This window comes from Schistocerca serialis, chromosome 10 (assembly GCF_023864345.2).
Source record: "Schistocerca serialis cubense isolate TAMUIC-IGC-003099 chromosome 10, iqSchSeri2.2, whole genome shotgun sequence".
NCBI lineage: Eukaryota > Metazoa > Arthropoda > Insecta > Orthoptera > Acrididae > Schistocerca > Schistocerca serialis.
Window position 1 is genome coordinate 197,276,255 of NC_064647.1, and position 486,479 is coordinate 197,762,733.

Sequence of the window (486,479 nt, forward strand, 5' to 3'; positions counted from 1 at the left end):
ATTTCACTTTTATTGGCAGCGGACGCGAAAACCTAATGTGTTATGAGTGGCTTTCTGAGTGGCTATCCCCTGCGAGTTTCAAACAGGCAACACGCCTTTCTAACTAGTATGTATGGCTGCCTATCAGTCAGGCGCTCCCTCCTTTACTTGCTTGGACAGTGCAGAGGTTAAGAGGATACTGCCGCGCTGGGCAGCGAATAGCACACGTATCGTGGCTATATGCAGGTTGAGTTCAATATTACACGTTGCGCATGAAGTCTGCTACACACTTGACGTTACCGTTTGGTGAACGAACTGCCTGAACAGAGAGCGAACTAATCCCATCCTTGGTATCTTTCGTCTTATACACAATCTACATCGCCTCCTGCTTAATGCGTTCTCTTCAAAACTACTGTACAGTACATGGCATCATCGCTAACTGTACAACGTATTCAGGTTTCTACCGTTCATTTCACTAATGACTGCTTAAATGCCTAGCTGTGCAATGGAGTTGCTCTAACCTTATCTTGAGGAACCAACCTGAGCGATATTCAGGGGACTGTAGAATGTTCCTTTCTATCGTCGGTCAAAGAAGTGTGTGACCATTCAGTACCAAAAGTTAGTCCTACAGCGTATTCCCACAAATTTGAGTATTCTAAGTTAGGGTATACAGGTGATTCAGAAGCAGCGTCCTTTGTAAACCGAATCACATGTCTGTGATCATTCCATGTCACCTCAACCTGCTATACCGAGGTATTTTTATGGTTTACATAATTCCACTTCTGAATCAGTGGTTTTGTAGGCACATTTTGCATTTTGTGAATCGCATAATTTTATATTTCTGAACATTTAAAGTAAATTACCAGTCCTTGCACCACCTAGAAATCTCCTCAAAATCTGACTGATCATTTGTCAGCTTGTTTCCCCATACTACATTATAGATAACTTCACATCTTCAAAAAACTGAGGTTACAATTAACATCGTGTAGCAGTCATTAATATTCTGCATGAACAGCAAAAGTGCTAATACATTTGCCTGGGACAAGATGACATCTTGGGGCCTCCCTACCAAGAAATTCTATATCAGTTTCAGTTCGTACCCAAATATGGTTAATAAATAATGCCTCTATCAGACTGCCTTGATCCAGAGAATTGAGAACGTCATGCGAGAAAAGTGAAATGTCTTCGGAATCAAGGTTGAGGTCATTTTATTCTATATATCGTATTTCATTTGAGCTCAGAGTATGTCCTAAGAGTGTACAACAAATGGATATCATACTGGCGGTACTTTTGTAGATCACTTCTGCTGCCTTTTTTTGTAGACGAGTGTGATTCGTGCTTTCGTCGAGAGTCTTAGTATCAGTTTTTTGCTGGAGGGATCTGCACATACAGATATGTTTTGTGTGTAACAGTGAAAACATACGCGTTAAATAATTCGATAATGTAAGAAAAACCCTTGCAGTTAACACGGGGCCGCAAACGAGATGTTTGTGAAACACACTGAAGAGCCAAAGAAACTGGTATAGGCATGCGTATTCAAATACAGAGACCTGTAAACGGGCAACACCTATGTAAGACAACAAGTGTCTGGAGCAGTTGTTAGATCGGCTAAAATCGCAGGTTATCAAGATTTCAGTGAGTTTTAACGTGGTGTTATAGTCGGCGCACGAGAGATGGGACAGAGCACCTCCGAGGTAGCGATGAAGTGGGAATTTTCCCCTACGACCATTTCACGAGCGTACCGTGAATATCAGGAATCGGTAAAACATAAAATCTCCGACATCGCTGCTACCGGAAAAAGGTCCTGCAAGAACGGGACCAACGACGACTGAAGAGAGTCGTTCAACGTAACAGATAGTGCAACCTTTCAGCGAAATGCTGCAGATTTCAGTGCTGGGCCATCAAAAAGTCGGTCCATTGTGCATTCCGATGGACTTGGGCAATTCCAGAAGGACAATGCGACACCCCGCACGTCCAGAGTTGCTTCAGAGTGGCTCCAGCGACTCTCTTCTGAGTTTAAACACTCTCGCTGCTCACCAAACTCCCCAGAAATGAGCGTTATTGAGCATACCTGGGATGCTTTGCAACGCGCTGTTCAGAAGAGAACTCGATCCCCTCGCACTCACGGATTTATGGACAGCCCTGCAGGAATCATGGTGTCAGTTATCTCCAGCACTACTTCAGACATTAGCGCAGGCCATGCACTTCTGTGTGCTCGCGGGGGGCCTACACGATATTAAGCAGGTGTACCAGTTTCTTTGGCTCTCCAGTGTATTTTCGAATGTTTGTTTACGATCCGCCACTGAAATTAGTGGTGTACTACCTGGTAAAAACGTATTTGAAATGTACATTTTTCGTAGTCTTAACCTAGTTAGGCTCAAACGAGACATACATATACGTGTCGTTGAAGGATCACCCAGTCAGCAACATTTCTCGTTGAATGTATGACTAGGGGTGCCAACTGTTCGTCTCACTGGGCTCCGCAGTCTGCGAAGAACACTTCAGATTATGGGGCGGGGTCTTTCATGACTGCTCGGTGGTCCTCTGAGGCCACGTCATTCATATGTACTTTTTTTTTCCAGAATCATGTGAAAAGTGCAGTGTTCAGCACTCCCGTTAATACGAATGAAGAACTGGAACACCGGATAGTGAACAGTCGTTTTTGTTACATTGAAAATGCGAATTACCGAAACTATCGATATCTTACCTTCACTATACCGTCGGCGTTGCATTCGACTTAGCCAGTGTGCCGGCTGGCACAGCCTATCGATAGGTTATTGGCGGTCGATGTCGTGCGTAGCTTGGAGGATGGCGGCGGCAGTCAGCACGTTTGTTACCTGGGGGACGCGGAGCGACAACAAGAAAATGTGAGCTGCGTGTGAGGCAGGACGTAACGGAACGCCTGTGTAACAAGTGGGGATACGGCGGTCGGTGTTCTGCCCTGTATATCTTATGGGAGAGATTACCTGCACATGTATACCTGCACACTTTTGCCTGAACTTATTTGTCAGCACAGGTTTACCTGCACATGTTCACCAGCACATGTTTAACTGCACCGCTTTACCCGTAGACTACAGGTGAACCTGTACAGTTTTATCTGCACAGGCTAAGCAGTATATCAGTGACCTCCTCCTCCCCCCTCCCCCGCCCACCCACACACTCACACTTATACAGTAATTATGAGCGGTTTTCAACTTCAAATGTGACTATGGCTTCAACTATTGAAGTGGTATATCGAGTGCTTCCTGAAAAGAAAGCGATAGAGCCAAGTCATCCTGATACATTAGCTCAGGAATAAGCTAATGGAGCACGATATTTTAATATGTAGACGAAACTGTATTCCTCAAGCTGTCCCAATCCTAACGCTCTTATAGAGAAAAGAAGAGATACTACGACAAGAAAATATGTGGCCATCTACATCAGAATGCCTGCAACTGGAATCTCGCAGTCCTTCTGAAAATGAGGTAAAAGCACCGAAAATAGCCCCCGCATATGTTTCATATAACGGCGAAGTTTCATTTTATTTTTTCAGATTTTTAATTTTTTTGACAGTCTTTTTCTATCAATTCTATGTATGCTGTGTACCGCTTTCGTTGATATTACTACGCCTTGCTTTTACTTTATGTAATCAAGGTTCCCAATTGCAATACACATGAATACAAATATCAAAATAAATGATAAGTTTTTCTGATGACATTGCTTCCTCACCGATGACGAGGAAAAACTACGGGACATGTTTAATCGAACTGCTAGTCTAATGAGCACAAACAGTACACTGGAGAAACACAAAACATGTCAGGAATAGCGATAAACTTAACATTAAAATTAATAATCACGAAGTAGATGAAGTTAAGGGATTCTGCTACTTCGGAAGCGAAATAACCCTTGACCGGCGAAGCAAAGCGGACAAAAAAAGCAGCCTAGCGTAGTCAAAGAGAGCCAAAAGAAGACCTTAACTTGAGAAAGAAATTAGTGAGACAGTACATTTTGAACACGAGATTACAAGGAAGTGAAGAATGGAGTGTTGGAAAATCCAGAAAAAGAAGGGAATCAAAGAGTTTGATATGTGCGCTGCAGAAGGATGTTGAAAATTTTGTGAACTCATAAGAAATGAGGTGCCTCTCCGCAGAATCATCGTGGAGAGGAAGATGTGGACAACACAAGAAGCAGCAATAGGATGGTACTGCTCTGGACAGTGGAATATAATTACGTGTTTCTCTTGTGGCATTTATGACCCACGTCAACCGACATTTTATTAGATTTTATGACAGAATGTAGGAGGTTTATGCAGCTGCACGCCAGCAAGCAGTCAGGATCGGTAGCGGGCCCCACCTCATAAAACGAATCCCATAAAACGACCGATGGTCATGGAGCTTGAGAACGGATACGGGAACGTGAGCAGTGTCGTATTGGAGCATGCAAGGAATACGGCAATTTACACTGTGATGCTGGGCGGCAAACGAACAGCTTTGCTTATTAATGGTTCAAATGATTCTAAGCACTATGAGACTTAACATCTGAGGTCATCAATCCCCTATACTTATAACTACTTAAACCTAACTTACCTAAAGACAGCACACACATCCATGCCCGAGGCAGGATTCGAACCCGCGACCGTAGCACCAGCGCGGTTCTGGACTGAAGCGCCTAGAACCGCTCGGCAACAGCGGCCGCCTGTTTATTAATATTAGGTGTTTAAATGTTTTTAGATGCGCATTTGTACCTGCAAGTATTCACCTGCGTATGTTTACCTGTACATATTCACAATTATTTGGCTTCAACTAGACTGTCCACATGATTCACACTGGCAGCTTGTTAACCGTGATTTGACCAACTCCAAAATGAAACTGACATTTTAATTAGAATTTTATTTAAGATCGTCAGTCGCTGGACGATTAAATCGATCAATCAGAAACGCGCCCATTGCAGGCAGGCGCGAAACCCTGAAACTATCTCAGTACCCAGTCTAAACCTAGTTTCCGGAGAGGCACGAAACATGTGCAGTGAACCGAATATGTTTCCGCGTAAAAGTGATTTAGAGAGTCAAAAGCTCCTCGGAAAATATTTAACACCAAATTTTTTAATGTGTCACTTCGAACTGTCATTCAATTCGTGTGGAGACCATTTTAAGAACATGAAATGGCGCCCCATATGTGAAAACTGGAATCCGCGAGATTATCTTCAAGTACTACCGCCAGACTGGCTCTGAAGACTTTTTTCCTTGATTTTTTTCTATTAAAAAAGAAGAACGGGCACATTGCCTAGTGCTGATGGCAGATGTACCTCAAGAGCAGGCGGCGGCCACGCCCCTGCCGCCCACACAGCTGCCGCAGAATTGTCGCCGTCGCTCGACCACGTGAAATCAGCTGACATGGCGACGCCGAACATCCCGGCAGGGCTGGTTTCGCCTCGCCTGCACCAGGGACCACCGCACTACCGACAAGTCTTCCCGACGCAACTCAACACACTGGCGGCACGGCCTCGCAACACACTGGACCTGGACATTCCGCAGCTGGCCGCTCCTCCAGTGGACTCGGCGAACTCGGCCGAGGCCCAGCTAGACACGGCCAGCGAGTGTTTCGTCGGTGCTGGGGCCCCTGTTAGGATGGTGCGTGTGCGCGTGACGGGCATGTCCGGCAAGGACTCCTTCCCACGACAGAGCTGCAGGTCCCGGAGTCCTCTGCGTTTTACGAGCCTGCGCGCGCTCACTGGCTTTTATGTGCCCGGTACCTTCGACGCGCTCGATTTACTGCCTGCGGGGTAGTTGAGGACATCGGTGTCTGATTACCTCGACGTCAGCAACGAATGCGTAGCCTATCGTAACAGCACCAGGTGGCGATGTATAACAACAGCACATCGCATCATACAAAATTTTCAGTTGTTTACACGTAACGTTTTGCCTGTTATCGTTGGTATTTATGTTTATTTCTGATCTAGTTGTTTTTTGTGTCATCATTTTGGTCCGCAGCAGCCTGTCATGAATTATCCTGCACCAATCTACTCATCGCACAGAAATGCTTGCATCCAACGTCCTCAATTATTTGTCGATGCATTCCAACCCTTCCCCTGCAGTCTTTACGCTCTACAGCTCCCTCTAGTACCATGAAAGCTATTGGTTCAAATGGCTCTGAGCACTATGGGACTCAACTGCTGAGGTCATTAGTCCCCTAGAACTTAGAACTACTTAAACCTAACTAACCTAAGGACATCACAAACATCCATGCCCGAGGCAGGATTCGAACCTGCGACCGTAGCGGTCCTGCGGTTCCAGACTGCAGCGCCTTTAACCGCACGGCCACTTCGGCCGGCCATGAAAGCTATTCTCCGATGTCTTAGGATACGTCGTATACAATGAGGTGACGAAACTCTTGGGACATCTCCTAACATCGTGCCCAATGTCAATTTTTCCCGCCGTAGTGCAGGAACTCGACGTGGCATGGACTCAACAAGTCATTACAAGTCCCATGTAAAAGTACTGAGCCACGCTGTCTCGCTATATACGTTCATAATTGTGAAAGTGTTCTCGGTGTAGTATTTTGTGCACAAATTGACCTTTCGATCTTTGTTTTTTTTGGGGGGGGTGGGGTGTCATCAGTCTTCTGACTGGTTTGGTGCAACCCGCCACGAATTCCGATCCTGTGCCAACCTCTTCATCTCAGAGCAGCATTCGCAACGTACGTACGTCCTCAATTATTTGCTGAATGTATTCCACTCTCTCTCTTCCTCTACAGTTTTTGCCCTCTACGGCTTCTTCTAGTACCATGGAGGTCATTCCCTGATATCCTAACAGATGTCCTATCATCCTGTCCCTTCTCCTTGTCAGTGTTTTCCACATATTCCTTACCTCCCCGATTCTGTGAAGAACCTCCTCATTCCTTACCTTGTCACTCCACCAAATTTTCAACATTCGTCTGTACAGCACATCTCAAATGCTTCGATATTCTTCTGTTTTGGTTTTCCCAAAGCGCATGTTTCACTACCATACAATGGTGTACTCCAGACTTAAATTCTCAGAAATTTCTTCCTCAAATTAAGTCCTATGTTTGATACTAGTTGACTTCTATTCGCCAGGAATGCCCTTTTAGACGTTGCTAGTCTGCTTGTGATGTCCTCCTTGAGCCGGCTGCGGTGGCCGAGTGGTTCTACGCGCTTCAGTCCGTAACCACGCGACTGCTAAGGTCGCAGGTTCGAATCCTGCCTCGGGCATCGATGTGTGTGATGTCCTTAGGTTAGTTAGATTTAAGTAGTTCTAAGTTCTAGGGAACTGATGACCTCAGAAGTTAAGTCCCATAGTGCTCAGAGCCATTTGAATTTGTCCTCCTTGTTCCGTCCGTCATTGGTTATTTTACTGCCCAGATAGCAGAATTTCTTATCTTGATCTAATTCGTGACCATCAATCCTGATGTTACGTTCCTCGCTGTTGTTATTTCTGCTACGTCTCATTACTTCGTCTTTCTTCGTTTTACTCTCAATCCATATTCTGAAGTCTTTAGACTGTTCATTCCGTTCAGCAGATCATGTAATTCTTCTTCACTTTCACTCATGATAGCAATGTCATCAACGTCTCGTATTATTAATAACCTTTCATCTGGAATTTTAATTCTACTCCTGAAACTTTATTTTATTTCCATCACTGCTTCTTCGATGTACAGATTCAACATTAAGGGCGAAAGACTACCTCTAGATTATGTCTCATAAATGTTTCACGGGATTCACGTCAGGCCTTTTGGGTGGCCAAATAATTCGCTCTAACTGTCCAGAATATTCTTCAAACCAGTCACGAAGAGCTGTGGACCGGCGACATGGTTCATTGCCATCCATAGAAATTCCATCTTAGTTTGGGAACATGAGATCCATGAATGGAAAAAAAATGGAAAAATGGCCTGCAAGTAGTTCAGCTGCACCTCGCACCAGTTGACGCTGTGCATTCCCTGTAAACACAGCCCACACCATATACCAATTTTTTCCGTCGGAATTTTTGTGGATATGAATTTAATTACATTTATCTATTATAATACTAAAAATTCCGATGTCAGGTAAAAAACAAGAGACCAAATAATCTATTTGTATCTACTTTTCAGTGGTGTGAAAAATGAATTTTTCGTTACCAAATGTGCAATTTCTTTTCATAGTAATCGTCATACAAAATTTAAACGTAATCTAAATACCTGTTGCACTATGGACAAAACAACGCGCCTGACAATTTAGATAAGAGAAGGGTTTATAAGTATAACGAATTTCAGACGGAAGGAGAAACAGATATGATGAACGCAATAATGTGGACGAAAAAACAGGGAGATAAATCGAAATTAACTAAAATTAAAAGCATGGAACAAAGATTTCAGTTGGAAAAAGAATGATAGGAAGAAAAATGCAGTTGATATTATGATTAAAATGATGTGACAAAGGAATTGAAATAAAAAAATTATATTTGACTCTATTAAATGAATAAAAGTGTTGATCAAAGTCATTTTGATAAAGATTTAAAACATCTTGCTTGTGAAGCTACTATCCTATCCATCACACCACGCAAACATACTTTTTCATAATTTTTTTATAACTTGAGTATCACAGGAAATTCCGAAATATTTTTTCGCCAATTACTTGTAAATGAGGGCCTATCAGGGTGAATGGCTGCCGTGTGTGATACCTGAGATCTTAACCTACATCACGGTACAGAAGCATTCAGAAAGTCAGTCCCATCGCTGTGGATCTTTCCTTGTCAGTCCACATTATACACTCATTAAATTGTCCATTCCATTCACTACGTCTTCTTCACTTTCACTGAGAACAGCAATGCCATCAGGGAAATTTAAGAGTGAAATTCTCTTCACCTCGGATTATAATCCCATTCTTGGACCTTTCTTTAATTTCATTCGTTGGTTCCTGAATCTGAAGAATGGACAGCAGAGGCGAAGGACAGTATTTTACAGCCTTTTTAATCTCAGCACTTGGTTCTTAGCATAACATTATTACTATTCGCTCTTCGTCCTTGTACATATTCCACATTACTCGTCTTCCTTATAGATTACACCAATTTTTCTGAGAATTTCGGATATCTTACACCATATTACATTGTCGACCGCTTTTTGTAGGTCGAAAAATCCTTTGAACACATCTTGATTTCTCTTAAGTATTGCTTCCACTACCAATCGCAACATCAGAACTGCCTCTATGGTGCCCTTACCTTTCTGAAAGCCATACTGATCATCACTTAACACGTCATCAATTTTCTTTCCGACTCTTCTGTATATTATTCTTGTAACCAACCTGAATAACTGAGCCGTTAAATTGATTGTGCGACGGTTCACGCACTTAACCTGCTTTGGTATGGATGGTAATTATCCGAAAATCTGATGGTATGTCTCCAGACTGTCGTATTCTGCACAGCAACTTGAATATCACTTGGTTGCCACTTTCTCCAACGATTTTACAAATTTCCAATGAACGTTGTGTATCCTCTGTGCCTTATTTGGCCGCAAAGCTCTATTAAATTCTAAGACTCGATCCCCTATGTCTTCCATATCGATTCCCATTTTTTCCTTAATCACGCCATCTAACAAGTTCTCCTCCTCGTATATGTCGTCAATGTACTCTTTTCATCTAATTTAACGATTATGAACCATTTCCATATGTGTAACGTAATTTGTAGTCACATGACGGTCACATATCGCTGTGCGATGTTTGATTAATGTTTTGCTTGTTTCTTGGCTATTTGTGGAGAGAGTACATGTTTGCTAATTAGAAGGCTTTGGATCAGTAGAGGGCTTTAAAGTTTCTTGTTAAACGAGCGGGCCCAGGCGTTGGTCCCGCGGGCGGACCTGAGCAGAGGTGGTCAGTAATAGAGACTCAAGAGGCAGGATGTGGGTCCCATGAGCCCCGCAGTTTGTGGAACACGGTTGCGGTCAGCACCTGCTCCGTCTAACTGCGTGGGTTTCCACGGACAGCTTCAGTTGGCATGAATGTTTTATGGCTATCGCTCCGCGACACTGCTTATATCCGGTAGCAGAGACAAAACGCCAACGATATTCCTCAATCTGTTTTTGCTGGGAAAAACGAGTTAACAAGAAGATGGATGATATCGAGAAAGTGGTTGAAACAAAACACAATCCAAGCAAGAAACGAAGTATGGATGCTACTTCGAATCTTATAACAGAAGAACAAGAAAATAAAATGTTTTCCTCACCCAGGCAAAGTTTAGCAAAGGAAAGATGGAAATAAAACTAGTTGAGAGTGGTCGGCAAAGTATTATCACAAAGCTGTCCAGGTAGGCCAGACCACTGTTTCACGACACTCTGCAGTCACAGTCCGAAGCTTCCACTCCTGACAGTCCGGAACGGCCAGCAGCCGAGCCCCGTAGGAGCAATCGGAATGGCAGATCCCTACAAGTCCGCGTGGCTTGTCGAAATGCCTTATGGTCGGTGGTGAAACGGCTTACAAGGCCGGCTGGCAGATGGATGTCCTGGGACTACTTTCGATCACGTGAGCGGCGTAGGGAAATAGTCCGCTTGTTGATCGCGACCTCTGACGCTGCTGTCTATACGCGGTGCTAGGGTAGCGGGCCCTGGCGGCCGTTGGCCGAGTCACGAGGCGGTGTTTTCGTCTGCGGCAGCGGCCTCTGTCGTATAATAAACAACTGCTTTCTATGTAAATTGAGGGTGAAGAGGGGAAGAAAGGGAAGAAAAGGAAAGAGGAGGAGTCACTTCTATCAGCTGCACAAGCACATTACGCGGAATCGGCGGCGACGAGTGAAAATGTGTACCGGACGGGGATTCGAACCCGGGATATCCTGCTTACTGAGTAGGTAAAATAGAAATGAGCGTTTGGCGTCATTGGACGGGAGGCCCCTTACGGGGCAGGTCCGGCCGCCTTGGTGCAGGTCTTATTACATTCGACGCCACATTGGGCGACCTGCGCGCCCGGATGGGGATGAAATGATGATGAAGACAACACAACACCCAGTGCCTGAGCGGAGAAAATACTCGACCCAGCGGGGAATCGATTCGGGCCCGTAGGACGGCAATCCGTCACGCTGACCACATTTTTTTTTTTCATTTTGTTCGTTGTTGATCGTTGTGGTTGGTCGTTGCGGACGTAACATGACATCAGTTCAAGTTCGTCTGTTGATCCTTCTGCTCAATTTTTTTATTACAGAGGCCAACCAGTTCTCTAACCGGACACGCTGAGGTACCGTGCCGGCATACCACTCAGCTATCGGGGCGGATACTGGACAGGTGAGACCAGCCGAGATAGTCTGTGTAATTGCGATACCACTACGCCCCAGATGGCGCAGTGGTTACCGCACATGCCGAGTAAGCACGAGATCCTGGGTTCGAATACCGGACGGGTAGACATTTTCAGTCGTCGCCGCCGATTCAGTGTAATGTGCCAATGCAGCTAACAACAGCGACTCCTCCCCTTCCTTTACTTTCTTCCCCTCTTCACCTTCAATTTACATATAATGTATGACAGCTGCGGATTCTGCGTTGTGTCCGTTCTTTCTGACGTAACGGAAAGAACAGACAACGTACATTCATACAGCGTCTGCTTTGATATTCACTCGCTGTGATGAAGGCATCCCGCATCCCTGTACTGTCATGCGGGATGCCGATGTCGCAGGGGACGCGACGTACGCTGCAGTCAGAATGTAAAAAAACTATACTGAAGAAAAGAAACTTTGTGCCACGGTTACAACGGCCGAACCTTTGCTTTCTGCAGAAAAGGTTCTATTTTTTCTTTTTTTTCTGCGTTATGACGCGGTGCGATACTTAGAAAACTTATGTCCTTTGCTCCGTGCTTTGTCGGCACATGCGGTTTTCTTTCTTGAAGACAGTGTGCTCCTAATCGACTGCACGTCTCTAGTGTATCACTCAGAGTGACGAATTCACCCTGCTGTACACATATCTAACAACGGAATACCGCGACGTTGGGATTGCAGTTCTTTTTCAAATTTGTACACCTTTTGTTGGCCATTCAAATAGCATACGTCCAAGTAGTAAAGTGCACTACCCAGGCAGTTCTGAGAAAATTGCATGAGAAGTTTTACGCATCTGTTATGCGGCTTATGTATGTGTGCGTAGATGCTGGACGTTCTACATCTACATCTACATTCATACTCCACAAGCCACCTGACGGTGTGTGGCGGAGGGTACCTTGAGTACCTCTATCGGTTCTCCCTTCTATTCCATTCTCGTATTGTTCGTGGAAAGAAGGATTGTCGGTATGCCTCTGTGTGGGCTCTAATCTCTCTGATTTTATCCTCATGGTCTCTTCGCGAGATATACGTAGGAGGGAGCAATATACTGCTCGACTCTTCGGTGAAGGTATGTTCTCGAAACTTTGACAAAAGCCCGTACCGAGCTACTGAGCGTCTCTCCTGCAGAGTCTTCCACTGGAGTTTATCTATCATCTCCGTAACGCTTTCGCGATTACTAAATGATCCTGTAACGAAGCGCGCTGCTCTCCGTTGGATCTTCTCTATATCTTCTATCAACCCTATCTGGTACGGATCCCACACTGCTGAGCAGTATTCAAGCAGTGGGCGAACAAGCGTACTGTAACCTACTTCCTTTGTTTTCGGATTGCATTTCCTTAGGATTCTTCCAATGAATCTCAGTCTGGCATCTGCTTTACCGACGATCAACATTATATGATCATTCCATTTTAAATCACTCCTAATGCGTACTCCCAGATAAGTTATTGTATTAACTGCTTCCAGTTGCTGACCTGCTATTTTGTAGCTAAATGATAAAGGATCTATCTTTCTGTGTATTCGCAGCACATTACACTTGTCTACATTGAGATTCAATTGCCATTCCCTGCACCATGCGTCAATTCGCTAGAGTTCACGGTAGTCAAGTAGTCAGGGGATTAGAGTTCGAGCTTCGTAAGAGGAAGATGTATGAGGCGACGGTTCGACTACCGCTCACACTTCATTATTAATCTGTCTTTTTTCATCACTAGTCATATTATTTAATCTATATGGCATCTGAGAGATAATATAACGAAAAAACACGTGTATCTGGATGAAGTATTTCCATTAAGTCTGAATTTATGTTTTCCATGTCTGTATAACAAATACGATCCTGCAACGTGAGATGTTGAGAGCACACCCGACGAGTACTTGTACATTACTCTTGTGGTGTGGCACATTGTAACTTACTGTATTGCTGATTGAGAATGACGTCATTCGCATCATTATTTATCGAGGTTTGGTCTGGGCTTCCCAAGTCTGCCCTCGTCCTTGAAAATTTAATTACAAATAGTAAATAGCCAAATAACATATGAAATTCATTACAAATTCGTGAAAATGCACGGGATTTTCTTTTTCATTGTATTACATCTCAAATGACATATAAATTAAATAATGAGTGATGAAAATATACACTAAAAAGTAAGTGGAAGCTGGATTCGAAACGTCGCTTCGTCCGCAACCCGCCTGGGAAAGGTGAGCGCTAACCTCTAGAACCAAAATGACTTCTTGCGGCCAGCACCTTCATATAGATACGTTAATTACATAATAGACGCGTCAAACCTCTCTTGCAATTTTGGCGGAATTGCCAGAGTGGTGCACCTTACTACTTGCTCGTTATGTTGTTTTAATGGTCCGCTAAGGGTGTTATACCGGAGCCAAGGTAGCCCCTGACGGCCGGCAACCCGTATAACACCACAGAGGACGAGGCTGTCTATGCCCAAGGCGTACCCAAAAGCACCATGGTAAACACCGGCTATTTACATATAAGATAATGGAAACAGACATTCCAAGCACTACTTCCTGCAGGGGGAGCTCGAGCCACGGCCTGCAGGAAGTATCACTAAGCCAAAACCTGATTGGCTGGAGACAGATATTTAGGGGCTAGAACCAGCCCCGAAGTTCAGTCTACTCTGTATTCCGACCTCGTGTACTGCGACCGTTGAAGATTAAGTCTTCGTCTCGGAATTGGTCTGTTAACTAGTGTGTGTGTGTGTTGCGACGAATCTTTGTGGAAAATTAGAAGTCAACTTTTGTTTCCTTCAATTATGAGACTTTTTTCGTTATTGTTACCTTTCGTGTGTATGTTCAGTCATCAACCTTGTGAACTTACATCAATAAAAGGTGTGTTTGTGAAAAATTGCGAACTGTCAGTCACAACAAAAGGTGTACAATGTTTGAAGTAAATCCGTGGTAACAACGTCGTGGTCCCCCTTTTAAGAACAGGCCGCCGTGGCTCTGCTCGGCTAATGTGACAAAAGTTGCAGCTTTACTCTCCAGATTTTGATATACAATTAACTGCGTCTTACCCGCCACCGTACCTCGGAGCGAAGGGATAGAGCAGTGTGTGGAATATGGCTCCAGCGGATATCAAACTCTTGCGTGACAGGACCTCACTATCGGAACAGCAATGGAATTCCTGTCTCTTGGCTGTGAAACAAAAATCAACAGTCCCTCATTTCCGAAAATACTCAAAAGTCTTTATTACAGATGCAAAACGTTACATCCCTTGGAGGAGACAGATATTTCAGAACCAAGTCGAATATAATATGTAGTCAGGACATTGTCAGGAAAGGAAAACACAGCAACAATAAAAGGGCTAATGTTACTGGCATTACTCATAAATGCAATATGTTCAGTGATCTACAAATAACCTAATAGGTCGGGCAACCACAGCTGAAGAACTTGTACATAATGTGAAGGACAATGAAACAATTTAAAGACAGAGATGGTAAAATAGTCTACATTAAACTGAGTGACAGTCCAAATCCGCAGTAGCTGTTATGACGGCCGGTTACACACCATGGAGGTATAACTTCAGGTCATATAAAACTAATATTTCATGTGGCACGACTTCCAAGGTTCAAGCGCCCATAAAAACATGTTACTCATCGGCAAAACCTTGCATGAAACGGCAGATGGACATACGAACCGAACCATGCGTGATCAGTAAAACATCTCCAAAACGCTGTCAAAAGACGAAGTCGGACAGCATATGACAGTCCACGTATGATATCATGGGCCCATCGTCAAAATCCGCAAGGGAAACAAAGAATTAAAAGACACACAATCTTTGGGAGTCGTCAACATACTTCACAGTGCGTTGCTAGCGCTGTAACGAGCAGCTGTATTTGATGCCTGCCAATATTTTTTTAGTATGTTGACAACCACCAAGGATTGCGTGTCTTTTAATTCATTGTTTCCCCTGCAAATTTTGACGATGGTTTCATCCTATTGAACGAGGACTCATCTTTTGACAGAGTTTTGGAGATGTATTACTGATCACGTACGGTTCGGATCGGATGCCCATCTGCCATTCCATCGAAGGTTTCACCGAAGAGCGATATCTTTTTATGCGCACTCGCACCTTGGCAGTCGTGGCACACGAAGTATTAGTTTTACTTGAAATCCGTCGTCATACAGTGAATACACAATAAACAGCTGTTGCGGATTTGGACTATCGCTCAGTTTCATATAGACTATTTTACCGTCTCTGATTTTACACTGTTTGATTGTCCTTCACATTTTCTTGAATGATCGTCTTGTATCTGATGTCGCTAAACTGAATTACAACTTCTTGTAAAACAAGAATTACATCAATTTCTTGCGTCTCCAAGGGAATAACAGATGTAGCTACTGAAAACAATTACCGACGAAACTGAAAAAAATTAAGTTTTTTGAGGGATGGTTGATTGGTATGTTTACGATCAGATACCATGCCAGGTGCTGAAGACTTTATAGTCAAATAGACAGAATTATCTGTGAACGACTCACCACAGAATTCTATCGTTCGAAGGAAACCCACTTGCCGCAACGTTCGTTAATTTTCATTTCACATTTACATAAGCTGGCAGTTATCAAAGATTTTATCGCAACTACATATCAACACGAAACAATAATATTTTGTAAGTGTTAGGAAAAGATATTGTAATTAGGTGTACTTACCTTCCAGGAGAAACGCATGTAACGTTTGGATGATGTGTAGCAGACGACTAGAATGCGTAAACAAATGTGAACACTTACCTCCACATCTGTTGAAGTAAGGCAGCGAGTTGTCTAAACAGGACGAATGCTTAGCACTGCGGCAGAATGAGCATTGTTTCCAACCACGGTTACCAGAATACACGGTAGGGATCACGCGGAGCCGTGACGTTACTGTGAGCCGTGACGTCACCATGAACCCTCTCGCCACACCGCACTGCATTGTAGCTTGTACTGTATTGTATTGTATGGAACTGGAGACCTAGAAGCGACGGAGACGCTTCGTCCCCGCCGTATTCCTCAGTGGTTCACAACCCCACAACAGGCTACAGCAGTCTACTCACCCCACCGCCGCCCCACACCGAACCCAGTGTTATTGTGCGGTTCGGCCCCCAGTGGATCCCCCCGGGAACGTCTCACACCAGACGAGTGTAACCCCAACGTTTGCGTGGTAGAGTAAGTTCGGTGGACGCGTATGTGGAGAAAGCGTTTGGGCAGTAATCTCCGATATCATGTACCTGATGCAGAATAAGGGGAACCAGCCCGCATTCGCTGAGGGAGATAAAAAACCGCCTTAGAAAGCATCCACAGACTGGCAGGCACACCGGACCTCGACACTAAGCCGCTGGGCGCCTTCCCGTCTGGAAACAAGCGCGTTAGACCGCACGGCTAACCGCGCGGGCTTTCGTGTATTTACTGTTATTATCGTTAAGCTTTACATCAATTAGACTACTTTTTCCAGTGTCCGAAGGGTCTCAACCTCTTTCAAAATCTAGGAGGACACTGCTGTTTTTCTGGGAGAAGAGACTTGCACAGGCTTCGGCCTCATAAACCTGTAGGTCGGAGAAACACCATAGAATCTTACTTTAAACCGTGCAACTGTATTAACAGGATTTCTTTTTTCTATTCTGAAAGATTATGCTACAATTTTTTTTCCGCAGCTAGTGGTCGTGTGGTAACGTTCTCGCTTCGCGCGCCCGGGTTCCCGGATTCGATTCCCGGCGGGGTCAGGAATTTTCTCTGCCTCGTGATGACTGGGTGTTGTGTGATGTCCTTAGGTTGGTTAGGTTTAAGTAGTTCTAAGTTCTAGGGGACTGATGACTCAAGATGTTAAGTCCCATAGTGCTCGGAGCCATTTGAACCACTTTTTCTACAATTTTTTCAGTTTTTGTGTTTGTTCAGTCTCAGTTCGCTTACCGCCTTTGCATGTTTTTTTCATTTTTGCCTTGTTCATAGTTTTCATTTTGATGAAAGTGCCTGTCTTTACGAAACATTACAACAAACTCCTGACAAAAGATAACGCTGTATAAGTGACAGCTCTTACACTATCTTGAAATGATCAGTTAGCAGACCGTCCATTCATAACCACTTGCTGTTGACAGAAAGAGAGTCCTGAATCTCGTTTTGATCATGTTTCAGTTTCAGTAACTCAGCAGTACACTGAGAGAGACGATCCCGTAAATCTGTGTTCTTTTGCCTAAAGCCCTTTATTTCTGTTTGCATAAGTTTTAACTGCTGGCGTAAGCACGCATTGTCACATTCACAACAGTGGTTGTTTTCACGTTTAACCTTTTGTATAGTCGTAGTCTCTTCATTAGCTGCTAAAATATTTTCCTGAAAAAAGTATTCTGCTTCTTTATGGTGTCTTCGTTTTTCCGCCCAGATATTTCGCTCATATTAGGCTCATTAATATGCCCTCAGTCTGGATGGTAGATTCAGAGTTGGATAGCATCAGACTTTGCGTCTGAATGAATGTGCGACATTTCACTTTTCAAATTCCTTTCATAACCCGAATCAGAAAAATGTGTTGAGAAGACATGAGCGTTTTCAATTAGACACAAGCGTTTTCAACTGAAAACGGATCTGATTGATTACAAGCATTTATCCATTTTTGTTTCGTGTCATTGTTTTTAAGGAATATATCAAACTTGATCCCTAACTTATTCATTAATCTGCTGTGAGTAGTACAATTGGTGATCGCACAGCGAGCCACTACTTTTCACTCAAGAACTTACTCTAAAAAATCTCTCAATATACCGATATTTACGGCATAATTCTGTACTCTGTCGTTGGTTACTAATAAACATTCACACTGCAGGAAACAGCCTTGTTTTCACTCGTAAACGCAGTAAGAACACAACACGTCATGGCATTTTCGAGCTACTGAGCGCTGGTTGGATTCACTCTGACGTCAGCGGCGCGGTTTGCTACTGCCCATATACCCTGTGATCCCCACCGTGTTTTCATAAAACTGCTAGCAGATTTGTACCTGGACACCTGGTCATGACTAGAAAACAAGTGCTTGGAAGACAACCCCATTTCCCACCTCGGCCGTATTGCGGCCACCGCCATTTATTCCACACGATCAGCTGATTTCAGTGACGTGCTATTTGCAAGAGCTCACACATATTGCTTCACAGTTACGCTGTGTGGATGTGAACCCGCGCGGATAGCCGAGGGCACTAAAGTGCGCGTCATTTATGTTGGCGGCCGAGTTTAGGTTCGTTCTGCGCATCTGACGTCACAAAACACAGTCAGCCAATGAACAGAGAACGACGTTGCCAGATCTCGTCTGCAGAGCAGAGCACGGACGAGTGTCTTCAGTTTTAGAAACGTTCAGCCATAAATAAAGTAATAGAACAAAAGCAGTGTCTTGATAGGAGACTTTCTTTTATAGAAAGTTTGGAAAAAGCATTCTTTATACCAATTGCTTCATATTCTATTAATTAATTAAACCAAACAAGCAATAAGACTCCTAATTCAGTCGATAGCAAGGAAAGGTGTTTGTATCAATCTCACGAATCGCTTTTTCGCAATAAAGAACAGCGGTAATTGTTTATTTCCTATTGTACTTCGACGAAGTGTGAGTAATTCATAGTCATACCAATAGTGTTTGTCAGTATTTTGCGTGACGTCTTAGAAGCCCCATCATAGAGTTACATTGTGCGACGAGTTGCGTTAGCGTAATGGTTAAGGCGTTTGATTGGTAATCGGAAGGTGACGAGTTCAATCCTTGGGCGGTGCTCAAAATTTTCTTCATTTAAAAACAATATCGAAGTATTTTACTTCACGAATTTCATTCGTTTGAATGCAATTTTGTGAAATTTCTAGTGCTTTGTCTCTTCATTAACCCTTTCGCTGCTGCAGACACGTGCTCCCCGCATTCCGCGCTGTGCGCGATTTTGTCATCACTGCACTGCTCGCCTGTGCAGACACATGGTGTTCCCACTGCTTTGACTCACTTATTCGACTTCACAAAAACTATTTGGCCCAAAAATTAGATTTTTACACATCTTCTTGACTGATATCTTCCCCCATAAATGACTTAATTTTATTTCGATTGTTGAAAACAAAGCCAAACGCGCCCAGTGTAAATAAAACTTTTATTACTGTCGCGAAAGACGGAATATTTCTCAATATTACATACGACACCTATGTGGTACATAAATTAAATGAGATATTGTTATACAGTAAATTTTATATAAAATTTAGGTATCTTGTCCACATTTCATTCTCAACATTGTGGCAACTAAAATCGACCATACGGAAAAATTTCGTGCAATGGTTTACTACATTTAATGCTGCATAATAACTGCGTTGAACATCGAGACAAAATTAAGTCATTTATGGGGGGAAGGTATCAGTCAAGAAGATGTGTAAAAATCTAATTTTTGGGCCAAATAGCTTTTGTGGAATCGAATGATAAGAGTGTCAAAGCAGTCGGAACACCGTGTGTCAGCACAGGCGAGCAGTGCAGTGACAAAATCGCGCACAGCGCGGAATGCGGGGAGCACGTTTCTGTAGCAGCGAAAGGGTTAATGCGGTCGTGGTGGCTTTACTTCATGAACTGCGCGCTCCCCCCTAATCGTAACTATGCTATACTATGGGGCTGCTTCACTTGGCGCGTGCGTCGTGTGCAACTGGCAACGCAGCAATCTCCCGCGTCTGGGCGGGCATGCGCGAGCCGCCAAGATAAAAGAATTGAACTATAAAGCTCTTGCTTCTGGGACACAGGGAGGCGGGCCTGGTCAGCCGGCAGGCCTGGATGTGGTTTTTAGGCGGTTTCCCTCTAGCTAAATACCCGGCTGCTACCCATGTCCTGCCTAGGGTGGAAACCGATCGGTTAAATCCGATATCGGTACTTCACTTCTGAACAATCGGTATTTTTCGAAATTTCGTCTCGGTTATAACAGGTGCTTATCGTTTTTTGCGAATAACAAAGTAAAAAGGCCGAAATATGAATTAGCGCTGCGAAGGAGTTTCCAAAAAACCAGAATTAAATGTGGAAAAGTTATAAATTTTCAAATTGTTTACAAAACAACCTTATCCCCTTCAAAATACTTTCCATTACAATTAATACGTTTTCGGTGCTTCCACTATTAGAAACTTTTTTGTAGTCATCTTTGGAATTGGCTGATAGCTCGTCCCTTGGTTTTTTCCTTGACGTCTTCAAGTCGATGTACTTCTGTGCCCCTTTTCATGCGTGGAAATTAAAGTCACACGAACCCAGGTGAGGCGTGTAATACGCGTAGGGCAGCGGAACAACGCTACCATTTCTAGCCGAAAACTGTCTGAGATGGCTGTGTGTGCAGGTGCATTGTCTGCCCAGATCTTCCGCTAAAATTCGCTGAACCGAGCTCCAAGGTAGCCCACTAATCTCTGACAGTTGATCAAATGTGAGCACAGCCTCTCGAATTTTTTTAATAGTTTCGTCGATTCTGCAGTTGATAGACGTCCAGGACGATATTTGTCAACAATCGACACTTAAATCTAGGAAACCACGCATACACTTGGGTTTTTCCATAGTGTCATCTTGGTAAGATGTTTTCAACACTTAAACAGTTTCAGCAGCATTTTTACCGAGTACAAAACAAAATTTCACAGCTGCATGTTGCTCACTTAAACTTTTCACCATAAAAACCGAAACAAGAACAAAACAGCTTTTGCAAAAGCAATCACTGCAGATGAACAGAACAAGCCAGGTCGACAACACAGGTGGCACTGAATGGGCAATGAGTTACACTATAAACGCCTAGCGGCAGAAATGCGTACTACAAAATCCTCGCTCACGACAATGCTGTTCCGTTATTTTTTTTTTAATGGATATCCCATCGTACCAGCAGTGCTAAAATTTTTCGTTTTAGTTAAACCTTTTTTTTAAAAAAAGCAATTTTTGTTAGTAATATTTGCGTTTATCTGGAATATTGTTTCGTTCTAGACAATGAGAAAAGCGATCCGTTCTATTTTAATAACAATGCCGACGCATGGCACAAAGATTGCTACAGTATTACCGAGACAATAATGCCCTGTTGCCGTGTGTCGTGACTTTAGGTACGTGAGTACGTGCAGTGTGCAAAACCTGCCCCCCTCCCTTCCCTCCCCCCCCCCCTCCCCACGCCCATCCTGTTCTGTTCGGTAGTTTCTCGATGACGTCCCCAGACATCCGTTTTATTGCAGAATGGCACCAAGCCTAGTCTGGAAATATTTTTGTGAAATGATGCAGCTATGAAGTTCATTGCTTGATTTGTTTCGAAAGATTAAAGATTTCTCTGTCATTTCTATGAAATAATGATAAAAGAGGAAGCAAATTTTGGTGACAGTAATAAATCAAAACCTTAAGAACAGTTGCGATAACTGAAAGGAACTTCACAACCCAAGAGCGCCAAAACAGCATTTTATTGGGTGATGGGCTTCGAAAGGGCTATGCTGTCACCAACGGATCTTGAGCTTTAAATTTTTTTTTAAAACGTAAGATCTGATGATGGCAGCATAGCTCTGTTTGACTCCTTGTGAAGGTCGTCGGAGTGCTCTAGAATAAAAGCAGCAACCTCCGCTGAAAAGGGGGGGGGGGAGATGTGGGGTGTGTCTTGAAGCGCTACAGCCGGCTGTAGCAAGCGTACGACTTGACAGTTGAAGATGTGCGTATTCATTCAAATGGCGCAGTACTCTGTTGCCTGTCTTGAAACAGAGATATATTTCAGTGCATCGAATTCGCGTTATTGTTCCTGTACTTAGCAGTAATAAAAAAATTACTAGGACTTTTTGCTTGTTTTTCGTAACCACAGTATCACTTCAGTGATGAAATGGACCTCTGGACCTGTAGCCCTGGATAACGAACGACCACAAGGTAAGTACTGTATATCCACTCGAACTGTCGATTTGGGATTCTATGTTCTTATCAAGCAATAGAGGATTTCACGGCCCATATTTGGCTCGTAGGCTATTCTTTTTGGGTGGGCAGTAGGTCATAGTTCGAGACATATTTCTCTGCCTAGCGTTTGGTTCCGTAGTGCTGTAGGTAATCATCAGAGACTATCACAACTCAGAAAACAATATCTAAGTCAAACGAGCTCAGGAAGGTGAATTGTTTATACGTATGTGTAAAACAACGGTTGGGTGTGACGTCATCAAACCGTTGTCTCCTAAGATCGCGGAGCTGTGTACACGTGTGTTATGGGGTAACAGTGGGGAGGCGTTGTCGCTGTTTGCTTGATTTAGTGCAAAGGACCACAACGCCTCTGACTTCAACGCTTCTTCAGAAAGTTTCCTGCAAGCTACGCAGGAGGGCTTCTGGGAATTTTGGCAGGTAGGAGACGAGGTACTGCCGCAACGGAAGCTGTGAGGTGTGTCGTGCCTGGGTATCTCGGATGGTAGAGCACTTGACCGCGAAAGGCAAAGGTCCCGAATTCGAGTCGCGGTCTGGCAAACAGTTTGAATCTGCCAAAAAGATTCAACGCTTCTTCTTTAAGATGTTTCTCTCGTTTTGAATTTTAATGGCCTCTCTGTACACCATAGCATAGTAATGGTAAAACCATAGTATCGGAGAAACTAATTTGATGGTTCACTGGTCACAGAGCAGGACTTACTACTGCCGCTTTATCTGTGTTGCTCAGATGACAATCTCTCTCGTGTTTCTTAATTCTGGGAAACAGGGGTAATTCGGTAGCACAATATCATGTGCTACGACCAGGAAACATCAAATTCATTTCTTCGATACAATGGTATTATCAAGTTACAATCACTACTATACTACGATGTACAGAGAGACTGCCGAAATTTAAACGTAGTGTAGTGTACTGAGATACCACACAAGAAGAGTTTGTAACAATTGGTACCAGAACTTCTGTGGATGTCCGTCGACAGCAGCAACATCGCTGCGCGCAAACCAGTCACGCTGAATTCCAGGACCACGCCCCCTGGAGCGCCAGCTCCACAGGGAAGACAGACGCGCGCCTACGTCACCGTGCACGAGCAGAAGTTGGCGCTTATAAGCTGCACGTCAGTCCGAGTCTCCCTAGGGAGTTCCTGCAGAATATTCGTCGTGGCTAGAAATCTTCAAGTCGTTGAGTAAGACAAACAGTGGCCGATACACAATGGTTAGTATTCAGTAGCAACAGAACAGTGAATACAATTATCGTGTTTGGACAGAGACCGCCTGCATGGAGATTTAACTGAGTACTATTCAAAATGGTTCAAATGGCTCTGAGCACTATGGGACTTAACTTCTGTGGTCATCAGTCCCCTAGAACTTAGAACTACTTAAACCTAACTAACCTAAGGACATCACACACATCCATGCCCGAGGCAGGATTCGAACCTTCGACCGTAGCAGTCCCGCGGTTCCGGACTGCGCGCCTAGAACCACCAGACCACCGCGGCCGGCTGAGTACTGTTAGTTTGGAACTGATCTGTGAATATTATATGAAGACAGAACGTCACTTTTCTTCCGACTTTAGCTCAGAGAACATTATTTAGTTTGTATTCATGGATAGGCTAAACAAGCATTCTACAATTGCTGTAAGCATCGTTACCACAGTTGAGTAATATATTTCACTATTCCCTATTCTGTACTACTTTCTTCTACATCTACATCTACATCCATACTCCACAAGCCACCTGACGGTGTGTGGCGGAGGGTACCATGAGTACCTCTATCTGTTCTCCCTACTATTTCAGTCTCGTATTGTTCGTGGAAAGAAAGATTGTCGGTATGCTTCTGTGTGGGCTCTAATCTCTCTGATTTTATCCTCATGGTCTCTTTGCGAGATATACGTAGGAGAAAGCAATATACTGCTTGACTCTTCGATGAAGGTATGTTCTCGAATAACAAAAGCCCGTACCGAGCTATTGAGCGTCTCTCTTGCAGAGTCTTCCACTGGGGTTTATCTATCATCTCCGTAACGCTTTCGCGATTACTAAATGATCCTGTAACGAAGCGCGCTGCTCTCCTTTGGATCTTTTCTATCTCTTCTATCAACCCTATCTGGTACGGATCCCACACCGGTGAGCAGTATTCAAGCACTGGGCGAACAAGTGTACTGTAACCTACTTCCTTTGTCTTCGGATTGCATTTCCTTAGGATTCTTCCAATGAATCTCAGTCTGGCATCTGCTTTACCGAAGATTAATTTTATATGGTCATTCCATTTTAAATCACTCCTAATGCGTACTCCCAGATAATTTATGGAATTAACTGCTTCCATTTGCTGACCTGCTATATTGTAGCTAAATGATAAAGGATCTTTTTTTGTATGTATTCGCAGCACATTACACTTGTCTACATTGAGATTCAATTGCCATTCCCTGCATCAAGCGTCAATTCGTTGAAGACCCTCCTGCATTTCAGTGCGATTTTCCATTGTTGCAAGCTCTCGATATACTACAGCATCATCCGCAAAAAGCTTCAGTGAACTTTCGGTGTTATCCACAAGGTCATTTATGTATATTGTGAATAGCAACGGTCCTACGACACTCCCCTGCGGCACACCTGAAATCACTCTTACTTCAGAAGACTTCTCTCCATTGCGTTCTGTTACATAGGAACTCTTCAATTCAATCACACAATTGGTCTGATAGTCCATATGCTCTTACTTTGTTGATTAAACGACTGTGGGGAACCGTATCGAACGCCTTGCGGAAGTCAAGGAACACTGCATCTACCTGGAAACCCGTACGTATGGCCCTCTGAGTCTCGTGGACGAATAGCGCGAGCTGGGTTTCACACGTCTTTTCGAAACCCATGCTGATTCCTACAGAGTAGATTTCTAGTCTCCAGAAAAGTCATTATACTCGAACATAATATGTGTTCCAAAATTTTTGTATGTGAGCTGCCCTAGAATCTACGCATCCACCCTACCAGAACACATATATTAGCCATGTTAGCGGCAGCATAATGTTCGTCAAAGTGAACGTCCCCAGTCCACTACAAGTACAAAAACAGTTTTTAAAGAAATTGACAATGGCTGAAATTAGAGAGGTTTTGTGCCTCAGAGCTAAATAAAGCATGCACATTATAGGTTCCATTCAGCTCGCCTTTGCGACCTTAGACAACGGTCTGATGACGTCACAAACGGACAGTTGCGTCGAGACGCGAAAACAGTTCCGCCTGCTGAGCTTGTTTAGATTTTAAACTGCTTTCTTTCTTTCTTTCTTTCGTACCGCCATTATCCCGCATGGTGCGCAGGGTCGGCAGAGTTAAGTACGGATTTAGCAAGGTTAATTGTAAGGGATGACCGGATGCCCTTCCTGCCGCCACCCCATACCCCCCACCCCCTCCCAGGACGGAATTGGTGTACCCGATCTGTCTGCAGCTAGTGTAAATCGTGGAATAGTGTGAATGTGTTTCAAATGTCTGCGAGTCGTGTAACTGAGGCAGGACGTGGGGACCAGCCCGGTATTCACCTAGTAGGGTGTGGAAAACCGCCTAAAAACCACAGCCAGGCTGGCCAGCACACCGGCCGTCGTCGTTAATCCGCCGGGCGGATTCGATCTGGAGCCGGCGCGCCTACCCGAGCCCACGAAGCAGCGTATTAATGCTCTCGGCTAACTTGGCGGGTTTACGTTTTAAACTGCTATTTGAGTCTTTATAGCCCGTGATGATGCCTTCAGCACTGAGAGGCGAAGAAACAGGCAGAGACCACAGGCCTTGAACCACGGCTTTGGACCATGGCCTCCTATGCAGAAAAGAAAAACCACATAGGACATTTTGCGTTATTATTTGGGACTGTTAGTGGTGCAATTTCAGATAAACTAAAGCACATCTCTGTACATAGGAGGAAGACCCCGACATGTAGCAGAGTGGGAGTCAGTTGTGCGAGGTGAGGGTTACCTTTTTGCGGCGGCGCGCGTCCTCGGCGGGCGACGAGGCGTATAGGTCGGCGATGCCGAGCAGGCAGTCGTCGCAGCGGCAGACGTCGGGCCCGACCGCCGAGCTGGAGGACAGCGAGCTGGTGGCCGAGTCCGTGGAGTCCATCCGCCTCAGCAGGCCGCCGCCGGCCCCGGGCGCCGAGGCGCGCTCCATCTTGGCCAGCAGCAGGGACTCCATGAGGGAGCGCGGCCTGCTGGAGCCGTGCAGGGGTGACGGGCAGCGGGGGCCTCCGGGCCAGTCGCCGGGAGGCGGCGGCGAGTCCGGGGATTCCTCCGCCCCCGGGGGCGGCATCGTCAGCCCCACAGCCGCGCGCGTCCGGCACACGGGGGGCTCACCCCGCCCGACGACCTCCGGGGAGCCCGCAGACGCGAAACCCCCGGAACCCTCCGCCGCTTTGGTGTCGGGCGGGGGCTCCGCCACTGGTGGTCCCTCTTCCCTGATTCGCCTCTGAGGCGCCTGGGCGGAGCGCTGACCCCTCCCTGCTCCGATAGTCCCGGAGGAAATCTTCCTGCCACTTCGCACCTGCCCGACGACCGGCACACCTCCCCGTCCATCACCTCCGGTCGCGGCGTCTGCCCGCTCCTCTGTGAACCCCGTTCCTCCGGCGTATGCCAGAGTTTGGCGGCGAGCAGAGAGCCTGACCGGAGGCTTCTGAGAGCAGACCTCAGAGTAGGTCCGTTGCATCGGCCCAGCACTGAACCTCCTCAGAGGCTGCGGTCTCCCACTTTTTGGTGCAATTGGCGGCAGCCTCCTTTCCTTCCTCGACATCGTCTCAGATCCGGCACCCAATGATGGGGCTGTCGGGGCACTCTGCTTTCTCCTGCTAGTTATCGCATCTTTGTTTCCACCTGACCGATCGCTGGTCATCACTGGTCCATCCCTCTCTGACGAACATTCTTCAGCACTTGTGGAGCCGAACTCTGGTCGTTCCTCGTCTGATGCTCCGTGCCTTCTCTGTCGCCTGATTGCTTCTGTTGTGTCTTCCTGTCCGACCTTATTTCCCGCGTTCTCTCCAGAACTCGAAACACCACTGGGTCCACACAAAGGTTCATCAGAAGCACTCCAGCCGACAGGTGGGGACAAATTCGAAGCAGTATCATCTGTCGATAACCGCCGATCGACTGCCAGCAGCAATTCGCCCCCACTGCTTGACCTCCATGTAGTCTTGGGCCTACCACTGGATAGCTCAGATGAAGTCACCGATGCACTCATGAAGCCACTTGTTGTCGATTCATCTGAGGCACACCACCCTCCAGGCAAAGACGCACCGCAGTCTTGGTCCAGACTATGAAAGAAGCGTCCTGGCATAGGATGTAGTAATGGATTCACCATGCGACTACCAACTTCTTCGAGAAATCCCCAGTCTTTGGGTGATGTCAATGGAATTGAATCATCCAGCGACGTTCGGTGTTGTAAGTCCACAGTGAGGCCAGAGCAGTCAGAAGCTCCGTCATCAGTACTAGAGAAGTCTGACGGAGTTAACAGCAGCCCACCATAGTGTTCACTTCCCAGTTCTAGGCTGCCTCGACTGGATCTAGAAGATGCAGTAACTGAAGATGTCATCGCAGGTTCTGAAGAGATGGAACTTCTAGTAGACAGACTATCGACATCGCCCATGGTGCGTGAAGAGAGTAACGGTTCTGACGAAATGGAACTCCTTGTGGATACGCTGTCTGTGTCCCCTGTCATTCGGGAGTCACGCCTCGAAAGCAATGGGGATACTATGGGTGTGTCTTCACCACTGTCTGCCTGCCAGCCACTAAACGAAGGTGATATCCTGTGAGGAGCCATCCTGCCAGATTCTTCTTCAGAGCACTTCCTTTCCCTTCCAATGATCACCGCCCAATCTTCTAGTTCTTCTGACGGACCAGTAGTATCTTCATGTATTATTACTTCGACTTGAGGGGAGAATAGGGTCCTGCTGGAGTCAGCTTCCTCCTCCATCAGTGTCTCGAGAGCTATAGAATGATCTTTCGCTTTAGTTTCAACGTTTAATTTCGGAAGAACGATTCCAGTGCGTTTCTCGCACGGGGATTGGTCTGTTTCTTTTCCGAGCGGCCTGCTTTGGGTTACAGGACTCTTCGATACATTCGGTACATCGCTCTCTGAAAAATCTTGTTTTTTATCTAATAGTTTAGTTTTAGTGCCACAAATTCCCTGCGCCTGCAGTGGTAATTTGGTTCCGCTGTCTTGGGAATGAATTTGAGACTTTTGGCCCAAATTTATACCAGCGAGATGCTGAGCCAGATGTCTCGCGTCAGACTTGTCCACCAGATCTGATTCGTCTCCCTCTGACACGATCGCAGATGCTTGACCTCTGATTCTGCCAGTCGTATCGTCTGGGCCCCTTTCAGCAATCTCCCGGGGCCGCAGCTCGCAGCTGGGAGTACTGGTCAGCTCCTCGTCTTCTTCCGAAGCTGCCACGAGCAGCCCTTTTGGGGAACTAAAACGCGCTGCGGACATATTGGCAGATTCGCCAGCAGCCCCGCCCTGTCGACCGTCTTGGGAACTACCGCGTCCGGATCTGCCCGGCGCAGGTGGCCTACGAATGTCTGACGTCATAACTTGTGTGACGTCACTTATCGCATCTCATCCCCGGCTGAGTGATAGTTCGAATACTTCCATTCTTGATGTCACATCCACTTGTTAGTCTATTTTGTTGATTTCTCGTGGGGGAGGGGGGCGATACGTAAAAATTTGTAAAAAGTTACCTGTTTACGAGAATAAATGCTGCCAGTTTTGACATTTTACGATATGATACAAAGTTTGAGTTCTGCATTAGATCAGTGCTGGTACGACTGACTAAAACAGCTTCAACTCTTCTGGTAAGTACTGTATATCATGCACTTAGTAGCCTTTGCAGGTTTGTTTGATGCTGAAGTTACTTCAGCTTCATTTTCAGTAACTTGACTTTGGATCCCAAATGCTGGTAACGAATGTTAGCCTCCCTTGGTCAACAGTCACAGCACTGAGTCAATTTATCCTTCACAATTAGAACATGGACATATTACGTGAATGATGTTGAGGAAAGAGGAAGTGAACAATTTCTCTGTATGTACTCTGTTGTAGAAAATAACATTTGAATTTACTCGCAGAAGTTATGGGAATTTAGTGACCGGGTGACACTCCCACTGACTGTCGGAGAGGTCGCCTGGTTCATGCAGCACCAGCCGTTTCTTTCTACTGACAAAGTGGTCTGCTCGAATCCTTTCGGAACAGGTGAGACGATCAGGAGGAGAAATGATTGTCTTCTCACTCCAGCACGGTCGCGTCTCGTAGTCGCACTCAGCTCCACAAGACGAACGATCGGTGGGCCTCGAGGATTAGACCGCACCTCACGAAGGTCCTTTCTCAGCCAGATCTTCTCAGCCTGCTGCTGACAATTCCGCCTGAGCACAAAAGACATGAATAAACTCGGTATCTACTCGAGAAGGTAAGCACTTATTCTTTAAGGCATACTATGTACGAGCGAAGTAAATGTAATTCGATTTGCAACACAAACAAAAACTGCAAATCTGATCGCCGTACGGAGAAAAAGTCTATGTTTCTGAGCGTTAAAATTGCTTTTGCCACTTCTTCCTATCAAATTTGAACTCCTCTGAAGTAATCCACAGTACTTCACTGAGATTCAGTTGGCGAGAGTAATGTTCCTGATTTCTAAGATCCTGAACAGCCTCCATGCAGTCTCACAATCTGCGAAATTGTATAAAATATCTGATGAGGTACACCACTGGAATAAAGATTTACTCGAAAAACGAATTAAGGCAAGTAACTGTTATCAACATTTGCGTTTCATCCTCCTTGTGCGCATGAACATCGCCTCTCATACTATTTCAGCGTAGTACTAATTAAGCCTGACTACAAAATAAGAAAGCTGCGAAAAAGATTTTCGTTAAGATGTCCTGTTAAACAGGTATCAAACAGTTGATTGCATGGCTGACACTTGCAGACGAGGACTCTCAAGCACCAGAAGAACATGTTCACTTTTCTGAGGTAGACCAATACTACTGATGCGCTAAATATCGCGTATTCAACTTCCATATCAGTTTTTGAAATCTTGTAGGTCCTGGAGGAATACGAGGTGTGACAATAAAGTAATGAGACTGATTTTCTTTGCAAGGTGTGGCAACCTTGCAGGCTTGCTTAGGCACAATATCTTTGACCTTGGTCTATACGCTGCTTCTAGTCCAAGCGGCACATCGATGCAACTGCTCAGTCATGACTTGTGCTGTAATAAGTTGACACGTGTTTGCGTCTCTCGTCATGGAAATGGGACCGCATAATATAGCGCAACGGTATGCCATTTCTTTTTGCGTTAAATTGGGTGAAAACGCGACGACAACTTACGGTAAGCTTCAGAAGGCTTTTGGAGAGGAGATTATGTCAAGAGCTCAAGTTTTTCATTAGCATAAAATATTTAGTGAAGGCAGAACGAATGTTGAAGATGAATATCGAAGTGGACGACCATCTACCTCACGGACGGATATCAACTTGGCCAGGGTGTGTGAACTCGTGCGATCTGATCGAAGATTATCCATGAAAATCATTGCAGAAGAACTGAACGTCAATCGAGAAACGGTTCTTCTAATAATAACTGAAGATCTTGGTATGAGAAAGATTTGTGCAAAAATGGTCCCCAAAAACCTCACACCACAACAGCGAGAAACACGGAAAAATGTGACAGCCGATCTGTTAGAGCAAACGGAAATCAATCCAGAATTGTTGAGCCGTGTTGTCACTGGTGATGAAAGTTTGTTTTTTCAGTACAATCCAGAGACAAAACGCCAAAGTTCGCAATGGTGCTCAAAGGGATCACTCAGAGCAAAAAAAGCTTGCATGTCAAAGTCAAAAGTGAAATGCATGCTTGTGTGCTTATTTGATTCCAAGGGAATTCTTCATAAAGAGTGGGTACCTCCTGGGCAAACAGTTAACCAATATTACTACAAGAAATTTTAGAAAGACATCGTCTGTGCCAAAATTGCTGATAATTGGATTCTGCATCACGATAATGCGCCATCCCATACTGCTCTGTCAGTACAGCAACTTTTAACCCCAAAACAAATTTCAGTACTACCACAGCCACCTTATTCACCAGATATCGCTCCGTGCAACGTTTTTTCTATTTCTAAGAGTCAAAACGGCGGTCAAGGGACACCATTTTCGAACAACTCAAGATGACCAAAAAGCTGTGACGAGAGTCTTGGAGGATATTGCAGAAGATGAGTTCCAGAAATGTTACCATCAATGGCAGAAGCGCTGGAAAAAGTGTGTGCAATCAGAAGGGAACTACTTTGAAGGAGACAACACTAAACTTGACTAAAACGGTAAGCTACATTTTTTTCAGATCAGTCTCATTAATTTATTGTCGCACCTCGTATACGTTTAAAATTATAATGCAGTTTCAAAGTTTAGAGACTATAGTGTAAAGCACACCACAGATAAATGAAAAAACAGGAACAAGTTTGATAAGAAACTGCGATGTTCGCCGAAAGTGAAGCCCACAAAATAATGCAAAAACAGACATAATGTCTTATGGGATAACAGCAATCAGTGATTTTATGTTATTTTAAATCCGTCTTGATTCCAAATTTTTTATTTTTTATTATTCATATGACCGGTTTCGGTTCATTCAGAACCATCTTCAGATCTGATATTTAAGTTACAGGAGTAACCCGTCCAATTCAGCAACTTTCACATGCTACGTCACATATGTGACGTAGCATGTGAAAGTTGCTGAATTGGACGGGTTACTCCTGTAACTTAAATATCAGATCTGAAGATGGTTCTGAATGAACCGAAACCGGTCATATGAATAATAAAAAATAAAAAATTTGCAATCAAGACGGATTTAAAATAACCCACAAAATAAGTTCAAAAATCCATACCTTCGAATGGAATAAGTCTTCTGTCAAGGCAACAAGTATGTTTAAAGTGCGCAGTGGTACAGCAGAGCAACAGAGTTCTTATATTTATTCGCAAAAATGGTTAATAATGTTCTTAAAAGTATTACTTAGTGATTTTCTGCGGATTGTCTCATGGTCGATTTAAAAACGACACAACATATTCAGTTCTGCCCATCTAGAGGTACAACGTCAACGATAAGTGCACGACATGGTGACGAAATAACAACTAGGATGGAAACGTGAAATTTTTTGCATGTCCATATTGATGAGAATTTGAACTGGAAAAATAAAATTTTGTAAACTGCAACCACTTATTTCAGCCTCACTTGCACTCGGAATCGTTGCAAATCTTGACAGACAGATGAATGAGTTAAGACATATTTTGCGTATTTTCATTCAGTAATGTCATGTGGAATAATACTCTTGGCTGAATCAGAAAGTGTTCATTGCTCAAACGCGTGCTGTAAATGTAATATGAGGTGCTCACCAAGGATCATCTAATAGACACGTGTCTTTGGCGTTAGGCATTTTGACTACTTCCTCGCAGCATATTCCATTGCAATTAAAAAGGAACAATGATGTACATAGTTACAACACTAGAAGGAGAAAATGACTTTTACTATTCCACACTAAGATTGTCTTTAGCACAAACAGGGATCCACAAAACTCCCACCAAAATTTCAGATCATTTACGTAACGATACAAAATGACTGACAGTAAAGTTAAATATGAAAAGAAATTGAGAAAGGTTCTCCTTGACGACTTCACTACTTCGTAGAAGAATTTCTATTTTTGAAACTTGTAAAAAGTTGTGAGCAGAAATTACTAACTGAAAACGATATTAAAGCTTTTTTAAATGGTAAGCATCTAGCCACATTTATATATTAATGTGTATTGTTAGTGTAAGAAGACATGCTCTGTGTCATTACGATTGATAGTGCAGATGATCCATGGTACACGAAACTATGTAAAGATGAACATGAAGTACCGTAATGTGCTTACGGAAAAGCTGTAAGCTACACGAAAGTTCTCACAGCTATCGGAAAGCGCAAGTTCAGTGCCGAAACCATAGCGGAGAAGGAATCTGACGAGGTGCTAATACAGTTCATTCTGAAAAGCAAAACATCGTATACAGGGCGTTACAAAATTTTTGTTAACCACTTGTAGACGGAGTTAGTAGCCAATATATGTATGTTTGCAGGTGGGATAGCCAGCCGCCAAATAATTCTTAAAATTCATGCTGAAATCTTCAGCTGTCATTTCTTTTGCACTGTTCGCTACTAGTTTCGGTCAATGACCTTTATCAACAGTCAATGGCATAAACGGCAGGAAAGTTATACCATAATCTGAACAAAACTGATTTGCTCTTCCAAGCTCTACATAGTACCTAAAAACTTTCTCACAATAATAACTGTGTACGATAATTTTCATGATGAAGTAAATCCACATCGAGACACACTCTACCATGTCAAGCAGCGAGTCCACATCGACAGCTAATGACACACTCTAGTACGTAAATGTGTACTTGCTTATTGACGGAAATTATTTGTTTACGCGATGCGTTTTTTAACAGGTCTTGAGGAGTGGATTACTAAATACAGAATTTTGGGTACTGTTTAAAAAAAAAGTCGCACTGCTGTCCATATTTATGCAACGAACAAGAAAACAAAGAAAGATTGCTATTTGAGTTCACAGGGTGTGTCCGTACACTCGCGTGTTGACTAAACGTAATGGTAATAAATCTAGCAGCAGCGGACTATCAAGCAGCATATGTATTCGAGCAATACAGCATTTATTTTCCCATTCATCTGAAATGCTTTATAAAATGCATTTTAACCGTCAGCTGTTCATTTGTCCCATTAGCCATCTATCAGCTTCGGTTAAACCATCATTCAGGATGTAGGGTACAACAGATTAGTTAAAAGCATCCCATATTCCTTTGAAGCTGAACAATATCGAAACTATCCAGTGAAATTCTGGCGTAATTTGTCTTAGGATACTGACGGTCATATCGCATGTCAAATATACAGGGTGTTTCAAAAATGACCGGTATATTTGAAACGGCAATAAAAACTAAACGAGCAGCGATAGAAATACACCGTTTGTTGCAATATGCTTGGGACAACAGTACATTTTCAGGCGGACAAACTTTCGAAATTACAGTAGTTACAATTTTCAACAACAGATGGCGCTGCAAGTGATGTGAAAGATATAGAAGACAACGCAGTCTGTGGGTGCGCCATTCTGTACGTCGTCTTTCTGCTGTAAGCGTGTGCTGTTCACAACGTGCAAGTGTGCTGTAGACAACATGGTTTATTCCTTAGAACAGAGGATTTTTCTGGTGTTGGAATTCCACCGCCTAGAACACAGTGTTGTTGCAACAAGACGAAGTTTTCAACGGAGGTTTAATGTAACCAAAAGACCGAAAAGCGATACAATAAAGGATCTGTTTTAAAAATTTCAACGGACTGGGAACGTGACGGATGAACGTGCTGGAAAGGTAGGGCGACCGCGTACGGCAACCACAGAGGGCAACGCGCAGCTAGTGCAGCAGGTGATCCAACAGCGGCCTCGGGTTTCCGTTCGCCGTGTTGCAGCTGCGGTCCAAATGACGCCAACCTCCACGTATCGTCTCATGCGCCAGAGTTTACACCTCTATCCATACAAAATTCAAACGCGGCAACCCCTCAGCGCCGCTACCATTGCTGCACGAGAGACATTCGCTAACGATATAGTGCACAGGATTGATGACGGCGATATGCATGTGGGCAGAATTTGGTTTACTGACGAAGCTTATTTCTACCTGGATGGCTTCGTCAATAAACAGAACTGGCGCATATGGGGAACCGAAAAGCCCCATGTTGCAGTCCCATCGTCCCTGCATCCTCAAAAAGTACTGGTCTGGGCCGCCATTTCTTCCAAAGGAATCATTGGCCCATTTTTCAGATCCGAAACGATTACTGCATCACGCTATCTGGACATTCTTCGTGAATTTGTGGCGGTACAAACTGCCTTAGACGACACTGCGAACACCTCGTGGTTTATGCAAGATGGTGCCCGGCCACATCGCACGGCCGACGTCTTTAATTTCCTGAATGAATATTTCGATGATCGTGTGATTGCTTTGGGCTATCCGAAACATACAGAAGGCGGCGTGGATTGGCCTCCCTATTCGCCAGACATGAACCCCTGTGACTTCTTTCTGTGGGGACACTTGAAAGACCAGGTGTACCGCCAGAATCCAGAAACAATTGAACAGCTGAAGCAGTACATCTCATCTGCATGTGAAGCCATTCCGCCAGACACGTTGTCAAAGGTTTCGGGTAATTTCATTCAGAGACTACGCCATATTATTGCTACGCATGGTGGATATGTGGAAAATATCGTACTATAGAGTTTCCCAGACCGCAGCGCCATCTGTTGTTGAAAATTGTAACTACTGTAATTTCGAAAGTTTGTCTGCCTGAAAATGTACTGTTGTCCCAAGCATATTGCAACAAACGGTGTATTTCTATCGCTGCTCGTTTAGTTTTTATTGCCGTTTCAAATATACCGGTCATTTTTGAAATACCCTGTACATGTCGTGTCCTGACAGGTGGAAGAGGGAGAAAAGCGGTTACAGGTCAGTCTGCGCTCCCGAGCGGTACAGAGCAGAAGGCAGAAGGACAATTCACAGTGAAGGCATTTGATTGTTTTCTTCTATCTGAGCCAACACTGGTACAGGCGTTTACTAGGAATGCAGGTGGTGAGACTCGGTAGGGAACTCGTTGCGGAGACTCTTGGACAAACAGGGTTTTGAAATAGTTGTCTATTCCAGACAGGACTAAATAATACACTGGATGCTAGGGTTAGAAAAAGCGTGAATATCACTGTTACAACAGAAACCAGTGCAGAAGTCCCAGGTGTGGATGCTACCCACAGTAGCAAACATCAGCAGCATCTTAAGGCAACAACTTAGTTGCAAAACAAGACGTACTGAATGTGACACTGTTCACTGAGGCACTCCAAGTGAGAGAGCAGACTTAACGCGGAGCTGGACCGAGGCTGGAGTCGACGGACGCGGATTCGGCGCACAGATCGTCTGACTGAGCACTCCGCCGAAATGCGGAATCCAGGTGTTTTAAAGAGTCGCGTGGGGGCACTGTTTTTCCCAATTAAAGCCACCCAGCCAATCCTGCAGGTCTCTGGTAGGCGCCCGGTCGGGTGGCCAAGCTGTTCTAGGCGCTACTGTCTGGAACCGCGCGACCACTACTATCGTAGGTTCGAATCCTGAGCCGGGAATGGATGTGTGTGATGTCCTTAGGTTAGTTAGGTTTAAGTAGTTCTAAGTTTTAGGGGACTGATGACCTTAGAAGTTAAGTCCCATAGTGCTCGGAGCCATTTAGTAGGCGCCTGCAAATCACGGTTTAATTAGGTCCCCTCTACTGCTCCTAAGGAGGGGATTTTAATGCAGTTGCACTAAGTCCGTATTTGGTATCAACATTGTTCAGCTGAAAGCTAAACGTAACTGCTCTGCCAAACAAGGCTTGCAGCGTTATTGTTATACGTCATTTAGCCCCGCCCCTCGGGCTCCCCGGAGTAGGCACTGCTAGGTCAACAGTTTTTTGGCGTTTTCGCTCTCTTTCTAACCCTTAAGCGCCTACTGACTTTGCTGTTCTCAGGGCTGGTATCAAGCTGGCTTTATACACTACTATGTGCCTGTTGGTTTACAGAGTTCTACGGTGGCAACCTACCACAGCGTCTAGACGAGATGTGAAGTTACATGTTGATTCCTTGAAGAGTAACTAGCGCCCTGGGACCGCGTCTGGGGGCGTCTGCATTTTCGCAAGTCTCTCCCCTCACAGTTTACTTCATGTAACAATATCTCTCCCAGTTTCGTCTGCCATCAGAATCGTCTCTGCTTCCGCACCTTGGAGCGCCTGCCCTCCTTTCTCACAGCTTCAAGATAACACTACAGTAGCAAGAAATAATCAATATATTACATACAGACATCACAGGAGAAACAACCGGCAGATGACAAATGGGACAAATAACTGATGGTTAAAATAGTTTTATAAAATACTTTACGGCTGTTAAACCTCATCCTATGGAAAAATTACATATACACTCCTGGAAATGGAAAAAAGAACACATTGACACCGGTGTGTCAGACCCACCATACTTGCTACGGACACTGCGAGAGGGCTGTACAAGCAATGATCACACGCACGGCACAGCGGACACACCAGGAACCGCGGTGTTGGCCGTCGAATGGCGCTAGCTGCGCAGCATTTGTGCACCGCCGCCGTCAGTGTCAGCCAGTTTGCCGTGGCATACGGAGCTCCATCGCAGTCTTTAACATTGGTAGCATGCCGCGACAGCGTGTACGTGAACCGTATGTGCAGTTGACGGACTTTGAGCGAGGGCGTATAGTGGGCATGCGGGAGGCCGGGTGGACGTACCGCCGAATTGCTCAACACGTGGGGCGTGAGGTCTCCACAATACATCGATGTTGTCGCCAGTGGTCGGCGGAAGGTGCACGTGCCCGTCGACCTGGGACCGGACCGCAGCGACGCACGGATGCACGCCAAGACCGTAGGATCCTACGCAGTGCCGTAGGGGACCGCACCGCCACTTCCCAGCAAATTAGGGACACTGTTGCTCCTGGGGTATCGGCGTGGACCATTCGCAACCGTCTCCATGAAGCTGGGCTACGGTCCCGCACACCGTTAGGCCGTCTTCCGCTCACGCCCCAACATCGTGCAGCCCGCCTCCAGTGGTGTCGCGACAGGCGTGAATGGAGGGACGAATGGAGACGTGTCGTCTTCAGCGATGAGTGTCGCTTCTGCCTTGGTGCCAATGATGGTCGTATGCGTGTTTGGCGCCGTGCAGGTGAGCGCCACAATCAGGACTGCATACGACCGAGGCACACAGGGCCAACACCCGGCATCGTGGTGTGGGGAGCGATCTCCTACACTGGCCGTACACCACTGGTGATCTTCGAGGGTATACTGAATAGTGCACGGTACATCCAAACCGTCATCGAACCCATCGTTCTACCATTCCTAGACCGACAAGGGAACTTGCTGTTCCAACAGGACAATGCACGTCCGCATGTATCCCGTGCCACCCAACGTGCTCTAGAAGGTGTAAGTCAACTACCCTGGCCAGCAAGATCTCCGGATCTGTCCCCCATTGAGCATGTTTGGGACTGGATGAAGCGTCGTCTCACGCGGTCTGCACGTCCAGCACGAACGCTGGTCCAACTGAGGCGCCAGGTGGAAATGGCATGGCAAGCCGTTCCACAGGACTACATCCAGCATCTCTACGATCGTCTCCATGGGAGAATAGCAGCCTGCATTGCTGCGAAAGGTGGATATACACTGTACTAGTGCCGACATTGTGCATGCTCTGTTGCCTGTGTCTATGTGCCTGTGGTTCTGTCAGTGTGATCATGTGATGTATCTGACCCCAGGAATGTGTCAATAAAGTTTCCCCTTCCTGGGACAATGAATTCACGGTGTTCTTATTTCAATTTCCAGGAGTGTACATTGAATTTCTCTACACCGTTTATTGTGTCGTGAAATGGGATGAATCTTTTTCGAAACCACTTACAGATGCACATCACAGTTAAAATGACCAAAAAGCTTTAGCAAACGACGTCAAGGGATATTCGCCGCCGAATCAGCCGAAGTGACAGAACCGAGAATTAATTCTTCTTTCGCGATACCCTGTACATCTACTTCTTTAATTAGTTGGAAGGTGCACGGTTTTAATTAGGCAGGTTTCTTAAAAAAGACATGAGAAATCAATTTATAAACTCCTTTTACACGATTCCCAGCCAAGAAAAAAAAAAGAGAAATTTCATGTCCTCAGAAGTTCCATAATTTATAGTGGAGATCTTCTCTGTTTACGATTTTGTCTTCCTCGTTTCTTCCTTAATTAACACTTAGTTTTACGCTGGAGACGTGTCCAAGAACGTACAGCGTTGGCTATAAAAATAGCAATTAGTGAGTTTTACAAGCCGAGGCTGCGAAGAGCACGTAAGGGAGATGAGGGAGAAGATAAGAGGACTGCTTCGTCGGTGTTGTAGACTGTGTGGGAGATACCTGCATAAGTTGTTCGGAATGCAGTCTTATAGCGCGCCGCTGCTACTCTCCCGTTGACAGCCGGGCTCTTCATGGGCAGAGGAACTTTGATATCGGGTAACCAGCCTATGCTCAGCCGGCAGGTAATAGGCAGAGATTTGGAGGCCTCTCTGAGAGAGTAACGTTGACAGCGACAACATAAACACCGCCGGAGGGGAAACCTTAGAAAGCCGCGTCGTTGTCTCTCATTACTCCGGAGATTCTCATAAATCTAACCTCCGCGCTCAGATATCTCGTGACGTTTATGCGCAATCAGCGTCAACGGAACGCCGACGTGAGCCAGCAAAGTGGCAATAAAAGGAAATGTGAAGAGGAGAAAAGAACTCTGTCTAAACCTGCCCTACGAATTGTTTCGTCTCGCAGACGGCAGAGCCAGACTGGAAACAGACACAAGATTAATGACCCGTGCGCATAATGTACTCCACTGCTGACGTTACTGTACCGTCACTCAACTGCTATTGTGGTCTTCAGTCCGAAGACTAGTTCTATGCAACTCTTCACTCTGGTCTCTCCTCTGCAGTTCTCTTCATCTTTGCATAACTGTACAGACGCTGCTTACAATACCGTGGCTACGAGGACTCTGAGAGTAAACTGTTTGCACCCCGATTATAAAAGCAAGGCCTCCGGTCCGAATTGTATACCAGTCAGGTTCCGTTCAGATTATGCTCATAAAATAACTCCATATTTGGCAATTATATACAACCGCTAACTCACAGATAGTTTCGTACCTAAAGACTGGAAAATTGCTCAAGTCGCACCAAATACCCAAAAAGGGAAGTAGGAGTAATGTACTGAATTACAGTACCATATCACCAACGTCGATTTCCAGTAGGGGTTTGGAACATACAGAGTGGTCCATTGATCGTGACCGGGCCAAATATCTCACGAAATAAGCGTTAAAACGAAAAAACTACAAAGAACGAAACTTGTCTAGCGTGAAGGGGGAAACCAGATGGCGCTATGGTTGGCCCGCTAGATGGCGCTGCCATAGCTGAAACGGATAACAACTGCGTTTTTTATTAGGAACCCCCATTTTTTGTTACATATTCGTGTAGTGCGTAAAGAAATATGAATGTCTTAGTTGGACCACTTTCTTCACTTTGTGATAGATGGCGCTGTAATAGTGACGAACATATGGCTCACAATTTTAGATGAACAGTTGGTAACAGGCAGATTTTTTAAAATTAAATTACAGCACGTAGGTACGTTTGAACATTTTATTTCGGTTGTTCCAATGTGATACATGTACCTTTGTGAACTTATCATTTCTGAGAACGCATGCTGCTACAGCGTGATTACCTGTAAATGCCACATTAACGCAATAAATGCTCAAAATGATGCCCGTCAACCTCAATGCATTTGGCAATACGTGCTACGACATTCCTCTCAACAGCGAGTAGTTCGCCTTCCGTAATGTTCGCACATGCATTCATGCCGGCCGGGGTGGCCGAGCGGTTCTAGGCGCTGCAGTCTGGAACCGCGCGACCGCTACGGTCGCAGGTTCGAATCCCGCCTCGGGCATGGATGTGTGTGATGTTAGTTAGGTTTAAGTAGTTCTAAGTTCTAGGGGACTGATGACCTCAGAAGTTACGTCCCATAGTGCTCAGAGCCATTTGAACCAACCATGCACTGACAATGCGCTGACACATGTCAGGCGTTGTCGGTGGATTACGACAGCAAATTTCCTTCAACTTTCCCCACAGAAAGAAATCCGAGGACGTCAGATCCGGTGAACGTACGGGCCATAGTATGGTGCTTCGACGACCAATCCACCTGTCATGAAATATGCTATTCAATACTGCTTCAACCGCGAGTTATGTGCTGGACATCCATCATGTTGGAAGTGCATCGCCATCCTGTCATGTAGTGAAACATTTTGTAGTAACATCGGTAGAACATTATGTAGGAAATCAGCATACATTGCACCATTTAGATTGCCATCGATAAAATGGGGACCAATTGTCCTTTCTCTCATAATGCCGCACCATAAATTAACCAGCCAAGGTCGCTGATGTTCCACTTGTCGCAGCCATCGTGGATTTTCCGTTGCCCAGTAGTGCATATTATGCCGGTTTACGTTACCGCTCTTGGTGAATGACGCTTCGTCGGTAAATAGAACGCGTGCAAAAAATCTGTCATGGTCCGGTAATTTCACTTGTGCCCAATGGCATAACCGTACACGACGTGCAAAGTCGTCGTCATGCAATCCCTGGTGCATAGAAATATGGTACGGTTGCAACCGATGTTGATGTAGCATTCTCAACACCGACGTTTTTGAGATTCCCGATTCTCGCGCAATTTGTCTACTATTGATGTGCGGATTAGCCGCGACAGCAGCTAAAACACCTACTTGGGCATCATCATTTGTTGCAGGTCCTGGTTGACGTTTCACATGTGGCTGAACACTTCCTGTTTCCTTCAATAACGTAACTATCCGGCGAACGGTCCGGACACTTGGATGATGTCGTCCAGGATACCGAGCAGCATAGATAGCACACGCCCACTGGGCATTTTGATCACAATAGCCTTACATCAACACGATATCGACTTTTTCCGCAATTGGTAAACGGTCAATTTTAACACGGGTAATGTATCACGAAGCAAATACCGTCCGCACTGCCGGAATGTTACGTGATACCACGTACTTATACGTTTGTGACTATTACTGCGCCATATATCACAAAGCGAAAAAAGTGGTCCAACTAAAACATTCATTTTTCTTTACGCACTACACGAATATGTAATAAAAATGGGGGTTCGTGTTTATAAAAACGTAGTTGACCCATGGCAGCGCCATCTAGCGGGCCAACCATAGCGCCATCTGGTTTCCCCCTTCAAGCTATACGAGTTTCGCTCTTTGTAGTTTTTTCGTTTGATGCTTATTTCGTGAGATATTTGGCCCGGTCACTATCAATGGACCATCCTGTATGTAGCTTCCAGACTGGGTCTCAAGTAATTTATTATAACAACATTTACTGTCCTCATTTTGAGACTGAATGCAATAAAATGAGGTGGCATCGTTTTATTCTGAGACTTTCTCTGTAATTCCATTCAATTATTCGCTGTTCATTGCTGGTCTGCTAGGATATGCGTCAGATGCTGGAGAAAACCGCTGGGTACTCCGCGAGGTCGTCAGAAGGCACGGGGAAAGCAAACCTCCCGTTCCATCCAGCCAGGGAATAATAAAATCTGCTAGCCGTTTCCACTGCGCCTGTGTCCTCAGTTATTTGCTGGATATGTAATACTGTCTCTTTCTTCCTCTAATCTCTGTCTTGTTCTACAGTTTTTGCCCTCTACAAATGGTTCAAATGGCTCTGAGCACTATGGGACTTAACATCTGAGGTCATCAGTCCCCTAAGAACTACTTAAATCTAACTAACCCAAGGACATCACACACATCCATGCCCGAAGCAGGATTCGAACCTGCGACCGTAGCGGTCGCGCGGTTCCAGACTGAAGCGCCTAGAACCGCTCGGCCACAACGGCCGGCTGCACTCTACAGCTCCATGGAAATTGTTCCCTGGTGTCTTAACAGATGTCCTACCACCCGGACCCTTCACGTAGTAAGTGTTTTCCACATACTACTTCCCTCACCAATTCTGCGGAGACCTTCCTCATTCCTTACCTTATCAGTCCGCTAATATTCAACATTCTTCTGTAGCAGCACATCCGATAGACTTCGAGTCTCTTGTGTTGCGTTTTGCCATAGTCCATGTCTCACTACTGTTCCGAACGTACATTCTCAGAATTTTCTTCACCAAATTACGACCTATGTTTGATACCTGTAGACTTCTCTTGGCTAGGAACGCCGTTTTTGCCAGTGCTAGTCTGCTTTTTATGTCCTTGCTCCTTGACTTGTTGGTTCTTTTGCCACATAGGTATCAGAATTCCTTAACTTCATCTACTTCGTGATCCTCAATTCCGTTGTTAAGTTACTGGCTGTTCTCATTTCCGCAACTTCTCATTACATTCGTCTTTCTTCGATTTACTATCAGTCCGTATCCTGTACTCATTAGATTGTTCATTCCATTCAACATATCCTGCAATTCTTCTTCACTTTCACTCAGGATAGCAATGTAATCAGCGAGTCTTATCACTGACATCCTTTCACCTTGAATTTTAATCCCACTCTTGAACATTCCTTTATTTCTCTCATTGTGTCTTCGACGTATACTTTGAAAATAGGAGCGAAAGACTACACCCCTGCCTTATCCTCCAGATCATACTATAATTAGTTAATTAGTTCGGCTGTGGGGCAAGGGATCGCTACATTGTCATTGAATAAGTCTCATAGTACTAGAGCAAGCTGTAGAGGGTAAAAACTGTAAGGGACGTGTGGCGTCCCTTGGAAGCCTGTTTATTCAACCGATATGAATGTAATGCAAAAGAAGAAAGTAATGCCTGTAGTATTATGAGTCATTTTGGCGAGTCTGATAATATTTTGTAGCAAATATTGTAATATTTTCCATTATTTGCAAAGATAAAGAGTACGACAGTTCAATACTTTCCATGAAAGCGTGAAAATTCAAGCGTTATATATATATATATATATATATATATATATATATATATATATATATATATATATATATATATATATACACAAGAGCCAAGTTGCTCGACCCAGTTTGTTCTCAGTTTTTCGCCTGTTTTTTCTTTCTCTCCTGTGGATCGATGTATGTATAATTAACTGTCTCTATGAGCTTTAAGATTACAATATACAGTTAATTGAAAGTATTTTATGTTTCCTTCCAAATATACCTCTCCCTACGAGTGAAATTTATTTAAAGACAATAATAATATTGCTGTGGGTTGCCCATCTGGTTCGAATGTTTCGGTGTACTAAACAACATTTCAGTGTTTGCGAGCACCACTCGCAAAGGAAAATAATTCCAAGTGCTTTTGTGAATTTTTACAGTCAGTTTTCAATATTAAAGTTAGTTAATGCTTTTGATTACGAAACCTATTCAGAGATTTAACACTGCAAGGCTTAGGTGGGGTTTCACCTCTGGTTTTAAAATATTTTCGGTTAATTCAAAGGATTAAAAGTTAACTTAATTCTTAAAGAGATAAAGTTAAAGAAATTCTTTTCAATTATTTCAGTAGTACTCAGGTGTTTGTAACGTTCTTTCTTTCAGTGTAACATTAATTTGCTGGGAAAAGAAATCATTTCAAGCTTTATATTATCGCTGGGTAAGTAGCAGGTAACGTTACGTTCTCATTCATTGAAAGAGAGCGTAACATTTCCATTAATAATAAATAACTCTTTGCCTGCGTATATTATAGACGCATTTACTCGCGCTCAAAATATACGTGACTTTCCAAAAGCAATATTCAGAATTTAAATTGCTACGTTACAATATCATTGCCGTAGGTTGCGATTGACGCATTCGCGCGTATGTCAAACCACATGTGGCAATCGGCACTGACGTATACGAAATAAGAAAATTACTTCTACACGACAACATATACGCAGAAAGGAGGTAAAGGTACAGACGATAGAGATTGGAAAATATAGAACAAATCGTTGAGGACGCGAGAGGCAGGTGCTAACCTGAGATGAAGAACTTGGAACAGGTGAGGAATTTGTAGCGAGCCACATCAAAACAGTAGAAAGAGAGAGAGAGAGAGAGAGAGAGAGAGAGAGAGAGACATGGACGAGACCATGGGAAAAATTCTAAATATGACGACTTAAGGAAGAAAGAGAGACAGAAAAGAACCGCTACTCCCATTCCATCTCCATGTGACCCGGTTTCACAGACGAACAGACTGACTGGCTAATCGCAAACGTGATGCTAACAGAAGAAAAAGTGGGAGTTATAGAAAAGTGGACGTCACCCTCCGTAATGCTACCTGACATCATCTTCGAGAGCGGGCTTTAACGGTGCCTGAAAGGCCAGCGCCGGAAATTAAATGAGACATAGTTAGTCGGCCGCATTAGGAAGGAGACTCGGGAACACCGCCACGTTGAGTCCGCTGCCGGCTCGGCGTGTATCCAATTAACCTGCCGGCCTAATCGGCCTTCCTCCCTCCCCCCTCCTTCCTTCTCCAGCCTTCTGACAGCCACCGACAGCGAGGAATGACGCTCACTACTTTTTCCCTAGCTCGTGTGGAGAATTAGCTTCCGCCCGCCTCGCAGCATTAGTACGACTGCAGCATTAGTACGACTGCAGCACCCAGTAAACAAACGGCAAATACACTCCTGGAAATTGAAATAAGAACACCGTGAATTCATTGTCCCAGGAAGGGGAAACTTTATTGACACATTCCTGGGGTCAGATACATCACATGATCACAACGACAGAACCACAGGCACATAGACACCGGCAACAGAGCATGCACAATGTCGGCACTAGTACAGTGTATATACACCTTTCGCAGCAATGCAGGCTGCTATTCTCCCATGGAGTCGATCGTAGAGATGCTGGAACGGCTTGCCATGCCATTTCCATCTGGCGCCTCAGTTGGACCAGCGTTCGTGCTGGACGTGCAGACCGCGTGAGACGACGCTTCATCCAGTCCCAAACATGCTCAATGGGGGACAGATCCGGAGATCTTGCTGGCCAGGGTAGTTGACTTACACCTTCTAGAGCACGTTGGGTGGCACGGGATACATGCAGACGTGCATTGTCCTGTTGGAACAGCAAGTTCCCTTGCCGGTCTAGAAATGGTAGAACGATGGGTTCGATGACGGTTTGGATGTACCGTGCACTATTCAGTGTCCCCTCGACGATCACCAGTGGTGTACGGCCAGTGTAGGAGATCGCTCCCCACACCATGATGCCGGGTGTTGGCCCTGTGTGCCTCGGTCGTATGCAGTCCTGATTGTGGCGCTCACCTGCACGGCGCCAAACAGGCATACGACCATCATTGGCACCAAGGCAGAAGCGACTCTCATCGCTGAAGACGACACGTCTCCATTCGTCCCTCCATTCACGCCTGTCGCGACACCACTGGAGGCGGGCTGCACGATGTTGGGGCGTGAGCGGAAGACGGCCTAACGGTGTGCGGGACCGTAGCCCAGCTTCATGGAGACGGTTGCGAATGGTCCTCGCCGATACCCCAGGAGCAACAGTGTCCCTAATTTGCTGGGAAGTGGCGGTGTGGTCCCCTACGGCACTGCGTAGGATCCTACGGTCTTGGCGTGCATCCGTGCGTCGCTGCGGTCCTGTCCCAGTTCGACGGGCACGTGCACCTTCCGCCGACCACTGGCGACAACATCGATGTACTGTAGAGACCTCACGCCCCATGTGTTGAGCAATTCGGCGGTACGTCCACCCGGCCTCCCGCATGCTCACTATACGCCCTCGCTCAAAGTCCGTCAACTGCACATGCGGTTCACGTCCACGCTGTCGCGGCATGCTACCAGTGTTAAAGACTGCGATGGAGCTCCGTACGCCACGGCAAACTGGCTGACACTGACGGCGGCGGTGCACAAATGCTGCGCAGCTAGCGCCATTCGACGGCCAACACCGCGGTTCCTGGTGTGTCCGCTGTGCCGTGCGTGTGATCATTGCTTGTACAGCCCTCTCGCAGTGTCCGGAGCAAGTATGGTGTGTCTGACACACCGGTGTCAATGTGTTCTTTTTTCCATTTCCAGGAGTGTACTTTAAATTTGGATACTACACACATCAAAAGTTTTGCATCACGCCCGTTCCCAGAACACCTGAAGATAGACGTTGACTGTGAATACTGTCTCACACAGTCCTTTGTTCAGCGATGTCACTAAACCCGCCCAAAGATGTAAACAACCATGCATGAGCAGCGCCTATTAGACGGAGGGGGTCCGACAGCCGATCAGTTCCAGTCATTCCACCAGGAAGGGGGTACACGGCTCGTGTTGTCTGTAGTTGAGCCATGCCTAGATGGTCAATGCCGCGGTTCGATCGCGTCCGCATTGTTACTTATGTGCCAGGAAGGGCTCTCAACAATGGAAGTGTCCTGGTGTCTCGGAGCGAACCAGGCGATGTTGTTAGGACATGGAGGAGATACAGAGAGACAGAAACTGTTGACGACATGCCTTGCTAAGGCCGACCAAGGGCTACTACTGCAGTCGATGACCGCTACCTGTGGATTATGGCTCGGAGGAGCCCTGACAACAACGCCACCATGTTGAATAATGCTTTTTGTGCAGCCGTAGGACGTTGTGTTACGACTCAAACTGTGCGCAATACGCTGCATGATGCACAAATTTACTGCCGACATCCATGGTGGGGTTCATCTTTGCAACCAGAACACCATGCAGCGCTCAACAGCATGCCGAATGGACCACTAAAAATTGGCACCACGTTCTCTTCACCGATGAGTGTCGCATATGCCTTCAACCACACAATCGTCGAACACGTGTTTGGAGGCAACCTGGTCAGGCTGAACGCCTTAGACACACTGTCCAGAGAGTGCAGAAGGTGGAAATTCTTTGCTGTTTCGGGTTACATTATGTGGGGCCAACGTACGCCGCTGGTGGACATGGAAGGCGCCGTAACGGCTGTACGATACGTAAATAACATCCTCCGACCGATAGTGCAACCATACCGGCAGCATATTGGCGAGGCGTTCGTCTTCATAGTCGACAATTAGCGTCCCCATCGTGCACATCTTGTGAATGACTTCCTTCAAGATAACGACATCGCTCGACTATCCAGCATGTTCTCCAGACATGAACCCTATCGACAATGCCTGGTATAGATTGAAAAGGGCTGTTTATGGACGAAATGACCCACCAACCATTCTGAGGGATCTAGGCCGAATCGCCATTGAGGTGTGGGACAATATGGACCAACAATGCCTTGATAGAGGAATCCATCAATGCAAGAGGACGTGCTACTGGGTATTAGAGGTACCACCACCTCTGTAGGTCTCGCTGTATGGTGGTACATGCAATGTGTGGTTTTTATGAGGAATAAAATGGGCGGAAATGATGCTTATGTTGATCTCTATTCCAATTTTCTGTACATGTTCCGGAAGTCTCAGAACATAGGTGTTGCAAAACGTTTTTTGATGTGTGTATGTGACTGGACAACAACCTGCAACATTCGAGCAAGTTATATTACAGTGCTAGTTCTGCAAGGTTCGCAGGAGAGCTTCTGTAAAGTTTCGAAGGTAGGAGACGAGATACTGGCAGAAGTAAAGCTGCGAGTACCGGGCGTGAGTCGTGCTTCGGTTGCTCAGATGGTAGAGCACTTGCCCGCGAAAGGCAAAGGTCCCGAGTTCGAGTCTCGGTCGGGCACACAGTTTTAATCTGCCAGGAAGTTTCATATCAGCGCACACTCCGCTGCAGAGTGAAAATCTCATTCTATATTACAGGAAACTAAGTTTTTCGCGACGACACTCTGGTAAAAAAGTTACTGGACTTTTTTGCCTCAGTTCTGGGTAAAACCTCAAGTTTTCGACAACTGCCACCATTCTGAAGGAGGTCATGATGAAGACAATGGTGACCATCGTCGGAAGCCTGAGTGTTTATCCAGAATTGACACGGCAAGTCTAAAAAATGGTTCAAATGGCTCTGAGCACTATGGGACTTAACTTCTGAGGTCATCAGTCCACTAGAACTTAGAACTACTTAAACCTAGCTAACCTAAGGACATCACACATACCCATGCCCGAGGCAGGATTCGAACCTGCGACCGTATCGGTAGCGCGTTTCCAGACTGTAGCGCCTAGAACCGCTCGGCCACCCCGGCCGGCACACGGCAAGTCTCCTCAAATGTTTTATACATGTGATAATTTGTGGTACTCACTGTTAGAAAATCCTCAGGTTATCAAGTGTCGTGTGCAAACCATACTGACGATTGTTTAAGGTACAGACATTAAAGGAACGTGCACTGTGACGAAAGACTGTGTGGATTACAGTACATAAATTAAAAAAAAGTCTGATCTCCGGTTTAGTTCTGATGAATCGATCACTTTAAAGTCTACACACTACAGTCGCAAAGTGCTGTTTGTCCAAAAAGTTAGGGATGTACCACTGGCAACCTCCTGACAGATCGCAACTTCTCGCGGATCGAGGCCTGAACCCCAGAACTTTTGGGTTTTCCGGACAACGCTCTTAGTGACTGAGCTACCAGAGCATGACTCACGAACCTCCCTCACAGCATTACTTCCGCCAGTACCTCGTCTCCTTTATACGAAACTTGACATACGTTCTGCTGCATACCTTGCGTGTCTAGCAATCCTGGAAGAATGGGTATTGCGCAGACGCTTTGTCACAGCCTACTGCCCAACTGTGAGGTATCCTTAATCGGGAACTTCGTCTGATACGCTAATGAAAGGCATTTAAACCCAACCGCACTAAGTACTTAGGAACAACTCTATCTACATTCTGCATGTAAGGAAATATTCCACAGTGAGTTTCGCCGGAGTGGCCGTGCGGTTCTAGGCGCTACAGTCTGGAGCCGAGCGACCGCTCAGGTCGCAGGTTCGAATCCTGTCTCGGGCATAGATGTGTGTGATGTCCTTAGGTTAGTTATGTTTAATTAGTTCTAAGTTTTAGGCGACTGATGACCTCAGAAGTTAAGTCGTATAGTGCACAGAGCCATTTGAACCACAGTGAGGTTTCGTAGTCCAAAATTGCATTTCTGTGCTGAATATAATCAGATCGTGCGATGCCTCGCGTGAGAAGCAGAGACGTCTACCATAACTGGTTGCAATTCGGAAGTGGTAGCAGAGTGGCCTATTGAGACAGTGGTTATCCTTGGACGACATTGCTGCTCGCCTTGGTAAGAATCTCACGACTGTCATGCGAATGTGGAAATGATGTGTTCATGAGGGCCACAGTTAACGTCACGCAGGCTCTCAGCGGCCACACGCGACTAGCGCCCGAGAGGCACGCATATTGGTAGCCTGGCTGTCCAGGATTGTACAGCCAAGTCACAAAAAATATGGAAACACTGCGAAACATGCGTGCTTCAACATAAATAGAGATATTAGCCACGCCTACTGGTTGCCCTGATGCATTTGCCCGGAAACGACTCTTTCGTAGCGTCCTCAATACTTCGCGAGTTATCAGAATAGTGTTCATTGCAGTTCTCAGTGTATTATATCAGAGCTAAGCGAATTCGAACGTGGGCAGATTTTTGGTGCTTTTATGCTGGGTGCTTCCATAAGCAACATAGCCAGAATGTCTGGTGTTTAAATAGGCACCAAATCGAAGATTTTTGCCTCATATATGGAAGGCGAGAAAACATAATCCTCTAAGTCACAAAGCGGACGAAAGCGTGTGTTGAGTGATCGTGACACACGGCCACTGAAGAGGATTGTGGCGGAAAATAAGAAGAGGGCTGCTTCAAATGTCACGGCAGAACTGAATGTCAAGTTTGCGAACCCTGTCAGCACCAAAACAACCCGAAGGGAGCTCCACAAGCAGGAAACTGCAGGGCGAGATGGAAGTCCAAAACCACTAATCAGTGATGCAAATGCCTGTAACATGGAAACGTGGTGCCAAAGCCATGAAACCTGGGCTATGAAGAAATGGAAGAAAGTCGTATGGTCAGATGATGTTGCTTCATACTGTTTTCAGCATCTGGCCTAGTATACATCACAAGAGTGAAAATGACGCGGGTTCGGTGAGTTGGGCAGCTATATAGCGGTAATCTGTGGGACCCAGGTTTCTCTGTAAGGTGATATTACTGGCAAGTACGAGGTGCATTCAATTTCTAAGGCCTCCGATTTTTTTTCTCCGGACTGGAAAGAGATAGAAACATGTCCATTGTTTTAAAATGAGGCCGCGTTCATTGTCAATACGTCCCAGAGATGGCAGCACCGTACGGCAGATGGAATTTTACCGCCAGCGGCGAGAATGAGAACTGCTTTAAGTACTTAAAATCGCGACGTTTTCCTTACTTGAACAGCGTGCAATCATTCGTTTTCTGAATTTGAGTGGTGTGAAACCAAGTGAAATTCATCGACAGTTGAAGGAGACGTGGTGATGGAGTTATGGATGTGTCGAAAGTGCGTTCGTGGGTGCGACAGTTTAATGAAGGCAGAACATCGTGTGACAACAAACCGAAACAACCTCAGGCTCGCACAAGCCGGTCTGACGACATGATCGAGAAAGTGGAGAGAATTGTTTTGGGGGATCGCCGAATGACTGTTGAACAGATCGCCTCCAGAGTTGGCATTTCTGTGGGTTCTGCGCACACAATCCTGCATGACGACCTGAAAATGCGAAAAGTGTCATCCAGGTGGGTGCCACGAATGCTGACGGACGACCACACGGCTGCCCGTGTGGCATGTTGCCGAGCAATGTTGACACGCAACGACAGCACGAATGGGACTTTCTTTTCGTCGGTTGTGACAATGGATGAGACGTGGATGCCATCTTTCAATCCAGAAACAAAGCGCCAGTCAGCTCAATGGAAGCAAACAGATTCACCGCCACCAAAAAAATTTCGGGTAACCGCCAGTGCTGAAAAAATGATTGTGTCCATGTTCTGGGACAGCGAGGGCGTAATCCTTACCCATTGCGTTCGAAAGGGCACTACGGTAACATGCATCCTACGAAAATGTTTTGAAGAACAAATTCCTTCCTGCACTGCAACAAAAACGTCCGGGAAGGGCTGCGCGTGTGCTGTTTTACCAAGACAACGCACCCACACATCGAGCTAACGTTACGCAACAGTTTCTTCATGATAACAACTTTGAAGTGATTCCTCGTGCTCCCTACTCACCTGACCTGGCTCCTAGTGACTTTTGGCTTTTTCCAACAATGAAAGACACTCTCCGTGGCCGCACATTCACCAGCCGTGCTGCTATTGCCTCAGCGATTTTCCAGTGGTCAAAACAGACCCCTAAAGAAGCCTTCGCCGCTGCCATGGAATCATGGCGTCAGCGTTGTGAAAAATGTGTACGTCTGCAGGGCGATTACGCCGAAAAGTAACGCCAGTTTCATCGATTTCGGGTGAGTAGTTAATTAGAAAAAAAAATCGGAGGCCTTAGAACTTGAATGCACCTCGTACATCCACTAGCTGGTCGATGAATTCTTCCGCAAGTAGTTTCATTTGCTTTAGTATATCGTATGGCTTCCTGTAAATTGGAGAATTATTCACTGTCAGTAAGTGACGTTGCCAGAGTAGCAGGGACGGCTATAGAGGCAGCATGGGTGAGTATTTCTGCGGGGGCCTTCGACCGATGTGTTGCAATGACTTTTTGAGTCCATGACACGTCGACGCGCTGCTCTGCGGCGGGCAAGTGGAAGTCCGACACGATATTAGGAGGTATCACATCATTTTTGTCACCTCGATTTGTAAGCACAATAAGTAACATTTCGGTCTTTGCTATTCTTGCTGGTGCTGCGGTGTGAGTCACTCGCAATGTAGAAGCGCTTCCGAAATATTCCGGGCTATCCTGGTGAGGTGGTATCCCGCGGCCACGCGGTCACCTGTCCGCTGCCGGACCTGCGAGGTCGGCCCAGCTGTTCGGGTGATGAGCGGGTCGGGTCGCCTGGGAACGGAGGCTCCCGCCGGCTGCCGTGTGAGCGCGGGGGTCGTCGCCCGCTCTGATTGGCCCACATCCTGCGGCGCCCAACACGGCGGCCACTAGGAAGGCCTCTGCTCCGCTATGCGCGGCTCTGGTGGTCGCCCGCTGCGCGTTGTGTCAGCGCCGGCCACGCGCGACAACACAACACGGGACTGACTCTGCACGGGGCCCCGGCGCCGGGCCACTACGCTGTATGGTTTCATGATGATTCTCATGTGTCCGTTGTCGCTGTCGTCGTCATGTCCGCAAACTGCTTTGATGAAGTCCTCCACACTGCCAAAGCGCAGATACTAAACACAGCCTTCCGAAATGCCTTCACAAAAGAAGACGAATAAATATTCCAGAATTCGAATCGAGAACAGCTGCCAACGTGAGTAACGTAGAAGTAAATATCCTCGGAGTAGTGAAGCAACTCAAATCACTTAATAAAAGCAAGTCTTCTGGTCCAGACTGTATACCAATTAGGTTCCTTTCGGAGTATGCTGATGTATTAGCTCCATAATTAACAATCATACACAACCCTTTGCTCGACGAAAGATCCGTACCCAAAGACTGGAAAGTTGGTCACACCAATATCCAAGAAAGGTAGTAGAAGTAATCCACTAAATTACAGGCCCATATCGTTAACGTCGACATGCAGCAGGATTTTAGAACATATATTGTGTTCGAACGTAATAAATTACCTCGAAGGAAACGGTCTACTGACACACAGTCAACATGGGTTTAGAAAACATCGTTCTTGTGAAACACAACTAGCTCTTTATTCACATGAAGTGCAGAGTGCTATTGACAAGGAATTTCAGATCCATTCCGCGTTTCTGGGTTTTCGGAGAGCTTTCGACACTGTACCACACAAGCGGCTCCTAGTGAAATTGCGTGCTTATGGAATATCGTCTCAATTATGTGACTGGATCTGTGATTTTCTGTCAGAGAGGTCACAGTTCGTTGTAATTGACGGAAAGTCATCGAGTAAAAAATAAGTATTACTGGCGTTCCCCAAGGTAGTGTTATAGGCCCATATCTATATAAACGATTTGGGAGACAATCTGAGCAGCCGTCTTCGGTTGTTTGCAGATGACGCTGTCGTTTATCGACTAACCAAGTCATCAGAAGATCAAAACAAACTGCAAAACGATTTAGAAGAAATATGGAAATGGTGCGAAAAGTGGCAGTTGACCTTAAATACTGAAAAGTGTGAGGTCATCCACATGAGTGCTAAAAAGAACGTATTAAACTTTGGTTACACGATACATCAGTCTTATCTAAAGGCCGTAAATTCAACCAAATACCTAGGTATTACAATTACGAACAACTTAAATTGGAAGGAACACACAGAAAATGTTGTGGGGAACGCTAACCAAAGACTGCGTTTTATTGGCAGGACACTTGGAAAATGTAATATATCTACTAAGGCCTACACTATACTTGTCCGTCCTCTTTTAGAATACTGCTGCGCGGTGTAGAATCCTTACCAGATAGGACTGACAGAGTACATGGAAAACGTTCAAAGAAAGGCAGCACGTTTTGTATTATCGCGAAATATGGAGGAGAGTGTCACTCAAAGATTACAGGATTGGGCTGGACATCATTAAAAGAAAGGCGTTTCTCGTTGCGACGGAATCTTCTCACAAAATTCCAATCAAGAACTTTCTCCTCCGAATGCGAAAATATTTTGTTGACACAGACTTACATAGGGAGGAACGATCACAAAGATAAAATAAGGGAAATTAGAGCTCGTACGGAAAGATATAGGTTTTCATTCTTCCCGCGCGTTATACGAGATTGGTATAATAATGAATTGTGAAGGTGGTTCGATGAACCCTCTGCCAGGCACTTAAATGTGATTTGCGGAGTATCCATGTAGATGTAGATGTTGATACCTTGTGCAAGCCTCTCGATCTCTGCTTCATTGGTCCAAGGGCGACCCGCCGGATAATGCTGTGGAAGTCGCACAGCAGGTGAACGAGGCAGCGGCTCTTCATCTTCAGGTGCTTACTGACATTTTGCTGCAGTGGCTCGCTAATACATACGTTGACTCGCAAGGCGACATGGGCTGCGGCTGTAAAGTCATCGCAGATGAACCGTAGAACACGGCTCGCTGCCGGAGAAACCAGCCACGTTCTGCGCAAGCGCGCGGCAAATCGCGGCCCAGCGCGATCTACATCTACATCTATACTCCGCAAACCACCTGACGGTGTGTGGCGGAGGGTACTTTGAGTACCTGTATCGGTTCTCCCTTCTATTCCAGTCTCGTATTGTTCATGCAAAGAGAGATTGTCGGTATACCTCTGTGTGGGCTCTAATCTCTATGATTTTATCCTCATGGTCTCTTCGCGAGATATATGTAGGAGGGAGCAATATACTGCTTGACTCCCCGGTGAAAGTATGTTCTAGGAACTTCAACAAAAGCCCGTACCGAGCTACTGAGCGTCTCTCTTGCAGAGTCTTCCACTGGAGTTTATCTATCATCTCTGTAACGCTTTTGCGATTACTAAATGATCATGTAACGAAGCGCGCTCCTCTCCGTTGGAACTTCTCTATCTCTTCTATCAACCCTATCTGGTAGGGATCCCATACCAGTGAGCAGAATTCAAGCAGTGGGCCAGCAAGTGTATTCTAACCTACTTCTTTCTGACTGCATTTCCTTAGGATTCTTCCAATCTCATTCTGGCATCTGCTTTACCGACGATTAATTTTATATGGTCATTCCATTTTAAATCACTCCTAATGCCTACCCCTAAATAATTTATGGAATTAACTGCTTCCAGTTGCTGACCTGCTATACTGTAGGTAAATGATAAAGAATATTTTTTTCTATGTATTCGCAGCACATTACACTTGTCTACATTGAGATTCAATTGCCATTGCCCGCGATCACGGGCAGAGTGCAGAACGGGTACTCGGATAAACAGACTCATACTGCAATTCATCCTGCACGCAATAAGCCTCAAGAAAAGCCAGAAGAAACGGAGAACTCTATTAGTACGAGTTTTCTATCCTATGTCGGTGGCGAATCCTTAATGATCGGCATTCTGTTCAAGAAACGTCAAAGAAAGTGCGATATTGCAGTGCTTATGTTAATCCGAATTACGATGCATGTCCAAAAAAATTTAGAAATTTGTGGTAAGTTCCTATGCGACCAAACTGCTGAGATCATCGGTCCCTAGGCCTACACACTATTAAATCTAACTTAAGCTAACTTACTCTAAGAACAATACATACACCCATGCCCGAGGGAGGACTCCGACGGGAGGAACAATGCGAACCGTGGCAAGGCTCCTTAAACCGCGCGACTACCCCGCGCGGCGCATCTCCAAAGAAACTTTGCATCGTAATTCGGATTAACACAGGCACTGCGATATCGTATTTATCTCCACTCGGAATGAGCTGCCCAGCTTTGAAATTTTTCAGTGCACTCTGTCAGTCCTATCTGGTAAGAATCCCACACCGCACAGCTATACTCGAGACAAGCGTAGTATCGGTAATTTCTTTAGCTGATCTGTTGCATCCTCTTAAGTCTTCTGCCAATCAAACACAGCCTTTTGTTCCCCTTCCCTACAGCATTTTCTCTGCGATGATTCCAATTACGTTGTATGTAATTGTAATCACTAGTGCAGTACACTGTCTTTAAATTTGTATGTTTTATCCCGTAACAGCAAATTACCGAATATCTTTTAGTACTTGTGTGGAACACTTTACACTGCTTAATTTTTTGACTAAATTGCCATTTTTCCCACCATGCAGATTTCGTGTCGAAATCATTTCGCATTTTGTTTCAACTTTCTCATGAATTTGTTAGATGCCTCAGAACCTGTCACTCCAACTGATTTCTTCTTTCAGTAAATTTGAGCCACAAATTTGTTTTTTCCCCCAGATGCATCCAGTATCTTCTCATTACTTACATGATCTATCCATCTAATCTCGTGCCAGATTTAAAAAGCTTCTCTTCTTGCCTGAAATGATTATTGTCAACTTTTCACTTCCGTAGAAGGCTATGCCTCAGTCACATACATTCAGAGGGGGCATCCTAAATTTTAAATTTTATATTCGATGTTACCAAATTTATGTCTCTCATAAATGCTTTTCTTGCTGGTCACAGTCTGCTTTGTTCATCATAAGTTATTTTGCTCGCGAAATATATGGTCCACTCACAGCAACATGACCACCTGCAGCGCAGACATGCACGAATAGTCAGTAAGGTTCTGGACTGTGCGGCTGGTCCCGGCGGAGGTTCGAGTCCTCCCTCGGGCATGTGTGTGTGTGTTTGTCCTTAGGATAATTTAGGTTCAGTAGTGTGTAAGCTTAGGGACTGATGACCTTAGCAGATAAGTCCCATACGATTTCACACACACTTGAACTTTTTTTTCTGGAAAGTACCGACAGGGATGTTGGAGCCATGTAAACAGTGTCGTATCCATCTGCTCTAGGCGTCTGTTTTGAGCATCCATGATGTGAACAGCTCGAAAGAGGTTTCCCACAGATTTTGGATTGGGTTTAAATCCGGGGAATTTGGTGGACAGGAAAGTACGGTGATCTTAGCCTGGTGCTTTTCGGACCACATACGTATACCGCGAGCTGCGTAACACTGCATTGTCCTGCTGGTAGATGCCATTCTGCTGGGGAAAAACGAACTGCATGTAGGGGTGGCCATGATGCCCCAAGGATAGATGCAGACTTGTGTTGATCCACAGTGTCTTCCAGAATGACAAGATCACGTAATGAATGCCAAGAAGACATTCCCTAGACCATAACGCACCCTCCTCCAGATTGGAGTCTCCCGTCGATTGTTGCAGGGCCATAAACGCCAACGGCCATCTCTCCTTTGGAGCGTAAAACGTGAGTCATCTGAGAAGGCCACCTGTCGCAAATCAGTGGACGTCCAGTTGCAGTACTGGCGTGCGAATTCCAGCCTCTGTCGCCAATGAACAGTAGCCAGCACGGGTACATGAACCATGCGCCAGCTGCAGAGCCCCACAAGCAGCAACGTTCCCTGAAAGGCCGTGCAGGAGACACTGGCTGGTAGGTGCTGGGTTCATCTGGGTGGTCGGATGCTCAAGAGTTGCAAGTCTATTGGCCCCTACACATCTCCACAGCCATCCCCATCACCTATGGCCCATCGTGTACCGCAATTGCCCAGGCGTCGGATTTGGACTGCGCCATTTTGTCGCGCACGGTACACTTTAACCACGGCGGCACCCTAACTGTTTACAAATTTTGTCGCGCACGGTACACTTTAACCACGGCGGCACCCTAACTGTTTACAAATTTCGACGTTTCAGGAATGCTCCCACCCTCGGCCCGAAAGCCAGTGATCATGACCTTTTGGACGTGAGATACATCGCTCCACATTACAAGAACGACTGCCCTGTTTTCCGTGTCCTCCCAACACGGTCTATACAGGGTGTTACAAAAAGGTACGGCCAAACTTTCAGGAAACATTCCTCACACACAAATAAAAGAAAAGATGGTACGTGGACATGTGTCCGGAAACGCTTACTTTCCATGTTAGAGCTCATTTTATTACTTCTCTTCAAATCACATTAATCATGGAATGGAAACACACAGCAACAGAACGTACCAGCGTTACTTCAAACACTTTGTTACAGGAAATGTTCAAAATGTCCTCCGTTAGCGAGGATACATCCATCCACCCTCCGTCGCATGAAATCCCTGATGCGCTGATGCAGACCTGGAGAATGGCGTATTGTATCACAGCCGTCCACAATTCGAGCACGAAGAGTCTCTACATTTGGTACCGGGGTTGCGTAGACAAGAGCTTTCAAACGCCCCCATAATTGAAAGTCAAGAGGGTAGAGGTCAGGAGAGCGTGGAGGCCATGGAATTGGTCCGCCTCTACCAATCCATCGGTCACCGAATCTGTTGTTGAGAATCGTACGAACACTTCGACTGAAACGTGCAGGAGCTCCATCGTACATGAACCACATTTTGTGTCGTACTAGTAAAGGCACATGCTCTAGCAGCACTGGTAGAGTATCCCGTATGAAATCATGATAACGTGCTCCATTGAGCGTAGGTGGAAGAACATGGGGACCAATCAAGACATCACCAACAATGCCTGCCCAAACGTTCACAGAAAATCTGTGTTGATGACGTGATTACAGAATTGCGTGTGGATTCTCGTCAGCCCACACATGTCGATTTTGAAAATTTACAATTTTATCACATTGGAATGAAGCCTCATCCGTAAAGAGAACATTTGCACAGAAATGAGGATTGACTCATTGTTGGATGAACCATTCGCAGAAGTGTACCCGTGGAGGCCAATAAGCTGCTGATAGTGTCAGCACACGCTGTACACGGTACGGAAACAACTGGTTCTCCCGTAGCACTCTCCATATAGTGACGTGATCAACGTTACCTTGTACAGCAGCACCGTCTCTGACGCTGACATTAGGGTTATCGTCAACTGCACGAAGAATTGCCTCGTCCATTGCGGGTGTCCCCGTCGTTCTAGGTCTTCCCCAGTCGCGAGTCATAGGCTGGAATGTTCCGTGCTCCCTAAGACGCCGATCAATTGCTTCGAACGTCTTCCTGTCGGGACAACTTCGTTCTGGAAATCTGTCTCGATACAAACGTACCGCGCCACGGCTATTGCCCCGTGCTAATCCATACATCAAATGGGCATCTGCCAACTCCGCAAAGCCACGTTCGTGATGAACACTAACCTGTTGATGCTACGTACTGATGTGCTTGATGCTAGTACTGTAGAGCAATGAGTCGCATGTCAACACAAGCACCGAATTCAACATTACCTTCCTGCAATTGGGCCAACTGGCGGTGAATCGAGGAAGTACAGTACATACTGACGAAACTAAAATGAGCTCTAACATGGAAATTAAGCGTTTCTGGGCACATGTCCACATAACATCTTTTCTTTATTTGTGTGTGAGGAATGTTTCCTGAAAGTTTGGCCGTACCTTTTTGTAACACCCTGTATACCCTCCACTGATACTGCTGACACTGTCAGGTCTGTGAGTGACTATCGCAGCTTGACGTCGGACGTAGGCGGTGGTCACGTTACTGTGAATTGCCAGCGCAAGCGAATTTTAGTCTTTATGTTCTTTGCACTTCCTTTCCATCCTACTGTGGTGCGGTCTCTATATGAACAGATTGTTACTGCCTGATTTCTGCTGTTCTTTTACTTCCATTGGAATTTGGTCACATTACAGTTCTGATCAGCAGCGTGTATTCGTCAGTCCAAAGACCAGTATCAACTGATTCTAGGGTGTGGCCAAGTGATGGGTTGGATCTCCGCTTCGCTTTTAATCAAGACTTTATCTGTGTTCTGTATTCTTCAGCAGCATGTATGTGAATCGTAAACTATTTCATGTACACTATGTCATTAAAAGTATCCGGACACCTGGCTTAAAATGACTTACAATTTCGTGGCGCCCTCCATTGGTAATGCTGGAATTCAAAAGGGTGTTGGCCCACTCTTAGCCTTCATGACAGCTTCCAGTTTCGCAGTTATACGTTCAATCAGGTACTGGAAGGTTTCTTGGGAAATGGCAGCCCATTGATGTCGGTCGGTAAGGCCTGGCACGAAGTCGGCGTTCCAAAACATCCAAAAGGTGTTCTGTCGGATTCAGTTCAGGACTCTGTGCAGGCCAGTCTATTACAACAATGTTATTGTCGTGTAACCACTCTGCCACAAGACGTGCATCATCAATAGGTGCCCGATCGTGTTGAAAGATGCAATCGCCCCCGAATTGATCTTCAACAGTTGGAAGCAAGAAGGTGCTTAAATTATCAATGTAGGCCTGTGCTGTGAGAGTGCCACGCAAAACAACAACGGGGGTGCAGGCTGCCTTCATCAAAAACACGACCACACTATAACACCACCGCCTCCGAATTTTACTGTTGACACTACATACGTTGCCAGGTGACGTTCACACCCTCCCATTGGATCGCCACATTTTGTACCGTGATTCCCACACAACTTTTTTCCACTGTTCAATTGTCCAATGTTTACGCTTATTACGCCAAGCGAGGCGTCGTTTGGGATTTACTGACGTGAAGTGTGGCTTATCAACAGCCGCTCGACCATGAAATCCAAGTTTTCTCACCTCCCGCCTAACTGTCATAGTACTTGCAGTGGATTCTGATGCAGTTTGGAATTCCTGTGTGATGATCTGGATAGATGTCTGCCAGTTACACATTACGACCCTTTCAGCTGTCGGAGGTCTCTGTCAGTCAACAGACGACGTCGGCCTGTACGCTTTTGTGCTGTACTTGTCCCTTCACGTTTCCACTTTACTATCACATTGGAAACAGTGGAGCTAGGGGTGTTTAGGAGTGTGGAAATCTCGAGTACAGATGTGTGACACAAGTGACACCCAATAATCTGACCACGTTCTATGTCCGTGTGTTCCTCAGAGCGCCCCATTCTGCTCTCTCACGATGTCTACTGATATGGAGTACCTGGCAGTTAGTGGCAGCACAACTATGTTTCTGGGTGTGTCCGGATACTTTTGATCACATAGTGTATCTTTTGTAAATTCATAGTCTATTTTTCTGCACAATCACACACAGTCTCAGTACGAAATTACCTGCCAGACTCAAACTTTGTGCTAGGACTCGAACGTGGGACATTTCCGCTCTGCGGTAACTGCTCTACCAGCTGAACATCCAAATACGACTCACGACCCTCCCCCATAGCTGTGTTTCCGCCAGTACCTGAGCTGTACCACCGTAGTTCTCTTGGTAGGCCATTTGCCCGGAAAGCGAAAAGCTTCCATCTTTGGGACCCTGTGCGGCAGACGGATGTGACCTGCCTTGTAGGTAATTTCTTGTTGAAACTAAGTGTGACTGCTCCGGAAAATGAACAATTTTTCAAACAAGTATTTGAGCAATCATTGATGTCTGCAGTGCGCTCGAAATATGAGGTAGGATCGGAAAGTAACCCACAATAATTTTTTTCTCACCTGGTATTGCAGCGGGAATGTTAAAATTTCACGACGATGTACTCTGACGTTTGCGCTACACAGTGTATTTTGTTTTGGTGTGCAGCTCTAGTGACAGAAGCCTGAACTACGAAACAAACATGGCGTGCATGTTACAGCTGTCAATTTGTGAAGAGCATCAAAGAGTTGTTCGATATTTCTGGGCCAAAGGCCTAAAACGAGTGAAATTCACAGGGATGTGCGTGGCGTGTATGGATCGTACCAATGTCTCCAGGTCATGTGCATTCTTTTGACACTGCCGTGTGAACCTCAGTGGTTCGCAACGCTCCGAGCTGTCGGCAACAGCAGCAACCCTGCATAATGTGGGAGCCACTGAGGCAGTAGTTCTGAGCGACCGGCGTGTGTAGCTGCGAACCTTACCGCAGCAGTTCAGCGTTTCTTATGGTCCGGTTTACGATACTGTTCGTGACATTTCGTAAAGTCAGAACCTAACAGACAACCACAAGGGCCAGCGAATGACGAGAAGCGTGGTTGACTTAACGCGTTACGCCACAGAAGAGCATGACTTTCTGAAAGGAATTGTCAGTGCTGATGAGACGTATATACTCCCTAAACTAAGCAGTCCTCTATGGAGTGGAAATATGCTGGTTCCCCAGTACGAAAAGAATTCAAAATGATTTAATGTGCTGTGCCTGTGATAGTGTTCTGGAATATTCGCGATGTGTTACTGGTAGACTTTGCTGAAAAAATGCTGCAACCTACATTAAAACTTTCGTTAAGTTGCGTCGTGCCCTTCGTGACAAACACGACAACATTAATGGTGACGGTGTCAAACTTCATCATGACAATGCTCGCCCCCATGTCGCCGCTCCTGTTTGTAAGAAAATCGCCAAATTTGGGTGGGAGGTGCTCCAGCTTCCACCATTTGAGTACAGTCCGGACCTTGAACCGTCGGACTTTAATCTGTTTGGTCGCTTGACAGACGCGGAAGTGTCCACAGATGGCTATACTCCAACCAAACGGACTTCTACGAACAGGGCATATTGAAACTGGAACTACAATGGGAGAAATGTGATTTTTTTGTTTCGTTTTGTTACCTATTGAACATTTTGGTAATAAGATTATTGTGCGGTACTTTCCGGCCTTCCCTCGCATTTCTCGAATTACGGCCCTGAAGAAAGCCTTCGCTCTGTTCTGTTTAACAGAGCTACGAGAAATTTGAGACCAAAAATATTTTCGACGAAAAGAGCTCTTTTGGTCTGTTTTTGCAGTCATTCAAGACTAGAATAATTCTAATGACTGACGGAATTCTGTCATTCACACCGTCAACTGTGTACTCGTCGTTACATGAAAAAAAACTCTACTTTCAGGGGAGATTGATTACCGTAACGCGCTGAAAAGTTCTACTTGATTATATTAATTTAAATTTGAGTTACTGTAAGAACATTCGGATAAATATTCAAAGAACTTCTTGAAAAAAATATTGAAACTTTGCGCAGTTCATAACAGGTTCGTACAGCGTATGATATAAAGAAACAAGGGGTTTTGGCCGCAGTGTCAAAATTTTTTATTATTTTAAAATTTTTTTATTATTTCCCAATGACGTGTTTCACCTTTATTTAGTTACCTTCGGATTGGCCTACGGAAGAAAAAAAAGTATTTCTTACGTAGAAAAATCCTAAATTGCCTTAATTAAGGTGACATAAGTCATTGGGAAATAATAAAAAAAAAATTAACACTGCATCCAAGACTGCTTCTTTCTTCATACGAGAAACAAATATTACTTGTAATTATTTTTGTTACAGATGATCCATTTACAGAACGTTGCACTTATAGCATAGGCTACTGTAGACCAATCGGGGTTTCCAAGACAGAAGTGGACATTAACAACGGTTCCACTTATCGAAAAGCTTACGAAGCAATGCTACAGTCTGATCACTGGAGTGAGTATGATGATGATGATCATGACTGTGATGTACCTCTTCTTAGCTATGAATAACCGCAAATCTCTTCCGCGATCTACTGTTTCGCTGAGTTCTTTTGTGTCGATGCGCGGCGACCATCTCAGATTTCTCAGGAACATAAAAGTTCTAGACCAGATCCGGTTCACTTCTTCGCGCCAGGTGAGAATCTGCTTTAATAAATTACCAGCGACATTCACACGCAAGGCGCCAAAGTTGCGCGAAGTAGAAAAACTTGCACGATGGGGGGGCCACACTTAACTTTTTAATCGACAATATTGTAATTTATGTTCAGCAGCTTAGTGAATTAAATGCGGTAGCTAATGAATAATTTATATGGTAACAGCAGATTTTAACAGTAGAAACTGGCAGCAATTTCGATTAATATGCTGAGTACTTATTCATTCTGTATCCCATAAAGACTTCTATTGAACAACTTTTTTTTTTCGGTGTACTCTTACTGGCATTCCTTTCCGTACATTGACGTGCGTGGACGCTGTTCATCATATAAAAAGAAAACTGAATTGTGTTTCCCGTTACCCTTTACACAGGTCAACGTTCTACGAACACGCATACCACACCGTGTGCGCTAGCGCATCGTTAATTGCTGCAGACTCGCAGTAATCAATTTGGCCACAGGCCCGCCAAAGATAATTGAAGTACGCGATCGCCCTGACCTCTGCTGGCGCTATTACGTCCGTTAGCGGCGATGCGAACTTTTCATTTTTGAACGGCAAAAACAAATAAAGAAAGAAAAAGATCGCGGGCGACAGCTAAGGCAGTGAAACGTTGGCATCATAGATTCGTGCACTCTCTCTTACAATTGACCACACTTTAAATGATCGTAAAATCGTTTCTGAAGTGAAAGCGTGTGTTCGCTCGTCGGAATAAGCTTTGTATAAAGTATTAAACTGACGCGGTGTGGAAACGCGTTTATATGTGTCTTCATCCGCATCGTCACCGCAGTGTTTTTATATTTTAAATACTACAACTCTCCGCCATTTTACAGTTTTTTACAATGTCACCGTTTTATCGTCTGTTTTTCTTGTTTGTTTCTATTCTCATTATGTTTTTTAACTTTTCTGTAAGCTGTACAGCAGCATACTACGGTATGTTGATGATTTTCACTTATGGACCGTCTGACAGCAACTGAATAAAACACAATTTTAGTGCCATACGCGTTTCGCCTTTATTTTCTGCAAGGCATCATCAGTGGCCTGTAATATGGTACTATGGTACAATGAACAAGAACTGAACACCATCATACAAATAGCTAGGAACAACGGGTACGACACACATGTGGTACACAGGCCCAATCAAAAAATAAAAACACAAATAAAAAACAAACACAACATTTCCACAATACAAAAGAACTCACAAGCTGAAAACTTACAAACACACTCAACAAACACGCACAATGACAACACCACACAGAAAAGAACCAGATGGTACACCATGACCTACACACATAAACTAACACACAGAGTTGCAAACATCCTAAAGAGACAGGGCTTCAAAATAGCATATAAGCCTGGGCAAACCCTTCAATCACACCTAAGCCAGCCAGCTACCAAGAGGAATGTCAAAGTTGTGATGCAATATACATAGGCATGACATGCAGGAATTTTCAAACAAGATACAAAGTACATATCAGATGTTGGAAGTATGAAACAAACCATTCCACATTTGCAGAGCATTTAAAACACTACAACCATCATCCTACAAACATGGAACAAGAAATGAAAATAATTAGAATAAGCAACCATGACAAACATCTTATACAAATGCAAGAAAACTTCCACATCCAGAAAGCCATAGCAGAAAAGAAACATGTGATAAATGAACAAACACACATCAGCACAGGCTCCTTACTACACGTAATAAAGGAAATGATAACATAAAAAAAAGTACATAACACCAAAATACACACACACACATACACAGCCCCCCATCCAAAAAAAAAAAAAAAATGCATAACACCAAAATAGAGACAGACACACATACACAGCACAAAAAAAAAATATATATATATATATATATATCACACCAAAACACACACACACACATACACAGGACATAAACAAAAATAAATAATTAAATACAATAAAATTAAATTAAATTAATATGACACAAAAAAACATTGACACACACACACACACACACATACACAAGCGCACACACAAATGCATACACGAACAGACCACAGATACTTCGATAGTTACACTCATAAGTTTGGCAGTAATATTCGATCTTTGGCAAAAACATTTGACAGTCGGCAACAGAAACCAAAAACATTGCATTAAAACAAGCGTTCAGTGCATAGTGCTGTGGAATGCGGAAAAAACAGCAAATTGGCGCTCATAGGAAGAAGAACAAGACCAAAAATGCAACAGGAGCGTAATATGTAAGAAACTGTGTACGCAACCTGTAAGTACAGTTCAAAACATTACTACTTAATAGGAAATACCAACCACCAGAACTGTTTATAACCTATAGGCACAGTGACAAAAATGTAAATAAAATAGCTAACATATGTACATATTCCAGGCCACTGATGATGCCTTGCAGAAAATAAAGGCGAAACGCGTATGGCACTAAAATTGTGTTTTATTCAGTTGCTGTCAGACGGTCCATAAGTGAAAATCATCAACATACCGTAGTATTACGCGCAACTGAGGAGGACAGGACCAAAAAATTGAAGATGTGTACAGCAGCATATTACGCTGCTGCTGGGGAGGGGGGGGGGGGGGGGTGAATTGAAATCCAATAAGGAAAAAAAAAAAACGCTTTTATCTAGGAGATCGATTGGGGAGTCATTGTGAAGTGAGACAGTAAAATTATTCGCTGGATTAAAAGTGGACATCGATATTAAATTGAAAATTACAATGTAATGAAAGAAGTCGTTTCATACGAGTCGTAAAATGCTCAGAATTAAAGAAAATGCAAATCAGAGGGGAAGCTTGTATCGAACCCTGAATGTTCAGCGCTGAACGAACGCTAGAGCTACGCAGCGTCGAACACGACACGAGGAAAACGGCGCTAAGCGGTTCCGTATCTGTCCCACTCGCATACAGCAGTCAGAGATAGTCTAAACTTGTGACTTATCTACTGTGTAACCTCTACACAGGGTGTATCATAGAGAATCATCCGATTTACCACGTCTATATTTCTGAAACTAATGGATATATACAATGACTTTTGTTTTTTGAAGGACGGGGAACTCAACAAATTTTCTCCCATATCTTTTCATACACGTTGAGTGTGCCCCCCTTGAGGAACACGAAATATGTCAATGCGGTATTCGAGTTGTTCCCACACTGCAGCCAGCATGTATTGAGTTACAGCTTCCACAGCTGCTGTTAAGCGATATGTCAGTTCATTCACTGTTGTTGGTAACGGAGGCACATAAACAGAGTCTTTAATAAACCCCCACAAGAAATAATGAGATACAGCCAGGTCCGGTGACCTTGGAGGCCACTAATGTAAGGCTGAATCATTTGGTCCAGTGCGACCGATTCATAGTTCAGCAATCCTTTGATTTAAAAATCCCCGCACTTCCAAATGCCAGTGTAGCGGTGTTCCATCCTGTTGGTAAATAAAGTCGTTCGAATCAGACTACAAGTGTGGGGAAAGGAAGTTCACAAGTATATCGAGATATGTGCTTCCTGTAACAGAGTTCCCGGCAAAGAAGAATGAACCATAAACCTTTTCGCCTGATAGTACACAAAACACATTAAATTTTGGAGAGTCCATCTCTTGTTGTACAACTTCATGTGGTTGCCTCCTTACCCCATATCCAAATACTACACTCCTGGAAATTGAAATAAGAACACCGTGAATTCATTGTCCCAGGAAGGGGAAACTTTATTGACACATTCCTGGGGTCAGATACATCACATGATCACACTGACAGAACCACAGGCACATAGACACAGGCAACAGAGCATGCACAATGTCGGCACTAGTACAGTGTATATCCACCTTTCGCAGCAATGCAGGCTGCTATTCTCCCATGGAGACGATCGTAGAGATGCTGGATGTAGTCCTGTGGAACGGCTTGCCATGCCATTCCCACCTGGCGCCTCAGTTGGACCAGCGTTCGTGCTGGACGTGCAGACCGCGTGAGACGACGCTTCATCCAGTCCCAAACATGCTCAATGGGGGACAGATCCGGAGATCTTGCTGGCCAGGGTAGTTGACTTACACCTTGTAGAGCACGTTGGGTGGCACGGGATACATGCGGACGTGCATTGTCCTGTTGGAACAGCAAGTTCCCTTGCCGGTCTAGGAATGGTAGAACGATGGGTTCGATGACGGTTTGGATGTACCGTGCACTATTCAGTGTCCCCTCGACGATCACCAGTGGTGTACGGCCAGTGTAGGAGATCGCTCCCCACACCATGATGCCGGGTGTTGGCCCTGTGTGCCTCGGTCGTATGCAGTCCTGATTGTGGCGCTCACCTGCACGGCGCCAAACACGCATACGACCATCATTGGCACCAAGGCAGAAGCGACTCTCATCGCTGAAGACGACACGTCTCCATTCGTCCCTCCATTCACGCCTGTCGCGACACCACTGGAGGCGGGCTGCACGAAGTTGGGGCGTGAGCGGAAGACGGCCTAACGGTGTGCGGGCCGTAGCCCAGCTTCATGGAGACGGTTGCGAATGGTCCTCGCCGATACCCCAGGAGCAATAGTGTCCCTAATTTGCTGGGAGTGGCGGTGCGGTCCCCTACGGCACTGCGTAGGATCCTACGGTCTTGGCGTGCATCCGTGCGTCGCTGCGGTCCGGTCCCAGGTCGACGGGTACGTGCACCTTCCGCCGACCACTGGCGACAACATCGATGTACTGTGGAGACCTCACGCCCCACGTGTTGAGCAATCCGGCGGTACGTCCACCCGACCTCCCGCATGCCCACTATACGCCCTCGCTCAAAGTCCGTCAACTGCACATACGGTTCACGTCCACGCTGTCGCGGCATGCTACCAGTGTTAAAGACTGCGATGGAGCTCCGTATGCCACGGCAAACTGGCTGACACTGACGGCGGCGGTGCACAAATGCTGCGCAGCTAGCGCCATTCGACGGCCAACACCGCGGTCCCTGGTGTGTCCGCTGTGCCGTGCGTGTGATCATTGCTTGTACAGCCCTCTCGCAGTGTCCGGAACAAGTATGGTGGGTCTGACACACCGGTGTCAATGTGTTCTTTTTTCCATTTCCAGGAGTGTATGACAGTTCACCTATGCATTTAAAAGGAATGTTGCCTCGTCACTAAACACTGAGCATGAAAGAAAACTGTCATCCTCCATTTCACCAAGAACGAAATTACAGAACACCACACGTTGTTGTTTGCCACCTTCACGAAGAGCTTGCAGTAGCTGAATTCTGTATGGTTTCATGTGTAAACGACGACGCAACACAAGCCAGACGGACATCGGGGGCATGTTGAGCTGTCGAGCCGCATGGCGAATGGATTTCGGTGGACTCTGTGAAATCGTGGCTGATGCTTCCGACGTCTGTATCAGGGTACTCGGGGACGGCCCTGCGATTTGCCTTTACACAAATAACTGATTCTCGGTATTGGTTCAAATGGCTCTGAGCACTATGGGACGTAACATCTGAGGTCATCAGTCCCCTAGAACTTAGAACTACTTAAACCTAAGTAACCTAAGGACATCACACACATCCATGCCCGAGGCAGGACTCGAACCTACGACCGTAGCAGCCGCATGGTTCCGGACTGAAATGCCTAGAACCGCTCGGCCACAGCGGCCAGCTTAACGTTATCAAAGGGTTCTCTCCTCGTAGCGTCAGTATTGCCTCGCGTGTCCTTACACTTCTCTGTGACTCAAACAGATCTTTCTCGAGCACGGGATCTACCAGTTTTTCGATTCTTATGTAATTAATTCATGTCAGTATAATGCGAGGTTTACTTACTAAACAGACTACTGCTAATTATTGTTATTATTATTTATTTTATGGCCTTTATTGGACCACTGTTGTCAAAAATACAAAGTTCTAAACAAGTTGTTACACATCGATACAATTTGGTTCGACAATAACTTAATATATTTAGGTAATATAATTATTAGAGCTTATATGAAAGGTGTTTTGCTCTTCTGTCTGCCCAATATTTCTTCATTCTTTCAGATATTTTCTTTCTTTCTTCATCTGAGACAACTCTTCCTGTACTCCTTTTACCGATTTTCATTTGTAGTCTGGTTTGCGGGTCTTGCAGTATTCTGGTTTTCTCTGACTTGTTTTTTAGGTCACCTACTGTAATTTGAAGTTCTTTTATATCTTCCTTAATTTCTGTGATCCATTTAACGTCGCTCTTGCTATTCCACAATTTTTGTATTATTTTTTTACTAATTCTGTTTTATGGAGTTCTCATCAGATGTCCAAAGAATGAGATGCGTTTCTTCCTGATTGTGCTCATGACTAGTTCTATTTTCTTATATACTGTTTCATTTGATGCTATTCTCCAATGTCCATTTATTTTATACTGTTTATTTATACATGTCCTAATTATTCTTCTTTCTATTTTTAGTATTCTGTCAATTTCTACTGTATTTGTTGTTTTGAAGACAGTTTCAGCTGCATACGTTATTTCTGGTTGTGTAACTGTTTTATAGTGTTTTAATTTTGCATCTATAGATAGGTTTTTTTTTGTTGTATGTAGTTTTGGTAATGTAATTTGCATAGTTCAGTTTTTTTATTCTATTTTGCCATGATGGCTTCTCATTTAGATTGTATGTTATTATTTCGCCTAAATATTTAAATTTATCAACAATTTTGATTTCCTGTTCTCCTATTGTAATTTTGTTTGCAAGTGGTGAATCAGTTAGCATAATCTCCGATTTCTCAAATGACATTCTAAGGCCCACTTTCTCTGCTATTTCTTGTAGTGATTTCACTTGTTGCCTGGCTTCTTGAACGGTGTTGGCTAGGAGAGCAAGATCATCAGCGAATCCCAAGCAGTTTAAGCTAATATCATCTTTTTCACTTCCAATTCTTATCCTCTTTGGATTGTCCTTGTAGAAGACTACTACTAAACTAATATTCACACCTGTCAGCACCTGCCTAGTTTGAAATTGAAATTATTACGCGCTTCTTCAATTCTGAGAGTATTTCGCCTGTCTCGTATATCCTGCGAATCACGTCGAGTAGTATAATCCTGGCTGACGCTCCGAAGGATCTCAGTAAATCTGAGGGAGTGTCGTCCGTTGCAGGGGTCTCGTTCCGGGTTAGACGACGCCAGCTAGACATTCCCCCGCAGACAGGACGATGTCTGTCAGAGCACTGTCGGCTGTTACACACACCACAGTAGCCCGCACACACGCACACACTCTGTGCTCTGCCTCCAGGCGTTCGTTAGAAGAGCCGCCAATTACCCAGAGCGGCAGGCGAGATCCTGATTGGCCGCTATGACGCATGCGGCGCCGGCTCCGAGACCGCCGTCCGTACATCGCATGTGCGGAGGAAATTTTGAAAGGAAACAAATCGTGCTTGTCCCATAAAATCCGTGATAAACGACGGCCGTCCACCACTGTCACTTCCATTCCTAATTGGCATCCATTATAGATTCAATTAAGAGAGATAATTTACGTCCCCGGCCGCAACCTGTTACCTTACCGGTAGGGGCCTCGCCGTTGCCCCATTCACATGCGGGAACGCGATCGGCGACAAACACACGTATACGGAATTTGTAGACTCGCACGTTATTAAATCAAACCGCTGTCGGACTCATTAACTTTGCCCGCTGAGGCGACACGCTGGGCAGCGGTCGGGAGGTCGACTTTTGGAGCGGCAGTGGTGTGGAATTTCAATACGACCGTCCATATATACAGTGCTCTTTTCCACGCAGGTGCAGTATTACGTTCTATGAAAGCCACTCTTGAGGCAATTCTTGGCCGCGTTATTGGATCCTTCAGGTTTTCGGAAAGTATACTTCTAATTACAGATTCGTGATCATGGAATTCAGAAACTCCAGCATAGCAAATTTCCTGTAAATGTTGCCGCGCTTGCATATTTTGCAGAGATTTCCAGACTTCGGTGCGTTTGTGCGCCATTACCACTGTTCGAAGTTGTTACCTCTGATCTGAGCGCCATCACCTTAGCACAGTTGTTCCTAACCTTTCTTACGCTATTACCCCTGCGTCCCTGAGAGAAATCAGACATTAGCTAGTACACCCCCCCTCCCCCCGGCAGGTGTCCGTCTGTTGCCCCCCCCCCCCCTCTCCGCCCACACTATCATCAACTGTAGCACCTAACTAAACTGTAGAATGAAAGCCTTTCCTTGGAATATTTTTATTTTTAAAATGATGAAAGCGGAATGATAATTGGTTTGTGTGTGTGTGTGTGTGTGTGTGTGAGGGTGTGAGGGTGTGAGGGTGGGTGGGTGGTTGGGTTTCTCAGAATGAATAACGAAGGATTCGTGACGCGTCGCAAGTGCCGCCCACAACTCTACCTCAGATAAGACAGCTAACAATCCACACTTAGCGTAAGCCGGCCGTTGTGGCCGAGCGGTTTTTGGCGCTTCACTGAGGAACCGCGCGACCGCTACGGTCTCAGGAATCCTGCCTTGGGCATGGATGTGTGATGTCCTTAGGTTAGTTAGGTTTAAGTAGTTCTAAGTTCTTAGGGAGTGATGACCTCAGATTTCAGTCCCATAGTGCTGAGAGCCATTTGAACCACACGGAGGGTAAACACTTGTCACAAAACTACTCCCCCGGCATTACTGCTCTCCGTTACGGAACTTGCATGACCTGCACACTTAAACCCCATTTAAAATCAAACATTTAGATTAAAGTTCAGTCTTGATCACGTTATGTCTGTTTTAATGAGTAACCGGTTTCGGTTTTTTCTATAAAACCATCATCAGACCTATTGGCTCCCTTGGGTTGGTAGGTGGAGCTCTCCTTGCTGCTGTGCAGTCAGTGCGGGAGTTGACTGCACAGCAGCAAGGAGAGCTCCACCTACCAACCCAAGGGAGCCAATAGGTCTGATGATGGTTTTATAGAAAAAACCGAAACCGGTTACTCATTAAAACAGACATAACGTGATCAAGACTGAACTTTAATCTAAATATAACAATTAATTGATCACTGTATTCCAAAAATGTTTACCAAAATTGTAAAATCAAACACATTCAGAAGTGTGCTCTATACTTACTGTTCGGAAATCACTTGATTGCTGCACTCCATACTTCTAAACTGGCAGAAATTGGAAGAATTCATGCTTTATGCCTGACCGTAGCCACCAATACTAATAATAATAATATTAATTCTGTGTACAGCACTATAGCAACCCTTATGTAGTTACTACTGGGTCATGCTGTCAATTAATTCATTTATCTGTTTCGAAGCGATTAATGAAGCAACTTCTGGACTATTGCAGGTATTAAATACAGCATGTAGAAGACATTTTCTTGAGATATTTAGCATTTGTTAGCTACATGTCTCACTTTTATTATCAGCGAAGTACAGGACAAAGCATCACATATGTGTGTAGTGAGTGGACTATGTGAGGAACTGTAACCTCCTCTACAACTTCTAGAAATGTGTAACATGAAGCCGGCCGGGGTGGCCGTGCGGCTCTAGGCGCTACAGTCTGGAACCGCGTGACCGCTACGATCGCAGGTTCGAATCCTGCCTCGGGCATGGATGTGTGTGATGTCCTTAGGTTAGTTAGGTTTAAGTAGTTCTAAGTTCTACGGGACTGATGACCTCAGAAGTTAAGTCCCATAGTGCTCAGAACCATTTGAACCATTTTTTTGCTGGATGGAACACGAGCAGAGAAAGGTAGGAAGCTCGAACTAACGTTACGGTGATTCCGGAGAAGATCAAAATTAGACGGAGCGTCGGAAGAGACGTTCAGAAAACGCTCTTGTAATACCGTTAATATGCGATGATTTGGAGAACTGTATGAGAGCACGTGAGTATTCACGTACGGCACTGCCGACGTGGAAGCCAATCCGGACGAACAGTGTCCTCATAAGCCGCCGTGCTCCCTGCTGTCGGCGAGTAGGGAGGCCGCTGAATGGAGACTTTGAACGGAGTCGCTTAGTCATTAAAATTTCATTATACCGCCGGGCTTTGTCCCAGTAAACCGATCTATCCGCGCTAGATTAACTTCTTAATGAGTTTCGATTAAGAGGGGCTGCACCACCATCGCCTTCCCAAGAGGATAGGCCCTACCGTATCAGTTCACCTGACCCGCCTGCTGCAAACAAGGCGACGCGTGACTCATCGACACGCACCACCGCCATCTGGTGACGGCAGCTCCACGACGCGCCTTCTTGTAACACCAGCCCCACGGCCTATACGAATTCTGAGAGGACATCACACGAGATATGTTAGAAAGCTTACGGGAACATTCATTTTCTTGCAGATAATTTTGTTCATTCGTGTACATCAGTGTTATCCCGTTCAAAAGAACCCGCATGAGATATTTTGCTGGTCCCTCTGGGAACGAGAAACATTTATTAGTGGCTGACATGAAATGTTCAGGTAATAAAACGAACTCTTATTTTGTGTACAGAAGAGTACATTAAAATATTAATTATCTCACTGTGATGTGTAGGAAAAGCAATATCGATGTTTCATGATAATCCATGTTTTCTCGTAAAAATACTGAGAACAATGTAAACAATAGAAATAGATTTTCATACTTTTTTTACTCTGGTTCAAATTTTCCTACGAGAAAGACGTACGCGGAAACCTATTTATCTTGTAACGCATTTCTAGTAAATATATGCTGTTTTTTGATAACCGAACCACTTATTTCAGTAGCATTAGCATCCCTACATATACGAAAATTTAACTGTGCATTTTCAGAGATCAATAATGTGCAGTAAAGATTGCGTTGTAATTAGTATTGTTGGCCGCCATTTGCAAGTCGACAGATTCTTTTTTCAAATTACTCCAAAATAACGTGGTGTAAAGCCAAAAAGCGATGGCTTACAATCAATTTCTTGAATAAACAGACTAAAGCCAAGTTAATTTCATACATTTTGCGTAGTGTAGTATCGATATCAAAACAGATTCTTGTGGCTGCCGCGTCACGGCTATCTTTTGTTCAAGTGACTGGATTTTTCGCGGTTAAAGTGCTCTGCTTTGAATTAATAATATGTGTAACACGTTAAAATGCTTCTCAACGCTAACCTACGAAGGTATAAATTATTACTCACGCTAAGCGAGATTCCATTGCAACCCTGAGATACTTCTAAAAGTGAACGATTAAAATACTTCACCGCTATCTGTTCCTAATTCATTTTACGTCTATACAGACACTCTAGAGTGATTCATTAATCGGGCACTTGAATATAGAAAGCCTTAGTAATAGCAAGGAAAACATTTTTTGGCCGTGGAATGAAATTGTAGTGAATATGTTGTACATAGCCCCATGTGATCTGCCGATTTGTTATTAACAGCACAAGTGTACATACACCTAATGTTCAGTCTCTCGTACCCACAAAGGGTTCACGCACACGTAAAAGACACCACACCGTTGCTACAACGAATCTACAAATCCGTATATACACAAAAAATCATAGAATATTATACACTTACGGTAGCTCTTTTTTAAGTCCCCGAAACAACCGACGGCCGCTGTGACTCAGCGATTCTAGGCGCTTCAGTCTGGAACCGCGCGATCGCAACGGTCGCAGGTTCGAATCCTGCCTCGGGCATGGATGTGTTAGTTAGGTTTAAGTAGTTCTAAGTTCTAGGGGACTGATGACCTCAGATGTTAAGTCCCATATCGCTCAGAGCCTTTTGAACCGAAACAACCCTGGAACTAGATCATTGGGATAGGTTTTAGCTCTCTCCGCGATGCGTTTTTAATCCCATCTACGCTTTGAAACAACGCCTTTTAAAGTGTTTTTTAGTTTTGGGAACAGACGATAGTCGCATGAGACCAAATACATGGCGGCTACTTAGGTTGGGGCACCATTATAGTATTTTTTACGGCAAAAAATTCACGAACGAGTAATGATGCGTGAGAAGGTGCTTCATCCTGGTGCGAAAGCCGTGCGTAGTTTCGCCAAAAATCCGAGCAGTTTTTTCAGACTGCTTTACGCAAACGGCGGTGAACGTATACCGAGTACTTCTTATAGATCGAGCTACCTTCTCCAAGAGCTCATTTTGCACTATGCTGTTAAAAATCAAGAAGGCAATCAGCATAACCTTCACATTTGTCCTCACTTTAGCAACTTTCTTGGTGATCCTCAATACTTCCGCTGTGGCGACTAAGCCTTGTGTTCCACGTCATATCCGTAAACCCATGTTTCATCACCTGTGATGACACGTTTCAGGAATTCTGTATGGTTATTCGCTTCTTTCAGTGACTTTCGAACAACTAGCATTCCCCCATGTTTTTGTTCGAAATTCAACACGTGATGTCACGTGTTTCGTACCCACAACATACGTAAAAATTTCCCGGTATGAGCAAAATGATGTACATAAATCATCTGAGGCATATCTGTTTGTGACTCGGCGATTGTTGACAGTCATTTCTTTCTATTTCTACCTATATACGGTGGCAAGATTAGGGTCATCATGGCCGAGCGGTTCTAGGCGCTACAGTCTGGAACCGCGCGACCGCTCCGGTCGCAGGTTCGAATCCTGCCTCGGACATGGATGTGTGTGACGTCCTTAGGTTAGTTAGGTTTAAGTAGTTCTACGTTCTATGGGACTGATGACCTCAGCTGTTAAGTCCCATAGTGCTCAGAGCCATTTGAACCATTTTTTAGGCCTGTGTTTTGATATGCCACGCCAAACAAAAAGGGATTCAAGTCCCCTACATGAAAATCACGACCTCGCTATAACACCACCGCCTCCGAATTTTACTGTAGGCACTACACACGCTGGCAAATGACGATCACCGGGCATTCGCCATGCACACACCCTGCCATCGGATCGCCACATTGTGTACCGTGATTCATCACTCCACACAACGTTTTTCCACTGTTCAATCGTCCAATGTTTACACACCTTAACCAAGCGAGGCGTCGTTTGGCATTTACTGGCGTAATGAGTGGCTTATGAGCAGCTGCTCGACTATGAAATCCAAGTTTTCCCACCTCCCGCCTAACTGTCATAGTACTTGCAGTGAATCCTGAAGCAGTTATAATTCCTGTGTGATAGTCTGGGTAGATGTCTGCCTATTACATATTACGACCCTCTTCAGCTGTCGCCGGTCTCAGAAGAGGTCGGCCTGTACGTTTCCACTTCACTATCACATCGGAAACAGTGGATGTTTAGGAGTGTGTAAACCTCGCATACAGACGTATGACACAAGTGAGACCCAATCACCTGACCACGTTCGAATTCCGTGAGTTCCGCGGAGTGCCCCATTCTGATCTCTCACGGTGTGTAATGACTACTGAGGTCGCTGATATGGAGTACCTGGCAGTAGGTGGCAGCACAATGCACCTAATATGAAAAACTTATATTTTTGCGGGTATAGTGCATACCCTACTAAGCAGGTGAATTATTTTATCATAGCTGGCCCTTCCAAGGATCTCAATAAACATAAAAGAATGCCGTCTACTGTAGTAGCCTTATTTTTACTTGAATCTTTTATGGCTCAAATGGCTCTGAGCACTATGGGACTTAACTTCTGAGGTCGTCAGTCCCCTAGAACTTAGAACTACTTAAACCTAAGGACATCACACACATCCATGCCCGAGGCAGGATTCGAACCTGCGACCGTAGCGGTCGCGCGGTTCCAGACTGTAGCGCCTAGAACCGCTCGACCACTCCGGCCGGCTTGAATCTTTTAGTGCTGTGCCAAATTCTTCTCGTAATATCATAATTCGCATGACCTATTTTCACTTTCCTTCCGACGATGTTGTAAGGATACCGAACGGAAAGCCAAAGAACACGGAAATAAAATACGTGAAAACTTGTGTGTGGCTCCATTGGCGAGTTTCCCGTTTACAGCCACCTCTGGCCACGGAAGTGGCCGCGTTCTCGCGTACCGAAACACTCCCTGCAGTACGAGGAGCATTCAAGTTCTAAGGCCTCCGATTTTTTTTCTCCAGACTGGAAAGAGATAGAGACATGCGCATTGTTTTAAAATGAGGCCGCGTTCATTGTCAATACGTCCCAGAGATGGCAGCACCGTACGGAAGATGGAATTTTACCGCCAGCGGCGAGAATGAGAACTCTTTTAAATACTTAAAATCGCGACGTTTTCCTTACTTGAACAGCGTGCAATCATTCGTTTTCTGAATTTGCGTGGTGTGAAACCAATTGAAATTCATCGACAGCTGAAGGAGACATGTGGTGATGGAGTTATGGATGTGTCGAAAGTACGTTTGTGGGTGCGACAGTTTAATGAAGGCAGAGCATCGTGTGACAACAAACCGAAACAACCTCAGGCTCGCACAAGCCGGTCTGACGACACGATCGAGAAAGTGGAGAGAATTGTTTTGGGGGATCGCCGAATGACTGTTGAACAGATCGCCTCCAGAGTTGGCATTTCTGTGGGTTCTGTGCACACAATCCTGCATGACGACCTGAAAATGCGAAAAGTGTCATCCAGGTGGGTGCCACGAATGCTGACGGACGACCACACGGCTGCCCGTGTGGCATGTTGCCAACCAATGTTGACGCGCAACGACAGCATGAATGAGACTTTCTTTTCGTCGGTTGTGACAATGGATGAGACATGGATGCCATTTTCCAATCCAGAAACAAAGCGCCAGTCAGCTCAATGGAAGCACACAGATTCACCGCCACCAAAAAGATTTCGGGTAACCGCCAGTGCTGAAAAAATGATGGTGTCCATGTTCTGGGACAGCGAGGGCGTAATCCTTACCCATTGCGTTCCAAAGGACACTACGGTAACAGGTGCATCCTACGAAAATGTTTTGAAGAACAAATTCCTTCCTGCACTGCAACAAAAACGTCCGGGAAGGGCTGCGCGTGTGCTGTTTGACCAAGACAACGCACCCGCACATGGAGCTAACGTTGCACAACAGTTTCTTCGTGAAAACAACTTTGAAGTGATTCCTCATGCTCCCTACTCACCTGACCTGGCTCCTAGTGACTTTTGGCTTTTTCCAACAATGAAAGACACTCTCCGTGGTCGCACATTTACCAGCCGTGCTGCTATTGCCTCAGCGATTTTCCAGTGGTCAAAACAGACTCGTAAAGAAGCCTTCGCCGCTGCCATGGAATCATGGCGTCAGCGTTGTGAAAAATGTGTACGTCTGCAGGGCAATTACCTCGAGAAGTAACGCCAGTTTCATCGATTTCGGGTGTGTAGTTAATTAGAAAAAAAAATCGGAGGCCTTAGAACTTGAATGCACCTCGTAATCGCCGCCACAGTGGCGATGGCGCGATCTGTAAAGCTCGGTCCGGTAACCGGGCTGCGGGGCAGTAATTGGCGTCGCGTGTTTCGGCGTTATCGGCGGCGGTAGAGCTGGACCGCCAGTGAGCGCGAGGGCCGGGGGCACGCCCACCGCCGGCTGGGCGTCTTCAGGCACGACTTTTCACCGAGCCAGGTTTCCGTGCGATCCGAGCGTACGTCGCCGCGATCGATTGTGCCGTTTCCTTGCGATCGCTGGCGTTCAATTAACGGGCATCTCACCCAGGCCAGGCCTAATGGCCCATCTGTATAGCGGACACGGCACCTAACAGCTAATTATGTCCGCGTCTCCCGCTGCCATTGTCCGCCACACGCAGTTGGCAACTAACGCTGATTAAGTGCACCCGGGCACGCTAGGGATGGGAAAAACCGGCCGGTTAATGCCGGTACCGGTATTTCACTTCTGAATAACCGATATTTTTAGGTATTTGTTTGGTATCGGGCACAACAGGTATTTTTTTATTAATAACCAAGTAGAAAAAAAAACGAAATATGAATTAGCCATATGTGACGTTCCCTCTCCCCTTTTCTTGTCGCTGAGCCGCTACTGCTGCAGCTCGGTCGGTGGAATGGAGACGTGACGCGCAGTGATGGTTGTCCCCGTCGGATAACGTGGAACACCACCTGAAAATCTCTAAAGAAAATTGTTCCTCGCGTAGATTAGATTAGTACTTGTTCCATTGATCATAAATACGACACTTCGTAATGATGTGGAACGTGTCAGGTTAATAAAAGGTGTCCATACAAGGTATTACATTAGACAAAATATTACATGACAATAATTATTTTTTTTTTTTGTGGAGGTTGGGAAATTTCCCACTTACTATATCCAAAAATTCATCTAATGTGTAGAAGGAGTTGCCATTAACAAATTCTTTTAATTTCCTTTTAAATGCTATATGGCTATCTGTCAGACTTTTGATGCTATTAGGTAAGTGACCAAAGACTTTCGTGGCAGCATAATTTACCTCCTTCTGGGCCAAAGTTAGATTTAACCTTGAGCAGTGAAGATCATCCTTTCTCCTAGTGTTGTAGCCATGTACACTGTTATTACTTTTGAATTCGTTCGGTTTGTTAATAACAAATTTCATAAGTGAATATATATATTGTGAGGCTACAGTGAAGATTTATAGCTCTTTAAATAAGTGTCTGCAGGATGACCTTGGATGAGCTACAGCAATTATTCTGATTACACGTTTTTGTGCAATGAACACTCTTTTACTCAATGGTGAGTTACCCCAGAATATGATGCCATACGAAAGTAGAGAATGAAAATAGGCGTGGTAAGCTAATTTACTCAGATGTATGTCGCCAAAATTTGCAATGACCATAATAGCATAGGTAGCTGAACTCAAACGTTTCAGCAGATCCTCAGTGTGTTTTTTCCAATTCAACCCCTCATCAATGCATACACCTAGAAATTTTGAATATTCTACCTCAGCTACCGATTTCTGATAGAAGTCTATATTTATTAATGGGGTCATTCCATTTACTGTGTGGAACTGTATATACTGTGTTTTGTCAAAGTTTAATGAGAGCCCATTTGCAGAGAACCACTTAATGATTTTCTGAAAAACATCGTTTACAATTTCACAAGTTAATTCTTGTCTGTCGTGTGTGATACCTATACTTGTATCATAGGCAAAAAGTACCAGCTTTGCATCTTCGTGAATATAGAATGGCAAGTCAATAATATATATTAAGAACAGCAGAGGACCCAAGACCGAACCTTGCGGCACCCCATTCTTGATTGTTCCCCAGTTTGAGAAATCACCCGTTTTTTTGCGTATTATGTGAACATAACAATGTATGATAGTCCGTTTGCGAGTCCGCACAGTCTTCTCAGCGATGGGAACTGCTGGTTTTAATTGTCTCTAACGGTTTTATGATGATTTGCTACGCCCGGTTAGTTAGTTACTGCAGTACTGAGTGAATCATTCATCACCGGCGTCGTTTCACACCACTGAAGCGAGGAAAAATTCATTTGCGGTTCAGTATCAGTAGTTGTTGTTACGTTACTAGGCAGAATTGTTCACTACGGCACCACGCAAATCCAGAGACAATCTATAATACTATCTTTCTTTCGTGCGTCGTAATATTATTTCGGCAAAACACTCCTTTCAATGCTCAATGTTCATCAAGTCACTCTTTCAATCAAAATGTTCACAGTTAATTAATTTTGATCATCAACTATCACACTGTTCAATTAATGATGTAGCCAACACGTGAGATTTCCATTACTGACGAACAATTTTTATTGTTCCTTCTTAGCAGTTAGTTTATAATCATCATACCACACTCACACCGATGGATCAGATCAATTACGATTCTTTTCAGTTCGGTGATCGTCACAATTACTCCAACTTTTACAATCGGCGTATTTGTATTATCTTCGTGTGGTCGTATTAATGTTTCCTACTCAAGGCTAATCAGGTATTACAGTCTTCGATACTATGTCCATTCTTCGTTGTAAGTGTTCACTTTGATTAAGGATGAGTTCAACAATAATATCTCCAATAATTAAAGTTCATTAACTCGTTGTACACTATCAAAATATCACTTCAAGTTCTCAAGTCAGAATAACTGAGAACAAACTCCGCGCATCTCTATCACGCAAGAGTACTTTTTTAAAAATAGAAACAATCTCGTAGTGCAGAATGAGATTTTCACTCTGCAGCGGAGTGTGCGCTGATATGAAACTTCCTGGAAGATTAAAACTGTGTGCCCAACCGAGACTCGAACTCGGGACCTTTGCCTTTCGCGGGCAAGTGCTCTACCATCTGAGCTACCGAAGCACGACTCACGCCCGGTACTCACAGCTTTACTTCTGCCAGTATCTCGTCTCCTACCTTCCAAACTTTACAGAAGCTCTTCTGCGAACCTTGCAGAACTAGCACTCCTGAAAGAACGGATATAGCGGAGACATGGCTTAGCCACAGCCTGGGGGATGTTTCCAGAATGAGATTTTCACTCTGCAGCGGAGTGTGCGCTGATATGAAACTTCCTGGCAGATTAAAACTGTGTGCCCGACCGAGACTCGAACTCGGGACCTTTGCCTTTCGCGGCCCGCGAAAGGCAAAGGTCCCGAGTTCGAGTCTCGATCGGGCACACAGTTTTAATCTGCCAGGAAGTTTCAATCTCGTAGTGTTCCGTTTGTAGTACTATAACAACAGGTGTTCTCTCACGACTTGATAGCTAGCAAGCGACTAACATTTCCATGATCGAACATTGTAGACGCATTGAATTTCCTTTTCGCCGCATTTACAACTCTCTTTGACAATAAATGCTATCTCTGACCTACATATTACTTTGGACCTAACTTCCGTGGTACTAATTTGCAGGTATTACTGAGATGTTTGATAGCTAATTAAAAACAACCTTTCTTTCTTTCTACCTTTATATCATAATATACTCAGTAATTATTGAAACTGGTGTCCATCAAACCTTTAAGGTGTTCTATTATTGTCAAAGCTGTCGTACCTGTCAGGATAACACTGTTCCCTACTTTAAATTATCATGACATTCTTATTTGGGTTTTCGGGTTTCTCGGAATGTTACATATAGAAGCAGTGCTTAAAGCTTTCCTTTTTAAAACCAACCTTTCTGAACAAAGAGTAATTTTTATTCGTAATTTATCATTGGTATGAAATATTTCGTTGTTATAGAAAATGGGAAAAGTGATCGTTGCTATTTTAATAACAATGCTTACAGAAATGAGCAACAAACACAATACGTAAGAATTGGTACAGCATTGCTGAGAGCACTAATGTCCATGCTGTTGCCGTTTGTCATGGGTTAAGATGCAGTGTGCGACACGTGCCCCTACCAAATCTGTACCGTAGTTCCTCGCTGTCCTCACCAAACATACGTTGTATTGCAAAATGGCACCAACGCTAGTCTTGGATTACTTTTAGAAAGTGACGTAACAATGAGAGAGTAAAGATTTGTGTGCGATATTTATGGTTCAAATGGCTCTGAGCACTATGAGACTTAACATCTGAGGTCATCAGTCCCCTAGAACGTAGAACTACTTAAACCTAACTAACCTAAGGACATCACACACATTCATGCCCGAGGCAGGATTCGAACCTGCTACCGTAGCGGTTGCGCGGTTCTAGACTGAAGCGCCTAGAACCGCTCGGCTACAGTGAACGGCCCATATTTATGAAATAATAAAAGAAGAACGATGTTATGGTAAATTTAAGTCTTGCGGTAAATTGGAAACTTAACGGTTCATTCATATAACAAAATAAAAATATAAAATTCTGCTGCCTGTATCAACATAACATGCCTTTTTTCCGCTTACAGCCGTTGAAAACGGACAAACTAACACGAAAAACAGAGTTCTTCATCATCAGTTTGCACCCTTGAGCTCTGACTATTCGTAATGCCCATATAGTGGTATGGTCCCTGACTGCAACATGATTTTAGAGCAGAGTTTCAAAACATTGGAATCAATAAGAGAATACTCTTGATTTTCTGTAGTATTCAATCACTCATCACATTTCAAGAAACGTGGCGAACGGAAGATGGACTCTTTTATTTGCCTATTTAATTTAATAATTTGGTTCTCCGTATCTTGAAACTGACAGTGACAAAATTTTTCGATCTTTGTATTGTTCTACGTTTATTACAGCAAATAACCGACAATCGGTTATTTCAGACACCGGATAGTTTGAGCGGTTTTAACTATCACGTAAAACTTGAGTGGAAAGAAGACGATACAACTGAAAGTATTAAAGACGTAACCGTTTTTGGAAAAACATATTTCTGATCTGAAATGCCTGCCATATTACTGGAGTTCATAGTAGAGGACTCTGAGAAGAAGTACACTTCTGGAAATACTTTCTGTAACTCCCTTGCAGAGATCATATATATGGTGTTTCCCAGTTCATGTTACACACTTCTAGAGGTTGCAGAGGGGACTCAGTGGAGCAAGTATTACACAGGAATCCATGTCCGGAAACATCTACCAGCGACGCTACGGATCGTCAAAGTTACAGGCGCCGGCGCCAAGATATATAGGGTGATTCCGTGATGGTACAAATTTTCTAGAATGGTGGAGAAGACTAAATGCATGAATTTGAGGTAAGGATCCCTGTACCGGAAACGAACGAGTCGAAGGTTATAAGCGAAAACCGTCCTGATACTTCGGACAGTAAAATACATGTACTGGTACTGTTGTTGCTCTGATTGTGGGGCTTACCTACTTTCACAGGTGGTAGTATGGATCAAAAAAATGGAAAAAGTGTCCAGTAAATGTGGGCTTTAAAAAGCATACCTGAGAAGCACTCGCTCATCCTCTTTAGTGTGAAAGAATCTCCTCTATTGAAGAAGTCCTCGTATCTCTTAAGGTATGCATTTTATAACCCATGTATACTCGAAATTTTTTCCTTGTTTTGATCAATAGTGCCACCTCTGAAAGTTGCCTACCCTACAATCTTAGCAACAATGGTACCGCTCCATGTATTCCACTGTCGAAGGTATCACAACTATTTTTGCTTATAACTTTCGACTCGTTCGTTTCCGTTACAAGGACACTTATCTCAAACTGATACATTTATCTTTCTCCATTATCCCTGAAAGTTTGTAACATCTTCACGGAATTACCCGATATATACAGGGTGCCCCATTTATCTAGACCACCCTAAATAACTGTTTGTCCAGATGCAAATTACAAAATGTTTCAAGCAAATGTTCTTTAGCCGTCAGGGCCACATCAATCAGTACGATTGCCTTCGTTGTAGCTTTGCTTTTTACAAAGATATGAACATCGGTGTGACTTTTTTAAATGGCACCCTGTATTTTTTATTCGCCAATTCATGGACTCTCCTAAAGACCTATTCAGAAATGTATCACAGTGTACCATTTACTGAAACACAACGTTATTAATTACGTAACACGACACTGACTTTCAGCCCGGGATCACAAACTTGTCCGCTTGCTGGAGTTGTCAGAAAACAAATGAAAACCACGTAAAAACATAACACAAAATTGACTTTGACCCTTCTGTACCACTGCCCAGGAGTAGAACATTCAAAGGTGCTCAAAGTGGTGACCCTGGACACCGATACACTGGTGCTCTCGTTGGATGAAAGAATTATTTACTGCTTCCAGTGTTGCCTGCCGAAGAGAATCAGGAGCAAGCACGATACGTTGCTGCAAGCCCTCTGGAGTTGCTGTTCCTTCTCGACCAATCCACCTCGCAGGATACCTTCGGTTCAGCACACGACGTGCACGCAAGGCATTATGTGCTAGACATCCATCGTGTTGATACCATATAAGCATTCTGGTTCTTAGCGGCACTTCATCCAAAATAGGAGGAAGAATTCGTCTGAGGAAGTTGGCTAACGCTGTGCCGTTTAGACTACCACTGATGAAATAAGGGCCAATAACTGTGGTACCAAGCATCCCACACCAGATATTAACTCTCCATTGATGCTGATGTTCCCCTCGTCTAAGCCATCGTGGGTTGTTGCTGGACCAATAATGCATGTTTCTTGTATTTACCTGTCCTTTATTTGAGAAAGAACATTCATTGGTAAATAGAACATTGGAGAAGAAGTTCGGGTTGGCGAGGATTTGATGATGTGCCCACTGACAGAACTGTACACGATTCTGGAAATCATTCCCATGCAATTCTTGATGTAGGTGTACACGATAAGGATGGAACCGGTGACCCGTAAGAATACGGTGTACACTGCGTTTAGGAATGCCAATCTCGTGTTCAAGCTGTCGTACGCTCACATGTGGATTCATAGCAACGGAAGCGAGAACAGTAACTTCGGCAGCTTCGTCTGTGCGAGTGCTACGACTATAGCGTTGTCGTGGGTTGAAACTTCCCGTTTCCTGAGGCGTCGCAACAAGACGAAAAAACATCCGTCGGGAAGGTGGGTTCTTGTCAGGATATCGCTCTCTGTACAGTTCCGCTGCCTGCTAGCATTTCGCCTACTTTCAACGACAACAATAAAAGAAACGTTATGTCGATGCAGTTTGTAGGAAGGACAGCCTTCACTGTATGCCAAGTCTACACGACAGTATTTAAAAGGACTAAACTACTGTACTAAATGTAACCTTATATACGAAAACAGTGTTGCAGTTACTGTTCTGCTAACTTGCATTCCCCATAGATGAGTAGCATTACTACCTCCCCTTCGTTGGTGTACATTCTACTCACACAACTGTTCAGCTGACGATGGTTGACGGAATGACGCGTGTGCATTCTACTTATGTTTACATTTGTCCTCTGTCAACGTCAGCACGTGGATGTGTTCCATTACCCCGCGTACCTGCACTAAGCGCTGGTAGCGTCAACGACAGTGTTGTGTGATGTAATTAAAAACGTTGTGTTTCAGTGAATGGTACACTGTGGTACATTTTTGAATAGGTCTTTAGGAGAGGAAATGAATTACCGAATAAAAAATACAGGGTGCCATTTAAAAAAGTCATACCGACGTTCATATCTTCGTAAAAAAACAAAGCTACAAGGAAGGAAATCATGCTGATTGATGTCCTCGTGATGGCTAAAGAACATTTGCTTGAAACATTTTATAATTACATCTGGACAGACAGTAATTTAGGGTGGTCAAGATAAATGGTTTCCTATGTAAAACTTGATGTACGAAGTCCCCTCTATAGTCTCTAGAAGCGTGTAACATGAACTGTGAAACATTCTCTATGTATAAAAAAAAACAGTCACCGACCACGAAAATAAAAATAACCAGATGAGGTATTATCACTCGGACTTGCTGGCACTGCTCAGTTCTCCACCCTGGAGAAGCGACGTCCACCTACTTTATTAACAAACAGACAAGAGAATTAACAAGTTTTTCATACTGCTTTGGTGGTAAACATTGCAAGAAATCTTTTCAGTCGAGTCGTTTACTTTTCCTGTTGCTGGTCAAAGCTATACACGAAAATGCAAATGAAGCACGGAAATATGTTTTTCTTTAACTCACAGTTGCTTATATGACACCAGGCCCAGAGCTCACCAACAGAAATCTGATACAGCAGATTACGGTCTTGCAGTATTTTTTAAATCATTCTTCTCGTGGAAGACAACAGACTGCTATTGCCAGTGTCGAATGCTTTGAGCTGCAGCAGGCGCCCGTACTCTCGACGAAAATCACTCCATACTATAGTGATCAAATTGCGCCTTTGGAAACGAAGAACGCAAAACGTCCTTGTTACTGTCTTATCGCCCCACCTACTCGATGCTCATCGGCTAACGAACGAACAAGTGACCGAACTGCTCAACGGGGACCCGTACCACCAACAAACTTCCTGGCAGATTAAAACTGTGCGCCGGATCGAGAATCGAACTCGGGACCTTTGCCTTTAGCGGGCAAGTGCTCTACCAACTCAGATACCCAAGCACGACACACGACCGGTCCTCACAGCTTCAATTCTGCCAGTACCTCATCTCCTATCTTCTTAACTTCACAGAACCTCTTCTGCGAACCTTGCAGAACTAGCACTCCAGGAAGAAACGACAGTGCGGATACATGGCTTAGCCACAGCCTGGGGGATGTTTCCAGAATGAGATTTTCACAGTGCAGCGGAGTGTGTGCTCATATGAAACGTTCTGGCAGATTAAAACTACAAACTGCAACTGCCTAATGCCAAGGTAAATTTTTAGCTTCGATGCGTAAGTTAAAGTTCACTCCAAGTTTCATTCATGTAGAAGGTGTAGCCTTGTGAAATGGGAATAATCTTTCACCGTATGTATTGAATAAATCTCTAATTTTTCTGCATTATTGCCATCAGTTTTCAAGCACGATTCAATGTTTCACGGAATCGATAGGAAGTCTATATTTTCGTTAAGCAGGTTACTGTAATCCGTTGGTTGGTTGGTTGGAAGTATCTCTGATTGTTGAAACACAAGAGAAGCCCTACTCCAAACGTGCTTGCAACTCATGGTGCGGCGTAGTGATGCGGGCTGCATAGATGACAGGCGTATCAGGTTCTCTAGTACTAGCTCGTCAAAACCGTGAGAACAACGACAACAGAATATCATAGCAGAAAGAGACTACAGTTGAGACCAGGCTACGGGTTAGTCTTGCACACAGCAATTACACGCGTACCATAATCCACGACTCTCGACAACATGGACATTACCGCCTTATCAAATGCTGTACCAATTCTCAGGCCAAGTGTTTGTTGCTCGATTCTATCGGCATTGTTATCAAAATACCGCTGATCGCTTATCCCACTTCCTATAATAACAGAACATTTCACACCAATTCAAAGCTTACGATTAAAAATTACTCCTTTTAAAAAAAAGGTTTATTTAAAAATGAAAAAATTAGCACTGCTTCTATGGCTAATTTGTATTACAATTTTTTACTACGTTATTGGTAAAAAATAAACACATTTTATAACCAAGACCAAAAACTACCGAGTAGCCGAAGATAACCACTCCCAGTCAATGATCAGTTGGACCAGAGGACCCAGTCCAGCCGGCCGGAGTGGCCGAGCGATTCTAGGTGCTACAGTCTAGAACCGCGTGACCGCTACGGTCACAGGTTCGAGTCCTGCCTCGAGCATGGATGTGTGTGATGTCCGTAGGTTAGTTAGGTTTAAGTAGTTCTAAGTTCCAGGGGACTGATGACCGCAGCAGTTAAGTCCCATAGTGCTCAGAGCCATTTGAACCATTTGACCCAGTCCATTCCATGTAAACACAGCCCAGACCATTATGGAGCCACCACCAACTTGCAAAGTGCTTGCTTAGCTGACTGGTAACATGCTCGCCTCCCGTGCAGTTGCGCCCGGGTTCGATTCCAGGCCGTGTTGGAGATTTTCTCTGCTCGTGGACTGGTTATTGTGTCGTCCCCATCATCATTTCATCCACATCACTGGCACGCAAGTCGTCAGCTGAAATAAGACTTGCACTCGGTGGCCGAACATCCCCAGTGTGGCTTCCTGGCTAACAATGCCATGCGCTCATTTCATTTCCATGTCTACAAGAAATGCTGCGCCACAGCGGCCAGGTAACTTGACGTAAGAACAGCGGTTGTTAGTCAGTCCATACTCACAGGGACCAGAGCGAATGTCAGTACCATGTCAGTTGCAAATCCAGCAGGAATTGCTGTTGTCAGTGAATACTGGTGAATCCAAGCGAAAATTGTTAAACACTATGTAATGAACATTTGGAATCGGATACTTCACAAAAGAACATTGTTCACAATGGTACACAGAGCTGCACGCCTTCAGTGAAACTGGACGGGCCAATGAGGTGTCTAAATCACAGTCTACGAAGGGTGCAGTTCAGACCAGAGATGGTTATATGAGGGTTTAGAGGTGTTTCGCGTATCATACTTGGCCCAGTCGTTCAGGTTATCGTGGACTCGTAGCATACACCCAGGTGACCAATTGTGGCCATTTCTCGAAAATACACTCCTGGAAATGGAAAAAAGAACACATTGACACCGGTGTGTCAGACCCACCATACTTGCTCCGGACACTGCGAGAGGGCTGTACAAGCAATGATCACACGCACGGCACAGCGGACACACCAGGAACCGCGGTGTTGGCCGTCGAATGGCGCTAGCTGCGCAGCATTTGTGCACCGCCGCCGTCAGTGTCAGCCAGTTTGCCGTGGCATACGGAGCTCCATCGCAGTCTTTAACACTGGTAGCATGCCGCGACAGCGTGGACGTGAACCGTATGTGCAGTTGACGGACTTTGAGCGAGGGCGTATAGTGGGCATGCGGGAGGCCGGGTGGACGTACCGCCGAATTGCTCAACACGTGGGGCGTGAGGTCTCCACAGTACATCGATGTTGTCGCCAGTGGTCGGCGGAAGGTGCACGTGCCCGTCGACCTGGGACCGGACCGCAGCGACGTACGGATGCACGCCAACACCGTAGGATCCTACGCAGTGCCGTAGGGGACCGCACCGCCACTTCCCAGCAAATTAGGGACACTGTTGCTCCTGGGGTATCGGCGAGGACCATTCGCAACCGTCTCCATGAAGCTGGGCTACGGTCCCGCACACCGTTAGGCCGTCTTCCGCTGACGCCCCAACATCGTGCAGCCCGCCTCCAGTGGTGTCGCGACAGGCGTGAATGGAGGGACGAATGGAGACGTGTCGTCTTCAGCGATGAGAGTCGCTTCTGCCTTGGTGCCAATGATGGTCGTATGCGTGTTTGGCGCCGTGCAGGTGAGCGCCACAATCAGGACTGCATACGACCGAGGCACACAGGGCCAACACCCGGCATCATGGTGTGGGGAGCGATCTCCTACACTGGCCGTACACCACTGGTGATCATCGAGGGTACACTGAATAGTGCACGGTACATCCAAACCGTCATCGAACCCATCGTTCTACCATTCCTAGACCGGCAAGGGAACTTGCTGTTCCAACAGGACAATGCACGTCCGCATGTATCCCGTGCCACCCAACGTGCTCTAGAAGGTGTACGTCAACTACCTTGGCCAGCAAGATCTCCGGATCTGTCCCCCATTGAGCATGTTTGGGACTGGATGAAGCGTCGTCTCACGCGGTCTGCACGTCCAGCACGAACGCTGGTCCAACTGAGGCGCCAGGTGGAAATGGCATGGCAAGCCGTTCCACAGGACTACATCCAGCATCTCTACGATCGTCTCCATGGGAGAATAGCAGCCTGCATTGCTGCGAAAGGTGGATATACACTGTACTAGTGCCGACATTGTGCATGCTCTGTTGCCTGTGTCTACGTGCCTGTGGTTCTGTCAGTGTGATCATGTGATGTATCTGACCCCAGGAATGTGTCAATAAAGTTTCCCCTTCCTGGGACAATGAATTCACGGTGTTCTTATTTCAATTTCCAGGAGTGTATTTACAATAATTAAGCTGTGGAGATCTCAACTTACATTAAGACAACTGCTTTGATCAGAGCGGTACACACATACGTTTCAGGTTTTTGAAGAAGACACAGGAACCAAACAAACACTGGCGTCTCGTCAGAATTTTACCAATATCCAAAACGTGGTGGCCTGCAGACGTTTGATTTACAGGGGCAGCAATCGTAACTAAATTAAATAGATTAATTTTTTGAATATAAATTAAACTGTTTGAAGACAGACACATCAAAAAAAGTTTTGCATCATCCCGATCCAAATAACTCCTTAAGTTAGACGTTGACTATGGATATTGTATCACAGACACAGTCCCTTTGACTGTTCAGAGATGTCACTACACCCGCCCAAAGATGTAAACAACCATGCATGAGCAGCGCCTATTAGACGGAGGGGGTCCGACAGCCGGTCAGTTCCAGTCATTCCACCAGGAAGGAGGTACACGGCTCGTGTTGTCTGTAGTTCAACCATGCATAGACGGTCAATACCGCGGTTCGATAGCGTCCGCCTGCCAGGAAGTGCTCTCAAAAATGGAAGTGTCCAGATGTCTCGGAGTGTGCTGTTCGGACATGGAGGAGATACAGAGAGACAGGAACTGTCGTTAACATGCCTCGCTCAGGCAACCCAAGGGCTACTACTGCAGTCGATGACCGCTATCTACGGATTATAGCTCGGAGGAACCCTGACAGCAACGCCACCATGTTGAATAATGCTTTTTGTGCAGCTACAGGACGTCGTGTTACGACTCAAACTGTGCACAATAGGCTGCATCATGCGCAATTTCACTCCCGACGGCTGAACGCCTTACACGCACTGTCCAGCGAGTGCAACAAGGCGGAGGTTCCCTGCTGTTTTGGTGTGGCATTATGTGGAGCCGACGTACGCCGCTGGTGGCCATGGAAGGCGCCGTAACGGCTGTACGATACGTGAATGCCATCCTCCAACCGATAGTGCAACCATATCGGCAGCATATTGGCGAGGCATTCGTCTTCATGGACGGCAATTCGCGCCTCCATCGTGCACATCTTGTGAACGACTTCCTTCAGGATAACGACGTCGCTCGACTAGAGTGGCCAGCATGTTCTCCAGACATGGGATCGAATGAAAAGGGACCCTATCGAACATGCCCGGGATCGAATGAAAAGGGCTGCTTATGGACGACGAGACCCACCAACCACTCTGAGGGATCGACGCCGAATCGCCGTTGAGGAGTGGGACAATCTGGACCAACAGTGTCTTGATGCACTTGTGGATAGTATGCCACGACGAATACAGGCACGCATCAATGCAAAAGGACGTGATACTGGGTATTACAGGTATTGTTGTGTACAGCAATCTGTACCACCACCTCTGAAGTTCTCGCTGTATGGTGGTATAAAATGCAATGTGTGATTTCCATGAGCAATAAAAAGAGTCGGAATGATGTTTATGTCGATCTCTATTCCACTTTTCTGTACAGTTTCTGAAACTTTCGAAACCGAGGTGATGCCAAACTTTTTTGATGTGTGTATATGTATGAAATAATGTCCCAATTTAGCTCTGCACTACATGCAGTGGCATTTCAGTATTTGATTAGGTAATGCTCTTGAGTGTGACCTTCATTAGCATGAGTTTGGCGCAAATTTGCTCCCTATAATTTACTGGTGTGCGTGCGCTATTGGTAAGTGCTGCTACACACAGTACAGAGGGCACTGTGTCAGTTTGTATCTTGTTTGCTATTCAAAGGGAAATCTCAAAAAAAGTAACTTGAATAACTAATTTTAAATTTTCTTAAAAATATATTTCCAAATTAGTGTGCCTAATTGGGCTGGCGACCGTTCATTTTTTTCATTCATTCATGATTTTACGATTTTCATCAACTCCCAAGGTGGTTTTCCTATTAATTTCACCGAATTCGAAATTATAGTCCGATACCGTTGCCCATTAGACGCAAGAGTGGTCAAACTTCGAAATCCTCTCCGAGGGTAACATCATCATGTTTGACGGCATGTTAGTGTTACAGCCTCTTCTATGAACTGACAACATTATCAGGACCAGAGGCGCTGTTTCACGGTATTTTCGCATTGGCTGTTGGGTGTGACTAGTTCTTTTTTGTATGAGTTTGTGCATCTGCCAGTGTGTCTGTGTGTGTGTGAGTGTGTGTGTAACAGAGTAAGTGTTGTGTACATAGTTCCGCGTAGTCAGCGTGTACACAACTTTCCTACCAGAGCGCGCCCCGCTAAGCACAACAGCGCAGGCGCAGCGCTCGTCCGTCTCCGCACTACGAGATGGCGCTGCCTTAGAGATGGACCAAATTCTGCTTCCGCCGATCCGCGTATTAATAGGTAACGCAGCCAATGAGCTTGCTGATAACGTAGAACCTTTTGTCCTAGCGGATCACACTCGCGCAGTGATATCTGAACGCGCAAGGTATTATAACGAGTGTACAGACCTTTGATAAGTCAGTCTGCATTTGTCTGCAGCAGTCTGTACAAGTCTTCATTTGTCTGCATTAGTCTGTACCAGTCTGCATTTGTCTGTACCAGTCTATAGTCAAGTTTCAGTCTGCACCTAATAAGGTTAGCATATTCCTGTACATAGCCACGCAGATAAATGAATAGACACTTTGTCAGTATCAGAGATACGTGAGAATAAGATTAACGTACCACGAGCAAAGGAACTTCAGACTGTCAACTGTAAACAGCATCCAGAATCAAGTTACGTAATGTCTATGCATTTTATTATTTTAATAAATGTGTGTGAAAATTAATCAAGTTCTGTTTAAAGTTGGTCACTGTCAATCTGCTACTCTAAGCGTGCAAGCGGCATTTCTACCGTCTGACCAAACGGCAGAAGATAAACACGCCACGATAAGACCACGAGACATATTGCTGACACTCGCCTACTTCGTTAGAGCGACAAGTCAAATAATCTGATGGTGTGTGTACTGAAGGTCTTACAGTACGCACACCACAGTAAGGTTATGGATTGCTCTATTTGTAGTACAGTTTACCATTATCCCAGTGTGTCGACAGAAGTAAGGGGCACTCGTTAGTTTGGTACAGTGAATACAGTAACTGCACGATAAAGTAGTCCAACGATATATTATGGCTCCCTTTTTTCTAAGGCGTGGATACTAAAAGGGAGAGGCTGATTACGCAGTGCTGCATTGTGAACACTGAAATATGAGGCGTGACTAGTAGCGGATTTTACGAGCGACGGGGGAAATGAGTGCGAACAGTACGAGACAACGGCGCAGTGGAGGAGGTGATGATAGAGAAGTTAGATGAGCGAGGGAGGAGGCGGAGTAAGTGCAAGGGGGGGAGGAAGGGCGGAAGGTGGAGACGAATGAGAGCGAGTATCGCGCGCCGCGATCGGGGGCACGGCACCGGCTGTCCGGGGGCGCCGTAAATCTCACAGCAGCGCCGCGGCCGCAGCCGGGGCTCGGTCTCGCGTGTGGAGACGGGCCCCAGACGCCTCGGCGCGATACACCGCCGGCGAGGGTCGAACCCCGCACGCCGCGACCGAGGTCGCCGCCGCCGCGCGCCGTAAATTCCGCCTGTCGCTGGGTTGCCTACCCACCGCAGCCACACTGACCCAGGGGCAACCGGACCGTGACACTTCGCTCGAGATGGGAAACATTCACGGGACGCCAGTCGTCTATCTACTCTACTGGCCATTAAAATTCCTACACCAAGAAGAAATGCAGATGGTTCATTGGACAAATATATTATACTAGGACTGACATGTGATTACATTTTTACGCAATTTGGGTGCATAGATCCTGAGAAATCAGTACCCAGAACAACCACCTCTGGCCATAATACCGGCCTTGATACGCCTGGGCATTGAGTCAAACAGAGCTTGGATGGCGTCTACAGGTACAGTTGCCCATGCAGCTTCAACACGATACCGCAGTTCATCAAGAGTAGTGACTGGCGTATTGTGACGGGCCAGTTGCACGGCCACCATTGACCAGACGTTTTCAGTTGGTGAGAGATCTGGAGAATGTGCTGGCCAGGGCAGCAGTCGAACATTTTCTGTATCCAGAAAGGCCCGTACACGGCATGCAACATGCGGTCGTGCATTATCCTGCTGAAATGTAGGGTTTTGAAGGGATCGAATGAAGGGTAGAGGCATGGGTCGTAACACATGTGAAATGTAACGTCCACTGTTCAAAGTGCCGTCAATGCGAACAAGAGGTGACCGAGACGTGTAACCAATGGCACCCCATACCATCACGTCGGGTTATACGCCAGTATGGCGATGACGAATACACGTTTCCAATGTGCGTTCACCGCGATGTAGCCAAACACGGATGCGACCATCATGATGCTGTAAACAGAACCTGGATTCGTCCGAAAAAATGACGTTTTGCCATTCGTGCACCCAGGTTCGTCGTTGAGTACACCATCGCGGGCACTCCTGTCTGTGATCAAGGGTAACCGCAGCCACAATCTGCGAGGCGATAGTCTATGCTGCTGCAAACGTCGTCGACCTGTTCGTGCAGATGGTTGTTGTCTTGCAAACGTCCCCATCTGTTGACTCAGGGATCGAGACGTGGCTGCACGACCCGTTACAGCCATGTCGATAAGATGCCTGTCATCTCGACTGCTAGTGATACGAGGCCGTTGGGATCCAGCACGGTGTTCCGTATTACCCTCTTGAACCCACCGATTCCATATTCTGCTAACAGTCATTGGATCTCGACCAACGCCAGCAGCAATGTCGCGATACGATAAACCGCAATCGCGATAAGCCCTTATCAAAGTCGAAAACGTGATGGTACGCATTTCTCCTCTTTACACGAGGCATCACAACAACGTTTCACCAGGCAACGCCGGTCAACTTCTGTTTGTCTATGGGAAATCGGTTGGAAATTTTCCTCACGTCAGCTCGTTCTAGGTATAGCCACAATTGCCAACCTTGTGTGCATGCTCTGAAAAGCTAATAATTTGCATATCACAGCATCTTCTTCCTGTCAGTTAAATTTCGTGTCTGTAGCACGTCACCTTCGTGGTGCTGCAATTTTAATGGCCAGTAGTGTAATAAACAAAACTGTCTTTATTGGTCTCCAAACGGCCCTCAGCAACTGAACCAGCGCCCACTCCATTGTCCCATGGTTACAACGTGGGTTTGATTAGGCAAATCTCGTGTCACAGGGCAATACTTCCTCAACCAAAATGGGAGCCATCACCTAGACTCGGTGCGCTATTTGACCGTGTTGCGTGAATTTCTCGTCGAAATGTTCAGTTTCAGCAGGGTGAAAAAACCGTTCTCAATTGCAGTGTCTGTCCGTCTGTTGGAAGTAATTAATTTGTTTCCTGGGAAAGTGTTTTCCAGCACAGGAGATGTTGACTGGCCACCCCGCTTCAAGACCTTACTGCGTGTGACTTTTTCTTGGCATAAATCTTCGAAATGTTTGGCATCAGCAAGCCGGTGTGCAAGCTCACACTTCCAAACTTTGCAGCCGGCCGTAGTGGCCGAGCAGTTCTAGTCGCTTCAGTCCGGAACCGCGCGACCGCTACGGTCGCAGGTTCGAATCCTGCCTCGGGCATGGATGTGTGTGATGTCCTTAGGTTAGTTAGGTTTAAGTAGTTCTAAGTCTAGGGGACTGATGACCTCAGCTGTTAAGTCCCATACTGCTCAGAGCCATTTGAACCAAACTTTGCATGTGTGGAATAAGGAAGTTATTTCCGGGAAAAGTGATATCCAACAGAGGAGGTGTTGATTGGCACCCCACTCTGCAGACCTTACAGCCCGTGACTCTTTTCTTGCGGGGCTTCCTCAAGACCAAACCGCGCATCGGTAAGCTATTTACTGTGCTTCAATTAACGGATACCACTGAGTGAGAGATTAGTGCTATACCTCGTAACATGTTGGAAAGAATGAAGACAAATTTTGTTCACAGGTTTGATGAGTCAGCCGGAAAAGAGGGCTAGTTCTTAAAGGACATTATCTTTGACAAATAATTAATTTCTGTCAAAATTAAAATAATGATGTAAACTGTTATTCATTGTATATCTTTTGAAATAAAGTAAGTTGCTATATCTTAAAATGTCGCTGTGTACCATAAATTGCCGCGCGGGATTAGCCGAGCGGTCCAAGGCGGTGCAGTCATGGACTGTGCGGCTAGTCCTGGCGGAGGTTCGAGTCCTCCCTCGGGCATGGGTGTGTGTGTTTGTCGTTAGGATAATTTAGGTTAAGTAGTGTGTAAGCCTAGGGACTGATGAACTTAGCCTTTGGGTGCCATAAGATTGCACACATATTTGAACATTTTTTTTTTTTGTACCATAAATTCAAAAACGGCCAGACAATGTGGACTCACCCTGTAATTCGATGAAACTTGGATCATACATGGAAAGACCTGCTGCAGTATAGTATAGTAGGTGACTGATAGAAATACACAATGAGATGAACAGAACTAACATTCCTTTCAAACACAACAATTACACCCAAGTCATTACGATTCGTGATGAGCCGGCCACTGTGGCCGAGCAGTTCTAGTCGCTTCAGTCCGGAACCGCGCGACCGCTACGGCCGCAGGTTCGAATCCTGCCTCGGGCATGGATGTGTGTGATGTCCTTAGGTCAGTTAGGTTTAAGTAATTCTAAGTGTAGGGGTCTGATGACCTCAGATGTTAAGTCCCATAGTGCTGAGAACCATTTTGCCCGCATCTCGTGGTCGTGCGGTAGCGTTCTCGCTTCCCACGCCCGGGTTCCCGGGTTCGATTCCCGGCGGGGTCAGGGATTTTCTCTGCCTCGTGATGGCTGGGTGTTGTGTGCTGTCCTTAGGTTAGTTAGGTTTAAGTAGTTCTAGGGGACTGATGACCATAGATGTTAAGTCCCATAGTGCTCAGAGCCATTTGAACCATTTGAGAACCATTTGAACCATTTGATTCGTGATGCGCCCTCGCCCCACACATTACAAAAGGCTGAATAAGGTTCTTAATAAGGTGCCTGATTACCAGCGACAGCAAAGCAATGCATGCAAGCTCAGCAAAGTGCTCCTGGTAGAGGTTTCTTGCAGGTACTGCATTCGATTCCTCCACCATCGTGCAGGACAACTCTTATATGGTCGTCACTGCAAGTGGACGTGCAGCAACACATCTGCCCAATGTGTCCGACACATGCTCCATTGGACTAAAGTCGGGTGAATCGGCAGGCCATTCTGTTTGCCAAGTATCATCTTCTTCTGACAGCTCCCCCCCCCCCCCCTCCTCCCCCGCCACCTTGTTGTTCAATGCCATTACGCAAATGTGGAAGAAGTACACCTGTGCAACATTACCCCCTCCCCCCTCCCCACTGCAGCTGTTCGTTTTTGGAACACATCCTGAGATCAGGTTAGAGAAAGAAGCGGCGACATTTCGTCGGAAACCAACCATCGTTTTGCAAGACAACAACCGGGCGGACATTGCATAAGCCGTGACAGATTCGTTCGATCGATAGATAGGGCTGCGAGGTGCTATGCCACCCACCACACTCCTTGGACGTAAGCCGTCGTGACTTCAGCTTGATTCCTAAACTGAAGGATTGAGTGCACGGCATTCACTTCAGAACTATTACAGAGATTTGTTGGACAATACCACGCCAAATATCAAGAGAACTGGCGCTGCTAAAGGTATCCTATGACTTTCACATCGCTGACTTATACACATTGTTAGTGATTACTCTGAGGGATACTTGAACTTCGCAACATGTATCTGTTTTGTATAAGCTGTAAATAAACAGTTGCCACTATTAAAGTTCGAACCCTCGTAGGTAACATTTTAAACGCGGTAAGTGCTCTATTTATTCTCTATCTACTTTGATCTTATTCTGATGACTATAACAAATGGTTGCTATGCAATTTGTATTCTGTTCTACATCTACATCCACACGATATTTCTGCGATTCACAATTAATAGTCTGGCAGAGGGTTCATCGAACCACCTTTAAGCTGCTTCTCTACCTTTCCACTGTCGAACAGCGAGCAGGAAAAATGAACACTTAAATCTTTCCATGTGAGCTCTAATTTCTGTTATTTCACTATGATAATCATTTTTCTCTGAGGAGGCGAGCACAGACAAAATATTTTCACCCTATGAAGAGAAATTAGGTGATTGAAATTTCGTGACAAGGTCCTGCTTTGTTTTAATAACTGTCACACCAATTCCTGTATCATATCAGTGCCACTCTCTCCCCTATTCTCTGATAATACAAAACATGCTGCCCCTCTCTGAACTTTTTCGGTGTGCTCCGTCAGTTCCATCTGATGCGGATAACACACCGCACAACAATATTCTAGAAGAGGGAGGACAAGCGTAGTGTAAGCAGTCTCTTTGGTAGTACTGTTACATTTTCTAAATGCTCTGCCAATAAATCACAGTCTTTGGTTTGCATTCCCCACAACATAATCTATGTGATTGTTCCAACTTAAGCCATACGTAACTGTAATAACTAAGTATTTAGCTGAATTTACAGCTGTAAGTAGGCTGTTTATGTTTTCTTTATGTAAGTAGGCTGTTTAGGTTCTTATGTAAGTAGGCTGTTTAGGATTTCTTATTGGTAACGCCACCTCTGTATGAAAATCACTGGCTGTGCTGTGTGCAGTCTGTGGCTGGTTTGCATTGTTGTAATACTCGCCATTGTAGTGTTAGGCAGCTGGCTGTGAACAGCGCGTAGCGTTGCGCAGTTGGAGGTGAGCCGCCAGCAGTGGTGGATGTGGGGAGAGAGATGGCGGAGTTTTGTAATTTGTCATGAACTGCTATATTTATATATGATGATATCAAGGTAAATACATTGTTTGTTCTCTATTAATATCTTTCATTTGCTAACTATCCCTATCAGTAGTTAGTGCCTTCCATAGTTTGAATCTTTTATTTAGCTGGCAGTAGTGGCGCTCGCTGTATTGCAGTAGCTTGAGCAGCGAAGATTTTTGTGAGGTAAGTGATTTGTGAAAGGTATAGTTTAATGTTAGTCAGGGCCATTCTTTTGTAGGGAATTTTGAAAGTCAGATTGCGTTGCGCTAACAAAATATTGTGTGTCAGTTTAAGGACAGTCGTGTATAATTGTTCAAAGGGGACGTTTCACAGCCTTTAGATTTGTGTGATTTATCGTCTAACTGAAATTTAGCGGATTCTTTTTAGTGGTCATGTGGATGACGTCATTCTTTTCATTATTTAGGATCAATTTCCACTTTTTTCTCGATATAGATATTTTGTCTAAATCGCTTTGCAGTTCATTTTAATCATATGATGAGTTTAAATGATGTTAAATGAGAGCTTCATCTGCAAACCACCTATGAGGACTGCTCAGATTGTCTCCTAAATCGTGTATGTAGATCAGGAACAACAGAGCGCCTATAAGGTTTTTAATGGGAAACGCCAGATATTTCTTCTGTTTTACTCGATGACTGGTGTTACGAACTGTGACCCTTCCAACAGGATATCACGAATCCAGTCACACAACGGAGGCGATATTTCATACGCACCCAGCTTAATCAGAAGTTGCTTAGAAGGAATGGTGTCAAAAGCATTCTGGAAATATAAAAATGTGGAATCCGTTTGACGTGAACTGACGATAGCACTCATTGCTTCGTCAAAATAAGGAGGCTTTTTATGACGAATAACGTCAGCGCTAGGTAGCTGAGTGGTCAGCGCGACAGAATGTCAATCCTAAGGGGCGAGTTCGATTCCCGGCTGGGTTTGAGATTTTCTCTGCTCAGGAACTGGGTGTTGTGTTGTCCTAATCTTCATCATTTCATCACCATCGACGCGCAAGTTGCCGAAGTGGCGTCAAATCGAAAGACTTGCACCCGGCGAACGGTCTACCTGTTGGGAAACCCTAGTTGTCCAACTGAGCGAGTGCTCTGTCCCCAGTGATGCCGACATCGACAGGACCTCTAACAAGGGAACATCCCCATCGCACCCCCCTCAGATTTAGTTATAAGTTGGCACAGTGGATAGGCCTTGAAAAACTGAACACAGATCAATCGAGAAAACAGGAAGAAGTTGTGTGGAACTATGAAAAAATAAGCAAAATATACAAACTGGGTCGTCCATGCCTAAGATAGGCAATATTAAGGACGATCTGAGCCGAGGAGCGCCGTGGTCCCGTGGTTAGCGTGAACAGCTGCGGAACGGGAGGTCTTTAGTTCGAATCTGCCCTCGGCTGAAAATTTTACTTTCTTTATTTTCGCAAAGTTATGATCTGTTCGTTCGTTCATTGACGTCTCTGTTCACTGTAATAAGTTTAGTGTCTGTGTTTTGCGGCAGCACCGCAAAACCGTGCGATTAGTTGACGAAAGGACGTGTCTCTCCAATGGGAACCGAAAACATTTGATCGCAAGGTCATAGGTCAACTGATTCCTCCACAGGAAAACACATCTGATATATTCTATACGACACTGGTGACAGCATGTGCGTCACATGACAGGAATATGTTGTCGACCCACCTAACTAGTACACTTGGCGAATGGGTAAAAAGATTCTTCTACCTTGCCCGATTTAGGTTTTCTTGTGGATGTAATAATGAATCCAAAAAAAGTGATGAAAACATAAGGGTTTGTCACATAAACTGAAAATAAAAAGTTAAAATTTTCGGTCGAGGGAAGATTTGAACCAAAGGCCTCTAGTCCCGCAACTGTTCACGCTAACCACGGGACCACGGCACTCCTCGTCTTACACTGCCCTTAATATTGCCTATATTGCACATGGACGACCCAGTTTGTATATTTTGCTTATTTTTTCATAGTTCCACACAACTTCTTCCTGTTTTCTCGATCGATCTTTTTTTCGGTTTTTCAAGGCCTATCCACTGTGCCAACTTATAACTAAATCTGAGGGGGGTGCGATGGGGAGGTTCCCTTGTAAGACGCCCCCCGTCCCCCTCCACCACGCCCCTGGCTACCCACCGTTCGTTGCCGCTTTTAGTCGCCAGCTCATCTGCACAACCCGCACGTTGCGCCTGTCAACGAGACTGGACCGCTCAAACAGCGGACAGCGCACTACAATGGCTGCGGCGGAAGCGTACCGGGACAGAGCCAGGGGTCGCCGGCGCGCGCTTCACAATGACGGCAGCGCACAGCACGCGAGTCACGTGCTGGTGGCCCCGGCCCGATGCCGCGCTCCCTTCCGCTGTCTTCATCGGCGGAGGAAACCAATTACACTGCGTCGGTATCTCTCTAGCTATCCAGACGTGGATGGAAGCTGCTGTCCCACTTTGCCCCCTACCGAGCGAGGTGCCGCAGTGGTCAACACACTGGACTCGCATTCGGGAGGACGACGTTTCAAACCCGCGTGCGACCATCCTCATTTAGCTTTTCCGTGATTCTCTAAATCATTTTAGGGAAATGCCGGGATGGTTCCTTCGAAACGGCATAGCTAACTTCCTTCCCCATCCGTTCCTAGTCAGATGACCTTTCCAGAAGGCTTTCGACACCGTTCCTCACAAGCGTCTTCTAACCCAACTGCGTGCCTACGGAGTATCGCCTCAGTTGTGCAAGTCACACAGATCTAAGGGCTGTAGATTCAACTAAATACTTAGGGATTACAGTTACAAATAATCTAAATTGGAACGAACACATAGATTATATTGTGGATAGAGCAAACCAAAGACTGCGATTCGTTGGCAGAACACTTAGAAGGTGCAACAGGTCTACTAAAGAGACTGCTTACACCACGCTTGTCCGCCCTATTCTGGAGTACTGCTGTGCGGTGTGGGATCCGCATCAGGTGGGACTGACGGATGACATCGCAAAAGTACAAGGAAGGGCAGCTCGTTTTGTATTATCGCGAAATAGGGGAGATAGTGTCACACATATGATACGTGAATCGGAGTGGCAATCATTAAAACAAAGGCGTTCTTTGTTGCGACGGGATCTTCTCATGAAATTTCAATCACCAGTTTTCTCCTCCGATTTCGAAAACATTCTATTGGCACCCACCTACATAGGGAGAAATGATCATCACGATAAAATAAGAGAAATCAGAGCTCGCACTGAAAAATTTAAGTGCTCGTTTTTCACGCGAGCCGTTCGAATGTGGAACGGTAGAGAGACAGCTTGAAGGTGGTTCATTGAACCCTCTGTCAGGCACTTTATTGTGAATAGCAGAGTAATCACGTAGCTGTAGATATAGACCTCGCCGTTTGATCCCCTCCCCCAAACTAACCAATGTAATATCTACGACTCTATGTTCTAGCCACAAGACGTTAAAATGAACTAAGTGTACTAACTTCAACAAGTATTATCGATACTACGTATAAAAAAGACTGTATCGTGTAAAAATGACGATAATTATTTCACTATTTGTGTGATAATGTAATTTCTGTGTGAATTAAAACTATTATCAGACAACTACATTCAGAGACAACGGCAATTATAATCTTATTTTGTTATCTGTGATAATTGTGGTTCAGTTGTTCTTCCTGTGCTAACCGATGAACTGTTCGGACGTGAGACGTGTGACGTCTGTAAAGAGGAAACCTGTAGCTATATCGTTAATTATTATTTGAAAACCGAGCGAGGTGGCGCAGTGGTTAGCACACTGGACTCGCATTCGGGAGGACGACGGTTCAATCCCGCGTACGGCCATCCTGATTTAGGTTTTCCGTGATTTCCCTAAATCGCTCCAGGCAAATGCCGGGATGGTTCCTTTCAAAGGGCACGGCCGACTTCCTTCCCCGTCCTTCCCTAATCCGATGAGACCGATGAGACCGGTGACCTCGCTGTCTGGTCTCCTTCCCCAAAACAACCCAACCCATAATTTGAAATATAGAGTCGCTATTGTCTAGACGTGGATTTGTATTTATTTCAAATGGTTCAAATGGCTCTGAGCACTATGGGACTTAACATCTGAGGTCATCAGTCCCCTAGAACGTAGAACTACTTAAACCTAACTAACCTAAGGACAGCACACACATCCATGCCCGAGGCAGGATTCGAGTCTGCGACCGTAGCAGCAGCGCGGTTCCGGACTGAAGCGCCTAGAACCGCTAAGCCACAACGGCCGACGTATTTATTTCAATTGTAATCCAATCTAATTAATGTTTTTAAGTGTTAATTGTCAGCTGCACAATTACGAGCGCAGCCGTTAGACCTAGTAACTTAGCGGAGTTTACTAGTAGCTGGTATAAAAAATATGAAGTATTTTTCACTGAGAATAATTTTAAATGCTAAAGAATAAAAGCAAAAAGCTTAAAGACTATTATCCGAATATATTAACTCGATATAAAAGGAATCGAAAATAACAATAGACAAATTGACAATCGTCTCTCTGCCGCCATCTTAGTAAAAATGTCTTCGCGGCAGTTTTGAATCAGGAATTTTAACAAAGATAAATGTTGTTAGATATAAATTAATGGAAATAAATGTGCACCGGTGGTCCCGAATCTACTTTAAAAAACAGAATTAAACTCAGATTGAATATTTAAAAACAGTGCTCACAGCACGTTGCGTAATATCAATTTCTTATTTGCTCATGTATGAAGCGTAATTATTTCGGACGATTTACACGAAATATTTTAATAGGAGACATACGTCAGTTTTGTGCGTGTGTAGTATTTTGTGACTAAATGTTCCATTTTGCTAGAGAAAAGTACTTCCATCTTAAGTAACAGTTTGTGTAAAGTCTGATAAATGATGTGCAATTTAGTGCCACTCACACGACTTTACGGACAACATTTCTACACAACGTCAAGTGGAGATTTCTTTAGCAGAGTGAAAAATATTAGCCGGGATAATTATTTTAGAGATCAAACGAATTGTTGCGCTGACAATAGGTAACTGGTTTTATATATTTTTTGATTTACCTGAAATATCATTTATCAGCAATTAAAGTCACGACATACTACAAACCGGTTCCGCCACACCAACGAACCAAACACTTTGCCCTACTACGTAAATTAAGCGCGGTGCGTTTCGGCAGAATACTAACATCGTGATTGCACCGTAAGCTGCAAAAACTTGGGTCATCCACAAAAATAATTCACGAGCCACTATACGGTAAATGGCGGAGGGTACCTTGATCCGCTACCATTAGTAGTCTACCATAGTCCGACTAAAATTACTCGATAGTTGACACTCCACGCGTTGGGGTTTGTTTCCTCCAATCAGAGCCCTCAACGTCACACCCGGACAATTAGCCGTTGCCAAACTGCCACAAAAAAATAATTAATTTCCACTTCCTTGTTCGGTAATCTTTCTTGACGTGTTTGGATCCCGAATCATGGCTTTGGCACTTTTATATCGTTTTTCATCACACACTGCAACCGCCCCAAAAGCGAAACACACACACACACACACACACACACACACACAACGATGCTAATGAAATACAAACGTTTCACACACAACAGTAACCAAACTGGATCCTTCCGCGCGATTCAGGGTCATTTATACACTTATTACAACAACAGAGATGGACTTACGCTAGACAAGTTTCACACGACATTGCGTGAAGCTGAATTTTTGAGGGTTGTGAATTAAGCGTTGTGACTGGGGCACCCAGCGTCCTAAATAAAACAGTGGATTACAATGTAATGGCCTAGCGTAGCAGATAGGATACGAATGTCACATGCAGGAGGTCGGAAGTTTGAATCTTGTCAAATACCACGAATCTTTTTCAATTTTCAAATATCCAGTCAAAATACTTTGATTAAATATGTATTCGATTACTTCGTTTAAACGTATTTTATTTTTATTTGTAATACTGTGCCGTGGCATTTTCATCATCTTATTGGCTTTCTTTGTCTGCTCTTATTTTTCTTCCTAGCTTTCTTTTATCGTCTGGAATCTGCGTGTGTCGCCTGTAATCTGCAACCAAGTGCCAACCAAGACTACTCATAAGTTGGTAACGAGGCATCCCGTATACCCGGTGTGAGGATAGTTTCAGGTAGCCAATGACAGCAAGAAATTACAGTTGGCTCTTATCGCTAAAACCGAAATTTTGTTGCAGCATGTGGTTAAGCAAACAAATGTGTTACTAAATTTTTCTGTCTTGAGTTTTCTCGTAGAGGTTAGCCTTAAACGCTGTGAACAAAGCGGTCGTGATTTTTGTTCTGCCGTAGATTGTTGATGCCGTTTTTCGAATACACTCGTCATCACGAGATTGTGGGTAGGTTAGGACGTGAGTTTAAATTCAAGACTACAAAATCCGTAGTGTGCCGTAGTTTAGTCACTGGTCACTTAAAACCAGCTGTGTACACAGCATCTCGGACTTCTGTAATACCTCGTGGCGCCAGCTTCCAACATTGCTCCGCGTTACACGTTAACAGCATTTGTGAAGAGACCCGCCGTGTTGTTGTGTGTCGCCTATAACCGAGCGGTATCCGGCAGCCGATTTGGTAACACTGTAACGGCAAGAAACTGACGTCAACTATTAAGTAATATTAATCAGAGTATAGTAATCCACTCTGTTGTTTCACTCGCAAATGGTGATGAGCCACTCACGCCGACACAGGGATAACACCGATCAAAGTTTGCAAAATTTGTTGACCAAGGAAAGAAACGTATGCTTCGACGATAATAACAAAATCATAAATACAGTGTCTCACAGGTATAAGACTTGACAGTACGACGATTCCAGAGTCTGCCAAAGTAAGACAGTTAGGATGTTCATAGACAAATACGCTTGTATGGAAAATATTCTAAGTCCGATGAAGCTGTCCTGAATAATACCAGCTTCGGAGCAGAAAATTCCGTCCTAGATACAGTCTGATGCACCAAGGGAAACAATGACGAATGTTGAATACAGCAGCGTCGGTACCTATGATGAAATTCGGGGAACGCCTTAAGACGATGGGTTGAAACGCACCTGCCCAGAGGCTATTATGAGTGGTTGTTGACGCTGGAAGAACTGATCTAGGTATTTTTTTTTTCCTTTACTGAATTTCAATTCCCCATCGGGGCTGGCTGGCCGTAGCATATGCGCTGCTCTTCAGCTAAAAGAGAATAATGATACAACAGAAGACATTTAAAATTACAAAGGAGAAAATATGGCGGACAAAAATATAAAAAAAGGGGGAACATAATGGATGAGAACACACAAAAAGGGGGCGACTGTAAAATGGAGACAAAAACCTGAAATTGGGCACAAAAAACCACACACTGCGACAATTAAAAGAACACAAGGCGAAGAATGGCTTGAGCATAAAAGTAGCGGTGGACGGCGTAGCATATAACGATCACTGACAGTAACGCTATGTACAAGTCCAGCACACAACTAAAATCACAGCTCTTGATGCACAGCCGGCCGAAGTGGCCGTGCGGTTCTGAAGCTGCAGTCTGGAACGGCGAGACCGCTATGGTCGCAGGTTCGAATCCTGCCTCGGGCATGGATGTGTGTGATGTCCTTAGGTTAGTTAGGTTTAACTAGTTCTAAGTTCTAGGGGACTAATGACCTCAGCAGTTGAGTCCCATAGTGCTCAGAGCCATTCTTGATGCACAGGAGAACAGCAACAAACACATCGCTGACATAGCACACTGATGATGATGAGCAATACACAGGATCCTCCAGGGGCTTGGGAAGAGGGGAGGGAGGGGGGTAGAGGGCGGAAGACAGGCGGGGACGCGACGAAGAGGGCTGGTGAGGGAAGGACGTGGGAGAGGCACAGATGAGGGGTGGGTGCAGGAACTCAGGGGGGGGGGGGAAGGAGGAAAGTCCGCTCTGGGAGAAGGAGGGGAGATGAAAAGGATGCCCTGGGGAGGGGGGGGGGAACAACGCCAAGTTACAGTTGGAGGGAAGGGTATATGTCACAATGAAGTTCAACATCCGGGAGGGGGAGATGCTGGAAATTGCCGTGATGAAGAAGATGGAGAGTGTGGAGGTGGAGAGAGGGAGGGATAGAACAATAGAGGCGCGGCAACACGTGGGGGATGGAGAGGAAGGAGGAAACCAGGGGGTGGGGGGCATCAAGCCTGCAGATAGTGTAAAGGATGCGGAGATGTTGGAGGAAAAGGGGGATGTGGGGGAAAGGAATGAGGTCATACAGGAGTTGTGTGGGGGAAGGAAGGCGGATATGGAAGGCAAGGCGGAGCACATGGCGTTCGAGAATTTGGAGGACCTTGTAAAAGAGGGTGGGTGCGAAGATCCAGGAAAAGCTGGCACAACATCGGATACGACGGATGAGGGATTTGTAGGTGTGGAGGATGATTGATGGATGTGATCCCCATGTCCAACCAGACATTTGGGTAGTTCTGGAGCCGACCTTTATGGAGGCCGGCAGTGGGATACTAGCGGCTCTGTTTTCTGGTCACGTGTATAGCGGACGCGAGTAGGTCCCTTGGAAGTGGCGGCCTCTGCTAGCGCTGGTACCGCCGCCTGGTGTCCGTCCATTACTGCGACAGGGCGAGTTCGTGAGGCTGAGGCGTGCAGGGGCCGTGTAGGCAACACGCGTACCAGAGATGCCCGAAGGGTTGCCGAATGCTTTGGCGAGGAGGTCCGGTATAGAAAATGGAGTGAGGGAAGAAACTACAGTCTAGATCAGTGCTCGTCAAACTTTTCTGCTAAAGAGCGAATACTGACATTGTGGGCCGGCAACTCAGGTAGCTTATGAACCGAACTTGTAGCTTATAGCCCACATACACAAATTAGTATTTTATGACCCCTAACTGAGTAACTACAGCAAGGGCGCAGTAATTTGGCCGCCAGCTCCCAAGTAATGATCGTTAAAATTTGGTACCATTCGGAAGACTGTATGTCGAGTTTTCTCTATTTCAGACTGCTGCTGTCACCCTCAGCTATTCCAGCGGTAGGACAACATAATGCCTGACAAAATGTTGTTGTGCTGTCTGTGTGGGCGATTTATTAATTTGATTAATAACAGAAATTGTGAAACCTCCTGGCAGATTAAAACTGTGTGCCGGACCGAGACTCGAACTCGGGAATCCCGAGTTAGAGTCTCGGTCCGGCACACAGTTTTAACTTGCCAGGAAGTTTCAAATCAGCGCACACTCCGCTGCAGAGTGAAAATTTCATTCTGGAAACAAAAATTGTCCTTCTATTTAACATGCATTATGCAATATGAAACACGATCACAAATATTTGTTTTGTAAATACGAGGGGCGTTCAGAAAGTAAGCTCCGATCGGTCGCGAAATGGAAACGACTATGAAAATCCGATAAAGCTTTGCACAGATGTGTTGGGTAGTGTCTCTAGTATAACCCCAGTTAGCATCACGTCGCTCTTCTCATTTCTGAGCTCGCAGTGAGTGCGTAAAGATGTCTAGAAAATAGTGTCTGCCGCCAAGTACGAGGGCCTGGTGAGAAATTTCGCCTGAAGCTATGCAGTTAACATTACATAACTGTCGTGCTGTTTCGTCTTCACGACAATTCTCAGCCGCATTCTGCAGGGGCAATGAAGATGCTCCTGCATCGTTTTCAAATGGAAATGTTAGATTACCCACAATACAGTCCGCAATTGTCTCCCCCTGAGTTTCATCTCTGGTCACATGAACCGCTGTCTTTGAAGACAACATTTTGACACAGACAACGAGGTATAGGCCAGCGTGGAGAATTGGCGGAAAGCACTGGCGGCTGCCTTCTATGATGAGGCTATTGAAAAGTTGGTACAACGCTATGACAAAAGTCTAAGTCAGAACGGCGACTACGTAGAGAAGTAGCTGAAAGGTGTAGCTAATTGTTACAAGTAAAACATGTCTGATGTTCACTGTGGTTTCAATTTGGCAATCAATCGGAGCTTACTTTCTGAACAGGCCTCGTAAAAAACGCCTTCTCTTGCTGCACTGTATTTTATTTCTAACAGATGTGTTTCGCCTTTTTTCACTTTAAGGCATCATCTATAATGTTGCACTTTTGTTTTGATACTCATACGTGTTATTTGCGGATTATAAACAATTCACGCCTCGTTTTTTATGCAAAAAGTGAGTACTTGCAGTTATTTGCGTTTTTAGTTGGCATCTGTGTTTTCTCTCATCCTGTCACATGTTGGAGGTCGCGCTAACGCTCTATTTACGATACATAAGGATGTTTCTATGTACCGAACTTTTTTCTTCTCGCTTTTCATTTTGGTTGTTCTTGTTGTTGTGATGCACTAATCAGTCTTCTGTCACAGTAACAGTCTCCTGTCACTGGGACAGAAGAGTTATAGCACATCACAAACCAGTGATTTTGAGCGGTTTTAACTGTCAGGTTAAACTAGAGTGGAAAAATCGCTCTAACCGCCTTCCCTACTACTAGCACTTCTGTGCAAAGTGCTGTCGGCTGACACGAGTTCTCAGAAGTTTATTTCCAACATCTGGCAGCACCTGAGATCATGGGAAAGTCACTAGTCCATAAGCCAGCCCAATAGGTTTCGACCACAAACCACTTAGAAGGATTGTACATTCTGGATAAATTCCCCCTTCCCATCCTCCTCCTTCCAGCAGACGCTGGAAACCCGCTCTGACGGGATGATCAGCCAAGATGGTGGAGCCACTGTCTGGATTACGACGCTATGTTACGGCTAGACTGGTATTTCAACCCCGCCTACGCAAAAATTCCAGTCCTAGGTGCCGCGAATTGCGTCACCACACTTCATTATACACTCCTGGAAATGGAAAAAAGAACACATTGACACCGGTGTGTCAGACCCACCATACTTGCTCCGGACACTGCGAGAGGGCTGTACAAGCAATGATCACACGCACGGCACAGCGGACACACCAGGAACCGCGGTGTTGGCCGTCGAATGGCGCTAGCTGCGCAGCATTTGTGCACCGCCGCCGTCAGTGTCAGCCAGTTTGCCGTGGCATACGGAGCTCCATCGCAGTCTTTAACACTGGTAGCATGCCGCGACAGCGTGGACGTGAACCGTATGTGCAGTTGACGGACTTTGAGCGAGGGCGTATAGTGGGCATGCGGGAGGCCGGGTGGACGTACCGCCGAATTGCTCAACACGTGGGGCGTGAGGTCTCCACAGTACATCGATGTTGTCGCCAGTGGTCGGCGGAAGGTGCAAGTGCCCGTCGACCTGGGACCGGACCGCAGCGACGCACGGATGCACACCAAGACCGTAGGATCCTACGCAGTGCCGTAGGGGACCACACCGCCCCAGCAAATTAGGGACACTGTTGCTCCTGGGGTATCGGCGAGGACCATTCGCAACCGTCTCCATGAAGCTGGGCTACGGTCCCGCACACCGTTAGGCCGTCTTCCGCTCACGCCCCAACATCGTGCAGCCCGCCTCCAGTGGTGTCGCGACAGGCGTGAATGGAGGGACGAATGGAGACGTGTCGTCTTCAGCGATGAGAGTCGCTTCTGCCTTGGTGCCAATGATGGTCGTATGCGTGTTTGGCGCCGTGCAGGTGAGCGCCACAATCAGGACTGCATACGACCGAGGCACACAGGGCCAACACCCGGCATCATGGTGTGGAGAGCGATCTCCTACACTGGCCGTACACCACTGGTGATCGTCGAGGGGACACTGAATAGTGCACGGTACATCCAAACCGTCATCGAACCCATCGTTCTACCATTCCTAGACCGGCAAGGGAACTTGCTGTTCCCACAGGACAATGCACGTCCGCATGTATCCCGTGCCACCCAACGTGCTCTAGAAGGTGTAAGTCAACTACCCTGGCCAGCAAGATCTCCGGATCTGTCCCCCATTGAGCATGTTTGGGACTGGATGAAGCGTCGTCTCACGCGGTCTGCACGTCCAGCACGAACGCTGGTCCAACTGAGGCGCCAGGTGGAAATGGCATGGCAAGCCGTTCCACAAGACTACATCCAGCATCTCTACGATCGTCTCCATGGGAGAATAGCAGCCTGCATTGCTGCGAAAGGTGGATATACACTGTACTAGTGCCGACATTGTGCAAGCTCTGTTGCCTGTGTCTATGTGCCTGTGGGTCTGTCAGTGTGATCATGTGATGTATCTGACCCCAGAATTGTGTCAATAAAGTTTCCCCTTCCTGGGACAATGAATTCACGGTGTTCTTATTTCAATTTCCAGGAGTGTATTTGTTACAGAAGGCAACTATCGAATTTGGAGATTCAGCAGTAGGGGGATCAGCACACGTATATAAGAAAACATACTCGACCTACCACCCATGCTTGTGAGACTCCATTATCAGAAACTGTATGGTTAGAAAAACATCCCGTGTTTGTATCTACTGAATTACGTGTCTTGCATTTAAGCTTTGATCACTAAAAAACCGGAAGACAGGCGACTTTTTCCCCATATATGAGGGAGGATCTGAAAGTAACGCACAATATTCTTTTTCATCCTGGTACTGAAGCTGGAAAGCTGAAAATTCACGATAATATAGTCTGAAGTTTACGCTACGGAGGATATTTTGTTTTCATGTACAGCTCTAGCGAGAGAACCATGAACTACGAGACAAACGTGGTGCACATGCGACTGTTGTCAATTCGTGAAGAGCAGCGAATTGTAGTTCGATATTTGTGACCAAAAGAGCAAAAACCGAATGAAATTCACAGAACACCGAGTGGCGTGTATGGGGACGACTGTATGGACCGTAGCAATGTCTCCAGGTGGCGTGCATTCTTCCAAAAAGGCCGTGTGTACTTCAGTGATTCGCCACGCTCCGGGCGGCCGATAACCGATGCAACACTGCAGAATGTCTGAGACATTGAGGCAGCAGTTTTGAAGGACCGGCGTGGGCACCTGCAAACCTAATCGCAGCAGCTGAAAATTTCATATGGTGCGATGTACGATACTGTTGATGACTCGTTGAAGTTTCGTAAAGTAAGGGCTCGTTCGGTGTCCCACAGCCTGACACACAGCCACAAGGGACAGGGAATGATGACAAGCTGGCATCACATTACCTGTTACGCCGCACAGGGGTGTCACTTTCTGAAAGGAATAGTCAGTGGGAATGAGTCGTGGGCGCACCACTACACGCCCGAATCCAAGCAGACCTTTATGGAGTGGCAGAAAATCCGAAGAGATTCTGGTAGTATGTAAAGTATGCTAGCGGCAAGAAACAATCAATGCCGTCTCTGCGCGATAACAATGGAGATACTATCGAAGACAGTGCTGCGAAACTGGATTTACAGCCTTTCGAAATGCCTTCACGAAAGAAGACGAAGTAAATATTCCAGAATTAGAATCGAGAACAGATGTCAACATGAGTAACGTGTAAGTAAATACAGTCGGAATAGTGAAGCAACTCAAATCACTTAATAAAAGCAAGTCTTCTGGTCCAGACTGTATACCAATTGCGTTCCTTTCGGAGTATGCTGATGCATTAGCTCCATAATTAAAAATCATATCCAACCGTTCGCTCGGCGAAATATCGGTACCCAAAGACTGGAAAGTTGCACAGGTCACACCAATATTCAAGAAAGGTAGTAGGAGTAATCCACAAAATTACAGGCCTGTATCTTTAAAGTCGATATGCAGCAGGATTTTAAAACATATATTGTGTTCGAACATTATGAATTACCTCGAAGGAAACGGTCTATTGACACACAGTCAATATGGGTTTAGAAAACATCGTTCCTGTGAAACACAACTAGCTCTTTATTCACATGAAGTGTTGAGTGCTATTGACAAGGGATTTCAGATCGATTCCGTATTCCTGGATTTCCGGAAGGCTTTTGACACTGTACCACACAAGCGGCTCTTAGAGAAATTGCGTGCTTATGGAATATCGTCTCAGTTATGTGACTGGGTTTGCGATTTCCTCTCAGAGAGGTCACAGTTCGTAGTAATTGACGGAAAGTCATCAAGTAAAACAGAAGTGATTTCAGGTAGTGTTATACGCCCTTTGCTGTTCCTTATCTATGTGTACGATTTGGGAGACAATCGGAGCAGCCGTCTTCGTTGTTTGCAGATGACGCTGTCCTTTTTCGATTAATGAAGTCATCGGAAGATCAAAACAAATTGCAAAACGATTTAGAAAAGATATCTGAATCGCGTGAAAAGTGGCAGTTGACCCTAAATAACGAAAATTGTGAGGTCATCCACATGACTGCTAAAAGGAACTCGTTAAACTTCAGTTACACGATAAATCAGTGTAACCCAAAAGCAGTAAATTCAAAAATGGTTCAAATGGCTCTGAGCACTAGGGGACTTAACATCTGACGTCATCAGTCCCCTAGAACTTAGAGCTACTTAAACCTAACTAACCTAAGGACATCACACACATCCATGCCCGAGGCAGGATTCGAACCTGCGACCGTAGCATTCGCGCGGTTCTGGACTGAAGCGCATGGAACCGCTCGGCCACCACGGCCGGCCCGTAAATTCAACTAAATACCTAGGTATTACAATTACGAACAACATAAATTGGAAAGAACACATAGAAAATGTTGTGGGGAGGGCTAACCAAAGACTGCGTTTTATTGGCAGGACACTTAGAAAATGTACTAAGGGAGACTGCCTATGCTACGCTTGTCCGTCCTCTTTTTGACTACTGCTGCACGGTGTGGGATCCTTACCAGATGGGACTGACGGAGTACATCGAAAAAGTTCAAAGAAGGGCAGCACATTTTGTATTATCGCGAAATATGGGAAAGAGTGTCACAGAAATGATACAGGATTTCGGCTGGACAACATTAAAAGAAAGGCGTTTTTCGTAGCGACGGAATCTTCTCACGAAATTCCAATCACCAACTTTCTCCTCCGAATGCGAAAATATTTTGTTGACACCGACCTACATAGAGCAGAACGATCACCACGATAAAATAAGGGAAATCAGAGCTCGTACGGAAGGATACAGGCGTTCATTCTTTCTGCGCGCTATACGAGATTGGAATAATAGAGAATCGTGAAGGAGTTTCGATGAACCCTCTGCCAGGCACTTAAATGTGATTTGCAGAGTATCCATGTAGATGTAGATGTAGATGTAGATATAGAAACATCTTTCAGGGTAACTTAGTCTGATAGGAAAGTGCCTATGACACCGTTCTGGAATATTGGTGGAATTTGCTGAACACGGGACTAAAGTGAATGCTACGGCCTACATTAAAACTTTGGTTAAGTTGCGTCGTACACTTCGTGACAAACGTCTCTGCTTTAATGCTGACAGTGTCGAACTTCGCCGGCCGCAGTGGCCGAGAGGTTCTAGGCGCTACAGTCTGGAACCGCGCGATCTCTACGGTCGCAGTTCGAATCCTGCCTCGGTCATGGATATGTGTGATGTCTTTAGGTTAGTTAGGTTTAAGTAGTTCTAAGCTCTAGGGGACTGATGGCCTCAGAAGTTAAGTCCCATTGCGCTCAGAGCCATTTGAACTTTTTTTTTGTCGAACTTCCTCATGCCAATGCTCGACCCATGTTGCTGCTAGGTGTTCGTGAGAGAATCGCCAAATTTGGGTGGGACGTGTTCCAGCATCCACCATACAATCTGGACGTTGCATCTGTTTCGTCCTGTGAAGAAACTCCTGGCCGGCCAATTCTCTGGGACAGATGCAAAAGTGAATTCAGCAGTCCACCGATGGCTGTACTACAACCAAGTGGACTTCTTCGTGTGGTGTCACCGCCAGACACCACACTTGCTAAGTGGTAGCCCTTAAATCGGCCGCGGTCCGTTAGTATACGTCGGACCCGCGTGTCGCCACTGTCAGTGATCGCAGACCGAGCGCCGCCACACGGCAGGTCTAGAGAGACCTCCTAGCACTCGTTCCAGTTGTACAGCAGACTTTTCTAGCGATGGTTCACTGACAAATTACGCTCTCATTTGCCGAGGCGATAGTTAGCATAGCCTTCAGCTACGTCATTTGCTACAACCTAGCAAGGCGCCATTATCATTTGCTATTTATCTTGTGATGCATGTACCTTCAGACCGATGTTCACCAATTATGTATTAAAGTTAAGTATTCCCGCAGCTACGTACGTTCTTTGCTACTATAACTTCCTTTACCTGTTCCAGACCTCACGCCATCCTGTGTGAGCTTAAACGCGTAACTTTCGGCTACCCGTCATTGTGGATTGGCTGTCTTGCCAGTCCACAACACTTCGGACAGGGAATATTGCAGCTGATATCACAGTGGGAGAAATTTGTTGTGAACTTGGGTGACTATGTAGAGAAGTAAGTAAAAGGTGTAAGTTCATTTGTTATTTTTTTGTTTTGTTACCAATTAAACTTTTTGGTAGCAAAATTATTGTGCATTGCTTTCTGGTCTTCCGTCGTATTATTCATCAATAGTATAGGAAGAACAACAGATGATACCACTGCGAAGTACCTTCTGCCATGATCCGTGTAATGGCTTGAGAGATACAGATGTTCATATGCGAGGGTGAGTCAATTGAAAGCCTTAAATTTGTAATAACAAATCGAAATTTCTATGCGTTATCCTGTAAGTTGGTAAGCGTGTTACAAACAGCGTGCAGAATGGCCTGTAGGTGGCAGCATAGTGCAGATGCACACATACCGTCCCAGCATCAGTATAAAGATGGCCGCCCCACTTGGGACTTGCACCAGGGAAGAACAGCGTTCTCTTATTCGGTTTTTGTGTAGTGAAGGTGTGAAAGCTATCGAAATTCATCGACGAATGACGGTTTAGTATGGCGATGCATGTTTGTCACAGCAACAAGTCTATGGAGTAGGAAGTTCGCAAATGGTGTGACTTCAGTGGAAGATGCTCCTCGTCCAGGTCAGGCACAACGAGTTGTGACTCCACAGACCATTGCAGCAGTTGAAACCATAGTGAAGGAAAACCGCCGAGTGTGACTGAATGACAATGCAGCATGTTTACAGATTAGTCATGGGTCAGCACACCACATTGTGCATGATGTGCTCCAGTTTCACGAAGTGTCTCCAAGATGGGTGGCACGGCAGCTGACTCCTGAAATGAGACAACGAGGTGTTGATGCTTGTGAAGAACTTCCTCGGCGCTTTGAACGAGAAGGTGATGGCTTCCTTGCAAGAATCGTTACTGGGGACGAAAACTGGGTTCACTTCCACCAAACGGAAACGAAGAGAGCGAGCAAGGAATGGCGCCATTCCTAATCACCAAAACCAAAGAAGTTTCGAACAGAACCATCAGCAGGGAAGTTTATGCTGACTCTCTTTTGGAACGAGAAAGACGTCATTTTGGAGCATTACGTGCCTAGAGGGACCACTGTCACCAGTGCATCATACACAGATCTCCTAAAAAATCATCTGCGGCGTGCAATCAAATCAAAGCGACGTGGATTGCTGTCATCAGGTGTCCTTTTGCAACATGACAATGCAAGGCACCATACTGCCCGTACATCAGTTGCAACAATCACAGACCTGCATTTTGAGAGTCTTCCTCATCCACCATACTCACCAGACCTTGCCCTAAGTGATTTCCATATGTATGGACCACTCAAAGACGCAATGGGAGGAAAGAAGTTCCGTTCTGATGAAGAGGTACGCCACGCGGTGCGTTATTGGTTGCCCGGACTACCAAAAGAATTTTTTTTCTAAAGGAATTTATGCACTTTGTAAGCGCTGGAGGACTTGCATTGAGCGTGGGGGAGATTATGCTGAAAAATGATACAGCTTTGTACCACTGCTGCACAATAAATAATATTTAAAAAAGTTATGGTTTTCATTTGACTCACCCTCGTACATTCAAAAGTTGGCAAGACATGTGGGAAAGGAGTACTCCTATACGTTTAGACAGTGAGACGTGATGAGCTTAATAAGTTCCCAGTTCCCGTAAATTGGCTGAAAATTATATTGCCCCAGCCAATGACCTTGACTTATGGCGCCATGCTTAACTATGGACGGACAGTGGTAGTCATGTGAGCGGGCTGGAGCACGGTAGCTGGACTCAGATATCGCTCTGGACAAGCGGTCGTTACTCATGCTTGTTAACTGCGCCACTAGTGGCAGCAGGAGCCCTTAATGATGCCTCGTGGGCAGGATACATACATATATGTACCCTCACAAACCACGGCGGGTATTCTACTTCCGTCCGCAACAATGGCCGCTCCGATTATTTAGAGCCGGCCCTGGTTAAATAACGATTTGGCTCTCCACTCACTGTGATCATCGTGAAATAATACACTTGCTTGCGGCTGTAGTAAAAACACTTGCCAGCTTTTCTACAGTGCTATAAAGAGGGCAGTAAGGGAGAATCAGAATTGCAAATTACTAGTTCTCGACCCACACTAACGTCTGAGAAAATTGTAGCACAAGAGACTTGTTCAGTGCGGGTACGTTCAGATATCGATAGTTGCCTCCCGTTACTAGCCTCTCTGGAAGCAACAGCTTCCCGAGCGGTTTGTCGCCTGCAGAGGACGGGTCTGTGGGCCAACATTAAAGCACTGTCGCCGCCAGGAGACGCCTCGAACTAGGACTGTTGGTGAGATACCGAAATATCGATGTATCGAGCTTCCTCCCAATGAATATCGATGTTTGTCGACAATTCCTCTCCGACCGATTATCGATATAAGAAATGCGATATCGAGTCCCAATATTTTTATTTTATATTATACTTTTTTCACAATCTTCGATAAATATTTGAAGTTGTTCTTTTGAAACAGTACAAGAACATAGTTTTACTTCCACTACGTGAAGGAGTCTTAATCCTTTCTGAGCTTCCATCAAGTCCAATCCTCCACTTTGACTATGTGAAGCAACTGTTTGTGGCACAAAAAAGGAAGTCCGATTGCACTGCGAGATGGCGGTGTGAATGGAGTAACAAGATTTTCGATGTGAAGAAATGGCACAACAATTTTAACGCACCTGATGTGCTACTTTTTTCATATCTGCATTCTTCAAAAACGGTTGCTTAAAATTACAAATTAAAATCTAAATGACAATTCAAATGGCTCTAAGCGCTATGGGGCTTAACATCTGAGGTCATCAGTCCCCTAGACGTAGAACTACGTAAACCTAACTAACCTAAGGACATCACACACATCCATGGCCGAGGCAGGATTCAAACCTGCGACCGTAGCAGCAGCGCGGTTCCGGTCTGAAGCGCCTAGAACCGCTCGGCCACAGCGGCCGGCGCCACCAACTTCGCGGTGGGCAGTGGTCGTAATGTTTTGGCTTATCAGCTTATATCTACGTCCACATCTACACCTATACTCCGCAAGACATTACGGTGTGCGAGTTCCATTCACGATCGGTGCATGGGAAGAATGATTGTCGCTAAACCTCGGTACGAATCCAATTTTACTAATTTTGTCGTCGTGATCATTCCGCCAGACGTACGTGGAAAGAAATAATATGTTGCCCCAGTGTGTTCAGAGCGTACGCTGGCGAGTGATATTCAAATGTCATTCTTCTGCAAGAAAGTTCGTTTGTCTATGAATTACAATTCCTTAAGATTCCCCCTACGAATCTCAGCCTGGCATGTGCTTTTCCTACTGCTTGTTTTGTTTATAAGTAACTCTGCGTTGTTAGCACTACGGATTTTAGGATAGCTAATTTTACGAACGATTTGTCACCAAAAGTGAAATCGTAACGTAGGCGGATGTCTTCACCTGTTTATGTGAAACGGGTTAAACTTTTTTATATGCACGGTCGGCTAAGGGTAGTATCAATTGACTTTATCAAAATATCAGAGGAATAAAAAATAAAATAGATGGGCTGATCGTGTGTTTAGATGATCTGAAAAATAAGAATGACATTGATACACTTTGTCTGTCTGAACACCATGTAACTGTGGGGATGGAAAGTGTCAGTATAAATGAGCAGAATTTAGCATCTTACACTTGCAGATCTAGCATGGATAAAGGAGGAGTTGCCATTTACACAAAACAAGGACATAAGTTCAAAACAGTAGAGTTAAGCAAATTTTGTATCGATCAGCACTTTGAAGTTTGTGCATGTGAACTACAGTAAGATAACGCAGTGTTGGTATTAGCAAGAATGTGCAGGTCCCCACTACGAGAGTGGGAGCTGTTCATAAAAAAAGTCTGACTCCGTCTTATACTCTCTGTCAGACAAAAAGAAAAAGTTGTTTATCTGTGGTGATTTCAATGTGATTTTTCTAAGCAATACTGATGGCAAGGAAAGCGTTTCTGAAGAAGAGAAATTTGTTAACATCCAGTATTGATTTAAGTGTCAGGAAGTCATTTCTGAAAGTATTCGTATGGAGTGTAGCCATGTATGGAAGTGAAACATGGACGATAAATAGTTTGGACAAGAAGAGAATAGAAGCTTTCGAAGTGTGGTGCTACAGAAGAATGCTGAAGATTAGATGGGTAGATCACATAACTAATGAGGAAGTATTGAATAGGATTGGGGAGAAGAGAAGCTTGTGGCACAACTTGACCAGAAGAAGGGATCGGTTGGTAGGACATGTTCTGAGGCATCAAGGGATCACCAATTTAGCATTGGAGGGGAGTGTGGAGGGTAAAAATCGTAGAGGGAGACCAAGAGATGAATACACTAAGCAGATTCAGAAGGATGTAGGTTGCAGTAGGTACTGGGAGATGAAAAAGCTTGCACAGGATAGAGTAGCATGGAGAGCTGCATCAAACCAGTCTCAGGACTGAAGACCACAACAACAACAACAACATACTGATACGAAAAGTATAAGTGTTATTAATGCCATATAACTTGGAATCAGTGATCAATTTCTCTACACATATAGCTCAGGACAGTAGCACTCTAATAGATAATGCATTTGTACAGCAAGAGGATGTAAAACTAACACATGCTTTCCCTGTGATAAATAGATTATCAGACCATGATGCACATTTGCTTAACTTACAAAACTTAGCAGGGTATAGAGTTCACAAACCACTAAGTGAAAGTGTAAGTCCTCCCAAACAACGAAGGAATTTTTATGGATGACAAGGCGCCATGTCAGCGGTTCACCACTGCTCGCGGTTTGTTTGAAGAACGTTCTGGACCGTTCGAGCTCATGGTTTGTCCAAAATATTTATCACCAGCCTGGTGGTCTTGTGGTAAAGCAGGTGCCTAGAAACCTAGAAAGGTCGCGCGATTCCATTCTGGGTGGACCATTAAACATAACCTGCAACAGCAGCGAGACGATATTTCACACAACTGGTTGAAGAGGTTGATAAGTAATTGCCGAGATAGCTGACGTCTCTTGGGATATCTTGCCTCATACACCATACTAGAAGAACTGCATTCTTCCGACACTCTTCGTACACCACGAGGGTGTCTGAGTTTTTCTACATTGGTAAATCCCACCGTCCCCTCACGACTTACTGGTTACACCGTCACGAACTGACGACAAGTCACAGTGCTGTCAAATAACTCACAAGCACACTGTGTGCGAACATAACAATGCCCTACCTAGCAACTACACTGCTTGGATGGCAGAAACAGGTGTCGGTATAGAAACTTTTCGCCGGCCGTTGTGGCCGAGCTGTTCTAGGCGCTTCAGTCAGGAACCGCGCTGCTGCTACGGTTGCATGTTCGAATCCTGCCTCGGGCATGGATGTGTGTGACAGGTTAGTTAGGTTTAAGTAGTTCTATGTCTAGGGGACTGATAACCTCAGATGTTAAGTCCCATAGTGCTGAGAACTATTTGAACCACTTGGAAACTTTACAAAATACGATATTTCATAAACGACTGGCACTAGAATCCAGCAACAAACACCCTTGACATTCTAATTTACCCAAGTGAAACGAAATGAAATGAGCGCATGGCATCGTTGGCCGGGAGTCCCCATGCGGGGAAGTTTGGCCGCCAAGTGCAAGTATTATTTCAGTCGACGCCACAGTGGGCGACTTGCGCGCCGCTGAGCAGGACGAAATGACGATGAGGACAACGCAACACCCAGTCCCCGAGCGGAGAAAATCTCCAAACAGGCTGGGAATCGAACCCGGGCCCGGTTGCACGGGAGGAGAGCACGTAACCACCCATACAACAAACACCGCTGACATTCTAATTTACCCAATATTAGTCCGTTAGTGTCAATAGGCATTGTTCCATTTAAGAAAGTTTATGTATGGGCAAAAAATACACTTTGTGGGTATTATTAAAATCTATTTGTCGGCGAACAATACGAGCCTCTGACTACCAACACATTCAATGAAAACCGCAAAACAATAGCAATTTCCATTTCCACTATATTTATGGTACAAGTTTTATTTTACGAGGGTGAATCAAATGAATACCTTAAATTTGTAATAACAAATCTTAATTTCGCGCCGTTATCCTGTGAGTTAGTAAGCGTGCTACAAACAGCGTGCAGAATGGGATGTGGGTGGCAGCATAGTGCAGATGCACACACACACCGTCGCAGTATAAAGATGGCCGCCCCACTTCCAACTTGCACCACGGAAGAACAGCGTTCTTTTATTCGGTTTCTGCGTAGTGAGGGTGCTAAGCCTATTTAAATTCATCCACGAATGAAGGTTCAGTACGGTGATGCATGTTTGCCACAGCAGCCAGTCTACGAATCGAATAGGAAATTCGCAAATGGTGTGACTTCAGTGGAAGATGCTCCTCGTCCAGGTCAGGCGCATCGAGTTGTGACTCCACAGAACATTGCAGCAGTTGAAGCCATAGTAAAGGAAAAGCGCCGAGTGTCACTGAATGACATTGCAGCATGTTTACAGATTAGTCATGGGTCAACACACTACATTTTGCATGATGTGTCTGCAGGATGGGTGCCACGGCAGCTGACTTCTGCAATGAGAGAACGACGTGTTGATGCTTGTGAAGAACTACTTCGGCGCTTTGAACGAGAAGGTGATGGCTTCCTAGCAAGAATCGTTACTGGGGACGAAACCTGGGTTCACTTCCACCAACCGGAAACGAAGAGAACGAGCAAGGAATGGCGCCATTCCTAATCACCAAAACCAAAGAAGTTTCAAACAGATCAGCAGGGAAGGTTATGCTGACTCTCTTTTAGGACTAAAAAGGCGTCATTTTGGAGCATTACATGCCTAAAGGGACCACTGTCACCAGTGCATCATACACAGATCTCCTAAAAAATCATCTACGGCCTGCAATCAAATCAAAGCGACGTGGATTGCTATCAGCAGAATGGCATCATCCCCAGCCTGGCTGATAAACACCTGCTGGAACACACGATGTTTATGCTGGATGGCGCTCCACCCCATATTGCTAGACGCGTGAAAGATCTCTAGCGCGCGTCGTTTGGTGATGATCGTGTGCTCAGCCGCCACTTTCGTCACGCTTGGCCTCCCAGGTCCCCAGACCTCAGTCCGTATTGGCTTTGGGGTTACCTGAAGTCGCAAGTGTATCGTGATCGACCGACTTCTCTAGGGATGCTGAAAGACAACACCAGACGCCAATGCCTCACCATAACTCCGGACATGCTTTACAGTGCTGTTCACAACATTATTCCTCGACTACAGCTATTGTTGAGGAATGATGGTGGACATATTGAGCATTTCCTGTAAAGAACATCATCTTTGCTTTGTCTTACGTTGTTACGCTAATCATTGCTATTCTGATCATATGAAGCGTCATCTGTCGGACATCTTTTGAACTTTTGTAGTTTTTTGGTTCTAATAAAACCCCATGTCATTCCAAGCTTGTGTGTCAATTTGTACCTCTCTATCTACATTATTTCGTGATTTATTCAGTTTTCAAATTTATACTGACTTTTTGATCACTCGATATTTTAAAAAAATATTTAAAAGTTTTCATTTGACTCACCCTCGCATTCAACCTGTATAATCTCTGATGGCGGTGAAGAGTGTACCGGTGTCACACAAATACAACAACTCGAAAAGTGCTACACAACTTTAGACGCTCTCCCGGTGCTAGACAGCATTCAGTTGCTTGCCCTCAAACGTGGCGTGAAAAGAGAAGAGCACGAAATACGGGAGACCACATACGGGCGCGATGGGCTTGTGGTCGCGTTCGCCATCAGAGGCGCTGTTGTCACGACGTAACCCTGGCGACCCCGCGCGCCGAGCAAACAGCGCGGCGAAACAACCTCATCTGGCGGATAGCCAGTGCGGCGGCCGTGACGTCAGCACGGTGCTCGCGACCTGCGGTCTGCCGCTGCCTCGTGGGCTGGCCGCGGGAGGCAATCACCGCTGATTGGACCGGCCGGCCGCCGCGGAAATTGAATATCGGCGACTCTTCTGCTGGCTACTGCCTCCTGTTGTAATGGCTTCGCCTCAGCTCGGCCAACGGCGGCAAGTAGCGCGACACTAACGTCAGCTCTCCAATTCGGTTCGAGCCCTGCGTCGACCTTCCGTCGTCAGCATCCGAGGTCACGTCCTCCACAGTTAGAGCTGCACTTTATTCCTCCTGAGCCTTTCCGAGCGCAATATCCTGGTTATACAGGATGTTACAAAAAGGTACGGCAAAACTTTCAGGAAACATCCCTCACACACAAATAAAGTAAAGATGTTATGTGTACATGAGTCCAGAAACGTTTAATTTCCATGTTAGAGCTCATTTTAGTTTCGTCAGTCTGTACTGTAGCTGTTGTGTCTAGACAAGACAGCCTAGACACAATGAGAGGAAGCCGAAAGGCACGCGCTAAGCCAAAGCAGGGTGCGTGAGGTCTGAAACAGGATACGTAATGAATGCTATAAAGAAAAGTACGTAGCTTCCGGAATACTTAACTTTAATCCATCCTTTTGGCACATCTGGAGATTGTGGCGATACAAGTGAGACTCTTTAGATACATGTAATGTTACTAATGGCGCCTTGCTAGGTTGTAGCCATTGACGTAGCTGAAGGCTATTCTAACTATCTGCTCTGCAAATGAGCGAGGCTTCGTCAGTGTAGTCGCTAGCAAAGTCGTCCGTACTGGGGCGAGTGCTAGTCCGTATCTCGAGACCTGCCTTGTGGTGGCGCTCGGTCTGCGATCACACAGTGGCGACACGCGGGTCCGACATGTACTAATAGACCGCGGCCGATTTAGAGCTACCACCTAGCAAGTGTGGTGTCTGGCGGTGACACCACAGTAGTTCCTCGATTCACCGCCAGTTGGCCCAATTGAAGGAAGGTAATGTTGACTTCGGTGCCGGTGTTGAGATGCGACTCATTGCTCTACAGTACTGGCATCAAGCACGTCAGTACGTAGCATCAACAGGTTAGTGTTCATCACGAACGTGGTTTTGCAATCAGTGCAATGTTTACAAATGCGGAGGTGACAGACGCCCTTTTGATGTATGGATTAGCACGGGGCAATAGCCGTGGCGCGGTACGTTTGTATCGAGACACATTTCCAGAACGAAGGTGTCCCGACAGGAAGACGTTCGAAGCAATTGATCGGCTTCTTAGGGAGCACGGAACATTCCAGCCTATGACTCGCGACTGGGGAAGACCTAGAACGACGGGGACAGCTGCAATGGACGAGGCAATTCTTCGTGCAGTTGACGATAACCCTAATGTCAGCGTCAGAGAAGTTGCTGCTGTACAAAGTAACTTTGACCACGTCACTGTATGGAGAGTGCTACGGGAGAACCAGTTGTTTTCGTACCATGTACAGCGTGTGCAGGTACTATCAGCAGCTGACTGGCCTCCACAGGTACACTTCTGCGAATGGTTCATCCAACAATGTGTCAATCCTCATTTCAGTGCAAACGTTCTCTTTACAGATGAGGCTTCATTCCGGTGTGATCAAATCGTAAATTTGCACAATCAACTTGTGTGGGCTGACGAGAATCCACACGCAATTGTGCGATTACGTCATCAACACAGATTTTCTGTGGACGTTTGGGCAGGCATTGTTGGTGATGTCTTGATTGGACCCCATGTTCTTCCACCTACGCTCAATGGGGCACGTTATAATGATTTCATACGGGATACTCTACCTGTGCTGCTAGAACATGTGCCTTTACAAGTGCGACACAACATGTGGTTCATGCACGATGGAGCTCCTGCACATTTCAGTGGAAGTGTTCGTACGCTTCTCAACAACAGATTCGGTGACGGATGGATTGGTAGAGGCGAACCAATTCCATGGCCTCCACGCTCTCCTGACCTCAACCTTCTTGACTTTCATTTATGGGGTCATTTGAAAGCTCTTGTCTACGCAACTCCGGTACCAAATGTAGAGACTCTTCGTGCTCGTATTGTGTACGGCTGTGATACAAAACGCCATTCTCCAGGGCTGTATCAGCGCATCAGGGATTCCATGCGACGGAGGGTGGAGACATGTATCCTCGCTAACGGAGGTCATTTTGAACATTTCCTGTAACAAAGTGTTTGAAGTCACGCTGGTACGTTCTGTTGCTGTGTGTTTCCATTCCATGATTAATGTGATTTGAAGAGAAGTAATAAAATGAGCTCTAACATGGAAAGTAAGCGTTTCCGGACTCATGTCCACATAACATATTTTCCTTCTTTGTGTGTGAGGGATGTTTCCTGAAAGTTTGGCCGTACCTTTTTGTAACACTCTGTATATACTGGAGAATGTACGTGAAATATTTTATAACTGTGGATGTAGGTTCTGTCCTTTGTTTTTCGTTTGAACCACAGTAACTCGTCCTGAGCCAGTACCAGGCTGATCGTCATGCTGTTAAACAACCAACAGTTTTCGTTCATCCCTGCATCCATACTTTATTTTGTCAGTATCATAGTTTGCGACGTTGTCCACTACACTACATTTTTTAGCCATTCTTTGTTTTATGAGATTTCCTTCTTGCAGCATGTTGTCAATCTTGTTATTGCTTTTATGCAAATATTTCTTTTTTGGTACTTTAGACAGAAACTATTGACTGTGAACCTCAAAATTTGGCGAATTGTCAATATTGCCAACATAAACTGTTAGCACACTGAGGAGACAAAAGACATGGGATCCTCCTAATACCGTGTCGGACTTCCTTTTGCCCCGCGTAGTCAAACCGATCGACGTGGCATGGCATCAACATGTCCTCGGAAGTCCCTGCAGAAATATTGAGGGCTCTATAGCCGTCTGTAATTCGGCAAGTGTTGCCAGAATAGGATTTTGTGTGCGAACTGACCACTCGATTGTTGTTGTTGTTGTGATCTTCAGTCCTGAGATTGGTTTGATGCAGCTCTCCATGCTACTCTATCCTGTGCAAGCTTCATCATCTCGCAGCACCTACTGCAACCTACATCCTTCTGACGAGGCACCAGCTCTCCATTTGTCTAGAGTCCAAATGATAAGGCCACGAGCCCAGGAGAGGCACTGCAGGTGATGTCATGCTGTTAGCGAAGGCACTCGTCTTGGTCATCTACTGACTTAGCCTATTAACGCCACATGACGTGCTCCATTGAGCGTAGGTGGAAGAACATGGGGCCCAATCAAGACATCACCAACAATGCCTGCCCAAAAGTTCACAGAAAATTTGTGTTGATGGCGTGATTGCAGAATTGCGTCCGGATTCTCGTCAGCACACACATGTTGATTGTGAAAATTTACGATTTGATCACGTTGGAATGAAGCCTCATCCGTAAAGAGAACATTTGCACTGAAATGAGGATTGACACATTGTTGGATGAACCATTCACAGAAGTGTACTCGTGGAGGCCAATCAGCTGCTACTAGCGCCTGCACACGCTGTACATGGTACGGAAACAACTGGTTCTCCCGTAGCACTCTCCATACAGTGACGTGGTCAACGTTACCTTGTACAGCAGCAACTTCTCTGACGCTGACAGTAGGGTTATCGTCAACTGCACGAAGAATTGCCTCGTCCATTGCAGGTGTTCTCGTCCATCTAGGTCTTCCCCAGTCGCGAGTCACAGGCTGTAATGTTCCGTGCTCCCTAAGACGCCGATCAATTGCTTCGAACGTCTTCCTGTCGGGACACCGCACTGTCCTGACAGATACGTTTGTCGTATTTCCCGCATTGATTTCTGCTGCTGTACCATGCTGTGTTGCTTGTCTGTGAGCACTGACAACTCTATGTAAACACCACTGCTCTCGGTCGTTAACTGTAGGCCATGGGCTACTGTGTTGTCCTGGGTGAGAGGTAATGGCTCAGGCCTGACTTTCTCAACACGCTCTTGATAATGTAGATCTCGGAATACTTAACTTGCTAACGATTTCCGAAATGGAATGTCCCATTCCACATTCAAACTGTGTTAATTACCATTATGCAGACGTAATCACATCATAATTCCATTCACTTGAATCATCTGAGTACAAACGACAGCTCTACCAATGCAATGCTCTTTTATCCCTTGTGGATGCGATGTACTGCCATCTGTATACGAGCATATCGCTGTGCCATGACTTTTGTCATCTCATTGTACAGTCGCTTGCAGACTCAGTAGCTGTCGCTTTAAGGTAACGGGATGCACGTACTTGTTTGCAGGCTTTAGCTGTTGAGCTGCGCCTCCCCTACTGTGCAGTGGCCGCTCAGACAGAGCCCCCACCACAGCCGTTGCCCCTCCCCTACCTCCGCCGTCTGCGCAGGCCGGGTCGAGCTATCCCGTATGCGCACTCCACTCATCAATCTGCCAGTCACCCAGCGACTGCCCAAACACGCGCCAATTTTGCAAAATCGTATTAGCGATGCTCTCCCGCGAGCGAACCACCTGCTCCATACGTAATCCCTACCTTCACGCGGACGAGCCTCGACGCTAACGTATTGCCGTAGCGCAACATTGCAATTTCCGCGTCTAGGAGTACGTCAAACCTCGCGAAATCGCGCCGGCGAGGTCGCAGGCTGTAATCCGCCGAACCAGTTTTCCTCCGGACCGCCCCTGGGGGGGTCGCCATTTGGCACGTCGGAACGTGGCGCCATCCCCTGCGAGAGCGGGCGAGGATCTCCGCGGGCGATCTGCTTTTTTCCGCACGTCGCAGCGCGCGAGCACTGGGCGGCTTAAAGAGGCCTCTAATGGCCGGCGACCGGTCGATTTGCGGATCGATCTGCCGATTCGCCCCGCAGCGCAAAGTGATTTCCGCTCCACTTGGCACGTCCGCCGGCGGGGAGGCGTGTCGCGCGGGAATCTGATCGCTCGCCCGCCTCGGCTCACAGCACGACGAGTCTCGCGCTGCCGGCCTCCGTACTCGGCGACTGACAGTTTTCATTGTGAAACGACGAAGAAACTGATATAGGCATGCGTATTTTTTTCTTTGTTTCTTTATTGTTATTTTAACACTTTACATAAAAGGTGGGCCCGCAGCGGCAATATTACGCCGCCCTTCGGCCACAGACAGTACAAATAGAATAAAGGAAGACATAGAAACACAAAACATAACTGTGGACAAAGACAGTAGACACATGAGCAAAAAACACGAAGCCGTTCACAGCCGTAGAAAAATAAAAAAACGATCAGCATTGTACACGAACACTGATGATGGAAACGACACATGTGAACGATGGAGCGTGGGCTGTGAAAACACTGAAGCACTAACACGACAACACACACACAGAACCGATGGCGAAGATCTCCGACGCACAAATGTTCACTTGACGTGTGCGCGTCCAGGGACCTGCCAAAAGGGGTAAGGTAGTGGAGGGGGGAGAGGGGAGAGTGTAGATGCTAGTGGCAGAGGAGATGGGGGGGAAGGAAGGAAGGTATGGGGCAGTGGGGCAAGCCTGGGGGGAGGACGGGGGCGGGGGGGCCGAAGGGAGGAGAGAACGAAGAGAGGGTGCCCCAAGGAAAAAACACAAGATGTGGAAGAGGAGGATCAAAGTTGGTGAGAGGGGTAGATGGAGGGGATGAGGGCACCATCAGGGAGGGGGAGTTGGTAGAAGCCACCTTGGGCGAGGGTATGGAGAGTGGAGAGATGGAGGGTAGGTGGGACGTGGGAATACAGGTGTGGCAGCAGACGGGGGTGGGAGAGGATGGGAAAGACAAGCGGGTGAGGGGGATCAAGTTTACGGGAAGTGTAGAGGATCCGTATCCGTTTGAGGAAAAGGAGGAGGTGGGGGAACGGAATAACGTCATACAGGATCCGTGTGGGGGAGGGGAGATGGATGTGATAGGTGAGGAGGAGAGCATGGCGTTCCAGGATTTGAAGGGATTTGTAAAAGGTAGGAGGGGTGGAGACCCATGCTGGGTGGGCATAGTAGAGGATAGGGCGGATGAGGTATTTATAGGTGTGGAGGATGGTGGAGGGGTCCAGACCCCATGTGCGGCCAGAAAGGAGCTTTAGGAGACGGAATCGGGAGTGTGCCATGGTTTGGATTGTGTGAAGATGGGGGGGTCCAGGAGAGGAGATGGTCAAGGGTGACGCCAAGGTACTTGAGGGTGGGGGTAGGGGTGAGGGCGATAGGACTACCATAAATGGTGATATAGAAATCGAGGAGACGGAAGGAAGGGGTGGTTTTGCCTATAATGATCGCCTGGGTGTTAGAAGGATTGACCTTGAGCAACCAGTGGTTGCACCAAGCGGTGAACTGGTCAAGGTATGCATATTCAAATACACAGATATATAAACAGGCACAATACGGCGCAGCGGTCGGCAAAGCCTATATAAGACAACAACTGAATGGCGCAGCTATTAGATCGGTTACTGCCGCTACAATGGCAGCTTATCAGTATTTAAGTGAGTTGAACGTGCGGTGCACGGGCAATGGGACAGGCGTCTCCGAGGCAGAGATGAAGTGTGGGCTTTCCTGTACGACCATTTCACGAGTGTACCGTGAATATCAGGAATCCGGTAAAACGTCAAACATCCGACATCGCTGCGGTCGGAAAAAGATCCTGCAAGAACGGGACTAAAGACGACTGAAGAGAATCTTCAGTGCGACAGAAGTGCAACCCTTACGCAAATTGCTGCAGATTTTACTGCTGGGACATTAACGAGTGACAGCGTGCGAACCATTCAACGAAACGTCGTCGATAAGGGCTCTCGGAGCCAAAGGCCTACTCGTGTACCCTTGATGACTGCACGACACAAAGCTTTACGCCTCGTCTGGGCCCCTCAACACCGACATTGGCCTGTTGATGACTGGAAACATGTTGTCTGGTCTGACGAGTCTCGTTTCAAAATGTATCAAGCGGATAGACGTGTACGGGTATGGAGACATCCTTATGAATCAATGAACCCTGAATGTCAGCAGGAGACTGTTCAAGCTGGCATAGACTCTGTATTGGTGTGGGGCTTGTACAGTTGGAGTGGTATGGGACCTTTGGACGTCTAGATACGACTCTGACAGGTGACACGTACATAAGCATCCTGTCTGATCATCGGCATCCATTCACGTCTATTTTGCATTCCGACGGACTTGTGCAATTCCAATAGGACAATGCGACATCCCACACGTCCAGAATTGCTAAAGAGTGACTCCACGAACACTATTGAGCATAATTATGTGCCATTCCTTCAACGTACTGTTAAGAAGAGATCTCAACCGTCTCGTACTCTTACGGATGTATGGACAGCCCTGCAGGTTTCATGGTGTCAGTTCCCTCCAGCGCTACTTAAGATATTAGTCGAGCTCATGCCACGTTGGTTTTGGCTCTCGGAGGCCCTACATGATATTAGACGGGTGTACCAGTTTCTTTGGCTCTTCAGCGTACGGAGTTTTACTTACCACTTCGTAAAAATTAAAACAAATTGGTGCAGTTACTCGTTTTTGCTTTTGAAGTCGAACAAAGCTGTAGCAATCCACTGACTATCACTGTGTGAAGAACCGGGAATCAAAGAACATGTGGTGCTCGAGGACCGGCGTACTGAAATCGAGGGCATAGTAAAATATACATCTATGTTTACATCTGCACTCTGAAAAGCCCGAGGAGTGCACTGCAAAGGGCACGCCCCATTGTACCAGTTACTAGGATTTCTTCCTTTTCCATTCACATATGGAGCGCGAGAAGAATGATTGTTTGCATGCCTCTGTGTGTGGTGGAACTATTCTAATCTTGTCCTCAAGAGCCCTATTTGAGCGATACGCAGCAGGCTGTAGTATATTCCTAGAGTCATCATTTAAAGCCATTTGTTGTAAGTACACTTACTCGTGATAGTCTATGTTCACAAGTCTGTCAGTTTAGTTTTTTCAGTATCACTGTAACACTGTCCCACGGGTCAAACAAAGCTGTGGCCATTTGTTCTGCCCTTCTCAGTATACATTCAATACACCCTCTTAGTCCTATTTAGTATATGTCCCACACATTTGAGCAGTATTCTAGAATGGGTCGCACAAGTGATTTGTAATGAATCTCCTTTGGAGACTGATTACAGTTCCACAGTATTCAACCAACAAACCAAGGTCTACCACCTGCTTTATCCACAACTCAACAAGTGTGATCATTCCATTTCATATACCTAGAAAGTGTTACACCCAGGTATTTGATGAGCTGGTCTACTCCAACTGTGACTCATTGATATTACAATCATGGGACACTACCTATTTTCGTTTCATGAAGTGTACAATTTTACTTTTCTGAACACTGATATTATAATCATAGGATACTACAGTTTTTCGTTTTGTGAAGTGCACAATTTTACTTTTCTGGACATTTACAGCAACTTTCCAATCTTTGCACCACTTTAAAATCTTATCAATGTCTGACTGAATATTTATGCAGCCGCTGTCGGACTGAACTTCACTATAACTAACTGCATCGTCTGCAAGAAGTCTGAGGTTACTGTTAATATTGTCCGCACGGACATTAATGTACAATATGAACACCAAGGATCCCAACACACTTTTCTGTGGCACACCCCAAGCTACTTGTGCTTCTGACGCCCTGAAAATATCAGTCACGGACCAGTTTTAAACACTGTGCACGATATTCTGAACGTGACAGAGGTTGCCGCCCGCTAGGACACGCGGTTCCTCACACGTATTCGGAAAACCGCTCGCAAGGGGCAAGTCATCACAGTCTGATACTACTGTAATCGCCTAGCGAACTTAAAGGGGACTGTCAAGACGGGGTGCCGCGGGAAGCTGCCGAGGGCGTGCTTGTGCGCCACGACAGTCATCATCATCGTCATCTCTGACATTTTCGAGCCCAGGAACAAAAGTCCCACCACCTAGTCCTCTTCCCCCACCATCTTTCTGTGTTCACTCTGGTCCAGTCCTCACATCCGTTTTCAACACACTCCTCCACGCCTTTCAGCCTTCTATCCTTTCATCTTCCTCTTGATGGTTTCCTTCGCTTCTCCACTTCGTGTATCTTCTTGGTAATCCTGTGATTTTCCAGTCTCTTTAAGTGCCCATACCATCTCAGCCCTGATGTTTCTATCCTGGTCTGCAAGAGTCCCTCTCTCATTATTTCCCTTACCCTTTTATTCCTTGTCCTATCTCTTCCTGTTACTCCTTTCCTACTTCTTAGGAACTTAATTTCACACGCCTGTAATCTGCTTACATCTCTCTTCTTCGTTATCCATGTTCCAGATGCATAGGTCAATACAAGGATGTAGTAACTTCAATACACGACTTCTTTCCTTTTTTGTGAGACACCTTTTTTCCAAACCAGGCTTTTAACAGTTCGCCTCTCTGCCACGTTCACTGATCTCTTCCTCATTTCTTCCATTTTCGTATCCACACTTCCCAAATACTTAATACTGGTCACCTTCTTCAGCATTTCACCTCCAGTACCTATTCCACTAGTTGGTGTTTCTTTTTAGTTATAATTAGGGTCTCACATTTTTCCATATTGTCTCACAGTTTTTTCCTAAACGTCCAGCTGTTGTCCTCCCCCCCCCCCCCCGCCCCTGTTTCTTTTCTCCAGATCATCAAGGCATCCGCGAACTCCATTGCTTTCTCCTTCTCTTTTCCAGTTTTTTTTCTGCCCTCTTAGTCATTATCTCATCCAAGACCACACGCCACGACAGTGCCCTTGCTGATTCTGTGTTTGACACATTCACACAGGCTGCTTATCCGTGGTGTCAGATTTTACCTCACTCCCTGTATTCTCCTGAAATGACATACAGTGAGTGCTTCATTCTTCTACGGATGTAGAGCAGGCATTTCCAGAACTAAGACCAGATGATCTTCGTAAAGGGGTGTTTCGTAAGCAGTCAAAATGAAGACTTCAGCAACCAAGGTCTCAGCAAAGTCGTCCATCGACAGGAAGAGGATGTCAATCTGAAGGGTGAAAATGCAGAGGACGGCTGGTACCTTCACCTTCACGTTCATGGTTGCAACATAAACTTTTGGAGGTGATAATTAAAACTCTCTTACTGTTTATTCCCCAGAGAAATTTAAGATAAAAGTAGACAGACAACAGATCGCACACAAGCGTATCAGGAGTACATTTGGAGATGGACATACTAAGGTATGTAGACCATAATATGTGTAGTGTGTCTGTCACGCAGTTCACAGTGACTTGCAGAGGGTATCTGCAGAAGTTGTTGGATTGGATGCAACACCACGATATATGCCCTGAAGCTGACCATCTTTCACCGTGCACTTTGTGATAACTGGTATTTCGCGCGTGTTAAGAAATTCGAGGACATTCATGGTGCTTTTTGCGCGATGGTTATTAAATCGTGCTCTAAGGCATGTTTCTGTGCTTAGCCTTTAGTCTCCTAATGCTGGAGACACCCGCAGAGGCTACAAAACTATACACAGCTAATGTTTCAAACTTAAAAATAGCGCAGCAAAACGAAAACCGTTTACATACAGTCGCGGGACGATCGGTTCTTCAAATCATCAGAGCACTCTGCAACACGACTGGAACCTGTCACACATGAGTACCTCTAGAATAAACCGAAAAAATGCAGTTTTAAACATGGCTGTTATTCAGCAACGGTGTGCTAGTTTCAGCACAGGAATCTACAGCCAGCTGATTGGACGTAACTCGTAGGTACATAGACCTAGGTATCGACACATACTAGGGACGTCTTCATCACAATGAAATTTTGATAACTCGTGAAATTACATTGCTAAAAAGCAATGGTCAGAATTTAGAGCAACTACGCACAAGTCAAAAGTGAAATAAAACGTTCTACCCATTGCCACGTTCTACCCTTTGCCCCAGCTGGGCACAAGTGGTAAAGCCTAGCACGTTTTGTTTCACTTTTGACTTGAGCATAGTTGGTCTTCTGACAATTGCTTTTTAGCAATTGAATTTTACGCTTTATCAAAATTTCCTTCTGATGAAGACACCCCAAGTAGGTCAATCTAACTACCAGTTGTGTGCAACTGATTGGCTGTATAATCCTATGTGAAACCGAAAGAAAAGAAACACTCAATTGGAAGCGAATATTCCACTTGACCTATATATCTCAAATGGTAAAAGCCACACCAGACCCTACCCTCCCCCCTTCCCGATCCCCCCGCGCGCCCCACATAATAATAACATAATCGAAAAATAATAGACACAACTTTCTACCTCCCCTATTTCCCGATAATACAAAACGAGCCTCCCTTTTTGAACTTTTTCGATGTGATCTGTCAGTCCCACCTGATGCGGATCTCACACCGCACAGCAGTACTCCAGAATAGGGCGGACAAGCGTGGTGTAAGCAGTCTCTTTGGTAGACCTGTTGCATCTTCTAAGTGTTCTGCATGTGAATCGCAGTCTTTGATTTTCTCTACTCACAACATTATCTATGTGATCGTTCCAATTTAGGTTATTTGTAACAATAATTCCTAAGTATTTAGTTAAATTTATAGCCTTCAGGTTTGTGTGACTTATCGTGTAATCGAAATTTAGCGGATTTCTTGTCGTACTCATGTGTATAACTTCAATTGTCACTTTTCGCACTATATACCTTATCTAAATCATTTTACAATTCGTTTCGGTCATCTAATGACTTTACAAGAGGGTAAATGACAGCATCATCTGAAAACAATCTAAGACGATTACTCATATTGTCTCCTAAGTCATTAATATAGATCAGGGACAATACAGGGCCTATAACACTTCCTTGGAGAGCGCCGGATATTACTTCTGTTTCACTCGGTGACCTTCCATCTATTACTACGAACTGTGTCCTTTCTGACAGGAAATCACGAATCCAGACGCACAACCGAGCCGATATTCCATAGACACGTAATTTGATTGGAGGACCCGTGTCTCACTCCCCACAATTTAAGCTGTACGGTTGCGTTCCTGCCTAAAAGAACAGCAAATACTCCTGTGGAGCAAGAATATACGTATCAAAACGTTACTAGTCTCTCTAGCAATAATTTAATCTGTGCTCTCTGATAAATCACGACATTTTTTGAATAAACAGCACAGTTTACAAACATGGTTTATGTCATCTAGTAAAACGACCTCAGATAACGTTTAAGGTTGTCTACATCCTTCGCATCGCAAACTCATGACGTCACAAAAGGCATCCTGAGTCAAAGCAGCCCGTTGGAATCGGACTGTGCACTTAACAACATTTTTGGCACTTCTTTGTGTTATCTGGAAGTTTTATTAAACCAGTGTAGTACTGGCCTAGGTAAATAAAAATTTTCAGTCTTTACGTGAATGATGTTCATTTGCTCCTTGGTCGCTACCCTTTATTAACCCTGGAACACTAAAGGGGCGAAAATAAACCATCCTAAAGCTTAATATTTCAAATTTTATGGAAAGTAAGTCATAACTTATACGTTATTTATTGTTTAGTTATTGTTGTTAGATCTCTAATGGTATGTTACATACCAAATTATGTACTAAATGTCGTGTTGTATACCCTACTGCAGCCATGCATTTTAGGACTTTCAAGTAATCTAGCGGTACGGTAACTACGTCTTTATAGCCTCTGATGAAGTCTCCAGCGGTATGAGGTGTAACGTGATACAACTGAAAAAGCAAAAGTGTAAACACTGGAGATTAGAGCCCACACTATACAGGGCTATTACAAATGATTGAAGCGATTTTATAAATTCACTGTAGCTCCATTCATTGACATATGGTCACGACACACTACAGATACGTAGAAAAACTCATAAAGTTTTGTTCGGCTGAAGCAGCACTTCAGGTTTCTGCCGCCAGAGCACTCGAGAGCGCCATGAGACAAAATGGCGACAGGAGCCGAGAAAGCGTATGTCGTGCTTGAAATGCACTCACATCAGTCAGTCATAACACTGCAACGACACTTCAGGACGAAGTTCAACAAAGATCCACCAACTGCTAACTCCATTCGGCGATGGTATGCGCAGTTTAAAGCTTCTGGATGCCTCTGTAAGGGGAAATCAACGGGTCGGCCTGCAGTGAGCGAAGAAAAGGTTGAACGCGTGCGGGCAAGTTTCACGCGTAGCCCGCGGAAGTCGACGAATAAAGCAAGCAGGGAGCTAAACGTACCACAGCCGACGGTTTGGAAAAATCTTACGGAAAAGGCTAAAGCAGAAGCCTTACCGTTTACAATTGCTACAAGCCCTGACACCCGATGACAAAGTCAAACGCTTTGAATTTTCGGCGCGGTTGCAACAGCTCATGGAAGAGGATGCGTTCAGTGCGAAACTTGTTTTCAGTGATGAAGCAACATTTGTTCTTAATGGTGAAGTGAACAGACACAATGTGCGAATCTGGGCGGTAGAGAATCCTCACACATTCGTACAGCAAATTCGCAATTCACCAAAAGTTAACCTGTTTTGTGCAATCTCACGGTTTAAAGTTTACGGCCCCTTTTTCTTCTGCGAAAAAAAAACGTTACAGGACACGTGTATCTGGACATGCTGGAAAATTGGCTCAGGCCATAACTGGAGACCGACAGCGCCGACTTCATCTTTCAACAGGATGGTGGTCCACCGCACTTCCATCATGATGTTTGGCATTTCTTGAACAGGAGATTGGAAAACTCTACCGACTTAACCCCATGCGATTTCATTCTGTGGGGTTATGTGAAAGATTCATTGTTTAAACCTCCTCTACCAAGAAACGTGCCAGAACTGCGAGCTCGCATCAACGATACTTTCGAACTCATTGATGGCGACATGCTGCGCCGAGTGTGGGAGGAACTTGATTATCGGCTTGATGTCTGCCGAAGCACTAAAGGGGCACGTATCGAACATTTGTGAATGCCTAAAAAAACTTTTTGAGTTTTTGTATGTGTGTGCAAAGCATTGTGAAAATATCTCAAATAATAAAGTTATTGTAGAGCTGTGAAATCGCTTCAATCATTTGTAATAACCCTGTATAATTCGAGGACACTGTTTTGCAATGCACGAGAACGTAATGAATGTCTACTCGCCTGACAATGGTATTAATGTCGTAGTATTTGTATCTGCGGACAACACACTTACAAGATGATGACTCTTAAATAACAGTAATAACTGACCCTTTTCTACTTCGCGGCCACGAAGAGAAACGTTATTTACGTCACGTAAACAAGCAGCTTTGTGGCTTTAGAAAGTTTCCGGGTATCCCGACGACGGGGATTGGACGTCAACACGAAACTGATGTTGACGCCCACACGCGGACGGCAGCGAGCGTGTGACGACAATTTTAGTGTCTCGTCTCCCCGCGAGAGAGACAAACGACCGCGTTGCGGAGTGTAAGGAGACGGGCTTCCTGCTTTCGCAACGGCCTCAAAGCGGGCAGACTTCTCGCGCTCAGGGCTTAATGGCGCCGGTTGGCTGCGTCCCGTTCGCTTTTATGACGGACGGCGATCGGAATGTTCGCGTCTTGCACTACGCTTTCCTGTCCAACATATACGGCCGCTTTCCCACTGGGAAAACACTGAATCCTTAGGACGAATCTAATGCTTTTGTTCATTGACTTCAGTAATGAATATTATCACCCGAAAGAACTGTACGTGTACTCGTGAAGTGTTCAGTTACAGGCAGCCGTGATGACTTCTTTAGCTCTGATTACGGCGTCTGTGCTTCATTGCATAGACTACATGACACAAAAAAAGTTTTTGTATAATTGAAGTTTAAGTTTGTCTTTACCACACGCGCAAAGCGAGGTGTAGCAAAGCTAATGCAGTGAGCGCTCAGCTACGATCTACTCTCTTCTGCAAGAAGGAAGTCAGTACCAAGACTAAGTTATCTGTGCACCGTTCAATCTTTCGACCAACTTTGTTGTATGGGAGCGAAAGCTGGGTGGATTCAGGTTACCTTATCAACAAGGTTGAGGTTAGGATATGAAAGTAGCTAGGATGATTGCAGGTACTAGTAGATGGGAACAATGGCAGGAGGGTGTCCACAATGAGGAAATCAAAGAAAAACTGGGAATGAACTCTATAGATGTAGCAGTCAGGGCGAACAGGCTTAGATGGTGGGGTCATGTTACACGCATGGGAGAAGCAAGGTTACCCAAGAGACTCATGGATTCAACAGTAGAGGGTAGGAGGAGTCGGGGCAGACCGAGGAGAAGGTACCTGGATTCGGTTAAGAAGGATTTTGAAGTAATAGGCTTAACATCAGAAGAGGCACCAATGTTAGCACTGAATAGGGGATCATGGAGGAACTGTATAAGGGGGGCTATGCTCCAGACTGAACGCTGAAAGGCATAATCAGTCTTAAATGATGATGATGATGATGATGATGATGATAATGATTTACCACACGTGGCAGTGGATACACCGGTTCCCGTGAGATCACCGAAGCTAAGCGCTGTTGGGCGTGGCCGGCTCTTGGAAGGGTGACCATCCAGCCGCCATGCGCTGTTGCCATTTTCCGGGGTGCACTCAGCCTCGTGATGCCAATTGAGGAGCTACTCGACCGAATAGTAGCGGCTTCAGTCAAGAATACCATCATAACGACCGGGAGAGCGGTGTGCTGACCCCGCGCCCCTCCTATCCGCATCCTCCACTGAGGATAACACGGCGGTCGGATTGTTCCGATAGGCCACTCGTGCCCTGAATACGGAGGGCTTTACTACACATATAGTATTACTTTCCCAAGACCTTTCGACCAGTGAGCTTCTTGAAAAGGACGTGAAGCAAATCTGTATAACGCTTTTCGTCAGTATGAAACATCCTCGGACTTCTTGTCGTGGCAGTTCAGACTAAAACCTCGAGCTTTCGACGGATACCCTATAGCGCGAAACTTCCTGGCAGATTAAAACTGTTTGCCGGGCCGAGACTCGAATTTGGGACCTTTGCCTTTCGCTGGCAAGTGCTCTACCAAGTGCTTGGGTCGCTCAGTTGGTAGAGCACTTGCCCGCGAAAGGCAAATGTCCCGAGTTCGAGTCTCGATCCGGCACACACTTTTAATCTGCTAGGAAGTTTCGTATCAGCGCACAATCGGCTGCAGAGTGAAAATTTCATTCTGCGCATTATAACGTCACGAAATTTTACAAGAAATTCACACAAAGTAATGGAACTATACCAGACACCTCTGGATAACGTATCGATAATCATACAAAGATCCTAACGTGTAATTAGTATAATTAGCAGTGGAAGAAGGGCATTGCTCTCTTTTGCTCTCCTCTTTTCGGGACTCGAACCCGAATTTCCCGCTTAGCAGTCGCCTTGCCATTAGGCTATCTGAGCACACTCCACAGCCAGACCCGAACTTCTATATCTCGTAAAACACATGTCTACTGCCAGCGCTCGTACATTCATTACGTATACTCACGTCCAGGCGAGACATTTTAATTCAAAGCACGTGCCCGCTTTTCGGATAAATACGATACTGCAGTGTCCGTGTTATTATACGTAAATTACGATGCAAAGTTCCTTCTGCTTTTCGAGTCGCGGACCGCTAAAAATGGTTCAAATAGCCCTGAGCGCTAAGGGACTTAACATCTGAGGTCATCAGTCCCCTAGAACTTAGAACTACCTAAACCTAACTAACCTAAGGACATCACATGCATCCATGCCCGAGGCACGATTCGAACCTGCGACCGTAGCAGTCGCGCGGTTCCAGACTGTAGCACATAGAACCGCTCGGCCACCACGGCCGGCTCGTTAGTGGTAATAGCTATTGTGATCTTTGTATTGAAGTACGACACTGTGTCAACTTCGAAAAAGTTTGCAATGAAAAACAGAGGTTGCTATGAATTTGTTGCGTTTGGTGCATTTTACACAATATGTTGCTACTTAATAAATTTAGATAACATATTCGATGTCACCAGTATTCAGAAAACTGATCTGATGTAGCACACTGTTTTGCGATCGCGCACACCAGCGATGATATCAGAATGAATATTGCTCATATTTCAGAAGCGGTTTAAGATATCGAAATGAGATTTTGGCAAGTGATAGCATGCAAAGATGAGAGTTTTTTGCCACATGGTTATCATACGAAAGTTATCCATCGTGTTATTCCACTAACTACAGACTTTTTCGAAGAAAGAATGTAATCTTTAATGGTTATCCTTAGCTGGTGAGATGAGAAATGTGGATTTTGGAACTGCATTAATGAAGTCGTTCAACGTATATTTTTGTACTGAGGATGTCCTTTTGCATCAGATATTGACCTTACTTTTCCTCACTTCCTCGCCTAATATAGCTCAGTTTCAGAATTCTCTCGCGACTGCGTCTGCACAACATGTTAGTGGGGTGATACTGTGTAAACTCTGCCGTGTTTTCTCTAAAGAAGCAAATCTTAACATGGCAAGAAGAGAAATGTATAGTTTTTACTCAAAATTCGTCATTCATGACGCTTCTCTGAAAGTAACAAATGGTTAATAAATGAGGCGATAATAAAACAGTTCTTTTGTTGCATTATCAGGGGAATTCCTTCTAGATACTGACCAGAGCAGAGGTGACAGTAGGTTTTTTTTTCAATGGTCACCATGCAGGTGCGGCCATGCAGGGACTCGACTTAATATTTACAAAAAGGTTGAGTGTAGGTTTCAGTTTAGAACAGCACGTTCCCTCCAGCGTTCGGAATTTCCCCTACAGCGTCTGCCTGCAACCCCCACCACCGCCACTCTGCCCACGCATGCCCTGCCGATTGCCCACCTACTGGCCACGTTATTCTGCGCGCAACCAAGCTAGCTGCTGTGGCCAATTTTTGCTAAAAAAAACTGTAAAGAAAGCTACCACTGCTAAACACACACAATTTCTGGACTGGGAGAAGGCAGGTCGTCTGCATATATGCAGAGGAGGCTTCATTGGCTGGAACAAGAAGTACGACACATAGTGGGAGTCAGATACTGCCTATTTCTGAGCTCCAACACTAAAAATCCCCACTACTGGTTAATCATATCTGAACTGAGAATGGAACGGAGACTGCTGCTTATAAGAATGTATCTGCCTGGTCTTCACTCAGATGAACCACTGTTATTGCACAAGGCTCACACTCACAAAAAAGAGTAAACATTCACTTGTTGGTTAGAGCGCTCTGTATAACGACTACTATTCAAGAATTGATATCGGGCACTTCAACCGAGAATGGGACTTGGATCCTGGGCCCTGAGTGAGTGCAGCCGTTAGTGCAGGCCACATGACGTGGAGCTCTGTAGTCAGTAGTGCCCACTGATAACTCTACGTATGCTGAGAACAGTAGCGTTTCCAAACCAATTCGAAGGATGTATAGCAAGACCATTGATCAACGTTAGAATGTTCACATTACGAATTTGAAGTATGCTTATAAGTAAACACAGGCTCAAGAAGGGCTCAATTAAGTCAACAGGTATTGTTCCTTCCTCCCTTCTTGCCAAAAAATCTGCAATCACTGTGCTGGCTCTGCGAACTTAGTTGTTTCCCAAAATGCGTGCGGAATTCAAGCGTGTCCACTCCAGATCCACTACCTAACCCTTACCAGGGTGTATATCCCTTAATTCGGCTGTAGCCTATGTTTATAATTCATGAAAGTGGCTGTTAGCTGTGCACATTGTGTTGAACCAGACGGTTCAAATGATTCAAATGGCTCTGAGCACTATGGGACTTGGAGGCCATCAGTCTCCGAGAACTTGAACTACTTAAACCTAACTAACCTAAGGACATCATACACATCCATGCCCGAGCCCGAGGCAGGACTCGAACCTGCGACCGTAGCGGTCACGTTGTCCCAGACTGTAGCACCTACAACCGCTCGGCCACACTGGCCGGCTGGAGTTATCCATTGGTGAACACAGCATGGGGCTATGGAGTGCAGATGAATTACTTAGTCGACCTGTAAACCACAACGACTCTACAAATCTGCTGGTGTTCATAAAAAGCAGAGCAATGACAACTATAAACAATAAAAAGCAGAGCAATGACAACGATAAACAAAGCAAACAGCGTGTGGGCAATGTACATGAGGAGTACAATCATGACGATAAGGGCTCAACAAGTGAAAGTGATACCGAAACAGGTGTACAGGCATGTAGTTCATCATCCTTGTCGGACAGGGAGCCACAAATCCCGTCTCCAGTGAAGCGCTGGCCGGTGTGGCCGAGCGGTTCTAGGCGCTTCAGTCTGGAACCGCGCGACCGCTACGGTCGCAGGTTCAAATCCTGCCTCGGGCCGGGTGTGTGTGATGTCCTTAGGTTAGTTAGGTTTAAGTAGTTCTCAGTTCTAGGAGACTCATGACCTCAAGTCCTCAGCGCTCAGAACCATCTGAACCATTTTTTTTTTTTTTTTTCAGTGAAGCGTAGTAAAGGACGATCGTTGTCAAAGGAGCGGGTACTAAACGTAATTAAGTACGTGGAATATCATCTGCAAGATAGCAAAAAAAACAATTGTGAACATATTTAAAATAAGTCCGCGGCCATAACATCTTGCAGTACATAAGAAAAAGTACGGATGTTCAACGGAGAACAAGGCGCACTTGGCACAAAACCTGCGTTTCAAAGATGTTCGGATGTGCGTAGTAGTGAATAGTGAGCTACTACGCTACGTAAATCAAGTTGCGCGCGACATAGATTGCAGTGAATTCAAGGCAAGTAGAGGATGGTTGCATAAATTCAAACAGCCCCACAAAATTGGAAAACACAAGGTAACGAAATTTCAAACAAAGCATTACCTTGACGATGCACTGCGAACTGCAGAGTCGTCTTGAAAATTTGTAGATAGGATATACAAACTTAACCCATCGTTCAATAAGGAATTTGTTTTCAACCCCGACCAATCGGGATTTTAAGAGGAAATGCATATGAAAGGAACCCTGGAAATTAGAGGTATCATGAGACTTGTATCAAAATCGACACCAATGAGTTAACTCATTCATACACAATTTTGGCGATAAATGGGCTGCAAAGTTATTTATTGTGCTGCGAGAAGTTGGAGGTGCCCTGTCCCCTACCATTCTCTGTCGTGCGCGTGATCTTGCAAGTGTAGTAGGGAATTCGTACCACCTGAAACCACGTCACAAATTCAGTCTCTGGATTTTTGTTTTTTTTCCATGTTTATAAAACATATTATCGCATTACCTGCAGCTATGCCTTAAAGGGCAGCCAGTTTCACGATAACATCCTTTCGACAATGTCAATTTTGTGAAATGTTATGCATACATCCCATAAAAGGTTGATCTCTGCACCTCCCAGACACTCATTTTCTGTCGCCCTCGTACATTTTTCCTGTCATACTTGTTAACACAACACTTTCAAAAGAACTTTATTACATAGTTAACATGCGACATCGCATTCAAGGGGTTAGTTTCCACTGCACGACACCTGCAATTAAATTCACGTGGTCCTATGGGAGGGGAGGGGAGGGGGGGTCAACTGTTTATCTTCAATACACTACTGGTCATTAAAATTTACTACACTACGAAGATGACGTGCTACAGATACGAAATTTAACCGACAGGAAGAAGATGCTGTGATATGCAAATGATTAGCTTTTAAGAGCATTCACACAAGGTTGGCGCCGTTGGCGACACCTACAACGTGCTGACATCGGGAAAGTTTCCAACCGATTTGTCATACACAAACAGCAGTTGACCAGCGTTGCCTGGTGAAACGTTGTTGTGATGCCTCGTGTAAGGAGGAGAAATGCGTACCATCACGTTTCCAACTTTGATAAAGTTTGGATTGTATCCTATCGCGATTGCGGTTTTGCGTATTGCGACATTGTTGCTCGCGTTGGTCGAAATCCAATGACTGTTAGCAGAATATGGAATTGGTGGGTTCAGGAGAGTAATAGGGGACACCGTGCTGGATCCCAACGGCCTCGTATCACTAGCAGTCGAGATGAGAGGCATCTTATCCGCACGGCTGTAACGGATCGTGCAGAGACGTATCGATACCTGAGACAAGAGGTGGGGACGTTTGCAAGACAACAACCATCTGCACGAACAGATCGACGACGTTTGCAACAGCATGGACAATCAGCTCGGAGACCATGGCTGCGGTTACCGTTGACGCTGCATCACAGACAGGAGCGCCTGCGATGGTGTACTCAACGACGAACCTGGGTGCACGAATGGCAAAACGTCATTTTTTCGGATGAATCCAGGTTATGTTTACAGCCTCATGATGGTCGCATTCGTGTTTGGCGACATCGCGGTGAACGCACATTGGAAGCGTGATTTCGTCATTGCCATACTGGCATATCACCTGGCGTGATGGTATAGGGTGCCATTGGTTACACGTCTCCGTCACCTCTTGTTCGCATTGACGGCACTTTGAACAGCGGACGTTACATTTCAGATGTGTTACGACCCGTGGCTCTACCCTTCGTTCGAGCCCTGCGAAACCCTACATTTCATCAGGATAATGCACGGCCGCATGTTGCAGGTCCTGTACGGGCCTTTCTGGATACAGAAAATGTTCGACTGCTGCTCTGGCCAGCACATTCTCCAGCTCTCTCATCGATTGAAAACGTCTGGTCAATGGTGGCCGAGCAACTGGTTCGTCACAATACGCCAGTCACTACTCTTGATGATGTGTGGTATCGTGTTGAAGTTGCATGGGCAGCAGTACCTGTACACGCTATCCAAGCTCTGTTTGACTCAATGCCGAGACGTATCGAGGCCGTTATTACAGCCAGAAGTGGATGTTCTGGGTACTGATTTCTCAGGATCTATGCACCCAAATTGCGTGAAAATGTAATCACATGTCAGTTTTAGTATAATATATTTGTCCAATGAATACCCGTTTATCATCTGCTTTTCTTCTTGGTGTAGCAATTTTAATGGCCAGTAGTGTATATGAAGATGGTCCGCAGCTCGTGGTCTTGCAGTAGCGTTCTCGCTTCCCGCGCACGGGGTTCCGGGTTCGATTCCCGGCAGGTTCAGGGATTTTTCTTTCGGACATGTCCGAAACAACAGATACCATCTTAATATAGTTAAGGCTAACTGGTCATTGACCTTCTTCTTCTGTGCTGGATGCACACGCATTGCCCGAACTCTTACGGGACTCGGTAAGATTGTCTGCCGGTAGTAATGAGTGTAATGAGCAGGGACACTACGAATGTAGTGTGTGGACATTAAGTTGGGAATGTGGGTCTCACGGGGGGAGCGTGCAAGGGATAAATCCCTGCAGTCGCACTATCTTCTGTGCCCACGGTGGCTCAGATCGACAGAGCGTCTGCGATGTAAGCAGGAGATCCCGGGTTCGAGTCCCGTTCGGGGCACACATTTTCAACTGTCCCCGTTAATGTATATCAGCGTCTGTCGACAGCATAGGGTCTTGATTTAATTTCATGTCATCGTTAAGGTCACCCAATACAGGTCGCTCTGACATCCACCGGTGTTTGCGACTGCCCAGCCTTAGAACTTGGTGGCCGAGGAGCACATGAGCGACTTAGATTGGAAAGAACTGGCCTCTAATGACGAGTATGTAGGTTCGTGTCTTGGCACATTACACCAGTGTAATAGCTCGCATTAACGGTGACTTAAGAGAGTATAGCCCCAACACGACCAGCATTGACCCCGCAGGACTTAATGGGCGGCCTCAATACGTAGTACATCATGATACTTGGCATGCCCTCATACGGTCGTCATCAGCCGTATCGGATGCGTGATGGCGTTTCTCCGTACTGCCATTTGCCCTCTAAGAGCTCTGCGGTCGTAAATGGCGCATGATGTAAAACAAAGCGGTCGAGCGTATGTTGTTACGTTAATTTCCCCCTCATTAGTTCAAGCGAGTTTCTTGCTTAGTTTATAAGGAAAGCGCATTTATTGCACTGCAGTGAATCTGAAGCACCCACGGTCGAATTGTTCTATTTCTACATATGAGATTGCACGTGCTGTTATCTGGCACAGCAGTATGCATTTGATGCAATTCTGAGATCATCATCATCATTCTCATTGTCATTGTCATTGTCATTGTCTTCGAAGTTTAGGCCTTTTGGTCTGTTCCGACTCAGAATTGTTCACGCAATCTCTTTAAGCAACGCTCAACGTTTCTCTTTTCGATTTCATTATATAAAGTTGCACCTGTAATTATCCTATTAGTAGAAATTCATTGGACGTGTGTTTTCAGGGAGTCAACATTTGGTTATTATCTAATATCGCTGTTTCTTTTATGGTCCAGTAATGACCAAAGAAGGCAAAGCAGAAAGGTGGAAGGAGTATATAGAGGGTCTATACAAGGGCGATGTTCTTAAGGGCAATATTATAGAAATGGAAGAGAATGTAGATGAAGATGAAATGGGAGATATGATACTGCGTGAAGAGTTTGACAGAGCACTGAAAGACCTGAGGCGAAACAAGGTCCCGGGAGAAGATAACATTCCATTAGAACTACTGACAGCCTTGGGAGAGCCAGGCTCAACAAAACTCTGCCATCTAGTGAGCAAGATGTATGAGACAGGCGAAATACCCTCAGACTTCAAGAAGAATATAATAATTCCAATCCCAAAGAAAGCAGGTGTTGACAGATGTGGAAATTACCGAACTATCAGTTTAATAAGCCACTGCTTCAAAATACTAACATGAATTCTTTACAGACGAATGGAAAAACTGGTAGAAGCCGACCTCGGGGAAGATCAGTTTGGATTACATAGAAATGTTGGAACACGTGAATCAATACTGACTCTACGACTTATCTTAGAAAATAAATTAAGGAAAGGAAAACCTACGTTTCTAGCATTTGTAGACTTAGAGAAAGCTTTTGACAATGTTGACTGGAATACTCTCTTTCAAATTCTGAAGGTGGCAGGGGTAAAATACAGAGTACGAAAGGCTATTTACAATTTGTACAGAAACCAGATGGCAGTTATAAGAGTCGAGGGACATGAAAGGAAAGCAGTGGTTGGGAAGGGACTGAGATAGGCTTGTAGCCTCTCCCCGATGTTTTTCAATCTGCATATTGAGCAAGCAATAAAGGAAACAAAAGAAAAGTTCGGAGTAGGTATTAAAGTCCATGGAGAAGAAATAAAAACGTTGAGGTTCGCCGATGACGTTGTAATTGTGTCAGAGACAGCAAAGGACTTGGAAGAGCAGTTGAACGGAATGGACAGTGTCTTGAAAGGAGGATATAAGATGAACATCAACAAAACCAAAACGAGGATAATGGAATGTAGTAGAATTAAGTCGGGTGATGCTGAGAGAATTAGATTAGGACATGAGACACTTAAAGTAGTAAAGGAGTTTTGCTATTTGGGGAGCAAAATAACTGATGATAGTCGAAGTAGAGAGGATATAAAATGTAGACTGACAAAGGCAAGGAAAGCATTTCTGAAGAAGAGAAATTCGTTAACATCGAGTATAGATTTAAGTGTCAGGGAGTCGTTTCTGAAAGTATTTGTATGGAGTGTAGCCATGTATGTAAGTGAAACATGGATGATACATAGTTTAGACAAAAAGAGAATAGAAGCTTTCGAAATGTGGTGCTACAAAAGAATGCTGAAGATTAGATTGGTAGATCACAAAACTAATGAAGAGGTATTGAATAGAATTGGAGAGAAGAGAAATTTGTGGCACAACTTGACTAGAAGAAGGGATCGGTTGGTAGGGCATATTATTAGGCATCAAGGGATCACCAATTTAGTATTGGAGGGCAGCATGGAGGTTAAAAATCGCAGAGGGAGACCAAGAGATGAATACACTATACAAATTCAGAAGGATGTAGGTTGCAGTAGGTACTGGGAGATGAAGAACCTTGCACAGGATAAAGTAGCATGGAGTGCTGCATCAGACCAGTCTCTGGACTGAAGACCACAACAACAACATCAATGACCATACTGTTTGAAAGCGGGGGCACTTGACCTCTGATGATTCGATTTGTCATAATCGATATGATGGTAAGGTACAACACTCGGTATCATACAGCAACAAATGTATGGTCCAAATAAATGATTGTAGCTCCGTCATAAGCACTGACAAATATTTTTTCATTTATTTATTGATGGTGACTAGTTTTGGAAACCTGTGGCCATTTTCAAACAATCTGTATCGTTAAGTGTGAACAAATACAGGCGATAGCCTATGTACAGAAATTGCACCTGCAGTGATAATCAGTGTGGCATTATGGCCGACTCAATAAGTGTAGCTGAGTCTGCCGTAGTGCCGCTTTGAACATCAACAGGTGTCCAAAACTAGTCATCATCAAGAAATAAATGAAACCTAAAAAACAAAGGCTTCTCGATGCAACTTACAAAGGAGTTACAACCATTAATTTCAATTATGTAACACGTTTCGGACCTATTCTTCAACTGTAACATGCTGCAAGTTAGTAAAAATGAAGTGTGATTACTACTTTAAAAAACTTAATTAGTGTTTCTGTACGTTATGTTTTAATGTACGCCGTACTGTCCCTCAGAAATGTCACAATCTTTAGCACTAAACTATCTGACCCGGGAAATTTAAAATTGCACACTAGACATTTAAACACTTTTCGTTCCACAATTATTTGTACATTTATAACACTTTTGGCTCTTATGGGTTCGACTCCTTGAAACCTCATCGGTTTTGTTTATATGTCTTTTAATACACTCATGTTCAGAAAAAAAACAGAACACCCTGAACGACTAGAGATAGGTACTTCATATTCACAGCATATGTACTGGGTGATCAAAAACTCAGTATAAATTTGAAAACTTAAGAAACCAGATATAGAGGTAAAAATTGACACACATGCTTAGAATGACATGGGGTTTTATTAGAACGAAAAAAAAGTATTGCTAGACGCGTGAAAGATGTCATGCGCGCGTCGTTTGGTGATGATCGTGTGCTCAGCCGCCACTTTCGTCATGCTTGGCCTCCCAGGTCCCCAGACCTCAGTCCGTGCGATTATTGGCTTTGGGGTTACCTGAAGTCGCAAGTGTATCGTGATCGACCGACATCTCTAGGGATGCTGAAAGACAACATCCGACGCCAATGCCTTACCGTAACTCCGGACATGCTTTACAGTGCTGTTCACAACATTATTCCTCTACTACAGCTATTGTTGAGGAATGATGGTGGACATAGTGAGCATTTCCTGTAAAGAACATCATCTTTCCTTTGTCTTACTTTGTTATGCTAATTGTTGCTATTCTGATCAGATTAAGCGCCATCTGTCGGACACTTTTTGAACGTTTGTATTTTTTTGGTTCTAATAAAACCCCATGTCATTCCAAGCACGTGTGTCAATTTGTACCTCTCTATCTACATTATTCCGTGATTTATTCAGTTTTCAAATTTATACTGACTTTCTGATCACCCGGTACATTAGTATGTTCTGCAGAAATGATTAGCATCTCAGTCACCTCTGTTCAGCATGTGTCCTGTTGCTCAGTGGGTACAGTGTCGGCCATGTGCCCTCATAACTTGTTCCATGCGTGCCTCGTTCCGATCTCCAATGGAACTTCTCACGAGATTGTCGTCGGCGGCAGAAACAGAACTGTCATTCTACGGACCGGAGCGTGGAATGTCAGACCCCTTAACCGCTCAGGTATGTTAGAAAATTTCAAAAAGGAAATGGAAAGGTTGAAGTTAGGTATAGTGGGAATTAGTGAAGTTTGATGTCAGGAGAAACAGGACTTGTGGTCAGGTGAAAACGAGAGTATAAATACAAACAGGGGTAATACAGGAGGAAGTTCACTAATGAATATGAACATAAGAATGCAGGCAAGTTTCTACGGACAGCATATGAACGCATTACTGTAGCCAAGACAGACACGAAGCCCACACCTATCACAGTAGTACAAGTTTATACGCCAAGCAGCTCCGCAGATGAAGAAGAGATTGAAGAAATGTATGACGAGATAAAAAAAATTATTCTGATAGGAAGGGGAGACGAAAATTTAGTTGTAGTTCGACTGGAACACGATAGCAAGAAAAGAAACAGAAGGAAAAATGGTAGGTTAATATGGCCTGGAGGAAAGGAAGGAAATCTTCGCTAAAGCTTGATTTCAGAATGTTGAAAGAAGGTTGTATACGTGGAAGAGACCTGGGTTCAGCCTGATTATATAAGATAGCGATTTTGGAACCAGATTTTAAATTGTAAGACAGGGGCAGATATGGACTCTAACCACAATTTCTTGGTTATGAACTATAGATTAAAACTAAAGAAATTGCAAAAAAGGTAGGAAATTAGGGAGATGGGATCTGGATAAGCTGAAAAAAAAGAGGTGGTAGGAAGTTTCAGAGAGAGCATGAGGCGACGGTTGACTGGAACATGTGAAGGGAATACATTAGAGAATGAATGGCTATCTTTGAAAGATAAAATAGTGACGGCAGCAGAGGATCAAACAGGTAAGAAGGCGGGCCCTAGCAGAAATGCTTAGTTAAAACAGTTGATACTGAATTTAACTGATGAAAGGAGAAAATATATAAAATGCAGGAAATGAAGCAGGCGAAAAGAAATTCAAACGCCTAAAACATGAAATCGACAGGAAGCGCAAAACGGCCAAGCAGGAATGGCTAGAGGACAAAAGTAAAGATTTAGAAGCATGTATCACCAGAGGAAAGATAGATACCGCCTACAGGAAAATTATGTGTAATGTCTTTTCTGGAGACTAGAAATCTACTCTGTAGGAATCAGCATTGGTTTCGAAAAAGACGATCGTGTGAAACCCAGCTAGCGCTATTCGTCCACGAGGCTCAGAGGGTCATAGACACGGGTACCCAGGTAGATGCCGTGTTTCTTGACTTCCGCAAGGCGTTCTATACAGTTCCCCGCAGTCGTTTAATGAACAAAGTAAGAGCATATCGCCTATCAGACCAATTGTGTGATTGGATTGAAGAGTTCCTAGATGACAGAACGCAGCATGTCATTCTCAATGGAGAGAAGTCTTCCGAAGTAAGAGTGATTTCAGGTGTGCCGCAGGGGAGTGTCTTAGGACCGTTGCTATTCACAATATACATAAATGACCTAGTGGATGACATCGGAAGTTCACCGAGGCTTTTTGCAGATGATGCTGTGGTGTATCGAGAGGTTGTAACAATGGAAAATTCTACTGAAATGCAGGAGGATCTGCAGCGAATTGACGCATGGTGCAGGGAATGGCAATTGAATCTCAATGTAGACAAGTGTAATGTGCTGCGAATACATAGAAAGATAGATCCCTTATCATTTAGCTACAAAATAGCAGGTCAACAACTGGAAGCAGTTAATTCCATAAATTATGTGGGAGTACGCATTAGGAGTGATTTAAAATGGAATGATCATATAAAGTTGATCGTCGGTAAAGCAGATGCCAGACTGAGATTCACTGGAAGAATCCTAAAGAAATGCAATCCAAAAACGAAGGAAGTAGGTTACAGTACACTTGTTCGCCCACTGCTTGAATACTGCTCAGCGGTGTGGGATCCGTACCAGATTGGGTTCATAGAAGACATAGAGAAGATCCAACGGAAAGCAGCGCGTCTCGTTACAGGATCGTTCAGTAATCGCGAAAGCGTTACGGAGATGATAGATAAACTCCAGTGGAAGACTCTGCAAGAGAGACGCTCAGTAGCTCGAGTTTGAAGAACATACCTTCACCGGGGAGTCAAGCAGTATATTGCTCCCTCCTACGTATGGCTCGCGAAGAGACCATGAGGATAAAATCAGAGAGATTAGAGCCCACACAGAGGCATGCCGACAATCCTTCTTTCCACGAACAGTACGAGACGGGAATAGAAGGGAGAGCCGATAGAGGTACTCAAGGTACCCTCCGCCACACACCGTCAGATGGCTTGCGGAGTATGGATGTAGATGTAGATGTAAAGAGGTCTTCGGAGAAAAAAGAAGCATATATACGTAGAATATCAAGAGCTCATATGGACTTCCTAATATTTAAATTTATACGAGATGTGTACAAACTGCTCTTTTTTGTAAATGCTTTTCGCGCTATAGCGAGGAAGCATTTTATATCCTTCCTTCTTTAGCCATCACCAGAAATTTTGTTGTCCAAACAGCAGAAATCACCTGTTCCGTTAAGTGTCTCATTATGTAATCTCATCCCTTCAGCGCCGGCCTTTGTGGCCGAGCGGTTCTAGGCGCTTCAGTCTGGAACCGCGCGACCGCTACGGTCGCAGGTTCGAATCCTGCCTCGGGCATGGGTGTGTGTGATGTCCTTAGGTTAGTTGGGTTTAAGTAGTTCTCAGTTCTAGGGGACTGATGACCTCAGATGTTACGTCCCATAGTGCTCAGAGCCATTTTTCATCCCTTCAGCATCGCCTCGTTTAGGCATTTCCAGAACACTTCTTGTACCTTGACTGATTTCAGTTAATAACCTCTTCTGAAGACGCTATCTAGTCCATTCAACTGCTCTTCCAAGTCCTTTGTCGAACCTTGGTAGAATTACAATAGCATCAGCACACCCGTAATTATTTATTTCTTGTCGCTGAACTTCAATTCCTTTTCCAGAATTTTGCTGGGTTACCTTTACTGCTTGCTCAATTTTCAGACTCCAGCCTCACTCCCTTCTTAAACACTGCTCTCTCCCACGTCTTTTGGTTCTTAGCTGCCGTCTAGTTTCCATCCGACTTGTAGGCAACCTTTCGCTGCCGTCTATTCGTACAGAAGAGATGTTAGGCCTCCCAGAAAGGTCACTACCCACGACTATGAAACGTGTTCCACAATTCCACGACAAATTGATGGCAGCGATACAGCCTTGCAACCGAACGCGGTTAATGGGTAGATGTTCATACTCCGCCAATAGCGAGTGTAATGACAAGCCGACCTTTCCTAATACCCCAGTCTTACGTATCTCGCCGTTGGCACGAGTGAGAAAAAATGATAGCCATTATCTCGGCGGACAGAAAAAAGAGCCGATTTCGCGTCCGTACCTTGCATCTTCGATCCGCAAAGACTGCTCGTCGCTGCCCCATTAGGCACTCGCCGGGGGATGGCTTTCGCAAAACCGCAGGAGGGCCTGCACCACCGCATCGCCGACCCTAATCGGGCCGAATTACGTCTCTTACTGTTGCCTTATTAGTGGCGTTCCGCGTTTGGAATGAAGTTATAAAAGTTTACGACCAAAGCCGCGGAACGCACTCGGCTCGGTGAAGTCCGGCCACATGTGGGATCCCCGCTTATCAGCTGTGGATCTCTGGGTGAGCCCGACTGCTGGGCGTGTAACTGCGTCGCGGTTGTATCGGAAAGATCGACCGCAGGCCGTGTTGGCGTCTCGAGCATTAGCAGAGCGAGGTGTAATGGAGACGTCTGGCTCTGCGCGCTCGTACGGCCAATTAAGGCCGCGTGGAGCCGTGTCGCTGACCAGTAGGGCTAATTACCCGCTGCGTCGAAATGAACGCGAGTGGGACGTTATTTACAGCATTCGTTAAGTAAAAGGCGTGTCGGATCAGTACAAAAAAAGGAAGAATTCCATCGATGTCTCACCACAATGGGATCGTTAAAGACGGAGGACTACTTCGGTTAGAGAAAAAAAAAATACATTAGGCTTTAACCGCCCACCGCCATCCAAGTTATTACAGACGGTGCACACATCAGGTTCGAATTTGACTGACAAGGAAACCCTGTGTTGTTGTTGAGGCCTTCAGTCCAGAGACTGGTTCGATGCAGTTCTCCATGTTACCCTATCTCGTGCAAGCCCCTTCATCTCCGAGTGACTACTGCAACCTACTCGTACATCATTCTGAAGCTTCTTGGTGTATTCGTCCTCCCTCTACGATTTTTACCCTCCACGCATCCATCCAATACCAAATCGGTGATTCCTTGATGCCTCAGATCGTGTCCTACCAAACAATCGCCGGCCGCTGTGACCGAGCGGTTCTAGGCGCTTCAGTCCGGAACCGCACTGCTACTACCCTCGCAGGTTCGAATCCTGCCTCTTGCATGGATGTGTGTGATGTTCTGAGGTTAGTTAGGTTTAGGTAGTTCTAAGTCTAGGGCACTGATGACCTCAGATGTTAAGTCTCATAGTGCTTAGAGCCATTTGAACCATTTCTAACAAAAAATCCCTTCTTTTAGTCAAGTTGTTCCACAAACTCCTCTTCTCCCCAATCCTGTTTGTACCTCCTCGTAAGTTACGTGATATACCCACCCAGTGTTTAGCATACTTCTGTAGCACCACATTTCGAAAGCTTCTACTCTATTCTTGTCCAACCTGTTTATCGTCCATATTTCACTTTCATACACCGCTACACTCCATACAAATATTTTCAGAAAAGGCTTCCTCATACTGAAATCTATACTCGATGTTACCAAATTTCTCTTCTTCAGAAACACTTTCCTTGCCACCGGCAGTCTATATTTTATATTCTCTCTATTTCGACCAGGACTGTATCCTGTTCCCGATGTTATTCAATCTGTATAGTGAGCAAGTAGTTAAGGAACAAAAGAAAAATTTAGAGAAGGGAATTAAAATCCAGGGAGAAGAAATAAAAACCTTGAGGTTTGCCAATGACATTGTAATTCTACGAGTATCCGCGACAGACACGGACATGGAAGAACAGATGAACGGAATGGACAGTGTCTTGAAAGAAGGCTGTAAGATGAACATCAACAAAAGCAAAACAAAGATAATGGAATGTAGTCGAATTAAATGAGGTGATGCCTAGGAAATTAGATTAGGAAACGAGACACTTAAAGTAGTAGGTGAGTTTTGCTGTTTGGGCAGCAAAATAACTGATAATGGTCGAAGCAGAGAGGATATAAAATGTAGACTGGCAACGGCAAGAAAAAATTTCTGAAGAACAGAAATCTGTTAACATAAAATATAGATATAATTGTTAGGAAGTCTTTTGTGAAGGTATTTGTCTGTAGTTTGCCATGTATGGAAGTGAAACATGACGATAAACAGTTTACACAAAAAGAGAATAAAAACTTTTCAAATGTGGTGCTACAGATCAGTGCTGAAATGATCTAACGATGGGTAGTTCACATAACTAATGAGGAGATACCGAATATAAACACATCAAAAAAGTTAGCATCACCGCAGTTCCCACAACACCTGAAGATTGACGTCGACAGTGGATAATGTATCACAGACACAGTCCCTTTGACTGTTCAGAGATGTTATTAAGCCCGCCCAAAGATGTAAACAACCATGCATGAGCAGCGCCCATTAGACGGAGGGGGTCCGACAGCCGATCAGTTCCAGTCATTCCAACAGGGAGGAGGTACACGGCTTGTGTTGTCTGTAGTTCAACCATTCCTAGACGGTCAATACCGTGATTCGTTCGCGTCCGCATTGTTACTTTGTGTCAGGAAGGGATCTCAAAAAAGGAAGTTTCCAGACGTCTCGGAGTGAACCAAAGCGATGTTGTTTGGACATAGAGGCGATACAGAGAGACAGGAATTGCCTATGGCATGCCTCGCTCAAGCCGCCCAAGGGTCCGACAGCCGATCAGTTCTAGTCATTCCAACAGGGAGGAGGTCACGGCTTGTGTTGTCTGTAGTTCAACCATTCCTAGACGGCCAATACCGTGATTCGTTCGCGTCCGCATTGTTACTTTGTGTGAGGAAGGCATCTCAACAAATGAAGTGTCCAGGCGTCTCGGAGTGAACCAAAGCGATGTTGTTTGGACATAGAGGCGATACAGAGAGACAGGAATTGCCTATGGCATGCCTCGCTCAAGCCGCCCAAGGGCTACCACTGCAGTGGATGACCGCTACCTACAGATTATGGCTCAGAGGAACACTAACAGCAACGCCACCATCTTCGTGCAGCCACAGGACGTCGTGTTAAGACTAAAACTGTGCGCAGTAGGCTGCATGATGTGCAACTTCACTCCCAACGTCCATGGCGAGGTCCATCTTTGCAACCGCGACACCATGCCGCGGTGTACAGGTGGGCCCAACAACATGCCGAATGGGCCGCTCAGGATTGGCATCACGTTCCCTTCACCGATGAGTGTCGCATATGCCTTCCACCAGACAACTGTCGGAGACGTGTTTGGAGGAAACTCGAGCAGGCTGAACACCTTAGACACACTGTCCAGCGATTGCAGCGAGGTGGAGGTTCCCTGCTGTTTTGGGGTGGCATTATGTGGGGCCGACGTACGCCGCTGGTGGTCATGGAAGGCGCCGTAACGGCTGTACGATACGTGAATGCTATGCTCCGACAGATAGTGCAACATATTGGCGAGGCGTTCGTCTTCATGGACGTCAATTTGCGCCCCAATTGTGCACATTTTGTGAACAGCTTCAGGATAACGACATCGCTCCACTAGGGTAGCCAGCATGAACCCTATAGAACATGCCTGGGATAGATTGAAAAGGGCTTTTTATGGACTATGTAACCCACCAACCACTGTGAGGGAGCTACGCCGAATCCCCCTTGAGGAGTAGGACAATCTGGACCTACAGTGCCTCGATGAACTTATGGATAGTATGCCACGACGAATTCAGGTATGAGTCAATGCAAGAGAGCGTGCTACGGGGTATTACAGGTACCGGTGTGTACAGAAATCTGGACCACTACCTCTGAGGGTCTCGCTGTATGGTGGTACAACATGCAATGTGTGGTTTTCATGAGCAATAAAAAGGGCGGAAATGATGTTGACATTGATCTCTATTCCTGCACCCCGGAACCGAGGTGATTCGGAACTTATTTCGGTGTGTGTAACTGGTGAGAAAAGAAATTTGTGTCAAAACTTGACCAAAGGAAGAGATCTGTTGATAGGATACGTTTTGAGACATGAAGGAATCACCAATTTAGTATTGGAGGGAAGCGTGGAAAGGGGGGGGGGGGGGGTAAAATCGTAAAGGGAGACCAAGAGATGAATTGAGTAAGCAGATTCAGAAGGATGTTTGTTGCAGCAGTTATTCGGAGATGAAAAGTCTCGCCCAGGCTAGAGTACAATGCAGAGCTGCATCAAACCAATCTGCTGACTGAAGACCACACCAACCAACCACCAACCATGCACAGTCATTGTTTTACCTGGGTTCCTGGTAGCAATTTGGAACTAACGAGTAATTTCATGCGCTGTTTTCATTTTTCATGCGATTTTTTCAGAAGCACTGGACCTGCCTGGTCTTGTTTCAGCTTTGGTGGTTTCTTCGCATTTTCACTTGACAGTAAGAGCAGCAACAGTCGACTTGGGCAGCTTTAGAAGGGTTGAAGTGTCGTAGTTACACAAGCGATACTCAGTGACGAGTCCATGTCTAAAGTCACTGAACCCGTTGGCCAACCCATTCTGTTAGTGCCTATCTACTGACGACACAGTAAGTGCCTCGTTTTATTCTGAAAGGTCCACCTCTCATGGCGTCCAGTAGGCTGTCCCACATGACATACGTATGTCCAGATGCTTTGGCTTAGATAGTGCATATGTGGGGAAAAATTACACAGATGTAGCTCACACGGAGGCTTATCAGCAATAGTGCTCCCTAGGCACCATTTGTGACTGGCACAGAAAAAGGGGGCGAGAGAGGAGTACCCTTTACCACAAACCATAAGGTTCCTTGCACAGTTCAGGTGTAGAAGTTAATCAGTTTCACGTTCCATGCACAATTGCTGTGATGGGCAGTACAAGCGCATACTGCGTGCGGACGCACGACGAGCTGCCGCAGTTTGCCAACAGCTGAATATGCTTTTGGTTACAGTTAGTCGTCTTCAGGTTGCTACTTGGAGGAGTAGCGAAGGTGAAGGAAGTGGCGCGTTGCATGAGCCACTTCACGCCTCGCTTGTTTCGGCACGGGCTCTGCTGTTCAGCTACGTCCCAGTGTACCCGAAGAGGTGGACCTAACCTCAGAGGATTGTGAGTGGCGGGTGGTAACGCGTTTGCATCTCTCAAGGTGTAGCGCCAGTGTGGAGGCTGGTCGTCTAGCTTCGCCCATTCACCCTGTGAGTGGAAACTTGGACGCTCCTTCAGCTGTGTCTGAGCAGGCACACTGGAGGAGGGGTTTACTAGTTATCGGGAGCGCCAAAGTTAGGCAGATGGCGTTCTCGGCCAGAAAAAGCGAGACAACGTGCACTCGGTATTTCTACCTGTGGGCCTCATCCAAGATATGGAGACGGTGTTGTCTGCAGCTATAGAGCGTGCACTGTGCAGTGGTCTGCAAGTCGTGTCTCACGTTGGCACCAACGACCCCTGTCGCTTGGGTTCTGAGGCCATTCTCAGACCATACAGAAGGCTGGAGGAGGTGATGAAGGCTGCTGGCCTCGTGCACAGGCTGCAAGCAGAGTTTGTAATCTGCAGCATTGTCCCCAGAGTTCACTGGCGTCCTTTAATTTAGACCCGAGTGGAGGTTCTCAATGAAGGCTTCGTCCACTCTGTCTTGGCTACATATTTCTAGGCCTGCACTATCGGCTGGGTAATGTAGGATTCTCCTTGATAGGTCAGGGGTGCACCACACAAAGGAAGCAGCTACACAGGTAGCAGAGTACTTGTGGAGTGGTATTTTTTTTTTTTTTTTCAGGTTGGGGATCTGTGATGAACACTCGCCACAAGACTCGCAGATAGCGAATTCAGACCGCGTTCAGGTTAAACGAACTTCGATGTCAAAATTTTATCGGTAACTTGTCGAAGTATTTGTAACAAAGTTCCGGACTTTACTGTCCTCCATGAATGCTCAAATTATTCTCGAGACCGAGAGTTGGTTCAAGCGCAAAGTAGGAAGGTTATGGTATTTAGCGATTCATCGAATGTATTTCGAAAAAGATTAGGAGGGGAGGTGTTTATCGCAGTTGACAAAAATATTGTCTCTACCGAGGCTGACCGAGACTCGAACTCGGGCCCTTTGCCTTTCGCCGGCAAGTGCTCTACCAACTGAGCTACCCAAGCACGACTCACCCCCCCTCCTCACAGCTTTACTTCTGCCAGTATCTCGTCTCCTACCTTGTCATATCTTAGCAACAGATCTTGCAGAGAATCTGAGATAATTCTGGTCCTACGTGAAACAGCTAAGTGGGTCTAAGACTTCTATCCAGGCATTCGTAGACCACTTTGGTACTGCAGTGGAGGATAGCAAAAATAAAGTCGAAGTTTTGAATCTCGCATTTGAGAAATATTTCACGCATGAGAATCAAAAAAATTTATCGTCGCTTGACCTCCGGACAGACTCCAGTATGGGTGACAAAGTAGTAAGTGTCGGCGATGTAAAGAAACAACTGAAAAAGGTTAAAAGCAAATAAAGTCGACAGGTCCTCATAGAGCCCCAGTTCGGTACCACAAAGAGTACTCTACAGCATTGCCCCTTAATTAGCGTCCTTTTATTGCGAATCTCTGACCCAGCTTAACGTGGGAGGCTATTGGAAAAAACCGCAGGTGACTCCTGTATATACACTATGTCACCCCTCCCCCCCCCCCAAAAAAACACGCGTTTTTCATATTAGGCTCATTGTGCTGCCACCTACTGCCAGGTACTCCATATCAGCGACCTCAGTAGTCATTAGACATCGTGAGAGAGCAGAATGGGGCGCTCCGCGGAACTCACGGACTTCGAACGTGGTCACTTGTGTCATACGTCTGTACTCGAGATTTCCACAATCCCAAACATCCCTAGGTTCACTGTTTCCGATGTGATAGTGAAATGGCTGCGACAAGGGACACGTACAGCAGAAAAGTGTACAGGCCGACCTCGTCTGTTGACTGACAGAGACCGCCGAAAGTTGAAGAGGTTCGTAATGTGTAATAGGCAGACATCTATCCAGACCATCACACAGGAATTCCAAACTGCATCAGAATCCACTGCAAGTACTATGACAGTTAGGCGGGAGGTGAGAAAACTTGTATTTCATGGTCGGGTGGCTGCTCATAAGCCATGCATCACGCCGGCAAATGCCAAACGACGCCTCGCTTGATGTAAGGAGCGTAAACATGAGGTGACTGAACAGTGGACAAAAGTTGTGTGAAGTGACGAATCGCGGTACACATTGTGGCGATCCGATGGCAGGGTGTGGGTATGGCGGATGTCCGGTGAACGTCATCTGCCAACGTGTGTAGTGCCAACAGAAAAATTTGGAGGCGGTGGTGTTATGGTGTGGTCATGTTTTTCATGGAGGGGGCTTGCACCCCTTGTTGGTTTGGGTGGTAATATCACATCACAGGTCTACATTGATGTTTTAAGCACTTTCTACCTTCCCACTGCTGAAAAGGAATTCGGGGATGGCGATTGCATCTTTCAACGCGATCGAGCACCTGTTCATAATGCAAGGCCTGTGGCGGAGTGGTTACACGACAATAACATCCCTGTAATGGACTGGCATGCACAGAGTCCTCACCTGAATCCTACAGAACACCTTTGGGATGTTTTGGAACGCCAACGTCATGCCAGGTCTCACCTACCAACAGCTATACCTCTCCTCAGTGCAGCACTCCGTGAAACCTTCCAGCACCTGCGAGAGTGGAAGCTGTCATCAAGGCTAGGGGTGGGGTAACACCATATTGAATTACAGCATTACCGATGGAGGGTGCCACGACCCTGTAAGTGATTTTCAGCCAGGTGTCCGGATACTTTTGATCATATAGCGTAATAAGGTTGTACTAACGGATGTGCAAAATTGCAGAACAATGTCTTTAATATCGGCTTGATGCAGAAGCGTTGAACATATTCTCAATTCGAATATAATAAATTTCCTTGAGAGGGAAAAGCTTCCGTCCAAAAATCAGCACGGTTTTAGAAAGCATCGCTCATGCAAAATTCAACTTGCCCTTTCAAGAATGTTATTTGCCGTGTATTGCTTAGATTTATGTATGTTTGTACTGATTACACGACTAGATTGATGTGTAAAAAGTATTAGGTGGCAGATCGTTTCCATATACGAGAAACTACATTGGACCTACTATTGAGCCTTGTGGAACCCCGTAAGTGATTTCTTCCTAGGCAGAAGAATCCAACTTGTTCACGTTGGCTGAATTATTAAGCACAATGTTTTGCATTCATTCAGTTACATATGATATTATTCATTGGTTGGCTACCCCATCATTTCCATAAAAAGTAATTTTATCTAGCAGGATACTGTGATTCACATAGTCAAATGCCTGCAGATTTAGATGAGTCTGCGACGCTCTCCCACGTGTAATGTACAGCATCACATAAGTTTCATCAGCGGGAACAAGTCCTTCGGTGTGAGTAAATCGTTAACTGCACGCTTTACAACTGGAAATCCTTGTGCTTGTCTTGGACTGACAAGTGAGAGCCATTACTACGCCCAGTGGATGGACGTGCGCACATCTCTGACGAAAACCGTATGATTTAAGGCAGGCAGGGAGGAACGTAACGCCCCGTCGTCGTCGAGGTCATTAAACTCGGAGCACGAGTCTGCACCGAGTCAAGAGGGAGGCGTTGTACACGAGCCCGTTTAAGACACCAGACACAAGTATAGACCTGGAACTATTTTTGCGAGTTACTAACAACACACAAAACGAGATCAATCGTGACTATCAGGCAAATTTTACAGACTGTAATATGAAAGGTATTTCTACTATTGGTTGGTAAATTACGCAACCAGCCAACTATCATTAGCGGGCGCGGAGTTCGCAAGATCCAACATAGATAAAATAACATTTGTACTTTTTTTTTGTCTGAGGCACACATTGGACACTGACGGTGTTTCGGAATGAAGTAGTAAGTAACGGCTTAGTGTCCAAACGATAATTAATTGAAATTCTCAGCTGATGACAGGTGTTGTTGATATATCTCGATGGGGACAGCTGAAAGTGTGTGCCCCGACCGGGACTCGAACTGGATCTCCTGTTTACATGGCAGACGCTCTATCCATCTGAGCCACCGAGGACACAGATGAATAGCACGACTGCAGGGACTTACCCCTTGCACGCTTCCCGTGAGACCCACATTCCAAACTGCCGACAATCTACATACGTAATGAACCTAATAGATATTTGCCCATCCACCTCATTACTCGCGCACACTAAGGTGACGATCCCTCCCCCCCCCCCCTCCCCCCAACTTCCCATCCAGTAACACCATGCTATACCACACAGCTATGCCGGCTGTCGAAGAACTGACTTTCCTTCAGGATATTGAAGACACTCGAGAAACTCAAGGGCTATTTTCTGGGTGGTTTTTGGGACTTGCATGTAATTGCTCTGGAGGAATGAAATTTGATTTCTAATCTTGAAGTACCACAAATGCAAAAAAATTACAGAAATCCCTTTTTCCGTGTAGTCTCCTAGTTAGTAGGTCTATTATTTGTTCACATTGTCTCTACATACATTCAAATAATTTTTGATTGTATTAATTTTATTTTATTACTATTTGTCATATTAAAATCGTAGCTATTTCTTAGGTAACTATGAAGCAAAACATGGTTCACATGGCTCTGAGCGCTATGGGACTTAACATCTGAGGTCATCAGTCCCCTAGACTTATAACTACTTAAACCTAACTAACCTGCCCGAGGCAGGATTCGAACCTGAGACCGTAGCAGTAGCGCGGTTCCGGACTGAAGCGCCTAGAACCTCTCCGCCACACGGCCGGCAATGATGCAAGAAAACTCTGCGTTTGGGACACTGGTCCGAAGTACAGCAAGAGGGGGCCTGAATATCGTAATCTGATGAGGTTAAATAAATAATGGAAATAGAAAAGGTCTGGTAAAGAGGTAGTTATACTACTGTTCATGTAATAATTTCCAACCGGTATATCTGCCGAACAGTTTCGAGAGACAGCACAGTAAAACTGAGACATTAGTTCTGTCGCTCTAATGAGGAGAGAGCGAATAACTTGTAGAAACCCAGACGCGGAACGACGTCTATACAGGGAGTGTAAAAACATTAAAAAAATACGAAGTTCGAAGAATCGGAAGCGAGACGGATGACGTCTGCCGGGTTTAACGTCCCGGTCGCGGGCAGGATGAACTCGAGGAGCGAGGACATTCTTCACGGGGAATGTCCATCAGAGCAGGTTTCTTCGTGCACTGGTTATTACACTGGCAGACAAGTGGCTTGCGCAGAACGCAGTCGGCTCGATGCAGAGATTCGCTAACGAGCGGAAAACAGCCTCCTGGATTGACAAATGGCGGGTGCGGACCATGACGGACAGAGTTTTGTGCATCCGCCGATAGCGTGCGCCCGAGCGGAACGGGCTTATGAATCCATCGAGAGACAACCGTCTGCGGTGCGTAGATAAATCTACAGCAGGCAGTCTCGTACGGACGTCTGAAAACCTGCGTCAGTACAGTAAGCTGCTCGCCGCTCAACTTCGTCAGATGCGGTTCTGATGTACGCGACCCAAGTGGTACGTGGGGTTAACAGGGCAAACTCAGTTAATTACGAAAATGCGAACCGCGGTTCTGTAATCGGGAGTAGCAAAAATGTTCAAGTGTGTGTGGAATCTTATGGGACTTAACTGCTAAGGTCATCAGTCCCTAAGCCTACACACTACTTTACCTAAATTATCCTAAGGACAAACACATACACCCATGCCCGAGGGAGGAGTCGAACCCCCGCAGGTACCAGCCGCACAGTGCATCACTGCAGCGCCTCAGACCGCTCGGCTAATCCCGCGCTGCGAGGGAGTAGCCCTGTCTTGGGAAGTATAGAGGGAGTTTGACAATTCATGTCACACATTTGTAGAGGTTGCAGAGGGGACTTAGCAGATAAAGTTTTACGTAGGAGTCCATGTCCGGAAACGTTATGTAATTAATAACGTTGTGTTTCAGTGCATGGTACACTGTGATACATTTTTGAATACGTCTTCAGGAGAGGAAATGAATTACCGAATAAAAAAATACAGGGTGCCATTTAAAAAAGTCATACCGCTGTTCATATCATTGTAAAAAACAAAGCTTCAACGAAGGCAATCATGCTAATTGATGTCCCCCTGACGGCTAAAGAGCATTTGCTTGAAATATTTTGTAACTTGCATCTGGACAATAAGTTATTTAGGGTGGTCAAGATAAATGGGGCACCCTGTATATCAAGGCAAACATGCAGTCGCGCCGGCCGTGGTGGCCGTGCGGTTCTAGGAGCTGCAGTCCGGAACCGTGGGACTGCTACGATCGCAGGTTCGAATCCTGCCTCGGGCATGGATGTGTGTGATGTCCTTAGGTTAGTTAGGTTTAAGTAGTTCTAAGTTCTAGGGGACTGATGACCTAAGATGTTAAGTCCCATAGTGCTCAGAGCCATTTGAACCATGCGGTCACGCTACACTCCAAAGGAGAGAGAGATCACATTCAATGTGGCTGCAGCCCACGATGTATATAGAAATCAGTTGAATTGTTCAGAGGGTGTCGTCAGTGGCAAAGTTTATAAAGAACATCGTCCTTTTTACAGGGTACTGCGAACTGTTGTTTTCGAGCGCTAAATGCGTGAAAACCAACGTCCTAAGGGAAGGGGTGGTTTCATTGACGCCTTTCATGTGACCTCCTGACGCCTTCTCGTATCGATTCTTACTGGCGGTGTGTCTGAAATGTTTTTCTACGTCACCCATAAGAAAACGACGTGATTTCCGCGATGGGCGTTTCGTCTCCGATCTCCATCGCAGAAGGGTCAGAAGAAGAGGTGACATATGGGTAAGAGGGCGTATGACGACCTTCTGATCGTCTGACATATTTGCTGTAGTGCTGGATAGAATTTTGGCGAAATTTGCTGCCAATGTGACATCATTAACCCACCTTATACAGACGTCTGAATTCTGGCCTTTTCCTCACACTCGTCGACACCTTGCTGTCTGAAGCGTAGTAGACCTCGAGTGTGACGTCACCAGGCCGCCACGTTTTTGCACGATCACAGGGATGTTGTAGGCACTTATTAGCCAAATTTGAAACTTGTGCGTCGAAATGGGAGACAATTACAGAATTTCAAGAAGATAGCCTTTCGTCGTGTGGAGCAGTATATATTTCCACACCACTCATTTAATGCTAGTTTTAGAAATTTTCCAAGTAGGCTTTCGGGGGAAATTCGGAGTCTGTCACCGTCCGTCTGTTATATTTTAGCTCTTTCCATGAAGCCCTCTCGTGATTAAAAAAAAAAAAAAAAAACTGTCAGTACCAGTGCTCCCCTCTTAGTACATTCTTTAGCCGAGCGGGGTAGCCACGCGGTCTTGGGCACCTTGCCACGGTTCGCGCAACTCCGTCCATCGCAGGTTCGAGTCCTCCCTCGGGCATGGGTGTGTGTGTTGTCCTTAGCGTAAGCTAGTCCAAGTTAGATTAAGTAGTGTGTAAGCCTAGGAACGGATGACCTCAGCAGTTTCGGCCCATGGGCACAAATATTCAGTAGTGGTTGTAAAGAAACCGATACAAACGAAGACTAGTTGTTTCAGCGACAACTGCCATCACTAATTAGATGTGCTGCGGTTTTTGTGAGTGGCGGCGCGCAGGACCACCGGGTCGCGGTCGGCCCCGCCGCCATTCGAGAGCCGTGGGTGGTCGGCGCCGCCATCAGGGCGGCGCTGATTGCTGGGCGCTGGAGCGTGAAATCCCGCATCGAGCGTAAGTGGGGCCCGGACCGCCGTGGCCCAGCTGATGCTGTGGGAGGGCAGCTCAGTGCTGGCACTACAATAGCAGTGTGGGTGGGGGGGGGGGGGAGGAGGTGGCTGGGAGCGGGAAGGGGTGAGGGTGGTCACGTCGTGTCCCATGAAGTGTGTGTCGCACTGCTTCCGACCTACGGAGTATCAGACCAGCTGTGTGGCTGGATTGAAGAGTTTTTAGCGAACAGAACACAGCATGTTGTTGTCAATGGAGAGACGTCTACAGACGTTAAGGTAACCTCTGGCGTGCCACAATTAATGTTCAAATGTGTGTGAAATCTTACGGGACTTAACTGCTAAGGTCATCAGTCCCTAAACTTACACACTACTTAACCTAAATTATCCTAAGGACAAACACACACACCCATGCCCGAGGGAGGACTCGAACTTCCGCCGGGACCAGCCGCATAGTCCATGACTGCAGCGCTGACATTGAAATAAGTGTCCAAGGAATAGAAAAGCAATTGAAATTACTCAACAGAGGAAAGTCCACTAGACCTGACGGGATACCATTTCGATTCTACACAGAGTACGCGAAAGAACTTGCCCTCCTTCTAACAGCCGTGTACCGCAAGTCTCTAGGAAGGTTCCAAATGATTGGAAAAGAGCACAGGCAGTTCCAGTTTTCAAGAAGGGTCGTCGAGCAGATGCCCAGAACTATAGGCCTATATCTCTGACATCGATTTTTAGAACATGTTTCTTGCTCACGTATCATGTCATTTCTGGAAAGCCAGAATCTACTGTGTAGGAATCAACATGGATTCTGGAAACAGAGATCGTGTGAGTCCCAACTCGATTTCACAAGCTGCGACATCCTTGCGAAAAAACACAGTGACCCGTATATGTAATAAGTCTCCTTTAATTTACGTCTATGGTCACAATCTTTTCTGTTTAACAGATCACCGGTTTCGGTCTTTAATGACCATCATCAGTGCATTACTACTTTGATTCTGTGAGACAGATCTGATGATGGTCATTAAAGACCGAAACCGGTAATCTGTTAAACAGAAAAGATTCTGACCATAGACGTAAATTAAATGAAACCAACTCGCTTTATTTGTTCGTGAGACGCAGAAAATGTAAGATACAGGCTCCCAGGGAGATGCCATTTTCCTTGACTTCCGGAAGGCGTTCGATACAGTTCCACACTGTCGCCTGATAAACAGAGTAAGAGCCTACGGAATATCAGACCAGCTGTGTGGCTGGATTGTAAAATTTTTAGCAAACAGAACACAGCATGTTGTTCTCAATGAAGAGACATCTACAGACGTTAAAGTAACCCCTGGCGCGCCACAGGGGAGTGTTATGGGACCATTGCTTTTCACAATATATATAAATCACCGAGTAGATAGTGTCGGAAGTTCCATGCGGCTTTTCACGGATGATGCTGTAGTATACAGAGAAGTTGCAGCATTAGAAAATTGCAGCGAAATGCAGGAAGATCTTCAGTGGATAGGCACTTGGTGCAGGGAGTGGCAACTGACCATTAACATAGACAAATGTAATGCATTGCGAATACGTAGAAAGAAGGAGCCTTTATTGTATGATTATATGATAGCGGAACCAACACCGGTAGCAGTTACTTCTGTAAAATATCTGGTAGAATGCATACGGAACGAGTTGAAGTGGAATGATCATATAAAATTAATTGTTGGTAAGTCGGGTGCCAGGTTGAGGTTCATTGGGAGAGTCCTTAGAAAATGTAGTGCATCAACAAAGGAGGTGGCTTACAAAACACTCGTTCGACCTATACTTGAGTATTGCTCATCAGTGTGGGATCCGTACCAGGTCGGGTTGACAGAGGAGATAGAGAAGATCAGGGTTATTTGGTACGCGTGATAGCGTTACACATATATGTGGCAAACTCAAGTGGCAGACTGTGCAAGAGAGGCGCTCTGCATCGCGGAGTAGTTTGCTGTCCAGGTTCGAGAGGGTGCGTTTCTGGATGAGGTATCGAATACACTCCTGGAAATTGAAATAAGAACACCGTCAATTCATTGTCCCAGGAAGGGGAAACTTTATTGACACATTCCTGGGGTCAGATACATCACATGATCACACTGACAGAACCACAGGCACATAGACACAGGCAACAGAGCATGCACAATGTCGGCACTAGTACAGTGTATATCCACCTTTCGCAGCAATGCAGGCTGCTATTCTCCAATGGAAACGATCGTAGAGATGCTGGATGTAGTCCTGTGGAACGGCTTGCCACGCCATTTCCACCTGGCGCCTCAGTTGGACCAGCGTTCGTGCTCGACGTGCAGACCGCGTGAGACGACGCTTCATCCAGTCCCAAACATGCTCAATGGGGGACAGATCCGGAGATCTTGCTGGCCAGGGTAGTTGACTTACACCTTCTAGAGCACGTTGGGTGGCACGGGATACATGCGGACGTGCATTATCCTGTTGGAACAGCAAGTTCCCTTGCCGGTCTAGGAATGGTAGAACGATGGGTTCGATGGCGGTTTGGATGTACCGTGCACTATTCAGTGTCCCCTCGACGATCACCAGTGATGTACGGCCAGTGTAGGAGATCGCTCCCCACACCATGATGCAGGGTGTTGGCCCTGTGTGCCTCGGTCGTATGCAGTACTGATTGTGGCGCTCACCTGCACGGCGCCAAACACGCATACGACCATCATTGGCACCAAGGCAGAAGCGACTCTCATCGCTGAAGACGACACGTCTCCATTCGTCCCTCCATTCACGCCTGTCGCGACACCACTGGAGGCGGGCTGCACGATGTTGGGGCGTGAGCGGAAGACGGCCTAACGGTGTGCGGGACCGTAGCCCAGCTTCATGGAGACGGTTGCGAGTGGTCCTCGCCGATACCCCAGGAGCAACAGTGTCCCTAATTTGCTGGGAAGTGGCGGTGCGATCCCCTACGGCACTGCGTAGGATCCTACGGTCTTGGCGTGCATCCGTGCGTCGCTGCGGTCCGGTCCCAGGTCGACGGGCACGTGCACCTTCCGCCGACCACTGGCGACCACATCGATGTACTGTGGAGACCTCACGCCCCACGTGTTGAGCAATTCGGCGGTACGTCCACCCGGCCTCCCGCATGCCCACTATACGCCCTCGCTCAAAGTCCGTCAACTGCACATACGGTTCACGTCCACGCTGTCGCGGCATGCTACCAGTGTTAAAGACTGCGATGGAGCTCCGTATGCCACGGCAAACTGGCTGACACTGACGGCGGCGGTGCACAAATGCTGCGCAGCTAGCGCCATTCGACGGCCAACACCGCGGTTCCTGGTGTGTCCGCTGTGCCGTGCGTGTGATCATTGCTTGTACAGCCCTCTCGCAGTGTCCGGAGCAAGTATGGTGGGTCTGACACACCGGTGTCAATGTGTTCTTTTTTCCATTTCCAGGAGTGTATATTGCTTCCCCCTACTTATACCTCCCGAGGAGATCACGAATGTAAAATTAGAGAGATTCGAAGGCGCACGGAGGATTTCCGGCAGTCGTTCTTTCCGCGAACCATACGCGACTGGAACAGGAAAGGGAGGTAATGAAAGTGGCACGTAAAGTGCCCTCCGCCACACACCGTTGCGTGGCTTGCGGAGTATAAATGTAGATGTAGATGTAGATGATGTTCCGACTTGGGTGGAGGTCTCTATCTGTCACCATTCTCGAGAAAATTGATCTGATGTAGCATACACATCTGCGACCGCGCACACCGCCGATAAAGCCAGAATGAAATATCCACAACGTTCCCCATATTTCACATACGGTCTGAGATATCGAAATGAAATTTCGACACATGATAACATACAAATATGACAGTATTTGACCGTATGGTTATTATGCAAAACTTCATAATTTACCTTGTTATTCAACTAACTACAGAATTTATCGATGAAAGAATGTAATTTTTTATGGCCCTCCATAGCTGGTGAAATGAGAACCGCATTAGTAAAGATAAAATTAAACTAAATAAGCCCTCGGTCACAAATTTTTAGTCTTTTGACCAGGTTTCAACACTTCTATGAGTGACTTAGACAGAATTGAAATATTCAAAAATGGTTCAAGTGGCTCTGAGCACTATGGGACGTAACTTCTGAGGTCGTCGGTCCCCTAGAACTTAGAACTACTTAAACCTAACAAACCTAAGGACATCACACACATCCATGCCCGAGGCAGGATTCGAGCCTGCGACCGTAGCAGCCGCGTGATTCCGGACTGAAGCGCCTAGAGCCGCTCGGCCACCGCGGCCGGCTTTGATGGAGGACCCCGCCCGTAGTGTTTCAAACTTTCTCATTCGGGGAGAGATCCGGCGATGTCGCCGGCCAAGGAAGGGTTTGTCAAGCATGTTAAGAGAGGCAGGAGAAACTCTCGCCGTGTGCGGATAGGCGTTATCTCAGGACTTGTCAGTTCAGCGGCACACTTGCATCAGTGAAGTACTCTGTCACTTGTAACATGGGACGGCTGCAGCTGGCGAAACGTTTTGTAAGTAGTGGTCTCAACTTCGACATGCCAATGCATTCTTTGTCAACTATCCAGCTAAGTAAGTTATGGAATGCATTTATAGCTCTAACTGTGTACTTGCATTAATCTTTGCCGAGATATATTTAGTAATAACTCACTCAATGTATTTACCTTTACGACACCGTACGTCATTTTTCATAATTTTTCACTCATGTATACTGTTCACACATCAGATGAAGTTAACTGTGTGCTACCGAAACCAGACATTGTAAAGAAAGGTTTTACAAAAGCGATCTTTGCTGAGAAGTTGCGCTTATTCAAACTGAATCTGTTAAACTGTCGTGTCTGCACGTTTGTTTGAACACGCTAATCTCTTTTCACAGGTAACTTGGGCTTAGCTTGTGGCGCCGTATAGGTTTCATTTCATCAAACTTGGATCTCGGAAGAAAAGATATCGCAATTGAAAATTTTTCCGTAATAATATCACAAACGCAAAAATAACTATCTTTGTTACATTTTCACAGCTAATCCGCTGAACCGATTACGATGACTTTGGAACGGAAACAGCTTGAACTGTGGGAAAAAATGGAAATGTCGTGTGGCTAGGGCCTCCCGTCGGGTAGACCGTTCGCCTGGTGCAGGTCTTTCGATTTGACGCCACTTCGGCGACCTGCGCGTCGATGGGGATGAAATGATGATGATTAGGACAACACAACACCCAGTCCCTGAGAGGAGAAAATCTCCGACCCAGCCGGGAATCGAACCCAGGCCCTTAGGATTAACAGTCTGTCACGCTGACCGCTCAGCTACCGGGACGGACCGAACTGTGGGAAAGAACATAGGCTCCTTTAGATAATGTTTAGTATAAGGTACTCATTGATTCCAAAGATATTACACGATTTATGGAAAATATTTACTGTTTGAGAAAGCTATTCACTCTCTGACTTATTATCTTTTATCGTATTTGCCAAAATGCTATTATAATGAACACAATGTTATTGGAATCCCCAGTGTTTTCAATCCACATTTCCCCACCAACCTGACAGAGAAAAAAATAGCAACACCAAGAAAGAGTTTTGCGACATAAACCAAATTATATCTGAAGGATGATGTCCATTTCGCGGTAGTCGCACAAGAATGGTTCAAGTAACGCCACTATGAAGATGCAACGGTTGTGATCGTTAGTTACCTTTGCGATTAGAAGTGGTGAGTTGATGTTACCCAAGAATGCCTTTAAGGCTACAAAGACACCATCGTTAACATTTCACTGAGTTTGGAAGAGGTTGTGTCATAGGACTACGGGAAGGTGGACGTTCCTTATGCGATATTGCAGTGTAAGACGTTGTGGTCTCCTGACCTTCATTTGCTTACATATTCCGCCCTCACAATCATATTCCGCACATCAAGACGCTTCATTCGAACCCAAACTCGATAAGATAGTCAATGTTGTATGAATTCATGTAAACGATATGCAAATAACAAGTGCACACCGGGATTGAAACACTCGAGGCTGGCATACACACATACATTCCAGACACGACGGTCACAGGAGCTTTTAGTTCGAGAGAGGCAGACCACACACGGGGAGGCCGGTCCCTTCAGAGGACGAGTCAACCTCAGCCGCCCAGGGAGCAAACAGCGTGTGCCCGAGTGAAAGGGGGAATGACCCCGTGTTTGGCTTAAAAGCAAATTCCGCTACATTGTGTGGGAGAGGCGAGCCTACGCATTCTTTACACATAGCACGCAGTTTCAGAGATTTTCGCAGGGAGACAGCAAACGCCAAACGCCGATACTACAGATTTCCAGACTGGTCGCCTTAAACGAAACGTCATTCTTGCGTTTTAGAAGAGCAATGCTGATTGGCAGACGATATTTCTGACGTCTTGAGCTGAAGGAGTAATGGAAGAGATCGAAAGATACACCCCTTCATGTCTGGCGTGGAGAGGCGCCGTTCCGTTGTCGCTCTTGGAGTGAGGAACAAGTCTCTCCTCAGTACTTCACTGGGAGAGCACCTCTGTCGAGAGCGAATCGAAGTGCGACTCTATATTGAGTGCTTGCAATTAAGCGTCGTTCACTGTGTTGGCCGACACACTTATTGTGCGGTGTGAAGGGACAGAGTTACAGTTAAACGCCTGCCAGCGAATTTCTGAGTGGCATCGCGGTGCAATGGTTATCTGACTAGTATACAACGCCAATAGTTAGACTAGGGGCGAATAGGAGTCCATGACTTCATCAAGGTGTAGGGAGAGTTTGGTTGGTGAAGGTCAATCCAGATAGAACGAGAGTTATCTTATTTGTCAGCAGCGAGCGGCGCAGACAGCAGTCATCACAGCTTACAGTATTGTGCGCTACAGCTATTGCGAACGCCATATTTCCTCCACAACAGTACACTTCACTGCATTTCACACACGACAGCCTCAACCGTACCTAGCAACATTCTAATGGATAATTATTCAAGTTGAGTAGATGCACCTCTCAGCCATTCTGCCAACTCAATAACAATCTTAAACTTTGTATAGAAATTTCATTGTTGTTGTTGTTGTTGTGGTCTTCAGTCCTGAGACTGGTTTGATGCAGCTTTCCATGCCATACGGTAAAGCTGCATGCCCTCGGGAAAAATTACGGCCGTAGTTTCCCCTTGCTTTCAGCCGTTCGCAGTACCAGCACAGCAAGGCCGTTTTGGTTAGTGTTACAAGGCCAGATCAGTCAATCATCCAGACTGTTGCCCTTGCAACTACTGAAAAGGCTGCTACTCCTCTTCAGGAACCACACGTTTGTCTGGCCTCTCAACAGATACCCCTCTGTTGTGATGCACCTACGGTACGGCTATCTGTATTGCTGAGGCACGCAGGCCTCCCCACCAACGGCAAGGTCCATGGTTCATGGCGGGGGGGGGGGGGGGGGGGGGGGAATTCATTAGCGAATCCTATCCTTGAGAGGTAACTTCACATTCTGAAAAGAACCAGGATATAACTTGTTCAATTCGTAACTAAAAGTGCCATTGTAATTTCTCAGAATTTTTGCAAAATAAATAATAATTTTCGTTAGTTTCATGTTTTTCTTTAACTAACACTACTCCAGTACCAAGTGCCCCACTAGTTACGTAAGAAATTTTGTGAATTTTTGTGTCATTTCCTTACAGCGGACGACTCCAGAAGATATTTATCGCTGAAAGTTTTTCAGGCATTTCTCTTTAGAACGTTAGGAGCGACTGTATGACTTCTGTAGTAGTGTGGGGATGGAAATTGCATCTTGCAGGAGCCACAGGGTAAAGGCTACATCTCAGATTAATCCGTTGCGCAGAATAACAGAATAGCAGATCAACCCCCCGTTCACCACAGAACAGAAAGACTTCACAGGAGTGTAGCCACTGCACATGATTGCTGGTAGCGGTGATCTCCACAAAGTACAGTCACAAGAAGACCGGGTCTCGGACGGCCGCGTGTGTCTTTGACCCGTTGTATTGCATCTGCAGCAGCAGTACCAGCACCAGTTGGCGCGACAGTGACACAACGAACTGTTAAGGACGGCCGCGTGTGTCTTTGACCCGTTGTATTGCATCTGCAGCAGCAGTACCAGCACCAGTTGGCGCCACAGTGACACAACGAACTGTTAATAATCGGTTGAGCCGCTATTACACTATCAAATTTCTTTGTCAAAGATTTGATCAAAGATGTGATCAAATATCCCGTCAAAAATATTTGCCAAAAATCTTTGACGTAGCGCTAGAAGGGGTATTACACTGTCATCAAATTTTTCGTCAAAGTTCAAGATGGCTGACAAGAACTTGTTATTAACCGCAGCAGTTGCACTTACCGCAATTGCATTGTGTGCACATGCGGAAAAGAAGTGGGGGAAAAAAAGGAACCATACATACGACGTTGACAGTCTTAAATTTCTGGGATTATAACTTGATAATAAATTCAGTTGGGAGGAGCACACCACAGAACTGCAGAAACGCCTTAACAAATCTGTATTTGCAATTCGAGTGTTAGCAGACATAGGCAACATAAAAATTAAAAAGCTTGCATACTTTGCCTACTTTCATTCCATAATGTAATGTTGTTGTTGTTGTGGTCTTCAGTCCTGAGACTGGTTTGATGCAGCTCTCCATGCTACTCCATCCTGTGCAAGCTTCTTCATCTCCCAGTACTTACTGCAACCTACATCCTTCTGAATCTGCTTAGTGTATTCATCTCTTGGTCTCCCTCTACGATTTTTACCCTCCACGCTGCCCTCCAATGCTAAATTTGTGATCCCTTGATGCCTCAGAACATGTCCTACCAACCGATCCATTCTTCTAGTCAAGTTGTGCCACAAACTTCTCTTCTCCCAAATCCTATTCAATACCTCCTCATTAGTTACGTGATCTACCCACCTTATCTTCAGCATTCTTCTGTAGCACCACATTTCGAAAGCTTCTATTCTCTTCTTGTCCAAACCAGTTATCGTCCATGTTTCACTTCCATACATGGCTACACTCCATACAAATACTTTCAGAAACGACTTCCTGACACTTAAATCTATACTCGATGTTAACAAATTTCTCTTCTTCAGAAACGATTTCCTTGTCATTGCCAGTCTACATTTTATATCCCCTCTACTTCGGCCATCATCAGTTATTTTACTCCCTAAATAGCAAAACTCCTTTACTACTTTAAGTGTCTCATTTCCTAATCTAATTCCCTCAACATCACCCGACTTAATTCTAGTACATTCCATTATCCTCGTTTTGCTTTTGTTGATGTTCATCTTATATACTCCTCTCAAGATACTGTCCATTCCATTCAACTGCTCTTCCAAGTCCTTTGCTGTCTCTGACAGAATTACAATGTCATCGGCGAACCTCAAGGTTTTTATTTCTTCTCCATGGATTTTAATACCTACTCCGAATTTTTCTTTTGTTTCTTTTACTGCTTGCTCAATATACAGATTGAATAACATCGGGGAGAGGCTACAACCCTGTCTCACTCCTTTCCCAACCACTGCTTCCCTTTCATGCCCCTCGACTCTTATAACTGCCATCTGGTTTCTGTACAAATTGTAAATAGCCTTTCGCTCCCTGTATTTTACCCCTGCCACCTTCAGAATTTGAAAGAGAGTATTCCAGTTAACATTGTCAAAAGCTTTTTCTAAGTCTACAAATGCTAGAAACGTAGGTTTGCCTTTTCTTAATCTTTCTTCTAAGAGAAGTCGTTAGGTTAGTATTGCCTCACGTGTTCCAACATTTCTACGGAATCCAAACTGATCTTCCACGAGGTCCGCTTCTACCAGTTTTTCCATTCGTCTGTAAAGAATTCGCGTTAGTATTTTGCAGCTGTGACTTATTAAACTGATAGTTCGGTAATTTTCACATCTGTCAACACCTGCTTTCTTTGGGATTGGAATTATTATATTCTTCTTGAAGTCTGAGGGTATTTCGCCTGTCTCATACATCTTGCTCACCAGATGGTAGAGTTTTGTCATGACTGGTTCTCCCAAGGCCATCAGTAGTTCTAATGGAATGTTGTCTACTCCCGGGGCCTTGTTTCGACTCAGGTCTTTCAGTGCTCTGTCAAACTCTTCACGCAGTATCATATCTCCCATTTCGTCTTCATCTACATCCTCTTCCATTTCCATAATATTGTCCTCAAGTACATCGCCCTTGTATAAACCCTCTATATACTCCTTCCACCTTTCTGCCTTCCCTTCTTTGCTTAGAACTGGGTTGCCATCTGAGCTCTTGATATTCATATAAGTGGTTCTCTTCTCTCCAAAGGTCTCTTTAATTTTCCTGTAGGCAGTATCTATCTTACCCCAAGTAAGACAAGCCTCTACATCCTTACATTTGTCCTCTAGCCATCCCTGCTTAGCCATTTTGCACTTCCTGTCGATCTCATTTTTGAGACGTTTGTATTCCTTTTTGCCTGCTTCATTTACTGCATTTTTATATTTTCTCCTTTCATCAATTAAATTCAATATTTCTTCTGTTACCCAAGGATTTCTATTAGCCCTCGTCTTTTTACCTACTTGATCGTGTGCTGCCTTCACTACTTCATCCCTCAGAGCTACCCATTCTTCTTCTACTGTATTTCCTTCCCCCATTCCTGTCAATTGTTCCCTTATGCTCTCCCCGAAACTCTCTACAACCTCTGGTTCTTTCAGTTTATCCAGGTCCCATCTCCTTAAATTCCCACCTTTTTGCAGTTTCTTCAGTTTCAATCTCAGTTCGTAACCAATAGATTGTGGTCAGAATCCACATCTGCCCCTGGAAATGTCTTACAATTTAAAACCTGATTCCTAAATCTCTGTCTTACCATTATATCATCTATCTGATACCTTTTAGTATCTCCAGGATTCTTCCAGGTATACAACCTTCTTTTATGATTCTTGAACCAGGTGTTAGCTATGATTAAGTTATGCTGTGTGCATAATTCTACATGGCGGCTTCCTCTTTCATTTCTTCCCCCCAATCCATATTCACCTACTATGTTTCCTTCTATCCCTTTTCCTACTGACGAATTCCAGTCACCCATGACTATTAAATTTTCGTCTCCCTTCACTACCTGAATAATTTCTTTTATCTCGTCATACATTTCATCTATTTCTTCATCATCTGCAGAGCTAGTTGGGATATAAACTTGTACTACTGTAGTAGGCATGGGCTTTGTGTCTATCTTGGCCACAATAATGCGTTCACTATGCTGTTTGTAGTAGCTAACCCGCACTCCTATTTTTTTATTCATTATTAAACCTACTCGTGCATTACCCCTATTTGTCATATGGGATAATATTTTGGGGTGGAAATGGATATGTCGTGTGGCTAGAGCCTCCCGTCGGGTAGACCGTTCACCTGGTGCAAGTCTTTCGAGTTGACGCCACTTCGGCGACTTGCGTGTCGATGGCGGTGAAATGATGATGATAAGGGCAACACAACACCCAGTCCCTGAGCGGAGAAAATCTCCGACCCAGCCGGGAATCGAACCCGGGCCGGTAGGCATGACACTACGTCGCGCTGACCATCAGCTGCCATATTTTGGGGTAAATCTTCAAGTCAAACAAAAGTTTTCAGAGTCCAAAAGCGTGTAATACGTATTATTTGTGGAGTAAATTCACGGACGTCCTGCAGGAACCTCTTCAAAGAACTGGGAATACTAACTACTGCCTCTCAGTATATTTACTCCTTAATGAAATTTGTCCTAAATAAAATATCTCTTTTCCCAACTAACAACTCAGTTCATACATACAATACGAGGACAAAAATGATCTGCACAAGGACTTAAAAGCACTTACTTTAGTTCGAAAAGGGGTCTTTACTCAGGAACACTCATCTTCAATAATTTGCCAGCAAATATAAAAAATTTAGTTAGCAATAAAGATCAGTTTAAAAGGAGACTGAAAGACTTACTAGTGGCCAACTCCTTCTACAAATAGAAACAAATGATGTATTTTATTTACTCATACTATTAGTGTTGTTATTTCAGCTTAAAAAAATTGACATGTTCCACATCCACGAGGATCTCCTCAGCATGGATCTATGTAACGAAAAACTAATCTAATCTGGGTGAAGCAGTGGGTTTTACGACAACACGATAAACGCATTCAACAAAACTTGTTACGTGAGCTTACAGTGGAAGACATCAAGTCGTACATCAGTTACTTAAGAATGGATGGGCATACATTTCTGTATGTGCTCAATGAAGTGTATCCTCATATCACAAAGCACAATATTCACTTAAGAACTGCTACAGCTTCAGAAGACAGGCTCACTATAACACTCCGATTCCTTGCTACAGGAGAGGGTTATGATAGATTAGGTTAGGTTAGGTCAGGTCAGGTCTCCAATGTTCTTAATCTATTTTTGTATTCAGAGTGCCTCACGTTGTAAAGCGCCTCTTCAGCTTCATACATCTCTATTAATTTTGTAGTTGTCGGCACACATCAATTGTATTTACCGGCAATGGTTATAAAAACACTGCAGACGACAGAACACTGCAGCGATGCTAGCGCTCCGTGTGGTAACATGTCACATTGCAGTGAACAGAAGACAAGCGATTTCTTTGATCAAATCTACAGCGAGGCCCTAGATTTGATCAAATATTGGACGACATTTGACAAAGTCCCTAATACACCATCAAATATCTTTGACAAAGATATTGGACAAAGATATTGGACAAAGAAACTTGATAGTGTAATACCGGCCTTACGAGGTGCATTCAAGTTCTAAGGCCTCCGATTTTTTTTCTAATTAACTACTCACCCAAAATCGATGAAACTGGCGTTACTTCTCGACATAATCGCCCAGCAGACGTACACATTTTTCACAACGCTGACGCCATGATTCCATGGCAGCCCCGAAGGCTTCTTCAGGAGTCTGGTTTGACCACTGGAAAATCGCTGAGGCAATAGCAGCACGGCTGGTGAATGTGCGGCCACAGAGAGTGTCTTTCATTCTTGGAAAAAGCCAAAAGTCACTAGGAATCAGGTCAGGTGAGTAGGGAGCATGAGGAATCACTTCAAAGTTGTTATCACGAAGAAACTGTTGCGTAACGTTAGCTCAATGTGCGGGTGCATTGTCTTGGTGAAACAGCACATGCGCAGCCCTTCCCGGACGTTTTTGTTGCAGTGCAGGAAGGAATTTGTTCTTGAAAACATTTTCGTAGGATGCACCTGTTACCGTAGCGCCCTTTGGAACGCAATGGGTAAGGATTACGCCCTCGCTGTCCCAGAACATGGACATCATCATTTTTTCAGCACTGGCGGTTACCCGAAATTTTTTTGGTGGCGGTGAATCTGTGTGCTTCTATTGAGCTGACTGGAGCTTTGTTTCTGCATTGAAAAATGGCATCCACGTCTCATCCATTGTCACAACCGACGAAAAGAAAGTCCCATTCATACTGTCGTTGCGCGTCAACATTGCTTGGCAACGTGCCACACGGGCAGCCATGTGGTTGTCCGTCAGCATTCGTGGCACCCACCTGGATGACACTTTTCGCATTTTCAGGTCGTAATGCAGGATTGTGTGCACAGAACCCACAGAAATGCCAACTCTGGAGGCGATCTGTTCAAATAGTCATTCGGTGATCCCCCAAAACAATTCTCTCCACTTTCTCGATCATGTCGTCAGACCGGCTTGTGCGAGTCCGAGGTTGTTTCGGTTTGTTGTCACAAGATGTTCTGCCTTCATTAAACTGTTGCACCCACGAACGCACTTTCGACACATCCATAACTCCATCACCACATGTCTCCTTCAACTGTCGATGAATTTCAATTGGTTTCACACCACGCAAATTCAGAAAACGAATGATTGCACGCTGTTCAAATAAGGAAAACGTCGCCATTTTAAGTATTTAAAACAGTTCTCATTTTCGCCGCTGGTGGTAAAATTCCATCTGGCGTACGGTGCTGCCATCTCTTTGACAATGAACGCGGCCTCATTTTAAAACAATGCGCATGTTTCTATCTCTTTCCAGTCCGGAGGAAAAAAACCGGAGGCCTTAGAACTTGAATGCACCTCGTACTTCAAGAACAGCTCCGAGCCAGACGCCCTGTAGCGTGCATTCCACTGACTCCAAACCACCGCCATTTGGGACTTCAGTGGTCTCAAGCGAGAGCTGATTGGAGGGCAGGTTTGAGGTCTGTTGTGCTATCCGACGCAAGTTCGTTGTGCCTTGGTGCCAGTGTTAGCCGTGCATTGGTTAAAAGAAGGCCACTGAGGACCTGGAACCCACCTGTCCGCGTGCTGGACACGCTGGACCTACACCTGGACTTAAAGGTCTGGGGCGCCATTTCGTATGACAGCAGGAGCACTGTCGTGGCCATTCCGCGCATTTGCACGTCAGTCTGTTGTGCTGCCATTCACAAACAGCATCCCAGATGGTGTCTTCCAACACGATAATGCTCGCCCACATACCGCTGTTGTAACGCGACATGCTCTATACAGGGTGAAGCGAAATTCGCGCATTCGGGCTTCAAATGCCAGCGATAAAAAATGTACCTCTCAAAATTTCGTCTGGTGAGTACATCCGGCGGAAAAAGGACGTTAAAGAGTGGCAATCTGGCAACACTGTAACCACATGTATGGTCACTACCTCTGTCAGCACAAACCAGTTATGTTGTCCAGTGCAGTGTTTTCTGTCATCGGCATTCTGCCGTGAAAATACAAAATATAAAATCTGATTGGGTTTTGAATTTTGGTGCAATAAGTTACGGATAAGGCGGACTTCGTATTATTGATTGAGACAGTGCTGTAATTTGACCGTGCATGGCAGACCTGGTCGGCAACACTACAAAAAGCGACTGTAAGGAAATAGCATCAGAAATAAGTTGAAATTTACCTGATAATTCTGTTAGAAATGTAGTATTTATTATAATATAGCCTTCGTGGCTGCGTCTGGAATACTTCTTAATTTTCTTGTAGGATGTCCTTTTCCTCATTGTTTGCTGGTCCTCTCGTTCTCCGTCTGATGAAAATTTATTTAAGTTGTCACTGTCAGGAGTAATATATAAAGTGGGCGATAACCATTTCGAATCACTACTGAAATAAATTCGTTTCGTAATATAGTTTTAATTTCCACTTAAAAGCATATTTAACACAGCGCCGAAAAATACACGTCTTTTGTATGAAGACAAGAGAGTAGTCAATTAGTTGTTAAAAACAAACACCTACGCAAAAGTAATAGAAAAAAAATTTATTTATAAAAATCGGTCGCTGGCGCAGCGCTCTTTCGCATGCGCGATCGTAAATCATATCTTTGTATTGGCGGAGGCGCGGTAGTCAAAGAACCGTTACACCAGCCGCGTGGGATTAGCCGAGCGGTCTGGGGCGCTGCAGTCATGGACTGTGAGGCTTGTCCCGGCGGAGGTTCGAGTCCTCCCTCGGGCATGTGTGTGTGTGTGTGTGTGTGTGTGTGTGTGTGTGTGTGTGTATGTGTGTGTGTGTGTGTGTTTGCCCTTGGGATAATTTAGGTTAAGTAGTGCGTAAGCTTTGGGACTGATGACCTTAGCAGTTAAGTCCCATAAGATTTCACACACATTTGAACATTTTTTGTTGTCCAGTTGCCGGCACGGTAGCTCAGCGTGTTCGGTTAGAGAGGTGGTTTGCCTCAGTAATGAAAAACTGAGGGAAAGGATCAACAAAACGAACTTGAACGGATGTCAGGTGACGTGCGCAACAACCAAACACAACAATCAACAACGAACAAAATGCAAAAAAAGCAAAAAAAAAAAAGTTGGTGCACTGGGTAGAGTTTTGGGTTAGCATGCAGGAGGTCGATGTTTCTATCCTGTTATTATTATTATTATTATTATTTATTTTATGGCCTTCATTGGACCTCTCTAGTCAAAAATACAAAGTTCTAAACAAGTTGTTACACAGGGATACAATTTGGTTCAACAATAACTTAATAGGATATTGATGTAATATAATTATATTGCCGGCCGCGGTGGTCTCGTGGTTCTAGGCGCTCAGTCCGGAACCGCGCGACTGCTACGGTCGCAGGTTCGAATCCTGCCTCGGGCATGGATGTGTGTGATGTCCTTAGGTTAGTGAGGTTTGAGTAGTTCTAAGTTCTAGGGGACTGGTGACCACAGATGTTAAGTCCCATAGTGCTCAGAGCCATTTGAACCATTTTAATATAATTATTAGAGTCTATTCTTATATGAAAGGTGTTTTGCTCTTCTGTCTGCCCAATATTTCTTCATTCTTTCAGATATTTTCTTTCTTTCTTCATCTGAGACAACTCTTCCTATACTACTTTTATTGATCTTCATTTGTAGTCTGGTTTGCGGGTCTTGCAGTATTCTGGTTTTCTCTGTCTTGTTTTTTAGGTCATCTACTGTAATTTGGAGTTCTTTTATATCTTCCTTAATTACTGTGACCCATTTAATGTCGCTCTTGCTATTCCACAATTTTGTATTATTTTTTTACTAATTCTGTTTTCTGGAGTTCTCATCAGATGTCCAAAGAATGAGATGCGTTTCTTCCTGATTGTGCTCATCACTGGTTCTATTTTCTTATATACTGTTTCATTTGATGCTATTCTCCAATGTGCATTTATTTTATACTGTTTATTTATACGTCCTTATTATTCTTCTTTCTATATTTAGTATTCTGTCAATTTCTACTGTATTTGTTGTTTTGAAGATAGTTTCAGCAGCATACGTTATTTCTGGTTGTGTAACTGTTTTATAGTGTTTTAATTTTGCATCTATAGATAGGCTTTTTTTGCTGTATGTAGTTTTGGTAATGTAATTTGCGTAGTTCAGTTTTTTTAATCTATTCTGCCACGATGGCTTCTCATTTAGATTGTATGTTATTATTTCGCCTAAAAGTGGTGGATGTTAGCATAATTTCCGTTTTTTCAAATGATATTCTAAGGCCTACTTTCTCTGCTATTTCTTGTAGTGATTTCACTTGTTGCCTGGCTTCTTGAACGGTGTTGTCTAGGAGAGCAAGATCATCAGCGAATCCCAAGCAGTTTAAACTAATATCATCTTTTGCACTTCCAGTTCTTATCATCTTTGGTTTGTCCTGGTACCATTCTCTCATTATGTATTCCCGTGCACAGTTGAACAGTAATGGTGATAGGCAGTCACCTTGTCTTAAGTTCGATCCTGTATTAAGGCATATGTTTTTTATTTGGTAAATGTAGCCCAGATGGTAATCGTCAAGGGCGATTGAAGCGGGTCCTCTAGAAAACATTTGCACTTACATACTACGGTTGTAGAAATGGAAGATTGGTCAGCTCTGAAAGAAGCCCTTTCCACGTTGTGGGCGAGAATTTATTCACATCACTTCATCTACCAGATGCGAAACCTGTTTTGTTTTTACCCTCCTCCAATCGTACCATAGATTAGTACGAACTATTATTCTTGTCTCGTTCAGGTCCATCACATTTTCCTAGCGCCTTAATTTACAAGTAGCACTAGCAACGTGGTTTGCGAATAATGTCCAAACTCCGTTACTATTTGTATGTGTTATCACCATGGTCCCACTAATTATGCCTTTCAACATTGAGTCTGCATACTGTTTAGTACGTATTTCAATGCATTATTATTATTATTATTATTATTGTTACTGTTACTGAAGACGCAGCTTTGCTGCGAAGGGTCCAGAGCTGTATGTTCCGGCGGATTGCGCAATGTAGAGCATCTGTTGTTCTGAGGACAACGTATTCTGTTGTGACGGTCATGCAGTCATTAATATGGACATTATTATTACCACTGAATGCCACTGTGCGACATCTGAGCGATTATATTACTTGTAATACAAATGACAAGAATATGTTGTGTTATTGTACTGTGCTATCACCTTTAGCATCTCGAAACTGATATTGTTTCTGTAGTTGTTCAGTCCTGTGAGAAGCCATTTGTTTCACCTGTCTATTTCTTCTTTGTCTAACCACGCATTTATTTTGTTCAGTGTTACAACATGTAGTAAATTTAGGATTCATGTGATCTAATAAATAGTGTATGTTACAGTATGAAATAAGCAAATAAAAAAAAGGTGCCCCCACCCAGGATCGAACCCTCGCCATCCTGCATGCTAACCAATAACTCTATCCACGGCACCAACTGCACAGAACACTCGATATGTGCTAAGAGGATACATGTGCTTACACTACTGGCAGATTGCCACTCATTGTCCTTTTTCTGCCGGATGTACTCGCAGGACGAAATTTTGTGAGAGACATTTTTTTTTTTATCGCTGGCATGTGAGGAGTCATGCTGCGAAGCCCGAGTGCACTAATTTCGCTTCACCCTGTATAGGTGTCGACATGCTGCTTTGGCTTGCTCGATCACCAGATCTGCCTCCATACGAGCACATGTGGGACAACATCTGACAACAACTGCAATGTCATCCACCAACAGCGTTAACCATCCCTGTATTCACCGACCAAGTGCAACAGGCGTGGAACTTCCTCCGGAACTTCATCCCACAAAGTGACATTGGGCACCTGTACAACACAATGCATGCACGTTTGCTTGCATACAATCCACGTATGAGCAGTTACACCGGTTACTAATGTACTAGACTTTCACATTTGCAATAGCTCACACTTACACTAACCCGTGATTTTGCAATGTTAATTACTTAAGCGGGGACGTTGATGAAATTGACCAAAAATGTCAATTTCCGATTTATTTTTTATATGTTAGTTATACTCATGGACAATAAGTCACCAAAGTTTCAATCGAAGTGCCTGAAAATTAATTAAAAGTGTGACGCGGCCTCCCTGCCACGCCCACGTTTTGAAGCAGCACTTCAATACCAGGTCAGTGAACAACAATTCTGTGTATCACTCTCAACCAGACGTTTGCGGCATACACCTAGAAGGCCGTGATACAACTCTTTGGTTTTATAGATCATCTGTTGTGGCGTAGCAAGACAGCCACGCCACGGAAGTAGCCGAAAGGCACGCGTTTAGTTCACGCAGGCAAGAGATAGGTCTGTAACAGGATACGTAATGAATGCTATAAAGAAAAGTACGTAGCTTCTGGAATACTTAACTTTAATCCATCCTTGGTACATCGCTATTGACGATATAAGTGAGACTCCATAGATACATGCAATGTTACTAATGGCGCCTTGCTAGGTCGTAGCCATTGACTTAGCTGAAGGCTATTCTAACTATCTGCTCTGCAAATGAGCGATGCTTCGTCAGTGTGCATCGCTAGCTACGTCGTCCGTATAACTGGGGCGAGTCTAGTCCGTATCTCGAGACCTGCCTTGTGGTGGCGCTCGGTCTGCGATCACACAGTGGCGACACGCGGGTCCGACATGTACTAATGGACCGCGGCCGATTTAAAGCTACCACCTAGTAAGTGTGGTGTCTGGCGGTGACACCACATCATCTTTGGCCGATCCTGCACTTCTCAGAAAGTGTGTTCATGGCGAAACCCAAAATCCAAAAGAGTCTCTAAATTCACTCATATAGAAACGATGCCCTGAAAACACATTTGCATCTGCTACAGTTGTTAGAATTGCAACTTATGATGCAGTTATTGTATGTATTTCACGATGGGAACGTCGAGAGGATGAAGGTATTAGAAACAACGGGCTTCAAGATACGAAATTTTACTCAGGACGCCGGTCGGGGTGGCCGAGCGGTTCTAGGCGCTACAGTCTGGAACCGCGCGACCGCTACGGTCGCAGGTTCGAATCCTGCCTCGGGCATGGATGTCTGTGATGTCCTTAGGTTAGTTAGGTTTAAGTAGTTCTACGTTCTAGAGGACCGATGACCTTAGAAGTTAAGTCCCATAGTGCTCAGAGTCATTTGAACCATTTTACTCAAGACATCCTGAGGAAAATAGATTCACAGCGCGTCTCTGCAGCTTAAAAGTCAGTTGAAGACCTGGTAAAGGAAAGAAGACAGACAACAAGAAACCAGAAGAGAAGCCTTGAAGGTGAAGACGACCCAGAGTACAAAAGTGGTGCCTTCTGAAGAGGTGACATAAGGAAAAATGTTCAGTTGAACTTTAAATTGCGTTTCCTGAAAAATTTGTTTTTTAAAGTTTATGTACCTTTTCCTCAGATTCTATGAATGCTAGAATTATAAAATTTTGTGTCAATATTTCTGTAAACCTAATAAACGTTTTCTCAAGAGCAAATTTGTAAATTCTGATTGCAAGCTGAGATATGGGGCAAAGTGTTTGGAATTTTGAATGAATTTAAAATTGTACTTGTGGAATTATAATTAAAAAATTATGAAAATTCTCCTATTTGACCTATTAAAAAAAACTCATGAGTGAGGCTTACAACATACAAAGAGATGAAACAAATAAATTTTTGTAGAAATCTCTTAAATAGTTTCTGAAATAAAGGAACATACATTACTATTTGAAAATACGAGGGCAGTTCAAAAAGTAATGCAACACATTTTTTTTCTGAAACAGGGGTTGTTTTATTCAGCGTTGGAATACACCAGGTTATTCCCCAATCTTTTAGCTACACAACACTATTTTTCAACGTAATCTCCATTCAATGCTACGGTCTTACGCCACCTTGAAATGAGGGCCTGTATGCCTGCACGGTACCATTCCACTGGTCGATGTCGGAGCCAACGTCGTACTGCAACAATAACTTCTTCATCATCCGCGTAGTGCCTCCCACGGATTGCGTCCTTCATTGGGCCAAACATATGGAAATCCGATGGTGCGAGATCGGGGCTGTAGGGTGCATGAGGAAGAACAGTCCACTGAAGTTTTGTGAGCTCCTCTCGGGTGCGAAGACTTGTGTGAGGTCTTGCGTTGTCATGAAGAAGGAGAAGTTCGTTCAGATTTTTGTGTCTACGAACACGCTGAGGTCGTTTCTTCAATTTCTGAAGAGTAGCACAATACACTTCAGAGTTGATCGTTTGACCATGGGGAAGGACATCGAACAGAATAACCCCTTCAGCGTCCCAGAAGACTGTAACCATGACTTTACCGACTGAGGGTATGGCTTTAAACTTTTTCTTGGTAGGGGAGTGGGTGTGGCGCCACTCCATTGATTGCCGTTTTGTTTCAGGTTCGAAGTGATGAACTCATGTTTCATTGCCTGTAACAACCTTTGGCAAGAAATTGTCACCCTCAGCCACATGACGAGCAAGCAATTTCGCACAGATGGTTCTCCTTTGCTCTTTATGGTGTTCGGTTAGGCAACGAGGGACTCAGCGGGAACAAACCTTTGAATATCCCAACTGGTGAACAATTGTGACAGCACTACCAACAGAGATGTCAAGTTGAGCACTGAGTTGTTTGATGGTGATCCGTCGATCATCTCGAACGAGTGTGTTCGCACGCTCCACCATTGCAGGAGTCACAGCTGTGCATGGCTGGCCCGTACGCGGGAGATCAGACAGTCTTGCTCGACCTTGCGGCGATGATGACACACGCTTTGCCCAACGACTCACCGTGCTTTTGTCCACTGCCAGATCACCGTAGACATTCTGCAAGCGCCTATGAATATCTGAGATGCCGTGGTTTTCCGCCAAAAGAAACTCGATCACTGCCCGTTGTTTGCAACGCACATCTGTTACAGACGCCATTTTAGCAGCTCCGTACAGCGCTGCCACCTGTCGGAAGTCAATGAAACTATACGAGACGAAGCGGGAATGTTTGAAAATATTCCACAAGAAATTTCCGGTTTTTTCAACCAAAATTGGCCGAGAAAAAAAATGTGTTGCATTACTTATTGAACTGCCCTCGTAAAAATTCAAATGTCATTAAAAAAAGTTGAATATATATAATCAAAGGATTTTATATGTAAATGTGTTACTTTTATGTAAAGCTTGGTACAAAATTTCATTGCCATATCTCCAAAACTGTGGATTTGGTGCATTTTTGAAATAGTGTGTGCTTTTCGTCAACGTACCTCGTTAAATGTGTTACCTAGACAAAGGTATTCCCACAACTTCATTACTCTACATTAATGATTTTTTGGTGGTGCAATTATTTTCCATCAGTGTATTTGTTGCATGGTGTACTTGCTGTTATAATGTGTAGCTCCATCAATAGCACGATGCACACATGTGCACCCCTGCCCCCCCCCCCCCCCGCCCATTCTTATCTGCGCTGCTTGGCAACAATGCAACGTATTCTGACGCATCGTGTGTTGGCACAGGTCGAGATGGTGGGAGAGTGGGGTAAACATCACGAGCCGTGCTTACCCCAACTGCCAGACAAGTGAGGGCAACTGACATTATTGCAATAAGGTAGCTTACTTACTCTCCGTCACGACAACACAATTGATATGCGAGAGCATAGCATTTGCCTACTCTGTGTATCTCCACAGGGGCTGACCTGTAGCTGTATGAGGAGGTCGTGAAAAGAACGCCATTAGCATATAATAACATTAAAGTGAAATACCAGCAGCGTACAAGAACTTTTCCGTCCTGGAATTTATTCCGCGGCAGTAGGCGGGATCGCATTGTAAGCCGCGCAGCCGGGAATCAACATTTGCCTTCGCTCCCGCGTGGGTGCCCCCCATTGGCTATCTCGGCTTCGCGATCTGCTCACGAGAGGGCAGCGATCGCAGAAACCAGTCGACAGCGCACCTATCGACCCCGGTCATCTGCGCGCGCCCCTATCGAGATAATATCGCGCGCTCCAGCGGCGCGGGCGAGGACCGCCGGCCCGGCCGATCCGACACTATCGATACGTCAGTCGACACTGGCAGACGAGACCTCTGGGCTGTCACCGCGCGACGTGATAATCACCGTAATCCAGGCACGTCGCTTGTCGGCACGGAGCGTCCAGCCGGCGATTAGCGTTCTCGCAGGGTGTCGATTACACGCATCGATAGGTCACGCGAGGCGAGGCGTAGCCAGCGTGAAGGCAAAGTGCACTGTCGACTTGGTATCTCTTGCCATAGTGGCGACTGAGCACACAGAATACCGATATCATGTACTGTCATGGCCGGCAGATTGTGCGACATCGTTTGCCTACACACAGTGGCTGGACAAAATAATAACAATACATTGGTAGAAAGTCGTCATTTACATAACTTGCTTCTTGCTTTGTAGTTCCTCATAACCCACTCCAGAACTATGTTCCACTAACGATACATCCTTCAGTATTATGGTATTGCACCAAATTTACCCCGAGCGGCACCGTACAGCATCAAATGGAGAGAACATTTCGATCCCTGCTCAGCTGGTGTATCAAAGACAACAGATGCAAATTTATTTATGATAGCTATTAGTGTGAAAATTACCGAACTACTTGTTTAATAAGTCATCGTTGCAAAATACTGACACAAATTCTTTACAGAAGAATGGAAAAAGCAGTAGAAACCGACCCCAGGGAAGATCAGTTTGGATTCCGGAGGGGTGTAGAAACATACGAGGCAATTCTGACTCTAAGAATTCTTTTAGAAAATAAGTTAAGGATAGGTGAACCTACGTTATAATATTTGTAGAGATACAGAAAGCTTCTGACAATCTTGACCGGAATACTGTCTTCGAAATTCCGAAGGTGGCAACAGTAAAATATACAGGGTTGTCCATTGACCGTGACCGGGTCAAATATCTCACGAAATAAGCGTCAAACGAAAAAACTACAAAGAATGAAACTTGTCTAGCGTGAAGGGGAAAACCAGATGGCGCTAGGGTTTGCCCGCTATATGACGCTGTCATAAGTCAAACGCATATCAACAGCGTTTTTTTAAATAGGAATCCCCATTTTTTATTACATGTTCGTGGAGTACGTAAAGAAATAAGAATGTTTTACTTGGACCACTTTTTTCGCTTTGTGATAGATGGCGCTGTAATAGTCACAAACATATGGCCCACAATTTTAGACGGACAGTTGGTTTCACCAACAGCGGTAAGGTAAACCGGTATAACATGCACTATTAGGCAACGGAAAATCCACGATGGCAGCGACAAGTGGAACATCAGCAACCTTGGCGGGTTAATGTATGGTGCGCCATTATGGGAGGAAGGATAATTGGCTCCCATTTTATCGATGGCAACCTAAATGGTGCAATGTATGCTGATTTCCTACGTAATGTTCTACCGATGTTACTACAAGATGTTTCACTCCATGACAGAATGGCGATGTACTTCCAACATCATGGATGTCCGGCACATAGCTTGCCTGCGGTTGAAGCGGTACTGAATAGCATATTTCATGACAGGTGGATTGGTCGTCAGAGCACCATACCATGGCCCCCACGTTCACCGGATCTGACGTCCCCGGAATTTTTTGTGTGGGGAAAGTTGAAGGATATTTTCTATCGTGATCCACCGACAACGCCTGGCAACATGTTCAGCGCATTGCCAATGCATGTGCGAACATTACGGAAGGCGAACTACTCGCTGTTGAGTGGAATGTCGTTACACGTATTGCCAAATGCACTGAGATTGACGGACATCATTTTGAGCATTTATTTCATTAATGTGTTTTTTACAGGTAATCACGCTGTAGCAGCATGCGTTCTCAGAAATGATCACTTCACAAAGGTACATGTATCCCACTGGAACAACCGAAATAAAATGTTCAAACGTACCTACGTTCTGTATTTTAATTTAAAAAACCTACCTGTTACGAACAGTTCGTCTAAAATTGTGAGCCATATGTTTGTGACTATTACAGCGCCATGTATCAGAAACGGAAAAAAGTAGTCCAACGAAAATACTCATATTTCTTTACGTACTACCGAATATGTAATTAAAAGTGGGGGTTCCTACTTTAAAAAACGGAGTTGATACCCGTTTGACCTATGGCAGCGCCATCTAGCCATCGGGTTTCCCCCTTCAAGCTAGACAAGTTTCGTCTTTGTATTTTTTTTCGTTTGACGCTTATTTCGTGAGATATTTGGTCCGGTCACGATCAATGGACCACCCTATAGGCCCAGGAAGGCTATTTAAAACTTGTACAGACACCAGACGACACCTATAAGAGCCGAGGGAGAAGGAAGCAGTGATTGGGAAAGGAGTGAGACAGGGTTGTAGCTTATCGTCGCTGCTATTCAATCTGTACACTGATCAAGTAACTATGTTAGCTTTAATAGTGTGATGGTGTAATAGCTAGCATGCCAACCATTAAGCAAGGTGACCTGTGTTCAAGTCCTGGCCATGGTAGCATCGCGCAACTTTTTGAAAATGCTGTTATTTCATACAGGGGTAACTATGCCGTTATTCCTATTGTATGAAATGGTTTTGAAAATACTCTTTTACGTTTGTTAAAAATCACGACTAAATTTTCTCAGGGCGCTATCGCCAGAAATATCAAACGGATCCCGAAATGAAGACATCTGTCTTACTCACGATGGATTAAAAATCTTTCTTTAATGTTGTTGTTGTTGTGGTCTTCAGTCCTGAGACTGGTTTGATGCAGCTCTCCATGCTACTCTATCCTGTGCAAGCTTCTTCATCTCCCAGTACCTACTGCAACCCACATCCTTCTGAATCTGCTTAGTGTATTCATCTCTTGGTCTCCCTCTACGATTTTTACCCTCCACGGTGCCCTCCAATACTAAATTGGTGATCCCTTGCTCCCTCAGAACATGTCCGACCAACCGATCCTTTCTTCTAGTCAAGTTGTGCCATAAACTCCTCTTTTCCCCAATTCTATTCAATACCTCCTCATTAGTTATATGATATACCTATCTAATCTACAGCATTCTTCTGTATGACGTCATTTCGAAAGCTCCTATTCTCTTCTCGTTCAAACTATTTATCGTCCATGTATCACTTCCATACATGGCTACATTCCATACAAATACTTTCAGAAACGACTTCCTGACATTTAAATCTATATTCGATGTTAACAAATTTCTCTTCTTCAGAAACACTTTCACTCTACATTTTATATCCTATCTACTTCGACTATCATCAGTTATTTTGCTCCCCAAATAGGAAAACTCCTTTTCTACTTTAAGTTTCCCATTTCCAAATCTAATTCCCTCAGCATCACTCGACTTAATTCGACTACATTCCATTATACTCGTTTTGCTTTTGTTGATGTTCATCTTATATCCTCCTTTCAAGACACTGTCCATTCCGTTCAACTGCTTTTCCAAGTCCTTTGCTGTCTCTGACAGAGTTGCAGTGTCATCGGCGAACCTCAAAAAAATGGTTCAAATGGCTCTGAGCACTATGGGACTTAACATCTATGGTCATCAGTCCCCTAGAACCCAGAACTACTTAAACCTAACTAACCTAAGGACATTACACAACACCCAGTCATCACGAGGCAGAGTAAATCCCTGACCCCGCGGGAATCGAACCCGGGAACGGCAAACCTCAAAGATTTATTTTTTCTCCATGGATTTTAATACCTACTCTGAATTTTTCTTTTGTTTTCTTTACTGCTTGCTCAATATACAGATTGAATAACATCGGGAAGAGGCTACAACCCTGTCTTACTCCCTTCCCAACGGCTGCTTCCTTTTCATGTCCCTCGACTCTTATAACCGCCATCTGGTTTCTGTACAAATTGTAAATAGCCTTTCGCTCCCTGTATTTTACCCCTGCCACCCTCAGAATTTGAAGGAGATTATTCGAGTCAACATTGTCAAAAGCTTTCTCTAAGTGTACAAATGCTAGTAACGTAGGTTTGCCTTTCCTCAATCTTTCTTCTAAGATAAGTCGTAGGGTTAATATTGCCTCACGTGTTCCAACATTTCTACGGAATCCAAACTGATCTTCCCTGAGGTCGCCTTCTACCAGTTTTTCCATTCGTCTGTAAAGAATTCGCGTTAGTATTTTTCAGCTGTCACTTGTTAAACTGATTGTTCGGTAATTTTCACATCTGTTAACACCTGCTTTCTTTTGGATTGGAATTATTACATTCTTCTTGAAGTCTGAGGGTATTTCGCCTGTCTCATACATCTTGCTCACCAGATTCTACAGTTTTGTCAGGACTGGCTCTCGCAAGGCTGTTAGTAGTTCTAATGGAATGTTGTATACTCCCGGGGCCTTGTTTCGACTCAGTTCTTTCAGTGTTGTTTCTTTAATATTACGCGATAATCCATTAAACACAATGCTTAATTTTTTGTTGTTGTTGTGAGGCTTGACGCTCCAGGATAGTTGCCTGTGTGCAGTGGCAGCGTAAGCATTTATGGAAATTCCTGTTAATAAAAAAAAATACTGTACCTCTGGCCTAATATGAATTGGAAAATATTACAAGCCGCCTTTTTCCATTTATTGAGATTATTCTTTTTAATACTTTTAGCACGTAATGACTATTAAACAGGTTAATGATTTTTATCATTAATGGCGCCGCTACAACAATGAGCCTACACAAAAATGGCCAGGGTAACATTTAATTATTACGTAACTAAATCGTATTCTGGAAAGGTACTCGCTACTGACAAAAACACATTTTATAACCAGTAGTCTCGTATACTGGGTGATCAAAAAGTCAGTATAAAATTGAAAACTGAATAAATCACGGAATAATGTAGATAGAGAGGCACAAATTGATACACATGTTTGGAATGACATGGGGTTTTATTAGAACCAAAAAAATACAAACGTTCAAAAAATGGCCGACAGATGGCGCTTCATCCGATCAGAATAGCATTAACTAGCATAACAAAGTAAGATAAAGCAAAGATGATGTTCTTTACAGGAAATGCTCAAAATGTCCACCATCATCCCTCAACAATAGCTGTAGTCGAGGAATAATGTTGTGAACAGCACTGTAAAGCACGTCCGGACTCATGGTGAGGCATTGGCGTCGGATGTTGTCTTTCAGCATCCGTAGAGATGTCGGTCGATCACGATACACTTGCGACTTCAGGTAACCCCAAAGCGAATAATCGCACGGACTGAGGTCTGGGGACATGGGAGGCCAAGCATGGCGAAAGTGGCGGCTGAGCACACAGGATCATCACCAAACTACGCGCGCAAGAGATCTTTCACGCGTCTAGTAATATGGGGTGGAGCGCCTTCCCGCATAATAAAACCCCATGTCATTCCAAACATGTGAGTTAATCTTTACCTCTCTATCTACATTATTCCGTGGTTTTCAAATTTATACTGACTTTTTGATCACCCGGTATATTCAAACAAATACTAATATTGCTACAGATAATTGTATGAATTATAGGCAGTGAACAATAAGGGTCCGTCAGCTAGACCATCAGAATCGAGAAGACAATGAATCTAAAACGGCTTATTCTTTGTATACAAATGGACAAAGATTATAGTTATTTCGATTCGGAGAGGGCAGATCACGATTCTTTATTGTTGCGTATCGATAACCTATTTATACTCCTTTTTTGCCGGAGGCTATGCTATAGCAGACATTTTAATTCATCTCTTCTGCTTCTGTCATTATCATGGACAACTTTAGAATATCCGCCCCCGGGTAGCTGAGTGGTCAGCGCAAAAAAATGTCAATCCTAAGGGCCCGGGCTCGATTCCCAGCTGGGTCGAAGATTTTCTCCGCTCAGGAACTGGGTGTTGTGTGGTCCTAATCATCATCATTTCATCCCCCTCGACGCGCAAGTCGCCGAAGTGGCGTCAAATCGAAAGACTTGCACCTAGCGAACGGTCTACCCGAAGGGAGGCCCTAGTCACACGACATTTTACTTTAGAGGTTTGAATTTATGCTCAAAGTTTGTTGGACTCACTGTGTGCTGTCATTAGGAAACACTGCACGAGTACAGCCTGGGTAACCTGCCCGGTTCTCTAAGCAAACGATGCTTTTGTGCGCACCTCAATACTTGTGTTGTCAAGTCTCGTGAACTATGTTCCATACAATGATTTTTCAGGTACATTCAGTGATACAGGGTGTTTCAAAAATGACCGGTATATTTGAAACGGCAATAAAAACTAAACGAGTAGCGATAGAAATACACCGTTTGTTGCAATATGCTTGAGACAACAGTACATTTTCAGGCAGACAAACTTTCGAAATTACAGTAGTTACAATTTTCAACAACAGATGGCGCTGCGTTCTGGGAAACTCTATAGTACGGTATTTTCCACATATCCACCATGCGTAGAAATAATATGGCGTAGTCTCTGAATGAAATTACCCGAAAACTTTGACAACATGTCTGGCGGAATGGCTTCACATGCAGATGAGATGTACTGCTTCAGCTGTTCAATTGTTTCTGGATTCTGGCGGTACACCTGGTCTTTCAAGTGTCCCCACAGAAAGAAGTCACAGGGGTTCATGTCTGGCGAATAGGGAGGCCAATCCACGCCGCCGCCTGTATGTTTCGGATAGCCCAAAGCAATCACACGATCATCGAAATATTCATTCAGGAAATTAAAGACGTCGGCCGTGCGATGTGGCCGGGCGCCATCTTGCATAAACCACGAGATGTTCGCAGTGTCGTCTAAGGCAGTTTGTACCGCCACAAATTGACGAAGAATGTCCAGATAGCGTGATGCAGTAATCGTTTCGGATCTGAAAAATGGGCCAATGATTCCTTTGGAAGAAATGGCGGCCCAGACCAGTACTTTTTGAGGATGCAGGGACGATGGGACTGCAACATGGGGCTTTTCGGTTCCCCATATGCGCCAGTTCTGTTTATTGACGAAGCTGTCCAGGTAAAAATAAGCTTCGTCAGTAAACCAAATGCTGCCCACATGCATATCGCCGTCATCAATCCTGTGCACTATATCGTTAGCGAATGTCTCTCGTGCAGCAATGGTAGCGGCGCTGAGGGGTTGCCGCGTTTGAATTTTGTATGGATAGAGGTGTAAACTCTGGCGCATGAGACGATACGTGGACGTTGGCGTCATTTGGACCGCAGCTGCAACACGGCGAACGGAAACCCGAGGCCGCTGTTGGATCACCTGCTGCACTAGCTGCGCGCTGCCCTCTGTGGTTGCCGTACGCGGTCGCCCTACCTTTCCAGCACGTTCATCCGTCACGTTCCCAGTCCGTTGAAATTTTTTCAAACAGATCCTTTATTGTATCGCTTTTCGGTCCTTTGGTTACATTAATCCTCCGTTGAAAACTTCGTCTTGTTGCAACAACACTGTGTTCTAGGTGGTGGAATTCCAACACCAGAAAAATCCTCTGTTCTAAGGAATAAACCATGTTGTCTACAGCACACTTGCACGTTGTGAACAGCACACGCTTACAGCAGAAAGACGACGTACAGAATGGCGCACCCACAGACTGCGTTGTCTTCTATATCTTTCACATCACTTGCAGCGCCATCTGTTGTTGAAAATTGTAACTACTGTAATTTCGAAAGTTTGTCCGCCTGAAAATGGACTGTTGTCCCAAGCATATTGCAATAAACGGTGTATTTCTATCGCTGCTCGTTTAGTTTTTATTGCCGTTTCAAATATACCGGTCATTTTTGGAACACCCTGTATACGTAGATACCGACTGCAGGATGTCTCGTGAATACAGTTAGTCGAAAAGAAGTGGTAAATTAAAAAGTCCTGACTTGCTGAAATTTTTTTGCTGGAACAGAGAAAATGTAGTAAGTGATAAAATGGTTTCCTTTAATTTTCTATCCGTAATATCAGACTCAAAATCGTTCAAATTGCTCTAAGCACTATGGGACTTAACATCTGAGGTCATCAGTCCCTTAGACTTAGAACCGCCTAAACCTAACTAACCTAAGGACATCACACACATCCATGCCCGAGGCAGGATTCGAATCTGCGACCGTAGCAGCAGCGCGGTTCCGGACTGAAGGGCGTAGAACCGCTCGGCCACAGCGGCCGGCTATCAGACTCATTCTACAAAATCTTTAACATAAGATTAGAGTTCGTAATGAGCAGATCATGACAGCATTTTAAATCTTTAAGTTCGGCCAGTAAACTGCATGAAATATTCAATATCAAATATTTGTTGTCCCTGTAACCCGTCAGATACGCAACCTGTAACTAATGGCATGCATCGATTTAGTCATTTAGTGATACGAAACAAACATACTCCGAACAGGCCTTGAAGGCCGAACGGTACCCACCAGCTACGGTCGCAGGTTCGAACCCTGCCTACGGCATGGACGTGTGTGATGTCCTTAGGTTAGTTAGGTTTGTGTAGTTCTAAGTCTAGGGGACTGATGACCTCAGATGTTAAGTCCCATATGCTCAGAGCCATTTGAACCATTTGGAACCGACCGGTCGCCACATCATCCTCAACCCTTAGGCGTCACTGGATGTGGATACGGAGGGGCATCTGGTCAGCACACCGCTATCCCGGCAGTTGTCAGTTTTCGTTACTGGTGCCGCTCAATTGGCCTCACAAGAGCTGAGTGCACCCCGCTTGCCAACATCACTCGGAAGACCGAGACGGTGACGCATCCAAGTGCTAGCCCAACCCGACAGCGCAGTGTTATCACTGCATCAACGCCGCTGCAGACGACAAAAGTAAGAAACAACGAAACACACTGTTAATAACCTGGCAAACGCGTGACCAGCCGTCACCTCTTCGGAACTGCTGCCCTGAAAAACAATGCTAGTTGCAGGTTACTTACTTAACGCCGTCCAGGGGCAGAAAAAAATTTGATTTTCAGTGTTTCGCTAATTACTGACCAAATTCAAAATTTAAAGAGTTTCATGATCTACTCATTAAGAGGTGTAGTATTACGTTAAAAGTTCAACACCTTAATACAAGTATAGCAATTAGGAAGATTGTGTCTTGGGGCAGCTTAACTCGGGCGAGCAAATACCGGGACTGTTTTCATCGAGGATTTGAGAATGAGAGTACTTAACAACTTCCAAGTAGCTTTAGACATAATTTCAGACCTTAAAATGTATGGCTTACTACGTTATCATTGCTCTTGCAGTCAAACTTAATCATCACGTATGACGTTTTAATTAATTACTTCTTTTCTACAGACTCTACTCGCAATAAAATTTGCGAACGGTAACCACATACAGGGTGTAACGAAAACGTATGGCACAAACTGCAGGACACATTCCTCACACGTAAACGAAGAATTGATGTCGTATGATGCTTCCCGGGCGGGAGGCGTGCCGGTCCCCGGCACGAATCCGTCCGGTGGATTAGTGTCGAGGTCCGAAGTGCTGTCCAGTCTGTGGATGGTTTTTGAGGCGGTTTTCCATCTGCCTTGGCGAATGCGGGCTGGTTCCCCTTCAGTTACACTATGTCGGCGATTGCTGGGCAAACGCTGTCTAACGCGTACACCATAGTTACTCTACAACGCAAACATTGGGGTTACACTCGTCTGGTGTGAGACGTTCCCGGGGTGTCCACTGGGGGACGAACTGCACAATAACCCTGGGTTCGGTGTGAGGCGGCGGTGGGGTGAGTTGACAGCTGTAGCCTGTTGTGGGGTTGTGAACCACTGAGGCCTATGACGGGGTTGAGGCTTCTCCATCGTTTCTAGGTCCCCAGTTCCATGCAATACAATACAATTTCATATGAACATGGGTCTAGAAACGCTTTGTTTCCAAGTTCTAATTTTCTCCAACTCATTAATCATGGGGAACACACAAGAACACGATGTTAGAATCATGAGGAACATGCACTTTTTGTGACGTCTGGTTAAGTTAGGCACCGCCAGTGTTTTGTCCCTGATGCCATGCGACGTACGTAATTGCTTGTTTGCGGGTAACATAAACTGTTCCGGCGATCACTACGACCACTGCAAGCATACGGGATACTACGTAGATTTAATCACAGACTTTGCTCATGCAGTGGCAGAGTACACAAATGAAGAGATGGCAGATGCCCATTTGACGTCTGGATTATCTGACGGCAATAGCGCACGCGCTCAACGATTGTACCAGTAGAGATTTCCAGGACGAAGGTGCCCCATCAGGCAAACGTTTGTGGTCACTGATCGTCAACTTAGAGAACATGGGGAATTTGAGCCCGATACTCGCAACTGGGAGTTGCCTAGGAGGAGGATGACACCGCAATGGAAGGCGGCAATTCTTCGTGCAGTTGACGACGAGCCTAGGGTCAGTACGAGACACATAGCTGCAACATTCGACGTTGACCACACGGCTGACTGGCAAGTGTTGCAAAAGCAGCTGTATCCAAACCATTTACAGAGTGTGCAGACACTATCAACAGCTGATATTGCTGCACAGGTACTCATCTGCTAGTGTTTAATTCAACAGAATGTCAACCTTAATTTTAGGGCAACGGTGCTGTTCAGGGATCAGGCATTGTTTCAACGAGATGGGATTGTAAATTTTCACAATCGGCATGTATGGGCAGACGTCAATACTCACGCAACTGTTGAAACAACTCATCAACAAAGATTTTCTGTCGATGTTACTTTCTTCCACCCGGGCTCAATGGACAAAGTTATCATAATTCCGTAGAGAATGTTCTATCTGACCTTTAGCAGCTACCGGTCACTGTGACCGAGCGGTTCTAGGCGCTTCACTCCGGAACTGCGCTGCTGCTACAGTCGCAGGTTCGAATCCTGCCTCGGGCATGGATGTGTGTGATGTCCTTAGGCTAGTTAGGTTCAAGTAGTTCTAAGTTCTAAGTCTAGGGGACTGATGACCTCGGACGTTAAGTCCCATAGTGCTCAGAGCCATTTGAACAATTTTTGTTAGCAGCTGTGCCTTTACCTGTAGGACAAAACACTTATTTCATGCACGATAGAGCACTTGCTCATCTCAGCGGTAATGTCAGTCGGCTTCTAAATATCAGAAATTGGTTCAATGGCTCTGAGCACTATGGGACTTAACATCAGTCCTCTAGACTTAGAACAACGTAAACCTAACTATCCTAAGGACATCACACACATCCATGCCATAGGCAGGATTCGAACCCTGCGACTGTAGCAGCCATGTGGTTCCGGACTGAATTGCCTAGAACCGCTCGACCACAGAGGCCGCCCCTAAATATCAGATTCGGTGTCAGATGGAAAGGTAAAGATGGACCAATCGCCTGGCCTCCGTGCTCTCCGGACCTTAACCCACTGGACTGTTATTTGTGATGACATTTGAAAGCTCTTTTGTATGGACTCCCAGTACGATATGTTCAGACTCTCCGTACCCATATTGTGGAAGGCTGCGAAACCATAACCATTACTCCAGGGATACAGCAGCACAATCGACATTCACTACAACGGTCGGTTGATACAAGTATCAGTGCGCACGTAGGGGTTATTGAACGTCTCCTGTGGGAAAGAGTTGCATGTGGTAAGCTCGTGTGTTCCGTTCGTGTGAATAATGAGTCGGAGAAAATGAGTAGTAACATGAAAACACAGCGTTTTCAGACCTTTGTTTCTATAACATAATTTTTTCATTTACGTGTGAGGACTGTATCCTGCAAGTTGTGCCATGCATTTTGTTACACTCTTTATATCACTGTACTTGCAAAATTATATCATTGTCCATCACATGGTTCGGGAGATATAGCGTCGTAAAAATTTAGATGTGTGAGAAAATAGCTTTTCCTTAAAAAGGACACGCAGTATAACTTCATCATCCGACATAATGTTTAGTTCGTTACTTTTTTACTACTAACTGTGTTGTGGCGTAACAAGACAGCTACGCCACACTGAAGTAGCCGAAAGGCACGCGTAATCTCAAGTAGGCTAGATAGAGGTCTGAAACAGGATACTTATTAATGTTATAAAGAAAAGTATGTAGCTGCTGGAATATTTAACTTTTAATCCTTGTTGTATACATCGTTCTTGATGAGACATTTCATACGATAACTATCAAACTATGTAAGGCTAATGGCGCCTTGCTAGGTCGTAGCCATTGTCTTAGCTGAAGGCTATTCTAACTGTCTCTCGGCAAATGAGAGAAAGGCTTCGTCAGTGTAGTCGCTAGCAAAGTCGTCGTACGACTGGGGCGAGTGCTAGTCCGTATCTCGAGACCTGCCTTGTGGTGGCGCTCGGTCTGCGATCTCACAGTGGCGACACGCGGGTCCGACATGTACTAATGGACCGCGGCCGATTTAAGCTACCACCTAGCAAGTGTGGTGTCTGGCGGTGACACCACAAACTGTATTCGCAGTACGCAGTGCAGAAAGTCTCTACATATATTACAGACAAGGAGAGGCCCCGAATAGTGCGATCGACATTTTGAAACCATCTACACGGTTATGCAGGCTAAGGTCTTATTTATCACACACTGCAGCCGTTCAATCCGGTACGCCCTCATTTGAGAGTAATTGACGGAAAAACAATTTCGGAATTTTGTGTGACACTCAGATGCGTTAAAAATTCTGCACCAAATAGTTTGGTTGTGTGGTGTAGTCGAGCCGGCACAGTAGCTCAGCGTGTTCGGTTAGAGAGATGGCTGGTCTCTGTACTAAAAAAAATTGGGTACAGGGAGTTGTTTCCCAAGCAGGAGGTTATGGGTTCGAATCTCACAAGGTTCAGCAAATTTTATTCAAATAATTGATTTAGATGTAATTTTTTATTTGTATTCTTTTGTCACATCATCTTAATCATAATATTAATTTCTTTATTTACTCTCATTTTTCATTCTGTCATTCTTTTTCCACTTGAACTCTTTGTTCATGTGTTTTTAATTAATTTCACGTATTAATTTCGATTTAATTTCCGTTGTTTTATCACCTTGTTTTAACGTTCACATTGCGTTAATTACATCTATTTCTCATTTCGTTTGATTTTAGTTATACTTACAAACACTTCTTTCATTTAAATCTCCATCTGCATTATTTTGTTTATTTTGTTCATAGTTCAACAGGTGTTTAGACGACGTTTTCAGTGTCTGTATGAAAATTACCATTAAACAAATGCACAGCTGGTAACGAAAAATATAGTTTTCACACCGCTGCACAGTCAATATAAATAAATTATTTGGTCTTTTGTTTCTTAACTGACCAGGATTTTCAAATAATTAAATATTGCAATGGATAATATAATGAAATTCATATTCACAAAAATTCAAAAAAAAAAAAAAAAGGTTCAAATGGCTCTGAACACTATGGGACTTAACTACTGAGGTCATCAGTCCCCTAGGCTTAGAACTACTTAAACCTAACATGACATCACACACATCCATGCCCGAGGCAGGATTCGAACCTGCGACCGTAGCGGTCGCGCGGTTCCAGAATGTAGCGCCTAGAACCGCTCGGCCACACCGGCCGGCCAAAAATTCCAACTGGAAAAAGAATGAAATAATGAAAAAATGAAACAAATGAAAAAAACATCATAATTTGATTAAAATGATGTGGAATAGAAATAAAAAATACATTTACATCAATTAATAGAATAAATATAATGATTAAAGTCATTTCGATAACGATTTAGAAATTGAAATGTTTCTTGCACCTGACGAGATTCGAACCCACAGGCTCTTGCGCGTCAGACTGTTATCTTGTCCATTTTTTTATCTCATTTTGTTCTATATTGCTAGTTGAATTCGTTCGGGGTGGACGTCCGATGACACCCTCTCAGGGATATTCGTTAATCCGTTCACTCAGTTTTTTTTTTTTCATTACGTAGAGTAATTAACCCTCTGACCGAACAAGCTGAGCTACCGCGCCGGCAGACCATCCACAGACTGGCCGGCACACCGAACCTCGACACTGACCCGCCGGCACGCCTTCCCGCTCGGGAAGCAGCGCGTTGGACCGGGCGGCTACCCGGGCGAGCGCGACTTATAACAAACATTAGACATAATTTCAAACCTTTTCTAAACATTTTCTGACTTACTCGCTTAACTACAAATATTTAACTCATTAACTCATTTGTAAAGTAATGAGGTGTTTAAAGCTGTATTACACTTGGGAGCTGGATTCTGTAAAGACTATGGGGTTTACTGATGATGCTGACAGGAGTGGAAACTCAGTTTGTGAGTAAGCATATTACAACTGCAGAACACGGAAACAGTGTTAGTTTTTTTCTTTCCCTCTGTTTTTATAAGGCCTACATCATCTGTAAGTTCTTCGTCTGTTGAACTTCTTGTTGTTGTTGTGGTCTTCAGTACTGAGACTGGTTTGATGCAGCTCTCCATGCTACTCTATCCTGTGCAAGCTTCTTCATCTACCAGTACCTACTGCGACCCACATCCTCCTGAATCTGCTTAGTGTATTCATCTATTGGTCTCCCTCTAAGATTTTTACCCTCCAGGCTGCCCTCCAATATTAAGTTGGTGATGCCTTGATGCCTCAGAACATGTCCTACCAACCGATCCCATCTTCTAATCAAGTTGTGCCACAAACTTCTCTTCTCCCCAATTTTATTCAATACCTCCTCATTAGTTATGTGATCTACCCATCTAATCTTCAGCATTCCTCTGTAGCACCACATTTCGAAAGCTTCTATTCTCTTCTTGTCCAAACTATTTATCGTCCATGTTTCACTTTCATACATGGCTACACTCCATACAAATACTTTCAGAAACTACTTCCTGACCCCTAAATCTATACTCGATGTTAACAAATTTCTCTTCTTCAGAAACTCTTTCCTTGCCATTGGTAGTCTACATTTTATATCCTCTCTACTTCGACCACCTTCAGTTATTTTGCTCACCAAATAGCAGAACTCCTTTACTACTTTAAGTGTCTGATTTCCTAATCTAATTCCCTCAGCATCACCCGACTTAATTCGACTACATTCCATTATCCTCGTTTTACATTTGTTGATGTTCATCTTATATCCTCCTTTGAAGACACTATCCATTGCGTTCAACTGCTCTTCCAAGTCCTTTGCTGTCTCTGACAGAATTACAATGTTTTTATTTCTTCTCCATGGAATTTAATACCTACTCCGAATTTTTCTTTTGTTTCCTTTATTGCTTGGTCAATATACAGATTGAATAACATCGGGGATAGACTACAATCCTGTCTCACTCTCTTCCCAACCATTGCTTCCCTTTCATGACCCTCGACTCTTACAACTGCCATACGGTTTCTGTACAAATTGTAAATAGCCTTTCGCTCCATGTATTTTACCCCTGCAACCTTCAGACTTTGAAAGAGAGTATTCCAGTGAACATTGTCAAAAGCTTTCTCTAAGTGTACAAATGGTATAAAGGTAGGTATGCCTTTCCTTAATGTAGCTTCTGAGATAAGTCGTAGGGTCAGTATTGCCACACGTGTTCCAATATTTCTACGGAATCCAAACTGATCTTCCCCGAGGACGGCTTCTATCAGTTTTTCCATTCGTCTGTAAAGAATTCGCATTAGTACTTTGCAGCCGTGACTTATTAAACTGATTGTTCGGTAATTTTCACATCTGTCAACACCTGCTTTCTTTCGGATTGGAATTATTTATTATATTCTTCTTGAAGTCTGAGGGTATTTCGCCTGTCTCATACATCTTGCTCACCAGATGGTAGAGTTTTGTCAGGACTGGCTCTCCCAAGGCCGTCAGTAGTTCTACTGGAATGTTGTCTACTCCTGGGGCCTTGTTTCGCCTCAGGTCTTTCAGTGCTCTGTCAAACTCTTCACGCAGTATCATATCTCCCATTTCATCTTCATCTACATCCTCTTCCATTTCCATAATATTGTCCTCAAGTAAATCGCCCTTGTATAGACCCTCTATATACTCCTTCCACCTTTCTGCTTTCCCTTCTTTGCTTAGAACTGGGTTCCATCTCAGCTCTTGATATTCATACAAGTGGTTCTCTTTTCTCCAAAGGTCTTGAACTTCTTAACTACTGCTAATTTTTAAAAGGACTGTACGGCAGAAGATCAGCGATATTCTGCACGTAACGCCGTCCTCGACTTCTTCGTACCATCCACTTGAAGTGTGACTGTTTGTTACAAGTGTCTTACCACACGGCGTTTACTCAGCTGGGGCGCCGTACACACAGACACGTAGCCGCGCTCGCATCCATCACGCGAAACACGAACCCGCATTCCTCTGCAGACACGCTAGCCGCCGGCGAGCTCTGCGGGGACTGTTGGGCACTGGAATGATTCCCTCATTACCGCTAGTGACTTGCGGCTTCGGACACCAGAGGGCGGTTTACGACCAACGAGCGAATTACAAGGCAGGCAGGCAGCGTGGGGCAGACACCTGCTGTCCCAGACAGCAGTGTTCCGGCCGTAAAGCCGAGCTCGACGGTATCTTCAAAGACGTTTGGCCCGGAAGGCTGGTGAGCAAAAACTGGAGGCATAAGAGGATAATGGAGAAGCTGTAGCTGAAGAGAAAGGGCGCACTGCCAGTGGTTCACTGTGAAACTACCTTCATTAATGATACGGTAGTGGCAAATTAAAGACGTGCAGACACTCGGTAGCAAGGAATGAATTATTATTCACGTACTATAGAGACCGCACATCGTGCACACTCGTGATCACTGGGCTTTACATCTCTGAACAGATTATCTTGGACGACAATTCCACTGCATTACCTTCTACGGATACAATACAGTTTTATAGCACGAACATCAGAAGTGGTCGAGAAATGTGGACGGTCATGTAGACAGGACCATGCATGCTGCAATCATGTCACACACACACACACACACACACACACACACACACACAAATGGCAGCCATCTTGCAATACAGGTCAGGTCACACTACAGGCCTGGCGATGAGAACTAACCAACGCTTTGAACAGGTGGTTGTTCGCTGGTATGCGAAACCATTATGACCATTACCCACCACGAGTCTGAATGCGATCTTGAAATGCTGCAGGCACGTGACGCAGTAAGGAAAGTACACTATTTTATCAAAAGTATCCTGACACACGTATTAGGTGCATTGTGCTGAAGCCTATTGCCAGGTACTCCATATCAACGACCTCAGTAGTCATTTAGGTATCGTGAGAGAGCAGAATGGGGCACCGCGGAACTCACGGACTTCGAACGTAGTCAGTTGATTGAGAGTGGGAAATTTTTGGTAAGGTCTTACGGGACAAAACTGTTGAAGTCATCGGTCCCTAAGCCTACATACTACGTAATGTAACTTACACTAACTTACGCTATGGACAACTGGACAACACACACACCCATGCCCAGGACTCTCCTCTCGAACCACCGACGGGGAGGAGGGGGGGGGGAGTCACTTGTGTCTGTACGCGAGATTTCCACACTCCTAAACGACATCCCTAGATCCACTGTTTCCGATGTTATAGTGAAGTGGAAACGTAAAGGAACATGTACAGCACAAAAGCGTACGGGACGATTTCGTATGTTGACTGACAGTGACCGCCGGCAGTGGAAGAAGATCGTAATGTGTAATGGGCACATGTCTATCGCGACCATCACACAGGAATTCCAAACTGCATTAGGATCCACGGCAAGTACTATGACAGTTAGGCGATAGGTGAGAAAACTTGGATTTCATGGTCGAGCGGCTGCTCATAAGCCACACATCACGCCGGTAAACGCCAAAAGACGCCTCGCTTGGTGTAAAGAGCGTGAACATCGGACGATTGAACAGTGGAATAACGTTGTGTGGAGTGACGAATCACAGTACACAATGTGACGATCCAATGGCAGGGTGTGGGTATGGCGAATAACCGTTGAACCTCATCTGCCAGTGTATGTAGTGCCAACAGTAAAATTTGGAGCCAATGATGTTATGGTGTGGTCATGTTTTCCATCGAGACTGCTTGGACCCGTTGTTGTTTTACGTGGTACTATCGCAGCACAGGCCTACATTGATGTTTTAAGCACCTTCTGGCTTCCCGTTGTTGAAGATAAATTCGGGGAAGGCGATTGCATGTTTCAACACGATCGAGCACCTGTTCATAATGCACGGCCTGTGGCGGAGTGGTTACACGACAATAACTTCCCTGTAATGGCCTAGCCTGCACAGAGTCCTGACCTCAATCCTATAGAACACCTTTGGGATGTGTTGGAACGACGACTTCGCTCCAGGCCTCACAGACCGACATCGATACCTCTCCTCAGTGCAGCACTCCTTGAAGAATAGGTTGCAATTCCCCAAGAAACCTTCCAGCATCTGATTGAACGTATGCCTGCGAAAGTGGAAGCTGTCATCAAGGGTAAGGGTGGGCCAATACCATATTGAATTCCAGCAATACAGATGGAAGGCGCCACGGACCTGTAAGTCATTTTGAGCCAGGTGACCGGATACATTTGATCGCATAGTGTACATCAACGGAGCAGAGGCGCATGGGGAAGCATTCCAGTGATAATACAGACCATAAATGACAAAATGCCTCACATAAACGACGTTGTCAAAGGGCACATCTGGGTAACGATCGTCTTGCAGACAACAAATCTGCTCTCATGATACTGTGGGAGTTGGTTGAAAGTAGATGGATTCAGTAGTAGAAGACAAAGAGTTGGACGTTCACGTTGTTGGGTATGATTTTGTACGCAACGGTAAGGACAGGCAAGCTACAGAGTTGTGAGGCAACTGTCGTTGTATGATAGCTGGATAGAAGTAGAAATGATCAGCGACCAAGTTAACACAGTAAACAGAAGGTCTGCGTAACTTTTATCTCTACAACTGTGAGAAGACTCGTTACAAATGATGCACCAAGAAATGGAGTCCAGCTCTCAATGTCTGCAAGAATGAGGCTCTACTAAGCATAAAAAATGGTGTTGTAGTGAAGAGTATATTGCGGCGGCAGATGGCGCTCGACGTCTATGGCCCCTGGAGGTGTGGCTCAGCACACATGCACCATTGGGTCCCCCAGGACCCACGCAGCCACCGTCGACTTTTGACAGAAACTTGCAATTCTGTTGCCATGACGCCTGTGGGGTGGTATCGATATGCGACACCACACATCTCATCACAGAACATCCACATCAGAGGCCTGCCCACTCTTTATAGTAGGGGTAAGAGGCGATCTGTAAGAAATATGTCGACAGCAAACAGTGCAGGTGTAAGCGCGAGTGTTTCAGAGCACACCGTTTAGAACACATTGCCGAATATGGGACTCCTCAGCAGTCGACGAGGTGCCCCCACGTTGGCCCAATGACATCGTCAATTACGACTGCAGTGGGCCCGGGATCCTCGAGATTGGATTGTGTACCAGGGGAAACGTGTCGCGTGGTCGTATGAATCACCTGTCTTGTCATCCAGATGGATGGTCAAATGAATCATCTTTCTTGTCAACCAGGTCGACAGTCATGTCTGAATACGCCATCATCTATGCGAGTGGCTGTTCAAGACAGACACCATGCCAAGAACGTAAGCCAGTGGGGACAGTATTGTGCTATGGGAGACATTACTGTGGAGCACCTGCATCCCACAACGCTTGATATCTTCACGACGGCAGTGGCATTTTCCAGTGGGATAACTGTCACAGGGTCAGAATCGTGCCTCAGTGGTTCGAGCAGTTCGAGAGTCATCTCATGTTGATGTCTTGGTCACCAAGTGCGGCGAAACACATCTAGGACGCCATCTGGCGCTAGATCTGCACACGCAAAACACAGGTCCGTAATTTGCGGGAATTTCATGACCTGTGTGTAGACATCTTTGGAAACCATGTAAGGACCTGATGAATCAGTACGATGCACAATTGCTGTTGTATTGCATAGCAAAGATGGGTCAACCTGCTAATAAGCATGTGGTCATAATGTTTTGGTTTATCAGTATGTGAATTCACAGTTGATTTTGGTATCTCTGAGATACTGAAATAAGCACAACTCCTTTTCTTAATGAAACAAAAGACTTTCTTCCATAACAGTCCGTTGGTCGAGGAAATAGTACAGCAATGTAACACATTTTGATGCACGCAGTGGAGCTTTCTGCATTAACAACAGGGAAATGTATTACACGTGAAGCAAGTTTCGCAAAACAGAACAGTTCCAGCTCCACTGCTATGTAAGTATCGCATAACGAGGCTAAAACTACGGTTGGCATGCAGATTTCCCCCTGAGATTCAGAAAAGTATCACTTACGACATTTCCTTAATATTCTGTTCGCCTTTACTTGGACTTTCGAATGTATACAGAAAAACTACATCATTCCACTGCTCCAATAGCTTGAAAAGTTAAAAAAAAATACAGCTATAAATTGTACAACAAAGTAATCGATTTAACGAAATGATCAGCAATTTGTTGCTGATTATGTCGATGTTTACAACTACAGTTGTTGAAGACATATAAAGTACCTATAATCATCGATTGTGAACTTAACAGGATACTAAACACGAATATCACAGAAAGAAGGGATGCTGAAAAATGATAAGTCCAATTTACTTGCAATGTACATGGAAGCATTTATATATATCACATTACAATGACCAAGTTAGCTTGTAGCTGTTTACATACCATTTAATACATCAACCAATTTAATAGCAATGGAGACCAAGTGCATTTTCTGAAATTATAAATGCCTATGTATTAAAATGTGAAGTGGTAAGAGAATTTTAAAGCCAGTCTATGTATTTTTGATAATAAAAAGAATATAAGTTTAGAAAATGCTTTGTATATGATGTTTTACGGTATTAATATAAAAGAAGGGTGCAAGTGAAGATTTATTTTTTAAATGTTTATTACTTAGTGTAGTACAAAACAACATATCAGTTTTATAAATTATGAAATTGAGGAAGGAAATACATTCACCACAACCACAAATTATGATTTTTACAAAAATGCACAATAAATTTCAAATCCTCTTGCCTATCTAAAATGTATGACACTGGACCCATTTAGTGGGACGATGTTAGAATTATGACTAAAATTATTTTTTGTAGAAATTTTTATTTTAATCGTAATTATATAACTACTACACGGTTCCCCACTGCATCACTGTCTTATGTATTCAATGCATGCATTTCCGATTTCATCCTCCCTCTGACTGGTTGTCCACCTCATTCCTCCATTTTTAACTGTCTCCTCCTCTCCACTCTCTCCGTCTCTTCATCTCCTCTCTCTTTAATCATTTCCTCCATCCTCTCTCTCCCACCACATCCTCCTCCCTCTTCCTCTTTCCATCTCTACTTCCTCCTCTTCCTCTTCTACCTGCTCACTATCGCTCTACATCTTCCATATCCCTATGCATCCTTGCCACTGTCTCTGTCAATTTCCTACTGTTCCTCACACTGTCCATCCCCTCCTTCATCCATCTCAACCTGTTCCCAACCATACTCATCGGTATGTGCAGTTCCTGTAATATATTTCAAAAAAGCAGGCTGATAATACTCCCACAACATGACTGCAGTACAGGGTAGGCCACACAGCAGGTGCATAAAAATCAGTAATTGCCCCTGCATACAGGCTGTCATACTAAGCAGGTCGATAAAACAGGCTGATAATTGTCAAATATAACACACCTGTGCCGGCCGCGGTGGTCTAGCGGTTTTTAGGCGCTCAGTCCGGAACTGCGCGACTGCTACGGTCGCAGGTTCGAATCCTGCCTTGGGCATGGATGTGTGTGATGTCCTTAGGTTAGTTAGGTTTAAGTAGTTCTAAGTTCTAGGGGACTGATGACCACAGATGTTAAGTCCCATAGTGCTCAGAGCCATTTGAACCATTTAACACACCTGTCATGCAGGGCAGCCTACATATCGCAGTGAGGAAAAATTTTCTTACGCCTGACATGTAGGTTGCCCTGCACGGCAGGTTTCTGACAGGCTAATACTGTTCCCATGCAACAGGCCTGTAATGCAGGACTGCCTATTCACCTAGAGTTGGGAAAAATACGTTTTCGCCTATCTTGACTCCTGCTGGAACTAGATGATTATAAACCCCACAGTGCTGATACTTAAGAGGGCTGCTGTTTCCCTGCTAAATTTGGATGAAATCGATTCAAGGCACCACTTAGTGGCCAAGTGGCCCATGGCTGCCAGTCAGTATAGACTACCTGTATTGCATCCCTGTTACCACACTTCATTACTTGATCTGCTGCCCATTGGAAAACAAGCATTAACGGTTCATCTTGCCACATGTACTTGGAGGGAGTAGCCAACATACGAACATACTACTCCTAATAGCTGTAATAAATAGTCTGCAACTGAAGCAAATACTGATGTAATGTTGTTGAGTACACCATCCCTTGTGACCAACAGAAACATCTGCACTTATACCTATTACGGACAACTGCCTTACCACAGAGGATACACCGTTTCCCGTGCGATCACCGAAGTTAAGCGCTGTCGGGCGTGGTCGGCACTTGGATGGGTGACCATCCAGGCTGCCATGCGCTGTTGCCATTTTTCAGGGTGCACTCAGCCTCGTGACGTCAACTGAGGAGCTGCTCGACCGAGTAGTAGCGGCTTCGGACAAGAATACCATCATAACGACCGGGAGAGCGGTGTGCTGACCCCACGCCCCTCCTATCCGCATCCTCCACTGAGGATAACACGGCGGTGAGATGGTCCCGGTAGGCCACTCGTGGCCTGAAGACGGAGTGCTTTACACCTATTACATCCTGTACATATGACAAATTAAGAGTGCATAAGATATTCAGAAGTAGGCTAGCATAGACAAAGAGGGCATTCCTGCCTAAAAGAAGTCAACTAGTTCGAAATGTAGACCGTAGTTCGAGGAAGACATTTCTGAGAATGTACGTTTAGAGTACACCATTATATGGCAGCGAATTGTGACTGTGGGAAAACCGAAAAAGAAGAGAATAGGGCTGTTTGAGATGTGATTCTGTAGAAGGATCTTGGAAATTATGTAGACTGACAAAATCAGGAGCGAGGAAGTTCTCCGAAAAATCGGCAAGGAGAGGAGCATGTGGAAACCATTGACACAAAGGAATGAAAGGATGATAGGACATGTGTCAAGACACCAAGGCGTAACTTCTGTGATAGTAAAGAGAAGTGTAGGCTGTAAAAACTACAGGCGAAGAAGGAGATTGGAATATATATCAGAAGTAATTGAGGCATATAGGTGCAACTGCCACTTCGAGGTGAAGAGGTTGGGACAGGATAGGAAGAAAACTACCAAATGTGGAATATCAAGAAAGAGAAGCACGTGATCTGTTTACGAGATACTAGCGGCTTCTTGAGGGGACACACAGCGTGCGTAAAAAAGCGGCTATAAATAGGAAACAGGTGCAACGGGTGGTATCCTTGAGGTACGCGACCATTAACCGCTGTATAGTGTACGGGCAATAAATCGGGAGGCACTCGTGCTGGGCATAATAAGGAGTTTACACCATGACAGATGGGTCGTGTAGCGCCAGTGCTCCGTGGCGTTTCCCACTCGTCCTTTTCCCTTTTTTTCCCTTTTGTGCAGATTTATTCGGATGCGCGGCCTAATTGTAGTGAACCGGTGCTAAATCACGCGTGGCAGGCAGGCTTAACTGCGGTGGTCTGGCGAGCAGTGGGTCTCGTTAGCGTGTGGGGATCGTCACGGTGTGAGCCAACACCGAGTAAGAATTAATGCTACGGATTCTGGGGTTGATAGACAACTTGTATAGCATACTACCACACATGCCTGTACAGTGGAATCGAGAGGTTAACTCTTTCGGGTAGGCCTATGGTGGTATGAAAACTATACAAACTTTCCTACATCTACACCTGCACTTCATCTTACGTTGTTGAATGCTGGAGGGTAGGCAAGTACTTTGCATATGACAGTGAGTTGGCGCTTTTTCTGTTCCAGTCGCGAGTGGTCTGCTGGAAGGCTGACTGTTGAAACGCCTCCGCGTCGGCTCGAATTTCTCTCGTTTTATATACACCACTGGCCATTAAAATTGCTACACCACGAAGATGACGTGCTACACACGCGAAATTTAACCGACAGGAAGAAGATGCTGTGATATCCACATCATTAGCTTTTCAGAGCATTCACACAAGGTTGGCGCCGGTGGCGACACCTACAAGTGCTGACATGAAGAAAGTTTCCAAACGATTTCTCATACACAAACAGCAGTTGACCGGTGTTGCCTGGTGGAACGTTGTTGTGATGCCTCGTGTAAGGAGAAGAAATGCATACCATCCAGTTTCCGACTTTGATAAAGGTCGGATTGTAGCCTATCTCGATTGCGGTTTATCTTATCGTGACATTGCTGCTCGCGTTGATCGAGATCCAATGACTGTTAGCAGAATATGGAATCGGTGGGTTAAGGGGGGTAATACGGAACGCTGTGCTGGATCCCAACGGCCTCGTATCACTAGCAGTCGAGATGACAGGCATCTATCTTATCCGCATGGCTGTAACGGATCGTGCAGCCACGTCTCAATCCCTGAGTCAACAAATGGGGACCTTTGCAATACAACAACCATCTGCATGAAAAATTCGACGACGTCTGCAGCAGCATGGACTATCAGCTCGGAGACCATGTCTGCGGTTACCCTTGACGCTGCATCAGAGACAGGAGCGCCTGCGATGGGGTACTCAACGACGAACCTTGGTGCACGAATGGCAAAACGTCATTTTTTCGAATGAATCGAGGTTCTGTTTACAGCATCATGATGGTCGCATCCGTGTTTGGCGACATCGCGGTGAACGCACATTGGAAGCGTGTATTCGTCATCGCCATACTGGCTTATCACTCGGCGTGAAGGTATGGGGTGCCACTGGTTACGCGTCTCGGTCACCTCTTGTTCGCATGGACGTCACTTTCAACAGTGGACGTTACATTTCAGAAGTGTTACGACCCGTGGCTCTACCCTTCGTTCGATCCCTGCGAAACCCTACATTTCACCAGGATAATGTACGACCGTATGCTGCAAATCCTGTACGGGCCTTTCTGAATACAGAAAATGTTCGACTGCAGCCCTGGCCAGCACATTCTCCAGATCTCTCACCAACTGAAAACGTCTGGACATTGGTGGCCGACCAACTGGCTCGTCACAATACGTCAGTCACTACTCGTGATGAACTGTGGTAACGTGTTGAAGCTGCATGGGCAGCTGTACCTGTACACGCCATCCAAGCTGTGTTTGACTTAATGCCCCGGCGTATCAAGGCCGTTATTACGGCTAGAGGTGATTGTTCTGAGTACTGATTTCTCAGGATCTGTGCGCACAAATTGCGTGAAAATGTAATCACACGTCATTTCTACTATAATATATTTGTCCAATGAATACCCATTTATCATCTGCATTTCTTCTTGGTGCAGCAATTTTAATGGCCAGTAGTACGAATGTGCGATGTCTCTTTTTTCGAACATGACCGAAAGACAGATACCACGCATTCATATATTTGCTTCGCCTCGACGGGCAATGAATCCACAATCTTCAGAGTGTGTGCACATTTCGTTCGACCTCCAACGGGAATTTAAATATTTGCGAGCACGGAGGAAATGGACGGGAACTGTGGATAGGTGGTGCTCGGCGGGAATGTGAGTCGGCCGAGACAGTCCGCGCATTTCCGACAAACACTGTGTCGAGATGGCGCAGTGGTTAACGAGATATCGAATTCGCGTCCCGGTCCAGCACTCCTCACCGCTGATTCCGCATAAAGTCTCGATGCAGCTGATATAGTTAGTTCCACCTCTTTCGTTTCGTTTCTTCCCCCTCCAACATCAGTTTACATAACTTCTCTCATTTTCCCTTTATAGTCTTCTCTGGAGATGTACGTAGAAGGAAGCAATATGGGTTGGCCCCATTGTGTACAGTGGTGAATGTTTTTTATCCAATCAGTACACCCGTGAACGGCTTCATTTATTTTTACTATGTCTGGCTCCCGTTTTTCGTCCACCATGTTTGTTTGTTTTCTGTCTTTCTGTTTCCTGTATGTGTTAACTGTGGCCGAAGAGCGGCATAGATAGGCTATTGCTGGCCTACCTTTATTGTAAAGGTATTAAAATAACAATAAAGAAAAAAAAACAATATGACTGGGCCATGTATCAGTTGTCACCGGCAAGCCGTACATTTGGTTTTGCCTAGCACAGGGGTAGTGGGCATTGAACTTGACTAGAGCGTAGTATCCATCAGTCAGTTGAAACTAGTAGTTTGAGCTTATGTTGTTATCTGAGAAACAATGGACAGAAAGGTAACTGCAGAATAACGAGTATTTGTTTTGCAAACATGGTGTAAACATAACGATAGCGACAGTGATAATTGTGATTTTTTTCTCGAACGTTTTCCAAACATCCAGCCTCCATCTCGACCAGGTATTCGCAAATTAAATTTAAGGTTTGAAGAGACTGGATCGTTAGCGGCGTTGATGTAGCATTCTCAGCATCGACGTTTTTGAGATTCCCGATACTCGCGCAATTTGTCTGCTACTGATGTGCGGATTAGCCGCCGCAACAGCAGCTAAAACACCTTCTTGGGCATCATCATTTGTTGCAGGTCATGGCTGACGTTTCACATGTGGTTGAACACTTCCTGCTTCCTTAAATAACGTAACTATCCGGGGAACGGTCCGGACACTCGGATAATGTCGTCCAGGATACCGAGCAGCATACACAGCACACACCCGTTAGGCATTTTGATCACAATAGCCGTACATCAACACGATATCGACCTTTTCCGCAATTGGTAAACGGTCCATTTTAACACGGGTAATGTATCACGAAGCAAATACCGTCCGCCCTGGCGGATGTTACGTGATACCACGTACTTATACGTTTGTGACTATTACAGCGCCATCTATAATAAAGCGAATACAGTGGTCCAACTAAAACGTTCATATTTCTTTACGTACTACACGAATATGTAATAAAAATGGGGGTTGCTATTTAAAAAACGCATTTGATATCCGTTTGGCCTATGGCAGCGCCATCTAGCGGGCCAACCATAGCGCCATCTGGTTTTATCCTTCAAGCTAAACGAGTTTCGTTCTTTGTAGTTTTTTCGTTTGATACTTATTTCGTGAGATATTTGGCCCGGTCACTATCAATGAACCACCCTGTATATATCGAAAGGCGAAAAGAATTTTGAATACTGATATTATGTTCGGAGAGAAGAAGTCCAAACTAAGGCTGCAGCAATGCGCAGCTAGTTTCTCGGAATCATTATTATCAGCTAGTTAACTCTCTCACAGCTGACAGAAAGACCACCCCACTTCCATGAGTCATGCATTAACATATCAACTGATTAAGCTGTTTGGTTTTTATAGAAATTCTCTCTTAACACTGTACCCTTTCCAAGTCATTGTTCACTTTGTTAAGCATAGTATTGTTCAGACCTATGTTATGTGTGAAGACCGCGCGAAATTTTACTGTTTCTTTTTGGAGACATACTTCATTCTAAAATCATTGTCTTGGAATATCATTTCACTCTCCACATCTCACTGTTTAAAGAATGTTTATCATTACGTATTATCACAATGCACCATAGGATATGCAACGGTTGTTTGGAAATTTTATTTAAAAATAGAAATCTAGTTTAGCCGCTGCCTGCTTGCTGTTTGCTGTTGTCCTTCCGAGAAATCTGCAACAACGTTGTCAAGAGGCGAGGTAAGTGGAAATTTTGATAAGGGCCAGATAACTGTTTAACTTTAGTCGCGCATTTAATATAAAGACGAGTTGTATTCGGACCAGTTACACTTCAATTCAGATTAGGTTCTTTGTAGTCAAAGATTTGCATATGAGTTTAAGTTGGATAACAGATTTTAGATGCGTAGTTTTGGTAATATGTAGATTTCGTATAGAGTGGAAGCTAAATATGGGCTAAGTTTTTCAAATTGAATATAGTTAAAGCATAGTATTTTTCTTAATATTTTAGCAAAATATGCTAAAAATTCTTAAAGCATAATGTCTAACGTCAGTTCGTGCTGGCATAAAAACCATATTCTCAGTGTTGTATTGAGTACCACCACTCTGAAGTTATGTACTTTATCACAAAGTTTTCAAGATAAGACCAGTATTCGTTTCGCAATTTCATCTGACTGAAAGACGAGATTTTTTCTGAAGTATTCACCACCATTTAAAACCTACCAACAAGATACGAACATGAGGCAGTCGATCAAGCAGAGAGCTAAGTATATATCTTTCACACGAACTTTCATAGCAGTTGCAACTTTCTGTGTGTAGCTTGTGCTTGCTTTCTCACATAGACTGGCAGTCACGTTAAGTTTTCTGGCGACTGGGGAAACATTGTCGCCACTGGTCTACGCAACAAGAACTGCAGCAAATACATTGTTTACAATACATAACATCGACTGTCGCATTTAATGCTTCCATTAAATTAATAACAAAATGCCAGATTACATTAGAAAACAAAATAGCGAAAACGAAATTTGGTAGTAGAGAAATAAGAATTTTCATTCTGGAAACATCCCCCAGGCTGTGGCTAAGCCATGCCTCCGCAGTATCCTTTCTTCCGGTCAGAGGGTTATCTGCACTCTGCAATAAAAAAGTAAATAAAAATAAAAAGTAAAAAGAACTGAGTAAATGGATCAACGCTGAACTTCAACGGATGTCATGGAACGTCAGCACCGAACAAATGTAACCACCAATAACGAACAAAATGACATTAAAAAAAAGTCAGTGAGCATTTGCACGCGAAGGCAAAGGTCTCGAGTTCGAGTCTTGGTTGAGCACACAGTTTAAATCTGGTAGGAAGTTTCGTACCAGCACACACTCCGCTCCAGAGTGAAAATTCATTCCATAACTTTCTGTGTTCTGCTTGTTATTTCGCGACGCTATCGATTACACTATATTTTCAACGTGAGAGCAGCGCTAAAAAAACCATTCAACAGCCAATATTGCATAAAATATTTCTTTATTTACGACAGTCGGTTTCAACAGACTACGCTGTCAAGATGGTTTGTTTTTAAATATTTTAGCGATGGCAAACTTTTTATAAAGTGTTACTTGTATCCACTTGACATCTTGTGCGTGAAATCAGCGTCAGGTGAAAATGTTTCACAACGAAAGATTTTAAGATCTGGAGATGACAGCACAGTCTGTTGAAAGCAGTTGCCTTAAATAAAAAAATATTTTATGCCATCTTGGTTGTTGAATGGATTTTAACAATTAAACAGATCCCCCTTCGAGTCTCTCAAAATGAGAAGATTTAATCTTAGAGCAGCGTGTTAGGTACATGATAAACCGTTTGTCTATAGGGGGTCTCTACAGTTGTGATTATTTGATGTTTAACAAATTGTACCAAAAACGACACAGTTTTGATAAATCATCGTTGTGCGGTAGTATTGAAACGGTATATTTTCAATATTTTCATAACTCGCAAGCTATACTACGAAAAGCATCAAATGTAACAAATTTTGAACTACAAATATGTATTTCCTGCTATTATCTATAGCAAATCGTACCAATAACGACGCGTTTTCTAGAGATACTAAGTACGCTGATGTTTTGAAACGCCAAACATTCGTAACGCATACTGCAAAACATAAAAACCATCAAATACGGAGTTCAGTTCCATATGACCTGATACAATATGGCGTCTCCTAAGTTCTGCTTGTGACGTAAGACCCATGCGGCGTCGCATTGTCCGTGTTTCTCTCTACCAGACATGGCAGGTTTTTTAGTTTCACGCTTGACAATCTAGCACAAGATGGAATTTTACGCTGTGACGTCAGCAGCTCCTCGACCACGAACGTTTTCACGTTTCGTGAGAGGACACCTTAAAGACGCTTACGTTGTATAGATGTAGATGTAGAAGAGCAAATGAAGAGTCAGGAGAAGCATTGTACAGGAAACAAGAATTTATATATATCCGCTTAGTCATGTTCTTTCTGAGCCAGAGGTGGAACATGAAACGAAAATGGACAGGCTTTGATGATCTCAGCTCAGATATGATAAAGGAAACTGGAATGTTGTTGTTGTGGTCTTCAGTCCTGAGACTGGTTTGAAGCAGCTCTCCATGCTACTCTATCCTGTGGAAAGCTTCTTCATCTCCCAGTACCTACTGCAACCTACATCCTTCTGAATCTGCTTAGTGTATTCATCTCTTGGCCTCCCTTTACGATTTTTGCCCTCCATGCTGCCCTCCAATACTAAATTGGTGATTCCTTGATGCCTCAGAACATGTCCTACCAACCGATCCCTTCTTCTGGTCAAGTTGTGCCACAAACTTCTCTTCTCCCCAATCCTATTCAATACTTCCTCATTAGTTATGTGATCTACCCATCTAATCTTCAGCATTATTCTGTAGCACCACATTTCGAAAGCTTCTATTCTCTTCTTGTCCAAACTATTTATCGTCCATGTTTTACTTCCATGCATGGCTACACTCCATACAAATACTTTCAGGAACGGCTTCCTGACACTTAAATCTATACTGGATGTTAACAAATTTCTCTTCTTCAGAAACGCTTTCCTTACCATTGCCAGTCTACATTTTATATCCTCTCTACTTCGACCATCATCAGTCATTTCGTTCCCCAAATAGCAAAACTCCTTTACTACTTTAAGTGTCTCATTTCCTAATCTAATTCCCTCAGCATCACCCGACTTAATTCTACTACATTCCATTATCCTCGTTTTGCTTTTGTTGATGTTTATCTTATATACTCCTCTCAAGACACTGTCCATTCCATTCATCTGCTCTTCCAAGTCCTTTGATGTCTCTGACAGAATTACAATGTCATCGGCGAACCTCAAGATTTTTATTTCTTCTCCATGGATTTTAATACCTACTCCGAATTTTTCTTTTGTTTCCTTTACTGCTTGCTCAATATACAGATTGAATAACATCGGGAATAGGCTACAACCCTGTCTTACTCCCTTCCCAACCACTGCTTCCCTTTCATGCCCCTCGATTCTTATAACTGCTATCTGGTTTCTGTACAAATTGTAAATAGCCTTTCGCTCCCTGTATTTTACCCCTGCCACCTATAGAATTTGAAAGAGAGTATTCCAGTCAACATTGTCAAAAGCTTTCTCTAAGTCTACAAATGCTAGAAACGTAGGTTTGCCTTTCCTTAATCTTTCTTCTAAGATAAGTCGTAAGGTCAGTATTGCCTCACGTGTTCCAGTATTTCTACGAAATCCAAACTGATATTCCCCGAGGTCGGCTTCTACTAGTTTTTCATTCGTCTGTAAAGAATTCGTGTTAGTTGATATTCATAAAAGTGGTTCTCTTTCCTCCAAAGGTCTCTTTAATTTTCCTGTAGCCGGTATCTATGTTAGCCCTAGTGAGATAAGCCTCTACATCTTTACATTTGTCCTCTAGCCATCCCTGCTTAGCCATTTTGCACTTCTTGTCGATCTCATATTATTAGGTTTAAATTCGCTGTGTGTAGAGTGTTATCGGTGGCTTGGAAAGAATACAAAATCCCAGAAGATTAGAGTCAAGGAGTGATCATCCCTCTGTTCAAAAAGGGCAATCGACGAAAATGTGGAAATAACAGAGGCATCACGCTGCTGTCACACACCCTGAAGCTGTTAGAAGAAACTACAGAAATGAGACTTAGAAAGACAGTAGAACTTTCGCTTGAGGAAGATCAACATGGATTCAGGAAAGAACGGGTACTTATGATATCATTTTTGCAGTAAGTATGCTGACAGAAAAGTACTGGGAATATTGAAGAAATCTTGTGGTTGTATTAGTGCCCACTGAAAAAGCGTATGACAGTGTTCAATGAAACAAGATATGGAAATGTTTGGAAGACATAAAGATCCCAAAGTACCTGATTGATAAAGTCAGGATGCTATACCAAAAGTGTTACAGCTGTGTCCAGATAGGCAACGGACGATCAGAATGGTTTGAAACAAAGAGAGGTGTCCAACAAGGAAGTGCCCTTTCACCACTGCTGTTTGTAACAGTAAAGGACAAGATCATAAAAATCTGTCAAGAAAACAGATAGCGAACCAAATTCTCTGGTTTTTGCTGATGACAGCTGGGGACAGCCAGAAGCAGAAGCACAGAAGAAACTTAATGACTGGAGCAACGAATTAAAAAATTTCGGACTGAGAGTAAGTAAAACAAAGACAGTAGGAACGACCATCAACAGGCAAGGGACAACCTCAAATATACACTGAAGAGCCAAACTGGTACACCTGCCTAACATCGTGTAGGGCCCCCGCGAGCACGCATAAATGGATCAACACGACTTGGCATGGAGTCGACTGATGTCTGAAGTACTCCTGGAGGGAACTGACACCACGAATCCTGCAGGTCTGTCCATAAATCCGTAAGAGTTCGAGGGGATAGAGGTCTCTCATGAAAAGCACGTTACAAGACATCCCAGGTATGCTGAGCAATATTCATGTCTGGGGAGTTTGGTGGCCATCGGAAGTGTTTAAATTCAGAAGAGTGTTCCTGGAGCCACTCTGTAGAAATTCTGGACGTGTGGGGTGTCGCAGAGTCCTGCATGCACTGCCAAAGCCCTTCGAAATGCTCGTTGGACATGGATGGATGCAGGTGATCAGACAGGATGCTTACGTACGTGTCACCTGTCAGAGACCCATATCACTCCAACTGCACACGCCCACACCAATACAGAGCCTCGATCAACTTGAACAGTCCCCTGATGACATGCAGGGTCCATGGATTCACGAGGTTGTCTCCATATCCGTATACGTCCACCCGCTCGATACAATTTGCAACGAAACTCGACCAACCAGGAAACATGTTTCCAGTCATCAACAGTCCAATGTCAGTGTCGAAGGTCCCAGGCGAGGCGTAAGAGTCGTAAAGAGTCGTAAAGAGTACCCTAGTGGGCCCTCGGCTCCGAAAGCTCATATCGATTATGTTTCGTTGAATGGTTCGCAAGCTGAAACTTGTTGATGGTCCAGCAATCTGCTGAAGGGTTGCACTTCTGTCACGTTGAACGATTCTCTTCAGTCGTCGTTGGTCCCGTTCTTCCAAGATCTTTTTCCAGCCGCCGCGATGTTGGAGATTTGATGTTTTGCCGTATTCGTGATATTCACGGTACACTCGTGAAATGGCCGTACGGGAAAATCCTCAGTTCATCGCTACCTCGGAGATGCTGTGTCCCGTCGCTCGTGCGCTGACAATAAGACCACGTTCAATTTCACTTGCTTCTTAATAACCTGCCATTGTAGCAGCTGTAACCAATCTGACAACTGCGACAGACACTTGTCTTATGTAGGTGTTGCCGGACGCAGCATCGTATTCTGCTTGTTTACATGTCTCTGTATCTGAATACGCATACGTATACCAGTTTCTTTGGCGCCTCAGTGTATTTCTAGAAGCAGAATCTGTGTCCCATTTCAAGTACCAGGATGCATGATATCGAAAGATAACCCTATTAAGCAGTAAATATTCAGCAGGACACAGAAAGCATCCAGTTTTTACAGTAAAGTCAGAAATCTTCTCTGGGATGACAAAATGCCATGAAAAGCAAAAGCTACCATGTACCACACCTATGTCATACTAATCCTAATATATGGTTTAGAAACACGTGCCCTACTACATAAAGACCTAAGCAGTATTCAAGCAACAAAAATGAGATGCGTTAGAACTATGAATCAAACAATTAGAAAGGCCGAAATCAGGATTAAGGTGAATAGAAAAGTAGCTGCTATTGAGGTTCCTTTCCCCAGTGTCATAAAGAAACGCAGGCTTCAGTGAAGTAATTACACTAATGGCCATTAAAATTGCTACACCACGAAGATGACGTGCTACAGACGCGAAATTTAACCGACAGGAAGAAGGTACTGTGATATGCAAATGATTAGCTTTTCAGAGCATTCACACAAGGTTGGCGCCGGTGGCGACACCTACAACGTGCTGACAGGAGGAAAGTTTCCAACCGACTTCTCATACACAAACAGCAGTTGACCGGCGTCGTCTGGTGAAACGTTGTTGTGATGCCTCGTGTAAGGAGGAGAAATGCGTACCATCACATTGACAAAGGGAGGATTGTAGCCTGTCGCGATTGCGGTTTATCGTACCGCGACACTGCTGCTCGCCTTGGTCGAGATCCAATGACTGTTAGCAGAATATGGAATCGGTGGGTTCAGGAGGGTAATACGGAACGCCGTGCTGGATCCCAACGGCCTCGTATCACTAGCAGTCGAGATGACAGGCATCTTATCCGCACGCTGTAACGGACCGTGCAGCCACGTCTCGATCCCTGAGTCAACAGATGGGGACGTTTGCAAGACAACAACCATCTGCACGAACAGTTCGACGACGTTTGCAGCAACATGGACTATCAGCTCGGAGACCATGGCTGCAGTTACTCTTGACGCTGCATCACAGACAGGAGCGCCTGCGATGGTGTACTCAACGATGAACCTGAGTGCACGAATGGCAAAATGTCATTTTTTCGGATGAATCCAGGTTCTGTTTACAGCATCATGATGGTCGCATCCGTGTTTGGTGACATCGCGGTGAACGCACATTGGAAGCGTGTATACGTCATCGCCGTACTGGCGTATCACCCGGCGTGATGGTATGGGGTGCCATTGGTTACACGTCTCGGTCACCTCCCGTTCGCATTGGCGGCACTTTGAACAGTGGACGTTACATTTCAGATGTGTTACAACCTGTGGCTCTACTCTTCATTCGATCCCTGCGAAACCCTACATTTTAGCAGGATAATGCACGACCGCATGTTGCAGACCCTATACGGGCCTTTCTGGATACATAAAATGTTCGACTGGTGCCGTAGCCAGCACATTCTCCAGATCTCTCACCAACTGGTCAATGGTGGCCGAGCAACTGGCTCGTCACAACACGCCAGTCACTATTCTTGCTGAACTGTGGTATCGGGTTGAAGCTGCATGGCAGCTGTACATGTACATGCCATCCAAGCTCTGTTTGACTGAATGCCCAGGCGTGTCAAGGCCGTTATTACGGCCAGAGTCGGTTGTTCTGGATACTGATTTCTCAGGATGTATGCACACAAATTGCGTAAAACTGTAATCACATATCAGTTCTAGTATAATATATTTGTCCAATGAATACCCGTTTATCATCAGTAGTGTAGAACGAACAGCGAAAGATCTGCAAACAGGTATTTCAACCTGAACTTCGTAGGAAGAAGATCACAGGGAAGACCAAAAAAAGCGCTGGACAGAGACTGTAAGATCAGATGTGAAGGAGTGGGAACACAAACGGGAAGTTGTCCTGGAACAGAAGAAGTATGAAGAAAGGAGGAGGTGACGAGCGATTGTACATCACACCCGGGAAACTGCAGTTGGAAAATGATGATGACGACGACGAGTCATTTTATTCGACAGCCCTCGAGATGATAGACCCGTCGTATCCTCGTTGAACCGCTGCCGCCCATTAAGAGGGCTACGGGAAGGCTTCAAGCGGCTGGAGAGCTTTTAAGCGCAGCCGGACTCGCAGAGTTTCTTTGTCTTAGAGACAGGAGGCGCGCAAAGTCGTTCCGTCTCGGCCGCCACAGCCATTCTGCTCCTGACAGCCGCAAGAAGCGGGCAATTAATCTTCTGCTAAAACGTGGCGCGTGCAAAAACAGACCGAACGCAGCCGTCGCAGCCGGAGCTCGCGCGCGGTCGGCGATTCCTCCGAGTACTGTGCGTCAGCGCTCCAGCGACGGAGCGCCTAGCGAACGGCAGTGGCAGGAAAATGACCTTTCTAAGCCGGCCGCGGTGGCCGAGCTGTTCTAGGCGCTTCAGTCCGGAACCGCGTGACTGCTACGGTCGCAGGTTCGAATCCTGCCTCGGGCATGGATTTGAGTGCTGTCCTTAGGTTCATTAGGTTTAATTAGTTCTAAGTTCTAGGGGACTGATGACCTCAGATGTTAAGTCCCATAGTGGTCATAACCATTTGTTCCAGTTTTTGACCTTTCTAACAACGTGTGTCCGGGAAGTAAGGACGAATCTGAACTTTGCGCCGTTTTGTCACATGCTGGTTGGCAGCAGTAGTTTTTCCATGCTTCTCATCTGCGATCCTTCCCATCAGTAGCCTGACAGCTTTTGTGCAGTGAGCATTGTTGTTTGATGTTTATTTCCGTCACGGGGCGGATGACAACCGAGCAACGCATCCAGATGATAAAATGTTATTACAAATACGGTGGAAGTACTACGGCAACCGTTCGTCAATTACGTGTGACATTCTGACGTAATGGTGCTACCACGGTATCATCTACATCTACATATACGAGGTGTGGCTAGAAAAAAACCGGACTAGTACTGGTGAAACAATAAAACGAATGCAATAAGGCTGAAAGTCGCGTGGCCTGTCACGTGACTCTCGCTCCGCCTACTGCTCGAGTTTCATCTGCCTCCTGCACTCAGTCTGGCCGTGGCGTCTGTTTTAAGTAGTTGACGTTTTGTCTGTGCGTCGGAAAATGTTGAGTGTACAGAAAGAACAGCGTGTTAACATCAAATTTTGTTTCAAACTAGGAAAATCTGCAAGTGAAACGTTTGTAATGTTACAACAAGTGTACGGCGATGATTGTTTATCGCGAAGACAAGTGTTTGAGTGGTTTAAACGATTTAAAGATGGCCACGAAGACACCAGTGATGACACTCGCACTGGCAGACCATTGTCAGCAAAAACTGATGCAAACATTGAAAAAATAGGTAAACTTGTTCGACAAGATCGCCGTTTAACAATCAGAGCAGTGTCTGAGTTAACAGGAGTTGACAAGGAAAGTGTTAGGCAGATTCTTCATGAAAGTTTCAACATGAACAAAGTGTGTTCAAAAATGGTTCCAAAGTGTCTCACAATTGAACAGAAGGAACGCCGAAGAATGATTTGTTCTGACATCCTGGAAAACATTGAAAGTGATCCCACCTTCTTACAAAATGTTAGTACTTGCGATGAATCGTGGTTTTTTACTTACGATCCCGAAACTAAACGCCAATCGATGCATTGGAAAACTCCTGGTTCCCCACGACAAAAAAAAACACGAATGTCAAAATCGAAATTCAAGGCAATGATGATTGTTTTTTTTTTTTTACATCAAAGGGATTGTGTACATTGATTGGGTACCAGAGCGACAAACAGTGAATCAGCATTACTACATTAGCGTCCTGGCTACCCTACGTGAGCGAGTACGGAGAAAACGGAACGATTTGTGGAGAAAAAAGTCATGGATCCTTCACCAAGACAATGCCCCAGCTCACAGTGCGTTGTCAGTGAAGACGTTTTTGGCAAAACACAACATTCCCATCTTAGATCATCCACCCTACTCACCTGATTTGGCCCCCTGTGACTTTTTTCTTTTCCCTAAAGTCAAGTCAGCTTTGAAAGGAACTAGATTTGAGACTGTTGAAGCAGTAAAAGAAAAAGCGACGGAAGTAATGTATGGACTTACCGAAAATGATCTGCAGCATTGCTATGAACAGTGGAAAATTCGTATGGAGCGGTGTAGAGACCGAGGAGGAGAGTACATTGAAGGAGATAACATGAAATTGTAAATAATTGTAAATAAATGTTTTTTCCAGCATCAGTCCGGTTTTTTTCTAGCCGCACCTCGTATACTCCGCTAGCCACCAAGCGGTGTGTGGCGGAGGGCACAATACACGCCCGCTCTGTTGCATTCGCGGATCGCGCGGGGGAAAAACGACTCTCTGAACGCCTCAGTACGAGCTCTAATTTCCCTTAACTTTGAATGATGATCATTGCGCAATTTGGAAGTTGGTGGTAATAATATATGCTGTACATCCTAGGCGAAGTTCGGAATTTGATGAGCAGCCCCTTCCGTTTAGCGCGTCGTCTATATGAAAGTGTATCCCACTTCAAACTTTCTATGAGTTTGAGACACTAGATTCGCATTCCGTGGGACTGAGATCCAATTTGTGCCCGGTTTTCCAGATTTAAGGTTCCCTAAATAGAGTACGGCAAATTCTAGGATGATTCCATCGAAAAGAATACATCCAGTTGTCTTCCTCACCCTTGTCCTGTACGATCTTCCTCCTTCTCTAACGAACTCGTCATTTACAGTTTCTTTTCGTGTTGTTGCCAATGTTTTTGACTTGATAATGGAGCGCTCGATTTGTCCAACAGAGATGAACATAGAAATTCACTGTGTGGTGATGCGTAGATAATTAAAATATGGGAAATAGGGCTGAGAACCTGGAAGTTGCGTGACCAGATACCAGTGTCATCACAATGAGCATCATCAGTATGAGAGGAAAACGTTGACGTCATTGTTAGCAGAAAACAATTTTCCATACGTCATTATTTCCGCTTTCAGTCGTTCCTTTGTTGCTTCAGAATTCCTGGAACTGTGTTCAGCCGTTCCAACTAAATGAAAGACAGCCCGCTCTCCTCCTACCTATGAGGCATCTCCAGTGGCCTGCAATACCCGCCTCTTTTCGTTCATATACTAAATGTATTATGTGGTAGTTACAACATGTCACTAAGTTACTTTTTCTCTTGTTTGTTACTTACGATATGGAGTAACAACATTGGAAATGGTAACATGAAGCGATAATTTAACCTCACGAAATCTGCGCTACGAAAGTTGTTTCTAATCTGAAAAACAAGACAAAAACGTAAGAAATTGTAACACAGCAACACACTGCAACCACCGTATACAAAAAGAAACATGTATCACAGGCCACCTAAGATGGTCCTCAAATAAAAGGAGCGAAACGCGTATGGCAAAAACAAACCGCATTTCGTTTAGTTGCAAAGAGGGAACATATCTTCATTAATTCTCCATTCATTCGCAAGTAAAACAAATACCTTTCAGTTCAAACATGGTTCAAATGGCTGTGACCACTATGGGACTTAACAGCTGTGGTCATCAGTCCCATAGAACTTAGAACTACTTGTGGTAGTTACAACATGTCACTAAGTTACTTTTTCTCTTGTTTGTTACTTACGATATGGAATAACAACATTGGAAATGGTAACATGAAGCGATAATTTAACCTCACGAAATTTGTGCTACAAAAGTTGTTTGTAAACTGAAAAACAAGACAAAAACGTAAGAAGTTGTAACACAGCAACACACTGCAACCACCGTATACAAAAAGAAACATGTATCAGAGGCCACCTAAGATGGTCCTCAAATAAAAGGAGCGAAACGCGTATGGCAAAAACAAACCGCATTTCGTTTAATTGCAAAGAGGGAACATATCTTCATTAATTCTCCATTCATTCGCAAGTAAAGCAAATACCTTTCAGTTCAAACATGGTTCAAATGGCTGTGAGCACTATGGGACTTAACAGCTGTGGTCATCGGTCCCCTAGAACTTAGAACTACTTAAACCTAACTAACCTAAGGATATCACACACATCCATGCCCGAGGCAGGATTCGAACCTGCGACGTAGCAGTCGCGCGGATCCGGACTGCGCGCCTAGAACCGCGAGATCACCGCGGCCGGCTACCTTTCAGTTAACACACGAAATGCAGTAGGAAGAATAATGGCGAGACAGCGATAATTTATTAATACTGAACAATAAAATAATGTCACGATAATTTAAAAAAAAGAAGCGTACAATTTCTGCGGGGACACAAAAGGAGAAAATTGCATATTTGAGTTTAACGTAAAATTTTCGCTGCTAAACTTTTTTTTATGATTGATGACAGCAGTACGATAGAGCAGGACATAACGGATGTGTGTGAAATATTACGGATTGATTCACTGTTCTGATAGTATCGGTATCGGATAAGAACTGTGGATGTAATCGCTCGTGGCCTTTTTAAACCCCTATCGAAATCAGGGAATGTGCACAGTAAGTCTCACATGAGTATGACTAGATAAAAATTTTATGCACTGTATGAAGTGTACCTCTATTCAACCATCATCAGGCCAGCAGCTGTGGCCGAGAGGTTCTAGGCGCTTCAGTCTGGAACCGCGCTGCTGCTACGGTCGCAGGTTCGAATCCTGCCTCGGGCATGGATGTGTTCGATGTCCTTAGGTTAGTTAGGTTTAAGTAGTTCTAAGTCTAGGGCACTGATGACCTCGGATGCTAAGTCCTGTAGTGCTTAGAGCCATTTTGAACCGAATCATTAGCTCGGAAGTCGATCAGAAAGTTTGAGACCACGGGTTGTGCTTCAGACGTTAAGAAAACAGGACGACCACGTTCTGTTCGAAAACAAAAAAAAACATTTCCGTTGTGCGTGACAATGTGATCGTAAGCCCCAGAAAATCGGTTCGCCGACGAGCTCAACAACTGAATTTATCACCAAGTTCAATGCATGAAGTCCTTTCACAATCTCTGAAAATGCGTCCGTACAAGATTCAACTTACACAAGAGCTGAAGCCTGCAGAACATAGAAAGAGACACCGATTTGCTCGGTGGGTGTTGGCTCGATATGCGGAGAAAGAGAACTGCACAAGAAGAATAGTTTCCTCGGGAGAGGCGCCCTTGCACCTCTGTGGGTACGTTAGTAAGGGGGAGTGCAGAATCTGGGTTAACGCAAGTCCGCGATTGGCTGTGGAATGTGAGATACGTCCACAACGCACGACTGGTTGGTGTGGGGCATCTATATCTACATGTTTACTCTGCGATTCACACTTAAGTACCTGGCAGAGAGGTTCATCGAACCATTTTCATACTACTTCTCTACCATTCCACTCTCGAATGGCGCGTGGCAAAAAAGAACACCTAAATCTTCCCGTTCGAGCTCTGATTTCTCTTATTTTATTATGATGATCATTTCTCCTTATGTAGGTGGGTGTCAAAAAATATTTTTGCAGTCGCAGGAGGAAGTTGGTGATTGAAATTTCGTAAATAGATGTCGTCGCAAACAAAACCTCCTTTGTTTCAGGGACTGCCACCCCGAGTCGATTATCATATCAGTGACACTCTCACGCCTATTCCGCAATAACACGAAACGAGTTGCCCTTCTTTGCACTTTTTCGATGTCCTCCGTCAATCCTACCTGGTAAGGATCCCACACCGCGCCGCAATATTACAGCAGAGGACGGACAAGTGTAATGTAGGCTGTCTCTTTAGTGGGTTTGTCGCATCTTCTAAGTGTTCTAACAACAAAGCACAGTCTTTGTTTCGCCTTCGCCACAATATTGTCTATGTTGTCTTTCCATTTTAAGTTGTTCGCAATTGTAATTCCTAGGTATTTAGTCGAATTAACAGCCCTTAGATTTGTGCCATTTATCGTATACCCAAAATTTATCGGATTCCTTTTAGCACCCATGTGGATGACCTCGCAGTTTTCTTTGTTTAGTGCCAATTGCCACTTTTCGCACCATACAGAAATTCGTTCTAGATCATTTTGTAATGGAATTGATCGTCTGATGATTTTACTAGACGGTAAATACAGCGTCTTCTGCTTCTGGACAGGGTTAGTGATCGGCCTGTACATTTTTGAAAATATGATGGAGCTGCTGTCACTGTGAACGGCAACCGTGACCGAAACATGCCTTCTGATTGGTTTCTCCCTTTTATTGATGAAACTGACGATTTTAATTTCAACAAGATGGTGCAACATGTCACACATTCCATGAAACGATTGCTCTTCTGAAAGAAAAGATTCCTCAAAAATTTATCCTTTTGAGTGGCAACCAGGAATGGCCTGCCACATCATGCAATCTTAGCTTTGCGACCTTTTTTTGTGGGGGATTTGGGAAATCAAAAGCGAAAATGATAAAACGCTAAACAATACACCAATTGAAGGATGAAATTAAAAGGGTTATTAATGGAATCCGACCAGATGTTTGTGAACGCGTCATCGAGAATTTCAATGAACGCATTGCTCGTTGCCGGGCGACCCTCGGTGCTCATATGGAGGATATAATTTTTCATATACAAACGGGAGACGTTACGTAATGTGCTTGTAAAAACCATTACATTTTCAATAAATTTTGTATGTTATATAACTTTAATATTCGTCCCTACTTCCCGGACACTCTCTATTTCTACACTACTGGCCATTAAAATTGCTACACCAAGAAGAAATGCAGGTCATAAATGAGTATTCACTGGAGAGATATATTATACTAGAACTGACATGTGATTACATTTTCACGCAATCTGGGTGCATCGATTCTGAGAAATCAGTACCCAGAACAACCACCTCCGGCCGTAATAACGGCCTTAGTACGCCTGGGCATTGAGGCAAACACAGCTTGGATGGCGTGTACAGGTACAGCTGCCATGCAGCTTCAACACGATACCACAGTTCATCAAGAGTGACTGGCGTATTGTGACGAGCCAGTTGCCAGGCCACCATTGACCAGACGTTTTCAGTTGGTGAGAGATCTGGAGAATGTGCTGGCCAGGGCAGCAGTCGAACATTTTCTGCATCCAGAAAGGCCCGTACAGGACCTGCCACATGCGGTCGTCCATTATCCCACTGAAATGTAGGGTTTCGCAGGGATCGAATGAAGGGTATAGCCACGGGTCATAACAAATCTGAAATGTAACGTCCACTGTTCAAAGTGCCGTCAGTGCGAACAAGAGGTGACCGAGACGTGTAACCAATGGCATCCCATACCATCACGCCGGGTGATACGCCAGTATGGCGATGACGAATACACGCTTTCAATGTGCGTTCTCCGCGATGTCGCCAAACAAGGATGCGACCTTCATGATGCTGTAAACAGAACCTGGATTCATCCGAGAAAATGACGTTTTGCCATTCGTGCACCCAGGTTCGTCGTCGAGTACACCATTGCAATAGCTCCTGTCTGTGATGCAGCGTCAAGGGTAACTGCAGCCTTGGTCTCCGAGCTGATAGTCCATGCTGCTGCAAACGTCGTCGAACTGCAGATGGTTGTTGTCTTGCAAACGTCCCCATCTGTTGAGTCAGGGATCGAGACGTGGCTGCACGATCCGTTACAGCCATGCGGATAAGATGACTGTCATTTCGACTGCTAATGATACAAGGCCATTGGGATCCAGCACTGCGTCAGTATTAGCTTCCTGAACCCACCGATTCCATATTCTGATACAGTCATTGGATCTCGACCAACTTGAGCAACAATGTCGCGATACGATAAACCGCAATCGCGATAGGCTACAATCCGACCTTTATCAAAGTCGGAAATGTGATGGTACGCATTTCTCGTCCTTACACGAGCCATTACAACAACGTTTCGACAGGCAACGCCGGTCAACTGCTATTTGTGTATGAGAAATAGGCTGGAATCTTTCCTCATGTCAGCACGTTGTAGGAGTCGCCACTGGCGCCAACCTTGTATCAATGCTCTGAAAAGCTAATCATTTGCATGTCACAGCATCTTCTTGCTGTCAGTTAAATTTCGCATCTGTAGCACGTCGTCTTCGTGGTGTAGCAATTTTAATGACCAGTAGTGTTTATCCCTTCCCCATGTGCGTCTTTTCAGAAGTGCATGAGGCCCCGACTTCGTTTTCATGGACTGGAAGGCCATGTCGCAGCCAACAGCGCAATGTGGTACAGCTCTTGGTGCGGGACCATACGCAGGCAGTGGACTGGCCTGCACATCCCCCCCCCCCCCCCTATTTAAATCCCATTGGGCAGACGAATTACAGCATCAGTACATGCACCGGGGATCATCCAGCAGTTGTGAACACCAGTGATGGAGGAATGGTACCCCGTGCCACAAAAACTCCTTACCACCTTAGTAGCCAGCATAGCAGTACGCCGTAGTGCATGCGTTGCTTTCTGGTGTAGTCACAAAACCTGTTAAGAACCGTAATGTGAAGGGTACCACCAAGAATCGCTGTGCCATCGGAGTAATTACTGTCCTGGAATAAAAGTGTTACTTATGGTTAGTCTCACTATGTACTTCTTTCAGTTACCTTCTGCATTATACTGTAACAGTTCTTGCTATCTGCCAACGGGCTTGCCACAATGGAAACACCGGTTCCCGCCAGGTCACCGTAGTTAAGCGCTTTCCGGCTGGGCTAGAACTTGGATGGGTGACCGTCCGGCTTGCCGAGTGCTGTTGGCAAGCGGGCTGCACTCAGCCCTTGTGAGGCAAACTGAGGAGCTACTTGACTGAAAAGTAGCGGCTCCAGTCTCGTAAACTGACATACGGCTGGGAGAGCGATGTGCTGACCACATGCCCCTCCATATCCGCCTGTGGGTACCGGTCGGTACCGTTGAACCTTCATGGCCTGTTCGGGCGGAGTTTAGTTTTAGTTTTCAATTTTAGTTCTTTCTATCTATGGTCCAAGTTTGAGAGAGCATGACAACTTGTACATTACATACATCCAACATTTAGCAAATATTATTATATTTTATAATTTCTCCATTACAGTATTTTAGCCTCTAATAATTGACACATATTTTGTGTTACACAGAACCACTTTTACCGTACCACTCCATCACTGTTATCAATTTTGTCGCTCTTTACGGCTAAGACCTATCGACGATCTAAAGTCATTTGGATTCCTGACGTATGCACGCATTTTAAATTTACATGTATTTTGTCGTCAACACTGTAAAATGAAATGTCGTGTGACTAGGAACTCCCGTCGGGTAGACCGTTCGCCTGGTGCAGGTCTTTCGATTTGACGCCACTTCGGCGACTTGCGCGTCGATGGGGATGAAATGATGATGATGATTAGGACAACACAACACCCAGTCCCTGAGCGGAGAAAATCTCCGACCCAGCCGGGAATCGAACCCGGGCCCTTAGGATTGACACACTGTCGCGCTGACCACTCAGCTACCGGGGCCGGACGTCCACACTGTAAGACAGTATTATTATAATTTTAAACACTAATATGGCCATTTTAACGATAAATATTTCTGTGCAAACGTAACGCAATAAGTAACTGCAGATTAAAGGTACATATGTAAATATTTAGCAAATGATACCTCTTATTTTACCACGTTATCGTTGTTATTAATTTTATCGCTCTTTACGGCTAATACATAATTAGATCCGGAAGCTCGTCCAATCTTGATATATACACGTATCTTACACCGGTACGAAATGGCTGTATGTTTTTTAATCCATGCTTTAGGTCTGTATTTTCCTTGTAGGCAGTGAATCGGCCATTTACCCAAAGATCAGTTATATCTGGGCAAGACTAACAACATAACAAGCAGATAATTTACGTAAAATATGCATTACGCAAGTGTGCTACAGTAGCTGCAGATGGTTACCTACATCTGTTGGCAAATAACGGTACATATCGATTACACATCGTTTCAGTGGTTACTAGCTGGCGTCCTTCTAGTTAATGGGAACCTGTAACATCTTTGATTAATAGCGGAACACGTATCGTCTCCCTGGTTACCAAGCTGGCATCCTACCGACCGTCTTTGCTACGTTTACGTTTAACAGAGGGGCCTGCAGAAGGCAGCTCAGGTTTAAATGATCCCTGTCATTGTGTATTGACTGTTTCTCTATTCTGTCGCTTGTTAGAACGTATGCTCTTCTTCGTAACATCAAAATATCCTTCGTTGTTTTCTCAAGGACCGATCTCCTAATAATTATACATCTAAAGTGTGTTCTTTACGCAATGTAATCAAGTCTCACGGCCATTGTCTTCCAGTGACGTTATGTCAGAGAGAAAGTACGGGAGTTGCGCTATTTAACTACAGGCAACCGAGTTCTCCAGCCTGCATGCACGGACCTGTTCAATGCGAGCCATTCGTACTGTCACATAAATAAGTAAACTATATTTCATACATGACGTTGTATCCCATAAATTGTTTAAATGTACAGTATCCCACACCTTATCTAAATTGTTTAGACAATATTCCATACACTGCAATCGATTTCCCACCAAATGGCCGATCAATTCAGTCTTTTTCACGCCAGTTTCCATGCAGGGAAAAGGAGGGGGAGGGCTGGGGGGATTCTCAGAGGAGAAAGGGTTAAATAATTGATTGAGTTAATTAATTAGTCAATCAAATTGATATAAAAAACGTGTTTGTATCAGCGGAGGACGTTCCCAGATGGGAGAGAGAGGAGAAGGGAGAGGGGTAGGGGGGCGAGGGGGGGACTAGTGACATGGAAAACCACTTAACCAAAAGATTTGTTAAGGACCTGTCAATCAAAAAGAGGGATTATCCCCAAGGGGTCATAATAGTCTTAGCTGAACCATAGGTTAAGGACCTGTCAACCAGAAGACAATAACAGGATTGCCCCTGAATGTATACTCGCACCTGATGTAGGCAATCCGCACCACCGTCCTGATACCCACCCTTCCCCCACTATGAGCTGTGTTTTCACTGCATTAGTTTATATTAATGTCCATTTCGATCGTAACTGAAGCATTATGTTGTATGTCTCTTCACAGAATGGAGATCAGATAATGATCTGTTAGAGGGAAAAAACTGATCATCAAAAAAATAAAAATTAATAACTCAAATGTGATCACGACTGTATTTCTTAAATACAAGGGCTATTCAGAAAGTAAGTTCCGATCGGTCACAAAATGGAAACCACAGTGAAAATCGAAAATGTTTGATTTGCAACAGTTAGCTACACTTTCCACCTACTCCTCTACACAGTCGCCACTCGAGACACTTGTCATAGCGTTGTACCAACTTTCGACTACTCTCGTCATACACTCCTGGAAATGGAAAAAAGAACACATTGACACCGGTGTGTCAGACCCACCATACTTGCTCCGGACACTGCGAGAGGGCTGTACAAGCGATGATCACACGCACGGCACAGCGGACACACCAGGAACCGCGGTGTTGGCCGTCGAATGGCGCTAGCTGCGCAGCATTTGTGCACCGCCGCCGTCAGTGTCAGCCAGTTTGCCGTGGCATACGGAGCTCCATCGCAGTCTTTAACACTGGTAGCATGCCGCGACAGCGTGGACGTGAACCGTATGTGCAGTTGACGGACTTTGAGCGAGGGCGTATAGTGGGCATGCGGGAGGCCGGGTGGACGTACCGCCGAATTGCTCAACACGTGGGGCGTGAGGTCTCCACAGTACATCGATGTTGTCGCCAGTGGTCGGCGGAAGGTGCACGTGCCCGTCGACCTGGGACCGGACCGCAGTTACGCACGGATGCACGCCAAGACCGTAGGATCCTACGCAGTGCCGTAGGGGACCGCACCGCCACTTCCCAGCAAATTAGGGACACTGTTGCTCCTGGGGTATCGGCGAGGACCATTCGCAACCGTCTCCATGAAGCTGGGCTACGGTTCCGCACACCGTTAGGCCGTCTTCCGCTCACGCCCCAACATCGTGCAGCCCGCCTTCAGTGGTGTCGCGACAGGCGTGAATGGAGGGACGAATGGAGACGTGTCGTCTTCAGCGATGAGAGTCGCTTCTGCCTTGGTGCCAATGATGGTCGTATGCGTGTTTGGCGCCGTGCAGGCGAGCGCCACAATCAGGACTGCATACGACCAAGGCACACAGGGCCAACACCCGGCATCATGGTGTGGGGAGCGATCTCCTACACTGGCCGTACACCACTGGTGATCGTCGAGGGAACACTGAATAGTGCACGGTACATCCAAACCGTCATCGAACCCATCGTTCTACCATTCCTAGACTGGCAAGGGAACTTGCTGTTCCAACAGGACAATGCACGTCCGCATGTATCCCGTGGCACCCAACGTGCTCTAGAAGGTGTAAGTCAACTACCCTGGCCAGCAAGATCTCCGGATCTGTCCCCCATTGAGCATGTTTGGGACTGGATGAAGCGTCGTCTCACGCGGTCTGCACGTCCAGCACGAACGCTGGTCCAACTGAGGCGCCAGGTGGAAATGGCATGGCAAGCCGTTCCACAGGACTACATCCAGCATCTCTACGATCGTCTCCATGGGAGAATAGCAGCCTGCATTGCTGCGAAAGGTGGATATACACTGTACTAGTGCCGACATTGTGCATGCTCTGTTGCCTGTGTCTATGTGCCTGTGATTCTGTCAGTGTGATCATGTGATGTATCTGACCCCAGGAATGTGTCAATAAAGTTTCCCCTTCCTGGGACAATGAATTCACGGTGTTCTTATTTCAATTTCCAGGAGTGTAGAAGGCTGTCACCTGTGCTTCCCATAGCTGTTAAGTCCCATAGTGCACAGAGCCATTTGAACCATTTGAACCTGTGCTTCCCACGCTGATCTACAGCTCGTTGTCTGTACAAAAATGTTAACCTCATAGCCAGCAGTTAAAGTGAACAGAGGTGAAACTCAGGGGCAGCCATTTATGGCCTGTATTGAGGGTGATCAAACACTTTCCATAACAACTTCATTGCCCCTGCAGAGTGCGGCCTAGAATTGTCACAAACAAGGAACTGCATGACAGTTGTGTTATGTGGGCTGCATGGCATCAGGCGAAATCTCTCTCCAGGCCTTCATACGTCATTGGAGACGCTATTTCCTAGCCATCTTTACGTGATCCCTGTACATTCAGAACTGAAAATAGTAACCTGACGCGATCTATGGGCATGCTAGAGTCACTGCCCAATAAATCTATGGAAGCTTCATTGGATTTTCACAATAGTTTCCATTTCGCGACCTACCGGAATTTATTTTTCGAATAGCCCTTGTGTGATAGAGCTATGTTACTTGGCAGTGTCACATACTACTGTCATCCTTAAGTTTTCCAGCAGTGCCCCAGGGAAGTGTGAGAGCACAGTTGTTGTTCTCCAAATACATAAATGATTTGGCAGACAGGGTGGACATAAATCTGCGGTTGTTTGTTGATGATGCCATGGTGTATGGTAAGATGTCGAAGTTGAGTGGGAAGATCCAAGACGACTTAGACAAAATTTCCAGTTGGTGTGATGAATGGCAGCTAGATCTAAGAGTGGAAAAATGTGTTAATGTGGACGAGTAGAAAGATCAAACATGTAATGTACAGATACAACATTACCAGTGTCCTACTTGACAATGTCAAGTCGTGTAAATATTGGGGCGTAACATATGCAATTTGAGATGGAATGACCATGTGAGAACTGTGGTAGAATGGACGAATGGGTGACTTCGGTTTGTTGGGAGAATCTTAGGAAAGACTGAAGCGCCTACAACCGCTCGGCCACACCGGCCGGCGATTGAAGGAAGACATTGAAGCAATTCAGTGGCAGGCTGCTAGATATGATACTGTTAGGTTCAACAAAATGTGTTGTGGAGAAACTTGGGGAACTTAAATGGGAATCCCTGGAGGGAAGGCGACGTTCTTTTCGAGAAACACTATTGAGAAAACTTACAGAACCGGAATTGAAGCTGACTGCCGAACGATTCTATTGCCGCCAATATACCGGGCGATTGTAATTAAACTCTCCCTATTTAACACATTATAACATGGAAACCAATTACTGTATGGTAGCATTAATATGCACAGTATGCATGATTTCCATGCGTCACAGCGCCACCGTCCAGTTCCAACTAAAGGCCTGGCCAGACAGAATGCGGCTTTGACGCACCGGCATAAGGCTTGCCGCACCGGCCCCCGCCGGGTTGTCACAGATTACAGATTCGCCGCAAGCCGGAGCGGCTGCCTGCATCTGTAGGCGCACTCAACCGCTCTGCTGTCACACTGGAAGCAGTGGCTTGAGGCGGCTTTTGTCTTGCAGCTCGTAGTGCATGCATCATGGACATAGAAAGACTTACAGAGGAGGTGAGAGAATACAACCTTTTTGTCTGATACATGCGATCCTGTTTGGAGGTAGAATACTTTTGCCCTCGATATACTCTTGATAGAAAGCTGAATTCTCAGAAATAGTGATGTCACTGTGACGTCCATAACTTCCAATATCAACTACTGTAAACACCGTAGTATGGATCAACGATTGCCAGGAGAACTAGCTAAAAGAACTGTTTGTAACAGAAGAACTGTCATCCACTATCCTTCGGGCATTTCAACCTGTTAGGCTTTCAGTCTATGCTTCCAAGGCAGTCCGGAAACCCCCAAAGTACTAGAAATCCTCCTTCAGATTTCTTCCACATCTCTGTTGTAGGAGTAGGTAAATGCTTGGGCTGTAGAACAGTCCATATTGCCTGGCACACTTATTTCACAATATCTGAGACTGTTGAACGTCCTAACCGAAAAAAGAAAGCTATGGTCTGGTGACTGTCGCCTGTAGTCAAGTATCTGGAAAAGATTAAAATCTGTTATGCCGATAGAACGAATGGATAAGTTAACGATCAAATATATGTTTGTTTAAATTCAATGACAATGGTATGAATACAATGAAACAAAACAATCTATTAAGTAGAAAGTTCTCTCTAGCGGGACATACGGAACTAGATGTGACTATCGTTTGCTGTACTCGTAAACACTGCAGATAAATTTATCACTCCACTCGTAACTACGTAGTGGGATAGCACTTTCTTCCGCCGAACCTTTCATATGATACAGCGAAACTGAAATGGAATAATTTATATGACTTCTATTTGAAGCACAAAGAGGCCACAAATGGTAGAACTTACCTCAAACAAATGGCTAGTCTGTGCCTTGTATCAATTGGCTTTCTCCAGTTCGTTGTGCATTTCTCGGTGCTACCTTTCTATCAGGCGATGCATTTCCTCGAAACATTCTCGCGACATACGAAAATATTTGAAGAACCTATCTTCGTCAAACTCCTAGATCAATACACAGACGATGGTATTCTCCTAAGCTTTCTCTCTTGCTATTAATGTCGTGCACCCAACATCTCCTCTTCTTAGTGCCATTTCGTATCGCTAGTGCGAGCTACTCATTTCTGCAATAAAAAAATAAATTAATTAACTCGCACAAAGATAACGCGTCCCGTGTGAGGATTCCAAATCGTCTAACGCCAAGACAATCGCGCTACGCATGCAAGCTTAATAATGGGGTTCGGCCCCTTCCACAGTGTAACACAGCTGACGCATCAAGAGTCGCTGCGGCCGGCCGGCCGTTGCCTGTGTGGCGTCCCTGGCCGCTGACTGGCCCGGCCCGCCGCTGCGCCGTCCGTCGCAGCGGCAGGCCGGATTCTGTCTGGCCAGGCCTTAAGGCCACCAGGTGCCGTCATCAGTCATCGTGATTCATAGTCTCACACACCTGACCACTTGCAGTGCAAGATGGGCTTGGACATAAGGAGTAGGGCATTACTGGTGAAGCTATATTATCAAACCAACTGTAATGGTGGAGCTGCACTTCTAGAATTTTGCCAGCTGAAAGGACTACAGAAGGGTCCTGATTCTCCAGCTGCTGTGCGGAGCATGATGAAGAAGTTCGAATCAAATGGGGAACTGAGCGTCGCTCCGGGAAGAGGCCGACGACTGGTTGCACCACAGGTGGTTGATGTAACCGCTGTTGCTATGGCAGACAACGCTGCACGCAATTTCCGACCGTCGTGCAGTGTCCGTGTTGTGTCACGACAGTTGAACATCCCGAGGTCCAATGTACGGAAGGTTCTTCGAACCATTCTCAAATGGTATCCTTACAAGACCCATATCGTTCGGCAGCTTGCACGACAGGACGCGCAACGACGTGTTGACTTGGCTCTCCACTTCCTCGCAAGAATTGACAAGGGTTGGCCCTGGATCGTCCTATGGACAGACGAAGCTCATTTTTCTCTGACGAGTGTGGGGATCTTCACCTCCAGTCACTGTGCATGAAGTTCTTCTGTATGGTGAACCTGGCACCGTATGGTGTGGGGTCAGAGCTGCGTTCATCACTGGCCGATTCTTTTTTGAACAGGTTGGCGCTCAAGGACCAAAGACGTGCAGTGTGACTGGCCAGCGTTACTTCGCTCCGCCAGCATGTCATACAGGGTGTTTCAAAAATGACCGGTATATTTGAAACGGCAATAAAAACTAAACGAGCAGCGATAGAAATACACCGTTTGTTGCAATATGCTTGGGACAACAGTACATTTTCAGGCGGACAAACTTTCGAAATTACAGTAGTTACAATTTTCAACAACAGATGGCGCTGCAAGCGATGTGAAAGATATAGAAGACAACGCAGTCTGTGGGTGCGCCATTCTGTACGTCGTCTTTCTGCTGTAAGCGTGTGCTGTTCACAACGTGCAAGTGTGCTGTGGACAACATGGTTTATTCCTTAGAACAGAGGATTTTTCTGGTGTTGGAATTCCACCGCCTAGAACACAGTGTTGTTGCAACAAGACGAAGTTTTCAACGGAGATTTAATGTAACCAAAGGACCGAAAAGCGATACAATAAAGGATCTTTTTGAAAAATTTCAACGGTCTGGGAACGTGACGGATGAACGTGCTGGAAAGGTAGGGCGACCGCGTACGGCAACCACAGAGGGCAACGCGCAGCTAGTGCAGCAGGTGATCCGACAGCGGCCTCGGGTTTCCGTTCGCCGTGTTGCAGCTGCGGTCCAAATGACGCCAACGTCCACGTATCGTCTCATGCGCCAGAGTTTACACCTCCATCCATACAAAATTCAAACGCGGCAACCCCTCAGCGCCGCTACCATTGCTGCACGAGAGACATTCGCTAACGATATAGTGCACAGGATTGATGACGGCGATATGCATGTGGGCAGCATTTGGTTTACTGACGAAGCTTATTTTTACCTGGACGGCTTCGTCAATAAACAGAACTGGCGCATATGGGGAACCGAAAAGCCCCATGTTGCAGTCCCATCGTCCCTGCATCCTCAAAAAGTACTGGTCTGGGCCGCCATTTCTTCCAAAGGAATCATTGGCCCATTTTTCAGATCCGAAACGATTACTGCATCTCGCTATCTGGACATTCTTCGTGAATTTATGGCGGTACAAACTGCCTTAGACGACACTGCGAACACCTCGTGGTTTATGCAAGATGGTGCCCGGCCACATCGCACGGCCGACGTCTTTAATTTCCTGAATGAATATTTCGATGATCGTGTGATTGCTTTGCGCTATCCGAAACATACAGGAGGCGGCGTGGATTGGCCTCCCTATTCGCCAGACATGAACCCCTGTGACTTCTTTCAGTGGGGACACGTGAAAGACCAGGTGTACCGCCAGAATCCAGAAACAATTGAACAGCTGAAGCAGTACATCTCATCTGCATGTGAAGCCATTCCGCCAGACACGTTGTCAAAGGTTTCGGGTAATTTCATTCAGAGACTACGCCATATTATTGCTACGCATGGTGGATATGTGGAAAATATCGTACTATAGAGTTTCCCAGACCGCAGCGCCATCTGTTGTTGACAATTGTAACTACTGTAATTTCGAAAGTTTGTCTGCCTGAAAATGTACTGTTGTCCCAAGCATATTGCAACAAACGGTGTATTTCTATCGCTGCTCGTTTAGTTTGTATTGCCGTTTCAAATATACCGGTCATTTTTGAAACACCCTGTACCTGCCCTACAGAAGAGAGACGCATTGAACTCAACAGTTTTAATGCCCCATCGCACACCGCTCGTGAGGTTCACCAGCTTCTCCGAAACACATTTGGAAACGATCGAATTATCAGCCGATCTTTTCCAAATGCTTGGCCGGCATGATCACCTGTGATTTCTGGTTGCGGGGCTGCCCGAAGGACAGAGATTATCAGGGGAACATTCACACATGTGCTGATCTGAAGCACAGCATATCAAGAGAGGATGGCAGCATATCTACGGATATGCTTCGGTCTGCTGTGCAGGAAGCAACTCTGCGCCTTCAGACTCTTCTGGACACTGACGGACGCCATATCGAGCCCCTTTCGTAGCAGTAAAGGCACCGGTATGTAATGGTGTGATGCACCGCAGCAGCACATTAAAAGAGAGACCTGAGTTTCTCCTGGCGTATACAACTTTCAAATAACTTCCGGGAATTCAGCCAGGTAACACTTTCAGCGACCGCCGATATTTCGGCGGGAGAACACCCTGCCATTTTCAAGGCAAACTGCAACGGACAGGCGGCGTTCATGCAAATTTAATACCTCGGTTCTCCGACAGAAGCAGGAAAGATAACACACACACAAACACTGAACACTAGTGCCAGATGACCAAAGTCAGAGCTATCGATAGTGAGACTATGAATTCGCAGGTGAGGCAGCATTGACTCTGTTCCTCTGTTTTTTGACAAGGGAGAGAGCCGGATTCCAAACAGAGTTTAAACGGAAACCTCCATCCCTGTTAAAGAGGTTGCTCGCTAATTTAATCTCAACTGCCTCCCTAATAACACTGTCGCAGTAGCTGGACGTGCATGCCAATATCTCGGTGTTATTATATAACACGGGGTGACCAGTATCCAAGCAATGTTCGGCAATAGCAGATCTACTTGGCTGCTGTAATCGTGTGTGCCGTTTATGCTCAGTACATCTGTCCTCCGCGGTCCTGATAGTTTGACCAATATATGCCATGCCGCAGCTACAAGGAATACGATATACACTCCTGGAAATTGAAATAAGAACACCGTGAATTCATTGTCCCCGGAAGGGGAAACTTTATTGACACATTCAGATACATCACATGATCACACTGACAGAACCACAGGCACATAGACACAGGCAACAGAGCATGCACAATGACGGCACTAGTACAGTGTATATCCACCTTTCGCAGCACTGCAGACTGCTATTCTCCCATGGAGACGATCGTAGAGATGCTGGATGTAGTCCTGTGGAACGGCTTGCCATGCCATTTCCACCTGGCGCCTCAGTTGGACCAGCGTTCGTGCTGGACGTGCAGACCGCGTGAGACGACGCTTCATCCAGTCCCAAACATGCTCAATGGGGGACAGATCCGGAGATCTTGCTGGCCAGGGTAGTTGACTTACACCTTCTAGAGCACGTTGGGTGGCACGGGATACATGCGGACGTGCATTGTCCTGTTGGAACAGCAAGTTCCCTTGCCGGTCTATGAATGGTAGAACGATGGGTTCGATGACGGTTTGGATGTACCGTGCACTATTCAGTGTCCCCTCGACGATCACCAGTGGTGTACGGCCAGTGTAGGAGATCGCTCCGCACACCATGATGCCGGGTGTTGGCCCTGTGTGCCTCGGTCGTATGCAGTCCTGATTGTGGCGCTCACCTGCACGGCGCCAAACACGCATACGACCATCATTGGCACCAAGGCAGAAGCGACTCTCATCGCTGAAGACGACACGTCTCCATTCGTCCCTCCATTCACGCCTGTCGCGACACCACTGGAGGCGGGGTGCACGATGTTGGGGCGTGAGCGGAAGACGGCCTAACGGTGTGCGGGACCGTAGCCCAGCTTCATGGAGACGGTTGCGAATGGTCCTCGCCGATACCCCAGGAGCAACAGTGTCCCTAATTTGCTGGGAAGTGGCGGTGCGGTCCCCTACGGCACTGCGTAGGATCCTACGGTCTTGGCGTGCATCCGTGCGTCGCTGCGGTCCGGTCCCAGGTCGACGGGCACGTGCACCTTCCGCCGACCACTGGCGACAACATCGAAGTACTGTGGAGACCTCACGCCCCACGTGTTGAGCAATTCGGCGGTACGTCCACCCGGCCTCCCGCATGCCCACTATACGCCCTCGCTCAAAGTCCGTCAACTGCACATACGGTTCACGTCCACGCTGTCGCGGCATGCTACCAGTGTTAAAGACTGCGATGGAGCTCCGTATGCCACGGCAAACTGGCTGACACTGACGGCGGCGGTGCACAAATGCTGCGCAGCTAGCGCCATTCGACGGCCAACACCGCGGTTCCTGGTGTGTCCGCTGTGCCGTGCGTGTGATCATTGCTTGTACAGCCCTCTCGCAGTGTCCGGAGCAAGTATGGTGGGTCTGACACACCGGTGTCAATGTGCTCTTTTTTTCCATTTCCAGGAGTGTATATTAAATTTGCATGAACGCCGCCTGTCCGTTGCAGTTTGCCTTGAAAATGGCGGGGTGTTCTCCCGCCGAAATATCGGCGGTCGCTGAAAGTGTTACCTGGCTGAATTCCCGGAAGTTATTTGAAAGCACATTAAAAGTGTTTAAATTGAATTGATGCTGCATTATTTCTGTTCCCCAAGTCCTTGAAATTAATGCTACCAAGTTTGGTCCTCGTATAGTAGTTAGTTAACGTGTTATAACTTGTTAAACAGGGAAAGTTTAGTTATAACCACCTGTAATGTTGCGCGTAAGGACCAGGAAGATAAGATACGAGAAATTAAGACTCATACGGAGGCATATAGGCAGCCTTTTTCGCTCGCTTTATTTGCGAGTGGAACAGGAAACGAAATGACTAGTCGTGATGCAGGGTACCCTGTGCCAAGCTCGGTGCGGTGGCTGTGTAGCAGTAGATTAGTGTGTTGGTAGCGCAGAAGGCTCAGAATTGCTGCAGGTCGCGTGACAGTAACGCAAGTGCCTCAGGAGGGGAAAACAAAACGATAAAACCGAACCCATACGACTGTGCGGATTCGGGTATCCCCCTTGTCGAATATCACGTGTAATCGATGGTGATTCCGGTTTTAATAAGAGGCAACTGGAAAGCAAACAGCTGCCTCGGCGATTTGTAGCGAACCAGCGAGCTGGATCGCGCGCCATTTTTCCAGTACGGGCGCTGGAAGCGGCAACACTTTCATGTGGCTGTCAAGCCGCTAATCGACAGACGTATCTTCTCCGCCGGGACATCAATTACCTGCCGACGCTACTGCCTGTGCCCGCAAAAGGAAGAGCGCGGGAGGACGACTCACGATCACGATCGCGATCGACGCCAGCCGAGCCGAGGCCGGCTGTCCGCTTTCTTCCGCGCCCGCTGGAACAAAGTGCTGCCCGACAGCGGCGCAGCCTGCGTTACGTATGGCGCCGTCACAGATAAAGCCGGACGACAAAGTGTTTTCCATTCACCGGCGCGCCACATCAAAGGGCTGCGGTATTAATTTCGCTCTACGGCGCGGGGCGCCTCCGTAATGAAGCCCGATGAGAGGGGGGAGAGGGGGGGGGGGTCGGGAAGACGCAGCCGATGCTGACTGGATAAGGACGCCGGCCGAAAGTGGGGAAGCAGCGCGTGGAACAGCCGCGGGAGAGACGGACTGTTTGTCCGTGGCTGCTCGGCGCTGGAAAAATCTAACGGCGCTATTAATCGTGTCTGGGCGCTGCGAGAAGGACCATTCGTCAGGCGCTCTGGGCGGACGAGAGCGTATCGGAGCGGCCATAAATCCTGACAGCGGCGCGCCTTCCCGCCCCCCCACTAGAAACCGAACACTCCCGTGTTTCGCGCCTGTAGCGGGCGGTGAGCCAACCGTCTCATTTGCGCAATAAAGCGTCACATTTGTTAAAACGCGCCAGAGCGTGTCGCGGGATAAAAGCCGCAGCAGAGAGTAGAGAGAGATAGAGGGAAGAAATAAAAGGAAATGCGGGAGGGGTAGCGCGGCAGCGTGGGGCGAATGAATGAGAAGGCGGGGAAGAGTAGAGCGGTGTAGAGGAGAGGAGAGGAGAGCGAAAGTTGGCAGACACTTGTCCGACTGGCCCGGTGGGTAAGTGACCGCCGCGCTTGCACAACGTCCCGCCCCGTGCACCAGTTAATGAATTCCAGGCGCTGCTCGGCCGGCGCGACGTCTGGAGCCGCACGCGCTGGAGCTGGATCGCCTTTCCACACGCGCTGAAAACTTAGGGCGTGCGTTTGTCCCCTTTGCTACCCCCACCACCTCCCACCAGTATCACGAGCCTTAGACAACACCTACTTCCCTCACTTCTTGCCGAGGCCGGACTTCATCCTGGCAGGGTCGCCAACGATACTTGCCTAAATTGTATCATTTCTGAGATTTTATTTATTACGGTCTAAACAGTAAATTGCCGAATTATGTAAAAAATGTTATTTTCAACTGCACGATGTTGTCCCTGGCGTCTGATTTAAAGAATGGATGTTCTGATAAACACCCTACACATAACTTTCGCCAGCCGGAGTGGCCGTGCGGTTCTAGGCGCTACAGTCTGGAACCGAGCGACCGCTACGGTCGCAGGTTCGAATCCTGCCTCCGGCATGGATGTGTGTGATGTCCTTAGGTTGGTTAGGTTAAATTAGTTCTAAGTTCTAGGCGACTGATGACCTCAGAAGTTAAGTCACATAGTGCTCAGAGCCATTTTTGAACATAACTTTCTAAACGTCAGCAAGTGATACAAATTAGGAATCTCGTTTCCTAAATTGTACCGGTCGGCGCATATTGTAGCAAACTTATGTCCTTGAGCTGAAAAATACGCACTACGACGGTGATCCAGACTGTAATGCACTGCATTTTTTTTCTCCCCCGAATACAGCGCTACGAACGCGAAACACTACGCATGTATTATTTGATGTCTCCTCAGTGAGTGCGCCAAGTTTGCGTCACTTCCGACTGATAGCGTAGCTGCAGGCCAGTTTCAAAATGGCGTCTGTAGGGGATGTACCTTACTTGTAAGGTACAAGGTATTTAGTCGAATTAGACGGTGGTCCAGAATGTAATGAACCCCATTTTTTTTTCTCCACCGAAAACAGCACTACGAATGCGAAACATTACGTATGTATTCAAAAATGGCTCTGAGCACTACGCGACTTAACTTCTGAGGTCATCAGTCGCCTAGAACTTAGAACTAATTAAACCTCACTAACCTAAGGACATCACACACATCCATGCCGGAGGCAGGATTCGAACCTGCGACCGTAGCAGCAGCGCGGTTCCGGACTGCAGCGCCTAGAACCGCACGGCCACTCCGGCCGGCACGTATGTATTAATTGTTGTCTCCCGAGTGAGTGCGCCAAGTTTCCGTCACTTCCGACAGATACCTTAGTTGCAGGTCAGTTTCAAAATGGCGTCTGTAGGGGATGTACCTTACTTGTAAGGTACAAGCTATTTAGTCGAATTGACAGCCCTTAGATTTGTGCGATTTATCGTATACCCAAAATTTATCGGATTTCTTTTAGTTCCCATGTGGATGACCTCACCGTCACTGAATTTCTCACTGCAGAGAAATGATCTGTTGGGAATGTTCACAAACGCTAATGTAAAGTCATAGACTTTACATATCTGGTGTCGACAGCAGTACAGTTAGCCGCTGGGGACTGAGGGTGAGGTCATCAGAAGGCAGTTCAGCGGAGCGCCATGATTTGCAGCGGTCGTGGGAGTCCATCCACGGCTGTCACACCTGACCTAGCCCCCTCGGACTTCCACTTGTTTGGGTCATTAAGGGACGGCATTCGTTGAAGACATTTTGAGGACGATGAGGAGCAGCGAAGCACTTGCTCCACCACCAGGACAAGGATTGGTACAAAATGGTTCAAATGGCTCTAAGCACTATGGGACTTAACATCTGAGGTCATCAGTCCCCTAGACTTAGAACTACTTAAACCTAATTAATCTAAGGACATCACACACTTCCATGCCCGAGGCAGGCTAATCATGTACGTTTACAATTTTATCATCATGTAATTTATGTAAGTACCAGTTTTATTCCATGTTCTTCTTTTCAATGTAGTCAGTATTAAGTATTTTAGGCATTTATTTTACAACACGTTTAAACATTATAGTTGATACCCCCTGAAGAAAATATCATTAGTGTTATCGAAACCTGGTTAAGCCTTTTAGATTAAACTTATGCAAGCGGTTGGCTATATACTTTATATACCTAAAATTTATTTGCGGTTGCTGCTGTCAGCCGCGTTAAAAATTGTGACTGAATATAAAAATAAGTTTTTCCTGAATGTACAGGGTGGGGCATTAACGGGAGGAGGCGGGAGACCTACGATCAACGGGTTGGAGCACCTGCTCGTACAGCTGGCTGAATCTTGGATCACATTTACACACTCTTGACGCTTGACAGAGTTGTCAGCGGAGCTCAGTCTGGTCTCGGCTCTAGCTGGCCGCGCAGGTCAGCTGATCTGTCAGTGTGTGATTACTTAGTGCGGGGAGCCTAAGGTGTATCGCGACAATCCTCATACTATTCAAGAACAGCAGCAGAAGATTTAGGAATGGACTGCAGCTATTCCAGCAGGCCAGCATTGTTCCGCCTTTAGCAGCTTGCTAACCAGGGCCCAAAAGCGGGCCGGCCGGAGTGGCCGAGCGGTTCTAGGCGCTAGTCTGGAACCGCGCGACCGCTACGGTCGCAGGTTCGAATCCTCCCTCGGACGTGGATGTGTGTGATGTCCTTAGGTTAGTTAGGTTTAAGTAGTTCTAAGATACAGGTGACTGATGACCTCAGAAGTTAAGTCCCATAGTGCTCAGAGCCATTTGAACCATCTTGAACCCAAAGGCGGCAAGCGACGAATGGTGGTCATTTTCAACATCTGCTGTAGTCAGGTTAGTACTGTATTTCCTCTCCTCTGCTGAACTTCTTTGTACCCTGAAACTATGTTCTCTGCACCCCTTTTATTTGCTCTAGCCTGTATTTCGCCAGTGTGTAGCCTTTGAAGGTGGTGAAATATGAACTATGAGCAGTTCGAATGAAAATGGAATAGAAGCTTTTGGAACGTAGTTATGTAGTAGAACTCAGGAGATTATGTGGGTAGATCGAATAACAAATGAGGGGGTACTGAATCAAATTGCCGGAAAAAGAAATTTTTGACATAAATTGACTAAAATTGTTGGTAAGGCGGGTACCAGGTTGAGATTCATTGGGAGAGTGCTTAGAAAATGTAGTCCATCAACAAAGGAGGTGGCTTACAAAACACTCGTTCGACCTATACTTGAGTATTGCTCATCAGTGTGGGATCCGTACCAGGTCGGGTTGACGGAGGAGATAGAGAAGATCCAAAGAAGAGCGGCGCGTTTCGTCACCGGGTTATTTGGTAACCGTGATAGCGTTGGGTTATTTGGTAACCGTGATAGCGTTACGGAGATGTTTAATAAACTCAAGTGGCAGACTCTGCAAGAGAGGCGCTCTGCATCGCGGTGTAGCTTGCTCGCCAGGTTTCGAGAGGGTGCGTTTCTGGATGAGGTATCGAATATATTGCTTCCCCCTACTTATACCTCCCGAGGAGATCACGAATGTAAAATTAGAGAGATTAGAGCGCGCACGGAGGCTTTCAGACAGTCGTTCTTCCCGCGAACCATACGCGACTGGAACAGGAAAGGGAGGTAATGACAATGGCACGTAAAGTGCCCTCCGCCACACACCGTTGGGTGGCTTGCGGAGTATCAATGTAGATGTAGATGTAGATGTAGAGTCTCGATTATCCGACCTAAACCGGTCGCGGCAAGGTCGGATAAACGGGAAGGTCGGATAACACGGAAAATAATACAAAAAGGCATAAAAATTAAACTAAAGTAGGCCAAATGAGTTAAACATTTAATACAATACAAATTAAATTAGACTAAATAGATATTTACTGTCTGAAGAAGTTAGTAATTTTCTTTTGTTTGCCTGCTGTTTGCCCTTTTTTGCCGCTAAATCACGTAGTCTCTTAAGAAGTAAAACCTCGGTAGACGATGTTTCCTCCTGTTGCTCTACATATTTTAAAGCAGTTTCTAAGGCCTTGTATGCTTCGTTGTGAGAAATCTTGGGCGCACTTTCCTGTACTACATCCACTTCTTCGTCTTCTTCTTTTTCTTTTTGGTTTACCATGTTGAGTATTTCTCCACCTGTCACTTCAAATTGTTCATCTTGAACAATCCGTTCTTTTATGTCATCCTCTGTGGCGTCAGCACATCCTGGAACTTTTCGTAACAATGAAAGCAGGGTAGTATTTTCTGGTTCGGTCTGCTGCTGTAGATTTTCGTCATCTAGAGAATTTTCTTGATTTTCCTGTAGCAAAATTTTCCAGGATTTTGCAATTGTATTTGTTCCAACACTCTCCCAAGATTGGGCCACGTCATAAGCTAGGTCTTTGAAATTAATACGGCGAAACTGCTCTAGCATGTCTTCTCCCTTGTCTATAGCATTAATTAAAGAGGAAAGCAAGTTTCTGCGGTAGTTTCTCTTCAGTGTCTCTAAGGTCCCTTGGTCCATAGGCTGACATAAGGATGTGACATTTGGAGGCAAAAACATGGCCTTTATATCTTGATCTTGAAGTTCATCTTCATTAGGATGACAAGTGGCATTGTCTAGAAGCAACAGTGCTTTGTGGGGCAAGTTGTTGGCTTTCAAAAACTTTTCAGGTTGTGGCACGAACTCGTTAAAAAACCATTCTTTAAAAAATGTCTGAGCTCATCCAAGCATTTTTTTGATTGTAATATTTCACCAGTAAAGCATTTTTAGATACATTTTTAAATGCTTTTTTTTTGGCTTACCTATCATAGACAGTTTCATTTTCAAATTTGGTGTGGCGTTACTGCATGCAAGAATTGTCACTCTTTCTTTGCTACATTTGTAGCCTGGCGATGCCTTTTCGACCTTTCACGCTAATGTTTTTTTCCGGTAACATTTTGTAAGTGAGACCAGTGTCGTCGCAGTTAAAAATTTGATCGCCTGTTAAGTTTTCTTTGTCCAATACCTTGTGAAGTTTATTCCTAAACAATTGAACAGCTTCAAAATTTGCTTAAAGCTTTTCACCACAGACATTATGTTGCCGAATTCCGCACCTTTTCTTCCATCTATCGAGCCAGCCTACACTAGCTGTGAAATGAGGTTCACCTTCGTTTAGTTCGTTACGAAACTTTAAGGCTTTTTCCTGCAAAATAGGTCCCGACATGGGTACACCTTTATCTCCATGTTGAGTAAACCATGGGAACAAAACTTCACTTACTTTTTCATAATCACATTTTTTCATGGTTTTCCGATCTTCCAAAACAGCCGAGATTGCTCGTTGAGAACATCATCATCAGTTATCTGCTATATTAGCAGGTCCTTTGCCTCTCCATTGTCTGCGATCCATTGCTTCCTTCTTAAGGCTGCTGTATGTTGTACCGTCCATCCACTATCTGAAATCCCTTCCTTCCTCGCTTCCTTTTCCCTTCTACATAACCTTCTAAAACTGTTTTTATCAGTCCGTCATTCTTTCTTAATATATGCCCAATCCAATTTCTTTTTATTCTCTTTATTACATCTAGTAACTGTCTTTTCTCTCCCACTCCTCTCAGTACCTCTTCATTTTTTACTCTGTCCAGCCAACTTATTCTTTCCATCTTCCGCCGTGTCCAGATCTCAAAAGCCTCCAGCCTTTCTCTGTCTTTTTTCCTCATAGTCCATGTTTCAGCGCCATATAGAAGAACACTCCATACAAGACATTTTATGAGTCTCTTTCTGATTTCTCTGTCCAGACCGCTGCAGAAAATTCTCCTTTTCTTATAAAACGCCTCTTTTGCCATTGCTATCCTTGTTTTAATTTCTGTGGTGCACTTCCAGTCGGTGTCTATCCTGCTTCCAAGATACTTAAAATTTTGCACCTGTTTTAGTATTACTCCATTCAGCATAATTTTTATTTCCTTATTTCCGCCTAGTGCCAATACATTTGTTTTATTTGTGTTAATTTTCATTCCATATTTTTTTCCGTTAGTTGCAATGGTGTCCACCAAATCCTGCAATTCTTTTTCTCCTGTGGCAAGAAGGACCATGTCATCAGGAAATCTCAAACACCCTACTCTTCATCCTCGAATTTCTACACCTTTGTCATCAAATGAGCATTGGCCAATCATATTTTCCAAGTAGAGGTTGAAAAGGGTAGGTGATAAACAGCATCCTTGGTTTACTCTTTTTCCTAGTCTGATCCAGTTTGCACTTTCTCCTCTCACTTTAACTGAAACTTTTTGATTAAGATGTAATAGGTTTATAAGTCTTCTGGTTTTCCAGTCCAACTGAGAACACCACTTCTCAATTTCATTGCGGTTCCTTTTCCAGTCTCCAACTGTTGTTTTTCCGACGTTATAATCTTAACTTTTGATAAAGTTTCACCATCGTCTATTCTTTTTAAAGCTGTAAGTTTTTCTTCGATTGAAACGACCACCTTTTTCCGTTTTGAAGCCATCACCACAAATTTTTACAATAGACAGAGTGAAACATGTCCACTCCACTTCAGATCTAACGTAAGTTAGCACTGACGAGTGAGGAGTAGCAGACGGCGACAATGAACTGAGTATCAACAAACAACACGCAAGTCACTGACCTGTCGTGGGCTGGCGCACGGCCGGCGCGGTGGAAGGGTCGGGTAACACACAAGGTCGGATAACGGGAAGATCGGATAAACGAGACTCTACTGTACGTAGTTCCCCTGCCGGATAGTATCAGTCGTGCAGACGTACGGACCACGGCAGTAGCCGCTGGACGCAGACGGAGCGTCCGTCTGGGTGCGTGGCATCGCCTGCTGCGACGGAAACTACGCAATGGGCGGCAGTGGTGTGACGTCACACCGGCCATCGGCAGGCGAGGCACGTACGCGGCCAACAGCCTGGCTGGACCCCTGACATCCAGGCGCGGGGGAGGGGCGGACGGGCTCACTAAACGCCACGGGCCACCAGCATCCGTCTGCGTATCGTGGCTCGTTTCTCTGCCGTCCCATAAAACCCCAGAAGGCTGCGTTTGTCTTACTTGTCACGGTCAGTCTGTAACGCAACAACACCGTGGGCTGCCAAAATTTTTCCTCGCAATTTTGATTTTCTACCTATGTTTCTATGAGTCAAAGCTAAGCCATTAAAATCGCTACATCACAAAGATGACGTGCTACAGACGCGATATTTAACCGACAGGAATAAGATGCTGTGATATGCAAATGATTAGCTTTTCAGAGCATTCACACAAGGCTAGCGCCGGTGGCGACACATACACCGTGCTGACATAGGGAAAGTTTCCAACTGAAGTCTCATACACAAACAGCAGTTGACCGGCGTTTCCTGGTGAAACGTTGTTGTGATGCCTCGTGTAAGGAGGAAAAATGCATTCCATCCAGTTCCCGACTTTGATAAAGGCCGGATTGTAGCCTATCGCGGTTACGGTTTATCGTATGGCGACATTTCTGCTCGCATTGGTCGAGATCCAATGACTGTTAGCGGAATATGGGATCGTTTTGTTCAGGAGGGTAATACCGAACGCCGTGCTGGATTCCAACGGCCTCGTATCACTAGCAGTCGAGATGACAGCCAACTTATCCGCATGGCTGTAACGGATCACGCAGCCACGTCTCGATCACTGAGTCGACAGATGGGGACGTTTGCAAGACAACCATCTACATGAACAGTTAGACGACGTTTGCAGCAGCATGGACTATCAGCTCGGAGATCATGGCTGCGGTTACCGTTGACGCTGCATCACAGACAGGAGCGCCAGCGATGGTGTACTCAACGAACCTAGGTGCACGAATGGCGAAATGTCATTTTTTCGGATGAATCCAGGTTCTGTTTACAGCATCATGATGGTCGCATCCGAGTTTTGCGACATCGCGGTGAACGCACATTGCAAGCGTGTATTCGTCATCGCCATACTGGCGTATCACCTGGCGTGATGGTATGAGGTGCCATTGGTTACACGTCTCGGTCACCTCTTGTTCGCAATGACGGCTCTTCGAACAGTGGACGTTACATTTCAGATGTGTTACGACCCGTGGCTCTACCCTTCATTCGATCCCTGCGAAACCCTACATTTCAGCAGGATAATGCACGACCGTATGTTGCAAGTCCTGTACGGGCCTTTCTGGACACAGAAAATGTTCGACTGCTGTCCTGGCCAGCACATTCTCCAGATCTCTCACCAATTGAAAACGTCTGGTCAATGGTGGCCCAGCAACTGGCTCGTCACAATACGCCAGTCACTACTCTTGATGAACTGTGGTATCGCGTTGAAGCTGCATGGGCAGCTGTACCTGTACATGAGATCCAAGCTCTGTTTGACTCAGTGCCCAGGCGTATCAAGGCCGTTATTACGACCAGAGGTGGTTGTTCTTGGTACTGATTTCTCACGATCTATGCACCTAAATTGCGTGAAAATGTGATCACATGTCAGTTCTAGTATACTATATTTGTCCGATGAATACCCGTTTATCATCTGCGGTTCTTCTTGGTGTAGCAATTTTAATGGCCAGTAGTGTAACAGTTTCTTGGAATGCTCCTCCCACCGCTATATCCGTGCCTGTTGTGTTGTAGCCATCACCCCATCCTTGCTCGTAGCTGGTCCCTCACGTCTGAAGTTCTTCACTGACAGCCGTTTGGTGGTACTGTACAGCTGCTTCACATTCCCACGTCTCCGTATAAGACTGCGGGTGCATGTTAACAAACCTCGCGCTGAGCGAATGCGGTGTAGCGTAGGTGTGCTTTGTGGGTCAATTTGAGGTCGCCTCGCGGCTTGATGAGCCGCAAGTGCCTTACATCAAACTGTTCGTCTCGACTTTCCTTACACCACTGCGGTATGTTGTAAACAGTTATCCTTTACATCCTGCATATGCCAACATGTTAACATCTACTGAAATACATACGAAAATGCCAAACTCCCGAGAAGCCAAATTATGCGGAATCGAGTACTTCATTAGTCTACTGGATCAGGTTGTGCGCGAAACCGTAGTTGACGCTGTTACATTTGAAAGCACGCGAGGGAAGACTTACAACGACCCACTACAGTTCCCGATACTTACGACTCAAATGAACCGTGTAGTTAAAGTTACCTCTTGTGCGAGGAAGGCAACAACTCCGAAGAACAGATGACACCTGGGAAATGTAGGTGCAGTTATAACCGAATCACCAATGCTCAGCACTTGCAGCAATGGCGACGAGAAAAGAGAACTCGGTTAAACTAAATTAATATAAAATTTGGCTTGATGGAATTACAGTGGTTACTAAAATTTGGAAAATGTTATAAATTTAATTAATGAATCAGTGGAAATACTGCTCGCCGACTCACTACGTGAACAAAATTACTGTCTCTATAGTTATTGTCTGTTGATACTGAGAAACTTATGGAAGAATGCTTGGTTTTGTTGTAAGGCGAAATTAGCACGCAAATATTATGGTTCAAATGGTTCAAATGGCTCTGAGCACTATGGGAGTTAACATCTGTGGTCATCAGTCCCCTAGAACTTAGAACTACTTAAACCTAACTAACCTAAGGACATCACACACATCCATGCCCGAGGCAGGATTCGAACCTGCGACCGTAGCAGTCGCGCGGTTCCGGACTGCGCGCCTAGAACCGCTAGACCACCGCGACCGGCACACAAATATTATCCTGGCGGAATTGCAGATGGACATATCAGAATGAACACCTTTAACTTAAGTAGCAGCTCATGTAAATCAGTTAGCCATAATCAAAGAACAACAAAATCTCACCACTAGTAAACAGACACGTAAATGCAAAAATTTCGTGACGTGGCTCACTGTCAACTTCACTGTCTTTAATGTTACTCAGAACGTTATTTATGTTTATTCATTACTGAATGCTGTCATTTAGTTTGAAACTTATCATAACGATATGGCGCCATTCAGTAATCATTTTACTTTGAGTTAACGTTGCACAATTTACAAAGGCAAAATTTCGATTGTAAATGAAAGGCAAAGTTCGTGATATGATTTTACTACCTCATTGGTTTCGTGTATCTTCAACTTTTATTTCTAGTCGTTAACAGTTACTGGTAATAATTTTGTGCGATTAATAGTATTATTTGCTCAAGACGTTAATACACATTTCTGACTGACTGCAGTCACGTGAAATTGAAAACGCACTTATCCATGAAAAATACAGACAAATCCTCTTTTATTGCATCTTGAGGTGTTACGTACTGTTTTTCAAATCTCTGTTTAGTAAACAAGAGCACTTCTGTTCATTGTAGTCCTGCATATTATCACTGCGACAGTTTCTCAATTAGAAGGACTCTCTCGGATCACTATTAATGGACAGGATCGATCCTAGTTAGGTATTTTGTCTTAGGTATAAGTGAAGATCAACACTTTGGTATAACTTGGTATTATTCAACCAAGAAATGAATTTCGGCTCTGGCTAGCCATATACAAGTCTGACTAAACAATTACTTGGGTCTTACTTCAGGTTGAGATGTCGACGGTGCAGTTTAAGACATTGTTCGTTCACAATGTGTGCCACAGGCTCTTCTGCTCGTAGTCGACCGGGATGGCCGAGTGGTTCTAGGCGCTGCAGTCTGAAACCGCTGCCTCGGGCATGAATGTGTCTGATGACCTTAGGTTAGTTAGGTTTCAATAGTTCTAAGATCTAGGCGACTGATGACCTCAGAAGTTAAGTCCCATAGTGCTCAGAGCCGTTTCTCCTCGTAGCTCCGTAATAAATACTCTTAATGTTGCTTTGCATCCGATAGCGGCAATTATTCTGCGCCCATTTAATGCCACATACTTCACCTGACCACACCAAATGTGCGCCGAGCTATTAAAATACTTTAGCACCACTGCTTTACGACGATTTCTCAATAAGAAAAAGTCACAGCGCGACTCGCCTCGACTTTCTTTCCCATCATTGTCCTGCGATCTGCTCTGCACTGAACTCAACTGCTAGCGCGCTTGCGCGGCTAGAGACAATGCAACTGCCACTTCACTACACCCTCTGAGAATATCGCGTCGCCCTAAGACAGCGTGTCCACTGACAACTAACATTTACACTACTGGCCATTAAAATTGCTACACCAATAAGAAATGCAGATGATAAGCGGGTATTCATTGGACGAATATATTACACTAGAACTGACATGTGATTACATTTTCAAACAATATGGGTGCATAGATTCTGAGAAATCAGTACCCAGAATAACCACCTCTGGCCGTAATAACGGCCTTGATACGCCTGGGCATTGAGTCAAACAGAGCTCGGATGGCGTGTACAGGTACAGCTGCCCATGCAGCTTCAACACGATACCACAGTTCATCAAGAGTAGTGACTGGCGTATCGTGACGAGCCAGTTGCTCGGACACCATTGACCAGACGTTTTCAGTTGGTGAGAGACGTGCAGAATGTGCTGGCCAGGGCAGCAGTCGAACATTTTCTGTATTCATAAAGGCCCGTACAGGACTTGCAACATACGGTCGTACATTATCCTGCTGAAATGTAGGGTTTCGCAGGGATCGAACGAAGGGTAGAGCCACGCGTCGTAACACTTCTGAAATATAACGTCCACTGTTGAAAGTGACGTCATTGCGAACAAGAGGTGACCGAGACGTATAACCAATGGCACCTCATACCATCACGCCAGGTGATACGCCAGTATGACGATGACGAATACACGGTTCCAATGTGCGTTCACCGCGATGTCGCTAAACACGGATGCGACCATCATGATGCTGTAAACAGAACCCGGATTCATCCGAAAAAATGTCGTTTTGCCATTCGTGTACCAAGGTTCGTCGTTGAGTACACCATCGCAGGCGCTCATGTTTTTGATGCAGTGTCAAGGGTAACCGCAGCTATGGTCTCCGAGCTGATAGTCCACGCTGCTGCAAACGTCGTCGACCTGTTCGTGCAGATGGTTGTTGTCTTGCAAACATCCCCATCTGTTGACTCAGGGATCGAGACGTGGCTGCACGATCCGTTACAGCCATGCGGATAAGATGCCTGTCATCTCGACTGCTAGTGATACGAGACCGTTGGGATCCAGCACGGCGTTCCGTATTACCCTCCTGAACCCACCGATTGCATATTCTGCTAACAGTCATTGGATCTGGACCAATGCGAGCAGCAATTTCGCGATACGACAAACCGCAATCGCGATAGGCTATAATCCGACCTTTATCAAAGTTGGAAACGTGATGGTACGCATTTCTCCTCCTTACATGAGGCATCACAACAACGTTTCACCAGGCAACGCCGGTCAACTGCTGTTTGTGTATGAGACTTCAGTTGGAAACTTTCCTCATGTCAGCACGTTGTAGGTCTCGCCACCGGCGCGAACCTTGTGTGAATGCTATGAAAAGCTAATTATTTTCATATCACAGCATCTTCTTCCTGTCGGTTAAATTTCGCGTCTGTAGCACGTCATCTTCGTGGTGTAGCAATTTTAATGGCCAGTAGTGTAGATGCACCGTGCGTGTGTCTGACTAGCAGTCACTCCTCGCCAGGTGACTCTGCTATCGTCTGATCACGTTTGTGCCGATAGTAGGTCGGTTGTCACAATGGTCTGACTGAATGGTGTGTTTCAGAAGGCGCAGAAACACAAATGCATGTCGCTTCGAATGGGATGAAGTCTAGTAATGTTGTGCGGCGTTCAAACTAAGCTAGTCAAAAACTTTGCTATAAGGAATTCAGAGTGTATCGATATCGTTATTACTGTCTTCTAACGTCGACTGTCTATCCACGGACTCGAATGCAGTTTTAACGCGCCAGAAGTGGGCAGGTAAGACCGGCAGCTGTTAAGACTGAGACGAGACGTCCCAGTGAATGAGTCCGCGATGTGGTGTGTGGCGGAGAGCGCCTACGGCCGGCGCTCGGCGAGTCGCGAACTGGTTGTCTTGCAGGGCCGGCCACCTTTTAAGGCTCGCCGCCGTTAACTGCCCTGTGGCGTAATGGAGCGGCCGCCTAACGAAGTGAGCGCTGCGCAGCCTCCGGGGTTCGATGCCGGGACACCGCGATCGCTCCCAGCAGTGCCTGCAGTAAACCCCGCGTAGGCGCAGACGACTTCTTCCCTCGCTATTTACACCCGCATAGGAAGCTGAGTGTATATATGTACTAGGCGTTAACCGAAACTAGAATGGATAAACAAAGTGGGGTCCAAAAAAGTGTATCCACTGTTTAAAAGTCCATATCTGGCAAACTAATTGACGGAGTTGTCTCATCTTTGGTAGTGTAATAGTTTGCAGTTCCGGCAATCGCCACACAAGCGTTGTATTGCGTTGTTTTCTTTTGTCAGATGACAGTCGCCAGATAGTCCGTGTTTTGTTCTTAGTTGCACCTAGTTACTCGAGTAAACATGGCTGGCGCAAGGCTTGCATTCGATGAAAGTAAGTCAGTTTGGCCGGCCGCGGTGGTCTAGCGGTTCTGGCGCTGCAGTCCGGAACCGCGGGACTGCTACGGTCGCAGGTTCGAATCCTGTCTCGGGCATGGGTGTGTGTGATGTCCTTAGGTTAGTTAGGTTTAAGTAGTTCTAAGTTCTAGGGGACTTATGACCTAAGATGTTGAGTCCCATAGTGCTCAGAGCCATTTGAACCATTTTTTTTAAAGTCAGTTTGTAAGTGGTATTTTGAGTAGGAAAACATTAATGAGGTTCAACGGCAATGACGAAATGAGTATCAAGCAGAGCCGCCGACACGTTTAACGATTCGTCGCATTCGAGACAAATTTGAAATGTGTTAAAGATGTACACAAACAACGATCTAGTCGACCTGTAACAAAAAAAATGGCTCTGAGCACTATGGGACTTAACATCTATGGTCATCAGTCCCCTAGAACTTAGAACTACTTAAACCTAACTAACCTAAGGACATCACACAACACCCAGTCATCACGAGGCAGAGAAAATCCCTGACCCCGCCGGGAATCGAACCCGGGAACCTGGGCTTGGGAAGCGAGAACGCTACCGCACTACCACGAGCTGCGGACTCGACCTGTAACAGTAGCAAGTCCATCTAATTCCTGTTGTGTTCTCCAACAATTCACTCGCTCACCACAGAAGTCTGTGAGACAGTGTGTCCGTGAAACTGGAGTGAGTCGCTCAAGTGTTCGACGAATTGTGCAGACAGCAAAGTTGAAGTGCTGCATCCCACGAGTGCTACACACAATGAACGAGGACGATCCAGATCGTAGAATTGAGTACTGCGAGTGGTTTACTAACACGGTGCGCAACGATGAAGAGTTTCCAGAGATGATTGTGTGGTCTGTTGAGGCACAGTTCAAACTCAGTAGTACAGTAAATCGCCAAACTTGCATCTACTGGGCCGCCTAAAATCCGAACGTCGATGTAGATTGGGCCATTCTTCTTTGACGGCAAAGTTACCGGTGAGGTGTACCTTCAGAAGCTTCAGACATCCATTTTACCTGCCATCTGAGACTTGTATGGAGACGGAAGAGTTTACTTTCAACAAGATGGTGCCCCATCCCACTACCAAAATCGTGTCAGGGCGTATCTCGACGAAAATCTACCAGGAAGATGGATAGGCCGGTGAGGTGTTGTGGAGTATCCACCACGTTACCCAGACCTAACTCCTCTGGACTTCTACCTGTGGGGAACATTAAAAGGACGTCGTTTATCGACAAAAGCCACGCACATTAGATGAACTTCGAGAATCCATCGTACATTCATGTGCAAATATCCAACTGACCACGTTGCAGTCAGTAGTTCGTGCTGCAGTTCGGCGGCATCGTTTGTGTGTGGATGTTTATGGTGACCATTTCGAACACCTAAAGTGATATCTTTGAGTAGGACTTTAAGCTGCACTTTCACCAAAAATAAGACAACTCAATTAGTTTGCAAGTTATGGACTTTTAAAGTGTGGATACATTTTTTGGACCCCACTGTATCCAACGAAATTACCTTCGTATGGAGCCACAGACACACGAAACCTTTTCAAAAATATAATCGCCATTTGACTACACAATAGGTTTTTTTACACAATCTGCATTTCGACCTTAGGCCCTTATGAAGTGTCACAAGTACTAAAAATCAATAGCCTTGAGTAGAATGTAAGCCATCGTCAAATTCTTGTTTCCTCTATCGTGACGTCATACTCCTGTCACATATGGGCAGGGGACGGCTGGCAGTGGCACAATCCACTGCTCTTCAGCCAAGTGATATTTTTAATAAAAAGATGAAAACGATAAATATGAAAGACGACAAAAAGAACATAATAAGGGGAGACAGTGGGAGTTGAAATACACATTTACACGGAAACGTTCATTGTGAATCATCGTTAAAACATGTATCTTCAGATATATAAACCAATTTTGTCAAAATTAAATGCGAGAACATTTGTGTGTGTACTACCTAATTTACTGGCAATAAGCATGATTTGTTCACATGATATGGTTGTGGAATAAAATAGACGTCCAAATTACAGGTTTGAAACTTTGCTACATTGCGTCTTAGCAGCCACTGGCTGTAATTTGGTCATCTATTCTATTCAATAGCCATATCATGTGAAGACATTTCCAGAGGCAGATGTGGACTATGATCACAATTTATTAAAACTGAAGAAACTGCAAAAAAGGCATGAATTTAAGGAGATGGGACCTGGATAAACTGAAAGAACCAGAGGTTGTAGAGGGTTTCACACGGAGCATTACGGAACAATTGACAAGAACAGGGGAAAGGAAAACAATAGAAGAGGAATGGGTAGCTTTCGGGGATGAAATAGTGAGGGCAGCAGATGATCAAGTAAGTAAAAAGACGAAGGCTAGTAGAAATACTTGTGGTAACTCAAGAGATATTGAATTTAATCGATGAAAGGAGAAAACATCAAAATGCGATGAATGAAGCGGGCGAAAGGGAATACAAACGTCTAAAAAATGAAATCGACAGGAAGCGCAAACTTACCAAGCAGGAATGGCTAGAAGACAAATGTAAAGATGTAGAAGTATTTATCTCTAGGGGTAAGACAGATACTGCCTACAGGAAAATTAAAGAGACATTCGGAAAAAGAGAACCACCTGTACGAATACCAAGAGCTCAGATGGAAAACCAATCCCCGGAAAATAAGGAAAGCAGAAAGGTAAAAGGAGTATACAGAGGGTTTTATACAAGGGAGACGTACTTGAGGGCAATATTATGGAAATGGAAGAGGACGTAGGGGAAGATGAGAAGGAAGATATGATAGAGCTTGATGGATTTGAAAGAGCGCCGAAAGACCTAAGTCGAAACAAGGGCCCAGGGAGTAGACAACATTCCGTTAGAGCTTGTGAGAGCCAGCCATGACAAAACTCTTCCATCTAGTGAACTAGATGTATGGGACAGGCGAAATACCCTCGGACTTCAAGAAGAATATAATAATACCAATTCCAAAGAAAGCAGGTGCTGACAGGTGTGAAAATTACCGAACTATCAGTTTAATAAATCACGGCTGTAAAATACTAACACAAATCCTTTACAGAATAATGGAAAAACTGGTAGAAGCTGACCTCAGGGAAATGCAGAAACACGCGAGGCAATACTGACCGTACTACTTGTCATAGAAGGTAGGTTAAGGAAAGCCAAAACTTTGTTTATAGCATTTGTAGACTTAGAGAAAGCTTTTGAGAATATTGGCTGGAACACTCTCTTTCAGATTCTAAAGGTGAAAGGCTATTGACAACAGAAACCAGATGGCAGTTATAAGAGTCGAGGAGCACGAAAGAGAATCAGTGGTTAAGAATGGATTGAAACGCGGTTGTAATATATCTCAGATGTTATTCAATCCGTATACTGAGCGAGCAGTGAAGGAATTAAGATCCAGGGAGAATAAACAAAAGGTTTGAGGTTTTCAGATGACATTGTAATTCTGTCAGCGACAGCAAAGAACTTGGAAGAGCAATTACACGGAGTGCACAGTGTCTTGAAAGAAGTATGTGAGATGAACGTCAACAAAAACGAAACGAGGATAATTGAATGTTGAATCAGGTGACGCTGAGGGAATCAGATTAGAAAATGAGACCTTAAAGCAGTAAATGAGTTTTGCTCTTTGGGAAGCAAAATAACGGACGATTGTCGAAGTGGGGAAGGTATAAAATGTAGACTGACAATGGCAAGAAAAGCGTTTCTGAAAAGGGAAATTTGTTAACATCGAGTATAGAGTTAAATGTCAGGAAATCCTTTCTGAAAGTATTTGTATGGAGTATAGCCATATGTGGAAGTGAATCATGGACGATAAACCGTATAGACAAGAAGAGAATAGACGCTTTCGAAATGTGGTGCTACAGAAGAATGGTGAAGATTACATTCGTCGATCACGTAACTAACGAGGAGGTAATGAATAGAATTGGGGAGAAGAGAAATTTGTGGTACAACCTAGCTAAAAGAAGGATCGGTTGGTAGGACACGTCCTGAGGCACAACTATCACCGATTTAGTTCTGGAGGGAAGGGTTGTGGTGGGGTGGGGAGGGGGTGTAGAAATTTTAGAGAGAGATCAAGGCATGAATACAGTAGGGAGGGATGTAGATTGCAGTAGTTACAGTAGGGAGGGATGTAGATTGCAGTAGTTACTCGAAGATGAAGAGGCTTCCACAGAATAGAATAACTTGGAGAACTGCATCAAACCAGTCTTTGGACTGAAGACCACTACAACAACAATAACTTGTGAAGAAATCATGCTAATTGCCAGTAAATTAGCTTATTACTCAGATTTTCTTGCATTTAATTTTGACAAACTCCAACCATCAACTGCCAACTGACTCATACCAACCGAGTGAGTTCGTAGCTGATGCTTGGAGACACAACATCGTTGTTACAGGTATCTGCGGAAACCAATTGAAAGATGTTGGTCACAGACGGAATCGTGTATACGATTTGAGTTCGCTGCCTCATCATCAGTTAAGGCCTGAAGATGGTGCACTGAAGCACCGAAACTGATAGCCATATAATAAGGACGACTGTAGGTGTTAAATTTTATTACTGCGTCTATCTGTTCGACTATTAAGAACCTTTTTTCTTAGGGCAAAAATATAGAGTTGAAATATATGTCAAACACAAAGGTCAGTGGTCCCATGGTAGAGCAAAACATTTATGCTTCTATGGAGACGCAATCGAAAGATACGGCCATTTTGTCACATATTTCGATATTTGAGAGTTCACTTATCAAAGATTGTAGATGAACTAAAGATATACACTCCTGGAAATGGAAAAAAGAACACATTGACACCGGTGTGTCAGACCCACCATACTTGCTCCGGACACTGCGAGAGGGCTGTACAAGCAATGATCACACGCACGGCACAGCGGACACACCAGGAACCGCGGTGTTGGTCGTCGACTGGCGCTAGCTGCGCAGCATTTGTGCACCGCCGCCGTCAGTGTCAGCCAGTTTGCCGTGGCATACGGAGCTCCATCGCAGTCTTTAACGCTGGTAGCATGCCGCGACAGCGGGGACGTGAACCGTATGTGCAGTTGACGGACTTTGAGCGAGGGCGTATAGTGGGCATGCGGGAGGCCGGGTGGACGTACCGCCGAATTGCTCAACACGTGGGGCGTGAGGTCTCCACAGTACATCGATGTTGTCGCCAGTGGTCGGCGGAAGGTGCACGTGCCCGTCGACATGGGACCGGACCGGAGCGACGCACGGATGCACGCCAAGACCGTAGGATCCTACGCAGTGCCGTAGGTGACCGCACCGCCACTTCCCAGCAAATTAGGGACACTGTTGCTCCTGGGGTATCGGCGAGAACCATTCGCAACCGTCTCCATGAAGCTGGGCTACGGTCCCGCACACCGTTAGGCCGTCTTCCGCTCACGCCCCAACATCGTGCAGCCCGCCTCCAGTGGTGTCGCGACAGGCGTGAATGGAGGGACGAATGGAGACGTGTCGTCTTCAGCGATGAGAGTCGCTTCTGCCTTGGTGCCAATGATGGTCGTATGCGTGTTTGGCGCCGTGCAGGTGAGCGCCACAATCAGGACTGCATACGACCGAGGCACACAGGGCCAACACCCGGCATCATGGTGTGGGGAGCGATCTCCTACACTGGCCGTACACCACTGGTGATCGTCGAGGGGACACTGAATAGTGCACGGTACATCCAAACCGTCATCGAACCCATCGTTCTACCATTCCTAGACCGGCAAGGGAACTTGCTGTTCCAACAGGACAATGCACGTCCGCATGTATCCCGTGCCACCCAACGTGCTCTAGAAGGTGTAAGTCAACTACCCTGGCCAGCAAGATCTCCGGATCTGTCCCCCATTGAGCATGTTTGGGACTGGATGAAGCGTCGTCTCACGCGGTCTGCATGTCCAGCACGAACTCTGGTCCAACTGAGGCGCCAGGTGGAAATGGCATGGCAAGCCGTTCCACAGGACTACATCCAGCATCTCTACGATCGTCTCCATGGGAGAATAGCAGCCCGCATTGCTGCGAAAGGTGGACATACACAGTACTAGTGCCGACATTGTGCATGCTCTGTTGCCTGTGTCTATGTGCCTGTGGTTCTGTCAGTGTGATCATGTGATGTATCTGACCCCAGGAATGTGTCAATAAAGTTTCCCCTTCCTGGGACAATGAATTCACGGTGTTCTTATTTCAATTTCCAGGAGTATATGTTTTGGGATATGTGTTATAGTAATAAAGATGAGAGGACGCGGGATCGAACGTCGGCTGAGCCACGCATTTTTTAGTCGTCATTTTAATGTAGCCTTCATTTGCCGAGGAAGTAAGTAGTTGCCAGAAACACCATGTGGGTTGGATTCCACGTTAGACTATAGGTTCGCTGAACCCGGTTGGGTAAATGGGGTAGGTTGGGAACACGCATGTCACAGAACTGGCGTTGTAATCTTCCCCCTCCTTCCTAATTCCGCTTATTGTCCACAATAAGCAAAGTGTTTTATGAAAAATGTGAGAGGAGCGAAGTATACACTAAACTTTCTAGTTTACTTAGCTTTTCTGGCAGAGTTGGCTAGAGTTCTTCTTGTCTAGGGGTCTGATTCTGAAAGCTGAAATTCTTACATTTTACGTCGTCATGGTTGAATTGATCTAAATAAATTTGAATATTATTGTTGCAGAATTTTTGTTGTTCAAAAATGGTTCAAATGGCTCTAAGCACTATGGGACAACATCTGAGGTCATGAGTCCATTAGACTTAGAACTACTTAAACCTAACTAACCTAAGGACATCACACACATCCATGCCCGAGGCAGGATTCGAACCTGCGACCGTAGCAGCAATGTGGTTCCGGACTGTAGCGCCTAGAACCGCTCGGCCACAACGGCCGGCTTTTTGTTGTTACGTTAATACATTTTGTCACATTTAGTATATGAGACAGTCTTTTGAATTTTGACATTAACAAAGCCGAAATGAAGATGTTCGCCCAAAATACAAAAATACATCCGATCACATCAGAGGCATGCTTACTACACCTTTACTCTGTGGTAATAACAATATCCGGAAGTGTTTACAAATTTTTCTTGACAAATTAATTTCTATCAACTTCAATTATTATTTCATAAAGCAATCTAGAGATAAACATAATAAATAGTACTAGATGGCATAACTACTAACAGAAATTTTCAGTGTGCCAAGTAATTCGTAATTTCAAATGTTTCTAAAAAAATAATTTTAACTGTATACTCAGAGCTAGTACTTGTCGATTGTAACATCGAAAATATGTACCGAAATTCCTTTTAATAAATTTTGGCTTGAAATGTAACGCATTGTGTATGAAATTATATGAAAGTTTTGAGAAAAGCAGCTGAGATAATACTGACCTGCCAACGATTCGAAAAATACTGTGGAGGAAAAGTAATGCTAGAGGAGGATGTCCCGTTACAGTGCCCAATAAAAATACTTTCACGAGGCCACTGAGCCATATGAAATTATTATTATTATTATCTACGTACACAATTAAGTTTCTATGGAACCCTCAGAGTGCCAACTCTACTCGCACTCACGCGTTTTTTAAAAACAGCAAACTAACAAAGTGCATGGCAGAACTGCAATTAAGAATGAAACAGTGTAAATGCGACCAAATGCCGAAGAAAGAAAAGGAAAAATAAGAAAAAAAGGACGCATTAAACTGCAGTTATTGTCACTGATGAGCCAAAACACTTAACAGCTTGTTTGTCCATCTTTGGAACCAAATACATCACTGATTCTGTGTATCAGCGATCCGCCAGTTTGCCGGTAGGTTTCTGGAGGTATGTGGCATTAGATGTCTACGCACAGGTCTTACAACTCGCGTAAATAATGGGCCGCTGATTCGCGTAAGCGGTGATGGACTCCTATAACGATCCGGATGAGTACCATAGGATTTAGATCAGGACAATTTGGTCGCCGAGAGACCAACTTCAGTTTACTGTTTTTTTTTTTTTTTTTTTTTTTTTTTTTTTTTTTTTTTTTTTTTTTGGGGTCATCAGTCTACTGACTGGTTCGGTGCGACCCTCCACGAATTCCTTTCCTGTGCTAACCTCTTCATCTCAGAGTAGCACTTGCAACCTACGTCCTCAATTATTTGCTTGACGTATTCCAATCTCTGTCTTCCTCTACAGTTTTTGCCCTTATCATCCTGTCCCTTCTCCTTATCAGTGTTTTCCACATATTCCTTTCCTTTCCGATTCTGCGTAGAACCTCCTCATTCCTTACCTCATCAGTCCACCCAATTTTCAACATTCGTCTATAGCACTACATCTCAAATGCTTCGGTTCTCATCTGTTCCGGTTTTCCCACAGTCCATGTTTCACTACCATACAATGCTTTACTCCAGACGTACATCCTCAGAAATTTCTTCTTCAAATTAAGGCCGGTATTTGATACTAGTAGACTTCTCTTGGCCAGAAATGCCTTTTTTGCCATAGCGAGTCTGCTTTTGATGTCCTCCTGCTCCGTCCGTCATTGGTTATTTTACTGCCTAGGTAGCAGAATTCCTTAACTTCATTAACTTCGTGACCATCAATCCTGATGTTAAGTTTCTCACTGTTCTCATTTCTACTACTTCTCATTACCTTCGTCTTTCTCCGATTTACTCTCAAACCATACTGTGTACTCATTAGACTGTTCATTCCGTTCAGCAGATCATTTAATTCTTCTTCACTTTCACTCAGGATAGCAATGTCATCAGCGAATCGTATCATTGATATCCTTTCACCCTGTATTTTAATTCCACTCCTGAACCTTCCTTTTATTTCCATCATTGTTTCCTCGATGTACAGATTGAAGAGTAGGGGCGAAAGGCTACAGCCTTGTCTTACACCCTTCTTACAGTTTACTGTACCGCTCCTTAAACCACTGTAGCACGGTTCTGGCGCCGACCGGGGTGGCCGAGCGGTTCTAGGCGCTTCAGTCTGGAACCGCGCGACCGCTAGGGTCGCAGATTCGAATCCTGCCTCGGGCATGGATGTGTGTGATGTCCTTAGGTTAGTTACGTTTAAGTAGTTCTAAGTTCTAGGGGACTGATGACCGCAGTAGTTAAGTCCCATAGTGCTCAGAGCCATTTATCTTATCTATCTGACCATTCGACCAGCTTCGCCGTCTCCGAGATACTCGTTCCCAGGCTCTACGTAACAACAATCTGCCGTTTGTGAAAGTCGCGTGTCCGCAGCTCGTGGTCGTGCGGTAGTGTTCTCGCTTCCCACGCCCGGGTTCCCGGGTTCGATTCCCGGCGGGGTCAGGGATTTTCTCTGCCTCGTGATGACTGGGTGCTGTGTGATGTCCTTAGGTTGGTTAGGTTTAAGTAGTTCTAAGTTCGCCGGCCGGAGTGGCCGTGCGGTTCTAGGCGCTACAGCCTAGAGCCGAGCGACCGCGACGGTCGCAGGTTCGAATCCTGCCTCGGGCATGGATGTGTGTGATGTCCTTAGGTAGGTTTAATTAGTTCTAAGTTCTAGGGGACTGACGACCATAGATATTAAGTCCCATAGTGCTCAGAGCCATTTGAACCATTTTTGAAAGTCGCTTATCTGAATAGATTTCCCCATTTGCAGCCCATATCTTCGCTTGTGTGATCCTCAGTCCGTGTCTGCTCCGCTTATATATTTTTGTTACCGCGTCACGTGCCCGCAACGTGTAAAGACATTGCTTTCCCCGAAAGTCGATAATATTTTTTTTCTTTTGTGCGTTACCTTGTCATAGTACGTATGCATCGTTTATTTCAACTATTCGTTATTTGTTAATACGTCACATTGTTTCTTCATTCATTTTGCTACTGTTTTATATTTTATATTGTACGAATATGAATGTTCTGGTTTTGTATGCTTTGTAAATCTTTGGTTAGGCTAGGAGAAGTACTGTGTCACAGAGAGAGCGAACGACTATCGGTAGAGAGCGTACGATTTGTTGTGGTATCGTGGCCGGTTCGCGGGCGCAGAAACGTTGCAAAGTTCGGCGTGAAGGACGCTGATACGCGGAGGAATAATTAATTACAGTGCGTCCGCTGTTTTAATAGGAGATCGTGCATTATTAAGTCAACAGTAAAACCTGAAAAGTATATCGAGTGTTTTCGGTGACGATTGTACAAACTGTGTGAACTTGTGACAATTAGCCGTGAACCAGACACCATTGTCGTGTGGAGACACTAACTGTTAGAATTGCGTGAAAGTGGAGCTAACCAAAATGTTAAGTGAAAGAACAGTGCTGTGATTTGATCAAGAATCATTTATTATATCATCCAAACTGTCTTAAAGACGACGACGTAAACTGAACTGATGTTTAACGGACTGTTATAGTGATAAACACATGTTACTGTTTTTCTGTGGCAACACGGTGAAAGAACTGTGCGAAGTATTGGCATTAACCTGCTATATATCGTAAATACTAAAGACATTGCATAATTCCGACCTACCCGCACCGCGTGATTAATAAACTTGTAATAATAAAACGTCGCGTGCGTAACGGCAACGCACACACTGGAACTATTATCATCGCGTCAGTGCTGCCAGCTGATTCGACTACAACGGAGACGTGGACCACCGCCGTAACTCGAATATTAATTAAACAGGAGGCTCCATCATTATCTTCACGCCACGAACCAGGATTAACTGCACACATCGTCCGCGCGGACCACCGCTGACGTCATCACACTGCCTGCAGCAACAGTTAAGACATTAAAATTATTACGCTCTCTCTCTCATTTCAAAATTATAGACAATTGCAGTTAAATTATCTATTTTAAAAATACTGTCACAATATCAAGGTTCAATTTTGTTTAGTTCCAATAAGTACTCTTTCCATTATTTCGTCTTGTTGATAGTGTTGTAAACCCGCCAAATTAAAGTTCAATTAATAATTTTGGTTGGTTGGTTGGTTTGGGGGAAGAGACCAAACAGCGAGGTCATCGGGCTCATCGGATTAGGGAAGGACGGAGAAGGAAGTCGGCCGTGCCCTTCCAAAGGAACCATCCCGGCATTTGCCTGGAGTGATTTAGGGAAATCACGGAAAACCTAAATCAGGATGGCCGGACGCGGGATTGAACCGTCGTCCTCCCGAATGCGAGGCCAGTGTGCTAGCCACTGCGCCACCTCGCTCGGTAAATAATTTTCTTTCAAAATTCTTCTCAGACATTTTGCTGATCATCATAATTTTATTTTAATGTTTGTGTGTAACTTCTTTTGGAGGGAGTATATATTTTATTTTCGTGCAGAAAAACTAGCTACCATGAAATTACGTATATTACCAGCTGATGCTGTCCGCCATTACTGCTTGAAAACTGACCAATAGTATTTTTACACCTATTTTCTCATTGGCTGTCATCTTCAAAACAAAATTACGTATTTCGTGGGCATCTAGCAGATGCGCGATGTCTATGTAGGCCCCTATAATAATTTATTTTTTTTACTTTTGCAGGCTTACTGGAATTATATTGACTTTAATTGTTCATATGGCCCCCGTTAAAGTGATTGATCACATCTATATAATAATTGTACTGAATTACCTAATTTATTTTTTTTATTACGTTAACATTGGCATACCATATTGAGATTAAAATTGACGTGTTATTGGCCCCACATAAGATTCTGTGCGTCCTGACGAAGACTATGCCAAATTTTGTTTTTCGTCCATTACTAACAGGGGTAGTCATATTCCTTGTATAGGTCATGTTTTATTATTTAAAAGGTTTTTTTTTTTCAGAAGTAGAGAACCAGTTTCTTTACAAACGCCACCAGGCGGCATCCAATTTCGGGATGGGCAGTGGTCAAAATGTTTTTGCTGATCAGTGTTATAATGAGAATCAGCTACCGATTTCTTCTGAACGCCTGTAGCTACCCATCGGCAATTCACATCAAGTTTCTAAAGTCTTGACATGATGAACAACTCCAGCTACCAGAAGAAACACCCAAAAGTGTGGTCTGATGAATGCTTTCGCTGGTTAATGAGATGATGTACGCTTGGCGGAAATTATTTTCACTAGTAAAATAAATTGCCAGTAGCACAAAAGTTGTCCAAGCATGGCAGTAATTCATCTGCAGCACGCTCTGTAAGTGAAATATTTTTTTTTTATGCTCTCTCGCGCGGCAACTGTTCCTCTTATTGCAGAGGCGCGATTGCGGCAACGATATAACGAAGGCGGCTACGCTAACGAGCGACTGTCGGAAGTCGTGTAACTGGATGCAGACACATCGGACGGCGAATTCGGGTGGACGGCTTAAAAGGACGAGTACCAACCAGCTGGTCGCGGGTATTTCTAGACAGCCGCTGTGAGGAGCTTAAATGGACCAATAGATTTGCTTCCTCGTAGTTCCTCTTTGCTTCGATGTGCCGATACAAAAGTTCCTTCCAGCCCAGTACGTGTTTAGGTTTACCAACAAATCCGTCTGCAAAACGAATAAAGGACGAAAGGGAGAACTACGAGATCATTCTCCCGTTTTGACAGCCAACTTCGGCCTAAGATAGAGCGTAAAGAACGATTAGTTCATAAAGCAACGTTTGTACGTGTGACAGAAGCTGCATACTGCACACAACGCATCGTTGCAATGTTGATAGGAAACGCTTCGGCCGCATCAACAAAAAATTGTTTAAATGGCTCCAAGCACTATGGGACTTAACATCTGAGGTCATCAGTCCCCTAGATTTAGAACTACTTAAACCTAACTAACCTAAGGACATTACACACATCCATGCACGAGGCAGGATGAAGGGTACACGAATGGACCTTCGGCACCGAAAGCCCATATCAATGATGTTTCGTTGAATGGTTCGCAAGGTGAAAGTTGTTGACGGCCCAGCAATGAATTCTGGAGCTATTCGGGAAGGGTTGTATTTCTGTCACTCTGAACGATTCTCTTCAGTGGTAGTTGGTCACGTTCTTGCAGGATCTTTCTCCGGCCGCAGCGATGTCGGAGATTTGACGTTTTACCAAAATGGCTCTGAGCACTATGAGACTCAACATCTGAGGTCATCAGTCTCCTAGAACTTAGAACTACTTAAACCTAACTAACCTAAGGACATCACACACACATCCATGCTCGAGGCAGGATACGAACCTGCGACCGTTGACGTCGCGCGGCTCCAGACTGAAGCGCATAGAACGGCTCGGCCACAACGGCCGGCTGACGTTTTACCAGATTCCTGATATTCACGGTACACTCGTGAAATGGCCGTACGGGAAAATCCACGCCTCATCGCTACTTCGGAGATGCTGTGCCCCATCGCTTGTGCGCCGACTCTAACACCACGTTCAGACTTACTTAAATCTGCAAAACCTGCCAGTGTAGCAGCAGTAACCGATCCAATAACTGCGCCAGACACTTCTTGTCTTATATAGGCACTGCCGACCGCAGCGCCGTATTCACATGTTTACATATCTCCGTATGTGAATGCGCATGCGTTATACCAGTTTCTTTGGCGCTTCAGTGTATAATGTCGTTTTGTAGAAAATATGCAGTACCCATCGCTTATGTGAAATAAGGAGTCTCATCTTTCTCTTCTGTCACTCCAATTCATTTGAAAAGATTGTAGCGATAGATCGCTAGACTGGCTCATTTTGTGCAAACAGGCACTGGACATGTGATCGTGCTTCGAACCACGAACAAATAGCACAGGTAAACAGCGCTGACTCCACGGTTCTGCCGCACATAGAGAGTTGTGCCGACCGAAAAATGCCGTACCGCAGAGCTAAATGAAATATTGCGCTGTTCCGGGTACTTCCGAGAAGGACCGATCAAAGCCGAGTCTTAGGCTAGGCGCAAATTGAGAAGCGTATAGCACGTGTGACGTGACACTAGACTACAGCGCGACACGCACGGGTCGCGCGGGTCCTGCGCATATTGCGACGCGTACACCATACTTCGCACGCGCCGATTGGCGACGCTCTGCGCTGACTGAACCGAAGCGCGCGCAACCTCTTATCTTTCTCAAATGATTTTACAGAAACTATTCTCTGAAAATACAATCCTGGAAATTGAAATAAGAACACCGTGAATTCATTGTCCCAGGAAGGGGAAACTTTATTGACACATTCCTGGGGTCAGATACATCACATGATCACACTGACAGAACCACAGGCACATAGACACAGGCAACAGAGCATGCACAATGTCGGCACTAGTACAGTGTATATCCACCTTTCGCAGCAATGCAGGCTGCTATTCTCCCATGGAGACGATCGTAGAGATGCTGGATGTAGTCCTGTGGAACGGCTTGCCATGCCATTTCCACCTGGCGCCTCAGTTGGACCAGCGTTCGTGCTGGACGTGCAGACCGCGTGAGACGACGCTTCATCCAGTCCCAAACATGCTCAATGGGGGACAGATCCGGAGATCTTGCTGGCCAGGGTAGTTGACTTACACCTTCTAGAGCACGTTGGGTGGCACGAGATACATGCGGACGTGCATTGTCCTGTTGGAACAGCAAGTTCCCTTGCCGGTCTAGGAATGGTAGAACGATGGGTTCGATGACGGTTTGGATGTACCGTGCACTATTCAGTGTCCCCTCGACGATCACCAGTGGTGTACGGCCAGTGTAGGAGATCGCTCCCCACACCATGATGCCGGGTGTTGGCCCTGTGTGCCTCGGTCGTATGCAGTCCTGATTGTGGCGCTCACCTGCACGGCGCCAAACACGCATACGACCATCATTGGCACCAAGGCAGAAGCGACTCTCATCGCTGAAGACGACACGTCCCCATTCGTCCCTCCATTCACGCCTGTCGCGACACCACTGGAGGCGGGCTGCACGATGTTGGGGCGTGAGCGGAAGACGGCCTAACGGTGTGCGGGACCGTAGCCCAGCTTCATGGAGACGGTTGCGAATGGTCCTCGCCGATACCCCAGGAGCAACAGTGTCCCTAATTTGCTGGGAAGTGGCGGTGCGGTCCCCTACGGCACTGCGTAGGATCCTACGGTCTTGGCGTGCATCCGTGCGTCGCTGCGGTCCGGTCTCAGGTCGACGGGCACGTGCACCTTCCGCCGATCACTGGCGACAACATCGATGTACTGTGGAGACCTCACGCCCCACGTGTTGAGCAATTCGGCGGTACGTCCACCCGGCCTCCCGCATGCCCACTATACGCCCTCGCTCAAAGTCCGTCAACTGCACATACGGTTCACGTCCACGCTGTCGCGGCATGCTACCAGTGTTAAAGACTGCGATGGAGCTCCGTATGCCACGGCAAACTGGCTGACACTGACGGCGGCGGTGCACAAATGCTGCGCAGCTAGCGCCATTCGACGGCCAACACCGCGGTTCCTGGTGTGTCCGCTGTGCCGTGCGTGTGATCATTGCTTGTACAGCCCTCTCGCAGTGTCCGGAGCAAGTATGGTGGGTCTGACACACCGGTGTCAATGTGTTCTTTTTTCCATTTCCAGGAGTGTATATGATTTTTGCCTTACTTGTAGCGTTTATATGTCAGCTTCGTGACGAAGCGCCCATCACCTCGCTAATGACCATTCTCATTGTGATGTACACATTTTAGTGAGACACTACGCAAAACTCAAAAAGTTTGCAACGAAAATTAGGGGTCGCTATGATTTTGCGTTTGGGGCGTGTTACACCATATGTTGCTGCGTATGAAATTCAGCTAAAATGCTGAATTTTTGTTTAGACTTGGGAGGAGATCTCTATCTGCCTCCGATCTCGAGAAAATGGATCCCATGTAGCGCGCTCACTTCCTATCTCACGCCCGCGAGAATGAAATACTCGCAACATCTCTCGTATCTCCTAAACCGCTCGAGACATCGAAACGAAAGTTTGGCGAATGATAGCACACAAGGAGGAGAGTGTTTTGCCAATTATTAAACACACGGAACTTTCTTATCTATGACGGTATATCACTAATTGTACTTCTTTTTTATTTATTTCATTCCAGTGACTGTAATTTTTTAATAGTTATCGACAGCTAGCGAAACAAGAGCTTCCTAGTATGAAAATAAACATGAAATTTCTTCTTTTATGTTACTGCAAACCGATAGTACGAGGTTTTTCGTAAGCTATTGAGCTCTGTGATTGCCAATTACTTGTTTAATGAGGCACTCCGTTTCGGAATTCTGTCTGAATAGCTGATGTGCGATGAGTTTGGCAAATTACATTGTGACAAAGGAAGTACAATTAAACCAGTCACCAAGAGAAATGTGGCCTTTACTCATAAATGGTGATGCTTCTTCGAATGAGAAAAGGTTAACAACTCACACAAAAACAGATTGGCAATTCTGTTGGAATTTTGTTGAATCCCCGTAACCTATCGTATTTTTAGCACTGAGCGACTGGAATGGAAACTTACCAAGGGATTTTATTCCTTCTCTTGATCTGAGCAGTATTAAAATAATGACGAGCGTTCCTTCCGGCGGAATGATAAGCACATGCCAGAAACTGTTTACTCACCTAAGGCTTGCCAAACTGACAATGCGTGATCGCAAATAAAATAGTTGTTGTTGAGAAAAGTAAACAATTGATCTGTCGCACAACACAATGGTGAGTGTACTGTCAGCAGTGAAGGATAATGCGCGCGACAGGAATGCACAAGCTAGCCATGTGTGCCTTGTGAGATGGAGTTCGAAAAACATTGTCATGAAAGTAGATCTGCCTTTGTCGGCAGCAGATTTCAACAAATTAAATATATCTAATCATAACACTCTTTTAGGATACTCCCACTTTCGTAATAATACCGACCATTTTCTTCATTTGTGTAGCCTGTTGTTGTATGATTAGTTTATTAATGCTGATAGTGTCCATGCAACAATTGAAATGCTTTTTCTCATCACGGCGAACCAATTAAAACATTGTTATTTGTGACTGCTTTTCGACTGTTTCTAGCTTGCAGTGGAAATATGTTGTTCACATGCATGTAGTACAGTGTGTCGTATTACATTATTACATCCATATCAGAGTAATCACATTGAAACTTCTATACTTCAGATCTTGGACGCTTTTTACCAGATGCACAAAGGGATCACACCTGTGGAGATTATCCCTTTCTAAATTTTTGTATCAGATCGTAAAGATACGCTAGCTTACTAGGCAGCGAGAAGATAACCGTGCTTTACTTTCCTGTCTTGATTCTTAATCACATGATTTTATAATATTCCTTGCTTCCTTATTCACTACCCTCTGTCCCTTCTTGCGATCTGAAAACATCGCGGAGGCATATGGTGCAGTTTCAGTGGCCAATGGCTCATCAGTTACTGAAGTATACATTTTTCTTGACAGAAGAAAAACAAAACAAAACTATGCACATATAAGTAACAGAAAAGTATAACGTGCTAACGAAGAAAGCTTGAGCGTTTAAGTGGCGAAAAACGAAATATTACCCAAAGGCAATAAAATTCAGTACACAGTAACGCAAAATTTATCGTATGGGCAATATTACCACTGCTCATATGCGCCGTTCCGATGTGAGCATATGGCCGTGCTACTTTTCCGCTCCCCGCCTCAAATTTCCCACGGTGCTAGCGAGGCAAGCGCGGCGCGAGAAACTGTGCCTCAACCACAACGCCGCGCGACCTGGCGCAGGCGCGTGTCGCGTCCTAGTCGCGTCGCGTCGCAATTTGCGCTGCCCCATTTGACCCTGTGTGACGTCACAAAAACGCGCGCTGTGCTGCGTAGCGCCACACGCGCTATACGCGTCTCAATTTGCGCCTAGCCTTAAGCCGTCGGCACACGGACCGTGCATCTGAACGTTGAGCGTTGAGCGTGCCGAGTTTCTGATGTCATAGCGTGGAATAGCACGTTCGGGAGTGCCGTTTCTGAGCACCAGCAAATTGAGAATCACTGAAAAACCCGTTGTTAGTTGTGTGATTCGTTCCAATAAAATTGTGAGGAACATCGTATTCGTGGCAAAATAATTATTGTAACCTGCGTATTATAAGAGTAGGCTATTTGAAGGCAGCGACACACTGAAGATCCACCAAAAACGCATTGTTCTTGGTACAATATGTTATAATTAAATTTCAATTAGTAACATAATTATCTACGATTAACGGTTTTAGCAAGCTGTAATACAATATGATTAAATACACCACGGTTATTAGGGGTTTAGCGTAATGGTTAGCGTCTCTGTCGAAGAAGCTCTTTTTGTTGGGGCGGTGGTTCGCGTCTTAACACTACAAAAAATTTTTTTCCTAACATTCGCATTATTAGGTTCTGATACTTTATTATTAGTTTAATATAATTATACGCTATAATATTTGATGTTATGTAAATATAAGTTCACCTTTTTTTGAGGGGTGACTGTTCGATTGGCTTAATCTACAGGACAGCTTGCGCTACTTGTATAAAGTTATTTTGTTCCTTTTTCTTTTACGCTTCGTAATTCCAATGTTGCAAGGATTCTGCTACTGGGTAGGAACAGTGATCAAGTAAGCCTGACCCTGGAGTTTTACTAAAATGTGGGAATGATGAAATAATGTTTATCGTATGCAGAAAAGTATTCCAACTTGTATCCCGCTGTTTGTAATGGAACTGTTATAAGCCTGTGTCCTTATTGATTGGACATGGTACTTTCCTTTTCGTGGACGATGGAGAAAATGTGCGTTTTAATAGAGCTAACGTGGGAATTTTACGCACGACCGTTGAGTAAATAGTGTGATTTACGAACTACTAGAAACAACTGCCGCTGGAGTGCGTTGCGATCGCGTACACCACGTTGGGGCCCACGTACCGTATGCACAAGTAGCATCGTTCCTGAGCGTTCAGCAGCACGTTGAACTGGGCACGCTCAACGTTTCCGTTCGACAGCACGGTCCGTGTGCCGACGGCTTTAGGCCGGGCCGTGACCTGCACGCGACACGCACGCGGCACGCACGCGGCAAGCACGCGCTGAACGTGCGACCAGCGCTGGTGTACAAAGTAGCAGAATTACTGGAAAGGTAGCAGTGCTTCAAAATATTGGATCTATTGTATAAAGAAGCACAGGTAGTCTCTTCAGACACTCTTGGAATCGAGGAGATGCTCATTTGATGTGATTTTCGTGGTAAACATGCACTGTCCCAGCTACGAACACATGCTGGCCCACTTAATCGCTATCAGCTTTCCATACGCCATCTCTTTGAAAGAGAACGTTAACAAGTAGTTTTTCCAGTCTTTGCCTTTGTGAAGGCTTTGACTCTGCTGGGTACACTTTCAGTGCAGTGCCTGAATCTCTGTTACGGAACGACAACCCATTTGTCCTCGAAAGTCGAAACCTTGGAGGGTAGTGACGTACGACGCTAGGATCTGGAGCCAAGTCCACGTTCTGGCTAATGCCAAAGGTGTTTCATTGTCGTAAGGTCGGGACTCTGGGCAGGCCAGTCCATTCGAGGAATGTTATCGTTCGCAAATCATTGCCCCACAGATGCTGCTTTACATCTGGGTGCTCTGTCATTCTGAAACAATCATCATCCTTGAAATGTTCCTCAAATGTACGCAGCACACAATGCTGCAAAATCTGTTCACATGCTTCCACACTTAGCGTTTTTTTAGGCGCAATACGGGGATGACAACCTAACCAAGAAAATTATCCCAATACCGTAACACCACCTTCTCTGTATTTCACTGCTGGCACTGTACACGACGTCAGGTGGCTATTCCAGGCATTCGCCAAGCCCAAACCCTTCTTCGCCTTGCCTCAGGGTATAGCACCACTGATAATTCCAGCTCAGTAGTTTCCAGTCATCCCCGTCCAGTGGTTCGCTCTTTACGCCACATCAAGCTTCGCTCAGCGCTGACTACAGAAAATGTATGGCTAATGAGGACCTGATCCAGGGCCCGATGAAATTCGTGTCAGATTCTATACCGAATTTGTGGCTGAGTTAGCCCCTCTTCTAACTGTAATCTATCGCAGATCTCTCGAACAAAGTCCCACACCCGGTTCTTGGAAAAAGGCTCAGGTCACACCTGTCTACAAGGAAGGTAGTTGAAGTGATCCACAAAACTACCGTCCAATATCGTTGACATCTATTTTTTGTAGACTCTTACAACACATTCTGAGCTCACACGCAATGAAGTATATTGAACAAAATGCCGACCAGCATCGATTTCCAAAACATCGATCATGTGAAACCCAACTCGCACTTTTCTCACGTTACACACTGAAAGCTTTGGATCAAGGCAGTCAGGTAGATGCTGTGTTTTTTGATTTCCTAAAAACATTTGACTCGGTACGGCACCTACGCTTATTGTGCTTCATATATCGTATCAAGCGAAATTTGTGACTGAACTGAGGACTTTTTGGTAGGGAGGACATGGGACACAGCATGTTATCTTGGATGCAGAGTCTTTTTCAGATGTAGAAATAACTTCGGGTGTGTGCCAGGGGAAGGGTGTTGGGACGCTCGCTGTTCATGTTGTATATTACTGTCCTTGCAGTCAATATTAACAATAAAACCAGGCTTTTTGCAGATGATGCAGTTATTTATAATGAAGTACTGTCTGGGAGAATCTGCATAAATATTCAGTGACTTCTTGGTAAGATTTAAAATGGTGCAGAGATTGCCAGCTTGCTCTAAATGTTCACAAATGCAAAATTGTGCAGTTCACAAAACGTTGTATCCTATGTGTATAATACCATTGAGTCTCTTTTGGAATTGGCCAATTGATACCAATACCTGGGTGTAACAATTCATAGGGATATGAAGTGGAATGATCACGTATGTTCAGTCGCGGTTAAAGCAGATGGTAGACTTCAGTTTATTGGTAAAATACTGTGGAAGTACAATCAGTCTACAAAGCAGATTGCTTCCAAATCGCTTGTGCGAACCACCCTAGAATATTGCTCAAGTGTGTGGGACCTGTGCCGATATAGGACTAAAGGGGGCTATTGAACGTATACAGAGAAGGGAAACTCGAATTGTCACAGGTTTGTTTAATGTGTGGGAGACTGTCACAGAGATACTGAAGGAACTGAACTGGCTCTCTTGAGGACAGACGTAAACTATCCCGAGAAAATCTATTAACAAAGTTTCGAGAACCGGCTTTAAACGATTACTCTAGGCATATACTACAACTCCCTATGTATCGCTCACACAGGGGTCATGGGGATAAGATTAGAAAAACTACTACACGCACAGAGGCATTCAAATCATCATTCTTCCCGCGCTGCATACGTGAATGGAATGAGAGGAAACTCTAATAACTGGTACAACGGTACGTGCCCTCTGCCATGCACCTCACGGTGGTTTGCAGAGTGAACAAGTAGATGTACACGTAGACCATTCTACCTCATTCTTTTTAACTCTGTATGCTCAGCCATCGTCCTAGGTGGACTGCTGATATCACTTCAGACCTCACGAATGACTCCATCTGCTCATTTCATCTACATTTATACTCCGCGAGCCACCTTACGGTGTGTGGCGGAGGGTACTTATTGTACCACTATCTGATCCCCCCTTCCCTGTTCCATTCACGAATTGTGCGTGGGAAGAACGACTGCTTGTAAGTCTCCGTATTTGCTCTAATTTCTCGGATCTTTTCGTTGTGATCATTGCGCGAGATATATGTGGGCGGTAGTAATATGTTGCCCATCTCTTCCCGGAATGTGCTCTCTCGTAATTTCGATAATAAACCTCTCCGTATTGCGTAACGCCTTTCTTGTCCGCCACTGGAGCTTGTTCAGCATCTCCGTAACGCTCTCGCGCTGACTAAATGTCCCCATGACGAATCGCGCTGCTTTTCGCTGGATCATGTCTATCTCTTCTATTAATCCAACCTGGTAAGGGTCCCATACTGATGAGCAATACTCAAGAATCGGACGAACAAGCGTTTTGTAAGCTACTTCTTTCGTCGATGAGTCACATTTTCTTAGAATTCTTCCTATGAATCTCAACCTGGCGCCTGCTTTTCCCACTATTTGTTTTATGTGATCATTCCACTTCAGATCGCTCCGGATAGTAACTCCTAAGTATTTTACAGTCGTTACCGCTTCCAATGATTTACCACCTATGGCATAATCGTACTGGAATGGATTTCTGCCCCTATGTATGCGCATTATATTACATTTATCTACGTTTAGGGAAAGCTGCCAGCTGTCGCACCATGCATTAATCCTCTGCAGGTCCTCCTGGAGTACGTACGAGTCTTCTGATGTTGCTACTTTCTTGTAGACAACCGTGTCATCTGCAAATAGCCTCACGGAGCTACCGATGTTGTCAACTAAGTCATTTATGTATATTGTAAACAATAAAGGTCCTATCACGCTTCCCTGCGGTACTCCCGAAATTACCTCTACATCTGCAGATTTTGAACCGTTAAGAATGACATGTTGTGTTCTTTCTTCTAGGAAATCCTGAATCCAATCACAAACCTGGTCCGATATTCCGTAAGCTCGTATTTTTTTCACTAAACGTAAGTGCGGAACCGTTTCAAATGCCTTCCTGAAGTCCAGGAATACGGCATCAATCTGCTCGCCAGTGTCTACGGCACTGTGAATTTCTTGGGCAAATAGGGCGAGCTGAGTTTCACATGATCTCTGTTTGCGATGTTTTACAACCACGCTCGACAATGCCCGACTCTCCCTGTTCTGTGATTACATTAGGTCTGCCTCGTATCGCTTTAACTGCGGTCGTTTCGTGTTTCCACTTCACAGTCACATCACCAGCAGTTGACTTCGGGAGCTTTAGATGTGCTGACAGTCCCTTATGGATTTGTTATTTAGGTGATATACGAGGACTAAAGTCCGCGTAATATTGGAAGGCGGCCCAATTTTCAGCCGATCTGCGCACCCCCCTACACTAACCACCGGCAGCCAATAATATTCATTCTCTTTCCAAGCGGCCAGCAGCGAGTTACAGCTAGATAGCCAGAACCTCGCTCCTATGTGATGCACTGTCGCCGTACTTTGTGGCAACCGAGTTATCGACTCAACTGTCAACTTCCTTTTGTTTTTTCTTTCTTTCTTATAGCTGTATAGGTGTGAATGTATACCTGTAAATGTTTAAGTATGATTAAAAAAAAATTCCAGGTGACGGCAATAAATGTGAAATGCTTCACAAGCAGGCAAGGGGGATTATTTACTGCATTTATAACTTTTTCAATAGCGAATCTGAAAGCAGGTCTCCTACTATTGACAGTTGAAGACACAAGAAGCGGACTTCAGAATCATGTGGTGTCTGCAAGAGAAATATAAACAGACTTGTAAAAGAAAAAAAAAATGTCAGAGCTGTAGCAACTGTAGATAAAGGTGGTTTCGTGTTGCCTAGAAAGCATGGAAATGGCAAGGAACCTGTAACAAAAAAAATGGTTCAAATGGCTCTGAGCACTATGGGACTTAACATCTGAGGTCATCAGTCCCCTAGAACTTATAACTACTTAAACCTAACCAACCTAAGGACACCACACACATCCATGCCCAAGGCAGGATTCGAACCTGCGACCATAGCTGTTGCGCAGTTCCAGACTGAAGCGCCTAGAACCTCTCGGCCACACATGCTGGTGGTGTAGGTAATCTTCAATCAGAAAGATTCCCAACAATTAGTAACAAAATGATATTTATTAAATATGAAGAAATACTCAAATGATGCTTCTTAGATGTTGAAATTATTAAGAGTCCTTCAAAATATTTAAGTCCTATCACTGTGCCTCTGAGCAATGCCTACGTAGAGTCCACAGCTGGCCTATGATACCTACGGAGCCTGAGTCTCAGAGACGAGGGATGAACTTGCAGACTCGGTGGTAACCGGAGACTGTGCACAACTTGGCACACCGAAGCTTTTTTTTTCCTTTATTGTGATTTCATTACCCTGCCCCTATGGGCAGGGGAGGGCTGCCAGCGGCACAATCCGCCACTCTTCAGCCAAGTGACACGACAACTAAGACAAGAATAAAATGTTACATATAAGGCGATAAAAAAGGGGGACATAAAATAGAGTAAGGGGAGATAAAGGAGGTAAAAATACACTGAGATGGAGACGTTCATGGGGGGACAATGAAAAAAGTCGACATAAAGTGGAAACACACAGTTGGCGATTCGTAGAACACAAAAAAGACACGGGAGTCACATGCACAGGTTAAAAGTTGGCCACAGTATTAAAAACACTCCAGGACAACGCACTTTAAACCCACTTGGAGCACACACGACGAAGAATAAAACTGCCAGGTGGGACCTGCTAAGGGAGAGGCCAGAGAGGATGGAAAAGGAGGGGAGAGCAAGGGGCAGTAGGGGAGGGGGCAAGACGAAAAGAGTAGGGGTGTCAGCAGGTACACGAAGAGGCAGGAGACACGTGGGGTGGGAGATGAAGAGGGAAGACAGGGCAGGAGGGAGCGCAGAGACACTGAAAGGGGGCACAAGAGAGGGAGGGGGAGGAGGAGGCGGAAGGTGCTCAGGAGGAGGGAAGGGGAGGAGAGGGAGCCCTGAGGAGGAGGCAGGAGGAAGAGGGGGTTAGAGTTGGTAGGAAGGGTAGATGTCATGGCGAAGCTCATCATCCGGGAGGGGTAGGCGGCGGAAGTTGCGTTGGGAAAGGAGGTGGAGGGTGTGGAGATGGAGAGAGGGTGGGACACAACGGTAAAGTCGCGTCAACGGGCTGGGGGTGGAGAGGAAGGGAGACACCAGGGGGTGAGGGGGATCGAGTTGGCGGACAATATACAGTGTGTGGATGTGTTCAAGGAAAAGGAGAAGGTGGGGGAAGGGGATGAGGTCGTAGAGGATGCACGGGGATGGTAGGTGGATGTGGAAGGCGAGGCGTGAATGGCGTTCGAGGATTTGGAGGGATTTATAGAACCTGGGAGGGGTCTGCCATAGCTGAGTGCTCCGGTACTTAACGAGGCATCGACCAATCGCTATCCACACAGATGGGTTGGCAGCTGCGGCCCCTGGCGAACCTAGGCACAGTGTACACTTCCAATCCACATACTGCTGTACTACGAGTGTTTCGAGCGCGCCTTATCGATTGTGGTGCAGTACTCTCTGGAGTCGTGAGGCAGTTGCATTATCGCTGAGTACAGTTAAGTATAGTTCAAATGAGGACGTAGGTGAGTGTTGAGAGAGAGACAGACAGAGGGAGAGAGAGAGAGAGAGAGAGAGAGAGAGAGAGAGAGAGAATCGACTCCAGTCTCGCTGCGGCTCTTGTGTTGAGAAACGGTCGTAAAGCAGTGGTGCTAATGTATTTAATGGCACGGCGTACATTTCCTGCGGATCGGCGGAGTATATGGCATTAAATGGGCGCAGTATAATTACCGCAAGAGAATGAAAATGAACATGAAGAGTACTCTGTGCCCGGTTTCATTTGATACGGAACTATAGTAAGAACAGCCTGGGCAACACAGTGTCAACGAACAATGCCTCAATTTCACCGGCGACGTCTCACCTTGAAGTAAGTTCCAACTAATTACTTTGTCTGACTTGTATGCAGCCAGCCAGCGTGGTAGTTCATTTTGTATTTGAATAATACCGAGTTATACCAAAGTACAGAACTTTGCTTTTACATAAGACCAAATAATTAAGTAAGATCCACCCTATCTATCATTCATCAACGATGGATAGGATGGATAATACTCAGGTATTTTATCTTAGGCAAAAGTGAACGTCAAAATGGTTCAAATGGCTCCGAGAACTATGGGACTTAACTTCTGAGGTCATCAGTCCCCTAGAACTTAGAACTACTTAAACTGAACTAACCTAAGGACATCACACACATCCATGCCCGAGGCAGGATTCGAATCTACGACCGTAGCGGTCGCGTGGTTCCAGACTGTAGCGCCTAGAACCGCTCTGCCATCCGGCCGGCAGTGAACCTCAACACTTTGGTTTAACTCGGTATTATTCAAACACAAAATCAACTACCACGCTGGCTGGCTGTATACATATAATGTGGCGAAGGCGAAACAAAGACTGCGCTTTGTTGGCATAACACTTAGAAGATGTGACAAACCCACTAAAGAGACAGCCTACGTTACACTTGTCCGTTCTCTGCTGAAATATTGCTGCGTGGTGTGGGATCTTTACCAGGTAGGATTGGCGGAGAACATCGAAAAAGAGCAAAGAAGGGCAGCTCGTTTCGTGTTATCGAGCAATAGGGATGAGAGTATCACTGATATGATATGCAAGTGGGGGTGGCAGTCACTGAAACAAGGGCGGTTTTCTTTGCGGCGAGATCTATTTACGAAATTTCAATCGCCGACCTTCTCTTCCGAATGCGAAAATATTTTGTTGACACCCACCTACGTAGGGAGATGTGATCATCGTAATAAAATAAGAGAAATCAGAGCTCGAACGGAAAGATTTAGGTGTTCCTTTCTCCCACGCGCCATTCGAGAGTGGAATGGTAGAGGAGTAGTATGAAAATGGTTCGATGAACCCTCTGCCAGGCACTTAAGTGTGAATTGCAGAGTAACCATGTAGATGTAGATGTAGATGTAGATATCCTGATGGTTGAGAAACTATTGCAGTGCCTTATGAACAAAATAATAGTAATTAAAATTCCAATAATTTGCAAAACAATAATTAACGCAAGTGCTACAGTGTAGCAAACAGTAATTTTAAAGACATTACTTAACAGAGCAAGATTCAGTAAAACATATTTCTTGTTGTACTTTTCATGGATAAATAAGTTTACATTTCTACGCAACTGCAATCAGTTATGAATGTGTGTTAACGTTTTCTGCCAATAACAGCAGTAATTGCACAAAGTGATTAGCAGTAATTGTTAATAAAATGTTGAAGATACAAGACACCAGTGAGTCAGTAAAATTGTATCACGAACTTTGCTATTCTTTTCTGATCGAAAATTTGAATCTCCAAATTACGTAACTATTACTCAAAGGGAAGTGATTATTCAATAACGCTCTATCATCACGATAAATTGTAAGCTGAAGGAGCGCATCCTGTAATGAATAAACAGAAATAACTTTTTGAGTAGAATTAAAGACAGCACGCATTACAATGAGTGATGTCACGAATTTTTGCGTTGACGTAACTGTTTACAAGTGATATGATCTTATTGTTCTTTGATTATTATTAATTGATTTCCATGAGCTGCTAGTTAACTGAAAGGTGTTTGCTCACTGTGACATATCTGTTTGGAATCACGCTAGATGAGATGATGATGATGATGATTATGATGTTTGGTTTGTGGAGAACTCAACTGCGCGGTCATCAGCGCCCGTAAAAAGTCCCAATTTTTTTCACAGTCCAATTTTTTCACAGTCCGATCGGGCCACTGTCATGAATGATCATGAAATGACGAAGACAACACAAACACCCACCCCGGGCAGAGAAAATCCTCAACCCGACCGGAAATCGAACCCGGGACCCCGTGATACAGAGGTAGCAACGCTACATCTAGACCACGAGCTGGGGACGAAATCACGCTAGAGAAATATTTACCAATTTTGTGCTGTTTTCGCCGTGCAACAAAACCAAGCACTCTTTCGTAAGTAAGACAGTGTGGTGACAGTAAGTTTGCTCATGTCGTGAACAGGTGATCGCTAATTTTCTTCAGTTCATTAACCAAACATATGAAATTTTCCAAATTCAGCCAACTACTGTACTTCCATTAATTCCATCCAGCCAAATTTTATATTCACTAATGAAAGTTATGAAATTTTTGAAATTTATCTAACTACTGTAATTCCATCCAGCATAATTTTATATTCATTTAACCTTAACCGAGTTTTTACTTCTTCTCGACATTGCTGCAAGTACAGAGCGTAGATGATTCGGTTATAACTGCACCTGCATCTCACGGATTTCGTTTACTCCTTTGAGTAGATGCCTTGCCTGCGCTAGAGGGAATTCAAGGCACACGGTCCATTTAAGTCCTAATTAGCCGGAAGTGCAGCGGCTGTCTTTAACGTCTTCACTGCACTACACCTCTCAGTAGCTGCTCCACGGATTTTCGCAGTAATTACTCGTCGGTATGACCACAGCACGCAGTAGCGATGCGTAAGTAGGCTTTTGTCAAACCAACGTACAGCCCTGAGTGGAAACGCTATCGACGCGGAGACTGTCTAGCAATGCAGACGCTTGCAGGAAAATCACTCGCCTGACGACGCTAATGAGGAGTCCGCAGTTCGATGCTCGAAACTCGCCGTTCCCTTATAAGAACGGTCGGCTAAAGGTCGGTACGACCATTGCAGGATTACTGCCGATCCTTGTACGTATGCTGCGGCGATGCCTAGGGAAGCACCCATGTCCTCTGTTACTGCTGCTCCCTCATAAACAGCCACCCCAATTACTCTATGTCCCTCTCTAACTCCTCCTCTCCCCACAGAGCTTCCTCAGCATCTTTTATCATTTCTCTTTTGCCAGTCTCTCTCGCTCTTTTACAAGGAGCCCCTAGAGTGCGAAGTCGCAAAAGGGCAATGATGTTTACGACCTTCTACGTCCCACGCTATCTGCAGCCACGCTTCGAAGGATAGTGAGATTCACGATAAGCTCCGTGACATGTTGTTTCGCATTCGATTGCATGTCATCAGATTCCATCAATTCTCATCACCCTATAACACTAATAGGATTCTATATGCGTTCTTTGAGAGTGGATACCTAACTGAATATCCTGTTCGGTTTGTAACTCCCAAGAAGAAAATGTTCAAATGTGCGTGAAATCTTATAGGACTTAATTGCTAAGGTCATCAGTCCCTAAGCTTGCACACTACTTAACGTAAATTATCCTAAGGACAAACACACACACCCATGCCCGAGAGAGGACTCGAACCTCCGCCGGGACCAGCCGCACAGTCCATGACTGCAGCGCCCTAGGCCGCTCGGCTAATCCCGCGCGGCTAACTCCCAAGAAGTTTGCCTTCGACCTTGATGGCGTGGACCTTTGCGATCCTTTTTGTTCACTGTTCTTGGTTAATGCTTTGTTTTGAACATTTCTTCAACGTAGACGATGTCCATTTTTTTTGTGAAGTGTAATTCATACATCTCATAGAAGGTTCGTCTCTGCACCTCCCAGGTGCTCTTTGGCCGTCGCCCAGTAATATTTTTCCTGTCATAATTGTTAACAAAACACTTTCAAATGAGCCCTACTAAAAATTAGAATTGCGACCTCGCACTCAAAGTGTTCCTTGCTAGCCTTCCTCGTTCCATTCTACCGATGACATCCTACAGACAACCACCTCCCTCACCTCCACCCACTCAACCTTACATGCAACTCTTTCCCTGCGTTCATGTATCTCATTATGTTTACTCTCCTCTCTGTGTCCCTCTCATTTTCCCGCGGAACGAGTTGGTGAACTAGCAAGTCCCTCGGTTCGCATTCGAGAGTACGGTGGATCATATACCAATTCTGCCATACAGATTTAGGTTTCCATAGCTTCCCTACATCGTTCAAGGTGCACTATGAGATTGTTCCTACGATAAGGACACAAGCCAATCTCTTTCTCTTAATGCTAGCTTGTGCTCGCTTTCTGACGGGACGTTAAATCCTCACCACCATCCTTCCTTCTTTCTTTCTTTCTTTCTTTACCGCTCTCGGTTCCTTCCATACTTCTTATATCTTAACCTTCTGTCTCCATGTATTTATTCATTCATCTCGAATTTTCTGTATCAAACATCCCCTCATGTTCTATTTCATCCACATCTATTTGAAAAAACGTCTCAGGAGGATTGGTAAAGACTCATGGATATCACAGTAAAGCTCATTCGAAAAAAATTTCATGTGGACATATGCTCTATTCCAGATGGTTTCTGAGATGGAGCACATTTTAACTACATTTATGTTTTGGCTTCCAACAATATTGTTCACTGATGAAGTGGCGGTAGCGTTCTCGCTTCCCGCGCCCGGGTTCCCGGGTTCGATTCCCGGCGGGGTCAGGGATTTTCTCTGCCTCGTGATGACTGGGTGTTGTGTGCTGTCCTTAGGTTAGTTAGGTTTAAGTAGTTCTAAGTTCTAGGGGACTGATGACCATAGATGTTAAGTCCCATAGTGCTCGGAGCCATTTGAACAATTTTTTTTTTGAACTGATGAAGTCATGTTTACACTTAATCTAATCAACATCGCATGTAATAACCATAGATGGTCGCAGGGAAAACCAAACTGTGTAAACGAATTTACAAGTTCATTATGCATCAGTTTTTGGTGCGGCATGATAGGTAACATGTTAATAGGTCTCAAATTGTCCCCAGCACAGTTCGAGCCGTCATAATGGCGATCGATGGAGACATCCCTTATTAATGTCCACTTCAAAGAGTCCACATACTTTTCATGAGAAATTGAATCCTAGAGGTGTCTACCCCGATTCCTTCATCATCCTCACCCTTTTCTGTACTCTGTACCACTTACAGCTTGCAGCCCACACTATCTTCCACTCAGCAAATAGTCTACCGACGTAAGACACCTCTTACTGTAGCTACGTGTCCTTTACACTCCCTCTCGGGACACGACACCTGTGAGGTGAATTAGAACGTCGAGAAGGCTGCAGACCTCGGCGTCCAAAAGCCTTCTATGATTTCGGTTCTTCAAGAAGAATGGAGTGTCACTCTTCCACAGACATTCAGAGACCTCACTGAAATTGCCCGCAGCAGAGTTCGAGTCGTCAAAATGGCGTTCGCTGGAGATATCCCTTATTAATGTCCACTACTTGGCGTCCACATACTTTTCATGAGAAATTGAATCCTAGAGATGTCTACCCCGATTCCTTCGTCATCCGCACCGCTTTCTGTACTCTGTACCACTAACAGCTTGCAGACCAGTAGGACCAGCTCATGCTACCTTCCACTCCGCAGATAGTCTAATGAGGTAAGACATCTTTTACTGTAGCTACGTGTTCTTCGTATTCCCTCTCGAGACTTGGCAAACCCTACGGAACACCTGTGGTATCAATTAGGAAGTCGGCTTGGTTCCAGATCCCTGCGTCCAACAATCTTCTCTGGTTTCGGGTCTTGAGGTAGAATGGTTCAAATAGCTCTAACAAGGGAACCTCCCCATCGCACCCCCCTCAGATTTAGTTATAACTTGGCACAGTGGATAGGCCTTGATAAACCGAACACAGATAAATTGAGAAAACAGGAAGAAGTTGTGTGAAACTGTGAAAAAATAAGCAAAATATATAAACTGAGTAGTCCATGGGCCACATAGGCAACATCAAGGAGCACGTGAGCTGAGGAACGCCTTGGTCTCGTGGTAGCGTCAGCAGCTGCAGAAGGAGAGGTCCTTGGTTCAAGTCTTCGCACAAGTGAAAATTTTACTTTCTTTATTTTTGCATAGTTATTATCTGTCCGTTCGTTCATTGACGTCTCTGTTCACTGTAATAAGTTTAGTGTCTGTGTTTTGCGACCGCATCGCAAAACCGTGCGATTAGTAGACGAAAGGACGTGCCTCTACAACGGGAACCGAAAACATTTGATCGAAAGGTCATAGGTCAACCGATTCCTCCACAGGAAAACACATCTGATATATTCTATACGACACTGGTGACGGCATGTGCGTCACATGACAGGAATATGTTGTCGACCCACCTAACTTGTACACTTTACGAATGGGTAGAAAGATTCTTCTACCTTGCCCGATTTAGGTTTTCTTGTGGATGTGATAATCACTCCCAAAAAAGTGATGAAAACATAAGAGTGTCTTACATAAACTGAAAATAAAAAATTAAAGTTTTCACTCGATGGAAGATTTGAACCAAGGACCTTTCGTTCGGCAGCTGCTCACGTTACCACGAGACCACGGCGCTCCTGCAATCCCAGTGTCCTTGATGTTGCCTATCTTCCCATAAACTACTCAGTTTGTATATTTTGCTTATTTTTTCACAGTTCCACACAACTTCTTCCTGTTTTTTCAATTGATCTGTGTTCAGTTTTTCAAGGCCTGTCCAATGTGCCAACTTATAACTAAATCTGAGGGGGTGCGATGAGGAGGTTCCCTTATAAGCACTAGGGGACATAACATCTGAGGTCAACAGTCCCCTAGATTTAAAACTACTTAAACCTAACTAACCTAAGGACATTACACACATCCATTCCCGAGGCAGGATTCGAACCTGCGAACGTAGCAGCAGCGCGGTTCCAGACTGAAGCACCTAAAACCGCTCAATCACATCTGCCGGCGAGGTAGAATGGAGGGGCACTCTTTTTTAGACATTCAGACACCTCACTGAAGGTGTCCCCTAGCAGAGATCGAGTCGTCATAAAGGCAAAGGGCGGACACACCCAGTATTAATGTCCACTAACAGGTGTCCCAATACTTTTGATCACAGAGTGAATTCGATCGCACATCTTACAAAACTTCGTTACGCCCTGGCCGTAATATGGGAACCCCCTTACGTCATCGATATCGACTCCCCTTTCTTCTTCTGTCGCGCCACTCAGGCCATTTATAAGCTCCCTTCTCGTCGAGCAACGAGGCGTTGAAAAGGAGTTATATATATATATATATATATATATATATATATATATATATATATATATATATATATGAGGGTCAATCAAATGAAGAAAAACCTTAAATTTGTTATAACAAATCGAAATTTCGCGCCGTTATCCTGTAAGTTGGTAAGCGTGATACAAACAGTGTGCAGAATGGCCTGTAGGTGGCAGCACAGTGCAAATGCACACATACCGTCGCAGTATCAGTATAAAGATGGTCGCCCCACTTGCGACTTGCACCAGGGAAGAACAGCGTCCTCTTATTCGGTTTTTGCGCAGTGAAGGTGTGAAACCTATTGAAACTCATCGACGAATGAAGGTTCAGTACGGTGATGCGTGTTTGTCACTGCAGCAAGTCTACGAATGGAGTAGGAAGTTCGCAAATGGCGTGACTTCAGTGGAAGATGCTCCTCGTCCAGGTCAGGCACAAGGAGTTGTGACTCCACAGAACATTGCAGCAGTTGAAGCCATAGTGAAGGAAAACCGCCGAGTGACACTGAATGACATTGCAGCATGTTTAGAGATTAATCATGGATCAGCACACCACACTGTGCATGATGTGCTCCAGTTTCACAATGTGTCTGCAAGATGGGTGCCACGGCAGCTGACCCCTGAAATGAGAAAACGACGTGTAGATGCTTGTGAAGAACTTCCTCGGAGGTTTGAACGAGAAGGTGATGGCTTCCTTGCAAAAATCGTTACTGGCGACGAAACCTGGGTTCACTTCCACCAACCGGAAACGAAGAGAGCCAGCAAGCAATAGCGCCATTCCTCATCACCAAAAACAAAGAACTTTCGAACAGAACCATCAGCAGCGAAGGTTACGCTGACTCTCTTTTGGGACGAAAAAGGCGTCATTTTGGAGCATTACATACCTAGAAGGACCACTGTCAACAGTGCATCATACACAGATCTCCTAAAAAATCATCTGCGGCCTCCAATCAAATCAAAGCGACGTGGATTGCTGTCAGCAGGTGTCCTTTTGCAATATGACAATGCAAGGCCCCACACTGCCCGCACAACAGTTGCAACAATCACAGACCTACATTTTGAGTGTCTTCCTCATCCACTATACTTACCAGACCTTGCCCCAAGTGATTTCCATATGTTTGGACCACTCAAAAACGCAATGGAAGGAAAGAAGTTCCGTTCTGATGAAGGGGTACGCCAGGCGGTGCATGAGTGTGTGTGTGTGTGTGTGTGTGTGTGTGTGTGTGTGTGTGTGAAATCTTATGGGACTTAACTGCTAAGGTCATCAGTCCCTAAGCTTACACACCACTTAACCTAAATTATCCTAGGGACAAACACACACGCCCATGCCCGAGGGAGGACTCGAACCTCCGCTGGGACCAGCCGCACAGTCCATGAGTGCAGCGCCTTAGACCGCTCGGCTATATATATATATGTACTCCGTATTTTTTTCCCACTACATTCAGATATCGAAATGCTATTTCTTCGCATCGGCAGGCATCAAAAACAGTTGCTGAAAATAATGACGAACAAAAATCAAAATGACAAGACTCGTCTTTACGGTGGGCGAAGATGTGTGAGGGGAAATGCTGAGGTAATCGGCGCTCGGCGCTACTGAGAGAAAATGCGACGTTTAACTCCACCACGCAATTTTAACACAACAACTGCTAGATCACTGGAGTTTGCAGAAATGAAAAAAAAAAAACAAACAGGGAAGTCGAAATGAAGTGTTCCGGAGAAATACGATATATGTCAAAATCGAACGACGGTCCTATCAGACACCTTTTATTGCGTCACTTACATGCAATGTGTGTGAATTCCGCCGGCCAGAGTGGCCGAGCGGTTCTAGGCGCTTCAGTCTGGAACCGCGCTGCTGCTACGTTCGCAGGTTCGAATCCTGCCTCGGGCATGGATGTGTGTGATGTCCTTAGGTTAGTTAGGTTTAAGTAGTTCTAAGTTGTAGGGGACTGATGACCACAGCAGTTAAGTCCCATAGTGCTCAGAGCCATTTGAACCATTTTTTTTTTTTTGTGTGAATTCCTAAGGGACCAAACTGCTGAGGTCATCGGTCGCTAGACTTACACACTACATACTCTAACTTAAATTAACGTGTGCTAAGTACAACACACACACCCATGCCTCGAGTCTCCGACGGGAGGGCTTACATGCAGTTACCATTGTCAGCAAAGTCGTTATCGCCAAGCGTGAACGTGCGTCGTTTTCCTTTCACTTCGTGCTCTAAGCGGGAGAGGAAGGTTTCTAGTTTGTTGATGTACAGAATATGTAATAATAAATAAATACCTATATATGCAGCTCTATAACCGGCGTATATTTACAATATGCAGCTGAAATTTTTATACGCCAATAAGTCGATAATTTTTCAGTTGATATATCTATATATCTTTACTTTTCTCAATCTTTCGAGAGCCGATAATGATATTTCTTAAATATCGATATATCTGATTTCCGATATTTTTTAAAACGTCAACAGTCCTAGACCGTAGCCCAGCTGCCGAAGAGATGGCGGTTACCGCTGAAACAGCCGGTTTTCATTTATAACCTGTTTCTCCAACGCCAGTTTAACGTTAAGTGTTAAGACCGCTTAACCTAATCGGTTTCTGAAATAACCGATTTCTTAATTCTATTAGTTCCTGTAGTCAACGTAGAAATCGAACAGAGACTGAAAAATATTGACTCCATCAGTTTCAAGATGCATCGAATCAAAATATGAATTTAAATTAGCAAATAAAACGAAACATAGTCAGTTCACGGACGCAGATTTTCTCGAAAAGTGAGAATGGTTGAATGCAACAAAAAATCCGCAGTATCATACTACTGATTCTAATTTTTTGATACTTTGCTAAAAAATAATTTTGTATTGGAGGTCATAGCATTATTTGGGCAATTCGAGTGGCCAGTGCTAAATAGTGAAAACTTATGGTGAATAACTCTATTTTTCGCGTTAATTTGTCCAGCTACCAAAGCTACAAGCACATAAAGGATATTATGTAGACCAAGGTAACATATTAGTTACTTTCCATTTTCATTGTAGACAACAAATGAACTGTTAAGCTTTAGGTTTTCTCCTTCTATGACGTCGCCAGTTGTTTGTGGCTCCTCAAAGTCTTAATCTTCTAAAGCAAAATGAGGCATTACATTTCATCAATACCGCACTTCGTAAAATACTTCCAGACTAAGGATGGTGCCATTCTGTAGTACAGCTTATGCGTGACGACGACAGTGAGAAAGTACCGTGTAAACCAGATGGGGCGAGGTTCCAGACTCAGTGCCTAGAACCGTTCGGCCACACCGGACGGCAATATGGCAATATCACTTCGCTGTCCGTCTCTCTCTCTCTCTCTCTCTCTCTCTCTCTCTCTCTCTCTCTCTCTCTCTCTCCCTCTGACCGACTATTAAGTGCCCTTCTTCTCAGGGCAGAATTATCGAATTAAAGTTTATGTCAAACATAAAGGTCTATGGTCCTTTGGTAGTGTAAAAAATTAAGCTTCTATGGCAAGACAATCGACAGATACGGCCATTTACTATCTAATAGCCCACTTCGCGTGGTAACAGGTACATTATTGTTGTAAACAAGAGAAATCGCAGCCTCGACCGTAAGAGGTTTGAAAGCATTCATTACAGCAAATCGATTTCAGTATCCGTGTGATCATCTTCAATGCAAATATTGAAGTCTTGACGAATCATGTAATAAACGCACATATCACAACTTCGAACTGGCATCAGTACAGAAGAACGTAGCAGCTATGCAAGAAATTTTGGTTCTTAAGACCGAGGTTATTGTTTCTCTTGTTTACAAAACTAATACTGCGGTCGTTGGGCACTTGGTTCGCAATGGAATCGAACATCAAGGTACGTTACTGTATTCAGTAATGCTGTACCTATTCTTGTGCCCTTTGTTTGATGCCGATTTCCGTCAGCATTGTTATTGAAACAGCACTCATCGCTTTTCCCATTTTCCGTAATAACGCATTACTTCAAACTAATGCAAATTGTGCAGTAAAAATTGTGCCTTCTTTAAGAAATTGTAGCGCTGCTGCTACGGCTAACCGATAATTCGGTTTTCAACCGGTTGTTAGAAAAAAAAATACATGTTATAACCGAGAAGGAACAAATACCGATAAATAAAAGTTATTTAGAACTACCGATCTTAACTGGTCGGTTCTTCACATACCTAGGCCGCGAACGGGACCAGTCCCAGCTAGCAATCGGTGCTCCGTCCACCCGCGGTAGCTGAGTGGTGAGGGCTCTGAGCACTATGGGACTTCTGAGGTCATCAGTCACCTAGAACTTAGAACTACTTAAACCTATCTAACCTAAGGACATCATACACATGAATGCCCGAGGCAGGATTCGAACCTGAGACCGCAGCGGACGCACGGTTCCAGACTCAGCGCCTAGAACAGTTCGGCCACACCGGACGGCAATATCACTTCGCTGTCCGTCTCTCTCTCTCTCTCTCTCCCTCTCTCTCTCTCTCTCTCTCTCTCTGACGACTATTAAGTGCCCTTCTTCTCAGGGTACAATTATCGAATTAAAGTTTATGTCAAACATAAAGGTCTATGGTCCTTTGGTAGTGTAAAAAATTAAGCTTCTATGGCAAGACAATCGACAGATACGGCCATTTATGTCACAAATTTCGATATTTCCAATCTCACTTATCAAAGCCTTTAGATCAACTACCAACACGTACAGGGGGAAGAAAAGTTCACGCACTCGCAATTCTTGGCGCGATTCCTCACATACAGGCAATACAAAAATGTCTCCCACAAAATTTCGTCCTGCACGTATTTCCAGTAATAAACGGACCTTAAGGATTGGCAGTCTGGCAGCACTGTAATCACAGGTACAGTAACTACCTCAGTCAGAACAATGCAGTAGTGCTGTGTAGTTGGTGGGTTATCATTCAGCAGGTTGTGGATTCGATTCTCTGTCGAGGCATATTGGTTTTTATTTGATAAAAGGAATCTGCGCGATACGGTATCTGGCGTCTTAATCGTCATACAGAGATTACACTGGGCTTTCCAGAAAGCATTTGCAGTTAGGTACTACGAATACAGAAACGACAGTCCAGTCGTTTTCATCGGTCAGCTTTTAAAAAAGCCTTTTGCACGTCGTGGACGCGAATCGTTTCATGTCACTGCGTCTACTACGAGGGTCACTCCAAAAGAAACGCACACTATTTTTTTAAATCCATCTTTTATTCTACATGTTTGAAAGTTCTACAGTGCGTAGATACATCCTTTAGAAATAATATTTTCATTTCTCCACATAATTTCCATCCCTGTCAACTGCCTTACGCCATCTTGGAACCAGCGCATGTATACCCGCACGGTAAAATTCTGGACCAACCTGTTGGGGCCACTGTTTGGCACGCGCACAAGGGAGTCATCATCTTCAAACCCTGTTCCACGAAGAGAGTATTTCAGTTTCCCAAAAAGATGATAGTCACAGGGAGCCAGGTCAGGGCTGTAAGGCGGGTGTTTCAGTGTTGTCCATCCGAGCTTTTTGATCGCTTCCACGGTTTTTTGACTGACATGTGGCCGTACATTGTCGTGCAACAGCAAAACATCCTTCTTTTGCCGATGTGGACGAACACGACTGATTCGAGCTTGAAGTTTCTTCAGTGTCGTCACATATGCATCAGAATTTATGGTGATTCCACTTGGCATGATGTCCACAAGCAAGAGTCCTTCGGAGTCGAAAAAGACCGTAGCCATAACTTTTCCAGCAAAAGGTGTGGTTCTGATTTTTTTTTCTTGGGTGAATTTGCACGATGCCACTCCACTGATTGCCTCTTCGTCTCTGGTGAAAAATGATGGAGCCACGTTTGATCACCTGTCACAATTCTTCCAAGAAATTCATCTCCATCATTCTCGTACTGTTCCAAAAGTTCGCTGCATACCGTTTTTCTTGTTTCTTTGTGAGCCACTGTCAACATCCTGGGAACCCACCTGGCACAAACCTTTTTTAACGCCAACACTTTCAGTATTCTGCAAACACTTTCTTCCCCCATCCCAACGTAGCGTGACAATTCGTTCACTGTGATGCGTCTGTCAGCAGTCACCAATTCGTTAACTCTCTGCGCATTGTCTGGAGAGTGTGCAGTACGAGGCCTGCCGCTGCGAGGACAATCCCCAATATTGCCGTGCCCGCTTTCATCACGTAAGCTGCTTGCCCACCGACTAACTGTACTGCGATCGACAGCAGCATCTCCATACACCTTTTTCAACCTCTTGTGGATGTTTCCCACTGTCTCGTTTTCACAGCACAGGAATTCTATGACAGCACGTTGCTTCTGACGAACGTCAAGTGTAGCAGCCATCATGAAGACATGATCACGAGACCAGGTTGACTTAGTTTTAAAACAAGCAGGAAGGATGTATCTACACACTGTAAAACTTTCACACATGCAGAATGAAAACTGTGTTTTTACAAAAAATAGTTTGCATTTCTTTTGGAGTTACCCTCGTAGATTCCAAACCTATTTTCTCTGCACCCTTGCTTGCCAATGGTCCCATCGAAATTATTTGCAAAGCACATTGTTGGTCGTACAGTGGGGAGGGGAGCGGCATATGATGGAAGGGGTGGGGTGGGGGTGGAGCGCGGGGTATACTAAGCCAGTGTCTGACTGCACTCAGGGGTAACGGTCTCAGAAAGGTTAGGAGCCACTGCTCCACGACGATGAACCCACATCCTTAGGAACTAAACTCCTCCCGAACAGGCCATGACGTCCCAACGGTACCGACCGGCCGCCGTGTCATCCTTAGCCCAGAACCGTCACTGGAGGCGGAGATGGAGGAGCGTATGGTCAGCACACCGCTCTCCAGGCCCTATGTCAATTTCCGAGACCGGAGCAGCTACTTCTCAATCAAGTAGCTGCTCATTTTGCCTCACAAGGGCTGAGTTCACCACACTTACCAACAGCGCTCGGTAGACCGGATGGTCACCCATCCGAGTGCTATCCCAGCCCGACAGCGCTTAACTTCGGTGATCTGACGGGAACCGGTGTTACCACCGCGGCAAGGACACACTTTAGGAGCAGTGCGGAATTATCGTATACGGCATGGTAGCCCAGCCGGCGATGCTGCAGCCAGTATAGCCGCCCTGCCGTTAATTAACCAGAGCCAACGGGCGGGTCATTGTCCCGGGCAGTTCTCTGATCTCCGCGGCTTGTACAGCGCGCAGCACCGTCGCGACACAGCTCTCGTTAAGGCGAGTCCGGGTTGGGGCCGACCCGGTCAGCTGACAGGCAATGCGCCTACGAAGGGGCGACGGCCGACACGCGAGGCGGGAGATTAGCTACTCGGCCAGGCCCAAGTGTAAACTAAACCGGTCAACTACTTCTTCTTCTTTTTACGAAAAGAATGGATTATATCGTACGAGGGCGAAATTGATTTCTAACATAAGACGTGAATATCCTTCCAGAAAGGCCACAGTTCACAGTAACAAACTGTAACTCATTTCGTGCGTGAACTGTAATTTATACGTGGGGTTTTTTCGTGGAAGCGCTCGAGCCCCTGTAATGTATGTAAACGAGTTAGGTGACAGCCACAAATCTCCCCCTCCTCCCCCTCCCCCCCCCACCCCCACAGCAATAGATTCTCTAAAGGCTATAGCGATGTGCAGATATAAAACTGGCGGTAGTACCGCGCACACAAAACATAAAATGACAGTCCGCTGGTAGCACTGTCATTCGTACTCAGGTCACACATGTGAAAAAGTTTCCGACGTTGTGGGGATGCACACTGTAAGACCTTCCGTACACACACCATCAGATTATTTGACTTGTCGCTCTAACGAAGTAGGCGAATGTCAGCAATATGTGTCGTGGTCTTATTGTGGCGTGTTTATCTTCTGCCGTTAGGTCAGACGATAGAAATGCCACTTGCACGCTTAGAGTAGCAGATTGACAGTGACCAACTTTAAACAGAACTTGATTAATTTTCACACACATTTATGAAAATAATAACAAGCGTAAAAATTACTTTACTTGGTTCTGGATGCTATTTACAATTGACAATCTGAAGTACGTTAATCTTATTCTCACATATATCTCTGATACTTGACAGAAGTGTCTATACATTTATATTCATGGCTATGTACAGGAATATGGTAATCTTATTAGGTGCAGACTGAAACTTGACTATAGACTGATACAGACCAATGTAGAACTCGCGCAGACTGGTACAGACTAATGCAGACTGGTACAGACTGGTGCAGACAAATGCAGACTGACTAATCAGAGGTCTGTACACTCATTATAATACCTCGCACGTTCATGTATCACTGCGCGAGTGTGATCCGCGAGGAGAAAAGGTTCTACATTAGCAGCAATCTCATTGGCTGCGTTACATATTAACACGCGGATCGGCGGAAGCAGAATTTGGTCCGTCTCTAAGGCAGCGCCATCTCGCAGTGCGGAGACGGACGAACGCTACGCCTGCGCTGTTGTGCTTAGCGGGGCGCGCTCTAGTGGCAAAGTTGTGCCCACGCTGACTACGCGGAACTATGTACACAAGTCACTCCTCCTATGTACACAACAGACGTGATTATGGCCGCACCACGGGAACTAACAGATTTTGAACGAGAAGTGATTGTTGGAGCTAGACACCTGGGACATTTCATTTCGGAAATCTTTAGGGAATTAAATATTCTGAGATGGAGGAGTGCTGTCGATATCGAGGTCATTAGTGATGGAACACAAGCTCGGATTAGGGAAAGATGGAGAAAGGAGGCGGTCGTGCCTTATGGCAGGAACCGTCCTGTCATTTGGCTTCAGCGATTTAGCTAAATCACGGAAAACCTAAACCAAGATGACCGGAACCGGTTCTGAACCGTCGTCCTCCCGAATGCAAATCAGTGTGCTAGCCACTGCCCTACCGCGCTAGGTGTTCTAAGATCCACGGTGCGAAGAGCGTGCCGAGAATAGCAAATTTCGGGCACTACCCGTCATTGCGAACTTCCCTTAACGGCAGAAATCACGTTGAGCCGTCAGTGCTTACAGACAAGCAACACTGCGTGAGGTAACTGTAGTAATCAAAGCGGGACGGTCGACGAACGTATCCGTCGACGCCTTTGTTAACAGCACTACATCGCCTTCAGCGCCTCTCTTAGGCTAGTGACTGTATCTGTTGGACCCTAGACGACTGGAAAACCATGGCCTGGTCAGATGAGTCCCGATTTCAGTTGGCAAGAGCTTAAATAACGTAACTATCCGGCGAACGGTCCGGATACTTTGATGATGTCGTCCAGGATACCGACCAGCATACATAGCACGTGCCCGTTGGGCATTTTGATCACAACAGCCATACATCAACACGATATCGACCTTTTCCCCAATTGGTAAACGGTCCGTTTTTACACGGGTAATGTATCACGAAGCAAATACCGTGCGCACTGGCGGAATGTTACGTGACGCCACGAACTTATACGTTTGTGACTGTTACAGCGCCATCTATCACAAAGCGAAACAAGTGGTCCAACTAAAACATTCATATTTCTTTACGTACTACACGAATATGTAATAAAAAATGGGGGTTGCTACTTAAAAAAACACAGTTGATATCCGTTTGACGTATGGTAGTGCCATCTAGCGGGCCAACCACAGCGCCATCTGGTTTCCCCCTTCAAGGTAGACAAGTTTCGTTCTATGTAGTTTTTTCGTTTGATGCTTATTTCGTGAGATATTTGGCCCGGTCACGATCAGTGGACTACCCTGTATAGATAAGGAACAACAGCGGGCCTGTAATACTATGATGGGCAACACCTCTCTGACAGGAAGTCGCAAATCCAGTCGCATAAAGGTGGGGACACACACGTCCGGGCCGTGTCAGGGCCGAGCGTCGGACGAGTGACGGCAGTGCTCCGGTCCGTTCCTGCAGGGGCCACACATGACCGGGGCACGTCCGTGTCTTTGTTGTTCCTTGTAGTGACTCGGACGCGGTGATCTGTGTTTCTGTTTGTGAAAGCGGTAAAACATGTTCACTAATTTTCGTAATAGTGAATTAGGACAGCACTTGCTTTAGACGAAGAGGAAAAAGAACGAAGGCAAACAAGAAGAAGAAAATTATGGATCCACAGTGCCTGGAAAACAAGACCAGTACAGGGAGAGTTTCGAACAGTATTTTCTCATCTCGTAGATGATGAGACTAAGTTTTATGAATATTCTTCTGTGAACTTTTAAAGAAACTAGAACCAAGATTGAGAAAAAACGACTCTTTCTGGAGAGTATTAGTTTCACCCAAAGAACGACGGGCTGTGTTTTAAGGTAGGTTAAAGAAAAGTACACAGAACACAAATAAATAAGAAGTTTTAAGTACAGCATTCTTATTTTATTACTTCAGTAATTGAAAGATAAATACAAAAGTTAGTAAATAATACAGTTAAATTTCTACTACCCTAAGAAAAGGAAATAAGGACTATTCAGTGAATTAGTTTCTGAAGCTGATGAGCATGCAGGGGAACTTTATATACGAATTGTGGGAATCCCTTTGCAGATCCAGAACTTGCTGTGTAGGTTCTGTTGACTCGTTTTCCACAGGTGAAAGATATGATATTGAAACAGATTTTACTGAGGAATTGGAGGATGATGGAGTGAATTGATGGACTGATACGTCATGCATGAGTTGCTTCAGTTCAAAGTCTTGTACAATTGAAAAAATCCTATTTTTAGCTTGATGAAAAAGTAGTGGATGCAACGATTTTAGGGCTGGTGCTATACCAGCCAAAAAAGCATCAACTGTGTTTTGAATTTCTCTCTGTTTTTTAGCTTTTTGAGTCGGGCAAGAAGACTATCCGAAAATGCATTCGATGTATTGCAGCAGAAATTTCGAATATGTAGAAGAATCCTTCAGGGAGATCCTAATAACCTTACAATGATTGTGACTGCTGCATGTGTACTGTACAACTTTATTCGAAAAATTGAAGGTTATTGGGTGCCCAAACAGAGAATGGATCAAAAGGAAACTGCTGAGGGATCCGGAAGATCATCAAATCTTCGAAACCTACCTCGAATTCGTGGAAAATCAACAGATGCTGCATTTGCTGTACGAGAACAACTCAAAAAATTCCTGAATTCTACACAAGGGACTATGGAATGGCAAGAACATGTCGCCTTGGCGATATAACGATGGCATTAACCAAACATCTGTTTGTAAAATAAAAAGTAAATAAATATCTTTCGGGTATTAAAACTTGTATAGTTTCTATCTTATCTGTGGCTTGTAGATCTGTTGCAATTGTCTTCCAAACTCTGTCTTTGTACTCGATATTCCTGTAGTTTTCACTTCCCTGATCGTAAAGAACAGGAAGCTTACGAACTTCTTCTATTAGTCGTTCCACATCCATGTTTTGTACACAGAACAGTCTTGCGTAGTTGAACAGCTCACAAGACAATTCTACCGTCAGGCCGTGTCCGTCACGTGAAAAACACGGCGAATCCCGCCCGGCCCGGCCCCGGCCCGTTGACGTTCCCCGTGCACGGCCCGGTCAAGTGGGGCCCGCTACATTTGTTCTAATAATGTATTTCGTTGTCCGGGTGACGGCCGATACTCGGACGTGTCTCTGCACGGACACGGTCCGGACATGCGTGTCCCGACCTTAACAGAGGGCAGACAAGCTGCGCGTAGCGAGCGAAAAGAAATGAAAAACTCGCGCTTGGGTTTTGAAGGCAAGAATAACATTGCAGGTTGCATAAAACGACAGCGCTAGGGGCAGTTGAGTCATCTTGCATTTTTCTGATTGTGTCTGTTTCCGTTCCAACCTCCTTACCTACGGCTGAGCATGCGCGCACGGACGAGAGCTTTCTGCCTCACCGTCGTATACTGCGAAAGCAATACGCGGCAGACGTCATAACGGCCGAGACGCGCCAGATGGGGCGACCCCTGTATGGAAAGCTATCCCGTTAACTGTTCTCAAATTGGGCGCCATTTCCATTTCGCGGCGTACTGCCGCGGCCATCAAACCGCCGCGCACAATGGACATTTCGCGTCAGACGTCGCAGCGGGCGAGGGAAAGTAATGGCTGCCGAGCCGGGGAGAGCCGTAAATCACGCACTGGTAGCAGCGCCCCCCGGCATTTGCGTTAAGTGGCCGGCGAGCGGCGACGCGCTGATGCAGTGAGCGGGCGTCTCCCAGCCGGGGACGCGCCGTAGTTCAGCCGCTAAAAGCTCGTAAAGCGCACGAAACGCTCGCATAAATAGCGGGATGGAACGCTCCTAGCGTGAGACTTGTTTCCCAGATTGTTTACAGGCGCTGCACGAGACGCGGTACTGGAGGAATTATTTTATTCGTCGGTTTTTCTACTTCTTCGCTTCCATTGGCGTTTCTCCTCCGGCGGGTCACTTGCCTCCCGGAGGCCACTACATTCATTATTCTGCTCAATATTACAACCGCAACAGGTTGAAGAAGGCGCGCGACGGTGTGTTATGCGGGGATTGTCAAAAACATCGAAATAACGAGGAAAATACATGCTTGAACATAAATGCAGATGGAGTTAAAATATTCTGATTTGTTAGACTGCGACATATTTCTTCAAACAATGGACGTTTCGACCCGTCTCCTAGGATCCTCTTCAGAACCTTCAGTTGTCCACTGCAGATTGAGCACTGTCAGTGGAAACAAAGTAAAGAAAAACTATATTCTGAGTTGTTAAGCCGCGTCAGAATTGTAGCGTGCATCATGCCAGTGTGTAACGTAACTAAACTATGTGATAAAAAGTATCCGGACACCCCCAAAAACATACGTTTTTCATATTAGGTGCATTGTGCTGCCACCTAGTTCCAGGTACTCCATATCAGCGACCTCAGTAGTCATGAGAAATCGTGAGAGCAGAATGGGTCGCTCTGCGGAACTCCTGGACTTCGAGCGTGATTAGGTGATTGGGTGTCACTTGTGTCATACGTCTATGCGCGAGATTTTCACACTCCTAAACATCCCTAGGTCCACTGTTTCCGATGTGATAGTGACGTGGAAACGTGAAGGTACACATACAGCACAAAAGCGTACAGGCCGACCTCGTCTGTCGAATATCAGAGATCGCCGACAGTAGAAGAGAGTCGGAATGTGTAATAGGCAGACATCTATCCATACCATCACACAGGAATTCCAAACTGCATCAGAATCCACTACGAGTACTATGACAGTTGGGCGAGAGGTCAGAAAACTTGGATATCATGGTCGAGCGGCTGCTCATAAACCGCACTTCGCGCCGGTAAATGCCAGATGACGCCTCCCTTGTTGTAAGGACCGTAAACATTGGACGATTGAACAGTGGAAAAACGTTGTGTGGCGTGACGAATCACTGTGCACAATGTGGCGATCCGATGCCAGGATGTGGTTATGGCGAATGCCCGGTGAACCTCATCTGCCAGCGTGTGTAGCGCCAACAATAAAATTCGGAGGCCGTGATGTTATGGTGTGGTCGTATTTTTCATGGAAGTGGCTTACACCCCTTGTTGTTTTGCATGGCACTATCACAGCACAGGCCTATGCTGATGGTTTAAGCACCTTCTTGCATTCCACTGTTGAGCAGCAATTCGGGGATGGCGCTTGCATCTTTGAACACGATCGAGCATCTGTTGATAATGCACCGCCTGTGGCGGAGTGGTTGCACGACAATAACATCCCTGTAATGGACTGGCCTGCACAGAGTCTTGACCTGAATGCTATAGAACAACCTAGGGATATTTTGGAACGCCTACTTCGTGCCAGGCCTCGCCGACCAACATCGATACCTCTGCTCAGTGCAGCACTCCGCGAAGAATGGGCCGCCAATCCCCAAGAAACCTTCCAGCACCTGATTGAACGTATGCCTGCGAGAGAAGGAGCTGACATCAAGGCTAAGGGTGAGCCAACACCATACTGAATTCCAAGATTACCGATGGAGGGTGTCACGAATTTAACAGTAATTTTCAACCAGGTGTCCGGATACTTTTGATCACATAATGTATATCTGTGCTTGAGAAACAACGTGCTGCAATCGAGTTTTGGACTCTAAGCGTTCGTCCACTCATGGAGCGTTCTCTCCTTCAACATGCAATCTCAGACCACACACAAGCGCTGCGACATTCACAACAATCCGGCACCTTGAGTTTACTGTCGGTAATCCGTATATACCCGACTTGGCTCCATCCTGCTTTCATCCGTTTACAAAGCTTAAAGAACACCTTCGTGGTCTTCACTTTGATAGTGATGGAGCGATGCAAGGCGAGGCGAAGTTCTGGCTCAAATGGATCAAATGGCTCTGAGCACTATGGGACTTAACTACTGTGGTCATCAGTCCCTTAAAACTTAGAACTACTTAAACCTAAGGACATCACACACACCAATGCCCGAGGCAGGATTCGAACCTGCGACCGTAGCAGTCGCGCGGTTCCGGACTGCGCGCCTAGAACGCGAATTTCTGGCTCTGTCAACAAACTCAAACATTCTATAGTGACGATACCAACAAATGATCTCCCGGAGGGAGAAACGTGTTTGTACGAAAATGACTATTTTCAAAAATAAAAGGGTAGACATGAAGGATGAAAACCTACAGGCATTAACAGAAGAGCACTTGCCCGTGAAAGGCAAAGGTCCCGAGTTCGAGTCTCAATCAGGCACACAGTTTTATTCTGCCAGGAAGTTTCAAAACGTAGATTGTTAAAAGAGATTGTTTCATTTAAAAGTTTTTTAAAAGTTCTCACAAAAAAATCAGAAAGCATTACTTTTCGGCACGCCATCGTATATCCTCTCTACTTCGACCATCAACAGTTATTTTACTGTTTAATGTCTCATATCCGAATCTAATTCCATCAGCATCGTTTGACTCAAATTGACTACATTCTACTACCCTTGTTTTCCATTTGCTCGTGTTCATCTCATATAATTCTTTCGAGACACTGTCCATTACTTCCCCACGTGCAAGTCCTTTGCTTTGTCTGACAGAACAGCAATGGGGCCGGCAGACTTCAAAGGTTTTTTTCTGCTCCCTGACGTTTAATTCCTTCTTCAACTTCCTCGTTACTATACTTTACTGCTTGCTCAATGTACAGATCGTATAACATCGGAGATAGGCAACATCCCTGTCTCACTTCCTTCTCGACCACTGTTTTGTTTTTATGCCCCTTGACTCTTATAACTGGCATCTGGTTTCTGGTGCTCTTATAACTGTCATCTAATTTCTGCACCAGTTCGCTCCCTGAAGTTTGTCCCTGCTTCCTTCAGAATGTCAAAGTGCGTACTCCACTCTAAATGTATAAAAGATGTAAACATAAGTTTGCCTTTCCTTAACCTACCTTCTAAGCTAAGTCGTAGGGTTAATACTGTCTCAAGTTTTCCCACATTTCTCCGGAACCCAAACTGATCTACTGGATTTTCTATTCTCCTGTAAATAATTCGCGTAAGTATTTCGCAAACACGACTTATAACACTTATGGTTCCGTAATTTTCACAAATTTCCAAAGGTGTGTCAAATCTTACGGGACTTAACTGCTAAGGTCATCAGTCCCTAAGCTTACGCACTACTTAACCTAAATTATCCTAAGGACAAACACACACCCATGCCCGAGGGAGAACTCGAACCTCCGCCGGGACCAGCTGCACAGTCCATGACTGCAGCGCCCTAGACCGCTCGGCTAATCCCGCGCGGAGTAATTTTCACACCTGCCGGCACTTGTTCTATTTGGAAGCAGAATCATTACATTCTTCTTGATGTCAGAGTATTTTGCCTGTTTCATACAATTTGCACGCCAGATGAAAGAGTTTTGTCATGGCTGGCGCTCCCTCACGTATCGTGAAATAGAAACATCCAGATGTTTGAACAAGTCGCTGCAGCATTTTACTGGGTTAATACCAGGTGTAATTCTTGTAACATGCTTCTGTACTCTGAAAATGACATTCTTGCAACTTTAATATCCACGGAAAGTATATACATAACTTTTTAGTGAATGTAAATATCCAGAATAATATAGATCCCTCATCTTCAAATCACCTGTAGTGGTAACCATGTACACTGCAAAATTTTAGGCAGTGGGCTTTCGAGTTCAGGTTGTAATCTATCCTTAGTCCCAAACACTATACAGTTTCTACTTAGAACTGTAAATACTGTGTCTTATCAAAGCTGAATGATAACCATCTTACTTTGAACCATCTGTTCATATTTTCCAGTATTTTACAGTCTGCCTTTTCAACATGGGGACTGGCACTATTTTTATTCCCATACTCGCTCAAAAGAGGAAAGGCCGTCAGACCAGATGGGATACCAGTTCGATTTTACACAGAGTACGCGAAGGAACTTGCCCCCCCCCCCCCCGCCCCCCACCCTTCTTGCAGTGGTGTACCGTAGGTCTCCAGAAGAGCGTAGCGTTCCATAAGACTGGAAAAGGGCACAGGTCATCCCCGTTTTCAAGAAGTGACGTCGAACAGATGTGCAGAACTATAGACCTATATCTGTAACGTCGATCAGTTGTAGAATTTTGGAACACGTATTATGTTCGAATAAAATGACTTTTCTGGAGACTAGAAATCTACTCTGCAGGAATCAGCATGGGTTTCGAAAAAGACGATCATGTGAAACCCAGCTCGCGCTATTCGTCCACGAGATTCAGATGGCCATAGGAGCGGGGTTCCCAGGTAGATGGCGTGTTTCTTGACTTCCGCAAGGCGTTCGATACAGTTCCCCACAGTCGTTTAATGAACAAAGTAAGAGTATATGGACTATCAGACCAATTGTGTGATTGGATTGAAGAGTTCCTAGATAACAGAACGCAGCATGTCATTCTCAATGGAGAGAAGTCTTCCGAAGTAAAGGTGATTTCAGGTGTGCCGCAGGTGAGTGTCGTAGGGCCGTTGCTATTCACGTTATATATAAATAAACCTTGTGGACAACATCGTAAGTTCACTGAGGCTTTTTGCGAATGATGCAATAGTATATCGAGAGATTTTAGCAATGGAAAATTGTACTGATATTCAAGAGGATCTGCAACGAATTGACGCGTGGTGCAGGATATGGCAATTGAATCTCAATGTAGACAAGTGTAATGTACTGCAAATACATAGAAACAAAGATCCTTTATCATTTAGCTACAACATAGGTCAGCAACCGGAAGCAGTTAATTCAATAAATTATCTAGGAGTATGCATTAAAGCACTCCGTCTTGAGGCCACGAGTGGCCTACTGGGACCATCCGACCACCGTGTCATCCTCAGTGGAGGATGCGGATAGGAGTGGCGTGGGGTGAGCACACCACTCTGCGGTCGTTATGATGGTTTTCTTGAACGAAGCCGCTACTATTCGGTCGAGCAGCTCCTCAGTTGGCATCACGAGGCTGAGTGCACCCCGAAAAATGGCAACAGCGCATAGCGGCCTGGATGGTCACCCATCCAAGTGCCGACCACGCCAGACAGCGCTTAACTTCGGTGATCTCACGGGAACCGGTACATCCAATGCGGCAAAGCCGTTGCCCTGGGAGTAGGGATTAGGAGTGGTGGTGGTGGTTGTTGGGATGTTTAAGGGGATTAGGAGTGATTTAAAATGGAATGACCATATAAAATTAAATGTCAGCAAAGCATATGCCAGACTGAGATTCATTGGAAGAATCCGAAGGAAATGCAGTCCGAAAACAAAGGAAGTAGGTTACAGTACACTTGTTCTCCCACTGCTTGATACTGCTCACCAGTGGGGGATCGGTACCAGATAGGGTTGATAGAAGAAGTGGTGAAGATCCAACGATGAGCAGCGCGCTTCGTTACAGGATGATTTAGCAATCGCGGAAGCGTTACGGAGATGATAGATAAACTCCAGTGGAAGACTCTGCAAGAGAGACGCTCAGTAGCTCGGTACGGGCTTTTGTTGAAGTTTCGAGAACATGCCTTCACCGGGGAGTGAAGCAGTATATCGCTCCCTCCTACGTATATCTCACGAAGAGACCATGAGGATAAAATCAGAGAGATTAGAGCCCACACAAATGCATACCGACAATCTTGCTTTCTACGAACAATACGCGAATGGAATAGAAGAGAGAACCGATAGGTGTACTCAAGGTACCCTCCGCCACACACCGTCAGGTGGCTTGCGGAGTATGGATGTAGATTTAAATGTAGATACTAGTATCATCGATAAAAAGTACAAAATTTGCATCTTGCGAAACTTGAATGAGAAGAAAATTTATATATGACAGAAAAAGATAGGACACAAAATCGGACCTTGTGGTACCACATTCCGAGTGCGTATTTTTATGTGACTGAAGTGGAACGCAAATACATTGCTTTCTGCCATTCATATAAGATAAAAACCACGAACTTATTGCACCTTCTGCTAATAATAATTTAATTTTTCGCTAGCGTATCATGGTGCACGCAACAGCGAGTTGAATGGCTTGTATGAGGTGGACGGCTACTGTTGGTTGATAATAAAAGAGGGAGAGGAGCCAGGTGAATGTAAGCCCGGCGTGGAACAGTGGCGCTGGTGGCAGCCGCGCGTCCAGAAGAGGCAGTTGCCGTCCACTGCATCGTACAGCCGGCTGAGGCTATAAACCACTCCCTAGCCCCCTGCGATGACTCCCGCAGATATACTGGCGAAGGCACCTGCTGGGCAGTAGCTCATACACTAGCGACTCCAGAGCTCGTACCTCCGCAGCCACCATCAGCGCACCGCACGCAACAGGTCGGTGCAGACACTAACAGGAAGTTACCCGCCTCACGGGTAAAGCATGTTGTGGTTAAAGCAAAATGACGCGCAAGTGCGGTCAGCCCAGTCTTAGAAAAGCTTTTGTTACCCAACTAACAAAAAGCAAGCTTAGTAGAGGAGGAACGTATGCCAAGAGGAATGCGGGCCGTTGTGGACGAGCGGTTCTAGGGGCTACAGTCCGGAACCACGAGACTGCTACAGTAACAGGTTCGAATCCTGCCTCGGGCATGGTTGTGTGTGATGTCCTTAGGTTAGTTGGGTTTAAGTAGTTCTAAGTTCTAGGGGACGGATGACCTCAGATGTTAAGTCCCATAGTGCTCAGAGCCATTTGAACCAACGGGAATTTGAAAACACACTGGTCTCCAAAACTAAAGCAACAAACCGTTATTTGCCCGTGTTGTGTCTAAGTCGCGGTATAATCACACAAAATGTCAACAGAGGTCCGAAGATGGCATTCCTGTCAATGGGCAACCACGTCAACGATGATGTCAAGGCACCTATCAAAGGTCGTAGTGCTTGCCGGGTAGTCCCACATCCACAATCCCTGTGTATACGGTCACAGACCATGCAGTATGGCACAGAGAAGATGCCTATCAGACCCTCTGCGGTGGAGAGCCATGGGTAGAATGGAAGCAGGGCAATGCCAAATTAATGTGGCCAGATGGCTTAAGGTGAACCGTTTTGTTGTTCTCGGAAATATCATATGTGCTTTCAGTCAGTAATCAAATTGTTTTATTTCGTTTGCAACAGTTGTTACAGCAAAGACATACAGGGTGTTACAAAAAGATACGGCCAAACTTTCAGGAAACATTCCTCACACACAAATAAAGAAAAGATGTTATGTGGACATGTGTCCGGAAACGCTTAATTTCCATGTTAGAGCTGTCTTTAGTTTCGTCAGTATGCACTGTACTTTGAAACGTCCCCTTTGAACAATTTATACATGACTGTGCTTAAACTGACACACAATATTTTGTTAGCGCAACGCAATCTCACTTTCAAAATTCCCTACAAAAGAATGGCCCTGACTAACATTAAACTATACCTTTCACAAATCACTTACCTCACAAAAATCTTCGCTGCTCAAGCTACTGCAATACAGCGAGCGCCACTACTGCCAGCTAAATAAAAGATTCAAACTATGGAAGGCACTAACTACTGATAGGGATAGTTAGCAAATGAAAGATATTAATAGAGAACAAGCAATGTATTTACCTTGATATGATCATATATAAATATAGCAGTTCACGACAAAATTTCAAAACTCCGCCATCTCTCTCCCCACATCCACCACTGCTCGCGGCTCACCTCCAACTGCCCAACGCTACGCGCTGTTCACATCCAGCTGCCGCTGCCCAACACTACAATGGCGAGTATTACAACAATGCAAAGCAGCCACAGACTGCACACAGCACAGCCAGTGATTTTCATACAGAGGTGGCGTTACCAATAAAAAAACCTAAACAGACTACTTACAACTTCCTCGATTCACCGCCATGATTTCATACGGGATACTCTACCTGTGCTGCTAGAACATGTGCCTTTACAAGTACGACACAACATGTGGTTCATGCACGATGGAGGTCCTGCACATTTCAGTCGAAGTGTTCGTACGCCTCTCAACAACAAATTCGGTGACCGATGGATTGGTAAAGGCGGACCAATTCCATGGCCTCCACGCTCTCCTGACCTCAACCCTCTTGACTGTCATTTATGGGGCATTTGAAAGCTCTTGTCTACGCAACCCCGGTACCAAATGTAGAGACTCTTCGTGCTCGTATTGTGGACGGCTGTGATACAATACGCCATTCTCCAGGGCTGCATCAGCGCATCAGGGATTCCATGCGATGGAGGATGGGTGCATGTATCCTCGCTAACGGAGGACATTTTGAACATTTCCTGTAACAAAGTGTTTGAAGTCACGCTGGCACGTTCCGTTGCTGTGTGTTTCCATTCCATGATTAATGTGATTTGAAGAGAAGTAATAACATGAGCTCTAACATGGAAAGTAAGCGTTTCCGGACACATGTCCACATAACATATTTTCTTTCTTTGTGTGTGAGGAATGTTTCCTGAAAGTTTGGCCGTAACTTTTGTAACACCCTGTATACAGGTTGAATCATCTAAAAGCTGCACCGCATATATTGCGGAAATGGAAAAGTGTTGTTGGTGTGCTGCTTCCACAGAACGGATTAATAGTCAGGGGCTCGTATTGTTAGCCACTCTACAGATTGTAATAATAATTAGGAAGTGTATTTTTCGTGCGAACATATACTTCTGAAATGGAACAATGCCTATTGACATTAAGAAACTAAAAGTCGGGTAAATTAGAACGTCAGTGGCGTTTGTTGCACGATTCTAGTGCGAGTCGCTTACGAGATATCGTATTTTGAAAAGCTCCGACAGCCATACTTGTACAACACCTGCGGTAGCGCACACTAAAGAGCAACGCAAGTGCGTACACCAGTTATGTCGATTCTGACCAGTAACGAGACAATTGACCATTACAGGTTGTGTTCAAAATGACCACGAAAGCGGCAGTATACGCTTCCAGCCTGGTACGCAACGACAGCTGCACACGTGCCAGCATTTCAGCGGAGATGTCCGAGCAGGCTACAGTAATACGTCGTTGCATATCATCGGGTGTAGTTGGTATGTCCTTGTAGACAGCGTGTTTCAGCTGTCGCCACAGGAAAAAAGCCTACAGGCTTCTAATCTGGGGAATGGGTCGGCCAAGGTAAAGGTCCTCTGCGTCCGATTCAGAGATTTGGAAGCAGTACATGAAGACATGCTATAGTACTTGGTGCACTATAGGCTGGACAGCCATCGTGTTGGTTCCACAGGTTCCTCCTACTCTGCAGGGGAACGTCTTGTAGCATCCGTGTGAGAGAGTCTGTTAGCTGGCTGGCACGTTCATTGTTCGGCGTATGGATAACGGGGCTATGAACTGATGGTTCACTATCCCACAGTACACGTTTACACTCCATGGACGCCGACGTTCCACCTGAAGAACCCAACGGGGATTGGTAACAGACCAACCGTGCATGCTGCGGAGGTTTGCCCGGCCATAATTGCTAAATGTGGCTTCATCACTAAACAAGATAAATGAGACATGTGGAGTGTCCTACCTTAAAGCCCAAGTACAGCAGTTAACTCGACTCTCATAGTCGTTTCCATGCAGCTGTTGATGGAGAGAGATGTGATAGGAATGGAAATGGTCCAAATGGCTCTGAGCACTATGGGACTTAACATCTGAGGTCATCAGTCCCCTAGAACTTAGAACTAATTAAACCTAACTAACCTAAGGACATCACAGACATCCATGCCCGAGGCAGGATTCGAACCTGCGACCGTAGTAGTCACGCGGTTCCGGACTGAGCGCCTGAACCGCTAGACCACCGCGGCCGGCAGCACTATGGGACTTAACTGCTGAGGTCATAAGTCCCCTAGAACTTAGAACTGCTTAAACCCAACTAACCTAAGGACATCACACACATACATGCCCGAGGCAGGATTCGAACCTGCGACCGTAGCAGCAGCGCTGTTCTGCACTGAAGCGCCTAGAACCGCTCGGCCACAGGGGCCGGCGGTAGGAATGGAACCCACGTTGATAGAGATAGCGTAGGACACTTACCCGACTCACGCCATTTCCTCGTGCGACGGCGCGGGAGTTTCCCCGTCGTCTGTCGTCACTCGTTTCCTTCTGTTACGTTGTCCAGGTATTACACTACCGCTTTCACATAACTGGATGAAGAGGCTGATAAAGAACTGCCGACATGGTTCATGTATGTTGGGATATCTTACCGCATACGGTGGCCGGAGTGGCCGAGCAGTTCTAGGCGCTTCAGTCTAGAACTGCGTGACCGCTACGGACGCAAGTTCGAATCCTGCCTCGGGCATGGGTGTGTGTGATGTCCTTAGGTTAGTTAGGTTTAAGTAGTTTTAAGTTCTAGGGGACTTATGACTTCAGCAGTTAAGTCCCATAGTGCTGCCGGCCGCGGTGGTCTAGCGGTTCAGGCGCTCAGTCCGGAACCGCGCGACTACTACGGTCGCAGGTTCGAATCCTGCCTCGGGCATGGATGTGTGTGATATCCTTAGGTTAGTTATGTTTAAGTAATTCTAAGTTCTATGGGGGCTGATGACCACAGATGTTAAGTCCCATAGTGCTCAGAGCCATTTGAACCCATAGTGCTCAGAGCCATTACCGCACACACGATGACCACGTCGGCTTTTTCTGCGTTGATAAATCCCATCGTCCACTCAAGAACTATTGCTTGGACTGTCACACTCTAACTGACCAGCAAGTCGCAGTCCGCGCAAGGAATACGCAAGCACACTGTAAGCACATATAACAACATCGTACATACGAAACTTCCTGGCAGATTAAAACTGCGTGCCGGACCGAGACTCGAACTCGTGACCTTTGCCTTTCACGGGCAAGTGCTCTACCATCTAAGCTACCCAAGCACGACTCACGCCCCGTCCTCACAGCTTTACTTCTGCCAGTACCTCGTCCCGAGTTCGAGTGTAGGTCCGGCACACAGTTTTAATCTGCCAGGAAGTTTCATATCAGCGCACACTCCGCTGCAGAGTGAAAAGCTCATTCCGGAAACATCGTACAAGCAACTACGCATCTGAATGGAACAAAACAAGTGCCGGTGTGGAAAAGTTGCGTAACACGACATCCCGTAAGTGATTTGCACTATAATCCTGCAACGAACACCACTGACATTCTAATTTACCCCACTTTTAGTTAATTAATGTCAATAGGCATTGTTCCTTTTAAAAATTGTATCCCTGCACCAAAAAACACTTTCTAAATACTATTAGAATCTGTTGATTGACTACAGTACTGGTCCCTGAATACCAAACCATTCTTTGATAATCGCACACCAATAGCACTTCCCATTTCTGCAATATCCGCGGTGCCAGTTTTAGGTGATTCACCCTGTATGGAAAACAGCACGTGTGCACTATAAACTGCACAGTTCACACATCGATCGCTTCGACCCCGTCACACACGAGCGATTTGTCAAGCAGTCCCAATCAGTCTTTCGTATGCAACTGCGCCGTCAATATCTGATACGGAAAATCAACTGCTGTTCGTGATATCTGTATGTCGCCTGATACTGGCAAGACAATTAAAATTAAAAAAAAAACGGAGTAGAAATTAGTTAAAACTTGTTCTGCAATTAATCGAATTAATTGTCGTCGTTGTTTACGAATCCATGCTGCCGCAAATGAACCAAATGAGACTCTGGTAGACTGAAGTTTTCACTGAGATCGTTTCTGACTTATTCCTCCCGTTTTGCGTGATTGCTACAAGCAAATCAATTGCAATACGCGCGATTTACATACCGTGTGGCGCAGACAAGTTCGTTATAAAGGCACATATCTACCTGACGCTTCCACGATATAGATATTCCGCGTTATTATTGAGTTGTTCTTGGTCTTGTGTCAGTAATGATGAGAGTGTGAGGGCCGCTTAAGGACGCAAGGTACTTTCTCGGTTCCGTATTTGGTGAAAATCAGCACGTATTTCTTTCATCCATGCTTTTTTCTGTATGTTTTATAGTTTTGCGATTTATCATAGTTAATGAGGAACACTTTCTAATGAATTTTCAAGTATTTTTAGCAAATTGGGACATACTGATGTTTATGAAAATCAATAATTAGAAAGAATGAACAAGATTTTGCAAAGGTTTCTTCAGATTCAGGTATCATTTAATGCAATAATACACATATGACGGAGACCATATTTCACCTGATATGTGTGACATGTCGGCTGAAATACTAGACCTACTTAGCCGGCCGAGCGGTTCTAGGCGCTACAGTCTGGAACCGCGCGGCCGTTACGGTCGCAGGTTCGAATCCTGCCTCGCGCATGGACGTGTGTGATGTCCTTAGGTTAGTTAGGTTTAAAGTTCTAAGTTCTAGGGGACTGATGACCTTAGAAGTAAAGTCGCATAGTGCTCAGAGCCATTTGAACTAGACCTACTTAATCCTGAACATTAAATATATTAACCAGAACAAAAAGTATTGTGTCTTATATTTTAAATTTTTAGACTGTTATTTCTAATTAAAAATTTTGTTTCTCTATAAGTTTGGTTGTACATGGAATAAATTTTAGGTCTACACGATAGATATAGTCAATAGCAAACTTTATAAATTTGTGGAAACATGGCTACCTAAATTCTGAAAAACGCAGCTTTCGGAAAATTGCAAACTAAGATTTCGGTCATATTAATATTGACCTCAGAAAATTGTTGAATCACAGTCTTCCTCCTGCAGCATCTTTAATCTTACGGCTGGGCTCCTTTAAAAGTACTTATTGCCTCATTGGTGAAAATAATTATTTATATTTATGTACACATACGGTAGCAAAAAAAAATATAAATTCTTTTTCTTACATGAAGTTGTTGGGAAGATTAAAGCATTTTTCACAAATGGATTTGTAATTACTTATAAGAAATTATACCTGCCTTGGAGTAGAATTCTACATTTAATTCATCATTATGTGTAAAATTCTAGGGTACCACGATAAAATTTAATAATCAGTTATTGATTACCAAATCATCTTCTTTAATAAAGGAAGTGTCGAGATGTGTGATGCAGTTGGCGTGAAAATAAGTGGACAACTAGTTAGTGACTTTAGGATCCACTACAGACAGCAGCACTGTTAACACAGAAAACTGGAATCATACATGAAGAACTGTTACATAGATTCCTCTCAATAGTACGGGCTGGTTTCTTTGTAAAGTGGTTGCCTTTTAATTTTATTTTTTCGTATTTTTTGATGTTTGACACTGTTAGTATTTATTGAATACTAATGAAAACGTAGGCTCACAAAAATCTCCAGAAACAAAATTTCAATAGAAGATAAACAAAAGACATTAAAAAATAAAAAATAAACAGGAGCAAAAACTATCAATTATAGATGCTGGAAACCAACAGAGTTACCAGAGCGAGTCCATCTCTAATAGAATCGCTGAAAGAAAAAAGATCCAGCTGTTATGCGAAAAACTATTGGGTTTCTATAATTTAAAAGAAAATGAGAATGTGAAAACGTGTTGTGAAATTTAGCGTATAGAGGTAATTTTTCACTATAAACCTAATAAAGTACACTACTGGCCATTAAAATTGCTACACCACGAAGATGACGTGCTACAGACACGAAATTTAACCGACAGGAAGACAATGCTGTGATATGCAAATGATTAGCTTTTCAGAGCATTCACACAAGGTTGGCGCCGGTGGCGACACCTACAACGTGCTGACATGAGGAACGTTTCTAACCGATTTCTCATACACAAACAGCAGTTGACCGGCGTTGCCTGGTGAAACGTTGTTGTGATGCCTCTTGTAAGGAGGAGAAATGCGTACCATCACGTTTCCGACTTTCATAAAGGTCGGATTGTACCCTATCGCGATTGCGGTTTATCGTACCGCGACACTGCTGCTCGCGTTGGTCGAGATCCAATGACTGTTAGCAGAATATGGAGTCGCTGAGTTCAGGAGGGTAATACGGAACGCCGAACTGGATCCCAACGGCCTCGTGTCACTAGCAGTCGAGGTGACAGCCATTTTATCCGGATGGCTGTAACGGATCGTGCAGCCACGTGTCGAGCCCTGAGTCAACAAATGGGGACGTTTGCAAGACAACAACCATCTGCACGAACAGGTCGACGACGTTTCCAGCAGCATGGACTGTCAGCTTGGAGACCGTGGATGGGGTTACCCTTGACGCTGCATCACAGACAGGAGCGTCTGCAGTGGTGTACTCAACGACGAACCTGGGTGCACGAATGGCAAAACGTCATTTTTTCGGATGAATTCAGGTTCTGTTTATAGCATCATGATGGTCGCATCCGTGTTTGGCGTCATCGCGGTGAACGAACATTGGAAGCGTGTATTCGTCATCGCCATACTGGCGTATCACCGGGCGTGATGGTATGGGGTGCCGTTCGTTACACGTCTCGGTCACCTCTTGTTCGCATTGACGGCACTTTGAACAGTGGACGTTACATTTCAGATGTGTTACGACCCGTGGCTCTACCCTCCATTCGATCCATGCGAAACCCTACATTTCAGCAGGATAATGCACGACCGCATGTTGCAGGTCCTGTGCGGGCATTTCTGGATACAGAAATTGTTCGACTGCTGCCCTGGCCAGCACATTCTCCAGATCTCTCACCAACTGAAAACGTCTGGTCAATGGTGGCGGAGCAACTGGCTCTTCACAGTACGCCAGTCACTACTCATGATGAACTGTGGTATCGTGTTGAAGCTGCATGGCAGCTGTACATGTACACGCCATCCAAGCTCTGTTTGACTCAATGGCCACGCGTATCAAGGCTGTTATTAGGGCCAGAGGTGGTTGTTCTGGGTACTGATTTCTCAGGACCTATGCACCCAAATTGCGTAAAAATGTAATCACACGTCAGTTCTAGTATAATATATTTGTCCAATGAATATCCGTTTATCATCTACATTTCTTCTTGGTGTAGTAATTTTAATGGCAATAGTGTATGTATACCAACATAAGCAGAAAAAACATGGAATGTAATAAACTAATGAAAATATTGTCGCTTTTTCATCATTCAAAAGTACCCTGTGCCCTTAAAGACCAACGGGGATTTCCGTGACCGTGCAGAAGTCCTAGGGCAATACGCGAGGAACATCTCAGCTTGACTTGCTGCAGGTTTTAGCGCGACGTGCAGGCCTACCAACGCGTCCCATCCACCCCATCTCTGGGGCAGACTGAGAAGTTTCCCGGCAATCACACTACCACGCACGCTCCGCACTCGCATCCAGTCCCTCCGCTAAGCGGTACGCTGCTCGCGGGTGCGGCGGAGACTAAAGAAACGATACGGGGAGAGGAATGACTTGCCGCTGGAGCAGAACACGGGGCGTGGCCGTTGGCAGGCCTGCGCCCTGGACCGGCGGTCGTGTAGTGCGCCCGCGGCTCTAAATCACGGCTGACCCCTACAAGTCAGATCTTTGGCGGCGCCGACGTTTCCGGCATAGGCTGCGTACTACGGAACACAAAAACGTTTGAAACCTGTGGACGCTCCCGTTCTTATATAGACATCCACGTTTTTATACATGGTTTCCCACATAAAACGGGAACGCCTCACGCCCGAAATACGAGTAATCTACATCTACGTGATTACTATGCTATTCACAATAAAGTGCCTGGCAGAGGGTCAATAAACCACCTTCATGCTGTCTCTCTACCGTTCCACTCTCGAACGGCACGCGGGAAAAGCGAGCACTTAATTTTTTCCGTGCGAGCCCTGATTTCTCTTATTTTATCGTGATGATCATTTCTCCCTATGTGGGTGGGTGAAAACAGAATGTTTTCGCAATCGGAGGAGAAAACTGGTGATTGAAATTTCATGAGAAGATCCCGTCGCAACGAAAAACGCCTTTGATTTAATGATTGCCACTCCAATTCACATTTCATATCTGTGACACTGTCTCCCCTATTTCGCGATAATACAAAACGAGCTGCCCTTCTTTGTACCTTTTCGATGTCATCCGTCAGTCCCACCTGATGCGGACACCACTGGTGATCCTGCAGCTCCTGAAGAATGAAATTATAATGAAATCCAGACCTTTAGCTGCTTACAGGTCATGTAAGCAGGAGGTGCCGGGTTCGAGTCCCGGTCGGGGCACACATTTTTCAACTGTCACCGTTTATATTTTTCAACGCCTGTATACAGGAAATAATGTAGTTTCTGTCGCTCTTGTTAAAGTGAGAGAAACCGGCCGGTAAAAAATATTGAGGGCTACTTGTGGCCGTTCTACGAATTCGGACAGTCGCTGTCTGACTGGCAGGCAATGCCTGCCCTCGCCTAATTTAAATTAGGGTATCCCTTTCATTTCATATTGTCTGTCTCTGCGTCATACAATTTCGAGCATGACTTGTGGAAATTAGCTGATAAAATCTTTACAGAAAGACAGCATATGTAGTTGCAGCTAAACCAAAACACAAACAACAGAAAAAAAGGAACAGAGAAATGTGAGGCTAACTATTGACTTTTTCTCTTCATAAATGTAAACTGACATTCACGTTCACTAGATTTCAATATTTAGCCTGAGAGACATCGCCGTAGAATTAAAAAATAGTTCCCGACCCATGTTTCGACCAAGGGCGTTTCCCTTGTCAATATAGCTGTCCATTTTTTATCACTATTTTTATTTCTTAAAAGTTGTACGCCTTAACGAGTTTCCGCCACAGGTATCATCAGAATTTAAGAACTTAAAATCTCGGTAGGATGTATCTTGTCAATTTTCACGTACACGTGTACCAAAGAGTTTGTTTCCACAAAGAGCTACGTGCCTTTATACTAATTTCCACCACTGTACAGGTCCGTAGCGTTGTAAACTGTTGGCCTTTCTTCCGCACCTTCAACACGAGTACGCTGTGGATGCTCCCGCCTTCCAAGTTGACGGCTGCACGCATACATTCCTACTCTCCCGAGCACTCGGGCGCAGTATCGCCGCTAGCTCATCTGACTTTAACCCCTTACTGAAGATCCGGAACAATATGGCGCGGCAGGTGGAGCATAGCGACCAACATCCCCCAACTTGGCAGCTCCGCCGGGTCTAATCATCAGAGTGTGGCTTCAGCTGGATGTGGACAATCCGAAGACACTCGTGGACTCTTGCCCTCTTCCAGTTTGGTCCGCTGTCCGGAGCAGAGGCGGCGTCACACGGTGTCAGCGCGACGTCTACCGGCAGTGACCGATGTTTTCCTGTCTGGCGGCCCCACGCAGGCAGAGCTGTGTTCTGAGCCTGCGTTGTAGGGATGGCGGTTACCGCTGAAACAACCGGTTTTCGGTTATATCGTCTTTTTTTTTTCAACGCCAATTCAGCCGGACTGTTAAAACCACTCAAAATAACCGGTTATTGAACGGACGGATTTTCGGTCTTTGATTCCTGTTATTTCCTATAATAAACGTAGAATTCCAATAAACATTGAAAAATTATGACTCCTTGAGTTTCAAGACAAAAAAAGTCAAAGTATTATCAGAATGAGATTTTCACTCTGCAGCGGAGTGTGCGCTGATATGAAACTTCCTGGCAGATTAAAACTGTGTGCCCGACCGAGACTCGAACTCGGGACCTTTGCCTGTCGCGGGCAAGTGCTCTACCAGCTGAGCTACCGAAGCACGACTCACGCCCGGTACTCACAGGCTGTGCCTAAGCCATGTCTCCGCTATATCCTTTCTTTCAGGAATGCTAGTTCTGCAAGGTTCGCAGGGGAGCTTCTGTAAAGTTTGGAAGGTAGGAGACGAGATACTGGCAGAAGTAAAGCTGTGAGTACCGGACGTGAGTCGTGCTTCGGTAGCTCAGATGGTAGAGCACTTGCCCGCGAAAGGCAAAGGTCCCGAGTTCGAGTCTCGGTCGGGCACACAGTTTTAATCTGCCAGAAAGTTTCAAAGTATTATCAGGTTACTCTCCATTCAGAGGCTGTTGCACGCAGCGATTGTTATATTGACTTGTAAAAATTAGATTTCAGCTATCAGTCGTCCTTCTGAAATTTTATTGTCAGATCTAGCTTTCAGCTAGAAACTAGCCATTCTCAATGCACTATCATTTTTGATCAATGCACATGTAATACCTGTTGGTCGGGCTCCATCCACAGTTCATTGAGTATTCAAGTATTGAGTACTGAATATTCAGTCAACTGTGGATGAAGCCCGACCAACAGGCATTACATGTGCATTGATCAAAAATGATAGTGCATTGAGAATGGCTAGTTTCTAGCTGAAATCTAGTTCTGCCCATAACATTTCAAATGACGACTGATAGCTGAAATATGTTATTTACAAATCAAAATATTAAATTAAATAGGCAAATAAAATGAAAGCTAGTCCATCCATAGTTTGCTGCTTTTCTGGAAAACTCATAAGTCGTTGACTACTACAAAAGACTCAGCATCATTGTCTTACAGATGCTAACTTTTTGAAACTCTGCTCAAAAACCACGGTGTAATAGAGGATCATACCACTATTTGGACATTACGAGTTGTCAGTGCTGAAGGGTGAAAACTGAGTTTAAAGAACTCTATTTCTCGTCCTAACTTGTCGGTTTTCAAGGGCCACAAGCAGATACAAATGGGAAGCAGATCAGCTGCTGTCTGTTTATATTGTAAACTGTAAATGAACCGGTAAGCTCAGATCGTTGTAGTTCTTCCCTTTTTAGCATTTTAAAGCAAAAACAGCATTGCATATCATTTATACCGCAGTTCATAAAGTGCTTTCAGACTGTGGACGGTACCATTCTGTAATACAATTGATGTCCGGCGGCGACAGTGAGAATCTCTCGTATAGACCAGATGGGGCCAATCTTGCACACAGCATGTACAAACCCACCACCTACGAGGGTCACTCCAAAAGAAATGCACACAATTGTTTTTCAAAATCCATCTTTTAAACTACATGTTTGAAAGTTTTACAGTGTGTAGATACATGCTTTAGGAACAATATTTTCATTTCTCCACATAATTTCCATCACCTCTCAACTGCCTTACGCCATCTTGGAACCAGTGCCTGTATACCCGCACGGTAAAATTCTGGACCAACCTGTTGGAGCCACTGTTTGGCAGCGTGCACAAAGGAGTCATCATCTTCAAACCTTGTTCCACGAAGAGAATCTTTCAGTTTCCCAAAGAGATGATAGTCACATGGAACCAGGTCAGGACTGTAAGGCGGGTGTTTCAGTGTTGAACATCCGAGTTTTGTGATCGCTTCCATAGTTTTTTGACTGACATGTGGCTGTGCATTGTCGTGCAACAGCAAAACATCCTGCTTTTGCCGATGTGGTCGAACACGACTCAGTCAAGCTTGAAGTTTCTTCAGTGTCGTCACATATGCATCAGAATTTATGGTGGTTCCACTTGGCATGATGTCCACAAGCAAGAGTCCTTCGTAAATTTGCATGATGCCACTCCATTGATTGCCTCTTCGTCTCTGGTGAAAAATGATGGAGCCATGTTTCATCACCTGACACAATTATTCCAAGAAATTCATCTCCACCATTCTCGTACTGTTCGAAAAGTTCGCTGCATACCGTTTTTCTTGTTTCTTTGTGAGCCACTGCCAACATCCTGGGAACCCACCTAGCACCAACCTTTATTAACGCCAACACTTTCAGTATTCTGCAAATACTTCCTTTCCCTATTCCAACGTAGCGTGACAATTCGTTCACTGTGATGCGTCTGCCAGCAGTCACCAATTCGTTGACTCTCTGCACATTGTCTGGAGTTTGTGCAGTACGAGGCCAGCCGCTGCGAGGACAATCCTCAATATTCCCGTGCCCGCTTTTATAAGGTAACCTGTTTGCCCACCGACTAACTGTACTGCGATCGACAGCAGCATCTCCATACACCTTTTTCAACCTCTTGTGGATGTTTCCCACTGTCTCGTTTTCACAGCACGTTGCTTCTGACGAACGCCAAGTTAGTAGCCATCTTGTAGACATGCTGTGACAGCGCCAGTCACGGGAACAGGTTGAACTAAGTTTGAAAACAAGTGGGAAGGATGTATCTACACACTGTAAAACTTTCACACATGCATAATGAAAAGTGTATTTTTACAAAAATATTTTGCATTTCTTTTGGAGTGACCCTCGTACTTTGTCACGCCACATGGTTACAGGTACATTACTGTCTCAGCAATGCTGCATCAATTCTTACGCCACGTGTTCGTTGCTCGTTTCTGTCGGAATTATTATTAAAATGGCAATGATCACTTTTCCCATTTTCTATAATAACGAGTATTTAAAATCATTGGAAATTTTACAAATAAATACTTGTTTCTTGAAAAAATTTTAATAGAAACTAAAAATTGTTGCACTGATACTGCTGCTATCTGATATTTCGATTTTTTTGCCCGGTTATTCGTAAAAAATAAAAAATCAACTCTTACAAATTCAGGACTAAAATACTGGTATCGGTTTTAACCGGTCAGTTTTTCTCATCCCTAGCCGCCATTCGATTTCTTCGTGCCGAGGAGCCCCACATGATTACATGCAGCCCACCTAACGTAACTGTCATCCGAGACGGCAAATTGCGGCAATACAGCAGGAGCTTTGAATCAGCACTTACAGAGCCACAGGCATCCGCGATGCAGTTGGTCAGGGAAGGAAAGGAGTGTCAATCGACAATGATCTTGTTCAGGAGTGGGTCACACGGTTCGAGAAAATCGGTAAATTCAGGAGAAGCGAGGAGGAATGGTACCATGCGGTGCCGTGATTCTTAGTGACATACTCTGCCGCACACTGTAGCTGCAATGAAGGCGCTCGGGCAGCGTTTTCACCATACAGCCAGGACATGGCGCCCTCCGATTTTCACTTCCTCGCTCACATGATCCGCTGACTGTGACGAAAGTATTTTGGGACACACAACGAGCTGCAGAACTGGAGGAAAGCAAAGGCGGCCTGTGACGAGGGTGTTGGAAAGTTGGTACGAAAAACCTCAAAGTATGGCCGGCGAGAATGTAAAGAAGTAGGTGAGAGGTATAGCTAAATGTTTCAAACTAAATGTTTTTGACTTACACTGTGGTTTTTATCTCGCGATCGGCCGAAGCTCGGAAAAAAAAGAGAACGGTAGCCTGCGTAGAAGGGCAGTGAGTGAGATGCTTTTGACACAGGTGCAGATTGCAGATTTGTTATGGTTGGACTCTAGAGACCACACACCGCAAGGCCCATGTTACCAGTATCAGGATAATGCCTCAAGCCTTACCTACACTCGCCACCAAGAACAGCCAAACTGGACACTGGTAATACATTGGTCATTGGCTGAAGGATTTATTATTCTAGCCTTCAGTCCAGAGACACAAAAGTTTTGTCTCAAGTACAGATAGTGTTGAGGATCAGTGGACAAAGTTCAAAACCGTCGTACATAATGCGTTAGATGAGTATGTGCCAAGCAAGATCGTAAGAGATGGAAAAGAGCCACCGTGGTACAACAACCGAGTTAGAAAACTGCTGCGGAAGCAAAGGGAATATCACAGCAAACATAAACATAGCCAAAGCCTTGCCAACAAACAAAAATTACGCGAAGCGAAATGTAGTGTGAGAAGGGCAATGCGAGAGGCGTTCAATGAATTCGAAAGTAAAGTTCTATGTACTGACTTGGCAGAAGATCATAAGAAATTTTGGTCTTATGTCAAAGCGATAGGTGGATCAAAACAAAATGTCCAGACACTCTGTGACCAAAATGGCACTGAAACAGAGGATGACAGACTAAGACCGAAATACTAAATGTGTTTTTCCGATGCTGTTTCACAGAGGAAGACTGCACTGTAGTTCCTTCTCTAGAAAGTCGCACAGATGACAAAATGGTAGATATGGAAATAGACGACGGAGGGATAGAGAAACAATTAAAATCGCTCAAAAGAGGAAAGGCCGCTGGTCCTGATGGGAAACCAGTTCGATTTTACACAGAGTACGCGAAGGAACTTGCCCCCCTTCTTGCAGCGGTGTACCGTAGGTCTCTAGAAGAGCGTATCGATCCAAAGGATTGGAAAAGGGCACAAGTCATCCCCGTTTTCAAGACGGGAAATTGAACAGATGTGCAGAACTATAGACCTATATCTCTAACGTCTATCAGTTGTAGAATTTTGGAACACGTATTATGATCGAGTATAATGACTTTTCTGGAGACTAGAAATCTGCTCTGTAGGAATCAGCATGGGTTTCGAAAAAGACGGTCGTGTGAAACCCAGCTCGCGCTATTCGTCCACGAGACTCAGAGGGCCATAGACACGGGTTCCCAGGTAGATGCCGTGTTTCTTGACTTCCGCAAGGCGTTCGATACAGTTCCCCACAGTCGTTTAATGAACAAAGTAAGAGCATATGGACTATCAGACCAATCGTGTTCAAAAATGGTTCAAATGGCTCTGAGCACTATGGGACTTAACAACTATGGTCATCAGTCCCCTAGAACTTAGAACTACTTAAACATAACTAACCTAAGGACATCACACAACACCCAGTCATCACGAGGCAGAGAAAATCCCTCACCCCGCCGGGAATCGAATCCGGGAACCCGGGCGTGGGAAGCGAGAACGCTACCGCACGACCACGAGCTGCGGACAGACCAATTGTGTGATTGGTTTGAAGAGTTCCTAGATTACAGAACGCAGCATGTCATTCTCAACGGTGAGAAATCTTCCGAAGTAAGAGTGATTTCAGGTGTGCCGCAGGGGAGTGTCGTAGGGCCGTTTCTATTCACAGCATACATAAATGACCTTGTGGATGACATCAGAAGTTCACTGAGGCTTTTTGCAGATGATGCTGTGGTGTATCGAGAGTTTGTAACAATGGAAAACTGTACTGAAATGCAGGAGGATCTGCAACGAATTGACGCATGGTGCAGGGAATGGCAATTGAACCTCAGTGTAGACAAGTGTGATGTGCTACGAATACATAGAAAGATAGATCCCTTATCATTTAGCTACAATATAGCAGGTCAGCAACTGGAGGCAGTTAATTCCATAAATTATCTGGGAGTACGCATTAGGAGTGATCTAAAATGGAATGATCATATGAAGTTGATCGTTGGTAAAACAGATGCCAGACTGAGATTCATTGGAAGATTCCTAAGGAAATGGAATCCGAAAACAAAGGAAGTAGGTTACAGTACGCTTGTTCGCCCACTGCTTGAATACTGCTCGGCAGTGTGGGATCCGTAACAGATAGGGTTGATAGAAGAGATAGAGAAGATCCAACGGAGAGCAGCGCGCTTCGTTACAGGATCATTTAGTAATCGCGAAAGCGTTACGGAGATGATAGATAAACTCCAGTGGAAGACTCTGCAGGAGAGACGCTCAGTAGCTCAGTACGGGTTTTTGTTGAAGTTTCGAGAACATACCTTCACCGGAGAGTCAAGCAGTATATTGCTCCCTCCTACGTATATCTCGCGAAGAGACCATGAGGATAAAATCAGAGAGATTAGAGCACACACAGAAGCATACCGACAATCCTTCTTTCCACGAACAATACGAGACTGGAATAGAAGGGAGAACCGATAGAGGTACTCAAGGTACCCTCCGCGACACACCGTCAGGTGGCTTGCGGAGTATGGATTTAGATGTAGATGTAGATGCAGCTCTCCGTGCTACTGTTTCCTGTGCCAGCCTCTTCATCTCTGAGTAACTACTGCAACTCACATTCTTCTCCCTCTACGATTTTTATGCCCCCCCCCCCTCCATACCCCGCCTCTTCTCTCCTGTACTAAATTGATAATCCCTTGACGTCTCGTATTGTGTCCCACCAATCAATCCCTTGTTGTAGTCAACTTGTGCTACAAATTTATTTTCTCTTCAATTTTGTTCAGTACCTCGTCATGAGCTACGTGATCGACCCATCTAATCTTCAGCATTCTTCTGTAGCACCACTTTTGAAAAACTTCTATTCACTTCTTCTTTAAACTGTTTTTCGCTTCGATACATGGCTACACTCCATACAAATACTGCAAGAAAAGGCTTGCTAACACGTAAATCTATATTCGACGTTAGAAAATTTCTCTTCTTCAGAAAAGCATTTCTTGCCATTCCAATTCTACATTTTATATCTCGTCTACTTCAACCATCATCAGTTATTCTGCTGCCGAAGTACCGAACCTCGCATACTACTTTAATTATCTCGTTTCCCAATCTAGTTATCTTAGCATCACCTGATTGAATTCGACTACATTCCATTATCCTTGTTTGATGTTCATCTTGCACCCTCCATTCAGGAAACTGTCCATTCTGTTCAACCGCACTTCGAAGTCCTTCGTCGCGCGGGGCGGCCGCGCGGTCCAGGGCGTCCTGTAACTGTTCATGCCGCTCTCCCCGTCGGAGGTCCGATTCCCCCCTCGGGCATGGGTGTGTGTGTTGACCTTAACGTAAGTTAGTTTAAGTTGGATTAAGTAGTGTGTAAGCTTAGGGACCGATGACCTCAGCAGTTTGATCCCGTAAGATCGTACCACAAATTTCCAAATTTCCAAGTCCTTTGCTCTCTCTGAGAGAATTACAGTGTCATCGACAAACCGCAGAGTTTTTATTTCTTTTCCCTAGACTTTTATTCCTGTTCCAAATTTTTGTTTTGTTTCCTTTACTGCTTGCTCAATATATAGATTGAATAGGCTAACCCGGCAGGTTAGCCGAGCGCGCTAACGCGCTGCTTCCTGGACTCAGGTAGGCGCGCCGGCCCCGGATCAAATCCTCCCGGCGGGTAACGACGACGGCCGGTGTGCTGGCCAGCCTTGATGTGGTTTTTAGGCGGTTTTCCACATCCCCCTAGGTGAATACTGGGCTGGTCCCCACTTCACGCCTCAGTTACACGGCTCGCAGACATCTGAACACTTTCGCACTATTCCATGGATTACACTAGTCGCAGACAGTTGGGTACACTAATTACATCCCGAGGGTGCGGGGTGGCGGCAGGAGGGGATTCGCCCACCCCTTCCACTAACACTGCCACATGCGATTAACCATGCCGACCCTGCGCATACGCGGGAAAAAAGGCCCAAGCAAAAGAAAGAAAGAACGTCCGGGATAGGCTACAACCCTGTCTCACTCCCGTCCCAACTACTGCTTTCCTTTCATGTCCCTCGACTCTTATAACTGCCATCTGGTTTCTGTACGAAGTGTAAATAGCCTTTCGCTCTCTGTATTTGACCCCTGGCACCTTCAGAATTTGAAATTCTGAAGGTCAACAGGTTCCTCTAAGTCTACCAGTGCTAGAAACGTAGGTTTCCCTTTCCTTCTGTAAGAAGTCGTGTGCCTCGCGTGTTCCTACATTTCTTCGGAATCCAAACTGATCTTCTCCGAGGTCAGCTTCTACCAGTTTCTCCATTCTTCCGTAAAAGATTCTTGTTAGCATTTTGCAATCGTGACTTGTGAAACTGATCGGGTTCTCCTCCTGTCACGTTTATATTTGCGTTTGACTCGAACTGCACTTGGTGTTTACAAATACCCCAAAGCACTTACAACCTGTTACGTGTCAGGAGGGGCATCGAACTCCACCCCTCCTGAGTGACAGAATAAATTTCTGAACTATCGCGTGACCTACAGAAGTTAAGTGAAAATATTTCTCATTCTGTGGTCGCGAAATATATTCACACAAAAGATAGCTGGCTGTGTAGCATTATGATTTGAGATGGATATGAAATGACGTTGCCTTTCTAAAAGCTCCATGGGAGTTCGAACTCACTTACGGATTTATCGATCCCGAATGAGATTGTTAATTCTATTGTGCAGTAATCCCTCCACATATATTCCGCCTCCCCACCTCTCTCTCTCTTTCTCTTTCTCTTTCTCTCACTCTCCCTACACACACACACACACACACACACACACACACACACACTGTGACATTAGCATGCTGCTCACGGCGGGCTAATGGCCGCCGGGAAAGCGAGAGCTCTCCCGTTACAGATGGCTGCTGTAATGCTGACTTACGGCATGCCGGGCGACGGCCTTTTAATCCGACACCGCGACCAACTGCCTCGCGGCTCGTTAGCACTGCGTGAAGGGAACCCAGCTGCCGCGCTGGCGATCCCAAACAACAGGTCGCGGGGCAAGGCCACGCTCCACTAGCCGCGAGTCTAGAGTGTGTGCAAAGCCCCCCAACACTTGCAAACAAACAAAGTTCAAGGCGTAAGGTTACTACGGAATCTCTGGTGGAAGTGTGAAAACTAAAGCTCAGAGCTGTACTTTCACCTTACCTCCTGAGGTGTTTCGTAGTGTTACCTCGTGTTGTGGTACACTTGAAGCGCTATCTGTCAACCTCGAATGCTTGTGTCACCCCATCTCGTAAATAATTTCCGGACGCCGTTCTCGAGGTAAGTAACTTTCGTGGTCCCACTGTGCAGTGACGCATGATTGTTCTACCGGACATCTTCAGTTTGTTGTGAAGCACGAGTCCTGGAAGAGAGCTGTAATATGTCCGAGCTACTGAATGACCCAACAGCTTAGCGATAATTCCTCTGCATTTTACGCCCACTGGTTTGAGACGACAAAAGTCTTGAGACACTTAGTAACACAGTGTCGGACGTCCTTTTACTCCCTTCCTCTATTACAGGAGCATTATGGGTATCATGATTTTCCATCTACCGCTATCCCATTTTCCTCCTTTCTCTGTAACAGAGAAAGGAGCAACTATAGAACTAAAAATACATGTAATTGCCCGGAGTGGTGCAGCACCTCGTCGTCGTATGGATTCAACAAGTCGTAGGAAGTCTCCTGGGGAAAAAAATTTAACACCACATACAGGATGCCCCAATGGACAATTTGAGGTAGGGAACCTTGGGTCGCAGAAGCCAGCTGAAGGACATAATAGGAATAAAATCACATTACTGCGTATTTTTTTGTTTACATTTGTCATAGTTGACTGCAAATACGATCACTGACGCATTGATCGTACCATTTGTACTGTATCTACATCTACATCTACATCTCTCTCTCTACCGTTCCACTCTCGAACGGGGCGCGGCAAAAACGAGCACTTAAATTTTTCGGTGTGAGCCCTGGTTTCTCTTATTTTATCGTGATGATCATTTCTCCCTATGTAGGTGGGTGCCAACAGAATGTTGTCACAATCAGAGGAGAAAAGTGGTGATTGAAATTTCATGAGAAGCTCCCGTCGCGACGAAAAACGCCTTTGTTTCAATGATTGCCACTCCAATTCACGTATCATGTCTGTGACACTGTCTCCCCTATTTCGCGATAATACAAAACGAGCTGCCCTTCTTTGTACTTTTTCGATGTCATCCGTCAGTCCCACCTGATGCGGATCCCACACCGCACAGTAGTACTCCAGAATAGGGCGGACAAGCGTGGTGTAAGCAGTCTCTTTGGTAGACCTGTTGCACCTTCTAAGTGTTCTGCCAATGAATCGCAGTCTTTGGTTTGCTCTACCCACAAAATTATCTATGTCAGCGTTACAATTTAGGGTATTTATAATCCGTAAGTATTTAGTTGAATTTACAGCCTTCACATTTGTGTAACTTATCGGGTAATGGAAATTTAGCGGACTTCCTTTAGTACTCATGTGAATAACATCACACGTTTCTTTATTCAGGGTCAATTGCCACTTTTCGCAACATACAGATATGTTATCTAAATCATTTGGACTTCGGTTTGGTTATGTGATGACTTTACAAGACAGTAAATGACAGCATCATCTGCAAACAATCTAAGACGGCTACTCAGATTGTCTCCTATGTCGTTAATATAGATCCGGAACAATAGAGGGCCTATAGCAGTTCCTTGGGGAACGCTGGATATTATTTCTGTTTTACTCAATGACTTTCAGTCTATTATTACGAACTGTGACCTTTCTGACAGGAAATCACGAATCCAGTCGCACAACTGAGACGATATTCCGTATGCAGGCAGTTTGGTTAGAAGACGCTTGTGAGGAACGGTGTCGAAAGCCTGCTGGAAATCTCAATCTGGAATCAATTCGACATCCCCTGTCGATAGCACTCATTACTTCATGAGTATAAAAAGCTAGTTGTGTTTCGCAAGAACGATGTTTTCTGAATCCGTGCTGACTACGTGTCAATAAATCGTTTTCTTCGAGATACTTCATAATGTTTGAATACAATAAATGTTCCAAAAAACCAACTACAAATCGACGTTAGTGATATGTGCCTGTAATTCAGAATATGTTGATACTGACAGCCATCAACCTCAGCGCAAGCATGACGTCAGCGAACAAGATTCTGACGCACCCTGACAAATATTCCTGGTGTGTTTCGAATCACATCACAGGCGGTTAAAATTGTGGCAAGTAATTCTATGTAAGTATCCATTGGGGTCTCGTACACAAGTGACTTTAGATATCCCCATAGGAAATAATCAAGGTGGTTCAGGTCACATGACCTCTCAGGCCATGGAATAGGATGCACCTTCCAATCCAGCGACCAGGAAATACAGCATTGAGATGGTTGCGTTGCGGACATCCACACTGAAGTGGGGCGGTGAACCGTCATGTTGTATGCACATCCTCTAACGAACGCTATAAATACGATACAACAGAGCCATCTTCAGGAAAAGTAAAGTAAACAAAATCTGAATCATGACTTCCTAGTAGAAAGGCTCGTCCTCCTTGTTTCCTTGCAGGAAAGAAAGAATGTACGAAAAAGCACAGTACTTGTAATGGTAGACAAAGCGTTAGACAAGTTCCTTTTCTCATCAAGCCGTCTTCTCTACCTCAAATTGGTCAGTGGAGCATTCTCTACCTCCTGTTACGTTTTTGCGCGCATTTACGCAATCATCCTGTATGCAAGAAGTCCTAGGAAGAATAGTCAACATTCGGGGATATGATAGGAACGCTGATTCAAAGCAAAAAAGTCTAGTAAACATGGGTTTCTAAATACATACCTTAGGCACTATAAGCACTTCTGCATTTTCGATTATGTCAAACAAATGTCTTCTACTGCATGCTCTTTGCTTTCCGTATTTCCAGATGTGGTGATGTGGACCAAAATAAAGAAAAAAGTCCAGTACGCTTGGGCTCTTAAGTGCATACTTGAGAGCAATTAGTACTACTTCATCTTCGCCACTGGAGAACACATCTCTTCTACTCAACTAGTGCTCATAATTCTTAAAATACACTGCTGGCCACCGTAAATGCAACACCCTGAAGGAAGCATCCGAATCGAGTGAAATTTACACCATGAGTTTGCAGCGATGAAATATGCAACTGATTAGAATTTCAGCGCAGACGCACATCACGCGCGCCTGTGGCGCCACCTCATAGCGCCATTTAAGGCTTGGCGATTTCGACGAGTGTACGTTCGGCACGTGTGTTTACCTTGTGGTTGTTTCACAAGACGATCAGTTATGTCTCGTAGACAACAGCGAACATCTTTTGATCAAGTATACGAGTTCGACATAGGAAGGATAGTGGCTTACCGAGATTGTGGATTATCATACAGAGAAATCGCTAGTCGTGTTGGACGAAACCAAGCAACTGTTCAAAAATGGTTCAAATGGCTCTGAGCACTATGGGACTCAACTGCTGAGGTCATTAGTCCCCTAGAACTTAGAACTAGTTAAACCTAACTAACCTAAGGACATCACAAACATCCATGCCCGAGGCAGGATTCGAACCTGCGACCGTAGCGGTCTTGCGGTTCCAGACTGCAGCGCCTTTAACCAAACAACTGCAACGCGGATATGTGACCGTTGGATGCAGGAGGGTACGACGGACCGACGTGGTCGATCGCATTCACCTCGGTGCACCACTGCACGTGCTGATAGGCAAATTGTGCGCATGGCAGTGATGGATCGCTCAGTGACATCCCGAACCATAGCACAGCACATTGCGTCTGTAACGCATCATCCAGTGTCTGCGCGTACCATTCGACGCCGTTTACAGCAGAGTGGTCTGTCCGCAAGACGTCCATTGCTTCGTCTACCATTGACGCAGAAACACAGACGTCTCCGTCGCCAATGGTGTGATGACAGACGGATGTGGACGGCAGAATGGAATGACGTTGTCTTTACTGACGAGGCACGCTTCTGTCTGGAGCACCACGATGGTCGGATTCGAGTGTGGAGACACCGTGGAGAGAGGATGCTGGACAGCTGCATTATGTACCGCCACACTGGTCTTACACCGGGTATTATGGTATGGGGCGGTATTGGATATTACTCTCGCACGCCTCTGGTACGCATTGCCAGTACTTTAAATAGCCGGCACTACATATCCGAGGTGCTGGAGCCAGTTGTCCTTCCTTACCTTCAGGGCTCGGCCACACCCATATTTCAACAGGATAATGCGCGAGCACACGTGGCACGCATTGTCCAAAGGTTCTTCGTCAATAACCAGATTGAATTGCTTCCCTGGCCGGCTCGCTCTCCGGATCTTTCACCGATGGAAAACATGTGGTCCATGGTTGCTCAACGAGTGACCCAGATTACATCCCCAGCTGCCACACCAGATGATCTTTGGCAACGTGTGGAAGCTGCTTGGGCTGCTGTACCCCAGGAACACATCCAACGTCTCATTGACTTAATGCCGAGACGTGTGGCAGCGGTGATCTCCAACAATGGCGGCTACTCTGGCTACTGATTCTGGCAGGAACCACATGTCACAGCCGTCTGTAAACGTAATCATTTGATACTTGGTCAACATGTTATCCACAGAATAGATTTTGTTGTGCTACCTCTTGTCTATCATGGTGTTGCATTTACGGTGGCCAGCAGTGTATGCATTTTAGAGCCCATGTTTTCTATACTGTTTTGTTTCGAATGATCGTTCCTGTCATATCTCTGAATATCGGCACACTGGACACACTGTACAAGCCTTTCCTAGCTGATTCTGCGCAGAACCTCCTCACCCCTCATCTTCTCTGTCCACCTCAATTGCCCGGTTCGATTCCTGGTGGGGTCAGGGATTTTCACCTGCCTCGAGATGACTGAGTGTTAGTGTTGTCCTCAACATTTCATCATCATTCACGTAAGTGGTGAGATTGGACTGAGCTATGGTTGGGAATTTGTACGGGCGCTGGTAATTGCGCAGTTGGACGCCCCATAAACCAAACATCATCATCATCATCATCATCTACCTAATTTTCAATATCCTTTTATAGAATCACACCTTAGATGCTTCTATTCTCTTCTTCTCCCATGTTTCCCGCATTCCGTGGTCCACTTTCACACAATTCTGTGTTCCAAATGTATTATTCTCAGAAATTTCTTCTTCTAATTAAGAGCTTTCTTTGATACTTTTCCTTGTTGGCGAGGAACACCCTCTTTGCCTGTGTAAGTCTGCTTTTGCATCTCCTTGCTTCGTCTGTGATGTGTTGCCTTGCTTCCAACGTAGCAGAATTCCTCCACTGCGTTTACACCATGGTCCCCAATTTATGTATTAAGCTTATGGACTTTCATTTGTGCTGACCTCATTACTTTCGTCTTTCTTTAATTTACTCTCACTTCACAGTCTCTACTCAGAAAAGTGTGTTCCATTCCGCAGGTTCTGTATGTTACAGCCATACCAGTTGTTAATCGGGTGTATAAGAATAAAAAATATGAAAAGGTTTTCAGAGAGTTACTTAAATGATCTAACGAAGCAACATCTTCCGAGGAAAGAGAGCTCATCCTCAAGCTACAACGGCAATGCAAAAAACGTTTGAAAGATGCAGGAAAAAAACACGTTTTTTCTCAAAATGAGTTTGTCGTGCCACTAGATTCTCCGGCGAAAAGACTGTCCCCGTTAGCAGTATAAACAGCTTAGTCACGGGTTTATTTGCCCCTAAAGTTTTCCGTACAGGAAACGAAGTCGGTAAGTCAGCTGCCCCCCCCCCCCTCCCCCGCAAAAAAAGTGCGTAAACTGCAACTCAGCAGATGGCAGCACGATCGCCGAAATTTCCCGCCATTATATGTAGTTTTATTGTTACAGTTTTCTTTCTTCTACATCGTGTTTCTTAGTTTAGAAACTCATTTATTGTGATGAATGCTGAGCCAAATTAAAAGCGCTGTCCCCAGAAAAAGATAACAGAAAAATTGAAAAAGTTAATTACCGTAAATGTTCTTCACAAAAGAAAGGCCAGAACACTCCACCAACGCAGCAGAGCTGCAAGACATTATCCGAGGAAAACCAAAAAGACTGAAGCAGTTTGTATGGATGTCGCTAAAAATGTCTCTGTACAAAATGTAACTGCGAACGAAGTACATTTGAAACGATAGCTATCGATGTATTCATTCAACATCCACATTCACCTTTTTATGTGCACCATGAGGGTCAAAGACCTTGTAAAAAATAACTAGACTCACTGATGGCGCTGCAGTCGCGGGATAATTTGAACCTTCGGTTGGACGCCATTATAGTGGTTGTAGTCTGATGTGTTGTGTAGTATTGTTGTTTATGAAGACCCTGATTCAACGTTGTATATTTGTTCGAGCGTACATACAATATTCATTACTCGTAATTCTACTGTCTGTACGTTCCAATCAAAAGAAGTACAATGGTGAAGAATTGTGCAGCGATTAATTGTACAAATAAATTCGAGAAAGGAACGAATATTACATTTCACAGGTATGTGAATATTTTAAGTTGTTTTGTATGTCAGTGCACTTGCTTAATAAATGTTTTTGTAACACGGTATTAGCATAATGTCTGTGCATCTATTTGCAGGTTTCCTTTCTCAAAACCACAGCTGTTACAAAAATGGTTACACGCTGTCAGGAGGCAAGATTTCCGACCGACAGAATACCATTTTATATGTTCCGATCATTTTGAAGAAAGTTGACTGATCGGTAGTGTTTTCGTTGTCTAGGTTAGGTTGAAACTTGATAATTTGGTCTTGAATTGCCAAAGCACTATGCCATATATAACGCACTTCTCGTCATAAAATCTAAAGCAAGGTAGAGTCAGAAAATATCTATTAATATAGTGGGTAAATCTTCGAGTATTTTGATGCATTTTGCGTACATCTATCGTAAATGAACTACGAAAAATGCTAGGGGTCCAGTACATAACTTTTAGCTACGGCAGATTCCATGTAGTACGTAAGATAAATTCATAAACAGTGACTAGTTGCTGTTTGTTCATAAATTAAAAAGTGTATTGCAGTAACGTATTTAAATGAGGCATTATGTTTGCGACCTAACTCAAGGGAAGGCATTTTATAACCAAAAGCGATGTATAAACATTCGAACTCCGCGCGTCAGTTTACCACTCTAATGGCCGCCGGCCAGCTATTCAATTTGTCCGGTCTTCACAGTCGACCACTCGTGCGGTTGTGGGGGCCTGATGAGGGTATTGCTAACAAAGGTCCTAAACATACAGCGTCATTTCTTTTTCACTTCTTTTTGAACTACCAGGCTAACAGCGTTGACGACCTGTTCCGGTATACTTTATTAGAGACGATCGATTTCAGTCTAGGCTCAGACCATCATTGAGTCCCAAAGACCATCCCAGTTATGCACTTGCATATTGGTACATGAGTTATCAGATTTACATTATTCCGCGATTAATATTGGCTGTATATACACAGCATTGGGTTCGTTTTTTGTTAAACGGTCATAACGTGACGTACATACAGCTAACATTAATGCTGGAACAATGCAAATCTGATAATTGTTATTCCAATACGCAAATGTACAGCTGAGATGGTTTTGGACACAATGATGGTTCGATATTCACCTCTTTCAGAAGGCGCCAGCCAATTAATTAACACAGAGCTTCAGGTGGTTGCTGACATCTGTGTAACGATACAAGGAGTCTCGTTAATTCAAGAGGAATTTCCTCAACGTTAAAGCGTTTAACTCATCAAATTAGATCGACGCGATAGGTCCAATCATACATAATATTTCATGCAGTGGCCTAATTACGCAAACTGTGTAAGCTGGTCTATAAATCACAGCTTTTAATTAGTACTTAAATTCTTGCGGCAGCTCGGGCGGCGAGAAGACCATAAGTAGGAAGATGAGGAGGTTTGTAGGACATCGCCAGGCGAAAAAAGCAAAATAGCTGGTAACTAGATTAAAAAGAGAAATATTACACATAAACGTTTGCTCTAATTAGAACAGCATCCAATGACAAGTATAAAATCATGTAATAATCACACATTACCTATAAGACTCAGAGAAGCTAAGTGAAAATAAAAACTTCTGATAGTCGCGTTGCCTAAAGTAGGCGATACGAGAATACTATTTGCTTTTATATTGTCTCGAGTTTTCGATGTGACGAAATAATGGCAACGAATGGAAAGATACGTAAGGAAAGGGCTATAAAGGTTTTGTATGCGAGGTTCCATACAAAACTGAGCGTAGTTTGCTTCTGCTCTTACCTACAGCTGTCAATACGGTCTTCTAACAAACAACTGCTGTTCAGAATTTGTAGAACGGTCCTAGGGAATTAAATACGAAGTTCCCTGAGGCTTTCCGAAGGCGATGCTGTTGCATACAGAAAAGTTGCAAGGCTATAACGGATTTAGAAAACATCGTTCTTGTGAAACACAACTAGCTCTTTACACACACAAAGTACTGAGTGCTATTGACAAGCGATTTCAAACTGATTCCGTATCTCTAGATTGTCAGAAGGATTTTGACCCTGTACCACACGAGCAGCTTGTAGTGAAATTGCGTGCTTATGGAATATCGTCTCAGTTACGTGACTGGATTCGTGATTTCCTGTCAGAGAGGTCACAGTTCGCAGTAACTGACGGTAAGCCATCGAATAAAACAGAAATGAGTTCTGGCGTTCCTCGATGTAGTGTTACAGACCCTGTGCTGTTTCTAATCTATATACATGATTTAGGAGTTAATCTGAGCAACCGTCTTACTTTATGTGCAGATGATTCTCTCTTCTATCGTCCAATAAAGTCATCAGAAGAACAAAACAAGTTGCAAAACGATTTAGAAGAGACATACGTATAGTGCGAAAATTGGCAATAAGACCTATATAATGAAAAGTGTGAGGTCATCGACATGTATGCTGAAAGGAATCCGTTAAACTTCGGTTACACGGTAAATCAATCAAATAAACTCAACTAAATAGCTAGGAATTACAATTACGAACAACTTAAATTGGAAATAAAACATAGAAAATGTTGTGGGGAAGGCAAACCAAAGACTGCGTTTTACAGGCAGAACACTTAGAAAATGGAACACATCTACTAAAGAAACTGCCTACACCACGCATGTTCTTCCTCATTTGGAGTACTGCCGCGCGATCTGGGATCCTTTCCAGATAGTGCTAACGGAGTTCCTCGAGGAAGTTCAGAGAAGAGCAGCACGTTCCATATTATCGCGAAATAGAGGACAGACTGTCACTAACATTATATAGGATTTGAGGTGGACATCATTAAAACAAAGGCGTTTTTTTCTTGTGGCAGAAACTTCTCACGAAATTTCAATCTCCGAAGACGAAAATATTTTGTTGACGCCGACCTGCATAGGGAGAAACGATCATTATAATAAAATAAGATAAATCAGAGCTCTCACGGGAAGATATAAGAGTTCCTTTTTCCGCGCGCTGTTCTAGATTGGGATAATAAAGAATTATTGTGTAGGTGGTTCGATGAACCCTCTGCCAGGCACTTAAGTGTGATTTTCGGAGTATCCACGTAGATGCAGATATAGATGCAGGAAGACATTCAGACGATCGAAAGTGGGTGCAGGGATTGGCAGCTGACCCTAAACACAAATAAATGTAACGTATTACCCGTAAACAGGTGGATAGACCCATTGTTGTACGGTTGAAGATTCCAGAACAATCACTGGGAGTAGTCACGTTCTTAGTTCAAATGGCTCTGAGCACTATGGGACTTAACTGCTGACGTCATCAGTCCCCTAGAACTTAGAAGTACCCAAACCTAACTAACCTAAGGACATCACACACATCCATGGCCGAGGTAGGATTCGAACCTGCGACCGTAGCAGTGGCGCGGTTCCAGACTGTAGCGCCTAGAACCGTTCGTCCACCCCGGCCGGCCACGTGATTACTACCTAGGAGTATTTGCGCGGAGCGATTTAACGTGGACCCACTACATAAAACTAATTGCATGCAACGCAGATTCATTGGAAGAATCCTTGGGAAGTGTAATCCACCGGCAAAGGGGGCAGCGTAGAAAACCATCATCCGAGTGATAGTTCGATGCTGCTAATTAGTCTGCTGCCTGTACCAGATAGGGTTGACGGAGAAAATAAGATTGGATCCAAAGAAGAGCAGCACGTTTCGTCAGAGATTCGTTTAGTAAACACGAAGCCTCATCCAGTGGCAGACGTTACAAGAGATGCATTGTACGTCATCGAGTGGTTTACTGGTACAATTTCGAGAGCGTACGATCGTACAAGAAACAACCAATATATTGCTTCCTCCTAGGTGTATCTCGCGAAAAGTCCGTTAAGACAACATTAGATAGATTCCAGCTCGCGCTGAGGCTGGAACGGGATAGGGAGAAGTGACAGCGGTACAGAAGGTACCCTCCGCCACACAACGCAAGGTAACTTGAGGAGTATGGATGAGAACGTAGCTGCAGAGCTCTTAAAGTCTATAATATTTACGTGAGCGAAATGATAACACTGAAAGTCGAAACTCTAGAAAGATTAGTTTGTGTTAAGAAGTGTGTACGGCAGGTTTATGGCTAATTACCACTGATGTTTCGTGTACGCTAAAGGAGCAATGAAGAAAGATGAATAAATTTACTAAGGGTAAACTTGGCAAGATATTTCGGGAACATCGATATTATACTGTCGGTATATCTACAACAACATTTTGAAAGATGCACTCCTCAAGACATTTGACTGCATATCTAAGGGCATAGAGAAGTTACATAGATATTGTCAGCCTAAGTTTTTGAGCTAAGGTGCAAAAACTTACTTTTTTTGTACAGATTCATTAGCGAGAGCTATTAACCAGATTACAAATCACGCTGCACTCCTATTACACAAGGCTTTGTCGTAAGAGCTAGAAATGTGCGAAGTGAAAGGTGCTTCTCATACATGGTCACATCACAAATTGCTCACACTGAACACAACGGAGAAAATGGCACCGACTGTGTTCCGTGATGAGAACCTCGACTCAGCAATGATATCACTCCGCAATAACACTGTATTTAAACTTCTCAATAAAAGTTTTTATATTTTAGTGGACTGCCTCAAAGATATTCGAAGTTACCTTATGCCACTTGGTACTACAAATCAAACGCCTTGCAGAAAAAAGGCACAATTTTCACTTTTACAACATAGTAAAGTAGGACTTCTATAGATTTCTGTAAAGGAAGTTGTCAGTTTTAAAATTGTCAGAAACTTTTTGGCACCTCTGCAAATTGTTTAAGGCTGAGTCTGATCTTCTAGTGATTATTCTATTTTAATATTTAAAATGAGACTGATTTTTGATATCATTCCTATTAGCCCACATTGAAAAACTTGAAGTTACTACGCAGAAATTAAAAGACTGTTTCTCATTTCCAAAGAACATATTCTCTCTGTCTGCTATCTACACTACTGGCCATTAAAATTGCTACACCACGAAGATGACGTGCTACAGACGCGAAATTTAACAGACAGGAAGAAGATTTTTTTGATATGCAAATGATTAGCTTTTCAGAGCATTCACACAAGGTTGGCGCCGGTGGCGACACCTACAACGTGCTGACATGAGGAACGTTTCCAACCGGTTTCTCATACACAAACAGCAGATGACCGCCGTTGTCTGGTGAAACGTTGTTGTGATGCCTCGTGTAAGGAAAGGAAATGCGTACCATCACGTTTCCGACTTTGATAAAGGTCGGATTATAGCCTATCGCGATTGTGGTTTACCGTATCGCGACATTGCTTCTCGCGTAGGGTCGAGATCCAATGACTCTTAGCAGAATATGGAATCAGTGGGTTCAGGAGGGTGATACGGGACGCCGTGCTGGATCCCAACGGCCTCGTACCGCTAGCAGTCGAGATGACAGGCATCTTATCCGCATGGCTGTAACGGATCGTGCAGCCACTTCTCGATCCCTGAGTCAACAGCTGGGGACGTGTGCAAGACAACAACCATTTGCACGAACAGTTCGACGACGTTTGCAGCAGCACGGACTATCAGCTCGGAGACCATGGCTGCATCACAGACAGGAGAGCCTGCGATGGTGTACTTAACGACGAATCTGGGTGCACGAATGGCAAAACGTCATTTTTTCTTATGAATCCAGGTTCTGTTTACAGCATCGTGTTGGTCGCATCCGTGTTTGGCGACATCGCGGTGAACGAACATTGGAAGCGTGTATTCGTCATCGCCATACTGGCGTATCACTCAGCGTGATGGTATGGGGTGCCATTGGTTACACGTCTCGGTCACCTCTTGTTCACATTGACGTCACTTTGAACAGTGGACATTACATTTCAGATGTGTTACGACCAGTTGCTCTACCCTTCATTCGATCCCTGCGAAACCCTACATTTCAGCAGGATAATGTACGACCGCATTTTGCAAGTCCTGTACGGACCTTTCTGGATACAGAAAATGTTCGACTGCTGCCCTGGCCAGCACATTCTCTAGATCTCTCACCAATTCAAAACGCCTGGTCGATGATGGCCGAGCAAGTGGCTCGTCACAATACGCCAGTCACTACTCCTGATGAACTGTGGTATCGTGTTGAAGCTGCATGGGCAGCTGTACCTGTACACGCCATCCAAGCTCTGTTTGACTGAATGCCCAGGCGTATCAAGGCCGTTATTACGGCCAGAGGTGGTTGTTCTGGGTACTGATTTCACAGGATCTATGCACTCAAATTCCGTGAAAATGTAATCACATGTCAGTTCTAGCATAATATATTTGTCCAATGAATACCCGTTTCTCATCTGCATTTCTTCTTGGTGTAGCAGTTTTAATGGCCGGTAGTGTATATTTACACAGAGCCGCGCGAACTGTGGCATGGCCCTATAGACCGCGCGGCCAAATACTTTAGAAAATTACTCCAACGCTGTGTATGTTTCATTCATAATGTTACAAAACGTCATCGTTAACCTCAGAAGGTGAAGACGGGAGGAGATGGAATCCAATGCGGAGGACTAGCTGTAAGCTCTACGTATGGAGGTTCCCTGAAAACCGACGCGTCCGTGGGTGCAATGTCGCTTCACGTGTTTCCTGCTCATACCACCTGTGGAGAGCCACTCCTGTGCGACTGCGTATTTCCGCCTCAGCTCGCTTTTTTCTTTTCTTTTTTTTTTGCGCGCCCTGTAGATGTTAGTGTGTGTGTGCGCCTGTGCGGCTATCTCGGGCGAGCAATCTCACGCTTTCCGCGGACGACTTATTTACACGGCCAGCTAAAGGCTCGCTTCCGTCACGCCTCGCCGCTTTCCGCAAGTGGCTGGGGCCGCCGCGCACGTCAGGAAACAATAACAAAAAGGTGGGCGTCAGAAGGAGACGTCAGTCGGCTGTCACGTATTCGGGGCGCTGAGATGCCACACCTCTTCTCGGAGCATGACACAGGACGTGACGTGGTGCGACCTGTACACTTTTACCTTCCGAGGCACTCTGCATTCTTCGCGACTTACCAGTGGGTGCGAGACTAGCGTTTGGAACGCGGATATACTGTTAACTTCGGACACTCGTAGTACTCCATGGGGACAACAAAATGTGTAAGCAGTAGCGCGTACTTCTCAAGCGTTACTGACAAGGGAACCTCCCCATCGCACCCCCCTCACATTTAGTTATAAGTTGGCACAGCGGATAGGCCTTGAAAAACTGAACTCAGATCAATCGAGAAAACAGGAAGAAGTTGTGTGGAACCATGAAAAAATAAGCAAAATATACAAACTGAGTAGTCCATGCGCAAGATAGGCAACATTTAGGTAACTACGCGTGCAGGAGCACCGTGGTCCCGTGGTTAGCGTGAGCAGCTGTAGAACGAGAGGTCCTTGGTTCAAGTCTTCCCTTGAGCAAAAAATTTAATATTTTATTTTCAGTTTATGTGACAAACTCTTACGTTTTCATCACTTTTTTGGGAGAGATTATCACGTTCACAAGAAAACCAAAATCGGACAAGGTAGAAGGATCTTTTTACCCATTCGGCAAGTGTGCAAGTTAGGTGGATCGACAACATATTCCTGTCATGTAACGCACACGCCGTCACCAGTGTCGTATAGAATATATCAGATGTGTTTTCCTGTGGAGGAATCGGTTGACCTATGACCTTGCGATCAAATGTTTTCGGTTCCCATTGGAGAGGCACGTCCTTTCGTCTACTAATCGCACGGTTTTGCGGTGCGGTCGCAAAACACAGACACTAAACTTATTACAGTGAACAGAGACGTCAGTGAACGGACGGACAGATCATAACTTTGCGAAAATAAAGAAAGTAAACTTTTCGCTCGAGGGCAGACTTGAACCAAGGACCTCTCGCTCCGCAGCTGCTCACGGTAACCACAGGACCACGGCGCTCTTGTGCCCACGTCGTCCTTGATGTTGCATATGTTACCCATGGACTACTCAGTTTGTATATTTTGCTTATTTTTTCATAGTTCCACACAACTTCTTCCTGTTTTCTCGATTGATCTGTGTTTAGTTTTTCAAGGCCTATCCATTGTGCCAAATTATACCTAAATCTGAGGGGGGTGCGATGGGGAGGTTCCCTTGTGAGAAACTCGTAAGATAATTTCAGCTGTCGAATATATATCTGTGCGTGGCCATTTTAACCATGAAGCGACTGCAGCCGAGTGGAGAGGGCAAGGTAGCTCAGCGTTTTCGGTCAGAACGTTATCATCCCTTTCTAATAAAGAAACTGAACGAACAAACTGAACGCGTGTCATCGGACGTCCGCTCTGAACAAATTCAGCGAACAATATAGAACAATTTTTTTTTAAGACGCTATAAAAATACACTCGATACTGCATAACCAATTATCAGCGCCGATTTTTAAGGAAATACTGCGTTATCCATGGTTTGCTTCCAAACTATCGTCTGAAAGAGAGGTTTTTGAAAATGTTGACGAGGTTTGTTTTTCCACTGCGTATGCGGAAACATAGCATTTATTCAATGCAGCTTGTGCCGTTTAACTTTATGTTTTCCATGTTTTTACGAAAAATACCATCCTGCATCTTGTACTCGTAATGTCTAAAGCGACGATTAATTGTACATCTTTCGAAAGCCGTCTGTGCCGGTCAAAACTTGGAGGTAACAAGTCGTTTCGGGCTCCTTCCAGGTTTAAGGGATTTCCCAAATCGCAGACAAGCATACATTTTCAGTATCACTTCATGCGTTTGGTCGCTTACTAGTCGATAGTTATGAATACTACATTACATGTGATAATAAAAATTAGTAGGCTGCCAAATAATATTGTAAATTTAATAAAATTTCATCCGATTACACGTATTTTCCCCATTATATCAATTGTAATATAAATAATAAAGAAAATGACTGTTGAAAATAAAAAAAAACTGACGAACGGAACTCGATCCAGCGATCCAGTGGCTTGAACGCCAAACACTAAAAAAAAAAAAAAAAAAAAAAATTGTTCTATACCGTTCGTTGAATTTGATCAGGGCGGACGTCCGATGACCCTCGTTCACTTTGTTCGTTGATCCGTTCGCTCAGTTTTCTTATTAGAATTGGTAGCTAACGCTCTGACCGTACACGCTTTTTTTAAATATTTTGTTCGTTTTCGTTCTTTGTATTTGCTCGGGGCGGACGTCGGAAGACACCCGATTCAGTTCGTGGTTGATCCATTTACTCAGTTTTTGTATTACAGCAGAGGGCAGCTAACCCTCTGACCGAACACGCTGAGCTACCTTGCCATCATCACTTGGCTACAGCCGCTTCATGGTTAAAATGGCCACGCACAGATATATATTCGACGGCCGAAATTATCTTGCGATTTTCTCAGTAGCGCTTCAGAAGTACGCGCTACTGGTTACCCATTTTGTTGTCCCCATGGAGTACTACGAGTGTATGAAGTTTACAGTAAATCCGCATTCCAAACGTCGTGGCCTCCCCTTGTAAGTTTTATATTGCGATTTTCATAGTGCTTGAAACCTATTGAACTAAAAACTGACGATTCACAACAACACTGCTGGAAAAAAAGAAAAGAAAAAAAGTTTGTATCACCCTCAAGGACTGCTCAGTGGCACGAGGGATATATGCATTAGGGATGGCGGTTATAGCTGAAACAACAGGTTTCCGGGTTACATCACTTTTTTCCACGCCTGTTTAACCTGAGTGCTAAAACCGCTCAAAGTAACCGGTTCCTCAAACAACCGATTTTCGGCAGTTATTCCTGTTATTTACTGTAATATAAGTAGAAATCGAACAAAGATTGAAAAACTTTGTCTCTTTCAGCTTCAAGATACGCAGAATCAAAATATTTAATTTAGTAGGCAAATAAAATAAATTTTGGCCGGTCATCGTTTGCTGCTTTTCTCGAAAAGTGATAACTGGTTGAATACTATAAAAAAAAAATCACCGGTATTCTCCCACCGATTCAACTTTCTTGAGATTCTGCTCAAAAATTATGTTCTGATCGGGGATCATGCCACTACGTGGGCATTACGAGTAGTTAGTGCGTGTTGTGTCTGTCAGATTAAGTAGTGTGTAAGCGTAGGGACCGACGACCTCAGCGCCGGCCGCTGTGGCCGAGCGGGTCTAGGCGCTTCAGTCTGGAACCGCGCGCCCGCTACGGTCGCAGGTTCGAACCCTGCCTCGGGCATGAATGTGTGTGATGTCCTTAGGTTAGTTAGGTTTAAGTAGTTCTAAGTTCTAGGGGACTGATGACCTTAGAAGTTAAGTCCCATAGTGCTCAGAGCCATTTGAACCATTTGATGACCTCAACAGTTTGGTCTCATAGAACTTACCACAAATTTCCAAAAATAGTTAGGGTTAAAGAGTGAAAACTTAAGTTGAAGAAGTCTAGTTTTCATGTTAATTTATACGTTTTGATCTGCTACAAGCAGATAAAGGTCGATTCTGCAACACGTAAGCTACTTTTGATTTTTATTCTATATTAGGAATGTTGGCACTTAAATAGTGGCAACTATTTATTTACAGTTCGTACAAAATAGATACGTGTTTCAAAGTTTTACTGACCTTTAAACTAGTCGCCATTGCGTATAACCCGTTGCCAGCGATGTGGAAGTCGTAGGATACTCTTAGCAGTGCCAGTTGTGTTGACAAAATGGTTCAAATGGCTCTGAGCACTATGGGACTCAACATCTTAGGTCATAAGTCCCCTTGAACTTAGAACTACTTAAACCTAACTAACCTAAGGACATCACACACACCCATGCCCGAGGCAGGATTCGAACCTGCGACCGTAGCAGTCCCGCGGTTCCGGACTGCAGCGCCAGAACCGCACGGCCACCGCGGCCGGCGTTGTGTTGACAGTTCGAGCGGCGCCGTCTGTTGCCCGACGAATTTGTAGCAGTTCTGAAGCGAATGCCGGGAAGTCTTACATTCAGTTTAGAAATCGAGTTGAACTCACTCACTATCAGAGTAGAGATTTGTGGTAGGGGCAATAAGATGATCAGGAACGCCCATGTCTGCTAGTAAGCCCCAACACAGTCGGAAGCCTTGCTGCAGTCCAGGAAACAAAGAAACTAACGGGGTAGCGAATCCCCAACATGTTCCAAGTAGCTCACACTGAAAATCTGCTCTAGAGTTCCTTTATTATGCACAAACCCGGCTTGTTCTAGTGGTATTTCTTTATCTAAGTAGAGTCTCAGTCGTTCATAGATGACATTCAGAAGAATCTAGCGGGCATGTGGAACTAATGAAATGATTCTGTAGTTTTCACAACGCTGAGCGTTTCCTTTTTTATGAAACGGTATCACTACCGACATATATGCTGCGGTAGTTCCTTCACGTACGTTATGATTCAGCACGACACTCTACAATTCATTCGCACCGTTAAAAGAGACGTCATCGTGAGGATGATGGAAAAGTTCTATGAATATGATATACATCTGCATTTCCTATTCATCGACTTCAAACAAGCCTTTGACAGTATAAATCGTCAAAACTATACAGAGTACCGAAAGAAGTTGGTATATGTTCTAAACTAATAAGACTAATCAGAATGACTATGACAGAGGCAAGAGCAAAAGTAAAGGTCCTTAGCAGAACAAGTGAAAACTTTGATTTTAATAAAGGTGTGAAGCAAGGTGATAATCTATCCACTGTCCTGTTCAATATAGCCCTGCATAGTGTAGTAAATAAAGTCAACAAAAGAGGCACCATATTTATGAAAACTAGCCAGATATCTGCATACGCTGATGACATTGCTATAGTAGGAAGATACACCAGTACACTCCTAGAAACATACTGACCAGTGGAAACAGAAGCCTTAAAAACTGGCCTCATAGTAAGTGAAAACAAAACAAAATATATGATAATGTCACAATACGAAGCGAGAAGAACTCCTAAAAACCTAAACATCAATGGGAAACGCTTCAAAGGAGTATCCTCTTTTAACTACTTGGGAGCCCTAATAACAAATGATAACAGTATTGGAAAGGTTATAAGGGAAATAATGCAAGCAGGAAACAGAGCTTATTTTGCAAATATGCAACTTTTCAAAAATAGCCTTGTTACAAGAAAAACTGAACTGCTAATATACAATTCCCTTGTCCGCCCAGTTATCACATATGAGTCAGAGGTATGGACGTTGACAGAACACGATAAAAATCCACTAAGAACCACTGAGCGGAAAATACTGGTTCAAAAATGGTTCAAATGGCTCTGAGTACTACGGGACTTAACATCTATGGTCATCAGTCCCTTAGAGCTTAGAACTACTTAAACCTAACTAACCTAAGGACATCACACAACACCCAGTCATCACGAGACAGAGAAAATCCCTGACCCCGCCGGGAATCGAACCCGGGGACCCGGGCGTGGGAAGCGAGAACGCTACCGCACGACCACGAGCTGCGGACCGCAAAATACTACGCAAAATGCATGTGCCAGTAAGGGAGGAAGAAGGGTGGAGAATATGCTACAATGCCGAATTTCAGGAGTTGATATAAGGCAGGGACACAGTAAAATTTATGAAATCACAGCGAACACGATGGCTAGGACACTTGGAGAGAATGTCAGAGGATAGAATTCCAAAGAAAATGATGAAAAGTGTGATGTATTCAGCTAGGCGAAACGGGAGACCTAGAAGAAGATGGATCGACGAGGTAATAATGGATATCACCAGTATGGGAATCCGGGGGTGGAAAAGAGCAGCAAATAACCGAGAAGTGTGGAGGAAGATTGTTGAAGAGGCCAAGGTTCACCAAGGGCTGTAGCGCTACTGAAGAAGATGTGTGGATGCATTTGGATGCAATACTGTGCTCATCTCTGAAGTGAGCTACAAATTATTGCAATAATTCCCGGATCAGCTGGTAAATCGGGACAGGGCACGCACCTGCCGTGTCAGTGGGATTGTGCACACCTAACTTTCGAGATGATTCCGGAAACAAAACTCGAGAAGAGCGTGGTCGGGTGGTGCTGGAGGCCCAGCTACACCCCGGGTTCAACCTGCCTATCCCGGCGCATTAGACGTCTTCCTACAACTACACACGCCGGTTCTCCATCGTACTACTACTACTACTACTACTACTACTACGTGATCAGGCCCAGTGGACCGCACGCACCTACAAGTTCCCTCCTCCACTGTATTCTGTCCATTGCTGCTATCCGCCATTCGTCCACATCTATTGACACTTGGTTTAAATCTTCGTGGAGTCCATCCCTCCAACGCTTCTTGGGTCTCCCTGGGGGTCTCTTTCCTGTAGATGTGAAATCCAGGAGCTTCCGAGGCCATCTGTGATCCTCCATCCGGGCCACATGGCCGGCCCACTGCATTCGTTTGGCTTTGACAGTTCCTGGTATGTTGGGCTGCTGGTATAGTTCCTCAAGCTCGTGGATGTATCTAATCCTCCATTCCCCTGAATCTGCATCCAGAACCGAACCGAAGATCTTCCGAAGCACTTTTCTCTCAAAAACAAGGAGCTTATGGAAGTCCTGTTTCCGGATACTCCATGTCTCACAGCCATATAGAACAACAAGCTGGATCAGGGTTTTGTACAGTCGAATCTTGAACTGGCTGGAGAGAGATTTGGACCGAAGCAGTTGCGCTAGGCTGTTCAAAATGGTTCAAATGGCTCTGAGCACTATGGGACTTAACATCTGAGGTCATCAGTCCCCTAGAACTTAGAACTACTTAAACCTAACGAACCTAAGGACATCACACACATCCATGCCCGAGGCAGGATTCGAACCTGCGACCGCAGCGGTCTCGCGGTTCCAGACTGAAGTGCCTAGAACCGCTCGGCCACACAGGCTAGGCTGTGGTAAGATCGGTTTCCTGCTTGTATTCTGGCATTGATCTCTGCTTCACATGAGGAGTTCTCAGTGAAAAGGGCCCCTGTATTTGGATTCTTGCACTCTCTTGTAGGAATGGTCCCCAACCTGCAGTGATTGTAGGTGATCAGCAGTCTGACAATGACCACGCGTCATAACGAGGTACTTTGTCTTGGCTTCGTTTATGTTTAGCCCAAATTTGCTGGCAGCCTTCTTTAGTGCTTTGGTCATTTGCTCCAACTCCTCTTCCGACCTAGAGAGTAAACAGATGTCGTCTGCATAGGCTAAGTATGCCAGTCTCTTTCCTTCGATTTCAATCCCTTCGTTCTCTTGGAAGGTCTCGCGTACGATCTTCTCGAGGGCAAAGTTGGATAGGGGACAGCCCTTCTCCTTGCCTGAGTCCTGTCACAATTTCAAACTCCTCAGTTGCGGGATTTCCCATCTTCACCTTTGCACGTGTTTCGTTCAGACAGATCTTTATCAGATCGTACACCTGCGGCATTCCGCAGTGCGGGCGACGCAAATAGTCGTGTGAAGCTCTGTACACACTCCCAACTACGTGAGACCTGGAGCTACACTCGTTAAAATTGCCCACAAGCGAATTCCTCGTGACGACCCCAGTTTTATGTATCTCGGTACATTTTACGAAGTACAGAAGGTGCATTTCGTCAAGTTTATGGGACGACTTCAAGGAGCGAGACTGTCGCAAAGTCACTATCCTATCTCTTCTGAGGTTATCCGATCACGAGGACGCGATGTTTAATGGCGAGCATCTTCTGCCCACGCAAGAACGCATCCACCGTACATTAATGTTTTACGACCTTTAAGTGCGTGGATATTTGTCGCCTGAGCTTCCCTAAGGCTTTTAAATTACAGCAAAAGATATGTCGGCCGAAGAAACGAGGCGTTTTACTGCCTCGAAGACAGAGGTCCCCATGAAAGTGTCATGTAGAACCACTGGCGAGAAGACGGTTTGTTTACACTGGAGTCTGCCGTCCCATTCCAAATGAAGCCGGGGACAAAGGAATCAATTAGAACCGCGAGACATTTCGCTAGTGCCGTGTAACACCGCCTCTGGTCTTCAGAATGGCTTCATTTCGGCGATGAAGAGAGGCAAGGTTCTTCACGTACGCTACATCCACCTGGGATCACTCACTGATGATTAGATATGCTAGAGCCGCCAGTATTTTTGTGGATGACGATTGACTGAAATACTCTCTTTGGAATTGCGAGGATAGCAGGGGTAAAATACAGGGAACGAAACACTGTTTACAACTTGTACAGAAACCAGATGCCAGTTAAAAGAGTCTAGGAGCACGGAAAGTGAGACATTGTTGTTGCCTATCCCCGACGTTATTTAATCCATACAGTGGACAAGCAGTAAAGGAAAGCAAAGAAATATTTGGAGCAGGAATGAAATCTTTGAGGTGCGCCGATGACACTGTAATTCTATCAGAGACAGCAAAGGACTTGGAAGAGCAGTTAAAGGGAATGGATAGTGTCTTGAAAGAGACTTATAAGGTGAAAATCAATGAAACCAAGACAAGAATGATGGAATGTAGTCGAATTACATCAGGTGATATTGAGGGAAGTACATTAGGAAACGGCTAGTCCCGGCAGAGGTTCGAATCCTCCCTCGGGCATGTGTGTGGGTGTTTGTCCTTTGGATAATTTAGGTCAAGTAGTGTGTAAGCTTAGGGGCTAACGACTTTAGCAGTTAAGTTCCATAAGCTGTAAGGAGAAACATTAGGAAATGAGACGCTTAAAGTAGATGAGTTTTGCTACTTGGGCAGAAAATTAACTAATGGTGACCGAAGTGGAGAGGATATAAAATTGTGATTGGCAATGGCAAGAAAAACGTTTCTGAAGAAGAGAAATGACTACCATCGATCATAAATTTAAGTGCCAGGAAGTCTTTTTCCGAAGTATGGAGTGTAGAAATGTATGGGAGTGAAACGTGGGCGCCGGCCGGAGTGGCCGAGCGGTTCTAGGTGCTACAGTCTGGAACCGTGCGACCGCTACGGTCGTAGGTTCGAATGCTGCCTCGGGTATGGATGTGTGTGATGTCCTTAGTTTAGTTAGGTTTTCGTAGTTCTAAGGTATAGGGGACTGATGACCACAGCAGTTAAGTCCCACAGTGCTGAGAGCCATTTGAACCCTTTGAAACGTGGGCGATAAACAGAACAGAAGCTTTTGAAATGTGGAGCTACGGAAGAACGCTGAAGATTAAATGGGCAGATCACATAACTAATGAAGAGGTATTGAATAGAAATGACGAGAAAAGGATTCTTTAGCACGACTTGACCAAAAGAAAGGATGGGTTGATAGGACACCTTCCGTGACATCAAAAGATCATCAATTTAGTACTGGAGGGAAGTGTGGGGGTGAAAATCGTAGAGACCAAGAGATGAATACAGTAAGCAGATTCAGATGGATGTATGTTGTAGTAGTTATTAGGAGATGAATAGCCTTGGACAGGATAGAGTATCATGGAGAGCTGCGTCAAACCGGAGTCGGACTCGTGTCCTAACAACAACGCGATAGCTATGTTGCTACTGCCGTTGAAAAATGTGCCAGACATATTCTCGTGATTAAGACCGGGTGACTGAGTGGGACTGTGCAACTGCGATACAGCGTTCGTCAAACCAGGAACACAAGCTAGAAGTCTTGCTAACGCGACGGCTGTCATCTTGGAAGGCGGCGATGCCCATAGCAAACACACCCAAACACACCGTGTAAACGTAAACGACAGTGTAACACTTCATCAGTGAGAATGCTGAAATAACCAACCTGGTTCGTATTCACGGTAACCTACAAAGGCCACACAAAAACATGGAAAAGCCACGAGATATGCAGATACTGCCCAGGTTAGGGGTGAGAAAAACCGACCGGTTAAAACCGAAACCGGTATTCCAATTTCCAATAATCCGTATTCTTCGGTAATTTCATTTTTTTAGTTTATTATTAATAACCGAGTAAAAAATTGGCATATTAATTTAGCGATAGCAGCAATGCTAAAAATTTCGGTTTTTAGAAGAGTTGACCAATACGTTACATGGTGAGCTTATTATTCTTGAATTACGGTATTGTTTACAAACACATGACGCGTAGGGTAAATATAATGCAAACCTACAGGGTGTTTCAAAAATGACCGGTATATTTGAAACGGCAATAAAAACTAAACGAGCAGCGATAGAAATACACCGTTTGTTGCAATATGCTTGGGACAACAGTACATTTTCAGGCAGACAAACTTTCGAAATTACAGTACTTACAATTTTCAACAACAGATGGCGCTGCGGTCTGGGAAACTCTATAGTACGATATTTTCCACATATCCACCATGCGTAGCAATAATATGGCGTAGTCTCTGAATGAAATTACCCGAAACCTTTGACAACGTGTCTGGCGGAATGGCTTCACATGCAGATGAGATGTACTGCTTCAGCTGTTCAATTGTTTCTGGATTCTGGCGGTACACCTGGTCTTTCATGTCTGGCGAATCGGGAGGCCAATCCACGCCGCCTCTTGTATGTTTCGGATAGCCCAAAGCAATCACACGATCATCGAAATATTCATTCAGGAAATTAAAGACGTCGGCCGTGCGATGTGGCCGTGCACCATCTTGCATAAACCACAAGGTGTTCGCAGTGTCGTCTAAGGCAGTTTGTACCGCCACAAATTCACGAAGAATGTCCAGATAGCGTGATGCAGTAATCGTTTCGGATCTGAAAAATGGGCCAATGATTCCTTTGGAAGAAATGGCGGCCCAGACCAGTACTTTTTGAGGATGCAGGGACGATGGGACTGCAACATGGGGCTTTTCGGTTCCCCATATGCGCCAGTTCTGTTTATTGACGAAGCCGTCCAGGTAAAAATAAGCTTCGTCAGTAAACCAAATGCTGCCCACATGCATATCGCCGTCATCAATCCTGTGCACTATATCGTTAGCGAATGTCTCTCGTGCAGCAATGGTAGCGGCGCTGAGGGGTTGCCGCGTTTGAATTTTGTATGGATAGAGGTGTAAACTCTGGCGCATGAGACGATACGTGGACGTTGGCGTCATTTGGACCACAGCTGCAACACGGCGAACGGAAACCCGAGGCCGCTGTCGGATCACCTGCTACACTAGCTGCGCGTTGCCCTCTGTGGTTGCCGTACGCGGTCGCCCTACCTTTCCAGCACGTTCATCCGTCACGTTCCCAGTCCGTTGAAATTTTTCAAACAGATCCTTTATTGTATCGCTTTTCGGTCCTTTGGTTACATTAAACCTCCGTTGAAAACTTCGTCTTGTTGCAACAACACTGTGTTCTAGGCGGTGGAATTCCAACACCAGAAAAATCCTCTGTTCTAAGGAATAAACCATGTTGTCTACAGCACACTTGCACGTTGTGAACAGCACACGCTTACGGCAGAAAGACGACGTACAGAATGGCGCACCCACAGACTGCGTTGTCTTCTATATCTTTCACATCACTTGCAGCGCCATCTGTTGTTGAAAATTGTAACTACTGTAATTTCGAAAGTTTGTCCGCCTGAAAATGTACTGTTGTCCCAAGCATATTGCAACAAACGGTGTATTTCTATCGCTGCTCGTTTAGTTTTTATTGCCGTTTCAAATATACCGGTCATTTTTGAAACACCCTGTATATTACCTTCAGTCTGTTGTTACTGCGCCACGTGCATTTCCTGGGAGAACTGCCCGCTGTCAGAAGTAGTCAGCCAACGGGCAGAAATTATTAGCCATAATAACACGGTTTTCTTTACTACGTTATGTTTTATTTTATGGACAAATTCGATATTATTTTTCTTCAGTTTTTGTGTTTTTTCGCCAATTTTCGTGTCATTTTTTGCCGGTTTTGTTGTTAATTTTAGGTGATTTCGGTCTTACTTTTGGCGAATTCCGGCGATAGATTTTGGCAAAATTCGGAAGTGCAGTTTTATTCCCAAATTCGTTTTTTGGCCAATGTTCCTGTTATTTTTTCCAACTTTCGTGTTATTTACCCTTATCTGTATTATTTTTTGTCAATTTCGTTGCTACTTTTTACCAATTTCTATGACCTTTTGCCAGTTTTGGTGATCTTTACCAGATGCGATGATATTTCTGTCTAATTCGATGATATTTCTGCCAACTTCGATGTTAATTTTACCAGTTTTGGGGTTAATTTTTGGCGGTTTTGGTGTTATTTTTTGCCAACTTCGTTACTATTTTTGGCCATATTCTGTGGTTTTTTTCGAGGGTTGCTGTTTATTTTCTTTGCCAATTATCATGTTGCAGTTTCCACTTTTTGGTGTTTTTTCCTGATTTTGGTGCTAATTTTCGTCAATTCCCTTGTAATTTTTTGCCAGATTTGGTGCTGTTTCTTTCCACAAATTTCGATGCTTTTTTGCCAGTTTTGGTCATACTGGACGATATTTTTTGGCAAATTTCGTATTACTTTTGGCCAATTTCAGTGTCTTTTTCTTTGCGATTTCGATGTTAGTCTTACGGCCACTTTCAGTGCTACTTTTTACAGTACATCATAGTTCAAAAATTCAAATGGCTCTGAGCACTATGGGACTTAACATCTGAAGCCGCGCGGCCGCTACGGTCGCAGGTTCGAATCCTGCCTCGGGCATGGATGTGTGTGATGTCCTTAGGTTAGTTAGTTAGGTTTAAGTAGTGCTTAGTTCAAGGGGAATGTTGACCTCAGAAGTTAAGTCCCAGAGCCATTTTGAACTTAACATCTGAGGTCATTAGTCCCCTAGAACTTAGAACTACTTAGACCTAACCAACCTAAGGACATCACACACATCCATGCCCGAGGCAGGATTCGAACCTGCGACCGTATCAGTCGCGGAGTTCCGGACTGAAGCGCCTAGAACCGCACGGCCACCACGGCCGGTCATCATAGTTCGTTGTGTAGGGTATGACTTGTCATTTTAAGAGTGTTCACCAATTTCAGTTTTGAGAAAAGGCAAAGTAGAGCTGCAACACTCAGTAACTAATAGCTACGAATATTGCTAAACGAATTTGGTCCTCAGATTTATAAATTTTTTAATGCAAGAAAAGGGCAAATTTCAAAGATATTTTGTTAAAATCACAGATTTCTAGTTATTTCGCAAAGAAACGCCAATTTCGTGTTATCGTTTTGCAAAGGTGATCTTACAACTTTCGGAAATTTTGGAAATTCGTGGTAAGTTCCTTTGGTACCAAATTGCTGAGGTCATCGGTCCCTAGGCTTACACACTACTTAAGCTAATTTAAACTAACTGACACTAAGGACAAGACACACCCATGCCCGACCGAGCGAGGTGGCGCAGTAGTTAGCACACTGGACTCGCAGTCGGATGGACGACGGTTCAAACCCGTGTCCGGCCGTCCTCATTTAAGTTTTCCGTGATTTCCCTAAATCGCTCCACGTAAATGCTGGGATGGTTCCTCTGAAAGGGCACGGCCGACTTCCTTCCGTAATCCGATGAGACCGATGACCTCGCTGTTTGGTCTCTTCCTTCAAACAAGCCCCCCCCCCCCCCCCCACCCCCACCCCAATGCCCGAGGGAGGACTCGAACCTCCGATGGGGCCAGCCGCGCGAACAGTGGCAAGGCGCCTCAGATTGTGCGGCTTACAATTGTCGAGTGATGGTATTGTTTGCAAGCACATGGCAAGCAAGGCCAGTGTACTGCAAACCTATATTTACTTCAGTCTATGTTGTTGTTGCGCCAAGTACATTTCCTGGAAGGATTGCCTCTTGTAACAAGTAGTCTGCCGACGTACAGAAATTATTAGCCATAGTAACACGGGTGTCTTTATTACGGCGTATGCCGAGAAAGGCGATACGAGTGCAGGCGCAGGATGTGGTCTACAACAATTTGCTTTCGACCAGCAGGCCTACGCGCAGACATTAACAAAGCATATGCGGAGGAGACTGTTCCCCCAGGAGACGTCGCGAGTTAATTTGTCAGCGCGCTGACGCGGTTGCTGGGGCGTTACTCAGGTGTCGCAGGCCGTGTGTAGTCGCGGACCGCTGAATATGTATGAGCGCATGTGTGGCTAAGTGCTTCTCGCAGCGGGGCGTCCCTCGCCCACTGCACCGGTCGACGGGCATAAACAGCGCAACAGTGAATTGCGCGTCTAGCGGTTAATCACCGCCGAGCGCGAATTTGTTGGGCTGCCAATTCTCGGTACCGGTCTCCACTGCACGACTGGTTTACTCAAATACGCCGATACCGTAGCGCAGTTGGTGGCTCAGTCTAGAGGGCCCGTATCTGCAGGGCGCTCAGGGGCAGTAGCGGGTATACTGCCTTGGAAAAAAAACAGGGGTAACACCCAGAATGACAGCGGAAAACGAAACTTCCTCAGTTCAGAGCATATACACTCCTGGAAATTGAAATAAGAACATCGTGAATTCATTGTCCCGGGAAGGGGAAACTTTATTGACGCATTCCTGGGGTCAGATACATCACATGATCACACTGACAGAACCACAGGCACATAGACACAGGCAACAGAGCATGCACAATGTCGGCACTAGTACAGTGTATATCCACCTTTCGCAGCAATGCAGGCTGCTATTCTGCCATGGAGACGATCGTAGAGATGCTGGATGTAGTCCTGTGGAACGGCTTGCCATGCCATTTCCACCTGGCGCCTCAGTTGGACCAGCGTTCGTGCTGGACGTGCAGACCGCGTGAGACGACGCTTCATCCAGTCCCAAACATGCTCAATGGGGGACAGATCCGGAGATCTTGCTGGCCAGGGTAGCTGACTTACACCTTCTAGAGCACGTTGGGTGGCACGGGATACATGCGGACGTGCATTGTCCTGTTGGAACAGCAAGTTCCCTTGCCGGTCTAGGAATGGTAGAACGATGGGTTCGATGACGGTTTGGATGTTCAGTGCATTATTCAGTGTCCCCTCGACGATCACCAGTGGTGTACGGCCAGTGTAGGAGATCGCTCCCCACACCATGATGCCGGGTGTTGGCACTGTGTGCCTCGGTCGTATGCAGTCCTGATTGTGGCGCTCACCTGCACGGCGCCAAACACGCATACGACCATCATTGGCACCAAGGCAGAAGCGACTCTCATCGCTGAAGACGACACGTCTCCATTCGTCCCTCCATTCACGCCTGTCGCGACACCACTGGAGGCGGGCTGCACGATGTTGGGGCGTGAGCGGAAGACGGCCTAACGGTGTGCGGGACCGTAGCCCAGCTTCATGGAGACGGTTGCGAATGGTCCTCGCCGATACCCCAGGAGCAACAGTGTCCCTAATTTGCTGGGAAGTGGCGGTGTGGTCCCCTACGGCACTGCGTAGGATCCTACGGTCTTGGCGTGCATCCGTGCGTCGCTGCGGTCCGGTCCCAGGTCGACGGGCACGTGCACCTTCCGCCGACCACTGGCGACAACATCGATGTACTGTGGAGACCTCACGCCCCACGTGTTGAGCAATTCGGCGGTACGTCCACCCGGCCTCCCGCATGCCCACTATACGCCCTCGCTCAAAGTCCGTCAACTGCACATACGGTTCACGTCCACGCTGTCGCGGCATGCTACCAGTGTTAAAGACTGCGATGGAGCTCCGTATGCCACGGCAAACTGGCTGACACTGACGGCGGCGGTGCACAAATGCTGCGCAGCTAGCGCCATTCGACGGCCAACACCGCGGTTCCTGGTGTGTCCGCTGTGCCGTGCGTGTGATCATTGCTCGTACAGCTCTCTCGCAGTGTCCGGAGCAAGTATGGTGGGTCTGACGCACCGGAGTCAATGTGTTCTTTTTTCCATTTCCAGGAGTGTATGATATTATTTCAGTGAAAAACAAAGCACTCCGTCTTCAGGCCACGAGTGGCCTACCGGGACCATCCGACCGCCGTTTCATCCTCAGGGGAGGATGTGGATAGGAGGGGCGTGGGTTCAGCACTAGAGATGAGCAAACTCGTTCATCCTTGGGAACTAGTTCACTGCTGATCGTTCTTTTTTGGGAACCGTTCATTTTTACTCGTTCACCGTTCATTTGTGCTTGGTATATGGTTCTTATGAAAAACTGAAAACTAGTAGTGTAGGTGACTGATGGATGGAGGGTACCAACAGGGGGCATTTGCCTCCCCCTCCCCCCCCCCCCTGGAGTATAGAATTTTTATTCATTACAGAATTCTTACAGACTTTGAGAAGTGATTTCTGTGATTCTGCAGAACCTCTCGTTTAGCCAACCGTAGCCTTGTGTGGCTGATCGCAGGGAAATAATATAGGGTGGCGCACGGAAAACCGGCCCCGAGTACAGACTACTCGCCAATTACGGACGATGTGTTGCCCGTTACGAGCAGATACAACAAACAGACAATAACATGAAAATCTCACGCGACGCTCAAGTAGTCTTGTAAACTTGTTGGTGGCTGTTTCCCAACTTAATAGACCCCAAGGGTCTTGTATAAAATCCTTCGTTTCGACTTCCACTACATAGCTATGCTACGTTGTAAACAATAATCGTTTACACCCTATATATACTTCACGTTGTCTCTGAGTTCGTAGGCGCCGCGCGGCATTAGCCGAGCGGTCTGGCGCTGCAGTCATGGACTGTGCGGCTGGTCCCGGCGGAGGTTCGAGTCCTCCCTCGGGCATGGCTCTGTGTGTTTGTCCTTAGGATGATTTAGGTTAAATAGTGTGTAAGCTTAGGGACTGATGACCTTAGCAGTTAAGTCCCATAAGCTTTCACACATATTTGAACAATTTTGAGTCGTAGGCGAAGTAGAGACTTTATGGAAGCGAAAAATAAAATGTGGTTTTCTCATACTTGCGTCACACGCTTAGTAAAAATTAGGTTTTTATGTTGCATTATTAAAGTTAATGCAGCAATAATAATAATAATAATAATTAAGTTCACAGTAACAAAGTTTTTGGTTTGAAAGCTCCTTCTGAACAAATGTTTTTGACATAGTAAGTAAATACTATGTCTTTTCAAATGGAGAGGCACCGCTTTTCCTACTGAGCCAAAATGACCCACAACGCACTTTTTCTTTTTTTCAAAGAAAACAAACTAGCAGGTAATGCAAATTGGAAATAACCAAACTTAAAAATAATTAGAGCCTTCCTAAATGTAATGTTTTGTGTATGAAAGATACACGAAAACGTTTTATATGAATTTTCTTACACTAAAAATTAATCAGATTATTGAAAGTTAGCTGCTAAATCAAGTCGATGAAACCGAAAAATATATGAATAACAAAAAAACTTGCCTTGTTATAAGTATGTCTTCTGCTGTTCATCGATATAATGAAGTGAGCTGATATGCCCTTTTGTTACCTGAAAAGACGTACCTATTACTTACAACGTAATTTTTATGTAATTTACGTAACTATAGAATACTTTTTGATTACCGGTCGTGGACGTTGAATAGCCAGAACCAAGTGCAAGAACAGTTTGGAACACATGTAAAATAGGCGAGCGCAGTGAACGAAACGAACAACTGGATACTGAACTAACTGGGAGCAGTCAGCAGTGGAACTGAGACAGGCGGTCATGCGAAGAACGACGAGTGCGGTCGAGGGAGACTGAGACGAGCTCGCGACCGAAGCTGGAACGAGAACTGCCGAAGTGACCGCCGCGACCGAAGTGAACTAGTGAACTATGAAGCGATCGTTCCTCGTTCCCGGGAACTATAAGTAGACCGCGGCGACCGAAGCGAACTATGAACCGATCGTTTCTTGGAATTCGTTCCTCGGTCCTTTCGTTCATCTTGGTGAACCGTTCCTTTGCACCCGTTCGTTCGCGAACTACCCATCTCCAGTCAGCACACCGCTCTCCCGGTCGTTTTGATGGTATTCTTGACCGAAGCCGCTACTGTTCGGTCGAGTAGCTCCTCAATTGGCATCACGAGACTGAGTGCACCCCGAAAAATGGCAACAGCGCATGGCGGCCTGGATGGTCACCCATCCAAGCACAGTCGTGCTTCGGTGGGCGAGCTGTGCGGACGGGCCTTGTTTACGTGCTCGCTGCGGCCGGCCGCGCGCTGACAAGTAAGTGGGCGCTCTTGTGGCTTACACGCCAATTGTATATTTGAAAATGAATCGAACATGAATATGACGCAACCGCTTCGCAAAGATACTTTGAAGTTCACGTTCGATGAACGCTTTGCACGACCTAAAGCATTCGAAGTAGAACAGTTCTTGCGCGATGTAGTAAAGCTCAGTTCCACTGATATAATTGGGATCCACTTATCGATTGTGAGTAGCACAGTTTATGTAAAGATGGTGAATGCTAAATGCTGTGAGAGGATTATTGAAGGATGTGGAGGATCTTTTAAATTTAATCACTGTGATGGAAACGTCGGTGATGTCAAAGTAGATCATGCAGGTTTCGGGATAAGAACAGTCCGTATTTTTGAACTTCCCTTTGAAATAACAACGGAACAAATTAATTGCGTCCTCAAATCATATGGGAAGGTCATTAGTAATGTTGCGGAAAAGTGGACCACCTTTCAAACGTTTCCAGTTTTAAATGGTGTCAGGCAAATAAAAATAGATCTTCAGCAGCATATTCCCTCGTATGTTTACGTATGCGGTTATGGAGCTATTGTGATGTATGATGGACAGCCGCGTACTTGCTCCGGCTGTGGACAGACTGGACACGTACGTTCAGAATGTATACAGAGGAGAGTGACGCAGGTACCGGCGGGGGAAGCAGTCCCACCCATGACAATGACGACCTTACCAGTGACATATGCTACGGCCACCCGTGGCCACTCTGCTACGACACCGAGTTTCGCTTTGGAGAGCAGTGGCGACAGAAAAGACGACGACCAAAACTTGTCAGTGACCACTAGCTCTACTGAAGTAACGACTGTCGTTCCGTCGCCTGAAGCGGCGCCCATTACAGAAGCAGGATGTCTTTCCAAAAATGACGGAACTACTGAGCAAGATGTACAGAGAGACGAGAACGAGGATGCTGCACAAGATCCCAGCACGGCTTCCGAGACTGAAGAGCGACAGAAATCCGGATCTCTTCCCAAGAAGCATAAAAAACGGAGGATAGCTCCACCTGACGCTCCTCAAAAGGTACAATCAGTGCGTGAAAAGGCACAACAAATTGGTCGCAAAATCAGTGGTATGACATCCGTCAATTTTGACGTAGACCCACAGACCCCGCATACAGCGGGAAAAGACGAGTTTCGAAAAGTGAAAACGCCGACGCAACACGATGGTGAAACGAAACGGTCCACAAGTAAAGAAACAAAGAACAGAACTCCATCTCAACGTGGGCCAGAGATAGAGTTGTCTCAACGCAGTGATACGAAAAATTGGGCAGATGACATTGAAGAATTTCCCGCAGATGAGGAAATGAAGGAAGTGTCACACCTACCAGGAGGAAAGATTCCAGTGCAGAAAGACAAACAAATGAGGGACGAGACATCGTCTCCGCCATAACATGGAAAACCTTAGGCTTTGTCGACAGTGGGTCATAACGACTTGTATCCTTACTTAATTAATCATGAATTCGTTACAAGCTTATAGAATCAGGACTTTGAATCTAAACAAGATCCGTAGCGAATTAAACCTTAAGAACTTGCAAGACATGCTCTACGCCGCTGATATTGATGTTATTATGTTACAAGAAGTAACAGATATTAGACTGGATGCCATCACAGGTTACAATGCAGTCGTAAATCCAGGGAGCGACAGTGACCTCGGAACTGCGATACTCGCCAAAGAAGGAATTATCATCAAAGATGTGGAGAAACTGGTAAACGCCAGAGGTCTAGATGTCACCATTCACAATACGCGTTTTATAAATATTTATGCACCATCTGGCACCGGGAACAGGAGGCGAAGAGCTGAATTTTATAAAGATGATATAGTTCTCCTTTTCGGTGGCCGCTACGAGCATATCATTTTTGGAGGTGATTATAATTGTGTGCTGTCTCCAAAAGACCAGACGCCGCATTTTAATAACTGTGCCGAACTCGGAGCCGTAATTACAGAACTCCGCTTAATTGACACCTGGGAGCTCAAGAACGGTGCATTGCCGGGTTTCACTCATATTACGAATCATTCCGCTAGTCGCATCGACAGGATCTATGTAACAGTCGACCTGGAAACACACGTTCTCCAGACAGAGTTATGGCCCACTATCTTTTCGGATCACGCTGCATACATATGTACCATGAACTTAAAACGGCAAGAAACGTACAGGGGACGAGGCTTGTGGAAGTTGAACGTGGAGCATCTAAAAGACCCTGAATACCACGAAATATTCAATAACGTATGGAACGCGTGCGAGAACAAATTCGCTTCATATACCTCGGCACTGGCATGGTGGATGTGTGAAACCCGCGATAAGAAAATCGCTGATGAATTACTCCCGCGAGAAAAGTGTTTGGCAAAAACGGACGATAGAATATTACTTCCAAGTCCTTCGTGACCTATATCAATCTGATGAGTCCGTAATCGCCAACTACGTGGAAATAAAACGGATTCAGGCTAAACTTCTCGGACTGAAGCGGAAACAGCTGGAAGGTCATCAAGTAAGAGCAGGACTTCACGATGCTGTAAAAGGAGAGCAAACATCTATATATCATGTGATTAATGAGAGGAAGGGGCAACGCAGGAAAATAATAACCGAACTAAGATCTTCTGACGGTAGGTTACTGACGCAGCAAAGTGACATCAAGAACGAAATTCACAAGTACTTCGCAGAGTTATTAGGCAAAACGACAATGGATATCCCGGTGGACAATGACATCATGACGGGATTCACACGCGGGCTCGACCCGGTAGAAGCAAACAACTTGTTAACTGAAATCACAGAAGAAGAAGTCGCAGACGCTATAACACGAAGCCCGAAAAATAAGTCTCCTGGGCCTGACGGAATCCCGGCCGAGTTCTATCAAATGTTCAGAAGACAGATGATTCCCAAATTAGCGTGTATCTGTAACGAATTAATGAATCCCGCCAATGGCATCCCACGCGACTTCCTAGAAGGAACCATTGTTCTAATCCCGAAACATCCTGCAGGAAAATCTGTAACAAATTTTAGGCCTATCACTCTCCTAAATTCGGACTATAAAATATTTGCCCGCATCATAAACGAAAGATTAAAATCAGTATTGAACACAGTCACTGGATCATATCAATCGAGCGTAGGAAAAGACAGATCAATTTACCAAATACTGTGCGACTACAGAGATATTATTTCCATTGCCGCAGCCTGTAAAATAAAATGCGCCATCGTATCATTGGACTTTGAGAAAGCATTCGATAGAGTCGATCATGCTTATCTTTTTCACACCATGCGTGCCATGAACTTCCCGCAAGGTTTTATCAACATTATTACAAATCTTCTGCAGAAGTCAACATCGATAGTTATGGTAAACGGTCAGTCCAGTAAGCCCATTGTAATGAAAAGTTCGGTGCGACAAGGGTGCCCGATGTCTATGTCACTCTTTGCAATAGCAATCGAGCCATTGCTTTTTCGCCTCAGCCACAACCTACAAGGATTCACTACACGCGGCCGTAGGATTGTCTGCAGAGCATATGCCGATGACGTTGCATTTATTGTCAAAGACAACGACGAGATAGAGAAAGCACTCGACATAATAAACAAATATGAACAAGTATCTGGTGCGAAAATGAATAGGAATAAGTCTGGCATAATGAATATTGGAAGCGGATTAGGAGTTCCCATTCATGGGCCAATAAAGGAAATTGTCACCATGACATGTCTTGGAGTGGAATACACAAGAAATATTCGGCAGACCATCGCAGTTAATTACAGAAGAATCCTCAACACCATCCGTGCCTGTATACGTCAGCACAATCTCCGTACTCTTGATGAGATACAAAGAGTGGCTCTCGTCAACATCTATTTGTCCTCTAAATTAAATTACGTGGCTCAAGCCCTGCCAATGCCGAGGCAAGTGGCGAACAGGATTTTGGCTGCTTTTGGCCATTTCGTCAGCCGCGGCCACATCTTCAAAGTCAAGTACCAGACATTGACTCTACCGACTGGGAATGGTGGATTGAATCTCACAGACGTGTACAATAAAGCACAAGCATTGTACGTCTGTAAAACATATAAACTGTGGAAGCGGTCAGTCGACAGTGTCACCGCATTCTTGTTAAATGAAATAGCGCCGGTCAGCCAGGACGCCCCAATAGACGTTCACCACATCCCAAATGAACTTTACCACCTAAAACATTTCTTCGTAGAGTATAGCTACATTGGACTGGGAACACCCGAGAAAGATGTCATCAAAGTCAAGAAAATATACCAAAACTTAATGAACTTTCAGACCAAGAACATCATAGAACAAAAATACGTCGGTCACTCTTGGCATGATATCTGGAGGAACATACATCACCCATATTTACCAACAAAAGTGCGGTCATTGTGGTACTACTTTGTGAATAGGAAATTTCCAACGAACTCCAGACTACATTCCATTCACCTGGCTGATTCCCCTTTGTGTACCATTTGCAACCTGATTGATACAGATGAACATCAATTTGTCTGTGGAAATGCGAATAATATATGGTTGTCAATCAGAAAAAAATTAGCAATTATGCAGAGAAAACCGCCGTATTTGATAACGCCAGCGTGCCTTTTATACCCGGATGAGGAGTTATACCCCACCTGGAAGAAAAATGCCGTCAACTGGTTGAAGGGACACGCAGTATTTTACCTGCTGTCCAGTAAAGAAAGGAGCGAAGAAGATTTTTGGACGTACATTTCCGACCAGCATCACAAGTTACTACGCATGAATAATTATTATGATACATACGCCAACTTCCTCAGAAGAACAGTCATGTGAACTCCATTTTCGATGATGCGATTCAGAACATGAAGAAACGAGAGACAATTTGATCTTTGAAAAACAAATACGATCAAGTGACGAACATCACTATCTGGTTTAGACTTGATTTTTTTTTTTAAATGCCAAGGAACCTTTGTTTTATTACTTTTAAATGTCAGTTGAAAAATATGTACTACTGTAGAATGTTATGACTAATTGTAGTTTCTCGCTTCACACGCCCGGGTTCTCGGGTTCGATTCCCGGCGGGGAGTACCTTGGTTTATTTTATTTTTTTTAACTTATTTGTTTTAATGTTTAAATATGAGGGAACTTGGGCAATATAGAGCTTCAGTGATTATTCTAAATACATTGCATGATTTAATTTTTCTTTTTAAGTTATTGGTTATAACGTTTAAGGAAAAGGAAATTTTGTTTAATTTAGAATCTCAGTAACTACCTTTAAATATTTTAAATAATCTTAAGTTTTTTAAAAGGTTATTGCTTCTGATGTTTTAGAAAAGAAAAGGAAGTTAACATTCTAAAAATTTGCATGTTAGTACAGTTTTGAAGTATTATGTGTTTTAATGTTCAAGAAAAGGAAATTACAAGTTTTCTGTATACCTGTATATCCCTGTGTAAACTAAGAAAACCAATAAATGTTCTGTTACTGTGAAAAAAAAAAAAGTGCCGACCACGCCCGACAGAGCTTAACTTCGGTGATCTCATGGGAACCGGTGTATCCACTGCGGCAAGGCTGTTGCCTTCAGTGAATACACAATAGAATTAAATTTTTCGAAGAACTTGGTAGTGTGAGCCCACTTATCAATATGACGTTTCACACCATCTGTCCTGGACACACGCATTGATTGGGTTGTGAAGGCTGTCTTACAGCTACAGGTGTCTGGTCGCAGACTCGTGCAGTCGCCAGGAGAGAACCGAGCGGAGTGCGGTGCTGAGGTCCTGATTACACTTGAAAGCACCAAGAAAACATCAGTAACATGTTTATAAAAATTTTTTGTTGGACAAACACACGCACCCATGCCCGAGGGAGGACTCGAACCTCCGCCGGGACCAGCCGCACATTCCATGACTGCAACGCCTAGACCGCTCCGCTAATCCCGCGTGGCAGGCTTATTAGTAATCTAACTGAATTTGTGCTAAATAGATATGGTTCATACCTAAAGGCGGCATACAATGAACACAGTGAAACGTCCCCTTAGAAAAATCAATGAATGACTGTGCTGATAAACCTCTTACATTATTTGATTTTCAAACAGCTGAGCAGAACTGAACGTACTCAGACATTTCTCTCTTTACCTATTCTGATCAACACTAAACTGACACACAATATTTTTAACGCAACGCAATCTGACTTTGAAAAATCCCTACAAAAGAATGGCCCTGACTAACAATAACCTATATCTTTCATGAATCACTTACCTCACAAAAATCTTCGTTACTCGAACTACTGCAATACAGCGAGCGCCACTACTGCCAGCTAAATAAAAGATTCTAAATACTGAAGGGACTAACTACTGATAGGCGTAGTTAGCAATTGAAAGATTTTGATAAAGAACAAACAATGTATTTACCTTAATAGTGTTCAAAAGTCATAATATATATATATGTTCATGACATCCAGTCTTACGAATTTCCTGTCTCTGATGGACACACGTCCAGATCATCCGCTCTTAAAACTCCGCCATCTCTCTCCCCACATCCACCACTGCTGGCGGCTCACCTCCAACTGCGCAACGCTGCGCGCTGTTCACATCCAACTGCCCACTACAATACAGAATTTTTCAACAATGCAAACCAGACACAGACTGCACACAGCACAGCCAGTGATTTTCATACAGAGCGCTACTTGGCGTTACCAATATAAAAACCTAAACAGCCTACTTACAACAGGTTCATACGTTGTTAATCTAGCTATAAAATGTAAAACACCCGCCTTATGTAGATATAAAAATTAGTTAGATTTTGTTCCCCATCTTTGCGGTAGATGCGCGCGTCCTCTATAAGAGAGTCTTTATTTTTCAAAAGCCTAATATAGGACAAATTTACTATTAACATTTAGGTCAAATTTATATAAAATTTAAAATTACAGAACAGATCGTTAAATCAGTTGGCTCAAATGCCTCTGAGCAACATGGGACTTAACTTCAGACGTCAACAGTCCCCTAGAACGTAGAACTACTTAAGCCTAACTAACCTAAGGACATCACGCACATCCATGCCCGAGGCAGGATTCGAACCTGCGACCGTAGCGGTCGCGCGGTTCCAGACTGTAGCGCCTAGAACTACACGGCCATTCCGGCCGGCGTTAAATCAGTGAAATAACATTTCCGAACAAGGAGAAAACATTACTGCAGAAGAAAGAAGTAGTAGCATTTGTAGAGTGTACTTATGGCGCCAAATCTACATCTACATCTACATCCATACTCCGAAAGGCACCTGACGGTGTGTGGCGGAGGGTACATTGAGTACCTCTATCGGTTCTCCCTTCTATTCCAGTCTCGTATTGTTCGTGGAAAGAAGGATTGTCGGTATGCTTCTGTGTGGGCTCTAATCTCTCTGATTTTATCCTCATGGTCTCCTCGCGAGATATACGTAGAAGGGAGCAATATACTGCTTGACTCTTCGGTGAAGGTATGTTCTCGAAACTTCAACAAAAGCCCGTACCGAGCTACTGAGCGTCTCTCCTGCAGAGTCTTCCACTGGAGTTTATCTATCATCTCCGTAACGCCTTCGCGATTACTAAATGATCCTGTAACGAACCGCGCTGCTCTCCGTTGGATCTTCTCTGTCTCTTCTATCAACCCTATCTGGTACAGATCCCACACTGGTGAGCAGTATTCAAGCAGTGGGCGAACAAGCGTACTGTAACCTACTTCCTTTGTTTTCGGATTTCATTTCCTTGGGATTCTTCCAATGAATCTCAGTCTGGCATCTGTTTTACCGACGATCAACTTTATATGATCATTCCATTTTAAATCACTCCTAATGCGTACTCCTAGATAATTTATGGAATTAACTGCTTCCAGTTGCTGACCTGCTATTTTGTAGCTAAATGATAAGGGATCTATCTTTCTATGTATTCGCAGCACATTACACTTGTCTACATTGAGATTCAATTGCCATTCCCTGCACCATGCGTCAATTCGCTGCAGATCCTCCTGCATTTCAGTAGAATTTTCCATTGTTACAACCTCTCGATACACCACAGCATCATCTGCAAAAAGCCTTGGTGAACTTCCGATGTCATCCACTAGGTCATTTATGTATATTGTGAATAGCAACGGTCCTAAGACACTCCCCTGCGGCACACCTGAAATAACTCTTACTTCGGAAGACTTGTCTCCATTGAGAATGACATGCTGCGTCCTGTTATCTAGGAACTCTTCAATCCAATCCCACAATTGGTCTGATAGTCCACATGCTCTTACGTTGTTCATTAAACGACTGTGGGGAACTGTATCGAACGCCTTGCGGAAGTCAAGAAACACGGCATCTACCTGGGAACCCGTGTCTATGGCCCTCTGAGTCTCGTGGACGAATAGCGCTGTATTTCCGGCTATTGCCTGTTTATGCCGTTGTCCATTACTACGGCAGGGCGACGCGGGCAGGACGACGAGTGTAGTGCGCTCTGACGTAGGTGGCTGGGACGCTCCTCCGGCTTAGAGGTTGTTGACATCTGCTGCGGCCCTCACTCGACAGTGCAATACTCGACCGCCGGAAGGCTCCATCCTCAGCTGAAGCACGTATGTAGCAAAAACGATTCGCTCAGGTGAAAAGATCGTGGTAAATGTTGAAATATGCGTCTGTTGCAAATTCAGTTTCTTCATTGAGGAGGTTGTCAGGTTCTCTGCGTCTCGAAACATCAATTTCTGTCGTGAAGTAGCCAAAAACATAAATTTCCTAGATCTGACGATTCTTAACAAAAATGGTAGACATGCGTTCAAGGGTTTGGCCTATGTTGCGGTAACGACCAATATAATAAACCTGGGGATGTTTGTAACTTCGTTTCCCATTGAGTTTCCATTTTTTTCACTGGGACGAAATTTGGAACTGTTATGAAAACTTCTTTTTATATCGTTTTTATAAAGTTTATTGTCCTTTTTTTGACATGGAACAACGCAAATGGAGAGAACTTGATTCGTTGCATGAAATGAGTAGTTCGTCATCACAAAATATGCTGTTGATCTACACAGACATACAAATTCATAAGCTATACATCTTTGGTAGGGCGAAACAACTTGAAAGGGCTGTTCATTCATAAGATTCAAGCGATTCGTAGTAGTGAAACTGCCTGATGTTAGACAGGAAAAATACGTTTAAATTAATTTTGTTTTAGAGAATTTTTATGGGGACGAAATTGCAAACACTGTTTTTGTATTTCTATTTTTGCACTGTAAACATTTATGTCAAATACCGGTTTTAACATGTTACAACAGTTTAATTGTAACCTTTCTTCAAGTGGAGCATAAATTCAGGAATATATATAACAATTCTCAATGGAGAGAAGTCTTCCGAAGTAAGAGTGATTTCAGGTGTGCCGCAAGGGAGTGTCGTAGGACCGTTGCTATTCACAATATATATAAATGACCTTGTGGATATCATCGGAAGTTCACTTAGGCTTTTTGCGGATGATGCTGTAGTATATCGAGAGGTTGTAACAATGGAAAATTGTCCTGAAATGCAGGAGGATCTGCAGCGAATTGACGCATGGTGCAGGGAATGGCAATTGAATCTCAATGTAGACAAGTGTAATGTGCTGCGAATACATAGAAAGAAAGATCAGTTATCATTTAGCTACAATACAGCAGGTCAGCAACTGGAAGCAGTTAATTCCATAAATTATCTGGAAGTACGCATTAGGAGTTGGTTCAAATGGCTCTGAGCACTATGCGACTTAACTTCTGAGGTCATCAGTCGCCTAGAACTTAGAACTAATTAAACCTAACTAACCTAAGGAAATCACACATATCCATGCCCGAGGCCAGATTCGAACCTGCGACCGTAGCGGTCACGCGGTTCCAGACTGAAGCGCCTAGAACCGCACGGCCACACCGGCCGGCACGCATTAGGAGTGATTTAAAAAGAAATGATCGTCGGTAAAGCAGATGCCAGACTGAGATTCATTGGAAGAACCCTTAGGAAATGGAAACAAAGGAAGTAGGTTACAGTACGCTTGTTCGCCCACTGCTTGAATACTGCTCAGCAGTGTGGGATCCGTACCAGATAGGGTTGATAGAAGAGATAGAGAAGATCCAACGGAGAGCAGCGCGCTTCGTTACAGGATCATTTAGTAATCGCGAAAGCGTTACGGAGATGATAGATAAACTCCAGTGGAAGACTCTGCGGGAGAGACGCTCAGTAGCTCGGTATGGGCTTTTATTGAAGTTTCGAGAACATACCTTCACCGAGGAGTCAAGCAGTATATTGCTCCCTTCTACGTATATCTCGCGAAGAGACCATGAGGATATAATCAGAGAGATTAGAGCCCACACAGAGGCATACCGACAATCCTCCTTTCCATGAACAATACGAGACTGGAATAGAAGGGAGAACCGATAGAGGTACTCAATGTACCCTCCACCACTTGCGGAGTATGGATGTAGATGTAGAATTTGCAGCCTTTTCTATAACCTTTCAGGGCTTATATAGGTCCTGACGTACTAAGACGACGAAATTTGGGCTCCTACCTTATTACTGTCATCAGCGTCCGCCCCTGGTAGCTGAGTGGTCAGCGTGATTGAATGTCAATCCTAAGGGCCCGGGTTCGGCTCCGAGGTTGGTCGGAGATCTTCTCCGTTCAGGGTCTGGGGGTTGTGTTGTCTTAATCATCATCGCAAGTCGCCAAAGTGGCGTCAGATCGAAAGATTTGCACCCAGCAAACGGTCTACCCGACCGGAGCCCCTAGTCACACGACATTTACATTTCCTATCATCAGCAAAGCGAATTTTCCCCCTAAGGCTAACAGTATTGGGGAAGTCACTGGTGTATATCAGGAACAGTACTGGCCCTAAGGTATTATGCTGAAGAATTCTATATTAATTTCTTTTGGTTCTAATAAGTGTCTGACCAAACGTTTAGACTTATTTGACGTATGTGTTACCTGGGCCTTGTGCCGCCCTAGGCATCAGGCGCCGATGGCACTACGCACAACTTACTCGTCATGTGGGTTGCCGCGAGCTCAGCCCCTACAGTGCAGATGACACGAAACTCAGCAGGCCCTGAACTCCATGGTCAGGCCAGAACAGAGCGTCAACAGCACTCTGGCCTGGTCACCAGGCAGTAGTATCCACTGCGAGGCGGCTATTTAGACCTCTGCACGAGCTCTGGAGAACAGTTCTGTCGCAGCCAGCAACCTGAAGATCTCCACTATGCCGCGCCAAGGACTGGTCCATTGACTTCTGGACAGCAATGCCACCTCCTCAGCTGGGACTCTAATTGATCGACAATGTGCTCACTGAGACTTGAAATAATTGTACTCTTGATGTCTTAGCTCAGAAAATAGTGTCTGACTGAGTTTCTGTCTTTGTCAGACTTTAAGATTGTGTCCACTGAAGCTTGTGTAACTCTTTCACGTATCACGAAACATTTATTTGTGATACTGGAAATGTAAGTGACTCCGTTATGTATGAACCACTATTTATTTTGTTTCATTTACTGAAGCACTAGTTTCCATTTTGCTTCATCTATTGAAGAAACATTCTTTCTTTTCCTTCGTTTTAGAGGACATTTCTGGGGAAGTTGTGTTCAACAAACTCTTGTTTGTTCTCAGTAGCTGGGCTGTTTTCTTGTGTCCATCAGCAGCGGGCACATCAGTCTCTTCTGTTTCTACGCTATCTGATAGAAACCAGTCGTTATTCCTGTGAGTCTTGTAGTATTTTTTCGGTTTGTTATTGCTCTTGAACTGTTCATTTATCATATCTGCTCGAGGCCAGACCAGAGTTTTTTTGAACGTGTGTGCCAAACTGCGTGAAAACTACACTACTGGCCATTAAAATTGCTACACTAAGAAGATGATGTGCTACAGACGCGAAATTTAATCGACAGGAAGAAGATGCTGTGATATGCAAATGATTAGCTTTTCAGAGCATTCACACAAGGTTGGTGCCGGTGACGACACCTACAACGTGCTGACATGACGAAAGTTTCCAACCGATTTCTCATACACAAACAACAGTTGACCGGCGTTGCCTGGTGAAACGTTGCTGTGATGCCTGGTGTATGGAGGGGAAATGCGTACCATCACGTTTCCGATTTTGATAAAGGTCGGATTATAGCCTATCACGTTTGCGGTTTATCGTTTCGCGACATTGCTTCTCGCGTTGGTCGAGATCCAATGACTCTTAACAGAACATGGAATCGGTGGCTGCAGGAGGGTTATACGGAACGCAGTGCTGGATCCCAACGGCCTCGTATCACTTGCAGTCGAGATGACAGGTATCTTATCCTCATGGCTGTAACGGATCGTGCAGCCACGTGTCGATCCCTGAGTCAACAGATGGGGACGTTTACAAGACAACAACCATCTGCACGAACAGTTCGACGACGTCTGCAGCAGCATGGACTATCAGCTCGGATTCCATGGCTGTGGTTACTCTTGACGCTGCATCACAGACAGGAGCGCCTGGGTTGGTGTACTCAAAGACGAACCTGGGTGCACGAATGGGAAAAGGTCATTTTTTCGGATGAATCCAGGTTCTGTTTACAGCATCATGATGGTCGCATCCGTGTTTGGCGACATCGCGGTGAACGCACTTTGGAAGCATGTATTCGTACCGCCATACTGGCGTATTACCCGGCGTGATGGTAAGGGGTGCCATTGGTTACACGTCTCGGTCACCTCTTGTTGGCATTGGCGGCACATTGAACAGTGGACGTTACATTTCAGATGTATTAAGACCCGTGGCTCTACGCTTCATTCGATCTTTGCGAAATCCTACATTTCAGCAGGATAATGCACGACCGCATGTTGCAGGTCCTGTACGGGCCTTTCTGGATACAGAAAATGTTCGACTGCTGCCCTGGCCGGCACATTCTTCAGATCTCCCAAAATTGCAAACGTCTGGTCAATGGTGGCCGAGCAACTAGCTCGCCACAATACACCAGTCACTACTCTTGATGAACTGTGGTATCGTGTTGAAGCTGCATGGGCAGCTGTACCTGTACACGCCATCCGAGCTCTGTTTGACTCAATGCCCAGGCGTATGAAGGCCGTTATTACGGCAAGAGGTGGTTGTTCTGGGTACTTATTTCTGAGGATCTATGCACCCAAATTGCGTGAAAATGTCACGTGTCAGTTCTAGTATAATATATTTGTCCAATGAAGACCCTTTTATCATCTGCATTTCTTTTTGGTGTAGCAATTTTAATGGCCAGTAGTGTACAATCTGGCTGGCTAGCGTACCAGGACCCAGTGGTCGTCGAATTCGTTACGGGTCTACCTGTCACGCCCATCTTGAAAGTTGGCGCATTAAGCTGTACGGCCGTTGTACGGACATTTGCCACACCGGACATTTGTCACGGCGGACATTTGCCACGATTTTACCTGCTCCGAAGTGTTGGGTCCCTTGTCCCCCCCTCCCCCCTACCCCTCCTCCTCCTCCTCCTCTTCCTCGGCCGTCGCCCGACCCGCAGTAAATGTACTCACTGAGCCTTTCCAGTGGTTTTCTTAACATAGGACCAGAATCTCTATGGATTTTCCGCCACATTTCTAGAGAGAGTTTCGTTGTGGAAACTATTAAATGCATCTCGCATCGAAATCTGCACCAAATTTCGAGCCTCAGTAAAACTTCGCCCATCTTGGAGATTTTGCATTCGTCTAAATTATATGTGCCTTTTTCGGTGCACCTGCAGCAGCTTTCTGTCGTGTTTTGTGTACCATCGGGGATGAGTTCCGTCTGATATTAATTTATTTAGTATGAATCTCTCGAGTTCTGTTAATACTATTTCTTTGAACTTAAGCCGCATATGGTCTTCACTTACATAGTTCGGAAGGATTGGAGACTGTCTCTTAGAAAGACGTCAACCGAATTTTTAGCTGCTTTTATAAGTAGATATATTTCGCGTTTAGTTTTGGTGAATTTCTCTGTTACGGAATTGAGCCTCGCTACGACTGTGTGTTCACTAATCCCTGTATCCGTCGTGATGCTCAGGATTATTTGTGGCTAACAGGTCAAGCGCGTTTTCGTAACCATTTACAATTTTAATGGCCTCGTGAACTAATCGTTCAAAATAATTTTTAAAAAAGCATTTAGAACAATTACGGAAATTGTTTTCTATCACAATAGGGTCTGAAAATGTATTTTTATCAACATACCGAAGGTAGATTGTAGTCACTGCCATCTATAATTGTATGAGTAGGGTACCTATTTGCGATGAGACGCGAGTTTTCTTTGAAATGTTGAGCAACTGTTTCATCTGAGACCGGAGGTGGGTAAAAGGAGCCAGTTATTAATTGATTCCGGTTGTCGAATATAACCTCTGTCCATAATAAGTCACAGCAACCACCTGCTTCAATGTTGCTTGTGAGCTGGAACACACATTACATTATTTTTCCTTAAGTTGTGATTCTTGTTTCTGTTGTAGTGCAGATCATTACATTTACGGCTTTTCCCTCCGAAACCTAGGATGCTTTCTCTGTGACCCTGTAAAAACCAGAGTTAAACAATGTAGAACAACAACGTACGTTATAAGCACAGCATTCTGTATTACTTCATTTCCCTATTTCTAACATTTTAAAACTGTACGTCGACTTTAGATGACATGTGAATCGTAGATGTTCTTATCTCTGTTTATGAACGTACTTTCAGGTATGTTTTGAACATTGTCCCGCTACACTTTATTCAAAAATGGTTCAAATGGCTCTGAGCACTATGGGACTCAACTGCTGTGGCCATAAGTCCCCTAGAACTTAGAACTACTTAAACCTAACTAACCTAAGGACATCACACACATCCATGCCCGAGGCAGGATTCGAACCTGCGACCGTAGCGGTCGTGCGGTTCCAGACTGTAGCGCCTTTAACCGCTCGGCCACTCCGGCCGGCTGCTACACTTTGTTAACTAATGTTTCGCCGCAAGGGATATCGGATTTTAGAGAGTAAATTAATATGAAGTATGTCGTTCTTCTTTTTGAACATTCACATACCCATTTCTGCTTTCCTTACTGTCTTTTGGGCATGCAGTTGTAGTAATTAAAGTAGGCACAAATGCAGCGATCAAAAAGGACTGATTAGCGTACATTCGCATTCTCTTTCCATCGTTCCTTTCTTGTTGCTCTCATGGCGATGGACTGTTTCTATCGTAATCAGTAAGCGTGAAAGGAAGCTACCGTACAGACAGAGGGATCTATATTTATACTCGGCAGAACTAATTACATACTGACATAGTCGTCGGAATTGCTTTCGTTTCCCAAAAGTTGTAAATATTTCGATTTTGGAAAAGAAGCTCTGTATTTGGCCAAGAGTTCGAAGAAGAAGGTCCGTTACGTACTGGTTGTATCGAGTAAGATGTGGAGACGGCAGTTTGAAAGCGGACAGAAGTAGTACGAGGAATGGCGTCCCTTACCTGAGGGATCGCTACTCAAGCTACCTGGCGAAGGGGCAAGTGTGGCAAACGTCCGGCGTGGCAAACGTCCGGCGTGGCAAATGTCCGGCATTCGTACGGCCTGCTATCACCGATATTTCTAACATACTTTTCTTTCATAAATTGCTGTGAGAGTCACAGATGTCGACTGCAGCAGAAGTGAAGTAATAATGAGTGAGGTAATGAGGGCGTGGACGGCGGAGGTGACTCGAGCAAGCGGCCCTAATTGGAGCACGACTCGCCGCCGACATCGTGTGTGGAGGGAGGCGTGTCTGTGCTGACTCATTAGCCTCGCTGACTTGCAGCTCAGCCCCCGGTTTGCCGCTGTTGGCGCAAATTGGCGGACGACACGAGCGCACGCTACACCGCTCTCCATTGTCACCTGCCACGCGCTGGCAGGGCACAGTGGGTCCTGCTCCGCCCGGAGAAACACCCACCACATCCTAGCTATGCTTCCAGATTTCCAACTGAGAAGACGTCCCAGACAAGGGTGAGCAGGACTACGTAGCATGTGCATCTTCGGTGATATCTTGAGTGAAAGTGATAAACGCGGACAAGGAATGAGTCATTCAAAGCACACATCACACTAATGCTGTAAACACCGCCTCCAGGGTAGTGCATATTATGCCGGTTTACGTTACCGCTTTTGGTGAATGACGCTTCGTCGATAAATAGAACGCGTGCAAAAAATCTGTCATCGTCCCGTAATTTCTCTTGTGCCCAGTGGCAGAACTGTGCACGACGTTCAAAGTCGTCGCCGTGCAATTCCTGGTGCATAAAATACGATACGGGTGCAATCGATGTTGATGTAGCATTCTCAACACCGACGTTTTTGAGATTCCCCTTTCTCGCGCAATTTGTCTGCTGCTGATGTGCGGATAAGCCGCGGCAGCAGCTAAAACACCTACTTCCGCATCGTCATTTGTTGCAGGTCGTGGCTGACGTTTCACATGTGGCTGAACACTTTCTGTTTCCTTAAATAACGCAACTATCCGGCGAACGGTCCGTACACTTGGATGATGTCGTCCAGAATACCGAGCAGCATACATAGCACACGCCCGTTGGGCATTTTGATCACAATAGCCGTACATCAAAACGATATCCACCTCTTCCGCAATTGGAAAACGGGCCATTTTAACACGGGTAATGTATCGCGAAGCAAATACCGTCCGCACTGGCGGAATGTTACGTGATACCACGTACTTATACGTTTGTGACTATTACAGCAGTATCTATCCCAAAGCTAAAAAAGTGGTCCAAATAAAACATTCATATTTATGTACATACTACACGAATATGTAATAAAAATGGGGGATCCTAATTTTAAAAAATGCGGTTGATATCAGTTTGACATATGGCTGCGCATTCTAGCGGGCCAATCATGGCGACATCTGGCTTCCCCCTTCAAGTTAGACGAGTTTCGTTCATTGCAGTTGTTTCGTTTGATGCTTATTTCGTGAAATATTTGGCCCGGTCACTATCAGTGGACCACCCTGTGTATGTGGATAGTAGAACGTTCTAGTTACTAATTTAGGCGTACTCCGTGCTCTGTTTGCAGCGATGAAAATAGAACGTGACCCCAGCATTTTTCGAGTATGTACCGTTACTTCGGCCAGGTGTATAGCTGGAGTTTAAACATGTAGGAACGTCTAGTAATGATTTGTGAAATTAGCATATAATAAGAATTCCTGCGCCAGTGTGACATCTGCTTAATGTAGCTGTCGCCTGCTCACCGCTGGGCAAGCAGAGACGCTAGAGGATTGGGCATTAAGGGCCAACTCACACCATTAGCATAAGCCGTCCCGGGAGTCGGGTCTTTCCCTGTCAGAACGGTGTGCACGCTTTTCGCAGTAATGCGGCAGGTATTCCCTCTAGACGTAGGGCTGTCAGTGGGTTCTCTTGCCGTAGCGAGTCTGCTGAGGGAGGTGCCAGGAATATTAAATAGTGTCGGCGCGAACCTGTAGATGCGCAAAGAACGTCTCACTGTGGACAGCGGCGATGTGGTGAAGTCTGGTGTAATGTACAGCGACAACGAAGGCTATGGTTGTTTATCATAGAACGAAGGCTTTCGCGACCGGATGACACTGCTGCTGGAAAACCTTTCGGGGTGTGAAGTTGTGGCCCAAGGAACTCTTCCGTTCCTGACGTTTCGCCCAGGACTGCGCTGGACATCTTCAGAGGCGCTCTTCCGCTGTGTCTTGCCGATTGACTGGTCGGACGTCGGAGAGGAAAGGGGGCGTGGTCGAAGTAATATGTGTTGAACAGAGATAATCATTGTCAAAGATAAAACTTAACTATCGATTGTCGTCTTGTCAAAGATAAAATTTTCTATCTTTGACAAGTCGACAATCGATAGTTAAGTTTTATCTTTGAAAAGGATTATCTCTGCTCATCACGTGTTTCTTTGACTACACCCGCTTTCCTGCAGTATATATGTAGCTCTCGCACATACTACCAGTCAGTCGGCAAGACTCAGCGGACGAGCGCCTCTGAAGATACACAGGGCAGTCCTGGACGAAACGTCAAGAACGGAAGCGTTTCTTCGACCACGACTTCACATCCCGAAAGGTTTATCAGCAGCTATGGTTGTTTATGTTGTATATGAAGTACCACAGGGCTGTGCCTGTTTGACTTCAGGATGCGCTGTGGGATTCTGTGAAGATGAGGGATTGGAGTTGTATGGGTGTGTGTTTTCAGTGTGTAAGCTTGTGTTTGGTGTTTTGTGTGTATAAGGATTGATTTTGGACGTTTCTGAGAAGCTGACTGAGATGCGTATGTCCACCAATCAGCATGGTTTTAGAAACCTTCGCTCGTGCGAAACTGAGCTTGTCTTTTTCTCACACGCAACACTGCAAACTTGGGATGAAGGGCAACAGGCAGATTCTATATTTCTAAATTTCCGGAAAGCATTTGAGACGGTGCTCCACCGCAGGCTGTTAACGAAGGTACTAGCGTATATAAGTTCACAGATGAAACTTCCTGGCAGATTAAACCTGTGTGCCAGACCGAGACTCGAACTCGGGACCTTTGCCTCAAGTGCTCTTCCGACTGAGCTACCCGAGCTGTGAGGACGGGATGTGAGTCGTGCTTGGGTAGCTCAGTCGGTAGAGCATTTGCCCGCGAAAGGCAAAGGTCCCGAGTTCGAGTCTCGGTCCAGCACACAGTTTTAATCTGCCAGGAAGTTTCATATCAGCGCACACTCCGCTGCAGAGTGAAAATTTCATTCTGAAGTTCACAGATATGTGCGTGGCTCGATGACTTCTTAAATAATAGAACCCACTATGACGTCCTCGGCGGCGAGTGCTCACCGAAGACAAGGATATTGTCAGGAGGGCCCCAGGGAAGTGTGACAAAATATGGTTCAAGTGCTTCAGAGGACTATGGGACTTAACATCTGAGGTCATCACTCCCCTAGAACTTAGAACTACTTAAACCTAACTAACCTAAGAACATCACACACATCCATGCCCGAGGCAGGATTCGAACCTCCTACCGTAGCGGTCCAGACTGAAGTGCCTAGAATCGCTCGGCCACACCGGCCGGCGAAGTGTGACAGGACTGCTGCTATTCTCTATATATACAAATGATTTGGCGGACAGGATGGGCAACAATCTCCGGTTGTTTGCTGATAATGCCGTGGTATACGCTAAGGTGTCGAAGTCGAGTGACTATAGGAAGATACAAGACGACTTAATCACAATTTCCAGTTGGTGTGATGAATAGCAGCTAGGCGTAAATGTGGACAAACGTGAAGAATGCGGATAAATAGGAAGATCAAATCTGTAACGTTCTGATACAGTGTTACCAGTGTCTTGCTTGACTCAGTAAAGCCGTTTAAATATCTGGGCGTAACACTGCAAAGCGATGCGAGGTGGGACGAGCAAGTGAAAACTGTGGTATGGAAGGTGAATGGTCGACTTCGATTTATTGGGAGAATTTTAGGAAAGGGTGGTTCGCCGGCCGAAGTGGCCGTGCGGTTAAAGGCGCTGCAGTCTGGAACCGCAAGACCGCTACGGTCGCAGGTTCGAATCCTGCCTCGGGCATGGATGTTTGTGATGTCCTTAGGTTAGTTAGGTTTAACTAGTTCTAAGTTCTAGGGGACTAGTGACCTCAGCAGTTGAGTCCCATGGTGCTCAGAGCCATTTGAACCATTTGGAGGGTGGTTCGCCTGTAAAAAAGATAGCATATATGACGGTGGTGCGTCCTATTCTCGAGTACTGCTGGAATGTTTGGGAACTGTAAGAGATCGGATTGAAGAATGATATCGGAGCAATTCAGAGGCGGTCTGCTACATGTGTTACCGTTAGGTTCAAATAACACGTGCGTGACACGGAGATGCTTCGGGAACTCAAATGGAAATGGAAATCCCTTTGTATAAGGCGACGCTCTTTTCAAGAATGGCAGTTGAGAAAATTTAGAGAATTAACATTTGAAGCTGACTGCCGAGCAACTCTACTATCGCCAACATGCATTCTGCATAAGGACCACGAAGATAAGATACGAGAAATTAGGGCACACAGAAAGTCGTTTTTCCCTCGCTCTTTTTGTCAGTGGAACACTAAAGGAAATGACAAGGAATGGTAAAGGGTACCTTCCGCCACGTACCGGTACCATACTTGTAGATGTGGATGTATATAAAGCTTCTGATGGTTCGTGTCCCAAATTTTGAATGAGAAAGTGGGGAGGGGGGGGGGGGAGAGTTTTTGTTGTTTCGTAAAATGTTGTGGGTTTTTCCTGAATAAGTGTGTACATGCGAATGTGTTGGGGACGTATCTGCAAGCGCCCGAGATGACACGGAAAACTGTTTTGGAGAAATTGCAGTCCTGTCATTGCTGTGCCTGGCGCCAAAGACCACACTTTCGAGCCGTACGAGATGACCAGAAATATGAGTTGGCGTCAGAGGAGGAGTTTGCACTGGACGGTTTATACATTTCCTTTGAGAAGGGGCTAGGACCTACAGAAAAGTGCGCAGCCTTTGTTCGCTACAGTGGTGAGATGGAAAATGTTCAAATTGTGAAGTCCTATGCGACCAAACAGCTTACACATTACTTAATCCGACTTAAACTAGCTTACGGTAAGGACAACACACACACACACACACACACACACATCCATGCCCGAGGAAGGAGTCGAACCTCCGACTCGGGGAGCCTCGCGGACCGTGACAAGACGACTGAGACCGCGCGGCGGTGAGATGCATGTTCCACGTTAGGCGTCGATCTACACTCCTGGAAATGGAAAAAAGAACACATTGACACCGTTGTGTCAGACCCACCATACTTGCTCCGGACACTGCGAGAGGGCTGTACAAGCAATGATCACACGCACGGCACAGCGGACACACCAGGAACCGCGGTGTTGGCCGTCGAATGGCGCTAGCTGCGCAGCATTTGTGCACCGCCGCCGTCAGTGTCAGCCAGTTTGCCGTGGCATACGGAGCTCCATCGCAGTCTTTAACACTGGTAGCATGCCGCGACAGCGTGGACGTGAACCGTATGTGCAGTTGACGGACTTTGAGCGAGGGCGTATAGTGGGCATGCGGGAGGCCGGGTGGACGTACCGCCGAATTGCTCAACACGTGGGGCGTGAGGTCTCCACAGTACATCGATGTTGTCGCCAGTGGTCGGTGGAAGGTGCACGTGCCCGTCGACCTGGGACCGGACCGCAGCGACGCACGGATGCACGCCAAGACCGTAGGATCCTACGCAGTGCCGTAGGGGACCGCACCGCCACTTCCCAGCAAATTAGGGACACTGTTGCTCCTGGGGTATCGGCGAGGACCATTCGCAACCGTCTCCATGAAGCTGGACTACGGTCCCGCACACCGTTAGGCCGTCTTCCGCTCACGCCCCAACATCGTGCAGCCCGCCTCCAGTGGTGTCGCGACAGGCGTGAATGGAGGGACGAATGGAGACGTGTCGTCTTCAGCGATGAGAGTCGCTTCTGCCTTGGTGCCAATGATGGTCGTATGCGTGTTTGGCGCCGTGCAGGTGAGCGCCACAATCAGGACTGCATACGACCGAGGCACACAGGGCCAACACCCGGCATCATGGTGTGGGGAGCGATCTCCTACACTGGCCGTACACCACTGGTGATCGTCGAGGGGACACTGAATAGTGCACGGTACATCCAAACCGTCATCGAACCCATTGTTCTACCATTCCTAGACCGGCAAGGGAACTTGCTGTTCCAACAGGACAATGCACGTCCGCATGTATCCCGTGCCACCCAACGTGCTCTAGAAGGTGTACGTCAACTACCCTGGCCAGCAAGATCTCCGGATCTGTCCCCCATTGAGCATGTTTGGGACTGGATGAAGCATCATCTCACGCGGTCTGCACGTCCAGCACGAACGATGGTCCAACTGAGGCGCCAGGTGGAAATGGCATGGCAAGCCGTTCCACAGGACTACATCCAGCATCTCTACGATCGTCTCCATGGGAGAATAGCAGCCTGCATTGCTGCGAAAGGGGGATATACACTGTACTAGTGCCGACATTGTGCATGCTCTGTTGCCTGTGTCTATGTGCCTGTGGTTCTGTCAGTGTGATCATGTGATGTATCTGACCCCAGGAATGTGTCAATAAAGTTTCCCCTTCCTGGGACAATGAATTCACGGTGTTCTTATTTCAATTTCCAGGAGTGTATTTCAAGGCCCAGATAAATTACTGAGTTTCTTCAGGTCATTTTTCTTCCGTCAGTGGTTAGTTGACAATCAGGAAGTTTGATTTTGGCGGTGAAATATATCTTCCGGCACTTTGTGGGTTGATCTTTATCTTCCATCGATTACACCACTGCGTAATATTGTGGAGTTGGTTCGTTGCTTGACTTGGGGTAGGGGACCAAACAGTGCGGTCATCGGTCCCATCGGATGAGGGAAGGATGTGGAAGGAAATCGGCCGTGTCTTTTCAAAGCAACAGTCCCGGCTTTTGCTTGAAGCGTTTTAAGGAAATCACGGAAAACCTAAATCAGGACGGCCGGACACAGGTTTGAAACGCCGTCCTCGCGAATGCGAGTCCAGTGTGCGAACCACTGAATACTGTCGAGGTGTTGCTGTGGGTAGCAGCTGTGGGTGGCAGTTTATATGGAGGAGGCTGCGACTGATTTGCATATGGTGGTTTCATCGGCGTAGAGAGCAATCTCTCCGCCGATGTGCTTAGGAATGTCATTCGTGTATGTGGTATAAAGGGTTGGACCTAAAACTGAGCCTTGCGGGACCCCTGGCGATATCTGCCGTGTCTTGGTGGACTTGTCCCCGTTCCTTACGAAGAGTTGTCGTCGTGTAGGGAAGGAGTCAACGATCCAGATTATGTGTGCAGGGCACCCTATCTGATCTAGTTCGTAAATTATGCCATCGGGCCAGACGCGGTCAGATGCTTTCTCTATGTCCAGGAACACTGCTCCCGTTGTTTCTCGCCTTGCCCTGACCAGACAAATGTGTTCTACCGAGTGTACAGAGACACGGCTCTCTATATGGCCGGCAGCCTGCCTGACGTCGAGAAACGGACGCTGCCTGTCAGCAGCCCTGTGCGAGAAAGAAGTCCCACGTTTTTACGGCGGCAACGCACCTAGCAGCTAGTCCTACAACCTGCCGACACTTGAAGTCGAGTTCCGGATGGCCGGCCAGTGTGGCCGAGCGTTTCTAAGCAATTCAATCTGGAACCGCGCGACCGGTACGGTCGCAGATTCGAAACCTCCCCATCGCACCCCCTTCAGATTTAGTTATAATTTGGCACAGTGGATAGGCCTTGAAAAACTGAACACAGATCAGTCGAGAAAACAGGAAGGGCACAGGAGCGCCGTGGTCCTGTGGTTAGCGTGAGCAGCTGCGGAGCGAGAGGTCCTTGGTTCAAGTCTGCCCTCGAGCGAAAAGTTTACGTACTTTATTTTTGCAAAGTTATGATCTGTCCGTTCGTTCATTGACGTCTCTGTTCACTGTAATAAGTTTAGTGTCTGTGTTTTGCGACTGCACCGCAAAACTGTGCGATTAGTAGACGAAAGGACGTGCCTCTCCATTGGGAACCGAAAACATTTGATCCAGGAAAACACGTCTGATATATTCTATACGACACTGGTGACGGCACGTGCGTCACATGACAGGAATATGTTGTCGACCCACCTAACTTCCACACTTGGCGAATGGGTAAAAAGATTCTTCTACCTTGCCCGATTTAGGTTTTCTTGTGGATGTGATAATCACTCCCAAAAAAGTGATGAAAACACAAGAGTGTGTCACATAAACTGCAACAAATGAATGCAACAGTTTCACAGTAGCACAGTTTTCTTTGCGCTCTGTCAAAAATTATTTTTTTAACGTTTTCAAATTTTTCCGTGTGTAGACCGTCATATCCTGCACATGTCCAAGCAAATCTGAACATGTCCTGGAATTTTGGAGAGCGAAACTGATTATGTGTGAGTGCCTGTACTCTGATAATTGCGTGAAAATAAAAATTTAAACTTTTTACCGGAGGGAAGACTTGAACCAAGGTCCTCTTGTTCCACAGCTGCTCACGCTAATCACGGGACCACGGCGCTCCTGTGCCCACATCATCCTTGATGTTGCCTATGTTGCCCATGGACTACTCAATTTGTATATTTTGCTTATTTTTTCATAGTTCCACACAACTTCTTCCTGTTTTCTCGATTGATCTGTGTCCAGTTTTTCAAGACCTATCCACTGTGCCAAATCTGAGGGGGGTGCGATGGGGAGGTTCCCTTGTACGTTCTAGGGGACTGATGACCTTACAAGCTAATTCCCGTAGTGCCCAGAGCCATTTGAACCATTTCTCTCTTCGAGTTCCGGATGGTTACTCGAGCCGAGAACCCTGCATTGTCGGACCGTCCTATTACCATTACACTTATAGTGATACCAGAGGTCTACAAATTCTCCTTCCAGCCTGTCTACCCACATCTCCGCCGCAACCATTTAAGTAGATCAACCTGCAGCAACGGAAACACAAAAGTACATGTCTAATGAAGCACAGTGTTATACGGTTACACTATGTGACCAGAAGTATACGGACATCTGGCTGAAAATTTCTCACAAGCTCGTGGTGCCCTCCATCAGAATGCTGGAATTCAGTATGGTGTTGAGCCACCCTTAGCCTTGATGACAGCTCCCGCTCTCACAGGCATACGTTCAATCAGGTGCTGGAAGGTTTCTTGAGAAATGGCAGCCCATTCTCCACGCAGTGCTGCACTGGGGAGAGGTATCGATGTCGGTAGGTGAGCCCTGGCACGAAGTTCGCATTCCAAAACATCCCAAAGGTGTTCTATAGGATTCAGGTCAGGACACTGTACAGGCCCACCCCTTACAGGTATGTTGTTGTCGTGTAACCACTCCTCCACAGGCCGTGCATTACGAACAGGTGCTCGATCGTGTTGAAAGATGCAATCGTCATCCCCGAATTGCTCTTCAACAGTGGGAAGCAAGAAAGTGCTTAAAACATCAGTGTAGCCCTATGCTGTGACAGTGCTCCGAAAAACAACAAGGGGTGCAAGCCCCCTCCTTGAAAAACACGACCACACCATAACACCACCGCCTCCGAGTTTTACTGTTGGTACAACACACGCTGGCAAATGACGTACACCGGGCATTCACCATACCCCTGCCTTGCCAGCGCTTCGCCACATTGTGTACCGTGATTTGTCACTCCACACAACGTTTTTCCACTGTTCAATCGTCCAATGTTTACGCTCCTTACACCAAGGGAGGCGTCGTTTGGCATTTACTGGCGTGATGTGTGGCTTATGAGCAGCCACCCGACCATGAATTCCAAGTTTTCTCACCTCCTGCCTAACTCTCATAGTACTTACAATAGATCCTGATGCAGTTTGGAATTCCTGTGTGATGGTCTGGATAGATGTCTGCCTATTACACATTATGACCCTCTTCAACTGTCGGTGGTCTCTGTTAGTCAACAGACGAGGTCGATTAGTGCTGTACGTGTCCCTTCTCGTATCCACTTCATTATCACATCGGAAACCATGCACCTAGGGATATTTAGGAGTGTGGAAATCTCGTGTACAGACGTATGACACAAGTAACACGCAATCACCTGAACGCCTTCGAAGTCACTGAGCTCCGCGGAGCGCCCCATTCTGCTCTCTCACGATATCTAATGACTACGGAAGTCACTGATATGGAGCACCTGCCAGTAGGTGGCCGAACAATGCACCTAATATGAAAAACGTATGTTTCTGGGGATGTCCAGATACTCTTGATCACATAGTGTATATGAATCTCTAGCGTCTGCCCTCCCGGACATGTACGAAAGAACAGACACCATGGATTCATATACAATGAAGCGCCAAAGAAACTGGTATTGGCATGCATATTCAAATACAGAGATATTTTATCTGGCAGAATACGCCGTTGCGGTCGGCAACGCCTATAAAAGACAACAACTGTCTCGCGAAGTTGTTAGGCCGCTTATTGCTGCTACGATCAAGATTTAAGTGAGTTTGAACGTGGTGTTATAATCGGCGCACGAACGATAGGATACAGCATCTCCAAGGTAGCGATGAAATGGGTATTTTGCCGCACGAACATTTCACGAGTGTACCGTGAATATCAGGTATCCGGTGAAACATCAAATCTCGACAGCGCTGCGGCCGGAAGAGGATTCTCCAAGAACTGGACCAACGACGACTCAAGAGATTCGTTTAACGTGACAGAAGTGCAACCCTTCTGCAAACTGCTGCAGATTTCAATGCTGAGCCGGCAACAAGTGTCAGCGTGAGAACTGTTGAACGGAGCCGACGGCCTAATCGCGTATCCTTGGTTACTGCACGGCACGTAGCTTTACGCCTCGCCTTGGCCCATCTGGCCCATCAACACCGACATCGGACTGTTGATGACTGGAAATACGTTGCCTGGTCGGACGAGTCCCGCTTCAAAATGTATCGAGCGGATAGCCGTGTACAGGTATGGAGACAACCTCATATCCATTTACCCTGCTTGTGAGCAGGGGACTGTTCAAGATGGCAGGCTGCGTAATGGTGTGGAGCGTCTGCAGTTGGAGTGGTATGGGTCCCCTGATATGTTTAGATACGACTCTGATAGGTGACACGTACGTAAGCATCCTGTCCCATCACCTGCATCCATTCATGTCCATTGTGCATTCCGACGGATTTGGGCAATTCCAGCAGGACAATGCGACACCCCACGCGTCCAGAATTGAAGAAGAGTGGCTTGAGGAACACTCTTGTGAGTTTAATCACTTCCGCTGCTCACCAAACTCTCCAGACATGAACATTATTGAGCGTATCTGGGATGCTTTGCAACATGCTCTTCAGAACAGATCTCCACCCCCTCGTACTCTCACCGATTTATGGGCAACCGTGTAGGATTCGTGGTGTCAGTTCTCTGCACACTGTTTCGGACATTAGTGGACTCATGCCACGTCGTCTTGCGATACTTCTGTGTGGTCGCAGGGGCCTTCCGAGATGTTAGGTTGTGTACCAATTTCTTTGGCTCTTCAGTGTAACTGATTCGCCTCGATGGGGAATGGATCCAGCACATTCAGTGCGGGTGCAAAACTACGTCCTACCTCTTGCACGAATCTCAAAGTAGTGAGCACGGAGCACGGAGGTTATGGACAGGAAGAGTGGATGGGCGGCTCCATGTGGGAAGGGCGTTGCCGAGGTAGTCCGCTCAGGTACGATAAACACTGTGCCCGGCTGGCGCACTGGTTAACGCAGCTGCCTACGTAGCAGGAGCTCCCGTGTTTGAATTCCGGTCCGGTAAACCTTTGCATTTGTCTACGCTGATGCCGCACTAAATCTTGATGCAGGTGATATCAGTAATCCCTTACCTTTCCTTCGTGCACCCTGCTCGTTCAACTTATATAATACACTCCTGGAAATGGAAAAAAGAACACATTGACACCGGTGTGTCAGACCCACCATACTTGCTCCGGACACTGCGAGAGGGCTGTACAAGCAATGATCACACGCACGGCACAGCGGACACACCAGGAACCGCGGTGTTGGCCGTCGAATGGCGCTAGCTGCGCAGCATTTGTGCACCGCCGCCGTCAGTGTCAGCCAGTTTGCCGTGGCATACGGAGCTCCATCGCAGTCTTTAACACTGGTAGCATGCCGCGACAGCGTGGACGTGAACCGTATGTGCAGTTGACGGACTTTGAGCGAGGGCGTATAGTGGGCATGCGGGAGGCCGGGTGGACGTACCGCCGAATTGCTCAACACGTGGGGCGTGAGGTCTCCACAGTACATCGATGTTGTCGCCAGTGGTCGGCGGAAGGTGCACGTGCCCGTCGACCTGGGACCGGACCGCAGCGACGCACGGATGCACGGCAAGACCGTAGGATCCTACGCAGTGCCGTAGGGGACCGCACCGCCACTTCCCAGCAAATTAGGGACACTGTTGCTCCTGGGGTATCGGCGAGGACCATTCGCAACCGTCTCCATGAAGCTGGACTACGGTCCCGCACACCGTTACGCCGTCTTCTGCTCACGCCCCAACATCGTGCAGCCCGCCTCCAGTGGTGTCGCGACAGGCGTGAATGGAGGGACGAATGGAGACGTGTCGTCTTCAGCGATGAGAGTCGCTTCTGCCTTGGTGCCAATGATGGTCGTATGCGAGTTTGGCGCCGTGCAGGTGAGCGCCACAATCAGGACTGCATACGACCGAGGCACACAGGGCCAACACCCGGCATCATGGTGTGGGGAGCGATCTCCTACACTGGCCGTACACCACTGGTGATCGTCGAGGGGACACTGAATAGTGCACGGTACATCCAAACCGTCATCGAACCCATTGTTCTACCATTCCTAGACCGGCAAGGGAACTTGTTGTTCCAACAGGACAATGCACGTCCGCATGTATCCCGTGCCACCCAACGTGCTCTAGAAGGTGTACGTCAACTACCCTGGCCAGCAAGATCTCCGGATTTGTCCCCCATTGAGCATGTTTGGGACTGGATGAAGCGTCGTCTCACGCGGTCTGCACGTCCAGCACGAACGCTGGTCCAACTGAGGCGCCAGATGGAAATGGCATGGCAAGCCGTTCCACAGGACTACATCCAGCATCTCTACGATGGTCTCCATGGGAGAATAGCAGCCTGCATTGCTGCGAAAGGTGGATATACACTGTACTAGTGCCGACATTGTGCATGCTCTGTTGCCTGTGTCTATGTGCCTGTGGTTCTGTCAGTGTGATCATGTGATGTATCTGACCCCAGGAATGTGTCAATAAAGGTTCCCCTTCCTGGGACAATGAATTCACGGTGTTCTTATTTCAATTTCCAGGAGTGTATGAAGCACAGTGGTTAAAAATCAGGCCAACTTGGGTTTCCGGAAGCGTTGCAACCTCCATGGGACGCGGTCAGCGTCTGCTAACTCGTTGCCCTGTCAATCGGATGTGACTACAGAACAGCCAGGTGTTTGTTTGGGTAGGCAGTTTCGCCGCATCTCATTTACCATAACGATGGGAGCAGCAAAACGGACAAACGAAATTTAAAGGAAACTGAGGAGAAATTTATAATTAGGGAATGTGTACGAGTCACGGAATAGAGAACAAGTACAGCACGGGAAAGTTTTCGTTTGTTTATGGGGCAGCTTCAAAAAAATCGGCAGGCGCCTGTCAATGCAAACTGTGATATAAGACACTAAAAGTCATTCGGGAACCTCGAGTATGTTGAGATTTGACCAGCAGTTTCCTCACTCATTAAATATTTTGCAAAAGGACGAAGACTTAGTGGCTGGTGAGAGTGGAAATGTGTGCTAAGGACTTGCGGCCATTTAGCAGCGTGTAGTCTTTCTAAATTTAGGGCAGACATTGATTGAAATAGGAAAAAAATATGGTGCTGTGGATATTTAAAACTGCATTCTGTTGGTATGCAACGTAGTGCGAAGAAAGCTCAGTACGAGAGAAGAGCTTCTTTTTTCAGACTTAATTGTTAATCTTCCGTACGTTATATGAATTTTTGGCTCTAAAGTTTTTAAATCTATAAAGGAGCAGTTATTAGGTGTGAAACATATTGTATATACACTTATTGTATATACACTTTACTTATTGTATATACACTCATGTTTACAAAAAACAAAACACCTTGAACGACTAGACATAGGACGTCCATATTCACAGGACATATACTTTATTATGGTCTGCAGAAATGGTTAGCATTCCAGTAACCTCGGTTCAACGTGTGTCCTCCTGCCCAGAAGGCACAGCGTCCCCCATGCGCCCCCATAACCTGTTCCATGCGTGAGGGCATCGACGCGTATAAGGCGCGGGTGGCGTCCTGTGGTATAGCCATCCATGCTGCAATCAGCTGGTTCCAAAGTTCACCTGTGGTGACTGGCACTGGGTCACAACTCTGCACCTGTCGTTTCACCGTACCCAACACATTGCCGATTGGCGACAAGCCTAGTGATCTGGCGGGCCAGGGCCAACGGCTGACGTCCTGTGACACCAAGAAGGCACGTGTTCGTGCAGCAACAAGTGGTCGTGCATTCTCTTGCTGAAAAACGGCGTCTGCGGTGTTGGCAGAAAGGGAATGGCTACGGGTCACAGCATGTCTTTCACGCAGATTACACTGGTCACACTGCACACGTGTGCTTTGTGGTTGTATCCAACAGCACCCCACATTAAGGCCTTGAGTTGGCGCTGTATGTCTTCTGCAAATGCATCACTGTGACGCCGGTCGGTCTGCGGCGAACCAAAATGCAGCCATCATTTTCAAGCAAACGGAAGTTAGATTCGTCCGGAAACGCTATCTGATGCCACTCCCGTCCCCAGTGACGTCGTTCCATACACGATTCCCGTCTAGCATTTTTTGCACATTCGCCGAAGATAGGCGGAGAATTGGACGACACGCACGTAAACCATGCCGCAATATACGGCGACGGACTGTCACCCCTTACAGTGTACGATGTGTTACGGTGTTCCATTGTTGCGCCAGACACGAGGAGGACGCAGATCTGTCCTGAAATGCCATTCGGTTGAGGTGTCGATCTTCTCGGGAGGTGGTCTGGGTGGAGCGACCTGACCCACCTCGTTGTGTTCTACAGCCTTTCGTGAACCGTTCTGCACACACCCGTTGAACTGTAGAGACACTTTGTCCCACAAGAGCAGCAATTTCCCAGTTGGATGCATCACATTCTCTCATGACAATAATGCGCCCCCTTGCAACCTCACTGTTTTAACGGTACGGTTCCCGCATACGTCTGCGAGGCATGCGGCACGTCTGCTCAAGTCACGCTGATCCATTATCTGCGGGCCGCTGTGGCCGAGCGGTTCTAGCCGCTTCAGTCCAGAACTGCGCTGTTGCTACGGTCGCAGGTTCGAATCCTGCCTTGGGCATGGATGTGTGTGATGTCCCTACGTTAGTTAGTTCTAAGTATAGGGGACTGATGACCTCAGATGTTAAGTTCCACAGTGTTTAGAGCCAATGAACCATTTTTTGATCCATTATCTACGGTTTATAGCGACAACGAGAGCCGCAGGCACATTTGGCCTGTCCATGGGACTGTCCACGATGACTTCAGTGTAATTATTGTCTGGGTTCTTCGTACATATAGTCCACGTCTCATAGAGTGACTTGGAACAGCACTCCGCCTTCAGGGACCATCCGACCGCCGTCTCATCCTCAGCTGAGGATGCGGAGAGGAGGGGCTTGTGGTCAGCACACTGCTCTGCCAGTCGTTATGATGGTTTTCTTTGACCAGAGCCGCTACTGTTAGGTCAACTAGCTCCTCATTTGGCACTACGAGGCTTAGTGCACCCCGAAAAACGGCAACAGCACATGACGGCCCAGATGGTCACCCATCCAAATGCCGGCCACGCCAGACAGCGCTTAACTTAGGTGATCTGACAGGAACCGGTGTATCCACTGCGGCAAGGCCATGGCCTGACTTGATACTGACAAAACATGTATTACTTAAGTTTTGCACACCAGTGTAGACACGTCTACCATATGCAGAATGTAAATGCTGTTACTTGTACCTACTTTGTTAGCTAGAGCTGAAATGGTAATCATTTACGTACGAGCATTTCAAACACACAATGCCAGTTGTAAGTTTGTTGCATGCTGCCTTAAAGCTGACGCAGTTTTCATAGCCAGCAGTTTAACAGTCGCATCTCAACTCTTCTACAAGCCAAGTATAGTCACATTACACAGATAAGTCATCGCTGTATTTGTACTCGAGTTGCAGTAAGGAGTCTGTTTTAGGTAATAATAGAGTGCCGCCTGTCCCGTCGGCGACCACACAGGGTAGTAGGCCAGCCGTGGAGTGGCGGCTGTTCTTCACCGAGAGTCCTGGCACGGTCGCCAAGTCGCGCCGGAGAGCTCGTAAAGCGGTGAGCTACGGCAGCCGGCGGAGGAGGAGCAGGGGGAGAGCGGCAAAAAGCCCGCAGACTGCAGACGCCGACCTGCGCACGGCAAATATGGCTGCTGCAGGACGAGGGCCCCTCTCTGGCTGCGACACCGCTGCCATCTGCCGGCGCGCGGCGGCGATCGAATATGGAAGGCCAGCACGCACGGGGTGGGTTGAGGTCTAGCGCCTCCGCTCTCTGAACCAGCTGTAGGACCGGGACAATTGGATTCCGCTTCGTAGCTCCTCTGTCAAGAACTACTCGTACTTTGCTATTCAGCTTGTAATGCCGTATTCTACAGTTGTGTAAATAAGCATAAAGGCAAAGATAAGGAAAAGATATGTATATATACGTATTTGGTATTGCAGGCATTTTTCTCGCACAGCCTTCAACAATGTAAATTAAATTCCCTCCCATCTTACCACTAGCATTAGTACTTAAGAAGTTTAAAGAAACGAGACAACCTTGTTGTTGTTGTCTTCAGTGCAGAGACTGGATTGATGCAGCTCTCCATGCTACTCTATCTTGTGCAATCTTCTTCATCTCCCAGTACCTACTGCAACCTACATCCTTCTGAATCTGCTTAGTGTATTCATCTCTTGGCCTCCCTCTACGATTTTTACCCTCCACGTTGCCCTCCAATACTAAACTGGTGATCCCTTGATGCCTCAGAACATGTCCTACCAACCGATCCCTTCTTCTGGTCAAGATGTGCCACAAACTTCTCTTCTCCCCAGTTCCATTTAATACCTCCTCATTAGTTATGTGATCTACCCACCTAATCTTCAGCATTCTTCTGTAGCATCACATCTCGATAGCTTCTATTCTCTTCTTGTCCAAACTAGTTATCGTCCACGTTTCACTTCGATACATGGCTACACTCCATACAAAAATACTTTCAGAAACGACTTCCTGACACTTAAATCTATACTCGATGTTAACAAATTTCTCTTCTTCAGAAACACTTTCCTTGCCATTGCCAGTCTACATTTTATATCCTCTCTACTTCGACCATCGTGAGTTATTTTGCTCCCCAAATAGCAAAACTCATTTACTACTTTAAGCGTCTCATTTCCTAATCTAAATCCCGCAGCATCAACCGATTTAATTCGACTACATTCCATTATCCTCGTTTTGCTTTTGTTGATGTTCATCTTATATCCTCCTTTCAGGACACTGTCCATTCCCTTCAACTACTCCTCCAAGTCCTTTGCTTTCTCTGACAGAATTACAATGTCATCGGCGAACCTCAAAGTTTTTATTTCTTCTCCATGGATTTTAATTCGTACTCCGAACTTTTCTTTTGTCTCCTTTACTGCTTACTCAATACACAGATTAAATAACATCGAGGATAGGCTACAATCCTGTCTCACTCCCTTCCCGACCACTGCTTCCCTTTCATGCCGCTCGACTCTTGTAACTGCCATCAGGTTTCTGTACAAATTGTAAATAACCTTTCGCTCCCTATATTTTACCCCTGCCACCTTCAGAATATGAAAGAGAGTATTCCAATCAACATTGTCAAAAGTTTTCTCTAAGTCTACGAATGCTAGAAACGTAGACTTGCCTTTCCTTAATCTATTCTCTAAGATAAGTTGTAAGGTCAGTATTGCCTCACGTGTTCCAACAGGAGTGGAAATTGACATAAAGGCACTGAACTGTTGCCCCAACAACCTAACGCATACAGTAAATAGACCACAACTACGAACTAGAATTTAGTCCAACATCCGTTGTTGTTAATAACTGCAAAAAACCTCTTAGGTACTGATTGTATAAGGGTAGTGACGAGATTGATATCAATTCAGGTTGTTGGTTCATTTGGGGGAAGGGACCAAACAGCGAGGTCATCGGTCCCATCGGATTAGGGAAGGATGGGGAAGGAAGTCCACCGTGCCCTTGCAAACGAACCATCCCAGAATTTGCTTAAAGCGATTTAGGGAAATCACGGAAAACGTAAATCAGGATGGAGGGACGCGGGTTTGAATCTTCGTCCCCACGAATGCGATTCCTGTGTGCTAGCTAAGCACTGCAACACCTCCCTCGGTCCACTCCGTTCGAACTGCAGTTTTCAGTTCTGCCACAGTCTCAAACTGTCATCCACTGCGGAAAACAGGTCTCCATGGGATTTAAATCCGGACTTCTCGATGTTCAGCTCAGAAGTGGAATTCCCCTGTCCTGAAACCACGACTGTTTTGGCAGGCCTGTGAAGCACAGCATTATCGTGTTGGAGTAGTACGTTACCATCCTCAAATTCCTCATGCACACGAATCAATTCAATTTTTAGAATCATCGGATTACAGTCTGGGGTGTAACCATCCCATTTTGGACGCGCCGTTAGCACAAAATGCTGCCCAGATCATAAAGCTGTCACCGCCAAAGTTTCTAGTCATCGAAACGTGTCCTTCTGTACGAATATCATGCCAGTAATACTAAAACGATATTGCCCATCCATATCAAGCTTTTTCTCATCAATGAAAATTACTTTGCTCCATTCTACTGTCCACGATACATGTTCGTCCACAAACTTAAGTCGAGCCATCTTATCCGCATGGTTCAAATGTGGCTTATGGAGCAGTTTCTTGAAATCCAGGTTCCCGTCTTGAGCCTGGATTTGTCTAACGCGTCTAGAAGGGAAGGATAACAGCAACTAGCCACGATTTAGAGGAGCACAAGCTTCTGACTTTTGCTTGACGCGCCGGCCGAAGTGGCCGTGCGGTTAAAGGCGCTGCAGTCTGGAACCGCAAGACCGCTACGGTCGCAGGTTCGAATCCTGCCTCGGGCATGGATGTTTGCGATATCCTTAGGATAGTTAGGACTGATGACCTCAGCGGTTGAGTCCCATAGTGGTCAGAGCCATTTTGCTTGACGCAGAATCAAACGCGTTTCTGGTGCTAACAGTTTTATGGACATATCCGCCATTTTTGCCATATTGTGCACCCAGTCTGACAAAATTATCAGTAACACAACTGGAACGCCCTAATTTCTTAGTAATCTGGCGATTAGACAGGGCCGTGTCTTCACACGCATTAATACTTGCTTGCTCGTCACCACATACAGGCCTTCCAGGCTCCATTTTTGCAACAACTGCCGTACGACGTCAGCAGACACCCCTCCAAACTGTTAACTGTAGCTAACTGTTGATATTCACCACTGTGCGCGTCATCTAGCGGATCTGCCTACGTACCAACTTCTGCCCTTCCTACTCGAAAGGTCCCCTTTTCTCAGTTTTTAACACTACACCTAATTCTAGTGGTGAAATATGAGCGAATTTATTTTGCTTTGTTTGAAACTGTGTATGAAAACAGCGTGTAATATCAAATACAGAAAAAATATGTATCCAGAATGAGATTTTCAGTCTGCAGCGGAGTGTGCGCTGATATCTGCCAGGAAGTTTTTTTTTTCACAAGTTTCTTCATTTTAATTTTCCACCACTGTATTACTGAGGCCATGCAAGTACGGTTCAACCCATGGATAGACTCGGCCATTTCCGCCTTAACAGCATGTCGGTTCACCTTTGTACACTGAAGCGCCAAAGAAACTGGTATAGGCATGCGTATTCAAATACAGAGATATGAAAACCGGCATAACACGGCGGTGCGGACGCCAACGCCTATATAAGGCAACAAGTGTCTGACATTGTTGTTAGATCGGTTACTGCTGCCACAATGGCAGGTTATCAAAATTCAAATGAGTTTTAATGTGGTGTTATAGTCGGAGCACGAGCGCTGGGACACAGTTTCTCCGAGGTAGCGATGAAGTGGGGATTTTCCTATACGACTATTTCACGAGTGTGCCTTGAATATCAGGAATCCGGTAAAACATCACATGTCCGATATCGCTGCACCCGGAAAAAGATCCTGCAAGAACGGGAGCAACGACGACTGAAGACAATCGTTCAATGTGACAGAAGTGCAACCATTCCGCAAATTGCTGCAGACTTCAATGCTGGGCCATCAACAAGTATCAGCGTGTGAACCAATCAACGAAACATCATCGATATGGGCTTTCGGAGCCGAAGGCCCACTCGTGTACCCCTGATGACTGCACGACACAAAGCTTTGCGCCTCCCCTGGGCCCGTCAACACCGACATTAGACAGTTGATGACTGCAAACACGTTGCCTGGTCGGACGAGTCTCGTTTCATACTGTATCGAGCGGGATGGACGTGTACGGATATGGAGACAGCCTCATGAATCAATGGACCGTGCATGTCAAAGGGACTGTCCAAGCAGGTGGAGACTCTATAGTGGCGTGGGGCTGTACAGTTGGAGTGATATGGGACCACTAATACGTCTAGATACGAATCTGACATGTGACACGTACGTAAGCATCCTGTCTTATCAATTGCATCCATTCATGTCTATTGTGCATTACGACGCACTTGGGCAATTCCAACAGGACAATGCGACACCCGACACGTCCCGAATTGCTACAGAGTGGCTCCAGGAGCTCTCTTCTGAGTTTAAACACTTCCGCTGGCCACCAAACTCCCCAGACATGAACATTATTGAGCATATCTGGGATGCCTTGCAACGTGCTGTTCAGAAGACATCTCCACCCCTCGTAGTCTTACGGATTTATGGACAGCCCTGCAGGATTCATGGTGTTAGTTCCCTCCATCTCTACTTCAGGCACTAGCTGAGTCAATGCCACGTCGTGTTGCGGCACTTCTGCGTGCTCCCGTGTACCTTACACGATGTTAGCCAGGCTTGCCAATTTATTTGGCCCTTCAGTGTAATACAGTACAACAGCGACTCAGCGCGACAAGCATTTTACAATTTCTGGTAGGCTTCCAGAGGTGTGTGGCGCCGGAAGTCTACACACGGATTACTCAGTTTTCGCACATTACGGGCCGGCAGCTTACGGGGGCAAAGCTGGCGCCCGATGGGGTCCCAGAAATTAAGATCAGATGAAGCAGATAGCCAATAATTCCACAAACTTCACTATCGTGCTTCCGAACCCAGAGTAGCACGGATCTCGCAATCTGTTGTAAACAGGGATTCCTCAGTGACGACCCGGCAAGCACTTCCATCCATCACCATCATCACCACCACCATCCCCAACAGTGCATCCAACGTCCCGGCTAGCAAGCGGCGCCTTTTCCTCCCTCACGAACTGCCGAGTCCGCCGCCGCGCCACCCTAGAGTACGTAGGGATGCTAGTTATCGCTGAAACAACCGGTTTTGGGTTATATCGTTTTTTTTCCGAGCCAGTTTGACCTGACTGTTAAAACTAATCAAAATAACCGGTTTGTGAAATAACCTGTTTCGACATTTTATTCTCATTATCTCCTGTAATAAAAGTAGAAGTCGACCAAAATATTTCAAAAATTTCGACTCTATATGTTTTACGTCCCCCCCCCCGCCATGAACCATGGACCTTGCCGTTGGTGGGGAGGCTTGCGTGCCTCAGCGATACAGATAGCCGTACCGTAGGTGCAACCACAACGGAGGGGTATCTGTTGAGAGGCCAGACAAACATGTGGTTCCTGAAGAGGGGCAGCAGCCTTTTCAGTAGTTGCAGGGGCAACAGTCTGGATGATTGACTGATCTGGCCTTGTAACATTAATCAAAATGGCCTTGCTGTGCTGGTACTGCGAACGGCTGAAAACAAGGGGAAACTACAGCCGTAATTTTTCCCGAGGACATGCAGCTTTACTGTATGATTAAATGATGATGGCGTACTCTTGGGTAAAATATTCCGGAGGTAAAATAGTCCCCCATTCGGATCTCCGGGCGGGGACTACTCAAGAGGACGTCGTTATCAGGAGAAAGAAAACTGGCGTTCTACGGATCGGAGCGTGGAATGTCAGATCCCTTAACCGGGAAGGTTGGTTAGAAAATTTAAAAAGGGAAATGGATAGGTTAAAGTTAGATATAGTGGGAATTAGTGAAGTTCGGTGGCAGGAGGAACAAGACTTTTGGTCAGGTGATTACAGGGTTATAAATACAAAATCAAATAGGGGTAATGCAGGAGTAGGTTTAATAATAAATAAAAAATTAGGAGTGCGGGTTAGCTACTACAAACAGCATAGTGAACGCATTATTGTGGCCAAGATAGACACAAAGCCCATGCCTACTACAGTAGTACAAGTTTATATGCCAACTATCTCTGCAGATGATGAAGAAATAGATGAAATGTATGAAGAGATAAAAGAAATTATTCAGGTAGTGAAGGGAGACGAAAATTTAACAGTCATGGGTGACTGGAATTCGTCAGTAGGAAAAGGGAGAGAAGGAAACGTAGTAGGTGACTATGGATTGGGGGGAAGAAAAGAAAGAGGAAGCCGCCTTGTAGAATTTTGCACAGAGCATAACTTAATCATAGCTAACACTTGGTTAAAGAATCATAAAAGAAGGTTGTATACCTGGAAGAATCCTGGAGATATTAAAAGGTATCAGATAGATTATATAATGGTAAGGCAGAGATTTAAGAACCAGGTTTTAAATTGTAAGACATTTCCAGGGGCAGATGTGGACTCTGACCACAGTCTATTGCTTATGAACTGTAGATTAAAACTGAAGAAACTGCAAAATGGTGGGAATTTAAGGAGATGGGACCTGGATAAACTGAAAGAACCGGAGGTTGTAGAGAGTTTCAGGGAGAGCATAAGGGAACAATTGACAGGAATGGGGGAAGGAAATACAGTAGAAGAAGAATGGGTAGCTCTGAGGGATGAAGTAGTGAAGGCAGCAGACGATCAAGTAGGTAAAAAGACGAGGGCTAATAGAAATCCTTGGGTAACAGAAGAAATATTGAATTTAATTGATGAAAGGAGAAAATATAAAAATGCAGTAAATGAAGCAGGCAAAAATGAATACAAACGTCTCAAAAATGAGATCGACAGGAAGTGCAAAATGGCTAAGCAGGGATGGCTAGAGGACAAATGTAAGGATGTAGAGGCTTGTCTCAGTAGGGGTAAGATAGATACTGCCTACAGGAAAATTAAAGAGACCTTTGGAGAGAAGAGAACCACTTGTATGAATATCAGGAGCTCAGATGGCAACCCAGTTCTAAGCAAAGAAGGGAAGGCAGAAAGGTGGAAGGAGTATATAGAGGGTTTATACTAGGGCGATGTACTTGAGGACAATATTATGGAAATGGAAGAGGATGTAGATGAAGACGAAATGGGAGATACTGTGTGAAGAGTTTGACAGAGCACTGAAAGACCTGAGTCGAAACAAGGCCCCCGGAGTAGACAACATTCCATTAGAACTACTGATGGCCTTGGGAGAGCCAGTCATGACAAAACTCTACCATCTGGTGAGCAAGATGTATGAGACAGGCGAAATACCCTCAGACTTCAAGAAGAATATAATAATTCCAATCCCAAAGGAAGCAGGTGCTGACAGATGCGAAAATAACCGAACTATCAGTTTAATAAGTCACAGCTGCAAAATACTAACACGAATTCTTTACAGACGAATGGAAAAACTAATAGAAGCCAACCTCGGGGAAGATCAGTTTGGATTCCGTAGAAATACTGGAACACGTGAGGCAATACTGACCTTACGACTTATCTTAGAAGAAAGATTAAGGAAAGGCAAACCTACGTTTCTAGCATTTGTAGACTTAGAGAAGTCTTTTGACAATGTTGACTGGAATACTCTCTTTCAAATTCTAAAGGTGGCAGGGGTAAAATACAGGGAGCGAAAGGCTATTTACAACTTGTACAGAAACCAGATGGCAGTTATAAGAGTTGAGGGATATGAAAGGGAAGCAGTCGTTGGGAAAGGAGTAAGACAGGGTTGTAGCCTCTCCCCGATGTTATTCAATCTCTATATTGAGCAAGCAGTAAAGGAAACAAAAGAAAAATTTGGAGTAGGTATTAAAGTCCATGGAGAAGAAATAAAAACTTTGAGGTTCGCCGATGACATTGTAATTCTGTCAGAGATAGCAAAGGACTTGGAAGAGCAGTTGAACGGAATGGATGGTGTCTTGAATGGAGGATATAAGATGAACATCAACAAAAGCAAAACGAGGATAATGGAATGTAGTCGAGTTAAGTCGGGTGATGCTGAAGGTATTAGATTAGGAAATGAGATACTTAAAGTAGTAAAGGAGTTTTGCTATTTGGGGAGCAAAATAACTGATGATGGACGAAGTAGAGAGGATATAAAATGTAGACTGGCAATGGCAAGGAAAGCGTTTCTGAAGAAGAGAAATTTGTTAACATCGAGTATAGATTTAAGTGTCAGGAAGTTATTTCTGAAAGTATTTGTATGGAGTGTAGCCATGTATGGAAGTGAAACATGGACGGTAAATAGTTTGGATAAGAAGAGAATAGAAGCTTTTGAAATGTGGTGCTACAGAAGAATGCTGAAGATTAAATGGGTAGATCACATAACTAATGAGGAAGTATTGAATAGGATTGGGGAGAAGAGAAGTTTGTGGCACAACTTGACCAGAAGAAGGGATCGGTTGGTAGGACATGTTTTGAGGCATCAAGGGATCACAAATTTAGCATTGGAGGGCAGCGTGGAGGGTAAAAATCGTAGAGGGAGACCAAGAGATGAATACACTAAGCAGATCAGAAGGATGTAGGTTGCAGTAAGTACTGGGAGATGAAGAAGCTTGCACAGGACAGAGTAGCATGGAGAGCTGCATCAAACCAGTCTCGGGACTGAGGACCGCAACAACAACAACATGTTTTAAGATACACAGAATGAAAATATTAAATTGAATAGACCAATAAAAGAAAACTTAGTCCGTCCACCTTTAACTGCTTTCCTCGAAATCACGACTATTCCTGTTGATTCTAATTTTTTGAAACACAGCTCAGAAGTCATGTTGCAATCGCAGACCGTACCACTAATTGGGCGTTACGAATACTCACTGCTAACGAGTGGAAACTGAGGCTCGAGAACTCTGTTTTTGTGTCAATTTGTCACTTTTCTAAGGACTACAACCAGAAAAATGAAATCTTATGGGACTTAACTGCTAACGTCATCAGTCCCTAAACTTACACACTACGTAACCTAAATTATCCTAAGAACAAACACACACACCCATGCCCGAGGGAGGACTCGAACCTCCGCCGGGACCAGCCGCACCGTCTATGACTGTAGCGCCTAAGACCGCTCCGCTAATAACGCGCGGCGACTGCAACCAGCAAAGCCATATTATATGAAGATGGTATCTGTTCTCAAAGAGACAGATACCATTGATTACCGCGCAGCTTCTCTAGAAAGAAATGATAATTAAATCGAAACCCTTAGCTGCCGACGGGTGTTGTTGATGTACATCAATGGGGAGAGCTGAAAATGTGTGCCCCGACTGGGACTCGAACCCGGGATCTCCTGTTTATATGGCAGACGCTCTATCCATCTGAGCCACCGAGGGCACAGAGAATAGCGCGACTGCAGGGACTTATCCCTTGCACTCTTCCCGTGAGACCCACATTCCCAACTGTCCACAACCTACTTTCGTAGTGTTCCCAATAGATATTTGCCCATTCACTCATTACCATATTATGCACACAGGCGGCAGGTCATCTAGCTTCTCTTTTTATCGTACACCGTGAATGAAATGTTTTAAGTTATTAATTTATGTTACCACAATTTTCCTTCCTCTTTATCATTTTATAGAAATGGCGTAGCAATATTTAATCTTTTAAGGCAAATGAAGCCTTGTACTTCATTGGTACGTCACTTCGTAAAAACGTTTCCAGTCTGCAATACGAGGATGTCCGGCGACGACAGTGGGGGCAACTCTTGCACAATGTACGCCCACGCGTACCTTCACCGACGACACACTGCAACTGGGACATTATTGTCTCAGTATAACAGTTTTTTTTTGGATGGGTTTCTTGCCAGTTTCTGTCGGCATTGTTATTAAAACAGCACTGTCCGGTTTTCCCATTTCATACAACAACGCAATATTCATATCAGTGCAAATTTTACGCATAAAACTTACTCCTTTTTGTAAAAGTGGTTTATTTAAGAACAAAAAATTTCGGCACTCTTGCTATGACTAATTGATATATCAGTTTTTTACGCGGCTATTAGTGTAAAAAAAAGACCACCTATTATAACCGAGACCAAACAAATACCGGTTGTTCAGAACTAAAATACCGCTATCGGTTTTTCTGATCCCTAGCGTCACGTAATGGCCCCGACTGCTGTAACTTATCCAGTGATGCTGTTGACAAACTACCAGGCGATACTCCAGGTAATCAATAGGCTTTGGCACTTACTTTTGATTCTACTAGCATCATGGTACAATAATTTGGCGAGGGCATTTGAATTTGCAATAGGACTACAAAGATGTAAGTAAAACAAAAAGTTACGTCACCTTATAATTTCTAAGTGATAATTAAGACTTTCTGACTGGTCTCTGTGTTCACCTAACATAGTACCGTTTTAATCCCCCTGCTGTGACATCTAAAGGTATCTGTGGTAAGGAAATTTATAGACACTAATGGGTTTACAGGTAGACTGTAGAGCCTCCAGAACCATATATCAGGAACGGAATTTTTCATAGGAAAAATTGTAATGATCGAAAGGGATGTTACGTCGAAAAATAAGCGAATATTTGCTTGTAACGTCCAACCATACATTGCCCGACTGCGTCCGTTGCACTTGAAACTCGTCGATGGTCAACGTTTTATCGTCGAGATGTGCCTTCCGCGTAGTGAAAGCCATTAACTGTCACGTAACGTTGAGGAACACCGAGCGAGCCGCATAGAGAGTGCCATCTTCCGCCAAAGGGGGGGGGGGGGGGAGGGGGAGGATTTATGGAGCACCTCTAAGCGAAACTTGCCAGGAAGTAACGCCAGTATTTGTGGCGAACGCCGCTACAGTCGCTTTGCAGTGATATACGCGATCGGGCGGGAAGGAATACTAAGAAGTACAGAAAAGTCAGCGAGTGCAGACGCGGAGCTGGGGGTCCTGAGTTACGACCCCGCGTGCGGCAGCTGGGTCGCAAGCCTCATTACGGATTCACGCCACGCCACGTTCAGGCAATGTGAGAAGCGACTCCTCGCCTCTGGAGACTTCTAGCGCCTTCCGAACGCGAGGAATGCGGCCACAGCGCCCGTTCATCTTTCTCCTCGTCTCGTAAGTCTTTCGACTGGTTGACACCGTCCTCTGTTTCTTTCCTAAACAGTGCGCACCTGTTCATCCCATCATCTCTGCTACAGTATACGACGCCAGTAGTCTGTGCTGCACACGACAGTCTTCTTCTTTCTTTGGCAGGAAGGAAAGAATGAAAGCTGGAATGAATATTGCACAGTGCAGCCGTGTATGTGCTGTTACGAAGCTTCCCGCTAGACTAGCACTACGTGGTGGGCCGGGATTCGAAACCGGAACATAGCCTCCCTCGAGAAATACCGAAAAGGGTGTTGTGTTGGTACACTGAAGAGCCAAAGAAACTGATTCCCCTGTCTAATATCGTGTACAAGCAGTAAAGGAAACAAAAGAAAAATTCGGAGTAGGTATTAAAATTCATGGAGAAGAAGTAAAAAGTTTGAGGTTCGCCGATGACATTGTAATTCTGTCAGAGACAGCAAAGGACTTGGAAGAGCAGTTGAACGGAATGGACAGTGTCTTGAAAGGAGGATATAAGATGAACATCAACAAAAGCAAAACGAGGATAATGGAATGTAGTCAAATTAAATCGGGTGATGCTGAGGGGATTAGATTAGGAAATGAGACACTTAAAGTAGTAAAGGAGTTTTGCTATTTAGGGAGTAAAATAACTGATGATGGTCGAAGTAGAGAGGATATAAAATGTAGACTGGCAATGGCAAGGAAATAGTTTCTGAAGAAGAGAAATTTGTTAACATCGTGTATAGATTTAAGTGTCAGGAAGTCGTTTCTGAAAGTATTTGTATGGAGTGTAGCCTTGTATGGAAGTGAAACATGGACGATAACCAGTTTGGACAAGAAGAGAATAGAAGCTTTCGAAATGTGGTGCTACAGAAGAATGCTGAAGATAGGGTGGGTAGATCACGTAACTAATGAGTAGGTATTGAATAGGATTGGGGAGAAGAGAAGTTTGTGGCACAACTTGACTAGAAGAAGGGATCGGTTGGTAGGACATGTTTTGAGGCATCAAGGGATCACAAATTTAGCATTGGAGGGCAGCGTGGAGGGTAAAAATCGTAGAGGGAGACCAAGAGATGAATACACTAAGCAGATTCAGAAGGATGTAGGTTGCAGTAGGTACTGGGAGATGAAGAAGATTGCACAGGATAGAGTAGCATGGAGAGCTGCATCAAACCAGTCTCAGGACTGAAGACCACAACAACAACAATATCGTGTAGGGCCTCCGCGAGCACACAGAATTGCCGCAACATGACGTGGCCTTGACTCGACTAATGTCTGAAGTAGTGCTGGAGGGAATTGACACCATAAATCCTTCAGGTGTTTCCATAAATCCGTAATAGTTGGAGGGGGTGGAGACATCTTCTGAACAGGACGTTGCAAGATATCCCAGATGTACTCAATAACGCTCATGTCTCGGGAGTTTGGTGGCCACCGGAAGTGTTTAAACTCAGAAGAGTCTTCCTGGAAAAACTCTGTAGCAATTCTGGACGAATGGGGTGTCGCATTGTCCTGCTGGAATTGCCCGAGAGCGTCGGAATGCGCAATGGACATGAATGGATGCAGGTGATAAGGCAGGATGCTTACGTACGTGTCACCTGCCAGAGTCGTATCTAGGTGTATCAGGGGTCCCGTATCACTTCAGCTGCGCACGCCCCACACCATCACAGAGCCTCCGCCAGCTTGAACAGACCCCGGGTGACATGCAGGGTCCATGGTTTCATGAGGTTTTCTCCAAACCCGTACACGTCCATCCGCTCGATACAATTTGAAACGAAACTTGTCCGAGCAGCCAACATGTTTCCAGTCATAAATGTCAGGATTGACGGGCACAGGTGAGGTGTAAAACTGTGTCTCGTGCAGTGTTCAAGAGTACACGAGTTGACCTTCGGCACCGAAAGCCCATATGGGTGGTGTTTCGTTGAATGGTTCGCACGCTGACACTAGTTGATGGTCCAGCGTTGAAATTTGCAGCAATTTGCGGAAGATTTGCACTTTGTCACGCTGAACGATTGTCTTCAGTCGTCGTCTCATTCTTGCAGGATCTTTTTCCGGTTGCAGCGATGTCGGAGATCCGATGTTTTACCGGACTCTTTATATTTACGGTTCACTCGTGAAATGGTAGTACGAGAAAATCGCGACTTCAACGCTACCTTCGAGATGTTGTGTCCCATCGCTCGTGCGTCGACTACAACACGACGTTCAAACCCACTTGATAAGCTGCCACTGTAGCAGCAGTAACAGATCAAACAACTGCGTCAGACACTTGTCGTCTTATATAGGCGTTGCCAACAGCAGCGGCTTAAACTGCCTGTTTACATGTCACTTTATTTGAATACGCATGCCTGTACCAGTTTTGCCGGCCGAAGTGGCCGAGCGGTTCTAGGCGCTGCAGTCTGGAACCGCGCGACCGCTACGGTCGCAGGTTCGAATCCCACCTCGGGCGTGGATGTGTGTGATGTCCTAAGGTTGGTTAGGTTTAAGTAGTTCTAAGTTCTAGGGGACTGATGACCTCAGAAGTTAAGTCCCATAGTGCTCAGAGCCATTTGAACCATTTTTAGCCTGTACCAGTTTCTTTAGCGATTCAGTGTATTTGTTCACAATCAGCTTCCCTTTTGACTCGAATACGCATACCGCAGCCACCTTCTTTTGTTTCTCAGACAGCGTGCTATGTCATCTGCGACACTGCAAGTCTGCAGTATCATCTCTGGATCGGCTGCTCCGCACGGGTGCTGCCCACAGAGAAGGTGAGTCTTCACTTGGTAATCGTGAAGTGAGCCACGGCCTTGAGAGCGACATGGTAAGATTGATGAAAATCTGTCATTATTGAGAGAAAACAATACAAAACTAAGACAGCATAAATACACTCCTGGAAATTGAAATAAGAACACCGTGAATTCATTGTCCCAGGAAGGGGAAACTTTATTGACACATTCCTGGGGTCAGATACATCACATGATCACACTGACAGAACCACAGGCACATAGACACAGGCAACAGAGCATGCACAATGTCGGCACTAGCACAGTGTATATTCACCTTTCGCAGCAATGCAAGCTGCTATTCTCCCATGGAGACGATCGTAGAGATGCTGGATGTAGTCCTGTGGAACGGCTTGCCATGCCATTTCCACCTGGCGCCTCAGTTGGACCAGCGTTCGTGCTGGACGTGCAGACCGCGTGAGACGACGCTTCATCCAGTCCCAAACATGCTCAATGGGGGACAGATCCGGAGATCTTGCTGGCCAGGGTAGTTGACTTACACCTTCTAGAGCACGTTGGGTGGCACGGGATACATGCGGACGTGCATTGTCCTGTTGGAACAGCAAGTTCCCTTGCCGGTCTAGGAATGGTAGAACGATGGGTTCGATGACGGTTTGGATGTACCGTGCACTATTCAGTGTCCCCTCGACGATCACCAGTGGTGTACGGCCAGTGTAGGAGATCGCTCCCCACACCATGATGCCGGGTGTTGGCCCTGTGTGCCTCGGTCGTATGCAGTCCTGATTGTGGCGCTCACCTGCACGGCACCAAACACGCATACGACCATCATTGGCACCAAGGCAGAAGCGACTCTCATCGCTGAAGACGACACGTCTCCATTCGTCCCTCCATTCACGCCTGTCGCGACACCACTGGAGGCGGGCTGCACGATGTTGGGGCGTGAGCGGAAGACGGCCTAACGGTGCGCGGGACCGTAGCCCAGCTTCATGGAGATGGTTGCGAATGGTCCTCGCCGATACCCCAGGAGCAACAGTGTCCCTAATTTGCTGGGAAGTGGCGGTGCGGTCCCCTACGGCACTGCGTAGGATCCTCCGGTCTTGGCGTGCATCCGTGCGTCGCTGCGGTCCGGTCCCAGGTCGACGGGCACGTGCACCTTCCGCCGACCACTGGCGACAACATCGATGTACTGTGGAGACCTCACGCCCCGCGTGTTGAGCAATTCGGCGGTACGTCCACCCGGCCTCCCGCATGCCCACTATACGCCCTCGCTCAAAGTCCGTCAACTGCACATACGGTTCACGTCCACGCTGTCGCGGCATGGACAGTGTCTTGAAATGAGGATACAAGATGAAGATCAACAAAAGCAAAACGAGGATAATGGATTGTAGTCGAATTAAATAACTGATGTTTGCCGAACTATACAGGATGTAAAGTGTAAACTGGCAGTATTCACCTAGTCAGATGAGGAAAACCGCCTAAAACCATATCCAAGCTGAACAGTGCCGGCCGAATCCGAGCGGGGGTCAGCGCGCTTCCCTGTTCCAGTATTTCTGAAGAAGTGAAATTTGTTAGCATCAGATATACACTGAAGTGCTTGGAAGTCTTTTCTGAAAGTATCTGTCTCGAGTATAGCCATGCATGGAAATGAAGCGTGGACTATAAACAGTTTAGATAAAAAGAGAATAGAAGCCTTCGAAATGTGGCGCTGCAGAGGAATGCTGAAGATTAGATGGCTCCATCGTGAAACTGAGGAGGAGCTACTGAACAGAATTGGGGAGAAAAGTGATTTGTGGCACAACTTGACCAAAAGAAGCGATCGGTTGATAGGATGCATTATGACACATCAAGGAATCACCAGTTTAGTAATGGAGGGAAGTTGGGGGGGGGGGGGAGGGGGGCGGAGAAGGGTAAAAATCGTAGACAGACTAAGAGGTAAATACAGTGAGCAGATTCAGAGGGATGTAAGTTGCAGTGATTAATTACTCGGAGATGAATAGGCTTGCACAGGATAGAGTAGCATGGAGAGCTGCTTCAAACCAGTCTTCGGACTGAAGTCCACAAAAACAACAACAACCAGCTGTAACTTGCTGTACTGTGCTTTATAAAGCTTGAAAAGTTACTTCCCTGCTTTATAAATCACGATGACTGTAGAATCGGCGGGAATTAGGAAAAGGCCGGCCGGGTGTGTCCGAGCGGTTCTAGGCGCTACAGTCTGGAACCGCGCTACCGCTACGGTCGCAGGTTCGAATCCCACCTCGGGCGTGGATATGTATTATGTCCTAAGGTTGGTTAGGTTTAAGTAGTCCCAAGTTCTAGGGGACTGATGACCTCAGAAGTTATGTCCCATAGTGCTCAGAGCCATTTCAATTTGGATAACTTTACAATTAAAATCATACAAAAGTGGGAGTTTCCCATGGTTAAAAAAGACTGACTACTCCTGGTTTAAGAGTTGACCGGAATGCCCATCCTGACGCTACTCGTAACCCCCATGGACAGAATAAGTGTAGACTTATTCGCATGAAAGTGAGTGAGAGGTTCCTAAGTCTTTTGCGATTCGTCTGACTGAAGCGGCATTTGGGTGTCAGTCCAGTATTCACCTAGTGAGATGAGGAAAACCGCCTAAAAACCATATCCAAGCTGAACAGTGCCGGCCGAATCCGAGCGGGGGTCGGCTCGCTTCCCTGTTCCAAAAGTTATGCTTTAACACGCACGACTATCCTGGCGTGCGTACTGCAGTGAGTGAGGGACAATACGATTCTTGTGGGCAACACGTGTAAATTATACAGGGATTCACAGTCGAATTCTGGCGGTGTGTGGGCCAAACGCATTGTCAGGTCCAGCAGTAGTGAAACTGTCCTAAGAATTTGACCGAGGTCACACATGCGTGGGCCATGCTGATCGGGAAGGCCACAGTGGTTCTAGAATGGCTCATTGACCGAGAAGCGGATTTCTATCATCGAGGCACTGAACGATTGCTAGAACATTTAGACCACAGCATATGGGTAGTTGCTGCCTATGTTGCCAAACAGTTTCCCCTATGAGTGTCACTTTGAAGCGTATTGCGGCATAGAGTAAGAAAAAAAATGGCTCTGAGCACTATGGGACTTAACATCTATGGTCATCAGTCCCCTAGAAGTTAGAAGTACTTAAACCTAACTAATCTAAGGACATCACACGACGCCCAGTCATCACGAGGCAGAGAAAATCCCTGACCCCGCCGGGAATCGAATCCGGGAACCCGGGCGCGGGAAGCGAGAACGCTACCGCGCGACAACGAGCTGCGGACGGTAGACGGGGACCATTGCTTTTCACAGTATATGTAAATGACCTATTAGATAGTATCGGAAGTTCCATGCGTCTTTTCGCGGATGATTCTGCAATATACAGAGAAGTACAGCTTTAGAAAATTGCAACGAAATACAGGAAGATCTGCAGTGGATAGGCAGTTGGTGCAGGGAGTGGCAACTGACCCTCAACATAGACAAATGTAATGTATTGCGAATACATAGAAAGAAGGATTCTTTATTGTATGGTTATATGATAGCGGAACAAACAATGCTAGCAGTTACTTCTGTAAAACATCTGGGATTATGCGTACAGAACTATTTGAAGTGGAATGATCATATAAAATTAATTGTTGGTAAGGCGGGTACCAGGTTGAGATTCATTGGGAGAGTGATTAGAAAATGTAGTCCATCAACAAAGGAGGTGGCTTACAAAACACTCGTTCGACCTATACTTGAGTATTGCTCATCAGTGTGGGATCCGTACCAGATCGGTCTGACGGAGGAGATAGAGAAGATCCAAAGAAGAGCGGCGCGTTTCGTCACAGGGTTATTTGGTAACCGTGATAGCGTTACGGAGACGTTTAATAAACTCAAGTGGCAGACTCTGCAAGAGAGGCGCTCTGCATCGCGGTGTAGCTTGCTGTCCAGGTTTCGAGAGGGTGCGTTTCTGGATGAGGTATCGAATATATTGCTTCCCCCTACTTATACCTCCCGAGGAGATCACGAATGTAAAATTAGAGAGATTAGAGCGCGCACGGAGGCTTTCAGACAGTCGTTCTTCCCGCGAACCATACGCGACTGGAACAGGAAAGGGAGGTAATGACAGTGGCACGTAAAGTGCCCTCCGCCATAAACTGTTGTGTAGCTTGTGGAGTATAAATGTAGATGTAGATGTAGATGTAGACGAATATCGCCACTCTTCTAAAATAAACCAGGCTTCTATTCTTTGTCTAAAGCAAACAAGTCTCCTCTTTCACATCTAAGCTTCTTTTCGAACTCAGTCAAGACACCGCTTCTGACACAAGCAAAGCTCTTCCGCTATAACAACCAAGGCTTCTCTCTTAAGACTACAAGGCTCCTCTTTTACAACAAACAAATCTCCCGTTCGAGAACAAACAAATTAACAAACTCATCTTCTATAGTGGGCCTTTTCTTGGTTTTCTGAGACTAACATAGGCTCCTCTTCTAAAAAAAGACAGGTTTCTGTTTCAACACCAACGCTCAACTACCAAAGCACTTTTCAGGACCACATCTCACAGCTCTATTTTTGACAGTACCTCTCATCAAATCTGCGGTTAAGTCATTTATTGCCAACATTCTTTCTTCCCAGAATCCTAGTCTCGAAAGTCGTGCATGGGTTTAGAAGTCGGCAAACATCGAGTAATTTCGAGGCTGCCAGTAACATATCTAGCAACACGAGCCGGATGTTATTCACACGGATATCAAGTTAACTCCTTGTATTTTACGTTTTTTAATTGATTCATATTTTCAATTTTTTGTTTCATTTCTACACTAGTAATACCTATGGTTGCTGTTGACATAATTTATTATTGCACACACAGACAGATCATCGTATGTCATCAGTATTATACACTATTGGCCATTAAAATTGCTACACCAAGAAGAAATGCAGATGATAAACGGGTATTCATTGGACAAATAAGAGGGCAGTTCAATAAGTAATGAAACACATTTTTTTTCTCGGCCAATTTTGGTTGAAAAAACCGGAAATTTCTTGTGGAATATTTTCAAACATTCCCGCTTCGTCTCGTATAGTTTCATTGACTTCCGATAGGTGGCAGCGCTGTACGGAGCTGTTAAAGTGGCGTCTGTAACGGATGTACGTTGCAAACAACGGGCAGTGATCGAGTTTCTTTTGGCGGAAAACCAGGGCATCTCAGATATTCATAGGCGCATGCAGAATGTCTACGGTGATCTGGCAGTGGACAAAAGCACGGTGAGTCGTTGGGCAAAGCGTGTGTCATCATCGCCGCAAGGTCAAGCAAGACTGTCTGATCTCCCGCGTGCGGGCCGGCCGTGCACAGCTGTGACTCCTGCAATGGCGAAGCGTGCGAACACACTCGTTCGAGATGATCGACGGATCACCATCAAACAACTCAGTGCTCAACTTGACATCTCTGTTGGTAGTGCTGTCACAATTGTTCACCAGTTGGGATATTCAAAGGTTTGTTCCCGCTGAGTCCCTCGTTGTCTAACCGAACACCATAAAGAGCAAAGGAGAACCATCTGTGCGGAATTGCTTGCTCGTCATGTGTCTGAGGGTGACAATTTCTTGTCAAAGATTGTTACAGGCGATGAAATATGGGTTCATCACTTCGAACCTGAAACAAAACGGCAATCAATGGAGTGGCGCCACACCCACTCCCCTACCAAGAAAAAGTTTAAAGCCATACCCTCAGCCGGTAAAGTCATGGTTACAGTCTTCTGGGACGCTGAAGGGGTTATTCTGTTCGATGTCCTTCCCCATGGTCAAACGATCAACTCTGAAGTGTATTGTGCTACTCTTCAGAAATTGAAGAAACGACTTCAGCGTGTTCGTAGGCACAAAAATCTGAACGAACTTCTCCTTCTTCATGACAACGCAAGACCTCACACAAGTCTTCGCACCCGAGAGGAGCTCACAAAACTTCAGTGGACTGTTCTTCCTCATGCACCCTACAGCCCCGCACTCGCACCGTCGGATTTCCATATGTTTGGCCCAATGAAGGACGCAATCCGTGGGAGGCACTACGCGGATGATGAAGAAGTTATTGATGCAGTACGACGTTGGCTCCGACATCGACCAGTGGAATGGTACCGTGCAGGCGTACAGGCCCTCATTTCAAGGTGGCGTAAGGCCGTAGCATTGAATGGAGATTACGTTGAAAAATAGTGTTGTGTAGCTAAAAGATTAGGGAATAACCTGGTGTATTTCAATGCTGAATAACACAACCCATGTTTCAGAAAAAAAATGTTGCATTACTTATTGAACTGCCCTCATATATTACACTAGAAATGACATGTGATTACATTTTCACGCAGTTTGGGTGCTTAGATCCTGAGAAATCAGTACCCAGAACAATCACCTCTGGCCGTAATAACGGCCTTGATACGCCTGGGCGTTGAGTCCAACAGAGCTTCGATGGAGTGTACAGGTACAGCTGCCCATGAAGCTTCAACACGATACCACAGTTCATCAAGAGTAGTGACTGGCGTATTGTGACGAGCCAGTTGCTCGGCCACCATTGACCAGACATTTTCAATTGGCGAGAGCTCTGCAGAATGTGCTGGCCAGGGCAGCAGTCGAACATATTCTGAATCCAGAAAGGACCGTACAGGACCTTCAACATGTGGTCGTGCATTATCCTGCTGAAAAGAAGAGTAGAGCAACGGGTCGTAACACTGTTCAAAGTGTAGTCAATGCGAACAAGAGGTAACTGAGACGTGTAACCAATGGCACCCCATGCTATCACGCCGGCTGATACGCCAGTGTGGCGATGACGAAACACGCTTCGAATGTGCGTTCACCGCGATTTCTGTAAACAGAACCTGGATTCATCCGAAAAAATGACGTTTTGCCATTCGTGCACCCAGGTTCGTCGTTGAGTACACCATCGCAGGCGCTCCTTTCTGTGATGCAGCGTCTAGGGTAACTGCAGCCATGTTCTCCGAGCTTATAGCACATGCTGCTGCAAACGTCGTGGAACTGTTCGTGCAGATGGTTGTTGTCTTGCAAACGTCCCCATCTGTTGACTCATGGATCGAGACGTGGCTGCACGATCCGTTACAGCCATGCGAATAAGATGCCTGTCATCTCGACTGCTAGTGATACGAGGCCGTTGGGATCCAGCACGGCGTCCCGTATTACCTTCCTGAATCCACCGATTCCATATTCTGCTAACAGTGATTCGATCTCGACCAACGCGAGCAGCAATGTCGCGATACGATAAACCGGAATCGAGATAGGCTACAATCCGACCTTTATCTAGTCGGAACGTGATGGTACGCATTTCTCCTCCTAACACGAGGTATCACAACAACGTTTCACCAGGCAACGGCGGTCATCTGCTGTTTGTGTTTGAGAAATGGGTTGGAAACTTTCCTCGTGTCAGCACGTTGTAGGGGTCGGCACCGGCGCCAACTTTATGTGAACGCTCTGAAAAGCTAATCATTTGCATATCAGAGCATCTTCTTCCTGTCGATTAAATTTCGCGTCTGTATCGCGTCATCTTCGTGGTGTAGCTGCTTTAATGGTCAGTAGCGTAATAATACAAGCAGGATGTTATTCACTTGGAACTCAAATGGTTCAAATGGCTCTGAGCACTATGAGGCTGAACAGCTGAGGTCATCAGTCCCCTAGAACTTAGAACTACTTAAACTTAACTAACCTAAGGACATCACACACATCCAAGCCCGAGACAAGATTCGAACCTGCGACCGTAGCAGCAGCGCGGTTCCGGACTGAAGCGCCTAGAACCGTTATGGCACAGGGGCCGGCTTGGAACTCAAGTTAATTCCTTATATTTTATGTTTTTTAATTGATTTATATTTTCAATCTTTTGTTTTATTTCTACACTAGTAATACCACTGTTTGCTGTTGATATAATTTATTGCTGAATACAAAGACAGATCATCGTATGTCGTCAGTATTATACAATATGTAGGTCCTGTCTAGAGTTCCCAGATAGCATGTTAAAAATTCGTGGCAGTAAGTGGAAAATGACTTGATAATTATCGGGTAATCTGTGAGTGACGTCAGCCTCGCGATCATACTTCTGGCCTGTACTCTCCAGTTCCCACTGGCAGCCTCCTGAACATGCGCCCACTTGGCGCTTCCCACGACAACCTGGAACCAGGGAGTGCACTCCCCTGTGGCGCTCCGTCGGTCCTCATCCCTGTTCCCGCAAAGGGACTGCGACTCTAGGACGGTATAACTCAGCGGTGGTCACGCATGCACGGGGAACCCACATCTGATCTCTCTCTCTCTCTCTGTCTCTCTCTCTGTGGTGTGTCTCTGTGTGTGTGTGTGTGTGTGTGTGTGTGTGTGTGTTTGTGTATCTGCCATCTCCTCACTGGCTGCGAAGCCGCGCAGTTATTTTGCATAACAGGCGAGCTGACGCCGGCGTGTCGAGAGGAAGCGGACAGATGCGGGAGAGATTCGACGCTCGCAGGGCAGATCCAGTTGGAGAGCGCTTTGGACGGCTGGGAAATGGACGACCAGGCACCTCGAGCATCTGGGAGGAGGACGGCGCGTTCTCTGTCCCTCTCTCTCTTTCTCTCTCTCTCTGTTTCTGTGGCAGCCGTGGGCAGCCGCCGCTCTGAAACGTCGACTCTGTGTGGTGGGAATGGGCCATTTCCAGGGCCGGCGCTGCAAAACGAATGGCGAGACGGGAATCCAAACACGCTCGGAGAACAGGCTGCGCGATCCGGCCACACTCCTGGGAAAATAAGCGTCGAAAGCCGTCAGAACAGCTTGTCGCAGCGTCCGACTCCCTCCGGCATTTCCGTACCTGAAATAAAGCCTCGGAACATTGCAAACGCTCTCGACAGGTTGAGATCCTGTCAGATTACTACTGGTACAAATTAACCGCTCGCACAGTGACAGCCTCGACGAAACCGCTACATCGGAAACCGATAGAGGAAAAGCTGCCGTCATTTTATGCAGATGCAGAACAGAAAGGGATGATGGTCCTTTCGACGTAAAGTTCTTTACTTCTTCTTTTTCCTCGCTTCATCCCACTGAAAAGGGGATCGACATACACACATCAAAAAAAGTTTTGCATCACCTCGGTTCCGAAACCTGTATAGAAAACAGGAACAGAGATCAACATAAGCATTATTCCAGCTCTACTTATTGCTCCTGAAAACCACACATTGCATGTTGTACCAGCATACAGCGAGACCTTCAGAGGCGGTGGTCCAGACTGCTGTACACACCGGTACCTCCAATACCCAGTAGCACGTCCTCTTGCACTGATGCATGCCTGTATTCGTCGTGGCATACTACCCACAAGTTCATCAAGGCACTGTTGGTCCAGATTGCCCCACTCCTCAACTGCGATTCGGCTTAGATCCTCCAGAGTGGTTGGTGGGTCATGTCGTCCATAAACAATCCTTTTCAAGTTTTCCCGGCGTATTGATTGGTCCATCATATTTCGGGCTTGCAGCCGGATCACGTTGACATCTTGGCAATATATTTCGGCTAACAAACATGCAGCCATCTTCAGGTGAGTACGAGACTCAGTCTCGTGCCAAGATGTCAACGTGATACGGCTGCAAGCCCGAAATATGATGGACCAATCCTTTTCAATCTATCCCAGGCATCTTAGATAGGGTTCATGTCTGGAGAACTTCATGGCCACTCTAGTCGAGCAATGTCGTTATCCTGAAGGAAGTCATTCACAACATGTGCACGACGGGGGCGCGAATTGTCTACCATGAAGGCGAATGCCTCGCCAATATGCTGCCGAAATGGCTGCACTATCGGTCGGAGGATGGCATTCACGTATCGTACATTACAAATGTAATGTATTGCGAATACATAGAAAGAAGGATCCTTTATTGTATGATTATATGATAGCGGAACAAACACTGGTAGCAGTTACTTCTGTAAAATATCTGGGAGTATGCGTGCGGAACGATTTGAAGTGGAATGATCATATGAAATTAATTGTTGGTAAGGCGGGTACCAGGTTGAGATTCATTGGGAGAGTGCTTAGAAAATGTAGTCCATCAACAAAGGAGGTGGCTTACAAAACTCTCGTTCGACCTATACTTGAGTATTGCTCATCAGTGTGGGATCCGTACCAGATTGGTTTGACGGAGGAGATAGAGAAGATCCAAAGAAGAGCGGCGCGTTTTGTCACAGGGTTATTTGGTAACCGTGATAGAGTTACGGAGATGTTTAATAAACTCAAGTGGCAGACTCTGCAAGAGAGGCGCTCTGCATCGCGGTGTAGATTGCTCGCCAGGTTTCGAGAGGGTGCGTTTCTGGATGAGGTATCGAATATATTGCTTCCCCCTACTTATACCTCCCGAGGAGATCACGAATGTAAAATTAGAGAGATTAGAGCGCGCACGGAGGCTTTCAGACAGTCGTTCTTCCCGCGAACCATACGCGACTGGAACAGGAAAGGGAGGTAATGACAGTGGCACGTAAAATGCCCTCCGCCACACACCTTTGGGTGGCTTGCGGAGTATAAATGTAGATGTAGATGTAGATGTACAGCCTTTACGGCGCCTTCCGTGACCACCAGCAGCGTACGTCGGCCCCACATAATGCCACCCCAAAACAGCAGGGAACCTCCACCTTCTGCATTCGCTGGACAGTGTGTCTAAGGCGTTCAGCCTGACCGGATTGCCTCCAAACAAGTTTCCGACGATTGTCTGGTTGAAGGTGTGAGCGACATTCGTCGGTGAAGAGAAGGCGATGCCAATCCTGAGCGGTCCATTCGGCATGTTGTTGGGCCCATCTGTACCGCGCTGAATGGTGTACTGGTTGCAAAGATGGACCTCGCAATGGACGTTGGGGGTGAAGTTACGCAGCGTACAGCCTATTGCGCACTGTTTGAGTCGTAACACGACTGCACGAAAAGCATTATTTAACATGGTGGCGTTGCTGTCAGGTTTCGTCCGAGCCATAATCCATAGGTAGTGGTCATCCACAGCAGTAGTAGCCCTTGGGCAGCCTGAGCGAGGCATGTCATCGACAGTTCCTGTCTCTCTGTACCTCCTCCATGTCTGAACAACATCGCTTTGGTTCACTCCGACACGCCTGCAGACTTCCCTTGTTGAGAGCCCTTCCTGGCAAAAAGTAACATTGAGGACGCTATGGAACCGCGGTATTGACCGTGTAGGCATGGTTGAACTACAGACAACATGAGCCTTGTACCTCCTTCCTGGTGGAACGACTGCAACTGATCGGCTGTCGGACCCCCTCCGTCTAATAGGAGCTGCTCATGCATGGTTGCTTACATCTTTGGGCGCGTTTAGTGACATCTCTGAACAGTCTGTGATACAATACCCACAGTCGACGTCTATCTTCTGGAGTTCTGGGAACCGTCGTGATGCAAAACTTTTTTTGATGTGTGTATTTGATCTGGAACTGGCAGTGTTAGTGGTTCAGCGATGTTGGCCCAGATGAAAACCACATTCAAATGTTCCTGTAATGTGAAGTTTAATAAAAACAAAACAAAAATCGTAGTGGTGAGCAGATACAAAACAACGTTGCCAAATGCTCACTTAACAATGAGTGATGGGAGACTGTCGACTCCTTAGTTACATTAGACAGAAGGTCAAGGGAGGATATTGTACATCTACATCTGCATTTACGTGATTACTCTGCTATTCACAATAAAGTGCCTAGCAGAGTGTTCAACGAATCACCTTCAATCTGTCTCTCCACCGTTCCACTCTCTAATGGAGCGCGGGGAAAACGAGCACTTAATTTTTTCTATGCGATCCCTCATTTCTCTTTTTTTATCGTGATGATGATTTCTCCTTATGTAGGTGGGTGCCAGCAGAATGTTATATCCCGAATCCACTAGACAAAAGATGCTTTTAAGGAGAAATGAAACCTTTTCACATCCCGTAGCATAGATAAACATCTCAGGAAAATCCTCGTAAAGGGTGCTGCTGAAGTGAAACACGACCACTCGGAGAAGGAGAAAAACATAAAATAACCGTCTTCCCTGTGTGGTGGTGCTGCAGAATGCTCAAGATTTCTTGTGCAGGCAAGATATCAAAACGAAGAGGTGCTCCGCAGAGAACACGAAGAAAAGCCGTGCTGTCTCCTGGAGGTAATCGAACACGGAAAGGACACACGGGGTCGGCATCGACTGAGACATGATGGCGTCATTAATGTATAATTGAAGGGACGGTAGGAGGAAAAAATATAATACGCAGACCGAGACTAGAAGGCATCAACTACATTATGGATGATACCAGCTGCACCACTCTCGAGGAAGGCAGAGGGCGGAAATGAATGGCGGACTGGTACTAACCAAGCTGGTTGTTGAAGACCTACGAAGAAGTGGTGGAGAGTGGCCGGATGTCCTCTCTGTCTCCATTCTCCAATCACTACCACCGCTCCCCCCCCCCCCCCCCCCCCCTCCCGTCGGCCAATGACGTCATGCAGGGAGGAAAGGTGATCGAATACTTTACTTCCTAAGATAATCATAGGTAACAGTCAGTCTTCGACCATGGTTGAGCATTTAACTATTCAAGATGGCGACCACAATACAGACCGTTAAGCTAAAATGCAAACGTAAAGATCACGCGAGGTATTTCACTCAGGAAATAAAATAAATGAACGGGACAACCGGGCAAATGAGGAAATTTTGGGTGGGGAAAAACTTTAAAAAGGTTAATAAAGGTAAGATCATTGCACAGCAATCAGACAGTCGAAAATAACAACACGCGAATTCATCTGGAATAAACAGAACGTGAATATACAGAAAACGCCAAACTGATCTCCAAAGCTCAAACGATGACAGCGACACTAGACACACGCCCACAAAACAACGACATAACGCACAGGAATTCCTCCACAACAGTCCTAAAGAATATACGATGAATCACACAAGTGCAATCGCAACGTACACTTGACCTACACAGCTCACAGCTCTATCGAAGACAGCGATATCAAACACCCCCCCCCCCCTCCCACACACAAACACACATACAAATAGATGAAATACTATAGCACCGCATCTTGAAAAATAGGAATGTAAAATATAATAATTGATATTAAACGAAAATGAAAGCGATATATGCGCTCTGAGAATTATAATAAACATGGTCTTTGTCAAGTAGTATAAAAGAAAGAAACTTTGTTTCTTTGTTCTCTCTGCTGTTCTTTCGACATCTTGGTTCTGACGTCCTAGGTCGCACATAGATCACGGTTTGTAATTAATTAATGTATTCACATGTAGTGTGTTTAGAATTTCTGCTAAATATATATACGTATCTAATGCGGTATGTGGTTTTCTTAGTTGCAAGAAAGTACTTTCCCTGTCCCCTTTATTTAATTAATTACGTAACAATTACATGTTGCCCTGGCCATTTGTAGTTGCATTGTTGAAGCGACGCCATTGCTGTTAAAATTGACAAAAACTTCTTAATATTCGTTTAATTCTGAAAGTATTGAAAGGGTTTAATCTTAATAAATGTAAAACGGTGTCTCATAATAATTTCCATTTTATTTTAGGCCAGAGGTACAGTTTTATTGAAAAGAATTATTTTAATTGTGTACGCTGCCGTTGTACGTAGGCAACTATACTGGAGCATCGGGCCTCACAGAGAAAAATAATTATTTGAGTATTTTATTTAATTTGCTTATCGCGTAACTCTAAAGAAAGATTTTTTTTATCCATCGTGAGTAAGACGGATGTCTTCACGTTGCAATACGTATGATGTTTCTGGCGATAGCGCCCAGAGAAATAAAATTTAGCCGTGGCTTTTAATGAACGTAAAAGAGATTTTTTTAACAGAACATTTTAATTCCAAATTAACGGGACATTTGTCTCTTTTCAAAAAGTTACACGATATCATATAACGGACAAACAACGCAGGCGAGCTGCTCCAGAATAAATCAAATAGAAAGACGCGAGAAAATCTCAACTGGAGTCGAATATTTCGCTTGACCTGTAGCGCTCAAACGGAGACAGCGATAGCAGGCACACCTCCACAAACAATTACAAAATCGAAAAATAACACACATTCATCCTCAATAAACTAAAGAAAAATATAAAAAGAGTCACACAAGTAGAATCACAGCGTACACTGGACCTATATAGCGTAGCTCACACAAAGACAGGGATACCACAAGCACCTTCGCAAAACGATGACTTAATCGAAAAAAAAGCCACACACACACAAATACCTCCAAAATAAAAGGAAAGAAATTGTATCCAAAAAAGTTTGAGACGCTCTACAAACGAAAATTAACAGTTAAAAATAAAAGACTCAATCCCATTAATCATGAGCTTTTAGCCAGGTCCAGTATTAAATCTCGATTAATTATTAGAAGCAATTTGTCCTTCAATCTTGTATATTAAATACCTTACCTCGTCCGTCTTGCTTCCTTAAGAAAAAAGACAGACAGTTACGACATTTTCATGATCTATTACCTCTTTAATTTTTATTTCGTGGTAGAGATACACAGGCATCACTTTTAAGCCATTTCCGGCTTCGTTTATTTTTAGTGGCAAGGTTGGCGAAGAACCACAACTCAATAACTGAAACTCGTCTATAATTGTCATAAATTTTTATAAAATGTATTACTTCTTGTGATGCTTAGAAAACGTGTGTTTCAAGATATTATTGTGATACACTCGGCTCGCAGAGCAACTTCGTAGGAGAATGTATAATTTACAGCATTCCGATCGTCCTCTAATTACAAATTTAACAAAACTCATGCTGCTCCAACACACACTGCCTCAGAAAAACTTGGAGAAACAGTCTCGAGGACTGGTTTGCAAAATCGAATTATCCTGAATGTAACTGCAGTTTCGAACGTCTCCATATTTGTCGAATATACATGACTGTGAAAACCGCATACAACTCGTCAGTTTTGACCCATCACGTCACACGTAAGCCGTGGATGATAGATGACAAAAATTTTGAAAGCTAAACGAACGTTCGGAACCAAAGCAATACAACACAGAGAATAGAGATCGTAGGCATACATCACATAACCCCATGCTTTTAACGTTATAGTGTAACGAGAACAGGAAAAAATAAATGTAGCACAGGGAACAGAGATCGTACATGCACACCAAGTAAACCCTTAATTCTAAAAAAATGTTACGTAAATAGAAAATTGCAATTTATCGAAGTCCATAAAATAAATAAAAATAACGGGACAGACTTGGGTATTAGGGGGTTTCGGGAGAGCAGGAGCTAAAAACAGAACTACGAGTATAAACCACAAAAGAAAATACTAACAGAAATATCAGGAACACGCATAACGCAGAACGAAAAATAAGACAGACCGAACTTTGATAACCTGTTTATCAACCGAGGAAGATGATACAAGTATTAAGCACGAATAAAAACAGGACCAACTAAACATTAGTATTACCAGTGGCGAAAAGAACAACATACCTAAATTCGTGAATGTTATTCAAATGACCTGTGTAGCCCAGCTGAAGAACAGGATACTAGTATTACCAACAGCGAAGAAACAACACACTTAACATTGGTATCGTGTACTTCAGTTGATCTATACGGGTCAACTGGAAGACAGGATACTACGAGGTGCATTCAAGTTCTAAGGCCTCCGATTTTTTTTCTCTGGACTGGAAAGAGATAGAAATATGTGCATTGTTTTAAAATAAGGCCGCGTTCATTGTCAATACGTCCCAGAGATGGCAGCACCGTATGGCAGATGGAATTTTACCACCAGCGGCGAGAATGAGAACTGTTTTAAATACTTAAAATGGTGACGTTTTCCTTACTTGAACAGCGTGCAATCATTCGTTTTCTGAATTTGCGTGGTGTGAAACCAATTGAAATTCAACAGTTGAAGGAGACATGTGGTGATGGAGTTATGGATGTGTCGAAAGTGCGTTCGTGGGTGCGACAGTTTAATGAAGGCAGAACATCGTGTGACAACAAACCGAAACAACCTCGGGCTCGCACAAGCCAGTCCGACGGCATGATCGAGAAAGTGGAGAGAATTGTTTTGGGGGATCGCCGAATGACTGTTGAACAGATCGCCTCCAGAGTTGGCATTTCTGTGGGTTCTGTGCACACAATCCTGCATGACGACCTGAAAATGCGAAAAGTGTCATCCAGGTGGGTGCCACGAATGCTGACGGACGACCACACGGCTGCCCGTGTGGCATGTTGTCGAGCAATGTTGACACGCAACGACAGCACGAATGGGACTTTCTTTTCGTCGGTTGTGACAATGGATGAGACGTGGACGCCATTTTTCAATCCAGAAACAAAGCGCCAGTCAGCTCAATGGAAGCACACAGATTCACCGCCACCAAAAAAATTTCGGGTAACCGCCAGTGCTGAAAAAATGATGATGTCCACGTTCTGGGACAGCGAGGGCGTAATCCTTACCCATTGCGTTCCAAAGGGCACTACGGTAACAGGTGCATCCTGCACTGCAACAAAAACGTCCGGGAAGGGTTGCGCGTGTGCTGTTTCACCAAGACAACGCACCCGCACATCGAGCTAACGTTATGCAACAGTTTCTTCATGATAACAACTTTGAAGTGATTCCTCATGCTCCCTACTCACCTGACCTGGCTCCTAGTGACTTTTGGCTTTTTCCAACAATGAAAGACACTCTCCGTGGCCGCACATTCACCAGCCGTGCTGCTATTGCCTTGGCGATTTTCCAGTGGTCAAAACAGACTCCTAAAGACGCCTTCGCCGCTGCCATGGAACCATGGCGTCAGCGTTGTGAAAAATGTGTACGTCTGCAGGGCGATTACGCCGAAAAGCAACGCCAGTTTCATCGATTTCGGGTGAGTAGTTAATTAGAAAAAAAATCGGAGGCCTTAGAACTTGAATGCACCTCGTAGTACTGCCCATGGCGAAGAAGACAACGTACCGAAGACTGGTATCCTGGTTACCAACTGCGGAGAAAGTTACAGCTATTACATTAGTATCGTGTATTTCAGATGACACGGATGTTACCCTGTGCAGAGAAAATGACATTTCTAACACTGGTATCAGTCCACATATACACTCCTGCAAATTGAAATAAGAACACCGTGAATTCATTGTCCCAGGAAGAGGAAACTTTATTGACACATTCCTGGGGTCAGATGCATCACATGATCACACTGACAGAACCACAGGCACATAGACACAGGCAACAGAGCATGCACAATGTCGGCACTAGTACAGTGTATATCCACCTTTCGCAGCAATGCAGGCTGCTATTCTCCCATGGAGACCATCGTAGAGATGCTGGATGTAGTCCTGTGGAACGGCTTGCCATGCCATTTCCACCTGGCGCCTCAGTTGGACCAGCGTTCGTGCTGGACGTGCAGACCGCGTGAGACGACGCTTCTTCCAGTCCCAAACATGCTCAATGGGGGACAGATCCGGAGATCTTGCTGGCCAGGGTAGTTGACTTACACCTTCTAGAGCACGTTGGGTGGCACGGGATACATGCGGACGTGCATTGTCCTGTTGGAACAGCAAGTTCCCTTGCCGGTCTAGGAATGGTAGAACGATGGGTTCGATGACGGTTTGGATGTACCGTGCACTATTCAGTGTCCCCTCGACGATCACCAGTGGTGTACGGCCAGTGTAGGAGATCGCTCCCCACACCATGATGCCGGGTGTTGGCCCTGTGTGCCTCGGTCGTATGCAGTCCTGATTGTGGCGCTCACCTGCACGGCGCCAAACACGCATACGACCATCATTGGCACCAAGGCAGAAGCGACTCTCATCGCTGAAGACGACACGTCTCCATTCGTCCCTCCATTCACGCCTGTCGCGACACCACTGGAGGCGGGCTGCACGATGTTGGGGCGTGAGCGGAAGATGACCTAACGGTGTGCGGGACCGTAGCCCAGCTTCATGGAGACGGTTCCGAATGGTCCTCGCCGATACCCCAGGAGCAATAGTGTCCCTAATTTGCTGGGAAGTGGCGGTGCGGTCCCCTACGGCACTGCGTAGGATCCTACGGTCTTGGCGTGCATCCGTGCGTCGCTGTGGTCCGGTCCCAGGTCGACGGGCACGTGCACCTTCCGCCGACCACTGGCAACAACATCGATGTACTGTGGAGACCTCACGCCCCACGTGTTGAGCAATTCGGCGGTACGTCCACCCGGCCTCCCGCATGCCCACTACACGCCCTCGCTCAAAGTCCGTCAACTGCACATACGGTTCACGTCCACGCTGTCGCGGCATGCTACCAGTGTTAAAGACTGCGATGGAGCTTCGTATGCCACGGCAAACTGGCTGACACTGACGGCGGCGGTGCACAAATGCTGCGCAGCTAGCGCCATTCGACGGCCAACACCACGGTTCCTGGTGTGTCCACTGTGCCGTGCGTGTGATCATTGCTTGTACAGCCCTCTCGCAGTGTCCGGAGCAAGTATAGTGGGTCTGACACACCGGTGTCAATGTGTTCTTTTTTCCATTTCCAGGAGTGTATATATTACCTAACGCGTAAAAAACACCTCTAACATTTGTATCCTATACTTCAGTTGACCTTTATAGATCACCTGAAAAATATGATAATCACCCGCGATCAAAAGAACAACAAATCTGACGTTGGTATCCTATTCTTTACCATGGCAGATACATTGGTAAACTAAAACAATTACACAAATTTTTTAAAACGACGACCATCAACAAAATACGCATACGGTTTCTTTCTTTTTGATTCATTTTAAATTCACGACTTGATGCCTCGTTTCCCAAGGTAACCGATTTATTATCTATGGCTCAGAAATAAACAAATTACCATCTATGACTTAAATATGACGCCATTGATCAAAGCCAACGACTTGTGCTCTGTTCCTCAGTTGACCCTGAGAATGTATGTCATGCGTCCACGGAAATGTGCAGTCGATTTGACGCCTGTGTTTTGGGTGGCACTGATCGACTGATATCATGCGCTTGTTGGCGTCTTACCTTCCGCCTGCTTTTGCTGCTCCGTGCTCTTCCAGCGTTTCGCGGTTTCCTGATGATTTTGCTGTCTGGGGACGGACACTTTCACGTTGATCACCAGTCACCTGTTGCTAAGCAACGGCGTGGGCGGCACCTGTACTGTTGGAATTTTGATACACCATTTCACTCATGTACGATATGTAGGAATAAAATTGTCGGTTGTGAGTTAGTAAGCAGAGACAGCGCTTGGAAGCAACTGCATTCGTACGATGAAACTGACTTCAAAAAGGCACTTATTTAACTTGTGATAGACTATTGCTCAAATGTATGATATGGAGGAATACAATTGCCATCTGTGAGGTAGTAAGCAGAAACAGTGCTCGGAAGTAACTGCATTCTGTTAAGAACTGCTTCACGTTCCGTATGTTGTTCATTCTAAGAGGATATGCGGGAAATAATCACCGCACAGTTGAGGAAACGGTCCAGCGATAATAAAAGGGGTGTAACTATACTACTCGCGAGGACAGGGTGCCTCTGAAATTTCAGAAAAGGGGAAAAAAAATGAGGTGTGTGACTAGGGCCTCCCGTCGGGTAGACCGTTCGCCGGGTGCAAGTCTTTCGATTTGACGCCACTTCGGCGACTTGCGCGTCGATTGGGATGAAATGATGATGATTAGGACAACACAACACCCAGTCCCTGAGCGGAGAAAATCTCCGACCCAGCCGGGAATCGAACCCGGGCCCTTAGGATTGACATTTTGTCGTGCTGACCACTCAGCGACCGGGGGCGGACAAAATAAATGAGGTAAAATTCAGGAAGATCGAACAGTCAAGGTGAATTTTTCGCTATGTTAAAATAGTGAAAGATTGATCTGGAAATCATTCTGCGAGTCACTTACCTTACGCAGGTCAAACATTAATCACCATCAGGATGCGAACATCACGTAATCGAATTCACAGAACGAAACGTAATAGACCTCAGCAAGTGTTTCCAGTAAGCCTACGGCACATCGGTTATAAATGACTAATGCAGTGGCGTGCAAAAATATAATTAAGTCACACTTCAAATTTCGTCTTTAAAGTTACTGTAGAGGTAGTCCCGTATTTCGAAACATTTTAGAACGTCAACTTCTTTTTTTTTTTTTTTTTTTTTTTTGTCACACCATGCTACGGTGGAAGGGTTTAAAAACTTTCATCGTGAGCACTTTCAAGGGAGTACTAAAGACGTAAAATCAAACACACTGGACTTGCAAATAAGGAACACCAAAAGAAAGATTCATTGACGTTCTCCTCTTTGAAAATTTCAGTGAATCGGTTTTTTTTCTTTTTTCGCTGAAAACGTTCTCTGAAATGTCTGTCTTGTTGTAGCGTCCATCACAAGCTCCCCGGCAACTCTTTTGTCGAGTTAGAAGGCATTTGTCAAAAAGTGTCTCCAAAACCGTTCAAAGCGGGGAAAAAATGGTCGACACGCTAATTTCAAAGCGCGGCCTAACAGTCATTGTGGGAATTATGAACGTGCTCGAACTTTTTTAGATCTGACCAATCTGGTGCATCTTCCGCAAAAAGCGAACAAGAAGCGTATGGAGCGAACAGCGAAGCAAATGGCAGACGCTGCCAGTGAAATCCGCCGAACCACCACGGCTACGAAAAAGGTGAAGGACGACCCCCTTTAGGATCGGGATGGATTTTTGTAAAGTCCCGGCATCGCTCACTCGAGATATGTTTAACTTAAAAACAAAAAATGTCACCACCCAAAACTAAACGCGCCTTTCTCGAAACCCTATTTTTTTTTTTTAAATTGTCGGGTCACATAACCTGATGTGCACGCTTTCGATTTTGTGAGCGGAGAAAATGTCATTTGATTTTTTGTTAGAACTTTATATATTTCCCATATATATCTCTTGTATGCTGATAGAAAATGTACTGAAAAAGACTTATAAAAAAGACAACATTTTGGGACAGACAACGAGCTGTAGGCCAGAGTAGATAATTGGCGGAAAACTCTGGCGGCTGCCTTCTATAACGAGGATACTGGTAAGTTGGTATAACGCTACGACAAACGTCTAAGTCGGATCGCCTACTATCGAGATAAGTAGCTGGAAGTTGTAGCTAACCGTTGCAAATAAAACAGTTTTGATTTTCGCTGTGGTTTCCATTTCGCGACCTATCGTTCCTTACTTTCCGAACAGCCCTCGTACTTTGTTTCGTGACCTTGCAGCCGTTGAAGTAATGGGGCAGACGGAAATCTTTAGATTTTAGAGACATGCCAAGCGTCGTTTCGGAGTGAACTGATATTGTGGTAGATGTTGAAGACCTGTAAAACTTTTAACATTTGTGTGAATGTCATGCGAATTTCGGCTGTCAACAGTCCATAAACATCACCGATGTCTGCCTTTTGAGCGAGTTTTGTGCGTTATTTACGAAACAAATGCAGGATTTTATCGATTAGTTATACAAAAGTGGCATTGAATAGTGAAAAAAGGTGAATAACTTATGGAAATGTCTGACACAGCACTGACTGCAGTATATAAGTTGTATTGCTGCCTAACACTGTTAATTCCCGATGTTTCCGCTGTGTGGGGCGTGGGAACGAACTACGTCAACAGTCACCGGTGCAAAGACCTGTAGCAGCGGATTTCGATTCATGAGACCGTAATGAACCGTGGGACCAGAAACCTGTATCTGGTTGTAGCCATTACAGATAATCACGAGATGCTGATCGTATGATTGAATCGGTCCACAGACGTATATTTTTATCGACCGTAAGCGTGGTTAAGGTAACAGCCTAAGGGAACATATTTGATTTTATCTTTATTTAGTACCTAGAAGACAAAACACAGGATGCATAGGTAAAAAGGCGACATGTATTGCCTTTTAGATATTGTATCATCTGCTTTTATGTATAGATTTTGCTGGGTGAAGTAAATGTTTATCATTTGAAATGTTTGGACAACACTTTCCATTTCCTTTCAACTCTCAGCAGTTTATAGTACAAACTTTGTGAAGGATATCAGTTACGATTATTCATTAATAAACATTTTCCACAGCTAGTTTCTTAAATATCAATTATATTTCTGCTTTCTCTATCGGAAATAGCACAGGTCTGCGACATAGAACTTGTTTCAGATTTATTAAGTGATTTTTATAGTGTTTTCAACGCTGATTTCCGGGAAAAGTAGTGAAAAAATTCCATCACGTACAGTTATTTCACAAACTGCTTGTCTCGTTTTAGCTTTTTTCGATATTTCAGCACTCTAGTGAGTTTGAATTTTGGTTTTTAGGATCTCCGTAAACTGTTATTTAGTGGTTTTATACTAGATATACGTAAAATAAAGAGTAATTAGGAGAAACCAGCAGTATTTTCATATCAGTGCCTGTCTGTCGCGCTGCCCCTTCCGCCGCCATCACCAAGCAGTGAGCTTCTGCTGTTGTCCTTCAGTTCACAGCACTTCTCCACTCTGTGCTGTGCATTAATGTAGTGACTGTTTTCTTCTGAAGTTGTTTTATGGACAATGGCTACCAGAGGATGTATAATCTCGCCAGATTGCTTCTGCTACATTTGTGGCAACTATACCGTTAAAAAGCAACAAAGGAATATTTTCGATTTTGTTGAAAAAGTATATTTCGCCTACTTTGGTATGAAGTTAGGTGATCAAGATAAGCCTTGGGCCCCACACAAAGTTTGTGCAGTGTATGTTGAAGAACTGAGGCAATGGTTTCAACGTAAAAAGCAGTCCTTACGTTTTGGAATACCAATGGTTTGGTGGGAGCCCAAAAATCATAGTGATGACTGCTATTTTTGTTCTTGCAACACTACATAAAAAAAGCGTGGCCCTTGAGAAGAACCTTACAGATAGGGGTTAAAAATGTTGAGAGGAAAAGCCTTGTGGATCCCAAACAGGTGTTACTTCCACCACTTCACATTAAGTTGGGGCTGATGAAACAATTTTTTAAGGCACTGCCAAAAGAAGGTGAATGTTTCAGGTATCTTTGTGGACAGTTTGCTGGTTATCTGAGGCAAAGCTAATGGAAGGAATCTTTGTCGGACCAGACATTAGGGAACTTATGATAGATCCCAACATTGTGGACAAAATGGAAACAAAAAAAGGCAGCATGGACATCTTTTAAATTAGTTGTTACTGGTTTCCTAGAAAACAAAAACTACAAGACAATCGTCGCAGACAAGCTCGACAACTTACAGAAGCTGGGCTGTAGCTTGAGCATCAATGTTCATTTTCTCCACTCACATCTCAACTACTTCCCTGCAAAGCTTGGTGATGTAAGTGAAGAGCAGCAAAGGTTCCACCAAGACTTCAAAGAAATGGAAAGATACCAAGGAAGATGGAACGTCAACATGATAGAGGACTGCTGCCGGATGATAAAAAGAGATGATCCTGTACGAGTCCACAGCCGGGAAAGCAATAAAAGAAGCTTCGACAGAAAGCGAAAGCGCTATTATACGGACTTTACAAGCTTAAAGAGAAATGGAAGTGTACTGGAAATGTAGTTTAGAACAATGATTTATAAATAAAAAAATTATAATGTTGGGAAAAATGTGATAAATTGCTTAAATTTTGTTATTGTACTCAAAAATACTCCCATTTTTGTGAGAAGACCTGACGTGATAGAAAAAAATGGATTTCATTTTTGAAATCAGCGCTGAAAAGTACATAAAAGTCAGTCATCAAATCTCAAACAACTTTCATAATGTTACTTTCACGGTTCAGCGTTGGGTTAAGCGACGTGACGTCGTGTTTACGTCCCTTTTTTGTGTGAACGGAATACAATCTGATGTTGACGTCACAGTATAACACACACAGCGTCGCGGCGCTGATGCTCGCTTTTTGTTGTGCACTGCTACAGCAGCGCACCAAGTGGTCAGTAAGCTAAGCTGCTTGAATACGATATCCGCTCAAAGCAAGTGATCTTTAAGACAGTTAGTAGGGAACGGAGCGTATATAGCGCAATAAATTGTGTCAGTAACGGAAATAAGACAACAAATTTGTCATTATACAGCTTTCCTAAGGAAGAGAAGAGGTAAGAAAGAGTCCATTACAGCACTGTTTAGTTATGATCTTCTCGTAACCTGCACACAATTACTCAAGAATAACTTTGTTTTAAGTACTGGAAACAGTAATTAGAAGAAAGCATGATGAATTGCAGAGAGACGTCGTATATCTACATAATTACGGGTAGTTTTGCTAACAACACTTCAATGCAAACCAGTTTATGAATGTGTTAAATAGTAAATAGATACGGAATGCAATGCCTACATTATTTAACTTGCCAATCAAGCCACCATAACTGTAGCTGAAAAGAAAACTGCCAGACAAGCGCAATGATAAAACTAGACACTATTAACACAGCTGATGTAACATCAGAGCCGCAAACGTCTTAATTATTCAGCACAGTCGTCTTTTGAAGGGAAGCTAATTATATTAAACAAATATTCGTGAATTAGGATGTCTTGTGAAACGCAACAATGAGGGTTTCTTCTGACTTCAAAATTGTTGTGTGTCAAAGAAAATGCCAGTCATCAGAGCAGACATCTGTAGAAATACACGCTTGTTTTGGATAAAATAGTGTGCTCGTTATCTCTTGTCTATAGTGCAGTAAGTTGTCATTATGTGCTTTTTCACGCCGGCCGTTGTGGCCGAGCGGTTCTAGGCGCTTCAGTCTGGAGCTGCGCGATCGCTACGGTCGCAGATTCGAATCCTGCCTCGGGCCTGGATGTGTGTGATGTCCTTAGGTTAGTTAGGTTTAAGTAGTTCTAAGTGCTAGGGGACTTATGACCACAGATGTTGAGTCCCATAGTGCTCAGAGCCATTTTATTTCACAAGTATTTCTTCATGAAGAGATTGTAGCTTACGTATTTGACTCATGAGTTTTGCCAATGTGTACGTTTTTTTTTTTTTTTTTACGGTCATTCGGGGCTCTTGATACGTTATTAATGCTTGGGATCGAAAAACAGATTCAGTATAAACCACCAGAAAGAATGAATGCATTACATAAGCAGTGCTTCCCTGCGTGGGGGTAATTACCCCCTACAGGGCGAAATGAAATTTTCTGTATGGTAAAAACTATAAGCAGGCTGTTTAGGTTTTTATGTTGGTAACACCACGTAGCGCTCTGTGTGAAAATCACTGACTGTGGTGTCTGCAGTCTGTGGCTGGTTGGACTCATTGTCGGAATATTCGCTTTGTAGTGTTGGGCAGTTGGATGTCAACAGCGCGTAGCGTTGCGCAGTTGGAGGTGAGCCGCCAGCAGTGGTGGATCTGGGAAGAGAGATGGCAGAATTTTGAGAGCGGACGATCTGGACGTGTGTCCATCAGAAAGAGTAAATTTGTAATACTGGATATCGTGAAGTATTTTACGGTCATTCGGGGCTCTTGATACGTTATTAATGCTTGGGATCGAAAAACATAATAACCACACTGTCTGAGAAGAACGTGAAGCATCCAGCAGACGTGGCCGAATGTCAGTGTGACTTCGTACACTTCCCCACCATCAGTGGGTCTGTAAACGAACACAGCGGCAGTTCTCTGCGACAGTTACAAGAGCGTCTTGTCAACACGTACGGTATCTAACGGGCGTGAGCAGCGTCAGATATTCTCAGTTCCAATCTCGTACATTTTCTTGAGACCAAGATGCTTGTGTTCACGAACACCATGGTTTTAGGAAGCATCGCCGATGCGAAACTTAGCTTGCTTGACTCTCAGATGATATAATGCGAGCTATGGCTGGAGGGCGACAGGCAAATTGGTTCAGAGACTTACAGAACCCACTATGTTTTCCTTGATGGCGAGCATAAAAGACAAGGATATGGTCTCTGTTATTCTCTACATCTACATCTACATTTATACTCCGCAAGCCACCCAACGGTGTGTGGCGGAGGGCACTTTACGTGCCACTGTCATTACCTCCCTTTCCTGATCCAGTCGCGTATGGTTCGCGGGAAGAACGACTGTCTGAAAGCCTCTGTGCGCGCTCTAATCTCTCTAATTTTACATTCGTGATCTCCTCGGGAGGTATAAGTCGGGGGAAGCAATATATTCGATACCTCATCCAGAAGCGCACCCTCTCGAAACCTGGCGAGCAAGCTACACCGCGATGCAGAGCGCCTCTCTTGCAGAGTCTGCCACTTGAGTTTATTAAACATCTCCGTAACGCTATCACGGTTACCAAATAACCCTGTGACGAAACGCGCCGCTCTTCTTTGGATCTTCTCTATCTCCTCCGTCAGAGCGATCTGGTACGGATCCCACACTGATGAGCAATACTCAAGTATAGGTCGAACGAGTGTTTTGTAAGCCACCTCCTTTGTTGATGGACTACATTTTCTAAGCACTCTCCCAATGAATCTCAACCTGGTACCCGCCTTACCAACAATTAATTTTATATGATCATTCCACTTCAAATCGTTCCGCACGCATACTCCCAGATATTTTACAGAAGTAACTGCTGCCAGTGTTTGTTCCGCTATCATATAATCATACAATAAAGGATCCTTCTTTCTATGTATTCGCAATACATTACATTTGTCTATGTTAAGGGTCAGTTGCCACTCCCTGCACCAAGTGCCTATCCGCTGCAGATCTTCCTGCATTTCGCTACAATTTTCTAATGCTGCAACTTCTCTGTACACTACTGTACTACTCTATGTACATAAATGATTTGTGGGCAGCAATCTGTGGTTGTTTGCTAATGATGCTGTGGTGTAAGGTGAGTTGTCGATGCTGAATGACTTTAGGAGGATACAAGGTAACGTAAACACAGTTTCTAGTTGGTGTGAAGAATAGCAGTTTGCTGTAAACGTAGAAAAATTAAAATTAGTACGGATGAGTGGGAAAAACAAACCTGTAATGCAAGGCTACACTCATTAGTAGTGCCCTGTCAGCCACAATCACGTCGTTTAAATATCTGAGCATAACGTTTGAAAATGGTATGAACTGGGACGAACCTGTGGGGATTGTGTTAGGGAAGGCGAATGCTCGACCTTGGTTTATTGAGAGAACTCTAGGAAACTATGGTTCATCTGTAGGACGCTAGTACGACCTATTATGAGCACTGCCTGAATGTTTGGGATCGGTACCAGGTCGGACTGAAGGAACACATCGAAGCAATTGAGAAGCGGGCGGCTAGGTTTGTTACTGGAAGGGTTATGGACATGCTTCGGGAACTCAAGTGGGAGTCCCAAGGTAGAAGGCGACATTCGTTTCAAGGAACACTACTGAGAAAGTTTAGAGAACCGGCATATGAAGCTGACTGAAGAACGACTCTGTTGGCTCCAACATTGCGCCTAAGTACCACGAAGATAACATACGAGAAATTAGGGCTCATACGGAGACATATAGGCGCTCGTTTTTCCCTTGCTCTACTTGAGAGTGGAACAGGAAAGGAAATGACTCATAATGGTACGACGTACCCTCTGCGAAATGTCTTACGGTGAGTTGCGGAGTATCAATGTAGATGTAGATCACTATGAAGATGCACCGTACACGTGTGAGATAGCGTTATCAGCACCTGACAGAAATTCAGAGGCGCCTCATTATAGCTCTCCATTTGTCTGGCTGGTCGAAGCACGCGATATCCAGGTTTGTGGAGCTTTCAGATGTGGCAGTGGCCCGACGTTGGAGTGCATGGGAACGTCATGGCAGGTATACATTAATTTTTTTATATAACAAAAAAATTCGCCAAAAAGCCGTGAAAATTGAGACGTTACTTAATTTTACCTTCGCTACCAGTATCGACAATTCATTGCTCCATCTTAAGGCCCCTTACGCATCTCTCAAAAATGATTGATATTCGCATGCTGGGGCCATATGTTTATGGACGCTGTGAATTTTCAAGAACTTCCCTCAAACACTTGACTGTAACTGAGCGCACCCACAGTCCAAGAACGCGGTCCTTAGTACCTCGTTCTTGATCTTCCATTCTTACTTTTTCCTCTTGGTTCTTGTGTATATTGTACATTACATGACTCTTCCCGTAGCTTACACCTATTTTCCTGGTAACTTCGAACATCTTGCACCATTTTACGTACTCGAACGCTTCTTGGAGGCCGACCAAAATTATGGATGTTTCCCGACTTTTTTTAAGAAACATATCTCAACTACGTGCCATAACGCTGTTTGGTGTACTTAAGTCAAAATTCGATACGCAAAAAAAGTAGTTCCTCTATTGTATTACGAGACCACAATGCTGTCAGACCGAAAGAAAACAATAGTAAACACAATTACGGACACTTGACACTAAGTGATGAAACTCTGGAAGACTACAGTTTCTCTACTGTCATGATTTCAATGTAGAACAAGCTTCCCAATGACGCCTCGGGGAAGCTGATAATAAGCGCGGTAGAACCAGATGCTCTTTCCCGAGAAAACACATCCCGTATTTATGTGAAGCGTCACGATATAATGAAGATGCTGTATATTTATTTTTCGGAGGTCGTATTTTTCGGACTGTGTCTGCCGTTAGTTGAGACATTAAGCGCAATTATTAGAGCAGCGAAACGTCAGCCGCCTTATTTCAGATGCGGAACGGATATATGATGTTGTCGAGGGCCGTGGGAAAAGATGGAGAGGTGGTTGTGGGACACGGGATTCCCTTGAGAATCGTACAGTGAAGTTAACGTCGTTTTCGCCGAGCGGAGGAGCCGCCAGAAGTTGTTCAATATTCCGCTATAAGAACCTGCCGAGGCAAGTAGCTCGGCTCTAACGGCTCAATACGTATGTAAATCATTTTCAAATACGAAGATCTGTATTACCATTCATGAAGGTCATTTACACGCGAAACTCTTTATTTCTGTACAATAGATGTTTGAAGGTTGCTGGACTGTAGGCGTGCACAGTTGCAGTCAATACTTCGAAGGAAACACCTGAGAATCCACGACATCCAGAAACGTATGGCCCCAGTATGCCAATATCGATAATTTTTTAGAGGTGCATATGTTACCTGATGATGGAGTAATGAATTGCCGAAACTGGTAGCGAAAATAAAATCTCGATTTTCATGGTTTTTTTGCGAGTTTCTTCGTTGAATAAGAAAATTAATATGTGTCTGCCATGACATTCCCTTGCAGTCCAACGTCGCGCCACCGCCACATCCGAATGCCCCACAAACATGGGAAAAAAATTCAAATGTGTATGAAATCTTATGGGACTGAACTGCTAAGGTCGTCAGTCCCTAAGCTTACACACTACTTAACTTAAATTATCCTAAGGACAAATACTCACACCCATGCCCGAGGGAGGACTCGAACCTCCGCCGGGACCAGCCACACAGTCCTTGACTGCAGCGCCCTAGACCGCTCGGCTAATCCTGCGCGGCAAACATGGGAATTGTGCGATTCGACGAGCTTGTTCTACACTGAAATGTGGGTCTTTGTGACAGGAGAGAAACTGGAGTCTTCTAGAGTTTCATCACTTCATGTCAATTGTATGTATTTGTGTTTACTTTTGTTTTCTTTCTGTCTGACAACAGTGTTGCCTCGTTATAAAATAGAGGGACTGCTTTATTTGCGTATCGGATTCTGACTTAAAAAGCACCAAACAGCCAGCGTTCTGATACATGGCTGTGCTTTTTTTTTTAGAGAAAAGTCGGAGCACCACGTTTGTAATTTTCATCGGCCTGTAAGAAGTGTTCGAGTAAATGAAACGGTGCAAGATGTTCGAAGTTATCAGGAAAATCGGTATAAGCTACAATAAGGGTCATGCAATGTGCAATATATACCAGAACGAGAGGGAAATGTAAGCATGGAAGATCAAGAACAGGATGCTAAGGACCAATTTCTTGGACTGCGGGTGCACTTAGTTGCAGTTGTCTTCGAAGGAAGCATTTTAAAATTCACGACATCCGGAAACAAATGGCTCCAGTATGCCAATATCGATAATTTTTAGGGGTGCATATGTGGCCTGAAGATGGCATGATAAACTGCCGAAACTATACCGAAAATAATATAATTTCTCAATTTGCCGGGCTGTTTGGCGAATTTCTTTGTTAAATATTAGACCAACTCCTGTCCCTCGTCCGCAATGGATCAAGAGAGGCATACATTAAGGTTCCGGCTGAACAGGTCTGACCATGGGGAAAAGGAAAATATCGCTGTATTGTGCACCAAGCGCATTAAAATCCCTTCACATGTGCGCTTGACGTCTGAGAACACGTAATGGACTACCAGAAAATTCATTTGTCATCCCACATTGGAGAATAGTGGCTACCTCACAGTCCCATGTGTTGGCTGCACTTAATGCTACAACCCAAACCAATGCGTGTGGAGTAGTGTCATGACCGGGTAGCATGGGCTGCAAACGATTGCCATCATATCATGTTCACTGATGATCCTCAGTTCTGACCCAGTCTGGATGACCATCACCGGCGAGAGAGCAGGTGACCTCAGGAGAGGTCTCGTTCTTCCAGTGTATTGGAGAGGCCAGTGATGTTGCGCTTGCGTCATGGTATGGGGAGCCATTGAGTACGAATTTGGGTCACGGATAGGTCTAGGATTTCCCAAGAAGGTATTGATATGGGGTCTTCATTCCAAAGACTGGTTTGATGCAGCTCTCCGTGTTATTCTATCCTTTGCAAGCTTCTTCATGTCGGGTAAACTGCTGCAACCTACATCCTTCTGAATCTGTTTATTCATCTCTTTGGGGATGGATGTGTGTGTTGTCCTTAGCGTACATTATTTTAAGTTAGATTAATTAGTGCGTAAGCCTAGAGACTGATGACCTCAGCAGTTTCGTCCCATAGGAACGTACCACAAATTTTCAAATTTCTTGGTCTCTCTCTATGATTTTTACCCTCCACGCTTCCCTCCAGTACTAAATTGGTGATCCCTTGATGCGTCAGAACTATTAACCTATCCCTTCTTCTAGTCAAGTTGTGCCACAAATTCCTTTTCTCCCCAAATCTATCCAGCAGTTACTTTATCTACTCATTTAATCTTCAGCATCAAAATATGTTTGCGATATTTTCTTCCCTACAAATTCCCGTTCCCCCCAATTCTATCCAGCAGTTACTTGATCTACCCATTTAATCTTCAGCATCGAAATATGTTTGCAATATTTTCTTCCCAGATAAATCGACAGGTCAGTATCAAAATGGCAATATCGAGTTCTAATATTTTTATTTTATATTATATTTTTAGGCAGCTTTCGGTAAATAAGTGAAACTGTTTTTTTTGAAATTGGTAGTACAACATAATGTTATTTTTACTGTGTGAAGGAGTATAACTAGTTTTTGAGCTTTCATCGCGTGCATTCTCTCTCTTTTACTTTGTGGAGCAAGTATAGGTGGCACAAAAGAAGTCCGATTGCACTAGGGGGTGGCGGTGAAAATGGATTAACATGATTTCCAGTGTGAAGAAACAGCATACCATTTGCGCTAAAAAAAAAGCCATTTTTAATGCAACTTGTGTGCTATTTCTTCTCATGAGCGTTCTTCGAAAACAGCTGCTGAAAATGATGAGCAAAAATCGAAGTGATGCGATTGGTTTGTCTGGCGGGCGGAGATGTGTGAGTGGAAATGCTGACGGAATCGGCGCTACCAACAGCAACGTTTAGCTCGCCAAGCAGTTCTTCTACAACAGCGTTGAAAAACGTTTATTTCGACATGTAGGGAATGACAAATTAAAAAAAAAGAAGATATGAAAGGTTAACTGTAACGAAATATTGCATGACTATGCGCCAAGTACACAGTTACGAATTAACGATACAACAGTGTATCAACAACGCTTTGTAATACAAGCGTTTCATCTGCATAAAGTCCCAGTACTAACGTGCAGGTTTTCAAATTGTTTTTCTCTCTATCCTTACTCTAAAGGGGATAGGCAGGAAGCTAGCTTGTGGATGTATGGGACATATAATAATAAATCAATACTTAAACATACAACCCTAAAACCAGAGGCTATTTATAATGTGCAGGCGATAATTTTACAGGCAGATTTGGCGATATTTTCACTTTCGATATATCGACTCTTTGACTATGTATCAAGGGACGATGATAACAGTTTTTTAATTTCAGTATATCGGATTTTCAATATTTTTTTGAAAATATCAACAGTCCTAGTGACGGCTGCGCCTGTTACCATCAGGCGGATTGTTTGGTACATCAGCGCAGCGACCGCACCTCCTTCCAGCGGCAGTTGAACTGCAGTCGCTTCAGCGGTTTTCTTGTTATAGCCCCCGACTCGTTTCTCTGTCAAGGCACCTGACAATGATTTGTCTGCGCCTCGTTAAAGGACGCCACACGGCAGTACATGGCGGGGAAGGAGACGACGAACAGTGTGAGATTGCCATCGAAGTCTTAGCGAGATCGCACTTATGCCACAATGATCTGCATACTGTAATAGGATGACTGGAGCGGGTGACGTGTCAGGGTTGCAGGGCGTGGCTGGGTAGAAGAAGGTGGCTGTTTTCGGCAACCTTCCTCTTTATTGTTGGTTCTTCCAATACAGTTTCCGGTAGCTCAGCCCCACTGCTCGTGTCATGGTGGAAACGTGTTGATGCACGCAGTCCGGGGAACACGACGCCACGCTCGGTCAGTGGCTGTGCAGGCGGCAGGAGGTTAGCAGCACGAGGCCCGTTGAACTGCCTCGCCTCCTGCAGATGCGGCGGCTCGTGACGACGCCGGGAGTCGCCGGTGCAGCAGCGGGCAACGCCCCCCGCCGGCCGGTCCTCGAGGACAGCGTCACTGATGACGACGACATGGCAGCGACCAAACGCCCACTCGGTCTAACGGATGCCGACACTCACCTCTGATGCCCTTAAATAGTGTAGGCCACTGCTGAATCCGCCAGTTACGCAGCAGAGTGTTTATTAGAAGGTTCTCGATGAGTTGCCTAACGTAACTGCTCCACACGCGGCCCGCACCTGTGTAATTCTGCTAATGCTGCGTTCTGGTGGCTGCCGTGCATGTACACACATACCGATGCTCGTTGCAAAACTGCGTCACCGTCGTAACGCGCTGGCCGGCCTTCGTCCGCCGTTTGCCGTGAGGCTGGCGCATCGCACACTGAAACACACTAAATCACAATTTCGCACCGTATTTCCTAATAATAACCCCTTGTCCTCTACAATACTGTTTTTTGTTTTTGTTTTTCTTGTCATCAGTCTTCTAACTGGTTTGATGCGGCCCGCCACGAATTCCATTCCTGTGCTAACCTCTTCATGTCAGAGTAGCACTTGCAGCCTATGTCCTCAATTATTTGCTGTATGTATTCTACTCTCTGTCTTCCTATACAGTTTTTACCCTCTACAGTTCCCTCTAGTAACATACAAGTCATTCCATCATGTCTTAACAGATTTACTATCGTCCTGTCACTTCTATCAGTGTTTTCCACACATTCCTTTCCTCTCCGATTCGGCACAGAACCTCCTCATTCCTCACCTTATCAGTCCACCTAATTTTCAACATTTGTTTGTAGCATCACATCTCAAATGCTTCGATTCTCTTCTGTTCCGGTTTTCCCACAGTCCACATTTCACTCCCATACAGTGCTGTACTGCAAACGTATATTCTCAGAAATTTCTTCCTCAAAAAGGCCTGTATTTGTTACTTGCAGATCTGTTTTGGCCAGGAATGGTCTTTTTTTCCAGTGCTAGCCTGCTATTCATGTCCTTCTGCCTCCATTCGTCACTGGTTATTATGCTGCCTAGGTAGTAGAATTCGTTAACTTCGTATCCATCAATGCTGAGGTTAAGTTTCTTGCTATTCTGATTTCTGCTACTTCTCATTACTTTCGTCTTTCTTCGATTTACTCTCAATCTGCACTTTGTACTCATCAGATTGTTTATTCTGTGCAGCAGATCATGTAATTCTTCCTGACTTTCAAATGGTTTAAATGGCTCTGAGCACTATGGGACTTAACATCTGCGGTCATCAGTCCCCTAGAACTTAGAATTACTTAAACCTAACTAACCTAAGGACATCACACACGTCCATGCCCGAGGCAGGATTCGAACCTGCGACCGTAGCGGTCCCGCGGTTTCAGACTGTAGCGCCTAGAACCATTAGACCACCGCGGCCGGCCCTCACTTTCACTCAGGATAGCAATTTCATCAGCGAATCGTATCATTGATATCCTTTCACCTTCAATTTTAATTCCACTGCTAAACCTTTTATTTCCATCGTTACTTCTTCGATGTACAGACTGAACAGTAGGGCCTAAATTGATCGGAGGAGCCGGCCGGAGTGGGCGAGCGGTTCTAAGCGATACAGTCCGGAACCGCGTGACCGCTGCGGTCGCAGGTTCGAATCATGCCTCGGGCATGGATGTGTGTGATGTCCTTAGGTTAGTTAGGTTTAAGTAATTCTGGGGACTGATGACCACAGCAGTTAGGTCCCATAGTGCTCAGAGACATTAGATCGGAGGAGTTCGTTCTTAGTCGTCCACTCTCATTATTCCCTCTTGGCTCTTGACACACTGTACATCAACCGTCCCTCCCTATAGCTTACCCCTATTTTTCTCAGAATTTCGAACATCTTACATCGTCGAACGCTTTCTCCAACACACTGTACTGTAGCAATATTTTCGTACCACGTTATGGCTCGACGTAAAGACAGACTGTTAACGGCGTCTTGCGTGTTGCAGGAGGCGCAAGACGTATAACTACATACACAAAAAAGGTATACCGTAATACCACCATCTAAATTTACAGAATTTATACCTTCCGGTTTTCCAGTTGCAGTGAGAACATAAAAAAAAAATCGAATGCAGTTAGAGAAGCAGGACAAGTAGGAATTTATTACCTCGCAAACAGCTCCTTTGCGAACGAATGTTGAATGGTATGTTTCTGCTTCTATTACCGCATATTGCCGCCCGTGTCAGTTATCGCTACTAACGATGATATATTCCGTACGAACAATGCGGTGGACGACATCGGAAGCTGGCTGAGGGTGTTCGCGTATGATGCAGTTGTATACAGGAGGACGGCGACGCCAGAACGGCGCAGCTGAGGGCGGGAAGGTGTGCAAAGCATCGACGCCTGGCAATGGTGCCGCGAGTCACCGCTGGCTATAAATAAATGTAATTAGTCGCGCGCAAATAGGCGACAGTCCCCGTCGCCGTTCGATTGCACTGCCGTCGATAAATCACTGGATACTGTAAAATATGCTTGGAGTATCCGCCAAGCACGTCCGTTGGGGAATCTACCTTTCAAAACTACAAGGGAAAAATCGGAAGGTAGCGCGCAGTGACTACAAAAAAAAAAGGATCACAAGTGAACTTAAGGGGCTCCGGAAAGGCTCAAAATCATGAAAAGTTCAATTTTTACTTTTTTGCGTTTTCTGAATCTGCAGACTATTACCTTTTAATAGATATATAATTTATTCAATTCCGAAGACTACAACTATTTTTAAATTTTTTTTGAAATGTGTTCTACATGGGCGTGACCCAATGTGGCGCTGTTAAACTGCTGTCAAATGGTGTTATTATTAACGTCCGTGTTCATCAGGTACATTTTAGTGATGTGAGATAAAGTATGTGTTGCGGCTAACCTGTGATGGTTCAATATATATCGCTGGTGTGATTGTCGATTGTTTCGGCCGTGGTGGCCGTGCGGTTCTAGGCGTTACAGTCCGGAGCCGCGTTGCTGCTACGGTCGCAGGTTCGAATCCTGCCTCGGGCATGGGTGTGTGTGATGTCCTTAGGTTAGTTAGGTTTAAGTAGTTCTAAGTTCTAGGGGACTGATGACCACAGCAGTTGAGTCCCATAGTGCTCAGAGCCATTGTCGATTGTTTCATGTTTATTTACTCTGTCGTTATCTCGAAAATATTCGTAATTAATTCTGTTTTTTGAGTCTCTGTTTTGTTGAAGTATAATAATGAGTAAAAGTAAAGTTATTAGAAATCCTCTGAAGGCTTTTAAGAAAAGCAGAAATGTTGGAAAGCCAAAGGTATGTGTTATTACTGTAAACAATAAAGACGATAACCAAGTGAGTGAACCTAACCTCTCAAGTACACCTGCCCATAGCAGTCAAAGTGGGAAAGAAAATACTTCACAGAAGAAGCTTGGTTCAATGAGTGAAAACTATGAATGTTTTATGGGCGAATCGGATGTGAATGAAATATTTGATATGTCGGTTCTCAAAGGAATTTTTTCAAAACTGTGTAAGATGTATTCATTGTAGTGAAGTTGGTCTGGAACTCTCCATAATAAAGCACGTAGGACTTGCTAGTGAAATACAACTGAAATGTGATAAGTGTTCATACATGACCACCTTTTGGAACAGTGTTGCAGTAACTGCAACTGAAGAAAATGGTAGCAAAATCTACGAACACAACAACGAGCGATGCTTGCTTTAGACAAGGAACGCCTTCGGGCTGCAGACAGGGCTGTAAAGAGTCTAGAAATACAAGCAAGAGTAAACAGGAGGAGGAACAAGAGGAAGCTGGAGGAGGAGTTTGCAGAGGATGAAGATAATCCATCCTATGGACCTGGAATGCACTAAAAAGTTAATCCAATCTTTGTCGCTCGATTCCCAAAACTTTTATTTTCTCATACTAATTACATGTTTTCTAAGGATCTTCCAAACATGTTTGTTTCAAACTTTCAGTAAATGTTACACAGTACCTTCTGCATAATTTAACACAGCCTTTTTCCAAAAAACTGTATATTTTTGAATATATAAATAAAAAATTGCAAAAAAATGTTGTGAATTTTCATTACAATTGAAAAAAAAATCATCTTTAATAACTGAACAAAAATTTTGTAAAATCCCTGTCTTAAGTTGTAGCCCATATTCCAATAAATAATCTGTAAAAAGTTCAACTTCCTACCTCAAATACTTTGTGAGGAAAGATGTAATTTATAAGCGTTATTTTAACACTGCAAGTATAGGGCGTTCCGGAGCCCCTTAAGTCTTTTGTCTACTTTTCTACACAGTCACAAATGTTCCCTATAGATTTCTCCAATCGTGTACCAGTTTCAGTCTGTCCTGTTCGTAGAAGTCCCTTCTGGTTGGAGTTTAGCCATCTGCGGACTGATGTTTCACTTCCGCATCTGTCGCAAAGCGTCGGACGGTCAGGAATTTCTTCACGGGACTGAACAGATGAAAGTCCGACGATGCGAGGTCTGGACTGTATGGACGATACTGGAGCACCACTCACCATAACCTAAATGGTGACAAGCAAATAAAAACATCTAAAGCCGTCTTATGATTTTATTTTATTTTGTCGCTACCAGTTTCAACGCTTAAGGCTGTTTTTGTCGCGATACAGGTTCATATGATCCCCATGCGTACCACATCTGTTGCCATCGTCAGCTGCAGTGGATGATTGGAGAGCTGACACATTATCTGCGTATCCAGTAATGCTGGCAACAGACGTGGTTTGCATGGGGATTATATCAACCTGTATCGCATCAAAAACAGCCTGAAGATGACGCGCTGAAGCGTTGAAACCGGTAGCGACAAAATAAAATAAAGCCATGAGGACGGCTGTAGGTGTTTTTATTTACTTGTCACGACAGTGAACGGCCGTCGTCCCAGAGACCTCCTGCTAAAAGGATGGACGTACAAAATAACCTAAATGGTTCTGTATGAGTTACATCTTTGAACCTCCTATGTCTAAGTTCTTTGACCATAACGTACATGTTTGAATGTAAACACAGTGTCTATCATGAGTAGTGAAATATCCAGCTAATTAAAAAAAAAAACTGAAAAATGGAAGTGAAAATCGTAACTGCTTTCTATTTAATCACCATCAAATCATTTCCTTTGTGTTCAAACAGTGAACTCCAGCAATAAAAACATATACATGAATGCATAAAAACCGGTGGTTGGGTAAAAGCCCGAAACCGGTCGTGGGCCGAATAAATAATCTTTTATTGAGACTGGTAGCGGAAATTTTTGTACCCTCTGTAAGGGAACAGTCACGGAGTTCAACAGCATCCACTATGGATAAAATTCATTTTGAAAGCCTCTTTTTCATTAGTCTTCAAATCTATCTAAGTCTGACATGTCCTCCCGCAACTACGATGCAGGATCGGGAAGTAACGCACAACAACTTTTCGTGCCCTGATATTGCAGCTGGACTGTTCAAATTTGAAGTTTGCGCTACAGAGGGTATTTTCGTGTTCAGCTCTACCGAGGGAATTCTGAACTACAAAACAAACGTCTTACTGTCGTCAGCTTGTGAATAGCAGCGAAGTGTGATTCAAAATTTGTGGGCCAAAGGGCATAAGCCGAGTGAAATTCGTTGGGACGTACGTGGCATGTATGGGGACGACTGTACGGACCGTGGCAATGTGTCCAGGCCGTGTACACTCTACCAAGAGCGCCTTGTGAACCTTAGTGATTCGCCACGCTTCGGACGTCCGGTAACAGCTGCAACCCCGCAGAATGTCGGAGACATTCAGGCAGCAATTTTGAACCACTCGGGTGTGCAACTGTGTACCTTATCGCAGCAGCTCAGCACTTCCTATGGTGCGGTGCTCGATACTGTTCATGATGCGTCGCAACTTCTTAAAGTCAGTGCTCGCTGGGTGCCTAAGAACCTGGAGACAGATAGCGGGTGATAAAAATCCTGGATCAGTTAACGCGTTACGCCGGACATGACCTTCTGAAAGGAATAGTCACCGGTGATCCATCGGGGAGCTACCAATAAGCCGGCCGCTGTGGCCCACAGGTTCTAGGCGCTTTAGTCCGGAACAGCGCTGCTGCTACGGTCGCAGGTTCGAATCCTGCCTCGGGCATGGATGTGTGTGATGTCCTTAGGTTAGTTAGGATTAAGTAGTTCTAAGTCTAGGGGACTGATGTCCTCAGATGTTAAGTCCCATAGTGCTCAGAGCCATTTGAACCATTTTTGAGCCTACCACTACACGTCCGAAACCGAGTAGGTCCTATTGAGTGAAACATGCTGCTACCCCAGTAAGAAAAAAAATTCAAAATGACCCAGTATGCTAGGAAAGTGCTTGTGACAGTGTCCTGGGATTTGCTTGGTGTGTTATTGGCGGACTCTGCTGAACACGGGACCACTGTCAATTTTGCGGCCTTCGTCAAAACTTTGGTTAGATTGCGTCGTTGCCTTCGTGACAAACGCCACTGTTAAATCTTTCTTTTATTTGGGTCATTGCTTTATCGATGCATATATAACACAGTAGTGATCAAAGCCTAATCCACGTCTTACACCCTTCCTAACCCGGGCACCTCGTTCTTGGTCTCCCATTCTTCTTTCTTTTACTCTTGGTTTTTGTACATACTATACATTAAACGACTTATCGTACGGCTTACACGTATTTTCCTGACGATTTCGAACACCTTGGACCGTGTGACGCACTCGAACGCTTCTTCTAGGCCGACAAAAATTACGAACGTTTCTTAAAGAAACAAATCTCAGTTATGTACCGGAATGCTGACTGGTGTATTTAAGTCAAAATCCGATAGGTAAAAGAGGTAGTACCTCTATTCTATTACGAGACCAGAATGTTACCAGACCGAAAGAAAAACAAAAAAGACACTTGACATGTTGAAACCTCCTGGCAGATTAAAACTGTGTGCCCGACCGAGACTCGAACTCAGGACCTTTGCCTGGTTCTGCAAGGTTCGCAGGAGAGCTTCTGTATAGTTTGGAAGGTAGGAGACGAGGTAATGGCAGAAGTAGAGCTGTGAGGACCGGGCGTGAGTCGTGCTTCGGTAGCTCAGATGGTAGAGCACTTGCCCCCGAAAGGCAAAGGTCCCGAATTCGAGTCTCGGTCGGGAACACAGTTTTAATCTGCCAGGAAGTTTCATATCAGCGCACACTCCGCTCCAGAGTGAAAATGTCATTCTGGACTTGACATGTTGTTCTTTTGGTCTTCAGTCCTGAGACTGGTTTGATGCAGCTCTCCATGCTACTGTATCCTGTGCAAGCTTCTTCATCTCCCAGTACCTACTGCAGCCTACATCCTTCTGAATCTGCTTAGTGTATTCATCTCTTAGTCTCCCTGTACGATTTTTACCCTTCACGCTGCCCTCCAATACTAAACTGGTGATCCCTCGATGCCTCAGAACATGTCCTACCAACCGATCCCTTCTTCTAGTCAAGTTGTGCTACAAGCTCCTCTTCTCCCCAGTTCTATTCAATACCTCCTCATTAGTTATGTGATCTACCCATCTAATATTCAGCATTTTTCTGTAGCACCACATTTCGAAAACTTCTATTCTCTTCTTGTCTAAACTATTTATCATCCACGTTTCACTTCCATACATGGCTACACTCCATACAAATACTTTAAGAACCGACTTCCTGACATTTAAATTCATACTCGATGTTAACAAATTTTTCTTCTTCAGAAATGCTTTCACACTTGACATAAAGTGATGAAACTCTGGAATACTCCAGTTTCCCTCCTGTCACGAAGACCCACATTTCAGTGTAGATCAAGGTTCCTGGTGACGCCTCGGGAAACCTGGTAATAAACGCGGTGAAACCAGATGCTCATTCGCGTGGAAACACACCCCTTATTTATGTGAAGTGTCACGATATTATGAAGACGGTGTATATTTGTTTCTCGTACGTCGTAATTTTCCGACTGTATCGGCCGTAAGTTGAGACATTAAGCGCAGTTATTAGAGTAGCGAAACGTCAGCCGTCTTATTTCAGATGCGGACCAGATATATGATGTTGTCGAGGGCCGTGGGAAAAGATGCAAAGGCTATCGTGGGACACAGGACTCCCTTGAGAATCGTGCGTTGAAACTTAACATCGTTTTCCTCGAGTAGAGTAGCCGCCAGAAATTGATCGATATTCTAATATGGGAAACTGACAGCGGAAATAACTCAACACTAACGGCTAAATCCGTATATAAATTATTTTCAAGTACGAGGATGTGTATTACCATTCATGAAGGTCATTTACCTGTAAAACTCTTCTATAGAATAGGTGTTTGAAGGCTAGAGATGCACAGATCGCTGAACACACAAGACGCTACTTCTTCTACGTCTACATAAATACTCTGCAACTGACAGCTAAATACATGGCAAAGGGCTCATTGAACCACCTTCACATTATTTTTCTATTATTCCACTCTCGGACAACCCGCATAAAAACGAACACCTATACCTTCCCGTGGTAGCTCCTATTTCCCTTATTTTATTATGATGATCGTTTCTCCCTATATACATCGGTGTCAAACAAATATTTTCGCATTCGGAGGAGCAAGTTGGTGATTCAAACTTCATGAGTAGATGCCGCCGAACGAGAAACGCCTTTTTTTATGATGTCCACCCCAAATCCTGTATCACATCAGTGAAACTCTCTTCCCTATTTCTCGGTAGATTTCCTCGTTTTTCCTCCTCCATAATCCGTTATCTGAAACTGGTCCCCATATCTTCCTCATTACTCTTCTTTCAAATATTTATAGTTTGTCCCTTTCTAGCTTAGCCATGCTCCATGTTTCTGAACCGTAGTTGTTAGCACACTGGACTCGCATTCGGGAGGACGACGGTTCAATCCCGCGTCCGGCCATCCTGATTTAGGTTTTCCGTGATTTCCCTAGATCACTCCAGGCAAATGCCGGGATGGTTCCTTTGAAAGGGCACGCCCGACTTCCTTTACCGTCCTTCCCTAATCCGAGCTTGTGCTCCGTCTCTAATGACCTCGTTGTCGACGGGACGTTAAACATCAATACCCTCCTCCCCCTCCTCTCAACCGTACATCACTGCTGGGCATATCGCTGTGTTGTAGATTTTCATCTTAGTGTTCACTGAGATCGATTTAGAACCAAGCGTCTCTCTGAGGGAATGCATGCATTTCGTTCCCACTGCTATTCTTTCCTTGATGTCCAACGTTCCTGAAATTCCATGAATAACAACCGCTTGGATGCTGTTGTGAATAATTTATTTAACGAGCGGTTTCGTTCTTTAGAAGCCACATTAGGCTAGATGCGCCAATTTGGAAGAAAGTGGTCACCACAATTATCGTTGCAATCAGTAGCTAGAAAGAGAGAAACAATGCTTACATGTTAAATCACATTAAAACTTGTGACATGGACGGGACTGAAAATTCCTTCCCTGTGAATAATTGACGCAATTTGCGATTCGTCAAGTAAGCAGAAAGCGCGGATCAAGAAAATCATCACAACGACCGGGAGAGCAGTGTGCTGATCCCACGCCCCTCCTATACGCATACTCCACTGAGGATGACACGGCGGTCGGATGGTCCCGGTAGGCCACTCGTGGCCTGAAGACGGAGTACTACTAAACACCGGTTTGCTGATTCATGCCACACAGGGTTGGAAGAATTTGATAGTAAAATTATTGTGCGTTGCTTTCCGATCTTCCCTCGTAAGTGTGCGGTTACATTTGGTCAGACGGCTTACTTCCTCAGTGGATATCATGTGACGTATGATACGGGCGATAGGCGGCAATTATGCGGATGGAATCGACACTGTGCGTTCGCCTCGCTCCTTCGCAGCCGGCGCGACCGCAACGTCGTGGGTGTGTGTAGACCTCTCCCTGCCCTTTCACGCCTGACTGGTAAATATTTGGAGAGGGCGCCGCCGTCACGTTTCGACGTCTAAACGACTGCGGCTTCTCCCTGGGGACTCCCAACGGGCCCTCTCATCACACGACCGCGACCACGACCACCACAACGACCACGGCAAGGTCGTTCCGCCAGCCGCCACTTTTCCAGGCATCCGGCGGTGCGGCGCCGAGTCGTGGCCTCGCCGTAATAACAACTGCCTCCACCTCCTCACAGCCAGCATCTCGGAATTGCCTCGGGTAAACAATGCAATCTGTCGTCCCGGCTGCCTCAGTGAAAACTTGCGCACGACGTTCCACTGCTACAACCCCGCTTTCTGGGGACTAACGAGCATCCGGCAGGAAATCCAAATGTCCAGCAAACGTTTGAGGCTGTTACATACATATTCATTTACATCCTAAAGAATCACTGTATGTAGAGGGCGATTCACAATTCACCTTACACATTTCTCGAGGTTGTGGAGGAGAGATACACTACTGGCCATTAAAATTGCTACACCACGAAGATGACGTGCTACAGACGCGAAATTTAACCGACAGGAAGAAGATGCTGTGATATGCAAATGATTAGCATTTCAGAGCATTCACACAAGGTTGGCGCCGGTGGCGACACCTACAACGTGCAGAGGAAAGTTTCCAACCGATTTCTCATACACAAAACAGCAGCTGACCGGCGTTGCCTGGTGAAACGTTGTTGTGATGTGTCGTGTAAGGAGGAGAGATGCGTACCATCACGTTTCCGACTTTGATAAAAGTCGGAGTGTAACCTATCGCGATTACGGTTTATCGTATCGCGACATTGCTGCTCGCGTTGGTCGAAATCCAATGTTAGCAGAATATGGAATCGGTGGGTTCAGGAGGGTACTACGGAACGCCGTGCTGGATCCCAACGGCCTCGTATCACTAGCAGTCGAGATGACAGACATCTTATCAGCATGGCTGTAACGGATCGTGCAGCCACGTCTCGATCCTTGAGTCAACAGATGGGGACGTTTGCAAGACAACAACCATCTGCACGAACAGTTCGACGACGTTTGCAGCAGCATGGACTATCAGCTCGTAGACTATGGCTGCGGTTACCCTTTACGCTGCATCACAGACAGCAGAGCCAGTGATGGTGTACTCAACGACGAACCTGGGTGCACGAATTGCAAAACGTCATTTTTTCGGATGAATCCAGGTCCTGTTTACAGCATCATGATGGTCGCATCCGTGTTTGGCGACATCGCGGTGAACGCACATTGGGAGCGTGTATTCGTCATCGCCATACTGGCCTGATGGTATGGGGTGCCATTGGTTACACGTCTCGGTCACCTTTTGTTCGCATTGACGGCACTTTGAACAGTAGACGTTACGTTTCAGATGTGTTAAGACCTGTGGCTCTACTCTTCATTCGATGCCTGCGAAACGATACATTTCAGCAGGATAATGCACGACCGCATGTTGCAGGTCCTGTATGAGTTTTTCTGGATACAGAAAATGTTCGACTGCTGCCCTGGCCAGCACATTCTCCAGATGTCTCACCAATTGGAAACGTCTGGTCAATGGTGGCCGAGCAACTGGCTCGTCACAATACGCCATTCACTACTCTTAATGAACTGTGGTATAGTGTTGAAGCTGCATGGGCAGCTGCAACTGTATACGCCATCCAACCTCTGTTTGACTCAATGCCCAGGAGTATCAAGGCCGTTATTACGGCCAGAGATGGTTGTTCTGGGTACTGATATCTCAGGATCTATGCACCCAAACTGCGTGAAAACGTAATCACATGTCAGTTCTAGTATAATAGATTTGTCCAATGAATACCCGTTTATCATCTGCATTTCTTCTTGGTGTAGCAATTTTAATGACCAGTAGTGTATTAGATCGAGTTTTACATAGAAACCTATGTCCGGAAACGTCATCCAACGACGCTGCAGAGAATCAAAGTTATAAGCGCCGGTATCTGTAAAAATATTTATATGCAGAGAGATTCCGTGACAATGTTACAAACTTTCTAGGTTGATGGAGAACGATAAATGTCTCAATTTGAGGTAAGAGTCTCTCTACCTGAACCGAACAAGCCAAAATTTATAAGGAAGAACTGTTCTCATACATCCGACGGTGGAATACTTGTGCTAGCACTGTTGTTGCTAACATTGTACAGTCATAGTATGGACCGAAAGAAGAAAAAATGTCTAGCAGACATAGGGTCTAAAACGTGTACCTGATGAGGTGTGAGCATTTGTTCAATAAAGCTGATGTGTTCCACGCTAGTGAAGATGAACAAGTGTTCATAGCTCCTCAGGTATACATTTTGGAGCTCATGCTTACTGGACAGCTTGTCTTGTCTTGGTCCGTACCACCACCTCCAGGATCATATGGCTCAGTATGCCAATATCGTTTATTTTTGAGAGATGCATATGCGACCTGAAGATGGCATAATCGAATGCCGAAAGTGATAGTAAAAATAAAAATAAAACAAAACAGCATCTCAACTGCACGGCTGTTGGCGAATTTCATTGTTGAATAAATCAGTCATTGTCGTCGATATGTCTGAAACGAGACGCAGGTCTGTCAGATTAAACGTGTAGGACCATGACGTGGACACAAGGCCTGTCGAATACGGATTTCGAAGAGTGAACACACCTTACTGTTTCAGTAGCCAGATAAAGTTTCCTGAACAGCCGAGAATTCCTTCTGATTTCGGTGCACTGTTCAATTTTTTGGCGAATATAGCTGTAGGTAGTGGCATCTTAGGTGTGGCTGCACAGGAAAATGATAACAGCCCAGTGGACAGATAAAATTACTGAAGACAACGTTCTCCCCAAAATGATCGTAGGAAAATCTGTACACAACAAAATGCTGGAAAAGCACGATACGTTATCTTCCACGAAGGCGATGGCATATTTCAGCAGGATAACCGTCAGTGTGACAAGGCCAGACTCGGGCCACAGTGGCTTGAGGAGCAAAGTGAGTTCACGTTGATTCCGGCTGGCAATGGTTTTTTTTCCGAGTCGTTATGTCCTAACGGAAACAGGTGCAGACTGCTGCACAATGTTCTTCAAAGAGACACACCTCCTAAAAGAGGAAAAGGAAGAAGCAGAACATGCCGGCTAGGAAAATTAAATACCCGGCGAAGAAGCTTTTCGAACAAGTAAAAGTGATATACTGTAGCGACAAGTACTTTGACAGACACATTTTTGTAAGTAACACAAATTATTCAAAGAAAAATCTTTATAAATGTTGTGTCACATTATTAACAGCGCTAATTGCGCTAATATCGCAAAACAAGCAAAACTGTGTCCCATAACTAGCAGTATCACGGATAGTTTTACAGAATTACTGCAGTTGAACAAGACTTACGTTACAGCTTAAAAGACGTGTGGAACTTGAATCAGTGTATGCAGCCATTAGTAATTGGTTGCATAACGTTTCGCTTTAATTACAGCTGCAATTCGTGATGGAATGGAGTCAATGAGGGAAACGAAACGATGCAGGGGAATTTCCTGCCGTACCTTAACCAAAGATTACAATTATTGGTCGAAGCTGGAGAATTTTCGTTGCCTTTGCCTTCGATCCAGTTCCTCCTACAGGCTCGAGATCTGAGCTTCGGCTAGGCCACTTAAGCATCCTTACTGGCAGCCTTCTCCAAACGTCTGTGACACGAGTGGAGGTGTGCTTAGCAGCATCGTCGCGATGAAATTCACAGTTTCGTCCCATTTTATCTCCAGCATGGGGCAACACGTGCGTTTTCGAGATTTCACAATATTTGAAACTATCCATAATGCCTTCAATAGGCACCAGAGGGCCGACATCTGAATGAGAGAAGCATCGCCACACCACCACGTGTCCGCCCCCGGTAGCTGAGTGGTCAGCGCGACAGAATGTCGATCCTCAAGGCCCGGGTTCGATTCCCGGCTGGGTCGGAGATTTTTCTCCGCTCAGAGACTGGGTGTTGTGTTGTTCTAATGATCATCATGTCATCCCCATCGACGCGCAAGTCGCCGAAGTGGCGTCAAATCGGAAGACTTGCACCAGGCGGGCGGTCTACCCGACGAGAGACCTTAATCTCACGAAATTCACATTTTACCGCGACGTTCCCACCACCATGCTTGACAGTGGGTATTCGGTACAAGACATCGTTTATCGCGCCGACCGTGGTTCGAACATATCGAATCCCATCGGACGAAAACAAATTACTTTCATCGCCCCCGGGCACACGCGACCACTGTTGAGATGTCCAGTTCTCATGCACCGTGGCAAACTCAAGTCGGGCTTGCCTGTTCTTTGCTGATATTAAAGGATTTTTGATTGGTAGTCGGTCATGAAGATTAGATCCTCCGTGGATTCGTGCTCTATATTTCCACGTTGTGGAATTCACGCAGTCTCTGTTTATGTCAGCAGCAGTCTTCCTTGGGTCGCCCTTTGTCATCCTCTTTATGAGACTCTTCGTTCGGAGTGTGACCTTGCTGGGTTCCAAAATGGTTCAAATAGCTCTAACAAGGGAACCTCCCCATCGCACCCCCCTCAGATTTAGTTATAAGTTGGCACAGTGGATAGGCCTTGAAAAACTGAACACAGATCAATCGAGAAAACAGGAAGAAGTTGTGTGGAACTATGAAAAAATAAGCAAAATATACGAACCGAGTAGTCCATGTGCAAGATAAGCAACATGCTTCTACAGATACGTCGACGATACTTTTTTAATCTGGCCACACGGCAGCGACACGCTGCAGCAGTTCGTCGAACATCTGAATGGTGTACATCCAAACATAAAATTTACATTGGAGGTAGAGAAGGAAGGGAAGTTACCTTTTTTAGATGTGTTGGTAGAGCGAAAGCCGGATGGACGACTGGGCCATTCTGTGTACAGGAAGCCAACCTATACAGACTTATATCTGCATAGCCTTAGCTTCCATCATCCGTCTCAGAAGAGAGCTATGCTGAATACTTTAGTACACAGAGCCAGGACTATTTCCGACAAGGACCACCTCGGTCCCGAGATCAACCATTTGACGACTGTTTTCAAGAGGAATGGTTATTCTGCCGGTGAAATTAAATCAGTATTGTCCAAGAAAGTAAGACACGATACCGGCCACATACAAGAAGAGGACCAACACATAGCGCGGCTTCCTTTTTGCGGTGCTACAACGAGTAAGATAGCCAGAGTCCTGAAGAGGCAAGGAATAAAACCAGTTTTCCGACCACCTAGGAAAATTAAGGAAATGTTGAGACCAGTCAAAGATAGTCTCGGCTTAAGAGTGCCGGGAATTTATACTATTCCTTGCGAATGCGGCAAGAATTACGTGGGCCAGTCTGTAAGAACCGTTGCCGACCGCTACATCGAGCACCAACGCCACCTGAAATACAGGTATTTGGAAAAATCAGCGGTGGCTGAACATAGCCTGCTTAACAAGCATAAGATTTTATTTGAAGAAACCAGAGTAGTAGCCCACACATCGAATTACTGGGACTCTGTGTTCCGGGAAGCAGTCGAAATTAGCGATAATAACTTTAATAGAGACAACGGCTATGCACTTAGCAACACTTGGAAGAGTGCACTGGATAAAGAAAAATCGCAGAGAAAAACTTCTCGCACTTTACCTCCTGATTTAAGGGATGGCGCTGCAAGCAACGCGGGATAGCAACTACATCTATGGAAGTAGAGGGCATCACTTCGCTACGCGCCATATCGCTGACGTATTCCAGCCAATAAGAAGCCGTCCTTTGTATATAAAAGTGGGAACCTCGCTAGTTCACGACAGTCAGTTTTAGCCCTGACGACGACCATGGAGGTAGTGGTCGAAAGCTTGGAGATTTATCCTGATTTGACGCGGCATGTACACCGAGAAATTTTTACTCAGGAAATACGTCGCGAAAGACTTCGTAGCCATATCAGTTTAATAAGTCACAGCTGCAAAATACTAATACGAATTTTTTACAGACGAATGGAAAAACTACTAGAAGCCAACCTCGGGGAAGATCAGTTTGGATTCCGTAGAAACACTGGAACACGTGAGGCAATACTGACCTTACGACGTATCTTAGAAGAAAGATTAAGGAAAGGCAAACCTACGTTTCTAGCATTTGTAGACTTAGAGAAAACTTTTGACAATGTTGACTGGAATACTCTCTTTCAAATTCTAAAGGTGGCAGGGGTAAAATACAGGGAGCGAAAGGCTATTTATAATTTGTACAGAAACCAGATGGCAGTTATAAGAGTCGAGGGACATGAAAGGGAAGCAGTGGTTGGGAAGGGAGTAAGACAGGGTTGTAGCCTCTCCCCGATGTTGTTCAATCTGTATATTGAGCAAGCAGTAAAGGAAACAAAAGAAAAATTCGGAGTAGGTATTAAAATTCATGGAGAAGAAATAAAAACTTTGAGGTTCGCCGATGACATTGTAATTCTGTCAGAGACAGCAAAGGACTTGGAAGAGCAGTTGAATGGAATGGACAGTGTCTTGAAAGGAGGATATAAGATGAACATCAACAAAAGCAAAACAAGGATAATGGAATGTAGTCTATTTAAGTCGGGTGATGCTGAGGGAATTAGATTAGGAAATGAGGCACTTAAAGTAGTAAAGGAGTTTTGCTATTTGGGGAGCAAAATAACTGATGATGGTGGAAGTAGAGAGGATATAAAATGTAGACTGGCAATGGCAAGGAAAGCGTTTCTGAAGAAGAGAAATTTGTTAACATCCAGTATTGATTTAAGTGTCAGGAAGTCATTTCTGAAAGTATTCGTATGGAGTGTAGCCATGTATGGATGTGAAACATGGACGATAAATAGTTTGGACAAGAAGAGAATAGAAGCTTTCGAAATGTGGTGCTACAGAAGAATGCTGAAGATTAGATGCATAGATCATGTAACTAATGAGGAGGTACTGAACAGAATTGGGGAGTGGCAGATCACATAACTAATGAGGAATTATTGAATAGGATTGGGGAGAGGAGAAGTTCGTGGCACAACTTGACCAGAAGAAGGGATCGGTTGGTAGGACATGTTCTGAGGCATCAAGGGATCACGAATTTAGTATTGGAGGGCAGCGTGGAGGGTAAAAATCGTAGAGGGTTACCAAGAGATGAGTACACTAAGCAGATTCAGAAGGATGTAGGTTGCAGTAGGTACTGGGAGATGAAAAAGCTTGCACAGGATAGAGTAGCATGGAGAGCTGCATCAAACCAGTCTCAGGACTGAAGACCACAACAACAACAACATATTAGGACTCTCCGACATGGGGAAGTGTTGTACTAAGGGAAGATTTAATTTAAGATCTATACGATCACGTAGTACAGCAATTCCCCATTACGTCCAATGCCGGGGTGCTATTCCAATGCCGGAGAGCCCTGGTAATAGTGACAATGTAAGGGGAGATGTGAATTGGAGTTTGTGTTGGGGAGTGTAATTGACTTCGGTGGTTTATGCAGCTATATCAACTATAATGCTGTGGTGGTGCGATGTCCACCCTATCTACCTAGTAAGTAAGAAGACCTGGGTTCGAGTCCTGGCTGCAGCACACATTTTAATTCACTTCTTCAGCTTCCAACGTTATCGTAGATAAATTAGAAACTTCAATGTCTGAGTGAAAATTTTTTTTAAAAAAAAGGGGGAGATTTTTATTACTCGAAAACGGTTAATGTTCACTTGCTGCTGTCGTGAGCATCTACAGAAACAGATATAAAGACAGTGAAACTACCGCTAGGCACTAAATGATTGGATGTCCACGACTCTTCACAGAACGTGGGTTCATAATGGTTCAAATGGCTCTGAGCACTATGGGACTTAACATCTGAGGTCATCAGTCTCCGAGAACTTAGACAACTTAAACCTAAGGACATCACACACACCCATGCCCGAGACAGGATTCGAACCTGCGCGCGTAGCGGTAGCGCGGTTCCAGACTGAACCGCCTAGAACCGCTCGGCCACATGGGCCGGCACAGATCGTGGGCCTCAGACGCTTGCCTGCTCTGTAAAGTAGGACAGATGGTGATCTGTGGCATCTCTGCGGAAAGAGCATAACGCTGGTGTACACACAAATGTTTCAGAGCACGCTGTTCATTGTACAATGTTGAACATGCAGCTCCACAGTGTGTGTGTTCGCAGGTTGACCCAACGACATTGTCCTTTGTGACTGAAGTGGGCACGGGACCATTGGGATTCGACCATTGACCAATAGAAACGTGTCGCCTCTTCGGTGAATCATACTTTTGCGATACTGGGTCGATGGTTGTCTCCATATACGCTGTCATCGAGGTGAACGACTGCTCGAAACGTGCCACGGACGCAGGCTGGTGCGAGCGGTATTATGCTGAGGGAGACATTGTCCTGCGCTTGCATGGGGCCTGTGGTAGTAATTGAAGACACGCTGACAGCTTTGAACCACCTGCATCCCTTCATACTTGAGTCTTCCCCAAAGGCAATGTAATTTTTCAGCAGTATAACTGCGCATATGTTGCTACAGAAGTTTGAGGAGCACTATGGTGAATTCATACTGATATCTTGGCGACCAAACCCGCCGGATGTAAATCCTTTGGTATCCATCTGGGTCGCTATCGGGCGCCATTAATGCGTACGCAAAAATCAGCGGCCCATCATTTACTCGAATTACACGACCTGTATGTAGACATCTAATGCCACATACCCCCACAAACCTACCAACAAACTGGGGGATCCAGTATCTGTGATGTACTGGGTTATCAAATGCTCAGCATAAATTTGAAAAATGAATAAATCACGGAATAATGTAGATAGAGAGGTACAAATTGACACACATGCTTGTAATGACATGGGGTTTTATTAGAACCAAAAAAATACAAAAGTTCAAAAAAATGTCCGACAGATGGCGCTTCATCTGATCAGAATAGCAATAATTAGCATAACAAAGTAAGACAAAGCAAAGATGATGTTCTTTACAGGAAATGCTCAATATGTCCACCATCATTCAACAATAGCTGTAGTCGAGGAATAATGTTGTGAACACCACTGTAAAGCATGTCCGGAGTTATGGTGAGGCATTGGCGTCGGATGTTGTCTTTCAGCGTCCCTAGAGATGTCGGTCGATCACGATACATTTGCGACTACAGGTAACCCCAAAGCCAATAATCGCACGGACTGAGGTCTGGGGAGCTGGGTGGCCAAGCATGACGAAAGTGGCGGCTGAGCACACGATCATCACCAAACGACGCTCGCAAGAGATCTTTCACGCGTCTAGCAATATGGGGTGGAGCGCCATCCTGCATAAACCCCATGTCATTCCAAGCATGTGTATCAATTTGTACCTCTCTATCTACATTATTCCGTGATTTATTGAGTTTTCAAATTTATACTGACTTTTTGATCACTCAGTATTTCCTTCCAGAGTCGCATAAACAAGCTATTAAGCAGGTGTTAATAATTTTTTGGCTCGTCAGTGCAACCACGCGTGCCGCTGCACAGTGAGACAAGACGGACTCGCTAGACAGGAAACGAACGACGCACACACTAGCGGCGAAAATGTGTTTGTCAGAATATTTCTTGAAACTTTCTGGCAGATTAAAACTGGGTGGCGGACCGCGAAAGGCAAAGGTCCCGAGTTCGAGTCTCGGTCTGGCACACAATTTTAATCTGCCAGGAAGTTTCATATTAGCGCACACTCCGCTGCAGAGTGAAAATATCATTCTGGAAACATCCCCCAGGCTGTGGCTAAGCCATGTCTCCGCAATATCCTTTCTTCCAGGAGTGCTAGTTCTGCAAGGTTCGCAGAAGAGCTTCTGTGAAGCTTGGAAAGTAGGAGAGGAAGTAATGTGCAGAAGTAAATCTGTCACGACGGGGCGTGAGTCGTGCTTGATACTAAAATATCAGAATCACAATAAGAAATATGGTAACATGCTCCGAATTGTTGAAAGGTCTCTGTTGGATTCCTTTCATGTTAATTTCTTAAATCTGTTGTCATTTACGGCATACATTCCTCTTCTAAATTTACTGTGGTGTTTCTGACTATCTGGGAGGAGACTGAGCAGTGGAACGTGTTACTTTTACACATAAACAAGAACGATCTGTCACACTACTACACTTAAAAACACAGTTTATATGTAATTCATGTCACACAGTCTCATACCGAACCTACGTCCGCTTTCTTTTACATACCGTATATGATAAGATACTGTCATCCCCCTTCCCTTCTGTGTGAAAGAATGAATGAGCAAACGTATTTCTAATTGCATGCTTGATGGTAGCAGACAAGCCTGTTTGCTAGAGAACAGTAGGACCAACGCCGGAACAGGTAGCTACGCTTTCTAGACGCAAAGAGGTTTCTATTCTTAGTATGGTCCTGTCCGTCCCTTGTCATGTTGGTATAGGAAGCTGCCTCTCTGGTCACTTCCATTTGTATTTGTGAGCCACCGCTCAGGAAGGGACCACGGCAGTCTGTCCGCGGCGAGCGTCTGAAGTGGTAAGATCTCCGGCTAAGCGCGTGTCTTATAAGTCTTTAGAACAATGGATTTCTTAAGTGCAGCCTAATTGAAAATTTGATCACCTTTATTTCAGGTTTAGCTCTAAAATATCTAATGTTATCTTAAATTGCTACGCAGTGTAATTCGAGTGTGAAGATCAGAATATCTTCCGGTAGTTGCTTTGTCACTACTTTGTGAGTAAAGTGGAACCACGTGTTGATCAGTAACTCTAACTAAGATCATCAATCTTAAATGCGAATGTGCGTGAGATTATAACCAGTTCCAGGTTTTTCTTTTGTAAATTGCTTTTCGATCTAATTTATTTTAATTATCAAAATTATTGTGGAGTTACACTCTTGGTGTAAACCAAGTTGACCACGTGAAGCATGTGGTGTAATCATGAAAGTAGCCCTCAGCTATTCTTTTCGGGAAGATTTCACAGAGAGTTAGTATGAATTTAGTATACCAGTGTGTGGTAATTACATGACGGACAGGATTGCGCTACGAACGTAACTTCTTTGGGTGAAAATTGAATCGGTTGGTTGTGGTTAATTTCCTCTTGCATATGTTTCAACGTTCTTCGTGTGTTATTTTATGAATGCAGTGTTGTATGCAGTCTCCCAATCTTGGCTCCACATTTGATGTGTTCCGTAAGATCGCAAACTCACATTTTCACAATCCTAAATAAGGCACCAGTTTAGTTATGAATCAAATTTAATATGCTGAAATTTCAATGATCAATGTTAAAATAAATTTCCAAATATAAACTGATTTATTTCTTTTTATTTAAATTCTCTTTTTTATATATATATCACCGGTTGTCGTAAGACTATTAAAAGATTATAATTAATGTTAGTCTGGTTGGGAATTTGATAAGCTAGACTAGATACCTGGTGAAACAGTTGCACAGTAATGCAAGGTTAACTTCCCTAGACAGCTCACAGCTTTTAAACCACTTTTATGGTCTTGAATATCAGCACCGCTTTCAGATTAAATTAAAGCAACAACATTACATTGTCTTCAACAGAATGGGTATAGGTTAGGAACTGGATTCCTAGTAAAGAGAGAATGTGTTGGGTCACGTTCCCGACCCTAAACTCACCTGCAAGTCACACATGAAAAATAAATCAGTAGTACAGCAGATACAAGAATATGGCGACAAACATCTGGTGTCTGATATAAAGGAAGATCTTGAACTCCCTATGGATGTGTTTAGAAGGCTGAAATTGACAAAAAATAACAAGGCAGTGAAGGATTTTGCGATGTCGCTGTTCGGGACTGCTCCTCTGTCCACGTAATTTACCCTGAAAGGAACACACATCAAGGATTTACTGAATGATTAATTTGGGTCTGGGGAATGGTGATGAGAAACCTCAGGCTGCAGAAGAAGAAAATGTGCCGTGCTGAACTGCCACCAGTTGAAGGTGACAGTGAAAATGCTAAATTGTGCTACTGCTAAAGACTCATTCTTTGAATGCTGTAATTTATGACTTCAATTATCTGTCGCCTTATTTATGTCGTTTCATTGTAGCCATTTTTTTACTATATTTGTGGAATAAAAGAAAAAAAGATGGTAGAGCACTTGCCCACGAAAGGCAAGGTCCCGAGTTCGAGTCTCGGTCCGACACACAGTTTTAATCTGCCAGGAAGTTTCATATCAGCGCACACTCCGCTGCAAAGTGAAAATATCATTCTAGAATATTTCTTGTCGCTACTGTAGCTATGATGGTCTCAAACATCCGAAACCGATAGCACTAGAAGAAGAACAGGTGCACGGACTCTGCGCTGTTTGAGAGTCGCTGACGAAAGTAATGGGGATGCTGTTTCAGTATGGCCCAAGGCAGAGTCTGGCAAGATATCAGTGGAGTATGTTCTAATGTTCTAACAGCAGTGCGCATTCCAGGCACGTCTGTACCGGCTGTTGGCTGCGGGCGTCCCTGTGTGTACCGTACAGTAGAGCAGAGAAGAGAAGGCATGGGGGGGGGGTGGAGAGGGGGGGCGAGACGTCGCACGCTGACGCCGCTTGCGCAGGGCAACGGGGGCACGGAGCTACGTCACTGCCCTGATGCATTATTCATGGCCGCGGCGGTACGGAGTGGGAGCACCACCGGCTCTGTCGATGTTGGCGGCAGCCGCACAGGCCACGGGAGGCTGCGTGGCTGTGCGTGTGCGCTTACGCTGCTGTTACGCGCTGTGTGGGCTGCACGCACGTACACACATGCTCGTACCTACCCAATCTACCGTGGACAGAGGGCACCAGTGGTCATGCCCCCCTTCTTGCAGCGGTGTACCGTAGGTCTCTAGAAGAGCGTAGCGTTCCAAAGGACTGGAAAAGGACACAGGTCATCCCCGTTTTCAAGAAGGGGCGTAGAACAGATGTGAAGAACTATAGACCTATATCTCTAACGTCGATCAGTTGTAGAATGTTGGAACACGTATTATGTTCGAGTATAATGGCTTTTCTGGAGACTAGAAATCTACTCTGTAGGAATCAGCATGGGTTTCGAAAAAGACGATCGTGTGAAACCCAGCTCGTGCTATTCGTCTACGAGACTCACGGGTTCCCAGGTAGATGCCGTGTTTCTTGACTTCCGCAAGACGTTCGATACAGTTCCCCACAGTCGTTTAGTGAACAAAGTAAGAGCGTATGGACTATCACACCAATTGTGTGATTGGATTGAAGAGTTCCTAGATAATAGATCGCAGCATATCATTCTCGATGGAGAGAAGTCTTCCAAAGTAAGAGTGATTTCAGGTGTGCCGCAGGGGAGTGTCGTAGGACCGTTGTTATTCACAATATAAATATGTGACCTTGTGGATGACATCGGAAGTTCACTGACGCTTCTTGCGGACGATGCGGTGGTATATCGAGAGGTTGTAACAATGGAAAATTGTACCGAAATGCAGGAAGATCTGCAGCGAATTGACGCATGGTGTGGTGTCACCGCCAGACACCACACTTGCTAGGTGGTAGCCTTTAAATCGGCCGCGGTCCGTTAGTATACGCCGGACCCGCGTGTCGCCACTGTCAGTGATTGCAGACCAAGCGCCGCCACACGGCATGTCTAGAGAGACTTCCTAGCACTCGCCCCAGTTGTACAGCAGATTTTGCTAGCGAAGCTACACTGACAAATTACGCTCTCATTTGCCGAGACGATAGTTAGAATAGCCTTCAGCTACGTCATTTGCTACGACCTAGCAAGGCGCCATAGCATTTGATATTTATCGTGTGAAGCATGTACAAACAAGAGCGATGTTCTCCAATTATGGATTAAAGTTAAGTATTCCAAGAACTACGTTCTTTTCTTTGTAGGATAATTACTTTACCTTGTTCCAGACCTCACGCCAATCTACGTGAGCTTAAAAGCGTGCATTTCGGCCTCCTCTAGCAACACGGTGTTGGCTCTTCTGCCAACACCTCACATGGTGCAGGGAATGGCAATTGAATCTCAGTGTAGACAAGTGTAATGTGCTGCGAATACATAGAAAGATAGATCCTTCATCATTTAGCTACAAAAATAGCAGGTCAGCAACTGGAAGCAATCAGTTCCATAAATTATCTGGGAGTATGCATTAGGAGTTGGTTCAAATGGCTCTGAGCACTATGCGACTTAACTTCTGAGGTCATCAGTCGCCTAGAACTTAGAACTAATTAAACCTAACTAACCTAAGGAAATCACACATATCCATGCCTGAGGCAAGATTCGAACCTGCGACCGTAGCGGTCACGCGGTTCCAGACTGAAGCGCCTAGAACCGCACGGCCACACCGGCCGGCACGCATTAGGAGTGATTTAAAAAGAAATGATCGTCGGTAAAGCAGATGCCAGACTGAGATTCATTGGAAGAACCCTTAGGAAATGGAAACAAAGAAAGTAAGTTGCAGTACACTTGTTCGCCCACTGTTTGAATACTGCTCACCGGTGTGGGGTCCGTACCAGATAGGGTTCATAGAAGACATAGAGAAGACCCAACGGAGAGCAGCGCCTTTCGTTACAGGATCATTTAGTAATCGCGAAAGCGTTACGGAGATGATAGATAAACTCCAGTGGAAGACTCTGCAGGAGAGACGCTCAGTAGCTCGGTACGGGCTTTTGTTGAAGTTTCGAGAACATACCTTCACCGACGAGTCAAGCAGTATATTGCTCCCTCCTACATATATCTCGCGAAAATCAGAGAGATTAGAGCCCACACAGAAGCATACCGACAATCCTTCTTTCCACGAACAATACGAGACTGGAATAGAAGGGAGAACCGATAGAGGTACTCAACGTACACTCCGCCACACACCGTCAGGTGGCTTGCGGGGTATGGATGTAGATGTAGACGCCAGGTAGGTCTGGCGAAGAATCTGTGTCGAAGATAAACCTAGCTGGTACGTGGTTCCCTTTTCGTACCACACCTGCCCACCATATCTTAGATACCATAAAAGAGGAAGCGGGATGGAATCATGATTGGTAGTCACAATTTATAATGGCTCGGAGCACTATGCGACTTAACTTCTGAGGTCATCAGTCGCCTAGAACTTAGAACTAATTAAACCTGACTAACCTAAAGACATCACACACATCCATGCCCGAGGCAGGATTCGAACCTGCGACCGCAGAGGTCACTCGGTTCCAGACTGTAGCGCCTGGAACCGCACGACCACTCCGGCCGGCACAATTTATAATGAAGACACTATACATACACTACGCCTTTTAAGGAATTTGCCAATTACAAATTGTGGACGAGCCAGTAGATAAAGCTTTGCAAATACAGTTAGAAACCCAACGTACTCAGTACTCAAATAAACAGTCCCTTAAGAGAAAGTTATAAAAACTTAATGTGCAGGTTCGAATCCTGCCTCGGGCGTGGCTGTGTGTGGTGACTTTAGGTTAGTTAGGTTTAATTAGTTCTAACTTCTAGGGGACTGATGACCTCAGATGTTAAGTCCCATAGTGCTCAGAGCCATTTGAGCCAACTTAATGTGCCAGGCATTTATAGATACCTTAAGCATAGCAATTATCAATTACTTCACATAGCCACTTCATCAATCTCCGTAAAACCAGTTATTATATTAATATGGCCACACTTAATATTCTTCACTAAAATACCCTTATAAACTTACTGTTTCAATCCATTAAAGAAGCACTTGTTAAAAGGTCAGTTACAAACTTAACGTTGCCAGGCACTAATTAATACCCCTCGCTTTATTTTCCCTTATCAAGGAAACAGAATTACTGACAAACTTCAGAAATTCAAACTCCCTTATAGGATTTCCCTCAACATACATATATTGCGGCTGGTCCCGGCGGAGGTTCGAGTCCTCCCTCGGGCATGGGTGTGTGTGTGTGTGTGTGTGTGTGTGTTTGTCCTTAGGATAATTTAGGTTAAGTAGTGTGTAAGCTTAGGGACTGATGACCGTAGCAGTTAAGTCCCGTATGAGTTGGGGGGGGGGGGGGGAAGGGGGAGTTGTTTTGGGGAAGGAGACCAGACAGCGAGGTCATCGGTCTCATCGGATTAGGGAAGGACGGGGAAGGAAGTCGGCCGTGCCCTTTCAAAGGAACCATACCGGCATTTGCCTTGAGTGATTTAGGGAAATCACGGAAAACCTAAATCAGTAAGGCCAGACACGGGATTGAACCGTCGTCCTCCCGAATGCGAGTCCAGTGTCTAACCACTGCGCCACCTCGCTCGGTAGTCCCATTTGAACTTTTTTTTTTTACATATAATGGAAACAGTTACCAGTAAAGAGTGACTTAATGATACTTCAGAACTAGTGCCAAGCTATGATCCAATTACGTAACGTGATAGAACCACTTGCACAGAAAACTACAGCAGAAATACTGTTCTTTAAAAATGAATGTTGACGGTCTCAGACGTGTTAATAAAAGACTACTAGAAAGAGCTGCGCAAGGAACTCAGCAGATGCTATGCAATCTAAAGTTTAGCCAATTGCCAGTCGGTAATATTTAAGGAAACAGTTTCGTATAAGAACAGGTTATATGCAATATATATTCATATATCTAACAGCTTAACCCGCCTTGACGGAAGGAAGATAAATACTAAACTTTGGAAGGCGGTATGTGAACCACTCCCGGTCGTGGACAGGTTCTTAAACACTGCCACGTCTAGACCTCGGATGATATATCACTCGCAGCCAAGGCGCTGGCACAATCGAAGGTTTTTGCGCGAATCACAAAGACATTCCAGTACCTCTGAAACACAGGAACACTCGGCAGAACCTTTGCCTCGATATATAGCTAAGCGTGTAAAGGAACAAGTTACACTACTGACAAATTATTAACTTTGACCTTAAGCATTTTACACACGGAAAACTGTATTAATAGAGTGCAGGCTTCGAAAACGCCAACGTAAAATCATTTAAAAAGTTTCTTGTAATGGCCATTTTCGCAGTAGCTGTATATAAATTGCAGTTTTTTCGAAGAAAATGTCTTTTTTGCTTGCTGACATCGAAATTTTTATTTTTATTTATGCACGCAGACTCGTTTCACCTTTTTTACAAGGTATCTTCACGGGTGTCAGGAAACTTCTAATTCATTGCATCTAAGCAAACTGCTTTTTCTCATCTGGCAACCAAGTGGACATCTTACAGTTCACTGTTTACGTTACACATAACTGTAACAGCCTTCTTTTTAATACAGAGTTTTAATACAGAGATTCACTGCCAGCTTTTTAATACAGAGTTTCAAACAGTGAGCGGAAAGTGAACTGTAAGATGTCCACCTGGTTGCCAGATGAGAAAAAGCAGTTTGCTTAGATGCAATGAATTAGAAGTAACCTGACACCCACTGAAGATGCCTTGCAAAAAAGGCGAAACGCGTCTGACAAGGGAACCTCCCCATCGCACCCCCCTCAGATTTAGTTATAAATTGACGCAGTGGATAGGTCCTGAAAAACTGAACACAGATCAATCGAGAAAACAGGAAGAAGTTGTGTGAAACTATGAAAAAATAAGCAAAATATACAAACTGAGTAGTCCATGTGCAAGATAGGCAACATCAAGGACAATCTGAACTCAGGAGCGCCGTGGTCCCGTGGTTAGAGTGAACGGCTGCGGAACGAGAGGTCCTTGGTTCGCGTCCTACCTCGAGTGAAAATTTTATTTTCTTTATTTTCGCAAAGTTACGAACTGTCCGTTCATTCATTGACGTCTCTGTTCACTGTAATAAGTTTAGTGTCTGTGTTTTGCGATCGCACAGCAAAACCGTGCGATTAGTATACGAAAGGACGTGCCTCTCCAATAGGAACCGAAAACATTTGATCGCAAGGTCATAAGTCAACCGATTCCTCCACAGGAAAACACGTCTGATATATTCTATACGACACTGGTGACAGCATGTGCGTCACATGACAGGAATATGTTGTCGACCCACCTAACTTGCACACTTGGCGAATGGGTAAAAAGATTCTTCTACCTTGCCCGATTTAGGTTTTCTTGTGGATGTGATAATCACTCCCAAAAAAGTGATGAAAACATAAGAGTTGTCACATAAACTGAACAAATGAGTTTCACAGTCGCACAGTTTTCTCTGTGCTCTGTCAAAACATATGTTTTTTACGTTTTCAAATGTTTCCGTGTGTAGACCGTCAAATCCTGTATATGTCCAAGCAAATCTAAACATGTCCTGGAATTTTGGAGAGCGAAGTTGATTATGTGTGAGTGCCTGAACTTTAATAATTGTCTGAAAATAAAAAATTAAAGTTTTCACTCGAGAGAAGATTTGAACCAAAGACCTCTCATTTCGCAGTTGCTCACACTAACCACGGGACAATGGCGCTCGCAAGCTGACAGTCTCCTAAATGTTGCCAACCTTGCGCATGGCCTACTCAGTTCGTATATTTTGCTTATTTTTTTCATAGTTCCACACAACTTCTTCCTGTTTTCCCGATTGATCTGTGTTCAGTTTTTCAAGGCCTATCCCTGTGCCAACCTCTAACTAAATCTGAGGGGGGTGGGATGGGGAGGTTCCCTTGTGAGTGCATAAATAAATATAAAAAATTTCGATGTGCAGCATGCAAAAAAGGCATTTTCTTCGAAACAATTGCAATTTATAAAATAATTTGATTACAAGAAACACAGAGGAGTAGTAAAACTTCTGAGAAAGCTTTCAAATAACGGCCACCATTTAACTAGGCCAACTCAACTCTTCCACACCATCTTCGACTTCGACTATGGAAGTCTCACCATAATAATAAAATTTAAATGCCTCTGAATGCGTCGGTCAACGAAACCCAATTACGACCACTTGCTTCATATAACGTACACAGTGGGTTCCACAGCTTCCCAACGAAGTCACAGAACTTGTATCTCCAAGCTGCCCATGTCGCCAAAACGCCCTACCAACTTCACACCACAACATATAACGGTCATCAGGTCGTTCGGCAGACGTTGACACTCGTCTCCCAGCGAATGTCACGAGAACTCCAGGGTTACCCGTCAAAGGCTAACAACCAACTCGATTCGCCCGCCAACCCGGAAGATAAGACACGCGATGAGCAAAGACAGCTTAGCTCAACCACAATCGTTCTCAACGATACACGAACAAAATAACACTGGCGCCAGCTCGCCACGGCTGACTAGCCTCAACCACATAGTTGTTTTGAACACAACGGTTGTCTTACCTGCCTCCGACCGTACGTCTATTTTACACAAACGACTTTCAGCTAAAAACAGCCTAATCGTGGTATGATGCGCGTCACGTAGGGATGAGAAAAACAGACCGGTAAAAATCGATGATGGTATTTTAGTTCCGAATAACCGGTATTTTTCGGTATTCGTTTGATCTCGGTTATAACAGATGTTTTTCTTATTTTGCGCTTATAACCATATTTACAAAAAAAAGAAAAAATACAGAAAATACCAACTAGCCACAGCAGCCATACCAAAGCATCTTTTTAAAAAACGAGTAATTTTTATCCTTAAAATTTCCATTGCTTTGAAAGGCTGTGTCATCACAGAAAATGGGGAAAGCGATCAGTGCTATTTTAATAACAATGGCGACAGATATTAGCAACAAACATGAGCCGTGGCGCCATTAAGTTAGTAAACTGCCCTGTCTGGCGGCACTAGTTGTAAGGGTAGTATCGACTGCCCCTCTTGTGGTCCCGTTGCGAATATCTGTGAGGAAGAGTTGGTATCTGTGGGCTGTGTCCTCAGAAGCTCTTTGCTTGCCGATATAAATACGGGTTCGATGGCCCGAGAAAGGAAGCACCATGTTTGGGAGTTGGAGGTAGCGCCGCGACAAGAGGCGGTCACGAGGTCCGAGCGGCCGAAGCCACGAGCTGCGCAAGGAGGACCTGTGTACAGGAAGGATACCGGAGTACTTGACCGGAGTCAGCATCGACTGCAAGCAGCAGGCCAACATCCCGTCGACTGGTTGGCAACATTCGTGTCGGACGACCGCTCGTGGCCTGGCTGTCCTTTTCTAAAATCCTGAATGAGATTTTCACTCTGCAGCGGAGTGTGCGCTGATATGAAACTTCCCGGCATATTAAAACTGTGTGCCCGACCGAGACTCGAACTCGGGACCTTTGCCTTTCGCGGGCAAGTGCTCTACCATCTGAGCTACCGAAGCACGACTCACGCCCGGTCTCACAGCTTCACTTCTGCCAGTATCTCGTCTCCTACCTTCCAAACTTTACAAAAGCTCTCCTGCGAACCTTGCAGAACCAGCACTCCTGAAAGAAAGGATATTGCGGAGACATGGCTTAGCCACAGCCTGGGGGATGTTTCCAGAATGAGATTTTCACTCTGCAGCAGAGTGTGCGCTGATATCAAACTTCCTGGCAGATTAAAACTGTGTGCCCGACCGAGACTCGAACTCGGGACCTTTGCCTTTCGTGGGCAAGTAGAGCACTTGTCCGCGAAAGGCAAAGGTCCCGAGTTCCAGTCTCGGTCGGGCACACAGTTTTAATCTGCCAGGAAGTTTCTTTTCTAAAATGTTCAAATGTGTGTGAAATCTTATGGGACTTAGCTACTAAGGTCATCAGTCCCTAAGCTTACACACTACTTAACCTAAATTATCCTAAGAACAAATAGACACACCCATGCCCGAGGGAGGACTCGAAACTCCGCCGGGACTATGCCCTCTTCTACCAGGTTTTCATCTTCACTACTCAGTAACCGCCGCGACGCAGCTTGGATCCATGGAGCTACTTGCTGAGAAAGGGGAGCAACTTTCTGTAATCCTCGTGATGATTGGTGTCATTGTCTACCCGACGTCCTAATTATTTTCTGGTTTGCATCCGACCCTCGGAGTTTTACTCGGTCAGCTCTTTGGTCGTAAATATAGGCCGTAGTATTGTACTAAGACACTGGTTGTCGCTTAAAAAATTGTTCTGATATTATATTGCCCTTCCTTTCTAGTTTATACCCGATCATTAATGATTTAATGAATCAACTCCTGGTCGGAAATACAGTCGGAACAATTGCACCAAGGCACAGGTTGCCGTTAAACAAACAGGCGTCTTGTGGTTAGATTTAGATGTTAACCGGTTCAATTCCTTGATTGTAATTGCATTTGAGATAATCTGAACTAAGTGTGGTACTAACTTTTGCGTTCCTGGCTTTGAAAGACCGTGTCATTTTTCGTGTATTTTTAACTGGATCTTGTGGTTCCGCCGAGTGAGTTCTCCTGTAGTAAGCGCTCATACGTAATGTTTTAAAACGCACCTTCAGAGCGGACCGCAGAATTGAGAAGCAGTTTAACTTTTGTCATGTTAACAGCCAACTGTCACAAGGACTGTTGTCAGAATAAGACTGTCCAAAGGGACGCGTTGGGATCCTGTCGCCTCTTGGTTGCTGATTGAAACGAAAAGGTTGCTCGCTTTGAAGCAAGCCTTCTCATTGTCATAACTGTTTCCCGATTTGTTCAATCTCTAAGCGTAGGTGCGCATCTTAACCCCCGAACCTTTCGACATACAGTTTCCAAATAAAAAAAATTACGTCATTTGTTTGCGTAATTGAAACCCTCTTGTCATCAATATTAGTTATATGTTTTCAGGTGTTGCAGAAGGGCATTTAATATGTGTCCAGCGCGGTAGTAAACACCGCTGTTTCACCCGATAACGGGCGCGCTGGAGGTCTCAGTCCTTGTAATTAGTGTCATGTTGTTCTTGTTTCGATTTCTCTTGTAAGATCTTATTCATTTCACAAATTTGTTTATTTGTAAAGAAAAGAAATTTATGATTATATATTGTTAGGTAAACAGGTTGTGCGAAAAGAAAGTTACATTGGTGGGTCCTCCCTTCCACGTTTCCCTTAATACCAGTAAATATCACATCTCAAAACACATGGCATCAGAATTCGTACATCGCTGCTCAGACAATAATGTACCTGTTAGCGTGAGTTGTGGCCTATTGGATGGTATACTTGCCGCATCTCGTCTATACGGTAGTTGTGGCGAAACAAGCGATGATGGTTGATTTGGGGGCAGGGGACCAAACAACGAGGTCATCGGTCCCATCGCGTTAGGTGTGGAGATCGGCCGTGCCCTTTCAGAGGAACCACCCCGGCCGGCACTTGCCTGTAGCTATTTAGGGATGTCACGGAAAACCTAAATCAGGATGGCGGGACGCGGGTTTGAACCGTCGTCCTCGCGAATGCGAGTCCAGTGTGCTAACCACTGCGCCACCTCGCTCGGTTAAGCGCTGTTTCATTTGAGATGCACAGAGAGGACTTAACACAGTTCACTGCTACTAGCGCCACGTCTTCACAACGCGCCCTTGCGTAGCATACAAGTAATGCGCCATAATCTAAGGATGAAATTAAAAATTAAAGTAACCTTCCCGAACATTGTAAACATATGCTTCAATACATTAATATTAAAATTGTTAAATCTCAGAGTGATTTGATGAATATGATTTCCTAAATAAAACATTTTAAATAAAAAAAAACAAGTGGCGCTAAAATAATAAAGCTAGAAAGCCAAAAATTGTTCAGAATGTGGAAATGTATGTAAAAATCAACTGTTACAAGTCTGAACTTGATCGGAGCAATAATCTGGTTAAAATCGGAGTTTTTTTTACGAAAAACTGAAGGCGCTAAATATTAGACTCAGAACGGTGAAAATTCGTTTGAAGCTTCAGTTTTATATAAAAACATTAACTTTATTACCCATTTTCCTGCCCCTAATAGTTTTCGAGTAATTTACTGAAAACTAAATTTGGAACCAAAACGGCCTTATTTGCAATGGATTAAGTATCGTTTATATGAATGGTAGAAAGTTCTCATTACAGCACTTGATTACGTCTATTATATAACACAGCTATAACAAGTTTCAAGACTTCGATATAAAGCCGGCCGAAGTGGCCGTGCGGTTAAAGGCGCTGCAGTCTGGAACCGCAAGACCCCTACGGTCGCAGGTTCGAATCCTGCCTCGGGCATGGATGTTTGTGATGTCCTTAAGTTAGTTAGGTTTAACTAGTTCTAAGTTCTAGGGGACTAATGACCTCAGCAGTTGCGTCCCATAGTGCTCAGAGCCATTTGAACCATCTGAACTTCGATGTAAATACCAGTTAATATAAGATCTCTTAAAGTTGTAGTTCAGAGGTCATGTTCTACCGTCGGTTCCGTTCTAAAAATTCTAGACGCCACAGTTTCAATGCAGTCGAGCTAAAACTTTTTCTGTACTTAAAGCTAACTTCACTTCATTCATAAAAAATTACGAAGATTCTAAATTAATTAATGAAAGTGTTATAAAACAATACGAGAAAGAGGCCATTCAGAGGCTGCTACCGGGCCGTACAGCAGATGACGGCAGGCGCTCCCTTCGGCCATCCGCTGCGCCCATATACACACATCAAAAAAAAAGTTTTGCATCACCTCTGTTCCGAGAGTTTCGGAACCTGTACATAAAATTGGAATAGAGAGCAACATAAACACAATTTCCACCCTTTTTATTGCTCATGAAAACCACACATTCCATATTGTACCACCATACAGCGAGACCTTCAGAGGTGGTGGTCCAGATTGCTGTACACACCGGTGCCAGTCGCACGTCATCTTGCGTTGATGCATGCCTGTATTCGTCGTGGCACACTATCCACAAGTTCATCAAGGCACTGTTGGTTCAGATTCTCCTCAATGGCGATTCGGCGTAGATCCCTCAGAGTGGGGTCCGCAGCTCGTGGTCGTGCGGTAGCGTTCTGGCTTCCCGCGCCCGGGTTCCCGGATTCCATTCCCGGCGGGGTCAGGGATTTTCTCTGCCTCGTGATGACTGGGTGTTGTGTGATGTCCTTAGGTTAGTTAGGTTTAAGTAGTTCTAAGTTATAGGGGACTGATGACCATAGATGTTAAATCCCATAGTGCTCAGAGCCATTTGAACCATTTGAACCTCAGAGTGGTTGGTGGGTGACGCCGTCTATAAACAGCCCTTTTCAATCTATCCCAAGCTTTTCGATAGGGTTCATGTCTGGAGAACATGCTGGCCACTCTAGTCCAGCGATATCGTTATCATGAAGGAAGTCATTCACAAGATGCGCACGATGGGGGCGCGAGTTGTCGTGCATCAAGACGAAAGCCTCCCCAATATGCTGCCGATATGGTTGCACTATTGGTCGGAGGATGGCATTCATGTATCGTACAGCCGTTACGGCGCCTTCCACGACTACCAGTGGCATACGTCGGCCCCACATAATGCCACCCCAAAACAGCAGGTAACCTTCACCTTGCTGCACTCGCTGGACAGTGTTGTTGGGCCCATATGTACCACGCTGCATTGTGCCGTGGTTGCAAAGTTGGACCTCGCCATGGACGTCGGGAGTGAAGTTGCGCATCATGCAGCCTATTTCCAAAGTTTGAGTCATAAAACGATGTCCTGTGGCTGCAAGAAAAGGATTATTCAACATGGTGGCGTTGCTGTTTGGGTTCCTCCGAGCCATAATCCGTAGGTAGCGGTCATGCACTGCAGTAGTAGCCCTTGGGCGGCCTGTGCGAGGCATGACATCGACAGTTCCTGTCTCTCTGTATCTCCTACATGTCCGAACATCACTCCGAGACGCCTGGACACTTCCCTTCCTGGCACAAAGTAACAATGCGGACGCGATCGAACTGCGGTATTGCCTGCTTAGACATGATTGAACTACAGTCAACACGAGCCGTTTACCTCCTTCCTGGCCGGCCGCTGTGGCCAAGCGCTTCTAGGCGCTTCATGCAGAACCCCGCTCCTGTACGACCGCAGGTTCGAACCCTGCCTCGGGCATGGCTGTGTGTGATCTCCTTAGGTTAGTAAGGTTTAAGTAGTTCTAAGTCCAGGGGACTGATGACCTCAGATGTTAAGACCCTTAATGCCTAGAGCCATTTGAACCAAGCTCATTTAAACCAATCTAACAACTGCGCTATGCGCTTGTTTTATATACAAGTGAAGGGCGCACCAGTGTTTAAGAAGGGTAGTAGGAGTAATCCATCGACCTATATCATTGACGTCGGTTTGCAGTAGGGTTTTGGAGCGTAGACTGTGTTCAAACATTATGAATCACCTCGAAGGGAACGATCTATTGATACGTAATCAGCATGGTTTCAGAAAACATCTTTCTTGTGCAACGCAGCTAGCTCTTTATTCGCACGAAGTAATGGCCGCTATCGACAGGGGATCTCAGGTTGATTCCGTGTTTCTGGATTTCCGGAAGGCTTTTGACACCGTTCCTCACGAGCGACTTCTAATCAAGCTGCAGGCCCATGGGGTATCGTCTCAGTTGTGCGACTGGATTCGTGATTTCCTGTCAGGAAGGTCGCAGTTCGTAGTAATAGACGGCAAATCATCGAGTAAAACTGAAGTGATATCAGGTGTTCCCCAGAGAAGCGTCCTGGGACCTCTGCTGTTCCTGATCTATATAAATGACCTGGGTGACAATCTGAGCAGTTCTATTAGGTTGTTCGCAGATGATGTTGTAATTTACCGTCTAGTAAGGTCATCCGAAGACCAGTATCAGTTGCAAAGCGATTTAGAAAAGATTGCTGTATGGTGTGGCAGGTGGCAGTTGAAGCTAAATAACGAAAAGTGTGAGGTGATTCACATGAGTTCCAAAAGAAATCCGTTAGAATTCGATTACTCGATAAATAGTACAATTCTCAAGGCTGTGAATTCAACTAAGTACTTGGGTGTTAAAATTACGAACAACTTCAGTTGGAAAGACCACACAGATAATATTGTGGGAAAGGCGAGCCAAAGGTTGCGTTTCATTGGAAGGACACTTAGAAGATGTAACAAGTCCACTAAAGTGACAGCTTACACTACACTCGTTCGTCCTCTGTTAGAATATTGCTGCTCGGTGTGGGATCCTTACCAGGTGGGATTGACGGAGGACATCGAAAGGGTGCAAAAAAGGGCAGCTCGTTTTGTATTATCACGTAATAGGGGAGAGAGTGTGGCAGATATGATACGCGAGTTGGGATGGAAGTCATTAAAGCAAAGACGTTTTTCGTCGCGTCGTGATCTATTTACAAAATTTCAGTCACCAACTTTCTCTTCCGAATGCGAAAATATTTTGTTGAGCCCAACCGTCATAGGTAGGAATGATCGTCAAAATAAAATAAGAGAAATTAGAGCTCGAACAGAAAGGTTTGGGTGTTCGTTTTTCCCGCGCGCTGATCGGGAGTGGAGTGGTAGGGAGATAGTATGATTGTGGTTCGATGAACCCTCTGCCAAGCACTTAAATGTGAATTGCAGAGTAATCATGTAGATGTAGATGTAGATATAGATTTCGAATGAAAAAAGCATGTTTTACTTAAATATATATCTTTATCTTTTAAGGTAATTTTCTACTGATGGAACTGAAAATGCCCCTTTCAAAAATTGAAATGAGTAACTTGGACAATACGCAAAATACGACGTTTTCCGGGAACAAACACATGACAATAGTTAAAATTTCAGTAATGAATTAATACGATGGCCGATTACTATTCTCCAATCCGTTCATGCCGGCCGCTGTGACCAAGCGGTTCTAGGCGCTTCAGTCCGGATCCGCGCTGCTGCTTCGGTCGCTGGTTCGAATCCTGCCTTGGGCATGGATGTGTGTGGTGTCCTTAGGTTAGTTAGGTTTAAGTAGTTCTAAGTTCTAGGGGACTGATGACCTCAGATGTTAAGTCCCATTGTGCTCAGAGCCATTTGAACCATTTTTGAATCCGTTCATAAATAATCGTTCTGTAATGGGCTCATCTGTAATTTTACTCATTTCATTAGAAATCAATATCATTCAGAATACTACGAATCTTTTAGAAGCCACAGAACGTCCTAGCAATCTTGTTTCTAGAAAAATCGTTACCTGAAAACTAAACATTTTATTACCAGTCTTACGGTACGCTGATATATGGGTTCCACAACCGAATATCAGGAAAAAATAAAAAGACATGTTGTAACCGAGACTAAAGAAGTACCGAGAAATAGCGGTTATTCAGAACTAAAGTCCCGGTATCAGTTTTAAGTGGTCGGTGTTTTTCCCGTCGCTACTCTGCCATCGCGCAAAAAACCACTTCTGTTGTCTTTCTGGGAAGGTAATGTTCTAGTGAAGCGCAGGTAATTTGTCGCGCAAAAATCGATGATAAATTGCACTTTTAATTTGTGAAAAATCTGGTTCTGATGCGTTACAATGCAAAACGATACGTGCAGAGCTGCTAGTGTTACGGCATGTAGGTAAGCGGCATCACAGTCTAAAGACTAAGTGCTATCTACAGAGAAAGACACATCTGATGAGCCGAAATAAATTAATCTTTGCTCCGACGTCTCGTCGACGAATACGTTATTACAGACGGAGCACAAAGTCGGACTGGGGAAGGTCGAGGAAGGACATCGGACGTGTTCTTTAAAAGGAACCATCCCAGTCCGGAGCGCTTTGGGGAACTCGTGGAAATCTTGACGGCAGATCGTGGATTTCTGGCAGGGATCTCCATAACACGAATAAAGGTTCTTAACGTCTGTAACATAACATGTCGTCCAGTCCAACCAATAAGAAACACCTAATGAGCGCCAACGAAAAGATGGACTACCGCACTGACAAGGAGGTGACCCCATCAGTGAGATCGACTTTTTCAAAAAATGGTTCAAATGGCTCTGAGCACTATGGGACTTAACATCTGAGGTCATCAGTCCCCTGGACTTAGACTACTTAAACCTAACTAACCTAAGGACATCACACACATCCATGCCCGAGGCAGGATTCGAACCTGCGACCATAGCGGTCGCGTGGTTCCAGACTGAAGCGCCTAGAACCGCTCGGCCACACTGGCCGGCCATCGACTTTTTGAAACTACCTATACGGTGATGTAGGTTACCACACACTATAGCCATTCACCCTGGTGGGCTCTAGTGTGCGAGTAATACATAAAAAATAAATAAAAATCACGAGACAGTACTAAAATGGACAAGGAAAAATAAAAAGAAAAGTGAATTATGCTTGCATAAGTCGGAAATTATCCGAATTTTTTTTCCAAGCACGACGGAAATTAACTCGAGCTGCAGTACCACTATTTGTCATTTCCCAAAGACGTGTGCACCATCTTTGATGATTGTCGATGAGACAGTACTCTGATCAGCCCAAACAAATCGTTTGTAATGCTAATACTCCGAAAACGATCTGTAAAATTTCAAGATATTTGGCAACTGCATGAAACTTTTTTCCTCTGTCCAAAGTACAGAATATCACGTAGTCATGTTAAGTCTAATTCGCAGACAGAGAACTGACGAGAATATTACGTGTCACCTTACAAGAGTAACCGAAGAATGGAAAGAAGATTGAAAAAGAAGACGGACAAATAGTGTTGAGGAATCGCTTAAGTTATGAAATAAAATGGATTAGAGAAACGTTTGACGTGTATTCGAATGTTGCTCGAAATCATGGAGAGCAACTGAGGTGCTCATACATTAATAGACCACTACCTGGAATTCCATCTGACACGTGTCCTCCCTCACTGTTTGAAATTCTACTATTATGACTTAAACACTGATTCTTAAATTCTCAGTTGGCACCTCATTTTCTGTATCTGAAGGGGCATCATGTTTTTATCTAATTTATTTCATTCAATTATTTTTAGACACACCATTTCACAAACAATTTCTCAGTTTCTTTTCATTTTCAAGTTTTGTTCAATAAGAATGAAGTATATTATACTTATGTATTGATGGCGATGTATCGGTAATCGAGGTGGCCAACAAAGACAATCAGACATCTACAAAAAGATAAGTTCATTCACAAAACGTACACTTAGTAATTCAGATGTACATAATTTTGAAGTGCTGTAAAGTATTTCTGTGGTGCTGAGCTATATACAATGAGAATAATGTTCTTCATAGAAACACATACTCTTGTATGCTGATACAGTCAGGTAAGGTATTGTAACGAATAATGCTTAATAGCTAGTAATTCCAACTGCACTTTTTAACCGAGTATAACGAAGAAAGGAGAAGAAAGACAAAACAGAATGAATAGTAGCCAATAGCACTGGTCTTATGTGCTATTATCAAGCAGAAAAAACTAGAAAAATTTGCAACAGGTGTCGGAGCTTGAAAAAAAATATCTACAGGAAAAAATAAAAAACTTAAGTAATATAACTCAGTGGTAAGATCGGACAATTTTTATGTGAATGTGAATTTTTAACGATATATTAGGAACATAATGAGTGTAATACGAACTACAGACGGTTGGAAAATGAGAAGCAATGAGGAGATGTACCGAAATGTACAGAAAAATAGGACATGAAGGCAAAGCAAGGGTTAATCTTGTTTGGACACAGAGAAAAGGTTAACGATGGAGAACTCCTGTGGTTGTGTAAAAAGCAAACAGCAATACCATGCATTACAGAAATGGAAAGACACTAGAAACAACTTTAATGAATCAGAAATAATAGCAAGAATCTCTTTTTAACAATAAAATAATTAATCTAGAGGGCTTTCAAAGCAGAGGAATTAAGAAAAAATAAGTAGCATTTGACAGAAGAAAGAAAAAGACAAGTGGTGGAGATGTTGGTGCACTCGAGAAACTGGAAACGACGAAGAGGAACTGAAGTTGTTACTTGTCATAACTGATCAATACAAAGATAAAATATATAATGATACATAGCAGAAATAAACTAGAAAAATTTGCAACATTACATACGAGCTTCACAAAAAATATCTACAGCAAGAAATGCATATACAGAAATACAAAACTTAAGCAATATAACTCGGTGGCAAGACCGTAGTTTTTATGTGAATGTGAATTTTTAACGCAATATTGTAAGCAGGGACAGAACATAGCTGAAAGGCAAATTATCACAAATATAATGAGTGTAATACGAACTACAGATAGTTGGAAAATGAGAAGTAATGAGGAGATCTACTAAAACGTACAGAAAAACATAATATACCGGCGAAGCAAGGTTTAATCTTCTTTGGATGCAGAGATAAGATTAACGAAAGAGAATACCTCTATTTCTGGAAAAAGAAGTCAACAATAGCATGCATTACAGAAATAAGAAGACACTAGAAACAACTTCAATGTGTCGGAAATAATAGCAAGAATCTCTTTTAACAATAAAATAATGTAGGAGGCGTTCAAGGCAGAATAAATAAGAAATGAGTAGAATTGGACAGAAGAAAGGAAAGACGTGGGCAAGTTGGAGCACTCGTAAAATTGGAAGCACTCGTAAAATTGGAAACAACGAAGGGGAACTCAAGTTGTTACTTGATCCTTATTCATCAGTACGAAGATAAAAAATATATAATAATAATAATAATAATAGTAATAATAAGACATGATCTTGGGGATAAGCTCAGGTTTGAGGTACTTTTAGTGTATTATGTTACTGTAGATGCTACGAGAGATACTGCGGTTGGTTTAACTTTTGTCCTTTCCGCGACAGTGAGGCAATTAGCTCTGATGTGAGCCCACCATTGGTCTTGTATTTATTTGGGCAGCTTAAGCTGACATGTATCTCCGAAACACTCGCCTGAGAGTGGAACGGAGAGCTCCCGTGTCAGCCAACAAGGCTCTGGATTACGAAAACACAGTGGACCGGTCTTCCCGAACACGATTAAGTCATCAACGCCGCAGCGTGAAAAATTCATGACCCGAAAAGGAATATTTCACAGCGGCCCGAAACGTGCCGTGTTGTTCCGATGACTCGAGTAGGATGTGACGTACTCGGGCGGCTGCCTATAAGCCCCAAAAGAGATGGCACCACGGAATGACTTTCCGGCTGCGGTCGCGGTGTTATTTTGGTCAATAAATCCACCGACGGGATTACGATAGAGACTTTTTCTCCGTACGGACTTTTTATCTGTACAAATAAGGTGCTAAATTAGGCGATAATGTTAAAGAAAGCGGGCGAGATAGCCTCGCCCGACTATTACGTTTGATTTGTACGATCAAAGCTAGTGGCTGTGCTCACCTACCTGTTTAGGCTGGAGTGCGGCGGTGCGGAGCGCAGGAACGAAAACAAAACGAGAACCAATGGCAGCGGGCCCGTTTGTTGTCCGTTCTCGTCGGATTGATGGCTGTAGACGCACGCACTTTTCACACGCACCACACGCAGACAGTAGCGTTATTTGGGGAGGGAGTGGGGTGAGGACCGGTTGGAGGTGGAAGACGTCGAGGGGCGGAAATTATTCCACTCTCCTGTGGCAACTTTCCTTACGCGCGGAGGCGCTGGTTGCGCTTTAAAGGAAACGACGAGAGACCGTGAGAAGACGGCGGCAAGAAGAATGAGGCGACGAAGAAAGTGGAGCAAAAAGAAAAAAGGGGAAAAAAAAGAACTTGGCACAGCGAAGTCGAAGAACTGGGGCACACCCGTGTGAACGCGGCGGCACTGGGGCAGTAAACAGATGTCTGAGCGCCAAACACTGTGCGAAAAACAGTCGACGGCGTGTCCCATACGCGGCAGAGTCACTGTTCCCGGCGGAGAGTATTTTCGCTTTGCCGCATCCGTAGTCCTTTCTGTGCTGCTAGGTCCCGGACGCAGGTGAGAGGCCCTTGGTTCGAGGCGTTGTCCGTCCCAGACGCCGTCGACGTCCTGGTGAGTGTTGCGCACCGGGCGACGTCCCGCGCGGCACTGACTAGGGTCCAGTTGAAGCGCCGCACCTGTTGAGGCGGGTCGCGGCCGAGTCGATACTCTCGCAACAGGTTATCGACGCCGTCCGCGGGGCGTCGATGCAGTGTATCGAGGTATATCGTCGGTAGACTGGAGGGAAGGGGGGAAAATCTGGGGAAGGGTAGGGATGGGGGTGGGAAGAGGGGAATTAAAACAAAACGACTCGAGTGTCAATGGCCAGTGACACCTGTCGCGAATTTTCGATATATCGATAGCAGCACGGAAAAAGTCGAGGCATAACGAGGAGCCCGAAGAAAATTCCGTGTCAGCCTTTCGTGGTTACACCGTCTCAGTAAGGAATAAGTCGTTAATCACTTTATTCCGCTAATGTGGGTCTATGAAATATAGAAAAACAATAATTTGGGTCTGTTATTAAATGGTCCAAAAAGAATCGTTGTTTTAGTGGCACTTTCTGGGAGAATTAATATATATTTTATTTCTATATTACGACGCAGAACACTCTAAGCAATTGGGTAGAGGAGAATCGAACAAGACGACAGACTGCCGACTGGAAACCCAAAGGGAATTCCGTGTTAGCCTTTCGAACTTATACCACACTTATACAGAGTGAGGGGTTAATCCGTTCATTAATTTTATTTGGGACTCCATAAGATACAGAAAAATTAATTTAGGTCTATTAAGAAATGGTTAAGACGACCTGTTATTTTGACAGTACGTTCTAGTAAAAATAGTATTTAGTTTTTCGATATTAAGACGTAAAATATTATAAAAATTTACGAATCAGAAAATGAAATGAAAATATTGTGACATGCAAGGTACCAATGACATGAGAGGGCGAGATTGGGGATAGGGAAATCAAACAAAACGACAGAAAATTGTAGCGAATGACTGTGATGTAAGTTTCGATGGCAGCAGAGAAGAAATCGTGGTACAATACGGTACCTGAAGAAGATTTCGTGTAAGCTTTACGTCCTTATAACATACCTATAAGAAATAGGAAGTAGAACTCCATATCAGTCTGATCTGAGACTATCTACAATGCAGATCCATTACTTTAGGTCAGTTAATAAGTGGTTCAAAAAGTATGCGATCTTATGATTCATTCCAGCTAATGTAAACGACGGTGCGTTTTAGGCAAAACGTTGTAAATAACTTTAAAAATGAAAAAGTGTAAGGATAATATTGCGGAATTGTACAAGGTGTCGATGTAATGAATAGCACTGTGGAACATCCACCCAGTTGGCCGCCTTGTCTTAAGGGCAGTAGACCAAGGATGCGAACCCAGCGTCTATAATCGGTGTTTTCGAATGTAGCAGAATGTGAAATACGTGTGGTCTTGGCGAATACACTCAGAGGCTGCGATAACTAACAGCGGACCAACATGACAATAGTTAATTACATAAATTTCCCGTGTAGAGCTGTGGCTTACCGACGTGTCCCTGTAGCTTATGAGATAAAGTTGTCACTATCAGAGAAACGTAAAAAGGGAGATTTTTCATTATCTCGTCCCAGAACGATTCTCGATATGTCGATCTCGAGATAGTTTTCACTGCGCTGTACGGTAAAAAAATTTCATGTCCACCGCCCGGTTCATATCGAGCACTAATTTCACAAGGATCTGATAACCATTATTGCAGTATCATATGTTACATACAAATGTGAAGTTATAGAAAACGCTTTTTCTAAGGGTGAATCTTTGTCAATATGAGTGTTCTGCACTAAGCCAGGTACAATATACATACACTAGGACACACTATAAAACTATTCGTGTATTGTCGCTGGGATCTACTGATGGTTTAGAAGTACACCAAGATTAATGACTGTTCTAGTTACGGTAGTTGACACTTCAGCTTTTCGCAATGACAGATAAAAGTTTGGGTTATCAGCGCACCTCCAATACTGCTGTAACTATCGATAACTATATCGATTCCATACACACCAAATGATTGTGTGGGGATCACTTACCCATCACAGTTATTAAGAGTAAGCTCCTCTAGAGAAAAATATTATCCCATGCTTTGAAGCGACCTAGCTTCCAGGACTTAAATGCAGTTACTTTTTATGTTTTTTTATCCTTGTCAGGTACTGAGTTTACGACGCCCTTTCAGCAACAAGTGAGAGGAAAACGCGTATCACTGCCTCACACAAGAAATCTAGAAGCATGCGGAAGACGCTTGCGAAAGCAATGTAGACAGTATATTGCCAAAATTGAGTGTATGGTGATTTAGGAAATGGAGCACGTTTCTCGATTACAGATACATTCTGCGCGACACTTTTTACACAGCTGTAACTGTCGCTCACAATCGAGAAATGAGTGATTCAGCTGAAATGTTGCCAGTGTAGCGTGCAGCACCAGTATTTCATAGTACAGATGAAATACGAGACACACACGCACCGAACTGTGGTTACTAAAGCCGTCTGTCACCAAATAGTGACGTACGAATTATGAAATCACCATTAAGCGACGTTCTTGACTTTCTGACAAACACTGTAATACCAAGTCTCAAGTATGAGTGGAATATTCTAGTAATAGTAGAAATGGGGTTATTGTCTAGTGACACTAATTAGAAGGTTCTTATCATAAAAAGTAGATTCTTGGTGTGGCCTGTACAATGATCAATAGTTTCCTAGAGATTGCTTGCCGTTTTGATGCGCGGCTTAACTTCGGCGACTTCTTACTGAATGGCAACTGGTAAATATTCCAGATGGTATTAAGACGCAGCGTGTGTAAACTCTGAGTATGAAACAGCTTTGTCAAAAAAAAAAAAAAAATAACTGCTTTTCGTAATGGCAGACTAGTTCACAAAACTGCAGTCAAAACAAAACAAACAAATAAATAAATAAAATGTGGCACTACCAGTAGGGCGTATCGTTACAGACCTGTTAGTGACTGCGTTGATATGCAAAAATGAAACTGCTCTCTGGTACAGATCTGAAGTTTTCAACCGTTCTCACAGTACAGACAATGACCTTAGATAATCTACATAGAGAGTGAAAATATGTAAGTAGGCTGTATCCAGAAAATATCGAAACTGATGCGAAATGGTGAATGATTTTCTTTAGCCGAGTAACAATGAGGGCACGGAACTGGAGGAATGTACAAGCAGATCGATAATTTGTGGGTGCGTTATCTTTTCGAAAATATGGAAACTGAACTCACTTGGCTAATAACGAAAAATTTAACAGCCGTCACAGTGAACTAGAGCGATTTTACAGTATGGCTGACATCGCTGGAAAGTTCTCATACATCTGTAATATTTACCATAGAAGAGTGACTGTTTTTCGCCGCGAATCGTTGGTGATTGACGGTTTAATCGAAGGTGTCAGGGCGAACTACGCATTTAAGTTGTATTTTCTGTGAGTAGCATCAAAACGGTGTCTGAAAAGTGCATCCAGTCAACAATTGGATTTATGGAAGCGATCCGAAAACACGAGCAATTCGGAAAGGGTGAAGGGGTTGGTGGTTTTGTGGGGCGGGAGGGTGAGGGGAGAGAGAATTGGGTGACAATACACTCGAAGTTTCTCTGGCTTCGTCAGTATTGACGTCGATCACGCAGAACCATTCAGAAGTATTTCCCAGTTGCAACAGGTGGAGAGTCTGTTGTCGGCGAAGTAAATGTCTCCAACGATGTCCAAGAACTGGGTGCAATCTCTTCTCGAAATTATCGACGACTGTAGCTGTCGTCAAAAGTTCGAAGAGCATACCACAGCAAACTACATCGATTTCTTGCACTGTCCAAAGTTCTAGCTTACCATAGGAGGCGTAATTCTTTTTTTCTTATTTTCGATGCGAATGGGGTAGAGAGTCTAGGATTTACATTTCAGGCGACGCTAGTTAGAGCACAGTACACGCACATGTAGTATTTGTCATGGCTATAGCCATAGTGACGTCTTATTATTGAATCCACAGTGAACTGAATCGACAATCCTGCTGGCGAAATTGGGTCGAATATTACGATTCCGAATGGAAGTAGGGAGGTGGGTGGCAAAGACAGTGTACACACGAAATCGCTACGGCTTCGTCAGTATCCGCGTCGAGACCGGATTTCCAGTCAGAAGCTGTCCCGCTGCGGAGATGTTGCTATCGACGCCGAAAGAGGCCCTGGAGCGAGGTCTCCAGGAGCGGCTGGAGGACGCCCGATACGACGCGACAAAGGCTGCTATGCTGACGCACGGCTCCGCTGCGTTCCGATCGGGACTGCGCCGCGGCCGCTACTGCTGAAGGCACGGCGAGCCACGCGGTTTCGCCACCGAGCCGGCTCTGCGCATGCGCGTCGCCGCCGTCCACTTTGCAGAAGCCGGCCCTCGACTTGCGCTCCGCCGGTAGCGGCGGCTGCGGCCTCGCCGGGTTTTGCAACAGCGACCCGCTCCCAGCCCGCGTTCGGTGCGGCCCCACAGTGCCAGGGCTCTGCTTGCTCAAACCGTAGGAGGTACACCGGGTGTCTGTAAACTCAAAAGCGAGCAGCGCTTTTGGCGGGGGAAGTGGCCTTTCTATGAAGAACGCTGACACCGGCCTACAGGGGCACCCAAAATCTGTTGTACGAGGGCAGTTCAATAAGTAACGCAACACATTTTTTTTTTTGAAACAGGGGTTGTTTTATTCAGCATTGAAATACACCAGGTTATTCCCCAATCTTTTAGCTACACAACACTATTTTTCAACGTAATCTCCATTCAATGCTACGGCCTTACGCCACCTTGAAATGAGGGCCTGTATGCCTGCACGGCACCATTCCACTGGTCGATGTCGGAGCCAACGTCGTACTGCATCAATAACTTCTTCATCATCCGCGTAGTGCCTCCCACGGATTGCGTCCTTCATTGGGCCAAACATATGGAAATCCGACGGTGCGAGATCGGGGCTGTAGGGTGCATGAGGAAGAACAGTCCACTGATGTTTTGTGAGCTTCTCTCGGGTGCGAAGACTTGTGTGAGGTCTTGCGTTGTCATGAAGAAGGAGAAGTTCGTTCAGATTTTTGTGCCTACGAACACGCTGAAGTCGTTTCTTCAATTTCTGAAGAGTAGCACAATACACTTCAGAGTTGATCGTTTGACCACGGGGAAGGACATCGAACAGAATAACCCCTTCAGCGTCCCAGAAGACTGTAACCATGACTTTATCGGCTGAGGGTATGGCTTTAAACTTTTTCTTGGTAGGGGACTGGGTGTGGCGCCACTCCATTGATTGCCGTTTTGTTTCAGGTTCGAAGTGATGAACCCATGTTTCATCGCCTGTAACAATCTTTGACAAGAAATTGTCACCCTCAGCCACATGACGAGCAAGCAATTCCGCACAGATGGTTCTCCTTTGCTCTTTATGGTGTTCGGTTAGACAACGAGGGACCCAGCGGGAACAAACCTTTGAATATCCCAACTGGTGAGCAATTGTGACAGCACTACCAACAGAGATGTCAAGCTGAGCACTGAGTTGTTTGATGGTGATCCGTCGATCATGTCTAACGAGTGTGTTCGCACGCTCCGCCATTGCAGGAGTCACAGCTGTGCACGGCCGGCCCGCACGCGGGAGATCAGACAGTCTTGCTTGACCTTGCGGCGATGATGACACACGCTTTGCCCAACGACTCACCGTACTTTTGTCCACTGCCAGATCACCGTAGACATTCTGCAAGCGCCTATGAATATCTGAGATGCCCTGGTTTTCTGCCAAAAGAAACTCGATCACTGCCCATTGTTTGCAACGCACATCCGTTACAGACGCCATTTTAACAGCTCCGTACAGCGCTGCCACCTGTCGGAAGTCAATGAAACTATACGAGACGAAGCGGGAATGTTTGAAAATATTCCACAAGAAATTTCCGGTTCTTTCAACCAAAATTGGCCGAGAAAAAAAATGTGTTGCATTACTTATTGAACTGCCCTCGTATTAAAAAACTAGAAACCCGTCTCGATTGTGAAAAAAGCACCTAGTGTTAACCTAGGTTTCGGCGTAGATAACTACACCTTCTTCAGAACAATAAAACCCACATGTGCCTAAGAAGACCTTTGTCAATGATTAAAAGAACACCATGGCTACACATTTATAAACGAAAAAAAGGAAAACACAAACAGTACCTATGTACAAAGTCAAAACCACTACTTAATGGTGTACGCCCCACCTCACATCGGCCTATGTTCGATGGGCCATGACCCGCCATAAACTGCAACTACAACTGGTCGCTCACTTACACGCCCGACCCGCTACCTATGCACATGCGCAAGACAAGGGAACCTACTTGAATGCGAATGCGCATGCGCACACGAATACGAGAAAATTTATACATGGGTCGTGGCTAAATACCCCATATATCCCGCCGTCCTTCCTATGTCACCATCCATAACACAGATTCCTACACCTTTTTCCCCTCCGCCGGTGTGCCCCAAGGCTCCGTCCTCTCCCCCCTCCTGTACCTTTTGTACACGGCGGACATGCCGCCGCCGTCACCCCCCGTCCACCTTCTCCAGTTTGCCGGTGACACTGCCTTCCTTGCCCCTGCCCCCACCCTGCAACGCTCCCAACGCCTTCTCCAATCCCATCTTGACCGATTCACCGCTTGGTGTAACCAGTGGTTGCTCAAGGTCAATCCTTCGAAAACCCAGGCGATCATTGTAGGCAAAACCACCCCTTCCTTCCGCCTCCTTGATTTCTATCTCACCGTCTATGGCCGTCCCATCGCCCTCACTCCCACCCTTAAGTACCTTGGCGTCACCCTCGACCGTCGCCTCTCCTGGACTCCCCATCTCCGTACAATCCAAGCCAAGGCACGTTCCCGACTCCGTCTCCTCAAGCTCCTTTCCGGCCGTACGTGGGGTCTGGACCCCTCCACAATCCTCCACACCTATAAATCCCTCATCCGCCCTATCCTTTGTTATGCCCA

At 45.1% G+C, this 486,479-nt stretch overlaps 1 protein-coding gene and 1 non-coding gene across 2 annotated transcripts; one reads left to right on the top strand and one right to left on the bottom strand.

Moving 5' to 3' along the window:
- Nucleotides 1-26,014: 26,014 nt before the first annotated feature.
- LOC126424680 (uncharacterized) lies at nucleotides 26,015-480,152 on the bottom strand. The gene is made up of 2 exons (XM_050087408.1): nucleotides 478,949-480,152; nucleotides 26,015-29,466 (listed from the first exon to the last, which is right to left on the bottom strand). Exon 2 carries the CDS (start codon nucleotides 28,637-28,639, stop codon nucleotides 26,015-26,017), a length of 2,625 nt encoding a protein of 874 aa, XP_049943365.1. The 5' UTR covers nucleotides 28,640-29,466; nucleotides 478,949-480,152.
- Nucleotides 378,803-378,877, top strand: Trnas-cga (transfer RNA serine (anticodon CGA)). The gene has a single exon. It is a non-coding gene; the product is annotated as a tRNA-Ser (tRNA).
- Nucleotides 480,153-486,479: the final 6,327 nt, after the last annotated feature.

What these genes read in the sequence shown, in the direction of transcription:
- LOC126424680 (XM_050087408.1), bottom strand. Translation starts at nt 28,639, where the DNA reads ATGACGTCAGACATTCGTAGGCCACCTGCGCCGGGCAGATCCGGACGC.